Source organism: Anser anser (genome assembly GCF_964211835.1).
Source record: "Anser anser genome assembly, chromosome: 2".
In the NCBI taxonomy this organism is placed as follows: domain Eukaryota; kingdom Metazoa; phylum Chordata; class Aves; order Anseriformes; family Anatidae; genus Anser; species Anser anser.
In genome coordinates, this window is record NC_139721.1 from 5,428,839 (window position 1) to 6,005,554 (window position 576,716).

Genomic DNA, 576,716 nt, shown 5'->3' on the forward strand with positions numbered 1-576,716 from the left:
ATAATTCGGTAAAGTGTGATCAGCACTGCCTTAAGTGCTAATGATCATCCCCGGAGGTCTTCAAGAAATGTGTAGATTTAGAACTCAGTAGCATGATATAGTGGTGGACTTTAGTACTTGGTTAAAGGTTGGACCAGATGATCTTAGAGGCCTTTTCCAACCTGAATGCTTCTATGATCTCCATTCTAGAAGAGTCTGGAGAGGTGGATATGAAGCCTGGCTCCTGAGACAAATGTATCTGGCTATAGCTGCTATGTGTCCACGAGAAGCAAGCAGGAAAAGTAGTAGTTGATGTGTTGTTCAAGATTCAGTATCGTGTGAGCTGGAGAAACTGGATGGGCTTGTGTGGGTTGAATTTGTCTTCTAGGCTGGTAGGTGGGATACCTGTGGAGGTATTATTAGGAAGTCACTTTCAGCTTTGCTTTCCGGAGGCTATAGACTGTAAAATAGCTAATCTCAACAATATAGCCTGTTTGTCACACTTAAAAGAACTTTGAAGGTTTACAGAAGTCACCAAATGACTCACCACTGTTCAAGGACATTTTAGTACCCAGTAACTCCAAGACAAACAGCTCAAGTAAGCAAATGATTACCAATAAGTCATCCGTGAGCTGTAACTGCAGCCACTACAGTCCTATGGGCCAGCTCTAACCTGTGTGTTAGGTGTACACCATGGCATGGCCAGTGTCCAGATCCCCCAGTTATCCAGAATGGGGACTTGCGGTGGTTTCACTTGGGCTTATGAACAAAAGCATCCTGCAGATTATATATCATCACACTGCCCCCAACAGAGCTGGGTTCAGGAATTTCTTGAATTTAAACCGCATGTTTTAAATTTTTTTTTTTTCCTAATATGTTCACAGTTGTAGCTATTACCCAACGTCATGGATCTCAGTGGACTTTTCATACTGTGACCTGAGCAGTGCTAGGCATTGGATCCGTACTGGAGCAGGTAGCCCAGCTTAGCTGCTCAAAGACATCAGAAAAAAATGGAGAACAAATGCTGAAATTACTTTAGGATTTGCTACTGCAGGAAGAAAACTGGAATATTTGGTAATAGCTGAGCAGTCCCCATGAGACTTCTGCATTCACATTAAATACTTACATGGGTTAACCATGCACAGAAATAAGCACATGAAATATTCAGATACCTGCATATTTTAAAAATACCTGTCCCCAAAGGTTGTTGTGTTTTTCTTGTTATTGTTGTTTTTAAACTAGTAGCATTTGCTTTCTTCCAGAAGTTAAACAAGCCAGGACTTTTTCTTACTGCAGTGTATTTGAGGTTGATAAAAGAGAAATAAATTCAATTTCTGCCTCTTCATAGCCCAAGAAGCAACCAATCCTTTGGCTATAAAAAGATTAATAGTTTGGAGAATGGTGAGGTACCTGCCAGATATTTCTCGGCCCAGATAGTTTTGATTAATCCTACTTCAGAAAAAGATTGCTGCAAAAGAAGGGACTGGAAAAAGCATCTCCTAGATTTGTCACTGCAAGTGTTTTGGCCGTTGTGCACAGAAGATGGGAAGAAGGTGTATATACAATTTCAAGAACCTCCTCCTAATGCTTGGAGATAAATCAGCCTGTCTGATGCAAATGGTCTCCAACAACTGCTGTGGTCGGTTTTGGGATTACCTACAGGTCTAATCTGTTTGGTACTGATCATCTGGCACAAAGTAACCAGCACAGTCTCTTAGAGAGCAATCCCCAGCTGCAGTCATATTAGGCCTTGCTCATAGCACCTAAAACTAACATGAGTACTTTTACTTTCATGAATAATCTGTTGATGAGGTTTTCATATAGCTCGGACAGCAGAACTGCGAGGAGAATCTAGCAGGTTATACCCTAATAAAATGTTTTTGCTCAGATACTTTTTCACAGCCTGAAGACACTGGTAGTCTTTTGGACAAGCAAACAGCAGGAATTGTTGCTGATAATGCTGAGTTCATCAGTCCTGCCAGTCTCATAAGCACTTTTCTGCTGTTGCTCATCTCAGCTACATGCAAAGAGTCCTCCTGGGTCCACTGTGCTGCCAGCAAAACCTTTATTCAAAGGAGTGTGGAGTCCTCCCCTCCCTGCTGCTAACCCAGGTGGTTACCCTGTGGTTAGTCCATTTTATGGATTTCCAGAGGACTACAGGGCACCTCAGCTCCCGAGGAACTCAAAGGAGGGCTTCAAAATAGAGGAACTAATTAAAATCAGAACTTAATACAAATAGTCCTGGTAAGTTCAGCTGGTGCAAGCCTATCTGGCATACAAGGACATCAAAGGAATAATGAACCCCTGTTTAATCTTGTAAATCACTGGAGCAGGAAAGGAGCTGAAAGAGGGCCCATGGCAGTAAGCCAGATGTCCATCACAGAGAAAATGGAGAATGACTTCTACACAGAAAAGCCTTCAGCAACGAGGCAAAGAGTTCAGTGTCAAGACCAGCTTTCAGTGTCGTTCAGTATGCCACTTGCCGCTGTCCGAAAACAGAGGCAAACAGATAAGAGAGGATGAGTGGGCTGGTGTAGATAAACAGAACAGTGCATGGAATAAAGTGGCGTGTTATTAGCATGGGATCAGGTGCTGAAATGTGCTGCCTTAAAGACAGCTGCTGTAGACACGTATTTATTTCCTGCTCTTACAACAGGCTGCGGGTTAGATTCTACCAGGTGTGTCTTTCTGTATCTGTGTATTCACCTACTTGCTTATGACTTTGACCTCTTTCTTTCTCTCTCTAGTACTGCCTCTGTGGTCTCATTTTCTTATTCATTTTATGACCCTCTTATCTTTCCTGAAGTGCTATCTTTCCCTTCCTGTGTAAGGGTATGAAACGATTGTTTCTGATCCCTGTTTTTTTGAGTAAAGCTTTAGGCTGATGTTTGCAAAAAAGAGTAGCCCAGTAGTTCAGCCTGGTGACCGCGTGCTCACCTGCCTCACTGCTTCCCCATGCTTGCTCCTTTTTGAAGTATAACTATGTGATATCCCTCAAGCAACGTTCCTGCTTCTGGTAATCCCAGATGTGGACTGAAGCTCAAGCTGAGGTTGAGTTCATTTTGGCATCTGCACGGGACTGTTGTGGCTTGCTGCTTTTCTGGGCAAAAGCAAAAAGTAGAAATTGTCTCTCCCAGTGTTGTGATGCACAGAAAGCAAACCAGGATCGGTAAACCAGCAGCCTGAGTGGTGGCAATATGTATCAGGGTATGTCTGCTTTATTATGGTTATAAAACTGAGACCATCTAGGATATCCTCTAAGACACCTTCTGGAGTATCACATGGAAGGTACTCAGCTTGCTGAAATAACTTCTTCATGCTGTAAGAACTGTTCCTTCTGCTTCAACAGTGCCTCATTAGAAGCTTAAGCTCTTACCTGCTCTTCCCAATGAGGCCGTATTAAAATTCCAGTGGATCTCATGGGAAGACAGTCAGATCATCATGAAGTGCTGCTTAAATCTCAACAGTAGCATCTGTGGAAACAAAGGGCAATTGGTTAATAGCAAGAACTTCTTTAAAACACTCTTGAGGCCCTTTTATCTATAGGCTTTGGAGAATTGTATAGTTCCAAAATTCCCTTACGATCTGCTTTTAAATGTAGCAAATTAATTTTAAGGACTTGTACAACCTGTTTGCCCACTACAGTGCTTCATGCAGGGTTTGTGGGCAGCGAGTGAACCTCGCTGGTTTACTCCTCCTCAGGTGCAGTCCTTAATGCTCTGGGAATAAGTCAGGTAACAGCTGCTGGATGCTGCTTTTGAATCAAACTGTTGAGCTGGGAATGCTGGATGTGGGATGAAATATCTGTGCAGAACGTAAGATACTGCTTTCTCTGGTTTTGCTGGAGAGGTGAACTATAGGGGAATAAAACAGGGAAAGAAGATAGAATTCTTATCCATTGTAAGTCTTTGGAAATCACTTACTTGTTGACAGCCAGAAAGGTTTTCCAAGAAAAGACCTGAGGGTAATGGTGAATAAAAATTGGACATCAGCCAGCAACATGTGCTTTCAGCCCAGACAGCCAACCATATCCTGGGCTGCATCAAGAGCAACATGGCCAGCAGGTCAAGGGAGGTGATTCTAGCCAACTCAAACCATTGCATGATTCGGTAATAACAACAGTGCACAACATCACCCCTCCTAAATACTACTACTTATTGCCTAGTGATTAGGGCACTGTTAGGGATACGGGTAATTTTAAAGTAGTGGAAGAGCTTTGGAGATGGAGAATTCAGTTATCTCTTTAAAATATCCCTAATTATCTAAGGTTCTGTCAGCTCTTGCCAGAATTTCCTTTCCTGTGATGGAAGGTATGTCAGGAACAGCAGAAATGTTGTAGCAGATGATGACTACTATAACAATAACAGCAACACGTGTTTAGTAAAGCGGTAGGTTTCCCCTTCAGTGTTTGGACACTTCTGTTTTAGCCCTGGACTGAGACACATCTTCACTGTCCTGAAAGAACTGTTTTCAGCCTAGAAAACAGTAGAAGAAAATACAGTAGAAGAGAAATGATAATGCACATCTACATTCTAACTTCAAGTAGCTAATTGCCAGACACAATTGGCTAAATGCATCATTGAACTTCAGAAGCTAGCTTAACTTTTAAAATTTTTCTTTTCTTTTTCTTTTTCTTTTTCTTTTTCTTTTTCTTTTTCTTTTTCTTTTTCTTTTTCTTTTTCTTTTTCTTTTTCTTTTTCTTTTTCTTTTTCTTTTTCTTTTTCTTTTTCTTTTTCTTTTTCTTTTTCTTTTTCTTTTTCTTTTTCTTTTTCTTTTTCTTTTTCTTTTTCTTTTTCTTTTTCTTTTTCTTTTTCTTTTTCTTTTTCTTTTTCTTTTTCTTTTTCTTTTTCTTTTTCTTTTTCTTTTTCTTTTTCTTTTTCTTTTTCTTTTTCTTTTTCTTTTTCTTTTTCTTTTTCTTTTTCTTTTTCTTTTTCTTTTTCTTTTTCTTTTCTTTTTCTTTTTCTTTTTCTTTTTCTTTCTTTTTCTTTTTCTTTTTCTTTTTCTTTTTCTTTTTCTTTTTCTTTTTCTTTTTCCCTTTCCCTTTCCCTTTCCCTTTCCCTTTCCCTTTCCCTTTCCCTTTCCCTTTCCCTTTCCCTTTCCCTTTCCCTTTCCCTTTCCCTTTCCCTTTCCCTTTCCCTTTCCCTTTCCCTTTCCCTTTCCCTTTCCCTTTCTTCCTCTTCCTTTCCCTTTCTTCCTCTTCCTCTTCCTCTTCCTCTTCCTCTTCCTCCTCCTCCTCTTCCTCTTCCTCTTCCTCTTCCTCTTCCTCTTCCTCTTCCTCTTCCTCTTCCCCTTCCCCTTCCCCTTCCCCTTCCCCTTCCCCTTCCCCTTCCCCTTCCCCTTCCCCTTCCCCTTCCCCTTCCCCTTCCCCTTCCCCTTCCCCTTCCCCTTCCCCTTCCCCTTCCCCTTCCCCTTCCCCTTCCCCTTCCCCTTCCTTCTCCTCCTCCTCCTCCTCCTCCTCCTCCTCTTCCTTTTTCTTCTTTCCTCTCCCTCTCCTTCTCCCTCTCCCTCTCCCTCTCCCTTTTCCTTTATATATTAGCAGAAAATATAACTAGGGGAGGTAACAAAAATGGGGGCCACTGATGGTGGTAATAGTCTTGCAGATCATACCAGAGAAATGGAATGAATGTGTTCAGGATCTAGTGAACATGCAGGCTCTTCCTTGTGAGCACAGGCAAACCATGTAAACATAACTTTCAAGAATGCAGAAATGTTAGGGAAGAAAATTGATAAAATCTTGTATTTTCTGAAAGACTCCCAGGTGACACTATTCTTCCTAGAAATTTATATACTTCTCTACCAGAAACTTTACTGCCATTGACCTCCGCTAGTGAAAGTAACGTGCTGTCTTATCACAGGCACTACAGATTGCCATTTTCAGAGGTGTCAGAGGAGCAGTAGCTGACGACAACCTCCCTTGACCTTGGCACTTGGCAGTACTCTATCAGTATCTTGACAAGGCTGATAATTCAGCTTGAAGTTTAACTAAGACCAGTGTATGGAGCATTTCCTGCAAAAGCCACTTTGTTTTATGTTAGTGCTTGTGGCTGGAAATCCTCCATGATAAATGCAGCCCAGACACATCACCTGAGGCTTCAGTGCCCAGTGCCTTTCCAGATTCCTTTCTCACCTGCTTTCGACATCGCCCACCAGAAACTTTTACAATTAGAAGTAGCCCACTGGCCCCCCTGCAAGTGTTGCCTCGAGCTCCTTGGGAATACAAAGCAGAAGCCTTATCTTAGAAAGTTTCTTCAGACAAAATAAGAAGCTAATGGCCCTGTTCTGCTTTGAGAAGACTTTCCAGATGTGCACACTGCTGTGTTTCTGGCTATTAAAACTTCTTGCTGTTGCTTTGTTTTTCTGGGTTTTGGTACTGTTTTTTGTGACATCTCCCTGCCCCCTAACACGTTCTTAGTGGAATCAAGCAGAAATCCAGTTCATGCTCAGAAGAACCAACTACGGCCCCTTCAGCCTGATCTTGAAATAATTATTTTGAAAAAAACACTGTGGGACTGCGAGACAGAGCTCTTTGATCATCCTTTGGCCCCTCTTTAGAGTGTGGCAGAGTGCAATGTGGACATCCTTCCTGTAAAAGAGAATCTTTTGAACGTTAGAGGTAGACGATGTAAAAATTGTCTAGTGCCAAGTTTTACCAATCTTTCCCTGCAACAGGCAGCCTACTTTCTGATTCTGGGAAAATGAGCTGCTTCCTGTAAGGAGCTATTACTTGCAAGTAAAGATACATTCGGCTGATTTGATCAGTAGAGCAGTGCATAAGAAATTGCTTTTCAAGCCAAGTATGCTGTTAGGAATCTAGGCTTCTCTTTCAGGTCACCGTTTTAATTTTAGTGTTAATGGACTAGGGTGCGCTGCTTTTCAGGAGACGTGATTAGGTTAGAGGGTTTCAGTGGCCCCATATTGTTTTAGCAGCCATAATGAAATAGGAAGCTTATGATCAAAGAGTATTATTCATCTTATTAATTGTCATATTTATGGCATTACTGATTAAATAATTTATAAGCCATCTGGGAAACCACACCTGTCCTTTTACACACAAAAATACCCCACCTTTTCAAGCAAAGCACCTGAGAACAGAAAACTTCCCCCCCTTTCCTCTTGTGATGGAGCATGGTGCAATGGCTCGATAACAGTAGCCTTGTCCTTGCTAATTCAGCTAGATATGTTTCTTCCACATCATTTTTGGAGAGGACTGGGAAGCTATGTGTAGGACCTCATTTTCCCTGTAGCCCTCGGACAGCATTTGATTTGTGTCTTCTAACTATAGCCTAACTCTCAAACTCCTGTTTTCCCACATTTGGCTTGGTGGAGTTGGAGAAATCTGTGAATTTTCTTGGATCCAGGGATGACTCCACTCAATGCCACTCATTGGCAGTGACAACATGCTTTGTCCTTGATGGTGGAAAGCTAATGTACAGCCCAAATTTCTGCTGTCAGTCCATCCCAGAAATGTGCTACAACAGACTAAAAAGGCAGTGAGACATTTGGGGAAAGATCTAAGTGAGCTGTTTCCACTGCACTGTTAGCAGCCAGGTAGTGCCAGGTGTAAGCTCCTGTTCACGTGTTGGATAAATTATTACATCATCACTTATTTTTTAAGTTAACATTGATATTCAATACTAAATTAAAAGCATCACACTGGTTCCCTCACAATCCCAGTCCTAGTCCTGAAGTCAACAAGGGAAGAACATACTCAATCCAGTGCTTGCAGGCACGTGAAATAAACAAAATAATAAAAATAAAGACTATATATGTTTTCTTTTCCTTCAACTAGAATAATCTTGGAGACTACTTTCAAGCTCAAATTTGTTTGGGACTCTCCTCATGTCTTCTTTCCAGTCTCACCTGGGCAATCTGCCCAGATTAATCTCTCAACTCAACTGACAATATTTGGGGTTTGTTTGTTTCTTCTCCCTCTTAGAAATGGTATGGTACCTGTTTAAGGGGATACATAAATGGTCAACAGATACTGTTAAGGAGATTCTGTAAATGGTCAGGATAGCAAACTTAAGATATTGCTCTTCTGATTTTAAAAATCTGCAACATTTATTCAATCCTGAATGCAAATGAGGCAATGTAAGCGTAAGTTATGTGTCATTATTTACCATTTTTTCCTCTTGACTTCTGCTTCATTCAATGCAAAAAAAAAAAAATGATAATATGTCCAATAGGTGGAATATACCTCACTTCGTTGGTCTGAAAATTATGGTCTGTATGGGCTTCCATTCTAGTGAATGGAAGAAGGTAGGCACTCCCAAATAGTCATTTGGCTTGTCTTTAGACAGGTCCAAGTCAGATGTGATGAATCACCTACCTAGATACTCCTGTATTTCTCTGCTGACCCACAAGGAAACTGAGGCAACCTGCATACATCAGAAGTCTCCCATTTTGGACAGCTAAAATTAGATGAGGTGTGTCTCATTCTCATCACACAGTTCTTTGTTTAGTGCATGGCCTGGTGCTATATTTTCTGTAATGTTACTGAAATCCTTGAGGTAATGGACAATTGAAATGTCTATTGCTTCCTCAGCTTTGGTAGGCAAGGAAATATCTAAGAGTGAGAGTCATCTCACCAGCTACAGACCTTTACTAGGTGAGGCTTAGCATGCACACTGTGCATCCTAAGCTCTCTTTATGTCAATGGAGACAAACACGCACTTTTAGCATCTGTTTTAGCATGAGATGAATCTTTCCCCAGAAGTGCATGTATTCAACCCTCTTTGCCTAACTGAGAATCTATGTTATTACACTGTCTAAAGAGCTGACCTTTAGCTAGTTGAAGTGCTCTGTGTGAAGTGCTCTGTGAACATGAATTTGTTTCATAGCTCTCTCTAAGGAAATTAGAGGCAACACCTGAATGTGTTACAGAGCAAAATCATGGTGTAATTAAGACAAAAGCATTTGCCGGTTTTGGATGTGCACTCTGACACATCTAGAGCTCAGCTTTTCCAAGAGACTACATGGCACTTTAAATTTTCAAGGAACAACCCTCATTCATTTCTAAATTGAAATATGAAGAAATTTGCAAGTTGTCAATCCATAGCCTGAATACGAAAAAGGTATAGTGATTTACCAGTGTGATTTAATCAATCGTGAATGCAAACAGACAATATAAGTTGTATGTGACCTATCCTCAGTACTGTGAGTTCTGCTTGCAAATAGTCCTAATAGCCTTGTTAGTGTTTCATTGTGTTGTTTAGGAATCAAAAAAAGAGAGATGGAATGAAACTTACTCTTGGCTTACATCCACTACAAAAACATGCTAGTGTGCACACCACAAGAGTTGCTCCTGATGTGAATGTTAACTTGAGTTATTAGATAAACATGAGACTAAGTTTGGGTCTGAGCTATCTTAGCAGGAAGTCCTTGTCACTGTATCTTGTACTCATGTCCTGAGCAATGTTCAGCCTTAAAAGCTCCATGGGCTGAGCAATTCTCCATGGCTTTTAGGCTCTTGTGACTTGACTTGACACTGTGTCACGGCTTGGGCAGCTTTCCAGCCTTATTCATTCACACCTTAGTGTGAACAGTGAACAATTTTCATTGCCTGCCAGTACGGGCTCTTACCAGCAAAGCTCAACTGCCTTCCTCACTTTTCTGCAGCTGGTGTAGATGAAGGATATGTATTGCATGGCGAAATGAGCTATGGGAGAGTTTATATGGGCGACTCATACTGTTTTTCATATGATAGCCAGCAGGGAGCTCTCGTGTTCTGGTAGGGTCTATTTGCCACGATTTATAGCTGCAATCGTGGCTGATTACTGCATGTCAGAAGGGTGTATCACTAGCGTTGCTGCAGAGGTGATTATGAGGTGGAGCCATGAGGCCCTGGAGCATCTTAACTGCCTATTTGCCCTCCTGAAAGTCCAGTAATAGCTGAAAATAGAGTGGGCAGGAGGGAAAAGCTGTTGACAGCCAAGAAAGTTACTGTAATACAAAAGGCCTCAACTTGGCACCAGGCAACCATTTCTGTCTTTGCAAACAATTAAGATTATATTTCTTCAGAAAAAGCAATTTCTTTAGAAAAAGCTCCATGTCAGAAGTTTTGTGCTTTATTTGCTGTCTGCTGTCACATCTTGATCTGCCTGGAGGCTGGACCACACATTGTTTTGCACCTATTTATTCCTATAAATTTGAAAAATGATGTCATTAGGTGGGTGCCTTTTCCTATTGCAGCAGTTTTGAAGTCCTGCAGTGGATTTCAGTGGAAAAGATTCACAAAGGGAACTAAGAAGCCCAAGACTTTTAAGGCTTAAGTTCACCACACAAAAATGTTCGTCAGTTCTGAAAAAGATTTAGGAGCTCACTAACTGAACAAAGTTGAAACCCCTGTCATAGTTTAAAATCAATTTACCAAAATAACCTGTTCTAATGTCACCGGTTTCATGTGTAGGAATACATCCACGGGATATAATATGTGCAGTCCTGTGTGTGAGAGGGGAAGGAGATGCTGGAATAGCCAAAACAAAGACATAGGTTCTCTTTTAAGCCACAGAATTGCAGAATCACAGAATGGTTGAGGGTGGAAGGGGCCCCTGGTCATCTGCTCCAACCCTCTGCTCAAGCAGGGTGGCCCAGGACCATGTCCAGGCAGCTTTTGAGGATCTCCAAGGAGGGAGACTCCACGGCCTCTGGGCAGCCTGTTCCAATCCTCAGTCTTGCCTAAATCACTCTCAGCCTGGCCTTTGCACTGTCTTTGCCTGTAACTCCACAGCGTGTCTGGTTCTGGGAGTAGCTGTTAGTTTGGATGTGCATCCTGTGGAGGTAGTTTGGAGGTAAATTCAGGACAGTTGAATCCACATGGCACTGCAGCTCCAGGATCTAGATGCATTCAGGAACACGGCACAGTTGTACCCCCTCTGTCCCTGGCAGAGTTTAGTACCTGGGACTTTGTGTCACAAAAGCACGGGCTCTTTGTGGGTGGGACCACATCGGTGCTGAAGATGCATAGACCCACATAAACGACTTCTACTTGAGCTAATAAGCCTTGTCAGAACAAATTCAGAAGCTTGACACAAGTGTCTGCAGCCCAGTATAACCGCTCATAGTAATGATGAATCAATTGTACTAGGGTGTATTAAAATTATAAGAAAAGTGTATGCAGACAAGTGTCTTGGACTAGCAGTTTTCAGTAAGTATTTCAGTCTGCACATGTGCATTTTTCAACCTTATTTTAGACTTTATAGGGATTAATGAATTATATAGTATTTTCAAGGTGCTGTGACAATGCAAACAATAACTGTTGATTTCTGGAGAACTTTATTGTAATTTCTCTAAGACTTGTTACATTTTGACTCTGAGCTTGGTTTTGAGATTTTGGGCTAAGCAGATTAGGCCACATGAGAATTTTGTTCTGGCTTTTCCCAGCAACAAGGTTAATCTCTGAAGTGCTACATCTGTGGGCTAAGATAACCTAAGTACGGTTATAGACATTCCCTACTGCTCTCCTTTGTGTATATAGCAGCCTGATCAATCCCTTATATTTGTACTTCTGATATGGACAGGATTTGACCTGATGGATTCGTTCAGCGTGAAACAGATCTTTGGAATGAAAGAAAATGGAATTCAAAGCTCTTATGTACGACTTGGAAGTTTTCCTGTTGTTCAGAAAACTGAGTGAGTACCCCGGTCCTTCACTTTATTTTTGCCTGAGACTCTGATTTTTGTTGTTTGGTTCCTCTAGGTTTATTGTGAAGTATCTGGTACCTACAGGTATTCTGCTGCTTTGATCAGCTCTTTCAGTCCTGCTGGCACAGAATTTATAAAAGGTGCTTGGGATCCTCTGTACCAACTCGAAGCTCCATCCTGGTAGAGAATGAGCTGGTCTCAGTTTATCTCAACAGCTGTGAGGAGCAGTATTAAGAAAGTCACAAAATAATGTACGGCCTAGTAAATAGACTCTAAAAGGATATTTGGTAGCTCTCCCATCGAGATACAGAATCACAGAATCATCTAGGTTGGAAGAGACCTTCAAGACTGTCAAGACCAACCATCTTGAACTGGAGGTGCAGGTTGTGACCTGGTTTTCTTTTTATGCAAAGGGCACAGGCTTATGTTTTCCACCTCATGGATGCAGCTGGTGATGTGAGACTTGTCCCCACAGAGGTCTGAGCTTCTTCTCCTGTTGGCATCATGGGCAGATGGGAGATGTGGGTCACAGTTCGGGCATCTGTCTTCGAGAGGTTCTTGCATCTTCTATGTCCTGGGCACAAATGGAGGTGCAGCTCTTGATCTGAATCCTCACAGAGTAGAGAGCTGTCACCCATGCAGCATGAGCAGGGCTTTGATCTCCTTGGGATCGCAGAGATGAGGTGGGATGGCTCTCCCACCATGGCTGGACACGAGCTCTTCAGAAAGGCCAGGCTGGTGTGAGAGCAGCAGGGAGGCATGGAGCTCATTTTGACAAAAGCGTCTTAGGTAGGAAAAGTAAAGATTTTAAGTTTTCTTAGGGGAAAAGTAAAGATTTTAAGTTTTCTTAGGTAAAAAGTAAAGATTTAAGATTTCTCAGGTTTTAAGAAAATAGATCTCGGAGCAGTCCAGTAGTTTCTGGCATCTGTTCACAATATAGTTTCAAGCTCTGTGAACTAACTCTGTGTAATTGGAAGAAACTCCTGCTGTCTTTTGCTCCTCTGTCTTTTTGCCACATATGTAAGGTGAAAATTAATTCCAAAGTGAAGATAATGACAGACTAATACAATGTCTAACAGTTGTGGAATTGTTCTGACCATAAGGAGCTGCAGTTCAGGCAACCTTGAATATATTTACAGTCCCTTTTTGGCTTTTAGAAGATGCTGAGTATTTTTTCATTAAATCCTGTAGAGACAATGTAAAACTGTCTACAGGCTCATTTGCACCGTAGTACCTCAGATATTTTTAGAAATATTAGCAAATAATACACTTCGTAATCTGAATGTCATTTGTGGCACTGTAGTGTATCTTCTAAAATTTTTCTTGTAAAAATTACCAAAGTAACTCCCCTCACTGTGAATTCTGTAATGACAGTGATTCTCTGAGTTCAAGCGGGTTTTCTGGTGAAAGCTGCATTTCAGATTACATTAATATATATTTGTTAATTGCAAGAGACCAGTTTATAGTAGATGTTGTTATCAGTTAGTTAATAAGGTTTTTGGCCTCGCGAAAGAATGAGCAATTTTTAATCCTGTGTCACCATCAGTTTGGTCCCTGGAGCCTTTTATAACCTGAGGCTGACAGTTGTGTCGTAGGCTATCAGACTGTTTTCTCTTTGGGTTGTCATTTGAGTCCTGCTAGCATTAGCCTTGAAAAGAGTGAGTGCATAATTTCACTGAGTAACCACAAGCCATAGATTGAATTGTCATCATTAACATCTTTGCAGTAAATTTCACTCTGCTGGTTTGAACTTCAGCTTAAAAAATCGATGGTAATTCTTTTCCTTCTTATGGATGAAGGCTGTTTTTTTTTGTTGTTGTTCTTTTTTTTTTTTCTGTTGTTGTTTATTTGTTTGTTTGTTTTCAGTTTTGGCTCTTTTACTTAGCTCACTGCATCTTTGAGATTGTCCTGTGACTTGCATTTGCTTGATTTCACAATATTTTTTCATCCAGTAGCCCACCTGGATTGATTTGCTCTTCTCTCCTCTCCTTCTTTCTCTATATAAACATAACATAAAAAGTCTTAAAAAAAATATGTCCAAATATGGTATATTGAACAGAAAACTGTTTGCACTAATGCCCATGAATGATGTCAAGTCTCAGGGTACGTAAATTCATCATCTGGAAGAAGGCCAACAAACTAAGGCACCTTCATCTTGACAAGTAGTATATACATAGCTGGTGTGTGCAGGGAAGGGAATAAACCTTTGCTGTTGTTGTTGTTGTTTTTTTTTTGTTTTGTTTTGTTTGTTTGTTTTGTCTTACAGCAGCTTGTGGGTAAAATCCTTGCTTGCTGTGGCTTTTAATAACAATAATAACAAACAGTAATGTACTCTATCACTGGAGAGAGTTATCATCAGGACTATGTAGAAAGTAGCCCTTGAAGTAGGGAAGCGCAGCTTCTGCTTAAGAAATTCTGAGAGTGATGATCTGCTGATCTGGAGCTCTGGGAAACAGGACTAACGCAAACCTTGGGTGTATAAGCAGGAACTTGCAAGTATGAGCAAAGTATCTCCGTTACAAGGAACTCTGTCATCCCTGCTTTGTCCAGTCTATGTGTCCATAATTCAATAGATAAGAATGAAGTGAATGGAAGGTTAAAGAATCAGGAAGCAAGTCTAATAGTGAGAAACTCAAGCACAATACAGTCGGGTAAAATTAAGAAGTTAACAACTGGGGTGATCACCACTTGTAAGCACTTTGGGGAATGAAAGATTAGTAGAGGGTCTTTGGTACAGTGGATAGTGGTAGACTGAAAGTCAGCGCCTACCTGTTAACATCATCAAAAAACAGCTTGGAAGAAATGCACGCTTTTAATGAATGCATTTAGCCTCTGGAACAAGTTACCATGGATTATAGAGAGCTGTCCATTTGCACTGCTTTTAGAAATTAAGAGCTGAAGCACTTTGTTCTTGTTTTTGCTGTTGTTCTCCCAGAAAGACTGAGGAAGCAAAGCCAGACCAACCAGCTATGATGACTTTCCATCTGCTCAGATTGCATCCATTTATTTGTTCATGTTGTTTTTAAAATAAGTAAGATATTTTTTTGCCCAGTCTTTTTGCCAATTGTCTATTTTGACAATTAGAAGTAAAGTATCCTAAATTAGTAAATTGAAATGACTAAGCTTCCTTTTAAATGATTAACAGAAACATAGAACTAAAGAAGATTTTTTTCTGTTTTCAGCATTTTGCATTTTAACTTCCATACTCCTGTGGTTTGGGAATGAAACCAAACGGATATGTCACTGTGGAAGGTGTCTGCATATTTGGTTCATTTTACTTGTTGGATGTCAGGATTCGGAGATGGTGCATATAGGGTCATTGCTCACAGAAAATGAAATCTCATAGGGCTGAACAAAACCGATAACTGGAATAATAAACAAAACAAAAACATCTGTCCTGTCTTGCAGATAACCTCAAGCAACATTTAGCAACTGATAGCTACATCTCATAATTAGATGCAAAATCGTTAACTGAGTAATGTATTTAATTCACTTTATTATCTGCTTAAAGGATTTGTATCATTTTATATAAGCACTAGTACTTTTACAAAGTGCCAGCTTAGTTGCATGGGAAATGAGCCTATTCATCTTCCGATCTGGAGCCTACACCCATGAACTTTCTTCCCGTTCGTAGTGAGGCACCCGGCAAGTGATCAAATGCAACAGACAGGATGCAACTGATGTCCTGGTCGCTGCAGATCTCTCTAGCTGGCTGAGGACTAGTCTAGTGCTAGTGCTTCTCCCCACGGCTCAGGTAGCTGGGGCTCTCCTGCTGTTTGCTCATGGCTCCTCAGTGGATCTTCTGTGCCCCACATTTTGGGTTTGGTTTATTCAGACATGTTTCTCTTCACTGTTGTCTTGGCTAATGACAAGATTTTGGCTCACTATCCCATTCTGTCCTCCGTTTATTTCTTCTGGTCCTAACTCCAAAGGCTTCCTTCTGCAATGTACATCCCTCAATCTCCTTTTGCCTGATCTGGCTCTAGCCTGGCTTGGTCCTTATCCCAGCTGCCACCTCACAGAACTTCCTGATGCTTGGCTGGTTGTTCCTGTCTGGAACAGCCTGCTGAAGCTGCCCCTTCCCTTCCCTTCCCTTCCCTTCCCTTCCCTTCCCTTCCCTTCCCTTCCCTTCCCTTCCCTTCCCTTCCCTTCCCTTCCCTTCCCTTCCCTTCCCTTCCCTTCCCTTCCCTTCCCTTCCCTTCCCTTCCCTTCCCTTCCCTTCCCTTCCCTTCCCTTCCCTTCCCTTCCCTTCCCTTCCCTTCCCTTCCCTTCCCTTCCCTTCCCTTCCCTTCCCTTCCCTTCCCTTCCCTTCCCTTCCCTTCCCTTCCCTTCCCTTCCCTTCCCTTCCCTTCCCTTCCCTTCCCTTCCCTTCCCTTCCCTTCCCTTCCCTTCCCTTCCTCCCCCTCTTTTTCTGATTCTTCTGATTCTCCTCCTCCTCTTCCTGCTTAGTGGTTAGTGGTTTTTAGTTGAGGTGAAAATGGTCAGATTTTGCAGGTACATTAATTATGTCCCTTCCTCACCAAATGCAAACACCTTATTAATAACCATTACATTCAATGTCTGAAATGAGAACCGATAATCTTATTTTTCTCCATTGTATTATTATTATAGATGTAGGATATCACTCTGATTGTTACAGATGTAGGCTCGTATACCAAACAAAAGCATGTAAGAAGGAGGATATATTGAGTAAATGGAAAATGGCTAAGAGAGTCTCCTGCCTGGTTATTATCATCTCTTCTTTGTAGAAGTTGTGATTCACCTGACCATGGAGATGGGTTAATTAACTCTTAGACCAACCTGCAGCACCGGAGGATTCCCATGTCTTGGAGTTTTATAATGAGCTCTTGTGCAATCCATCCTGTTGTCAGAGTTATAGACCAAGGAGCCGACAGAGAGCTCCCTGTAGGTACCAGCCATCCAGCAAAGCTCCATAATATGGATCATCAGTTCAATTCAGCCTTGAGTGAAAGAAGGAAGTAAAACATACCTGGGGACAGCAATTCCTGCCCTTGGATTCCTGAGTAAAGCTGGGCTTCTAGTTGGAGATCACTTTTCAGTGAGGAAAGAAATGAAAGCTCATAAGAAGGGGTGCTGTTATTTATGCAGTAATGCATCTCTGTAAAAGATGCAAGGACCAAGGACTTCAGAAACAGCTTTTATCATACCTTCAAAGCAATGAGAGCGTTTTTAGATTTGCTTTTGGCAGGGAGCCTTTTTCTGTCTGGTACTTGCAGTCAGTTCTTCAGCACCTTAAAAAATCAGTTGAGGTTGACAGGTAATAGGTCATTATAGCTTTCTATCAGTGTAAGTCAACCCAATGGACCATTTGTCAGCCTCTGTGTGACGAGGCGTGGCCAGGCTCACAAGGATATTTAGGTACATAATTCTCAGTTATTTCTGTGGGCATTAAGCATCTGAAAACCTTTTTTTTTTTTCTGAATTTAAGCTTGCATGGTGTTATTCCTGTTTCCAGATCAGAAGTATCCAGAGAGACATTCTGAGCTCAGAGGCCAGCAATCAGCTCTTGCAGATTTGGTTGTAGGCTGTCAGGCCCAACACGATATCATCACAAGGGATTAACTTCAACCACATGTTCGTAGACCTACCTGCTCAGCAAAGCAGTGAAGCCACAGTTAAAGACACTGCCTTTAATTTGTACTAGGAATGAAGCACGCCTGTATACGTGGAGTTGCAAAATCAGCAAGGAAAGGCAGCACAGAAAGCAAGAGTCAAGCTGCTGTTGATGTGATGACAGCAAATATGTTATGGACCAGGACAGCTAAGGACCCCCAGACCTGTAACTGCTACCCTGTGCTACCTGGGGATTAACTGAGGGACCATGTCTCTGCTTTGCTTTCATTCTGTAGGAGGTTAGAGTTGGTGGTGGGGTGTAGCTAGAAGAGTAAGTCAGTAGGGCTCTCTTGTGCCCAAAAGGCAAATCAGAATCCTAAAAAGATGGGTGGGGACGCAGCCGACTAAACCTGGCTGTGATGATGAAGGTAGGTGGTGAGGAGTGAGTGAAGATAAATGCACTGGGCATCTATTCTGAAACAGCAGAGCTTTAGGAGCTGTGCCACAGGGAAATCCCCGTACAAACAGCACTCTCATGTAGAAATGTTCAAGAGGATGGAGCTATAAGAAATGCTTTTTCAACTGTCAACCTACCACCTTGCTGAAGTTTCTTGATCTGTCGATGATGTTAAAAGCCAAGAAAAGCTTCTTCTTCTCTGACAAACATGGAGACAATGAGTGTCCAAAGCCATTTGACAGGAAATTTGCACCAGGGCATGTCAACAGTTCAAGAGACCTGGCTGGGTGCCCTTTTGGAAAGGCTGATGTGACCAACTTGGCTCCCTCTTGCCAAATATCCCCTAGTTTTTGTTGGTGGTTTTCAGTGCCCCAGTCATACCAGTTTTATTCTCCATGGCAGCTCTGCCATGTGACAACTGACAGGCGGCTTCTTTCATCGTGAAGGGAGGGAATGTCTGGCTATTTTGTGCACCAGGGGGGAGATGGATGCTGGCATGAGGAGGATCCATGACCAGGGAGGGATGGTTCATGAATACCTATTACTGAGAAATAAGACAGCCTTGTCTGCTCTCCAAAGGGAAGGAGCTGGTTTAGTTTTCTCTTGTGCTGGAAGACTCCAGAAGGTGCCTATGCCTGCAGTGGGAAGACCAGCTTATAATGATGCATAGTCTCCATGGGCTTTTTATATAGCAAAAACTACAGTAGTGGAAAAAATCGCAGTAATACTTGTTCTGAAATTTAAACTTCGCTAAAAATACAGGAAATTCAAAGTACTGACTAAAAGATGATTGAATATTTTGGCCTTCAACCTTTGCTGTAAATGTAAAACAAAGCATTCTGGAAATTCTGAAGATGAGATTTTTGCCTTAAACTCCAGTAACAGCTTCTAGCTTTGTATGCCGTTGGGTTAACTGTGCCAGTTTCTGCATAGCGACGGACTGTGTTGAGTATTCCTTAAGTGTAACTCTGTTCACTGTTTTGCTCTTTATTAACTGCTGCTGTTGTCTTTTTTTTTTTTTTTTTTGTTCTTTTTCTAATGGGTGCTTATGCCTGACTGCTCAGATGTCTGGAAGCAAAGACATGATATTTAGGAAGGGCCTATTTAGGAGTAATCAGAGGAGCAGGCTGTCTTGGGCATTAGGAACAATGAAGTTAGCTGGGACTATTCAACTGGGAAAAGAGATAGCTTAGAGGCAATATAAGCAAAGTTTGCAAAATCATGAATGCAATAAAAAAATAGAAAAATAATTGGTTCATTGTGTTGCACCATTATAAAGAGGGCATAAAGAGAAATCATAAAGAGTTGGAGAGAGGGAGAGTATGTTTGTTCAGTTCATTCTCATTCCTAGATGTCCATTTATGCCTAGTGAGAAAAAAATTGTGATTTTGGGTTAATTATCCCTTCTGTCCAGCTCATTTCTGGTATGTTCTTATGTTGGGGCTGAGTCAAACAGTACCAGTGGTTTTGGTTAATTCAGACTTATGCATGGACCATGGTGTTGCAATGACCAAATTTCTGCCTAAGGTATTTGTAAAGTGTGATTTGAGAAGGTTCTGTTCTCCCAGGCCACCAGCCAAGGAAAATACCCTTGGGCAGGCATGAGGTGTAGTGCCTATTTTTGGGGAAATATCACAGTATTTGTTACTATAATTTGGTACATTTATAGAGGATTTCAGGCATGCCTGCCCACTGTCAGATTTCAGAGGTCTCCAGTGCATCTAGAGAAGAACAGGATGATTTGCTGAATGCATGAACTGAATCAGCAGGTGAAAATCAATTGCCTTGACATGATGGATCCGAGACTGAAGCTTTTCACTGTTCCTTATTTAACTTGAGAGCTTTGTTGTTGGAATAGAGAAGGGCTCCTCAAGGACAGAACCACCTGGAGGACACAAGCTTGTGTTCATCTTTTTTAAGCTGCCAAATACAGCAGATTTTGTGGGAACGACATGATACTTTTGGGAAGCATTGCTGGGACATGCAGTTCTAGAAATTCTACTCTACACTGCTAAGCCTAATACATTGCTCTCTTTTTCCCTCCCTGTGCCAGGGATGTATTTCCACAAGGTCTGCCTGATGAATATGCCTTTGTAACTACCTTCAAATTCCGGAAGGCTTCCAGAAAAGAAGACTGGTATATTTGGCAGATTATTGACAAGTACGGCATACCACAGGTATGAGGCCCTAATGCTGGAATAAAGGGCTGTCTGTTCCTATCTAGCATTCTTAGCATTATACTAAGCTTAGAGATTTGAGTGTGCTTCAGCAGGAGGTGGTTTGGTTGGGTTGTATATTTTTCAAGGTTGTATGTTTTGTTGGAGACAGCTGAAAACTTGAGCTGCTTAGATGTGGAGAGAAAAAAAACCTCAAGATTCTCAGTAATATTTTCAAAAGCGCCTTCAATTGTGGTGCCAAAAGTGTCTTAGAGCCTCATGAGCCTTGTTTCATGCACATTCTCTTGAACTTTGGCCACTATGTGTTTGTGGACCTGGTTAGCTTACAGATTGCTGACACTTCTAAGTCAGCACTGGTCTGGGACGGCATTTCCAGCCAGCACAGTGCCCCGCTGCATGGAGATGTTGTGTCAGGTTTGGAGGCAGCCTACCCTGTGTTGCTTCCATCAGACACAGCTTGGTGCCAATGTGGCCAAACTCTTTCCAGCTTTGCAGCTCATGGATGCACCACTGCTTCCCCAGGCTTTGAGCTCTGCTCCATTCCCTGCTGCTTGCCAGTAACTGTCTGTCTTCGATAAAAGAGGAAATCAATTTGTAAATGAGCTAAGGGTATAACGTCTTAAAAAACCTATGTTTACCCACTCCATAGCTTGCAACATGAGGTATGTGTAGCACGATGTTGTTAGGAATGGCTTGTGGGGAGAGAAAGGCAGAGACATGTAAAGGAAGAAAGATGGAGGGAGTCAATGGTAAGATATTGATTCTGCAGTGATCAAATGGAGTGGCGTGATTTAATACAGGATTGAAATGGACTTTCGTTTTCACTCATTTGAAAATGCTTTGCCTAAGAGTGGTCACTTAGGACTTCATTTTTTACGCGTTACACTTGATTATTTTACTCTGAAAAGAAGACAGTTGAGGCCATTTATTCTTAAACTTCTAGCTTTCCTGCATCACTAGGCATTGTCTCTTTCATTTCTAATTAAATGATTTAGGCCAGGAACCAATCTTCAGTACTGACTTTAAGTTACACAGCTTGTCTGTGTCCACACTGTGTAATAACATGGTCCTAGGTCTCCTTGGAGCCTAAGGCATAATCATTATTGTGTGTTTTGGTTCAAAATGTCTGGAATAATGGGTAGTGCTACAGCGGAGCAGACTGTTTGCATATCAGGAAATGAGGGTTTTGTCCATGCCCTATGGGATGGTTGAGGACATGTGAGGGGGACTAAAGAGCACAGAGCCTGCTGGGAAGTAGTGGAGGATTGCACAGGCTAAAGGGATCCAAAACAGGCTCGGCTTTGTCTACATACCTTTGGGAAGATGTCTCTGACATGCTAGCACCCAACCATGCCCAAGCACTGCCTGGGAGGCATCATAGTGACATGGGATGAAACCATACCAGGGAGCATGCTCATGAGGAAAGGCTTTGGATGGTCAAGGGTTTGTGCTCAAGCCTGTTCCCTGCCCTGTCTGTTTACTAGAACAGGTATAGGCTCCCTAACCAACTTCATATCTCATCCAAGGCTCCCTATCCAACTTCGTATCTCATCCAAAAGAACATCCTCTGCTCTTTGGGTCAGCTTCTAACCACATCCCTGCCTTTGGGGTGTCAGTTGGAATGGAAAGTAGGCAGGAGGAAGGAGGAGGCTGTACACCTACTTAGCAAAATCACCTCTGTCTGTTTTCAGGTCTCAATCCGTCTGGACGGAGAGAACAAAGCAGTGGAGTACAATGCCGTTGGGCTCACCAAAGATGCCGTGAGAGTGGTCTTCCGCAGCGCACGAGTCAGTGATCTCTTTGACCGCAGCTGGCACAAGATTGCCCTCAGCATTCAGTCAACGGCTGTCTCGCTTTACATAGACTGCAAGCTGGTGCAGATGCTGCCTATTGAGGACAGGGAAAATATCGACATTCAGGGAAAGACTGTGATTGGCAAACGCTTGTACGATAGCGTCCCCATTGATGTAAGTACTGCGCGTAGCGATTAGAACTGGTGTAACTTTCAGTGTTGGGCTTGCAGCATGTGATTGTATTTTGGGGTGTTTATGTTGTAAATGACCCTTTTCCAGAAGCAGCATCACTGAAATATTACCTGTGTTGCATAGTTGAAACAGATTGACATCTCATCGTGTGTAAGACTTTTGGCCTTTTTATGCAAGATTGTCAATATCTACGTAAAAGGGATTAAAAATGAGAAACGCATTTCATCTTTCTGTCTAGTCCCAGGATACACAAGAGTTAAGATCAGAGACAAAATCATCCATAAATACGATTGAAATGAGTACTGAGCTACACACATGAAGATATTTTTCTGTCCAGTCTGGCCTTATGAAGGTTTCCACCTGTGACAGCAAGGGATGGGGAAAAAAAAATAAATCTTTTTAACTAAGTAGAGTCACGACATAGTCTCTATTCCTTGGAAAATAAAGCTGATATTAAATGGCTCTTGCTCCAATTGAACTTAAGTTGAAACCTGCACGCTGGTCTGGTTGCTGCATTAACCTGGTATAACTTATGCATGATGGGGGTTTGAGACGTAGGTAATATTTCTTAGCTGCACAACAAGGATGGGATGTGCATATTAAGTGTGCTAATAGCATTTCTCACACACGGGTAAATGGTCAGAAGATGCAAGACGCAACAGGAGAAAAATAAACCTTATGTCTAGATGAAATTCTAGGAAGGATATAGGTGGGCAAAATATGTCTTCCCAGACAGGAATTTGGCTAGGGCACAGAGATTAGCAGAGCTCCTTATTGTATTAAAACCAGCATCACAGTTTTAATAGGCGTATTCAGGGGCTCATTAACACAGCACTCTTGAAGAATGCTGAGATATTGGTCTGTTATTGAGAGAGAAAGAGAGAGATTGACTACGGGAGTCACAGAATCGCCATGAATTTAGCCCCATCTGGTTTTTATTTGCATTCATCTGCACTGTGTGTATCCAAACAAAAGGACATGTGGTCTTTAATAATTCACTGTCTCTGAGACTATTGCCGCACTTTGTCTTCCAGTTTGATCTTCAGCGGATGGTTATTTACTGTGATTCTCGGCATGCTGAGCTGGAGACCTGCTGTGACATTCCCTCTGGACCAGTAAGCTTCTTTTTGTCATTAATTCATTTTCACATGAACACTCTTCATTGAAATCTATTACACAAACCAGGAAATATATGACAGTGTGGGTTTATCATTTTTATAATGATGGTGAATCAAACCTAGCTATATAATTGGTAAAGTAGCAGTGCCAGAAGAGAACTGTAAAGGGATGAGTATGAGGAATTTGAAGTTTCCAAGTCACTTTTTCCCTGTCAAACTGTCATGGGAAACAAAACCCTGAAGTGATGATGGAACAACAGAAATTCAGCATGAAATATTCAGCATGAATCCCACTGGTTTTATTTGGGAAGAACTAACACAGTGCCAGTTGCTGCTCAGTTTCCTGTGCCCAGCTCTCAGTAGTCACTTCCACTCCCCTTTCACTCTTCTCCCCTCGATCCTAGTTAAAGAGATTCATTGTTCATTTTGCCACATTTTCTCCCATTGCTCGAATGAATGGCTTTTGTGGGATTTCATTCCTAACATATTTAGCTGTGCAGTAATGCCTATGTGGTTTCTCTAAAGTGGGTGGAAGAGAAAGTTTTCTAGCATCAAAGTCTTCATCATGACCTTGAGTGTTTGGATGTAGTGCCAGGTGACGGTCCTGACAGAAGCACCTCCCGTGGAAGTGAAGCCCACTGTTGGCAGCGAGCAAGTTGCCCACCTCAAGACCGTCAATTGCTCCTGTTCTGCCGGAGAAAAGGTGAGTGTAGAGTGTGTTTTCTTTCTGGTATGGTGGATGGGTTTGGAAATAATGATACCATGCAAGTGAGTTTTAAGAAATACCGTGTTTGTGAAGTGCTTGGAGACCTAGTGGTGGTAAGCACTTCATAGAAAGAACCAGATGGTGGGATGTCTGTAGAGGTAATGGCAATCTTCCCAGGTGTTTTATCTTTATTTAATTCAGTTTTGATCGTGCTGATAGTCTTGAAAGCAACCTTGGAAAACAAAGTTGTTGTTTTTATCCACCCCAGACGTGTGCATCTTTCTTCAGTTGAGCAGGAAGAAATTCTGGACGTAAATATAGCCACACTAAGAAAGATCTCATACCTTTTAAAAATCACGTAATTGCTTCTATTGGCTGTGACTGGGACTTCTGAGCAGCCAGCTTCACTGTCAATGCTCGTGAGGACATGTCACTTTCAGCCTGCTGTCCACTAAAACCAGAAAACCTTTCTGTTGTCCTCAGTAACTGTGGGATTGTGTCCCTTCTTTGTTATATAATGACGAGATCTATCTGACTAATCATGTTTTTTTCTTTAGGGGGAGAGAGGCCCGATAGGCCCTGAAGGTCCTAAAGGCCAAAAGGTCAGTAAGATGTGCTAGTTCATCTGTCTGATAAAACCAACAACAAAAAAAGGCAGTTTCAGAGTAAGTAGAGAAGTTGAAGATTTTGAGAAATAAGTGTCGATTTGACATATCACTCAGTTCAGATACTTTTCAATGACCTTGGAGTGCTGGGGACTCTGCCTGACTCGTATCTTTGCTCTAGGCTTGCATTTGAGCCTCTGTTGCCACTTGAGAATAAATGTGTTCCAAAATCTTTTCATATAGGTTCTAAACTGGTGTTTTTGCAAACTCCTGTTATTCGCTGGGTCATGCACAGCTTTCATGATGAGTCACCTGGAAACCCTTCTGTGCTGAGCCTTGCCCAGCAGCACTAGATAGCTGCAGGTTAGGTAGCAGCCTCCCATTTACTCTTTACAGTATCTCCTGAGACTGGGGCAAAGGATTAGCCACAATCTGTTATTAACGAGCGCATTTGAGTCATGAGCTGGTGTTAAATACAGGCCACTTTCCCTAGTGCTCTTCTTCCTAGATAACAGGGTAGGAGAATGGTTGTGATGGCTGCTTTAAGTTTCACAGTGCAACCTCTATATTATCCTGCGTGTTCTGCAAGCTTCTTTGATGTGCGTGTGTTGTGTACATTCAACATGCAGGCATTCTCCTTCTTGTTTGGCTCCAGTTCGAGCTGTGAAACAACAGACTTAGAAAAGAGCACTTGTACTGGAAGAAAACAGAGATTCACGTTGCTTTAGAGGTGAAAGTTGGTGGTGCTGGTGGTTCCCAGTTTCACCATCTGTGTGATTAAACAGCTTTTGGAGAAGAATCTGTATTCAAAAATGTTTCCACCTGAATAACTTCTGCAAATTCAGTCACTGAATTTAAAACTGGTGAATAAACTCACCGCATCCCAGCAAAAGGTTGAAACATTGTGAAAAGGGAGAGGAGAAATCTCAGGGTTTTGGAAGGTCAGATATCCTCAGCACTGTTTTTGTTGTGGTGGTGCCAGTGTTTTTTGTTGTTTTGTTTTGTTTTCTGTTAGTTTGTTTTTTGGGACAAGCTTTGCTCTTCTGCCTGCAGGGAGAAACCTTGAGTAAAGAGGGTCTGTGTTTGGGGGTATGTTTTCTGCTGGCAATAAAGAGCACGGGTGCATTAGTGTTCAGATGTGCCTGACTGAAACTGCAGAAAATATTTCCTTGTGGGAATATAAATAGCAACTTTCTATTTTAATCTGTGACAGCCTAAATAATAAAGGGCTGTTTTGAAGAATGGCAGAGCCATGACTCTTGTGAGGAGGTTGCAGGAGGGCAATGAGGGTTATAATAAAAGCGCCCTGCAGCAGCATCCCGTTGTCTTTCAGTGCTTTGACAAGGTCTGCGCACTGGCGAGGATGTCTGTACTGTGCAGCACGGCGCAGGGTAGGAGGTATTAGTTGTTTACATAACAGGCTATGTCCAAGCAACACAGCAGGAGGCATTTTTTAACAGATCCCCGAATGGCTGTCCCACCCCTGCAGGTGGGTGACTCGATGGCTCTGGAGATGTGTGTGAGTTTTTGTTGGATGTAGTGCTCCGTGACTCGCATGCTACTAAGGTAGGACCATGTCACAGGCTCTGAGAGTTGGGGATGATGCCACTTAAATGGCTCTGACAGCAGTCTGGTATAAACAACTGATGATTTGAGGCAGACAACTTAGCTTCTTTATCTGCTAAATAAGGCAAGCCATAGGTTTGATTCCTGACTAGCAAAGATTAAATAATATATAAAGCCCTTGACAACAGTTCTTGCATAGGCCAGCCAAAGACCAGTTTGCTGAAGATCAGCTTTGTCCCAGTCCCTGCTCTCTGTGCAGGGACAAATTTCTCTCCCCTCCTTCCTATTTGTATATTACTGAGCCACCCCAACTGAAATGCTGGCAATGGGGAAGAAAGCGGGTGCTATTTGCAGCTCCCCAGTATTACCATGAGGTGGGCCAAGGCCCCACAGAAATGACTGGCTTCTGCATTATGTGGTAGAAGTGTCCAAAATATGGTCACGATCATTCAGCTTGTCTCCCTCATTTCTAAGGGGCTAGCGTTGTGTTTTAAAGCTGTGTTGTTGTGTAATGAGGGTGGCTGTAAAGCTTTTTTAAGGTAATGAATACTGAAGATCTCTATTTGTTACATAAATCCACTAGCTGTGGCTTCAAGAAATGCTAAAAATAAAAATAAATTATATCCATATCCACCATGCTCTTAGGTTTGATTAAAACATGCTAGCAAGCAAGTACAGCATAAGAAAAGACTAAGCATTAATTGACTAAATGGAGAGGTGGGAGTAAACTAATTAAGAAGGAAAGAAATTATCAGAAAAAGGTAGAAACACCGATGTCAGGACTCTGAGTCAGAAGTCATGATTTTCTCTATAGACATCAACGTAATTGAGCATCTCTTTATTGGGGGTGAGTTGCAAGGCTGAAATCTAATCCTAAATAACTGGAGCCCAAGGGATATTTAAGTGGACTGTAGGCACTTGGGCATTATCCAGAAGTATTTTACAGGCTGGTACTGAGAAATAACCCACAAGAGACTTTATGGCCATATAAGTAGCCAGGAAAGAAGCTGATCTAGCTGCTTCTAAAAAACAACATGCAGCTGGTGTGAGTCACCTGAGAAACGAGTCCCACCAGGGGGTACTAATAGCAGTGGAGATCAATGTTAGAAACCAAAATGACCCCCTTGCCCCAAAAGGAGATCTTTGGAGAGGCTGATAAAAGGAAGAGGACTGTAACACTGTGTCTAGGCTAAGGTAGTTGTTATTGTTGTTTTGTCTTGGATTTATTTATTTGTTTGTTTTTCCCTGGACTAGCAGTAGCTGGTGGTTTATTCACTCCTTGTCCAAAGTAGAAGTAATGGATACCTCTTCTTTCTTTCTTTCTTTCTTTTTTTTCTTTTTTCTTTTTTTTTTTTTTAAGTCAGTTTGAGGGTCTGTTTAGGAAAGTGATCGTGGCAGTCATCTATCTGGGTTGAAGGCAAAGAGATTAGCATTCAGGCTCCATTATCCTGAGCTCCCACAGTATATTTCTTCTTTTGGTGGGGGATGTTTGGACAGGCTTTTCCTATGGTGCTATCTGACTGGGGTAATATTCCAAGCATATACCCAGTATGGGAGGATAATGAGTTTCTGTTCTTCTTTAATTTGTCTTTCAAAACCCAGGGCAAAACAGGAGCTTGTGGTTACTAGAAAAAGTGGGGGAAAAAAACATTTTAGAGATGAACATTTTTACTTCATTCATCCATGCTGCCAAACTGGGGTTTCTGTGTGGAGACACACTGTACGTATTTTGGAGGGAGATACAGTAAAGGATGGTGTTGGGGAAGAGCAACACAGGAAATAGCCTTGGAAGAATTGGCTTGAACGTGGGTCTCATTGATAAGTTTTAGGTTCTAACAACATCCTAATTCAATTTATTTTTCTTTTATACTTGCCATCCATGCTGCGTTTTTTGGAGGCAGCCAGGCTGGCTGGCTGGGGCACTGGGCTGATGGTCAGTGGGCTTCTGCTCTCTTCTAGCACCGCTATCAGTCTGTGCTCTGAGCTTAAGGAAAATCTCTTCTCTGTGGGATCGGTTTCTATCCACATTGTAGAAATGGTGTTGCTTACCTGCCTTTGACTATAATGCTGTTTTTTTGCATATGTGCTACTTGCTCTGTGAGGTTTTTTTCTCTTGGCAAAACTGATATGGATGCTTTCAAAAGTCTCTCTGCATCGGGGGGAAAAGAATGTGTGATCTTGACAAATATTTCAATGTCTGGTGCAGCTAAGCACATTTTTTGGACAGAGATCAGGACAAAATGAATTGAGCTAAAAAAAATTAGATCTTTGCAGTCCATGTGGGAAGACCTGGGGAGTGCAGGGGTCACTGGATTTGCTGCTGTTGTGGCAGGTGAAGATTCCTGTCCCAGGTCTGAGATATTTTCAGCCTGATACCATGTCTACACCAGACCACCTAAACTCCCTACAAGCAAAAGTCAATGGGCAGTACAAACAGCTGAGCCATGTACAAGGAACAGTGACACTGCATTTGTCCATGATGGATGGAAAGCTCAGCACAGCGTGTTTCTGGTATATGTGTTCTGGGTGAGAACCGGGCAGGAGGCAGGTAGAGCCTTCTGCTCTCCAGCAGCTCCTGGTGCAGGAGGACTCAAAGGAGTGACTGGCAACACTAAAAATAGCTTTAAACAGGTCTAAGTAATGTGTATATTCTCAGATGATCCCTCTTCCAGTCTTAAGACTGTGGAGTACATGACAGTGATTTTCAGGTAATTTTTTTCTGCACTTGCAGTATTTAATGTCTTTAGTTCTCTATTTAATAGATGTTTATCAAACGGTACGTCTTCCTTGGCTCTCTGTCTGTTTCCTTCCTTAATCTGTCAACTATTCTTTTTCCTGGGTGAAAAGTATCCTTTTTTCTCTGGGGCCTCAACACAAGAAGGACTTGGACAAGTTAGAATGCATCCAGAGGAGGGCCACAAAGATGATCAAGGGGCTGGAGCACCTCTCCTATGAAGACAGGCTGAGGGAGTTGGGGTTGTTCGGCCTGGAGAAGAGAAGGCTCTGGGGAGACCTTACAGCGGCCTTCCAGTACCTAAAGGGGGCTACAGGAAAGGTGGGGAGGGACTCTTTGTCAGGGGGTGTAGGGATAGGACAAGGGGGAATGGCTCTAAACTAAGAAATAGTAGATTTAGATTAGATATTCAGAATGAAGTCTTTACTCAGAAGGTGGTGAGGTCCTGGCACAGGCTGTCCAGAGAAGCTGTGGATGCCCCATCCCTGGAGGTGCTCAAGGCCAGGCTGGATGGGGCTTTGGGCAACCTGGTCTGGTGGGAGGTGTCCCTGCCCATGGCAGGGGGGCTGGAACTGGATGGGCTTTAAGGTCCCTTCCAACCCAAACCGTTCTGTGATTCCTAAGAAACAAGAGAAGAAAAAGTTTTGACGGGGTTTAGATTGATCACTGTTCCTCCCTATATACTTGTTCTTCCAGTTTTTGTTTCCCTACCAATCATAATTTGTACATTTTGATTTTTTTTTTTTGTTTTCAACTATCTTTTTACACCTTGCCTTTCTTTTATTTCCATTTGTGGAAGCAATGAGAGTGACTGTGTGTGTTGTACCTTTCTGCTAGGGAATGGATGAGTTGGCTGATCACGAAAATCCGATGTGAATGAAAACAATGTGTTTTTTTTTTTTTGAAATTGGAAGTATTAAAAATAACTCTGAAGTCTTGACAATATTTACCGGTTCATTTTTTTCACATCTTAGGTGCGCACCCTCTAGGTCTTATGCAAACCAACTTTCTAAGTTCTTCCCAGGTTTAACAGAAAATAATGACTTCTGAAGTACTTCACAATAGAGAGCTCTACACCTTGCTAGTGCACCCTGAAGGGTTCCAACAGTATTTTCATATGAAAAATAGAGTGCAAAATCAGAGAGCTTGGGCATTCAAGTCTGTATAAATGCAATGAAGTCCACCCCATCCTTCTGGACTTTCAGCAGGAGCTGAAATCATCTCAGTAGAGACTAGTGGGAACAGAAGTGTCCACGATCTCAGCCAAGCCCTCATTGCACTGCTTTCCAAAAACAAATAAAAAAATAATAAAACCACAAAGCAACCAAAACCTAACTGAGAAATGCAAACACCAACGTGATGCAGCTCACAAGTGAGGGCAATGGGAGGTTTAAGAGGAAATTTTGTCCATTATTTCTGTGCCTGTGGTTATCTCTGTGGTATCAACAACCTTTCTTCTTTTTGAAGGGAGAAAGTGGCAGTCAAGGGCTTCCTGGACTCAGAGGAGAAAAAGGAGAGTCAGTAAGTAAGAAATAGAATGATTTTTAGATACCGAGTTGGAAATACAAGTAGCTTTTCTCTCGTCTACATGGAACATTTGCTCACAGTGTCAGTGTAGTCCGTTTAATATGTTTCTCTTCCTGGGCCTTTATACCAGGGAGAAGCTGGTCTTTCTAGCACCCATTGGCCTTTCAGGGGCGGAATGGATGGGTTCATCCTTGAATTTAGCTGATAATTAACTTAGTATTGGCATTTTAATTAAAATATGTGTCTTGGATGTACTTGGTTTTAGCACTGCTGCACATCTAGCGGAGGACAGTAAGAGGCAACTGCACACAAAGAAGATGCAAATCTCTCCCAACTCCTTTACATTCAGATAACCAAGATCCAGCTTTCCGCAGCTGCGATTAATGCAAATGCCAGACTGAGGTTTTAAGCAAGGAAGTCTTTAACCCTCAGTCTAATCAGGGTTGTTAGCATCTTTGATTTTGGAAATGTAGTATCAGACTCTTGTATCAATGGAAAATAAGATGTGTTTTCTGGTGCTAGAGTAGGAAAATTGGGCTTTCTATTTTAATTTGTCACTGAATTATTATTAAGGAATTTTGCCCCCAAAAGTGACTTTACATATGTTAGCCATCCTGTGATTGTGTGTATATATGTATTAGTGATATATATGCACACACACACACTTGGGTATCAAGGAAAAGATAAAATATATATTTACAACATAGTTTGACACCCTTGCTATTAAATGTACCTTCTTTTTGCATTTCTAGGGCAGAGCCTATGGCAGAGGAGAAAAAGGAGAAAAGGTAAGATCTAATCCTTTCTTGAACTAATTAAATGAGAGATGCTTGCTTAGCTTGGAGGTAACTTTTGGAGGGCACAGAATGCAATAGATGTGATACAACTGGATCTTTGTGGGGAAGTTTTATATTGAGTTAAACTTCCTTCTATAGAAAAGCTTTCAAGTGTTCACTGCTTTTCCCCTTCATATTCTTTGAGGTTTCCTTTGTGCACTGGACATGTAAAACGCTATTAAATTGGAATCATAATCTTTGTTTTATGTAAGCAGCAGTGAGTTCATGGAGGATACTGCAGTAAAGCAACTGGCTGGAAGGATGAAAAACAAACGGAATGTATAAGTTCAAGTTTATTGAATTTTCAACAGGATTAAATTTGGGTCACGAGGAGACTGCTATAATTTTTTTCTTTTTCATTGGATATTTTCATTAATAACCTGGAGGATGAAAGCCAGAGTATTTTCTTATTGCAAATACCAGTTAAGATAGAGAAATAAGACTTAGAGTTTTAAAATTAAAGTTAGAAAGTAACACCACTGAAAATTGCTGGATCACCTATCTTGAAAAATGTATTCAGCTGTGATCAACAATGGGAAATAAAGCATAATTGGACTAATGTGCATCAAAAAAGACATGGATTTCCAGGCAACTCTAGTTGGGAGCTTCCCACTCCCCCCAAAAATGAGGCTATACACCTAAAATGCAGAGGGCAATTAGCTGTTTCCCCATGTAACTCCATATTGCACCTGGCTGTGGGAGTTTTCCTCTTCTCCAAAATGAAATTTCATTCTGTGGGGTACAATGAGAAGATCAACAGGAGGGTCTAGGAGATGGATGGGATGAAATAAGGAAATTGTCGTGCTTCATACTGCAAATGGGTTTAAGAGTCTGTGGAACTGTTTTCCAGGGATTCTGTGGCTACCCGATTGCTCAGGGAATTTAAAAGAATAGTGGATTGTGATCTGAAAGGAAGATTGCTGCAGTAGCAAGAACATGGCATTTATGGCCATTGCATCTCCTCATTTGTTCTTTCTGTGATTATGATATATTGATTGTATATGGTGGTAATGTGTCATGTGAAATTACAATCTAAATGAGGGTTGCTCATGGCAGGAAATATTATTGAGCTGGGCTAGAGACATGGGGGCTGTAAAGCGCACATTTCTGCATCCATCTTCCTGCAGTCCTCCCACTGACAGCCACTATTTAGCCTCTGAGACTCAGAATTCAGCCTTTGGAAACCAGCTCGTGCTTGGCAGGTGGTGAGAGTCAGCAGTCTGATGGGAAACATGATGTTTACGATATAAGTTGTGCTGCAGTTGAAGCAAGTTCATGTTTTCTTATGTTCTGATCTCTGCAAAAAGTGGTGGAAAACAACATCACTCCATCTATAGTATTCTCATGCCTGGAAAAATAGGTCTGCAAGTCTGGATCAGAAGGAGGAAAAAATAATAAGACCCCCCAGACACAATAGGTTTGCCCAGAACTGCTCTGATTGGGATAGCCAAACCACTCAGAGTGCCCCAAATGACTGTATAGGCACAAAGATCCCTGAGCTGATGGCCAGCTTGTTTTGTTGATTTGGAACATGTACCAGCCAAGGCAGCATGTGCTCCTCTGCAGAGGATGTGCATTTGGGAGCTAGTGTGTGTGCCCCGCATGTCTACTAGTGCCCGAGTGTCATTGCTGTTGCTGATGGAAAGCAAAAATTGATATGCTGTGAGTCGCTGGCTTGATTAAAGGGAACATTATGGTGTATGTGTCTGTGTATACTACTTTTTCCTGAACATAAAAAATTATCTTAAAGTCAGATGTTAGGTGTGAGGGTGAGTGTTCAGTAGCAGAAAGTGGTAGGTGTGGTGGGGAGGTCACCTCTGCAGGAGGTCTGTGTGCAATGGATATAGGGGTGCAGGACACGTCTGTGTCTTGGTGTCAGAAGAAGCCACTATGAGAGGAAAGCGACCAGAACTACAGGGCGATCGGCTGCGCTTATCTGTGATGCTGATTGCCATCTCTCCTCCTGAAAAAGGAGGACAGCCTAGGAAATGAGACCCTTTCCAGACAGGAGAACGTGACACACCTGGAAGGAGAGGATTCATGTGGCTCCTTTTTGTTTGCCTGCTGTGCTCTAATGGCTGCATGAGCATGAATTCTTGTTTTTCACTCCGGCTGTGACAGCTTTATGTTTCCTTGATTTTATGGGTATGGGCCAGTGCTAGGAAACTAGATCAGAGATATTTGACTTCAAACAGCTGCAGTCCGTGCAATCTTTGCTATGCATGTGCTGTGGACTCTCTTGTAGGAACAAGGCTCCCATCCTAAGTGTTGAGAGAGGAAGGTTATCACACCTTTGAAAAGACTGAGATGATGAGATTAAAACGATCCCCTTATTATAGTATTGCTCTCCAGCTGTGCTAGTGCCAAACACCTGCCAGATGATGTTTTTGCCAAGTATTGTGTGTAGGGCAATTACGTGAGGTCTGAGGCATTTGTTAGAGGGCAAATCCGGTGCTTTTCCAGGAGGACGACAGTGGCACTGGCTTTGATTCTCCCGGCTGTTACCTCAGTTATATCTCTAAGTTAAAGCCAGGATGATGCTTGCGTTAGAACACATAACACGCCAAGTACATCATTAGTGGTAAACCAAAAGATAATAGCAGCTGTGGCTAAAAACCTAATTCATGTCGACATGAGGTCTTGTGTGACTTTGTAAACCAAGAAATTTGCTGTGATGGAACAAGCGACAGCCCAGAGTGTCCTGCCAGGCCTAAATAACTCAGCTTGATGGAGGCTGATCTCTGTGTGCAGAAACATGCAAGTGCAGACCAAGGAATTGCACGTAGGTACCAAACCAGAAAATAACATAATGCATCTTCAGGTGATCATGCAAACTGCTTTTGGGTGGATTTTCTTATTCAGGTGTGGTTCCGTTGCCACTGCTCTGTGTTGGATCTTGATTTTCTGCTGTTGGCCATCATCTTTCAGCCCTTGAAGTGTTTAATCCCTGTGGCATTACACGTAGTCTGTTATATTTCTGTTCATAAGTTTATGTTGTGTCTTTATTCACTTGTTTTTCATGCACTCATGTTATCAAGCAGCTGATTTTACATGTTAAAATATCCAAAACTATAACATGATCACCATGAAAGGCAAAGTTTTGGCTTTCTTCTGTAGATTATTCAAGCAGGTATCCGCTAGACCAGATGGCGAGGTCCCACAGAGCTTATAATGCATATCTTCAAACCTCTGCTCCTCCAAAAGGAGTAGGTGCAGGAGAGGAGTGAGGGCAGAAAGAACAGCTGTAGAGCATTTTTTTAAGGATGTTTCAAGCAAGACAGAGTTTCAGTGACTTGATCAGAGTCAGGTAAATCACGTTTGACAAGAGAGGTTCTGTACAGTATGTGGTCTGCATTCCTGGGGTACAGCCATCCATGTCACAAGCCACTCTGCCCTTTTAATGCCCCCATAAAAAGTTTAATTTAGAGGCTTTCCAAATCTTACACCCTTGTTTTGCAAGGTGCAGAGTACTTACCAGCATTGCTGAGTGACCCTTCTTGCATCCTAAAAACCAACGGCGCTGAGAAGGCTCTGCAGGTGAGAAGGGGAAGTGGTACGTGAAAATCTGTCGTACTCTGAGTGGTACGGACACATCATTAGGAATTCATTTTTTCATTGCTTCTTTTATTGTGAAAGCGAAGGGGAAGCAAATGAAACGAGCTGATGGCAAGTTTCAAAGGAACGAAATGAAGTTGCTTTTCATACACTGGAGATTCTCCTTGCAGTTCGCTCTGGAGGATGAAATGTGTGTGTGTTTAAAAAAAAAAAAGTTCATACAAATTCTTTGAAGAGAGACATCTGTCAGGATCTATTCAGTACAAAAGACATTCTCTCTGCTTTAGGATGTCTGCAAGTCACTTTAAATTGTGATGTGCAATAGCACGACAGTAGGCTAGAGAAGTCTCCTATGAGGCCACTGCTGCAGATAGGCTAGGGGCTGGCTGTTCTTACAGTTTTTTGTTCAACTCTTGGTGAACCTCCCCAACAGCTTCATTGCCTTGGAGGGGACAGAAGTTTCCCCAGCCTGTTCATGGCTTGGGACAATGCTGCCTATAGCTGTTGAAGAAAAATCTCTGGCTCCTCGTGTGTGGAGAAACAGGATGCGGAATAGCTTGGCTAGTAATGTGTGGTGCCAGGGAGAAAAATGAATGAGGCTTTTGATCAAAAAGTTGGGTCTTGTGATTGCTACTTTGATTTTTTCCACAGGAAGCCACTCTGTAGAGGAGAAAACTCTAACCAGGAGCACCCACCTTCTCCTGCAGAGGTGTGGATGAAGGTTTCATTACAGATTACAGTGCTCTATGGGAGTTCCCTTGATAATGTGTTTCCAAGAGTATCTGAGCTTTCCCTTTGTGCCTTATCTGTTTCCCTTCATGCTAATAACCACAAACGCAGCAATGAATATGAGAAGCAACTTTAGAAGATTAAGTCTATGTTCTCCTAAAATGTGTGGGGGGTTTTGTGTTGTTGGAATTTTTTCATGGTAATGACTTGCCCTGATAAAAATTCAGGCGGATTATTATAGGATTTCTAATGAGAATAAAACCTCTGAAGTGGCTTGGCTTATTAGAGATGCAGTGACTGCAAGACCAAGCATAGAAAAGCAGGCAGATTGTTAAGGCTCTGGACTATGCTGCAGGAGATGTGGGCTTTAAACTTGGCTCCAACAGATTTGCTGACCTTGGGCAAAGCATCTAGTCTTTGTTCCTGTAAAATGAAGCTGAAGGTCTCTCTTTCCCTCCAGGCTTTGCATATCTTTCCTGCTATATTGTTCAAATAAAGGCCTTGCTTCCCCTTCCCTTATGTGTCTTCCAAACTGGAGATATTGCCATTTTTAGGGCTTCTGGAAAAGCTGTGGAAATCCACCCTGCTAGATGCAGTCTATCTACGTGCAACCCTTCTCTCTCTGTCTTCACCCAGAGGCAGCTGGATTTAAGAAAGGTCTGACCTAAAAGCCATGTAACTTCTTTACCCCAGCGCTGTGCCATCAGCGTGGTTTACCAAATGACCATACTGCCTCTTGGTCGGGGCTGGCTAGCATCCAGCAACTTGGGGCTCAAGCAAAATGGGTGCAGAAATACCTGAAAAAAGAACATCACTGGAGTCTTAATATTGCACAGGTTGGAGGGCAAGGAGAGCTTTTGCCTGGATCTTTTTAAGAGATGTGATTGGGGATGAGAAGGGCTGTGTGAGGGGCTCAGTTGCTGGAATTTTGGACATGCAGAGCTATAATGTTTGAGTCAGGTCCCTGAGTGTCAGGGTGCAGCAAGGGCTAGCTGCACCCCAAGGGAAACGCAGACTGGAGCTGAGATGCCACGGCCGGCAGCATAGGGACCTCACAGCACCCGTGCCATGGAACAGAGTGGGTCACGGATAGTACCCAGGTTCAGCCAGGAGCCTAGATCCCCAGCTGGTCCCTGTTGATGAAGCAGATCAAAGCCTAAGTTGGGAAGCTGAGTCTGGGCCAGGAGCAGCCAGGTACGTGGCAAGGCTGCTGCAGTGCAGTTCAAGTAAGTGCCAAATGTGAGAGCCTCAACTTCAAACCAGCTCCAATACAAAGCAGGGAGAATAACCAGGACATAGTAGAATGTGTGCTCTGAGCATGTATACAATGTGGAGCCTGAGTTTGCAAAGATTAAGAATTAGTCCATACGCCTAAACTAGTGATCACTCCAGGAGCTGACGTGTGTCCTTTTGCCACTGAAGCCTTGAACCCTGTTGCAGGAAAGATGCTGCAGAAGGTTCTAGGCATTGCTTGGGCTGCTGTAGTGTTTGGATAATCATCGAGTCCAAAATATCTCGATTATAACTCGGTTTACCTGGGGCTGGCTGGCTGAGGGGAGACTGAGGGCTCTGGGAAGCACCAGGGTCCGGGACTGCAGGCAGCACTCTTTCAGCCTGCACATCTTGACAGTAACAAGACGGTAAAACATCTCCGAGTTCAGAGATACTATTGAGTTTGAAATTGGAAAACAAAACAAAACCCCAATCACCCAGTAATTGGTGTTCCTCGGAGACAAGGTCTGTGGAAACATCGCCGCCTCGGGGCATGGTTCTTAGTGCTCACATCTTGTTAGTTTATTGCCGAATGAAAAATAATGTGAGCATAGCTCAAATTGACCTGGTAATGGAAAGTGAAAGTGCAATATCTGCAGATTATTTTTCCCCTTTTATTTTTATTTTTTCCTTCTGCTGGGAATTATATCCCTCTGAATCCATTCCTGGCTAAGGACTTCATCTGGTTAAGGTCACCCAGCACTTAACCTCCCCATCCAGCGTTTACATATCTGTCTAATGGTACACATCTGTGTAATAGCACCTCCACTGCTTCATCAGGCTTTCGTGCAGCTCACTGGAGTAATTTGTATCTGTCATTTCTTTTCTGAGTCTTCCCGTTAAAGGGTAAGGTGTATTAATGTCGGTGTCTGCTTTAGTGCTCCGAGTACGGCCTGAATCCTCTTGTGCACGCAAACAATTTCGGTCTGCACCTCGAGTAGTTCTGAGTCCTCTTAACTGTAGTTAAAGTACATTCTGCACAGCTAAATAACTGTGGTTAGATGGAGTTTTTTCTTAACAATAATTAGAGGGCTTTAGAGAAATTCTGTGGTTTTCTGCGACCCGGAATAACAGCTGCAGATGGTAATAAACAGCTCAAAGCCAGATCACTTACTAATTGTGCATTGTGACAGCTTAATTCTCAGCAGTGCAAGGATACTAGTAACTTGTTTTTTACTTACATAAACTTAGAAAACATCACTTTTTTTTCTTTTTCTTACTCTCAGCGTTGGCCTCCGGCTGGCAGGCACACTGCTGGTGTATAATGACATCTACTGGCAACCAGAAGTTTGTGAAATCCCCAGCACTTCTTTAGAGGCTCTCTCTGCCAAGATCCATTGGCAGCGTAGAAAGGAAGCGAATGAGAAAGATTTGCCATCGTTGTGCTTCCTCTGATAGAAGAGCTGGAGGGGAGAGGCAGAAAAAAAAAAAATCAGATTCCCTTGATTCTGTCACTTATAACTCTTGTTCGGATTTGAGATGTTCCTGAGAGCGATATTGCAATTGATAGGTATGGATTAGCTGTCTGGTAGGTGCAAAAGTGAAAAGCTTTGCTAGCGGTGTGAAACAGATCTCGTAGCCTATTGAATTACAGACAGCTGAAGCATTACACGAAGCAGGTTGCTACCAGCTGTCTGTCAAAGCCCTCTTAAGTTCTCCCTGCCCCTCTCACATTTTCACATCTGCCCATCCGGCCAGCCCGTGATAGCCATGCAGCTTTTCCTCCCTCTCAGTCTTTCTGATATTAGGGCAGGGGCAGCGTCACAAGCTCTGCTCCGGTGTTACAATCAAGCAGCCCGGTTTTTCCCCTTCCCATGGCGTGCTCCACTGATCAAAGCAGTTTCCTGGCTGAATTTCCTTGGTCATGGCTGAGCACCGTGGCTCTCTGACAGTGCAGGTGGAGGGGCAGGTGGTATCACAGCACCGCTGTGTTTCATGCTGTTCTTTACGAACCCTGGTACCAGCCTGGACATCTGAAATTCACCCTTTTAGGTCCCTCACCCTTTGTCTTCAGCACTACCTAGAGTCTTCTAAAGCCCACAAGACCTGCCATCTCTGGATTTGACATAAAGATGGTGATTTTTGTCTCAAACCTTTCTGGGTAATGAACACGCACACAATAGCAAATGTTTTTTTCATGGCAAATGTTTATTTCCCAGTGAAAGAGCGAGCAGACCATTAGTGGTCATTATTTCAAGAGAATCTCATGCATTTGGTGCTGAAGTGACATGGAGACCCAGTTTTGTTCCTAGCTCTGTCACTGGCTCTACAGGGGATCTTGTCCTTAGTTTTCTCCTTCTTGTTCCTCGGTGTCTCCGTATGTAAAATGAGGAGAATAACCACAGCCTTTGTAATGCACTGTGAGATGAGGAAGACTTAGGGAGCAGCATCGCTTTATAGACCAGGTAGGGGAAGAAATCACGGGCTAGATGATGTGGTTAAACTTGAGGAAAAGCTTTCTACACACTTCAGTGAGGCACTGGAGTAGGCTGTAAGTGGTGAATGTGGAATAACAGAAGCAGCAGGTGAGTTAGAGCAAGTTTTCACTGGGTTTTGTAGTACCCTAAGACAGTACTCCCCTGCCATGGTATGCTCTTCTCAGATGTTGTACAAAATGCTGCTGACACTTCTGAGGGGTGTGTGGAGGTCTGGAGCATCAGGGGCTTCCCAGAAGCAGAGCAAAAGGAATTAAAAGATTTTTCAAGCAATAAAAAAATATATATATATGTATGTATGTATCAGTCCAACACCTGACTAATCATCCACAAGCTCCAAACTATTTTCTGTGTGCTATCTGTAGATGTAAGAACATAAATGAATCAGTGTCATGATATATGACTGAGTTATTTTTCTGCTTCAGTGAGCACTTCCCCTCTAGCACTTGGCAAGCTTTTTGTCTCGTCCCATGCTCTGGCATATACCAGGAAGGAGCATCAGCTTTTACTTTGAGACAAGGAAGGTTTTAGAGCAGAGCTGTTCTGTTTTTCACATTTCAAAGTGTCCAACAAATGCATCCTCTTGTCCCAACCATGCAAAACAGAGAAATGAGAATTTCAATTTTGCTAACAGTTCTTCCACATTGGTAGAAATTTGGGATGGATGAGTAAGGACCTCTTGCTCGCATCATGTCTGGTTTTATTGGTTTTCCATGATCAAGTATAGAGGGTATGTTCAGGTTATGTTTTGCCACTGGAAAAAAGACATAAGATTTTATTATATTATCTGATCTGGTTATACAAGGAAAATCTGTATCCCTGGGCTATCTTTCACAAGCAGAGAGGATCCTGGCTTTCACTGTGTCAAGGCAGGATACAAATGATCTGTCAATCAATCGCTCATCTTGATACATGTTCAATAATACAAAGTCATCTTTGCTTTCTCTTTCACACTGGATTTCTTAGGTGCTCCAGGGGCCATCAGTCTGTGCTGCATGTGCATCCTGATTAGCACAGGGATTTAAATCCGGCTTTACTGTGACAGTCTTTTGCTGTTTGCAAGGACTGGTACATAGGCAGAATACCAAGGGAGATGCAAGCAGAATCAGCTGAGTTGTCTCTTGCCTTTGCTTGCATTGTTTTCCTCTGAGATCTGCAAGGAAATGTGCCTCACAGCAACTAATAGTTTTGCTGCTGGTAATCCAACCGCTTGTAATCCATTTTTTTTCTCAGTTGTTTTTCTGAACTTGTGAGGATTTGGTCAGTTGATCAAACCACTCGTATAGCTGTTGAACAGGGGAATTTCAAATACAACAGTTAGTACATTGTTATCTGTTATCTCCCTTGCTCTGTTGCAGAGGTAGATGTTTAGTGCAAATTAAGTCTTCAAGGCAGTGTTGATACAGGTGGGCTGTCTTGCTTGATATGTGGGGCAGCTTTGATACAGGTGAATCGATAGTTGAGCAGTTGTCAGAGGGGTCTGACCATCCCACTCTTTCAGAAATCCCCTATGTAGTTAGTGAAGGAGTGTCACAGTGGGCTTGCAGGTAGTATGAAGCTAATTAGCAGTGATGATGAGTGCTTTGAAGTCTTAGGAGATTCCCAGCCTGTTCTGAATTCTACAGTGACCTTGATCAGGGTACGGTCGGTTACCAAGTCACTAAGTTCTGATGAACCTTCTCACCTGCAGCACCAAGTTTATACGTGTATATTTATACATATATACATATACACATATATATATGTTTATAACTGTCATTTAACAAGCTGTATGAATACTGGGCTGGGTTTCTTGATAAACTAGGCACACCTATGACTTCTACTGACTCCTGTGTGTCTTGTCCACATGGCTTTTCTTTTATTAAATCAGAATATAATACTGTGACAAAGCAAGATGATTTTCTTCTCTTCTTAGAATGAACTGAAGTGAACTCCCAGTTGAGATGAATGTCATATTTCTTGTAGAAGCACAAGATAATGCCAGTTTTGGTGTCAAATTTTCCAAGATATTAACAGAGTTTTAGCATCATTAAGCTAATACAATCCTGCATCTGTGCCTTAGAAAATGGCAGTCATTTGTGCTGCCTGTCTGGTCAGCAGCTTTTGAAAATGGAGCTGGGTGATACATCCACTGCAGCTCTGCATCTCGGTCAGTCTGCAGATCACCTCTGGCCTTTAATGAAACCTTTATCTTTCCCACATCACTCCAAAACAAAACAAAAGAAACCAAACCAAACAACAACAAAAAAACAAACAAACAACAAAAAAACACCACCACGCCCAGAACCGACAATATTTCTAAAGAAAAATATTTCTCTTGTCTGGCTGCTGCAGAGTTGTGAAATCTCTTTTGTTTCAGTTTTCTTAAGCTGGTAACACTGAGATGGAAGAATCTAAAAAAGGAAAAGGTATTCCACCCATTCCTGCCTCATGCAGTCTCTTGGAAGTGTTCTCAGGCATTTGGACCTGAAGACCATACTCAGTTTGCAACATCTCCACCTGCACTTTTCTCATCAAACACTGAAAACTGCTTAGTGCGGAACAGTGGATCAGCAGTAGCCACTTACCCACAGTCTTCTGGTTTATCCTTTGTGAACATCAGGTTGCCAGGTTAAATGCAGGTCAAATGGCCAGTAGAAAGAATTAACTTACGGTTAGGGCACCCAGCTAGGACCCAGGAAATCTGCAGTGAGTTTCTATCATTGCCACAGACCCTGGGGCCTTCCCTAGGTTTTCCGTTCAGTTGCACCTCTGACTTGTCACCCTCGTGGAAAGAAAGCAATATTGGAGTTGTTGTAAATTCTCATTTGACAGGGATACTGTGAAGTCAATTAACAGAGGAGAGAGAGGTGTATTAATCGTGAAATGGTAACACCGTGCAGCTCAGTTTTGCTTCTGTTTCCATTTCATCTTGCCCGTTTTCTTCTATTTTAATTCAGCTTTTGCTATTTCGTCTCCTACCTTGGACATAGATTCCCCCAGCTTGCAAAGCTGTCAATATGCTGACTGCGTGATTCATGGAGTCCTGCTTGGCAGATTTGTGCAGGTCTCCCAGTGACACCTCTATTGATGTTTTGTGACAGGGTTAAAAATTTTTATTTCATTTTGGGATTAGAAAAGGGGTGCTTTTGTGTTAGGTGTAGACCAATTTGGAAGACAGAATAAAGAAAGTGTATAGAATCGACCTCAGTGTGGTACATCTGTAGTCTGCTTTGTGAAGGTGAAGGAAAAGTCCAGTGATTTACTTGAATTTGACAGGAAAATAAGAATCTAACCATGTGTTTTGGACTGTCTTTTTTTTTTCCATTATTTTCTTGTTTAGTTTGCTCTCATTTCCATTAACATAGGCCACAACCCAGAGTTTGAAATAAAATATGTGATTATAGGCCACAGCTGCTCTTGAGTTGGAAGAAATGTTTGTAAACTTGGCAGCTGCTGAAGGAGCTGCAAGTGGAGGAAAGAAAAGCAGTTAAACTTGAGCAGATTGCTTAAAAAGCAGCACTGATGGGTTATTCCTTCCTGCGCTTTCGATGTCTCTCTAGAATCAGGTGATACTGAATTGTTGTATCTCTGTGTCTTTCCATGTACAGGAGGACCACTTCCTCCTCCATTTTAGGTCTGTCTTCTGAGGCTGGATATACCAAAATCCAAGTAGTAGTTGTTCCTGCTTTGAGGAAATGTATTATCTAGCAATTAGATTATCTACTTTGTAATTTTATAATTATCTCCATTCAGCCATCTGAGGATCTAGATGGAATGTAGATGTAATCTAGTCACAGACCATATACATAACATCCAGTGATTATATGGGGTAGTAAGGCTCAGTTTAACCCAAGAGAGGTGAATGTTTGGATAATATGCAACAAATTAAGCTGTGTCTGCATTGTGTGCATATGGTGAGTGTGTAATGATAGGTTTTAAAATAATAATTTAAAAAAAGACCTTAAGACCTTCCTGACCATGGAGGTATCTCTATAGCCTAGAGCTGACATGATTTGGTAAATCCACATGACACTGGTATGAGAGGAACATATCCTTGCTTAAATCTAGAAATGGAATGCACAAGCTAACGAAGGAACCTATCTATGCATGTTTATACTTCCCCAGCTCACCTCTGTATTTTCAATTGCTGTAGTAACCTGAAGCTGATGGGGATATCTTTATTCAATCACACCAATACTCTGCAGCAGCTGAGAGTTGCCTGGGCTCTGAATTTCCTTGGGATGTGGCATTTCCTTTTGCCCATTGGGTCTCGAAAAAACACGTGGCTCATAAAAACCTTGCTTTGAGACACCCATGAAGGACAGAAGTAGTGCTTAGGCCTTGCTCTGTATCCTTTTGTGTGAGACTGAACTCTTGCATTAAATGCAAGCAAATTCAAAATTCTATCTTACTGAGTGCTGCCTAACCTTTTTGTTTTAGTATGGCTTGGAAAATCTCCTAATTTACTTGCAGAATTTATATTGATTCCTTGAGGAAAAAAATATGGAGTTCTCAGAGTAATTTGTCTAGTGCTTCATCCTCAGTTTGTAGGATTCAGTATTTTGGGAAATTTCTAAGCCAAACTGCCGTATTTGCTAATACACTTCCTCACAGGTAAAAATACATACATGCTCAGACATTTTTGCACAAAACTATTGGCCAAGGAGACAACAGGCTGCCCCACCTAAAGTATAAAGGTACTCCATCAAAACCAGGAGGTGTTGGTTAAGCCTAAGGGAAGCTGCCTTAGAAGCTGTACTCTATTCCTCTCCTTAGTAGTAGTCTCTTCTGCTTCTTCCCTGGACTCCTGGTCCTTGTTACCTTCCTGTCCTAGTCCAGATGTTTCTCTAGAAAGGAGAAAAAGTTCCCTATAAAAGTTCAGCTGTCCATAAAGTAGATGGGTGGCAGCAGAAACGCATGGGATAAAGAGTTACGTACAGTTTACATGTCACCACCGGAATGTCATCGTGTCAAAGCTGGGAACACGGCCAGCCTGTGAATATACAGAATTATTTTTATCCTTCTCAGTGTGTACAACCACGTTTGGCCTTGGTGCAAGAAATGCAATGAGCTTTTCTTCCCTGGGGCTTAATGCCAGCTGCTGAAGCTGACCCATTTCTCACAGCGTGATAACTAGATCCTTCAGCCCAGTGCACTTGCAGAGCCGTGTCTGCTTGGCAGCTATTTCACTAGCCTGTACCCTCTGTCTCTGCTATTTCATTATTACATTTACATATTGCTTGCAATTTTGAACTGAGCTTTTGAGTGTAGTGACTGACGTTTAGTATTTATTCATACAGTGTCCAACAGTGACCCAAACAGGAAATAAATGAGGCCTTGCTGTAATTCAAGTAAATACTCATAGAATGACTCTTGAAAAATGAAAAGCGGCATTTATAGAAATATGTACCTACCTGTGAGCTATGTAACCTCTGTATGCTAACAATCTGTGCCACTATATGACTTCTGTGCCTGCACTATCTACCTGCCCTCTCTTGCTCAGCAGTGGCTGCTTCCACGTGGCTGGAAGCACACCACAGCGATATCCCACGAGAAGTCCTCTGGCCACTTGAGATCCGAAGGCATCTTGCCAGATGTAGGCCCTTCTGACAAGGATTTTGCCAACGATGAGCTAATCAATGTGTTTATTCTCTTGTTAACCTTGGTGGGAAGGTTTGATTAAAGGCTGCTGGCTGTGCAGCGCAGAGGATGAAGCTAAACCTACGTGGCTAGATTTTCAGTGAAAGAGAGAAGGACAGTATGCTCAAGAATTTAAAAAGAAGCTAAAAAGTACTCGGGAAAAGCTGCTGCCTTCCTTTTGAGCCTAATTGCTGAAGTTGTAACCTCCCCAGCAAGAACTCCTCTTGAAAAACATCATTTCAGGCCCCCGTGATTTCTCCTTCAATCAATATTGTCATTCTCTAATTGCAACTTTTCTTGGCCTTAGTGGTTTCCAGGAGAGATGCACTGGCCCTTTGCTAACCCCGCTGACTTAATTGGAGGAAGGCAAGAGGGGAGCAGACACCTTTGGGGTACACCAACACTTCCTGAGGTCTTAGCAGCACGGTGATCCCAACAGTTGGGATCTTACCTGGTTAAAAAGTTCTGTTGGACAGCTGAAAAGAAAAGGTGATTGTTCTGTGATTGTGATGCAGTTCATGAATTGGGTACTAAAAAAAAAAAAAAAGCTTAGTGAAATAAATTGCCCTGGCAACAGGACTCTGTTCCAGTTAGCTGCATCCTTTAGTGAGGGTTTTGGCAGCTGGCTCTGAGTTAAGGGTGCAGGCTCTTGGTTGCTTTCCATCCCTGCCTGTCTCAGCTCCTTTGGCACTGTATGAAAGCACAGCAATGTCAATGTTTTTCTGCTTCACGTTTCCTCCACTGCTCACTCCTGTAGGTTATGCGCTTTCCTTTGTGAACGTGTTTGTTTTGACATAGGCAATACAATCTCATGCTTTTATTAAGGTTCAAAGAGCTCCTGAACCTATCCTTTGCCTGATGGGCTTTTTTTTGTGGGACACAAAGCAGCTTTCCAGGGCCACAGGGGAGTCGGATGAAGTGGCAGAAGTAGGAGACCTTCCTACTCTGTTGGGTGGTGGCATTCAGTGGTGGTTCCCCAGTGGGTGTTAAACTTGTCTTGAGAGTCTAGGTTGCTTCTGCACAGTTTTCTGGTAAGGCTGGTGGGTACCTGAAGATTGCCACTGCAAACCAATTAAACACTCTGGCTTTATTTCTAGTGAAGGGTCAGTTCTGTGATGGAGCACCTGGTGTGTGCCACACAGTGCCTCAGCTTATGCAGCAGGAGGGAGGCTGTGGCAGTAGATACAGATGGAGAAAATGTCTTTAGTGAGCTCCTTGGAGTGCTGGGCTTTGTTGGTTCACATACTCCTTGAACGTGGTGCATCCCTGAAGCCTCTCTCCCCTGCTTGCTGACCCTGGGGCTGATCAGTGGGCTGACCAGCTGCTCCTGGTAGGTATGAGGTGGAGGAGTGTCACTAGGTGGAGGAGTGTCTACAATCCTTTTCTGAAAATGGCAATGCAGTCCCTTCATTGTGAAGGCCAACACATTGTTCTGGGCTTCGTATCTTTGCAGACAGCTTCTTGGCATCTGTGGAAAACGAAAAGGGCAAAATCATGATATTTCAACAAAAATATTTTCCCCTCCTGGGATGCCATTGGCTTAGGTTGCAAATTACTGATTGTGTTTGGGAGGAGGAGCAACCTTGTTTTTGGAGGTCTTTAACACCGAAGTGGATAAACCCTGAACAACTTGGTCTGAGTTCACTGTTGATGGTGCTTTGCATCAGGAGAAATTTGTTCTCAGAAAGAGCAGTCAGGCATTGGAATGGGTTGCTGAGGGAGGTGGTGGAGTCACCGTCCCTGGGGGTGTTCAAGGAAAGGTTGGACGTGGTGCTTAGGGACATGGTTCAGTGGGTGACATTGGTGGTAGGGGGATGGTTGGACCAGACGATCTTGGAGGTCTTTTCCAACATTAATGATTCTGTGATTCTATGAGTGGAAGGTTGGAGGAGAAACATTATTAGATCCTGTCCAACATGAATGGCTCAATGAGCACTGTATGAAATTTATTGACTGATATCAGGGTTACTTTGTTCAGCTATGCCAAGAAATTGCGACTTCATAAAGAAGAAGAAGAAAAAAAAAGGCAAGAGAAGTTATTTAACCCTATACCTTTAATTTGCCAAGAAAACATACAAATCATTGTTCTACCTATGCTGCACATTTTGCCATGGAACAGCAGTTTCTTCAAGTTATATTGACCTCTTAGAGTAAATAATTTCCTTTAAAATCACATTTGCTATTTGATGGGTTTTCTATCTCATCAGGGAGCCGTTCAAATACAGCAGATCTGATTTGTACCACTAGCTGCATTGGAAATCCTAGGCTGAGTGCTGCATGAAGGTTCAGTTAGCAAGAAATGTGATTATTAAAGTATTTAATGACTTCTATTTGCATATAGAGTACAGATACTTTTCAGATACAGTCTTTTATTATCCTTTAAGTGCAAAATATGCTTATAAGTGCAAACTATACTTATAAATAAGTCCACGTTTTGTCTTTTTGTCTGAAATTGATTGGAACCTTGCCCTAAGAATACATCCATCTAAATCTACTAGATTATTCATTCATGAAAAAAACAATGCAAATAAAATTGAAAATGGCAGGATTTGGCCTGAACTTATCTGCATAGGTAGGTAGTCCATACGTGTTTACAGGTAGCTTAGAAAATTCCAGAGTTGCTGCATATATTTCTAATTTTCGTGTGCTTGGCGTAGCCACTTCAATGTTCTTTCAAAGCGATCTTTCTGTGTTACAGAAGCAGACAGGGAAAAAGCTCTCAGTGGCTTAGCTCTGCTTTGTGCCATGCCGTTTGCCAGCAGTGCCAGTGGCTTTAATGTCCCATGCATGGATGTCTACCATTTCGGGTAGCAGAAATGCCGGTAACCTTCCATTGAAGGACACTTGCCAGTGTTTCTTGTAAAACCCAGCAATGCTGGATCCTGGGTGCCATCATTTGAAGCATGAACATGCAGGACAACTGTAGGCAAGCTGCTGGATTTTGAACAAATCTGCGTAACGTTGGGCATAATCCTGCTCCTTCACTGAGCTCTGGCTGAAACATTCTCTGAATCTTTGAAGAAATTAGCTGTTGGCTATTTGAAGTACCTACTGATAAAGGTCTAAATGGAACGGCTTCCAGGGTGTACCTTTTGGCTTAATGTGAGCAGGCAAAGGGGGAAAATAATATATCTCTGGCAGTAGGTTGGCCACAGAAAATTTCAAGTCCCTGTACTTTGAAATGAGAGTTTGTCAGTGAAATGTTTCTATGCTTGAAATAGTTTTATTTAACAAGGATATGCCTCTAATTTTGTTCTTGGAAAAAAAAGACTCTTCCTGGCTGGTATTTACAAAAAGAAAAAAAAAATCAGTCAGAGGCAGGCAGTTGGATGGAAAATTGGAAGTGAACACGTTCAAATATGGCCAAGTTGCAGGTGATTGAGCGGTATCTTTTACAGCAAGGAGGAAACGTTGGCCTCAGCTTCCAAAAGATTACTGTGACCTCTACATACATACATACATACATACATACATACATATATATATATATTATTGCATACAAGGTACCTTTTGTGTTGGTGTTTTAGGGTGAAGAAGGAGCCCCCGGCTTTCCTGGATTGAAAGGTGATAAAGGAGAAAAAGTAAGTCTGAGCCTTTATTAATTATACTGTGACAAGTTTATAAAGCTATTGAGGAAGGCTTGTGAAAATAGATCTTCTTAAGTCTTTTGTTTTACCTCCATTTTCTTTTTTTTTTCGTGTTAGCAAGATGCTAAGAAGACTGTGTTGTGCTGTTTATCTGCAAAGTATCCCTTTGCATCTCTAAGCCTGTGCTCAGCCACATTTGACAGATGTGTGGAGATCGCAAGGGCAGGAACTTTGTCTGAAGGTTGTAAAACTCTGAAACAGAATAGAAGAGGGCTCAGAGCTAAGTGCTTCCACACACAGAAACACCAGTGTTTCTTCAGCATGAGACATGGAAGGCAAAAGATCATCGTGTCCTTTCTTGCGCTGAACATAAATAACCCTTGGACTGAGATGGCCTTTTGCTGCTTACTGTGGCAGCCTCTTCTAACACAAACAAACAAGCAAACAAAATGATAATCCAGTACCAGGCTTGCTCTATCAGTCAGTATTTACTGTGGATGTTTGTCAGAGATGCCTTAAATGTCATTTCCAGGAGAGATTTCAGCAATTCAGACATTTCCCACCTGTTCTAAAACAGCAAATGTTCAGGATTGCAAAAGGCAAGAGCCCCCTCCAAGTAATACACAGCAAACCTGTTCGGTTTGATCAGAGCCCATAGTCACCATTAGTCACCATTTGCAGTGCCTGTGCCTGTTTCTCGTTTGAGGCTCTTTTATTTTTCCTTTTTCTTTTTTTTTCTTTTTTTTTTCTTTTTTTTTTTTTCTTTTTAAATAATCCTCCTAAAAAGAAACTGCTGCAGATCCTAGGAGTAAAAACACTTGGCCAATTCCTTCCCATGTACATGGGCTTTCCTGTTCTGCGTCTATTCCCTTCCCACTCTCCATTTGTTCTTTAAATTGCCAGCTGCATGCAGCAAAACTTGGCTTTCCCCTGTGTTTGCTGCAGTCCCTGTTATCTGTGCTGCTGCCAGCCTCAACATATTTAGTCCCATTCATCCTGGTGTGCAGACAGATTTAAGAAGTGGTGCCTGGTTTTCCTGTTCGTTTGTTTTCTACAGCTTTGCACATTCCCAGCTCTGAGACTCACTTCCCTGTAGGTAGGGTAGTTCCTGAGGGCTGCTTCAGTTTTTCAAGGCTTCTTTTCTGTTTGCTTTTAGGCTTATTGCTTATGTTCATTACAGCTGTGCCTAGAGGCTTCTGAGCTTTGGAGTGGATGCTGTACAAGCACGGAGTCGAAAATAAATAAAAAATCAGTATTTAGTTACAAAACAGCAGGTTTTCGAGACAACGGAATGGTGGACAGGCTGAGGAAAGATATTAAGATGACTCAATAGTTATGTGTCTCATCGGCTGCAGAGCTTTTATATTAATTTACTCTTAAGTGAGTTAAGTGGCCAAGAGTGCCTAGTTCCTCATTAACAGCTCATCAGTTGGCCGTAGTGTGTTAATGTTAGCTGCAGCTCCTCCAGAGACTGTAAATAATAAATGTTTGTGTAGAAATGATTCTCCTAATTCCTTATTCTTGTCTTGCTGCATTACTCATGTCCTTGCGCTTGCAAGCGGTGTTAATATCGTGCTGATGATGACAGTCTTGTTGTTGTTACAGGGGTCCCTTGGCTCGCCCGGCCTCCCGGGGAAGGATGGAGCAAAAGGAGAAGCCGTAAGCTTTTTTTTGTTTCTCCCTTGTAATCCTCGCCTTTCGGTGCAAGCCAGGCAGCGGAAATCAATCTGTATTGAGTGAAACACATCTTGGGGATTTGTATGGCCGTTTTAGGAGCAGCAGAAACAAACGGCAGGAGGTTAATAGCCTCGGCGCTCTCCCTCGCATGTTTCCAGTGACAGTGGGTGTTGTACGGATTAGCCATCCCCAGAGGCTCCAGGGGCAGCTCTGTTTCCATTCATTAAGCTGGAAGAGGGGGGAAGCCGTGGCAGCCTGAGGTCTGGGACTCTGCGGCTGCGGTGGTTTAATAGCTGCAGCTGCAGAGCTCAGCAATTTGGTTTGAGGCTGGCCAAGAGATGTCAGCCAGCGGAGAGGGCAGGTGTTGGGGAGCATCTTGTACTTCCAGGAGCAAATGGACAGGCGTGGGAGAAATATTATAGAATTATAGAATGTCTTGGGTTTGAAAGGACCTTAAAGATCATCTATTTCCAACTCCCCTGCCATAGGCAGGGATGCCACCCACTGTATCAGGTTGTTCAGGGCCTCATCTAACCTGACCTTGAACACCTCCAAGGGTGGGGCATCCACAACCTCTCTGGGCAAACAGGCAGCTCGGCCACAGAAACAAGGACCTGAGATCTTCTCGGGCACTGCTAAAAGCTAAGGACAAAGATGAAGGTGCAGGGTTAGGTCAAAGAAGGATGAAGCATACCAAATACTGCCTTTAAATACACATGAGGAATAAAACCACAGATAAATTTTCCAGCATCTTATATAAATGTGTTTTAGAGTTTTCATCCTTTCCTCTGTTCAACCACTGGAGCTCAAACACCGTCCCTTTGAAACTTCCTCATCCCAGTGGTCTATTATTCTGAACTCTTTGCCTTCCGTGACTCCTTTTTGCCCTAGCTGTCCTTGGGGAAGGACCTTGATCATCCCATTCACTGTCCCTTTGCAGCCATTTTGTGGTGACTGGAGGAACTTGAGGAAAGGGCTCATTGTAAAGGCATGAATGCCCCAAAGCAGTGGTATACAGCAGAAAAGCTCCTACTTTTCTGTCACTTACATCCTGTTTCTGCTTTTTGCCATGTGGATCCTTGACCTGCTCAGGCAGAAGTGTGCCATATCTCTTCCAGAACTGGTACAACCTCATTGCTTCCTGCATGGCAGGGTCTGTGATCGGACAGCAACATACTTGTGTCTGCAGAATTTCTTATAGGTTGTGTTTATTGCGCCAACCAAATGCAATATGTTATCTCCAAGGAATCAGCAATTGCAGAATGTAGTTGGTGCAAGCTGTTTGCTTCTTAGAGAATTCGTTTCTAGCTATTTAGGTGGTTGTGTTTGAAGAGCAGATGAATAACTACTTCAGTTTTCTGTTTGTCTCCTTCTGCGTTTATTTTTGCAAAGAAAGCACAATGCGGACTTCCAGATCTCTGGATAATGGTACTAAGGACTGTAGATAGTAGATAGAGCTTCCATTTCTAAAACTATATATAAAGACTGCTTTGAGTTATCTTAGCCTTTGTAGAAAAAATATTAGCATTTACCGCTGCTGCTGCTGTTACTTACAGGGTGAACCAGGACAGCCGGGAGCATTTGGACTGCCTGGGCCAGCAGGTCCAAAGGTAAGATTTCTATTTCTTCTTTACATGTGTAGGCGTACCTTTTACACTGAGTTTTTGTATGTGTGGATTGCTTGAATTATTATTTTTTTGTTTGTGATTTCTTGATATTCTCACTGGTGAATGAAGAAGCTCAAATTGCACATTTCTATCAGGAGGTCTGCTGGTATGTCAGAAATTAGGCAAGGTATGTAAAGAGAAGAAATACCTTTTATTTGATCAGTATAGTTAAAGAAGGTGAAGAGAACATGTTTTGGGGCACATAAACCTTGCTTCGTGTTTTCAGTAAACCCTCCCAACTCTGACAAAGATGCAGCTGCATCTTCTCATGAGCAATGCTTTGTCTTCCTTCCAAAGTCTCAGCTCTCCTTGCCTTGCTCCCTGGTTAGTGAGGGGATAAATAGCCATCAGCTAGTTTCAGTCATCTTTATAACACACAAAGACAATGGTGCATTAGATTGATGAGTGTTTTTTTTCAGGGGCGTCATGCACAGTAAGTTCAGCTCAGCCTATGAAAGATGCGGCAAGGATAAGAGATTGATAATCCAAATTTGCTTGACCCAGTTCTGCTCCCATACATGCTAAGGTCTTTGAGCATCACATTTTTCTGGAAGAGCTGTATCTGTTTAACTAAACCTCCTGTTGAGTTTACTGATGGCTTTGTCCTCAAATAGGAGTTAAATACATGAACATTTTTCCAGATGTCATCCTGATGGTCACCTGGCTCTGTCTGAGAGGACTCCACAAAGCACTGTTTATATAGTTTCTTTTGGGTTTCTCAGCTACAGAGAGGCTCTTTCTCCAAAATATCTTGTTTTCATAGAGGGAAATGTTCATCATTTCCTAAAGTCTCATCAGGAGGGTATCAGAACTAATGGTCTATTTGTGAATTAGTGGAAATACTTGGCAGTCGTCCCACGGTTCTCTGCAGGAGCAGTATTGCCTTCAGCAACACGAAGGGGTTGATTGTGGAAGCTGCACGGCAGCATGTTCAGCAGGGGATAAATGACAGCTGTAAAGCTGGGCTGGGCTGAACTGAGAAGGGGTACTCTGGATATTGTTTTGCCCTTCAGTGGAATTAGGAAGTAAATGAAATGAACTGGATTCATCACCCATAAACGCCTGTCAGCTGCATCTCACATTATATAATAAACAAATAGGTGTTTTCTCTATGCCCTGCATGTTTTCCACAGTGGAATTAAAAGCTATACAATACCCAGTCTCCTTGTACAATGAAGCTCCTCGCTCTTGCTTTGCAAAGCTTTTACAAACCAAGCTAAACTGAGGTAACTACATCTACCTGCAGAAGGGCTTGATCCTGGAAGATGCTCTGCATTTCCCACCAGGATCATCAGGCACATATAGTTCAGCCAAATAATGCGCCAATACTGAATGCAAATTCAGCACTATGGGCTGGGCAGGATAGGTGCTGATGGAGCTGAACCTAAACACAGCCTGAGTAGAGAGTGCCAAATGCTCCTAGAGAAGAGGTGAGCTTGGCTAACCCCATCCTCTAAGCTACAGCAGCTAAATATAACATGTTCACGTGCTGTCACGGTGACTTTTATTTATTTGAACGGATGCACTGGCTATATGCAGCGTCCTTGAGCTGGATTCTGGCCTGAACTATTTTAAGAAACAATCCTGATTTTGTTGTCAGGGCTTTAAAAGTCTAAAATATGAATCAACACTCCTTTGCAAAGCCCAGCCCAGCCACTTGCTGATGTGGAATGGGGTGTATAGAGATGCATGGAGCTGGCAATCAGAAAGGTCATGTCTCCAATTACTGTTGTAATGATTGCTTTTTGCCAGATCGCTTACTTTTATTTAAAATCATCAGCATCAATACAGCGGCTCCAGGCTCTACCCCAGGCTCCATAGAAAGCTACCTTGCATTTTCTATGGTCTTTTGGGATGTGGTCCTTCCCAGCTCAACCCATTTTCATTTCTATTAAGCCAGGCAAGCTCAGTTACACTGGGTAGCTGTACATACACCCCAGGAAATTCATCTGCTTGGCTGAGGGATTTCCAATCTTTTGCCTCAGTGTCAATTGCCAGCAATTTCTTTCTTTTAAGGAGGTGCCAAGCAGTTTTTACAGACCTCATTAATTGCATGATGAAATTTCCAGTAGCACAAAAAAGGGTCCTGCAGACTTCTTGTAATAAGACTTCACTCCCCAGGAGTACCCTAAATAGACGATGAGTCCATTAGGGTACATGTGTGGGTTACAGGAATTAAATGCCCTCTGTATGTTATTTGTCTTTCCTGCTTTTGCTGCTCAGTGAAGTGTCATGGAGAGATTGTTCCTCACTCAGTGTCTTCATCATAAAAATGATTTTTCTTCCCCCAACTCATCAAGCTTGGTGGGTAAGCTTCAGTGGTGGGTAAACTTCTTGATCGAGGAAGAATGTCTGATCTTGCTGGCTACAAGTGGGTGGAGGCAAAGAAGAGCTCACGGTGTCAACCTTGGGACAATCCGAGTCAGAGCATCTGGTTATAGAAGGTGCCGTGGTAGTCTGGGATGTCAGGAAATATCCATTGCTCAGTGGAGAAGGCTCCCATGTAAATATGTGGGACCTGGCAAGATAATTTAAATAGAGTAAATGAGTCTGGAGAAAAAAGCACAACTCCCTCACTGTATGGTTTTATAGCAGTTAAACAAAGGTTGAATGTTTGAGACCAGACCCTTTAGCCTGTACAGACCTGCAGCAAATACTCAACCTTTTCCTTCCTTTTTTTTTTTTCTTTCTTCCTTCTGTATCTTTAATAAAATGTTAAAGAGAATTTTTTTGTGGCTGTCATTGCTGTGGAACTGACATAGCTATAGCGTTGCTATCTGAACCGACAGATATCTGCGCGATAGGAAAAAAAAAAAAGGAGACAAAAAATAAGGCTTTGAAATATAAAGTATTAGGTAAGGCTTTTATTTTGACAAATTTCCTAATTCTCGTTCACATCAGCTGTCGAAGGTCTCGCAGTTCTCAGGTTTACCAGACATGATCTCAGCACAGGCCTTGAGTGGGATCAGCGAATCTTCCCATCCAGACAAACCCAGTTTCTCTATAACTTTTGCTGCCTGTTATAACCACAGCTTATGCAACAGTCTGAGCTGGGCGTTGAGAATTTGGACAACTCGGAGCAGGCTTCTGTTTCCGTAGGGGTTTTGCCTGGAATTTGATAGTATTATTTTTCTGCAGGTTGAGATAAGTGTTCGCCTGCTTCTCTTGCTCTGCTGTTAGAGGGCTTGTACAGCTGACACTGCAGAGGTGCCTGATGCTGTAGAGATCAACTTTGCTTGTGCCTAAACCCAGCTGTTGTTAACCTGTTTGTGAATCTCTCTGTGAGTTTGCAGCGCATTTGGCTTCCATTCTTAACCTGGGTTCAACTGTTTTACAGCTGGGCTGATGAGCTGCTCATAAGCTTCAGGGCACGGTTTCATCTGTTCTAAAGAGCAAAGCCCTTTCTGGCAGAGGCAGGGGACAGTTTTGGCAATGCACTGCTTAAAGCAGTAGCGAAACTCTTGCCAAGTACAGTCCAGCCAGCCGGCCAGGTCTGTGCTTAACAACTGTTGCAAATGAGATTGTCATTTGGACTAAATGCGAGTGTAAACAGCGGCGTGACATGACCAGCCTCCCAGGCACATGAACAGGGACAAAAACACCCCACTTCTCCTAATTGTTCATTCCAGACACGTCTTGCATTTTATTTTTATTATTTTATTTTAATAGGAAATGTCCGTTAAGAAGGAATGTAGAATCATTTAAAAATATAATCCTGGTCTGTTTTGAAGCCCTAGCCACTGTGGCAACCCAATACAGGCATTAAGCAGATGGGAGAGGGAAAAAGGAAAGTGAGATAAGAAACAAAATAATCAGCCAGGCAGGTGATATAGGAGGCCTACTCAACTCTCACGGACACCTTATCAGAACCAGGCTGCCAACGTAGGGTTGCTTTTAGGGCTGATCCTGTTCAGCTGAGAATCCAGACAATCCATGGGGTTGTAAGGCGCATAAATACACAGAGAGAGCCTTTCAGTTTACCATCTCCAAGGGAGAAAGCCAGCTGAAGGACTACTGAAACGTCTCTGATCCTCGTGCATTTGTCTTGTTTATGATGAAAATGTGGTCTTTTATGCCCGATACGTATTTAGGGCACATCGAATCGTAGAACAGCCAAAGCTTGAAGGGACCTCAAAAGATCATCAGGAAGATCATCAGGTTGTGAGAAAAGGGAGCCAAGATGAGATTATCTAGCACCCCGTGCGATCTCATCTTGAAAGCATCCAGTGATGGGGATTCTACCATGTCCCTTGGCAGGTTGTTCCAATGGTTTATTGTTCTCACTGTAAACAATTTATTTTGTACTTAAAGGCAAAACCTCTCCTGGTGCAGCTTGTACACAACTGCCCCTAGTCTTTTCTCATATGGCTCCTTGTGAAAAGAGAGCCTCCAACCTCTTTGTAGCCACCCCTTAAATACAGGAATACTGTGATGAGGTCCCCCCTGAGCTTTCTCTGCTCCAGGGTTAAAGGACGTAACTCCTTCAGTCTTCCTCACAGGCCAGTTTCTCCAGCCCTTTGATCACCTCCTTTGGATGCCCTCTAGTCTGCATCTTTTTTGCATTGTAGGGGCCAAAACTGGACACAGTGCTCCAGATGCGTCCTGACAAACACTGCTCATGACAGGGGCACGATCACATCCCTAACTCTGCCAGTAATACCCCTGTGGATGTAGTCCAGGACCTGATTTGCCTTCGTCTGTTAGCTTTCATACAGTTCTTGCTTGCACACTCTTCCACCCTGCCCAGGTCCCTGTAAAATGGCTCTCCCTTCTGACCTGTCCACCTCACCACCCAGTTTACTGAGGGTTTTCATCTCTGAAACAACCCACAGAGGAATTTGCCTGTGACAGGTTGCCTTTGTAAATCAAGGCTGAAAGCAGAGGAGTAAAACTTACGAATGCCTGAGTGCTGGGGACAAAATCAAACATTGGGGCGTCACTTTGGGTAAGTAAAGTCAGGCACTGCTCTGTGTATTAGTGCTGAGATAACTGAGAAGCCTCAAAAGCCCTCTGTGAGCCAAGGAATACAAGTTACATTTCTGAATAACTCATTCTTTTGGGTCTTTTATGTGAAACAGTTCCCATTGTTTTACTGTATGTCAATTCTTTGCCAGGGATCTGAGGGAAAACAGGGTCCTCCAGGTATTAAAGGCTACGTAGGAGCACCGGTAAGTTATGTTTCTTATTACATTTTTGACATTCTGGAAACTATCCATTTTTTTTTCAGTATGTTCTGCCCACTTTTTTTTTTTTTGTTTGTTTGAATTAAGCGATATAGTGTATATCTGACTATTTACCTGTGCTCTGTCCAAATAGTGACATTTTCTTGACTTCATTGAGTTTCTTGTGAATTCTTTAAATGAGAGCAGACCGTCACCTACTACAGAGCTGTCAGTAGAAATTACTTGATTACCAAGATAACAGCTGGGGATTTTGTGATGCTCCCACTGTAATGCAATTGCTTTGGTCTGTGTTGATGCACCATTTATATGGTGCTTGAAAACTTCATCATAACACCAAGCAAAACCACCAGCTCTCAGCTCTCAGCGAGTTTCCAATCATATTTTCAAAACTGTCAGGAAACAGCACTTTGGGCTCAGGGGACAGACCTGCCTTGAATGAACAGACAACAATAACGAAATAAATCACATGCTGTCAAGTTAGCATCTCTGCCTTGTGGTCTTACCTTGGTGATTACAGAGGCAGCCTTAAAGCTGGTGTGGCAAAGGCTGATTGGATTTGCTGGGGTTTAATGACCCGGCTGTACATTGGTGTGCTTTAGTGGCATACCAGACGTGCTCATGCACCAAAAGATTTCCTTGTGCCAGCCAAGGTCTTGCTTTACAACTCACTACAGAGAGACCCAATGTGTTCAAAACAGCAGGGGTACTTTTGTCCAGGTGTGTACTGTTTCCCTGCATGGTCTAATGCTGAATTGTGTTAGTCCTGAAGAAGATGAAATGAATAGAGGGGTGGCCTTGCCTGCCCATGCCATAGATCCTTGCAATATTAATGAGATAAATGGACAAGGAGATGAGAATGCTTCCTTCCTACTCCTTGAGTCACCTTTTCATGTGAAAAGCAAAGCACCCACCTGTGGTGCACTGTAACCAAAGGTCCTGTCCATGTCTGTCATCAGACTGACATTTGGCTTGGGCTGCTGAGCAGGAACAAGGCTGTAATCATCTACGCAGTGTATACGAGGGCCCCATGGTTATTAGTGCATTAAAGGAGTCATATTGTAAATCTCTTCCCATCTGCTTTTTGGAAGCAGTGGGGTTATTGCTTTGCAGTGTGGGAAGCTGTGCAGGCTCATTTTAGGTCATTAGAGAGAGACAGGGCTGCAAAAAGTTTGCTCACAGTCAACCATGGCATGAAAGATGAAGCTCTTACTAATTATCTGTGTCATCCTATGGACCAAGTAAGTCCAGACATGTAGCTCTCATCAGCTCAAAGTTAAGTCTTCAGCACAGTGTAAAGTAAACTAAAGTTGAAATATAAATGTATTATAAGAAGTGTTTCAAACTTCAGCAGTTTTGGAGAGATCACTACTGACTGAGCATATTTGTCTGCCTGTGGCCATTAGTCGATTGCTCAGTTGGTACAATAAAGGTAAAATACACGGTGCTTCCTGTGCTGAGGGGGGCTGAAATCCATTCCTGCCCATTTTGTCGATCACCTGTGTTAGCATTGCTGTCTTTCATCAAACCCAGCTCCAGCAAATGGTTCTGGTGTACCGGGGAGAAGATGAATTTTGCTGTCCAGATGAACTCTAGCACTGGATTCACACAGCAAAAATGCGCTTGGGCCTCCAGGACAGGGATTATTTAACATTTGCCAATTCTCAGAGGTACCTGCTGTCTGTCTAGCTACTTCATCCAAAACCACCAGGAATGGGTATTCTCGCTTGTTTATGCGATAGGTTTTTCCATCAGCATCGTCCTCTACTCAAGTTCTCATTGTTTATGAGCCACATGAAAAACGCGGAGCAGTGGGTGGCTTCTAGACCATCTGCAGCTGCGGTGTGTTCCCTGTCCCTCCTCACTGCTGCTGGCAGGAGGGTCGTGTGTCTGGGAACAATATAATATTACAGATTGTCTTGGGTCCACGGGTCATCCCTGCTCTGTGAGTCTGTTTAGACCACGCTTGTGGCCAACTTGGAGTACTGGCAACGAGATAAACATCCTTGAGGTTCACTTAAATAGATTATGCAGACGTGCAGTGATTTGGTGACTAATTAGAGGAGGTAGCTATGCCTCTTCTTGGACTGAGTTCTGTAATCTCTTTTTTCCTTTTCTTTTTAGGGTCTACAAGGAGAAAGAGGAGAAAAGGGAACACGAGGAGACAAGGTATTCTTGCTGCATGCTAGGAAAAGCCAGGCTGCTCTTTGCCTTTTTCCTTTAAACCACCAGCTTTGAAGGGTGATGTTGGAGAATTTCCTCACTGCTCTGCACCTCCTGGTGCTGTCCATGAGTGACCTCCCATGGGAGCACAGGAGGGGTTGACGGATCTCTGCTGTCTCCTAAGCCCACATTTAAGTCTAGGAAGAGAGGAAAGAGAGGAGGGATGGGGTGTTGGGATGCCACTGAGGAGAGCTAGTGGGGTGTCTGCACTGTATGCACCACCTGTGAGCCCTGAACAACCATTGATTGCTGCTGACCAAGTTTTCATCCAGCATTTCCCTGTCTTGGTGTAGTTGCTGTGATGATCACTGTAAGCTCAGTTTTTAATGAGTACCACGTGGTTTCTCTATTAAAAGCTTCATCCAACTGGTGATGCTGATGCTCCCCAGTTTCCTGCTCTCTCCTGTCTGGGAACAGTTTTTTTTGTTTTGTTTTTTGTTTTTTTTTTTTTTTTTACACAGCACAGGACTCTCTGGGATTTGAACCACCTTTATGGTTCAGTGAAGAGGCCAAGTGCCTATTATAGCCTGAGTATGCATTTAAAAGGAGAGCTGGGCAAACACAAAGCCCTTCATTATTCCAGTCTGCTTGTCGCGTTTGGAGAGATCTCAGATGTGCCCACACTTCTGTTGCAGAGCTGTCAGCTGGTGCTGAAGGCTTCTCAGAAATGCCTGCAAAAATGCATTTTGCTGCCTCTGCCAGGAGAAAAGGGTGCTGACGGGGTCCTGCCCTGGGAAGTGGTGGGATGTGTGCTGTAGCCAGGCTCTCAGCCCAACCGAAGTTCTCCATTTTCTCCTGCAGGCAAAGCAGAGCCTTTCTTTCCAGCTCTAGGTGGTTTGCAGCCCCGTGCAGTGGCCTGTCTTGCTCGGGTCTCAAATTGCCCCTGAGACAGGAATATCTCAGTGCCTTTCTGACAACTTTTCCTGTGTTCAATCTGCCTTTAAGCGATATCTGGCCACAAGTGTTTGCGCAAAGGAGGGAGTTAATAGCTTGCCAACTCGTCCTTGTTCCCATTTCTCACTCTCCATCTCCTCCTGGAGAAGGAACATGGAGATTTAGACCTAGCTTGAGCCTGGCAGGACAAATGATTAACAGGCCCTTAGCGTGAGATACTGCATTTTGCTTCCCTGTGTGTTAGGGTGTCTGTTCCCACCATCCGTTTTGTTGTTTAGTTAGAAGTAGCCATGGCTGGGTTTCGTATTATCTCTTCTCACCGTTGCGACCAGAGCAAGAAGCTGGATCTTGCTTTATCTTCATCATTCTTTTGCCTCGGCCCCTTGCAGGACTGGTGTGTTGTGTCTAGCCGGTGCTTCCGCTGCTTTTCCGGAGGTGAGGTTGTCTAATCTGCTGGAATATTTGGCTCCCGGAAGAAAGTCTGTCTTTCTGACATCACCGTGATGGGAGAGAGAGCTGGAGCAGTGTGTGGGCTGGCAGCTGACTAAGCTAAAGATTAAAGTGCAAAAAGAATGAAATAGGTTTTGTTCCATTATAAGGATATGAACAATTAGAGCTCCCTTTCATTTCCTTTTTTCTTTTTTTTTCCTCTTCTTTTCTTCTATTATTTTTTTCCTGAAGCAGACAGATCTCTGCTACAACAATTGTGCTTTGATTTTTCCCAACTTTAATGCTGTTCTCAGAGCATCCACTGCTGCTGCTTTACCTTCCACAAGCCGGGACTACTGTGAACACAGTGGGCGTTAGTGTGGCGGGCCAAATATTTCCTTGTCTGCTTTTCAGTTTGTAATTTGAATACTGACACCTACGCAACCCGTGCTTCTTCTCTGCCTGAGGAGAAGAGTGTTTATTGTACCAGACAAGAGTGTTAGCCCATGTACTGAGTACTGGTCTATTCAGTCTGTACCACAGTATGACAAAAGTCCTAATATCCTGGTATAATATCTTGCTGTTATGTTCTTATATCTTGCAACCTCTGATGAAAATACTGAGGTTTTATAGTGAGGATCCCAAATCCGGTATTATCAGTTACATCTGTCCTTTAGAAGACCCATTGGATAATGTGAGTGGTATCTCATCCTTTTGTGTCTGGTGGGCTCACTGTAGACTTCTGTACAATTCAATTTTCACCAAATCAGTGTACGCTGATGTATAAATTTTCTTCAGCAGGAGAAGGAAAGGGAGTCTTGAAGTGAAAATTTGAGAATAAATCTTTTATTGAGCTTTTTCTTTCTTTGAAGAAAAAAAATACTGTCTCTAAATGGCCTTTTTCAAAGAATGAAAAAAATAACCTAAGAAAGAAATTTATAATAACAGATTTTTTCTGAAGATACAACTGAAAGCAGAGTTCTCTGGAACATTTTCAAACATCTCTAGTGCATGCATTTGTATAAATAATACATTTGCCTTTCCCAGCCGCCATTACTAGCAGTAAGAATATTGACTCTTTTTTATTTTGGCAGCTAAATGAGCGTGTGTGAAGTACTTGTGGCTGCAGCGTATTGATGCTAACAAATTCTCTTGAGAATATAGTGCTCATTTTGTCAGCAACCCACCAGACTGTCACTGAAAGTCTCAAATCCAGGATACTCATAGCTTGGTTACACAGTGCAAATGTTTTATGAATGTGGAAGCTGTTGCCCCAGCAGTGAGTAGATCTGGGTGCCTGACACTGCTTTGCAGCTGCTTTTTGTAGGGTGTAGGTCCCTCTAATTTCGCTCCTTGGGTGCATCTTTTTGAAATAACTTTTCTGTTACGAGACCGACTGCCTTTCTAAAGGGAGGAAAGAAATGAAATGATTTGCAAATCCATTGCTGAATGCTGAATTAAGGCAGTTTTCAAAAGGAGCTAATTAAATCCAGTGCTGTAAGTGTAGGTTTGCGTACAAAAACTGAGATCTGTCAGGGATACTGTGGGATATTAATCAGAACTAAAAAGTCTGAAATTAAAACAAATAGAGTAAAGCTAATATTTTGCTGTCACTCCTTGTGCTTGCAGAATTTGTTCACGTACACTTACGTTAGCAGTAGCAGTGTGTGTATGTATTTGATTATTTGAATTCAGCACTGTGGAGGCGCCAAGCAAAATCAGTGTTCCATTCTACAGAGATTTAAGCACTTACAGAGCGAGAGAAAGTCCCCATTCAAAGAGTTTTAAAATACACTGGCTGCATGGGCAAGGGCCACAATCTGTAAGGAAAAAAGTAAGTTTGGCGGGATTGATCTAGTCATCATTTCTGTCAAGGACCTGGTTTATAAAATATGAAATATGCTCATTAAGTTCGAATGTGGAAGTACAATGGAGGTCAGGATCGGAATTCGAGATGGTCTTGTAAATGTAATCCTCCCAATGCAGAATATGACATTGAGAAGCAAGTACAGGATGCTGCATACACAACTAATTGTGCACTGCTGCAGATTAGGATCTTGGAATCACAGAATGGTTTGTGTTGGAAGGGACCCTAAAGATCATCTAAATCCAGCCCTCCCTGCCATGAGCAGGGACATCATTGGGAACTGATTAAGGAGCTGTCCTGAAAAAGGTGGTTTGGGCTAAAGCAAACATTATCCTGGGATTTAAACAGAAGAATATAAATAAAGCATGAAATAATCTTTCTTCTCAGAGTTAGCCTCAGCTGCATCCAGCTTCAGGCATCTATTTACAGTCAAGATGTGGAAAAACTGAATACTGCCCAAATAAGAGCAATAAAAATGATAAGAGGTCAGGAAAATACACCCGTTAAGAAAAGTTGAAAGTACCGAGGTTGTTTAGTCTGGAGTTTGAAGTTTGAAGGGGGAGTTTTGTAAGACTTCAGATACATAAGAGGCTGTTGTGAGGATGACGGGAGCAATCTGTTTTCTGTGTCTGGAGGGATGAGGAAAGACATACTATTTTGAAACGGTAGTGAGAAAAAAGTCAGGTTTAGACATGGGGGGAAAACATATCTGCAGGTGTTAAAAGTAAAGTGGTGGAATAGGTTGCCTGTGGACTTTGGGGACTGTCCATCTCTGAAGACATATAAGAATGGATTAATTGATCCCCCAGGTTAAAGAAAGCAAAGGTGAAATATCAAACATTTTTCTTAACTGGGTAAAAACGACCGGTTCCTGGACTGTAGGCTCATTATTTTTGTAAGAGCTATTACAGATCGATGTTCTCCTGCTTTGCATGAACCTGGGTCAGAAGGCAGAGGAAGGATGCCCAAGTAGAAAGCTGGCACACAACCGCTTCTCAGAATTCACCTCCCAGTTACCTAATGCTAAGTTTTCTAGCTAGATAAGTGCCAGAAATTAGCAAGGTTAGAGGGGATAGAAGTTTCATACTGACTACACAGTCTTGTTCACCTTCTTGTTTCTGGATGCTCCCAGCAACTTTTCTGAGTACACATATGTATTTTCTCTACTGGGCTGGCTTGAATTATTCTTCTTTCATCTTTATGCTTGGAAAGAATAACATGGACATCTCTTGTATAACGCTAACCCAAACGTCACAGATGTGTTATAGTGATTCTTTCTCGTCCTTCTCCAGGGAGAACGAGGCCTAGATGGACTCCCAGGAAAGCCAGGTGTGGAGGGGAATCAGGTATGTGGCAAATACTCAGAATCTGGAGGCTTTTCTTTGGAGTGAGTGAAAGTTTCTTTAAATTTGGAACTTATCTTGGACTGCTGCTGAGTCATGGCAGGTCCCATTGCATCAGCAGTTTTCAGAATCCTTATTCTAAGGCTCTGTGTTGGCTTTTTTCTTTTTCTTTTTCTTTTTCTTTTTCTTTTTCTTTTTCTTTTTCTTTTTCTTTTTCTTTTTCTTTTTCTTTTTCTTTTTCTTTTTCTTTTTCTTTTTCTTTTTCTTTTTCTTTTTCTTTTTCTTTTTCTTTTTCTTTTTCTTTTTCTTTTTCTTTTTCTTTTTCTTTTTCTTTTTCTTTCTCCTTTTTTTTAAATAAAAAAAAAGTAATGCAATATCCACTTAAAAGTAATGCCAATCCTTTAAACATGATAGGTCAGAAGCTTGTCTGAATTTTTATTAAAGACATAAGGAAGCACACATAAAAATTTAGCTGTTTGATCCTGACTTTTATAAAGTGCGTTTTTTTCCACCCACAACATGAAAGGAAGAGAACTAGGTTTAATATGTTTGGTTTGTTTTCAACAGAAAAACTATAGCTTGGAACTATTTACATTTTTAAGACAAGACGAAACCAGAAAGATATTCTATAAAATCAGTGCACTTCTGCTGATTAGATAGATAACACCTTGTCTGTCTGTATCTAAACTATCTATAGATCCCACAAGACTTGTTTTCATTACTCAGTGTACTGTCCCTAATGAGAACCATCCTTTACTACCAAGGATCTTCTGGTCTAAATAGCAAAGGATGGAGTAAGAAACAGAGACAAGTGATGCGATTTGCCAAAAGTCATGCAACTAATAGTTACCACCCTTGAGCCTGAAGCCTCCAGGCTGCTATGTCTGCATCCTATCCCCTAGCCCTCGCTGTTTCCCTCTATGGAAAGGATCGTTTTGAGGCGTGATTTTGCATTTGCAGAGGTGGAGAAACTGCCCAACTGCCTCGCTTTCACTCTTTTGGCAGAGTTTCAATTTGGTGTGGTTGATTTGGGAAGTCATTTTGTTTCCATATCAGACATCTTTTGTATTTAGATGGCAAGGTGTAGTGTCATAAGCAATCGTAGTCTTTGTTAAACTACACCTTCCTTTTCAGTGAGTTGATAGAGATTATTTCACTTTTTTTTTTTTTTTTTCTATTTCTCTGTGGGAGATTTGATTGTTAATCATCACTTTCTCTCTGCTCTGTTCCTCAGCCATGGTTTATCCTATGCCGTGAAATATTTCTCTGGTTAGTGTTTATCACTATCCTTATAAGATGGAAATGTTTCCCAGTGTTAGATGCGGCACTGGCATCTCAATGAACTATGTTCACCGTGCCCATTGCATTGTTTACAGGACTGGTTTGTACTTGCAGCAAAAGTGGATGAAATGAGGAATTGCAGAGGGATGTGAAGGTGGATGCTGATTGTTTACTACTTCTAAGGAACAATTTCTCCAAGTGACACCCTATTACAGAAGTTGGGTTATTCTGAAGTTTTTCTGCCTTTTTCATGTCTAGACACCTAGCAGTGGGCAAATCTTCACGCCTGAATTTTATCCTAAATTTTGTGTTTGACGCTGATTTACTCCCTGAACTGCAATCCTTCTGAACCAGCTGAAATTGGAAAATTGGATTGCTGTTATCGTGCCTGCTGTGGCATCTCCGTCCTTATTCCCTTTCCTGTCTACATGGTAGAGCCAAAGCAGCCTTGTGTGTAGTATTAGCTATCGCAGTGCAATGAGACATAGCGGTTTGGACTGTTGATACCCAAACCTGCAACCTTCTGTTTCTCCTGTACTTTAAAGGGCATTGCAAATGATGACCTGGAATAAGTAAAACAAAGGTAAAAGTTTACAAAGTATGTAAAACTCTCTGTTTTTTCCTTTTTACAGGGCCCTGCTGGCAGCCCAGGCCCTCCAGGTGCCAGTGGGACCAAAGGAGAAAAGGTGAGTTGGGATGAGATGCACAGGAGGGGTTCAGAGACATTTCTTATTTTCTCCTAGAACCCCCAGTGCTGGAAATATCATGGCTCTTGACTTATTATTTCTCTTATTTATGTTTTTGTGAATATATAAATGTTTATCTTTCCCGATGTTGCTTCAGTCTGAAATGAGCAAAAGTGAAAGGTAAAACAGGTCTGGTTATAGCTCCTCTACCTAGTTTAACCCTCTTTGTGGAAGTAGAAAGAAGTAGAGAGTAGTTTGGCCCTAGAAGTCTTCCTCAGTTACAAAAGGTGAGTAGAAACGTCAACGTGTTTGTGTAGAGGCTGGTTTTGTGACCCAGGAGATGTAGAATTGACTCAGAAAGTGCCAATCAGATGAGACCAGTCCTTTTACCTGCATTATAATTATTAATTGCTCTCAGCAGCAATTTCAACCTTGTTATTTTGCAGATTTATTAGAGTTTCCAGGACAGCCCTTTTCCAGGTTGACATTGTGGTTTTGATATTTCCTATCTAGTTCTTTAACATGAATAGAAAGTTGTGTCCCGTTCTAGATTTTCTTTCTCCTTTTCTCGTCCAAGCAGTAAACCTTATCCAAGATGGCAGAGATCAGAAGCAAATGTTATTACTTTCCCAATCAGATTGAAAAGATATAGGTGAGATTTCAGAAGCATCTACAATCAGGGCATATCCATGGACATGATAACAGATAGCAATATCTTTGTGCTCCAGGATGCTGAAGCAGAGAACAATCTTGACTTCATAACACTTCATCCATCTCTCTCTAGTAGCTGCATCTAGCCCTTCCAGAAAATGTTTAGCTCCTTGCTCCATAACTTTCAGTGTGGATGACATGTGTCTCTTCAGTCCTTCTGACATAGTATGGACTCTCTTTGGAATAAATAACAAATAGTAATCAAGAGGAAAGAGAATGAAAGGTATGCTGGGTCACTCAGAGACCTACAAGAGTAATGAAGAAATAGAGTATGAAAGGAAACTGTATGATAATTTTTGCATTGGTCTGTACCTGAAGTAAAAGAGACACCTTCTGGAGGCTTAGTCATAAAGCATAGTAAATACGGGACACCACTGGAGACACATTGCTGGAATAAATGGATAGCCTAGGTGGCAGTAAATCATGTAGAGTGGATCATGCAGAGTAGCATCCTAGTGTCCTGCAAACACTTACAGCATCATTCTGCTCTGTAAGAATGACTTGGGGAATTTGGCACCATTTTAAGTCAGTAAATATTATTGGAATCAGTGTGTAACATCACGGTGGCACAGAAGACAAGCAGTTCCTGCATATGTTCATTTGTAGGGTAGAAAGGACATGAGTTAATTGGGATTGCATATTCATATCTATCAATTATAGGTTGGCATAGAAAATAAGAATGTACAACAGCAGTTGGAAAACATGTTGGGAAGTTTGCTTTTGTTCTGTGTTATGTAGTGTGTTATGCTGTGTTTTGTGTTATGTTTTTTATTTTTTTAAATTTTTTTTATTTGTTTATTTTTTAATTTCTGTTGTATTTCCCTGCAGGGTGAACCAGGACTCCCAGGATTGCCAGGCTCTTCAGTAAGATTTATTTTTTTTTCAAACATTATAAGCTTTATTGTGTGAAAATAGAATATGGAAGCTGGGGACTCGAGAACTTTATTAAATGTTCTTAAATAGATTTGGAAAAAAAAAAAAAAGTGACGTTTAAGCCAGTAAAGATTTCTGAAGAAGGACCATGACAAATTCCAGTGAGGAGATGTGCTGTCACAATTTTGGGAGATATTGAAATGTGAAGATTAGGACTTGAAGAGACAATGAAACATTACCTCAGGTAAATCAGAGAAATGCTTTGACATGACTTTGTGGGTCCCGGGACAGCTGTTGAGCCAATGCCAACAAAAGTGGTAAAAGACAAACCAAGAAAATCGGAGAGAGGGGGCTGATCTTTTGCATGGTGCTAGCTTTACACGTCTTTAAGCATCCCTTTCCCTACAGTGGTGCCTTCAGGGGCACAAGGATGTCTAGAGGTCATCTCCAAGTGAATGAAGAAAAAAGATTTACTAAATATGCAGAAGAGAGGTCTAAAACTGATTTCTGCAGGGGCTCGTAACAAAGCAGTTAGGGCGTACCCCTTTTACTTTCCAAAAAAATGGATTAAAATAAGAAAACAACACTCGGACTATTGGTGGAATGCATTAAAGAAGTTACTGAGACCAGTAGTACTGAATATAAAACTGTGCCAAAGAAGGACTGGGCGCTAAAGATAAGAATTAAAAGCTCCCTGGACATCATGAGAAAAGTAGTGAGCAGTTTCCTCAACTAGAAAGTGGTAGAAACCAAAGGAGGGAGGGAGAAAGACATCTGGGGGGGAAAAAAAAAAAAAAAGAGAGAATAACAACTGTATGGGAAGGAGCCTCTTACTATTCTGCTTAAATGGGAAATTACTGATGTGACGGTAGTTGCCAAGAGATTTTGAAAGATGTACATGAAACCTGAAAATGAGCACTGCCTTGTCCCAGTGCCCACTGAAGTTCCAGGAGGTGGGTGCAGAGGGCTGAGAAAACTGACAGCTGTCAGTCACAGCCCCAATGGTTGCATCAAGGAGAACTTACGAACTTATTTATACTGGCAAGATAATGAATGATGTTCTTACTGTTTATACAGCCTCACGAATCCCTTCACAGGGAACTGAGTGAGCAAACCCTGACAGTCTGAGCTTCTTAAATAGAAAATATCCCCCAGCCCGCAACAGGATTCGAGGAGCTGTCGCAGTTACGGTGTACCTTGAGGAAAAGGCGAGGAGAGAAAAATACACTGGGTGGGACAGTCACACCCCAGCACCTCCTGTGGTGTCTTTTCTCTTTTTTTCCCTGTGTAACTTTGCATTTTTATTGCAGGTACACACTGAAGGCTTAAAAGGCGAGCAAGTAAGAGAGATTCAATATCTGCGCTTCTGCTGCAAGGATGCTCTTACGTATTTTAACTGCCTGCTAGATTAGATTTTGCTTTAGAAGGATATTTCAAAATTAAGGTGGATAAAAGCAATGTCAGGACATCAAGAAACAAGTTAACATACTTACAGCGGGGAAAATAAACAGGAGAGGGAAAAGGGTAACATCCTTTTAAAGTGCAATGAATTTAACATGAGTGACAAGTGTAAACTGGAAGGAGTCAGCTATGCAATTCTTTACATCCTGGAAAGTGTTAAATTAAAAGTTAAACTGTGTCCGAGTGTTATGCTGAGTTTCTCTCTGAACCTGGGCACTCAAACAGGGAAAAGACACCAATTTCTTCAGTCAATTTTCCTACATATATTTTTTTTTTACTTTGTGTTGTTATGTGTATAGGTTGTATTTTACTCCTATTTCATGTAATTATATGCAGCATGCATACAATACTTTAAAGCCCTTCACAGCTGTGCTGGCTCTGGGGAAAATGCTGCGGAAGCTACTTTTGCAGGAATTGCTTTTCTCCACCGCTGAACCCCAGCCCACAGTGTTTTCCTGGAATATCCAGGATAGCCCAGGGTCTGTGGCAGAGTTACTACCTTTGATTAACAGAGAGCCAGTTACGGATAAATGCTGCCTAAGTGTGGGTGGATCAGTCTGCGTGCAGTCTAATGAGTGCTGATAATTCAAGTAACCCCGGGGTGAAGGAGAAAACCAGCTGGTCTCTGCACTGTTTTTTTGGGGGCCTATGAGGAAGGGGGCGGTGTAGGTCCTGTACAGATGTCCGGCATGAGTACTCTGCCCATATAATTTTTCCTATGGGTATTTTAACATTTTTTTTTCTTACCTTACGTCTGTAGGGAGAGCCTGGCCCACGAGGACCACAAGGCCAACCTGGACTTCCTGGACCTCCAGTAAGTGGTTTATCTCACTTCTTACAAGCCCCAGAAACTGAAACTCAGGCTGAGCTGAGGGATACATGCAAAATCTTATACATTATTCGGACACTAAGAGCTTAAACAGTGCCCCCAGCCTTCTGTTTTTTTCACTGGAGAGAGAAACTCTCCTGCTGAGATGGCCACTCTGAACGTATGGAGGTGGCACCCAGGACATGGGCAGGCATGACACAGAGGTATACATTTCCTCAAGGCTGTTGTCCTGCAGAAGCTGATTCTTTTTCCATTTTTAACGTCCTGAGGAGCTGAATGAGTATTCAGCACACCTCAGAGAGGAGCCTCGCTGGTAGCCCGTAAGCCATCATAGAACGATGGGCAAAGAATGGTTGCTGCAAATGATTGCTTTATGCCACAATGTCTCAGTAAAATTTTTTTTTGCATATGAAGAATAAGAGATGTGTGTTTGTGTTTCAGCAGGGAATACAACACAATATTTGCAACAATTTAGGCACTCCAGTATTCTTACTTTTCACTTGATTGTGTCTTCTACCAGGTACATTTTATAACCCAGCTCTGCAGGAAATCTCACTTCAAACTATCACTGCTGCCTCATTTGCACACACTCTGTATTTCCTTGTTTCTGAATTGTTTGTTGCGTTTCACCGTTGATTGGGTTTTGTAAAATTGATGGCATTGTGAAGATGCATTAAGTAGGTATATCTGGCTTTAACTATGTAATTGTGTGCTCTGGATTTAATCAGGGCATTGTCAGTTTTTCTCTATCCTGTTTTCTTATTCTCTTCTGCTCACAGGACAATGTAATTATCAGTTAAGAATTGTCTAGGTAGCCATTCAGTAGCAGTAGCCCAGAAAATGGTGACATAGTTCATTAGGTTGTTGTTTGTTTGTTTGTTTTTAACTTGGTTAACTTTCTAAAAATATATTCACTTTTAAAGGGAGAGGCTGGTCCAGAAGGCAAGCCTGGAGTCCCGGGTTTACCAGGTCAAAGGGTGAGTTGCTCTTTTTATTTAATGTATGTCTCAGTGTGCTGAGGACAGCTGTGCTCAATAAGTATTGGTACTTTGACTCACCTTACATTCACTTTTCTACTTATTTAAGGATCCGTGAAGCCTGGATCCTTTCTCTTATTCCTTCTTTATGGTCCAGCAACTTTCAGTACCTCTTGGTATGAAACTCCACAAATTTGTATGCAGTGCCCAGTGGGACCCTGGGAAATTTTCTTGTAATTTCTTCTCCTCTCTTTGTGTCTGCTTCTTGGTGCCAAGAGGATTCTTGATCCTATTCCCCACACAGACACTTTGGAGCTTCTCTATATACTAATGATTATCAGAGGTTAAAATAACAGAAGGTTTATTTCCCACTGATGTGTACCTTCTAAAGGGATGCTCCTGAGTCACACATGGCCATATGGTTAGTCTTTTAAAAACAGAGCAAAACACCTTTAGGAAAAGCAATGAGTGATAGGAAAGATCAAAGAAGATATCTTCTGGAAATAGATTTTGATCACAGACAAATAGTCCCTTGCATCATATTTCTTGGTAAATTGTAGAAAAGCATAAAATCCAGCAGAGCCTCCCATAAAAGTCTCATAGAAGCTATCTATGAACTTGTCAAGCCTTGTGAACTGACCTACAAAATAATTTATTTTTAGGTGGAAAATGGGTTGGAAGATTCCTAAAAATGTAAAAATGGAGTGCAGTTTTCCTGCGAATGAAACTTGAAATAGTTTTACCCCTGTTAAGATATGATTCTGAGTGTGTAGAGCCTCTAGTAAGATGAACAGGTTGAAATTTCAGATAAATGCTGTTGTCTTGGAAGTCAAATAAATCCAAAGACACTTACAATACTTAATATAAATTGAAGCCATTGTTTTTTTGTTTGGTCTGTACTCAAAAAGAAGCTCCCACAAAATACTGGTGTACCATTCTCCACGCGGAGGTTAGATAGTTTCTTCTTGGGTTTTGTTTTGTTTTCTTGTTTTTTGAAAAGACTTTCTCTGACTCACAGCTATATGTTGAAATATTCGAGTACTGATAAAAAGGAAATTTCATGATGGGCCTGATCGTATCACATGAATGCTCTGAGCCTGCCTTTCCTTGCTTCAGCCCATTTGTAGGAAGAACATCTCGTCAAGCGATAGATAAGGGTGGGAGTGGGATACGTGCTTAACCTTTGTGCAGACGGTCACTTCAGTCTCAGTATTGGTGTTTGATGGGTTACTTTTTTAGGTAGTCACAGAGACTTGATTGTACCTTAATCCATGAAGGAGGTCACGGGGTTTGCCTGTAATTCTTGGCACTTGAGTCAGCACCAGTGGTGTTAAAAAGTGGGTATGAGAGCCCTATTTGTGGGCATGTTACGGTTATGGGCAGAGGACAATAGAGGGAGGAAATACGTTTTGGTAGGTGGGTTTCTATAGGCTTCCAATTGAATTGCATGATGTTGAATTGAACTGTAACCTTGGCTTTTAGGAATCTTCTTCCAGAGAATATGGTGACTGCAGTCTTACATTAGTGCCATAGTAGAAAAGGGCATTTATTTGCTTTCTTGTACTTTTCCATTGCTTAGAAAATATCAGCTAATGGCTTTAGCAAATAACTCTGCTGTGCTTTACTTATGAGTTGACAAGTTCTGAATTGTCCTGATTTTAAAGCCTGCTGTGAAACATTGTTTCTTGAGTAAGATTAATAGAGCGTATTAGCTGAGTAAAGGACAGTGATCAGTCAGGGTCTGCGACAGGATACGAAATGCTCCTGCTAATGATCATTTGATTAGAGATGTCATTTGATACATACTGTGTTTGAATGTTTCCCTAGACTCTGTTGTGTCTAGCTAGTTAGACTTCTCCTAAGGGTCTTTATTAGTCACCAGGCATCTTAGGTGGTTAGATATATTTTTTTAATTAAAGGCTGTTATTCAATGACGGAATACCTGGGATGAATCAAAGCCTTGGGCTTGGTGGATATACATGGATAACCTACAGATGTTGGAGAAAGAGCGGATTAGCAGAAGCTACTGATTCACCATTAGTACAGTTCTTGCCAAAGCACAATTCCAGGCATTGATTACCATTTTACCTAAATTTTGCTGCAAAAAACAAGTATTTCTCTAAACAGATTTAGAAGTTAAAATGCCAAGAGCAGTAATCATCTCCTGCTCCTTCTCCTCCTCTGAAGCTACAGCTCAGATCTGAAGTGATTCTTCTAGCACACACCCAAACAAAAAGACTTTCTAGCAGCGTAGCCCAGCAATGAGGACATGGCCTGGGTCATGATGCCACAATTTCATTTGTAACTCCGGACCTGGCTTGTTGGAAGACATTGGTCACATCTCTTCACCTCCGTATCTGCTGTATATAGGGGCAGGAGTGTAAGGTTATACAAGTATGCGGGCAAAACAAACAGAGCCAAAGCAGTGGTGTGAGCATGTGTTTGTTTAACACTAAGCACGTTTACCCGCACAATTTCAGGTCATGCCAACTAGACTCGTAAAAATGAAAGAAGAATTTCTTTACTCGCAGGGTGGTGAGGCACTGGCCCAGGCTGCCCAGAGAAGCTGTGGATGCCCCATCCCTGGGAGTGCTCAAGGCCAGGCTGGATGGGGCTTTGGGCAACCTGGGCTGGTGGGAGGTGTCCCTGCCCATGGCAGGGGAGTTGGAATTAGATGGGCTTTAAGGTCCCTTCCAACCCAAACCATTCTGTGATTCTATGATCTGTGATCTTTGCATGTGGAGCTCAGGCCTGTGGGATTTATTAGCATAGGCATAGCTTTCTTCATTGTGGTGAGGACAGAAAATCAGACTTAGCTAGAAGCAGATTTGGGTCCCTTTCCCGCATTGTTAGCAGATCTGTGCTGAACAGCTGAAAAACACTAAACGTCTACTTGGCTGGCCCCTCTGCTCTTTTATACAGCTGGACTTTCAGGATATGATATTACGTCAGTTTATATCTCCTGAAAATTTCATTCATAAGGGATTTCATAAGTCTTCTGCACTAATACTGTGGTTCTGTGAATACCTTGTAACTAACAGGACAGATTACAGTGCAAGATTAAATTCCAAGTTCTGATCTGCTTGACTTCAGAGCCATCTCAAGTAGCATGCTGCAAGAGGGGCTGATATAAAACAGTTGCTGTTCTGCAGTATGATTCAGGTTCTGTTTGGCTGTATGATCCTCAACTGAGATTTAGGTGAAGATGGTACACACACACACTGAGCTCCTGTCCTGACACGCATATGAATATGCAACCATTTGCTAGAGTTCTTAGAAGGCTGCAGTGCTTTATTTAGCTGTAACTCAGCTGGAACGGACTACTAATGGACTAAAGATTTTTGGAACCATTTCATAGAGGAATTCATTCATGCCTCATAACACGGTCTACTTGAAATGAAAAGATTTTGAGATCTGTGAGTACAGAGTCATCATTGGATGATGTTAGAAATGTGATGCAGGAGCCACCTACACAGTGTATATGAGGTTTCACAGAAGATGACATAGTCATATGGTGCCAAATACCCTAATGACAGTTTGGCCAACAGGAATACAGTTATACATTTCAGAAAGACTTCTAGGAAAGAAGGAGGTATGATATTCTTTTGGCATGAACTGCTGTTCCTGTTCCTGCTGAAGAAATAGAAGAATATATGGGTTAGTACTGTTGGCAGTAAGCAAGGAACGTTCTTTAACGAGTCACCATTTGTGTTATAGGAAAGGTAGTGTGGATTTAATTTCTTAAGATGGTTCCTGCAAATTTAATCTTTCTTTTAAATGCATTTGCGGTACTTTTTGGCCAAAATAAAACTTTTTCAATTGCCCCTGCTTATACTGAACATTTCTTGGAGCAGTTGCAGAGTCTTCTGCTAATGTTTGACACAAATATGACTGAATAACCAGGTGGGGTGAAGAAGCCTTGTCATCAGGGCTTCTGATGGCCCAGGACTTTTCTGGCCTGGGTAATACAGATAGCTTAAGACCATGTCTGTTGCTTTTTGAGGACTCACCACCAAACCAGACTTTCTGTCTGCAGATACTGAGAACCTTAGATAAGGCCTAGCCATATCCAGCAGGTCTTCTCCAAGCAGATTTGAGCACCACAGTGCATTCTCAGACAACTTTCCACAAGTTGTGGACAAGAGATCAGCCTGCTCACGGCTGCTCTTGAAAGCACAGATGCAACTGGTGCATCCCAGAAAGTGTGCCTGAAGGCTGGGAATCACTGCTCAGCAGGAGGGTGAACTCTGGGGGAGCAGGTGACAGTCTGAAGAAGACACTACCAGGCCCTAGTTGGCATTAGAAAGTGAAGGGCTCCTAAGGTGATGCAAGAATGTGCCTGAGTGTCTTCCTAATATTTTATTTAGAAAAATTAAATGAGACGTGTCTGAGGGAAGAGAGTGGAGGCAGTTTTGTACTCTAAAAAAAAAGTAAAATAAAAATGATAGTATTGTAGTGATCTTATTGCCAAATTTATCAGAAGCTCACCTTGCTATCTATGAACCTCTTCCTCCTGCAGTCCATTCCCAGGAGCTCCGATACGGACAGTGCATTTTCAATGTAATTGTAATAATGCACACTTGCAGGTATAGATTTTAGACATGAAAAGCTAATCTGCGGGCTGCTTACACCTTGTGGAGCTGCCCAGTACTGGCAACACACTAAGGAGAGCATAAGCTGCGAAGACAGAACATCTTTCAAGCATTTAAAAGAAGCTCTCTGTTAGTCTGCTTTAGTTGCAGGTCTTGAAGTCCTTTATGGGCATAGAAAAAATGTGCATGATCTCCTCAGTACATCTGCTGAAGTGCTAATCTGACAATTCACCTCTATCCTTTGTTCCTATCTGGGGAGGAGGATGTAACAATTCCAGCCTGAATCAGGCAACTGGGTTATATTCATTTTATTAGCCAGCTGCTTCAAAGTGCCTGGCACCTAATGGGTATATTATGACAATGATACGCTCACATCAAGCACACACAGTGCAAAGAATGAAGCTTTGCTGTTCTCATCTGTCCTGTAAGACTTTCGAGTGATAGAGAGTACTGTTTCTCTGATTTTACTAAACCTGCCTGAAAAAGAGTTAGAGAGTCTGGATTCATTTTTTTATTTTATTTTTTTATTATTATTTTTTCCCCTCTCTTCCTGTCTTTCTTCTCCTGTAAAAAGGAAGAGAATTGAAGTGCTTTGATTCTACTCTTTTTGACAACTGGTCTACTGAATTTTGTTGGAAATAAACCCAACTTTCCGTGCTTGTAGAAACAAATGGTGCAGCTGTCTGACATGCTCCTGAAAAGCATGCAAATATTTGGGTAAACTAACCTAAATGTGGGGTTCTTCTGAAGTGTGCTAGCATTGCTAGCAGGTCAAGGGAAGTGCTCCATGCTGGTGCAGCCTCACCTCAAGCTCTGTGTGCAGTTTTGGGCACCGCAATATAAGAAAGAAAGAAAATGGTTAGAGAGTGTCCAAAGAAGGGCTAAAAAGATAGTGAAGGGTCTGGAGGGGAAAACATGTGAGGAGCAGCTGAGGTCCCTTGGTTTGTTCAGCCCAGAGCAGAGCAGGCCGAGGGGAGGCCTCATGGCGGCCTGCAGCTCCCTCACGAGGGGAGCGCAGGGGCAGGCGCTGAGCTCTGCTCTCTGGGGACAGCGACAGGACCCGAGGGAACGGCATGGAGCTGGGACAGGGGAGGGTCAGGCTGGGTGTGAGGGAAAGGTTCTGCACCCAGAGGTGGTCGGGCACTGGGACAGGCTCCCCAGGGCAGTGGTCACAGCACTGAGCTGCTGGAGTTCAAGAAGCATTTGGAGAATGCTCTCAGACCCATGGTCTGATTTGGTCTGTGGTCCTATGTGGAGCCAGGAGTTGGACTTGATGGTCCTTGTTGGGTCCCTTCCAATTCCAGATATCCTATGATTCTATGGAATTTCTTGGATTTGAAGAAAAATTTGCCTCATAGTGAAATGGTGCAAATTCATTCAAATGATTGAAATTTCATAAGGAAACCAAGAGAAAACATCTATTTATCCTATAAGAGTACTTTCCACTTAGGCATGAGGTAACAGCTACCTAGACCCACTGTGATTTTGATGTGTGGTATTTCAGCCTAGTTTTCTAGATTTGTATTGTCAAAATTTTCCCATGCTCAAAGAACTGTCAGCACACAGCACTAAAAAATGCATGAGTCTCATAGAGTAGTAAGAACAGTCTTATGGAAAAAAATCTTAATGAAAAACATCTTTAAAAATTATATTCTTTAATGAATGTCCTTATCCATGGTTAAGACTCCAATGTACCCAAGTCAGGTAGATAAGTAATAATAATTCCCCTTTTTTCATCTTTTTTGGTGCACAAGATAATTTATGCACAGTCGAGTACAGAATGAGAATGAGTTGGATGTCAAAACAGAGATAACATAAAAAATTTACTGCAAGGCCTTTCTTTTGTGAGTGAACTGCAAAGTTCAGCATTGCATTCTGTCAAGTTGGAGGCAAGAGGAATGAGGGCGACTCCAGGAGTGAGTTACCAAGGGGTGTCTTCTGCATCCTTAATTCAGCTGTCATGTTTCAGCAGGTTTTCATGTGCATGTGTCCACATCCCTTGAATGTTTATCCTTGAAGTCAGAGCAGCACAAAAAGCTTAACAGACCTTTCTTGACTCTTTACAACTAGATTAACAAGGCTGTGAGCCTCAGTAACTGCTAAATATTTGTTTTACCATATAGCCTAAAGGGTTCTGTTAAAACTGGGAACTACTGGGTTCAGGACACACCCTCCACTCAGAAGAAATGTGTTAAAAAAAAAAACAAAACACTTGCCAATACATGAAAGGTTTGTCCCCATTACCTGTAATGGGAAAGATAAATTTCTCAGATCCCTGGAGGCTGTTGAGCTCTTTGTGTTTTTTGATGGTAGGGCAGAAATACAGGTTTTTGGCTTTCCCCCTCTTGACCTCTGTCTCCTGTTAAAGACGGTTGTTGCATATGATGTTTCTAGTTTGGCTGTCATAACTTGAAACGGGCAGTGAACAGTGTTTAAACTCTTATTTCTCTGTGTATGAAGTGCTCTTGATTTGAGCAACCTTAGACTTGCAAGGTACATGGGAAAAAAAAATAGTTCGTATTTCCAGAGAGAGATGTGCTGCGTTAGGTAAATAAGCCAGAAGAGGAAAAGCAGTTTGCCCAGCAAACTAATCAGACTTTTTCTGGAAAGAGACAGTCCCAAGATGTGACTTCTTTCAATGTCTGTAAGTCCTAATAACCCTTATTTATCTGTCACAGCAGCCCCCCATAGTCACCCATAGGCAGGCCAGTCCCAGTGGTGTTTACATGCACATTTAGATGCTCCTGATTCTAAATTTACTGTCATTGTCCAATACATACAGAGCCTGTAAAAACATGGTGCCTTTAGGGAGTTCAACCATTGCTTGCAACTGCTAGATTTCGTCTGATAATGTAAAGGTAAAGGGACAAGGCTGAAAGAGCTAATCCTACATCCCACCTAGCTGACAGAGAAAACAGTTGGCATTTATGCTAGCAGTCATATTAATTCACAGTTAAGGGGTTTTTCTATGTACTTTGTACCAAAACCTCTGTTCCTGGGGCCAAACCTCAGTGAAAACCATGCTATGAGAATATGTAGCTGTTCAAGCTATCGGACAGCAAGATAAGAAACAGTCTTGAGCTATGATACTTTTCAAAATTTCCTCTCTAGCAGAGCAGAACCAATATTTCCCCCTGCTTTCATGTCTTCTGCATGGTAAAGATATTTCCAGTGGTTAGTTGTGTTTGTATGTATTTGTGGGTGCTTGAACTGTTCGGGTGATATTGCCTGCCCTTGCAAATTTCAGCAGCGCAGAAATGGGGATGTAAGTAAATGAACAAAAGGAAGGAAGAAAGGATTGATGGTGTAGATTAAATCCAGAGTGAAACTGTAATTGTCAGTGAGGTAAATATATTCATTTCCAATAAAACACATTTTTAACTGTGCTATTATTCAAATTGCTGGTAAAAGCAAATAACATATATTTCATATATTCAAAGGGTACACATTCTTACACACATAGCTGATTCTTGCCATAAGTAACAGAGCATAATTGCTAGTTTTGTCTGTCATATTATTAGGTGATGTGACATTTCACTGAGCATTGCTCTCATAGGTATAATTTCTCCCAGCAAGTATTTCTGTACTTTCCAGACAGGTTGTAATATTACGGAGCAACCCTGTTGTAGTTTGATTTTGGCTAACCTCTGAGTGGCCAATATGTTCCCTTCACAATGGGAAATGCACTTTCAGCCTCTCTCTGTCAGTATAATTATGTGCTGCTCTAAGGGATTTCTCGGTGTTTTGAAAAGCACCGAAGTTTCTCAGTGTTATACCCAAGAAAAGGATAGACTGCTTTCACATCTGTTATTGCAGCCGCAGATTAGCATGCCTGGCCATTTGTGTGGAAGCAGAAGAGCTAGTGTATACTTATCTCAGGTGGCAAAATTTGTCCTTCCTCCCTCTTCTCAGCTTTTGAGATCACTTTGGGAACGAATTGGAGCTGCTACCTCCTTCCTCAGGTTCCCCAAGTAATTTTTCTGATGCCACCAATTTTCCAAAAAAGTAGTGTATCCAGAAAACTACATCTGGATAATGCCTGTAAGTTATAAAGTTACTAAAGTCACATCCTTGTGGACCACTAAAATAAGGTCTATATGTACTACTTGATTGGAAGGTTACAAGTCTCAATGGGATTTTGTTGTCCTGAACACCAATGTAAGCATCAGTCATCATGGTTTTCATGTAAAGTACATCACAGGGTGTATTCATGCTCTCCCAACTTTCAATACCTGATTTGGGGTGACTGCTCGAGGAAGCTAATTCCCTTATGCTCTTTCAAAGGGTTATCAAAATGTTTGTCAGGTACATATCAGGTTCCTTGTCTGCATTTAACACACTGTCTGAATTAATGTCTCTAAATGGAACTGAAGGAGATGCACAAACATTGTAAGGGGAGGTACAAGGTGCAAAAACACCCAGTAAGCAACAAGGTCGGTGGGACATAATGGAAATAATAATACTGTGTTTTCTGCTGCCCTCAGTGTTGTAGCTGTGGAACCAGACGTCTTAACACATGGTTCCCACGTTGATAGAGAGCTGGAGGTGAGATGCTTCTTGTGTGCAGTCATACTCATCCTCCATGTCTGGCCCCACGCACCACAACCCTGTATATTCTATTCATATACTTATCTATTTAAATGAGTTTTTTAAGAGGGTGTCTTGTGTGGTCTCACTGCCAGTTGGCAACATGAGTCTCTAACTAGGAAATGTGTTGATTCATGTGGTGACAGGGGTCCTCCAGGTTAAAATGGGCTTTGACAAGGAAAGAAGTGATGGATGTTGGAAAAAGGAGAAGGAGCACTCATGAATAGTGCATGTACTTGAGAGCATTATGAACATTCCTGCTGGTATCGGGGTCCTGGCAATGACTGCAAACTCTTTCTGGTACCCAAGGACCTCATAATTGTTCCTTTAATATTCATTCTTTATATGAGAGCTGATATTTTTATTATGAAAAAAATAAGGAGAAGATCAGATTCTGACACCTCAACTAACAAAACTCAGTCAAGATTTGGTAAAATGTGATGAAAACTTGCTTTGTTTGTGATGTGTTAGCTGTTTCACTCATTTAAGTCAACAAGAATTATAGAAATTGTTTCTGGATATTTCAGTAAGGAAAAATACAGGGAAAATTACATATCTGACTTACACATCTGTATGACAAATCACATCATCAGTCACACAAAACTTGCTTAATTATAATATCCTTCTAAAAAGAAAACCAGTTTGGGTGAGAAGTAGAAATGAGGAAAAAAATCACTTCTCTGACTTTCTGGTATTTACATGATTTATCTTGTAACCTCCTAGCATATTATGAAAAATCTCAGAAGTACTAATGATTCAGTATCTATGCATGTCAGGGAAGGATAGATTATTTTTACAAGAAAGCTGAGTCACAAAATATGTGACTTGCCCAAAGTAACACAGCAAGTAAGCTACTGAGTTGAGAAAGAAACCAAACTTCTGCCTGAACTCCAGTATTTCAGGCATCCTTTCTCCATTCTTTCTTCCTCTTTTTTTTCTCATGTAGGACATTTTCCCTGTGAACTAGTTGAGATCAACCCCATAGGGAATACAGGTGAAGGAACATCCACACGGGTGCTATTTTCTCAAGGGTTTGCTCCATGTCCTGGCTTATCCTCCCCTTGCACTGCTGAAGCTCTGCTGCTCCTCTGGAGGAAGTTTTTTTCCTTGCAGAGGAATCAGTGAGCTCCGTCCCTTGGTGATAATGCCAGCTCCAGTTAGAAATGCCTCATGAATTCATGTTTTCTGGCGTAGGGATTGTGAATCTTTTATATTCATCCATGTACCAGAGTTCTTAATTATTTTCTTTATGCATAAGGCAGTGCAGGGAGCACAAGGGACAGTGCTTGGCTTGGTTGGGGAGGGGTGAAGGTCTACACTGGTAGCAGAGAAAGCGCCTCTTATTGTGTCTGCACTGGGTGCCTCCCTTGGCTGTATCTCAGCACTGTCCCTTCTCTGATCCTCTTTGGGCAGCACCCAGGTGTCATTGCAGAGTGTGGGAGGTCAAGAGAAGCAAGAAACCAACTTTCACCTGTGGGGGCGAAGGTTACACCCAGGCTTGGTGAGGCTTGGTAGATCTGAATTTACAAGGAAACGAGAAAGAGAATTTGAATTCCCAGCAGCATTTGGGAGGCAATAATTTCCAGATATGATCTGTGTTAGGACCATATGTCATTCTGCTTCTTGGTGCACATACTTGGGTGGCAGGAACCACACGGACCACTGGAGTTGCACATCCAAACAGTGTGTGCTGCATTCATTTCTAGCACTTACGTTTTCTATACCCGTGTAATGGAGATTTACCGGTTTGGGGGTAGAAGTTTTTGAAAAGTCTTAGTAGCAATTTTTCCCTTGCTGTCTAATATTTGCTCTTCTGTTGAACACATAGGGTAAGAAGGGGGAACCTGGATTCCCAGGAATCAGTGGTCTAATTGGCCCTCAGGTAAGTGGCAATTTCTTCATTTTCATATAATATGTGGGAAAATGTATTTTTTTTTTGGCACCAGGTATCTTGGAACCACAATGCAGCATGCCATGACCTTGTTCTCTTCTCATCTGTACTATCTTTGAAACTTTGAAGCTGTTTCTCCTTTAAGATCCAAACTGATTTACCCTGACGTTAATGAGAGAAGAGTCTGCCTGTCTGGCAGCAATTACTTTTACCTTCCACAGTTTTTCAGCGTCTTTGTACAGGGGTATAAAGAGGTGTTTTGTATGTGATTTTCCCATTGCTTTTGCATGCATCAGTATCATTCCACAGGGAAAGCAATGACATGTGCTTTGTAATATTTAGGACAGTGCCTGAGCTAATTGTTGGCCGTGTGAATTGGCAGTTGCAGATATATCTCCTGTGCTGCAGTCTTGAGGGAAAAAACAGTTTAAAAGGTATTTGCTTTTCAGAAGCACACTTCTTTGCAGACCCTTTTTTTTTTTTTTTTCCCCTTTGCACACCAGTTTTTGTTTTGGTTTGGTTTGTTGTTTTTTTTTTTTGTTACTTTTGATGGTCACATTTCTACTTCTTATAGGGGGTCATGAGTTGGCTTATTAGGGAAGATAGAGACAGAGGCTTAAAACTTACGTTTCTTCTCCTAATGCGGGATGATGTGAAGAATGTCTTATGTTCATGACCCCTTATTTCTATTTTTTTTTAAGCTTCTGTCAAGATAATGTTCCAACTTGCACCATCTGTAATGTCTTCATAAGAACAAAATAGTGCTATGTGTGTCATGTATTGTCAAGGAGGGTTTGTCTCCACCTTGGAACAACCCATGCTGCCCTGTGCTGTTATAATCCTGGCACTTGCCTCCAGCTTGGCTTCTTGCTAACTTTGTAGCCAAATTCAGTTGACCCAAGTCACTGTGTGGGGTCATTCCTTGTAATGAGAAAAATATCTTTGGGAATGTCCTTAAGCAGGAAAGGTGCAAGCTCACTTTAAGCTGACCACTCAGGAGCAAAATGAGTATTTATTTGTTCCCTTCTCAAGCTAACAAACCGTGTCTTTGACTTTGGGACTTTGTTACAATAGTTGGTTAAGTTTGGAGCATGAATGAAGAACCTCCATTACTACAGCTGTTGGTGACGTATTGCAATGAACAGCACACAGCTCGACAGCAGATGCTGATTTTTCATTTGTTTCCTCTGGCAAGCTATTCCCTTGTAACCAGGAAACATGATCTAGAAATGGATTCTGCAGCAGACGTTTAGCAGTGAGCTGTTTCCATGTCTGCGGAGGCCGTCAGTGATGCAATCCAGGGTTTGCCAATCGTGTGCGGGTGAGGACCCTTGTGTCCAGCTGGGAACTTTGCCCTGTCACACCACCCGATACTGATCTGCATATTTTTAAGACTTTTTAGTTTGGTACATTATCTGGTTTGTAAATATTTCAACAGCAGCCTTCAAGAGGAATGAAGGCATTATTTCTGATGGATTTAATTTTGTTATTTTTTTTTCCACTGGATAATATTAAAAGGTCCCCTCAAGCCTTCTGAACTATGTGTATAGCCACTAGAAGAGGGTTTTCCTTGCTTTTGGGTAAGATTTATCTCCTTGCATTAATTCTGATACATCTAACTATCCGTCCAAACAATGTCATACTTCCTCAGCTCAAGTTCTCTGGAACTTTACAGAAATATATATATGCATATGTTAGCAATTTCATAACATATCTGCGAGAACTGCTGACATAGCAATAAGTAGTTTTCCTTTCAGCACAGGCTAAATAAAGTTTTCAAATTTTATGTTAATTAAAGCTGCATATAGTGCTAGCCCCATTGAGGGATACTTAAATTGACTCTTCCTCCAAGCTAACTCTAAGGATGGAAAAAAATTTTCCTATTCCTGCAGTGACATGCTGTCCCCAATATATTACTGCAGATTTCCATATTTCTGTTTGGAGAAAGTGCTTACGTCCAACTTGTGACAAAACTACTTTTCAGCTTAGAAGCAGTTTTTATGACATTAGGTTTCTAAGCACTTTATCAGCATTTCTCTCTCTTTTCCTTTTTTTTTCTTTTTTCTCCATTTTATCTTAATCACCCTATGCCCCCAAAATACGCAAGAAAAGAAGTGGTTTCCTTAGGCTGTAGTTACAGAGAGATTCTTCCAAATGATTTATGGAAGTCTGGGTCACCTGTTCCTGTGCCATCTCCATGGTTTTGAGGACCAACAGATTTGATTTGCCCATACATTAACTAGGTTAGGACACTAAAATAGCCTCCCTTCCTCTGCTATTTTAAATTTAAATACAGTTTTGTTTTCTGACCTGTCTGCCCCCATGGACAGCTGTACAGGCAGAAGAAAGGAACAGAGATAGGAGTGAAGAAGCCGTGTTGTTACTGAAACACATAGAAAAGGCCCCAAAAGGGTGCCAATAGATTCTTACCCCCCATATTCTGTGTATCCGAGGAAGTCTTAGGGAAAGGTGGTCCAGCCTCTTCATTACTGTGACTACTTCATTACATGATGCTGGCTTCTCGGCACCTTCAGAGAGATAATGAGTTTTCTAGTGACATGGTAGGAAAGCCTTCCTCCTATGGAGGTGCAGAGGAGGATGGGGCTGAGTACTGGGGTGTTCACAGTGAGATGTCTGCAGTTATCACTGGGCTTTGTCAGGTTCCCAACGTGCCCAGTCCCAGTAAGAAGCCATAGAAGAATCAGGCAGCAATGCAAGGCAATCAACCTGCGGGGTACTCTGGAGCAGGGACAGCAGATCCAGTGACAACCCACAGCAGAAATGATGTCTGTCTGGCTCTTGAGGACCCTTGACTGGGCGTCTTCATATTGCAGAGTTAATTTAAGTGCCAAATCCTATGCAGCAGTGAGAAGGCAACTTCTTAGCCAGCCTGGGGATGTTTTGTGACAACAAGGTAGCCACATTTTTGCCTTTCTTCTTACACGCCCCAACTCAAACTAAACTTTTATCCAAAAAGCCCTTTTGATTTTTTTTTTTCCTTCTAAATCTGCCGTGGTGGTGAGCCTGTCCATGTACTTGCTTGTTCCATGTTATCCAGTTAACACCCCTAAAAATGAGCACCTATTTTCGTGACCTTTACAAATGTTGCATCTTGCAACATCATTAAGCCCCGGAGTATTCACCCTGGAGCTTATTTCCCCTCTGGATATGAATGTTTTTCCTGCAGCAGAGACACAGACATCTGAGCTCGTAATGTGTTTGTGTTGTTATTATTTATTTGTACTATTTTTGTTTGCAGGAAACTTAATCATGGGCCAAGCTTCTATTGCAGTAGGCTGTTCGAATGCAGACTGAAAAATGAGCATTTCTGCAAAGTGCTTTCAGTCGAAACAGATGGATGAGTACCAAGCATGGCAAACAATGAGGCTGTGCATTTCTGCATGGTCGCCTGAGATCCCGATGTACCTCATCTGTCCCGTTGTTGGGAGGAAGAGTTCAGAGAAGGGGCTAAAGGCAGCTGATGAGGCACCTTTGCAAATGCTTTTCTAGGCGTGAGGGATATCGTGAGGAGGCAGGAGATCCCCAGTTAGGCATGGTATGCCAGGTGAGCTGCGAGGGCTGCATTTGCTGGCTCAGCAAAGAAGCAATTTGATGCCCCGCTACCTGTCGAGGGCTCAGACACTCTGAGCTGTCACTGTGTTACCAGGACTGGGATTCAGCTCCAAAAGCAAGTACGTGTTACTAGCAATTAAGGGCAGAGATGCATATGTCCATGCTCCTGTAACAGTTTGTCTAAGGTCCAGTTAATGCTGGTGGTGGAGCCCAGGCAGCCATTCAACTCTCCTGAAGCAGCTACTTCCAAATTCTCCACTGAGCCGCTCTCTAGGCTCCCTGAGCTGAGCAGGTGCATGCTGTCCACCAGCGGGAGGGCAAAATGATTCAAAACTATCTGAAATTTAAGTAAAAATTCCATACCTTATACTTGCTATGTGTCTGGGCCATTATTGAGGTTTGGTTTATGGTAGATAACCTGGTGTTAGAACTAAGACCTGTAAGGGGGACCAGTACAAGTTGTACCTTTTATGGTTGTGGCTGGCAGTGATTTAATTAGTATAGACTCATTTGTCAGGTGTGAGCTCAAGCCCAGCTTTTCTTAAGTAGCTCAGAGGAAATAAATGATATCCTTCAAAATGCATGGTGTCCTTAACGTCCTTTTTGTGATTCAAGTTAATACTGTGAAATGTAAGAAAAATATACAAGCCCCAGCTGCAAAGCTCAGATTGAATTAAACTATGCCAGTGCTGCTTGAAATTGGAAGATACTGCTCAGAGCTATCTTTAATAAGATCTATACCTTTAACAAAACAAAGGAAAAAAAAATTCACCAGACCGTAGACCACTAATAGTACTGAAACAAGAGACCATAAGGAAGATTTTTTTGTTCTCTCATTTGCTGTACTGACTCAGTAAAATAACTGAAAGCAAACAAATAGGAAAATAAATCTTAATCTGTAGACAAAAGAGATCATGTTCATATCTTACACTAAGTGATGAAATTAAACAAATACTGCCTGCACTGAAAGCAAGAAATTCTCCTGCGGAGACTGTGATGTACAAAGTCAACTTTATTCAGTACCCTTACAGAGCTGGAAAGACAGTTCAGGGAATCTCTGTTCAATACACTTTATTCTTTAAAATAATGCTGGTATTCCAGTTATAATGCCACCTGGTGAAACAACTGGAGACCTCATTCATTTATAAATTATGACAGTATCACTGAAACTGACTATACAGCATACATCATAGGAAATGTTCAGATCTGTTGGCTCCTCAGGCTTTTTGGTTTTCGGCTTCATCAGCAACACCCTTTTCCTATATCCTCTTATCTTTGTCTTGGTTTGTAAGGTAGGATTCAAGCAAAGAAAGCAAAACAGTACTCTACTGCAGCATTGCTGAAGATAACTCACAGGAGTTGTGTTGTCGGATGTGATTGTGCCAGAGGTGAGAAATGATGAGTAGATTTGAGAGGCGGATTCCAGAGACCGCTAATCGATGCTTGCCTGAACATGAACTGGCAGTGTGCCCAGGTGGCCAAGAAGGCCACCGGCATCCTGGTTGGTATCAGGAATAGTGTAGCCAGCAGGACCAGGGAGGTGATCGTCCCCCTGTACTCTGCTCTGGTGAGGCTGCACCTTGAGTGCTGTGTTCGGTTTTGGGCCCCTCACTACAAGAAGGACATCGAGGCCCTGGAGTGTGTCCAGAGCAGGGCTACAAAGCTGGTGAAGGGCCTGGAGCACAAGTCCTGTGAGGACCTGGGGTTGTTTAGTCTGGAGAAGAGGAGGCTCAGGGGAGACCTTATTGCTCTGTACCGCTACCTGAAAGGAAGGTGTGGGGAGCTGGGGGGTCGGCCTCTTCTCACAGGTAACCAGTGATAGGACTAGAGGGAATGGCCTCAAGTTGTGCCAGGGGAGGTTCAGATTGGAAATGAGGAGACATTTCTTCTCCGAAAGAGCAGTCAGGCATTGGGACGGGTTGCCCAGGGAGGTGGTGGAGTCACCGTCCCTGGGGGTGTTCAAGGAAAGGTTGGACGTGGTGCTTAGGGACATGGTTTAGTGGGTGACATTGGTGGTAGGGGGGTGGTTGGACCAGATGATCTTGAAGGTCTTTTTCAACCTTAATGGTTTTATGATTCTGTGACTGCTCAGATGTAGTAGAGGAGGAATGAGGAGCTGGGGTAGCAGGGGACATGGTGCGACACATGGACTGCTGCAACAGCCAACTCTGATGGGAAGGAAAGGGAAATAAAGGAGAGTCAGCATGGAGCCAACAGGTGCGGTCTGTGAGGACTTCCTGAGAGGTGAAATCACAGGAAGTAATTGGTTCTGAAGTGGAGACAAGCCCCAGCACTGGAGGGGGAAAAGACTCTCAGCACCGTGTCATTCATTTCGCTATCATTGTGGCAGGAGGCAGGATGTTCCTGGATGTCCTGGAGGTTTGTCTCATTCATAAAGATGGCACACTGCCTAAAAAGTCCAGACCACAGTCTGCTTTTTCATGGATTTAGGGCTTTTCTAAGCCTTTCTCACAGTGCTAGAGGCTCTAGGCATTGGCATGGAATAATATGAAGAAAATAGGGTTGTGCAAGCTTTGCCTCCAGAGACAGATATCTGGAAAAGCCATCAGACTTCAGTTTCCATCTTGGAATGACATTTGTTCACCTTCCTTTAAAACATAGCCATCCTTTTTTTTTTTTTTTCCTGGAAAAGAGATTTGGGCAAACAACCTACTGATGCAGTCGTCAAAGACTTTTGTTCCTTTTCAAAGTTTCCTTAGGGAGTGCAGAACCCAAATCTTAATAGCTCTGCCTTTCCCAGCCTGTCTTTCAGCAGGGTATGTGCTGGAAGAAGAGAGCATCCTTTAGTGGTTCCTGGAGAACAGGCACAGCTGTGCCTTCAGTATCATGTCAGATTTCTTTCCTGAGAACTGTCCTTGTATTATATTGTCTTAGGAATGGAGCTAGATAAAATATAAGCCTGAAAAATATCCTCAATGTCTGTACAATTGTCCCTATCCTAACACACACACCTTGACACACTTTTCCCATGGATATTTGGTTTTTAAAGAACATTTGCAATATTTTTGTTTCCAAATAGCAGTTTGATAATAACTTCTAACCATTTTCATAGAAGAGCCATGTTTTGCATTTGTTTTCCAAACTGAGATTGCGTAGTTCTGTTTTAGAGAACAAAGTTTTTATCTTCCAGGTTTTGTTTCAGCATGTTGGAAGCACACATCTGCATCTTTACCAGCCAGAAAAAGAACAAACAAACAAACAAAAAAAACACTCCATCACTTTTTTTTCTTCTGGATTGGAGTTTTAAAGGGACAGCCTTGGGATTTGGGACAGGGACTCTCATCTGTATAATTCATCAGATGATCAGTGAAAAAGGTGATCAGCAAAATCAGGTGCTTTAATCTGGATTCAGGACAAAAGGAAATCAAAGAAAACAGATGGTGTGAGATTTTGGTTTTAAACAATATCAACTGTCCTCCTGCTGCTCTTTTGTTGTGTTTTCTTTCCTTTTTTTTATTTTTTCTTTTTCTTTTTTTTTTTTTCTTCTTCTTTATCACTAATAAATGCTGTCAGTTAGTTTGGACCTTTCTAAATACTTGGGAGAATAGTTCTTTCTCTGAAGTATACTCAGAAGTGGATGTACTGGTGTACACAGTCAGCTGGAGCAGGCTGTCAGCATCCTGCACGCTTCCCCAGGATGCAGGTAGTCACTACATAGAACTGTTCTTTCTAAATTCATCCCAGAGAGGCTTTTATCAGAAGAGCTTTCCATTTTTGATTTTCACCTTGTTGGTACAACATGTGGTGAAGTTAACTGGGTAGACCAGTCTTAGGTGTAATGTCCCAGGTGATTGCTTTCAAAGGGAGCAATGACACTGAATTATTAGCAGCAGTCTTGAGTAAGGATCAGTGTGCTTCGATTTCAAGACTCAGGGTTGCATGAGGTTACTGTGTTCCAGCATACGGAAAGTTTAAGAGAAAAATCAGAAATTATTTGGATAACAAGGATATCCAGATTTGCTAGGAGAAAGAACTTGGACCAGGAGGATGTGGAGCCTCATGTTTCAGCAGTTATGCTGCTTGCTGATGGATACTTGAGCGAGACTTTTCTTCTGGAGAAGACTGATCCTTTCTAGGGTGTGTATCCGACTTGGGGGATGACCAGGCTGACGCTGGGTCCTGGCTGAGGTTTGCTGTGTTGTGACAATTTCATTAATCCTTATGGATTAATTGCTTACTAGATGCCATTGTCACTGAAATCAGGAAGAGCTGATAATTCATATAGGTCACGAAGAAGGCAAGAGCGATGCTATTAAATATATGGAAGCATGTTTTTGCTCATATAAGCCATTTTTTAAAATAACCTGCACTGTTAGGTAAAGCTTGGCTGTTTCTTTCTGGAAATGACTGGGTGTCAGACAGATTTCTCACCTCTTGGTAGAAACTCCCTGTTGTAGGGCCATGGGGAATATGTGTTTGATAGTTGGAGGCCATGAGGTCATGGCAGAGAGAAAGAACAAAATTAGGCTAATAGGTAGGAAACCAGGGAACAGGCAACGAGAGCCTGCAAAGGTAAATTTTGCACTTTATCATTTTTGTATTTATGTACAATCCACTTTGCTGCTGAATCCTTTTGTTTTGTTTTGTTTTGTTTTTCTAAAGCTACCTTTGACGTATTTCCCAGTATTGCACACATTCTTCATGACAACCACTTCTTGGAGCCCGTACCTTCTTCAAGGCCTCCCAACAAGACCATCCTGGTAGGGTTAGAGTAGGGCCAAGCAGGCCTTCAAGGTGCCAGGCATATGAGGCCACTCCATCCTGTTGTCCTCTGCTGGTATTTTTTATAGTACTGGGCTAATTTGGGCTGATATTTATTTATTTATTTATTTTTATGTCAAAGTCTCTTTTAAATGATGGGTGGGCTCATCCAGGCGTGTCCTGATGGGTCCAGAGCTCCTTAACTGCAGGACTCTCCTGCAATGGCATCTGAACCCCCATGCCCAGAAGCAGGCACAGGGCTCCCCAGAAGTTATGTCAGCAGCATCAGTGCATCCCAAGGCATTTGTTCCTGCGGATTTTTGAGCTGTGCTCACACTTGAGACACCCTGCAAATACTGATGTTGGTGGTGGAATGATTCCGTGTCTATTCTGGACTGAGTTGCAGTGAAAGCAGATTATGGGTGGTGTATAAACCAAGTGCATCTTCAGGTCTCTTTTTTGGTTGCTTTGCACCACCTATTGGTGAGATGATGTACTCTCCTGGCTGATTTTTACAAGCATATTCCAAAATGACTGCTTTTCCACTATCTTTTCTGTCAAACTATGCCACAAAAATTTCCTTGTTCTTTCTCGTTATCACCATTTTATCCTCTTCATCTACAATTTTCCTTAAATGTTAAATGCTAATATTGATTCATGACTTGTAATGTAATCACAAAAAGCTGTGATTTTTTTTATATTGATATTGAATTGTAACACAGGTCTAACAAGAAAGAAGTTAACTAACCATTTTCTATCTTGAATAGGTTGATCACTTTTTTTTTTTTTTTTTACATAAGATGTATATGTTTTTGGTTGTTTTTTATTTGTTCATTTGTTTGGTGTTTTGTGGTGTGTTTTTGAAATACAAATATCAAAACTCCCTCTATGCTGGAAACTGAAAATGACTTAAATAATAGTGTCAGAAAGTCTGAAAGAGACAGAGAAGGTTAAAGTTTCAACTCAGTCGTGTATCCATTTCTCTCATCCATCCTTACACTGATTGCATAGGTCCTGATACAAAAAACACATGAACACATGCTTCGTTCTAAGTACAGGAGAAATCCTATCTTGTCAACCAGCAGAAGCTGAAGGTAACAAACACCTCTGTATCTCAGGCAGCCTGTTAAGATTTGTCAAGTATGGAAAAAAAGTCCTCAGCTAGGAACTCACTTTTAACAATTTACCCTATACACAATAATAAATCCCTGTGAAAATTGGATAGCTACTGAGATGAAATTTTCCCAAGACAGAGAGTTGTTGCAGGGAGGTAAGACTTCTAGGACATTTCCAGCTACATGTGTGCATTGAAGTATGAGTTTGTGAAAACCTTCTACTGTCATAAAGGTTAATGTAGAGCTCTGAAGTGGTGGAGTATTAATTTTAAAACACCTGATCCACAGAATCACAGAATCATCCATGTTGGAAGAGACCTCCAAGATCACCGAGTCCAACCTCTGACCTAACACTAACAAGTCCTACACTAAACCATATCACTAAGGGCTACATCTAAATGGCTTTTAAAGACCTCCAGGGATGGTGACTCAACCACTTTCCTGGGCAGCCCATTCCAATGCCTAACAACCCTTTCAGTAAAGAAGTTCTTCCTGATATCCAACCTAAACCTCCCCTGGCGCAACTTTAGCCCATTCCCCCTCATCCTATCAGCAGGCATGTGGGAGAATAGACCAACCTCCACGTTGCTACAGCCTCTTTTAAGGTACCTATAGAGTGTGATAAGGTTGTCCCTGAGCCTCCTCTTCTCCAGGCTGAAGAATCCCAGCTCCCTCACACTTGGATTCTTACTCAAAAACAAGCAAACGAATAGAAACACCACTAGTCTGTTCCATTCATTAGTTACTTCAGAGATCTTTTTGCAGAAGTAAATCATTTGCTTTGAAACATTAATCAAGATTAAATTAGGCTGGACAATCTTTGCACGATACCATGATGGCTTTCAACTCCCCCATCTCTTGTACTGGAGTCCAGGATGGAGCTCACCTCGTAACAACAGTGAGTAGTGCCTTAAGCAGGAGATCCTGTTCTGCTCATGAGCACAGTTCCCTGGGAGCTCAGTTTGGCATCGTTCAGGTTTTGGACACAAGTTAATGAAACACGAAGCTCATTGCTGATGATGTTTGGAATAGGGCTGCGTTTGCACAGAGGAAGGACCTGAGGCTTTTTGCCACTATCAGGGAGATTAATAAATGGGTTTTGCACCTCTTACAGGGACCTCCAGGGCCCCCAGGTGTTGCTGGACCCCCTGGACCACCTGGAGCACCAGTAAGAAAACAACTTTGTTTGTTTGTTTGTTTGTTTTTGTTGCTTGTTTTACATCAAGGAGAGGAAATAAATTAATTAAAAAAAAAAAAACAAAACAGTTCAGGAGAATTTACGTGATTGGATTTCAGTGGGAACTGAGTCAGGGCCTCCGGCAATGTGTGTTTTCTCTTGTATTTTCGTGATGAAAAGCCACAGCCGGCCCTGCAGGACAACTTCTCTGCACCAAGCTCTGGAATCACTTTGACGCTACCTGCACAAAAGTCAATGTCTGCAGGATTCCCCACGGCAGGGACCCGACTTCTGTGGAAGGGAGAATTGTATTTGAATTGAAAGCAGAAGCCTCCGGTGAGATGGCTGTAAAGGGCAGAAATACTGAGTTGTTTTTTTTTGTGTGTGTGTGTGTGTGCTGGATTCTTTTTTCAGGGACTGACAGGAGAGATTGGCGTTTCTGGCAAAACCGGACCTCCGGGACCAGCTGTAAGTTTTGAGGGATGGTTTGCATTGCCTCCATGCTCTCCGTGACTTCACATATTTTACTTCTAAAATCTTTGCTCCCTTTCCTGCAGCTTGTCTGCACACAGGTTTTAAGTGCTGGCTCCAACACTGTCTCCTTTAATGCAGGCATTAGCCTGATGCCTTTAGTGATCGAGAAGCTTACCAGATGCAGCTGCACACTGGGACTGTGATGTTTCCATTATACGATACCTTTCAAAAGTCATATTGCACTTAGCACAATATTCTTCTTCCAGACCTGGAGTTTCCTGAATCAGGCCAAAGAAGTGAAATAAAAATCTCAGTTTTAGCAGAGCATCACAATTTCTATTCACTTTTATGTCAAGAAAGGTGAATTATGGAATACTTAGTATTAAGAAGTGCCACCTACAGCCTGCACAGTTTGGAGATTGACTGATGCTCAGAAAAGGGACAATTTCTTTTCTTCCACCATTTAAATGCATTTTTGAAGTAATTTTAGTTCTTATCTTGCTGAATCATTCTGTCTATACGTTGTGTAATTTAAAATCTGTGTGTTGTGTAAGATATTACTAATATTTAAAAGGTGAAACAGACTTTAAAAATCTTTATAGGTACAGATAGTAGAGACATACAGTGAATGATAAGTAAAAATGCATTTTTTTAAAGTTATTTAAGACTCCACAGTCTTCATAAAACTTCTATATTGTTGTTTCTCTGTAACAACACTGACATCCAGTGGTCATTCACTACAACTGTAATACTGAAAAGGCCTAGCAGATACGTGCCTTGCAAGAAGTTTTGTATAATTTTGAGTCACAGTAGTGAGAAAGTCAGAAGAAAATGCATGAAATGCATCTTTTTCTTAAACTTGGGTCAGTGGCAAGAGGGATGTTTCAGCGTGCTTATGTTGAACTTGCTGGTAATGATTTAAAGAACAGGCACGTAAGGCTGATAATTTTCTCTTTTCAGGGTTTGCCAGGCAAAGATGGATTAAATGGTCTTCCTGGGCTCCCGGGCCAAAAGGCAAGTGACACCACAAACACTGGCATAACCTACTTACCTGGGCAGCTTACCTGAGTGAGCTAGCAAACATAAGCAGGAAGGGGAGCAGATCTCCAGAGCCAAACACACCTCACCTGGTGAAGCTCCATATACCTCTTTGAACCTGATACACAGCCCTTTGTAGTATCCAGTGCACTTCCAAGCTACACAGCGTGTTTCAGCTCGTGATCCACCACAGTCTCCGCTCTCCATGCTGACACCACCCACGCTGAAAGATAAGATTCAAAGGATCCACCTAAGCATTCCAGTAGCCAAGACTCCAATCTCACAGTTATCTATTTTTCTTAAGAGAAATAATGTAGACTTTCACCATATACAGCTTAAAGAAACTGAATGGAGATTTTGTTTTTCAGCGAATTTACTCTGGAAATCTTTAATATAACACCGGTTGACTTTGAGTTATTCCAGAGACATCCCAGTAGGTTTATTGGTGCTGGAGATGTGTCTGCAAATAGTACTAGAATGGTAAAACTTTCCTGGAAAGATACTCCCATGTGGCTCTATTTACATTCTCACGCTGATACTGGGGATCTGAGTCAAAATATTCCTCACTGTTGCCTGCAGATATGCTCCACTACCAGAGGAGTTTGAATATTAACATCTCGTATTCCCTGCAGGGAGAACAAGGGGAAAAGGGTGAGGAAGGCTTTCCTGGAAAAGCTGGCCCTAAGGTAAGGAATTTTTTTCGTACTTTGCTCTAGCCACTGAGTCAGTCACGACGTGGTTTTGGAAGGCCTTGTGCTGAAGTCAGGAGAGTAATGTTCCTCTAAAGTTGGATGGATAACAGGGTAAGCAGTTATGGCTCAGTGCCTCTTACTGTTCATGGTGTTCCAAGATACCAAACCCTGTTTGATGCTCCTTTCTCGAGTCTACATGTGTAGGAAGATCTCATCTGTCCCTTGCATTGGATCCCTGTGATCTGGGATCCTAAGACATCAAGAAGGCAATTTCAGTGCCTTACAGAAAATAGGTAGAAGAACATGAGCCAGGACAATAGGGGGTACAACTTACCAATGAGAAAGTATTATTGGAACAGGGTCTTGCCCTTACACTGTTAAAGTCGTTCTTTTGTTTTTTCAGGGTGAACCAGGGAGCCGTGGCCAAGCTGGTGAACAGGTGAGCAGAAAAAATTATGCTAGCAGCAGCTTCAGAGCAATGTAAAGTAACCATATGCAATAACAAAGCCATCTGCCAATAACAAGAAAAGTGGAAGTCAGCGGATGAATGGATGAGACTCACGGTTGGACAAAGTAATGTGAACCTTCCAGAGCAAATATGCTAAATCCAATGTTATCTGTATCTCAGAAATTTTGGTCATCTTGTTGCTGGTGGATAAGGAAGAAATGGAAGGCAGAGTGGCATAAAAGTGATTGTTTTTCCTTCACGCTGCACGTAAACCTAGCGTGCTAGTGACAGTTCTGGATGATGATGAACTTTTTGTAACTATGTGTTGCAAGGGGTGATGCAGTCGTTTCTAGATCATAAATGCTTGCTAGGAAATAACCCCAGCTGACTGTTATAAATTACACAGTTATCTTAGTCTTTATGTATTGGGATTTAGGTTTCAGCAGGTATCTGTTGAGCTCAGAGAGGAACAAGGGAAACATCCTGGGATTTCCTAGAGCTGCCTGGAGCCCAATCAGGACCACTAACCAGAGATGTTAATGTCATCGTCTGCACACCAACTTTTCGCCTGCAGTATGAAAATCTGGAGAAAGAGATACCTGTATCAGGCAGCCTTAAATCTTTGGCATGTGGATACTGAGTTAAAGAGTATAAGCCAGCAATAGAAGAGTCTCAGAGCTTCAGTCTTCTCTCTACCAGTTTCAGTCCAATCTTTTGCTATAAAGATGAAAGGGGATAATGATCATGACCTCTGCTCCCATGTTGTCTCATGCAATAAAACAGATCACAAACTATCTGTACCATAAACTGGACTAGAAGGAGTAGCAGAAGGTGTCCATGAGGAGTTTCATATAGCAGCTTTCCAGAAGCTGTGCCAGTCTCTCCTCGCCCATTCAATTTGAGGAGCTGATTGCCATTTTCCCTTGTTTGTCAGGGCTGTTTTGAATTTTAATCCCCCTTCCCAAAACACCTCTCTCTCCACAGTATCGTGTTCTCCATACATTATATAAATGTTTCTGTCACTATTAAATAGTGCAAGCCCTTAGAGGACTTCACTTCATCTCTCTCTGAATTTGAAAGGCATCAGCCAGTAACAGGTGTGGGAATGTAATTGTTTAATCAGTTGTACACCACCCTCCAGAGAGCCTTCTTCTACACTGTTTTTCTGTAGTTTGCTAATGAGAACGTCACGTTGGCCTGTGTCAGATGTCTTACTAATGTCAAGATACATCACACAAACACTTCCTTCTTGTCTGCTTAGTTATCCTGTCAAGGGAGGGAACTGGATGGATTTAACATGATTAGTTTTTAACAGATCCACATTGACTGTTTCTTAATACCTTCCTGTCTTTGAGCTCATACAAGCTCATTGACATTTTGCTTCAGTATATTTCTAGAGACCATATTTACACTACATGTTTATTTTTCCTCCAAGTCCTCCTTTTTTCCTCTTTTTAATATTAGGCCATGTGTTTGCCCTTCTCATGATCTCTGGGATCTCATCATTAGCCAGGATTCTGCAGTGGCTCTCAAAAAACACCACTCCATCTTGTCACCAAATGTCACCATCTTTCAAAATGCTCCAAACGTCATCCTGTTGTTCACAGTTATACTCAGTCATCAAAATATCTTGTTCCTTGCGTGATTTCTTCTGCAGACTCATTGCACCTATATCATGATAATGTTTTGACTCTTCTGATAAAGAGATAATCTCTTTAAAGAGGGGATTACCAGTTATAAGGTCATGTTCATACAGTGCTTAGCACAGTTAGGTTCTGTCCATCTTTCAGATTCTTTTAGATATTGCAGTACAAATATACGTAGCAGGATAACTATAAATAACAAAACACATAGCTATTTTCAGATAACAAACTGGGTCAACTTACAGCTAAGTTTGAGAATAGTTGATATATTTAGAACAAACCACATGACACAGAGATTACAATTACTCCAACAGCAGGCATCATAAAGCAGAAAGTCAAAGGTGAGGCTCAGACAGAAACAAATTCAAATGTGAAATAGTGCATCAAGACAATTCTAGACCTTCTCATCAGGTAACATCTGTACTGTTCAGATTACTAGAGTACTGTGTTTGCGCTGCCAGACTACCCAAGATGATTAAAAAATGAAAATAAAAATTATATTTATTTTTTTAGCTGCTCTTATTTGTTTGCTTGGTGCTGCTACAGAACAGCGTGAAGAAAACTTGTCCTAAATTTCATGGTCTCAGTTAACTGTGTAAAGGCAAATAAAAGAGAGATCTTAGTTGCTGTTTTAAGTAACGATTTTACAAGAAAAAAAAAAATGTTGTAATCGAACAAGATGCTGTTTTCTCTCATCAAGCCACACATAAAATCATTCCCAGGCAAAAAAAGTTCAGTACAGCCCATAAGTATTGTAGTGTGACTAGGTATCAAGAAGTAACTGTCTGCAGTTATTATGAGTGCTGAACAATTCACAGACTAATATCAGTCACGCATTGAGATAGACAACTAAATCAAGGTTTCATCCTTCCCAGCCTAAGGGCACTCTGGCTAGATTAATCTGCCCTGAGAGCCAGCCTTGACGCATTTTTAAATGAAATGAGCAAGTGAAGAGTTTAGCCCACCATTCTTCCCTTTCGTTCTTAATGATGTTTGAGATATTGAGACTAATAAAGCTGTTTGTTTGTTTGTTTTTAATAGAAGACATTCTTGATGAATGTTCCTAGATTTCACCCACTTTCTCTGACTTTCAGGGCGAAGCAGGTCTTCCTGGTCCTCCGGGCTTACCTGGACTGAGAGGAGAAAAAGGAGACCAGGTGAGTAACTTTGAGCCATAACTTGCTTTTATTTGTCCATTTGGTGCCAGGTGGTCTTATCTCAAGTGTCCCTAGATGATATTCTCTCTTGGTGGGTTTGCTGTGGTGGCATCTAGCAAGACCACCAAGTACCCCTTCCAATGTGGTACTTTACCGCCTCATGACCATTGCTGACTGCAGTGGAGGTGCTAAAGAACAGGGTCTATCCTGAGCACAGAAGGTTTTGACTGAAGCCACGCTACCTGTGAGGCAGTAGAAGAGGTACAGTATTCCTTAGTCCCCATTTTCAGAAATACCTGTATGATTTAAGGACATTAGAAAAATGATAATAACAACTAAAATGCCAAATTTCTCTTGTCACTGAGCTCTGGAGAAGGTTCTAGATGGTTGGATTATTTTCTGATGGCCTAACTTCCACCCAAGTCCTGATGTCTGGTATTTGCCCCAGCTAGTTCTAGACCTTCAGAGGCATCTACACACTGAAAAATAGTTGGATCAGGGGCCTGGCAGTAAATTTAGCAATGTCAGTGAGGCCATTAGTCCTGAGAGCTGACTGTGTGCTTGAATGTGAGCAAGAATGATCTAAAATCAGCTGAAGTTTTTGCTGGTTGATTTGCTGTATTATATACACTGTAGAGTGTAGAATATAGAATATATTCTCTGTCTACATGAAATCATAGAAAGGTAGGTCATCTAGCTCTTATGTGAATACTGGATAAATACGTTTGTTTATGCACTTTGAGGAGTATTCACGTCATCCTTGTTAAGCATCTTCCATTCAGGCCACCAAGTTTCCTCGGCAAAGTAGAGGGGTAGGCACCAGTGAATGGATGACTCAAATCTTTCAACATAAAAATACTAGTAGCATGGTTGTCCTCTCTGAGTCTTAAGTCTGTTCTGCTTCTTCTCTTGTTCAACTGGAAAAAAATCGTGTTTTATTACTGCATCAGTCAATAGGACCTTCTACAGACAAGTTCATTTAGGATTGGTGCTTTCTATTCCATTAACTTAATCACTATTGGTTGTTTTTTGAAAATAGTGTGGATTCTGTGAAACCATCTAAAAAAATTTACCCCTTTAATTGCTTGTATTGCATCTTGGATGACAGGTAAGATCAACTGAAACTGTAAATTGAGACTGATATAATCAAATTTCCTGCTTTCCTTTTTCTGCATTTAGGGAGAAAAAGGAAAAGATGGTCTCCTGGGACTGAAAGGTGAAAGAGGAGAGAAGGTGAGTCACTAATTGGTGGGCTATCAAGCTACAGGTGCCACTTCTAGAAAGGTCAGCCTGGACTTTCCAACTGATAAGACAACTCTCATAACAGTTTTAGCTAAAACACGCTTTCCAATCAAGAATGTTGATTAGCTTTAACCTAAAATGCAAGTTAAGCTCTATATCACTCCTACAGGGGATGGAGTAACATTAGAAATTCACTGCAAGGTGATAAAGACAGTGAAGCGAACAACTTGCATGCAACAAAATGAGGACAGCAGAAATTCTGGCTAAAGCAGTGGGGTAAATTCCATCCATGAGACAGGGCTGAACTCAGGGACTCTGGGATTTTCAGTGTCTCTGAACTGACAGGTTGTCATTAGGCTATGTTTCATCTGGTGATGTTGCATCTTCTTGATGGTAAAGCTGAGTTCTATTTGCGCATCTTTTTATATCCTTAGTCATGTTCTTCTTCTCCTCTCTCTAGGGTGACACGGGTTCCCCTGGCCCACCTGGCTTACCTGGAACAGTAAGTAAAGTTATATTTTGTGCTGCAACAATATTCTGGGCATCGTCACACTTCTCCCACACAAATGCCTCAGTAACAAAGCTTTTCAAGATCTTTGCAGAAACATTAGGACCCATTTACTCTCAGATTAACTCACTTAGCTTGAGAGAAGCTCTATTAAGTCACATTTGGTCTTTTATATTTTTGGGAGGTTGTGCACTCCTCTGCCTCTTCGCAAACAGCTCTTTCCTGTATCCTCGTTTTGTGGTAGCATTTGTTTTGAATTTGTGATATATTTAGCAGCTGTAGGAGCTGATGGTGAAGGTCATAGGTAAAGATGGGGAGCATGTTTGCACAGATTTTCTAGGGTGAGCTAGATTTTCCCACCTGGAATCTCACAGTAGATGAGATAGAAGAACAGATACCAGTGAACAACAACTTGTCTTGTGGTGAACAATTCACCTTTTCTCAGCAAGAGCAGAAGGCTCCACTTCTCACTGACAGTAGCTTATGGGGTGGAGGATTCAGCTTCAACGATGCTGTAGCCTCCCATAGCCTTTGCTGTGTACAGTGCCACCCTGTGCTGAAAGCCCAGAAAGACCTTTTCATCCCACAGCTTGTTCCTAGATACTTGGGTTCAGCACTGGATCCAGCCCACAACCAAACAAATCATATCTGTTTACATGTATCCTTTCTGCTAATGGTGGATATTAAAAAATAAATAGATATTAAAAAAGGGCTGATCACAGTCACAGATCCTCCAGAAAACGGCAAACCCCCACTTTTCAGGTTTGCTCCCCACAGCTGGTTACAGTTGCCACATTCACAGATTATGCAGAGAATTTGAATAAAGATCTGTTGGTGAAAATCCAGTGTCTAAAAACCTTCATGCAGCAATGGAGGAGGTATTATAGTTTCTTGCCTGCCACCAGTTGGGCCTCTTTAGTCTGTGACAAAGGGTATTTTATGGGGTCTTGTGGGAAGAGTGTGTCTTGGTCAAAGGCTTGGAAAAGAAGTCTTATAAATGTAGTACCACAAGGCTAGTTATAAAGATATGACTAACCACTCAAGCCTCCTGTGTTTGCAGGGAGAGGTAATTCCTATTTCAGCTGTAAAAATAGATAACAATTTTGACATATCCTCATTTCATCAAGGACTATTTTTTTTCCTGATTTTATCAGTTTTGGTGATAGATACTGTCTCTCTACTAAATGAGATCCTTTTTTTTTTTTTTTTTGGTCAGTCCTTCAGGATGACCATGTTACAAGACTACCACCTATGTTGAGATGTATATGTCTTATAGGTGGTAGAAAGTAGAGAGAAAAATTACCAAGCAGAGCCATGGAGTTAGAAAGCTTAATAATACTGAAGATGGCTCCAGGTGGAAAAGTGAGGGGAGCTTGCTAATAGCTCAAGGTTAAAGATTGTTTGGCTTTTCATAGGGGTGGGACATATAGGGCAGTTTTGAGTTTATGTTCATGTTTCAAATCTTCTAGGAAATATCTGATACTTGTGGGCTTTTTTCCAAGCAGCCAGATGTTACAATGCGTTGCTCATTTATAAACCTACTAATGGATACATGGAACGTATAAGCTATAATGACAAGGAGAGTACGTAAGTTATTGCATTTCCAGGAAAATAGATGATGATGCTTTTAACACTCCTCTTTCTGTTCCAGACAGCCTTCTTCACCCCACACCCTAGGATTCCTGTAAGTAACATCTTTAGTAAAGATGACCTCTGGTTTATTGCTTCTCTGGTAGAGACAGAGTACCTTAATATTTCCAATGTTATTTACGTGCTTTTTGTAAAGAGCTCAGTTTGAGCCTGGTTCTGGGTAACTTCACCATTGTAACTAGCAGTGATGAGTGTCACAGATGTGTCCTGGTACAGCAACATCCAAACCAGCTTCATTCAGGACACAGCCGCATGCTGTGCCACTGTTTTAATGAGGAGTGATTGCAGTACATAGTGGAAATTACCTGACATTATTTAGGATCACACCTTTGGTATGTGAATAAGCTTGTTAAGGATCAAGAAGCTTTATGGCATGTATAAATGGCAGAGGTGGGCTGCAATCACAGTATTAAAAAAGAAAGTGTGTATGACAGGTTCTTCAGAGGTGGAGGAAATAGGAACGTGAGGCAGTGCTGGAAATGGAGACAGGATTTATTTGGTTCTCTCTTCCCTTTTGTTCATGGCTTGCTAATATATATACAAAGGAAATATGCAGAAAAATGACATCTTATGTGGTCTTTGTAGCACTGCAGTCACAGTAGGAGCGCACAGAAGGAGCACTAACCTTTTGCTTTGAGTGCATTTCTTCTGTAAATGAGCTGCGAGACAGTGAAGAATGAAAGGCCTGAAGTGTGTCAGCAGGTCGTACTGCAGGGTTTTTTCCATGTGCAAGTTAAATGTGATGATGCTTACTGTTGCACAGAACTGCACGTAGCACTGCAAGGTTTGGGAGGAGAAGGGGAGGTAAAAATAGTTACCTTTGATTTACAGCTTTCCAAATTAAGGTGTCAGAAGTTGGTGATATGCCTCAGGAGACTGTCATGGGTTATGCTATAGAGGCTGAAGCAACAGCAGGGTGCTGAAAATTGTCATGCAGTCTCCAAAACACAGCACTTGCTATCTCTTTCCATTCAGTCTGTGGTATATAGTAACAGGGGTAGACAGGAAACACGGCCTGAATAGAAGGCAGCAGCACCATTACTCTGTTTCCTCATTATTAGTTTAAATCAATCTCATTTAAAACACACCACAATAATTGTCAGAAATGGAAAATCTCTGACCAAGTGAGTCTGGGCTCCTATTTACCCATCACCACAGCTCGGTTGTGCGTTTTGGGTGCAGGCTGTGCTGCGAGCTCTGCAGAAACTCACTGATCCAGCAGGGCAGTAGAGGGGCTTCTTCCATGGGGCACAGTGAACTTTTTCATATATATATTTACGTATTTATAGTGAATTAAAAGTATTAAATATTTCTTGGAGATGGGGTGCATAAGAACCACAGTGGTGGTGAAGTTTGATGGCTAGAAATGGGCAAAAGCAGTAAAACAGGAGATGGCTCCTCACTTTGCCTTCCGCCTCCCACTGCAGCTGGCCACAGCTGAGCCCCCGCTCCTCGCCCTCCTTTAAATGGCACAGAAAAGAGGAACGCATTAATTGAGATTGCAGGAGGACACTGCCGAGAGAGGAGGTCAAGAAAGCTGTAAGCTACCAATCTGGCCCAGCTTGGTAGCAGCTGTTAGTCGTCACCACATCATTTCTGTTCATTGAGCTGTAGAAAAGAAGTGGGTGGCAGTGGATTAAGTCCAGCTGCCAGGGGCCAGAGGTCTCCACAATGTGCAGCACTAGTGGACAGTGTTAACAGTCTCGGCGGATAGTCACGGATTCAGCAAATTTGGGATGGACTCGTAGGCAGATTTGCTGGCAGGTTGGGTTAAGGAAAACAACCTCTGCCCTTGGCTGTAGCTGTGCAAGGACATCAGACTGGACTTTTGCCAATTTTGCATTGACATGCAAGTCAAATATCAAGGAAACTGTGGGAGAAAGGAGAATATTAAACTAGCTTCCTCCCTTTACCTCGAGTTACTTCTTCCTTTCGCAGTCTTGTTCTCCCTAACAATACATGTCCTTATTCACATTTAGTAACACCATCCTTAGCTACAAATTTATTAATATGTGTTTGTGCTTTGTTGCTCTGTTCCCTTAAAAGGGTTTCAGATCTTCAAATGTTATTGTGCAAAACGTATTTCAGGCACAACCATGCAGGTTTGTTATAGGACTTTCGCTTGAAGGACTTTATGTGCTTGCACTGTTATTCCGAAGGCCAGTAGATGGCATCAGGGACTGCCTGATTAAAAATTGGTCTAACGGGGTACTAATTGTAAAGTAAAATTCCTCAAATTATTTATCACAAATTATAATATTTATTCATAATGCATAATAAATACAGACATAAGTAGTATTTATGCTGTTACATTTATTTTGTCTGTTAGAGAATCATTTGCAAATGGACTTTGAATTCCCAGATGTTGCAGATATGATTGGCAAATAGTAGATGTGAATAAAATACAAACTGGTTTGTTCACGGATTCTGGATTTTGACTGATGACTACTCCTTGTGTGTGTGCTGGGGGGGGCTTAAATCACTGATGTTCTTATTGTTCCTTGATTGCATAATTGAAACACCTCCTATGATAAATAATGAATAAGTAATGAGTGCTGTTGCCTGAATACATATAGTCATATAAATAAACAACCATGGTTATTCAAGTAGTGGCTGAGTTATTCTGGCTAGTTCCATAATTGCGTGCGGTTCCATTCAATTTATAAAAAGCAGAAATATGGACTCATTGATTATTATTAAAGAACTCACAACAAAGCTGATGAACTTCTGTCTGAAAAGCATCTTCAATTTACTTGAAGAGAAAGAAGAGAGATAAATTAATCCTATTAGTCAGTGATGGTGATGAAGGATATATTGACAGTGCAGGAGAGGGGTAAGTTGCATGAATTTGTGATGTTGTTAACAAAACTAGAGATCTGGAAAAGCCATCTAATACATATCTCTGGAAATACTCAAGTTGAGACCCTGAACACTTTGTCTTAAAGGTGGAATAGACAACTGTCTGTATTTGGGACTGTAAAGTCCTAAGGGACTGTAAATACTTTAACTGCTCTTCTCCATGAGGGGAAGCGCTTCTCTTTTTAAACTGAATATATTTTGTATGTGGGACACTTTTCCCACATCCCTGATGTGGTCCTACAGAGAGACAGCACAATGCAGTGGCTGTGATGCTTTTGCTGTTGGTTGTGCCATCTGGCCTATTAATACGTTGGAGCTGAATTGATCAAATTTTAGGACTGTAAATTCTTTAACTACTCTTCTCCGTGAAGGGAAGCTCTTCTCTTTTTAAACTGAACATATTTTGCAATTAATATCACAACTGTCCCAGAAGTCTAGCCAACAATCTCCAAATCTTAGTGTGTGATAAGGTAGTTTCAATTCACTGACCTCAAAGTTCTTTGAGGAAGCTACTCTGTGCCAGAAATGGATATCTGATCAAAGGAGCCCTCTTACAAAACATGACTAGTATGCCTTCTAGCTTTTATTTCTCTGTTTCTTTTCTTATTGTTTTATATAGGGTGAACCTGGACCAAAAGGGGAGAAAGGAGATCAAGGAACAAGCGGAGAACCTGTAAGCACAGCTAAGTGTTTTTTCAGCTAGTTTTGAACTTTAGCAGGGAGAAGACACGAGAGCCGTCTGTTTTGGAGGGAGAGGGTGGGACATGCTCCTTCCGTAGCTGGCATGCTTCTCTCATCAGAAATGGCCACGGGGGTGCTTGGATTTGGCTCTACAGGAAGATAGATGACTGCGTGAAATTAAACACCTGATTTATAGCCCAGGGCCTTAGTGGCTGAGGACTATGGGGTTTGCAAGACAGAGCTTGGCTGACAGTAAGGTTGTACAGGATTTATTAAGGGCTTTTGAAATGATGTGGCCCAGCTAAATTATGCAGTTGGCTACTCTGCTTCTATTCTGCCCTGCTCTTGTTCTGGAGGGAGCCCTCAGGAGAGGCAGAGTCCCGTGCAGTCACAGCCTCCATAAAAACCAGTTTCTTCTCTTGATGGGAGGAAGGAGAAACATCTTCTTTTGATGAGGAGAAGAACTGAACAATTTTCTTCAGCTCTTCCACCTCAGCTTCTGTTTTTGCAGGGATTACCAGGGGTCCCAGGTGAACAGGGTGTCCCAGGACCTGCAGGACTACAGGTAAGAAGGGACAGACTTAAAGGAAGCCTTGGTATGACCAGAGAAGACTGCCTTCATGGTGCATGTCACTGCAAATAATCCTTCCCCTCTACACCAAAAGCACAATTCCCCTTCATTTTTGCAAATTCAGGGACTTGTGTAGAGGTATTGGCTCATGCTGGACATCAGAACAACATAAGGAGAATCAAAGCAGAAATATGTCATCTCTGTATCGAGATCAGTGTCATCTGAGAGACTCCTTCCAACTTCAAGAGGGCACAGGTCTCACAGATAAGTTACTGCAATACATTAGCAAAATGTTGCAGAACATTCAGATTCAACCCCAGCCCATTTGATCCTGAATGCACCATGTCTTATGTGAAGTAGATTTATAGTCTCTATTGTCTTCTAAAAATTTCTTGGTTCATGCCCATTATTTCCATTCACCATGTATGGGTGTTCACTCTGCCTTCATCTGTGCTGTGTCCAAGCCACATAATCACCTATTACTAGGGAACCAGCAGCATAAACGGGTTAACAGCAGTCTTAGCATCATGAAAATAAACAAACAAACAAAAACAATAATGCCATGTAATTTTAAACTAACATTTGCTAAAAGGGGGACCAGATCAGTGAGTAGACTCCACTCTGTCCTGCCAAAATCCTTATGAAAGAGCTAAGTCGCATGTAGGACTGAGGCAAAGTCTCTGCACTGTGATCTGTTTTGACCATTTCTAAATGATTGTTGTTTGTATTTGAGAACCACAGGCAAAACCTCCTCTTTGCAGGGAGATCATCAGAGTTCAGCTGGCATTGAAGTAGCAGGTAGGCCTGAGGTTAGGAAGGCACTTCCCCTAGATGAATGCCTGCAAGTTTCAGCATGCAGTGCTGTGAAATAGCCTCTGAGCTGATCAGTCATTAGTAATTCCTCTTATGTCTCAGGGTTTTATTTTTATATTTCATTTTCTTGCTGCATAGAGAACTGGGAGCCATTTCCTCAGCTGTTAAACTCCTCTGCGAATTGATTAGCTGAGTGCACATTCAGGCATCTTGAAGTCTTTTAGTCTGGCAGGCAGTCCCATCCCATCACTAATCAGCTGGCATCTCTTTTCTTTCTGCACAGGGCACAAAGGGGCAGAAAGGAGCTCGAGGAGAAGTTGGAGCCCCTGGAGAGGCTGTGAGTAACTGCTTCCCTTGCAGCATTTTTCCCTGACAGTAACACACCTGAAGGGACTTTCAAGTCCCTGCCTTGCAGATTCACAGTCCCAAGCAACTTGGGCACAGGGCACATCCTAATCTGCAGCTGGAAGGAGTCACTCCTTGTGGGGAAACAGACTCAGCTGCACCAAACCGATCAATGCCCCACTCAGCCCAGCTCTAAGTTGTTTGTCTTTTGTTGGCCAAGTCTCTCCGTCTCTAATAAAATGCCCTCTTTTCTGGGTGAGGTGAGGCTGAGCTTGCTACTCCTCTGCGATATCAGCCAAGCCCAGGCAGCCAGCTGGTGCACGGAGCGAGCTTTGCATCAGCAGCCAGAATTAGTTTTTGATCACAGTTGGTTTTAGGCTTCTTAGTTAATTCTGCTTTCTTTAATAAAGACTCAGCACCATAGGAATCATCACATACCACTTTTCAAGGCATGTGTTGTAGGGAGTGCTGCTATTCTCTGAAAGAACAGTGAAGAATTCAAGTCCTATTTTATTATTGTGGCAGTGTATAAGCCCTTTGTGGATGAATAAAAGACCACGTACTTTCTTTTTAAGCAGAGAAGGAAGGCTGAAGAACTATTTCAAGTAGTGACTGGGAGAGATGATGTTTGTATCTGGGAGAAGGAAACCATAGGAAATCCAAGAGCTTTGAAATGTTTTCTTGTATCTTTGTGTTCATGGTTTTCCTTCTTGGGTTTGTGCTCAGATGTTGTATTTAGCAATGCTTTGACCCTGAACTCTGAATTGCCTGTCCCTAGCATTCTGTCACTCTCAGTTGAAGGACTCCTTAAACTTTGTGGGAAAAAAAAGTCAAAAAGTGTCCCACTCCCCCCAAACCTATTCATTGGTTTTATTTCTTAGTATTGCCTCGTGCCTGGGAGGACATGAATGATGTGCAAATACAGGCATATGTAAGCATCCCTTTGTTTGCCATTCTTTCATAGACTGCCACTGCTCTACACATTTATTTTGGCTCATAGACCAGTGACTGCGAACAACACAGAAATGAGGAAACCTTTAATTCTCTTTTAGTGAGCCAGACAAACAGTCATTCACTTTCTGAAGAGCTGTGCTGTGGAAGAGTTTCACTATATTCCAACTGTTTGCACTGTCCTGTATCTAGTATCTGCAAGATGTTGCTAACCAGTTCTTCCAGTAGAAAGAGTTTCTATACTCCAGGTCAGATAGATTATTTCACTTTGCTGATGCAGATATTTTCAGATAGCCTGGCTGTTTTTACCATGAATGGCTTAGGAATACTAATAGATATCCTTTTTTTTTGTGAAGCTGTGGCAGCAGATGAACCCTGGCCAGTGCAGGCTGATGAGCGATGCCAAAGATAGTGACTTTGACCTGGTGTTGTCAAGTCTAGAGGAAAATATTCAGCTATAACCCAGTAACCCCAAAACATACATCTCTATGGGGACAAAAATTTCAAAAGCATACATGCTCCCATGTCCCCTATACACGTTTGGGGACATACTTGGGCTTTTCCATACTGAATAGCTTTCACTTGCAGACAAAAGTGCCTGTAATTCAGAACAACAGTCTGAATGGTTTCTGCTGTTTGTCTGTTTAGTGGGAGTGAGTATTTTTCAGGTTTTGTTCCTTAGCGTAGAGAAAGGTAGAATTGTCAACAAAGCATATTTTGTTGGCCTAGATTTTTATTTTAATGATGAATCAACATACTTTCCTCTGTTCTTTTGATGTTTTGGTCTCAGACCTTTCTTCTTGTATCGGAGTGAAATTTAGGATTTATTTTGATGGTGGGTAATTTAAGCTCGCTAGGAGTGTCTTCATCCATTTTGTATTGCTTCATGCTTCTTTACACTACAAAGTGTTTCACAAAACCACCATTTTTTGTTTTGTGCTTGTACAACACCTTGTCTGACATGAACTCCAATCTCACTTGGAACATCTTGTTCCTGTGATAGTACAAGCTGTGAATTACATATGCACATGCATTTGATTTTCTTAAAACAGGGTGCGACTGGACCAGCAGGGCCCCCAGGTCCAAGAGGCTTGCCAGGAAATGTGGTATGTATGCACTGGTGTATTTGTTTTCCCATCTGTGCCCTGATTTCTTTATTTAATATGTTTAGATTTCCCTCCCATGGGGTGTCTTATAAGGTTCAAAAGGCTGTGTTTCATTACACTTCTTTATGGTTGAATTGAAAGATGTAGTGGCACCTGGGAATGGTGTTTCCATTAAACATATTTTCATATTCATTTGTAACAAGAGGGAGGCATGGAGCTGCTTCACTCCTCATCAAATTGTCAAAAACATTTTTTGCTGCCAGCTCTTCAAGAGAAAAATTGTGATGTTTATTGTCTGTCTGGTTTTGTTTCCTTTGCCTCGTTTCCATTTGTCCTTTCCTTTTGAAGACATGACTTCTTGATATAAAGATTGCATAGTAAGCTCCTATTCTGTGTTAAGAAAGCATGTAAGTATTAGATCCTACAATCAGAGCCTTGAAGTCAGTACAGCATCCTCCTTACCTCAGTACATGTTCATCACCATTATTAAATTGTGCATGATAGAGCTTTTCTTGTCTGCATAGAAATCTTTAGGCTTACTCTACTCCCTGCTCCACCAGTGTAATTTTCTATTTAGAGCCTGGGATTTCTCTGAGTTTACACTGGAGTAAGTGAAAAACAGCACTTAGACCCCAAGATAAATGCATTCAAGCACAATAGTTTAGCACAGAAGGCTCTTTAAGGCAGAGTTTGTCAGCTGGGAAATCCGAGAAATCTTAAATTGCCTTTCTACTAATTGTTAAGCCACATTTCCTTCAATTGTATTGATACGGTGATTTCATTTCAAACTGGAAGGTGATATCCAAAATGAAGACCTTGGTCTATCTCATATTCTTTTAAGCTAAATTCTCTACTAGTAATACCAATATATTACCTATAAAATCTAATAGAGTTGTAACTGATTTTTACTGGTGCATAAAAGAAAATAATTATACATCCACACATAGAAGAAGTCAATCCAACCTTATGGTGCCACAACATTTCGTATTTTAAAATGGAGTTATACACCATAGCTTACACATGCTTTGGTGAGTTGGGAAGCTACACTATTTGATTCAAAGCTCATCTATAATCATCTATTATATATATATATATATATATATATATATATATATATACGGAGCTCATCTAATCATCTCTATTTTGACAAGGAATCCTTTGGGATCTGCCAAGACATGAAAAGGGTCAAAAACTGAAACAAAGGGTAAAACAAACAGCTACGTTTTCAAGTTTGTGGCTTTGAAGAGCATTAGCCATAAAGAAATGTAGACTTTGTTTTGCGAGACTTTTGGCTTCTTTGACACAGAGGTGATGATTTGGGGGTTGTTGGTAATGGATTAAGAACTACTGGGGATTTCACAGAATGAAACAGTTATTGGTAGAAGGAGAATGCACAAATCCGGGATTAGCTCAATTTCTGCTTCTGCTGTTCAGCTCTTTTTTATATTGAAAAAATAACTCCTTTAAGCACTTGGTACACAGGTCTTCTGTGGTTTTCTGGATTGTCTGATTCTCTGGATTCTCTAGTTGTCTGTACTGGAAAGTGTAAAACTGATACTAATCCTTGAGATAGACTGTACTGAATACACTGGTCTATCCATTTTCTTTAGGATCAAATATTGCCTAAAAAGAAAGTTTTAATCCTTAAAGTTCTTTTCTCTTCAGGGAGTGCATGGAGACCCTGGACTACCAGGAAAGGAGGGAGAAAAAGGGGAAAAGGTGAGTTTGTTCTTTCATTGATTTGTTTATTTTCTTCTTGGCAATTTTAAGTAACCTGGTACGGAAACAACTGGAACTGGGAAATTATTTCGTAGGTTCATGGACTACTAAGACACATGGGCTCACTAGGTCATCTCATCTGACCTCCTCTATTACAAATGCTAAAAGGACTTCACCCTGTTGCAGCTTTATAATTTATGTAATAAAACCACTGAGATACAACTGGGTATGGTGAAGTCACTGCTACCCATTTAACGCAGTGATGATCTTCTTGTGTCCTCACCACCTGACAAGAGTGGGGATTTGGTGTTTTAAGTACTCTCTGAGATGCCTGTTTACTACTGTAAATCTAAAGCTGGAAGAAAAACTTAATTTTGTTGTTTAGGAAGTTGAGATCTCTGCTTTCCTGATAAACTTATATAATTGGGCCATTAGTTCAGCTTTCCAGTGCACCCTTGCTGCTTTGCATGTCTGCTTTGCCCAGCTGTTATGTCCTATCTTACAGCTAGGCAATGAGCTCTCTCTGAGGACAAGGGCTTGTAATATACTACTGCTTTGCACAGTGCCCATCATGCCAAAGTCCCAATCTTTGTTTGCTATAGTAGGAATGATTAATCAGAAATATGGTACCATATATGTAGGATACAGGATTTAAAATGAGGATGAATTACAATCTATTCAGTCAAATTCTATTCCAGATTACTGAGATCCATCCCAGCACCATGTATGAATCAAGGGCTCCCTCATCTAGTTGGTTCCCAAAACATTTTGAAATGTTGTTTTATTTTTTTTAAGGAAAATTACAAATATCTTGAGATTCCTGTAGGAAAAGGCTTCCCAAAAAGAAGATACCTTGTGATTCCAAGAGAAATTCAGATGATAAGTCTAGAAGAAAATGCATATCTTTTAGTCACAATGAAAGATCTGAGACAGGAATAGTCTTTAGTGTGTGATTAACAGGTTTGTTGGATTGTCTTCTACAGGGTGACCCAGGAAAAGATGGAAAAGTGGGATTACCAGGGCCTGCTGGTGAGCCAGGGCCTGCTGGAGAGCCAGGTTTGCCTGGCAAGGGTAAAGATGGAGAACGGGTAAGTACTGCTAGCGAGCTCTGGGCTCAAGTAGTTCAGTATGGGCTAGACAAACACAGCTTTTGCAGTGAAATGGTGGACTTTGGTAAAGAATTAGGTTAAGATCTCACAGATACTTACAGGCCATCTATCTGAAGACATGAAAGGTCTTGTCATGCAAAATGCTGCAGATACCAGTGCTGTATCCAAAAAGGCAAAGAGAACAGAAGCTGTATTTCTGAACATTATACCCTCTTCAGTGTGTCATGTTGGCCATCTCCACATGGAGACCTCCATGAGGAGTAACAATCGAATGTCTGTGTGACCGATAAAAAAAATGCCTAGATTGTTGAAAGTTCCCTAAAAGCATTTAATTCTAGTAAAGTAAAGTTAGTAGATTATTTAATTTGCTTACAAGTTATCCATAGAATATTACCAGGATGGTGTGGAGCAAGGAGGGTGGTGGTGGGGTTGCTGCCTTGACTCTTGCAAAGGCTCCTGTCTTTGGCTGTGCAATGATGCTTCTTTGGTTTTGGTTCTGTCACTTTAGGGGGAAAGAGGCCCACCAGGCTTGCCAGGACCTTTTGGGCATAAGGTGAGAAAGTTTGGACTTTATTGTTCATTGCAGATTGCTTCCCTTCATTGCTGAAACTGAAGAAGAAGTTGTGGTGAAAAATATGGTCTGTTTTTCACCAGAAAATAGAGGTTGTGAAACTTGCACTCAAAAACTACTTAGGACATTCCTTTCTTTATTATTCCAATACCTCTGTAAATGCAAATACTAAGATATGAATTAACTGTGTTCACTTTCCACATTTAAAATTTCTTTAAGCATTATGCAAATTCAACACAGACTAAATGCTAAATGCTGCACACTTTTTCAGGGAAATTGTGACTGGGGACCTTTAATCCATGCAACAAGAGAGACATTGCATAGCTAAAGATGAACTACTCTTGAGACCACCTGTCAACTCATCAAAGAGTACTCCTCCATAGCATTTATTTCTTTCACCTCTCTCAAAGGGAAATTAATTATTTTCCATTGAGACTGAATAGTCTTGGTTTGCCTTCCTATACTGTAGCTAAGGCAGACTAGCGTGTTGATTAAGTTAATGTCTGCAATGGAAAATGAAGTTTATTCCTTTACAAGTGCACAGCAAATAGAGAAAGGAGTAAAACAGCAAAAACATTTGCTTGTGGAAGCATCTGGATTTTACATGAGTAAAATCACATATATGAGAAATTCTTTTTGAAATGGCTGTGTACTGATCTGGATTGGAAGAAGAATAGGGTATTGAAACTGATTTTGTAAATGATAGAGGTGGGAATACAGCAGTATGAAGCTGGATCGATATAGATCCAGTATTTTTTAAATACTCAAACTGCTATGAAACATTTTATTTTGATTTTGTTGCATTCTGTATAAATGAATTGTGCTCTGTTGAATATACCTTGGGCAGTTCAGAACATAGACACGATAGAGTCAGAAGTAACATAAAAATCTGAAAAAAAACACTGTTGGAAATCTAATGAAATACTCTGTTCAATATCAACACAAGATGGTAGGGATCTTAATTGTGCATGGAAAAACGCTATTGAACTTTTTGTATTGAAATCATTTTCTTGAACAAAATAACAGATAAGGGATCTGCAGTAGTGTTTGAACTAAACAGAATACATTTTCTCTCACTGTCCTTACAGTATTGGTTCTTTGTAATATAAGATTAGTTTAAGAAGGAAAGAAAGGAAATAAAGTAGGAGATATTGCAGACTAAATTCGGGGTGGGCAGAATCCGTGGGTAACCATTTTTCTATCAAGCTTCTATATAGCTGGAAATAGTGTAATAATAAATAACATAAATAAGACTCATTGTTATAAGTCTACTGCCAACGTGAGACTGACTCTCACAACCGCAATACAATCCATAAAAATCTTATTTGATATTTCTCCCTATAACAAGAAAAGAGAACGGACATTAAATTTAAGTACTGTATCTGAATTCTTGCTTAACCCTCTCTCTACAATGCCCATTAAACAGCGCCAAGTAGTTGTCTGTGCTCTGCAGGTTTTAATATAGAAAATTTAGTTTTCTGGAAGGGAGATCTCTCCAATTGTAGTATAGTCCCCTAGAGAGAGTGGTAGAAATGCTTTAAAAATTATTAATATTCTGCTGTGAACAGGCCTATGTTGGTAAAGGAAAATATTAAGATGTAACACATCTTTAATTCTGTCTTCCCTGGATAAATAATCTGTATTTAGCAATGTTTGCAGTTTAGCTGTCTACCATAAAAATGCAGAGAAAGAAAAGCACGCTGTGGTGCTTAGTGTTTGCCCAAGCCAAGGAGAGTGCCTAATACCCTGCAGGCAATTGCAAATGTAAAACTCCGTAAAAGCAGATGCACTGTTCAACAAAAATCCGAGGTTCTCAATTTACTGCAGTGTATCGGCTGCTGTAGCATAGAGGAATACTGCTGGAAATTGGATGCTGTGCACTAAAATAAATTAAAATACTTGTATAAGCTGCATTCCTGCTCAGTTATGTGATGTGGCATGTGCTGACATGGTGCGAGTGCTCACGGAGGTGGGCTGGTGCCCCTCGCAAGGAGGGAGGCACTTCTCTTGGCATGACATTACAGAAAATGTTCTGTATCTCTGTCCTGACACAACCTGATCCCATTCCTTGGTAGGCAGGATCAGGTCAGGATGTAACAGTGCTATGTTCTTTTGTAAAACCGTCTTGCATTTTGGCGCGTTTTCTCAGCAGTGCACAAAACGTGTAACTTCTCCTTTCATTTCAGGGTGAGAGGGGAGCTCCTGGCCTCCCTGGACAGCCAGGAGACAGAGGTGTGCCAGGAATCGGACTGGCTGGACCCCCTGTAAGTAGCAGGTGCTGCTGCAGCCTGTGACAAGACAAAAAAAACTAACTCATTGCCACCTGGAGAATGGGTTCTCTGTGCTCTTCTCTGGCCAAGAGCCGATGCAGCATTTTATCCCCTGAAGATGCAAAACTGCAAAGTAGCCCAGAGGCTGCCATTCCTGGCTCAGATGTCTGTTGTGAGGGCTCTTGATGCATTCAGTTTTAGTTGAAAGAGAAAGGCAGAAAAGTGCTATCAGGATGAACGATATCTCTGCCTGTTACTTGTGACTTTTCCGCAGCATCTTGACACGCTGGCTCTGGATGTGAGCCAACGTCTGTACTGAGCCAGCAGAACTGGTTTAAGGGGGAAATGTAACCTTCCTGTCACCCCATTAGGAGGGATGAATGTGGCAGATATGTCCACATCTGACAGGGAAATACAAAATCAGGTTAGTTAAACTGCTGTGGTATAAGAGAGCCATCATCCCCGTAATTCCCCACAAAGATTGAGTTATACACCTCATCCAGCTCTGCCCTCACCTCCTGCTGTTGTTGATGAGGTTCTACCATCATCAGTAGGCCATGAGATGTACCTGGGACTGGCCTCAGAAAATCTGGATTTTCATCTCATAGGGATGAAAACCCAGACTTTCATCAATCCAGTACTTGACACGTATGACTCCTCTGGAGATCAGGGGAATTTGGGAGTGCTCTGACTCTCTAGCCTCCATGCTCAGTCCTCCAGCTATGCACTGAATGCACAAGTAAAATGTGTGTAGAAGGAACCAAACTTTATTCGTAGCTGCAATTGCTAGAGGATGTCAGAGACCTTGCTTCCTTTCACAGGCCCTTGAATGTGCCATGATACTGTACCAATCATCACAGCCAACATTTTCATGCTCTGGTTATCTAGACAGAAGTTTCCAAGTTAGCACATGAAATAGCCTTGAAATGAGAAGTCATGTTGCTGAATGATACTGGTTGATAAATTTTCTGGGATGTATCTCCATTTAATATTATATTTACCATGCTGAATATTGTTTATGGTAAAGCAGTCTGTGTCAGTCATGTAAGACACCGAGAACATGTCATGGCCTTCATGGTCCTCAGCAATGTTAACAACGACTGAAGATTCTCTGGGTGTTATTTGTAACAATTTATATACGAAACTGTGATGTTCTTGAGTATTTTAAGGTTCAGTCATTAATATTAAAATGAAATTAGCAAGTGAACATCTGGCTTGTTTGAAAGTCACTAAGCTGTGGCTAGTTTTTAATTACCGATTTCTAGATTGAGTACAGGGTTAGGTGAGGTCACTTCTACACCCTGATGTACACAAGATACCAAAGTCATTCCTCACTGGGATGTTAGCATCCACATCCATGAACACAAATGACTAAGAACTTGACTCTAGATACAGACGTCACTTCTCACACACTAGAGGGTTACTTTTTACTATGTCATCATTGTTTGACCACAGTCAGGATGAGTAGGTGGTGCTGGTACATACCCAAATATTCCTGATTGACTTCTTTTTATTTATTTTATCTGCTTCACTAAATATATATATATATATATATATATATTTAATCACCATTATGGTGATTTCCTTCATTGTAGGTTTATCATATCCCCAGCTCCAGTGCAAAGATTCAGAATTTGAAAAGCTCTGTATAACCTTGAATCCATCAGGCTTGCACAAAGACTGAGTCCTGCTAAAAAATAGAATAATCTCAGTGGAGCTGCTTCAGTGCATATTTATACACTGAATAAAGGTGTCAGCCTATACCCTTTTTAGCAATGTGACCAAACTGTGTGTATAATGTTTTCAGCTTCTAAGAGCCAGCAACTCTTTTTAATTGGCGTCCTCACCCTGTTTCCTCCTGTCCCCTTAACCTCTCTCTTGGACTTTGCAACCTGCATAAAAGGTATACAAAGATGAGATGAGGGCTATTTTTTTTTTTTTTGCTTTTTTTTTTTTTTAATTTGTCTACTGAAGTATTATGTTACTATTTGCATAACACCGAGCCCTAAAATGAGTATTATGTGTGATCTTTCCAGCTGAACCATAAACAGAAGAAGTGACTGTATGGAGAAATGGAGTGCATTCACGTGCTCGTGTTCTAGCTCCGTAATGGAAACACGATGCATAAAGTAGCAGGGAGTTGCTCATGCTCTGCCTTTCCCTCTTCCTATTACCATGGGTTCAGCATGAAGTATTTAGCCTGTGCTTTAGCAGACCATTAAGGCACCTCGCACGGAGAACTGTTTGAGGATTAGCGAATTAATGTGCCTGAAATAGAAACCAAAGGGAGAGGAGCAATAGTGTGAGCCAATTTATTCAAACACAGCACTAGAGACGTGAGGTCAAGCCTTGTTTGGGACGCATTTGGAATGGCAGATTGACCCATCCCTGTTGGATATGGGTACCGCATCACTACAGTGGTGTTCCTATAGGACTGGATACCTTCTAATGGGCTCACTGTACTATGCACCTAGGTAAGTTGCATCTCCAAACAAATAGCATATGCAAGTCCACTGGACTCTCTGCTCTGACCTCATTTAAAGAGCACACAGGTCCCATGGGATGCTATTCCTTGTTTTAGAAGTAGCTGAACACAGTGGCTTTCGGGACCCAGGAGAGGTTGTCCTGTCCCAGGCCAGCAGACACAAGGCTGCTGCGATTCTGTGCCTGTGGCTCCAGCTAGAAGCAAGTCTGAGCCCACATTGCTGATGGGCACATACATACACAGTGTCCGTGAACACACAAACGCTGACAAACAGGCCAGTGCAGACAGACTGATGCCTTTATCAACACCCACGTATGCCTAAACAACTCTCTCAGAAACATGAAGAAGCATGTCTCGATCCTGCATCTGCTCTCTGGCTGATCAGGCTGGAAGGCCACCGTTAGGACATACACGCAAAACGTGGGTCTCTCCAGCAGCTGGTCTCGGACACCCAGTCCACCCAGTGCCCAGGCCCTGCACCCCAGCCTCCTCCAGCTGCTTGCACCCAAACCTGTGAGCCCCTTGGGTTCACAGCCCCTCAGTCCAGCTGCTGGGACCTACGCCTTTCCTATTCACCAACTAATCTGACTTGAAGCTCAACAAGATTCAGGCCCACAGGCTCAAATTTGTGAGCTCACCCATTCGGAAGAGTGTTGCAAATTGGATTTAATGACGATACAGGACAGACTCTGGTGTTGAAGTTGAGGGCTCAGTCAGACAACAGACAAGTTAACATACAGCTGGCCCCTTTAGTCCCTTTTTCTGTCTTTTCTCAACCACTTTCTCTCCCATGGTCCACCTCAATTTCTCCCTTACTGTGCCTTTGATCCTCCCCCATGAACATCCCACTGAGAGTATTGCACACAACCACCGTGTCTGTCTGAGCAGCCTGTCAGACTTGCTCCTTTTTTTTTGCTTTTCATTTTCTCCTTATTCTTATCTCTGTGCTTCAGGACCCACCCTGACCAGCCAAGAGGAGATGTTAATTTTAAGCTCTGCTAGTGTTCTGAATGCCGTATCTTCTCTGTTTGCAGGGCCCCGTTGGACCCCCAGGAGACAAAGGGTCATTGGTACAGTATGTCTTTCTAACTACACCCAGATTTTATGGGAGGGGGCAAACAAATGAACTGTGTTAGTATCATTGATTTCATAAAGACATGATTAATTTATTGCTTTGTTTTGGCCAAGAAAAGTAGGGTCACGTATTCGCTAGCTAAAGGGGACTTCACATGTGCAGTACCACCACCTGTCTGCTCTAGTGGGTTGTGAGACCACGAGTTATCTAGACTATTGATCTAGTGACTGCTTTTCCTTACCTGTCAGTATAGTCCCACAGATGGAAAGAATGAGTCACTTGAAAACTAACTTGAAAACTACCTTCACTAAGAAAATGTATTTCAAGGCACATAATTCAAGGCACACTGCTATGAGATATAACCAAGGCCTCAAAGGTTTAAATAAAGCATTTTGAAGCATTTTCCTTGCTTAAGTCTTACAGAAAACCGTACCTTTAAGTATTCACCAAACATACCTAGTTCCTCAACATATGGTTTATAAGGATGCAATCCATTGGCATGTAGCCAATAGCTGTGTGCTGTGGTTTCATTCACTGGCATTAATTTCCAGTGCTATAGCCAATCCTGGTGTATACCCGTTTGACACTGAGGAGCTGGACCTTCTTTTCTCCTCTGCAGTCCCATGATCAATCATATTTTTTCCCTGTTCATAAACTTGCCTGCCTATAAAGAGTCATTATTACCTTTCCAGTCAAGGTATGTGAGGCTTGACTTTAGTGATGCACATAAAGCTCCATGAGGCACAGAAATGACTGTTACTGTGATAGTTCAATGTGGGATCAGTTTGTTGTTGGTGTTTTGTTTTTTTTTCTTAATCTCTCTTGGATTGGTTTAACTGATAGTTTTTTGTTGTTTGTTTGTTTGTTTGTTTTTCCTAATAACTACTGGGTTGAGAATTTCTTTTCTTCACTTAAGTAACACCTGATAAGTGCTGCTCACGTTAGTGGATTTTTCTGTTCTCTCCCTGCCAGGGTCCCCGTGGTGTACCTGGTATCCCTGGACCACAGGGGCCTCCTGGCCAGGATGTAAGTAAAATAAAAGTGTAAGTGCTCAAGAAATTCGTCAGTGCTTGAATCTAATTTCCCTAAAAGTTGTGCACATACTCAACCACAGTCACCGAGTGTTACCAGGATGGTCCAAGGGAGATGGTTTGAGAAATGAGGCTCTTATGTTTTAGGATTTCAGGGGAAAAAATTAGGCTGAGTAACCTTTCAAGGAAAGTGGTGGACTTTTTTGAACTATTATTTTAAAGTGACACCAGAGAACCAAGTTGGCAGCATACACTGGGGAATGATCCTACCCTGGAAAAGGACGATAGTTGAGCTCTCTAGGGACTTCTTGGAAGCCTCTGAGGTAGGTAACCTGTAATATTTCTATAAATGTAGGGCCACAGCCATTAAAAAAGATTTTTATGAGCTCATTTTGCTGCTGCCACTGAGCTTGAGAGATGACACTTTAACCTTCTCTTATTGTGTTTTCCTCACCGTTGCCATCTCCATGGTTGAGTCATGGTGCTGAGGGATAGAAAGAAATATGGCAGACTCCCAGCTGGGAAGCTGAGCCCTCTTGCTGCCTGCCTCTGACCACCCCTCTAGCTCTCTGCCTTGTCTCAGATGTTTGAATTTTTTAACCAAGAGGTTTTAAACAGGAGATGCAATAGATGGGTTTATTACAACTGTGCATGAGGAGAGTGCCAGAGCCAACTTTTCTGAATCTCTTTCTGGCTCTGCTTGGATCAGCATTGACTGGTCAGCTCTTGGAGAGGCAGTACTACAGTCTTTAAGTATCTCCTTTTTCCAGCAGAAAATTACCCAAGCAGAAACATTCCTTATGGTACTTATAAAGCACATCCACTATTACACTAACTGTTTTAATTGCACTCAATACGTCTTTTAGGAGCTCTCTGTATTCTGCATGATCACCTGTTAAGCAATTTTACCTGTGTTTCAGCGTGTGTAAATGTAACTACAGTGCACATTCCGACATTTCTTCGTATAACAGCAGGGGTATCTAGTTTGACAAGATCATGAATTTCCAGTTTCTTTATCTCCACTTTCATTTGTGACTAGTACAAAGGATTTCTGGTTCTGCTTTAGCACATTTCTATATCAATGTAGCATTCCTGTGTTCTTTGAAGCATACCCATTTTTGTATCCTCTTGTTTTTATACAGTATGTCATCAGTTAGAAAAGCTCTGATTTGAATTGCTAATATAAACTTGCCATGTAATTCCCAAGCCATTCAGAGGCAACAGCATTAATGACTTGTCTCAATGTCTCGTCTTTTGCTGTGGTCCTTGCAAATGTATTCCATGTTGTTTTTTTTTTTTTTTTCTGAGACTGAATAAATCTAAATCTTCTACATCACATTTACATACACTAGGCTATTCTCTGCCTTATTTTTCCAGCTGCAGAATCATCAGCTTTTGGAATTGTGCCTGCTATAGGTTGCTGTTTACTCTGGTGCTGTAAAATCTGATTCACAGTTGTATTTTGGGAAGTGAAAAAGTAAATACTTCCTTTGCAGTAGCTGTGACCAGAATTATCTCCAATAGGAAAAGGTGGTTTTTGTTTGTTTGTTGTTGTTGTTGTTGTTTTTTTCACATAACTGCATCCTAGCGTCTTTCTAGTGCCCTAACAGCATGTGCCATATTTTTTACAATAGCACTGCCCAAGGTTATCTTTTGAAACATCCGTTGGCAACTTGATCAAATATCAAGAGTTCTCAGGACAGTATGTTGCTTTATTAAAACTTAGGTTTGAAAATCCTTGCCCACGTTTACAGTTATAGTTTTGCTTTGTTCTGCTACTCTTAGCATAAGGCTTGGTGTTTATTTGTATGAACTATTCTCCAGAGTCCACTATGTCCATAAATCCCTCCACAGTTTCTTATTCTGGGACAAAGCAAGAACAGACGGATCTGCTGCTTTATTTTTCCATGGCATCTTTGGCCCATATACATTGCTTCCTTCTCTCTAAAATTACCTTTTTTTTTTTTTTTATATGCCTAATTTCATTCCTTGAGTTACTTCAAATATTAATTTTACTTGCTTTTGAAAAAAAAGCACATTTTAAACTGGCAGTATTCCTATATCAACCATTAAAAAAAGGTAGCCTTAAGTACCTTCTTCAGAGAAATTGGCCAGATTTGTCTCATGCTCTGAGAACTGCAGAAAATAATTCTACACGTTTATCTGGAAGCATCCACTCTCCTCTGCCTGTCTGCTGGGAGAGAAAATGTTTCCATCCAACTTACCTACTTAGCCCCTTTAGATTAAAATACAGTCTGAATGACAAATTCTCTTGTCCTACTATTAACAGTGATGACACCTGTTTAATGGGGTCTTACTGTATTTTGATTATGATAATTTTAATTAACATAAACATTGAATTAATCACTTTTTAATTATGTTAATTATTACTGATAACTACATTCCAATATTACTGGGAAGCTAATCTTCCCCTGCATTTATTTTTGTAATTACAAAAACTTTGTGTATGCATACATTATTGCCATCGGATCTGACAAGCAGAGTTTTCTGGTCTGGGGTTGGTTTTCCCATATGGTTAGAAGGCCATTGTTCCAAGGAATTCTTGTGTTTGGTTTAGAGTTCATGAATCCCAAATCAAAGTACATTTATTAACCCCTCTTTAGTCTTTTTATTCATAGAAATTAGAACACTTTTAAGTTATTGCATTTTATGCTTAATTTTCTATCTTGAAATAGTACTTCCTCACCATAAGCCTTCAATTTTACTGTTGTGTGTGGCTGGCTTCCTTATAATTTTTCTCTTTCTTATATTTTCACACACATCATTTACCCAAGCATCATTTTTCAGCGTGTCATTTACACAGCTTCCACCCATTCTCAGTTTGGGCCCATTTGTGTGTGTCAGATTTTGCAGGCCAGTCGAGTACTCTGGATTCTGTGCATCACACCTCCTTGTTGCTGACTGCTTTCTCCTGCACTACTATGCTGTGCCACTGGTATTTGTTATTCTAATCTGTGTCAGCCACTGTTGGATATAAACTCCTGAAACTGGTTGAACTCTGTGAGCATTCCAAATAGTGGTGTTCCTTTGAGTCTGTGTGTTCTCATATCACATCATCAGTTCTGTTTTTCAGTGCCATGCATTTTTTGGGGGGCAGACTCTTTAGAGTCTCCTTCTTCTCTTCTCTTTCTCTTTTCCAGTTTCCATCCCTGATAGTCAGCTTGTCAGGTGCAGTTACACTCCATGCCTTCCTTCTACCATTTTCTGTCACCTCTGAGTGATGTTTGCAGCTTGCTACGGACTGTCAGCCTTTTCTAACTCCAGGCCTGAATAGCTCAGCAGTCTTTTCTCTGCTTCGGACTCTGATTTCCATTGCCTGTTCTGCAATAATGCAACATGCTGAAGTGCCGTTGTCCTGTGTCTGATTTGTTCCTTTCAGCTCAGACAAGCTTTCTTCAAAGTAGACTCTGTTTTTACAGTCTTGTACCTTTCTACTCTTTGGCTTTTCCTGGGGACGCTGTGGTTTTCAGATTTGTCAGCCATGGCACATAGCTTAATTTCTCATCCTGACTTACCTGCATCCTGTTAAAAGACATTAGCAGCTCCACATAATACAGCTTTCAAGAAAATAGGTCCATCTCTTTGTCTCAAGGCATTCTGATGCCATGTGGATATCACTGTCATGCTTAATATTTCCCAGGATTTTAGTTTTAGTTGCTCTCTTCTCATGTTTCTTTTCTCATAACTAAAAAGTATCTTCCTTTACTCTTCTTTAAATAAAACTTCCTCAAATGCTTAATTTCTACCTCTAGTACCATGTCATGCTTCAGATGCCTAAGCAAAAGGTTGTCAGTGGGTCCTGTGGTAGAAATAGTTTATTTATAGCTACTTTAATAGCATAAAACACATTTCTGTATTGGCTTTTCTATGTTGTTTTCTGATCCAGGATAATTCTCATAGCTCAAGTCTTCGCTTTCTGTTGAACTCCTTAAAGCAAGTGCTGTGTGAGTCTTCCTGAACAAAGCAGATCTGGGAATATAAGGTCTGCATAACTGGTATTTAGGCAATCCTCTTCCCACTTTGAGAAGTGGTTGAAAAGGATGCCAAAAGCATGACCTGAAGATTAGCAGTTGTGGAACAGAAGGAACTTTGGGATCATCCCACAATCTTCCAACAACCACATAGCTGCTCTGTGGAAACAGCAAAACTGAAAATGGTTGTAAAGTTGTCTCATATTTCCTCAATTCTCTAGAAGGACATTTGTGGGGAATTATGTACCAACAATCTCCTTTACACCTTACCTTCTCTTGATTCTTACATGTGGAAGGTTTAGTTCCTCAAGAAAACATCGTTTCATTCATGGACTTCAATACCACTTCACTTCCACTTTGGCTCCACATCAGTCCATATTTAACATTCATCTCTTAGAAAGTCAAAGTAACTGAATGGTTGTTGCTTGTTCAGAAGTGTTTAGTGTAGACATAGGAAAAGTGCAACCAAGAGTTTCCCATTTTCTCTTTCCTCTGATAAGGGGTAGAGAATTTAAATGATGAGTAAGATACAAGGATGAAATTCAGTTTTGCCTTATAGCTGTAACCATGGTATAGCAGAGTACCACAACTGTGCCTGTGTGCTCACCCAGTGCACTTAAGTCATTAATTCCCCAGGCAGCCCAAGAACTCCCCATCTGGTTGTCTGCATAAATAATACAATGGACTGATTGGAGACAATGACCCAACTCAAGACAAGGTGATTGACATAACTCCTAATCCCCTTCCTGACAAAATATTTGACTAATTCTTAAAGCAGATTTCCAAGTGAAAATTTTGGGTGGTCTCAGAGTATTCCCTGGACAGCCCCTGCAGAGCCTAGGCCAATTAATAGGCACTACGGCTATTGATTAACATCCTGGGTGGGGAATCTGGCACTGTCCCAGAGACCTTCTCAGGTGGGTCCTATTGCATAAGCAATCAAACCGAGCAAAGATGAGATACTTTTAAGTAGTCAGTGGAAACTGTTCTGCAAGTGCAATAGTGGTCATGTAGGACAACCTTTTTTGTATGTAGTTAAAATAGTTAGAAGGTATTTTGTACGTAGTTTAGGATAATAAATAGCAGTGGATCTTGGATATGCTGGAATAGTCATGTAAGACCACAGGCCAGCTTGATAGAGGAATTTAGCTGAGAACGATTTTAAGAGATCTCACCCAGTCCAGCTGAAAATGCCACTCCAAATTTCTGTCACTATCTGGATGACCGACTATACTGTTCAGGAGATTCAGTTCCCCATATGAGCAATACTGTATGCTATGATTCCAAAAAAAAATACTGTTTGTTTAACAAATTAATGATTTGCAAATGACAGGCAAGAGATGTCCACTGGGGGTACCTTTTCCAAACCATGATTTCTTGCACCTTAAATTGTAAGGCTGCTGCTTGTTTCTTTATCTGCATCTCATGAAAACTAACACAAATATTCTCCCCATACATTGGGGAGTGGAACAGCAGGTGCTGATCTCTTCTGTCTGGTAAACAGCGACAGGACCCGAGGGAACAGCACGGAGCTGGGACAGGGGAGGGTCAGGCTGGGTGTTAGGGAAAGGTTCTGCACCCAGAGGTGGTCGGGCACTGGGACAGGCTCCCCAGGGCAGGGATCATGGCACTGAGCCTGCTGGAGTTCAAGAAGTGTTTGGACAATGCTGCCAGACACATGGTCTGATTTTTGGGTGGTTCTGTGTGAAGCCAGGAGACGAATTGTATGATCCTTGTGGGTCCCTTCCAATTCAGGATGTTCTGTGATTCTCTTTAAAAAAAAAGGGGGGAGGAAAAAAAAAAAAAGCTTGCTGCTATTTCAGGTACAAGGACATGTTTACAAGGTTCATGCAAAGAAAGGCCACGATTTCTCATTTTACAAGTGTCTTCAGGGATTTAAAGCTTCATCCTTCACACCACTGCAGTTCGTAGTGTTTCCTGGGACCAGAAGACATTTCAAAGCAATTTCAGTTGTTGTGTGACTCAGATGAACTTCACCTGGTCATACTGTAGATAAGTGAGATTTAGGATGGAGTGCGAAGAAGTGATTAAGTAATGGCCAAAAAAGAAATGGAGGGGGAACACTTTTAAAGTTGCAAATAGTTAAAGGAGTTGACTGTGTGCCACATGCAAAGAGCAGTATGCTTGGTGGCAGAGAGCAGAAATGTATGTTAGTCCAGAGCAGTCAGCAGAGTGTGGGAGCAACCGGGGGTTAGTGTAGGATAATTTCAAGCATTTGTTTTTCTCTTGATTTGTAGGGTCTACCTGGAAATCCAGGGGAAAGAGGACCTCCTGGAAAACCAGTACGTAACTTCATTTCTATGTTACATCCCCAAAAGATGTCCCACTGTTGTTCTGTTCTCTGTTTTATCTCAGTTTGCACCTGTATATGTCACCTCAAGTCCAGTTCAGTGCTTTTTCCTTGACGCTCTTAGGAAAAATACTAAAAACCATTAAAGTGTTAAGATAAAAATATCTGTGATGGTTTTGGAACAGTGTGAAAATAACTGGATGGCCTGCATGCAAATAAAAAACAAAATTTTTAAGCCAGTTTCTTAACACCACTAAGCAATATAATGAGCAAGAATGTGAGCAAGAATGCAAAGAGCTCAACTCATCTCACATGATGAAGCGTATTGATAACGTAAAGGAGCATGTATGGTTTTGGCCCAAATTGAAACCAGGGCATAGGCACGTTCAGAAAAATTTCTTACTTTGATGCCTTTTAAAGTTGCCTGAGATAATTAATTTCTCATTCCACAGGGCTCCTCACCCCTGCTCTCTCCAGAGGACATCAATCTCTTAGTAAAGGTAATCAGCTTTTGAGGATGGTGGGACTTTATGCGTATGTTTGATTCAAACCTGACTAACACTTCTGTGATGGGAAAGTGTCAGAGTTTTAAATTCCTTAAAGCACTCTGCCAGAGGTTTAAAATTCCTTGAAAATTGCTTGCACTGCTGTTGGGACACACAAGAATGTGTTGGAGATCAAAATCCAATGGTTTCTGACAGTCCCCAGTAGTGACGTGGCCTACAAAGACGTTTGTAATGTGGTGTATGTTGCACAAGCTCTGAGACTTTTCCAGCTCTTTGACAGGCCTATACCTCCACGGAGAAATAAATACTGTCAAGAAGTATTACCTAAAGCAGGAAATGGAAATCACCGTAATCAAATGGCTGATGTTCCATGTACACCTGCAACAGTGACTAGATAGGTTTGAACTGTGGGTGCGAAGTCAATTTGCATGGCGCACCTAAGAGTATGCAGGTAATTAACCCCAGCTGCACTCGTGTTTCAAAAGGGGCGATCTGTCTGTCTGCTTTTATTCTCCTTGTACACCATTGCCTGGGAAATGAGTCAGTACTTGATAGATGCTGACTGCAAAATCTTTAAAGATTTACATGGGCTGAGTTGGGGGATTTTTAAGCAGGCTTGGGAAATAGCAAGAAATCCTTTCTTATTGATTAAAAGAAACCTATATATATATATATATATATTACAAACTCCATTAACAAAAAGACCCTTTTAAGATTGCTGCTGTGCAATACCTTCATTGAAGAGCTGTCTTTCTTCAGGAATCAAGTATTTTTCTGGAGACTTCACTGTATTGCATTGTTTAGGATTTCTGATCAGGACAATAGCAACAGAGTGTTTGTGGAGTATGGGATGTCATTTTGATATTCCTTTATTTTCTTCCTTTGATTATGTTACAGGTCAACACACCTGTACATCCTGCATAATTGTTCTGTTTGGTACTTTTTCACTCCACACTTGGTGCAGTTTACACATAGCAGCACTTGAGATCCCAGATTAAATTAAGGGTCTGTTGTTCTGGGTGTCTCTCAAGCTCTTTTTTTTTTTTTTTTAGTAGAACAATATGCATGAAGGAACTGAGGTTTAGAAGGACATTTTCCCCCACAGTTTCACAATGGATCATTGACAGAGCTGGGAGCTGTACCAAGTGGACCTGAAGTCCTGTCTGTTGGGCTATGCTGCCTCTTGTAGCCAGGTTTCACTCCACTTTTGCTGAAGGCAGTCTGTCTTTGAAATGGAAATGTCATCCACATGTAATTTCAATCCTTAAGGGTAGTAGAAATGTGAAGACTACTGAGATAATCCTTCAAAGAGTTTTTGAAGGAGGGAGGTTGTAATTCTCCGTGACTGAATTAGGCCAGGACACTGTGATGTTCACTTGGTCATCATGAACTCCAACAGATGAGTTCTCCTTGGCCAGGCTAGCTGCTGAATACTTTCCTTTGTGGAATACCCTTTCTGGCACTGTGCTGCAAAGGGGTTTTCCCTAGCAGTCTGCCCCCTAAACAGTAACTCAGTTCTTTCTGACTGGTGTAGAGACACAGTTTACTAGTAGTCTTGTAGCTTCAAAACAAAGCTGTTCTTGGTAGTGTTGTGGCTGCCTGATCTCCTCATTTCCTCAGTTACTTGACCTTTGATGATCAGTTAGTTGCCCATTTATGATAGGAAACTCCCCATGGGAGCCTGTGTGAACTCAGCAGCTGACCCTCACTGTCCTCCACACTAATCTTACTTCAGTTCTGTATGTTAAAGTAATCCCGATGTGGTCAGATTGCAAAGGCCTATAGGTTATGCTAGCTCTACACTTCTGCATTCATACTAGGTGTCTGCAGGTTGTACTGGATGTCTTCAGTCTGTTTCTAATTTATTTATCAATGTTTTCTCATAGGATGTGTGCAGTGAGTGCCCTCCTGGCCCACCAGGACTACCAGGCATTCCAGGCTTCAAAGGTGATAAAGGTCTCCGAGGACCACCAGGTAGAGATGGCCAGGATGGGAAAATGGTAAGAGAGCTAGGGAAATGGTCATTCCTTGGAAGTGGTTTACCCCATTTTTTCTTACAATATTTTTACATGGTTTATTTTTTTTCAGCACCAACGTACTGAATCTTTTATAGATGTCTGTGGAGTCAATGGACTGGATTTCAGTTGCTGCTATGTCTGTAGATAGGCCAAGGCCATCTCTGCTTATGGTGACATAAGTATCCTTGGCTTTTTCTGTACTAGAAGGACCTAAATAGTAGCACTTATGGTTTTTTGCCTTTGACATGTTTTGAGCCACGTAGAAGGCATGGGAACTGAAGTGGTTGAAGCGTTCCACAATTCTGTAATTCAGAGCTTAGAGTTCTGGAACTGCTGGTTCCTAGGACAGTAAGAAATTTAAGAGCTGCAAAGTAACTCTTTTCCTGCCCACCATTTACTCTGTGGGAGATACCAAATCATAGAATCATTCAGGTTGGAAAAAACCTCTAAGATCATCTGGTCCAACCCTTAACTTAGCAGGTATGGGTTGTGCTCATTGTTCAGAAGGAGAAATAGCAGTGGTGTGTAGGAAGGAAATAGAGAGCAGTGACCGAGGAGTGAGCAGAGTCCACTTCTGGTAGGTCCATGATCATTATCTGGATTTTCTGTGGTTACAAGGATGTCTGAGGGGAAGTGTTACAAGTAGCAGCAGTTTAAGAGACACAAATTTTGCAGAGGTCTTGAAATAAAGGAAGGGGGTTAAGGGTTTTAATAAATAACACATATTGAAATTAATCCCTTAAGCTTTTCAGTATCTGTCAGAACAGGGTGAGAGGAAAAGTGATGATTCTCTACTATCCAGAGATCCTGTATTATTCATATCTCATATCAAAGGCTCTTCTAATGTTCTCAGTTTCAGTTTTCCTCCATCCATCATGCTAGTGGATCTCTATACTTCTATTAAGTGGATATAAGTGAGTGAAAAAGTTTGAGGTCTAACTGAGAATTTGACCCATCTGTCCACTGATGCATGCCATTTGAACTGCAAGAAGGAATTTGGGAGAGGAAAATACAGACCTTACTGTTGTTCCAGGAAAACAGTTGCTCATGTAAAAAAACACATGGAGAAAATCTCTATCCTAATTAATCAGCATCTTGACCATACCGGGCCATGGGGGTCCCAGCAAGAGAGGTTCAAGGCTTATTCAGAAAGGAGATTCCCTTGTAATTAATCCTTGCGTGGCACTTTGGTTATGTTTTCCCCTTGAGGTCTTGTGTTTCCAGCAGTGGCCAAGGCTGTTACCAGTGGACGTAAACAGTGCAACCACAAATATTTCCTAAGGTTTAGCTGGTCTGGGAAAGAGCCAACTACAGTGTTAGGCATTGTTGTGGGTTAATCCACAGGGATATGTAATGTGCTGACAAACCTGTCTGAAGCCATACTGAAGCATTGGCCCCAACTGAGGGGCAAATGCTGACATGCTCTGTCCCCCTGATTGGGAAAAAAAAAATTAAATCTAGTATTTACCTCTACCTCTTCTGCATTGCAGGGAAATGCTGGTCCCAGAGGTCCTGCAGGCCCACCTGGGCTGGATGGTCCAAAGGTTGGTTCGTTTTCTTTAGTTGCCTAAGCAGAATTTACCTGTGATTAGTTAGTGCTCTGGCTGACACAGGATCTTGGTGGCACCCATCCGTGTGTAAAGGAGTGGGACTGACCTCTTGGGTGGGCCCTGTACTGGCAATTCACTGGAGTACTACAGGCACATAAAACTGCACAGCTCTCCACATGAACACTTCTCCATTTAACTACAGTCATCTACCATCCCTCTGTTCACAAAAACAAGCCAATAAACGAATAAAAAATAAAATAAACCAGAAGAATTCTGATTGGTTCTTGAATGAATTTTATTCATTGTTAATTTTGAAAGACTTTAGAGTAAATGTCAATCCATACCACGTGAGGAAGAAATTAAAACCTTAGCCGTAGACCCCCTGCATGATCCTCTCCTGTCTGAATTCCATATGCTTGAATCCCTTTAAATTTTAGGGTGACTCAATGGGATGCTGGGCTCCAAATACACTGTCTTCATTGTTGCTTTTTCCACAGACTCTGAATATTCCCTGAGATATGCTGTAGGAATAATCACTTGTTTCATCTCTATGTTTCTGCCTCATGGTCTAGGGACATAGGCCAACATCGAACACAATGTCCAAAGGATTCAAATGATGTCACATTTTCAGTGTTTCCCATTAATAGCTCTGTCATCAGTCTGCTCATAATGCCAGTGCCTGGTCAGAGTCAAAACCTTTACAACTGCCTAATGTGAAACAAATCAAAACAAATTAATGGAGGGAGAGATAAGGCATGAGAACCACAGTTCCCTCTATACTTTCCTGCATCCTGACCTACTGTCTAAAACAGCTTCTGCTATTTTAACATCTTTGTATTTGCACTTATTAGAGTGTAGGAAAAGCTAATAAAGATTCATATATTAATTTTTATATCTTACAATTAAAAGTATGTTGGGGGTGAGCAGCAGAATCTCAAAAGCAAATATAAGGTTGGTCAAAATGACAGTACATGAAATTTTCAAAAGAATTAGCACCCCATAAAGACAATAACTGGCAGAAAACCCAGGCAGCCTGAGGCATACCTTATCTGCTGCTTTATTGAGTGCTATGGAAAAGTGTAGGTGAGGGTAGCAAGACTGGATCATGGAATCATAGTATGGTTTGGTTGGAAGGGACATTAAAGATCACCTAATTCCAACCCCCCTGCCGTGGGCAGGGACACCTCCCACCAGACCAGGTTGCCCAAAGCCCCATCCAGCGTGGCCTTGAGCACCTCCAGGGATGGGGCATCCACAGCTTCTCTGGACAGCCAGGGCCAGTGCTTCATCACCCTCAGAGTAAAGAATTTCTTCCTTATATCTAATCTACATCTACCCTCTTTTAGATTAAAGCCATTCCTCCTTGTCCTATCACTACACCCCCTGACAAAAAGTCCCCCCCCAGCTTTCCTATAGGCACCCCTTTAGGTACTGGAAGGCCGCTGTAAGGTCTCCCCGGAGCCTTCTTTTCTCCAGGCTGAAAAACCCCAACTCCCTCATCAGAGGCTCTCAACAGCTTTTCAGCCTGTTTAGCTGAAATAGCAAGACCAATTTTAAACTGTGCATGTGCAGAATATGAAGTCAAATAATTGATAAATAGTCTAATTTGTATTCATTTAGACTATTTATCAAATATTTGATCTTATATTCTGCACATATACAGTTTAATATTCAGTAAAATAGCAAATTCACAGAGTTGGTAAATGGCAAGAGAAAATACTGTAAAACTTTTAAGAAGGTTGCAAGACAACAACTGTCATCGTGACTCCTTTTGATGTACTTGAGAAGGCTCCTAGTGGGGTAAGACCCAGAGAGCACTTCTGAAAATGCAATATGTTGTCCTTAGCAGCACCATGCAAACTGATACAAGGTCCCATTCTGAAACAGAGTAGTGAAATTGCAGATCTTTGCTCATGAGCTGTTTCATGCCTTCTGGCAATATGAATTAGGCCTATTTTAGTTGATAAATAGCAGCTCTCCTTTCCCCACTTGTCTCCTAGCTCTCATGTAATGAACCAGAGTATCATTTCAATGGTCTGCAATTCATTAGTAGCCTGTACATTGTTCAGCCCATAATTTGTATCCCTATCATCTCAGCATTTTTTGCTTTGTGAGATTTGTCTAGTCTAACTGTAAACATTGATAATATGGACATCTACTTTTGAGTTCGTTGCCTCCGTTCTGTTGTCATGAGGACAGAGAGAGAAATGGGGAGAGAGAGGCACTTTATGGGTGTTAATTTTCTGACTGCACCTTGGAAATGACGTTTTTGTTGCTGTTGTCCCTGAAGGGAGAGGAGATTGGTAGCTCATACTGTGGGTGCCTTCTTTGGGCTAGATGATTCCTTATCAAAATCCCACTTAGTACATCGCCTAACAACCTGTCTATTTTTAAGGATGTGTCTGTCCTCTTCATGTCCCTGAGACTATATATAAATATATATATATATATAAAAGACTATGCTGGGTCTGTTCAAAGACCATTTTCCCAGATATTCCTGTCTCCAACATTAGTAGAGAAAATCTAGGGCAGAATTTAAGAGGAGAGCAAGCAGGGTTCAGTTCTTAATTCTGTGTTTTATGAGCAAATGTCCAAGTGCTTTATGAAATGGGTCAAAAAGCTGACACAACACTGAATCTAAAGTGACCGATTACTTTTTTTTCATTATCAGGGTGCTAAAGGAGACCGTGGTACAACTGGGGATGCAGGAGAAAAAGGAGAACAGGTAAAAATTGCGTATGTTTTCCAACAGTGTCATCACTGTGACTCCTTCTTCGTCAATAGCTGCTATAATGCTGGTAGAGGAACACATTTCTTAGAGACAGAAGAGGAAGAGAGGAAGAGCTCTCCATCACTGCTAAACCTCAGATGGGCTTCCCTTCCCCTTTCCAGCAAAATATTTCCCTGTCTTGTTTTGGTGGATTCCCGAATGACTCCCAGATGATCCTCACCTCTACGTTGGATACATTCAGTTCCCTACAGTAGCCAACTTCTGGTCATTTCCTCAGCTAATTCCTAGATGAGATCTAGGCAATTACGTGTCTCTGGGCTGAAAAAGCCAGTGTTGCTATTTATCCTGGAAGATGAGTGTAAGGGTGGCCTCTTTTAGGAGGGATTGAGATGCCACAGAAAAGACAATAGTCTAAATTGGAGCAAACTTTTACACTTTTTTTGCCAAGGGCTGAGTCAGTAGTTTAAGGTGCAAATCAGCACATCTTCAATGAGATCTGTAGGATATTTTAAACAGCATCGATTTCCAGCCTGGTTTTGTGCTTTGTCCAGTCCCACAATGTTTGCTCTCAGCTGCTGTTAACATACCATGAAATACACATTAGAGAAAGTACACCCTAGATATAAGTGTATCTATTTCTGAAGTGCGTGTTTTGGAAACTAAGGCTTTGATTTTAAAAGCTGTGGTTTGTTACTTCCTTATAACTAGCTCCCCGTGTATTGTCTCATTTTGATTTTACCTCCCAGTGCCCAATGACCAGTTAACTTATATACAATTAGAAATGTGAATGATGTATAAAATCTCTCCTTTTGTTTTTCAGGGCCATCCTGGGATGCCCGGCTTCGCAGGGGCTCCTGGAAATCCTGGTCCTCCTGTAAGTTCTTCTGTTGCAAAGCAGATGGTCTGGTATTTTCCTTACTAATAAAGGTAGTTGCAGCAAGGAACGTTCTCACCTGTCTGCATTGCATTTGCCTTTTCCAGTGGGTTCCTAATGGTCCCCTGAGTGTCATAGAATTCCCTGCTCATGATAATTGCTATTTAATACATCAGCCACTTTTCATTGATTGCTTCAGCTCACTCTGTAAATGGATGCTAAGCTTCACTCACTCTCTTTACACAAGGTAATGATCATGAAAACCCTTCCACAGAGACTACTTAGTAGTATACACATAGGTGTTTCCTTATATGCGGAGTAAGTTGTCAGTCTGGAACTAGCAGATCTAACAGTGAGTTTGGTTCTCGGTTTTATGCAGTGGTATAAGACTAGATTTTTTCTCCAATTTCTGTATCCCATGGTTTACTTCTGAATTAAGAGGCCTTTTATCTGTGTTCTGTTCCATCACAGTCCTTCTCATTTCTTGTTCTCCTCTCTCCACAAATACAATTATAGTTCTTTGTATTTATAAAGGCATAATACTGGGGTGTCATTGCAGAAGCAAGCTGGAATAACTTGGCTCTCATGCTTGTGATATCACCACTTACACTCTCCAACAGAAGGGACTTTTCCTAAGCATCAAGCTTTTTTTTCCAAAGCTCTTCTCTTTACCCATAGTCATCACTACTCATATTGCTGCTTATAGAGTAGTGGGGCTCTGCCATGCTAAGGGTGTGCAGGCTTTGTCTTTTCTGGGGACCAGCAAAATCTCTTCAAAGCTAAATTTACATTGCAACACCTAAAGAACAGGAGGTACTAGAAAAAAGAATTGGATTAAAATTCTGTTTTCAGATGGTAGCAGTGTCTAGGGCCTGCTGAATGCTTTGTCACCAGGACAATACATGGGTCCCATTTGAGGGTCATTTGCAGTCCTGCAAGCTCGTCTTAAGAAACATTATTTTAGGAGAAACTGGTAACACAGGCACATTTACTGCCCTGGCTGTAGACATAGTCCAGTAGAATTAAAACTCTTAAAACTATCCCATGACACTCTCATGTGAGTCATGAATGGAATGTCATGGTCAAATGAAAAGTGAAAAATAAAACTGACCCTGTCAAAGGAGAGCAAATTGTGATGTTTCCCTAGACATTTTTTATCCTGCAACTTTTGCTGTGCCTTTTTCCTCTTTCATTTACTTCTAGTTCCGGGGCAGTAGAGAGTGCAGTCACAAATATACCAAAGGTGTTAATTATTCATGTTGTTTCTGCTTTATTCTGTTTAGGGACCAGATGGGGCACCAGGACCAATAGGACCAGCAGGAAACCCAGGAGACATAGTAAGCTCTAAGCTGTGTGTTAACACCACTAGCCTTACCTAGACTTAGCTCTGTGAAGTAAAGCTGAGCTGGAACCGATGTAATATTCTTTGAAAGCTCCCCAAATTATTCAATCTGAAACCTCTCTACACCTGCAAGTAGGACCCACACAAATAGCAGCAGATTACTCTGTTCCTGAAGTTTTGTTTACTCACCAAAAGGAACTCCAAATTAGCCGGAGAGAAAACCCAGTCCATGGGACCTCTTCGGTGCACCCTTGGCCTACCATCTAAGGAGGTTTTTGTACCTCTCATCTATCTGTGCTTGCTATTAACATCTTGTAGCCTCTATAATAGGATGACTTAATCTGTTAGGATGGCTCATGACCCAGGATAACACCTGAATTGTGCCTGGGGATTGTCAAAACAAGCCCGCACCATTTGGAAGAATGCCATAGCACTGACTACTCAGATCCCAGGTCCTTAGACCATTCCCTGACACCACTGAAAATGCTAGTGTAGGTATAAACTTCAAGAAGTCCATGAAGAATTTTGCTACTGCTGTTTTATTTGAAGGGTGTTCAGATGCTGTTTTATGGTAATGCATCACAAAACCCTGAGAGAGATGGGTAATCTGACTGCAGTCTGATTGATGCTTACTTAAGTTTGAAAAGGAAAAATGAACCATCCTGGAGTAATGCATGATTTAGGACTGTGTAATTCTGCGATTAATTTCTAGAGCAGGGTTTCCTAATGAGCAAGACACCTTTTGCACATCTGTTCAGCTTGAACTTCATCATAAGGGACCAGTAATGGTATTTCTGGTTGTGAAATCAGTGAGCACTCCCAGCAGAGAGCACAAAGACTACATGGACTTCCCTTTTAAAAAAGGAGTTAAGGCTGAAATAATTTGAAGGACATTGGATGCTTTTGTCACTCCTGTAGAAAAAGAGAGGATTTCTTTCTTGGGACAGTCAATGAGGCACTTCTCATAACTGCTGATTCAGTAGATATAAAATATAGACCTTCTATTTTCTGGCTGAACACTTCATGCAAGAAGTTAAATACTCAGTGTTAGATATAATTAAACTGCAGAAAAAAATACTGGTGATTCTAGTGGTTTCTCCATCTGTAAAAACTTATAATTAATACTGGATGTCTCGCTTTAAAAGAAAACTTCTCAATTTAAGCAGGAATGAATTAAAAAAAAAACGTATATGGTATGATGTGAGCTGCAAGACCAGATTTTCACAGTGGTCCCTTGTCAAATGCAGCATGTGATAGATCTTCATCTGAGAAACATTTGAATGACTTGACTGAATCATGGTGTTTCTGCTTTCTTTCCAGGGTAAAGATGGCCCTCCAGGTCCACAGGGCCCACCAGGTGTGCCAGGACTTCCAGTGAGTGCAGTTCAGCCCCTTCCCACTCAGTACATTTAACTGTTTATAAGCACAGGTGACGTTTCTGGGGTGCTTTGGAAGCTGTCCATGATCTTTAAAGGGTACCTGTCATGTTGGTGCTATGTGTTTGATCCAGGACATCACGAGTGCTGTGTTTGATCACTTTAAGTGTTAATTACCAACGTGAAACAGGCCTGTTCCTCATCTGCCTCCTCATTCTTTGGCATAAATACTCTTATGTAGAGCAGAAAAATCACTTAATAGCTCCAGTAGGGGAGCATGAGAATTCATAGCCTGGAATACCACCTTCATCTCAGTCCATGGTTTAAATAATTCCTTTGCACTTACTCAAGATCAAGTGCATCTTGGGCACAAACACTTCTCTTCTGGAAAATACATTAGTACAACACTTTGTTTTGGTTTTTATGCCTAATAGAGATAGGGACAGAACTATTTCCAGTGCAAAGCAGTCTAGTTGATTGAAGGTAATGCTTTTATAATGATTTATAACAGCTGTTTTTAGAATCCTGTTTTAAGGCTGTTAGCATGGTGAAAAGGAGGAAACCCCGTAGAACTGCCATATGGGAGAGAGAAACAGTTTGTGCTGTTACAGTGGTGTGGTAAGAGCAGGTTCATGGCTGAACTGTAGAAATATCAGAGTTTTTGGAGGGCTAGACAAACTTAAGTAATGCCACAATGAAGCAGAGGTGCTATTGTGAGTTTTCACACTGACAAAGAATTACCAATCTATTCTATAAACTTCTTCTTATACCCTGCTTTGCATTTCATTAACAGGGCATTGCTGGGAATGATGGCAAAGATGGCAAGCCAGGATCTCTTGGGGAACCGGTAAAGTAATTTAAAGCTGTTTCACTCAGGCAATCACAAATGACATCCAGTTATTGCTTTTGGAGCTGCCTATCTATGGACTCCTCAGTGGGGGCAGGGAATCTGTTGGCACATCTTTGTTTTAACACCATAAGGACTATATTGTCTTGAGCAATTTATAACTTTCACGTACGAGCAATCTTGAAAAGAAACTGGGTTCTTTTACTGTTACAGCTGCCATAAATACTCAAAAACCTAGTGATTCCACCTTTACAACTACTGCAAATATTGCAGAGAAAGGAGGTTGTGCATTAAACTTGGGGATCCAATTTTTAGGTAGAAGATTATGGGGCATAAAAAGTTTAGAGGAGTTGTCTTTAAAGAAGCCTTTTCTGGGTTGCTCTCTGACAGTTCTGTTATCCAGGATTAAGGGATTTGTATTAGTTGTTCTCTACTTAGTCTATACTTGCATTTATTGAGGGGAAAAAAAAAAGAAAAAGAGACGTAAAGTTGTAAGCCAAAAGGAAATGCTAATATAGCAGGCAAAAGGGAATGTTAATAAATCAGGAGATTAATATTGTTCCTTAGAACTGTATTTGTTAGAGGAAGAAATGTGCTTGCAGAATCTGGCATTGCCATCCTCTTTGCCAAATGGGACTTAGTGCTTCTGTAAAGAGCCAGGTCCCCAGTTATTTAGGGGAACTGATAAGTGGAACAGTGCTTGTCACAACAGCTGCAGACAGTTGTGTGCTTGCATCAAAACACCTGGTTTCTGTGTGCTGACTGATTTTGTAGGTGCTGACAAGGTATTTCTGCAGTTGTGTGCATTACCCCTCTGAAATAAAAACATTGTAAAGGTGCATCAGTCCAAAGGTACAAGTGCCTTTGAAATTCAAAGGGTGTGCTCATGACAGTGATCGACATGTGTGGGAATGTCTCTGTCACTGCTGTCCTTACACGCTCAGGCACAGACACAGCTGGAGAAACCTCAGGCAATCACAATTCTTTGTGTTATATGTAAGGGGGAAGAGTAGGGAGAATTTTGAACAGCAGAGGGATGGACCTGAGAGCCTTGTTAACATGAACATGATTGTTTTCCGTAGGGAAAACCTGGAGAACCAGGGCTCCCAGGCCAGGAGGGTGCCAGAGGCTTACCGGTAGGTAACTCTTCTGTACTGTAGCTGGGAAGCTTTTGTCAGACAGTTGAAAACCCTTACTCATGTGATCAGGTGTCAGTGACATGGACAGTGGGATTGGGTGCACCCTCAGCAAGTTTGCGACCAAGCTGTGTGATGTGGTCGACACGCTGGAGGGAAGGGATGCCATCCAGAGGGACCTGGGCAGGCTTAAGAGGTGGGCCTGTGCGAACCTCATGAAGTTCAACAAGGCCAAGTACAAGGTCCTGCACTTGGGTGAGGGCAATCCGAAGGACATTGGGTTCCTCACCTAGAGTTTAAAGCAGATAACCTCATGACACTCCTTCTACCAGACACCTGCTCACAGCTGTGGCCCTTGTGCTCTCTTCTGTGTCCTGAAAGGAGGGAGACAATGAAATGAAAGGGCTAAATGACCTTCGGGCTGGTCATACCATGAATACATACCCTATAGTCTTGGTCTTGCAGCCTAAGGAGTTGTGGAAAGGACTTTTATCTCCCTGTGACATTGTTCTACCTAATTGCTGCATGGCACATGGCAGCTCCAGGTTGACCAGTCCCTTGTAATCACAGGAAAACTGGGAAGGTTATTAAGTGCACATTCTAGACAGAACATTCTCATTCCTTCATGTGTTAGGGTAATGGTCGATTGTTTATTTCATTCTCTTGCAGGGTTTCAAAGGACAGAGAGGAGACACAGGTCCCCCAGGTCCCCGGGTAAGCAACATGCACTGCATGCATTGTGGTCCTTTGGAGAAAGATTGTGTGAATTGAAGTTGACCTTTCTAGGGCTATAGGTGAAAATTATGACAGGTCTGTGTTTAACATGACTGTTTTCAAACACAACTCTACGGCCTAAAATCACAGCAGCTGTTTTCATTCCCTCTGCTGAAGTTCTTCTCCCAGGTAAGGTAAGGTGGCTGGTAGATCTGCGTCCTCTGATGCTCCCTTTGAGATAGTCCTTTGTGAGCAATATTCACAGGATGCCTCCATACTGTATCCTACTGGTACAAATGCTGACATACAAGTTGAGGAACCCTGCTGTATCCATTGGATGAGTATCAGCTCTCCTCCAGAAGTGCCTAAGACATGCAGAGTAAGATAAGAGACAAGCATACAGAAATGAGGATAGAAATGTTTCTAGCCATTTGGCTTAGTTGCCAGTGCCTCAAGAAGCCCAAAACTCAAGTTCTGCATAAGAAGTTGGTCTCTCAGTTCTGAGCAATGCAGTACAAAATGCTCCTTAGTGTAGAAAGTGGAAAACAAAACTGAACTTCTTTCTGCCTCAGTAATTCTGATTTTCCATGGGGAAAGAAAATGCTTTGCTTAGAGGAGCTTAGCTGAGCAACCCACTGCTAGAGCTCCTCATCTTTTCTTCCTTACAATAGTTTCTATACCATGAATAGATTGGTGGTTTTTGGTGACTGCATTAGCAGTTACATATCTGCAAGAACAGTGCCTTGTGCATCACTTTCAGAAGACACTTCCAAGTTATTTTGGTAATCTGTGTGTCACGTATGATGTACAAGGCTCTTAATGGCTTTAAAAGAGTCATCACTGAGCTCAGTCCAATATTGCAGAAACCCCATAACACTTGCAGTGGTGTTTCTGGCCTGTCATTGACCTTGAGCTGATATCCCTTTCTTTTTTGCTGAATTGCAGGGGGAACCAGGTGCGACAGGTCCTGCTGGGCGTGAGGGGCCACCAGGGAAGGATGTAAGTGTACTGTTTTGAGCAGCTATTAATCTTCTCCCTGACAAATGAAAAATTTCATTCACAGTGACCCCTCCCTAAAAACAACCGCAAATTGCCATAAAGGGCGAATTACCGCAGCAGTGCACAGGAAATGATTTGTGCAAAGCTCATTAAGGTAACGAGGAATTTGAGAGCCTTTATCACCACTCGGCTGCTGACACTTAAATGTCAGGTATATCTTTGGAAAAGCAGAGAGATCTGTATTGTTTAAATCCCAGGCTGTACTGTATAGCTGTGGACCTGCTTTCTGCCACACCTCCCCGAGTTGTGCTTCTCTCTGCAGGTCCCACAGGGCCAGGTTCCGTCACGCTTCCCCTGCAAAAGCCATACCTTACTGCACACATAGCTTAACCAAAATCTATGTAATACTCCTGGAATGACGCTGCTGCTCAGAGGAAAGAGAGATGGTACGAACAGATCCTCTGACATTATTAACGTCAAATGCAGTCACATAACAAAGTCTCTGGAAAGCATAACTGAAGCAGGATCCTGCAGCAGCTGCTGAGCAATGTGCCAGGTGGCTGATACGCCATTGCCGTGGGATTTGGGGAAGTGGTTTCTCATTTGCACCCCACTAGTATCACTGGGACACTGTTGTGCTGTAAATGGTACCCTACAAAGTAAAACGGAAGGTAGACTTGGGGGAACCCCTCGGAGAATACAGAAGCAGGTCTTAAGCCTTGCTCAAGAGAGAACAAAGTAGTTCAGTCACTGAGGAATCCAGCTTTAAAATCTGCTGATACTAATGGGTTCTGCTTCTAATCAGACTGCATTTGGTGATAAATGTTTAAAATTCAGAAGAGTGGTCTTCCACTACCTGGAAGGAGGTAGTGAAGCTTTTCTTTAATGCTGTTTTTCCCTAATACACAAACAGCATAATTTAATAGGAACATTTTAAAATGATGGGTTGCTTGCCTCCCTGTCAGATCTTTCCCACTCACCAGAATGTTTTTCTTCATTTCAGGGCGATACCGGTCCCATAGGACCACAGGGTCCTCGAGGACTCAGAGGGCAGCCGGTGAGTTTTCTCTCCTGACAAGCAGTTTCTGGAGATACGTTGTGTTTACTGGGGATGTTCTGCATCCCAGAACTCTGGTTTGGAAGAATGCTATGCAAGATCCGGGTGATGTTTGATAAAACACTACCTTTTTTTTGAAAAATAAAAAAAACCTCAGAAGTATATTGCTGGAAACCAACCAATGAGGACTAACAGGAGCGCAAAGTATTGTTGCTTTCTGACTTGTGTGGGAAAGATTAATGATTTCTTCCTGGACTGCAGTGTCAGAAGTGCTCATATTCCAGACCTGCCCCTGACATATCACTTACTTCTTAGGAGCCTGAGGATATGGTTTTCAAAGGTAGACGCTAACTGCAGGTGCCCACTTTGACATATTTGGGGTCCATGTGACACCATTCATTTTTGTCATGCTCTTTTCTGACAAAAAAGCATAATTATAAGAAAAAGATTTGTTTAATTGAACACATGTAGAGTTTTATTACATCTTCAGTGGAGAAATGGCAATTTAGTTGACATTTCAGAAAGTGTCATTTGGGATGTCTGAGAAATTACTTTTATTAATTTAACAGGCTCTTCAATTCTCTTTTAAAACCCAGAGCTTTCCAAATTTGGATTCAGGTCTCAGTCACTGAACCTAGGCATATCTTTATTATTTTGCAATACGAGTTATTTCTTTTCCTTCTGGGAAGACATGCTAGTGAAACAAATTCTGTAACATGTTCCATATCTGGGCAAAATGCTGATTCAGCCAGCAATGCTAGGAGCTGGAATGGCAGGTCCCTTGAAGTTAGGAGGGTAGGGAGTTAGATTAGACTGAAGGAACATATGGAGAGCTCCTGTCTACCTTGTAATTTATCTCATTATTCCTGGACTGCTGGCATTAGTCATTAATGTGTCGTGCCCCTTCACAACAGTAGTAATGAATAAAAAGGTTTGAGGAGAAGGAAATTACCACCCCAAGCCGTGTTCCTCTTTGGAGAAGAGCTACCTGGGATTTTATATGTTGGGGGGCAAAGTATCAGTTTCTCTTTTTCTTCCTCTACTTTGTTTCTTCTTTAGTAGAAAGCACAAGGTATGATTCTGAATATTGCCAGTAAAAAGGCTGGTCTTTATGATCAGCTCCAGTGCAATGACTTTTTGTCCTGTGATGGGGTTAGCCATGCAGTCAGGCATGCAGAAGTTGTGGGGTCAACTGAAAATAGGAAATCCTTACTCTGTAATCTCCCAAGAGAGGAGGTTGGACAACGTTAAAGAAATCTCTGCTGGTATAGCAGCAGGTGGATATTTTTATTGATCGCTTTATATGTTACTTCACTAAACCTTTTCCTTTTCATCTAGGGCAAGAATGGATTGCCTGGATCTGCAGGAGAGCCTGGCCCAGCAGGTAACCCAGTAAGTACAACAACGGGAAACTCATGCAGCAAGCAGTTACATCAAGGAGAGGTGACTGATGAAGTATAGATGGAGTGGTTTATGTATAGCAGCTTATAATACCTCAAGTTGCCTTGTCTGAAGGTAGAGGTCGGTGACCTGAAAATCCTTGTCTGGCCACAACATCAGAGAGGTTTTGGCTATATTCCTGGAATTGAGATGCAAGCTGGGTCATCTTTTTATTTTTATATTTTCTAATCAGCAAAGTTAAGTGTTCACAGAAAAAAGGAAATGATCGATCACCTGGTATGGAGGAAAGATTCGCATGCCTCGTCTTTACCAGTTGATTTAATTTTGCCAAGCAGAGACTGTGTAGCCAGCAGAGAGTTGTCACAGGGAAGGAGACGGCCTCGGGGAGTTGGCAGGCTGCCATCGAGGAACAGCAGCAGCGGAGAAATTCTCCCCAGGCGCTTGGGGAAAGAGCAGGCAGTGGGCAGTAAACCAAGATCACTGAGCAGAATGAATCCCCCGGGGGCATCCTGTGTGGAAGAACAATGTGGTAACGAAGGGCTGTAAGGAGGACAGAAAGCAGTTGTTGTTTTTTCTCTGTTCTTCTGCTGCAAATTGTTCAGGATTCAGCAAATCCATACAAATGAACCTTTGTGTCCACCAGCACCTATTGCAGTGCAGGGCTTTTCCTTCTCTTTGCCCACCTAGGCGTTAGAGCTCATTGGGTTGGTAAATTCAGACCGAAACAAAAGGCCATAACAGAAGAAATCAGAAAAAAATAATTGTAGTGGGACTTCGCTCACCTTTGTGGCACTCAGCCCTTGCAATACCATGAAGCAACCTCAGCCTTGCCACTAAGTCGTGCCCTGAGCACGTTTTGCTTTGCTGCTGGGATGTCTTCTCCCATGAGGCTGCAGAGAAGCAAACAACACCTTTGTGCATGGGGAGAAGAGAACACACCGGTGGGGTTCAGGCGGTGCAGTCTGCCAGCCTTCCCACAGACAAAAATCTGCTTTTTTTTTGTCCTTGCCACAGTCTCTTTTTGCCTTGCTGGGACCATTGCCGTTGCCTCTTACCCCATGGATCTTTGCTCTTGCCCTTTCAACCTCCGTTTCTTCTTATCGTGCCAACCCCTCCTCCCAATTCTTACTGCTTTTTGGCTTTCTCGGTTGCTCCCCATGTGTTTTACAAGGTTGCTGTGGTTCTGGAATGCTCCGTGAGTGCCAAACGGGGGTTAGCTTTTAATCATCATCGTGTTATCACATTACCTACCTAGACAGTCAGCTGGTGACCCAGGGTCTCACCAGGCAGCTTCCTGCACAAACACAGAACTAAAGCAGCCTCTGCTCCAGAGGATTTACAGTCCAAAAATAACATAAGAGATTGAAAAAGGATAAAGTCAGATGGATGAGAAAGGGGAAACAATGACAGCGTTGGTCAGCAGAACAGACACTCATCTCATCAGTATCTTTCTCTGTCATGAAAATGAATTCTCTCTCCTTCACAAAGGTAATTATGAGAAGTGTTTCCTTGTGCTGTACACTACTCCATTTATTTCCAGCCTTGTCTGGAAATGCACCCATTTCCTTTGCAATGTGGTGTGACAAGCCAATATTTCTGTTTGAAGAAAAGGAGAAGTGAGAAAGATGATTGTGACAATAAGGGTTTCTTTTCCACCTTATGAACTACTTCACCATTGCTGATTTATATCACAGGGACGTTGGGCAACACCTGCCAGGAGCCTACTCCTTTTGCATCTGCTGTTTGACAGTGCCCATACTGCTCCACCGTGCTCGTGCTTAAGCCTCTATATGACAGTGAGGCCCAACCCCTAAAGCCTCCAGACTTTTCTCTTTTGTGCGACATTAGCAATGCTTCAAATCGCCGCATACTCAACAGCCACGTGCTTTGTGCCTGTTTGATTTGTTGTCACTCACTTGACACAAAATGAGCTTAAAATAAAGGCAGGTTTCATTCTAAGTAAAAGGGTTACTTCCTGAACTAGAAGGTGGCAAAGAAAGTTCTGAAAAGAAAAGGTTAAAAAAAGAATTTAAAAAAAGTATTTGTGAAATGGATCTGTTTCCTGAACTGGCATTTAAGCTGCCCTGATCTGTAAGAAAATGGGACAGTTTGGCAGAACATCACAAGAGATAAGTAAAAGGCGGACGTTTTTAAATTGAACCTGAGAATAAGAGCAAAGGAGAAGCTCAGTAGCTGTTGTCTGTTAATTGTATTCTCAGATTTGAGCTATATGACCATCTGCACTGCTTCCCTGTTGTTGTGCATCACGGCATTTCATCGGCTGCAACAACTTAGAAACCATGCAGCACCAGAAGTAGCTGCTGAACATACCTCCTGTCACTTCCATAATTGTCACTTTCTTTTCATCCTTTCACAGGGACCCCACACAGCTTATTAATAATGCAGACCTGGTATCTGCAATCTGCTGTTCTAAATGACTTTGTTCTTCCTTTCCTTGTCAGTTTTAGGAGCCCTGCTGCTACAGTGAAATTTGCCTATTCCAATGTATCTGTAAGTGCATGCTCTGGAAAAGAGATGTTGGAGAAAGGGCTGCTAGTGTCTCTCATTTCTGTCCAAAGGGTCCTAAAGGAAATAAAGGAGAGAACGGCAGCCCAGGACTCCCTGGCTTCATAGGACCCCGAGGGCCACCTGTAAGTATGTCTGGGGATGGATTAGAGCCACTAACTACCTGTTTTTAAATGTTGGGCTGATGAAGGTGGGACATAGTTATCTTTAATTAGGTAGAAAGCATAGGCAGGAGATCTCACAGAACCAGAAACCATATGCTCTACTTCCAAAGGAAACTGGTCTGCAAAAACTGGTGTTATTTTTATGGGAAAATGACTGTAATCTCATTTAATGAATTGGTATTTGTCAGTCAGCCCTGATAATGTGTGCATTAATTGGGATGGTTTAACAGTCTTCTTGGTATGCGTTTGGGTTGTTTGAGTTACTCAGACTATGTCTCTGCATGAACTCCAGAAGGGCTAAATCCAGAAGTCTTAGTAATACAGCTATTCTTGATATTTGCTGCTCCCAGGAAAATTCCTTTGTTATGTGCAACAGAGGTAAACTGCAATTAAAACACTTGAATATCTTCCAAATTGATCTAAAATAGTATTCACATGAAAATATCACAGCTTTGAAATCCATTGTCTTTAGCCCTTCCGAGGCAAGCAAAATATGTTACTACATTCCACTAGAAGGGCAGAAAAGATGAATACTAGGTAAATATTTTCATTTCTAACTCTAGTGTGACAAAATGAGATTTTAATTGTTTTTATGTGAATCTAGAATTTCTTCCTTTTTTATTTTTTAATGATTGGAAAGGGAGTTTTGTGATGAAAAGAGGAGAAAAATATTTCTCTGGAAAATTCATTTAAGGCAGCAAACACAGTGGCCATTTAAAGCAGAAGTGGCCCTAAGGAATACTCAAGTGGGTCTGATGCTGCCTGATTTGGAGCTGATGTGATCACACATCTGTGATTAGTTACATTGCTCATGCATACGTAGATGTGTGCTAGCAAAGTGGAAGTTACTCTGCATATTTCCAGGTTATGGAAAAATATCATCTGCATACACACATTAGAGATATGATCATGTGTGTGAATTGTAAATGGATTGTAAAGATGAATCCATCTACTCATGATATGGGAATGTGGGCAGAATTTTAGCAACCTGTAGTTTAATGTTTGCTTTGTTTCCATAAGTGCGCTCCAGGACTGCAGTGAATTTTTTTTTTTTTTCTGAAATGCAAAGATTGTACTGCTTTATTATCACTTTCTAAATGCAGAGTATAGAAAAAAAAAAATCCTGATGGGGTGCTTATTTAAATTGAGTTTATTTGATACAGTTCTAAAATACGGGCAAGATTTCAAGCTGGAAGTTGCTTTATAACTGACTTTCTATCCATTATCTCAGCTGCTGTGATACAAGATGATACCTCTCCTTACCAAATATGCATCCCTTACATCTTTAGATAGTTATATCTATAACGTTGGCACTGCTTAAGCTAAACCAGCCTAAGTAAAGGTTAGGAAGCTTTGGGAAAGATCCATAAGAAAAAGAAATAGAACTTACTGAAAGCAGAAATGTATTTTCAATAAAATATCTGTCCTGATCTCAGCTGGTTCTGTTGATGTGCTTTCCTTTTATTTACAAACAGTTATATGGTATATAGCTTTTCTAAAAATCCTTTCTCAATAGGATGTGCCTTTCCAGGAATGACCTATAGCAGTAGGCTGACAATAAATAGTCCAAACCCACTATTGTGTGGTAGAAAACTTGTGCTTTAGATAGAAAGTGAGACTCATGGTTAATAGGTAAGGTTGGTCCTCCAAGTCCTTGCAGTACGGTAATAAATCCACTCTCTCTACTTCTCAGGGAGATCCAGGAGAAAAAGGCCCTCCAGGAAAAGAGGTAGGTTAAAATCCTGGTTGTTTCAGTGCTAGTGTCTCAGGAAAAAACATCAAGGATACTACCTGGTTTGCAAAAAACTGATTTTTTTTCTTGTTTTTTTTGATATTTGGGAGCAAACAAAGAGCTCTCAGGGATCTGTGGGACCAACAGGGAAATGTATTTTCCCCAGGTTGCAAGAATCATTGTGAATGCATGCGCTTTATTACTTACTGTTATTATGGATAACTTTTCCATGCTCACCTTTATTTTGTTGCAGGGTGCACCAGGGAAACCAGGTGAAATTGGCTCCAAAGGAGACAGAGTAGGTTGGAGAGTATTATTAGTTATTTCATTACATTGAAATAAAAACAGCTATTCTGAGGTAGGGGCCAGGGTAAGGGGTCATTTAAGAGTGAAGTGTGGCCTGTGGAGATCTGCTATGCTCCCCCTTTCCTCCCAGCCCTCTCTTTAATCATTCAGCGTCAGTAATAATTTGTGGATCATTTGTAATGCACCAGATGTTGTATTCAGTAACTTTGCCAGCTCAGCTGTTTGTGTTTTGCTGTGCTTGGAACTCAGAAGTTTGCCTTTTATTTCGTGGTGGTAATGTCAGTTTTTGTGCCTAGGGAGACCCTGGCATCAAAGGAGAAAAGGGTCCTCAAGGAGAAAAGGGCCCTCCAGGTGAACCTGGGATACCTGGTCATAAAGGTCATCCAGGACTGATGGGTCCCCATGGACCACCAGGAGACACGGGGCAGGTTGGACCTCCTGGTCCCCCAGGACAGCCAGGATTTCCAGGACCAAGGGTAAGGCTGCCTGATACGGGCTTCGTACGGTAATTTTACTGCCACAGTACAATCAGGAAAGCTCCTAAGGTTACGGTAAGGCTGACAGAAACCTGAGCAAGGATGTGTTACAATGGGGAGGCAGCGTTTTTATCTCCTATCTCTTTGTACATATAAAGCAGAACTGTAAGGTATCGTAGAGATTTGTTGTGAGGGTGTTGGATTGGACTCCAAGAGAGCTGAGCAATTCAGACCTGTAGCCAAGGCCAGTCCCTGACTCCTTCTATCTCTAAAAGCCTAATCAGGTCATGAGACTATGTCCATGGGTACCTGGAATCTGAAAAAGCTTCTTCCTATACGGGTGTTAACGCATAGCATTTCATATAGAGGTCTTATGCCTTCCTCTGCTACTGGTTGTTATGAGAGACAAAACACTAAGCCGCGGAAAGGTCACTGCTCTATTCCTGGAAATCCTGTAGTCAGCTCATCAGAATTCATGAAATCCCATTTTCATTTAATATTCTTTTTTTTTTTTTCCCTTTCTTTCTAACGGGAAACAATCTAGCTATTGAGAGTGCCTGAGGGTAATGTATGTAGAAGAATGGAAACAACTACTGACACTAATGAAGCTGCTATGCCCATCCTGAGGATGAATTTGAGACTGCCTCGGGGGGAATAAACAGTAAAGTAATCTGTAATGTAAAGGCTGGGTAAATTTTAGACAAAGCATTTTTTTCATGTCTCAACAGCACAGAGAGATTTGATGCTATCCAGTGATGATTATGGAGACTTAATGAAACTAATAGGGTTAAAACTTCAAAAGATAATATGTAAGCCTTCTAATTATGTTCCACAATCATGTTTACTTATTGGGATATTCACTAAGAGCTGTCACAAGTAGTTAGTAGTAATGACAATTTTTTTTTTTTTGTTACCAACACAAACATCTCTTTCTCATACAAAATTTACTTTGTGAAGGAGGCAGCAAATGGATCAACTCCATACTTATCAGCACTTTTATCAGTTAAAATTGAAAGGTCTGTTAGCTATTTAATAAAATCTACATTTCTTAATCAGGAATAATTTCTGGTTCAGAAGACCTCGTTAAGTTTTTATAAACAGAGGGCACAGTCTGCATCCTTATATGTTAAAAGGATAAGTCTGAGGGAAAAACAACACTTTCGTGTAAATAGTTCATTCACAGAGGAGTGCCATTTTTAGGCTGATCAGAAATATTTTCAATATTTTCAAAATTGTCACAAATTGAAAGAATAATTTTAACCAAAAAATGAAAAGTGTTTTTCAAGTGAAACGTATTACTTTACAAATTATAAAGGAAAGTATTTGATCTTTTGTGTTCAGAATGGTTTATTTTTGAAATACAGCTAAAATTATTCTTCTGAGTTTGTGAAACGTGCAAATACAAGCATCTAGTTACCCTAAAACCATTTTTTATAGTCTTGGAAAGCCTCAGCCAAGAATATTCTCCTTCCAGTCTACCAAGAATGCTTTCATCAGTTTTCCAGTTGGACACCCAGCGTTGTTGTTTACATAAGTTTGAGTTTTAATGGGTGCTACAGCTGTTTAACAGCATTGTCGCACAAAAGGAGCTGAGAGAGGGGATAAAGGATGTTGTTCCTTGGAGGCTGTGCAGGGAACCGAGTCCAGGCAGCCCCATCTCTGTCTCCCTTCAACGGCCTGGAATCAGGCAAAACCTTGTGCATGCTTGGAAGAATGAGTATCGTGTGTGTAAATTGGCTTCTGTTCTGCTGAGATAAGGCCTGTCAGCAGGGGATGCATCCAGTATCAGTGTGTATACCAAGTCCAGATCCTCTCCTTTACTATTCTGGAGGCGCACGTACTTCTCTCTGCAAGGAAACGTGCAGAGCTGAGGAAGCAGGTAGGCTGTCCACTATGGCCTAGTGGAGCAGAGGAAGTCTCCTGATTCAATTTCTGTTACTTCCCCTGTTAGTGTATAGGCGGGAGATTTTATCTAGGAAGGAGAAGAGGAAAATGAGCAACTGAGCCCTCTGGCCAGGCTCCCTGCTTACAGCTTGACAGCCAGGTGGGAACTGTGGATGCTCTGAGTCCCTTTTTGTTCTCCTTCTTCAAGGCAGTCCCTACAGCCCTGTGTATGCGTTGGGTGAAGAAATGCAACCCTCTAAGCCCTTCATCGAAAGTGTCATTTATACATCCCCTGGCTGTGATTAGTATGTCTTATTATTACTGTGATTATTACTCCCTAGGGGGAACCTCCATCTCTAGAGACTTTGAGAAGACTCGTCCAAGAGGAATTAGCTAAGCAGCTAGATGGTAAGTAATCAGCTCTGAGAAGCCAGCAGATAGATCTGAGAGTATGAAAGATACTTTCCATAGCTGCGGTGGTATAACCGCAGCTGAACCTTTCCTGCTTGTGGAAGGCGATGTTGCAACAAGCTTGCCTGGAAGGCAAGGTAAAATGAAACGTGCTGAGCAAGGTTTACCATTCTCCAGGCTTGATGTTCCCAGCAGCAGTGCAGGGATTTTCTCCCCTCTTTAGCCCAAGGACATTGCCTGTGCTAATCACAACATGGCTTTTGCTCCCAACACAGCTTTCTTGTAGACTCATTCCTGCAGATGCGTGAGCTCAGATGGTAGGATAAAAGAAGATACACATTAAAACAGATTCATCTGGGGCCTCGTAAGAGAAAGTAAACAAAGTAGAAGCCCACAGAGGGACTATGAGCCCTGGTAAACTTGCTTTGAGGTTCCAGCTGGAGGAGAAATGTTCCTGATTGCTGGCTGTGACACTCAATACCCACCAGTATGAGGAGAGGGTGCAGGGTGAATGTAGGCTGCTTTTTCTCTCAAAATATACGAATTGCAGACCACTATTGACAGTGAACTGCAAAGCTGTAGCACTTCTTCTCACACAGCTCTTGGAGCAGCTGAAACATATCCATGGGAATTTTCCTCCACTCCAGAGATCATGGTGAAATGAGGTGATTTATTTGAAGGAGTTTATTTACATGCTCTCAGACTTCAATTTCCACTGCAGCCTAAAAGCAGTCAAGATTTTGCGTCATTGAAGTCAACATAGAAAACCCTTTTCCCTTCATTCTGTAGGATGTTTTTGTGATGCTAAGTATGTCTTAAGAGCCCTCAAGGCTGCTTAGGGTTTGAATCTGGAAGCCACAAGCAATGTGCCTGCATGGAAATCAGAGAACATGCTGACACAGGGAGCTGCCTTAGTTACAGCTTCTGACTTCAGAGGCAGAGATGGGTACACTGGCTTTCACTCCACATGTATAACAGCCCAGAACAAGAAAAGAAAGCTTTCTCCTTACAGAGCAGCCATGTAGCATCTCACTTGGTGGCAGAAGCAATGGAAACAGATCCTTCTTTTCGGATCAGCAATTATCACAGTTCTACAGAAGTCCACCAACTGTACAACTAAAGGAAAGGGTATTTTAGATCCCTGGTGGACAAGGAACAGAGAGAAGTGTTTAGGATTCGGCATGATATTCAGGAGAGGTTTGAAACTGTGGAGAAAATAAGGCTCAAATCATCTAGAAAGGTCCAGTGAGGCACCGACATTGCTAACAGGGAAGGATTATGTGGGGATAACAAATGGATGACCCTAAAAATTTGATCTGTGACAACACATGGACTTTACTGGACTACTGTTTCTGGCTCTCCATCTCTTGGAGCGCTGACCTTCTGGTCTAACAAACCCCTTCATTCCTCTCTTCACAGCAAAGTTAGCCTACCTCTTGGCTCAGATACAGCCTGCACATGTAAAAGCATCCCATGGCAGACCAGGACCTCCTGGTCCCCCTGGGAAAGAAGGACTACCAGGAAGAACTGGCCCCCCAGGAGAGCCTGGCCGGCCCGGACAGACTGGGTCTGAAGGGCTACCTGGCCCCGTTGGGCCCAAAGGTGAGCAAACCTTGATACGTTTGGGAAGTCCGATAACAGGATGTGTCCACCATATGTTCTTCAGTGTAGGCACGGGTAGCAGGAGTATGCTGAGGGGATGAGTGACGAGCAGTTCTGGTGAAGAGCTAGGAAATTATAGGACATCAATAAGACAAGAAGTGATGGTTTTAGATATGACAAGGAGTAATTGTTTTAAACTAAAAAAGAGTAGATTTTGATTACTTTTAGGAAAACACTCTTTACTCAGAGGCTGGTGAGGCATTGGTACAGGCTACCCAGAGAAGCTGTGGGTGCTCTGTCCCTGGAGATGTTCAAGGCCAGGCCGGATGGGGCTTTGGGCAACCTGGTCTGGTGGGAGGTGTCCCTGCCCATGGCAGAGAGGCTAGAATAAGGTGGTCTTCAAGGTCCCTTCCAGCCCAAGCCATTCTGTGATTCTCTGAAATGAAGCAAACTAAAAAAAAAAAAAAAGCTTTTATTCTGTGTATTTTTAAAGGAAAAATTAATGCTTCAAATTGGTTAAGCTTTTTATGTTGTTTTTTTTTGTTTGTTTTTTTGTTTTTTTCATAAAAATAATAATTTCTGAAAACCTTTATTTATTTATTTTTAATAAAATCATCCCATAGCTTACCAGATATTTGAGTATCCTCTGATTTTCTAGTGTCTGAGTTTGTATCATAGTCTTACTTTGCCTTGGGCAGACTTACTGAGATGTTGCAGTGATACAAGTTGGACTTGCTTAAAAACTTTGGTATTCATGTCTCCTGTTAGTAGCCTCTAAGTGGCACTTAAAAGTCATGTTAGAAGCAGCCTCAGTCTTTTAAAGCAGATTTTGTGAATGTGACCAGCAATTGCAGAGTGTGTGTTCTAACTCTGACCATAACTGGAGTGGGTCAGGTTTTCATTCCCACTTATGCCCCATCTCAGAGCAGTGACCATAATTAGGAACTGTTTTTTAGCAAATATGTTGGCTTCAGTGTGGATGGAAGACCTGTGGTAGTATTCTTTAGAAGTAATAAAAGAATAAAAGTAATAAAGAATACTTTAGAATTTTTCTTTAAGGTAATGCTCATAAATTTATTGTTGTTGTTTTTTCCCCTCTCTATAGGAGAAAGAGGAGCAAAGGGTGAGAAAGGAGATACTGGCATTGGCCAACGAGGTGAAATAGGTCCTCCAGGAATTCCAGGTATGTTTATTCAGAAAGCCCCACAAAACATATCACCCAGAACAGTCACAAAGACAAGGGCTCTTCTACATCAGATAAATGATCAAGATAACATAAATAACAGCGTACACAGTTTCTGTAGCCAGTGGCCCAAAGGGGAGAAATCTGACACTAGCATCACATCTGGTCACCTTTGTTTCCTCAGTGTGAGTGACAAGAACAATGACCTATCTCGGTAACAGCTTGGCTAACTGACCTTTGGGACAAGTCCAAAGTGAGGTTTTAAATGCTAGGTACACACTGAAGTGCCGTATCTGCACTTGCCAGAATCTTCTTGTGACCAAGAAGAACCAAGAGATCCAGGTAGCTTAAATGGCTGTGTGAAACACCTGTGTCTCAGGCATCCAGCTCGTGATTTATCTTTGCTGACAAAAAAAAGCAGCACATATGTTTTGTTTCTAATTAATAATTAGGAGCCATTGATCAGTTTTGCCTTCACCCTGTTTTGTTGGGAGAAGAAACTATGGGAAAAGTTTGTAACTTCACAGGCTGCACTGGGCATGTTGGTCCTGCATTGCCTTAAAATAAGAATGGACCCACCATATTTCATACAAATTAAATATCTCCCACAGTTAATTCTTGCCTCAAATTTTCCCATCCTCAGCACCTTTCTGTGGGGACTGTGTGTCATTTGTTGGCCTGTGCAGCTGCACAACTTCAACAACCCACGTTGTTGAAGCATAACAATGTGGAAACTCTACATATGTGAAAGCATAGTAGAGTTGTGCATACAGGGTGGAAATCTTGCATTCAGAGGAGCCATGTTTGCCATATCCTTGTAGATACGTGCCAGCCAGACCCCAAACAGTGAAGGCTGATGCCTGCATCCCGTGTGGGAGCACCGTCATCTCCTGTGATGTTGCACTGCTGAGTACAGTACCCCAGGGGTGCCACTCACCAAGGGCATTTCTTTTTTATTTTAGGCCTTCCAGGGGAGCCTGGCTATGCCAAAGATGGGATGCCAGGACCACCTGGCCCTCAAGGTGAAGCTGGGCTGCCTGGTCTCATGGGCCCACAGGGACCTCCAGGAGCCAATGGACAGTGTGACCCCACTCAGTGCGCTTACTACGCAAGCCTGGCTGCCAGGCCCGCCAATGTCAAAGGGCCCTAGCATGCAGGGAGCATCCCCAGACTTGTTTTTAAAACTTGAATTCATCAAGCCTGCCAAGAGCTATCAGATGTCTTCGACTGTGTTTCTTTCATGGGAGGCCTTCTAAGGCCAACAAATGCTGCCGGTCGGTCAGATTATTTTTATTAATAATAATTATTATTATTATCTTTGATGTGATATGTGATTTTTTTTCTTGTTTTCTCTAACACCAGGGCATATTAAAACATTAAAAATAAGTGGTTTTTTTATTCTCTTTTGAAGAACATACAACATTGATGCATTGTGTAGCTGTTTATGCAAAACCGTTCAGATACCACATTTTTTTCTTTTATGATGTTAATTCTTTCCAAAGCTTTACCCCTCACCCTTGAAACTGAAATCAAATCCTTCACTGTGCAGCCCAGGGCATTAACTGTGAGACTCGGGCTGATCGCAGGATTGTTGGTGCTAGCTGCCATCCACATGGAGAGGAGGAAGGCAAGGTCATGCCAAAGCTGGGTAAGATGTCTCCAATACACTCAGCTCACAACGGACAGACAGTTATGGACTTTCCTTGGAAGCTCCCTGTTAAATTTGATGTTCTTCTGCCCATAAATGAATCTGAACCCTATAGAAGCCACTTTTTTGGGGACCACATGGAATGAAGAAACCAAAAAAAAAAAAGATTTAAAGCTTCTCACTGCTCCTTGTACAAGAATTTCAGTAATCAGAGGGTATGTATATATTAGATGGAGCTTATCTTCCTTCTGCCAGGGAGATGCCTCTGCAAAAAGCCGTGATGCTGTCCTCCATCAGCTCAGTGTTGCCAAATCTGCTTTTCATTGTCAGTGCACACATAATTCCCTACCACTGCGTCACCCAAGAAATCTGCCAGTGAAGCACAGAACATCTTCTGACGTTAAAAACCTCAGGAAGCCAAGCTTGACCCAGCTTCACTGCTTTGAATGATCCACCACGACAATAACTATGCTGGGGTGTGTTTTAGAGGGCAGGTAAGAGATTACAGGCTGGCCTAGGAGAGTGCTGATCTCTGATGGAAAGGTCAGAACAAATCGGTATTCAGAAACCCAGAGGACATTGCGTTTGTGAGCAAAAGCCAGAACTCAAACATGGGTCCTTTTTCCCTGTCAGCTAATTGTTAAAATTATAAATAAAGAGATAATAAAGAGGGGAAGGAGTCTGAGAAGACCTTTATAATTGGTCACTTTTGGTCTAACCCTCTGAGACTTGCCCATACACAAAGGTGTGGATCTGAAGGGTGATCAGACCTTGGACGTACGTGCCAGCAAAGGAGCTGCATTTCCAAAACTCTTCTGCACAAAGCAGTTTGTATTGAGGGATCAGAGTAATGAACCTGATACAGGCGCTAAGCGCTGAATCTGTTTGGAAATCTCATCAGGTATTTTGCAGACAGAAATGAGGCCCCCTGCCCTGCTGGCATGTTCACCACATGGCACGGTGCTTCCAAGCTGGCTAAGCCAACCAGAAACCACAGCTGTCTATAACCCTCCCAGAATCAGAGACTGTGGCTAAATCCCAGAGCTAGCTATTTGCCAGACTTGGAGTCTTTTTCTTACCCAGCAGCAGATAAAATTTGCCTCTGCTTTACTGAATAATGAAATTAAATAGCATGTTCACTGCCAGGGTTAAACAAAGTCTTTCCCTTGTAGATCTCAGTGGTGATATTTTTGCTATTTCCTATGCAAATAATCTCTTTGATTTGATTTTACTGTATTTCTCGCTATGGAAAGACCAATCAAAGTGAAAATATCATGATGTGAAAAGCTCACTGCTTTTTAGTAACTCTCAATAGTATATGTTGCTGTACTTCATCTTAGGCCAGCTCGCTGTATTTCAATATTAGGCAAGCATTTTGATCACATCATATTTAACAGCATCATTTTTCCTAGTCCAGTTTTCATCCCTCCAGTGGGGATATTGAACAGGCTTCCCACTCAAGAGATACCTCCCAATATAGCATGAGCCATCATTTTGAATAAATATGACAATGAACAGGTTTTTTGGAGGTCAAGCATGTTATCTGTGCCATATTAATGTGACATTTAGCTCCTGTCCTGATGGTAACTCGTCAGACTCTGTATCGTATGTTTGTATGTGCCATGCATGACATAGACTTCAATACATTCAGTATACCATGTGAAGGGTAAATACATAATGATGTTCTGTTAAACAAATTTCAGGGTCTAATTGTATAATTAGATAAAGGAGATCTTGGTGTTTTGTTTCTTTGTGGGTTTGTTTGTGTGTTTTTTTTTTTTGTTTTATTGTTGTTTTCTTGTGTTTTGTTGTTTTGTTTCATTTTTTTTTGGGGGGGGGGGCTGTTTTTTTTGTTTTTGGATAACCTTTTTCATCTGTAAGTCTTTTAGAGTCATTGCCAGGAGTCTGTGTTAGCAAAACTGAGGCACACCTGCACCTTCAGTAGCAATTAGAAGAACTGCATGGGCTAGTCACAGACTAGAGCTATGCAATTTCTCCACCCTGAAAAAGGGATCCAGCCTAACTCCCTTTGCTCTGTCATATTCCCTACTTTGTGGTTGTCTGTTCAGTCCATTCCCAGAGACAGCCTTGCTTTTGTGCTCTGAATTTAGTGGATGCCATTTCCCTGCTTTTTCTTAAACCTCATTTCCTCTCCAGCCAGTTAAATGGCATTTACCAAGCACAATCTGTTGGTAGTGAGGAGCATGAGACACATGCTGCAGACCCAGATCAGGACTGATCCTTATAGCCACCCAAGTGCTATGGGCGCAGTCATCAAAGGGAAGTTCATGTAGCTGCTGGTCCTCCAAAAGCAAGCCCTGCATGACTGTGCCTTAAGTCAACTGAAAATAAATATATAAATAAAATAAAATAAAAAGACAAAAAGGAAGGATGTGTGTGCAGGATTCCTGCCCTACAAACTCCAGCAGCAAAATCTGCACCAGTTTTTGCCTCAGTCTGTTCATGGCCATTTGCAGTCTTTGGAAAGGTGGCCTGAGATTTTCTTTCCAAATTAGATCTGCCATCTGGGCAGACAGTTAAATGTGTAAGTACAGCCCTGGGCATGGTCAGAAGCTGCCCTCCAAAATGTGCAGATGCCTGCGTGCCTGAGCAGGTGCCTGTGTGTGCAGGAAGGTGACAGGCAGGCGTGTTTTGTCTGTCCTGATCTGGGTCTGCAGCATGTGTCTCATGAACACCTTGCAAGGCAGCCTTGGATGCAGGCGGTGGCAGACAGGGAGGAGATGGTGCTTGTGGCTGCTCCCCCAACCACTCTCGAACAAGATGAGGATGTGTCTTTTGCATCTCAGTGTTCCTGGCTCTGAAACAAAGCATTTGATACATCACTGTAAAGTCCATTCAGTGAGTCTGAGGCTTAAACCCAAGGATCCACTTTTATTACTGTTGGATTTCTTCTGGCTGGCCCTGTGGTAAGAGAGGACATACTGTTAAAATTACACTGTCTGTCTCCCTAATGCATTATCTACATATTACAAAGGTGCTAATGGTATGGTACGTGCATTTTTTTTGATGTCACTGGGAGTTTTTCTTTTTTTAAATAAATGTGTAAATTATTGCAATTATAGCAAACAGACCATTATTCCATCACATATTTTGCCTGTCAAGTAAATAATTTAAAGTTTTTTTTTTTTTAATGACTCATTTGGGGAAAATAATTTTGCATGTTACATTATTTAACAATTTATACTTGCATTCTAAACTGCTTTTAATTAGCTTCTTCTTGGAACTGTAACAAGGAATGGACTATTTTCCTTCTTCGCTGTCTTTGGAGAGGCTCTTCTCATGACAGCCTTCTGATGCTGCTTTCCTGAGCTGTCCCTTTCACACCTCTTGTTGTTAACATGGGATAATTAAACTGTCTAAGGTTGAACTCCGTTCCACATGTTTATTTGGAAATGTGTAATCAAAGCAAGACTACGTTGCCCAGGACAAAAATGTGTGTGTTTTTCCAGAGATGCAATAAAAATTCTGCAGCAGCTAAGCCCAAGGTCTTTACTCTGAGCGCAAAACCAGCTGGGAGATGAACACAGCTCTTAAATTATGGGCAATTAAAAAAAAATAGCGTTTACTGATGGTTTAGTCTTTTAAAGTGGAAACTTTCCAAGCCTTGCCCTGCTACAGTCTGTTTTGGCAGCTTCTGGAGCAGGACTTGATGCCTATGCATGGCTGGGTTATCACAAGGGGTGTCCTATATTTGCAGTAGGCATCCCTGAGGGAGGTTATGGAGCACCTCAAATGATGTGAGATGTCTAGGTACCTGAATCCCACACTCAGTCTTGCAGTGAGATTCAGAATCGGGCTGTGGCACCTGCATTTTGATGGTTCCAATGTGAGAGGGTGATTTAGACCATCCTAAAGTAATCAGCTGAAGCACTCTGAGTTGTGTTGCCTGGATTAACGAGGTGTTCACGGAAGAAGAGTTTCTGGCAGGTATCTATCCTCCACCTTTCCTGCCTCATATTCCCACTGAGTTGGTGTGGGGATAGTTGTTACAGATGTTGGGTGCTATGAGAATGGCAGCCAAGTATCTCAGAGGGAGAGGGACGTGATGGCATGAACCTGTATTGTTCTTTTGCCAGAAAAAAAAAAAAAAGGAAAAAACCTTTAAATATCTGCAAACATCCACTACCAACTATTTCATTCACTGTGAGATCGATTTCAGTACTACTGAATGTAAAGACATGGGGGTGAGCATCCAGCAGAGACCATCAGGAGTCCTTGGTGTGGTACCTGCAGAGCTAGCTCTGCTGGGGAATCCTTGCATCAGCCACTCAATTGCCTCCTACATCCCAAGCCCGGCACTTTTAATAGAGTCCATCAGATTCTGGGCTTTCATTTCAACACCTTGTAGCTAGTGAGGTTGAATTAAGAAAAGACTGCTTAACTTCATCATTTTGTTTACACCTGGAAGTCACAACCAGAGTTTTGTGTTCTGACTTGTGAAATGGAAACAACTGGTTGGAAAAGCCTGAAGAGAGGATGAACAGGAGACTGTGCTTGTCCGAGTTGCTTTACAAAGCAGATTTGCAGGCTAACTTCTGAATTCCTCACGTACCTTGATTCAAGACTGTGCAGTATTCTCATTGGGGTTTGTCTAAATTAAAAACGAAAATAATATGCTGGGTCTCTAGGGGGATCATATGTTGACAGTATGGACTTCTTGTAATTTTACTTTTTGGATTATGAACTGTATGGAGAAAGCACAAGGGAACAATTTGACTGAGGGACATTAATCATGCACTGACATTCCTGATGAGCCAGCGATCAGCATCAGGAGGAAGGATGTCCTGCAAGATGGAGCAGAAAAGAACCTGGCACCTTGGTAAAGGAAAGCCCAAGGTCAGACCCCTGGAGGGAAAAAGTGCAGTAGGGAGAACAGTGCCCAGCATCAGAAAAATCTCTCTCTAAGCTTTGGCTCAGCATGAGGTTCTGTCTGAAAGGCTCGGGTTTTGATGTGGAGAGAAAAATCTGTTTAAGCAGAACGCAGCATGTACAGCAATTCAGTTTATTTCACAGGACAGACAAAGCTAATATATAAAAAACATTTTTTTTTTCCTGTAGTAATGGGGATGGCTTTTGTTCAAGTCTGAAATGGCTCTCATTGCAGTAAGTTCTTCAGCAGTTTTTTGATGGGACTCTTATTTTTATGGTTAATTGTAAAGTCTGTCATTTCTAGTCAGCAACTTTCCCTTGCAAGTGAAAAAAAATCTCACTTTTCCTTGGCTGCTCTATTCATCTCTGATATATTAATATATTTCCAAGTTATTATATGCAGTCTTACTTATGAACAGCTATTAGACTTCCTGTAGACTTCCTGACTTTATGTAAAATGTCCACCCCCTTATTGATGAAGCTGCCATAACCTTCAGACCCCATTGACATTAATGGTGGCCCTAAAGAAAAGGATAACCATTCAGTGTCCCCTGGATCTGCTCACACCATTGTTCACCGAGTTGTGATAGTCCCAGCTCAGTAGCTTGCATGGTCCCCATCAGGAAGCCATCATCATCCCAGGAGTTTATGATACAAAAGGAGCCTCATAGCACTGATGGATACCAGGCAGGTATCCATCTTACCTGCCTTACTCTTATGGATGAATCAGAATGAAATTCAGAGCTTGATTTCAATAGGGTTAGGGTATTTGCACTCAATCCAAGTTGAGGATAACAGTCAGTATGCAACAGCTCTTAAAGTCTGTATTTGAGGGCAAAATCCAATAGAAAACAGGAGAGCCAAAGTGTAAGTTCAGAAATGGTATTGGTATTCACCTATAATCCCCAAATCCTCTGGTCAGCATCTTCTGCCCAGCAGGCTCCCAACACTCGCCACCCATCTGTGCAAGCTGGTGTTGGGAGACAGGCTCCCAACAAAGTCAGCACCATCCAGGGCTGAGGACATCAGATCTGGAGTGGGGAATCGGAGCTCATGCATTCACTGTCCACAAGATCTGACCTGGTAGATCTGTTCACACTGCACTTACAACACACTGTCTTTTGCCTTTAATAGTCAGTGGGAGATTGTGGAGACCCCTTTCCTTGAAAAGCATCTGATATGGTCATTCTAAGCATTTTTTTTAGCTGAAAGCCTTAAGGGATTAGAAGATGAAATAAAAGAGGTAGCTTTCTCAGCCTGAGGCTTCAAACCCACAATTGTCTCCTGGGAAAATGCCCTGCTTGCTACACTGCATGCTGTGCTGAGTGACTTAGGATAAACCTGGTATTTTTCATCTCTTACAAAACCATGCAGTAAGGAATCAAAAATTGTTTTTAAATATGCCAGAATAAGTGCAGCACAAGAAAGACCGTATCTCTGTGGTGCAGAGGTTCATGTGCTCAGCAGGGGAGAGAAGGACTTCCACATTGCAAAACTGATGCTTTTTTGTGTTTGGTTAATGCTAAGGGCAAAAGCCGTCCTGGAGGGCAGGGCTTGTTCCTGGCTGCCAGCTCCCAAGCCACCAGCTATGAGTCTGTCTTCTTGTCCCATTTACCATGTGCTTTAGCTACCCAGACTTGATGCTTTCATTGCAACCCCCTGGGAATGACCAATGTGAATTCCTCTTACAAACATCTTAGGTGCACCCACCAGGACAGAGCTACAAACAAAAAAAAAATGCTTTGAACGAAACTGCTGACAAGCACAAGCACAGCACTGCTGTTTCACTTTCTAAACACCAGCAAACACTTTGCCACCAGCTCGCTGGCTGAAAGCACGAGAGGAATTATTTGCAGCCCAGAAACTGGGTTTTGTGTATGCTACAGTGCCAGGAGGGAAACACCTGACTGAGCAAGAAGGGCAAGTGTTTGCTCACTGGGATGTCTCTGAGCAACCCAAACACTCTGCATGTGTGTTGTTATGTGCCTGGCAGAGAGGAAAGCTGACAGAGGGCCTTGTTCGACCAAGGACCTCAGCGGTTGCCCGTGGTGCACGCAACAAATCGTCGGTCGCCCTCCTGGGCTCGGTTCGGCCAGCCCCGTTTCTGGTGGGAGAATGGACGCAGCGGCTTCCTTCAGATGTGCCCCTACGGGTCCTGACCCACTCTGGAGGTACCTTACAGAGCACGACCCCAAGTACGAAGGGAAGAAGAAACTGAAGATCTCCGGCAGAGAGCTGGCAGCGGTTCCTGACCAGGTCTTCGGCCTGGACCAGCTGCAGGTCCTGGAGATGAGCCCAGAACGAGAGAGCTGCCTGAGGCACCGCCTGGAGCTGCTCCCCCGAGACATCAGCCGCCTGAAGAACCTCACCCTCCTTTACATGGACTCCAACAACCTGAAGGCCATTCCTGCCGAAATCGGCTCTCTGAGGCACTTGGAGAGGCTCACCCTGAGCAACAACCGCCTGAGCTCCCTGCCCCCTGAAATGGCGGCGCTCCAGAGGCTGCGCAGCCTCCACCTGGCCAACAACGACCTGGCCGAACTGCCTGCCCCCCTCTGCCAGCTGAGGGGCCTCACCTTTCTGGACGTGAGCGACAACAAAATCCTCACAATCCCCTCCGGCATCCGGCATCTGGAGAAACTGGAAACGCTGCTGTTGCTCTTCAACTCCGTGGAGAGCCTGCCTGAGGACATCTGTGTTTTAAGGAACCTGCACACGCTGTGGCTGGGAAACAACCGTTTACGGGCCCTTCCGGCAAGATTTGGGGAGCTGGTGAACTTGGACTGGGGATGCAGTTACTGCTCGTGCAATTTTGAGGGGAATCCGCTGGAAAGTCCTCCCCCTGAAGTCTGCAGCAGAGGCCCTGAGGAGATCAGAGACTACTTCTTGTCGCTTCATAGGGCGCAGAGAGAATAGACAACTGGTGCCAGTCCTCCTGAGGTGACTGAGGTGGAATTATGCTCTGCAGATCATCTGCACAGGAGAAATGTGTTTCAGGTGGAAAAGTCGGGTGAAATCACTCTGTGGAGCTCCAAAGCTTCCTCTCTGCTCTACAGTGATTTCTCTGGCAGTCTGTTTTTTGACACTAGTACTGAGTGATGGTCTATACCTTGCAAAATTATTTCAGGGACAGCTATAATCTTTGTAGTTTTTATAGTTGTATAGATCTATCTCAAGAAATGTTGTAGCCATACATTCAGTCTGAGAATATGAACAATATCTAGTCTGGGAGGATAGAGTCAGGTAAGCACCTCGTGGGCTGTAAATGGCAATAACGCATAGTTTGCACACTGGGTTGGTGCTTGAGTCTGGACTTGCATTAGGTGCAGGCTGAGATTTGTGGAAGTGTTTAAGACTGTACAGATTCATGGATTTGGATTTCCTTGAGGTGGCCCAGAATCTTATTACTTTCCTTGGTATTTTGAAGTTTTGCATCCAACACAAATGTAGAATCAGCTCAGGCTTCTCTCTAGATCTGGATAGAAGCAACCTGTATCCAGGTCCCACAAGGTACCATGCAAGTGATGTCTTAAGGCTGGGAAAATGTTGAGAGATATTAAAAGAGAGATATTAAAATATGAGTATGCAAACTTCCTGCAAGGGAACACTTCTGAAAATTCCTGTTTATAATCAAAAAAGGCTTCATCAGTGTTACATTATGGAAATTTGCTGAGACTCCTTTCTGTTTCATTCTGCTTTCCCTTCCCTCAGTCTCTCGTCAGCATTTTCTTCCCACCTCTCCTTAGCTTCGCTCTTGTTGGGTGTTTTCTCTGTGGCTGTTGCCTCTGACATTATCTTCCTGTTTCATTATTTCCTCCTCAAAAGCCTCTCACTTCCTTATAAATGCTTTCCTTTGCCCTCTCTCTCCTTTGTTTTCTGTTTCTCATTTGGCTGGTGTACAGAAAGCTGCAGCTTTCTGTCTTTCCTGGAAAGGAGACGGGCTAAGTCAGGTCTGCTGGGATCTGAACGTGTGCTTCCAGGGTTCACAGAGAAAGGGAGAGACAGTGTTTGAGGCACTGATATACAGACCATTAAATCTATTGTTCAGTCTTTTTCTTCCCCTCGTAGCAAAGATCAGCACGAGGAGAACAGGAGGCCTGAACAGATGCTGAAGTTGTATTGGGTAACAAAAAGCAATGCCAGATATTCTTGGCATGAACTGATTTGTACATCACTCTGACATTGGGTCTGCCCCTTACCTCTGTGAAGATTTCAAGCCAGACATCACCTTTTGGTGATTTACTAATTAGATTCGCTATAGGACTAGTATATCACATAGCAATAAATCAATGCATAGTAAGAAAAGGCACGCAATAATGATACACCAGCTTATTTGCTTGTTTTCCTGCAGGAAATTATTTTTCAGAGGCTTGGAGGGGCAATATGTGACATAAGAAAGAAAGGAGTAAAGGGACCATGGTGACTTGCTTGCTTGGGTTTTCTGTGGCATCATGGAGAACTGGAGATGAAGGAGGAGGGCATGAACTGTGAGTCCTTCACCTGGGTGTTTTTCAGAGATTTGCAGCATTACAGGAGACAACACATGCAGTAGTTCCTGAAGCTATCATGAGGCCAGATGGAGGGTGTATCAAGGTGGCAACATTAAAGGTATTGGAGGAATGGGGATTTGTTCCTGTTTCATTGATTCATTATCTGGACTTGAGCTGGTTATTTCCCCATTCCTCCCACCCTATTTGATACATGTATTCATCCTGCTGTTGTAAAGCTTTGTCTAGCTTAGGGCATTGCATAATGGCAATATCAGCAGTGGAGCACAAATAAAAACAAGGTTATTCCCCTGTTCTGGAACAAGTACGGGACTGAAGTTCTAGTAAGTGTGATCTTTTTTAGAGGCCTGTGTCTGACACGCTGAATTCTGCCAGGGCAACATCTTTAGCCATATGGTAAGAGGGACAATTCATCGTGTCCTTTGTCAAACCATTCAGATCCTGGCTCACTGTTTCTTTTCTGCACTGCACAGAGTTTGAGCTTGAGGATCCATTTCCAGTTTTGGCAGCCTTTCCTTTCAGCTTCTTGAGCAGTGATTCCCAAATGGCAAGCTGACTTCAGCTTGCTTGGGGAGTTCACAGCATCCCAAAGCTTTTGCTTTTGTTTTCGGCCAACATGTTTTCAAACATTAGAGGGTCCTGCAAGTTTCACATTGAGGAGTCAAACTCCTTTCAAGGCCTTTCAGAGCTTAGTTTAACTAGTCCCTCTCCTAAATAAATAAATAAATAAATAAATAAATAGATCAATAGATAAATAAATAAATGAACTAGTTCTGAAACATGAAGCATGATTGCAATGACTGTCATTCCTGGGAATAAATGGAGTTAAGAAGGGGGTTAAGGTTTAAAAGAAAATGTAATCTTTAATAAGCAATGTCAATACCTTTGCTGTAGTTCTCCAATTTGTAGGGATCTAGAGAAATTCTGTGAAATCAATGCAAGGGAGGGCACTTTGCCCATACCATCATGGTGCTTGTGCAGACTGAATATATTGTTTGGCAAGAAGAAATTCTCTCCCTGTATCATGCTTTGTCCTGGTTGCTTCCAAAATCTCACTTCCCAAAGTGGAAACCCCAACAGTGCATAAGTGTTGTTGTATTCTAGCATCTGTGTTAATGGCTTAGTTACACAGAGCAATAACTAGATCTTGGTGTTGTCATTAAGAAGGTATTAAAATCTAATCTCAAACTGCTTATCCTGTATTTGTTGTACTATCTGTATTGTTGCTAAGCACTCTCATTTGCCTGTGCTCATTAAAACTTCAAGCATTAGTATCTGAGAACAGCAAACTGCTAGGTTATAAGCCCCTGATGAAAAGGCCTAGATGTAGGTCTGGAGCCCCAAACTCTGGGGGGACAGTGTTAAAGCTGACATTCAGCACCGATGGGGGTTGTGCGTGTGTTTCCCTTCATCCCATACTGTACTGCAAACAGACTGGTGCAGAAGAGTGTTGTCCCCTGGAATTGAATAGCGCTTTCATTTGAAAACTGAACTCTTGCAGCAGAACAGTAATGAAATATAAAAGCAGTGAGTGAAGAATAAAGCCCCAAATAGGATTTCAGAAGAATTATATATATAAGGGCAGAGGGCTCTTTAATTTAACATACAAATGCATAACACTTCACAGGCTGGTAGCTCCAGCCAGACAAGTTCAGACTACAGATAAGCTGCATATTTTTAATGCTGGAGAGTTCACCTGAGGATATGGCAGATTCTCCACCAACTGAAGTCTGTAAAACCCACAGTCTAGCTCACCTGAAGGTGCGATGGTAACACTCCACCTTATTTTATGCAAAATGAAGGTTACAAAGACTTCTTCTGTCTTTGAACATATACGGCTAGAATTTATGGCTGCCATAAATCTAAAATAAATAAATCTCATGCCTCAGCATGAACTTCAGCTTCTTAATTTTCAATGGCTAAGAGCAATGATAGAAAAATTGAAGGTCACCAAGCCAGGAGTGCTGACCAGAGGGCTCTTGTGTTTGGTGCTGGAGTCTCTGAGGTGGTAAAACAAAACAGAAGAGGCAGTTTCTGTTCTTGTTACTTTTGGAGTCAGCAGCAGATTTCCAGAAGCACAAACAGAAGACTGGTCCTGAATTCCTTTAGAGGGGAGTTTAGCACCCTCTGGTTTTCCAAGTCTTTGGAAAGTCTCGTGGTTGATCAATCACTTATATTACACATTAGTAGACAGCATAGGAAACACAACTTTGCAGATCCCAGAAGTCAAAGCATACTTCAAGTAATATCCTACACACAATGCAAATGCACTTGCTGTCTGAAAGAAGGATGCCAGTTTCTGAACGTGTAGTTGTCGGGGATCTGTCCTCAGATGTTTTCCACAAGTTCCCTAGCCCAGGAGGGTGTCTACTGAAAAGGCCATCGTGAGGCCACTGTTCCTCCTAGCTGGACCTACCCCACTGCCACTCACCATCCTGCCTTCCTCCATGCTCTGTTGCCTCATCCCAGAACTTGGAAGTCCAAGTTCAGAAATGATTTTTCTTGAGATTCAGCACTGAGTCAGTACAAAAGGTTCAGGTTTGACATGAACCCATGGGGTCTACCGGTTTAATTATACTTGACTGCATACAATCAGTCACTGTCGGAGGCATCAGATTCAACTGAAGATGGTTCCTTGCACTTGGGCAATGGTACCACAGGAGAAACAAAGCAATCTGTCACAAGCAAGTGCCATGTCTTTCAGCACATCAAATTGCAATAAAAGACTAAATAGCATCTCTAATGAAGATCATTCTAAACTGTTCAAAGAAAAGTTTTTAACTCCTCAGAGTGTTCTGCCCATAAGCCAGGAGACAGGTATTAAATGGTGCTGCAATAAATACCACATTCAAATTGTGGATTTGTGTGTGTGTGTGTCTGTGTGTTAAAGATCTCAGCGGCTGTCAAGAAGATTTTTATTTTTCTGCCACCCTTGGGAAACTGTAAAACATGTTGCCTTTCTCATGGCACGCAAACAAACTTTTCCTGAACGGTTCAGGCAGCAAGAAAATAGCAAGTGCAGAAGAGATGGATGCAACAAGCAAAGCCCAGATGGAGCAGCCCACACTGAGGCTTTGTGCTGAAACTCCCTGGGTTTCATCAGGCTGAAATGTCTGAGAAAGCCAGCATGGAGCTCACTGCAACTGACTCCCAAAGCGGTCCCATACCCAGTCATTTGGTGCGTGGACTTTATGAGGGCTTGTGTTCAGAAGGATGCAATGACTCTCGCATTGAAAGTGTCGGTACTCCTGCAGTCAGGCCACTAGCGCAAAGTTGTGTTTTCAACGTTGTATTTTCAAGATATGTTTTCTATTACTTTGCATGTGTCACTGCTGGAAAGTTCAAATTCAAAGTTCTTCCTGTAATTTAAACATATTCTTGTTCATTTCCCAGAAACTAATTGTTTTATTCCTGCTTGCAAAACTCTTTTACATACATGAAGCTTGTTGAAGAGTTTCTTTTGAGGCTTGTTGAAATTAAGCAGACACCGAGTCTGTCAGTCTTTCTGTTCCAACCACGTTTTCTACATCTGTGATGCTATCTATCTTTATGGAGATGTCACATTCAAAACTGAATGCAATATGAAGTCTGAAGTTTCTCCAGTGCCAAGCTGAAGGACTACTGCAAGTCTTGAAAGTTACTCCCTGTTTGTTCACCCTACTTTGATGGTGATTTGCCATTTTTTTTCAACAAAAGCACGACACAATCAACTTGCAATCCACTATGATACCATGCTTCACTATGGCACTGCTATTGACAAATTTTGTTATCGGTGTATGAATTTTTTAACCTTGTGTTCTGGTTTCATCTGGGATAGAGTTCATTTTCTTCCTAGTGGCTGGTCTGACGCTGTGTTCTGGATGCAGAATAAGAATAATGCTGATAACACACTGATGTTTTAGTTGTCACAGAGCAGTGCTCACACAGAGCCAAGGACCTTCCAGCTTCTCGTGCTGCCCTGCCAGCAAGGGGCTGGGAGTGCAAAAGAGCTGGGAGGGGACAGAACCAGGACAGCTGGCCCAGGGATGTGCCATGCCACAATGCATCATGCTGAGCAATTAATATGGAGTGGCTGGCCAGGGTAGGGTGGACCACCGCTCGGGTATGGGATGGGCATCATTATTATTGTTGCTGTTGTTATTCCCTTCCATTTCTGTCCTGTCTTTCTCTCAACCCCTCAACCCACAAGCTTTTACCTATCTTTTTTTTTTTTTTTTTTTTTTTTTTCCCCGATTCTCCCCCCCATCCCACGGTGGGGGGGATTGAGCAAACAGCTATGTGGTGCTCAGCTGCCTGCCAGGTTAAACCACAATACCTTGCACTTGCCCCTGCTGAAATGCAGCCTTAAACACCCCAGACAGGTTATGCAATTTTTCAAAATCATTTTGAATTCGAATCCTGTCCTCTTATACTTACAATGCCTCCGAGCTTTATGCCACCTGAAAATTTAATAACCGCACTCTCTTTCCATCATCTAATTCATTAATGAAAACACATACCAGAATCAGATCCAGAATAGACTTGGCCGAGCTCCATTTTCTACATCCTTCCACTCTGACAAAGCACCACCGATAACCTCTCCAATACGTTATCAAACCAGCTTTGCACCCAATCTATCATTGTCTCATCTAGACCACGCTGCTTCAGCTTGTTTATTAAAATGTCACATGCAAGTATTTTGGAAACCCTCGTAATGGTAAGATTGTGACAGCTACATTTCCTCTATTCTTAAAGCCTGTTACATTGCTAAAATTGGAGATTAGATCAGTTCAAAACAAATCCACATAGGCTACTTGTCTTTGCTGGTATATGAAGCAGCTGCTGCTGTGATTTATAATCTTGCAGGTATTTATGAAATGGTTATTTGTTCCAGGATTTTTGCAAAGCTTGAAGACGGGTCAGAATCATTTCCCATACACTTCCCCCTGTCCCATCTGCCCGATCAAAAACCACCACCACCAACAAAAACCATTGCCATTTAGCTTGGACTATACACTACACATGCTACCCTGACTTTGTGGCTTTACGCAGACCTGATGCTTGGTGAAACAGCCACCTGCAGCTCCACCTTCTGCAGAAAGGTTCAGGGCTGGTTGGGGCCCAAAGCTCCAGCAGAGCTCAACAGAGCACAAATGCATCCATACTGGAAGGATTTGGTGTGGTCTATACTCTGTCATGACAGTTGTGATGTGCTTTAGGTGGCCCCACGGTGGTGGTGGAGGGCTGCAGCTCTTCCTGATGCTTGGGAAACACAGCCCCAAAACATCTGGGAAAAACATTTGATTGCATTTCCATACATGTTTCCTGTGCAGGGTACTTTGGCCTGATCATGGTTCAGGGAAAAAGCAGTCATTGTGAGGGAGAAAGTGACCCAAGTCTCAAGATATCCAGCTTGTTTTGGTCTTGTCTTGACAGCTGTGCTTTTCCTGCTGCACAGCAGAACTAAATAATCCTACTTTCAAACTGATGTCCTTAATCCCATTGCTTAGACTCAAAACAGGATGAGTAGCACGCTATTTCTAAGACGGCAGCAGGAAAATGGTAGTTTTGGTCCCGAATAACAAGCTTCAGTAGCTAACAGTGTGTATCTGTGTGTGTTCCCTGGGCAGCTGTCACCTAGAGGATATCTACACCATACCTACACTAGTAAAAAGGCTGTTTCAGATCAGACACCTTTTCATCTAGATGAAAAGAAGATTCCTTTTTATTCTGAACACTACCGCTGGCTGTTAGGAAGTTCATCCTTTGCATTAGGTCTGTATGTTCATGGAAAGAATAGAAAAAAAAAGTTAGCTCACACAGGCTAAGTATCTGCTAGTGAAAGACTGAATGCTTCTGCATAGCTTTCCCACACCAAGTACTGTTGGACTCCAGCAATTTCTAAACATGTACATAGCAATAACAGCATGGTTCTGGTTGTTATTTGTGAAGTTTCCTTTTCAGCTACAAAGCAAGCCTTATCCAAACTGAATAATGCGGTTTGTTCCTAAGTTATCCCTTATTCCTGATACTTTTCAGCTACAAGGATCAAGAACATGCCCTTGATACCCTCTTCTGGTGTTTGGTCATGTCAGGGTTTGCACAACTGGAAAGAGCAGTGTGGCCTCTGGTCTGCGGGACTGAGAGCTCTGTAGACTCCTTTTGAGCTGATGTCTATTCAAAAACTACCTGGCCTTCCAAGATGTTCGACTTGCCTCTGCTTGTTCCTTCCAGTTCTGGGCTCTTTGTCGTCTCTTTGCTTGTTAGATGGTGTTCCTTGTTGGGAACACAGTTAACTGACGCTGTATATATCTAGATTGTGTTTGAAATGTTAAGGTCATTTTTCCTTAACTTTTTGTATTGTTTCAGTATGTAAGAAGCCACGTTCCAGGTTGACAGCAGTTCTGATACATTCTGCAAAATCTCATATGCTGGGATTTTCATTTGTTTGCTTGTTTGTTTGGCTTGTTTCCTGGAAAACTTTTGTTGTCCTGACTGAATCAAAATAGAAAAGAAAATGAATGAAATTATATGATGCCATGGCTACATGTGAATGTGGATTCTGCATGCTCATTTAACAGAGCCAGAAGGCAGATGTTCCCTCTAGATCCCAGTTCCTTGCCCTGTTTCAATATTCAGAGCACTTTACAGACTCTTCTGGGTGTCAGTGTGTTCATGCCAGACTTTCAGATATTTCTTCAGAAAGAAAGGCTAACAATGAACTGACACTATACAGAAAAACAAACATTTATGTTACCTGAACTATTTAGATTGTCACTGGAAGTAACTTGCACGTCAGATTGGTAGAAAGATCCTACAGCAAAACCATCTCCCTCTCTAGAGGACAGTACACAGAATTTCTCAATGTTTAAAGACCTCGAAGACGAGTTCCCCTGGAACACTGTCTGTAGGGACAAAGGAGCTGAGCAGAGCTGGCAACTCTTTAAGGATTTTCTTCTTAGAGTGCAAGAACTCTGCATGCCCACGTGTAAAAAGCAAGCAGGGAGGGCAAGAAACTGGGCTGGCTGAGCAAGGACCTGCTTGTTAGACTGTGGTACAAGACAGAAATACACAGGCAGTGGAAGCAGGGACACGTGGCCTGGGAAGAGTACAGGGATGCTGTCTGGATGGGTAGGGATGGGATCAGGAAAGCCAAGGCATGGCTGGAACAGAACTTGGCAGGAGATGCAAAGAATAACTGGAAGGGATTCTGTAGGTGCACTGGCCAGAAAAGAAAGGCCAAGGAGTGTGTACCCCCCTCTTGATAGATGAGAAGGGTGAACTGGCAACAACAGACGTGGAGAAGGGTGAGATACTCAACAACTTCTTAGCCTCAGCCTCCACTGCCTGCCCTCCCTTTATTTATTTATTTATTTATTGAAAACAGCTCTGCACTGGCAATGGGGTTCTTTATTTGAGATTTACTGTCTTTCCAGTAATCTTTCAGTAGTTTCTGGGATCCCAACACCCTGCACATGGTACCCTCTGAAGTAGTTTCTTTTAATCCCTTGTTAGTCCCAGCTGCCAGAAGAGCCATACTAGTTCAGATCAAGGGTTATTTTACACCATCTTTGCAGTATTCTCTCCTCAAGTATGCCCATAAAAAAGAAGCCCAAGAAAAAAAAAAAAAAAAGAACAACAATAAAGTATTTAAGATACTAAGTTTCTAAGTTTTCCTATTTTCTAAGTATTTTTGGTTCAGGGGAGATGTTGGCCTGGAGCAGCTTGTCTGCTTAGTAGATAATCCCAAACAATCTCCCTTACAGTTTGCCTTGATGTTGTATCCACAACATCTTTGGCAATAAGTTTCCCAGGGCTACAGCCCATTTCACAAAGAATCAGCTCCTTTTGAGGCCTCCACTCGCCTCACCCCACAGTACCTTGGAATGACTCTGAACAATCAGTCCCCATCCACCCTCTTGCTGCTTGTGAGATTTGGGGACCTCACACCCATGCTACAGCTTTCCTCCCAGCCACTTTTCTTCCATTCTTCCTCTGTCTGTTCCACATCATCCTGAAAGCTTTTCTTTTCCAGGCACATTCAGTCATGTTAAAGAAGCCACAAGTTTCTCCCTTCTAGGTAGTTTTACCTGGCCAGTTCCTTGCATCAGTAGCAAAAGGAAAACAAACAGTTTCCCTTCTTGTTGCTTAGCCACAGCCTTTGAAAGGAAACGCATAACATATGAAGCACACACCATTAGTCTCAATGAGCTTTTATTTTGGTTTAAAGAATCCCTCTTTTTTTTGTTTTCCTTTTTTTTTTTTCTTTTTCCCTGCTCTTTCTTTCTTTCCCCTCTCCCCTTGCATTTTTTTCATTTTCAAAAAATGACATTTCTTTTGCAATTAAAATAGAACTATGATCATTTCTAAGCATATATGTAAATGAAAAATAACCATGTTTAGAGCTGAATTGCAAGGTCTCTGTGGGAAAAAAAGAACATTTCACTAATAGTAAAAAGCAAAGATACAGTCATCTAGTACAAAAATGCAAGATAGTTCTATAGTTAGAACTGCTTTAGTTCCACTCACTTCTGTGCAACTGCAGCAATTTACTTCACTTGACCTTTAGCATGAGATTTAGAAAGGAAATATTTGATATTCTGCTTTATTTGCATGAAACATGTAAGGCAGATAAGTAATACTGCCTTATTATGCAGATTGTTCCCAGAATAACTTTGATACAAAGTTAGAATTCAGAAACCTTGAGTTCTTGCTCAGATATCTCTTAGGAAGAGAGAGCTGACCATTGACGACATTAAATCTTGACATCACAGGCCCAAACTCTCCCATTTCTCAAATTCTTCCTTAAAGTCCTTCAAAAGTTATACCGAGAAGCAGCACAAATCTGTTCTTTAGAGAAAAATCTATCAACCATGTCAAAACAGGTGTAAATGTCCCTGTCCTGAAGGTTAATGTTCTGGTTTTGCTTGTTCCAACACTTTGTGTGACTTGGGAATTAGTCCTAAATCTCACACAAAATTGCCTCTGCTGGAATCCCATCATAAAATTGTTATATAGTGCTTCTGGCTATATGTGAAGTCATTATGGAGCAGTGAGTATTCTGGAACCCCAGATTCTTTCAATAATGGTTAAGAACACTGATTCAATTCTTGTCATCTTCATTTTATTCTAGAACTTTGATGTACATATCCAGATATCTGCATATAACCTTCCAGCTCTAATTCTGCCTTGCTAAAGACTGAAGGAAATTTTATTTCGGAGAGCTTTAAGCCCTCAGAGCTTTTCAGGACAATCAGTGTACTAGAGTACTATAAAATAGTAGAGTATCTATCTGAGCAAGATATATAGTAGAATATAGTGGCTGGTATGGTACTGCATTCTGGATTTAGGATGAGTAGAATACCGATAACATACCAATGTTTTAGTTGTTGCAGAGCAGTGCTTACACTAAGTTAAAGACTTTTCAGCTTCTCCTGCTTGTCCCGCTTTCCTCCGGTTGCCATCAATAAAAGAACTGTGAACCTTCAAGTGCTGTCTGAGCCCTCCTTCCCTGTCCTGCATGGTGCCCCCAGACTGAGAAGGGGACATTTCTGCGTGCTGACCCTGAGTCAGCGGAGGATACGGCCCGGCTGCCTCGGGGCTGTTGCACCAGCCCACCATAGGGCCGCCGAGGCCTCTGGGGCCTGTGGTGAGGGGTCTGCAGTCGGAGGCCAGTGTGGCTGGTGGGGCATTGCTGGCCTCAGCTCCTTCTGTCTTCAGTGACCGGAGGGGTGGCTAAAGACAGAGGCAGCTCCCCTACACACCACCTCATGCTGCTGCTCAAAGAACACCAGCCCCATCGGAGGAGCTGGAGGGAGACCGCTTCGGGCAGGTCCCTCCTCACTGCTCCCTCAGGAGGCCTGGTCAGGACAGGGCTCATTTGCTGAAGCACTCCTGAGCCTGGCCTCTCTCGTTGGCACTTGCCTGTGTGCCTGTGTGGTTCTCTGTGCTGCAGCGGGGAGAAGACACACTCTCACTCATCTTTGCCTTGCCCTCTCCTCAGCACTCACGAGGCTCTTTTGGAAGTAGTTGCACGCCGACACTCATCAGCTTCTCCCTCTCTGTGGCACAGAGCAAGGCAGCTGCAGCGTGCTCACGCTGGATGTCTCTCTCAGGAGAAAGGCAAGTTCAGGCAAATGGCACACTCCTGGGTGCATCTGCAGCCTCCGGGAGGAACAGCTTCATCCTACAACACAGGCTGTGCCGCGGATAGTTACCAGCTTCCTTTGCCTGGGAGAAGTTTGCACACCGCCTTTCTCGGCCAGGTGGTGCTAAAGCAATGCCTACTCTATGGACTTTTCCTGTCTGGAGAGGCAGAGAAGATGTTTCCTGACTGTTTTTAGGGCTGCATCTTCAGCTTCCCTTTGGTGGAAAAGGATCAGGGGCGGGTGGGTTAGGCTTGGCTGTCTGCCAGCTGCCCACCAAGCTGTCCTCTCCTTCCCCATCCTCAGTAGGTCAGGGAGAGAAGAGATGAAGCTCCCCGCCCCCCTGTGGGGGCTCCTCTCCACAGGCACATCTCCTTCAGGGCACATCCACCTGCTGTGCTGTGACATCCTCCATGGGCTGCCCTTTGGAGATCTGCTCCAACATGGTTCTCTCCATGGGACCATGGAGCTGGGAGCTCAGAATGGTGTGGATGGGGAGGAAGAGGAAATGCAGCACGCAAAAGGATGACCTGAAAGAGTGACCCCTCACTAAATGTCCAAAGATGGATGAAATGGTGTGGGTGGGGTGGAAGAGGAAACACTGCAAAGAAAGGGATGACCTCAATGGCCAACCCCTCAGTAGGTGTCCAAAGATGGAGGAAATGGTGTGTTTGGGGAGAAAAAAAATGCAGCAGACAAATGGATGGTTTTGATGGGTGAACCCTCATTAAACATCCAAAGATATTTAAACATGGTGCAGCTGGGGAGGAAGAGGAAGCACTGCAAAGAAATCAATGGCCTCTGTGGCAAACCCCTCAGTAAGCATCCAACCATGGATGATGGGGAAGCATTGTGTGGGGACCCACCAAAAAAGTGCATGTAGACCATCAGGGGGCTGCCTACAAAGGACAGAGTCCAGACCACAGATGGCCACCCACCAAAAAAGTTGGCCACCCACCAAAAAAGTTGGACGCCCACCAGCAATTGGGATTGCTGTTCTGTCTCTTCTTACTGTGCTGAGGCCTGAAAAGTCATCAGGTAACGTGGTGAAGACAAAGTCCAGCCCAACAAGGGAGAGGAGTGACAGGCTGAATTAGAGACAGAGGATGGCAAAGCTGATATTACATAGCTGCTTGTTTTAGCTGCTGCTTATTCACTCGTCAAAGGTATCTCGAGCTAGACTGCATTCATAATGCTGGCCCACAGCAGCATCTCATTGTGTATAGATTTTTCTTGCTGCTGACTGTTTTTATCAAGAGCTGTGGAACAACAATAAAAAAAGAAAAAAAGAGCAAAGTCAATAAGACTGTGTGCAAGTTATTGAAGAACCTTCAATCCTGAGGGTTAGCAGCAAAAATTTCTATCCATTTTTTTATATAACAACTGTGGAAGTTATCCAGGAGCACCACAGAGCATTTTCAGAAAAGATTGCTTTTATCTGGTTGACAGTCTTCTATTTATAGTTAGCAAATATTTCCATGGTGCGGGTTTATGAGCACTCTGTATGCATTGGTATTTTGGCTCAAGCTTAAACTGGTTATAAACATGCGTCAGGTTGTATGGGAAGCTTTTATTCGGGGAGGAGCAACAGAAGATCCATCAGTAACTTTCATCTCAAGTCCAGAGCTGCTGGACACAAGGTCTAGTTATGAAGAAAAAATTATGTACTCCCCTAAAATGCCAAGGTTTATATATATATATATGTATATATATATACATATAATATATATATTTCAATTAATAATAATAATATTTTTAAAAATAAAGAGGTAAGGTACCCAAAATCTGTGAGTCCCTTTGATTTAATATATTCAGTAATAATTATGAGGCAGAAGGTACACAGTCTACATCTCAAACTCTGGGTACAAATTTATTGCAGTCAATGCTGAAGATGCAGCTAGCTTTGGAGAACAAACATTACAACATTGCATACTTCCTGGGATGCAAAGCATTACTACACTCATGAGCCAATCAAGCATTTATTTAATAATCAAGGAGGCAGGAGTTTGTACCCTACCTGATTATCTCAAATATTCATTCATATATACCAGTACATGATTCCCTGTCCTTGTGGGGTGTTCACTGCTGGTCTAGGACACATGGGCTGAGTTGTGTTGGTCCTTGTTGTGCTACTGCTTTTGGTCACCTGTCTTGGGGGTTACTGTTTGATGTCCCTGGGTGTCTTTGTGCTTCTCCCCCATCTCCCAGACCTTCCTCCCACTACCAGGATGTTTCCAGCAGCTATGAGCTTTACTTTCTTCTTTCCAGGTCTCCTTTTTCTTCCCAAGATCACTTCTTCCTTTCAAGTATATGTCTTCTCTTCTTGCCAGACTCTAAGCCCACAGTTTTCTATCTGAATAGTCTATGTGCAGAAGCACAGCATGTGGTCAGCCTCCTAACTGGTGGTCCTGTTTCATGTTTCTTTTTTTTTAATAGGAGTTTTCAGAATGTGTAACTTCTGTTTCGACCACAAGTTATCAAAATATACAGCCAGCCTTTACTAGTTGCAGCTAACAGATAGCAGGCTGCTGCTTGAGAGTTCAGAAGTTCAATTTCAGACATTTCCCACAAACACGCATACACCCAATTATCTGCCGTCTGTCAGTTTTCACAATTTAAGCTATTTTTTGCCTTTGACAGGGTTATAATTTGAAAAAATCTATGGATCACTAGATGAGAAGTGTTGTCATTCAGGATATTTAAGCAATCTTAAATTATTGTCACCAGAAGGCATCGCTGGAGTCAGGCAAAATGATTTTTGAAATTTCTGCCTACATCCTAATAATTAAAAGCCCTCATTATTATTTTTTTTTTCTTCAGCTAAAAAGCTGCTTAAATTTGATATTAAATTTGATATTTTTTGATATATTTGATATAAGTCCATCAGAGGTCATTGAAAAGTAAACAGATCTTACTCTCCTTACCTATAGATTCTCTTCCTCCTTTTTTCTCGTTTTACTTGTTGGAAAGCATAATTATGAAGGCTTCTGTTTTGCCCAGCACAGCTGTGCTTGCAAGCTATAGGGCTGAGGTCTCTGACCATAACACACTCCTTGCTGGAGGTTGGGTCCACAGGAGGTCCAACTGCACACGCTCTTGGAGGGTTCAGAACTGGGACATAAATAGAAATCTGCCAATTTTGAATTTTACTATAATATTCTGTAGACAGGACAATATGGTATATCTTTCATTTGTTATTTCCATTTACTTGAGTCTTAGAAATGATTAATTCATGATGGTATTCAATGTATCATATAAACATTAAGAATTTACTGGTGGAACATTGTGATGATTGAGGACAAGACATATCTGGCATGGAGTAGTTGGTGTCCTGGACTTGTTCTTGCTCTTCATTTGCAATGGAGGCCTAACTGTGTAGTGTGAAGGTAAACATTTCAAAGTTCATAGCTCAGCAGCTGGTGAGTCACTCTGGAGCCAAGGTGAATGTCAATAAGAAGAGATGTACTGTGAAAGGTGATTAGTTTCTTTAGAGAGACCCAGTGATCCATTATCAGGTCTTGCTGCACTTTAATTGAAAAGGTTGGAAAACTATGTTTTGACCTAGCAGATAACAAGGAAAATGTCATGTTTTTTGTTGAGTGGAAGGTCTTAGCTGGAACATTTACTTAGATCTGCTTGTAGCAAATAGATGTGCTCATCTTTCATATCTTTTACTTATATCTGTGCATTGGTATTAAGAAGATGAGTCTTGTGCCAGAATTGCATTGGAAAGCTGTGGAAACACAGAACAAAACAGCAAACTCTGACCTAAAAAGATGTTATCAGTGCAGAGCATCAAAAAATCTAGGTGTGCACAGGCAGTGGGGAAACACAAGGGAAAAAGAAGACATTGCAGTTCACATGAAAAGCTCTGAAAGAGACAAGGATTTAGGAAAATGTTCTTTAAGTCACACAAAGATAAGCTGGGAGGAGGTCAGCTGAAAGGAATGAGAGTACACTGGTAGAACTAAGAGGCTATGACTTCTCATTAATTTAGGCAAGAAAAACAATTTTGTGCTTTTATCAGTAAACTATAAGAGCAAAGAATAAGACTCTCTTTTGGAGAAGCCAGTGAAAACAGAGGAGGAGAAAGATCTGTGTGGTCTTGGTTGAGAAAAAGGTATTACTATCATGAGCTGAGCTTTTAGAGCCAGATACAGTTAAGATTATGCAATACTTGCCCTCATTTCTGTTAGCTGTAACTTTTCCAAACTTTAATTATCCTGGCTGAAATTTTTCTTGCTGGGTGTGTGCCTGAGACTGAAGGGTGTGTATATGTTTCTCTGTGTGTTGTCCTATTTCAGTCATTCTGAAGACTGAGAACTGAAGGTTTTGAACTTGTTTTTTTTGTTTGTTTTGTTTTGTTTTGTTTTGTTTTTTTTCCCATGTGAGAGAAAAGACACTAGCCTTTTCTTTAAAATGCTCTAAAGTACAGAGTAGCTGAAAGTCAAGTTGCTAACAACCTTAATATTGGAGATATTTCTTTTGCTGCTAATTCACAAGACTTTTAAATCTTCTGGAAAATACGGTAGAAGAAAAAGCTCTCAAGACATATGCTCCCTTGAACCTCCCTTGGCACCTCGCAACAACCCTGTATGCAACAATGGCATATGCACCTTCTACAGGTTGGACAAGACCTTCTCTACGTTGACTCCAGGCTGTCACAAGACCTAAAGCACTTCTAACTAAATCAATATACATATTCGGTATGTGGATGTTCACACCAGTAAGTGTCAACATGCACTTTAGGCTCCAGAGAAACCTGGAGGAGAGCAGAGCTACGAAATGGTGAGGAGAGATGAACTGTTCTCCAGGTTCTATTGACTGAGCAGATCTCTGTTAATGGGAGCTTGGACACCTACGTCTAGATGTAAATACTCGAATTTGGACCTGAATCCCATCCCTCCCATCTCCAGCAAGCTGGAGATAAAGAGTGTTGACAGCAGAGGGTGTTGACAGGGAATGAAAGCTGACAGCAGAAAGCCTATCATTTGTGCTCATGGTTGTTTCTTGTGCAGGCACCATAAATGGAGGAGAAGAGATTTTAGCTAAAACTGACAATGTAGGGTTGCAAGGCCAACAAACCTGGGAGGAAAGCCCAAAGAGCCCAAATACAAGCTGGCATGAGGATGGATTAGGTAGAAAGACCTTGGGGAAAGATGGCCGGAGAGGACAGTCTGATGGAATGGGAATGGGACAAAGCAAATTGAAATAGAGCCAGCAGGGGGGATTTTTCTTGACTGCATGAAATTATTTCTTGGATTGGAGTATGTGAGCTACTTTTTTTTTTTTTTTTTCTATTAGAAAAGCAAAATAAGGCTTGAAGCCTGCCCTTGTATGACATGCAGCAGAATCAGATTCCTAGGCTTGAAAATATCTATGTCATAACCTCATTTCTTTGGAAAATGAGGGACAGATGGAGGAGAAAATAACTTTTAGAATTGTTGTAGTTTTCAATAAAAGCAAAACAAAAAAAAATGCCATCAACAACAATAATGAAACATTAAAGCATCTTGATAAAATCTCTTGCACATTCTCCATAGCCCCTCAACATGTGCCTCCTGGTGCTCCCCATTTGTAATGACCTTGCACAGGGATCATTCCGTGGAATCTGTGCTTGCTCACCTATACAGCTGAAGTTTGGGTCAGAAGATTGGAAAAAAGAAAAAAAGCACCGGGCAACTCATCCACCTCTCTCTCCATCTTGTCTATATCCAGACTAAATCCTATATTTTTTTCCAAATCTTTCTGAAAAGAAACTAATTCAATTAGTTAGTAATCAGATTACTAGCTAGCTGTTCCAACACCACAAGGTATAAGCAAGTATTTAAGAATTTTTCTGAGTTACAGACAGTTATCAGACCTAGCACTTCTGGAAGCCCTGTAACACTTACATGAACTTTAACTTCAGGTATCTGCGCAGGATCCTTACATTTCAGTGTTTCAGATTGCCTGTGCCTCATCCTAAATACAAGAAAGTCACTGGGAAGTGCTTGTGTTTTTGGAATTGTCTTGTCACATAGATGGATGTTATAATTAGTATTTTATAATGCCAAGGAGCCCTGGTCATAGATCAAGAACCTTCTTGCATTAGCAGCTGTACAGAAAGCTCTCCATCCCTGTAGACAGCATCCCTTCTCCTCTAATAGGATACACTTCTGTTGAAGTCAGATCAAATTCTGCTGTCAGTTACCCTGGTATATACTGAAAACCACTTTGCTGTTATTTCAATGTAAACAGAGAGCAGGGTACAGAGGAAGTTTTTTTGTTTTGTTTTGTTTTGTTTTTGGACTGAATGCCCTTCACCACTGTAGATTTGCCTCCTACAGCAGAAACCTATCACTGACCTCTGCTGCTTAATCTGTCAGACGCTGACAGTTAATACACGAAATGCCAGAAATGCCAGCTGGCAGCCTGTTGCTCGGATGGATTAAACCAATTATTACTGTTCTCCCTCTTTCTGCTTTCTACTCTCCTTTGACTTCCTAGGTCATTCTCTGCATAATTCATGGTGGAGCTCCTTACCTGACTGTGGTGGAGGTGTGTTGTCTCTCTGTAGAAAAGAGGTACGGTATGGGCCTTCTGTGTGTGGTTGTTAGTGCTGAGCAGACTGACCAAACGGAGGTCCTGGTACTGGGAACATTTGGAGGATGCCCTGTACGTGGCTTTCTGCCTCCTTTCTTCTTCCTAAACCTGATCATGGTATTAAGTTGTTTGCCTGACTCTGAAGGGTGAACTACTCAATGCTTTAAAAGGTTGTCTGTGTGTAAGGAGGACACCTCAGCATAAGACTGACTGCACCCCTCAAGGAGACAAGCAGGTTGAGAAGGTAGTCCCAAAACCACTTTCTTTGGATGCTCCTGCTTCTCTGGATGCTCCCAGCATTGAGCCCACAGTGGTACTACAGAACAGGTATGTGAAAGTTCAAAAAGAGGCTGATTTCTGTGAAGGCTGTAGGGTTTCTTTCTACCTGTGGTCTAAAAGAGGGGTGTTTCCCTTGCCAGAGATTAGAGAGGGGCATGCAATCTGTCGTGATGTGTGCACAGGACTAGATGGCCTCACCTGTCTATTTTCTCTTCCCTTCACTGTAAATCAGTGGGAAGAAAAAATCATCCTCATAACACTTGTCTGGGTGTTGTACTCAATCCATATCTGAACAAAGATCTGAGCTAGCTCCATAGTACAGGGACTCCTCGCACAGCAGAATGGTTTAGGGCTCCATTAGCACGGAGCTGCTCTAACCCGTTCCTGGCTGATGAAGATATTTCTCCACAAGTGTGCAGATGGCTCTGCTGGGCAAGCTATCATTTTGCACATGTTCACGATCGTGAAAAACGCAGATCAGCCTGCTGGAACTAGTAAGTCCTGGATAAGTCCTAGCAGTGTTGTTGGATAAATTCAGACCCAAACAGGACAGGTTTTTGATTTTGATTTTTTTTTCCCTTATACGTTAGCAGTATACTCAGTTAGTACTGTAAATAGCACCTTTCTGTTTCTCTTGACATAACATGCTGGGCTCAGAGACCTCCAGAGGATTCACAGACAGCTATAACACAAATTGTGTCAAAAAAAGAAGTATATCTGCTCTTTTCCAGGATAGTATGGGATGTTTCTGGTTTTTTTTTGTATTATTATTATTTGTTTATTTCCTTATTTTTATATGTAGTCAATGCCTGCTCTACCTTTTGGAGAATGATGTACACAAGTCAGGTAGTAAATCAATAAAAACAATTAGTTGTCACCTTTGTTGTTACTCTTGTATGATTTTTTTGACTCCTGTTTTTCTGTCTGTTATATTCTTTTCCTGCTGTGCTGTAACTGATCTCCATTACAGAGTGTTGCTGATGTTGTTGGTTTTGGTTTTAATATACACAGAATATCAGATCCAACCAAAACTGTTAATTTTAATTAAAAGGGTTCTTTTTGTTCTTTAATGCAGTCGGATTTTCAGATTTCCAAAATAGTTTGGCAAAGAAGTAATTCTCATGACTAAAAACTTGTCTTAAGATTATGATCAGCTGTCACTGGTATAATTTCCTGTGTCCTAAGAAGAAAATGCAGAGTACCGTGTGTTGGTTGATTTATTTAATGTGTGATCTTAATGTCACCAATAAAGGCCCCAGGACTGTGCTTTACTTCTATGAAATGGATGAACACTTTTTTACTGGATTGTACATAACCAGTTCACATAAGAATGTGTATTCAGCCCAATCTACATTGCAGATCTTCAATGCATCTGTTCAATAAACCTTCAATTACACAACCTCTGGCTGACCAACATTGTATCAATACATTTATCAGTTCTCCACAGGTGTGATGCCTTAAGACCTTCAACAAATAGATCCAGTTGTGTTGTAGGTGCAATTACATGGGAAGACCAAGAGATTTACTCCTCAAGCTCTCCAATGTACCAGTCTTCTAGCTCTTCCTTGGCAAGGTTGAAGGGAGTGTTTTAGCCCTGATGAACCCCTGTGATTTAACATAAGCCATACCAGGTCTTCCAGAAAGACTAGCACAAACGTTTTCCTTAAAAAACAAAACAAAACAAAAACAAACAAACAAAACACAACAGACTATGGATGAATATTCCACCTACACTTGTGCTTTGTCTCTCTGCCATGCAAAGTAGTACCTCAAGGATATGTCTTCATCCTGGCTCCTCCTTTTCCCCTCCTTTTCCTAGATAAAAGTAGAAGAGTATCATATATTGCACCGATGCAATAAGCCTTGCCGTGACTATGTGGCTTCGCTGAAGATGGCAGCTAAATGGGTGATCTGGGTTTTGTCATCAATCATTAAGGCTTCTCAAAAGGATAGTTTAGCTAGAACTGCAATGTTCTTCACACATGCAGCTTGAAACATAGTCATACTAGTGTGAATAAGAGAGGAAAATCAAAGCTTATATCACAGAGCTCTAGAGGACCCAAGATTCATTCTGGGCAGTTCTACTTTACAGTTTACACTTGTAGTTCTGCATCTTAACCCAGATGACCACCTCTGTGGAGAAGGCAATAAAACAGGTGGCATCCTAGCTAGGCCCATTAATTTAAGCTGTCATCTATTAAAGTTTATTCTCCAGTATGTGAACTGTGACAGCTGAGGGCTCCAATTGATGATCTTCAAAGGTCAGTAACACATTAGGCTGCTGTAAGACTGTGACTTGGGGTTTTGAGCCTGATTCAAAGAGTGTGTTGGTTTGCAACAATCTTCTCTGTGAGTGAAATGGTAATACTATGTTTTGCCTGGGTTTTATGTAAATTTCTGAACAAAAAAAAAAAAAAAAAGAAACTGAAGGATGAAGGAAATTGAGGGGGTCTTAAAGCCATGGTGCCAAGCTAGCTGGTGACCTTCTCAGCAGGAGCTTAATGACTTTGACAGCAATTTGCAGCTGTTTGTCAAAATTTAAAGGTGAGCCTTCAGCACAGAGCATCTGAAAAATTCCTCCCAGGTATGGTAATTAGGGCATAATTAGAACAATTTAAAAAGAAAGCGTGATGTACTGTTCCTCACCTGGGAACATAGAGATCTCTCCTCCTCATGCTATAGCTCAGCTGCATCCATCAGTCCAAGGGTCAGGCATTATATAGTTTTTCTTTTCCTGTTTCTGACTAATTATTTAGGAGAGGTTTAGACCTCTGCTTCACAGAGAGTCATACTTTGAGAGAATAGAAACATAAAAAATCTGTGAACAGGAGACCACTATTGCCAGGTGCTGAGCTTTTCCCTTTGTTCTGTCTCAACAAGAGGTAAGAGGCAGCAAGGGAAGAGGAACCTCTTCCATCTCACCAAATATAGCCTCTTAAAACCACTTCATTTTCCTTCTCTGAAGGTGGCTTTTCACTCTGCTCTCCTCCTTATGTGGGTCATCATGTCTGAAGAAGATTCCCTGTATATTCTATATATTGCTTTGGTTTTGATAATAAAGGATGTGGGTTTATTACTAATCTCAAACTTTCATGTTTAAACTGATAATGTTTCCATACTTTCAACTGTGGAAGAACACAGTTAAATCCCTTATTTTGGCTAAGGGAAAGAATCAGTCTGTGTTTTCTTTCATGCTACAAGCACTCACTTCCTTGAGGGTGTTTTTAATCCTACACAATTCTGTTTTGTTACATCCCTTTGAATACTCAGTAGTAAGAGTAGCTCATTCAGCACTAAGAGTACCTTGGGAATTTCTTTGGTTGCTTTTTTGAAGATTAAATGGCTTTCAGGAGAAAATCTTCCTTTTTAAGTTTTTCCTCATCTTAAATGTAAGGTTTTTGGAATATATTTCAGGGCAGCCTGGAATAGATTGTTCTTATCTTTATCTAATTTTCAGTGGAAAAATAGTCACAGTGTTTCATTTTTCCCTCCGCCTCTTCTTGCCTTTATTTAGACTGAGTAAGCTAAGTCTCATTAGGTTCCTTTCCTATTTCACCCCTCGCAGGCCTTTTACCACCTGTGCTATGCAGCTTTGTTTCAGGCTATTTTAAATCTCCACTACTCCAATTTCTATGAGACTGAGCAAAATACTGTCAAGACAGGTATCATTACCAAGATTAGATCAAAACTATCTATAGGGGATGTTGTAGGCAGAAATATCCAGCTCCTTACATTCTTCAAAATAGGTACCACTTGAACATCATAAGGGGGAACTGTATAAAATAACTTTCTTTCTATAATGTGTTGCTTTTTCAAATACATATCCCTGATGGACATGCTAAACAATGAAGCTGCACAGAACAGAATCGATTAGCATATCATGTGTTTCATAAGTAGATCCTGGGACTGTGGGTATGCTGTGAGTAATCCTGGGGATGCTAACGATAGCTGTGAGCAGAATTAAGGTGAAGATGGACTGTACTTAAACATCAGCCCTCAGCAGTAGAGGAACAGTTCAGGTGTTCCTCGCTGGCTGTAGATGGGGACCTGTACCGAGTAGGACACAAGACGGTAATCTAAAATGTCTGCATCCATCTGGAAGAGCTCCACTGAATCTATTCTAGATCTCAAAGCTGAAACTGGAATAGCTGTATCACATTCATGATATAGACAGTTTCATTGAGCTTACTTACAGAAGTGCCAATACGGTATTGCCACTAAGGCTGCTACAGAATTTAAAAGGCACACAGTAATAGTAGTGAATTAAAATGCATTCTCCACATGCCTCTCATCAGTGTCCCCAGGAAGCACAGTTCTAGCAGTAGGTTGTGGTGCTTCCCTGGTGCATGGAGGCGCTTACTCCAGGGCTGACCATGCTTAGCCATTAGGAGAAGAGATCGGGTGAAATGACAGCCTGTGTAGCGTCACATGTTTCTGTTTATGGTCTTTTTGTTCCTATAGCCTTTGCTGCTCTTGTGAAGCAGTATCACAGATAAGATCACTTTAGCTTTCCATGGGAGGAAGATTTAGCTGATGCAGCAGGTATTCATAATGGGTATGTGTGTTATGTTCAGATTCAGCTCCTTCATCTGTGGCTGTCTAAAATTTAGGAATCTAGCCTGAGTAAGTTGTCTAGTAAGTAGTTCATGGAGAGAGAGGTAGCTCCAGGGGACAACACATCCTGTGGTAAGATAGGAGTCTAAATTAAGCTGGAAGAAGGATTCTCTGGGGCGCCTATTTCTTCTGGCTGCTTTACCCTACCCACCATGAACATGGATGTTAGAGCCAACTTTCTGTTTTGTCTTTTTAAAGCCAAATTAATAAGGAAGCCATTAATGAATAAGTCAATTAAGAAGGAAGAAAAAGCACATAAATAAGATAATGGTCCAAGGGAGTAATGTTTTGTTTGTTTGTTTTGGCCAGGGGAACAACTCTGACAGAAATCTTTTAACAGTGTCTATGATGAAAAAGACAGTGTTATTTCTGTTTCAGCCAAAGATAATGACTACATTTTGTGGTCTATTGCATTAATTTTTTTAATGAGCTTGTGTTCCTGAGAAGTGATGACAAACCTGGATGCAAATCCTGTCTGCTATAGGGCAGTTACAGCACATCAGCTGTCACGACATATCATGACACACATACAAAGATTTTAAGGGACTTTGTGAAAAAAAGAGTCCTTCTCTCTACCTGTCATTTCCAAGAAAATAAGAAAAGAGATAATTAGGCCTATTTAGGAGGTCTGGTTGAGCATCATGTGTCTTTCACACAGGCTACTGGAAAGTTTTTATAAGAGATTTTGTTCATGATTAATCCAAACCTTATTTAAACCATGACCTCACTCATTCATTAATTTCTATCTCAATAGAATACACTGGAGTGAGGAAAATGATGTGTGGTTTTTTTTGTCACATAACTTGTTTACATCTGTAATCTCTTCCCATCAAAAATGCCAACCTACAGACAAAAATCACTAGACCTAGGAAGAAACCCCAACTTGTAAATCTGAGTCTTGTGGGGCCAGGACACACAATTTCCTTTGGAAACATTTATTTCTCTTTTAAGTGTAATCATGCAAAAAGTTAAACATTAAAAACAGCAACAACGGAAGATTATTGATTTATGTAACATAAAGGCATAGCAAAACCTAAAGAACTTACCTCTGAAGTGCATTTTAAGGGATGTACACTGCATAGTAAATTAATTTTACAGCAAAAGTATGGAAAAGTGAATTAATTCAAAGTTTGCTTATGAAACCTGAAACAGAAATGCATAAATGAAAAAAAGTGGAAGAAAATTGTTATGCAGGCATTAGTGGAAGAGCTTACAGCTACAGGGGAAAGAAAAATCAGAGGTTATTCCCACAAAAATACACTTTTGTCCTGGTTTCATTAGTTTGCAGAATTATATGCCTAAATCTCATTGCCATCTATAAACATTAATGGTTTTCAAAAAGTCTAGGTTCCTACCTCTAGACTATGGATACTTGACTGAAACTGCTGCCTATGTCTGTTTGACAAAGGTTTCTTCTACGGAAAAAGAAAGGATTATTCAGAGTATTTTGTCCCTTCCTGGAGTCTGAGTGCCAGTCTGGGGGACTCTGGCTCTCCACTGGCACGCCGGCTCCTTAGAGGGGAGATGGATGAACTTTTTGCACTGGTGGATTGAGTCTTGCCCTCAGTGTTCATATGGATATTGGCTTTTCAGAGCTCACAAAGTGATCCCAGATATAAGGATATCTGCTGTGAACAGAAAATATGCATGTGATAAAGAAGGCAAAGTTTCTTATTTTTAAGCCTTAATATACAGGCAGCCCAAATAACACACATACATATCATCAGGTTCCAAAACAAACAAACAAAAAAGCATATTCCTAGTGCAAATAGAGCCACCGGGACAGATTATAAAGGAAAAAAAAAAAAAAAGGATTTTTGGTAATGAGGTTGACTATCTTCCAAATAAAACATTTTAGTTTATCTATACTGGGCTTGATGCATATATGCATATTAATAAAAGGTGAGCTAGATAAGTAATGATTATGAACCTCTGTGTTATTACAACTCTGAAGAGTACATATTAATAAAAGGTGAGCTAGATAAGTAATGATTATGAACCTCTGTGTTATTACAACTCTGAAGAGTACTTCGGGGGTCAGGAACCAGCAGTATGTTGGGAGATTTTGAATGGGATGTTGCAGAGCTGTGCCTGACCTAGAGTGAAAGCAACTGGGCACAGCAACAGTGAGGAGAAGAAGGGGCCCAGTGTGCTCCCAGTGGGCACTTTGTAGAGTTGGGTCCCTACTCTGGCAGCATCAGACTTCATGTCAGAGCACGAGATGGGTGTCACCACTGGAAGGAACCTGTGAGCAATGTTGTGTTTCATTTAATTCCTCAATGGTAAGGCTGGTGGAAGGACAGCAGAAATTAGTACTGTTTTGAGGTACTAATGAGTCAACTAAATGAAATGAGGGATAGCTTATAAAGGCTTAGATCTTGTTTTTGATGTGTAAAGGAAGATGAAATGATCAAGGGGAGTTCACGGAGAACGATATGCCCAGTTAGCTGGTGAGCAGGAAAGGAGATGAGCTGAGGAGAGAGTTTTTACTGTGCACAGAGAGGGATGAGGCAGATTGAGACATGACTATTTTTGTACCTTGAAGTATAGGAAGTGGCAGGGCAAATTTTGGCTATGATCCAGTGGTAACTACAAATCTTATATAGACATTTATATAGAAGGAATAAATTTCTAACTTGGTTAAAATTAAAAGGCAATAACCTAAGTAATCGACTGGTTGATAAATCAGTGCAGTTCTGGGACAGAGGTAAAAGGGAAAGAATCAAATGAGAAACATAAGACCATGAGTCCAGCTGGGATAACTCTGAAAAATGTATGTTAATCAGCTTTGCAAGACAAAACCTCGACAAGTCATAGTTCCTAACACCACCTCCAGTTTTCCTGGTGCACAGCTGAGAGGTTGCCTTCATTTCCGCTTTCACAGGACAGCCACGTGAAATAATTAACTAGCCAGTAAAGACCACGTCCTCAGCACAAGCTGCTCCAAATTAGATTGACTAGAAATGACAGAATGATATCACCCTCCTCAGATGTAAGTCAACTAGTAGAGAGGCCTATTTTTGTTAACACCACATGGCTTGAAATAAATCATATAGTCACAGAAACCATCCCTGGTGATGAGCAGGGACAAGGGGACACAAGGACTTTGGCAAGCAAGCATTGTCAAGTGCTTGCTTTTGTGTGGGTGCTCAGTAAATCTCTGCTTGACTGTATTACTCAGGAGCTACCAAACTCTTCAGGCACTGAATTTCCAGGAGCAAATTTTTCAGACCCTCATCTCTCTGCTCTTGAATAGGTTTAGAAGTGCTTAAGTCTTGAAAGTCCTAATTAGCTCATATCTTTATCCAGATCAAAAGTCTCTAATGGTGATCATCTACTTCTTTTACTTTTTGTGATAAAAAGGCTTGGAGCATCCCTTACAAAATCTGTCCTTCAGCAAGATATAGGAGTAGATATTATGGCACCTTTCATCCAATGGGTCAGTGGTTACGGCAATCATGGAGGTTTGGGAGACTTAAACACTTCCTTTGTCTAAGGAAATAATATAGAACTATGCTTCCAATTTAAGGCAAAGACCTTAAACACTGGGTTTGAGGATGTTCACGAAAGTTCCCTTCATGTAGTTTATTGAAGTGGTTTCACTTTGCTTAAAATAGTGAAATACCCTTAAGGCCAGGAGTGAGTGTGTGTTTGTCTTAATGGTAGCTCTCCCCCTGTCATGGAGAAATGGAAGACTTTGTTTTAGTCTTTGGTTCCCTGAAACCTGAAAGAGGAAAGAAAAAATAATGAGGAATAGTATAAAATAATGAGAACAGTATTTCAAGGAACAAAACCCTTTAAGCAGACTGAGGGGAGGAGATATGGATTAAGATCAACACAAGCATGGCAAGGGAACTGGTCTTGGGAGTCTATCATGCGGTTGTTTTTAGTCTGTTAATAGAATTTCTGGATGAAAGGCCTAATTGTGTCTATTCTGGATGTGTTTTATGAGGAGCGTGAGTACAGAAAGTACAGTTATAGGGTCCTTATGCTTCCCTTTTCCTTCCCCCAGGTAGTACTCTTTGGTAGTACTGGAAGAATTGTTACCTTAGGGGTCCTCCCTGATATGATCCAGACCCTCAGATATTCTGACTTCTCAAAGGAAAAATATGTCTTGATATATTGTAAAGCAGCAAATTAAGTGCCTGGAGTGACTATTACTGTTTTGGGTGCATCATAGATAAAGCAGGAGCTAAAGAAGCATTTTGAAGGTCATGATTTTGAGGACCCTCATACTGAAAATCTATTGACTCACAGTAGAATATATACAAATAATGTATATACCAATGGAAATCAAATGTCTCACATCCAACAAAATATGGGAATGTTTAACTGGAAGGGAAAGCCTGGGTCCTTTAGTCCAATCCAGCCCTTTGCAAGCAGCAGGAAGAGTCAAGTCAATGTTACATCTGGATGAGTCTACAGAAGGTTTGTTGCATATCTGTAAATTCTCTGATATATGTTCATGTATATGCATGCATGGATTCACCTGCATAACACTGGAACCAGTTCCTGAAGACTGTGTAACAATGAAAGAAAGTGATCAAGGATGAACTCCTGCAGTAGGAGGAGTTAGTCATGGAAAATACAAGTGAATGAGACTAAAAACAGATTCTGGATAACTATAGGTCTGATTAGGCATACTTTAGTCATCAGAAAAGAGATCATAAATCAGCATCTCTGATCTACAGTCCCTACCACCAGAGGTCCCTACCACCAGATCCAGAAAGCAGAGAATGGGTGTGAAGGGTCTACTTGTCTCTGTGGGTCAGAGAGCACAACTGAGCAATATGTGGAGGCATGCTGACATACTTTAGATTTGAAGCATTTCTTTCCTCTGAAAAGAAAGTGTCAAAAACATTTGACCCATCCCTGCAAAGCATATGCTAAGATGGATACTGTCTGATTTAAAGTGGGTGAATCAACTCCAGGAGGCATTTTAAATAAATACATGAACAAAAAGAAGCCACATTTGGTCTGAAAGTTTTTCTAAGGTGTGTGTGTGAGGGGAAAGCCTCCCATTTCCACTGCTGCAGTGCAACTTGCTGCACACTCCAATGTGTTGCAACGGCAGTAATATATGCTTTGGTCTCTCTATTGCTTGATTTTGATATCAATGCAAACCCACTGGACATGCAGGAGGTTTGACTAAATCTGACAAAAGTAACCAACCAGACCTACCAACAAAATATGCAATTTAAAAATAACTTAGTCTTTAATAGCAACTAGAAGAGCAATCCATTTCAAATTTAAGAACTAAAGTTATCTCTATTTCAATTTGTGTATTTCATATGAGTTTCTAATTGTTGCAATAACACAATTGCATGGATTTTTCCTCCTAAAAGGAAATGAATCCTTTTGCTCTACCTTTGGGCATACAATTGATTTCTCATCATACTGGAGTCCTCATCAGCCTGTGCTAATTGTTATCCTAAGCAGCCAAATTAAAAAGGGAGGAGGCTTAGTCTGCCATCCCTAGAAGCATTTTCTCCATGGCTGGATCACGCTGGTGGAGCAGCATGGTCAAGGTAGACTTTGCAATGCCTAACCTGTAACTGTTTTGAAGAGATACAAGGTGAATCCCCAGGGATTCAGTATATTACCTTTTCCCCTGCCCTAAATTCACTTCAATTTGTTGTTTCAAAGGATTATTGATCTGAATGCTAAAGTCATTAGCCTCAGCACTTAACTGGGGATGTGAAGAAGTACATTTAGGTTAGCATCACCAGGTCAAAAACACATGTGAGATGGAAATCATTTCTAGAGTTCCTGTGAATTGATCCAATAAAAGATAATGTATCTGCCTGAACCAGTGGTTCCCATATGTCACATCTTATTTCCATATACAGTTATGCCCCCATGGTAAGCCATGATTTTTAAATTTTTTTGTTTGTTTGTTTTAGTCAGTAGCAAGCTAACAGAAAAGTGGGAAGGTTGTAAATTTTAAAGAGAAACTAGAAATCAGTGTATCAAAGAGGGCAACGTGAGATAACTGGATACAATTTATCTTCTACTCTGTACCTTGGGCTAGAAAATAGTCATATAGAGTTGCTCAGGTAGATGTTTTTAAGTACTGAGTAACAACGTGTCCTTCAGCATCCATAGTTCTCATCTACTGTGGTGGAGAAGACTATCTCTGGGCAGAAGCTCACTGTGGTTCTGGACTGAGAAACTGCAATTTGCCCAAGAGCAGCAGAGGCCCAACCCCACTCATTTGAAACCATGGGGTAGGACTGAAATGTCAGAATTAACAACTGGAAGATGTGAATAATCAGCTCTGCAAGCTGGGACTCATCCAGAGCCATTAATGTTTGGAGATTGTTTTAAGCCCTACAGCATGGATTTAATGTCCTTTCTCAATGTTGTCTGAGGGTGAATTATTTTAATTAAAAATTCTAATCATCTATAAAAATAACAGTGAGTCTTCCTGGTATCTTATGTAGATGTTTTACCACATTTAGAATCCTGCTATTTTATTATTATTATTATTATTTTATTTTATTTTTGGCCTCAGCCCCATCCTGTAGCAATTAATTACAGTTTAATCACATGGTGAGTTAGAAATGACATTCCTTTGATCTCCCTTTCATTCCTCACCTCTTAATTTCCTTGAACTTCTATTTGGACTCATGAGACAGAATCTTCTCCAGAGCATTCATTATCTTATATTCTTTTACCACATCCCCTCCTAGCCATCTGCTTTCTAAAATACATAATTGCAGCCTTTCTGAGGTTAGAATTTTGAATAGTCTACAAAGTGCTTTGGAAAAAAAAAAGGATCATTCTTAGATTTTTTTTTTCCCTTATGAAGAGAAACTGTAGATATGCTGCATTCAACAGTGAGCTACTACTGATATTTGAATGCTACTTTATTACCTTCATGTTTCCAACTCCTCTGGGTCATCTAATGTGTCACTGCTGGCAGAGAAAGATCAAGTCTGAAATTCCCCCCCAGTTTAGATGTCAGCTCTTGATGCCCCATTCATCTTGTCTAATCTGTTCACTATGATTTATTATACCCCAAACTTCTCAAGTGCAGAAATATGAGTGTCCTGTCTGGCTGTGTGTGGTGATCTCTGACACAGAACTCCATTTCATACCAGCGTGCCCAGCCCCCAGAAAACAAACGAAGTCTTAACCAGACCAAAGCCATGAATAGGTAACAGGTGATAGGTTGAGAGGAAATGGCCTCAATATGCATCAGAACAGGTTTAGGCTGGACATTATGAAGAATTTCTTCACAAAAAGGGTTGTCAAGCGTTGGGACAGGATGTCCGGGGAGGTGGTGGAGTCCCCATCCCTGGAGGTATTTAAGAGACGTGGATGTGGCACTTAGGGATGTGGTTTAGTGTCAGATTTGTTAGTGCGAGGTTGGTGGATGGACTTGATGATTAAGGGTCTTTTCCAACCTAAATGATTCTAAATTCTTTAGCTGTTTCCCTCCTTCCTGCCTCCACTCCTGTGTGACTGGGAAATCCTTAACTAAAGCCCACCCAACAGCTCCTTTGAGCTCTTGTATTACACTGGTGAAGACTACTGCAGTTCTGCAGCTATGGGATACAGACAATTTGTGATACTTTTTCATCCAAAAGTAAAGGTTGTGAGTCTGGGCTGTGCCTGCTGAAGGAGCAAAACTCTCCTGAGATATGCATGAAAATCCCCATGATGGAGATAGGCATGGCTGTTCCCCCTAAAACAGGGTCTTTCACTTCCATGCTCTTTCTGTGTTTCATCTAAGGTAAAGTGCCATGCTTCAGTTATGTAGATAAAAAGTTTAGATATCACAGAATCATAGAATATCTGAGCTGGAAGAGACCCACAAGGTTTGTCGAGTCCAACTCCTGGGTCCTCAAAAGACCACCCAAAAAATCAGACCATGTGTCTGAGAGCATTGTCCAAACGCTTCTGGAACTCTGGCAGGCTCGGTGCTATCGCCACTGCCCTGGGGAGCCTGTCCCAGTGCCCAACCACCTCTGGGTGCAGAACCTTTCCCTAACCCCCAGCCTGACCCTCCCCTGTCCCAGCTCCATGCCATTCCCTCGGGTCCTGTCGCTGTCCCCAGAGAGCAGAGCTCAGCGCCTGCCCCTCCGCTCCCCTCGTGAGGGAGCTGCAGGCCGCCATGAGGCCTCCCCTCGGCCTGCTCTGCTCTGGGCTGAATAAACCAAGGAACCTCAGCTGCTCCTCATATGTCTTCCCCTCCAGACCCTTCACCATCTTTGTAGCCCTCCTTTGGACACTTTCTACCAGTTTTATATCTTTCTTGTATTGTGTTGCCCCAAACTGCACACAGTACTCGAGGCGAGGCCACACAAGCACAGAGCAGAGTGGGACAATCCCTTCCCTTGACCGACTAGCAATGCTGTGCTTGACGCACTCCAGGATACCGTTGGCCCTCCTGGCTGCCAGGGCATGCTGCTGGTTCATGTTCGGCTTGCTGTCAACCAAAACCCCCCAGATCCCTCTCTGTGGGGAGGGATCCCTCTCCAACATCTCATCCCCCGTTCTGTACGTACAGCAAGGGTTGCCCCTTCCCAGGTGCAGAATCCAATACTTGCTCTAGTTAAACTTCATATTGTTGGTAATTGCTCAGCTCTCCAACCTGTCTAAACCTCTCTGCAAGACTTCACCATCCTCGACGGTGTCAACAGCTCCACCCAATTTGGTATCATCTGTGAACTTTCTCAAAAAACTTTCAAGTCCTTCATCCAAATCATTTATGAAAACATTAAAGAGGACTGGTCCTGAAATGGAGCCGTGGGGAATCCTACTAGTGACAGGTCGCCAGCCGGATGTAACCCCATTTACAAAACCTCTATGGGCCTGACTCATCAGCCAGTTGTTCACCCATCTTATTGTGCTTTTATCTGACTGTATTCTGGTCATTTTGTCCAGAGGGATACTGTGAGAGACAGTATCGAAAGCTTTAATGAAACCCAGAAAGATTACATTTACTAGCTTCCTTTGATCAACTAGATGGGTGATTTTGTCATGGAAGGAAATTACATTTGTTAGACATGACCCTCCTCTAGTGAATCCATGCTGGCCCTGACCAATGACTGCATTGGCCTTTCTGTGTTTTCCAGTAAGTCCCAGAATAATCTCCACAATTTTACCAGGCACTGAAGTGAGACTGACTTAACCTGTGTAAGTGCACATTGGTAAACCCTTCTAATATGAGCCAGTAGAATAAAACAAGGAAAAAAAATGAAATCCTGAAGGGATATATAAAAAGTTAGTTCATCTTGGAAGTCTGTCCTTCTGCTTCTAAGAAGAAGGAAGAAAACAAAAAACAAACAAACCCAATCCGCATCTATGTGATTAAACCTGAAAAGCTAGGACAGAGATAACAGGGAGGAGGTAGGAGAAATTGTTCCCAGACTAAAAGTAGAAGGAAAAGCTAAAGGTTCAAAAAAAAAAAAAGTTTGAAATGTAATCCTTTAGAAATATGACCTGCCCTCACAGTGAGGAGCTGAAAGGAAAAGCTCTTCACCTGAGATCAAACAGGCACACAACAAATAGCGAGTCCTTACATGTGGCTGCTGCAGTTGCATGCACAGGAACCAAGCAGCAGATACAATCGATGTTTGCACATCACCTCATTAACACCAGTGGGTCTGTGCCAGGTGCTGTCTTGTTTCAGGGCTGGAGAAAAGGGCTGAATGCAGACCTCACACCACAGTGCTATTTTTGTCCATATATAGAAGATTTCTGATTTAGAAAGGACTTCAGCTGGTGAATAGTAGCATATTCCTGTGCTTTTAGGAAAGAGTCACAGCAGCTCGCTCTCTACTCTGTATTCAGGTGCAATGGGCAAGTCTAATACTTGTTTTATTCTCTGGTATAGCTGCATGGTACAAGTGAAAATGCATGAAATATGATCATAAGGGACACAAAAAGCCTGATTTATTTATTTTTTCCCAGAGGACTTAATTACTTATAACTCCAACTGCCTTCAGTTTTTGGACTCACTTTTGCAGACATCAGTCCTGAAATGCAAACAGAAAAAAATAATAGCTCTGTTCCAGACAAGAAAGGTGAAATTAAAAAAGTACTTGAACATTATTTTTTCAGCTTTAACTCAGACAGACAACCACTATGATCAGATATATACTATAGCAAAACCTCATTATTGCAAAATGTAGTTTTCTGCAGTACTCAAGTAAAATGTTCTTCAGCTATTAACTCCACCACTCTGCTGTTGTAAACACCATTGCATTAAATGTCTGTGTCTCTAAAGAAATTGCTGCTCCTTATGACAATACACTAGCTTTCAGAAGAAGAAACAAAACCAAACAAACCTTCAATACTATACACACAAACTATGTGCTTTGGCATCAGCCACCGCTTGCAGCAAGACAAGCTCACCTGATGCTGTCAGTGATGCTGTGGGTGTAGATGAATATGTATGCACATGTTTGGGATCTTAGTCCTTCCCACCACTTAACATAATCTTCACCGTGGCAGAGCTTCTCCTATAAATACTCTGCCTTTTAAGGCATATATCTTTGTTTTAAAAAGCTACCACACAGAAGGGAGAGCTAGCTTAAACAGGTAAGTTATTTGTACTAAGAAATAATGGAGATGGAGTAAAGCAGACTTAGAAAGAAAGAAAAAGTTATTCTGCGTGGGAATAGGTAAGGGCTGGAAATGGATGTTACAGGTCAATATTGTTCTCTTTTCAAGGAGAGAATAGAAATCTCCTAGCCGTCTGTCAGTCTTGACGTTAGTTCGTTATTGTGCAAGACTTTGGTTATTTTCTTCCTGTTATTGAAATGCTTTGAATACTTCTGTTTGAATGAAGTGTCAAGATCAGCTGCTAAAAAAGCAACTGCAAAGAAAGTGAAATACCATATAGACTGTAACTTCATTAGTGGTGTTGTCTTCCCTGCGGTGTTTACATTCAGTTGTCACCATCATATTGTTTCAGTTATCTGTTTGAGGCAAAGGTGATAATTTAAGATATTTACTGATAAAATAAGGGGAATCTAAGTTGTATGGAGTTTCCAAAAATTATTTCTGCTGTGATGCATGTGGAAATTGGGATGATAGCCTCTGAGGTTTCCTTGAGGATCTTGATATATTAGTACCCATAATGATGCGTGATGTAGTAAAAGCCGTGTTGAAACAAATTATTCAGGCAAAATGAAAAGAGTAATCTGTTTGTTTACTTGCTGATCCCCAGCTTGGCTTTCCAGCTCAGTGGCTTGTGCAAAGTTCTCCTGTAAGTTACAGACTTGTACACAGATGTATTATGCTTATTGTAGAAATTTAATTTAAGTTTATTTAATTTCTAATAGGAGACTGTTCTATTTCTTTTTCTATTTTTTTTTTCTTCTCTGGGTTAAAAGCAAACAAACAAAAAACCCCACAAAACTACATATATGCTGTTTCTAAAGCAGCAGAAGCTATTCCAGTAGGGGAAAGGAGGATTCTTGTAGTGGTGCTGATCTGAAGACATAATGCAATCTTCTCCACTCAGGACTTGCTAGTTTGGATCAATTAACAGATTCAGCTGTTCAGATGAGTTTGACTGTTAGGCATGAGAAAATGAAGCTTACTTTTTTGAAAGCATGCTGGAAAGAGAAGATCTAAAATAAGACTACTGTCGAACACCAAACCTTTAAGAAAGGATGGACAGCATTGAAGGAGGAGGGATCTATTTAGAAAGCTTTAGGCAACAGGTGAGATTGTACCTTTAAGTGGTTCCTGCAAGTTGCATCTTCAATATGTGGTCATACTGCAGAAATTTTTGTGGAGCAGCTTGAAGACCAGGTAAAATGGAATGCGATTAGTTGTTCACAGGCTCTTTGTGTTTATTGAGTACCACCACGGAGTTTGAAAGAGGGGAAGTCCTCCAAGCAGAGTAGTGGATGTCTAAATGTTGAGGATGAGGGAACTGCTGAAGACACGGGGGAAGGCTAAACATGCAGCCATGGGTGTTTTTGAGTGTGCTTTTTTTTTTCTTTTTTTTTTTTTTTCCCTAATATATGGCTTATTTGAAATTCCTGGAGCGATGCTAGGAAAACCATGTAGCACGTTGCCTTGAAAGAAAGGCAGAATCATATTCAGAAGGGATAAAAGTTGTGGACAGGCACTTTGATTATTGCGCCCGATGGTTGCCTTGGCAGAGTTTACAAAGTAACAGGATGTGGATAGAGGCATGGGTGGCATCTGTAATAGGCAGTTAAAACTCTGTGTTTTATTGTGGAGGGGTGTTCCACAAGTAAGAGGACCAGCCCTGCTCCCAGGGAAAGCTGATGCCTACCTTTCCCTGGAGCAGGAATGATTAAATTTTACATCCTTGTTTGACTCACCATGAAGTCTTTGCCTTCCCAGGTCTTTTGCATGCCATTTATCTGGCTCGACTGGAGTTTAATGGTTCACTCGTTCTAGATGACCCCCTTTCTGCCATGAACTCAGTTAACTTTTGCCATGGTCCCTTAAATATGCATCATCATGATTGCCTGGACTTGGCAAGGCATTGCACACACCCTTCTAATCAAAGGCAATGCCAAGCAGAACTTGCTGGAGTGTTAGCAGTGGTTTAAACACAGTAAAATGTAGTGTGTGAAAGGAGAGACTTCAAAGGACAACTGTGCTATTGCATGTTTTGAATATTTACTAATGTTAAGCTCCACTGAAATTACCAAAAAGATGAAGGTGTTAGTGAGGGAAGGTAGGAGGCTGTAGGTGTTTTCCTGAGTGTTTGCGTGGTTCTCATTGGGAGTGTCCATTACTGAGGTGGGCTGGGGTGCTCTAGCAGTTCTGATCTCTCCTTTGTTCGTCTTAACTCTCCTCTGGAGATCAGACCTTCCCTAGCAGGTGTTTTATAGCTCTGATGTCTCTCCTGCTGATATTTATTTATGGGCTCATTAAGTAGTATTTTCCATAGTTAGTTTAATTAGGGACTCCTCAGCTCTGATAAAAGATTGTATTAAATCTTATATAATCCCTGCTTGGCTTATTTGTTTGCAGGCTAATTCTCCACCCATGTTAACTTAATAAGACATCTTTTATACTCTGCTCCAACCTCTGTTTCTGGGCTGCTAGTGGAAACCAAATCTTTGCTGGGAAACTCAGCCCACTCCCATGCAAGGGGACTGCTTCAAGAACCTGCTTTTTTCACTGGTGAGCTTAATTTGGACCTTGTGCAACCTCCTGGTAACACTGCAATCAGTGGAATGGAGCCTGAAATCAGAGATGTCTAGCCTCTTCCTATAGATGGGGTCTAAACTGAGGACTTGATTACATTTTTTCTTTCTTTTTTAAATAAAATTGTTTCTACTCTGAATATGCACCAGATAAGATCTATGGGGTGAAATCCTGGCTTTTGTGAGGATTACTGACTCTGATAGTGCCAGATACCAATTGCTTTCATGCCCTTAACTCTAGTGTTAAATGCTCTGGTGGCTGAGTTGTTCACACACAGCTGAATGACATGACACAAGGCCTGCAGGAGCCCTGGTCTCTTCTGGAGAAGCAGCTGAAGGCCAGTGGGAAAGCCTGGGGTATCTCAAATGGCATCAGACACCTCCATTTCGGCAACTAAATATTACCATGGGTGAGAGCCCATATGATGTAAAATCATCTCCTCTTTTTCCATAAGAAATCCTTGTAATAAGGTATATTCCATATAAATTTGATAGTTTATATTTCCGATAGCACACTGTAAGCAAAGTGGTTTTGATTTTTGCCACTGCTTTGCACTCTTATAGTGACTACCAACCAGAACAATTTTGCTAGAAACTCGAAAGTTTAAGCCACAAGGTTTTAGCACTTTGACCAAAGGAAAATGTGTCAGATTTTCATGTTATCTGACATTTCTGTGCATATCTTCTTAATCAAAAATAGCAAGCATTGATATAATTAGGGAAGACCATGTAAAAATTCCTTTTGTTTTGAATATGTGAGATATCAGAAGAGGAAAAAAAAAATACTTGAGCAAGGTGAGGGAATTAGCTGAAATCCTGATTTTCTTGAAAGGCCTTCCCCAGACACTGTGCTTTCAGACGTTTTCTTGCATAAGCAACTTGTAGCACAAGGTTGGGCTGTGTTGTCATGGAGACTTTCAGGATACCTCATCATTTTGCTAGAAAATACAAGTTTCAGAGTGGCTGTCATATTAATTTAGTCACAGAACCAGCCTTCCCACTGGTCCTATCCCTTCAGCCCTCATTGCTGTTTACACTAAATCTTTTTTATGCCCTTGCTAGAGCTTAAGGGTGGTTGCATGTTCTTTAATGAAACTGTCTTTGCATGAATTGACAGGGCACAGTGGAATAAATTAGTGTGAAGAGGGATTTATGGCAAGGCTGAGAGGAGAGTGCAGAAAGGCTTCAGTTTTGTGAGGGAAGAAATCTGTGTTGCCATCACCAAAAACATGGTTTACCGTTTGCTCGGTCATGTGGCACTGACCAGATGGTGCCTGGAGGAAAAAAATAAAAAATTAAAAAAACAAAAACAAAAACAAACCATCCAGTTTCCATGTATGAGGCATCTGAGAGAAAACCTGAATAACTCCATTGTCTATATCTGACGTGCTTCCAGATTTAGCACCATGTGCCAAAAGATCTGGAGCCCCAGCTGACATTAGAAATGCTGAATGTGAATGTATTAATCTGTAAGATGGTTTGTGTGTGTAGTAGTAGGAAACTTTCAGACCTCCAGGGCTAGAAGTCTTAAATGCCCCCAGGAGTCTACCTCTCCTTCAGATGGGATTTGCCCAGTAATTATGCAGTAAAACGAGTCTGATTCCTGGTGTGTGCAGTGCTGGCCTCAAGCTGTCAGCCCGCTTAAAAGGGTATAAGAGAGAATTGACATTAAATTGTCATGTGCAGCTTCCAAACACTGTTTTCACTCTGACTTGTCTCTCATCCTTCCAACCATTCTCTGCTCATTTTTGCCCTGACATCCACACCAGCATTCCTCTTTGGATATTCATGAATCTTCACTCACTTCATCCTCTGCTTTCCCTGCGCCAGCCTCAAACACAATTAGACCTTCATGGTGCTCCTCTTTCTCTCAGCTTTTCCTCTCTTCCTTTTGCCTGAAACCAAGGAGGCTACCTGATGCTGCTGCTATTACCAAGTTACATACAATTTGCAGGGACACAAATTTCTATTCAGGTCCTTTCCAGGAGGTGTGTGTAGGTGGAGCTGATAGATGACATCGAGACCTCACAAGGCTATTTCAGACAGACAGCGCAGAAAGAAAATGAGCCTACAGTAGGCTAGGTTGCTGTGTCCTGTCTGCTGTCCCTCAGATTTATTTCACTTCTGCAGGATATATATGTTACAAGAAACCTATTTCAGGCTATGTCCTGAAAGTTCTGTTTGTCCCCATGTCTGCCTTATTTCTTAACCCAACCCCCTTCACTGCCGAAAGCTAAAGGCAAATTAAAATGTCGTTGGGTGGTTGTAATTTGTCAGTGCAAATTCTCATATCTCTCCAAGTCAATTAATCGTTCAAGGAGCAGGGGGTTACACTTTGGATTCTAGCTGCTTGGTGGAAAAATTCTGTGCTTTCTCCTTCTGAATGAAGTTTTCTTCCATGCTAAGGGATTGATTGGTGGTGGGATGCCAGCAAAAACCTGGCTGATTGTAGAGAGGGAAAAGGTTCCCTGATGTCCAAAGGATTTTCCTTTCCTTTCTTGCCTCCTAGGCTTTTTCAAGCATCTTCCTGGATGCTTCAGTCCTCCAGTTGATGACCACAGACCCAACATCTCACACCAGTGGTTAGTCCTGGGGACCTACACAGATGGAGACAGGGGTGTGCTCTGGTGGGGCAGCAGGTTGGGAAATTCCCTGCTTGCCCCAGGGCAAATTACATGGTAGGATTTAGCACTGTTGTGCTAAAACTTGGGAGTGATGAGAAATTAGATTTGACAGGTTGCTCTGTAGTCTTCTAAGACCTGATGTTGGTATTCTTACACATAGTTCCCCTCATGTCTGAAATGTTCCCCAATTCCTAGAGATTCCCAGGTGCACAGGAAGGAGAGAAACATTGCTTCTGTAGAGCATCTTGACATCTCCTCTGGTCCCATTTTAAGTTAGTGAATACCTGTCAATTTACATTTCCTCATAATTATTTGCAGAGAATGTTGTGTTCTGCTGGACAGCCCATCCTACTCATCTTTACACAAGTAATCAGCTTCAAGAAATGCAGTGAAATGGGAATGGAACTGGTTGCTGTTTGTCCTCACCTGCAAGTGTGTTGTGCTCTGCAGTACGTAGAGCTCTCCCAGAGAATGGGTCCCTGTGTTGCTTCTCAAGAGTAAACAAAGAAAAAGGAACTATGTTTTCTCACAGTAATAAAATGCAAAACATTTTCAGAAATGGGGATTTATTCTTTATACCTTTATTTTATGTTTGGTGGTGTGTATCCTAGCGTTTCCAGCAGAAGGTGTTCCAGTTGCTGCATTGCTGATCAGTGACATGTTTGAGTAGGTAGAGTTTTTCCCAAAGATATTGAAAGAATTAAAATCAACTACAGAGTGATGAAAGAAGAGTGGTTATAGCTGTGGTTTTGTACAGGATCCTAGGCAGTTCATTTGGGGCCTTTAGACATGATACCGTTGAAAAGGACATTTGAGTTTAAGTGCTTTGAACTTCAAAGGTGTTGTAGGTGTTTAGTCCCAATTTAAAAAATAAAATTATATATATATATATAAATATAAAACCCACCACCAACAACAAAAAAAACAAACAAACAAAAAACAAACAAACAAAAGACAATTCTTGGTTTCAGAAAAGCTAGGCAATGGTAAGTGCTTGATGGTTATTTTAAGCAATCTTCTCTTCTGCATTTAGCAAGCCACGACAAATCTTATTTAGAAATGCCAGCATAAACATTTGCAAACTCTTGACATGATGAAGCAGACTGGGGCTTTTAAGAAATTAGAGAAAAGCTAATTCATGTGTCTCTTTACCTGGCTTGTGCTGGTCTTCTCCAAATGCAGCACATTAGCCAAATTACTTGCAGTGCATCCTACTAATGCAAGTGTGTTTGTAGCAAAGGTAGTAATATTTTATATCCCCAACAACATTCCTCTATAGTAAGAGACAAAAGGAACCCTAAGATATGTCAAATCCTGCAATGATCTCTTTCTTTAAGAGATCTTTAAATCTATTTAATAGTGATTGACTAGAATGTCCCAATTATGTATGCATACAGAAAGCTTAGAAGAGACGGATTAAATGATTTAGCAAATTTCTCACCCTGCTTGGCTCAGATGGATGCATATATACCAGTTATATTTACCTGGCAGGTGTTCCTTTCCTCTCTGTCCTTTGGTCTTGTTCCTTCTTCTCTTACTCCAATCAAGACTTAAAGGGATAAAAAGAAGAAATAAGCAAGATGCTTAGGCAGTCTGTATCAGTGTGGCAGTATGGAGGGCACCCAAAGATCTCTGAATATCTGACCTCTCCTTCAGACACTTCAGCATGGCTGGTTAGGTAGAAAAGCTGAGACAAAGGAATTAAGACCACAGAAATTAAAGCATTGCCTCACGGTGGGAGTTCTTTGTTTATTTAAATACAGCATTCAGGTAACATTTAGCTCATCAGTATCTGTACAAAATTTTACTAATTTGATGTATGCCCTACCTTATAGCAGCGTGTCTACATGGCAGGGAAAATACTGCCACATTTTGAAAGATTGGGTAACAAAGTACATGATGGAGAAGTGGCCTGGCTAGTACGTTTGAAGTCTGGCCTGAGCTCAAACTCAGGGAAAAGTTTGTAGAGCATCAGGCAGAAGATGCTTTGCCATCTACCAAAGTGCCAACTCCAACATCATGACAATGGAATACAGCAAATAAACCTAGAGGTATCAGCTTAAGATGTTTAGAAACTCAGTGTGAGCAGACAAGTCCTGTGTCTCTCTTATGTCACCTCTTCAAGGCAGTGGGTTACCAGAAGTCTTCCGGATCAGAAGAAAAAAAATAGGTTCAGGTAGGAATTTAACTACTACCCTTCAACAGCTACAGATGCAGAGACTTTGATGAATGGGACTTGTAGCTAAATCCTCAGATGAGTTTTGATTAGCCAGTTGGCTGAGAACTCATTATAGAACATATATATGGTCTTAGTGTCAGCTTCCTTGCTTGTATTTTCTCCATCCACTTGTCCAAAGATGCATGAGTCTCTGTAATTTAGCAAGACAGGTGCTGTGGCAGGAGATTATGGCAGCCTAGGGGAAGTCTGAGAATTGCAGGTAATATGCCAGCTTCCAGCTACATGGCCAGCTTTTCTGGCTCATTTGGGTGAGGGCTGTTCTGTTTTAGGATGTCATTCTGGACACCAGAACAGAACACCTTGTACCTTGTGGACACTGCGGTTGTCCACAGCCTCTTCATAGAGACTGAGAATAGTCTTAGACCCTTCTGTCCATCTGTAAATGAAGCCAAGGGCTAGACACTCCGACTTCTGTCACCCAAAATGATCAGTTTTTGTGTCTGTAAACCATTTTAAACACCTGATGCCATTATAAACACCTGTCTGCCAACCTTGGAGGGACATCATAAGGCCTAATTAAATGTTTGCAAAGTGTTCTGCCCTGCTGAGATGCAAGGTGGTGCAGAAGACAAAATATTATTACAAATATAAAGTCTACCAGGATCTAGGAAAGTAGGTGTCTATACAAAAGCTCTAGCATAGTCTCTTTCTTTTGCAGTCTGCAAACAGAGTGTAAATGACAAACTCCAAGAACTTCTCCCCAAAGGCAAGTTCTAGGTTGACACAAGATGCTGTCCCCTGCAAAGCAGGTAAATTGTGAGTGTAAGACAGATACACAGCCAGAAGGTGAGATTAATTAAGTTTGTTTTTCTTTCTGTCTCTCTCTCTCAGTTTCTCTCTCTCCCTGTTTCTCCCTTTCTTATAGCAACACTTACCTTGTTGAGGTCAACATCTGAGCAAGATACTTTACCTGTCTGTATAGCTGATGAGAGAAATTAGCTCTTTTTTCACAGTCCCCAGATCTGGTTTTGGTTCTTTCTTTTGAGCAATATGAGTTTTGTCCTATGTGGTTACTAGGAGAGCAGTTTATGCTTTTTGTTATATTTGTATATCTACACTGTATACGCCTAAATAGTCTGTGTCTTGAAACATGGATCCTGTCAGACAATGTGCTATAGAAGGATTTGGGGTATGAGTATGACCCCTCCCTTTTCAAGAAGAAATCCTGTATATAGTCATCATGGGTCTATCATTCAGTAATGTTGGACTCGATGATCCTTGTGGGTCCCTTCCAGCTCAAGATATTCTATTAATCTAATGTATTTGAAGTGCTGCAGTAAATCCAAAATATCTTCAATGAAGCTGAAATCCAGTCCATGCTGAGACCCTGAAGCTAAGCTTGTCTTAGCTGGTGAGTCTGAAAATTAATTTCAGAGAGCTTGTGCCCCAGACTCTGGGCTGGTGGTCAGTGTGCTCTTCAGATAGTGCTTGTCCTGCATATGGGAGATCTCCAGTTGGCATAGATCACATCAGCAAAACTACTCAGCTTGGTAAGGGTGAGACCCATGGATTACACTTGCTCATTCACTTTCCATGCTTTTACTAGTTTTGCATTTGATATCCTTCTCTGGGTAAAGTAAATAGTACTTATGTGTCACTAAACAGCAACCATAAAGCAAATTGGTTAAGCTTGCTGCTGGTATCATTAGAGGGGAGCAATACTAAAGGCAAAAGAAGATGATGCAAATCATGCATAAGAAGAAAATATAATTCCATCTCCTTCTGCAACATCTCCAGGCATCATTTTATACTCCAGTACAATCACAGCCAGTGGAAAAACTCTATAGATGTTATTGCCGCTCCTGATTTTATTAGCACCAGTCTGGATTTAGTGCTGTCTGTAGTGTTTGTCACAGTGCAATCTGAGAACAGATTAAAAACGTCACAATGCAACACCAGGGCAGATAAACTGAGGATTATTCAAGAATATCTTGTTTTCTTGCTGGGACAGTAAGGCCTATTTTAGTCATCAAAAATTTTAAGGTATAGAAGCCAACACGCTCATGATGCTTGGAAAGAATTAACTGAACAACAGGCCATAAAGTACTTTCCTGAAATTACTTTCCTTTTCCTCTCCAGAGGTTGATATTTGGTACATGTGTTTGGGAAGTTGTTGCAGAGCTAGTACCAGCAGTGGAGAAGGTGACAGTAGTACTGCAATGCTAGAACTGTTGGAGCAATGGTGGGAAGAGATACTGGCCAAATGCTGGGGTCTGTTAGAAAGAAGTGGATATGGACCAACTGGCGGAGGTAGCAAAGCGTTAATATCTGAGGTGCAGGCAGCGATCGGTGGTGTTGCATCTCCTGTTTGTCCAGCACAACCTACTTGAAGGATACTTCACTTCAATGGGAGGGCTTCCTGATGTTTTCTGAAAATTGAGTCTATTAAATTAATTTTGATTATATTTAATTAGAACTTCAAAATGGTCTGCTATCCTCGGCTCCATCAGTGTTAAACACTTTTATAGGACAGTAAAGCTACAAGAGCAATTAATGTACGCGCTAATGCAGGAGCTGTAAATATTTTCAGTATAGTCAAAGTGTCTTAAATAGCACTTACAGCATTGCTTTTTATTATTCAAAGAGAAAATATTTTGATTCATCTGAACGTGTGTTAAAAGCATTAGTGCTTTTGGAAGCATCTGGAGCCATGGTGATTTGTACTTCTGCCCTGGCCTTAATTTTCCCATTTCTTCACTAGTGTACCAATCATCAAGGCAAGAAACCTTGCAGGTAAAGTGTGAGCCTGGCTTGCTCCTTCCTGTCTTTCTCTTCCTGCCATACAACTGCTGTTGCATTTATTTGTCCAGGAAGAAGATGGGAGTAGGAACGAAGATTAAATGATACCTATGCCACAGAGCCTCTCACCTCCTCTGCTCAGACAGTCATCCATTCCACAATTAGGGTCAGCCTAAATTGCTTTAAGTTACTAATAGTCTAGTTAATCACGCAGATTGGAATAGGTGGTGCTCATAGGTCAATCCTTTCTGCATGAGATCCCCTTCTCCCAGCTGATTTCTAGCATCACCTACCTGCTCCAGAGGTGAGAAGAGATTTTAAAGCATGAGGAGAGTTGGAGTTTAGAGTAGGGAGTGTAGAAACTGCTCGGGAGAAGAACCTGCTGTGGGAAAGACGATGGGAGGGAACTGGGATGGACAGACCCCAGATTGGTCGGAGGAATGGAGTACCAGTAAAGTTTGTTCTTAAAACCCTGGGAGCCTCTTGACTAGATTTTTCTTTTTCTCATTTGGGATGTAGCAATATTTCAGCAGACAGATATAACAGATCATGCATTTCTCACAGAAAAATTCAGTAGACTTTATTTGCTTTCTTTTGGTCCAAGTTCTAGTGTCTATGGAAAGCATTTTTTTTTTCTTTTTTATCTTTTTCTCTTTTGGTGACAGATTACACAAATCAATTTTAAAGCTCTTTGACCCCTTCACTTTGATGGTTTTTTTCTAAATCTCTTTCCTATTCATCTTTTCTATTCCTGTTCTAATCAGTCTGTTTAAAAGCTAACTGAAGATTGTTCTGGAAAGAGGTGGATCACATAAAAATGCTATAAATGGTGTGATGTGTACCCTGAATTTGGGACTGAATGGAAACTTAAAGAGTTTTAAGAACAAAGGAAACTTGAGAGTTAAACAGTAACAGAGATCAACTGGTGAAAGATGAGCACAGAGGTAACAAAAAGGGATAGAAATTGGTGAAAACAAAGATACTGATGTTTATCTGTGGAAATCTTTTTCAGAAACACCTACAATGAAATGCTCTCACTTTAGAGTTATCCATCTGCAGTGCTAGAAAAACACAGAGTTAAGTTATACTGAGTTATTTTTCTATCCCTGCTCATTTTTTAGGGATTATATTTGAAAGACTTTTCTCTCATGATAAGGATTAAATATGCTACATCAAAAATGGATTTTGACTTCAGACCTCTGTTTCTGCAGTCCTGTAATTTAAGAAAAATAACAACGGTTGTGAAGTCCAAAAAGAAAATGGCAAACGAGTAATGGCATTACTGTGAAATGTCTTTGGCTTTCAATTGAACAATTGTTAAATGAAGCTAAAGTATACATTTCACTGCTGTTAACTGTTAGTGATTTGAAAAGATGTACAATAAATAAATAAATAATATTGAGACACTGTTAAAGATAACTTTATTGTGAAGCTTAAGGGTGAAATTAATTTTGTGTATAAGTGCATCAGATGTCCAGCAATTTAAGTTGTGGGCTGTCTACCTTCCGTAGCCTGGCAATTTTGATCTGTGGGACTTGGAGAGAACAGCTAGGCTCAGTCATTACCCACCAGTGTGCTATGGATCTGCATAATCACAGCACTGTGACAGTTAAGTAAATATAGGATTTGCCAGAAATATTCTGTAAGTGTAAAGCAGAGGAATAGCTCTCAAAGTGAGTACATGCAATTACAGCCACCTGACCTGGAGACCAGCTAGGATGGAAATTCACGACAGCTCCATAATGATCACCACACATGTTGAGGCTATAGTGAACAGAAGGCAGCTCAACTTTCATTTAAAGTGCAATAAATTACTATGGATTTATCACGGCAGAATAAGAAGTCAAAAGCTAAAACCTTGATTCTGTGTATGGCTATATGAATAAATTACCAAGAGCTAAACACTCCACATGAAACTTGCCGTTGTGGTAAAGGGACCAGGCCAGACTTTATTTTTATCTAAAAGAAAAATAAAAGGCAATTTAAACAATAGTGCTTTTAACTAGGTTCAGCTTTATACTACTTTGACATGGCTATCTAATCTGTTCTACGCAGCCTTTTATAGTAAATATCTCAATAATGGAAGACAGTATCCACATTTCCATTAGTGCTATGAAGATCTAATGCATAATCAATATGATGTACAGTAAAAGAAAACCAATTATTAACCAATATGTTAATGAAACAAATTAGCTAGAAAGATGGAGATTGCACTTGGCCATTTGTTTTGTGTAATTAAATTCCAATGAATCATGTGGGGCATCCTTCAGAGTAGCTCTAGAGAAAAATGAATATGGAAGAAATGAGAATGGCTAGGGAGACTTATTAGCCCTGTGTCGGTCATTCACAACTCAAATCCTGTATTATGTGGGAGGAGGAAAGCTTTTTCCTCTGTCTGAGAGAGGAAAAGGTTTTATTGTCTTATGTCTGTGGAGGAAGTTGCGGTTCGTGGTTCAGTTCCAGACCCCATCAGAAGGAGGATATCTGGGAGACAATTGCTTATGTCACAGCAGCAGCAATCAGGACAGAACTTATCAGGACATAGTTTTCCATGGTTATTCATTGCAATATATGAAAGTAGAAATAATCTTATTTACCTCTATCTACAATAGAACTAAAAATGCCTTTTCATTTATTGGATACCTTTGATATAATTTGGCTGTAGTAGTTGTCTCTTGCAAAATAAGCGGGGTTTTTGCCTCGTCATCAAACTAAAAGCTTGCCTGTGACATACTCTATCTCTCTAAAGAAGAATCTTTGCAGGAGGAAATCTTGTAAATACACTTATTTATTTATTTATTTATTTATTCATTAAATCTGAGTTGTTCTTGCACAACTCTTCTTCTGTTGCATCATTCTTGCAGAGATTTCTTCTCAGATATATCCAGAAGATCTTGAGAAAAGTAGTCCTGTTTGCATTGTGTTTGGCACCTTACACTACAGTTAATAATCCTGTGAAAGCCTCAAACTCAGAAATGCATTATGCACTAAGCTAGCGTATCTGGATATCATGGGACCTCCCAGTCTGTGTGTGGGATAAAGAGCATCTCTAACATGAGGTTGTGTCATTATGTGTTCGTGTTGCAAGAATAATAATCTTACATGTCTTATCACAAAGCTAGCAAAAACAGTCCTTGAGAGCTTCAGTTTAAACAAACAAACAAACCACAACAAAAAACCATGCTCGTAGCAAACTTACAGAACATATTAGTCACCTTGATGTAGAGTTTATTCATCTTTTCCATTTTAATTGTAAAATCTGTTCCCTTCTGGAACCAAGGCGAAAATCATTCTCACAGGTGAAAATGCGCAAGCTTTAACAATATGAGAAAATTCATTTCTTATTGCCATCTGCCTCTGGGATGTAAATAGGAAGGGGCTTGATACTGTATATGCTCTGCCTTTGTGATTTAGCTAATCCTGCTGTGATATGGTCCCACATCTGAAGCAGTGACTGTCAGCAGTTCCTCTGCAATAATGCAGCCTCAAAAAGAGGGTGAACAGAAGAAATACAAAGCCAAGAGGAAAAAGAAAACACAGGAATTTCAGTGCACGCCAGCTTCACGATCAAATTAAATCTTTCCTTTTTTAATGTCCACTGGTTTTCTATTTTCTAAGGACTTTCATTGGAGGGATGGTCCTGTGCTGTGTGGAAAAGCTTATACACTCAGAAGAAGGGTGTTTGACTATTTTCTCTATATTGGGCTTCCTTCATGACCTCTGGCACACCACTCAATGACTCTGGGTGCAATCTCACGTTACAAAAATGGAAACATTACCATGTTCAGGCCCCAGAGGGGTTATGATGCCATGTCACTGAAGATGGTGGGGTGCTCGTATACCTGGGTATTGTAACTGCAGTGGGTGCTGCTGTGGGAAAATACCAACAGGACAACGTTTTTTTTTCTTTCTAGACCTAACTTTCCCTGTGGCCATTTCTGGTCCTGCAGGGACCCTGATATTACCGTGACTATCCTAGTTTCAGCTGCTCAGGTACTGGCCAGCATCAATACTGACTGCTCCACATCTCTCTCTGGGTACCCTGACTTAGTTACCTTAGTTACAGACCTAAATTTCAACAGCAGATTTGTGTCACAGGCTTTGCTGCTTTATGCAGTAAACAGCAAGCCCAGGTATCCATGGTTAGCCACAACACTGAGCTCAGCAGCTGGCATGTGAGGGATGCAGTGCAGGTCTCCATTACATGAATTTAACCATGTCCCTGTTTATTATATCATTTATTTTCCTATTGACTGCTTTTGTTTGTCACACATTTATTTGAACTGCTTACTCTGTCTTTGTGCTAAGCATTTATTTAAATTCCAGATATTTATACTATGGGTTTATGATTCAATTTTCATATTTTGGAAATGTTTCACCAGTCCTCCAGGTGGTGCAAGTATTTTGGGGTAGACCTGGTGTGATGTATGTGGTAGCTGGTCCTGCTGCTTGCTAGCTCCAGGCTGACAGCTCAGCACTGTGCATTCATGTTGATCTTCCAACCACCTCTCCTGCTGTATCCTCCTTACCAAGGGCCAAGCTGTGGTGGCTGAGCCCCTTCTTCTTCAGCTCTTTTGCATGCACGCATCACCCTTGATATTTGAAAGCACATTCTGAGTACTCAGTGAAATAATCTATAAACCTGACACTACTGATCCGACAGCTGGATGCGATGTTTTGTATGAACTCTTGAACAGAGAATTATTTTCTTTCCTCCCCACACAGGACTTATCTGGATTTTAGTGAACCCTTTCTAATGTAGGTAGAAGAGTTAAGTTCAAAAAAAAAAAAAGTTATTAAAATGCATTTATTTTGACCTATAAGACTACATATTTACTAAAAGGGATTTTTTTTTTTTTTAAAGGTGATTTTATCCTAACCCCATAATCATATCTGGGAAATATCAAGGGAAGTAATAATAGCAATAATAAAACAAAAAGAGCACAGGAATGTACATTACTCTCCCACAAAATCTGATCTGATTTCTGAAAGTGTCATCCAGTGTTTCAGTTGGTACCCAGCCCCTGTACAGCAGGAAAAAAGGTATCATAGGCAGCAAGAATTGTCCACGCTGCTGTGAGTGATACTGGGTACTGAGAGCAGAAGGACCAGACACCTTGTTCTGCTCTGGCGAAGCAGATGGTGTTTTGGTCAAAAACAGGGCAAGGTCTTATGACAATGAAGCTGAACTCTTGTACTGTTGCATGAAGATGCTGATCAATATTTATTGTCCCTAAAAACTGTCACACAAACCGAGAAGAAAGGATCATAATCATTTATTTTACAATTTTGTATAAAACACCAGACACAAAATACATATCAGCTGTCCCAGATGCCATCTTAAATGAGATCAGCATCATATGTCTTACTAAAATATTTGACCTCATTCAACCACAGTTTAAAGAACTTAAATGTAGGAACCTACTAAGGAAGAAGAACCTTCCCTGCTGCACTGTGTGAAAGTGTCTAAAGTTGTTCTGGAGTATCTTAGAAAAGATGATTGTGTTATTCCCTCTGTTCTTACCTTGGAAACCATAAACATCTATTCTGGGAGATCTATGACTTTTGCTAAAGTTTGTAATTCTTTCTTAGCTTTAGCCTGAGAGTAGATACATGGCCATATTTGTTGTTATTGCACTTAGTTCCCCTCAAAAACGGAGTTTTTGTCAAAAGAAATTGCATTTTTGCAGAACGGATTGCAGGATTCCTTTAATTACTTGTGCCAAGGTTAAAAACTCAGCCTTTGCTAAGCCAAATACACTGAACTTTAAAAGCATGTGAGTGCTTGGATGATAGCTGGCTTTGGACTGTCCATCACATTTGTTCACCAAGCACTGAAAGTGCATGCTCACCAGCAGGTCTAGGTTGGGGATGATGACACCTGCAGTAGGAGCCACCTCTGCCTAAATCAGAAAATGTCTGAATTTGGTGAGTTCAGTGCTTCTGGAGAAAAACGGGAGCTAGGAGTTATCCCAAAGTGCTGCATAGCCCCATGGGTTTGGGCCTCAGATCAGAAAAACTTTGCTGTATGTGGAAATATTATCACTACCTTACACTTCATAGCGGTCGTAGTGACTGAGGGATCACAGCTAAAGTGGCTCCAACTAGAACCCAAAAAGAGCTGAGCACTCTGAGACTAAGAACAAAGGCTGCCAGGATGACTGGCCCTTAAAAATGATATAGCGTGTTTCCTGAACAAGATGAAATATGAAATGAAATAAAAGTGAAATAGCTATATATACATATATATATTCAATTGACACTGGAGTTGACTGAGGGTAGAATTCACAGCTGAACAGTGTGATTTAAACACATCTCCATTTTGTGCTCCCTCTGCTCAAGAGACTGTTTCTACCTTAACCAGCAAGAAAATATTGAACGATATTATTTTTTTCTTTTGCTGGAAGTACCTTTCTTAATTTATTTTTAACCAGTTGGTGCCAGTTATTGTCCCTCTGTAAGGATTGTGTGAGGCCATAAATATCTGCTATGCAGACTGCCAACTCAGCCAGGGCTGCTGATTTATTTTAATCAACCTCTTTGATATTTTTTTTTCTTTAAGATTTATTCTGTAGTAGGAGATGATACTGTTGTCTCGTGCCATTAATGTTCTTCTCTTCCAGTGACACAGCGTGTTAATTAAAGAAAGGAGATAAATTAAAAGCCAGGTGGTGGTCTATAAATCTTGACTGAAAAAGATGATTTTTCTTTCTATCAGGCTTTGGCACTTTTATTCTAGTATAAAAAGAAATATGAGTGTTGTTGTTTAAAAAAAAAAATGTTGCTACCCAAGTTTCAACAGTACAAATTTTGCAGTAGACTTTGAAACATTTAAAATCTGAGTGTTTTTTATTTAGTTATGTGCTTTTTAGATTTCTGTGCTCACTCTGAGTTGCCTGGCTGTTGCTATATATTTCTTACAGGTGTCTTCATAGCAGTTAGCTTTCAGAAACAACATGATTTGTGTTTCCACAGCTTTTGGAGATATAGCTACAAAGTATTAGATTTGACCCCAATAGAAAAATGAAATTCTTCCACAAGTTGTTGCAGTCTGTCTACATGCGTCAGAAGCAAGTAGTATTATTTATTTCTCAGTGATCTCTCAGGCCATGGGAACACCCACCTTTTTAAACTATCCCCAAGCACTAGCACGAGAGCTGTGTGCCAGGAGGAAAATAGCAGCAGCAATCCAGAATTTGTCGATGCCTCAACACGTTCCTCCTTTGGGTTTACTTCAGGGCCAGGACTTCAGTCAACCTGCCTTTTGGTTAGAGCATAGAAAAGGGTGATTGCAAGTGGCAGAAGGCCCAGAGAGGAACCTCCTTCTGCTACAAAGACTTGACTGTTCAGACAGGTTTCTGGGTGGACAAAAACCTCTCTTCCAGCTTGCTTGATTCAGACATCTTTAGCGTTGAGCCTCTCCAAGCATTATGTATGCATCTTAAAAGAACACAGCAGTTCTTTGCTGGCTAATGCCCATGGTAGATAGCTAGGTTTAATGACCTAGCACATTAAGCATTAATATGCTTACCACAGTGTCTTTGCTGGCAAGGCAGTCATCAATCAGACGGGGAAGGGCTCATCTCCATGATGAGGCTGATCCCTGATGCTGCTGAGCTGCCATCTTCGGATTCTCTGCTTTTTTAATTTGGGTCTCATACCTTTTTTTTTGTGTGTGTTGATATTTTTCTCTCTTGAATGCTGGAGCTGCTTGGTAATGCGTCACTGCAATTACTTTTCTTTCTTTGTTTTTACTTTTCTGGTCTTGTGTAGCTTTTTAACTCATGGGAGTTCTCACTATGAGGATGGACCTGCTCACCACCTCTCCACAACAGTTGTGTTAGGAAAATAGAACCAGGGTCACACAGATGCTCTGCACCAAGCTTGGTATTGCCTCACAAACAGCTAAGGGCTTCAAGGACATCAGAAAACAGGAAAAACTGGGCTCTTAAATATTATAATGTGTGAAACTCTTTTGGACACATCTCCAGGCTGTAGCAGGTTATATAGTGAAGTGCTTTGGGATAGCTTTTGGATTGATTTATGACTGGAGGTAGAGGAGACAATATCTGGTCAATGAAGGCTGGTTTATTTTATCCTTTTGTGTATGTAGACTGCTTTATGGTCCATTCTTACCATAATCAGTTTGCTGATTCACCAGCAGATTGTTTCAGAGGTTTATATGCAATATTCTGAGCTTCTTCTGCTCATTTCAGCACTCCCTGAAATCAGGTCTTCAAGGGTTCGAGGTTAGTTTCCAGTCAAAGAGATAGTGTTCAGCTTGCTCCTTTCCCCTGTACTATCTGTTTTGTTGATTGCAAGTCAAAATGTTCTTTGTGTTACACGCGGAGTAAATACTATGGATCTGATAGCTGTGTGCATAAATCGTTACCGCTTTGCTGACCTAGATTTATGGTGGGAGTTACTGTATTGATCGTCTGAGAAGACACCTGATTTGTTCTCTGAAATTATACTGTACAAAACCTAAATACAATTTGTCTCCAGCTGAGGGCTCATTTCTAAATGTGTCCCTCTCACTTCTTCCACCCAGTGCTCTTGGTTTAACAGGCAACAAGTTAAGCAACCATGTAGATACACTACCTGGTGAAACTGCAGTCCAGTTTCACCCCGACCTTTTTATTTTGTCTTGTTTCTTTTCCTTCACAGTCTTAATTTTCCTTTAACTTTACCTCTGATCTCTGGACCTTAATGTTCACAGCAGCTTACTACTTGTTCTTGACTGTATAGCTATTTTTGTCTAGAAAAACAAGCCCAGTGTAACATGAGTTTGAGGATAGCTATAGCACTGTAACAGTGGGACCCCTGTCTTGTGGGGAGCAGCTTGTATCAACTCCAAAGCAGCCAATGGTAGGCCAAGGAACACCACTTGCACAAAGGGAAACAGATGTTTCATCACCTATAATTCTACTTCTGCCTTTCAAATTCGGACACCAAGTTTTGTGGCTTTGCACCAGGCTGGTTAATTGGCAAGAGGCTTAGCACTACTGTGCTGAAGTAAAATTCGACTCCTTTTTCATTGTTGTCCTGAGTCAAAAAGGGACTAATTGGACTGGAGGGCACTGAACTGTGGAATGGGAAATAGAGTTTCTCCATGGAAGAGCAGAGAGCTGATGAGTTAATATACACCCTGGCTGCATTAATTTTCCAAGGGCATCAGGAGGAAGCACTTTCTTTCTGAAGGTCTTGTTGACTTCCCAGCTTTTGCCCTTGTTTAATCCCACATGCATCTAAGGACATGTCGGGAGCTCTAAGAGGGAAGCAGGAGTTTCTCCACAGCTAGAGACCTTCTGTGATCCTTACTAGTGCAAGATAATTCAACCTTTGGGTAATACAGGGGCGACCTCACAGGTTCTGCCAGGATGCACAGTGGTGGCTGGGCTTGCACCTTTAGATGTGCCAAGGTAATTTGACCTTTCAATAACCCTCCCTAAATACTTCTGGAGGCAGAATGAAAGCATGAGCCATGTCTTGGTGGTGCTGCCCTGATAGTCTGTTCTCTGTGCTGGAGCTGGGAAAATGAGAATCTTTGGTTTCTATTAACACGATGCTTGTGAACTGGACAAATGTAGATTAAACTAAACTTTTCTAACATGAAAGAAACATTTGGAAAGGGGTGAAGGAGGTTTTTACTGTGTCGTACACCCTGCAAAAGCTTCCACAGATGGGATATTTTGATGAAGCAGCTGCCCCATCCAAATGTAGCTGAAGCAGTTGGTTGGTTCCTGCTGAGACCAGAGATACACTTGGCAGGATCCTAGCAAAATGTTAATGTATTGTGAATGTATCTGCCAGCCAGCCATTTGAACTGTCACCACTCTCTGCTAAACATTGCAGCATGGCAAGGGCACGGCCACGGGCATTGAATTTCAAGGCATTTGTCAGAGCTGTCCTCTTGGTACTCTCTCAAAACAGATTGCATGCCAGCAGCCAAGTTTTGTTCAAAGGGAATGTCCAACTGCATTACTGTCAGCCTGTTTGCAGCATGAGCTGTGCTTGTCCCCAGGTGATTCCTAACCGTTGTGTGAGGATCAAGCTTCCTCACTGGAGAGCAAGGACACCTGTTAATATTTACTTATTTATTTATTGCTCAGTTTTAACCAATCTTTAAATCAGGGTGATATATTTGTTGAGCAGCACTGATTCAGGAGAGAGAAGCAGCACAATGTCAAGCAGCCTTCACTGGGCTGTGCTGTATAGCTATGAAAAGCCAGGATCGCAGCAGGAACTTGGGCATGGTGAACGGATGAGTCTAGGAGGGGCAGAGTGGTGGAGGTGACTGTGCAATCCTAAAATAGGCACAGCACTTGATGCAGATCCTCATGACACCCGAATTAGAATGGCTGTGGGTGTGTGCCTGACAGGTTGTCCCTGCCGAGGATGTTACTGCACCACTGTCATCCACAAAGACTGAAAATAGGTAGAAAGCCTGGAGAATAACTACATTTTAACAAGATGGCCAGGATTTCTTAAAGGCTAGAAGAGGACCACTCTGGTCAGATGGTGCCAAGTGCTACGGGCATGTAGATTTGCTGGTACATTGAAAGAGTAGTTCCTCCAGTCATGCAGAGGTTCATGCAGATGTGCCTCCAGCTGCAGCCCTCTGTATGATCTAGTCCATGCTGGATCTTCCAATGTCCAATTAGGCACTGAAACCTAGTTAATTTGGGGGAAAAACAGTTCCTACTGTTCCAGGAAATTATACTAAACTTGATGATCTTTGTTCTTTTTAGCTAAACACTGTGTCTAAAGCAGTATTGCTAGGTCTGGCCATTTTTTTTTTCTCTATTAAATATATTCCAGGTACAATTCATATAATGGTGTTGGTTACTGGTTAAGCAGATAATGTGTTTTACTGCTGTTATTGTGGGTGCTGCTTCAAAGGTAGAATGTACGAGGCAATGTAAACTTGGACAGAAAAGCACAGGCTTTTTAATGGTTAATTGAATTATTTTTGATGGAATTATCTCTTGCCTTTTCTGAAAATGAGACTTATACACATATCAGAATTCAGTGCACCAGTAAAATTATTCCATGTGTTATTTTATATCTCTTTGTTAGAGATTTCCTCAGGAAACTGGAATGACTCCAATACCTCTAGTTATCCCTAGTGCCAACATAACTAACCTCTCCCATAATTAATTTTTGAATATAATTAAGAATGTAAACTTAATGGTGAATTCATCACAGAAGAACCTCTCACTTTCATGAAGAACAAGAGTAGTGCTACAAAGAATGAAGACTGTGAATTTTCTGAGATGGTGTGAGCGTACCAGACTGCATGTTCCCCACTCTACCTCTGTTTCTGAAACAACAGCACCAGAAGGTGGCTTACCTTTCTGTCACTTAAGATACTGAACATCATTAAATACTTTGATGTAATTAATTATGAAAGTAACTTTATCTTTGTCACTCCGTATCTTCACAAACAGTCCTAGCAGTGTCATATAAATTGCCAGTATAACATGAAATGAAAACAAACAGGCAAACAACATGAAAAGTTAGTAATGATGCTTATGAGTTATAAATAGTAGTAAAGGAAAAAAAAATTAGCCTGTTTGCTCATTACAAAAGAGCCTAGAAAATGCTTTTATGTGAGTTTGTTTCTAAAGCAGCTGAGATACCTCTCTGAAGGTCAAAACACTGGGATCTTCAGGGTGTTTATTTTGAATTAAAAGCATATATTTATTTTGAAATAAAACATTGGCCTCCTCAGACACAAAATTATCAGGTTTATTGTATGTCTGGATTTGATTTTCAAATTTCAAATTCAAGAATATATTCTAACATTGTTTAGTAAATAATGCGCGTTGCCTAGAGATTTCTTATGTTTTCAATGAAGGGGACAGATAGGTATGTGTTCCCAGAAATTCCCTGTCAGAAAGCAATGAAGAGGATTTAATAAGAATGATTCAGGAATGACAATGATTCAGGAAAGAGCTGTGAAGAAAGACAGGCTCAGGTCAGTGGGAGCACAGCTGTGCAGGACTGGGAAGGGGAAGATAAAAAGGTGACGCAGGTAAAAGGAAGACAATAAAAAATCATTAAAGGGCTTAGATGACAAACATTAAGCTCTAGACAGGAGAGATCATTCTTTCCTAAATTATTATTCAAAATGTAATGAAACGAGAATGAAGACCTATGAAAAAAGCAGAGGCTGCAGTTGCTGCAGGGATGGAGTAAAGTTGGATAAATGCTTGAGAGAGACTCTTGCTAGATATTGCAAGAGGAAACCAAAGAATTTATACATGCCTCATACTAGCAAGGAGGAAATATTCCACTGTGGCAAGGAAAGAACAAGCATAATTGATTAATAGATATTAAAGGAGGAAAAGGCCATTATGATATCAATATTAATTTCATGCATAGAGCTTCCCTTGGTCCTAAACCAACAACTGCTGTACACAGATCCTGTCTGATCTGCAGTACACATCCAACTAATAAAAGAAAGATGGAGAAAACAGTTAAGAGGCCTGATTTCTCAATTATTATTATTATTAATATTAATATTAATATTATTAAGAGAATATCCAGGGGAAAAAAGGGGGGGGGCATTATAAAGATATCAAGGTATTTTTCAATGGGAATAGAAGAAACTAGATTGCAAGGGTGTTGCTGCATCAGTAAATAAAGCAGTCCAGGCATTGCTCTCTGGCCTCAAAGTCAAATAATGCGTTGCTTGTATCCACCCAACCAAACTCCCTCTCCTCCCCTTCCTTCAGCCCACATTGCCTTCAGGGAACAGTCCGTGGCATGTTCTCTTCCTAAACCTGCCTGAAAGACTTCTAATTGATACTTCAATTACGTCAGAGCCTGCACTAACAATTAAAAGGTATGAATGATTGCAGCTAACTTTTGAGCTTGTGCCATGGCCCTGTTTTTGTGCACTAAGAGCTCCTACCCAGCAAAGCAGGAGGTGGTGAGGCCATTAAAGCTGAGAAACTGTGCCATTAAAAGTTTGAACGCATGGAAAGGGACTCATGGGTTCGAAGACAGGGGGCTGAAAAGTGTGTTCCTTCCATGCCTGGGAGACAGGCATGAATATGACAGACATTGAATAAGGAGGAGAGAATTATGCTGAAAATGAGCCAGTCAGAAATCCTGGAGAGATGGGGTCAAGAGAGCAAGCCAAAGAGATAGAGATCAAGAGCAGGGGAGACAGCTCTGAGCCAGCAGCACTGGAAGGAAATCAAGTGAATTTCTCTCTAATGGCCTGGGGTCTTTTTATATAATATCTCCGCAGTGCTGGCAGCAGCAATGTTTGCTGTAGCAGATGTGGATTTAATTAATGTGCGGCTTATTTCTTTCTCCGGGTCACTTCAAAACCTCAAATGGAGGGCGAGGGTGTGTGCGGTGAACTGCTTGCAAGTTCTGGTGGGGTAAAGGGTGACAGTAGGATTGCTCCTGGAGGTCACGGTGTGAGGGAAGAAGACATCGCTGTATCTCACCCTCATCTCTAGACTGAATTTGAGGTCAAGGGTATGAGTGAGACATGGTTGTTGTTTCTGAAACTGGAGCTCTGGGCACTGTGGCCGGTACAGTCTTCAGGGCACTCTTACAGCAGCTCATTAAGCTCTGGACTGGTGTGTTTGGCATGGCTGTGTAGGTCACTGCGAAATTTCTTTTCTGCTCAGCTGCCCTTTCCTGAGAACCCACTGAAGCCCACTTTTTTTTAGGAAGTGTTTCCCCGGAGAGTGCTCTGTGATAGCAAAAAGATCATAAGGGAGTGGATAAATGGGATGGTGTTGACAGCAAAGTTCCACTTTTTTTTTTTTTTTTTTTTTTCTGCACCTCTACCCCTTCCCTCCGGCAGGCATCTTGACACAATTCAACACTTTTCATTTATAATAAAATTTATAAAATTAAAAAGAAATGTTCCAGGGGGGAAATACTGAGGTTTGGATTTCCAGTATTTTATTTTGGGGAGTGAAGGGTAGATTTTTAGAAAGATGTGAAGATTCTTATTTTGGTTGTTTGATGCATGTCTCTTAAATGGGTTGCAAAGTTATTACTGGAAAATTTCACCCCATTGCAAAGAGTTGCAGTACACAGTGAAACTGAAGAAAATATTTCCATTTGGAAACCTTTCGTACAGGGTCAATGTCTGGTACCCATGGCAGAGATAGCTGGGCTTTCTTGGACAGGGTTGAACCTGGCAAATGTGGTTTCGGCTAATGTGAGATTGATGGAGGGTGATTTTACTTGTCACACACCACCGAAAGGAAAAATGACAGCAGCTCTACAGAATCACTGAATAGGTGGCCAAGATTAAAATAGTTAGATAATACCAATAGCTGGAAACATTGGTAATGAGTGGACAATTTAGGGTAAAGTTTTAAATGACTGTCGACAAAGTCTCAGCAAAGATTTCTCTGCCTGTTACTGTCAGCATCACTAACACCATTTTGCAGCTTGCACCTCCTGTTGAACCTATTCCTGCTTTCTAACCCTGCTACGATCGTGCCACATTTTGTTCAGGACCTGCCTGCTAGCCCAAACCTGTAGATTCACAATCTGCCATGGCTGAAAGGAAGCTTTGCAAGCTCCTTTGTTGTGAGACTCCAAAGAGTGAGTGATTATCTGCTGTGGCCAGTAATTTCATAAGGCACTTTCTGCTGTAGGTTGTAGGCATAATAATTAGTTGGACTGAATTTGGCTGGGCTGATTTATAGTAGGAGAGAACAATAAAGTCTTTTGGCTCCAGCTATGGGGTCATTAGTTTTTTAATCGCCAAGGCAATGCAGAACTGTCTCTGATAACAAATTTCTTGTTCACTTTCTATTTCTATTTGGAAATATCTCATTTGCTAAGTGGCTGCCTCGCTCTTCTTGAAGATCAGCCAGGTAGCAACAAGAGAAGGAGATTATATTAAAGTGTTCATGCTGAAAGAAAGTATGTAGGGCTAAAACCTCTGCCAAGGGCTTGTTCAGACTTAACTTTGGGGGTTTCATTTTTAATGATGGATGTGTTTATTCCCCATTCAGAAACTGAACGTGCAGCAATATAAATGAAACCCAAACTTCCTAGTGCCAGTGTGAGAACAGACAATGACAGGCCTCTCGTCCATATTCCTGCATAGCTAGGAATGAACAGTGTCCATTTGTGAAGACCAGTTTTTATAACAAGATTATTTGTTTGTATTATGGTACTGCTAAGGAAACTGTCAAGGACTGACAAATATTTTATACAAAGACAAATATATGAATTAGTATTACCGCTGCAGTCTGAGGGCCTAAGCAAGGTCATGTAAAACAAGGTCTGTAAGGAGAGGCAGTGTCTCGTAATAGACTAAGACAGACAACCTTTCGGACACAGAAATAATTTTTAAAAGTAGCTAAGCATATACTTGTGCCAAAGTGCTTCCTGCCTAACTGTAAGGAACAGATATGTAAGTGAACAGATGGATTTGAATGGAACAATGGACTCAACCTGAAGCCGAGGCTATTTATGGCTAAGCTGACTGCTAGGGAAGTCTTCAGTCTTGAACTGAACCCTGAGAAAGGGGTCTACGGTATCTTATCAGTTGTAGTAAGATCTACAACATTTGTCTCATTTAGGATTTAACCTTCAGATCTTGGTGCGCTGAGGATGGCAGATCACTGAGCTGTCCCTGTGCTGTCCTTTCCTTCTGCTTTCCAGCACTTTTCGCACTCCCAGTGCTCCCACTTTGTCGCATAACTGTCTGGTTTTTAGCCTCCTGTGAAGGAGCTGGCAGTGAAAGCTCCACCAGTAAAATGTTTAAGAGGAAAATAAAGAATGCAGGAAACGGGGAATTGTGCTTATTTTGGACAACTCCAACTCCTGTACAACTCCTGCACAAGCAGTGTGGTAAGGCTCTGGTAGTAATGCTGAAGGAGCTCGCCTTCTCCTTTTATCTCTAATGACTTTCAGCCTGGACCTACCTGTTTCAGACAAGGTTTTCTGGACAGGATCTTGTAGTGTCTTACCCTTCACATACCTGCTCTATTCCATGAAAAAGAAACCCTCACAATCAGAGTCTTTAATGCTCTGATCCTGTTCCTTTCTTTGTAAATGGATCCACTTAGGTCAAGTACCCTTGTTTACAGTTTTCTTGGCTGTGGATCTCTGTGTTAACAGATGTTAGGACTTGTGAGTCTTTGGAAGCCACTTAAAAGCACACCATAAAAGTTTCTGACTTATTCGCAAGCTTGTATTGGATAATAAAGAGTCATTTTTTGCAAGTTGGAAATCCAAGACTTTCCTGCACTATTTTCTACAATGAACTCTTCTTGATGTGAACAGTGTTTCTGCTACAGAATTTATCACCTCTTTGTAATGAAGGGATTGACACATAACCAAATAATTTCCCCAAAGACATATGCTTTGAGATCAGATGGAACTGATAAATTCTTGTCTGATCACCATCAATGAAGAAAGCCAAAGGACTTCCAAACTATGACCAATAGTTTCTGCTGGTTTAGGAAAGAGATCTGATGATTGTTATAATTTCTACATTTAATGATGGATATACCAAAGCTAATTTCTTCAATATTTAATTACCTTTTTCTAATACAGAAAACAGTTTATGTCTAGCCTGACTTTGATTTATATTCTGTTCCTGCAGGAAGCTTAACCTGCAACAGGGAGCTTTGTTTGACTGCGAGATGTGGAGAAATGTTCACAGCAGCTGGTGGAAGATACTAGGACTTGTGTTTTCTCTTGGCACAGGAGGTTTTATTTTGGAACTGCTATAAAGACTGTTTCATAAGGGGCAGGTTTGGCTTGCAGGAGTGTGTGCTCTGATACTGACCCAGCAATGCACTGTATAACTGCTTACCTTTGACAAGGAAACAAAATTCCCCTTGATGCAAAGATAGTTTAGCACCTTACTTGCAAAAGTACTGTAAGTCCTAGACCATCAGACCCTTTTGTGGTGGCAGTGAAAAATTGCCGAAGAGCAAAATGGACAGGGTCATTTCATTCCACAAGGGTTCTTACACCATCAGACTGCTCAAGACAAAGTTCAGAGGAGATTATAGATACACCTTCAACGTTCAATCCTCTCTCATGAATGATTCATTCAGAACATTTATTTATTTATTTATTTATTTATTTATTTATTTATTTATTTATTTATGTTCAGTAGGTGCCAGATGGCATTTATCAGCCCTGTTTTTTCATGCCATGTGTTTGAAGTACCAGTCTATCACTTGACCCTCACAGTCAAACTGTGCAAGACCAAAGGTCTTGCTGGCCAAGGATTTGAAGTGGATGTCCAAGGGGAAGCTAAAAAGGGCTGAGCATCCTCGTGATGTTTTCTCCTCATATAACTCTCCCAGCCTTCTACTATTCTCACCTTCATCAACTTCCTCAGCCACAACTATTTGCTATGTCTTTGGAAACCCTCAGTGGATTGATCTTCATTGAACTTGTCTGATTTCACTTTGACACCACGCAGACAGAGCTCGAAATTATTCAGCCCAGCCTGTTTCTGTGGTGTCTAGTGCCCCTGTCCAGTCCTGATCCCAAACAAACAAAACCCACACATCAACAAACAAACAGAAAAAAAAATGCAAACAAATAAGTTGCACAGACAAAGCAGTATGCAGTATGTTTCCTAAATGAATTTTCAATATCTTTCATTTGGGAACAGTCAATTTAGAAAAGCCTGCATTGTTACTACCCAAGGGGGTTGTTTCATGGAAGGAAAAATATTTAGAGCTGTAGGTGTTTTAAATCAGCACCTTAGCACCTTTCAGGAGCTGTATACTTACTGGATAGGAAGTGATATATTAGAAAATATAAAATGTCTACTAATTATGTGATTTTTACCTCCCCTCCCAGCTCCTCCACTTGTTTTTTGGAACCAAAGGCCAGATGGTGGCCAGGCTGATGGGGAAAACTGAAGAAATCACTTAGCTAATCCCATTCAGCTGCTTTTGAAAGTAGTAGGGAGCAAGAACAAGCAAATATTTTCCATTTCAGAGAGAGCACTCAAGGTGCTCCAGTGCCACTCAAATGCGTGCCCAGAGCGCAAGGACTGGTGAAGCTTTGCCCTTTCCTTCTCATTTAGTGTCCTACATGGCCAAAGATTGGATAAAAATTGTTCATTAGTGAGAAACTGTGGAAGTAGCAGATTACTTTTCCTGCAGCTAGAGAAGGAATTGTACCTTTCTGCCAAGTTTTACTAACTGACAGTTCCCGAGGAAAGGTGTAGGTCTGTGCTAACCTCCCACATACATTTAGCTGGGAATGTACCAACTATTCTGATACTCATAGAGCATTTTAAATACATATATATGTACATACATATATATATATTTATATGTATATATATAAAATGAATGAGAAGTAGGTATTGCTAAAATCTCAGTTCTGTGCCTTTCTTTGGCTGATGAACTTGATTCCAGTAGAAGAGTTTATTGATTTGCTGAGTCTTCAAGGAAGGTATCAATTAACCAAATGAGCTGAAACAAAACAAAACAAAACAAATCCTTGTCCCTTTTATTTCAAAGGCTTTGGAATATCATGGCAGTTCTCAATAATTTTTTAGTTTCACTCAAATTTAAATAGCTGCTTCAGTTTTACTCTTCTGACAGCTCTGCTATTGCTATTTTTTTTTTTTTAAGTCAAGTCTCTGGTACTTGGAATCCTGTGATACTGTTCAAAAACTAAAACAACTATATAGGCTGGTTTCACTCTACCTTGCACGTTGAGTTTTTTCACCTGCTTTACACCCTACCCAGTTTTACCATTTTTTTTCATACTATGTTAGTTTTTTTTTAATTTAATTTTTTTTTTTTTTCTGTCTCTGCCCATGTCTGGGGGGCTGGAATTAGATGATCTGATGATGTTTAACATCCCATCCAACCCAAACTATTCTATGATTCTATGAGTTTGTCACTGCCAAAAGCCGCTGTATGACTCTTTTGCTTCCCTGTTTTTTCTTTTTTTTCATTTTCTCCTTTTTTTTTTTCTCCTCTCTACATTTGAGTATTGATGAAACTTCCTGAGTGAGTTTGTATTGTTTAGGATTATTGTGAAATGTAATAAGCTCAAGAGACTAGCAAAAGCAAACTGAAACTTTAGCATACAGTTTTGCAGCTGTTCCTTACTTGTCTGATGCATTCAGGATTCACTGGAGACCTGCAAAGAAACGTGCTTGTTAGAGGAATCATGAAGACATCTGGAACAGCATTAGAGCTCATATATTATTATCTGTAAATAAGCATTTTCTTTCCTGTCCCTGAACTTTTTTCTCCTTCTCCTCTGCTCAGTTGCAGCTAGAGGAAGAAAGCATGTTGATAGTTAAGTGGCTAAGATTGGTGCTACTTCCTGCCTACAGAAAGCAAGTGAATCAAATGTTCTCTTCTGACCTCAGAGGTGCCTACTATATTGAATGAACTAGTACATCAACTGTGCCTATCCACATAGGCATCCCATCACACAATAAATCTGAATTGCTCTTTTACCCAGCTACTTTACTTCACTGAGGGCAGAATTGACAGAGATAGTATACCTCTTTGAAAGAAGCAGTATTTGGTGGAGGCATTGTTTTTTTTTTTTTTTTTTTTTTTTTTACAAAGCACTGTTGAACTATACAACTATGAATTATAGCTCTATATTCAGCACACTTTCTGGAAAGTGCTCTGAAATAATCTGGCAGCTTTAACAGTGAGCTGAAAGCACTGAAGTTGAATTCAATGAGAGCGAGCTCCTGAGAATATCACATATCTAAAGGTTAGGTTACAACTACGGATTTGGGGTTCTTGGAGATCTGGTTCTTGATGATTTTTTAGAGTGATATATTTTCAGTAAACCTAATAATTTGGAATCTGCCTTAGCTTGATGAAAGCATAACGAACACCCTTTGTGCAACAGTGCTGTAATCTTTCTCTTTCAAAATAACGAATATGGCTTCTTGCCTTCGCTGGCAAAGACAGTAAAAGCAAGTTTCTATTTCTTGCATCTGTATTTACTAAAGAGTAGTAATTCCTGAACTGAGAGCTTTCTGTATTTTTCTTGTCTTTGGTTTCCTAGAAGATAGCAAATACTCTCTTACTTTGCAAATCCTTTCCTGCAGGGCGTAACTTGGGAACTAATTTGCCTATCAGTCACTCAGCCAGCTCTATATTTGTATTTTCAATGGAGACTTGATTACATAGGCTCAGCGTGGGGTAGATGCTGTCTGGCTCTCAGTGATATACTTGGAAGGATTCTGTTTGTGAAAGTATATTTAGTGGGTGAAGAAGTGAAAATGCATGATTTAATTCCATCCTTGTTTGATTCAATGTTTGAGTAAAATGTTAGGAAGTGTTGACTGTGGATCAGCACGAGCTTTGTTGGGGAAAGAATAAAGGGAGCACATTTTATTTCATTTGCCCTACTTCATTCCCTTGGACCTAGAAAGGTTGTAATATGGAAGTACATGTTTTTTGTAATAAAAGAGTGCTTATTTTCATTCTTCTGTAATTGATGCTCAAAATAAGTTTAGTAGAGAAAGTGTGGGATTAGGATTCTGAATCCTATCTGTATCTGTACTGCCTCATCAGAAACTAGAGACCTAGTTAGCTTGTCCCAATGAGAAGGAAACCACCATCTCTTGATTGAATGCCCACAAATGTTTAGACTGAATGGGTGTGCCTGAAAATGTTTGATCATACTTGGTAGTAAAATAAAAGATATATTATACTATGGCACATCCCTTTTATTTGAACAGCATTCATTGTGTCTGTGAATTCAATTGGTCTCTTTATTTCTCCTCCTTTATTTTCTTAGTGGCTAAAAGGAAATTCTCTAGAGAGCCAACCTCACTTTCTCCATGTGACTCCTATTTATTAAGAAATTCAGATGTTTTGAAATGTCCTGCAAAAGAGAAATTTCCTTGGAGGGAAAGTCTTCACATTTAATTGGCGCAGCATGACTACAGCCAATGTAAGGTAGACCTGCAAGGGCAAAAACTGTCTTGAAGACAAAGTATATTGCTCTTGTATTTTCTGTGGCTCAGGAAAGAAGAGGCTTAGGGAGATGTGCAGACTGAATTATGAACACTAAGGATGAAATATTTCCTGATAGCTATTTAACCCAAGTCCTCTCACAAGGCAGAGAGCAGAGGTTTGCACAATATTTGTATTAGAGGACATCTTTCTGTAATATAATGAGTCTTACTTTTGGGACTTAAGTGTCAGTAAGCCCAAAGCTTTCTTTTATAGTCCATGCAGTGTCTGTGAAATGCATCATGGCAAAGGAAATATTGGATGGAAAAAAATGTGGTAGCGTACTGATTATTTTTGGATGTTTGCTTCTGAGCAGCAAGACCAGAGTAAGGGGAGAAAAGATTTGACAACTTCAGTGTGCTGTGAATGTCACTAATTCTGAATGAGGGGTGAAGTGAAAAAAAGGACAAAAAAGTGAATTGAATGATTTGTATTCAAACTGCTTTTGGCAATGGAGGAGAGGTAAAGGGTTACTAAAGCAGAAAATAACCCCATGGCAGACTAGGAAAATGGCCTTTGAAACTCCATTCCAAGTAGACAATGACCACAGCAAGACTGCATTCATCAAGGCCAGGGAAAAGGCTATTTCTACTAAGGGAGAGATAAGAGGAGCTAGGGGATGAGGTTTAGCTATGTGCAGAGATAACAAAGTTTCTGTCAGATGAAACTGCCAAAGTACAGCCTAAATGTAAGGACCTAGATGTTTTCATTTAAGTTTAAGATCTTGCTAGATTAAAGTTTCTGTTGCAGGCAGAATAATGATTAAATTCATAGTGATCAAAAAAAAGAAGTGACCAGAGGTCAACTTTTTAGGAGGATGCTGGCCATAATTCAACAGAAGCTCTAGAGCTGGCCATGCTGTGTGTTTTCTTTGATAATAATTTAATATAAAGTAGTGCATATAAAAACAAACAAACAAACAAAACCCACTTCCTTAATGTATTTTATATATATTTTTTTTTTCACAAAAAATATCCTTGGAAGGCAGGCTGAAAACAAGATTTCAATAAATGTTGTCAAACGATGTTTGTAATTAAAAGCAGTAAAACAAACAACACAAAAATCCCACTATAATCAACACAGCCTTTCCCTACATATATATATATATATATTTTTTTTCCTATCAGTTTAGATTTGTGAGGAGCAAGTGATACAAAAAGAAAAATATTAGCTTTTACAAAATATAGTCTAGAGGTTATGGAGTATACAAGGTGAGGATCTTCTAATCAGTCAACATAAGTGTTCCATAAAAAGAAAATATCAAAGATACTTTGATATCTACACTTCTTTCAGAGCAACTGAAACTGGACTGCATGTTATAGAAGGAAAACTAAAATTTAAAATGATGGTGGTGGGGCTGTAAAGAATTCCAGGTAATGATCTGGTCTACAGACAGAGCCAAGGTGACCTCCCCAAATAAAACTCCTCTGGCTGAAATGTCTACGTGAAAGACCCATAATGATTCTTTGAATGCATTTGCAGGCAAGACATTAATGCTGTATTAAGTCCTAAAGACTGAGCCAAGAACTGAGAGTGCAACTCAAGAATGGTGTTAGAGCTCTTTTATTACAGCCCCTGTACACTGGCTGGCACAAACTCTCTCGGATTGTATTCAAAGCTGCCACTGGCATAGTCATGCCAGAACAAGGCCCATTTTGCAATTTAGCTATGGCCAGAGACTGATCTGTACTGAACAGTTTTCTCTGCAGTTGGCAGTGTTAAATGCTCAGTCACTACTCTGAACGAGCAAGCTTTTGTCTCAGAGATGATCAGGACAACCATGTTTTTGTAATGGGAGTGTGTTTACAATCACTTTGTTTTTCTTATCTCTGACTAGTGTTGTGTTGTATTGATAGTGGTGTGAGGAAAACCTCTACTGACTTGTGAAGAATGCAGAAAGATGTCATGGGACAAAGGCACTCAGTTGTGTATGTGCAGTAAATTAGCTCAGCAAAGATAAGTCCCAGCAAAGGAGCTAGTGGTGGCTCTGCAGGCATCACATACCAGGTATTTGCAAAATCAGTCCTCTGGGTTACAAACGTTTTCATGAAAGGGTTCACAGGTTTCCATTTCTATGCCACTGAACGTTTACGAACTCCTCTCAAGCTCGTGAACTCTGGGAGGACTAACACGTCTCCTCTCTCATCAAATTGTATTTGCATTGATACTAGTGTATTTGGGAGACTGAATGTACCAAAGATGCTCTGCAGCAGATGGTCCTTTCCCACATAACCCTCAATAACTTTTTGGTAGACTTGCTTGTGCTCTCAGCCCAAGGTCCCAGAAAATGGAAGCTTTTCTTATCTATTGTAAGAAAGATTAAAATCCTTGCACTTGTTCACATTGAGGTCTTCACAGGGCAGATGTGTCGATCTTTCTGAAAAGACTGTTGAAACCAGAAACAGTTATGGATATTTTTTAAGTCAGAATGGGCAAAAAAGTCAGTTTGTGGAAGATATTGTGACATTGCTGTAAAAGGATTAAATTCTAATTTTATATCCAAAAGTTTTCATCTTAGAATGAAGCTAAGATTTCTAAGGGGAATGAAAAAAAGAATATATATATATATATATTAATATTCTCCACTAAATCTTTATGGAAGTTTTGAAACTTCTATTTAAAATCTCTTGATTTTTGTCTTTGTTTCATCCCTGGCAGCCTTCTCTGCCACACACCTCTGAAACATCACTGCTGTAGGCTTGTGTTGTCTCAAAAACATTTGTATTTGTGTGCATTTTCTCTCTACAAAAGATTACTAAAATGTAGATAGAGATTGAATGCACTTACTGAAGTAGAGGTGCAAATTAATAACCAAAGTAACCTAAGAAGCCAATAACATTAATTCAGCTCTGTTACAAAAGGAAGGCAGGGCTACTGATCATTACTTTACTGATGGGAACACTGAGAGCATGAAGAATGATGCTCATTGCTTCAGACTCTGCTGTGATATAAGCAGAGAATCTATCACATAGAGAATCTATCTGAGATATTGGCAAAAACAGACAAAAGTAAATTTCTTTTGTTTCTTTATCTTTTTGTGGCTTGAAGGTGGCTTGAACTTCTATCTTACTAACTTCAGAATATCCTGAGCCCTCTTCTCCACCTTCTCTTAAATGCTTTTCTTGTACCTGCTTGTATATGGAAGATTATTTATGGCTCTAATTCACTTGGTATGTGGTTGCTGTGGTTTGCTCAAGACAATATCCTGCGGTTTTTGCTGGCTTCCACTTTGGATACCTCCTTGTGTTCATTGTGGTGTCTTTATTTTCATATCTGCCGATGAAATATGTTGTCTTTGAAGGTCTCTTAGGGAGTTTTCTGTGCCCTCCCCCTCATCTCACTTTCTACTGATGTTTTATATTCCCAATGAGATTTGAGAACCAAAGACTTCTAGTTGTCTCTGTTAATTTATTGTTTCTCATTTCTGAGCATCCTAATAGTGCCATATGCCATATTAGCAACTCACTGAGACCTTGGCTTTAAATGTGAATTTTGTACATTTGCATGAGTGTTTGGTTATGTACTTACCTATCCAACAAGGAGGTGAAATTTTTTATTATTTTTATTTTTATTTTTATTTTTATTTTATTTTTTTTAGCAAGATGATACTGATTATCAGTTTTGTTCTTTTGTGGTGCCTGAAGGCTTAGGATTGTAGTAGTACTATGTAGCTTTCCAGGGACAGCCTGGCTCACAGGCCATATTTTGCAATAGGGATATATTTGCCATTTTGGGTTGATGAGAAGAGATTAAATTTTCATTTTGTTTCAAATAAAAAATATTTTCTCTTGGTTCTTTTTGGTGATGGGAAATGTATGTTTCTATCTAGTTACATAGCAGTACTTCAGTAATTACTGTTTGACTTTGCTGGGTTACATAAAAAAATATCATTACCTCTGCTATCTCTTCATATTCACTTCTAGTGAGCTTGCATCCTCGTTGGAGGGTTTTTCTTTTCCTGAGTGGGTAAGTGCTGCTGAGCATGTGGTACGAATTCTTACTGCTAGTGCCCTGCTGCAGAGATTTTTGGCATGCCCCAAAAGTCCAGGTCAGGTAGGACTCTTCCATTAGATTGCAACAGAGCAAACTGTTTAGCGGAAGGAAGGGAGGAAGGGAGGAAGGAAGGAATTATGGCCTCTTTTTTTTTTTGACGTTTGCAATCTTTCTGCCTTATTTTGGACCAGATCATGCTTGGGCTCACAACTTCAGTAACTATAGTAATTACTGTGGTGTGTTACATATCTCTGACAGATTTTTGGGACAGACTTAACCACTTAATACGTTTTTCCCAAATTTTTCAAAGATAGTTTTAAGACACAGAGGAAACTCCATATCCCAATATTGGTACAACCTAGCAGGAGATACCACGACATTAATGCAGCATTGCAAAATAGATAATCTAAATACTAAATATACTACATTTTGAGGTTCAGCTTTGTGTAGTTCCTCATTTTTTCCTTTCTTTTCCACAAATGAGCCCCCTCACATCTCTAGAAGGCACTCCATCCCATTCATGCTATTCACACTACAAATAGCTATTGCTATTTCAGGAACTTTATACTTAAACAAAACAAAAACAATTTAGAACTATACAGACAGGAAATAAAAATAGAAATCAAGACTTATTATGTGCTGTGCCACTGGCAGTCAGCCTTTGCTTCTTCCCTTTCTTTCCACAGGCATCTGTCTAGGCCATTCATCTCATGGGGTCTGCCAAGCTTGCTAAGCCTTGTTAACTCTCCAAGTCTGTTGCTCTTTCCTCAGGAGCAATGCCACTAAGCAGCTAGCAAAAATGAAGCTCTTCACTTTGCACACTATTTCAGAGCCAGATTTTGGAGGGCCACACAACCATAAATTCTGTCTGCAGCTGGTGGGAGAGTTTTAGCTGCCCTGTACACCTGAGAAACCCAGTCTTCTTTCAGTTCCAAAAATTGCTGTCAAATTAAACATAGTGTTGTCTGAAGGCATTGTCCCAAATAAAATCCTAAGTGAAAGAAATTAGAAAAGAGGGAAAAAATCACTCATTTTTTTCCATTGGTTTCCATTACTCATGTTCGGCAACACATTGGTAACTGGCAGATTTATTGATTCTCTCTTTTGCCTAGTTCAGGCTTTCATATAGAAGAGTGAAGATGTTTCAAAAGACATATCATGTGGTTCTGAAAGCATAAGAAGTGGCAGAGAGTTTGTGCAAAAGCAGAAGTAGAACTCAATGAGCTAATAAAAAAAAAAAAGAGAGAGAGAGAGAAAAAGAAAGAAGGCTGAATTTTAAACAGCTGCTGTAAAGTTGCCTTTTATGTCCACTTCAGAAACTTGACCTGCTGCTCAAAACCCTTGCTACAGCTATTTTCATGAAGGAATCTTATTTTCTTCTTTAAGGGAGAAACACATAAGATGAAACTATAGGTATTTTAAAATTCCTTTTAAATCAACTTTCACCTGGTGAGGACCTGGTCCTGAAGACACTTCAGTAAATTATCATCAATCTAGAAAACACAGAAGTCAACTGTCATAGCACGAAGAACTGCAATCACAGTTGCTGTTGATAATGTTGGAAAGAAAATTCTATTTTACAACTGTATAAAAAAATCAATTTTATTTTCTTTCAAGAGATCTCAAACAATCATTTGGTCCAAAGCTGGATGGTCATCATTATTTGGACAAAAAGATGTGACTAGTTTTATACTTTTAACTGCTTTGAAATAATTTCATTGAACAAAACAAAAACAAATGAACAAACAGTCTGGTTTTGTCAACTGAGGTTTTAAAAAGCAAAGCAGAAAACACATTAGGATATATAAAGATTGTGCTGGAAGTTACTGAGAATAAAGTGCATTTCTACTTGAGATAGTATGTGCAGAACTGATGCCTTATCTCCAAAATGGTATTTCAGACCTCAAATGAATGCAAAGGAAGATGATGACTCTTTGAGTACTGGAAGAGGTCTCTGAAGAAAGGCTGTGAAGTTTAATAATATAAAACAAACAAAATATTTAATAGTCTAGAGGAACTAGATCAAGAGCTTTCCCCATATTTGAACATTTGGACAAAAGAACAATCAATGAAACTAAGTTCAAACTCAACCAAGAGAGCTGTTATTTCCCACACAATTTGTGATTAAGCTGTACAAACTCCTGAGAGCGACAGTGAAAGAGAATTAGAAAGGGATTAGATGTTTGTACATGGATAACAAGAGACTCGGTGCTGGTGGTATATCTTTTGGAGTGGATCATAAATCCTGTGCTTTGGCACCTGGAAGGCTGATAGAGATCGAGTGAGGTGGATCAATTTTTTCCCCTGTACTGTGTCATTCTTTGGAACCTGTAATACCAGGGAGATATAACATACTGTAACAAATGGACTTCTTCTCCAATCCAGGATGGTAATTTGGGATATCAGGCAAAAGCATCTTATGCTTTCAGCTAGGAGTTCAAATATGATTCAGCAAATGATGTGAATTAGATATGCACTTGAAATTAAAGACTTGTCTAAGTGTATTCTATAGGAATATATTTGCTGTCAAGAAAATGTTCCTGTTCATAAAATGTTACAGAAAAATGAAGTCAGCATGAATTCAAAGTTTTTTTTCCACTGAGTATTTTAGAGCTTTTTATCCAGTGCATATTCACCCCCGATACATTTAGAGAGTACTGCAAGCTGGTCTCAAGTTTCTTCTGCTTAGCAAAATGTTGTCACTGCTGCAACGTTCTTTCCATCACAACTTCTTGGTTCTATCCTTAATTTTTTATTTATTTATTTTTTTGTTACAACGGTTTGCAAATATAGGAGCTTTGTTCAGAACAGATCTGTGTAACACAAGCATATGTCTGTACCAAAGAAAAATTTTCAAGTGACCTGTAAATATCTGTGGCTCTCTCAGTCAGGGAAAACCAAACCAAACCAAAACAAAAAAACTACAGTTCATATCCTGGTAACCTAATCTAAGCAGGTTTTTTTTTTTTTGTGTGTGTGTGTGTGTGTTTCTAGTTTACTATCATTAATCTTGCTGAACCACCTCTAATTCTTTGGGTTTTGTCTTTATGAAAATATCAATGATCACTCTGAGAGCTCAGATTTCCAATTAACCTAGCTGGCACCTTGTCAGCTTGGTATTGTCTGGATTCTGTGGGGCGGTAAAGAACAGCTCTAAGCACCGTGCTTGGTTGATGTTTGTGTTTTTAGAGAGAAAGTTTTTTGTTTTCCTGTTCACACAACATTTATTACAACATAGTTACAGGTTGAACTATGTACAAGTACACCTATAACATTTTTCTAGGAAAGTAGAGGCAAGCCATAAGATATGTTGTATTTCTGGATGGACAATGCATTTCTCTGATACTGTATTGTTTAATTTCAACTTTATGAAAATATAATGTTGAAGAAAAAGTCCTTGATGAGTCTTTGCTCAATAGCAAGGTGTAGGTTCCCTTTTTAATGGACTCATAAAGGGAATGGTGGCAGTGTTATTTCAGCCTTTTCTAACATCTAAATCTATCTAAATAATTCAATAAAAATCATAGCTACAGTGAATCATAATTAAGTTTATGAAGGAAAAAGCAGCTACTTCATGGAAAAGTATGAGGAGAATCCCTACTTATCATATTCTCCAGACACATTCCCTGTTCACTGTCAACATAACTGCAGAGAACACTTCACTCATACTGAGCAAATAGTGCAATTCTAGCTTGAGAAAGTTAAGGCCAGAAGATATCCTTGCATTGTTTAGTACAGCTGTTAAGGTTCTCCTGGTTAGCCTGTGTTTAGTTCTAAGTCTAGCTTGACATAACATCCTGATCTCCAAATTGGAGAGATATGGATTTGATGAGTGGACCATTCAGTGGATAAGGAATTGGCTTGAAGGTCACAGCCAGAGAGTGTTGGTCAATGGTTCCATGTCCAGGTAGAGGCTCGTGATGAGTGGTGTCCCTCTGGGATCTGTCTTAGGACCAGTGCTATTTAACGTCTTTTATCGATGACATAGAAAGTGGGATGGAGTACACCCTCAGCAACTTTGCAGACAACACCAAGCTGAGTAGTGCAGTTGATAGAAGGAAAGGATGCCATGCAATAGAAGGAAGGGATGACATGCAAAGGGACCTGGACACGCTTGAAAAATGTGCCCATGAGAACAAAATGAGGTTCAACAAGTCTAAGTGCAAGGTGCTGCACCTGGGTAGAGACTCAGGTACACACTGGGTACTCAGATGGGAGTACAGACTGGGAAAAGAACTGATGGAGAGTAGCTCTGCGGAGAAGGACTTGGGGGTTCTGGTAGACAAAAAGCTTGACATGACCCAGCAGTGCGCACCTGCAGCCCAGAAGGCCAACTGCATCATGGGCTGCATCACCAGATGGGTGGGCAGCAGGGGAGGGAGGTGTTTGTCCCCCTTTGCTCTGCCTTCGTGAGGCCCCACCTGGAGTGCTGCATCCAGGTCTGGGGCCCCCAGCACAAGAAGGATGTGGATCTATTGCAGCCTCATTGCAGCCTTTTAATATGTAAAGGGAACTTACAGAAAAGACAGAGAACAATTTTTTACTTGGGCAGATAATGATAGGACAAAGGGCAATGGTTTTAAACTAAAAGGGGGGAGATTGAAGATAGACGTTAAGAAATTTGTCATTTAGAGGGTGGTGAGGCACTGGCACAGGTTTCCCAGAGAAGCTGTGGATGCCTCATCACCCCTGGAAGTGTTCAAGACAAGGTAGGATAGGACCCTGGGCAACCTGATTTAGTGGGTGGCCAGAGAGGCAGAGGCCCATGGCAGGGGGGTTTTAACTAGATGTTCTTTAAAGTCCCTTGCAAGCCAAACTCTTCTATGATTCTATGGTTCTATGATCTTCCAGCTTAGATGACAAGGCTATGATCCTCCATTTTAGATGACAAGGGTATTTAAAGCAGCTGATCAGATTTGTTCAACTAGGCCACACCAGTTGCTCTGTGCACCCAGTTAAGCATTTAAAAACTGATTAAAACATTTAAAGGATCAAACATTATGAAAAGTTTTGAAATGGGGGAGGCTGATATGAGTTTGATATTCAGCCGTCTACATTTACATCTGCTCACTTAAGTAAGACTTCCTTGGTTTATAGGACTTCATATGCCACCCAGTTTCTTTGACTCTTTTGTGTAGTTAAACTTTCAAAGTACACTGTGTTCTTGAACAGCTTCTGAATGCCTGCTTGCTTTTGGGGTTAGAGGAGGTGAACATTAGTCAAACAATTTTTTTGTACCAAAATAATTGGATCAATTCCCTTTAGTTTGTCTTATCAAAATCCTTTCAGCTTGGTGAAATTCTGCCTTTCAAAGAATAATAGTCCACAAAAGACTTTTTTTTTTTTTTTTTTTTACCACTGAGAAGGTTAAATAAATAATCAAAGGAATGAGAAATACTTCAATACACTCTAGCATTATGCAATCAGTGTGACTGATGTGATTTATAAGTCTTTTACAACTCCTTTTGCTGCCAAAGGGACTGTTCCATGAAAAATATTCTGCAGAGTAGGAGAGATGATCTTTTAGGTATGTCTTATTTTTACGACGTGCATCAATGTAGTTTCACTAAATTTATAGAAAAAGCCCACTAGTCACAAACAGCTTCCTTTTGCTTCCCTCCATCCTTGTTTTCTACTGGGGTTCCCTGCTTGGGGACCATGCCCTCCTTTTTTCCTCTGAACTACTGAGCCAGCAGCCCAGCATTGTATGCCTGTAAGGAACACAACTATTTTCCTTGCTACATGCTTAATATTTAATACGTAACATTCAGCTCTGTGTTAAAATGTTCAATAGACTATACATTATTCAGTAAGGAAAACTTAGCATGTTAAATAAATAGGAATTTAAGAACCATTTATATAAATGGGCCTGATAACCTAACATTTCCATTCTTTATTGTAGGTTCATTACTACGTTTAATTCTTTCATTATTTGATTGAGTTGAAAGTGAAGCAGTTTGCCATCCAGGACACTTCTAGCATTGACCTCCTTTCTTCTAGATAAGTATAAACGTGCAGTTAGTACCTAGTCTGAGTGTGTAATGTATGTAAAATTAATAGATGGGCAAAATCTGCTTGAGTGTTACAAAATTAGGACAAATGAATGTACTGGGTTATTTATTTTTTTTCTTCTATATTGTTTAGAGACAGATTTAGAGACATTTTTGCAGAGTCTTTTTTTATTAAAGAGGGCAGAGGATTCATACTTGCTGGGACATGTGAATTACTTATGCATTCTCAGCTCCTATTGTTATTTATGTTACAATAACAACAGAAGTCCACATAAGGTTGACGTGCTCTGCATGCACACACTAAGAGTAAGGTATTTTCGATGACCCATGGAGCTCACAACCATCTGAGTCTGGAGAAAGGCCAGAGAACAGCAGCATAGATTTTCTGTGCTTTATTTATTTACCAGAGATATAGGTATTAAAAAAAAAAAAAAATCTGGGGGCATTTTATTTTCAAGATATTTGCTTGCCGTGCTCCCATTTAAATAAATGTGAATTAAGTGCCAAAACTATCCGCTAGTGACAGCTAAAAAATTATGTCTTGGGTAAAGGCAAGAATTGCCCTCAAGTTTGCTGATGCCCATTCCAACATCACTTTTTGTTTGTTTGTTTGTTTGTTTGTTTGTTTGTTTGTTTTTAGCATCACCATCAGACTCATTTGGTGGTTATATATAATAGTACTAACCTTCCCACTCCCAATGTAGAACCTAGAGATGCTATGGTATGATTGCTCAAGAAGTAGGAGGGATGACTGTTAGCACTTATCCTGTTTTCCTGCAGCAGCAGAAATTCAATCTAACAAATCCCCTCTGAGATCTGAGGAAGATGACAATGTCTAGTGGTATCAAGAGACAAAATTTTTTCCCCTCTCTTCAATCCATGACAAACCTGATCAGGTTTGCCTTGGCAAAACCAGTGTTCTCGGATTGATAGAAATTATCTTGTAATTTCCAACCTAAATGTATTTCTGAACATTTTCTAACTGATCTTGTACTAGTATCTTGCTTTAAGTTAGCTAACTCTTCCACTATCTTGACATTCATCCTTTACAAGCTTGAGTAACCATTTTCTTCCTTATCTTTTGTACTCCTATGCCAAGTCAAGCTTTTTGTGTGCTTTTGTCCCTCAATAATCTCAGCTGACCTTTTCTGTTCTTGTTTCCATTTAAGTTCATTTCTTTTTGAAAATAGATACCTAGAAATGTAAATAAATTCCATGCAAGGAATTACAGCTGTACGTGTAATTTCTTACTTGTACTAAAACCATTTCAGAAAACCTTGCCATGTACGCATGTATTTGTACTCTCAGAGCTTGGCAAGCACCATGAGTTTGTGTTGGCTTTGGCCTTGCTGTGAGGAACTTGCTTGTGAGTCTGAGCTCTGATGTCCACACAGAGGAAGAGCCACGGAGTTGAGCAAAGATGAGGTGTTGTTTGTTGGATGTGCTTTAAGAAAGGACATAAAAGGCCACAAAGGAAATACATTGGCATTGAAGACACAAATTGGTGTTTACTTCCTGTCTAGGGGACACAGTTTTATCCTCATGAGCATATGATTTTTTATCCCTTCGTGGAGAGGTCATTCGGAGGCATTCTCTTTCTCCACATGAGCATGTTGCAGTAAGATCTCTGCAGAATTCACAATAAAAAAATAATAATAATAATAAAAAAAAAACAGATGAGATTGTATTGAGTGCCCAGGTGCTAGTGGGGGCTGCCCCGTGCCAGACGGCCCCATGGCAGGGCCCAGCTGAGCCCAGCACCAAGCTGGCAGCGCCTCGGGGAAAACAGATTTCGGAAAGGGCAGAGCGGGCACAGGCCGAGGAGGAGGCCCAGGGCGAGGGAGAAGCAGCAGAGGGCCCAGGCCCCAGGAGGAGGAGGGCAGGAGGGGCTCCAGGCCTGCAGCAGAGACTTTTCCCTGCCAAGGTTAGCCCACCACAGTTCTTAGAAGGCTTCTCAGAGTGATTTCCAAAGGATGGTGAGTGTCACTTTTGTTTTACCAAGGGAGAAATACCCATTGCGGGGTCAGTTGAAGTGTCCCTTTCACCCCGCCTGAAGGTTTACCATGCTGATGCTGCTTTTATCCTCAATTGCCAGATGGCTGAGAGAAGGATCTTGGCTCTCCTGGCTGGCCCAGAAGAGACAGGAAACACCAAAGTTGTTATCTGGGTTTGTGCAGGCTGTTGAAAGCCAAGTCTGAGCTGGAGAATGTATAACATAGATACATGCGGCTGTACACAAGTTAGTAAGTCCTTCTGAGAGCCCTTGAGATATATTAGTTCAGGCTTTGAGCCACACTAATGCAGCTGTATGTCTGTGCCTATACACTCAGCCAGCAGAGACCGGTTATTTTTGTTTTCTCTGCCTGCATAAATCCACAGGATGTATTTTCAGAGACGCCGGACTGAGGTTTGCCAGAAGAAAAAAATCCTGGCTTGAAAAATAGCAGATTTTTTTTTTTTTTTTCAGCGTTTAGAGGAAAACAGTTTCTCAAAACATCTAGGTGCAATCTGCATAGCACTAAGTGTTGTGTGTGAGTTACTGCGGTGCCTGTATTTGCATTTATGCTGAGAGAGCAGTGCTGCACCAAGAGGTGTATTTGTAAATAGTACTGGCACATCTTTCTGAATTACAGCAGTCTGATACGTTTCTGGTGGTGAGAAGAGACATGTTAAGGATGTGCAAAGGAGTTGAGCATGATTGATTCATCCCAGGTGTGATTTGGAGCTTTCTCTGAGACCCTGGTTGACTTTTTAAAAAGAGTATTCATCTAAGCTGTCCTGCAACGAGGGTGGGTTGTCTCAAGTCTTTACGGGCTGCCTGCTTCTGGTAGCACAGAGGAGCTAAACCTTTGGATGTGCCTAAAACATGCTTATAGTTTCTGGTGTGCATGTGACTTCTGCCTCTATTAAAAGTCATTAACAGCTGGGAGTAACAAAAAAATAATCTTTTTCTCTCAAATGTAGGAAATTGAAGTGTATGACGTAGTAGGAGAGGGGGATGCATCACTGAATGTCAGTTTGCTGAGGTAGAGGAACTGTGGGTCCAGGCTGGAATGAGGAAGCACAAAGTGAGATGGGTGCCAAGTCTCGTGTTTGCTGTGTAAACACTTATTCCTGGGCGTTTTGGTGGCAGTAACTCAAACGCACTTGCAGTATCAGTATGCATATGAGGGTGTGAAGGATCCTTTTGGTTTGGTCCACAGTAAGGCTCCTGATGTCTGTAGAGTTACTGCCATGAGTTATTTTCCATCAGCTGCAGGAAGCATATAAGCAACAGTCTTTCAGCCTGGAAATCTGAATGAGATTTTTCTTTTCATGAAGTTTCCTGCTTTGGTTCTCAAGGAATACTTAAGACAGAAAAAACAGTGCTATGTAATTATGATAATTGGTGTAGATATTTAAAGTTAAAATATTCTTAATTAATTATAGAATGAAAAAAAAAGAAAATAAAAATTATTAGATTTTTTTTATTTTGGTGGCTGAATGATGAGCAGTAAATTTGATGGTTTGTTTCTAGTCTGCCCTCTAGTGTCCATGACACCGTATCCTCTGCTTGCTCACGCTTGCTCATGTCCCAAGGACTTCTCTGAGTACAGGAAAGAAATACATGGAGTGCAGAAAAAATGGAAATGGAATAAAGGATGAAGTGGTGGAAAAAATTTTCTGATATACTTCACAACGTGAGTTTAAAGAATTCAGTTTGTTTCACTGATTAGTCATATTAGAGAAATAGGAGAAAAGGCTACATGGGAAAACTGATCAACAGCTCCAATCTCATCTCAGATTTCTGAGTCTTTTAGAAGATAAAGCTGACAAAATCTTTGTACATGTGCAAAATAATGACAAGATTGACATTTTAAGATACCTGACTGAAATAGTTATTTAGAAATAGAATTAAGTTTGGGGTGCTTAAAAAAAATTAAATGATATTTTAGAACTTCAAAAATATCAATTTGAAAATATTTTAGAAAACTTTTTTGTCTTAGGTATAGCAGAACTTTTGTCTTAGTTAATAACAGAACCAGCATAGTTCTGTAAGACCCGAACTCGTGTTTGTGCCTGTACATAAAAAAGCACACATACAATATATAATATTGTGCAAGACATGATTATGAACTAAAATATATTTTCTATGTGTATGTATATGTATATATATATGCATTTGTATTAATTCATATATATATATTTTCAGAATGTGCATATATATGAATATATCTAAACAAATAAATATATAACATTAAATAATATTTAATATACAGAATATATAATACATATTGTATATATATTATATATTACTCATACATATATATATATGACATTGTCCCATTTCAGCCTGTTTACTCAATGCACAAAATCACTGCCAACTGCTTGTTAGGTGGTACATCATTATTCTGCATCCAGCCTGACCCTGCTTGTTCGTTATGTTGCAGCCGTAGCTCAGCAGAGGATTTACTAATGTTCACCCCAAAGTGAGTAATGGCAATTTTTGTTTACAGAGCAGGGTAGAGCAAAAACAATTCCACTTTTTTTCTCTGTTTCCAAAAATAAAAATAAATAAAAAAAATATATGTGAGACAATCTGGCCATATTAATGAGTCTATTTCTGACTGGAAAGAAAAAGGTCCACCTTTTGAGGATTGGGATCCTGGAGGAGCCTGTGCAGTTCATGGCAAGATAACCAGGGTTTGAATAAGTTTTCTGGAGGTTTATGCCATATGTAGATGGTAGGGGATTATGCTGACACCTAATTGAAGCATAGAGGGGATATTACCATTCCTTGCCAAGCAGGGCAAACACGGGCATGCTCCGTGATGGGAATTGGACAAAGCAGTAGGTAAGGGTTCTTCACTTCTCTAGAGGCAGGCTACTAGAAAGGTCTTTACTGCTGTCCACCTTCATCTGTCCCTCCTTTCTCTTCAATCATGACCTGAGTGTTGGAAGGGAAGTGGGTCATGCAGGCTTTCAAGGTGGAGGGAAATGTTTACTTTTCCCTTTGCACTGATGAGAGTGAGTCTCTCTCTTGCCCCATTTAATTTCAGAGCTGGGTAATGAAGCCAGTGCTATTGCTGTGTTTGTGACTGGAGAACAAGGGGAAATAAAAAATAATGTGATGTAATGCTCTGATAAATTCAGTGATTATCTTTAGTGTTCTGTAGTTCTCCTTGTTATTAGTTTGACATACACCTGCTGTGCCAATCTGTTAGCCAGAATGGCTGTCGTCATTGAGAAGTACGGATGCAGATTATCTCTCTTGTTTTTCCCTTTCACAGTAAGTGTAAGGCAGGCTACTTAGAAGATTTGGAAACAGGGAAAGAGACTTCTGTAGTAAGCCAAGTCATAAGTGTCATTAGCATAATGTGGGAGGCCTTTAGCTCAGCTCCCTGCTCAACATGGTCAGCTGTGGAGTCAGTTAAGATTGCTAAGGGTTTATTCAATCCAGTCTAGAAAGCTTCCAGGGATGGTGTCTGCACAACCTCTCTGACAGCTTTTTCCACTGCTTGATTGCCCTCATGGGGAAAAAGTTTGAATCTCTCTTATTTAATCTTATGCCTATTGTCTCTTGTTACCACTACCAAAACTGGGGTAGTGAGGTCTGAAGAATGCTGAGGAGAGGGGTTCAAAACCTCACCTTGATCTACAAGCTGCTCACTTGTTTCTGCCCAGGAGGCTGTTGGTCTTTACTGTCAAGGCTCACATTCAGCTTAATGTCTTCCAGAACCCCCAAAGCTTTTTCTGCAAAATTGCTCCCCAGACCATCAGCCAGTCTCTGTAGTTTTCAGGGTTTCTTCATTCACAGTCTCCTGTACTGAATCAGCAACTCCAAGGATACAGCAGTGTTTGCATGGGCCATGTTTTGCAATTCTCTCATTGATCGCTTGCTGGATCTATACGTAAACAAGATGATTTCTCCCCAGGCTATGATGTGGTTTCCAGATGAAGACTGAACTACAGTTCTGTTGCTGGGTGCAGAGTACTGCAGAGTGCCTCATGCTCCCACCTACAGTTTCTGCCATAGAGTGTACACACAGAGTTTCCTACTTGCACTTCTGTGGTGGGGAACAGCATAACATATATTTGAAAGATGGGCCTGTGCCCAGGGCATTGGGTTTGACTGGGGCTGATTAAAGCTCTGTAACTGTTAGTGCAGGCAGGTTTTTTTTTTTTTTTTTTTCATGCTGGGGTGGGATAGGACAGGGGAAAAAAAAAAAACCTCCCCCCCCCCCCCCCCCCCCCCCCGCCCCACCGCCAACAACAACAAAGAGTGCCTTTCCTTCTGTCACAGGTTTTTCCAACCTCTGCAGTCACCCCTGGACTCTGACCATGCCAAATTGTAAAAGGTGTATTGCACCTATTCATAAGAATAACATACTGGTGTCAGTAACCAGGTTGTATGGTCTCAGTGTTAAATATAGGCCTACATGGCTGGGACATGCAGTGAGAGGGTGCTACATTGCCATCACCCTGAAGTAGCTCCATCTCCATGTCTGCTCAATCTTTGTCCTCGCCATTGAGGTAAACCAGCTGGTGGCATGTATTACGGCTGACTCTTGTTATCATCAGAAGCATACAGACAACTGAAGAGGAGGAGATGTATTTGTGTTGTGTATTCATGGACTTCAAGATAAATTCTGTGCTATAGCAAATCCCTGAAGCCCTCCAGTTGCTCTCTGCACTTCTGCTTTACCTCATGCTTTAGACTTACACTAGTTCTCATTCTCTCTTCAATAAATAATACAATATAAGATAAGCAGCAGATGTCTACACAGATATTAAGATACACAGATATTAAGATGTACTTCTGTGATTTCTTATGCAAGGTGATATCTTTCACCTTTCTTTGAACTGCCATGGACTAAAGAGCCTCATATAGCTTGAGTAGCCCCTCTTTTACACAAACCCTTAACATTCAGCTTATCTTTAAGGTGAAACACGTGTTTTCATAACCACTGTTTGGCCTCACATGCAAGAGAGGATTTTTATTTTGTTAAGCATTAGGTTGATAAATCAGGTTAGTTTGTTTGCTGTTTAATTTTTCCAACCACCCAGGAGACAGGTGAGAATTGGTCCTTTAGCACTATATAGGCATGGTCTGTGGGATTTCAGATCTAAGACTGAGACTCAGAAACTATCCTCTGAAGTGCAGGCAATTTTCTGCTTCTAGTCCTCAATTTATGTAGGCAAGTTCAAAAACTGTAAGGCATTTCAAGAAGCCCAGTTGCACTAAACTCCCATCTTTCTATACGAACAGTATTTTTTCTCTCTGACCAAAAAATCCCAGGTTTTACTTTGATTTTCCAGTTAAGTTTTATTCTGAAAATAATAAATAAAATGAAAGCAGGCATCAAAAGGAAAGCTCTCCTGAAATGAGTCAGCGGCTGCTCTATCTACAAAATGAGCAGAGAGGGCCCCCAGAATCTTGTCCCAACATCTGATTATTCCTTAGGCTTTGTGGTGAGTGCACTTGCTATAATAGATGCAATAGTTGTATAGTTAGGTTTGTGTAATCATGAACTGGACATTTGTTTGAATTCATTCAGGAACAAGGAAGAGCAGAAATAAAATTTAATTTAACACAAGAAATACTTTTTTTTTTTTTTAATAGTAAGGTCTCATGAAATTTGAGTCATTTACTCAATGAAAGAAGACTCTCAGCCATTAACACTTGTGAAAGGTTTAGTTTGATCTCTGCTTCTAGCTTGCTTTGCTGACTTGCCAGAACCCAGGAACTCAGCTTTATGGTATACATCACCTTCATGCCTTTTTGGTTACAGGTTCATTGCTCCTCTCTAGATTGGTCTATTGTAGCCATTACAAACTTGCTAACTTGCTGTTCTGGGAAGGATCTGAGGTTTCCTGCCTATTGATAACTCAAGAAAGGAGAAATGAACACAAAATAGATAGAGAGAATCATTGGTCATGTATTTATGTCTCCTTGTAGAAAGATTAGTAGGTTCACTTAAGTAATATACTACTACATTTACACTCCCTGTGGAAGTTGTTCCAAAGCAATCTGCAATGTAGACGTGACTTAAAAGTTGCTACACTGAGCTCCTTCTACCGTGTGATCACTACATTCCCTGATAAAGAGTCCGTCCACAGCTTTCCTGTAGGCTCCTTCCCGGAGCCTTCTCTTCTCCAGGCTGAATATCTACAACTCTCTCAGCCTGTCTTCACAGGGGGAGGTGGTCCAGCCTCTGACCATCTTTGTAGCCCTCCTCTGGACTCATTCTAATACTTCCATGTCCTTCTTGTGCTGGAGGTCCCAGAGCTGAACTCAGTACTCCAGGTGGGGTGTCATGAGAGCTGAGCAGAGGGGGGCAATCCCTTCCCTTGACCTGCTGGCCATATTTCTTTTGATGCAGCCCAGGATACAGTTAGCTTTCTGGGCTGGAAGTGTACATTGCCAACTCACGTTGAGCTTCTTGTCAACCAACACCCCCCAGGTCCTTCTCCTCCGGGCTGCTTTCAGTCCGTTCTCTGCCCAGCCTGTGTTTGTGCTTGGCATTGCCCTGACCCAGGTGCAGGACCTTGCACTTGGCCTTGTTGAACCTCATGAGGTTTGCACAGGCCCACCTCATGAGCCTGTCAAGGTCCTTCTGAATGTCATCCTTTCCCTACAGCGTATCGGCTGCACCACAGAGCTTGGTGTCATCGGCAAACTTGCTGAGGGTGCACTCAATTTCACTGTCCATGTCACTGACAATGATGTTAAATAGTGTTAGTCCCAGTACTGACCCCTGAGGAACATCACTCATTACTGATCTCCACCTGGGCATTGAGTTGTTGACCACAACCCTTTGAATGTAATTATCTAGCCAATTCCTTACCCACCAAGTGGTCCATCCGTCAAATCTATGTCTCGCCAATTTAGAGATAAGAATATCATGGGGGAACATCTCAAATGCTTTGCACAAGTCCAGGTATTTTGGTGTCAGTTCTCTTCCCCTGTCCACCAATGTTGTATCTGCCAAAGCAACGTCCTAAGTTGCTTTGCTGAGATCTGTCAGAACTGTTTATAGTTTGATCTTACTTCTTCGTAACATTGATCTTCCACTTTGATTTAAGAAAGACAGTAATGTCTCTTGCAGTTTCCATATTACTACTGTTTAAATGGGGCTGGACCATATGGAGCTTTTAGCTGGCAATGACACAGTTGAGAGCCTCTGGGCAAGTGTTCAGGGAAAGCAAATAAAAGCAAATAAAGTGGATGTCATTGTGGGAGTCTAATATAAACCACCCAGCCAGGATGATGACACCGATTAATTATTCTTTAAGGAACTAAGAAATACCTCTAGATCAGCTGCCTTTGTCCTTAAGGGGGACTTGAACTTGCCAGATATTAACTGGGAATATCACACAGCTGATACAAACAGGTCCAGGAGATTCCTAAAACACCTTGATGATACCTGTACCTTCTTGGTACAGGTACTAAGGGAACCGACTAGGAAACATGCCCTCTGAATCTACTGCTTATGAACAGAGGTTTCATGGGTGAAGAGGAGATTGGTGGCCACCTTGGACATAGTGTCCATGAAATAGTTGAGTTTAAAATCCTTGAGTTTAAAATCCTTGGTGATAGGAGGAAAACTGCCACCAAAACTTCAACCTTGGATATGGGGAGAGCAGATTTCAGGCTTCTCAGGGAACTGAGCAACCTGAAATCTAAGTTCCCCTGGGAAACTGTTTTTGAAGGCATTGGGGTCTGTCAGTGCTGGTCAGTTTTTAAGTACCACCTCCTAGGAGCGCAGGGACAGGCAATTTCAGAATGTTGGAAGTCAAGCAGGTGGGGCAGAATGTCAGCTTGACTGAGCAGGGATCTTACTCTAAAGCTTTGGTGGAAAAAGAAAGTGTATGGCCGCTGGAAATGAGGTCAGGTGACATGGGAGGACTACAGAGATGCTGTTTGCCTTTGCAGGCAGAAAATTTGTGCGGCAGAAGCTCAATTAGAATTGAAGTTGGCCAGTAATGTGGGGGACAATAAAAAGAGTTTTTAAAAGTATGTTAAAAACAGAAGGAGGACCATATGAAACATTGGTCTATTACTCGATAAGGATGGTGACCTCAGAAACAGGGACATAGAGAAAGCAGAGACATTCATTGCCTTCTTTGCCTCTGTCTTCAACACCAATGGTAGGATAGATGCCCTGGTGCCCTGAGTTGTAGGACCATGACTGTGGGAATGATAATCTCTCAGCCAACCCCAAACTTGTGCGGAGTTTGCATGGATGCATGTAAGGGTTTGATTCATCCCAGGGTACTCAGAGAGATGTTTGATGTCATTGCAAGATCTCTCTCAATTATTGTTCAATGGTCTTGGGAATCCCAGTTGACTGGAAGCTGGCAAACATAAACCACATAACATAATATAACATAACATAACATAACATAACGTAAACCACAATTTCAGCTTTCAAGTATGCTGTGGCTTATCTAGAGACAAGTGAGGATGGTGTTTCTCTTCCACTTGGAGGGCTGCAATGTGAAGCTTATTGAATTAATATTGGACAAGTTTTTAGTTCTGCCTTTTTTTCCCCCTAAATCATTAGATGAAAACTCCATGTGATAGCAAGGTGCTACTAGTACTGCCTGCCAACTGGTATTTTGCATTTAAAAGACGTATATAAAAAAGAAGCTGAAAACCTCTAGGGAAGAGTCTTAAACAAACAAGTCCATCTGGCTGTTTAGTAAATTACTATGTGTTTTAGGCGGGAGTGATACCAATGAGTGTTGTTAAGGTTGTCCAGCATTTCTTATAATAATGCTCTAGCTTTTATCACTTATAATTTTGCTGTGTCTTAATTGCTTGGGCTGAAACACTCTATGCAGGGGCATCTGCCTTGCACTGAATTAATTTTGGAAAACTGTAGCCAAAATAGTTTAGCTGCTTCTGTAAATGAATCGAGGAGAAATAATCAGTTTTGCCTGCATTAGAAATGGCTCATACACTTTTCTTTGGAATACTTGCGCTTATGTGCTCCTGGGAGCAGATACTCCAAAGAGAAAAGAGAAGGAGAGATGTTCTTCCTTTTGTGTCCATCACTCTGAACTTCTGACCATCCTAAGCTAGCCCTTAAGTGTTTGAATAAATACAGTTTTCTGGTGTTCAGCAGTAACTAAATATAAGCAACTAAGTTCCCTTGACATCCCAAGTGCAGTGGATGATTTCCAGACTGCATCAAAGGCGACATTCTCTACAACTTGCCTTCCTTTCTCTGGGCTGCTGTGGGTTGGATCAACTCCAAGGTAGGACACCAAGTGGAATACCCAAGGCTCCCTGCACTCTGACGAGGCTAAATGGGGGGAGGAAGTTGCCCTTGTGATTTGAAGCACAAAATTGGTGTAGGAGGTGATGAGACCTAGGAAGAGACAGAGTGCATTGTGTTTTAGGATAATTTAGATTGACTGGGTTGGGTGTGTGTAGGGTGTGACTGAGAGGCAATATGTGTATGTGAAGAAAAAATGAGTCTATGCTTAAAATTAAAGAAGAGATTGGTAGTGGGTGAGCTAAGTGGATAAAGACTGGGCATTTCTTGAGTGCTGCTGGGATCAGCAGGGTACAGGACTCATTCATGATTTCAGAGAATAGTTGATATGGGAAGGTACCTCTGGAGAACACCTATAGCAGGTTGCTCAGAGTCTTGTTCAATCAAGTTTTGAATATTCTCAATGATGGAGACTCTATAACTTCTCTAGGCGATCTGTTACAATGTTTAGAGACTTCAGTACAGACCTTTAGAAAGTCTCAGCTGAGTGTGTGGGTCTCTGAGGAACTCCATGCTGTGTTTTCCCATGTATAAAATAAGTGGTAATGACAGTCATTTTTCCCATAAGGGTGTTCAGAAAAATAGCGATTGTGATTCTGTGAGATACTATTGCAGCTCATGAAGGTGTATATAGCTTGATATTTCAGGCCCGGATTACTCCCCAAATCCTCCATCCCACTTCCCCACAGGCATGAAGCTGAACCTGGAGGATTATAGTCTTCCACACTTGGGCTCACTTTTTGCTCTTACCTGCATTTGGGTGCATTAGTGCAGCTTCAGCCATGGATGATCTGAGGAACATATCTCCAAATTAACCTCCTGAATTTTGCAGAGGCCTCTAAAAAGATGCGCTTAAATAGATATATCGCTCACTCCTTAAAGGTATCCAGAATTTGTTTATCTCTCTTTCCTATAGTTCACTATGTGTAGATGTGTTATTTTTCCAGAACTTTTTTCTTTGACACACAGACACTTCAGAATTTGTTTTTGTGTTCCTAATATTGTTGTAGTTCCTTCAAGTCCTATCAGTCGTTTGTGTCATCTTAAGCACTTGAAGTGTGCTTAGTTTATTTACTCAGGATTTTCTATCTAGTTTGCAATCTTCAAGAGTTGTGAATGAGATTATTATATTCCAAGCTTTCCAATTGCCTTCTGGGTAAGGAAAACACTGGTGGATAAGGTTTTTTTCTGAGCTTTTTCTTATTTGAAGAAAGACTATTGACTTGGCAGGTTGGCTGTAGCAAATAAGATGATGGACTGTAATTGAATGGCAGAATGAAACAAAATATTGAATGGGTAACAGCTGAATGAGGACTCTGTGTCTTTAGGATGTGGTTAGTGTAAGGAAAGGACTTATAAGGGAAAGTATAAGCTTATGTCCTTGAAGATTTTCTTGGATACAGCTATTGTGAGCAAGACAGGTCTTCATGATCCTTGTATATATTATATGATACATATTTTGTGTAAAATATACACTTAGTAAAATGACGGAGTATACTTTATAGAGCAAGGGATTATTCTCTTTCTAGTGCTATAGTTGTTAGTGTTAGTTCTCCTGTATGATATGTAAAAATGTCGTATGATTTATACACACATTTATACTGTGATACTCGCTTAGAATCTGTTATATTTATTAGCTCTGACTTTCCCAATCTACAACAAAATAAATATAGATACATTCTAGTTAACCATTCTGGACACACTTTATCAAATAGCAGCATGAAAGGCATCTTCTGATCCCCTATCCTGTTTTTCTCCTTCTCCCTTTACTTAAACGCTCCTTTGTTGCATAGCATGAAACTGGATTATGTGAGACTGAGTTGCCTACCATGTCAGAGGGTGTTTCAAAAATGCTACAGCAATATGGTATTTTGCTTCCGGAAAAAATCTTGGTCTTCTGAATAATCCCAGAGAGTCCAAGGGATCCAGCAGAAATCAAAACCCCAAGATTTGAAAGTGCTGCCTGTTCTTGGACCAGACACTTTCTGCTTGGACCATACCTTTTTCTGAAATAATAAAAACTGAGGAGTACAAAGAGACAGTGCCATAGAAACTCTGCATCACAACCAAGAGGTAAATTCAGCTTCTCAGTTAATCAAATGAGCAGCTTGGTTTTTTTTTCTGTTTTTTTTTTTTTTTCTTCTTTTTTTTTTTTTTTTTCTGTGCATTAACTACAGAGCTGTTGAACACCCTGCTGCTTGCCTAAAGCATGCATTTGGGCCTACCTTCTGCTCTCTAGCTGTGGTGTTGATGTGTTACACTTCCCCAGTGCAGTGTCAAAGGGTTTTTCTTTAACTGATTTGCTTTAAAAGTCTGAATTAGGCTAAAATGACTTACCTCTTTAGACTGTTAAAGAAAAATTTGCTAGAGATAGGATTGAGATGTATAAACACAGGTGTCTAGTACCATCTAAGGTATCTGTAATTCATGGCTTAAAACGATGACACAGTCACTAGATTTAAAAAAATAAAGTTCTGACTAAAAATGCTGTCTTTCCTCTAGGATGTGCCAAACATGTCTGTGAGATGTCCTTTTTACAGAATTGTATCTACTGATACCAACATACTTTACATATTGTACAGGACTTAGTTCCCTAGTGTGCTGGTGCAAGTCATTGCTAGACGTCCTTGCATGATTGAGGACAAATGAAATTTTTTATTTTTATTTTTTTGGTTGTAGAGAATTACATTCACATTGTACTGCTGAAGGTCTGCACTCTGCAGGTGCCAGACATTGAGGTAAAAGAGCCGTGGGTTTTAGTGGGGTGGATTTTTCCTCTGTGTTGCAGGCCAGTGCCAGCAAGTGAATTAAGGTGGTGTAACAGAGCCACAGCCAGATCCACAGTGGTGTAACAAAACCATGCTGATCTGAAGCACCTGAAGCCAAAGGGACCAGATAGCTTTTCTCATACATATTTTTGAACTCAGAGATGCAGCTCTCAAAAAATAGCCCTTATAAGCAGAGATGGAAAATATATGCTTTCAAGCTGATTACGTGTATCTCAGCAGTTACATTTTGCAACACACTCCCTGACTTAGCAGAAATAAGATCTGTCTGTGGTTTCAGTGATCTTTTCAGAATAACCACACATTTTGCTGTCAGCTAGTTACTTAGGGGATGGGTGATTTGGATTTGCTCGCAATCAATAATGCAAGGAGATCTTCTCCCCTTGCACCCCAAATCAGCAGAGAAGCCCCTGGGCCATACACCAAGTACTGTTTTTCAGTTTATTTTTCAGGTTCAGAATACTGTATAATTTTACATGTGTGCCATTTTAAACGTTAAAACAGATAACATTTTTTCTTTCATTTTCTGAGTGGTAGAAAAGCCCTCTGAGACAACTATTCCATATAGTATCTGATCGGGGATCAGAATTGCTGCCTGAATTAATATTAAAAATATTAATTAAAAACCCTATAGCAGCAATGATGTATATAGCAACTAGTTTTATAAGATACATAAAGACAGGGAAATGGGAAGTTATTCCAAGGAAGTCTGATTTAATGAGTGCTGGCTGGTGCATTTTGCTCCTCAGATGGGTGGTTCCAGGTTCTCCTATAGCAATGAGATAAACAGAAAATGCCTTTATGTGAACCACATTATGAATCTTCAAATGAACATGGTTTGGAGACACCGTCTTCTAGAATACCTTGGGGAGAGGTGCTGCCAGCACATCTCCTGGAACTCCTTCTCCAGGATAATTTAATAGGAAATACTATCCAGTGCATCTTCTTAGTGCCTCGGACTCAAAGGTTAATATCCTCTGCGGCATCTAGGCTGCGAGCAGAGCTCTGGCAGTAGGAAACAAATCCCTTTAGAAAGTTTCCACCACTGATTTTTCTTTTTCGGTAGGTTTTAGACAGGGCATCACAACGTCCTGCAAACAGTACCAGCTCTGGAAAGAACTGTCATGGCATATGAATGTTACGCGGCTTTGCACTGACATTTTTGGATGGAAGTGACATTTGATTGTTGTGACCTTGCTGCATCTTGTGATGTTCCAGTGCAGAATCAGAGCCTCGTGACATGCGTATTTGATAGATAAATGGCAACTGAACGCCTTGATTTCACATGTCTCTCTCAGTTAGGACTCCACGTTTCGATCATGTGGCAGCCAATCCACCTTGGATTCTTTCCTTTCTTATTTTCAGGTCCCTAGAGAAAGGCAAAGTTCAGCTTGTTTGCTTCATGTAATTAGGCATGAATTATTAGTGTCCTGGGCTGTGTAAGAAGGCTCCTTTCAGAGAGATTTTTTTTCTCAGTGTTTTCTGTTAGGATGCATCTCTATCCCTCTCACAAGGAATTGGCTCGTAAGGGGGTTTCTCTATACAAAAAACAAACAAACAAACAAACAAACACACCCACCTTTACAAAAGATGGTAATAAAATCCTTCTTTTAAGCCCTGTCTTAAAGAAAGAGGACTGACCTTCCTTTTAAAAGAAAAAAGTCCAAACTTATATCAGAACAGGAACTTTGAAAATTACTCCCCTCCTCTGCTTTGCTGTTTTGTTCCCTTCGTAACAGAAATGCAGAGCAGCCCCGAAAATAAAACCCTGGCCTCGCAGAAGCTGGTATTCGACCTTCACAGGGCAGCAAGCTTTTCGCCCAGGAGCGTGCAGGGACTTTATTTCCGTGCAAACATTTTAGGCACATTGCTGCCTGTTTTCTCCGAGCTCCGAAGAGCGAGCGACCTCCATCCTCCCTCTGGAAGGGCTTTGGGGTGACCCCCTCCGTGCCCGTCTAACCCAGGGCCCTTCGATGGGTGCCGAGGAGGAGATCTGGGTGCTGGGGCAGCTGTTGCGCCGAGCAGCTCCGCGCCGCCGAGTTGGGTAACCATAGCAACAGCATCACCGCCAGCATCCTCCTCCTCCTCCTCACTCGCTCTCCTCCTCCTCAGCATCATCGGGAGCAGCAGCAGCAGCAGCAGCAGCAGCCCTGGCAGGAGCCAGAGCCCGGCAGCCGAGGCTGCAGCCAGCCGCCTGCCGTCCCCTACCTGCACCGTCACCCCGCCACAGCACCGGCACCGGCCCCGCTGCTCCCCACCGGGGGCAGGAATAGGGGGAGAGGGAGCTGAGGGAGGTGCACTGCAGAGGGATCCCAGACAACCCAGGTAAGAGCCACGGGGCTGCTCGCAAACTCCCCGTGATCGATGTGGTGTGTGCCTGGCGTGTGTTTGCGTGCGAGTATTTGTTGCTAGTTTTTCCGGCTCTCCCCTTCCAACAGCAGGGTGATGACAATTCAAGGCAAGCATGTTTTCTGGATCGTGTTTCCCGTCTCTGCCATGCTGCCCCTCTCCGTCTCCTCCATCCTGATGTATAAGGAATAATAAATAAAATTTTAAGAGGTTGTTTGAAAACGGGGTGATTGGGGAACCCAATGTGGTAAGAGCGCCGAACGGCTCTGCTTCCGAAATAAAAGTGGGCAGCAGCAGCACAGCAAAGGTTGACATGGTAATTAATAACCCTTTAAAAAAAATTTCATGCGACAACGCACTTCTGTCTCTGCCCACTCCACAAATAAATCTCTCTCATCATATCCAGCAGAGAGCTGTAAACCAGAGAGGTGTATGAATAGCCAAGACTAGCAACCTCACCGTAGTCCAGAACTGGCACGTTTACCTCAAGTGCTTCAAAGCCAGACTAAGTCATTGCAATAGCAATGCAATCATATCTGTAAATGTATATATATACACACATATATATTTGCAGAAATATCTCTTAAACCTTTACACCTTTTAAGCAGAATCAAAAATGTATCTTCTTAAAGATGTGGGTGTGATGGCCAAGCAGTAAGTGATGCTCACTTCATCTGTGTATGAGAAAGCACGTATTGAATGCATTTTAAAAGGTAGGAATAATAGCTCTAATCCAAAGGCATACGGGGACAGTCCTTTTCATTTTAAAAACAGAAGGGATCCAAAGCTGTGGAGTGTCCTTGTGCAGGCAAATATCTGTGGATGAGTGTGTACATGTCTGGGGAGCGTGAGGGGGAGAGAATAAGAAGCAAGTTTAAGCCAAGCCGTAAGTGTTTGCTATGTAATGACTGCAGAGAGCTCTTTTCAATTCCATGTAACTAGTATTATATGTATATATTTCTTATTATTACTATTATTATTTTTTTGGTCAGCTTTGAGGAGAATGAGAGCTGCTGCTGCTGTCTCTGTCTCCTTCTATAACCCCCTGCTCTCCCTGTCTGGTGTCCTTATCTTCCCCTGTCCTCCCCAAATCATCCTTGTCTGCATAGCTGGAAATGCCCCTAGCTTTAATAATGATAAGCATTTTAATAGAAGGCTTTTGAGTTTGTCCCAGAATATGATACAGTCATAACTCTACTTCTTATTTATACTGTAGGGACAGTCTGGATATGACCCAATGCCAACCAACACAGTCAAGGGGCATCTGTCTTTCACGTGAAACCTGATTTGAAAATCACAGGGCTTTTTTTTTGTCCCAGTCCTGTGTTTTGCTACTTGCTTGCAGATCCCCCTAAAATCAGCTGGAGCTGGGAGATAACCTGTGATTTCCCAAAGAGGTATAGAACAGAACACAGAATTGGGCCCACCTTTGCTATCTGATCATAAACACCTTCCTCCTGCAAGCTACAGGAAAGCAAGGAATTTGGGTAGGCAGGACCTTATGCCTGGTTCTTATGCAGAAATGTTGTAAAAATCACCTGGGACCTATGTCCCATTGCAAGTGAACTCGATGGGATGAGGGACAGAAAAAGAAAACAGAGACAAGTATGTGGAATCAGTGCTTTGATTTGCAAAATAATTTCCTTAAGAACCTGACCTTATCGTCACTACGGGTCTGCAAAGGGCCATTTGACCCATGTTAATAACAGTGCTCACGGACATCAAGTTTAACTGAAGGGGATGATTTTGGATCCTTGTGCTATTTAAACAGAGGCACTGTAAGACTACAGTCATCAGGACATTGGACTAACCTAGTCACGTTACAGGGTATTTCTGCATGAGATTTGGTGTCTGCTTCAAATCAGAGAATGTTTCAATTTTGAAACTTCTTCTGGGTAATAACAGGGAATAAAAATATCTATGAAATTGCCTCTAAAAAGAGCACAAACCTCATCATGTTTTGGTCACGAAGACATCAGAGACAGGATTAAAATGCTGTTTATACGTGTTGCGGAGATCTAAAGTGCACCTCAGTATGGCATGGAGCCGTGATCATCTCTCACCAGCACAAGCAAATGACTGAAGGTCAAAGGGCTTTTGTAGTGTTACACATTAACACCCTGAAAATATTCTTCTGTGGTCTTAACTTGCTGCTAGCTGTGGGTAGATGAGTATGAGAAAGGGAGAACTCAAGCACAGACTTTTGATTGCTGTGGGGCTGCAAAACTTCTCCTGGAAATGGCTCTGGGAAAGGCAGGAGATGTGCATTTTTTCATGAACACTGTTTTGTTATAAAACTCCTCTGTAGAAAAAGCACTGTGAAATGCTGTGTGTTTTTGGAAAGTCAGGGCACTGTATCTGATATCAACGTAAACATCAAAGATTTTTTCCCACCTCAGATAACCAATTTTTAATGATTAGTGTCCCTCACCTCTACACCTCTTTCCCTTGTTTAAACTGGAAAGCTTAGGAGGCATTATTTTAATTTTGATTTCATTTTACCTTACGGCTTGTTCTATTATATTTTATTTATATAGTAAAGGAAGAGAACAGTTTTTCTATTGATTTGTGCACAGCTGTTAACAGCTGGTCTCTTGATGCCCACTTAGTGTTGTTCACTAGCGCATTTCTAAGGAAAAAAAAAACAAAACCAATTTTTGCATCTAATGATATTATTAAGCATCTTTTAAAATCCAGATCCTTATTTGCATTAGTCACCCGCTGTGTCTCTCGGAGCTCAGAACAAAAGAAGACTTGTACAATAGTTGCTGTTCAGAAGTCAGCATTTGCCAACAGGTTGAAACAGGCATTTCTGAAATGCTGCAGCCAGGGCTTTTTTTTTTTTTTTTTTTTTTTTAAATAAGGAAGCTGCCGTTTTCCAGATCCTACCATGTAGTAACCCGAGGCAAGAGAAGATTTGATGATCAATGTTGTACCTTGCATTTAGTTTGACAATGCTATTCATTGTATTTTGAGGCTGCGCGTAAACTGCCTTTTATTACTCCACTCAGTAATCATACTTTGTGATTCTCCTTGTTGCAATATTGTAATTCTCTGCCTTTACACTATATGGTGATTGGCTAGATCTGCTGCTTAATGAGGCAGGCATGTAACCATGGAAAATAAAAGTTTTCCCAGTGAGTGAGGGGAGGATGAGATCTTTTCATCAAAGATTGGACACTCCATACCTTGAAATTAGCTGGAGCTGTGGTCTTGATAAGGAAATGACCTTTTTTTTTTTTTCTTTTTTTTTTCTTTTTTTCTTTTTTTGCCACCACGCATCCTTTTTGGGTGATCATTTTGTATTGGCAGGTTCTTAAGTTCAAATTGTACCTGGACCTTACTGTCCATCTAGCAGACACCAAACTTTTGGTTAGCCTTGAAGTGGTCATGCAGTTGGAGTTGATGATCTTTGCAGGTCCCTTCCAACTGAACTATGTTATTCTGTTCTATTATGTCCTGTTATATTCCATAACTTCACTTGAAAAGGTTGTAACTCCTTTCTCATTTATTGGCTCAGGTAGGGTACGCTCTTAGCCTCTGCTTAGCATCTCCTGGGGTCCACCAGCTTCCTTGATGATGGGTTAAGACCTTTCCCCCGGCTTGGTGAGATGATCTGTGAGCCCATGCTTCCCAGCAGCACAGCTAGAAGGAACTGAGAAAAGTGTGTCTAAAAGCATGAATAGCACAAGTGTCTCACTGCATTTCTTCTGAAATCTCCCCTGTATCCAGTTCCCATCCTTGCACACTGGCAGTTCCTGACATGCTGCAAGGGAAGCAGGGCCTACGGTGCAGCATGACCTTTGCTAACACTGCTCTGGGAGGTAATGGGCTGAAACAACCCGCAGCGGTTGTGACTGCTGGGCTGATCGGAGTCCTGTTTCAGAAGGTCAACACCATGGCACGCCTGATCTCAACTTGTCAGGCGAGTGAGTCATAAGTTGGCTTCTTCCAAATCTAAATCCAAAAAGATATAATTTTATTCTCTCTCTAATCCTATTATTAGTGCCTGCAATGTTAAGGACGCTGTTATTCAGCAGTTTTACTTTTCCCCTGTCTGACTGCAGCAGATGGAGCATCCCAACAAAGTGTAAAAAGGGAGAATTCCTTTTCTGTGCTAAGATGCTGCTGACATTCGTGTGTTGATGCGAATCAGCAGAGAATCCCTTGCAGAGGGGGATGCTCTCTCCAGTCCTCCCACAGACCTCCCAGAAATCTGATGGCACTTCCACTTCTCTCCCCAGATCAGATGTGCCTTGGTGTGGTTTCGTTGTGACTGGAGCACCCATACCTCAGATGTGGCTGTTTCAGTACTGAAACAAGCCATTTGTGTGGCTGCATCACATAAAGAATGATTCTGGTTCTGCTGATTCCACAGAAAAAAAGAAAAGCTCATCTTCCACGGACACAGAGGGAGCCACACCATTTACTTGTCTTACTGCTGTTGAAGCACTATAGGTAGATGCACATTACTGATGTGTCCTTGATGTGATGTTTGTTTTCTCATTTTTAGGATCATACATGTAAGACTGTCTAAGCACTATTTTGACCTTCTACTGGTATATGTATTTACAAAATCTTTGCTTTTGTACTTTCTGATCACTGTCCAGTAGATATATTTATCTTATTTTTAATTTGTTCTAACTTTTTCTTAGCTATGTGGTGTTGTCATGGATAAGCTAGGCTTTACACATCGTATGGGACTTCAAAGCACGAATTGCAGATGATAGTCTTTATACTACAGACCTGTATTGCTAATGCATAGCAGTGGTGCTTCAAGAAGTCGGTGTCTGTCTCTTTTGCATGGAAATTTCAAATTCTGTCTTCCTGGTAACAGTGTGGCTTTTAAGGATTCACAGCATGCAGCACAATGACAAGTGGGGCTTTCTTAATGTAACTTGGCTTGGGAGGGACCACTCATCTGCTGCCATCACTTAGCAGCATGGGGAGCAGCAGGCTCTTTCTTTGTCCAGTTAGTTGGGCAAACAAATCTCTCCCGTTTTATTTCTATCCAGATCTGTGTGATTGGGAAAGAATCTGGCCCTGCCAGACTCTTTTAACGTGTAATTTTAGCTTCTAACATGTCGCTAACATTGAATTTATTTCCGAGGCTAGAAAGCAGTGTACCATTAGTTTCTTATGGCATAAAAGAACATGAGTATTACTTGGAGGATATACCTTGAGTGAAACATTGTTTGCGTCTGTGTCAATTTATCAGCCCCTACTGCCAAAAACACTGTGTTTCGAAGATTGAACAGTAGGAAAAGGAAGCCTCTTTTCTGAAAACGATTTCAAAAAGAGAGTGAAAGGACCAGTATTTCCCTCACTGAGTCTTCTACAAGTGGGGTGTTTCAATATGAAAATCTCCATTCCTATTATATTATCTCCCTCTCCTTCTCACTCCTATCCTGTGTTGCTTCTCAGTGGCTGTGATTTGACTTTATTGAGGGCAGAGGATGCATGTGGATGGTGTAACCTCCTGATCTAACTAAAAATGCACTTGACTTGTGAGAATCAGCTTTGAGGGTGTCTGCACGAAATCATGGTGAAATGATTTCGTCTGCATATGGAAACTTCCCTTTTGCTCTAGATGGGGAAGCGTGGGTCAACACAACAATTTGGAAAATCACGTTCCTTTGACTAACCCTATTCTGGATTTGTGTGATCTAAGAAAATTTGTGTTCTGGCTGATAATTTTGTTTCTGCAGAGACTTAACCCTCTGAGCTACAGGTTCTGAGCCCAAGACACAAGCTTGCTAGCTGCTGTTAACTGTGGCAGCTGCCCACTCTCTGTGTGATTGAGTACCGGAGTTCAGCAGGTACCGGATTACATCTGCACAGCTCCTACGTGCTACTAGGACTCTGACTATCCCACACCTTAAAGCATGAGGATCTCTGTGAGACAAGGCAGATGGATTTCATTAAAGCAAAGCAGTGTCTGCTGCTGCAAGGGACTTCTTACAGGTGTTTATAGACTATACCACATTGCTTAAATCTATTCTATGCCATGCAGCAGTGCAGTCCTATTTATTTTCTTTGCCTGCCTGTCTTGGTTTAAAATCTCAGCTGAAGACATCTCTTTTCTTTCCATGTCTCTTCATTGTTTTCTCTGTTTCCCTCTCCCTTTGCAGCTGTGTTTAAGCTGAGCTGTGTGAGGGTACAGTTGGCCAGGGTAGATGTTACAAAAAATAAAGTTGCATTGTGTTAGGTTCTAGAGTGCTTTGCTCTATAGACAGCCAGTCCTTTCACTGCTGCAGTCAAGAGGATGCTTGCCACTGACCTCAGAAACAGCAAGATTCATCTCCATGCACAAAAGGCTTTTCAGGAGAAAAAATAATGCACAAGGCTGTAAAGAGATTGTTGTTTGAGAAAGGAGTGGAAGCCTGAACCCCGTCAGTGGAAAGGTTTTTGTTGGCTGTCCTGGATGGATCAAAGTCATGGTCCGGTTTTAGCTGGCAATGTCATGACCACCAGAACGTTCCTCACCTTTGTGTGGGGAACTGAGCAGCAAAGTCAGGGCCACTGGGAGGCAGAAGAGGGACAAGGTAGAGAGAAGTCATTTCAGGAAGGCTACTCTTTTTTTTGCAAGAAGTAAACATCTGTTTATTGGACCAAAAGGAGAAGGAATAATAATTCTATGTTATGTTAAAAGTGCTTGGGTATGATCTTTCATGGTAGGAAAGGAAGGAATACCTTGGGAGGATATTTTAGATTGCATCAATCTTTTGTCTGTGGAGGGAAGAAACATCGTCGAAGAAGAAAGAAAATCTAGTGAGAAATGATCAGCAGACTCCTGCTAATTTTTAGTAGCACTGTAAATTAAGCCTTATTTTCTTTAGGTGACTTGCGTTGGTAGTGGGTGACATTAATGCTTTATTAAACTTGCCGTGCCGAGAAGCTCATCAGTTTTGCGTAGCTAATAATAATACCCTAATCGAGAAACAGAAGGTGGGATAACTCGGCATCAGAAATTGGAATGCAGAAATAGTTGCTGCTAGATGAACTAAAAATACCCAACAGCATAACTCTTGCCTACAGCAGCACATGCTGAACACACATTGGGCTCTGGCAGCAGGGAGAAATGGCTTTCCTTTATTTTTGGCAGCTGCTAGATCAGCAGTCCTCTATGGTGACCCACACGCGTGACCGTCAAGCTCCACCTCAGATGCATGCTAGGCCTGCTGTAGCAAGTTAATTAGTATCCTCAGCAAGTTAACCATTATGCAGAGCCATAAACAAGCTGTGTAGGGTAACTTCAGAAGCCAGATTGTCCTAGGGTGGGACAACCTGATCAGGGTAGCACCCAATGAGGCGGGAGTGACCTGCAGCAGGGAGAGGGGAGTAACCTTGGCTACTCTGTTCCTCTGCTCCACTCTCGTGCTTTGGGATAACCATCAGATGTCACGATCCCTGCTGAACTAGGAGCCGTGGAGTTTTTACTACATAAGGGTTGTTGGTGCTCAAAGAGATTTATATACTTTTCTCTGCAGCCTTTCAGAACTTACCCAGCCTGTCAACTTGGGCTTTACGAGGGTGAAATTTGATTTAGCATGTACATGTTTTTCTGCTATGAACTTTGAAGTCTCCATGCCAATAAGCTAAGAGTGGCTCAGATGCAGTAGTGATGGGAGACCCTGAAATAGGTTAGTTAGATTTAATTAGGACACATCTAATGCCAGAATCAGCCATGCAACACAGAGTATCTGCTGCATTGTCAGCTAGTAGATCAAAGATGGGGCACACACTGTAGAGAAAGAAAGGTGCTCAGTGAAAAGAGAGAACTAACTGTGTTGGGCACACATGATGAGGCATCGTCCCTGGACAAAAGACACAAAAGCAACATAGGCCTAAAAGAATGAAGGCAAGACGCAAGGGCTGAATGCTCTGATTTGAAATTCCTGCATTATGGATAATAAATCCCTGGTTGTGGTGGGAATCCTTCACTGGTTTGAGATAAAGACAATTGTGGCTGGGTTAGGAGTGCAGAAGGATATGACTGTGGCTAGTTTGCTCACCACACCTGCAAGTGGGAGGAGTACCCGTGTCTGTATTAGCACTTGTGCCTTGCTTTCCTTCCCAAAGTCAGGTGTCTGCTTACTGTATAAGTACAGGTGCTTGCCTCGGAGCAGAAAATGGCAGTATGTTCTTTGAAGAAGTGTAGCTAACAGAGCTTTTAAAAAGATTCAACCTAAAGGTAAGCCCTTTACTTGATGCACCTGAGCTTTTCTTTTACCTATTTTCCTTTTGTGATGTATTACAACCAGAAAGTCTGAGGACATGATTCTTCCTTGCATCTCATCTAAGACTCCTTGGTGTCAGGGGGATCAGCTGTAGACAGGGCAGACAGAGCACAGAGGTTATTTTTCCTGCAATAGGTGCCTCTTGGATGGAATTCTACAGTCTGAGGTTACTCTGGATAAAGGGAGCAGCAGGAATGACAAGCTTGCTTGCCTGTCCTCCTTGGCCAGCCCTAGCTTCTTTCTGGGTCTGTTATTCTACTTACTCTTAGATGAAGTGAATAGCAAAAAGAAACTTTTGCTCATAGGACAGGTTCGTCATATAACTCAGGCTGTAAGGAACCTCAGGAAGTCTCTATTCCAATTTCCTGCTGAAATCAGGGTCAGCTATGGATTCAGACCCTCTCTCTGTGGGCTTTTTTCAGTCCAGCTTTTTACTCATCTGTATTGAAAAGAGCACCCAGAGCCTGTAAAAGCTTTTGAATTGTCAGGACTAGGGTCAGCAGGAGCTTTCAGGAAGAGATCATATTCAGGGAGGGAAGAGACCTGAGAGTACATGCAAAGAGCATTTCCATGGAGACTTCTGACCATGGAGATATCCAGAGGAAGCTGTGGCAGACGGTCTGAGAGGAGAGTGCCAAGCAGAATGTGATAGAGGTGAGGACGAACTTATCAAAAGCATCCTCGGGCTGTCATGGGCAGTCTTATTCCTAGGCATAAATGGCTTCCTCTGGGGACTTGTGGAATATGCTTTGCCAGGGGGAAAGTGCTGATGTTTATAGTGCAATGGGTTTGGCTTGCCCTGCTTCTTCACGTGGCAGATGACTCTTTGGGGAGATAGTGCCTCAGGTCAATGATTTAATTATGTCTGGTTTGGAGACCTTTACCACACCTGAGATAAGGTTTGAAGGATGGCTTTTGGAAGAATCGTCCATTTGGCATCAATAATCACCAATTACTTAGAAAAGATTATTTTAGAAAATAATCTCCTTACTTAGTTGTTTCCCTCTTATCCCTTCTTCCCACCAAATTCTCAGTTTAAAAATCTTTGCTTTCAGGAGCAGTGCCACTGATAATCAGAAACCTCTCATTGTAAGCACATTTAAGGAAGAGTTTGAGGACCAATTATATAAATGTTTCCCTTTTGTAAAACAGCTTGGGACTTGTAAACATACTCAGTCCACATCTCTCTAAATAATTCATTATGATGAATTATTTAGTTTTGTAAGCTGTGTTTTATGTAAGGAAATGCTTTTATTAATGCAGAAATTTTAGATATTTTCCAAAGGGGTAGCTGTCATTTTGCTCCTTTGCTTCCATCTGCGTTACAATTGATTTTTGTCATGAATGTGTTCTTCAGGAGTGGCTGATGCCAGGTCTACAGCATGTCAAGGTGACTTCCTCAGCAGTGACAATGATAAGATCTTTTAGCAGAATGAGGTTTAGCAGAAGTCAAGGAGTCCACTTCCTATTGTAGATGTGAAGAGGGCAAATTTTAGAATGATTGCTCATTTTCCATAAAAAAATCAGGGATGATGACTTTAGTCCATGGGAGAGGAGAAAAGAGAAATGCTGTTACTGCCTGAGTCTTTTGCACAATGCTCTTTTGAGTTTGAGCTTTGAGTCTTAACTGTGAGATTAACTCAAATTTTGTTCTGTTTTTATATTTTGATAATTCTCTTGCACTTTCTTTTCTCTCCCTTTCTTTTCCTCCCTAAAACAGATGATTTTGAAGACAGCATGAATGAAACAAAATGTTGGCATGTCCTAGCTGGATTTGCTGACAAGATAAACATTAAGTTAAATGTGAGACATATGCCTTAGTGTGTGACTGTAATTTTATAGGTTCTTTTATATGTTATGGTTGGCAGCAGAATCTCTGTAGCCTATTCTGGCTAGAAAGAACAGTATTTCTTAGTCTTAAGACAGACACACAATCTAAAATCAGCATATACCACTAGCTATAGTGTGAGTGGTGGAGTGAATCTTGGTTACAAGCAGTTTCCATTATGTTACATTTTATAAATGGAGGTCGTTATTCAGACATGGTTCATTTGAGATAACAATGATGGTCTCATTATCAGTGGTCCTCTTTTCTGCCTTCATCCCACACTTGGTGTTAAACTACCTGGAGGCATTGCAGCTCCGTGCACTTTCACTGTGGTGGACTTGCTTTGGGCAAGAATACCTAGTGCAGTGGTTGCGTAGGTGGAAAATGAGATGTATATTGACTCCAAGTCATTCTGTGAGATGTTAGTTTGTGCAGCCAAGACCACTGGAGTGGGAATGAATGACATGGTTCTTCCCACCCCCTCATGTTTGAGGACCAGTCATACCATCTGGGAACATTTTGAACTGCAATGAAGTCAGCTCTCCCACCTTACTGAGAAGCTTGTACAGAGCCCCATCTTTCCCTTACCTTCTCGTGTAAAGATCTCCGTGTAGAAATGCTATCGCTAGCCCATGTATGGGAAGATGGAGGCCCATGTGTGTTTACTTCTTATACAAGATCCTAGTCATGAGTGGAATTTAATTTGCTTTGCCTCAGTTATCTGTGATGGGGTCAACTTCATCTAAAGTAGATTCCAGCCTTCTCTTTTCGGACAGGACAGAGAAGCAGCTATTTTTAAGGCATTAAACATAAGCTTTTAAGTGCCTACTTTAGCATAGAAAGATCACACTCAAGTTTTTTCTCCACTGTCTAAAAGAGAACCCGAACAAATTGCTGAAGAAGACTTCTTTATACTGTAGATGTCTGTCACTTTGCAAGGTATATCCACTCTTATTTACCGTCAAAATACAGAATAGACTACGGACATCCTGAGCCTTATCCCTCTTCTCCAGGTGCCCTTGCCACTTGTTTGTAGGTTTCCTGTAATGTGGGGCATAATGATTTTTGTTTTGCAGGAGGGGGTCACCTTTGTCATTCACATTTCCAGAATGTTCTGGTTGTTGGCTTCACAAGACCACCTTTCTCAATATGATTTTTGGACTTATGGCTGGTAGCTGTACTATCACAAGTGAAAGAATGGTGAAGCAGCTGTTAGCACTGCTTCACCTTACATATACCAAAGGATTTTAACAGTAAGATGTAGTTAGGGAATGAAGGGTGTATTTGGAAAAAGTGTAGCATATTTGGGGAAATGCATTTGAGCTTTGAGGTTGCAAAGGCCCATGAGTCATCTTGGATAGTAGACACACTGTAACTGCTTTAGCATGATGTCCACCTACAAGAGGACATCACTGGGATCTACTCCTTTTCGCTAGGGTCCTTTAGCCCTAGCAGAGCACCGTCCTGTCTCAGCCTTCCTTTCCTTGCTTCTGAGAGAGCTTGTTCAGATGCAGCTTAGGCATACCTCTGCAGTGGTTCAGATACGCAGTACCCTTTGTTTGGAGGAGTAATTTAGTTCCTTGTGTGGGTGCTTTTATGGGAACACACAGCTTCTCTAAAAGAAATACGTATGCTTCTGGTAGTTGCAGATGTAGTGGTGTACATTAAGGGAAAAAAAAAAAAGGCAACATTTTGGTGGAGGAAATTTCCATTATTCACCAGTTCTTTGCAGACAACACTATTAATTGTGAGCATTGTATTTGTATCTTAATGGCCTTTTCTGTTCAGGGAGGGAAGGGTAGTTGGAATTTGATCCTCAAAGGGATGAAGTATATCTGGTAGTAAGCACATCAACAGCTTTGTGAAGAGAATTGCACCATAAAGACCTGTATCTACAACTGCTATTAGAACCACAGTAAGCCATGCAGGCTCTTGAGAGTGACAGTGAGCCAATGGGGCCTGGACATTGCTGGCTTCTTCATGACTCTCACCCAGGCTGTCCTTTGTCATTCTGGAGCCTAAACTTCTAATGTGCTTGTAGATTATTTTCATAGAATAACAGAATATCCCAAGTTGGAAGGGACCCACAAGGATCATCGAGTCCAGCTCCTGGTTCTACACAGAACCACCCCAAAATCAGACCATGTGTCTGAGAGCATTGTCCAAAGGCTTCTTGAATTCTGGCAGGCTCGGTGCCATTACCACTGCCCTGGGGAGCTTATCCCAGTGCCCAACCACCTCTGGGTGCAGAACCTTTCCCTAACCCCCAGCCTGACCCTCCCCTGTCCCAGCTCCCTGCCGTTCCCTCGGGTCCTGTCGCTGTCCCCAGAGAGCAGAGCTCAGCGCCTGCCCCTCCGCTCCCCTCGTGAGGGAGCTGCAGGCCGCCATGAGGCCTCCCCTCGGCCTGCTCTGCTCTGGGCTGAACAAACCAAGGGCCCTCAGCTGCTCCTCACATGTTTTCCCCTCCAGACCCTTCACCATCTTTGTAGCCCTCCTTTAGACACTAATAGTTTTATGTCCTTGTTATATTGTGGTGCCCAAAGCTGCACAGAGTGTTCAAGGTGAAGCTGCACCAGTGCAGAGCAGAGCAGGACAATCCTTTCCCTTGGCCAGCTAGCAACACTGTGCTTGGGGCACCCCAGGGTACGGTTGGCCCTTTTGGCTGCCAGGGCACACTGCTGGCTCATATTCAACTTGATGGTGACCAAAACCCCCAGATCCCTCTCTGTGGGGCTGCTCCAGAGCCTCTCGGCCCCCAGTCTGTACATACAGCCAGGGTTGCCCCTTCACAGGTGCAGAATCTGCACTTGCTGTTGTTTAATTTCATGTTGGTGGTGATTGCCCAGCTCTCTTTGTCTTGGCTCATTCATGGCAAGGAGAGCAACAGTATGTCGGATGAAAAACTGAAGCCTCAAGTGTGTAGAACTGAGAAAGATTTGAGAAGTCCCGATTCAATAAAACAAACTTCGGATAGGTGTCTGTCTTCCTCTGACCCACACACAGACTTGTCAAAATGGAAGTTGTAGATGAGGTACAGTCAAGGTGCCTCTCTGGTGTTGAGTGCTGTGCTTCGTACACCAACAGCTCTTGTGGCATCTGCTCTCCCATGCCTTGCTGGTCTGATCTGTGGTGTCCTCACTGATTGTGGCTGGTGGTGCAAGCTGAGATGATCATACAAATGCTGATGTGACGGGCTGTAGCTGCTGGTGGAAGTTGTGCCTCTTCTCCAGCCTGTGAGGATAGTCTTTTTGCATGACTACACTGATGCTAATAGGGGATCTGGTGGGACAAAAACACTGATCTTCTAGTTGTTTTTTTTTTGTTTGTTTGTTTTTTGTTTTTTCTGTAAAGCATACCACAATTTTGGAACCTTATTCCAAAAATTGTCACTCCTGATTAGTGTCCTCTTAGGACACTAATTATGCTTTGCTGACAACACATTGAAAAGACAGTGGTTGTTTACTTCTCTGTCTGCCATTGTGCAACATAATCAATGATCTTGCACAACTGTTGTTCACTTTAATTCTGTGGTTGCTCCGGTAGGTTCTGCAGATCAGACAGGTGGGTTATCAGCAGGAATCTAAACTATTCATTTAATTTTCTTCTCTTTTCCAGTCTGGGGCAATGGAACTGTTGAGAGAGAATACAAAATGCTTCCTTTTAATTTTAAGAACTTTATTTATTTTGTTTATGATTTTTTTTTTAATCTCAGCAAAACTACTGTGAACCCGAAATCAGTGTTGAATATATTAAATCAGTGATCCAGAAAAAAGGGATGATGAAGAAAGTAGTAAAGATGGTAGGAAATGTGAAATTACCGAACTCAGTGTGCAGAAACTTAACAAATCTGTATGAAGGAAAAAGAAATTCTCTGTTGATGAATACAAGGTAATGTACAAAGGAAATAAATAACTAGAATGTTTAATACCTTTGAGTTCTAAGTGAATTCTCACCAATTGAAGGGAGAACCTTCAGAAAACATTTCTTCATGTATATTTTTCACGTATAGTTATCTCAGAAAAAAAAAAATCCGCTGTAAGTAAATAGAATACTTGGTGCATAAGAACTGGAATGAGGATTATTTCTGAAAATAAGAATTAATCATGTTTGTTTTCCCTCAGTGAAATGTTTTTCAATTAAAATCTTTTATTTAAATTTAAATCATCCTATGGAAAGAATTGATCTTCTAAAATTTGGTTTCTGAAGAAGCCAGAAAATAAGTTTACTCTAATCCTCTTGGAAAGCTCAGGCTGTTTTATTTTGAAATGCCTTTTTTTTTCAAATTGCATTTGTTTTGAAAAAAAAAAATCCATACATATTAAAAAAAAAAGAAAAAAAAACACAAAAAACAACAACAAACACAATGAAACCACCAAAAACCAAAACAGCAAACACAAAAAAAGCAAACAACACAAATGAAATGTGCTGATTCATTGAAACATAATTTTTCAGATCCATTAAGATATTTTATTTCTGTCAAACATGCAGTTCTGTGGGAAATACAGGGTTTTCATTTTGAGTCTGAACACAGATAAACACACACCTACTCACACAGCCAGAGAATTTCTTGCTATAGGTCCTATAGCATGCTCTCCAAAACATTTCAGAGTCTTATCAGAAGGATGGAATCCCCTAAAATAGTGCATTTTAATCAGATCGTTGTCTCTTATGCTGTCTATATCTTAAGTAGGAGGCTTCAGAAGCAGGTAACCAAAACTATTAGTGATAGGAAGACTCTTCCATGCTTTGGCATTGTGTAGAATGAATATATTATTTCAGTTGTGAATGTAAAATACTCCTTACTGAGGAATGAGATAGTGATTTTTTTTTTTTTTTAAGCTCCTATGAAGTTAATTGAAAAACTTCCTCCTGCATACAGACGGGTTTTCACCCCGGTTTTGAGGTCAGAAAGGTAGCTTATTAGCCAAGCTAGATGCAGAGTGCATTGCAGAACTAGCTGGTGGGTACCTAAAATAATAAGTGGAGAAATGATTTACATTTTTTTCTATCATTTTTCAAAATGTAAGAGGAAGACAGCATTCTGTGAAAGTAAAAGGCAACACAATGAATGTAGATTAAAAAATGTTTTTAAACCACGAAGGTTGCCAAAAAGATAAAGAAAAAGAAAAAAGGAGGGCTTAGAAGAATTTAAAGAAGTGGAAGGAAAAAAAAAAGTAGTGTTCATTTTCACAGCCAGTGAAAACATTCACAGTTACAGGGTGAATTTAAAATCTCTCATGTCCTGATGCAGAGGCTAAAAAAGTGGAAAGATTCTCATCAGATTCATTTTTGCATGAAGCAATATCTGAGGGCAATTATGACAAAACCTGCCCATCGGGAAATATATTCTGTAACTTTTCATTGCAGAATTATTTTTACTTTTCATTGAATCTTCTTTCATTGGTCTTGCTGTTGCATATCTGCTTGCTGTACTTGTCTCTGGTAGTTTGAAGTCAAAAGGTGAACTCTGACATCTATTTCTTGGTTCATAAACCCCTATCTGTATGTAGAGACATTTGTAAGTTGTTTTTTTTTAGTGCTGAAATTGTTATGCCATAGTGCACATAACACTAGACTTTAGTACATAGGCTTCTATCTGTATTTTGCTTTGCTTTTTAAATGTCACAGTGCATTCCTTGCTAAAAGGCATTCAGATAGCTTGGTTTTGGTGCTGTGTGCTGTCTTCTGCAGTAATGTATATATTTTAAAAACTGTTAATTAACTTTCTTAGCACCACTTTTTTTTTTTTTTTGTAGAAAATGATTATACTGAAATTAAACTTTATACTGAAGAGAGAAGGAAGGAAATATAAAAGCATTGCAGAATGCTGGGCCCCGGTGTATACACAGAGAAATAAGATGTTTGTGACAGCAACAGAAAACCAAGCTGAAAGCAGTTTTCTCCCTTCCACCTGCATGGTGAGCTTGCCCTATAATAAATTGGTTATTATCAATCTCTTCTTCAGGGCTCAAAGGAAACCCGTCTGCTTTACCACAGTAGATTAAAAGTAGATTTCCTCTCTGAACAGTGACAGGACCCAAGGGAACAGCATGAAGCTGCATCAGGGAAGGTTCAGGTTGGATATTAGGAAAAGGTTTTTCACCGAGACAGTGGTTGGGCACTGGAACAGGCTCCCCAGGGAAGTGGCCATGGCACAGAGCCTGATGGAGTTCAAGAAGGGTTTGGACAATGCTCTCAGGTATATCGTCTGATTTTTGGGTGGTCCTGTGCTGCAGACCCAGGAGTTGAACTCAGTTTCTTTGTGGGTCTCTTCCAACTCGGGATATTTTGTGATTCTATGAAAACATTCCGTTCCCTTCTCAAGAAAAATCTCCATTATGCCCTAGTAGGGTTTAATATTTTCCATTAATGTGTAGCTGAGATTGTGAAAGGCAGCTAAAAACTGCAGTGTTCATGATGGCACATTTAAAACATGAAGGCTAAAGGTAACAAAGCTCCAGTAGACAGTTTTCTTTCTTCCAACTTAGAAATGTCCATTCAAGGCCTGACCCCACTCTTTCCTCTTTGCCGGCATCTTCTATAATCTCTCCTAGGTTATGTGTAGGATGGAAGCAGAGCTATGTAGATTAGCTCTCAATATAATGGACTTCTCATAATGTTTAGGCCCATTCTTATCTCCATGTCCACATATAGTAGATTACCACAGAAACAAGGGAAATAATCTCACAGCCACTTCCCTGTGAATGCATTGTGCCGTTACTGCTTCATGTAAACCGACATTATTTGCCATGAGGAATGGGGCTTGAATTCACTTGGTTTACAGCACGTAGTAGAATTGTCCTACTGTGTCCAGCTTCATGGGCACGTGCTGCTTGTTTCTTCCTGCTGACTTGCCCTCGGCTCCTTTCTCTTTGTTTCTATTGCCCCTGTGTGGGAACCTGCCAATTTTTTCCTGCTTTTTGTTCCATTTGTTCCAAAACCTGCTTGTTTTCCCTTTTGACCCTCTCCCCATTAGACAAGACAGTGCTGTGCCATCTCCTCTGGTTTTGGAGAGTAGCTCCTCCCTTTCCTTCTCACTTTACCCTCAAAATGAAATCATATTTCTTACAGAATCATAGCCCAGGCTGAATGGACCTTGAAAGATCACCAGGTCCAACCTTTCATAGGAAAAGAGAGCCCATGTGAGATTATCTAGCACCCTGTCCAGTTGCATCTTGAAAACCTCCAGTGATGGGGATTCTACCATGTCCCCTGGGAGGTTGTTCCAGAGACTGATTGTTCTTACTGTTAAAAAAAAAATTCTTTCTTATATCAAGACAAATCATTTCTGATGCAGCTTGCACACAATTTCCCCTTGTCTTCTTAATGTGACTCCTTGTGAAGACGTGAAGAGAGCCTCCATTATCTTTGTAGGCACCCTTTAAGTACTGGAATACTGTGATGAGGTCCCCCCTCAGCCTTCCCTATTCCAGGATCAAAAGACCTAAGTCCTTCATTTTTTTTTTCTGATGGTGCAGGTTTGCTAAACCTTTGACCCTCTTTGTGGCCCTCCTTTGGACCCCCTCCAGTCTGTCTGTCTGTTTTGAATTGTGGGGACCAGAACCGGGCACTACTCCAGGTGCAGCCTGACAAGCACTTGTCACACTTCCACCCCCATGTCCCCCCACCCAATTTGGGAAGGTGATGTTAAAGAGGATCTGTCCTTTTTCTTCCTCATCTCAAAAGAAGCATGTAACTCCTTTCCTCCTTTGTGTTGGTGTCTGTCTCTCTGGGAAGCAAAAAGCGTGTGCTGCATCCTCAGAGGCTTGTTCAGCTTGGAGAATTTAACAGGTCCTTGAAAACAACTGAAGTCACACAGAAATCTCATATCTTTAGCCCATTCATCTTAGGTGGGCTTGGGATTGCTGTATTTTCTAGTAAAATAAACGGGATCATCTGTATTCTTCCTCTAATTTGCTGTCTTCCCTTTCTGTACCTGCATTTCTTTTCCTTCCAGCCTATAAGCAATGTTTACTTCATCAAAATCTCATCACCTTTCCATAGCAATGGAGCTTTCCCATCACTCTCTCTTCTCCTGCAGCTCTTTTACAATCTAGACCCCCTATATTAGGGAGGGCACAAGTTCTTCCATGTTCTTAGCTCCTCTCCCATCTGTCTATTGGAAGGACCCCATTCACTTCTAACCCAGGAAAAGAAAATGGCAATCTTTAAAATTATCCCCCTCTAAAGCAGTTGCAACTAATTACGAAGGCTACAGCTACTGCAAGAGCAGCTAATAAACTCCTTGAACGGGTCTCTGAAGTCTGTATTAGAAGTGGATGAGTCATAGTTGCACCAGCTGATTGCAAATAAGTGAGTGGGAGGGGAATAGGCCCCGTGCTTTATTCTGGCAAGGTAAGAATAAAAGAGCTGTCAGCAGGCCCGGGAAATGAGCAGGGGTGAGTTTGGACTGACAGCTCTGCAACAGGGGGATGGAGGCAGCTGAGTCTAAAAGTAAAAACCTGAGCTTTTGAGTTAAATCACGCTTTGGAAGCATCCCATCCCAGTGAGGGAAGTGGGAGATCAGCAGAGGAACTGTTGGGCTGCGAAGCTATGTGGTTTAGCACGCTGAGTGTAAGATTTACTGTCTGTGCACTGGCCTCGCTATTTGTATGTAGCTCCTTGAACATAAATGTTTGGAATAATTATGTACCGTGATTTGACTCAAATCAGCAAATGCTGATTTGCTCTAGCATTTCAGATCAATGGGATGAAGCTATCTGTATACGTGGCCCAATACCCCCCTTACCACTGTCAGAGGTACCAGATGCAAAATCTGATCCAAATGTGGGTATGAGCCAAACATATGGTGAAATTATGTCAGAGGGTCCATGCTTGCCCCCATGATCTTGCAGAGGCTGGAGTGTTGTATTTGATTTGCGGTAAAACTTTGCATATTTTTTTGAGGAAAACCCAGAGCAGTGGAAGCTGATAAAAATGATTTTGTACATCCCACGGCAGCAAAACACCCTGCCCTTCCACGTACTGCTGCTCAGCCCGACTGTGGTTTGTGTGTTATAGCACTAGATCAGATTTGTCAGCTGTGTAAAACTAAGCCTTGGCCTGTGGTTATCTCCTGAGACTCGAGGAGAAACACCATCTGTATGGAGAAGATCTTCTGCAAGCACTGCCCCCCTGATGGGTAAAGCTTCTTGTGGATCCCATCAGTTTGCAGAGTTCCACTGAGAGTGGCTGCTTCTGTGATTGGATTTTTTGAACGATAAGTGCAGACGAAAGGATTTACAGGATTAGTGTTTACAGATGATAATATTTGAGAATACCATGGAGGGTGGGGCACAGGACTCTGAAGGTACAGGTCTTGTGCTTTGTTGTTGAGTGTGTTCTTTTAAGTCAGTTCTGCTCATCTTGCAAAATTCTCCCAGACAAGACTACGTAGTGTTTCCTGCTTTGTCCAAGGAGATAACACACTTACCATCTTTGACACATCTTTCTTATTTTTTTTGAGCCATCATTTGGCCTTTTGAGGTGTGCATATCGGCTTGTTGCTTTCAGCACGTCACAGGATATATAAAGCGGGATACAGTCTTGCAGGTGGATGCACAATGGTGGATGAAGAGCCATGAACTAGGCTTAGCATGGAGCCAAAAATGCATTTCAAACCAGGAAAATAAGCTATGGAGTGCTGATGCCTGGGGGATGAAGACAGTGTGAGAATGTGGTCGTCTTGCACCATGGAAAAGCAGTCCACGCTGGCTGATCTGGAAAAAATATAATTCTATGGTAAGTTAAAACAATCTAGCCAGACACATCATCAATAACTGATTATTTGCAGCTAAAATTAGACCTGGAACTGGCATTTTGTATCTTAATTAAAACAAAGCTATCTTTATCAATAAACTATGACAACTTTGAGCAGACATTTCCTAGTGAATGTTAATCCTTCAGTCTCTTTTGATTAGTAGATGGGATTACATTAAAATCGATCCTCCTCCCGAGGTCCATTTGTGCACTCTCTCTCTGTATTGAATTACGTAGCTGGCCTAGTGCCAGGCACAGGTCCCCCATCGGGACAATGAAATCACAGCCGCAGTGATGCTCATTTGTGTTTTACAGTATGCCATTTATTTATTACAATGGGCTCAGGAGACTTAGCGCCTTGGTGAGATATTATCTTAGGCTTCAGATCTCTGTCAAACCTTATTACTCTCGTTTTAGTTCAGTTTGCACATAACTGGCTTTTAAAGATAGGAGGGGAAAAGGTAAGGAAGGAAAACAATGTCATATTTAAAATCGAGGGCTAGTTAGATTTCCCCAGGTGTACAGGCTGATCTGAGGGAATTGCTGAGTTTCAGGCTGGGACAAAACATCACTGGAGGAGCTCAGAGAAACAGATCACTTTTGGGTGTGGATCTTTTTAAAAAAGATGGTCCTCTCTTGTTCATGTTTGAACTTTGGGCAGCCACACCCTGAAAGAAGCTGTCCCTAAACTGTGCTGAATTGTTATTACTGTACTTTTAGGGTCCCTGTGAAGCTGGTGGGAATCAGTGACGTGGTCCTCACTGAGCAGAGAACTCTAGTGTCTTTGTTTTCTGTTTCAAAGTTGTTTCTTAGAAATTGAGAGTAATTAAAGCTATGAATAATTCTTCTTAGGGAAAAAAAAAAAAGACTGCATAAAAAGTAACAGAGAAGAGCTGTTGACAGTCTGGTAAGTGTAAGAGCTGGACAGCTTTCCATTTAACTCCCTCCCACCTTTCCCATCTGTAGCTCTTGTCATCAGTCAGCAAGCCAGCCAGGAGACGGTGATAGCTAAATGGTGTGCATTCCCTTAAGGTTCGAGATTACATCTTTCCTTTCCTCTCTGACATCCTTTAATAGCCAGCTGCTTTTATGAAGTGTGCTGTTCCTTGGCTTGTGCAGTTGTGATCTGGAAGCTGTCTTCCAACACCTGACTGGTTCAGTGGCACTTGGAGTTATAGAAGCATCTTGTGAGGGTGTGAACTAATCTCTTAACTGCGCCTCTAAGCTTAATTCTGAGCCTGCCAAGGCTGAGATGTGAAGTGGAAACATATATATAATTTAGACAGGAAATATAAAACATTATGGGATTCCTTACACAGTTGTAAACAATACTCTGTATCACTTTGCTTATGTGATTTGGCATTTCTAACAAAAGTAGTGCTCTGTGATAATGCTAAGAAGGATGCTGTGCCAGCGTGGAATGGAAGTAATGTGGGATGGTAGTGACTGATGTTCCTTGAAATGAGAAATATGAGAGATTCAAGGTAGCAGACTAATTATGTAGCTTGTTTACTTTTCAAGGAGGGTCACATTCCTATGACTGCTGTCGAATGGAGAAGTCAGTTTCGTATTGTCTTGGATCTGATTATTCTTAGATTACAGGTTTATCTTTGAATATCTGGGGGATGTGATAGCAGTCGCAGAAGAAGAAAGATAGGCGTAATACCTTGTTGTACTTTGTAGTAGTGAATCTCTGGTGGAGATTCACATTGGATGCATGTTCAGTTTGATTTATTTGTTTTCATGGTAGCTATACGCAGAGTTCAGGGTATTCATCTTTGACCGTGTTTCAGCCAATATCTCACCTGTAACCTAGCTTGTGCAAATACACTAAATTCTGTACAACACTGCGTGTTTCCTGAAACTACACAAAAGTCTGGGAGGTGGTTTCTTTTCCTTTTTTTTTTTTTTTAAACAGTGATCTTTTAAGTCAGGAGAAAGCAGCCTTAATTAGACTGGTTAAGACACAGAAATGTTAACAAGCTTTGCCAAGTGAAGTTGATGATGATAACGTTGTCTTTCCAAGACAGAGTTATCATCATCATGAACATGAACATACGTATCTTTAAAACAGCTAGTGTCTTCTGTAGTGTGCTGAGGCAAGAAACTTCCCATGTGAAACAAAAAAATAATAAAATAGGATACCTTCACTAGTAAAAACTAATTAAAAGAAAAACAACATGATACTTAGATGTCTTTGCAAAGCTGTGGGAAACCTGCATGACCTTGTTTATTTGGTTCTTTTGGGGCATATATAGTGTAAAAAATGTTGTCTTTACACTGTTTTTGCTTGCAGAATCAGGGTCTTTGCACTCTGTGTCTCCAAAGACCTTGCGGTGTATGTCTGAGCTGTGCTTACTCGGGACGCTGCCTCATCTGACTTGTTCAGGATAACCCATTTTGTGATATGATAACTGAAACTGACAAAAAAAAAAAAAAGGATGAGGAATAGTGAATTTTCCTTTTGTATTTCAGAGATTCTTCGGTCTTGTGTGGCCAAATCTCTTCATGCAAAGGATCGTTTTGTTTCATTTCATATTCCTAGATGTTAGTGGCTGTCTCCCAACACAAAGATTGCTTTCAATAAGCAAGCCAGTTCTATTTTTATGCCTACCTTGCTGTGTGCAAGCTGGAAGTTGCTTCTTACTGCAGCAAGCTCCCTACTGTTGCGATGAGCCTCGAAGAGTCTTGGGCTTTCACGTACCTGAGCTTTGTGGCTGCATTCCACATGCCTGTGTTACCTGAAGCGACTGTTTGTTATAATGAAAAATGCTATTTTTCAGCCCACTGATTTATTTGGAGGACTGGGGAGAGGCTGCAGATCTTTTCGACTGCCACAAAATCTAATAAACTAGTAGATCTGTGCATGTTTTTGAAAGCCAACTGAACTGCTGCTTAAATTTGTTTGATTTTACTAGAAATGCAAGGAAGCGCATTTTGGGAGCAATCAGTCCAGTGGTGCCAACTCAGTGTTTGACAGAAAGCATGAAGAAATACCACAAAACAAAGCACAGTGATTTGGAGCGCATTGCAGATAGCAAAGTCTAATTCCCTGTGGATTTGTTTGCTCAGGTTCAGGCACAATTTTTGCACACTGTTAGCCTGGACACCCTCTACTCTGGATGTTGTGTCTCCACAATCAGGCTAGACTGCAACCAGACTTGAATTGCCATGTCTCCAGGTTGACTTCAGCATCACGTTTTGTCTGGAAAAACAGAAATCAATTTCTTAGGTGTTGGAAACAAATTCCATTTGGTGCTTTTTCAGTAGTAGAAAGGTGATTTTACTTGATTCCTTCTCTGATGAGACAGCACTTTACTTGAGCTCTCTGGTCTGACACACAGAAAAGAAGCATTTGTTTGGGCTTTGTCAACCCAGTAGACCACAACTGATAATTCCCTTGTACCTTTTGTACAGTTTCTGAGCTACAGTAACACTGCTCTTCCTCCACTGGTGATTTGAGTTGTCAATGACTCAGGGGTGAGCCAGACTGATCTGTGCCCAAATCACCCCTTTCTGCGGGTCACTGTCCTCCTCTGATCAATGCAGAGCGAGGTGGCAGCACTTTGTGGCCAATTAATTGTCAGAGTGACTTTAATGGTAATGGTGAATATGAGACAAATTAAGGAGTTCAGGGGCTGCTTGGAAGCAAGAATTTAGTTTGATTAGAGATATAAGTACACTCACTGACAACCATCCGCATAGTGAAAATTTAAGGAGTTTCAGCTGGTTCTGGTAATTTAAATTATTGAAACCTATCCCCAGGCATGGAAGCAGAGAAGCTTTTTCTCCATACCTGCTTCCCCCCTGCAGTAATGCTGAGGCACCTGAGATGGACGCGTTCAATGATTCCAGTCAGTCACTGAGGGCAGGTGAGGTGGCTTCTTCAGAAGTCTGCTTACCTAAAACGATCCGCTGGTGCCTAAATGAGACAAACACCACCATGAAAGTTAGTTTGTCAAGACAGGCACTCTCTGAAGTCAGGTCAAGAAATTTATTGGCTTGAATAAGACCAGGATTTCACCCGCTAGTTTTTCAGAATTAAGTGTTCAGAGGCTTATTGTTGGACAATCAATAGCTGCTGCAAGAAGAGTTAGCGCAGACGGAGGGTGAATATCTCTGTAGCCATTTCAGATGTGACTTTTTATTTTTTTCCCCAGTTTGTGTGCATCTAGCAATTTCTTAATTATAGTACCCAGCACTTACAGCTATTTACCTCTTCAAAGCACTGCACAATTATTAACAAATTAATTACTGCTTCATTGCCCTGTGAAATAATACCCTGATAGTTGTCTGATTATTGGACTGTCATCCAGTGAATGAGAATAACCCTGTTGGTTATAATACCAGGTCACCTATGGTAGAACATTCAAATATATTTTTGCCAAGAGAGACAGGTGAGACCACACGTTCTGATGATTTGCATTGCAAAGTTTATTTGATGAGACGATAAAAATCCTGTAATGTGGCGGTTAACTTGGGTAGAACGGGAAGAGTGAAGGGATGTTACTTCAGTCAGTGGAGCAGTCATGGGAGCTGCTTATATGAGAATTCACTCTGGTAGGAGTGGTTTAACAGAGGACTGTCATCTCTGCAAGCTCCTCCACAGAAATGGGAATGGAAATGCTGTGGTTGAAAAGAATAATGTCTGAAATGTTGCAATTAGAGGAAGGTTTAGGGGTACAGAAAGTCCAAACTATCTTTTTTGGAAAAGGGGAGCTTCCGTTTCATTAGTATTCTCACTTTGCCTTCTGCAAATTTAAGTAGTTCCTTCTAAGAAAATATGATCTAACGTGAGGATTAATTAGACTGTTAACCACATTTATCTCCTTTACACAAGAGATCATTCCCTGATGAGGGGGGGAAAAGGGATGTTTTATAACGAGTAATGAAAATATGGCAATTTAGGGAATTAACATAGTGTAGTGGCTGACGCAAATGTTTTTCTATTTATAAGACTAAATATGTTAGGCTGTCAGAACCTCAAGAGCTAAATGCTGGGAATGATGGACCCCTATTGCCAAGGCTGTACAAACAAGCAAGAGGAAGAGCTGCTTGCTGAGGGCTAAGAAGAGATCTAAATGACATGGGAATTGTTCAGTGCCTCATAAAGCTCCAGTTTCTGTGCCCCTCTTATGAATTCTACAAGTTGCAGCTATATAAAAGTATTTATCAGATTTAGGAATCTTTAGGGTTTCCACTTGATAACTTTGAATAGATTTTTTTTTTGGTAGAGGTATTCATTCACCACTTGCGAGTGGTGACAGTGGATACTTAGGTTATTGGCATGAAAAGGCAGCTTCTCTCTCTAACAGCTTTCTTGTGCTTCCTGCATGTGTTGTCTAATGGACACCATGCTGATTTGGGTTAATAAAATGGTGGGATTAGAAATCAGCAGTTGCCTTGTGAGGGATGCAGCCACACATCTCTTGTAAGAATTAGGCTTGTTGTCCAATTGGCCTCCAAGGCACTGGGAAAAAGCAGTAAATTCCTGCTCCGAAAGTGCCCTCCCTTTGTTTCAGACAGTCACAAATGTGTTGTGTGAACCACAGAGCTGAGCTACAAATGTTCCTAAGGCATGTGGATTGGGGTGGTGCCCTGTCAATTTGATGCTGTGGACACAACTGAGATTATGGGTTCTTCTGTAAACTCTTTCTCCCCTTAGCCCTTCTTCTTTTGTTCACTGCTCTCACTGCTTGATGGATTTGTTCTTCTTTGGAACTTTATTTATTTATTTTTTATCTTTTAAAGCAGGTTACGCATCTGTTTTTCTGATAGAGTATCTCTGTTCTCCAGCTTTTAGCTGAAGTTTCTGCTAGAGAGACCGAGTCAATGATTTGGCCACTAGATTGCTCTTGCCAGATTTGTTCCTTGCCATCAAAATAAGACTGACAGCATGTCTCTGTGTTTTTCATTTAAAAGAATGGATCTTCCTAGCTCACAGAACCCTAAGCAAAAGGGATAGTTTTCCTGTGAACAATGTTTATGTATATGAAATTATTTCATTCCGAAGATGTAATTAAGATCTTGCTTTGTGGGGCCAGGAATAATGTCGTCAAATTTTTAGTTTGTTCTAGCACTTTAAAATTTAGCATTTAGATTTATTTATTTTATTATTTTATTTTTTTTCCAAAAGATTAATGCAGAGCTGTAGACTAAATAGTTCAGTACATCCTATTTACATAACCTTCTTGCTGGGCTGGATTCCAGATTTTCTTGATTTCATATGTTTTATATCTCCTCAAGAGAGATTAATTCTATGTTAATTACCATATTAGGGTCAGCTAAGTTAACAAATATGGTTTGTGATTTACGTAACTTTAACAGCACTTTACCTGGTAGCTTTTTAAAATAAAATGTTTGACTACATTCGGGAAAGATTTTTTAAGAACCTTTTTTAAAAAAAAAACTTTTTTTTCAAAAAAAACTAAAATAATGAGAGACTGAGAAGCAGTCTACTCTAGTCACTGGCTGCATTTCTAATTTTCCTATTTTAGAATACATTAGAAACTCCCCAGGCTCTACTACTAACTGCAGTGGGAGATTATCTGGGTGTACATGTACACACCTCCACTCAGATGTCTGAATATGGAGCTGAATCCCATATGAAGAGGTTCTTTAAATATTCTCTGTCATTGCATGGTTATATGTTCCTGATAGTCAGCTCTTGCTCTTTGTTTCAATGTTGTCGTCAAGTGTGTTTTCCATGTTGACTTTGAACACCATTTCATGAGTAGTCAATGTAATCTTTATACCATGGCATTACCAATAGTTATACCATGACTATTTTGTATCACATTTCCCTGTGTCCCTTTGTGTTGGTGTTTTTCAGCAGTGGTAGCAATCTGCACTACTTGTGATTTTCATAATTTCATCCAAAGTCCAAGAAATATTTCTGTGATTGTCTGTACCAAAACCACCTTGATCTCATACATTTCACTCAGGTGTTATAAAGCCAATGAATTCTTGCAGACCTCAGATGAAGTATGGATGTGCCCCACTGGAGAACCATAGTTTTGCTGAAGCAGGGTCTTCATCCTAATATTGATCCTCCTGTGTTAAAAGCTATGTAAAGCTCACTACAGACTCAAAACAGATATGCATTCAGATTAATTTTTGGGGAGGCTGATGCATTTTTGTAGATAGGTTAACACACTACAGAAATACAGGTTGCAACCCCTTCAAACTATTGTGGCTCAAACTCATTACCAGAAACACTGACTCTGTGGGAATCTGCCTTCTTTGTAAGGCACTCTTCCTCTGTCTTTCATAAAATCCAGTTCTGCTCTACCTTCCTACTGGAGTTGGTCAGGTTGCACTCATATAAGCAAGTGCAGAGTTCATTCTGTGCTGATTACTCTTTATTGAAATTTCCTACATTTAGTCTTTAAAATAATCTCCCACTGTTTTATTTAGAATCTGTTTTTGTAAAAAAATCTGCTGTTTGGCTATTCTGACAGACAGATGCTATTTAAAAGCAAAAATGGTAGAAGAAAATAGTATGAAGATCCCAGTGTAGATTTGTCTCTGAAGCAATAAACTCTGACCAGGTCATAGTTGCTTCCATGAACTGTCATGCTGTGTGCAATGTTTAGTATATATTTATTCTAGTATGTAATTGTTTTAGTATATTTTAGTATATAATGCTTCATTGAAGCATTAATGATTTTGAAAGACTCACTGTCTGCCTGTAACCAGTGGTATGCATGAGAGTTTCATAAGTGTTTAAAGAGATTCCAGGTCTAGGAAAATAGAAACATAAAAAATCATGAGACTGCAGTGGGGAAAAAAAGCAGGTTGTAGTTATTTGTCATCCAAGTACTTCAGCCAGTTTCCCACACTGTCAAATCCCAAGGTATCTTGCTAAATATTGGTTAAAGAAAACGCTTATGGGATGAAGTGAGAATGGATGGTAAGCACTCATGGAAAGCTGTTCAATACCAGCAAGCTGGAGCACAAAAGGCCTGGTATGATGGAAGAAGAAAGTACTGGGAATAGCATAAGAAAAATACTTTCTGAAGTACTTTCCTGGGATTCATAGCTCTCATGCATTTCGTTGTAGCCTTTGAGCCAAGTGAGTGCTATTTGTTCCTTTTTTTTTTTTTTCATAAAGGGAGTAGAAACATAAAGAAGCTAAATGACTCATCCAAAGTCAGCTAGAAAATGTGTAACAACATAGAAAAAAAATCAGATGTCTTTTATCACAAGGTTGCACAGTGTTCTTTCAATCATTCTTCCCCTTTGAGATGTGAGCAGAGTGCAAGGCTATTTTGTGTTGAATAAATATCTATGCAAGAATGGGGATGTGATATGAAGTTTTGGAAATGATATGGTGGCTGCGGGAAGCACAAATTTGAAAAACAGATCAGGTTTGCTGTGGGTCTAGCCAAGAAAAAAAATGGTGGAGAAATCCAAGTGGTAGCTAGCTCAGGTCTAACTTCAACACGCTGTTTGGAGCTAATAGAAATGATGGTTAGAGTGATGTTTTGTCTCTTGACCAATTATACTAGCTGAAGTGACTAAGAGGAAAACAGGCAAAATTCATAGGCAGATAAATTTTTAATGTTTCATAAGAGTTTCCAGCCTTTATGTTGTTTCCTTTGATTGGAAATTAGCTACTGAATTCCTTCTGAGCTCTTACTGGCATCCATGAGTGACAGCAGTTACTCTTCGCTATATATGAAAATCCACAGGAGACTGGCAGGTGATGGACAGATTTTAATTTCATTTCTTCTCAGCTGAGTTATGAAAATGTGATATTTCTCTGCATAAACCTCAGAAATTTCAACTCATACAGAATACTGAAACATGTCCCTTCAGAGATCAGGCAACCAACCCCAAGCAGATATATTTTATCTACTGTCCAAGAATAGCTGAAACATTTCAGTCTTCAATAGCATCAAACAACTACACAATGCCTTGGAGATCATCTAATGATGATGAGGAATGTAGTTTGTTAGACAGCTCTTCTGATCCATTTGAACTGTATGAGATAAAAGCTCTTATGCATATAAGAGTGGAATTTTTCAGTGGAAAACCACAAAGTGACATTCCAGACACAGCAAAGCACTGTCATAAGTCTCACTATTCTGTCCATAACAAATATTTTCTTTGAATATTTTTTCTCTAATGCAGATAGTGAAATGAATGGCTAGAAACAACAACTAAGCTGAAAAGGTTAAAAAAAATTAAAAATTCCAAACCTGTAAAACTGTAATTCTGTAAAAGGAATCACGATTGTTTTGAGATTTCTGCTGATTTTGAGCCATTCTTGGAAGAGAAAACCAAGGAATCCAGTTCTGATGGGGCTTGCTGCAGAAGTCCAGGCTTTAGCAGAAATGCACCTTGATGTCTGACTGGTTTTGCTTCTGTAACTTGTTTCAACGCTGTTCATCTTTGTCAGCATCATTAAACTTGAGGGTGCCCTTTTTGGGTTTGGATTTGAGCCAGCAATTTAAAAGGGTGCTCCTTCAGCAGCAAATACTAATGCTCGAAGTGAGAGATGAGACAACAGCACAGTGACTGGCTGCAATTTGAAGCATTTTCAGTACAAATGACAAAAACACTTAAAACCGCAGGGTCTGCTTTTCAGTGTTGACATGCACTTGGCATGTTTGTACAAGTCTTCATTCACCATCTCTCTGTGCTTCAAATAAGCACTCAGGATATTTTCAGACACGCTGTGGCAGAGGATGAGCTCAGATATGGAAAAAACCCCTGCTATTATCAGGACTGTTGCAGGGATTGCTAGCCACGCTCATAAAAAAGAGGAATATGTTCTTCTAGAGGTTTAGATTTAGCTATTAGATATCATCATCATCCAAACAAGAAGCCTGGAAGTTATATAAAGAACTGCCCTGTATTTGCGGTATGTAATTCAGCGGGTGTGTATAATTTAGTGCATGTGTCTGTGCATATGCACGCACACATGTTGGTAGGCATATGTCTTCTTTCAGTCTAGAATAAACATATTTTAAACAAGCATCAGCCTCAGCCACAGGGTTTCTTTCCTTCTAGTGTCTGTGGTCTGTTGACTAAGGAAATCCTTCACTAGTGGTACATCTTCATAACTTGTTTACAGCTAGGTACTTAGAGACTGCATTCCTGTTGTGGTTTAACCCAGATGGCAGCCGAGCACCACAAAGCCGTTTGCTCACTCCTCCCGCAGTGGGATGGGGGAGAGAACTGGAGGAAAAAAAAAAAGTTGAAACTCATGGGTTGAGATAATGACAGTTTAATAGGACAGAAAAGGAAGGGAAAATAATAATAATGGTGATAAGAATATACAAAACAAGCGATGCACAATACATCGCTCACCACCCGCTGACCAATACTCAGCCAGATCCTGCGCAGCACCAGCCCCCTGCTCCAGCCAACTCACCCAGTTTTATTGCTGAGCACGATGTTAGATGGTGTGGGACATCCTTTGGCCAGTCTGGGCCAGCTGTCCTGGTTCTGTCCCCTCCAGCTCCTGGTACACCACCAGCTTCATTGCCGGCAGGGCAGCACGAGATGCTGGTAAGTCCTTGGCTCTGTGTGAGCACTGCTCTGCAACAACTAAAACATCGGTGTGTTATCAGCATTATACTTATCCTAAATCCAAAACACAGCACCATACTTACTAGGAGAAAATTAACTAGCTACTAGGAGAAAATTAACTCTATCCCAGTCCAAACCAGTACAATTCCTTAACCCTGCTGAGGACTAAAAAAGAAAGTACTATTTCTTATTGAAACGTAGCCACCTCTTTGCAATGAGAAAACAGTCTGAGCTGCTGACAGGTGGAGAGGAATGAAGACAGACTTCACAAAATGAAGCATGTAGATACCTCCCATGTGCACTTCTTGCGGCAGTAAAGTGTAATAATCCGCTCACTCCACTCAGCTGGAGTTTTATGTGTTGCAGAATATAAAAACTTTATATATTTTAGTGAGATGATCTCTGGGAAGGAGGGATGGGAGCTGTTTCATTGTTTTCAGTAGCTGACTGAGTATAAAAGGATTAAGAATTTAATTATGAATTTACCAAAAACTGAATTAATTTGGTACTTCAAATTCAAGACAGCTTCCTGGTACTTCATCTCTCATCTTCTCTAGTTAAATGCCTAGGCATATATCACCATGTTTGTACACCAGGTTGACAGAGTATCTGATGTCCAGGCTAAACCTGAGCTTTCTTTACTGAAATGCACTTACTGAAGCATCGATAGTGGATTGTTGGTTCTGAGGTTGCTAGATCACATGCAGTCTATTGCTGAATATTGGCTTTCACATACAAAATAAGCTGCAAAAAGGAAGAATTTACCTTGAAGTTTTCTAGTCTTGCGTAACTCATCAAAACAAGAGGCAAAATTTCTTTAGGGTTGAGAGAGGACTTTAGCATGGGAAAAGAGAGAAACAACTTTTTCTCATCCTGTAAATAATTCCATTGACCCAGGTTGCTCAATGTATATGCAGGCCAACAAGGTATGGCTCCTAAAGTCAATTTTCATGTGTACCAAGGGTCTAAGGAAGATAACATCTCTCACATCTTCCTGCTGCAGCTCAAGCTGGGCCAAGATTTGTGTTTCCCATAACCCACTGTCATGGGTTGCTGGTCTTGGGATTTTGAAGTGGATGACTAGCAGCTATTTTCATTCAAAAAATCATGTTTAGATTAAGGGAAAAGTTTAAAGGACTCGAGACAATTCCTCTAAAATCTTCAGTTATGGTCTGGTACGTGCATTTTGTGGTAGCAGTTTGTCTAAGCTGGACATGCAGTAGTCATCTTCCTCTTATAGAAGATTTTGAGACTGTGTACATTCTCAGATTCATACAATCATAGAATGGTTTGCGTTGGAAGGGACCTTAAAGATTGTCTAGATCCACCCCCCCTGCCATGGGCAGGGACACCTCCCACTAAATCAGATTGTTCAAAGCCCCATCCAGCCTGGCCTTCATATCCTGCTCAGATTTGCTTTGCTCCCATTTGACCTCTGTGGTAATATTATTCAATAGCTGACTGCAGATTATAGATCTAAACTCTTGGATGGAGGAATCATCCATATGTCAGACGACACCTGCATTTTTATATTTCCACTATCCTTCTCCACCTATTTAAATAAATAATTTTTTGTCCTTTCTCTTTTCTAAAAAGCTATTTTTAAATAAATGCTCTCCCACTAGGATGCAATGTAAGTAATTAACTAAGCAGAAAGTTTTTATATCATAAATCATGATAATATTAAAAGAGAAGCTTTCACATACCGGTGAGTCGCACGATATTTACTCTATGTGAAAAAAGACAAGTTTAACATTTTGTTCTGCAGTCTGCAGCTCTTATCAATTTAATGTCCAGTGATGACTGTTGATAGGAAAGCAGCAGTACACTTAAAAATCCTAGGAGAAGGTTATTGCCTCTTGACCACATCACAGACGCTTTCAACTCAGTTAAATGAATAAATGCTTTACTGTACACACATGAAATTGCAGAGCTTGCTCCTTAAAGCAGTATCAAAATTTGTCACATGCAGGTGCACATTAGTTGAAATGGAAATTTATGCAACATACTGGTTCTCTGCACATATAGTAGCCTTGTGTACGTTAGAGTTTACGTGACCATACATTTGTTGTGTAGTTAAATACCTGCTCTAATGAGCATGCCTGGCTGTGCTCTGTTGTAAAAATCATCTTTTATTTATTAAATGAGAGCAGTGGTGATACGCTGACTGCACAGAAATAGATCATTGGCGCGTGTGTTTAGAATAAACACCAGTTCAACTGGCTAAATGACTTTGAACTACTAATGGGAGATTTTTACAATAAAAGAAATTAGCTTCTATTGTTCCCGCAATTTAGACTATGAAAAATCCATTGAAATGTTAATCTCTGCCATGACCACTGCTGGCTAACAATTGTGTTTATGTCCTCTTAGCAACATTAAATGGCTCCTAAAGCAGCTATATTGGCATTTCAGGCTCTTCCTGGCACAAAAATTATACAGTGGGATGGGAGTGGGTTCTGAATTGGTGGGTTGTTTCAAAAAGAGGATGTACCACAAATATTATTTGTTTAATAGCTGTCTGAAAAAGCAGATGTGCAGATAATGTATTGAGCTAAATGAGGTGTTGAAAGGGTTAGGCATTTGCTTGCGCGGCACATGCATACTTCACTAACAAGACTTCCAGGCGGGCTGTTTACAGGTGGTTTTCAGTAATTATTAGTTACTTAGATTATTAGTGACTTGCTGATGTTAAAGTACCGGTGTGCTTTATTTTAATGTACTTTGTTTTGTGGGCATAGGGGCTGATTTCCAGATGAGCTGGGCTTCCACAAATTGCAGCTAATGGGAGCTGCAGGTGTTCAGAAGATCTTTAAAGAAGAGGTGAGCAAAGAGACTTCAGAAAATCTCTGATTTGCCTGCAGTGCTGTTGCAGCTGCAACCCCCCGCCTCCTCCCACTTCTGGAGTTAAGTAACATCAAGGCTCAAGTGCCATCCGTGAGATTTTAGGAATTTAAAATTCTCTATTTGGGTGGTTTGATTGCTAGAGAAGACTACCCAAAGTAGAACTGAATCTCCCGTTTCCCAGGAGAGAGCTCTGCCAGGGATGCAGAGGGTTTTCTGTTTTAGAATGGGTCTTTCTTGATTTATTTAAATTTTCCTATTTTGTATTTTAAAAATTAAACACTAATGAGAATGGGGTTGGAGCCAATGTCTCTTGCATGCCCTCCAATTCTTTAAACCCCACTTGAAGAGAAATTTTCTCTGTGTAATCAAATTTTTGGTTATTTATACACATTGGAACATGTCCACTGGGGGAAAGCCAGGATGAGGCATCCTAGAATTTCCCCCAATTACAGAACTGTAAGGATGGTGAGTACTGGGCTACCTGCTGTAGTTAGGGGAGAAGCAGAATATCAAAGTCAGCACTTTGCCTCTCACAAATGACCTAGCCACTGGGACGAGGAGGGACACTCTTTTTCTTCTCTCCTCTTTTTTATGAGATATATCTTGCTTTTAATAAAATTGCCTATCAGAAGAGGAAAAAAAGTTTCACTTACCGTTTATTTTTATTTTTTTAATAATCATATGTGTTTGCTATTTATATGAATTTATTTTGGGGAAGGATAGGGTGATGAAAGGAACAACGTTTTAGTTTAAGCTGATCTTTATTTCACTCAGCCAGTGAATTGCATCCTCTTCTATGTCTTCTCATTCATCCTCCTTTAGGATATTTCTCCATGTTCAGCTATTTCACAACACAATTGTTAGAGAAAACACAGGAAAAAGGTGTTGATCCTTCTGTTGCAAAAGCCAACCTATGGATGTTAGCAGTGGAGGAAACAGTACATTTCTATTTAACACATTTATTCTTTGTTTTGTTTTGATTCCAGGGCATGTACAGTAGCTAATCCTCCCCTACAGTTTTAAAACAGAGTTCTACCAAGTAATGAGATGGCAGCTACTAGCCAGCATGTTCAGCTTTCACCGTCTCTCAATATGCTTAAAAATAGGTTCAAAATGTAAACATAGAAAGTCATATTACTGTGATGAAGCTTTTTGGATAGGGCTGACCCTATCTGACTATTCGCTGATTCACATATTGCTGTGCTGTGTGAGTGCAGGTATACGTTTATGATTGCAGCCCCGACAGACTCTTTCTCTAAGTCTGCCTTATACCAACATCACTGGGTCTTTCACTCCCATTTCTTCCACTCCTAGTATTGCACCCCAAATTGTCCCCAGGTTGACCTGGGCAACTCAAGGTAAGGAACAAAATGGGTGCTATGAGTCTACAGAGCTGCAGCTCATCCTCACCCTGGGCTTCCCCCCTTCCCTCCTCCTGCTCTGTGTGTGTGCATTGCTTCAGTTACCCTTCTGCACCAAAGCAAGAAATGATTTGGGTGAGTCGGTACAAGCTGTGAGTCTCACAGTTGTGAGCAACTCTGCGTAGGCATTTGCCAGGGGCCTGCTATTAAAGCTCATAGCGCTGCAGAGCTTCCACCTACTTCCCTCTTGAGATACTACCTACAGCCCGTTTAGTTTGACTGATTGTTCTTAGACTGTGATCTCAACTTTGCAGAGTCCTGGGCTATGAGGAAAGGACATCATGGAGGTGGATCTGATAGCCCTTGTAATAGCACTTGAAGATTATTTTTTCTTACAGTTGTGACTGCTGAGTTACGTGTTGAATTTTTGCTCCAAAATATTCTTGCTCCTAAAGACAGGGCCACAATAGCTCTGTTGATAGCCTTCTTCGCATTTGATGTCTTTCCCTACATATGCCCAGAAAATATGTCCCTTCATGGTGTCCTCCTCCCATTTATCCTCCTGTAGTAGCAACACAGATGTGTAGTCTATAATGCCCTGATTTAGCTATGTCTCTTAGGAGGATCATCCTTATGCTGTAGGTTTACAGGCAGCTTTAGCAGGCATCATGATTAGATTAAGCTGCTTGTCACGACATGACTGCACAGGACTGCAAAACTTGGTCATCCATTTACAGACTAATTTTAGTTGGAAGAGACCTCTGGAGATGATCTGGTCCTACCCCTGCTCTAGGCAGGTCTGCCTTTGTCAGGGTGATCAAGGCCACGTCTTGCTGAGTTTTAAATATGTTGGATGGACATTCCACCACCTCTCTGGGCAACTTTCCAGTGTGCAACCGCTCATGTAGTGAAAAATATTTTCCTTACATTTGACCATAATTTCCTTTGCTGTAGCTTATGTCCATTGTCATCTAAGCAAAATAATTTGGCTGATTTCATCAACGCCGTCTCACACATAAGGTGATTCTTTATTTATGCATTTCTCAATTTCTCAGTGAACAGACAGTATTGTTGTACAGAAGTTCATTTATTTATTTATTTTCAGAAAAGGACAGCATTTTAACATCATGGATTTAAGCCGCCTTTTGTGTAAATCTTGGGTGCACTGAGTGATGCCCATTAGAATACATTTGTAAAAGAACCATAGCTTCTAGCAGGAGGGGCAGCTTGACGACTTTGCCCGTATCAGTCAGGATAACAGAGAGGCTGGTACCATGAAGAACCACTTATTTTCAATTGTTGAATACCCAGTCCTATCACACTCGCTTAATTCCTCATCTGTGAGCCAAGCAAGCCTAATAAATTAGATTGAGGATGTTGATGTTAAAATAGCATATGTTCAGAGATACTTAGGTAAGCAGAGAGGGAAGTGAGTGAGGTATCTGACTCCACAGAGCTGTTAAGAAGGTGAGAAGTCATTCTTGTGAAGGGTCAAGACAGGAGTTCTTTAACAGATTAAGGCAACTGGTTTTGAAATGTCACCACAAATCTTATACATAATGGTGCAGGTTTGACCCTTTGTAAGTGTAATTGAGCATAGCTCCATTGACTTCCCTGTATCTCCACTAGATGCCAGATGAGCATCTTGTCCTTAGTTTATTTTCATGTTCATTTAGTGCCTGCGGCACAATGATATCACAGTTGCTGTGCAGGGAATAGACTGTGCTGAACAAATATCACAGCTCATACTGGAGGAAGAAATTGTGATGAAATATTTTCATATCAGGAAATGCTGTTTTTGTCAAAAAAGGTAGTAATTGTACAAGAAGGTGTTGATTGTGATGAAATTTTGCTTTGAGGAAAGAAAACACACACACACCAGAACTGACACATACTAAAACACATCAGCAATGTCCAAATCATCTATTTTAAAAAATGGAATATCAGAAGTTTCTTTTCATTCCAAAACAAACCACGACAAAAAGCCACAACAGATTCTGTACTTCTCTTGCTGTTGGGAGTGGGGTGGGAGGGGTGAGGGGGATGAGAGGGGGCATAGGAAGGGGGGGAGAGAGATAAGAAAAAATGCAGGGGGAAAAAAAAAAACAAAAACAAAAACAATCCTCCCAATATTCTTTTACTGAAACTCTGCCATGGGAAATGTCAAAATTTGACAACAATTCTGATATATAATCCAACCTTTAATTCTGAAAGTGACCTAATATTGCTTTTGTTTGGGTTCTAGTGTATGAACAGCATGGCCAGGGAGATTTCTAGCCTTTGCTTTCTCTTCTTGCATCTCTAAAAATACAGAGAAACTTGGGCCTGCAGGAAGGACTGACCAAGAGGGACTTCTTCCTGGAGCTGTACTCCATGCTTCATAATTCCATTGCAGGTTCTCCATTTATCGAGAAATGATCATTTATCATTTATATACAAGGAATCAGAGACTAATTTAGGTTGGCTTCTAGAAGAAGCCAAATCCCCGCTTAAAGCAGAGCTACCTTCAAAGTTAGGTCAGGCTGCTCAGGACCTTGTTCAGCTTTGAGTATCTCCAAGGATGGAGATCCCACAGCCTCTCTGGTCTCTTGCTCCTCTGATCAAAATGTATACATGCATGCACACAAACATTTCTGTCATTTGTCACCTTGATTTTGACCTTCAGAATTAAATCATTCTGTGCTTTTAGAGATCTTCCTTTAAATCTTTAGAAATTAGAATGTATGCGTTTTTATTTTTGCCTTTTGTAACAAAAGATGAATATTCCTATTCCATTTGTGCCTGAGATCTAGAATTTTAAGAAAAGAGACAAATATTTAGAAATAAATATTTGGAAATAAATCAGGTTTTTACCATCTCTCCTTTCCCTTCCCTTAATCCAGGATGTGGAATTTATGACTGAAGCAATTAAGTCTTTGGCAGAAAATATCTCCAGGTTAAATGTGTAAGTAAAAGGCATCACAAATGCTTTCAGTTTGGACAGTTATTACAAAGTAAGACAGGTTAATATTTCCCTTTAAGTTTCAGATTTTGGCTGAGTGGTAAAACAAGCAGAACTTTGCTAAAAACAGTTGAGTCCTCCCTCTTGATAAGAAGGGTCTTGGCATCTCATTGCAGGTTCTTAACAACTTTGGTAAATATTTAAAGCGTACAGATTAAAAATTAATACAGCAATGATCCCTGGTGAAATGAAATAATTGAGCCTCCAGGCACCACCATCATAATACAGCTAATTAGAATAATATCAGAGAAATGCAGACCAAAGAACAAACTTCTAATACTGGCTCCATAGGACATTATCCATTATCCATATATCCATCCAAATCCATTGGTCTATTTGGGGTACTTTGATCTTTCCTCAGCTGCTGGAAATATCTAAGCACCAAAGGAGACACTGGAAACAACAGGACTGATAAGGTTTTCCACTTCTGTGCATTTTTTTCTTCACATTCATGTTATCTGCTTTCTGTTGGAAATTCCAGGTTCTTTTTTAATGGTTTTGGATTTTGTTCCACTTTTCTTCCTTACATGAAAACTTAAACATCTCCAGATGTGGGAAATGCAGTAGCTCCATCCTTTGGCGCAGCATTTTCCCTTGTTCTCAAGTAAGCATCAGGCTACCTTTCCCTCTCTCCTCAAAAATACTGTCAGCACTGGGGACATGCTTGCCCTGGTACCTGCATGCAGGAGGAGAGACCTGTCTTGTTCTGCCATGGTCCCGCTCCCCACAGCCCCATGCCTCCAAGCAATTCATCGCAGCAGAGAGAGCGCGAGCCACCGGCGGTGTCAGCCCGCATCAACCAAAAGGAGGATGTGCAGCGGGGTGCTACAAGGGCTGTTTATCCTTTTTGCCATAAAACTCCCACTGCTGTAGAGGTTTGCAATCCGCTCACAAACTGGATTTTTTTTTTTTTTGGTCCCTAATTCTTTCTGATTGCAAAGCCCTGCTGCCTACGATGACCTTGCCTAAGCAATAACTGGCTTGTAGTAAATATCAATAAATACTTCATTTCAGCAGTCCAAGTGACTTGCCCCATGATGATTTCTTCTGGCTGCTCTAGGAATTCGGTGGAGATGTGTTTCTGCTCTTCCTGCAGCTGGGAAAAGCTGAGGAGAGACTCCAGAAGCAGAAAGGACCAACCCTCTGCTTCCCCGAGCCTGTTGAAGCAGGATTTCTGCTTAAATTAAGGTGCTTTTCTTGTGTAAGATGGATGCAGTGCTCTGGAAAGCTTTGTCTCTCCCACCCCCGGAACCTTCAGTCTCATCCTTTGGCTTTTTTTTTCTACCGTGGCAACATTCTTGCTGTACAGTCTGTTAAATATAGGCTGGGTTCGGCAGATAACTGAACGTTTGTTGTAGTAAATGAGGCAATAAATGTCTGAGGTTATGATGAGCAGAAAAGTCAAGGTATTTATCAAATTGCCATGGGAAATAGCTTTGCCAAGCGTTAAGTAATAAACTTTCAATTATCATTTTTATACTCCTACTGCTGAATGTTTTTCAGATCGGATTTGCTTTTGTTGGTTCAAATAGGGTGAGAGGTGAAGTCGTTTTGCTCTGTGAGCAGAGAGATGGATGTCCCTGTGTGTGCATATGTGCTCACAGATGTGCCCGTACATTCTATTTTGTTTGCTGGTTTGGTGGTTCTTTTCCTTTTTTCGCTTGTGGGCTTCTCCCAGCTCTGTATTAACGGACACGCATGCTGATATTGAGGATTTCAGGATAATCCTTTAAATGGCTCTTAGAAAGGTACTTACCTATAGATTCGAAAAGACGATTATACTTTGTTATTGTTGCTGTTATCACTGTAGTATCATCCTCGGCCTGATCTGAACTCCCCAGCTGTAGACCAACTTCTGTCATCTTTTTTGTGATAAAAGAGAGGAGGATTTACCCTCTGCTTGACACCTGGTTTGACATGCTAACCACTGAAATGCAAGCTGTTTTTAACATTCACTTTGTCCTTGATTTCAGTGAAAGTCAAGTGAAGCCTACATGAACTTTCCTGTAGAAGCAGAATTTCTTTATCTGTTGGTAAGGAAAAACACCCAAGGAAGAAAATCCTCAAAACTGAAATGGGTAGATGAAAGGAAGGGCTTAAGGTATTTTCTTAGAGCATAAAGAGATACTGAAAAGACAGTGAGAAATTCTTGCAAGCAACAATTAGGAAACTAACAATGAACAAACCCAGAAATTTGTTATGCCATTGTATCATATGCCATCAACAGTACATATGTACCTTAAATATGGTTTAATTTTCTGTGTCTTCTGTTTCAAAAAATGTAGAAAGCAGGGCAAGAGTCATCACAAAGATGGAAGAGTTCCCACAAAGAGAGAGGCTGTAGACCATATTCAGCTTGGGGAGGAAGCGACTGAGAGCCAGGGCATGACTGCAGAGGGCTGGAAAAATGTGTAAGGAGGAGGGGGGCTCCGTGCTTGTTTTGTCTCTCGTGGCCTCTGAAAATACACTGTAGGCCTAGAGGGACCTTTAGTTTGATTGTTTATGAATGTGCTTGTGGCACTGGGGCTCTGTTCTCTACTTTTCTCCTGATTTGCTCTTAGCAAACATTTCACTGCCTACACATAGTTTTAGAACAAAGATGATAATGTAACCCAGGGGAGTACGGAGATGAAGCACTGCTAAAGTTTCCATACGATGGGCTTTGTACAACTACTAAGTTTTGCCACTGATATATTTTCCCTGCTATTAGGAACAGCAATGAAATACAGGGTTCCATAAGAGGGTCTTTATGCGTAAATGTTCACAGGTTTACTCAGAAGAGGCCACACATGGTCAGTTGGTACTGACATATCCCAGAATCACTTTAACCAGGCTCCAACATTATCTGAAGCATGGAAACAAATTTTTCTCCTCTTCAGTTTTCCTGCTCTCCCCGTCTTATTTTTGTATAGTGCCTTTGCAATTTTTAAGACCTGATGTATCTGGAATCAGCTCCAGCACCTGGCTGCTTAGCCAGCAGCTCGCAGGCTAGCCTCGTAAAAGCAGACTCTTTGAAAACCTGTTTGTTAAAAAGCAGGCTTCTCACGAGCTTTCCAGCATGCTGAATTCCCACTGAAATCCAATGTGTTCTTTTATATCTCTGAAATAGCTGGTGATTTCAGAGGGAGTCTGTGATGTGCGGGTTCTGTAGAATTACAACTTTAGCAGCTGTAACATCACTAAAAGGTTTTTTTCAGAGAAAGACCGTGTCGTAAATGAGGTGTTCAAAGACTGAAAGTTCTGGCTGCAGCTTGCTAACTGTGCCTGCTGCCAAAAATGAGACTCCCCAGGAAAGTCCTACTCTCTCCATATAGATGCTTTTTCTTTTAAAATACCCACATTTTAGAGAGTTTGAAAATAAAGGACACCAGAGAGGATTTTTGTTGGCTTCTAAAATGATGGAATTTAAGATGATGAGGTCCCTGACAGATGAATTATTGTAGTTAGATCTGTGAAGATTAAGGATGCTGTCACACTTGTGTTTCCCCTGTCCCTCTTTGGGAAAGTTTTGCCCCTCTAGCCAAGGAGAGGAAAGATGGGAGATAATCTGTAGTTCAGAGAGCAGATTATTAGCTGAAATATTGATGAAAGCAGTCTTTTGCTAAAGAAGCGTTTTGAATACTCCCAGCACACACATCTTCTGCAGCCTGTGCCCCAGCAGAGAAGCTTCTGGTGGAAGGCTGAAAGTAACAGACGAGGATCTCTTAGAGCATCAAGACTAAAATTGTCAAATTCAAAGCCAGGAATTTAAATGTAGGAGTTGCAGTGTTGAACCAGATAAGGCGTAAGGTGGGGAGATATAGCAGTAACCGTGCTGACTATGTTTAAGTGTCTCCCCTCTGATCTTTAGGGTGCTACTTTTGATCCCTCAAACCCTTTTCCCCTACAGACTTTTCAACCAGCATTTTAGATTTGGGGTGAAAGTACTCTTAGTCGCTGCATTTGGGGTGAAGTTTTGCCTTATGGACTGGGCCACTCAAAAGGACTTCACCAAGATGTATGTTTTGAAGCTGCCTTGTCCCATTCAGCAGAAAAATAGGAACAAGGATGCTCAGCCCAGCCAAAATGGCGTTGGTCAGGACTTGTACAGAATTGCAGGTATTGAGATAGCTTTGTCAGTAAAACCTTGGAGAAGGCACTGGATGGGGTAGAAGAATTTCAGGAAGAAAAGGCTGGTTCATGACCTTAATTTTGTCATAGCAGGGCTTTAAATACTTGAGACATTTTGTACGTCTGGAATTTAAATATCTGAGAATTTTGAGCTTTTTGGTATGCCAAAAGATGCCATAGAAAACAAATTGGAGTTTATTTTCTTTGCAGATGATTCTATAGGTGCAGCAATCGGGATAGAACAGAAGCTGAATCAAGTTGATTTTGCTTCAAAAGAGGTTGTTTCAGACTTAAACTGGCATTTTATTAAGTTCCAAGGGTTAATTACGTATTGTTACTCTGTGTCTATGGGGCTTATTAAAATTGGTCTTCTGCCTCAGACAGGTGCTTTCAGAACATAAACGGCAATCATATCGGAGAAATACAAAGCAAAATGAAGAAAGTGCAAGTTTTATGAATTCTTACCCTAAACAGATTCTTGTCCCGTTTTTCCTCTATATGTCTAATAATGGATCCATGAAATGTTTTTAAAATCTAGAGGTTAATTTTAGAATTGTTTTGATCTTTTCTTAATGCTGCTGTATGGATTTGGCTGAGGAAAGTGTATTATTTGTTTCAGATCACCATTTCAAATTTGCATTGAGCTGAAAGGATCAATAATAAATTCCAGCTCAAATTGTGAATCTTCTGATGCTTTTCTAAATGAAATCCACTGTTGTGTCAGGGATATTTTTATCCCTCTGACACAGAAATCATGTTTTGCAGAAGCCTCGGCTGCAGAAATAATGCGTTATTATACAAGAACGGAGAAGGACAAGTTATTTTAAAGATAGTGAGAAACATCCTCCCATGGTATAAGAAGGCAAAAGACTCTTGATCTCAGTCAACCTGTACTGATATGCACTGGCTGAACATCTGATTATGATGAGAAATATTGCAGATACCTTGTTGTTCAGATTACCTGCTATTTGATAATTAATGTTCTTTGTACAGTGTCAACCCACAAACCCATTCTGCTTGACAGATTCGTGAGAGCACTCTTTGTAATATTCAGAGTTATTTGTACCTTCTGATCTTAACAGTGACATGTAGTCATATGCAAAATTTTTCAGAATAGCCATTTTATTGCTTTGGATGGGAGCGGGACCTTTCCTGGAGCATGTTTTATTGATGACCAAATTCAGAATATTTCACAAGGGAACTGCAGAATTTAAGCAATTTTTTAATGGCACAGACAGACATTTTTTTTATGGTTTAGCATGTGCATGAAATAAGATTATGTGCAATGAGCAGATCTCAGTGTAGTTCATCTTATGGCTGAGTGTATCATTACTTCCTCCTTGCAACTAGAAACATGTTTTCACTGTTGTGAACAATAAACAAAGAAACCAATTCCAACACAAGTCATTGCAAATTGTTCTATCTAAAGGAGAGAAATCTGGAAAGGGAGGTAAATGTCAAAGTCTACACTGTGCCAGAAGGGTGTGTGTGACATTAAATGTATTATTTAGCTTGCAAAGATTTTACTTCTGCAGTCCTGAAGCTGCTTTTGAATTTAATAGATATGGTGTCAGAGTTCACATGATATTTCGGATGCTCAACATCAGATTTATGTGAGAAGCTAGATCACTAAATTAAGAGTCTTTTGCGCTCTCTAGTGCACACAGTGTTGCTGTTGATAACATCTTAACAGTGACCTCAAATGCAATTTTGGAGTAGGAAGAGGGATATAGTGCTTTCTATTTTCTCATTTTTCTGATCTCCATGAATAGGTGTTTAACACTCATCGACAGAGTAAGAAGCTATTCTGTTGACGACAGTGTGACCAGAATTTTACCCAACATCGTTACTCTTACTGCAATCAATATATTCCAGGAATCACTGGGCTATTACTCAGTGTGTGATGTTGTCTTTGCTGCCAAGATTTTATCTCAGAAGACACACAGATGGCATGTTTCTGCATATAAACACAAAGTAAAAAGTGCTGGAGCAGCATGAAACATGCTCCTCCTGCAACAAACCCTGCAAACAGGACTCTGACTCAGCCAACACAGACTCTCCTTTGCAGGATCAGGGCATGATTCTAGACCAGGTGAAATGTAGATTTCATGAAATCCTTGGGCCCACTACTTACTTTATTTCTTGGGGGCCTGCATGTCGCTTGGCTGCTCTGAAGCACAAAACACGCTCAGGAAATGCTCTGCCATCTTCTGTCTCTGCAGTGAGGACATCGTGGAAACACAACTGCGTTTTCCTTATGACAGAAGTTGTGAATAGCTCGGGTTGCCTGTCTTCATCTGGTTCATAGTGATATTTATTCAAATGCAGGAGAACAGAACATTTCACAATTTGCTATTTGCGGCCTGATGAAATCATGTGCCTGCCATAGTTGTGCGTTCTGTCTGTTTTCCTAATTCTCAATGTTGCATGAGAATTGCATTTTATGGATGTCTGGTTGCTAATAGGAGGATGAAATCTGAAATCCGTGATGAATGTTTACTCAATACAACAAGTTCAAGATTGTGATTAAAACTCCAAAGGCCCGGTTGAGGCTTTGCGCCTTAATATCACACTTTTTTTTCAGCTTTACAGCTTTTTTAAGAGAGGGATCTTGTGAGGCACTGAAAACTGATCTTGATGATGATAACTCAAGTTAGAGAAATAAGCCCTTATATTTTCTTGTCCAGAATGACAGGCCATCACTCCTGGGGAAGAAGTGACTTGCTGCTTTGTTACTTTGTTCTAACAATAATTCACATTTCTTTAACCCAGAGGAGCACCAAAATGCTCTCCAGTATGCATATATTTCATTTCTTTCTGTAAGCTGAAGAAAGCAACTATTTTATAGCAACAAAACTAGAAATAGGATTGAAAAAGGCAATATGGCCATGGAAAATTTATTAGCCAATAAATGTAATTCCCTAAATTGGGAGTTATCTGAGGGGCAGTGGCATTTCTGCTTGTGAGTGGACAGGGCTTAATTTCATAATACAATGCCTGTTGCACTTTTTTTGCTGTTATTTAATCTTATCTTTCCTTTCCATAGAGTCACTGGAAAATAGTAAAATATAAAGACAAACAAACAAAATTCTATTTAAAATTACTGTTAGTGATTGAGCTGAGTGGTGCAGTTGATACAACAGAAGGAAGGGATGCCATCCAAAGGGACCTGGACAGGCTGGAGAAGTGGGCCCTCGTGAACCTAATGAGATTCAACAAGTCCAAGTGCAAGGTGCTGCACCTGGGTCAGGGCAATCCCAGACAGGAGGACAGACTGGGAGAAGAAATTGAGAGCAGCCCTGCAGAGAAGGTCTTGGGGGTTCTGCTGGACGAAAGGCTCGACATGAGCTAGCAGTGTGTGCTTGCAGCCCAGAAGGCCAACTGCATCCTGGGCTGCATCAACAGAGGGGTGGGCAGGAGGGGTGGAAGGTGATTGTCCCTCTCTGCCCTGCCCTTGTGAGGAACCACCTGGAGTGCTGCGTCCAGGCATGGGGCCTGCAGCACAAGAAGGACATGGGGCTATTAGAGAGGGTCCAGAGGAGGGCCATGAAGATGGTCAGAGGGCTAGAGCACCTCTCCTATGAAGACAGGCTGAGAGAACTGGGGTTGTTTAGCCTGAAGAAGAGAGAGCTGTGGAGAGATATCATTGATATCAATACTTAAAGAGGAATTATAAAAAGATGGAGAGTGACTTTTTTTTTTTTTTCACAAGCAGATAGTGATAGGACACGGCGTAATGGTTTTAAACTAAAAAAAATAAAAAATAAAAATAAATGAAGATTTAGATTAGATATTAAGAAAAAGTTCTTTACTATGAGAGTTGTGAGGCACTGGCACAGGTTGCCCAGAGAAGCTGTGGATGCCCCATCCCTGGAGGTGCTCAAGGCCAGGCTGGATGGGGCTTTGGGCAACCTGGGCTGGTGGGAGGTGTCCCTGCCCATGGCAGCAATGTTGGAACTAGATGACCTTTAAGGTCCCTTCCAACCCAAGCCATTTTGTGATTCTATGAACTGATGTTCATACGTGAAGACCCTATATCAAAGTTTTGGATCAATTTTTAAAGCCTTTTATTTATTGTTGTGTTTGAAGCATACTCTATAGTTTAAAGTTCCATTTAGATGCTTAGAAACAGTGGTTTTTTGTGTGTGTGTGTTTTGGAGAGCAGTGAGATATATCAATCTAAAATTTATAGTTTCAAATGCATCTTAGGTACCTAAAGATAGGTATAGACGTTTAGTGATATTTCTGAGAGGCAGGTGTCTAGTTCTTGATCTCTACCCACTTTCATAGAAGTGGGATTTCTCATCTATCTTTACGAAGTGTACACCAGAGATGAACACCGAGATTCTCCTGCTAGTCTGTGGAGATAAAGGGTGTGACTCATTTCAGTGTAAAATGGATGTAGAAAAATGGGTCAAAGGAATCTCTTTCTAAATGTGCCTGCTTCTTTTTTTCTCCACTTTGCTAGACAAGCAACCCATATGTAGCTATAGACAATGTAAATACCTAGAATAGGTGAGATGAATTTCACTTTGAGAATGGAATGCATTCCCACAGTGAGACACCTACATTCAGGTGTTAGTGCACACAAAATATATATAGGTCGAAGTGTTTAAGCTCCCATTACAACCAAAAGAGATGCAGTCACTAAAGGGGTGGAATGAGTTCAGCTGGGTGACGGTTTCAGGGTAAGCTCAACCACTGTCTTTTTTTTTTTTTTTTTTTTACTTTTGTAGGCTTAGACAAAAGATTGTTGCCTAACTACCTGTGTGATGCCATTTGAAAGGCTTTAGGATGTCTCATCTGGTCTTCAACTGCTGCTTCAAAAGGCAGCAGAACTCCCCTACATCATGGGCCAACCTCCAGTTGTGCATAGATGTCTTATTTTATACCTATACATGATATCTCTATGTTTAGGCATTGGAATTTCACCCGAGGATCCTAATTGGTATTGAAAAATAGAGCTTTAATACTTTCTTATCTAGTGTCACAGGAGAAAATAGTAGCAGCGTGACATTCTGGTTTGAGTCTGCAAAATACCCCAAATTACCTTTTTCTCAAAGTAGTTTATGTGGATATAAATTTTCAGGGGTCAAAATGAGAGGTGAAAACGCCATTGCTTCTGAAAAGGTAATAAAAAGACCTTGGAGGCTTTGTTTGTTTGCACAGCAAGCTAGTGTCTAAAAGAGCAAGATGCAAACATGAAACTAGTTTCAACCCTGCTGGCCCATCATCACTTCTGTCGTAAGTTCTGCAAACCAAATAATGCTTCTGAAGAAAACATGCAAAATTTTTAACTTCAGCTAGACCCTATACAACAGAGGTAAAACGAGGTCATAGGAAATCCAGTAAATTTACTGGATTTGTGTGCCATAAATATTCATTGTGTTGTATAAGAATTAAAAACAATGGGAATTAAGTTATTGATTATGGGACACCAGGAATGATTCATCTGTTACCAAGAATCAGGCTATGAAAAATCAGCAGGAACAGTGCCGACATCTGTGCTAAATATGCTTGAAAATGAATATTCACATGATGGGGACTTTTACTTAGATGTTGATGTACCTATTTTTGCTTATAACTTTACGGATAACTGCATCCTCTTGACTTCAATTTCATGTACACCTCGCCTTCTTATTTGGAGGCTGAGGAAAAACCCTGTGCTTGTTTTATTGTTGATGCTTGATCTGTGCTCTGCATTCATGTCTTATCTTGCTCCAGAAGCTGTTAGCGCCTCTCTTAAGATGAGTCTTCATTCTTAAGAGATCTTGAATGTTCTCCATGTGGTGTGTAAATAGAAGGAGCTCAAAAATTTACCAGGGTCAGGATTTGGAGGCTAGTCCTCTGCAGCAAATTCAGTTACTTAGAAGTAATATCAATGGCTTTCAAAATGACATGGTATTTCAAACTGGTAAGCAAACGACCTGACAAGTCACAGTGTGCCAGAGGAATAGTATTGTCTTTCAGTTTGGCATAAAACTAAAAACTTAGCTGCTTCTCTGTGTTTGCTAAAGATTCCTGCTCTGAATAAGAATTGCTTAATCCAAACTGCTGTCCCAGTTTCTTCTTGGGCAATGAAATTTCCTCTGCCCACAGATAACCTCTCTTGCTCTGGCTAGGTGTTCTTTTCTTACCGAATTCCTGGCCTGGAGTACAAGGAGCTGTTTTGTTTTGTTTTTCAGCACAGTAGCTTGGTTTGTGATTCTGCAACCACAATGTTGTACAAGATATTTGTGGTGATATATATTTTCATCAAGATATGCTTGTTCCCGGAACTGCATTCCATTAGTGAAATAGGATCAGAGAAATAGAAAGGATACTTTTGCTGGCTGCAGTTTGGTCTCAGTGAGTACATGGTGCTGGGTGATTCACTTCGTTTTGCTGTGATTATCCCACACAATGAAAAGGTCTAGCAGGAAAGCTTTTGATTTCATTATTTCTTTTTCCAAGTAAATTTATACTTTTCCATTTTTTTTTCTCCAACCTTCCAACCTCAGCCATTATGTGATTCTGTGAAAGAGTCATATTAAACTTTCTGTCCTTAGTGAAACTGTAGGGTCCCAGTGTGTGTGCTGAACAGCTCTGGTCTCAGCCAGCCACTAGTGCAGTGAACCCCCTTTAGAAAGCAGCATGACCTCAGAAGCCCCATTTGAAAGGGGAAAGTTTCTCCACTGCCCACGTCTCAGCGGGAGATTCTTGCCTGGGTGTAGAGCTGTTAGCAACACAGTTCTGTCTGATTTTGGCAAGAAGCATCTCCTGCTGCCATCTGCTAAGACCCTTGCAAGCTGAGGACTATGTCTGAATGGCAGTCCCTATAATTTCAGTGTATAGGGCCTTGATTGTTTGAAACCAGCTCATTTGGACACTGGTGCCAATGTAAATTGTGGCAGTATGTAGTTCATTACAGGCTGAAAAAAACACTGCAGAAAAAGAGCGCGTTTTCCTGCTCTGCATGCCATGCTGCTATCACCAGACTGCTATCTGCATCAGAAACGTGCAGTTTATTGCTGGTTTATGTACATCTGCAGCATGCCATGGGCACCGAGTCTGCTCACACTTAATCAATTGTTGGGGAATTTTTATTGTACCCCTTGAGGCGAGTTAAACACGCGTTCGTGCTTAAATATAAAAAGATGAAATGAACAATGCATTGGACAGAGTCCCACCACCACAAGCAGATCTACAGGGAGGCTGTCAAGATATGTTGCTGCCCAATTCCTCCACTTGCACCTTCACCAGTTCTGTGAGCATCAGTATCAGGCACCTCAGCCCAGTTTTTGGTTCATGCCCCAGCACCAGTTCTGCTCAACAAAGGTGGCTCCTGAGCACTTGCATTCCAGGATTGCTGCATGACAGTGCTGAAGCCTTTCTTTCCTCATCAGCAAGGGAAACTTGACTGCTTACATGAAGTCTTTCTGCCTCCGGCCTTCCTGCTCACAGCCAGTTTAACCCATTTTCCAGTTTGACCTTCTTCCCTTCAGGACAGTTCATTCCTTGGTCACAAATGAGTATTGCTGAGCAGCTGCAATTTTAATTTCCCCTTTGTATTGCAAGGAAAGCAGAACTTCAAGTGACACGAGTGGGGCATGGCAGGATGGAGGTACTGGCAGATCAATTGCTGCTCTTCTAGAAATCTCCCTGTCTGTGTTCCCCCCTGCAACTTCCTTGTCTAAAAGTAATTAGACACAGGAAAAGAGGATTTCAGGGAAATTAACAGCCTAGAGTTGGTTAGCTTTATCTTGTTATCTCCTTCCTCTTCAGGCACTGTTCACTGTGCACCCACTCAAGTAAGTGTGTTAAGGACAACAACTTACGAACACAACACTTAGATGCTTTGGAGAATTAACTGATTCACACCATGTGATGGGTTGCCAGTGGCCCTAGCTCTTCAAAGGGAAATCCAGCTCCTTCTCCAATTGAAACTCAAGAGCTCAGCATCCGTCTTACAAACCCTTATGGATTTAAGAAGGGTCATTAGCTCCATGAGATGACTGAGCAATGTGCTTACGGTGCGACAGAAGATTTGTCAGGCAAAGCTTGAGGGACAGCTACACTGAGAGGCTGGAATAAGAGCCAAGGTCTCCAGGAAAAATTACAGCCTAGCTGTGCAGAGCCATCCTTCTGGTGAAGTTTACCAAGATGCTGGCCTGAATTTGAGAAATAAAGGGTTTTCCTGTTGTTTTGATAGACTCTACTAGCTTAGTAAGCAGCTTATTCGACGGCTGTGTTTCAGGCCCTGTTTTGTTAGTCCCATGTATAGCAGTGGCTCACTTGGCCCTTTTCTTCTTTGTCAGAGATCAAGTAGTGCCGTGACAAATAAATCAACCTTTTCCTCTGTTTGTAAACCACTTAATTTAGCTCTTGCTCTACAGCAAAACCTGGTGCAGTTATTTATATCAACATGGCCCCAAGCACTTAAAACAAGTCAACATTCTGATTATGGCTCTGCATATTTTATTGCATATATTTATATCATGATGCTCTAAACCAGCACCTGTTCCTCCTCTACCACATTCCAGTTTAATAGTTACTGCCTGTCCAAAGAACTATTGTGATGGAAACTGGCCTACAGATTTTTATTTCTATAGTGGTGAATGTCCTTTGGAATACACGTTTCAAAGTTCTCATGAAATCTGTTGAATATTTTAAAACTGCAGATGGCTATAAAAAAGGCATTTATTTATTTATTTGTGAGGCTGAAAGTAAAACATCATGCTGTACTAATTTCTGTACTGAAAGTATTCCCTCTCGCAGCTGTACCAGGACCATAGTTCTTCTGATGTTCCTCCGATGGTCCCTCTCTGTCCAATTCTCCCTCCACCACCCTTATCTTCTCCCACCACTGTCTCAGCCTGTGAGCATTTTTGGTGGCAACAATCTGATCCGCAACTGCTTGCCAACCTTTCAATGCTTTTGTCTTGCTCAGTGTGTGAGACCATGACACTGCCTGCTGTGCTGTCGTCTTTTGGTCCAGCAATGCAAATATGCAATTCAACAGATCCTTATGAGCATCAATAATTCCTCTGATTCTATGGGAAACCTCAAGACAGGTGTCCATGTTTACTTTGTTAGTAATTTCAGAGAAGTTAATTAAATAAAAAAGGTTGTGTTAAGAGCCTTTATTTGATCAGACCTTAGACCAAGCAATCAAGACATAAAAACAGGCTTTATGAGAACCTGACTTTTCAAATACCTATAGATTTACCAGCACAGAGACCCCTCTTCTTTCTTGGCATCCTTTATCTCCCTCTTTTTAAATACATGCTATTAGTGTATCTATACAGACTCATACATTTTGCTTTTCTCACCCTTTTCACATGTGATTCTATAGATATTCAAAATCCTGTTCTTATTGTATGTGCAATCTCGCTATGAATGACATTCATCTGACTAGATGTGGATTTGGATCACAGGGCTACACCTGAGCAAGTCAGTTTTAGCTCCCTTTTTATGGTCAGCACAGAATAAGGTGTTGATGGTCACATGAATGTTGTTGACTGCATTTGCCAGACCTCTATTGACTGTAGAGCGACTCTAAACACCTCATACGTATGAAGGAATTTCTAGTTAGTGAGATGAAGCTCATGGACAAACATCTTTGCTTAACAGCCTTCACAAACAAGGATAATTTGTGTGATGAGTGTAAATTATTTGGAATCATAGAATTGTGGAATGCTTTGGGTAGGAAGGGACCTTAAAGATCATGTAGTTCCAATCCCCTGCCATGGGCAGGGACATCTCCCACCAGACCAGGTTGCCCAAAGCCCCATCCAGTCTGACCTTGAGCACCTCCAGGGATGGGGCATCCACAGCTTCTCTGGGCAGCCTGTGCCAGGGCCTCACCACCCTCTGAGGAAAGAATTTCTTCCTTATATCTAATCTAAATCTACCCTCTTTTAGTTTAAAGCCATTACTCCTTGTCCTATCACTGCACCCCCAGACAAAGAGTTCCTCCCCAGCTTTCCTGTAGCCCCCTTTAGGCACTGGAAGGCCGCTGTAAGGTCTCCCCGGATCCTTCTCTTCTCCAGGCTAAACAACCCCAACTCCCTCAGCCTGTCTTCGCAGGAGAGGTGCTCCAGCCCTCTAAGCATATTTGTGGCCCTCCTCTGGACTCGTTCTAATATGTCCATGTCCTTCTTGTGCTGGGGGCCCCAGAGATGAATGCAGTGCTCCAGGTGGAGCAGAGTAGAAGGGGACAATCATCTTCCTTGATATGTTGGCCACACTGCTTTTGATGCAGCCCAGGATATGGGTGGCTTTCTGGGCTGCAAGCACATATTGGCAGCTCATGCTGAGCTTCTCATCAACCACCACCCCCAAGTCCTTCTCACCAGGGCTACTCTCAAACCATTCTCTGCCCAGCTTGTTTTTGTGCTTGGGATTGCCCTGACCCAGGTGCAAGGACCTTGCACTTACTTGGTCTTGTTGAACCTCATGAGGTTTGCACAGGCCCACCTCTCCAGCCTGTCAAGGTCTCTCTGGATGGCATCCCTTCCCTGCAGCATGTCGACTTCACCACACAGCTTGGTGTCATCATCAAACTTGCTGAGGGTGCACTCAGTCCCACCGTCCATGTCACTGGCAAAGCTGTTAAATAGTGCCGGTCCCAGTACTGACCCCTGCGGAACAACACTCATCACTGATCTCCACCTGGACATTGAGCTGTTGACCACAACTCTTTGAGTGCGACCCTCCAGCCAATTACTTACCCAATGAGTGGTCCATCCATCAAATCCATGTCTTTTCAATTTAGAGACAAGGATATCATGGGGGACAGTGTCAAATGCTTTGCACAGGTCCAGGCAGATGATGTCAGTTTCTCTTCCCCTATCCAACAATGCTGTAACTCCATTGTAGAAGGCCACCAGGTTCATCAGGCTGATCTGCCCTCAGTGAAGCCATGTTGGCTGTCACTAACCATGTCCTTACTTTCTATGTGCCTTTGCAGAGTTCCCAGGATGATCTGCTCCATGACCTTGCTTGGCACAGAGGTGAGACTGACTGGCCTGTAGTTCCCTTGGCCTTCCTTTTCTCTCATTTTAAAAATGAGAGCCTTTGCCTCCTGGGGCCCGAGCTATGCGGCTAGAGCTGTTGCTGGTGAAGACTGAGGCAAAAAAGTCATTGATTAGCTCAGCCTCTGTGTTGGTGAGAATGATGTCTAAATAGCTGAACCCCTCTCTGTGGCACCAGTCCTGTAACCATTTGTTGACTTTCCAGCTTCGACTGGCCCTTTTTATTCCCTTCCCTTTGACCAAGAGGATTGATGAAAAAAATACCTGCACTCCTGAGTCTTTACTGCTGCTCTCAGGTCTCTGTATAATCCTTCTTGAACCCCCTTAGACTGCTCCTGGCTGCATCATTGGTCCCCACATGAAACAGCAGCAGTGGATAATAGTCCTTAAGCTGCACAAAGCCTGGCAGTTTCTTGGTGACATCCCTGATAAGAGTCCCTGGTAAGCAGCAGGCTTCTCTCGAGAGCGGATTGGGTCAGCAGGTGGGTGCCTCTGTACCTCTCAGAAGAGAGCCTTCTACTGCTATCACTCATCCCCTTTTCTTAGTGGGACTAGTTGCTATGCAGGGAGCAGACCAGGCTGTCTTATTCAGCTCCACCCTTCCTGCAATGAGTCTTTCCTTTTCAGTCTGCAGAGGAATTACTTGCTCTTATATCTTACTTAGATGTCCTCAGAACATATGAAGGGGACAATAACTTTCCAAGTGAAACTCTAGAGTGATTTTGGTAAGGTAAAATACAATATAAGCACCTAAAATCTGACAAGGACAACTGAGTTTACAGCTCATTTAGACAGTAGCATGAATTTTTTTCATGACCAGAAATGGAAATGCAGTCAGAACAGTGCCAAGGAACACATAATTCATTAGCCTTTCCATACAAGACTGTCAGTAGCATTGTGGTGACATTCAAGAAGCTCTGTTACATACTTGGATTCTTTGGAAATAGCTCTATTGACATAACAGTTTGTCCTCAAGATAACGCCTTGACTCATGCATCAGGCAGCCACATGGCTCAATAGCTCAACAAGAGGATGCTTCTCATCCAGCTCCTTACATCACCTTTCCTGCCCTATAGCACATGATTATGGATTTTTTTCCAAGGAGAATCTCAGTCAGCTTGTTTGTCCTGCCCAGATGTGGCCTCTTTAGAAGACAGACAGATCTGTCCTGTAGGTGTTGCTAAGATTTGAATGAGGTCGAACATCCTGATATACTCCCAAGGACTTGGTATAGACCTATGCCCATACAGTTTGGAGAACAGTCACGTATGAACTTGAGTAGAACTTAAAAATAAATAAATCCTTTTTGGCTGTTTCACAAGTACAGGAGAATAATATATGGTCTGTGTCTGAAAGAGTTCTAATTTCCTGTTTAAACCAATAAAAGAACTCAGACTGAGAAGAATGTAGCCCCTTTTATTAAGTAGAGGACCATACTCAAGCATGAGAATGATGGGTAAGTGCCTAAGTGTCCTAATCAGGCTTCAAATAACTAACTGCTTTTTCTTGTATTTTATGGTTCTAAAAGGCACAAAAGGAATTCTGGGGTGGAAAAAAATGAAAAAGAAAAAAGATTCAGGTGAACGGTGGTAACTGCTGAAGATTGATGATGATGATGTTCTTAGGAGTTTGGATTCAGGGCTCTGAGTTGTGCCTGAAGCTTTAAAAACCCTTTTTCTTTTGGAAGTCGCAAAGAAGAGATACAAGGTGGGGAAGGAAGAGGTAGGAGAGGTATGGTGAGGACAGGATTATGCAGCAGTGGGAAGCTAGTCCAGGTGAAAGTTTTTATTATCTCCTTTTTCCTTCTGTTTTGCTCTCGCTGCTCTGTTGCCTGAATTTTCCCTGCTGTTTCATTTTGTGCACAATACCAACAGCAGGTTATTATTAACTGTGTAAGCAGATAGTGATTTGTGCTGAGCTGAACTCAGATCTGGTGTCCTGACAGGCACGTGCTTACAGAGGACAAATCGAGGTTGATCTTCATTCTTTTTGTCGAGTGATCTGACCTAAATTTGCACAGCTGTGTTCACATTTAATCCTGTCTAATAGCTCAAAGGCTTTATATCTCATAAGAGCAGCCTACTGGCACCTGACATTTATTCTGGCCCTGGTTCAGTTCTGCCGCACAAATCCTCTGGCACAAACTGGTATTTTTGTTTTTCCCTAGTAGATTTATTCCTCCATCTAAACACCCTTGAAATGAACAATCTATGAAGGGTGTAATCTAGACCATTGCTTTTCAGCCTTCGTGGGTTTGCTGACCTGTACAAATTCTCCCATGTGGATTGAAATTCTCCAGTGTGGATTGGTCACACAGGAAAAACATAAGAGAAATTGAAGTGAGTTGTTGGCTTGTTTTCCTAAGTGACTCTCTTTGGATCCTTGGGCTACACCCTGTTTATACCCATGACTATGTGACCCATATATTTGAGGTTATTGATACAGAGTGAAGGTTCTTGACTATGAGATGCAGCTGGTTTTTCCTCATAATACTCTAATTATGTTGCTGAGGGTTGAACAAGTATCTTACCCTGCTCTTCAATGTGAGCCAATGAACTAGGTACCACTGCTACTCTGTGAATTCCAGCTGGCAAAAGACATAGCAGAGCTTGCAAGTGAAAAAACAGCAACTAAACAAACATAAATAAAACGGCTCCTTTCTTATTTGCTCCCCTTTGAATACTCTTTGGGTTGTGAGTCATTTTTTAAGGATCATTTATTATCTGTCTTCTGCATCTCTAACTCATAACATTTTGGTGGTAGAAATCAACGAACCTCGGCAAAAGTGATTCATGATGTTGCACTGTTTATGAACATATGTCTAATGCATCTGACAAAATTGTGGATATTGATTTTCCCAAGAATATTAAACAGCAAACTTGGTATATGTATTTTTTTTTAACATTGGAATATTATTTTCAGGGCTTGCATCCAAACTAAGTTAGCTCTCTGCAACATAAAAACAAATTAGTCTTTAACATTTTGAACCAGACTAAATGCTTATGTGGTGAAAAAAAAAATATGTTTAATGGCTTTGCTTGGTTAACACACCATGTGCCTTGCATTTGTTTTTACCTGTAACACAAATCTCTGCTTTTGCTGACATATTGAAGAAAACAATTCAAAGGATTACAATAGACTGGAAAACTAAAAACCTTGGCAAAATAGCTGCAAGGGATTATTGCTGGTTTGTGCTGTGATACTATCTCATTCTGTAAGCTATTCTAGTTAATGTTAGATCATTGTAAAAACTGGCAATCTTACAAAGTAATTCCTGATAGTTCCATGTCTAAACAGAGCATTAGAAGGTTTCTCATGGATGAGAATAACATGTTTTCTGAGGGAGACTTGACATCAGAGTCCTAAATGATAATACATACCAAAATAAACAGAAAAAAAAATCACAAACAGGCAGTGACCCAAAAGTTTCGGTTTTTGTGTGTTAGAGAACAAATTAATGAGCATTATGGTTGGGTTCTAAATTGGGTATATGCATCATCTATGCAGATTTTATTGCATATATTCTTCACTTTCAACTTAATAACATATTGTTGAGTGAGGCCATATATTGAGTAAGACACCGTCTGCATCTCATTCAGTGTGGATGTTTTATCAATCTGTTGCAGTGTTTGTGCATGAATGTGGGAGACTGGGTACCAGGCAGCACTTTTTTGTTACTGTTAAAGCTGTGGCAAAAGGCATCTCTTGAGGGCTCACATATTTCATTGGCCTCCCTTTACCTAGGGTAAATATTCTACCTTGTTGACTGTGCTATAGTAAAATGAATTTTAGTAATTCAAGATGTCAGAGGGGCATAAACTCATGCTTGAATCATTTTTCTGATGTAAAACCATAACCGTCAATGGTTGTCCCAGGGTTGACAGTCATGTGCCAGGAACGAAGTTTTATAAAAAGTTGAGCAAAAACTTCACATTCCAGTAATTATTTAGCCTCAGTAGTGTTGGGGAAACAAAACAAATTGTTTAATGAAAATAAGAAACATCCTGAATGAAAAAGAAGGCCACCTTTATCCTAACTAGTCTAAAAAATATAATACTCATCAGGTCCTAGTTCCTATTATGTCAGTGATTTGGACCAAGTATGGTGGTTTCATACTTATGGCTAGATAAGCTCCACCATGCTGCTCTCTTACTCCCCCCCCCTCAAAATGTACGGGGCTAAAATATGAAGTATTGTAATTATTTAATAGCTTTGGTAAACAAGCCTTGTCATTTCCTGCTATATTTTCATATTGTATTTAGATTGGTTCTTTTGAAAAGTCTAAAGGAGATATCTTGCTATCACACACAATCTTGGAAGAGAATTGCCAGCTCTGTTTATTTTAACAAAATGAGGTGTTACCTTTTGAAATCATTGTTTTGCTAAAGGTCATCTCTGCCATTTCACTGATGTTCTGGCAGAAAAAAGCAATGGGTACTGTGAACTGGAGAACACTTGCTGACAATGCCATAGTGAAAGGTTTTACTGACACTTGTGACTGCTTTGACTCAAGCAATTCATGTAGGCTCAGAAGAGGCTACTGAGATGCAATTGTTGCCTTAAGAACTGGGATCCTTTTCAGCTGCATGAAGGTGAACAATGGAGCAATTTAATTAAACAAAAATGAAACAAAGAGACTTGGTCTAGTGTGAACTTCTCCTGCTGCTTTAGTCTCAGAGCTTACTTGTAATGAGATTGTGTTTATAATCTTCCTTTTCCTGAGTTACTTTGTCCCTTACTTAGATTTTTACAGAAGGCATTTGTGGAGAGGAGAATAATGTTATCTTACTGTGGGTTTATGACTATATTCTAAACATTTGATCAAGGAACTCTTTAAAAAAAAAAAGTGTGAAAGAGAGAGAGACAGACAGAGAATGCACAGGTAGCAACAAATACCAGTTTCTGAAAAAAATCACAATAAAGTAAAAGATGCTTTATGCTTTAAAGGCAGTAAGGAAAACGGTTCTATCCTGGAGATAGTACGTGCTGTGTTTCCTGAGAGCTGGCTTTATTCTCCTAAATGAATCTTTCTAGGTTTATGAGTCATTGCCCTTTATCGCATGGTGTTTTATTCTTTTGTCCTTGGCGTGTGTGTGTTTTTTTTTCCTGTTTTTGTTTTTGTTTTCTTTTTTTTTCTTTTTCCATTTTTTTTTTTTTTTTTTTTTTTTCCCCTCTGGCTTATGTGACAGAGAGGGACAAGAATTGTGAAAGCAGTAAATAAATGTCTGGTTTATTTTTCATTCAGAGGTAATTGCACAAATGCTAGAAAGTTCACAGACTGTCAGAGTATGCAGTGTCCTGTCCTTATTTCCACCCAGCCCTGTCCCTGTCTTGCCTTTCTCTCCTCCCTTTGGTTGGGTTGATGCTGATTGCTGCCTCAGCAGGTAATTTTCAGACTCCTTTTTAGCTTCAAGATGTGTAACAATTGAGTGTGTATTGTACATAACCAATACCCACCTGCTGTCAGAGGGCTCGGTCAGTTGGCTATCTCTAAAACGTCATTAGCACAGCCACTATGAGTCAAAAAGATTGCTGAGAGCAATGGAGGATAAAGATAAATAAAGCCATTGTAGTTTAACCAGTTTCATATGCTGAAAAATCTCCAATCCAGAAGTTATCTCTACAGAAGACAATGAAATGGAGAGTATAAAATCAAGTCTTCCTTTAAAAGAATGCGCCAATCTTTAAATATATAGATTTTTATAGGGCTTTATTTATATAAAGGATTCTGATTTTCAGTTAGTGTCTCCTTGCTACAAGTAAAATGATAAATGGAATTGATTGTCTTTTGCTAGGACACCAGCTCTTGTTGGAAGGACAGACTTTCAAAGTGGTGACCTGACTGATAAAATCAGCGCCTGTAGGACAGCACAGTACAACCAGTGATGATGGCAGTGCCTTACAAAGCAATTCATTGCTTTGGAAGTGACAAAACTGGTCATAGGCACTACTTTTACACAAGCATATGGCCAAAACACTTCCCATGTAGTTTTTTTCTGGCTTCCTATAGGGACTTACTTGTGTCTTCTTCAGTCCTCTTCTGGAAAATACAGAGGGTTTAACTTAAAAAAATTGGTATTTTAGAAGAACCAATGTACTAAAGCCTTACCAAGAATCACCTCTGCATTTTGGTTTAAACTGCTTATTATTAAATTGATGATACTTTGGTTCTGGCAACAGTCCCTATTGTGTTTTCAATGCTTTCACTTCAGTATTATTTTTACCATCTACTCCTCTATTTATAGCCCGAGGTTATTCCCCATGGAGATCAGTGAGTAAGGGGTAGTCAGAGGTCTTTCACATGCCCTGGATTCTGAAGGGCTGTGATCAGCTTCTTTTAAAGAGCAAAGTGGTACAGCAGTGAAAACTCGGTGCATCATTTGAAGCACTTGTGTTTTCTCCATCTGGGATTCCAGCAGCTGTTTTGTCTTATTTTGTAGCTTTTTCATTGAAGCATGCTACCAATGGCTCTGAGCAATTTTTCTTTGAACCTGGCTAAGTGTCACGATGAGCAGGTGTGCCAGAGACCACTTCTAGTGATTGTCAGATGTGTCCTGAGGTGCCAGGCCTGGCTAGTCCCTCTAGCCTTCAGATGTAGATTTATATGCTCAGAGCCTCTCTTTTTTTTTTTTTTCTGTGGAGTGGATGGATGTCTAACATGGTGTGGCAGCTATTTCCCCTTTCATTCTGGTGATTTGTAAGGGTAATTAAGCTACAGAAACTATTTTTTTTTTTTTGTCCAGGGATAATTTTTCCATATTTGCTTTGAAAAGGTACAAAGCATGCAAAATAAAAAGTAAATATAGTGAAGACCTGCATGTGTATTTCCGTGTATTTAATCTTTAATTTTTCAGTCATCCTAGCTAACCTTAGCCTTATGCCATTCTTTCTGTCTTTGAAAATATTGGTCCTGGTCTGAACTGTCTGGCCATCCATTCACACTTCTCTTTAAATTGGTGTCTTCAAAAGCACACAGTTTCCTTTGATCCTGAGCTTTTGGTCTAGGGAGATATGTCTGAGCACAATATGCAGATTTATCCATAGGTAATTCTTCCAATTAGCACTCTTCTCAAGGCAGAATACCTTGTCAGAGTATCACTTGGTGTTGTGTGATTTTCTCATCCCCCACACAGTCTGCCTTGCTTTGATGCTATATGCTCAGACAAGACTATCACACACATTACCAGGCAAATATGTGATATACATGCCCTATAAACAGTGTACAATTCCTTCAGGCTGTGCAGAAAGGCAAAGCCAGAAAGGATTAGTCTCATGCCTGTTTAAATAGAAAAAAAATAAATATGCAGGCTAAAAATTACATGTATTTGGCCAAATGATAGCATTTTACTTTCACTTTTTAGAAGAGTTTAAAAGAGTTTACCTTCACTGCTCCAAAATCATACCCTGGCACTAAGCTGTAGAATTTCTTACCTTGGAGGTATATCAGATGAGTAGCTTAGCAGCTATAGACATATATTACAAATATTGCATGCATCCTGTGTCCCATTCATGTCATTCGAGAGCCAACATCTTTAATGTTTGATTTTGAGGAGGGTGGATGTAAAAACAACAACATTTTAACTCTGGAATAGCTATTTTTGAAACTGGTAGTGTTTGAAAGGACAACCAGAAAGAAAACATGGTTTAAAATAATCAGTGTAATAAGCCAGTCAGTTGGAAAATTACTAGTCAGGATTCAGCACAGAGACTTATCAGAAAACTACAGCTTAACGCTTATCTCAGACCTTCACGCATCAAACTCCTCATTCCTGTTTCATTGTAGACAATGGTCAAATCTTTGAGTGCCATGGAAATTACAGGTTAGCATGTATGGAGAAATTCTCCCATTTGCAATCTGAGCTCAATGTCCCCTTAGAGACCCAAGTGTCTCTGATAGGGGAATTATTAATAGTCATAACATGGGTCATCCTCAGAGATTGCACTTGGCTGCTGTGAAAAAGCTATCAAATGGTGCTTCTGAACTGTGCTAATTAAGCAAATCTGATGGCTGTCTTGTCAATGATGCCATAGACAATTTCCAGACAGCTTACAGCTTGCAGCTTGCCAAAAGAAGACTTTCAGGGAGAAAAGGAGGAAAGGGTAAATGGAAATTGTAAAATCTCTCTAAAAGCTCTGAAAACCCTTTGCTTGGCTCTGCTGCAATTAAGGAAATGTCAAGGGTTTACACTAGTATATTAAATAGTGATGGTTTGGAAACTTACTCTTGCAAAGCTTCCTTGAGTAAGGTATGTCCTCCTGAGGTCCCTTCCAACCTGAATTATTCTGTGTTTCAATGAACTGTGTGTGTATATATATATATATATAAATATATAATCTGTAAATGGTTGTAATGCTTCAAAATCTTGATCTGGGCGTTGTGGCCTATTAGATCCTTTGATTGTCAGCGTTTTCCTTAGAAGAATCTCTTCCATTCATTATTCTTTAAATTATTCATATTCCCTCAGAAACTTCCCTTCCAGGCCTTTAGTTAAGTCACAGAAAGGTTCAAAAGCACGAGAATTCTGAATTCTACTCTCATCTGTCTCAGGGTTTTGTCTTTTTGGCCTGTGGTTTTACAGAAATGAGCTGTGCTGCCCCTGGATATCTGCCATTTGGTAAAATGGGATGAAAAAATCAATTTCCCATACAAGAGTAGTAAGACAGTTAATTAAAATTTGCTTTGAGATTCTTGCACATAATATGTTATTTACTTTTTGCCTCTTCTTGTACTTTCCATAATATTATCATTCTGTCCTCAGGCCTAATTAGACATTTTACCTCTCTTAATTACTGCTTTGATCTTGCTTTTAGCAAGTCTTCCTGAAGATGGAGCTCAATGAAGTCATTGGAAACATTCCAATCAATTTCAGTGAGCTTTGCATGAACCCCAAGTGCCAAACAAAATGTAGTAATATGGTTGAAGATTTGTTAAGCAAAATACTTCAAATGTTTATAATGCCTGTTTATATGTGTTGTTTAGGTGATGACCTGAAAAAATCATGTCTGAGGTCCAGGGAACGGTCGAGTTTTCTGTGGAGCTACACAAATTCCATAATGTGGACCTTTTCCAGAGAGGGTGAGTTGATGTTTCCATTAATTTGCAGCTGATTACAGAAGAGTTGTTTACAGAAAACAGTTCAAATCCACAACAGATTGTTTTCTGCCAAATGTAGTTCTATTTCATGCAATCTCCATGGCAGGGAAGGATGTCATTAGGTTTTCATTGCTGTCAAGGAAGGTCAATGTACATTACTTTCACAATAAAGTCAGAGTGACTGACTTGTTTTGGTAATACAATAGTGTAATGCTCCAAATTATTTTAAGCTCTGTTCAGACATAAGCACAATAGATGCTTTAAATGTTTCTGGACTGGTGTTGAGTCTTTGTGCCAAATGATAGCTGCATTGGACTATAGTGAAAACATGTTCATTTTAGGGTAATAAATCCAACGAATATTCTTTTAATTCTTTTACTGAAATTTAAATGAATTCCACCATTTCAGAGAGGAACATGAGTATTCAAATTTGTCTAAAGTTCTAGTTCTAATGGACACATTGTATTTTCACATCTCTTTAAGTTAGAAGAACATGTACGAATTCTGGTTTACTCAAAATTTTGCCCCTATTCTTCTGCACCACTCTTCCTGATAGCTTTTATAATAACCCAGTGGCTATTAAATGGAGAAGCCTAACCAAACATGAGTTGTTGTTCTGCTTGCATGTTGGACCCCACAGCTCTTTTTCTGTGAGGAAAAGATATAGTACTGAAATACTTTTTAAGGAGACCAGAAGACCCAGATGGGTAAAAAGAATGGACAACAGTGGGTCTTGTTGAATATTATTTTCTTTCATCTAGGAGGACTGATATATACAGCACACTAGATATTCTCTTTCATGCCTTAGTTTTGTATAGGGGTAGTTCACAGATGATTTGTCTAGCTTCATTTCTACTAACAAAACTACAGAATTGTTTCAGGTATTGTGATGGATTAGTTAAAGCTGTTTCCATCTGGATATAGGCTTTTCATTATTTGTTTTTACTGTGATGAACTATGTGGTAAAGATGCCATGAACGTGAATGAAGGAAACATGTCTATATTTTAACAGCTGGCATCTGTCATTCTGTTCAAGCATTCTGACTATAACAAGTACTCGTATTTAACAGGGGAAAAAAAAAGTATATATTAAAAAAAAAAAAAAGCTCTGTGCTTGAGGTGTTTGTTTTATCTGAGTTATAAAAGAAGACTCCTGTGTACTATCATGCTCATTACCTTAGAAGACTAACCTAGCTATACATTTTTAACTTGGCTTCTGGTGGTCAGTGTAATGTATTTGATCCTCCTCATGTCTGAAAATCTGCACTCATATGTGGCTTCAGTAATGTCTTTTTTTTTCTTTTTTTTTTTCTTTTTTTTTTCTTTTTCTTTTTTTTTTTTTCATATGGGCCTGCTCTGGCATTCAGTAATTTCTATAAAATGCTTTCTTTGGCTTTGACAGTCAGATCAAATCTCTGGTGCTAGTACCTAGCACTAACACAGATAATATATTCTAATTAGGGACACTCATGAGTCCCTAATTACCTTACTTTTTTTCCCTGCTGGCACTTACCCTGCTTTACTGATTAATTATTCCAAACATAGTACTATAGGTTACACTGCGTTAGTACTGCATATAGTACTATGCACTACTATAGGTTATACTGCATTAATTTTTTTATAGTATTTTTTTTCTATGTATCCTGCGTTGCTTATTTGCTTCCTTCTATAGTTTTACTCTTCACATTTCCAATACAACCCTTTTCTGCATCTCATATTTGCCAATCAATATCCTCTGGTTGGCTTCATCTACTCTGTGGCCCATAGCACTGCAGCATGAGAGTATGAAGAAAAGGAGTGAATGAGTTTGCCAAATTTCATTTTAACTTGGGCACAATTTTTATTTTTTCCCTACTGCCATTGTATATATTCACTGTGGACATCTGGGATATCTTGGATTGACGTACAGTCTCTCCAGATGAGAGGGTGGTAGAAGTAATAATAATGGGAACTTTCTACTTAACTAGTGTTTTTCTTCTCTGAGTGCCTTGCAAATTAAGTCAATATCGGCCTGTCTCGCTGAAGGCTAGAAAGGTGATTTGTGAAAGGTTGTCCATCAGGATAGCTGTGGAGCTGAAATGAATCTTAATTTCTGTGGAAACACAATATGCTCTTTTTTTTTTTTTTTTCTTTTCATTGAAGCTTTCAGTACTGTTTCTCACAGTGTTCTTCTGGACAAAATGTCCAGCATACAGCTAGATAAATGCATAATACAGTGGGTGAACAATTGGCTGATGTGTTGGACTCAAAGGGTTATAGCAAACAGGGTTACATCAGGTTGGTGGCTGGATTCCCCAGGGCTCTATTTTAGGGCCAGTTCTCTTCAATGTTTTCTTAAAATACTTGGGTGTAGGACTAAAAGGTATACTGAGGAAGTTTGCAGATGATAATAAATTAGCAGGTACTGTTGACTCTATTGAGGGTAGAGTGGCCTTGCAGAGAGATCTTGACAAACTAGAGGGCTGGGTGATCACCAATAGCGTGAAATTTAACAAGCAAGTGCCAGATCCTGCACCTGGGACAGGATAATCCTAGATACAGACTAGGGGACAAGAGGCTGGAGAGCAGCCCTGCAGAATGGGATCTGAAGTTTCTGGTTAACGGCAAGCCGAATATGAGCCAAAAGTATGTTCTGGGAGCCAGGAGGGCCAACTGTATCCTGGGGTGCATCAGGTACGGCATTGCTAGCCGGTCAAGGGAAGGGATTGTCCCGTTCTGCTCTGAGCTGGTGCGGCCTCACCTCAAATAATGTGTGCAGTTCTGGGCACCACAATACAAGAAAGAGGTAAAACTACTAGAGTGTCCAAAGAAGGGTAAGCAAGACGGTGAAGGATCTAGAGGGGAAGACATTCAGGAGTGGCTGAAGTCACTGGGTTATTAACACTTGGCCTAGAGCAGAGCAGGCCGAGGGGAGGCCTCATGGCGGCCTGCAGCTCCTTCACGAGGGGAGCGGAGGGGCAGGCGCTGAGCTCTGCTCTCTGGGGACAGCGACAGGACCCGAGGGAACGGCATGGAGCTGGGACAGGGGAGGGTCAGGCTGGGTGTGAGGGAAAGGGTCTGCACCCAGAGGTGGTCGGGCACTGGGACAGGCTCCCAAGGGCAGAGATCATGGCACCAAGCTGCCAGAGTTCAAGCAGCTCTCAGACACATGGTCTGATGGAGGACAACGCTCTCAGACACATGGTCTGATTTTTATGTGGTTCTGTGTGGAGCCAGGAGCTGGACTTGATGATCCTTGTGGGTCCCTTCCAACTTGGTATATTCTATGATTCTGTGATTCTTTGTCTTTTACGGAGAGCATGGCTGGGCCAACAGCAAGCCCATTGGAGAAGAGCACTCCATGCAAATGATAGCATGAATAAATCATCAAGATTGAGTTAAAGATTCCCGGGAAAATCAGCCCTTCAGGAGCTGTTCGGTGATGGTTAATAATCAAACTTGATTAAGGACATGGTCTGCTGGCCTTAAGCCACAGAGTCAAAGTGCTTTAAAATGTTAGGCTTTATGTAATTGTTCTGGTTCTATTTTTGATTGCTCTGGAATCTATTTTGCATTGTGTAAGCACACAGAGCCAGTTGCCATCTCTTCCTTCCATGGGAAATTGAAACTCCTTAATCTAACTGAATTCTACCTTGTGAGATTTGGATCATTGTTTTAGGATCTGAATCTAGTGTTTCTTAACCTGTACGAGTGATTAATATTGAAAAGACGCTCTGATACAAGAGGAACCAGGAGCTTTTGTAAATATTTGTTATGGCTTTATGTGTCTGGCATATGTAACAGAAACTGTCATGAGCAAATTATGTGTTACAGGTAGTTCACTTTGGTCAGTTATTAAATTTATCTTTTTCTGAAGCATAAACATAACATTTATAGACATCAAATGTTAAATGTGGTAGGTACTGCTGTAGGGGAAGAAAGAACCTTTTCTTTGGTCGAACCAAAGGATTTGCAGTGATGTTTGATGCCATACTTGTAAAGGTTGAGTAATAAGTTATGCAACTTCTGGGAAAAGAAAACCAAACCAAACCAAAACAAAAAAACTCACATTTTTAAGTTTTCTGTCCTAGTTCTCTCCATCATGTTCCACTTAATAACTGGTGACAGATATTTTCTCTAGTGAAATTAGCTGACTGGTTCTGATTTTTCTTAATAGAGTAGGAAATAAAATTATCCCTGGCTGCCAGAGATCAATTAATTGATTTGTCTGGTTCTGTCAGAAGCAATTCTTCTGCACCTTTTTTCTTAAAGCATTTCAAAATCTATTTGATGGATTTCCTAACTTAAAAACAAAAACAAACAAAACCTACCACCACCAACAGAAAAAAAATACTGTATTCACAGGGTAAGTAACTTTTGGAGTCTGAGAGGGAATAGGGGGCACAAAGAAGGTGAAACACTGGCTTCATAATGTTAAGATTCTGGCAATGATGTGTTATAAAACAAGGATCAAGGTAAGTCCTTACCAATCACAGGGCTGAATCAAATGCTTATCAGTCCTTTCACTCCTCAAATTCAGGTCACAATTTGTAAGTGTCTAACACCTACACCGGTGTTTGTGTGTGTAGAGGGTGGTAATGATAAAAATTAGTGGGAAATAAATTCCAGCTTCTTCTAAAATGAATGCAGCATTACCCTGGGGAACAGACCAGAGGTCTCAGAGTTTCCAGTACCCTGCAAGTATCAGACAAAGAACTCTCATGATTCAGAGCTGCTGAAAAGATTCAGTCTTAGCAGACAAAGCCTTAACATAACAAAGCATCCCTGTTGCCTGCTGGATGGACAGCAGTGTTTCAATGTAGATAACCATGAAATCATCCCCTTCAGAGGCACAGTGCAGCAGTTCCTAGCCTCAGCATCCCGGGGTTCTTCAATTAACCAAGGCCTTTCCTGTCAGGATGGATACCTGGAAAATACACACATCGTGGTCGGAGGTTCAGACCTCATTTCCTGGAGTCTTTGAGGTACAGTGTCAGGATATGCAAAAAAAATAAATAAATAAATAAAAATAAAATATAGTACAGAGACAGATCTTGATACTTTGTTCCTGATGATATTCATTTCTTCAAACTTCCAACCTGTAATGAAATATAAATCACTTTTGGATTGTAAATCTATTTCATTTTGAATGTACTTACCTAATTCATTTAAGATGCATGGATTCTTTTTAATATAAATGAAGTAAAAGAAGAAAAAAAAAAAAAAAAAGGAAAAGAAGAGAGCTAACAGGCATGCCACAGTGAAGCATTTCTGGAATAATGATTGCTGTGTCTTGGAACAGATATATTGACAGAACTGACTTTTTTCTTGGCATGAAGACATTATTTCTATGACTCTTGAACAGACCTTCACTCTAAGGCAGCAGATTCTTCCCAAAATAAAGGACTCAGGTATAAGAAGGCAATGACTGTCTACATAGTCATACAGTGACAGATATGAACCTGCTGCACTGAACTGACAGGACTGAAACCAGTGGAGGTTTGAACCACAGGAGGTTTCATCACCTTATGAGGAAGAACTTCTTCATGGTAAGGGTGACAGAGCACTGGAACAGGATGCTCAGAGAGGTTGTGGAGTCTCCTTCTCTGGAGATATTAAAAACCCGCCTGGATGCCATCCTATGTAACATGCTCTAGGTGACCCTGCTTGAGCAGTGGGGTTGGACTAGGCGATCTTTGGTGGTCTCTTCCAACCTCAACCACTCTGTGATTCTGTGATACAGTGCAGCACGAACCTGTACTTATGAAAGCAGCTGAGGTGCAGGTGCTCAGTTAGCTAAATGTCAATGTGTGTAGCAAATGCCCAACTTCTGGAGAATAGTATATGATTAGTTACTTTCATGACTGTTGGTCAAGACAGTTCTCTTATCTGGTTATCAGTTCTGCCACCTTTAACTTTAAGGCACCCCATGCTTACTGAAGAGAGGTGGGTTCTCCAGTGCCAGTGGTAGGGGGAAAAGATTGAATCCAAACAGTGTGAAATATAACATATTTATAACAAATTTTTAATGATATTTATAACAATTTTTTAACAACATTTATAACAAATATAACAATGTTTTGCAGATGAGGAGCATCTTCTCAACAAACTCTCAAGTAAGCAATATATATTGTAATTTTTGCAGAGGTCAAAGCTCTCGGAGAGAAAGGACACTCCCCAGGAGCCCAGGTTGTCACTGCCCAGCTGGAGAGAGGAGTCTCTGCTTCAAGTCTCCCTGCAGCGGCCTCTTCAGCTGCATGGAGTGTGCCTCCCCCAGGGGTGGTTTTGCTGTGGGGAGGACACGGAGGAGCAATTCCCACTGCCCACGGAGCAGCATCTTCTCCATGGTCAGCATGCTTAGCTCTGGGGCATGCGGCAAGCAGGGTGTCAGTCAGTCATCTTTCATCATTGGTGTGGGGCTGGAAATCCCTCCTGTGCATGCTTGCCACAGGGATGGTGGTCAGGAGGTGCGTGACAGCTGTCTTCAAGGCATGGGTGGCAAAGTTGGCGCCTAACAGGATACAGACACAGAGCTGCAGATGTCTGAGGTGGAAGGTGTGCCGAGCATGCCTAGCTGTTTCCTGAAGAAGTGCATCTCTGGCACAGCGCAGCTCTGTGGCCACCTCGTGCTGCTGCTAACGATGACCTCTGCCTACTCGAAGGTCAGGAAGGTGTCTGAGTTGTCCTGCTTTACCCCAAGCATGAGCTCGATGGAGAGGGTTTCCTTGGAGGCGTTGGTCAGCCTGAGCTCGCAGAAGCGCGTGGAGGGCAGCACTGTTAGCTGCAGTTGGGATGATTGGGGCATAGCCACCCAGGCTTCTGTCACCAGCTCCTGGAACCACTTTGCTGTTTTCTGCACATCCAAGTAGGAGCCGCTGCAGAGGGTGTCCAGGAGGTTTGGGTCCTGATGTCTCAGCTCGTCCTCAGGGCGGTGGAGGAAGCACACCACGTCCCCCAGCAGCCGCTCCCGTGTGCACATGCACTGTGGCTCCACGCGGAGGCAGGAGTTCCTCACCAGCGTCTCCCCTTCAGTGCCCAGCTCCAGGTGGAAGGCATGCCCAGGGGGTGGGTTCAGGGGCACGAGCAGGCGGTAGATGGTGGTGTTCTCAGTGGGACTGAAGGTGCTGCCCACTCCAATGGGTGGCTGCAGCCGCGGCATGAACTTACTCCTGGGAAGCATCTGGCAGACGCAGAGAAGCTTGTCCACCAGTTCCTCCACGAGCTTGCATGTTTCTTCCAGGTTCCTCACTGGCCACTGCAGGTATCCATTGACAAATCTGCAGGCATCCAAAATGTCATTGGGGTCTTCCTCAGTGTCATCATCCTCCTTGCTTCCAGAGATGCCCTTCTCGTTTCTGCTGCCCAGCTCACGGCACAATTTTATGACCATGCGGCAGAGCACAAAGAACAAGACAAGCTCTCCGGTCAGGGCCCAGAACTGCCAGTGCTGCAGCACAGATAGGAGCAGGGCTCCCACATGCGCCCAGCTGTGCTCCCGGTCCCTCTGCTCCATTTCCAGCAGCAGCTGCATCATGCGCGCTTGCAGCTCCTCTGCATGCTGCCACACGCGCTCATTTGTAGCTGCATCTAGTTCGTCGCTGACCTTCTGTGGGCTGTGGATTAAACCCAGGAATGTCAGAGCGAAGAAAATCGCCGAAACCATGGTCTGAAAGAATTGAGAGAGAAGTGGATCGGTGGGGCTGGGTGGGAGCTCCCTGGAGGCTGAGGGAGCTGGGGCAGGAGCCGCAGGCCCTTGGGGTCGGGTAGGACCCCCAGCCCTGGCCCAGCCCAGCCTTCCCCCTGCTGCTTCACTCACCTCGCCGATGGCTCAGGCCAAACTGCAGCAGCGCTGCCTGCCGCTGCCCTAAAAGCAGCCCCCCCATTGTGACACATCCTCTGTGGTGTCATCTGCGCCCCGCCACAGGCCCCCCGGCCCTGCCCTCAGTCCCCACACAGGTCCTGACATTGCCTGAGTGCCAGAGCTCCTCGGGCTCCCTTTGCATGGCCTGTGGGAGCCCCCCAGTCCATCTGTGGAAAGAAATTTGGGTGATGTAGCCTGTGGACGCTGTGCTCCTCGTGTGCCACCTGGTGAGACGGGTCGGCTCCCTTGGTTCTGGCCTCGGTGCCTCCATGGCAGTGGCGGCTGGGTGCTGGTGGCCATGCCGGTGGTGGGATGGGGCCTCTCCCTGGCCGAGTCCGTGTGCCTGCAGTGCCAGCACAGTGCTTCGGAGGAGAAATCTCTGAACGGGGACGAGGCTGTGCAGGAGGGGAGGTGCCCAGCACTGCAGGAAGCTCTTTCCTCCCGTGCCCGCCTGAGAGGAAAAATCTCAATGTTTTTTTCAGACAGGATCTTCTCTGAAGCTATTTTATTCGCGATGGCCATGTTGAGCGTCCTGCATGCAGGAATGCCCAGTGAAAGCCTATCATAACCTTATATTCCCTATTTGCGGGACCTCTCTCAATTATTTTTCAATAGTCTTGGGAATCTGGAGAGGTCCTAGTTGACTGGAAGCTGGCAAATGCTGTGCCAGTTTTCAAGGAGAGCAAGAAAGAAGACCCTGGCAACTACAGGCCTGTCAGTCTCATGTCAGTGCCTGGTAAAATTATGGAGAAAATTATCCTGAGAGTTACTGAAGCTCAGCTGGGGGACAGTGCAGTCATAGATCCCAGCCAACATGGGTTCACGAGGGGTAGGTCCTGTTTAACAAACTTGACTCCCTTTTATGATAAGATCGTCCATCAAGGGAAGACGGGAAGACAAGAGATTGTCCCGCTCTGCTCTGCGCTAGTGCGGCCTCACCTCGAGTACTGTGTGCAGTTCTGGGCACCACGGTACAAAAAGGACATGAAACTGTTGGAGAGTGTCCAGAGAAGGGCTACAAGATATTGAAGGGCCTAGAGGGGAAGATGTATGAGGAGTGGCTGAGGTCACTTGGCCTGTTCAGCCTGGAGAAGAGGAGGCTGAGGGGAGACCTCATCGTGGCCTACAGCTTCCTCATGAGGGGGAGCGGAGGGGCAGGCACCGATCTATTCTCTATTCAGATATAAGGGGCCTGGACAGACAGTACTCAGGACTCTGAGATAATGTTTCACCAGCTAAAGAACCTTTGTGTGTCCTTTCTGAATACAGAAAGAGTACAATGATAAGAACTGTGCCTTGCCTTCCGGAGCTCCTTCTTCTGTGCTCTTTTGTGGTCAGCTCCCTTTGTGTCTTTACCACCATTTTTGTGCAATGTTTGCAGCTTATACAATTAACCAGATGGCATAAAATCAGGTGACAACATTTTGCAGAGAATATGAAAATCCATCTGTTGCCTATCTGTGTCACACTACAGTGGTTCAATGAGTAACTGAAAAAGGAGACACGAACCTAAAGACACAAGTTAGCAGTTAGAGAACGATTTCTTGTAGAGTAAGGCTCTCTGTCCTTTTGTGAGAGATGTTTGTATCCATAGCTGGTCTGTCTGTCCAGCAGCTTAGCACTGTCCCAAGGCAGCTTGCTGATAATAACCAGGGTCAATAATATGTGTTACTGATACTTCTTACTATCTCTGTTTGCACAGAAGATACCCTCTCACTCTGATGTATCAATACCAATTATTCTGGGCTGCAGAATGTCTTCTTTAGGGAATTACCACTGCTGCAAAGCGCTGCACATTATCTCCTCAGCCACACAGGTTACTGTCAACAAGTTGGACACTGCATCATATAGGAAGCCAGTGCAGAAAGCAGAGGATAACCTACTTTCTATTTTCAGAGCTCTTTGCAGCAAGTGACTAGAATCTACATAAAGGTTCTTTACCTCAGGATTGACCATGATGTGCAGCTTTTTTTTTTTAATTATTATTATTGTTATTTTTAATCAGAATAGAACTTTGCATCAGAAATGGAAAATACATCTACGTGAAGGATGATCCCCTCTCTGGGACATGACTGGAGCAGTGCAATGAACCCTTACGGGACAGGGGATCATCTCCAAGGGTCAGGCATGGTACGGCTGATCTGCCATCTCTGACAGAAGCATGCAATACATACAAGGCGTGTGTGTGCACAGAGTATAGAGTTAAAATAGGAAAAGCTCTACTGCTCAAGTTTCTCCCCAAAGGGAGAGAATAACAGGCAAATTTTATGACAGACATCAGTCTTGTTGGAAGCACTGCTGAGCATTGCTCAGATATTAGTGATGAGTAGCATATAAGAATCGCATAATGATAATGGAAAAAAAAAGTTTGTCAGCTGGTGTGCTTATCTACATCTTTGTAAATAAAGAAGGATATGATGTTTAGACAAAGCCAGTACCATAGCAGAATGGACACTTTGTAATGATCTTTTCAGCTACTGGTTTTGATAGATGGATAAAATAACATAAATATCTACATCTCAAAAAATACAAGATATCCACTGTTCTTCCACTCTCAGTTTTCAAGACTGCTGACCACTCAGGAAGTCAATTTAAAGCATGTGGCATTTTATGCTATTCAGGCTTCTATAACCTTCTCCACAACCATTGGCATTAATAGGAGTCTCTCCACTGGCTTGTTGGATTATCTCTTTGCTGATTTAGAGGCTGGCAAGCAATGCATCTCTGAAACTCATGCCTCTAAAGAAGATTCTTTGTGATACCTAATATTAAGCAAGGAGTAAGGAAGATTTCTGTGCCAGTTTGTAACTGAGCCTTTGGCAATGTCTGTGCTTTCGATGCAGGTCTTACATTTATTTTTAAAGCTGTATTTCCTGGAGTCAGGCAATTAGAGAAGAAACTTGTAATATTCTTGCAATATTTAAAATTAACCTGTTAATGCTTATGACTGGTCTGAAAACCATGGAAGGTAGTATGCCTCCCCCAGATAGTTTCATATTCAGTCATATTTAAAATAGATATTTTTAAAACTAAGTCTAGGTTCCATTTACCTGTTAAACAACCTTTGATGGTAATTAGTGCTACCAGAGTAGAAGGCAGGTGTTTTTCTTGCATGTCTTTTTTTTTTTTTTTTCCTGACTAGCTGTTGTAATTCGTTGACCAAAGAATAAACCTTTGCTCCCTTAAAAGCTGGATACTATCTCTTCTAAGGAAAGCAAATAGCACCCAATTCCAAGTGACATTTACATTGCTCCTTTGATGACTTTCTGAGTGAATTATGTCAGGAAGCAGCTTCAACTTCACCTAACATGATTTACATTTATAGAGAGAAACACTTCAAATGTTGACTGCAGTTACTAATTCATAGAGCTACAGATGGAACAGTGGCTACCACTGGGAATCACTTGGCTCTGTGTTATGTGTGCATGTGTAGAGGAAAGGAGTCCAAGCCCACAGGCTTGGGAAAGGATAAATGTGCATGTGCTGCAACATTTTATTACTTAAGAACAAATTAAGCGAGACATTTTTAAAGCATTGAACTTAACTAGAACAAGCCAGAAACATGACAGCAGCATAGGCAGTGTCAATGCAACTATTCTAAACAAGAGAACGAGTGCCAGAATTTTCTGAATGAACAGCTCTGGTAATAAAATAACTATGAGATGCTTCAAAGAAACACTGTGTTCCTTGTATGCAGTTTTTAAGGAATGGGAAGTTATCCTCCAAGTTTTCGTGTGAGGGTGTTTTGTAGCTCTTTTGGCACTTTTCCTTTCAAAAGCACTTTGCAAACAGCAACTAATTGAGGCAGATGAAGTTGTCTGTGTTCAGAATGTGTTCTCACATTGTTACACATTGTGCATATCCCTAGAGAAAGCGTGGCATAACCATCACCAGCAAATCTAGTCTTTAAATATAGGACAAGCTGTTGAGAGAACAGCTAGACCTGATCTCTTCCTACGGTTCTTGCTTACAAGGGAAAAAAAAATCCTATGAGGATAGTCAAGCACTGGAGCTAGCTATCCAGAGAGGCTGCAGAATCTCTCTCCTTGGAGGTTTCAAGACCTGACTGGACATGTCCCTGAGCAATCTAGTCTGAATTCAGTGTTGATCCTGCTTTGGGCAGGTGCTGGGCTGGAGGTCTCTCAAGGTCCCTTCCAGCTTGAATGATTCCCCGAGTCTAGGATGAGTGTGGCCATGACTTTACTTAGAATTGAAGAACTGGGAGAGCTCAACTTTGAGCAACTTCCCTCTGCATCACTCAGTTTCAGTCCATGCAGCAGACACTACTTAGTAGTGATTTACTGTCAGCACCATGGTCCCAGTAATCATATGGCTGTTTAGACTGCAGCACAGAACAGGCTGATTTGACTAACATTAGAAAGTGATTTTAGCTAAGAAATGCAGTTCGCAAATAAGATTTAAGTTCTTCTTCTCTTCTGTATGCGATACTCTACTCCTTAAGCCTTGATGTTTCTGAGTCCTCACCATCTTCTGTCACACCCTGGAGAAGCCCAATTCCAATGCTGCACTTAATGCCCTGTGATTCTTCCTGATATCTTTCAGCACAAATACTCAGTGGATAAAACAATTAGACCTGAATGTGTGAATGAAGAGCGCAGGTATCTCTAGAAGACCGAAGAATGAAAAGCAACCATTTATTGTATAATGTCTATTGGTTAAAGCAGACATTCACCTTAAAGACATGGCTTTAGTCTGCTAAATGAAAGTCTTTGCTTCGTTGAACTTAAAGCTTAATCAGCTTTCTAAGGATAATCAAAGCCACTCTGTGATATTTAAGATCTATGCTTGCAGATATATTTTTATTTTATGAATAGGTTTCACAAAAATGGGCAAAGCACTGTCCAATTAAACACCAAGAGCTTTGAAAAAAATCTCATGATGGTCAATTGTTAATGTTATACGTGATGGAATGAGCTGTCTTCCAATTACTGATTAGCATTAAACATTGTCTGAATCCCAGAAGTTTCATTTCAGTTTATTCTCCTGTTTTTAACTATATTTCCCCCCCAAGATTTTCATCTAACATGACACCCTGCATTTTATTTCCTAAGAGATTGGATTCCATTTGTTTGCATGACATTGCTCTCGGCTATCAGTGTCTATATGATATATTTTAATGTTTGTCTTCCAAGAGAAAGCAGTATGCCTTTTCTGTCTGTATCGTTACCTCTTGACTTCTGAATCTTCCTGGTGTGTACAAAGCTTCCACGTGGGTAGCCAGAATATCTATACCAAACTGTGCTCTGCATAAGTATCATCACCTTTTATCCTTGGATCACAAATCACATTACAACCTTCACTTATCCTTCAAAATGTCTTTTGGAAGTTCTAGTTATTTGTATTTTACAGATGGAAAAAAGCTGATACAACTCCAATAGAAAGAATAGCATCAGAAAGAAAGTTAGGAAGTGAATATATTGATTCACTAGATTATGCATTTTTTTTTTCTTTCTGATACTTGCGAGTCAATGGAGGCCAATTTGCTGCATGTCATGCAATGTGTCCTTTTAAATCATTTCTTTTAATGACTAATCATCATTCTAACATTCATGACCAAGAAGAATCAGCTGCTATCCCATGTGTGAAAGGTGATTGAAGTAAAGTCAGCACACTCTTCCTCACCATATGACTCAGCTGGTTCTTGTTGTGCTACATGGGCATCAAATGGGAGCAGAACAAGTGTTGAATCTGGCCCATATGGATTGAAGAGTGATAAGATGGCATTTGGAATTCTCATAAACTCTCAAATTATTATAGCATTTCTGGGCTCTCCAACATGTGTTTGTTTTAAATAACCATGTTGTCCAGAAATTTCCTTCTGATATTGCACATGCTTGGCTTCAGCTCTGTCTTAAGGACTGCTGGGAACTAGATGTGTAAAATTCCACATCACCATGCAAACTAGGGTTGAAGAAAAAAAAAAATCAGTATTTTCTCTCACTTTTACGTCACTAACTTAGTTCCTGCTCCATGTCCACCTTTTTCAAAGAGAAAGCACTACATAGTGGGTAGGAGAAGTGGGTTCAGCTCTATTTCTTTGCATTCTATTTGAAGAAATCCTGTCTTTTGGCAATACTGCCTGCACACTTCTCCACAGTCTTGTAAAGTGCATTTTAATGCAACTATTCCAAACCCAAATGATCTTTGACTGTTATTATTTTCTGGAGTGAGTGATGAGTTCAGGAAATTTCTTGAGATGGGTCTGAACAGCCTTTTAGTCCTTCAGTTTTTATCTACAAACATGGGAGTAGTAGTAATTTTTCAGAAGATTGTTCTCAACAGTAACAGTATACAATCATGAATGCTCAGATGGTGTGGTAATAGAAAACATTGTTGAGCATGAGAAGTCTCTGACTTCTATTTTCCAGGTATTTTTGTATTCTGCTTAAAACATCCCAATGTCTAATTTTCAGAAGGGAAAATTGTACCCTACCTCCAAATCAGATGCTCTTTAGATGGCTTTGGTGAGGAAGCCAAATCATTACTCTTTTTTGACGCTTCATCCTTTAGAGTTGCCTTGAGGTAATAACTGCTTGTGTAACTGGATAGTTTAATTCTATGGATGCAATCAAACTATATAATGTGTATACTGCAGACAAGGTGCACTTGAGCTGCAATGAAAAAAACAATTGGCCTTTGTCCTTGCTTTAATGGAGTTGACTATACAGTGTGTCTGGATGGGGAGATCTTTTTAGCACTTTAATTACTTAATGTGCTTGCTGCAGCAAAAGTACATTAACAAATGCAGATCAATTTCTGCCATCAATCCACGTCCACTCTGTTACTTCAGATTCATTATTTTGTGGGGATAACATCTGCCAAGAAAAGGCATTACAAATAAAATGCATCTGAAAAATGAACTGTTCTTTAGTAATCTCTTGTTCCCATTTGGTTATGCGAGATAAATCTTTATAATGATGTCCTGCAACAAATGAGAAGTCAGTTTATAATGTGACAGTTTGTTTGATGTCTGCAACCAGCCAACAACAAAAATACTGAACATACTGTGTATTTTTAATTAATTTTGTGATTCTTTGCTGACTAGTTTAACATATACTCTTCAGGTAGATATTGCCAGGACTCACATGTCCTCCTCATAAGATAAAATTTGTGAAGCAGTGGAGAGAAATAGTTTGATGAAGCAGACCTACTAGAGTTTGAGAAAAGTTACTGGACATGAAGTTTCTCAGACAAGAGCAGCCCTGGCTTGCTCAACCACTGGATAGGGAAAGAAGTTTGAACCCCTTAAAAACATACTGAACTCAAACTCTTACTTTTGGCAATGGGCACAATATGTAAGCATTTTAATTTTAGTATAGAGATCATTTCATTTAGGTCATTAGATCAAATTACCAGTTTGGGATGGATAAAAGCATTTAGGGCTGAACAATATGTTCAGATAAAGAAAATACACCAGTGCACCTCTAGTTTGTGGAGATACTGAAAAGCTAAATACACTGGTACGTTTTAGAGAATGAAATAGTAGGGAAAGTTTCAGAGAATAAATGAAGAGGAGATTTGTAAACATTGAAAACTAAGGTAATTTTTGGAATCTAATTGAGATGACAATTTTTGTTTCCTTACTTAAAGCTCTTTACTTAAATACCTTACATAAATACCTTTTTCTGAAGGGATTCCCAAGAATACCTGGTGTCTGATACATGCTGAAACTCAAAAATGAATTAAAATTGCAGTATAAGTCACAGCAGGCAACCAGCTTTCCCATTAGTTTGTGACCCAGTGGTTGCCAAACGATATAGATGCATATGATCTTCTAGCAGATCTAACCAACAGTACTTTGTCATCTGGTATCATGGAAACTCTGTCTTTTATTACCACGATAACACTTTTGATCACATTTGTACTTTTTTCCAAGTGGAAAAAATGCTATTGGAAATAGTTAAATGTTGATGCCATCTTTGTTCACTTGCCCTATGCCTGTAAAGATGTGGCATCACAGTAAGAAGGAAAACAATCAAGAGTACTTGTTCTTTGTGCTGCAGAAATTATTGTATGTAATTTCAGATAGCATGCAAATAATGTAAGTTTTTGGAAATTCCTTCTCCATGGCTTAACTGAGTTCCTGTAACAATTCTGTCTCTTAACATTTAACTTCCATAACTTCAAAAATTTTGGAGCTGATAAGATTGTCAGCTTATAAGATATGACGGTGATTTGAGTACTCTCTTGAATAGTCTATTTTGACTATAGGAACACTTGAATTCTGATCTTAAGTTGTATTGTCTTAACTATCTTTTGAGTTTTTTTTTTTCCCCTGAAATCAGGCTGTTTTCCACCTCCACTATGCTCTATGATTTGGAGATCAGTGTCTCCGTTTCAGTACCCACCAGGACAGTGTGACAAAGTTTACTGCTACATGTCCTATCTGATAAAAATGGTGCCAATCTAAACACATATTGGCCTATTTGTTGAGTTGGTAAGATCTGTCTGAGGATCTAACATTCATGCCGTTTGGACATCTGTCTTTGTTCTCTCTATTTCACAAGATAGTACGGTATTTTCAATGTGAATGTACTTTCCTTTTGCAAGGTTTGTTGACTACAGCCCTATATACATCATCGTATCAAAGGCTTTGTGTCCTACATCCTGACTCTGCTTCCCTTTGTCAACATTTTCAATGAACTTCGAAAAAAAAAATAATCTGTTATCTTACTCAAATTTTTGCACCTAGCTTGCTTTCATAGTCTTTTCAGCTGATGGCTGCGATTTTTAACATGCTGATATATCTTTCTGCCAGTAAGAAGGATTAAAAATTGTCTCCTTCTCAGTTCCTAATGTTTCTTTCCTTCAAAGCCATTCTGGGTTATTCTTGACCAGTTCCACTGCTTCTCGACTCTCCAGAAACTAGTTGATGGTCAAGTCTATATCCTACCTACAGATGGACATTGTGCTTTTGGGATGGTCCAACCCAAAGACATGCCTGGTGTCAGATAACCTCCTGTATTTTGCATGATTCTCTGCTATCCATAGTAGTGAGAGAGGAAGTACACTAAATTCTGGCACTGGATGTTACAGCAAAGATTAATGATAGTCAGGAATATGGTTAAAGAGAGTCAGTGAGGTTTTAATTCTCTAATGTAGAAGAACAACTTAGGTTTTTGGAGAGAAGAATAATCAGGTTAGGATCACTTAATCAATGTCTGTCTTCTGTACTCTTGTGGTGCTCTTGGTGTGGAGAGATAATTCTTAAGATTGGTCTGTTGCCAGAATCAGTGCCTAGATGAAATTAACATTTATTCCACGATAATGAAGCATCAAGTCTATAGCTTGAGGCACTACCTGAGATTCTCTTTAGACTTGCCTGTGATAGAAGGTTGAGGAGTCCTGGTTGTTCCCTTTGGAGAATCTCATGTTCGATAAAAGAATTAACATATCTATCATTAGTATCTTAAATGTTGGCATTAAAAAAAAATCTACAAAGGGCCTTGTGTCTGATGGTGTTTAGTGTTACCATACCAAATATTTAGGTACTTTGCTTTCAAGATTGGAATCTACAAGTCCAGTTTAGGCTAATTTATAACATAGTGAACAGAGGAAACTAGTGAGTGACTGTATTCTCAAATGGGATGAAAGGTTAGAGACAAAAGGACATGTAGCTCCGCGGCCCACTAATTGGGTGAATTCACTTATGTCAGTGGAGTCCTCAGATTCCTTTCTTGCTCCTCCTAATGCCAATTATACAATGCTGATCTGAGATCCAATTAATATTTTTATTCGATGAAACCAGGAACAGCCTCAGCAGGAATGAAAACAATACCATATGGATAAGCATAGAAAAGATAAATGACACAGATGATCTCAGACATGGGAGGGAACTGGACTGGGCTGTGCGGTGAGTTAGGTTACAGAATAAGTGCATAGAAGTGTGTCAGCACTCTCTTCTGTACAGACTTTGGTTGAACAGGTATGGTATTGAAAAGTATTTGATTTGTGGACCCTGATGGAAAGTGTAGGTTTCACTTCTAGCTATTTAGGAGATAAGTTCTGTTCATACCAAGAGCATATTTGCAACCATCTTGGAGACATTACTAATGTAAGCTTAAGGAGCTATAATCTCTAGGCATTTCCAGGACTTGGTGACAGCTCAGGTGTACGTATCATTTGTCTCTGCCCTTGTGTAGCTCATGTTTGCTCTGCTTCTATTTTGTCTTCTGTAAAAAAAAAAAAAAATATATTCTGGGAGAAAAATTACAAAACAATTTTTTGCGAATTCTTACATGATTAACATTCTGAGGATTAGCTCAAAAATAAGGTCAAAGCTTTAGCAGAGGCGGCAGATTCATGAGGCAGTTGGGAATGAAGAGTCTATTCACCTCCCTGTACAGAGTTTCTGTAAAAGAGCGAGGACTTATATTGACAAAAACATTCTGAAGAGAAATTACAATGCAGTTGTTAATGCTGCATCCATTCCACAGAAAACAAGATTTGCATCTCTAGAGCTGTCAGGTTTGTGCCAGCACCGAGTGTACTTTCAGAAGAGAGTATTCATCTTTCTTGGAAGAGGGGGAAAAGTCCCATCAGTGCTGCCAGTGGTTCAGTGAGAAAAAATAGGTAAATTTGGGTAAAATCCCACATTTAGCAATTAGTTTTATTTGCGTGTGGAGTGAGCGGGTGGAAATAGACATGACCCATTTCCTGAGAAAGAGTAAGGAAGAAAATCTGATGCAAAAAGTAAAAATGAGAAGAATAAGGAGAAAGGAATGAAGAAGACGAGGAGAAGGAGGAGGAGAAGGATTTCTTTATGGGGCTTTCATTTGGTCATCCCTAGTCCTGGTGTGGGGGAAATGTATCTGTAAGAATACACGTAAAGACTCTCTATTTGCAACTACAGTAGACAGGTTTACTTTGAAGTTAAGTACTATGGCTCTCCTTTCATTTTATTCATTGCAGGAGTCATAGCCGTTAGCACATGGGAAGTGGAACAATCAAGCATCATAACAACAAACTGCAACACGGCACTATGGGAAAATGGGTGAACTGAAATGAGAGAGTCCTGGTCAATGCACCAAATTCAGGAGAGAAATGCTGAAGTGATCAGTGTTTTTATAAGACGGAGGATCCATACAGTGGTTATATGAAGTTACAGCAGGGCTGATTATGCCAGCTGAGTTTAGAAGAGCTCATTCTGGAGTCTCTTTGTCTGGTCATTCCAATGATCAGTTTCTTGATATGTCAGTTGAAACAGTGCTTCTGGGAAAAGGAAAGCTGAGGAGTCACCATCACCCAGTGTAGTGAGTGCTCATTCCAAGGTGTTGGCACCATGCCTGCAGGGCCTCCATGGGCAGAGGACGGGGCTGCCCCATGATGGACCCAGCCAGCTCCAGTTGTCTCCAACAGCCCCATGGCAGGGCCCAGCTGAGCCCAGCACCAAGCTGGCAGCACCTCGGGGAAAACAGATTTCCAAAAGGGCAGAGCGGGCACAGGCCGAGGAGGAGGCCCAGGGCGAGGGAGAAGCAGCAGAGGGCCCAGGCCCCAGGAGGAGGAGGGCAGGAGGGGCTCCAGGCCCACAGGCAGCAGGGATTCCCCGGCAGCCCTGCAGAGCATCTGGCACTTTGCTGAGATCAGACCACCACAACCAGGTCCAGGTTTTGCTCAATATGGAGTTTTATTAGATTGCTCTACAGGTGTGTGTTCTCTGGCCGAAGCTGAGTGAAGCTGGAAGTCCTATGGTTTTCCTGTAACTGTAACTACAAGTTCAGCTGCGATATCTCCTAATTTTTCTTATCTTATTATCTTTATATTGTTCTAGTTGGTCTAATAAGGTTGCAATCCCTCTCTCTTTCGTCACAAGTGCATCCTGTTCTGCCTCTAACTTTTCCTTCAGCACTTGATCAGAGCTGCCTTCTGTAGTTACGTCATGCCCTGTATCATCCAATTTAAACTGTAGAACAGAGATCTGAATCAGGTTATTGTACTGTTCCTTTGCAATGCTTCTTCATTTTGTTTTAATTCTGTTTCCACTTTCTTAATTTCTTGTGGTTGTGGTTTGAAGTAGCTTGCAGTCTTTGAGAATTTAATACCTCTTTTCTCCAGTTCTTGTATGTGTGCCACCAGTTTTTCTATTTCTTTATCACAAGCTGTAAATTCTGGATGGTTTTGGTCCTTTTCTAATAACAGCTTATTGTAATCATCCATCTTTGCTCTTTTTTTTTTTTTTTCCTGCTTGGAAGATTCTACCTCATACTCTCTGGGCACTACATAAGCCTTTGACGTTACTGTAAGTTTTAAATGTTCTTCCAGATCCCTGCTGAAAACTATCACATTCATTTTTCCTTTCTGTAGCTTACTCATCCATCAACTGCCAATGTTTTTTAAGTTGCTTTTCAAGGACTAGAATTCACCGGTTTACATGTAAAACCTCCAATAATTGCTTAGCCAGGTCCTGCTTACTGCACAATTGTACTTTAGGTTCTCTATCATTTTTTTTTTATTTTTTTTTTGAGAGTGAAAGCTCGAATGGTCCTTTCCTGCTTGACACTGAACTGTTACTTTTTCCTTTGCTAAAACTCCCGCTCTCAGTCCTAGAAGGTATTTATAACAGAAAGAAAGGGGCTGTGTTAATTCTTCTACAGTTTTATGTAACATCACTTTGTGTTTATTGTCTTACATAGTTTTACAGGTTATATGAAACTAATTGAAAAACTATCCTCTGTTTGTACAAACACTGTACGCTGTTCCATGTTTGACTCACAAAAACTTGGAAAGTCTCTGCATTTCCTAGTTGTTGTGTGAGTGTTCATTTCTGATTCTGTGCTGAGATCTTTAATCTTTTAGAACAGGAAATGCTGCCTTCGTGTGTGTGTGCTTTATTTCTTTAGCTGCATTGTGTATGACACAATCATGTTCTAATCTGTGGTTACAAGCCATAGGTGTTACCCTCACAAAAAAAGGCTGTCTTTCTGAACGAAGAACAATATTTGGAGAAGAGATGAACCACTGCAACCCCATTTCGGAGGAGAAAGTTAAGTTGTAATGAATTTTAGGTACCAGGCCGCAAAAGAAAATAGATTGAAATTCCTCTCACAAACCCACCTCAGACATCTTAGGAAGTGGGTCAGAGGCTTTCCATTGATTCTTGTAAAGGAATATGCTGCTTCTACAATACTTTTTTTTTTGTTTCCTTTCTTTTCCTCTTTTCATTCCCTTACTGCCTTCAAAGAAATTGGAAATTCAAAATTATTTTTCAATAAGTTACAAAATTACCAATCTTCCTTTTATGAAGATATAGTTGAGACCTCACGTGAGTAACAGGTTTTCAAATCAAGGGGTATATGTGGGTTCTCTTAGATTATACTGTTTTTAAGAACTTGCCCAGGTGTTCTAGGCCACAAAACGTAATGCATTTATAACCTGCAATGCATGAGAGCACTATGGCCAACAAAAACAAACACAGCTTCATTTCAGCGGAAAACACTGACAAAGTAGTCAAATTGAACCATTGACCACAACTCTTTGAATGTGGCCATCTAGCCAATTCGTTATCCACCAAATAGTCCACCCCCCAAATCCCCATCTTTCCAGTTTAGAGCCAAGGATGTTGTGGGGAACCCTGTCAAAGGCCTTATAGAAGTTCAGGTAGAGGACATCAGTTACTCTTCCCTTGTCCACCGATGTAGTCACACCATTATGATTCACTGTGTGTCAGATCACTCTTCATCTTCACTTTGCTCATGTCCCAGACTTCCTTCTTTTGGAAGTCAGCTCAGGGGCAATGGATGGAAGATGCTCAGGTTTTGTATTCATTTGGAATTGGACAATTGCCAGGCTGTGCATGCGCTGAAAATCTCTCCTTGGTCTGCTGGGTTAGATGTACCCATTATGTCCCCAATGAGTCTGCATCTCTGTTTCAAGGTCACTTTGTCTTTCAGTCTTCTGGGAAGGCTTCAGTAATGACCTTCAGTAATATTCAGCTCCTTTTATATTTATTAAATAATTTCTATAAGTGCTTCTTGTTGGCACCCACAGCAGTTAAGGATTGCATACCTCTGTAAGATTATTGAAGTTTAAGATTTTTTCAGATGCTTCAGTTACAAGAGCACAAAATCTCTTCTTCTCTAGCTGCTCATATAATTTAAAAATGGATTGAAAAATGTTACTACTTGACTGTGAAACCAAATTAAGCCATGTTTCCCAGGTTTCTCATTGCCTTTGAGAAAAGGATGTAAGTGTCATATCCTTACTGGGGTTCTAATTTTCTGCCCTTTACTTTGCCTGCCTCTCTTTGCCTGTCTCTTTCATTTTACTCTGCTGTACACTATTCTACTACCTACTCCTCTTCACCCCTACTTTGCTATGCTGCCTGAAAGGAAAGTAAAGGGCAGATTGCTTTAAGAGTATGGATACAGGACCAAATAAAAGGCAGCATTGCTACCTTGGTGAGCATAAAAGGCCAAGAGCCCCTGAGGTGAGCATAAAAGGAGATATAAAGAGTGCTGGTTGGTGTAATTGTCAGAGAGCTGCAGGGATGCAAGGGCTGGAGCTTTTATGGCCCGTAGGGTTGCAAGTTTCTGCAGTGAAGAGATATCTGATGAAGCTACAAGTATAAAAATTATCAAGGTTGTGGCTTACCTGGATCCAAATGAAAGCCTCACCTCAAAGGCATCAAGTGCCTAGTGTAGGCTCTGATTCAGTAACACACTGAAGTATGGAAGCTGTTCTGTTAAGTTTAATGCTTGTTTGCCAAAAGGTGTATATTTTTCCACATCGCATTCGGAGCATTCAGCTTTGGAGAGCTTCCAGCTCTAATTCTTGGTCTCTAAACATACCTATCTGCGTTTGATCCTGGTACATGCTAGGCATCTTCAGCAAGGTGTTGAGACCCCTCACACATAGTGTTTGCTTGGGTGATAATCACACAAATATTTGTTAGGTTTGTAGAGCTTGACACCATTTATTGTTAGAACAGGATTTTCTATTAAAATAAAAAATCTGAAAGGTTGGCTGCCAAATGTTTACAATTGGAGAATTTCCTCTTATTGCATGCCTCCTTGTGTCTGCATGCTACAGCCTCCTTGTAGGTGGGCAGTTTGCTTTCAGTAGACCAACTATGCCTTCTAGCAAGTCAAGGGCTATATTAGTTACTGTACTGCAAGGAGGGTATGTATTGCACTTCTCTTTCCCTATTAATTTTAGATCTACCTTCGTCAAAAGAGCCTGGGGATAAATCTGCAGTGAGAATTGTGGAAACTTGATGTGACAAACGAAGTCTGGATCGGAGTGCCGTAGTTGCGTTTGACTAACCTGCTGTTGTGGGCATTATGGAGGAAGCTTCCTGACAGACCTGTCACCTGGTTCAGTGTTTGTGTAAGACTGAGGAAAGCCTTCCTCTTGACACTTCCAACAGCCATTTTTATGCTTCCAAAATGAGAAGTTTTTTTTTTAGGCAGGAGCCCTGAGCTGTCCACATTGTTCCTTCTGCTGACAAAAGAGTGGGAAGAAAATGCTGATGGTGGGAAGGGTGATGGCAGTTGAGAAGAACAACCTACTGCTTACTGGTAGCTCCTCTGTGACACGTTCTCACTCCTGTATTTTGGGGCTCTTCAGCACCATGCTAGGAGCCTGTGGTAGAGGTGGTCACACAGGTTTATTGAAATACCATTTAATTGAGCAAGCAGCCTGACTGATGTTTGTAGATGTGTGTAGGTTCACAGGAAATATCCAACAAATGAAATGTTTGGAAATAAGCTTGCAGTTTCACTTCAAAGCTTACATCTGAGTTGTATGCATTTTTAATCACCTGAGAATGCAACAGAATAGGTATTATTTTCCCTTCTTTACAGTAGTGCATTTAATGTAATTAAGAAAAGCTTTAAGGTCATCCATCTTTTATTCTTTTCTGAGTGGATGTACTTCTAGCTCCTGTTACAATGGAGCGTCACGTCCAAATGTCACTGTTTACATGTGATTCTTTGTGGTGTAGTAACAAACTTTTTGGTTGTAACATGAAACATTCTCCCCTCATATGCAGAGAAAAATATTTTTGCAATTTGAAACCTTTTGGTTTTGTTGCACTCAGCACCCCCGCACACCCAGAACCCTCTCGGCCGCCCCTTCCTCCTCACCCATAGCCCTGCTCCAGCGGGGGCCCTGCCCCGGGCTGCAGCCCTTCAGGAACACCCTGCTCCCGCGGGGGCTCCCCACGGCCGCAGCTCCCTCAGGAAATGTCCCCCTGCTGCGGCGTGGGCCCTCCCCGGGCTGCAGGGTGGAGATCTGCTCCAGCGGGGGCTCCGCAGGGCTGCCGGGGAATCCCTGCTGCCTGTGGGCCTGGAGCCCCTCCTGCCCTCCTCCTCCTGGGGCCTGGGCCCTCTGCTGCTTCTCCCTCGCCCTGGGCCTCCTCCTCGGCCTGTGCCCGCTCTGCCCTTTCAGAAATCTGTTTTCCCTGAGGCGCCGCCAGCTTGGTGCTGGGCTCAGCTGGGCCCTGCCATGGGGCCATTGGAGCCACCACAGAGGCCCTGCAGCCTCTGGCCAGCACCTGGGCCTCGACATTCAGTTCAGTATCATTGTTTGTTAGGGGGCTCCTGTTCACATTTGATGACTAATGTATATTTTATACGCATTATTTTGTACTGACATGTGTGTTCCAGTCAGCAACACCCAGAGCCGCTTTGAGCCCTGTTGTGCTGGTGCACTTTGGATGCTGATCATGGAAGAACTTGCTGATGAACTGCTTCTGTGGAGATGTTTGTGAACCACGCACACTGGCTGCTGTTTAGCATAAAGAGATCTAAGAGTTTGTCCTATTTTGTGGTTGTATTGTAGGGCTTCCTTATGTCTGTGCTTTTTGCACACCATCTTATGCAGCAATATGATTCTTCCCCTCCCCACCCCCACGCCCGAATTTCATCTCCCAGTATCTATCTAAGAAATAATAGTTTGTAGTTTGGTTCGTTAATTGTTTGAAATCCAAGGTGCTGTGTTTCTCTGGAAATCATTGTCAATAATCACAGTTGTTTCATCTAACCCACAGAAACTTCTGGAATATGCAGCAGGTAGCTCTCAGAGGGTAACACACTTTGTATTCCTCTTCTGGGAATCATCAACACAAGACAAAAAGGTCTGCTAATATGCTAATATTGCCAGAGAAAGAATGTATATTCTTTCCAGCAGGAAAACAAACAAACAAACAAACAAAAACAACACACAAACTCCCTTTATAGCCAATGAAGTAGCTTCTTGGATAGAGATTTGAGGTCTCTTCTCATGCTGTTCTTAGAAGTTTTTTCCTCATTGTTTTCCAAAACAGTGTACTGCTTTGGCTCCCCTGCAGCAGCAATTTGATAGGGTTTTGCTGACAGGGACTGCTGGAGGGCAACTCCAACACACTGGTCTGAGGAGCAACAGAATCTCAAGGCTGAGTGACAGGGCTCAGCCTACAGTTGTTTTGTTTACAGTAGGTACTAGCTTAAGGGTTGTTTATTAAAACGCAGCCTAAAACAGAATGAAATGTTAAACCTTGGAGTTTGTCAGATAGAATTCATAGCAAGCAGAAGCTATTTAGTTTTGTAGTTTTCTGGTTCCTGTGGCAGTGGTACTGAGCCAATCTTTTCACTTTCCATGCTGCAGGAATGAATAGGGAGGAGCAGCCTAGTCTGTCAGGGCTGCTGGTGGGAGTGATCTGGCTTGGTAGGGTGATGCATCAATATTATCCAACAAATTGCTTCTCTCAGACTAGTCATCCCCATTCCCATTTTCATTGTCTAGTCTCTGTAATGCCACTGCTGGGCAATGGCTCAGGAAGGCAATTACGCAGTAGCTTGTAGGACTAGATGGGAGCTGAGGTGTTCTAGCTTTGATCAGAGAGGAGGAAGCAAAGGGGTGAGTCCAACCATCAGTAATAAGGCTGATATCAGCCTTCTCCACGGATGTGTTCCTCTTCTGTTTTGTTGTAAATCCTCTGGAATTAGGGACTTCCCTGTGTTCTGGTTAGATTACTAGAGATGACATGATGACCTATCTGAAACAAAAATATTTGATTCTCATAAAACTAAATATTTCCACTGTGCATTTGAGTACAATAGTAATAATTAACAGACAGTTAAAAAAAAAATAAAAATCAAACCAACAAAAACCACCATCCAAACAAACAAACAAAAAACCACACACACACACACAAACCTCAACCTTGCCTGGGCGTTAAGTTAGCAGTTAACATCTAAGAGTGATGTTGGTGCTCCTTAGAGGAGGTCTGACCATCACAGAGCTGGGAGGCTGAAAGGTGCTGGTAGCTTTGCCTTTTGAAAGGGGGAGGCAAGGGGTGGCTGCGTAACCCAACACAACCATTAGTGGAGTCAGGCTCCTGAGGGAGGTTTTAACGTCAGTGCCCTAGGTGAGTCAGTACAGGTCGTCAAGGATTAATGAGTGTCCAGGCATAGAAAAAAAAAGTTAACATTCAAATTAGCAATGATTTTAAAGACGAGCAGTTCACAAATGACCAGTGAAGATGCCGATGGCAAATTCATTGCTACTAGGGTGACCTGTGCAGACTCTCTCATAGGAGAGATGGAACTTGGTGGTACAGGCTGTCTACGTAAATAACATCAGTCCTGCAAACGAGAAGGATCCGTGTCCTATAAATTATTCAGAAATTAACTCAGCTTCCCCTAAAAATAAATTGGCTTTTTTTCATCCCTGTGTCTGCTAGGAGGCTGTTTCATAGTCTTGCTCCTTTGCCAGCTACAACTTCATATTTCTAAATTGCATTTATTCATGGGCAGTTATACGTGGTTGTTCTTGTGCCAATGTTGTACTTTCTTGTACCTCACTCTCCTTCTTCCTTCCTGATGTTTTTCTTTTCAGTGTATTTATAGATAGAGAGGGGATCTGATTGCTCTGTGTTTTGCTGAGTTGTGTGCCAAGTTCCTTTAGTTCTTTTTTTTTTTTGAAATCAGCTTGCTGTTTCCTCATCTTCCCTTCACAGGACCTGTTCCACATTATCCGACAATTTTCCATGGTCTCCCTACTTTACTGAAGTCTAAATAAGCTTTTCTGCACTGTTCTTGTTTAAAAACATAAAACAACCAACCAACCAAACAAACAAAAACACCCAACACAGTAACAACAACAAAAAGCGCGCACACACAAAAAGCAACAGCAGCTATTTACTCAAAGAGAGGTACCACCTAACCTAACTCTAATGAGCCAGACACAGCCTGTGGATTGGATATTGGATTAGATTATTAGATTGGATGTTAGGAAAAGGTTCTTCACTAAGAGTGGTCGGGCACTGGAACAGGCTCCCCAGGGAAACGGTCATGGCACCGAGCCTGCTGGAGCCATGAGTTGGACTAGATAGTCCTTGTGGGTCCCTTCCAACTCAGGATATTCCATAATTTTGTGATTGCATTTGTAGCAAAACAATAATTTTATTGCAATTTCTTATTTATTTCTTAATTATTCTTTCTTTCAAAATCTACAGTAAAGCCTTGTGCATTTGTAGGACGCCACTCAAAAACCCATAGTGGTGTCCATTTAAACGCCTTTGAAAAATGACTTTCTTCTGTACATCACCAGTCCTACAGTACCTTTCTTGATTTCTTGGGTTTGTTGTAAATCTTTATGATCAATTTTCCAGATCATGTGACACTTCTGCCAGGGTTTTCATGCTTTCTCCTCACTAAGCACGCTGATCTCTTTGATTTTGGCATCTTGGTTGTGATTTTTTCCAAAGCTTTGTACTCTTCTTTAGCCTTCTTATCTGTGTTCTTCATGAAAAATAAGCAGGAGAGCAAAATATTTTGTTATTTTGGTGGATAAAATCTTATTTATTGTTAGTGTCAGCGCTGTATCACTACTGGGCAACCCTTTCCTTTGCTTGCTCATATGTGGTGGAGAACACCCTGAAGCTATATTAGTGGCTTTTGCAATGCTTACTTCAGCCTGATTTTCCAGTGTTAGGCATAAATTTGACTTTAGATCTAGTTCCCATTCTTTGCATTTTTTTGTGTTCACTCCATTTTGGAGATATTTAATCAGCTGGGTTGAGCTGAAGTACTTCTCTGTAGGAATTCTTCCCAAGCCTGCAATGTAGATAGCAGTTACTTTTACATAAAGAGTCTGTTCAATTGCCTCCATGCTCAGCTCAGACCACCCTCAAGGCTCTGCTGCTCCAGTGTCCAGATAGCAAATAGTCCGCTCAGATGAGAAGAGGTCATGATGACTCCGAAGAGAGCTCACATCTCTAAATTGATCCCTCTCTTGCTTGGGTGGATTGGAAGAGACTGGTGAGGGTGACCAGTCTTTGAAGCCACTTCCTGATAAAGGTAGTCAGCTGTAGATGTTTACGTTCATCCTGAGGAAAAACAGGAACACTTCATGCTCAGCTGTACCTGTTGCTTCAGCATGATTTATCTATCCCATTTGTAGTTCATGCAGTACCCCAGTGTAACAGAAGGAGTGGTATTAGCTAGTGTCAAAGCTGTTTTCCATCCACCATCCTGTTAGCAAGGACTGAGAACAGTATTCACTCATGTAACAGTGTGGATGTTTGCAGAGGTACTGACAGAAAGAGTATTTTATTATTTGCTCTCATTAGTGGGGGTCTGTTTTATGTCTTGTTCCCACTAATACTTTTACAGCACAATCAGGAGAGGAGTAGGGCAGCGGCGTGGGGAAGTGGAGCTATTTATCTGTGTTTGCTGCTGAAAAAAATGTATGGGATGCTATACTTACAACGGACCGTATTTTGATCAGGGAAATGCTCTTCAGTAATGAACAAGCTATTTTGAAGTAATCATACAACTTCACAGTATGGGAACAGGAACCTTAATTTTTATGTTTTTGCTTAGTTGTAAAGTCAGTATTTGATAATTTCTCCCTACCTGCAAATAGAGGAAGATCTGGGAAAGAATGGGCAATATTCGCCTGTTTTATGATTTAAATACTGATTTGGGGATTAAAATTAGAAATGCAGATAATGGGTTTAATTTAGTTTCCTGTAGGATGTTTACTTTAACCGCACAACAAGAGGTCTGGTGAAACTCAAATGAGGATGTCTTTGCCCCTTTCTGGTCACCTAAGTGGAAGCTACTCTTTGCTCTTATTATGTTTGTAGTATTTATAATCTCCTTCAGAGCTATTGTTAACATTTTGCCTGAAAACTTTCATTGAAAAATGACTTGTTCTCAAAAATTTTCAGGGAAACTATTCTATTTTAAAGCAATGAATTGATAAAATCTGAGCATTTCTATTTCATTTTTAATTTATTCTTTTGTTTTGAGCCCTTGATCCTTTCACTGCCCTATCTGTTGAATTCCGTGAATATCAGTGGGATGTTGGGGACTTAATTCACCATCGTTCTCTGCATTAATCTACTGGATCAACAGTGACACTACCTTATGGTGCAAGACATTGCAACACAAACATAACGCAAAGAGCTTGGAACACAAGACAGATTCACAAATCTCCTCTGTATTCTGGGTATAGAACCATTCTCTAAAGCCTTTCTTTAGGATGAGTGTATCAAATTCCATGATGGAATTCCTTCTTTTCCAGTATGGAATTCATACCGGAAAATGGCATTTATCTGACATGTGCCACCTTCTGGACTCATCTCACAGAGGCCACCCCTGCAGTGCCCTGCTAACAAATCTTTGCCGTATAAACCCAATACACACATTCAAAATCTAAGGGGAAATGATAGTCATATTGCTCAGTATTGCAGACCTCACCAGTCTCTAGATTCTCTTCGCATCTGGACCTGTAAACTAATTTTAACCTTTATCATAGAGTGCCTTAGGTTTCTATCATTTTTCAGTGCAGTTTTTCTTTTGAACAGTTAAACACGCTGGGTACAGGGAAGTAGGTATATTTATGACTTCAATCAAATGGTTTTGCCAGAATAAAGGGGATGAACAGGGAAAGGTTAAAATAAGATAAAGAGCTAGCTATTTTATGCCATTGCACCTAGCCCACTTTGAAAAAAAAAACAACAGTAAATTTAATATTTAGATATCTTCATGTATTTTTGATGTCCAAGGCTGTGTTACAGTTAGCAGTTCTAGTCTGGGCCAAGTGAAGCCATTTTCCTGATGAAAATGTCTAGGGCTGTTTGAGATGCTCACAAGGCACTGGGCAGTGTCTGAGGACAAAGGAGCAGCTTAGAGGGGCTGTGGTGGGCTGAGCACAACCCCCATCCCATCCCCTGAACTGCTCGAGGATATGGAGAGGAGTTAGGAGTGATGGAGTGATGTTGAACTTGGGAAAAGGGACACAGAGTGGGGGGGAGGCGTTTCTTACTACTTAAATTAGCAAGAAATTATACTCATTTTCCCCAAGGTGAGTCCATTTTGCCAGTGATTGTAACTGGTAAATGACCTACCTGTCTTTATCTTGACCCACAAGATTTTTCATCATATTTTCTCCTGCTGTTCTGTTGAGGAGGGTGGGTAAAAGAGCAGCTAGGTGGAAATTTGGCTCTTAGCCAAGGCTAACCTATCACGATCTTAAGAGGCAAATATCTAAGAGAGTTACCAGGCAGTTTTGGACGTGATTCTTAGGAATAAATCTAGTGGAAGGGACATGGAGCAAAACATCATTAATATGTACATACTGAGTAGTGTCCTATTACCCTGCCTTGGCAATGCACTAATACCACATTGCTGTAATTTCGAAATGTTTAGACTGTGTGTATAGCCCAAGGAGGGTATTTTTGTCAGTTAAATATTTGTATTGCATATAATTGTAATGAAAATACAAAGGGTCTTAAGGCATAATTCTGGTACTCGCTCTTGAAGAAATCAGCACCAATAACATTAAGTCAAAACTCTTAATCATTGTACAAGAACAGTGTAAGGGAGAGAAGGATCAAGCAGTTAATGTTTGGTTGTATTTTAACTAGATATTGTGTGTTCAGAGTCTGAGCTTCTTTTGTTTTCTTTTCTGAAAACTAAAATATAAATGGAGAGGTTTTATTTCCAAGTTCTTGCCTGAAACAGAAGACCAAAAAGGATACCAAAAAGTGCTAGGGGATGTGCTGGGACTATATCCAGGTGGCAGGGATCTGCAAGTTGGAGCAGGTAGGGTAAGGTGAGCTTTCAGCAGTGAGGGACTGTAACAGAATTGTCACCAAGACATTTTTTTTTTTCTCTCCCCATCAGACCCCTTCCATCAGCTTTTAATCTAGCAGAGACAGACATAGATTATTCACTATTACATCCCTAGTAAAGATTACATTGCTAAGCATGACCTGTATGAGCTGTTGTTTATTCAGCAGTTCTCAGAAGACTGGATTTTCTAACAGTTCATTTCCACGTAGTGTTATACTCTTCTGGAGAAACAATTCTGCCAGCTGTCATAAAGTCTTCAGGTGCTGGGTAGACCTTTACATTTCTAATTTAGATTTTATTTTTGTATTTAGAGGGTGAAAACAAATCAGGCTGAAAATGTCTCCACACACTTGTAAGACAACCCTGATGTGAGGCATTTATAAATGAATAAACCAAACATAGGGTAGGAGGGAAAATGCAAAGAAAGGGGAACTGACACCAGCATGGTGTTGCGGCAGCTCAGTGGGAGAGCTGTGAACTGTCAGAGGTGTCCTGTGCTACAGCGAAGTGGCTTAGGAGCTGTAATACCTACTGGTGTGCATCGCCTGTTATTCCTTGCTTATGAAAGTGCCAATAAGGGAAGACTAGGATAAGTTTATTTCTCCGTTTGGACTGAGTTCATATTTGCAAACTTTGTAAAGTACCTTGCACTGTGTGTAATAAACTGGTGAAACTACTGAAGTTTTCTTAAGTTTTCTTTTTTTTTTTTTTTTTTGGTCATCCTTCACCTAACGTATGCATCACCTATAGGATAGCAAATAACTAGAAAGTAACTGCTTGAGGTATGATTGAAGCTAATGACAACATTTTAAAGATATGATATGCTCAACGTGGAACACAAGAATGATAATCCCTATGTATAAAATGAGTTTTCCTGGATATGCGATTAGCACATTTGTTTTCTTTCCACAGAAGTTCCCAATTCCTTTATTTTGCATTAAATTTTTGTCACTGATTTCCCTGCATTTTTCCATATGTTTTTTTTTCCACTTTTCTTTTTTTTTTTTTTTTTTACCCTGTGAGAAGCCAAGCTCATTTCACAGCCTTTCCTTATAATTTATACATTTGGTCTCTGTTCATTCAGACTGCTATAAAATAGGATGGGGATGATAACGTCAGTATAAATTATAACTTCAGTTAAAAACTACAAAGCAGAGAAAAGGGCTCAGTATTTCTGACCTAGTCTGTTCTGGGCCTGTTTGTGTGTAGATGCCCATGATATGTTCTCAAAGATTTTTTAGACGGATGAAGCAGTCACCTGTGTCACAGCATGACGTTTTTAATTCTGTCTCCCCAGGTATTACCAGATAAGAGCTGGGCTGAAAATCCCATCCAGGATTCCTCACAGGCTCTTTGCTACAATTGCAGGACAGACAGGTAAGAAGGTTCCTGAGGGGTGGGACATGGCTGGAGGTGGGGCAGGGTGCGTGAGGGGAACAGGTGAAGCATGGCCATTAATTTCAAAGTCTGATCTTGGATTTGGATCCAATCCTGGATTTCCTTACTGATCTCTGACTGTTCAGGTTTCTGTTCTTGTGTGGGATGTTACTGAGTTGGGCTTGAGTTTTAGTGCATGTGTGTGTTTTCATGCTCAGCTCTGGGGGTGTGCAAGGGGGCTTATTTCAGACTGGGCCATGCTTAGGTGAGTGAGGAGGCAGCTGAAGAGCAGTCACAGAATGGTCTGTTTTGGAAGGGACCTTTAAAGGTCATCCAGTTTCACCCCCCCTGCCATGGGCAGGGACACCTCCCACCAGCCCAGGTTGCCCAAAGCCCCATCCAGCCTGGCCTTGAGCACCTCCAGGGATGGGGCATCCACAGCTTCTCTGGGCAGCCTGTGCCAGGGCCTCACAACCTTCTGAGTAAAGACTTCATTCTGAATATCTAATCTAAATCTACCCTCTTGTAGTTTAAAGCCATTCCCCCTTGCCCTATCACTACACCCCCTGACAAAGAGTTCCTCCCCAGCTTTCCTGTAGGCCTCATGTAGGTACTGGAAGGCCACAATGAGGTCTCCCCGGAGCCTTCTCTTCTCCGGGCTGAACAACCCCAACTCCCTCAGCCTGTCTTTGTAGGAGAGGTGCTCCAGCCCCTTTATCATCTTTGTGGCCCTTCTCTGGACTCATTCCAATACTTCGGTGTCCTTCTTGTGCTGCAGGTCCCAGAGCTGAACACAGTTCTCCAGCTGGGGTCTCACAAGGGCAGTGCAGAGCAGTCCTTGCTGCTATGTGAAAAGAGCAGAGAAGGAAAGTGATAAGGTGGACAGGATTGGTCCAGGAGACCTTGATTGCACAGATCCACTGTGCAGTCAAGATGTTACTTAGACATAAGACTTTTTTTTCTGGACTTTCAAAGCTGGAGGAGCGTTATGAATTGGGGCTGGAACTGAAAGAAGGACGAAACAAAATTACATATTGAGGAAAGGCCATGCATATAAAGACAATTCTTCACTTCCTGCTGTAAAAGTGTACATAACAGTGGGGTGCTGTCTTGGGGCCCTACAGACGTAGGAGTTTCTGAGTTAGTGAACACTACTGAGAGTTGACAGAAACCATACCAAATCCACAGCCAGGTTCACGCTGGAGGAAACTGGTACAGACTTGTGTTCTGGTTTTGGCTAGGATAGAGTTAATTTTCCTCCTAGTAGCTGATATGATGCTGTGTTCTGGATGTAGGATGGGAATAATGCTGATAACACACCAATGTTTCAGTTGTTTCAGAACAGTGCTCACCCAGAGCCAAGGACTTTCCAGCTCCTCGTGCTGCCCTGCCAGCGAGGGGCTTGGGGGTGCAGCAGGAGCTGGGAGGGAACAGGACCAGGACAGCTGGCCCAGATGGACCAAAGGGATGTCCCATACCATGTGGTATCATGCTGAAATATTACTAGGAGGTGGCTGGCTGGGGTGGAGGTCCACTGCTCAGGGATGGGATGGACGTTGGTCAGCAGGTGGCCAATTATCTCAATCCATGAGCTTTTACTTTTTTCTGTCCCAATTCTCTCCCCCTTCCCACTGGGAGATGGGGGAGTGAGTGAACGGCTGTGTGGTGCTGAGCTGCCTGCCGGGTTAAACTGGGATGCACTGTCCTTAGTATAAGGATACCCACTGGTAAAGCAATGTCATACCGTAGGATTATTGTAGCACTTTCTCAGTTAGATATTCTTCAGGTGTATCTTCATAATTTTGACATTTCTGGACACACATCACAGTTAGGCACACCAATTAATTCATTGCGCCATTGTCATTATCAGCATAGATCCTTTAAGTACTTGTAGAATTTAAACTGCCCTTTTCCTCTTGAGTTTTTATGTCAGAAAAGCAATAGAAATTCATGCCACCTTATCTGCAAGCACTCTCTTACGTGTGGCTTTCCTTGCTCACAATGGAAGTTGGTTTACTATTCTAAATGATTTCTGGATGAAAATTTTTTAATGTTAATGACAGCTTGTAGAGAATAAGCAATGGAGTCCTTTTCACTCAATACTGTGCAGAGAGGATGAAAAAATGTGAGTGCAAGATTAATGAGTTCTTGAACTTGAATATTACATTTTGATTTTTTTCATTTTTACATTTGAAATGTTCAAATTTAACATTGTTTCATAGATTAAATGTTTGCTTTTTTCAGTTTGAAAGTCTGGCTCAATTAACCAAGATTAAATTATACATTAAAATACAAAATAATTCTACAAATTACATTTGTATAAAATACAAATAAGTATACAAAAACACACACACACAAAAAAAGTCTGAATAAAAATTTCCAAACTCGAAGTCTGAGTAAAGAAATTGATTCTACAGAAAGAAAAAAGTCCATTTTTCCAAACTCGAAGTCTGAGTAAAGAAATTGATTCTACAGAAAGAAAAAAGTCCATTTCTGGTTTGGCATACACTGTAGTGTGAAAAATGCCCAAGGAAGGAAGAAAAATATTTTTCATCCTGTTCCAATGTAAATTACCCTTGGCATATACAGAATCATATATAAAATAATTATTATTATATTAACTTTTGTGGGATTTACAAGAAAAGTGTGGAAACTGACAGCATTAGCAATGTTTAGTTTGCTTTCTGCTAGTTTTTTTCATCTGCAGAAGCAGAAGAGGAATAGTTTCAAAGAATTCATTGGAGGGGAAGGCGCTCAGGCTTGACTTGACTCAAGCTGTTTGAACTTAAATATGCCATGTAGCATGCATATGTATGTGTAAAAATATATAACCATAAAAATATATACAATTACTTAATACCCCTAACCATTATTAGTGTGGTGGGTTTCCTTAAAAACAGGAGGAGGCTGATGGCTGGTGACTTCCTCCGCTGTAAAAGGAGAGAAGGAACAAGGCTGTTTGTGTACAGTCTTTAGTTTCTCTCTGCAGGTTTTGAGACCCCATGAGATTTAGTTTCCTGTCTCTGAATAGACATCATGACTGATGCAGCCTCCTTTTGGCTTATGAAGAGCAAACTATGCTCACCGCTTTTTCTTGTGCAGCTCATAACGTCACATACTTATCAGTCTCAGCATCAGTTCTGCAGGGCTGAGCTAATGCAGACATATCTTAAAGCCAAACTATAGAAGCACTTTTCTGACTGGATTTATCTATCTATCTAATCTATCTATCTATCTATCTATCTATCTATCTATCTATCTATTTATTGTGCCTCTTTTCAGCAGCATGGCTTATTAAAATATGTTATGGTGACGTCCACCGGCAGGATACATTAGGCTGAATATGCATGACTCAAGCACAGTCAAAGGAGCTGGGAAAGTGAATGTACCGTCTCATACTAGCACATTGGTACAATTAGCTCCTTGGTTGAATTGTTTTATGATCCACTAAGTGTCTTCCATAAGTTTTTAGGCTATCGTATAAATTTGGAGACAAGGATTCATAAAAGTTATGAATACACAGTCCTTCAGTGGTTTCCAGGCTATAGATACAAGATGAAAGGTTGCAGGAGCTTATCTTTAAATCATATCTTTAAAGCATTTTTATTTAAAAGTTTGCCGGTAAGCATACAAGGTGAAAATACTGGGAGAAATAACAATGGTCAGAAGCAGTTAGGATTAGCTGTTGTATCTTGATTTCCTGGACCACCTGAGTGGAGAACAGTGGAGCCCAGACCTGTACAGGTGAAGATTACTTAAGGAAAGTGGTATATTTGGGGTAAATTTTAGGAGTATTATCACCTAGGAAGACACACAAGGTTGAATTACATTTTTGAAGGTGCCAGTGCAGCTAAATCTCAGTAAAAGTATAGTTTTGAATTTCCTCTGCAGTGTTTTGCAATAGAATACAAACCACCTGGATGTATTATTTTTTGGACAGAAAATTATTCCTTATTAGTGAAAGCTCCAGTCAGGTTTTGCTATATGCTGTTTTTAGACTCACTGTGCCTCATTCTCATGCACCACAACCATGGAGACCTGCTTGCCTGTTTACATTACAGACCAGGGAAAAAATTTGGTGAATATTGAGAAAAAAAAATTGCATGGCTTATAACTAAAGAAATTACTTAGGACTTTGATTTGTGCCCAGATTTCCTTTGTTTCTCCCCTCCAGAAGTACCACATTACAAATTTTCAAAACTTTCCAAACAGACAAATATTTTTGACAACTTGTTCTGAAAATCTAATGACGAGTAATACAAAGTATTTAAGAAAAAATAGTACCTGCTAGTCTAATCTTTATTAGATTGTAGCAGTGTTGTACTTAATTTTACTGAGTTACATTGGGTTATTTGCTGATAGTGCAGAAAGCCAAAGAGAGTCAAGGAATATGCGTTTCTTTTTCAGCTATCTCATATAATGCATGGGAGGCGAGATGCAGTATTTGCCATTACACATTAGCTCTTTTAATTGGTGTTGTAGAGATGTTTCATGTACGCATAGTTTGATGATTTCTCATAAAATGGAATACCTTACATTAGGTGTCAAGAAAAAATTAGCCTGATTTAAATTGTGATGTGCAAAAAGGAGAGTATATCAGAAAATGAAGAAAATTGCTGCAACCCATGCTTTCATTTTGCTAGACTAGTTCCTGATCACCCACATTGAATGCCTACAAGACAATTTTGCCCTTTCCTATAAATTAAATGTTCATTCTGGGACTACCTCAGACCTAAAACCTAATCTGAAGGGTTAATTATAATTCTAATATGCTCCTTGACTAACTGTTTGTGTCTGTTTTTAATAGACAATTAGTGATCCTAATCTTTTTAATACTCTTTGGATGTCTCAAAAAAAAGTTTCTACTGAAGGAATTCTACCTTGATTTTTAAAGAAAAAATCTTTTCTTGTAAACTGCTTCTTAATGCAGTCATAACAAGCATTTGCAGTTAGTTGCTCATTAGAGCAAGAAGAAACAGCACCATGACTTGTGGAATAGTATGAAATTGCAGTCATTAGTTTCAATAACTTTTTGAAAGGTAATTTTTGCCTCCATTAAGTGAAGATAAGCTTACTGCTTTTGAAGCATGAGAAAAGGGGGGAGACATTCATATTTTAGCCAATACATGGTTTTGTTTTCAAGGCTTGTTAAAGTAATCTGAAAATAAAAATGTATTTTATATGTAAAATAAAACATATCTGACAGATACAAATTTTTACCTAGAGGAGACCTTGTTGTGAGAGGAATGACTTTGTGATGATTTATTTTAGAAACCCTTATTACCAGTGAGACCATAAAAGACAGTCAGAAATTTTATGAATTGGTATACCAATGATCGAACAGAATTCAGTGATACTCCACAATATGGGAATAGAGTTAATCCGAACATGGAAAAAAGATGAAGAGGAATAAACCAAAGTGAAAAATCCAGAACTGGGAAGGGCTTGTAAGCACCAATGCATGCCATGGGGCTCTCTCCCTGGGCAGTGAGTCCGAGACAACAAAATTTCATCATCAGTGGCAACGTGAAGGTCTGGTAGGAACAGAAATCAATTGTTCAGATGCAGAGAGAGCCTCCACACCATGTTTGCTGCTTAAGGCCAACAATGTCCTTCAGTTTTATTGTTAAATGATCCATGGGGGTTTTCAGACCTACTGCTCTGGAGGCAGGACCTTCAGAGGTCCTTACGTGTTTACTTACATGTCTCTGATTTCCCCACACAGTGACCCTTGCTGCTTTCAGTCTAATGTACAGTTCGACTGTGCAAGTCCTTCAACATCCACTAACGCCCTAAATGCTGAATAGTCATTTTCAGTAATTCAGTAGATAGTTGCATCCAGACAACTGTTTCCTCCTGCTGTGCACTGAAGAAAAAAATGTCCTTTTGGTGTCTTATTGTGATGTCCTTTGCTTTATTTGGGGGATTTTCTCGTCTGAATTAGTATTTCAAATAAATATGTGGAATGTCAGCTACACAGTTAGGTGACACAGCAAAGAAATATTTGTTCACCTAAGTTTCTGAAGCTCAAAGTCATTTTCAGAAGTGAATCCTGTAACTGAACAGGGCTCTTAAGGAACTGACAATGAGTTTGAAAACAACAATGAAACAATACAAAACAACAACAACAAAGAACAACATAGATTTTGTTTGTGTATTTAAGAAAGCAACAACAAACTTTGCATTGATGCAAAGTGCTACCTATCTTCTCACATTTCAACAAGTCTGAGAAATGAACCTTGGTTTATAGAGCAATACGGTCATAAGAAACTGCATTTATATTAGGATCTTTCATAAAAGGAAATTAATAGGGTATCTTCTTTTTATCCTCACTGAATCTATGTATTGGCAGAGAGGCAGTTTTATGTAATTCTTTCCATGAGGCTAATTGGAAGTGTCAAAAGGTAAGGTTAAGATAAAAGATTCATCTTAGAAATATGCAGCTTTAATCAAAAGTCACATTGAGGGAGAAAACATTCTGAACTTTTTGATCAAGCAATTTAAAAATAATGGTGTCTCCTTTAGAAATGATTTAATCTAAATATAACATCTGCATTTATTCTAAATATAAATATGCTAAATATATTATTTTAAAACTATAAGAAGTCTCTTCAAACATTTAAATAGGAAAATGATGATGCGTTGGAAAGGTTTCTGCCTGAAAAATGTTGTCTCGGCACTTTCAAATATAGCTTATTTTAGCTTAATTATAAAAACTGAGGGTCTGCATGTATTCCTCTGCTTAAGAAGATTTATTTTCAAGCTTCAGTAGTAGAGTTCTCAAAGCTAAAATGTAGATGTGCAACTTAGTACATGCAGATGAAAGTGGCAGGTTCAGTGGCAGGTTCATTCCAGGGATATGTGGATTTTTGTCTGTTTTTAGGTATGGGCTTGTAAAATGATATAGATGTTTGTCTTCAGAGCCTGAATTTTCAGAAATGGTGGTTATTTGGATTGATTCCATCTTTTTTTTTTTTTTTTTCCCCAACCTGAAACACTATAGTTTCTGTAGGAAAGTACTTCTGAAACTAGGATGTCAAAATGCGCTAACTAAATAGCCCCATCACAGCTGAAAATCTGCAGTAAGATCCAATATTTCCTGTTCACCAATTGCCAAGAAGGAGAAATAATATTAAAAAATGGATAACTTGTGACAAATCATGACAATCTTAACAACCCTCTTTTACAAACTATCACATAAATTTTTTATATAAATCACAGGAAAAAAAAAATCATAAAATGTAGCTGGAATCCTATGTGGGAAACAAACTTGTTTTACCAGCAAAACTCCTTCAAGTCTGTCATCAGAGCCAAAAACCGAATGGGTTTGGCTTCACAGTTCCTGGGAGCTATAAATTCCTGTAAGCTTCAAGTACCTGAAAGCAGAGTTATTGCTAGTATTAAGTAAAGGGTATATTGTCTTTCTGGAGAAATAATAGATAGAACAGAAAGTTTGTCCTTCATCTCTTGATTTCATTTTGAATGTGGGACACTATCATGTTAAACTGACAGCTGTAATAACCTCATATTCCCTCTAGATAAGATGTATCCAAGGGAATACAATGTACTGAACAGAGGGCTACAGAAATACTAGAAACTTCTGCAGAAGATGCCACCGGGCTGGATTTATGTTGGTTAAGAAATGGGCAGATGTCACGACTGAGTTGTTTTTCACTAGTTCAACTTACAGATAAAAGGGAGTAGACACCTTTGGGAAAGGCTATGAATCACCAGTTAAGGGAGGATCTTGCATATGTCCAAGGGGCTGAAGAGTGAGGGGTTACGTGAAGGAGCTGCGTCTGCAGCCATGTGTGTTAGAGGGACTATGTTACCCTAGTAATGAGCTGGGCAATCATGAGACTGTCACCTCAGTCTCTCATATGTTTTAAATTCAGATTTAGCAGGTAATTCCAGATTGAAGGTTTTTCTACCCAATGAGCAATGAGTTACCAATAAATCTCAGACTTGACCAGGCATCTGAGCCTCAAGATTTTAGGGTCTGAATTAGTAGGGATTAAATGGGACTAGTAGGAACACTTTCAGGAAGATGTGATTGTATTTTTGCATGGGGACCACAAGCACTTGTAAACCTTTCTTTAAAAACATTTTTGGATGGTGGAATATGTCTCGCTGTTCTGCTCAGCAAATCATTACAGATGTGCTGCAGGGAGCAATGGCTTCTTGGGAGTATCAGGATGTCCCAGTGATTATAGGACACAGTGGATCGTCAGAGTTAGGATTTGAGGGATAAAGTATTAGACTTGTGTTCTGGAGCAACTGGATGGAGCCCATTTGTGGCACTACAGTTGGCAAGCCTCTTCTCACCTCTCTGCCTCATCTACTGAACAGAAGTGGTAGTGTTGACCTCTGTAAAATATCTTTAGATCTACAGATGATAGGTTTTATATAAGAAGTAGATATTCATTAGTTGAAACATATGTATATACTCAGCATTTACAGATAATAGTGGTTGTTCCCGTGAGGCTATCTTGCACGATTTATGAATAAGCCTCTGAAGAAACCTTACTTTACCAAGTTTTCTATACTTTCACGAAATACTTATTTTATAATGATGTGCTAGGTTGTATTTTAAGGGCAGGCAATAAATCATCTGTAACTTGAGTTATGGCTGTGAGATGGAGGCGGCCCTGGGAACCTGTGACTAAGGGTAAGAATCATCTTATCTAACTGCTGATATCTATGCTGTGAGCATCTCCACCTAAGCTAATCAGCCAGGCTCCCTTTATAGTCAAAGAAGAGAAATAAGTAATTTGAGGGACTGATTTAACATATCTATTTTAAGATGAGTTGAATCACACCTATGTCTTTCCATTTACTATAAAAGAAGTCGAGGAACTTCTGCAGAGAGAGACATATCCATTGTGTTTGTACAAGCCTTGGCACAAAAGGGCTGTGATTGCACTATGTGCCTGCACGTATATATGCAAATTAAGAAGTAATAATAAAAATCAGCAAAGGTGAGTCAGGCAACAGAGGGAGCAAATGGTGCCCATGTCTATCCCAGCAAATAATCAAAAATGATACTTTGAGTCAGGATTTTGCATAACACTTCAACATAATGTCTGAAGCTAAAAAAAAAAAAAAAAAAAAAAAGGAAAATGATAAGACTCCAATGTGAGATCATCTTTCTTCTACCTTCCTTTTTCTTTTCATTGGACCTTATTGTGGCACCACCAATTAAATAAATAAATAAAAATCTTAACTTGTCTGTATAACTGGTTCCAGTTTGTTCAGCAAGAATTGTCCCTGGGCAATACTGAAATGGCTGCCCTGTGAAAACAATTAAGCACAAAGGCAATGATCTAAAAAATGAATTCACATTTTCCTTCTGCAGTGTCACAGTATTTAATTGAAATTGTGTTAACGGTGGTTTGTTTATTTATATTTTGCAAGATAAAAATAATAATTATATTTTCACCATAAATGTCATAGATGGACAAAAAATATACTGGGAAATAGTAGGCAGGCTTGAATTTAGATGAACCAGGAGCTGAATTCAAGGTTCAGCAAAGCATTCTGTGCTATTAACAGTTCTCTAGGACATTGCTCTGTGGTCAGTAGCCCCGAAGCTTAGCATTATGTATTAGATGTGATCATAAATTAGAAAAATGAGAGAATTTTCTGTGCATTCAATTGTACTCATGGGCCTTTCAGACGTATATGCTTAATTTACTGTTCTGGCCAAGGAACTCTGGCTAGTTTAATTTCGCATTGATAACACTGGCAGGGAGTGCTCTGAAAAATCTTGTGGCCTACGGATTGAAACAGGGGACATAGACAGAACAACCTGTGTGTCCTTGGCTCTGTCTTATCTGTAAAATGATGGTGTTACTTCAAAGATATAATTATATATATGACAATAACTTTCTAAGTGTGTAAGATAAACAGGAATCCAGATAGCTAGAAAGCTATACCCTTTAGGGAGTGATTCAAAATGACCTGCTAAATCTTCCATCAGCAGAAAATTTATGTCCCAGGCAAGGTAATGGTGTCATGATGAGAGGCAAATGTTCTGGGAGATTTGTTCATTGCTTCTTTTGGTCCAGAAAGGACCATTTTTATAGCTAGTCTGATACCCTCTGAACCTTAGCCACAGAACCTCAGCAAGTGCTTTGTGCACAAAGCACAGCTCTGGCGTTTGAACTGTGGCATGTCTTTGTAGAAAGATGTCCAGGGCCAATTTTTAAGAGAGGATTTTTTTTTTCCACTTGAAAGAATGGGTCGGCCTGCTTTCTCTGAATAACTTCATACTAGAAAGAAGTGGAGCACCCATTGCCTTTTTAGCAGCTGTAATCAGAGAAATTTGATGTCTCCTTCTCTTGTGGTTTTAGTTAGTCTTCACCTTCCCCACGTTCTCCTTATTGCTGAAAGAAGGCAAAAAGATCAGATACAGGCAAGTAGGAAGTGTTGTTACCAGCATGAACAAAGAGCATTGGCTTGAATACAGCTATTCCAATTTTCTTTGTACAGCTACTTTATTTATCCATTAACTGTGAGAAGAAATAAGTCAGTAAATAAATTGGTCCATTTAAGCATAAGCACTTTTCCTGGGCTGAGATTACCCTTTAAGTCCCTAGATTTCATTTTGATGCTTAAATTGCACAGAAGGGATGTGTGCGATGGTATAAAACCCTGCCTGGTGTCAAATCACTTTCTCACTGATGATGTGTGCACTGCCCTTAAAGAAAGGTCTCCTTGTGTAGGAGCTCTCATATCTCTCAATATCCCATCTGTGGCAGGACCTTTGAGACATCCTGTAGGCAGCCTGTCCAGCAGTGCCTAGCAACCTTCTACAGCGATGCTGATGATACACTGACAAGTCCTGGCATTGAACCACACGTCCCAGTGGGAAATCCCCAGTTTTGCTTTAGATTTTGCCAGCATCTGTTTGCATGGAGAGCAAGCCTGGTTTGAACAGCAGCATTGAATCCTCTAATTGCTGCCTACGAGGCCTGATCTTTTTCTCTCCATGAAAAATACTTGAGATGGAGTCCAGAGAAAATACAGCACACTGTGGAAGAAACAGAGGGCTGAGAAAAATGTGACCTGAGTTCTGTATAACATATTGAAGAATAGGAGAATGATTCCAACCTTCTTCTTCCTTCTTTAGACTTGCATTCCCTGCTGGTGTGACACCACAGTCAGAGCCTGCAGGTAATGCTGGAACCCAACACTTCCTTTCCTGTAGATTTCTACGTGCAGAAGTTACTCAAATACACTTCTTGTGTTGGATTTCATACAAAACTTTCACACCGTTCAGGAAGATGAGAAGCAACATGCATCCCGAATGTGGAACAGTTTGCGTTCTTTCCACCTGCCTGAATGGTTAGGAAGCACTTAAAGTGGGATATTAAACCTGATGGCTCAAAGAGCTGCAAGCTATTTGGGAGAAAACAAACAAAGAAATAAAAATGCCACACACACCCCACCTTTTTATTTTGTGTTTTCTTTTCTAATGTAAATTTGGGTCCTCGTCCATGTCCCTTGCCAGCATCACAGTACAAACAACTTCATCCGACATTATATGGAGACCCTGAGTATGACCTGATCTCCTGATCAGTTAAGAGCAGACACCTTTTCTGATGGCTGCTGTAAAATTCTGCATAGCAAAATGCTGGTTTGTGACTTGAAGCTTGAAAACAGTCCTGTTGCTATAAATGGATCCTGCTTGTTTGTCAGATGAGCACCTGCTTAGAGGTTTGCTAGATTGGGGATCAATCTTAAGAAAACTTCTGATTTCACCTTGATTTTAAATTATAGAGCTGGTGGCATAAAAATAGATGGTGCAATAACGTGCATTCTACAGAAACCAGCAAGGTTCAAAATTACATACTTGGCTTTCACAGACAGGCTGTAAAAGGTCACCTTCTATGGCAGATACTGCGTAGCTTAGTCTTCCCCTTGCATATGTGTGGGTGAAGTTATAGTGCATATAAGTTATATGTGCTACCACAACACCCTTCGCTCACAAGATCAGAAACACCCTGAAATTGCACATTTAAATATGCCTCCGAGGACTGCATGTAAAGAGGGTAGATCAGCAGAGTAGTCAACTTGCTGCATCTTTGTCAGGGGAGAAAGTGATAAAGTTGGTCTGCAGCCAATGGAGGCCATACTTCTACAGTCTAGTACTGCAGACTATAACTTTGAGAGATCTGTTTCGCAAAAGTGTTTTATAAATGCTGCGAATGACATTTGAGTAGCAAAGGAAAACATACGAAAAACGGCATATGACTGAGGGATAGCATTGTAACTTTTTTTTTTTTTCTTCTTCTTAAAGAGAAGAAAGAAAAGATATTGCACATTATTTCACATTACCTAATAGGCATCAGATATTAGTGTCAAAAGCTGATATAGAAAAAAAAGAATCTAGGCAATAAACGCAATCTCCCTTAAGAATAAGAATAAAGCTTTCTCATTATGTTAGTAGAAACACTCGTGAAATTGCATCATTCAGGTTGTTATTTAGATCAAAGAAATTTATTTTAGCATTTGTTGCTTTTATAAAGAAGCTCCTTTGAAAGTACACTGTAGAGGATATCCTTGTGTTACTGATGTTTCTTGTGGTTAAACAAATAAAGAAAATGAAACTATGGCACAAGGGGATAGAAACCAATGTATCAGAATTCAAGACAGTGAGTACCAGAAGCAAAAACTTCAGGACAGAGCTTAACGGAAGCAGAAACCCTTACATGTTTTTTAACAGGGGGCTTTGATGAAGTTATAAATATGCCTGTGTGGCATATGATAACTGGAAAGTTTGAGGACCCAGAAGGATTCACTGGTCCTTAATTCCTATGATTTCCTATGAGCTCTTTTTCCTAGCGATGATCTTGAGCAATCAGCCTGTTTTAGTTTCCCCATATGTGTAATGGGGTTAATTGTATCATAAGGCCATTGTGAAACTTAATTACTTAATATAAAGAGCTTTCATATTCTTGGATATGTGACAGTGTAGGAGAGCAGAAAATTATTTATGGTCTTGAAACTTGTTATGGTTGTTTCACATTTTAGAGAGTAATACAGTGGATCCAAAGAGGGAAATGTTTGACCTACTATTTCTACCACGCACCGTGTAATGAGTTGAAATAATAACAGTAATCTGGGTGTCTGTTAATATAATTAAAACCACTGACACTTTTCTAGGTGGGAGTTTTTTGAATATGGCTCATGTCCTAAATGGAAGTGCGCTTCAACATCATCATAGCTGCTGTATCATGTCCAAAATTAGGAGAATAATTCTGCTTATGAAAATATTTCTCCCCCACCTCTACGCATTAACTTGCCAGAAATAACTAATATGCATTTGGAAAATCTTCAGCAGTGCTTTTACCAGCTTCTGCTTTTCACAATCTAAGTACAGCTGCTGGCTCACGGCCAGAAACAAGGGTTAGTTTGGTGGAAGGTGCTAGCCCTAAGCACTCCAGGGAAGGTGGCACAGTAACGGGGTTAGGGGTGCCTAGTACCCGTTCTTTTATTATGCGTGAAGGAAAGTATGAAGCTTCTTCCTTTATATGCAGGTCACAAATACTGTCAGTTCACCTGAACTCCAACATAGGAGACTCCTCTCAGTGGCTGGCGCCTTGTGGGTGTTGATGGATGCCTCTACCTCCAGATCCAGGAGGCGAATCATGGGCTGAGCTTAGACCTGAATGCAGAGCTTCCTCAGACCTCAGGCTGCCACTCTGTCCCAGGAGACTGCACGGTTTCCCTTGCTCCGTGACCCTCTGGCCATCAAAGCTCGAGGCTGCAGGGGCACTGTAGATGCATTATTCATTGGGAATACGAAACAGAGACCAGCTGAGACAAGTGTGCAGTTAAGGGCTGTTCTGAGGGAAGGAGATTTAAGCTGCAAACAGCAAAAAGTGTTTTTCTCCCCAGCTTAGCTGTGTCCCTTGTGCGCAGTGCCTGGGTAGGATAACGTATCCAGCCAGATACTTTCTCAGTGGGAACTTTCTCTTTAATGTCTTCTTCAACTCAGGGCTATTCTTAGATGAAATCTTACTGTTTTAAGGCAGTGTTCTTTCACTTTCTGGGAAACATAAGCTAAATGGCTGTCATGTATACAGAGATCTGGGAAGATGCATATTAATGTGCTCAGGAGAAACAGCAAACCAACTGAAAATGTGGGCGAAAAGAACTAATTTAATGTAAACAGCTCAAATACACAGCTTAATGATTTTTAGTATTTGTTTATTAATTACTAGGTCTTGGCACTTCTATGTAGTGCTTTCCTTCTGTGCTAATCAACATGCCTCGTTATTGTGAATTAACTCAAGTCCTCATGAGGTAAAGAGCTTACGCCTGTACCATAAAGCCCCAAACCCTGCTGAAGATCTCTACCCTAGCTTTGACCTGATACACTTCCGTGACCTAGTACATCTTCTTTAAACCACCTTACCTCCTGAGAGCAGTGTCCTCGTGCTAAATGTTTCTTTGTCATCACACTCTACGTTATTCATCCTGCCTCATGCTCTGGTGGAAGTTTGCTGTCTGTTACCTTAGGGGTATTTGCACCAACTGTTGTGCAGTTGTTGGTATCATGCCAAGTTTTTCTCACAGTTTCCACCAAAAAGTCCTCAAAACCCCACAGAGGTGTAGGCAAAAAAAGTTATGTTTTGTCTGCAAGGAGCCTGAAAACAGAAGGTCAAATATCTGCGGAAGTAATTGAAAATACTGAGTTATTTTTTTTTTTTTTTTTATGTAACTCCTCCTGATTGTCTTCTCTTCCCTCTGAATACTATAAAATTTTCCAGCAGTAATGGTGCTCTGGTCAAGGCTCAGGCTTAATGAAAGGCCAGCCTAGTGTTGTGCTAAGTGTACTTCCAGTCATGGTAACTAATATGGTCTCATTATTTCCTGGCTTTATCTGTTTATGTCTGTCCATCTGTTGTCTCTCATCTTACACTTCAACTAGAGTTTGTAAGAGTAATATCACTTTGCTCTGGATTTATGTTTAGCACATATGTCTATAGTTTACACTTGGTAGGGTTCAACTCTCTCTTGCATCGGTGTCTCCAGGTCTTGACTTTGGACTTGAACTTGCAACCTCAGGAGGAGGAAAGGGAGCTTCTCACAAAATCTTAGAAACAATTGCAGACCTGAGTAGTCTTAAAGCTACATTGAGTACCATAAAATGATAATGCAAGCTTTCTGCGTAGGTTACATTGGGAGGGCTTCCTTCATTCCACATACTTAAAGGATGGATTTTAGGTTACAGTGATTTTCTATTAGATGTTTCTTTCTTTCTATGTGTTACCAAAAAAAAAAAAAAATCAACTTACATTAGTTGCCTGTTTTTTTCTGTGACTAAAATGGGACATGACAGATCTCACACTAAAATTTTATTCAAGGTGAGTATGTGTAACTGAGTGATGGTACTGGTATGATGTTGATCTGAGGAGTCTTATCAGTAGTCTCTGTTTTAAGAAACATGTGGAAGTTGGGATTTGTCACCATGGCAAGTATTTTCTTCTGCTCAGAAATACCAAGGTTTAATTTCCCCCCTTTTAAGTAGAGGGAAGTACCATAATAACTCCAATCGACCACTAATAAAGTAGGTATTACATTTGTGGGGGATGAAAAATCTCTTCTTGTACAAATAACACAATAAGGATCTCTGTGGTACTAGCCATAATAATATTTGATTGAAAATACACTCACCAGAGCTCAGAGTCTCAAGATTTAGATTAGAAGAGACTGCAAAAGACCTCTGGCAGGATCCAAGGAATTACCATGTGCTGTCATGTTGGTGTTGCAGGCAGGAAACAGAAGCAGAGTTTTAGACTTCTATAATGAATTTCTCTGGTTTGTGGATTGTAATAGGAAGGCTGTTTATTGTGAATTGGGTTTTAGGTTTTAATGAAACCAAATTAAACTGCAAATTATTGTGTGTTTTGATTTCCAGTAATAGACGTTTCTACAGTATTAGGAAGAGAGGAAGAGGACAGGGAGTCTAGACTGTTGCTGGACTGTGAGATCTGGCTTCAATCTCCTACTCTGCAACAGGCTTCCTCTCCAATGTTAGGCAAGACACTTATCTTCAAAGTCCCTCAAGGGCATGATTTTTTATTGGCTTATATTGAATATTGATGAGACAGGCCCAAGTCAACCTCTGCCTCAGCTTCCGACCTGTAAAATGGATATAAGCAACCTCCACAATCAAGATCATGCATGATAACAAAGAAAGTGAAGAACTCATACTGTGAAGATGTGGTGACGGGCATAAAAATGTTCATGTGATAGATTGCCTCCAAGCAATTTCAACAGTGTTGGAGGCTTTCATGTCACATCAGACAGATTTAATTAAGAATGTTGTTCCATTTTACGTTACACTGTGCCTGGTTTTGGTAGCAGTTAGCTGTAAAGAGAAATTCAGTGACCGAGGACAATGAAGTAAACTCTTTGAATGATAAAATCTGGAGGTGGGTTTTCATCCATTTTTCCCCTTGGGGGATAAAGACAAAAATCCTTAAAAAAGTCTTTTCTTTTCTTTTTTTTTTTTTTTTGTTTTTAATCTTTCCCTAGCCTGAAATGAAAGTTATTTGATGTTGTTCATCTTTTTAACTATGAGCTGAGAGGAGCCAATGGGACAATGGGAGTGATTGGGAACTTCACCTTCATTTACATAATTGCAATGTGGAATGGGAAATTGGCTTATGCAAGGAAGAAACCTGGGACTTATTAGTGATGAACATCTTCAGAAGAGAGAGTACTCCCTGACATGGCGTTCAGTTGCAGGAGGTGGCTGGTCTTAGGGGATACATTTCGTGTTAGCCAGTCGATTAACAAAAAACACAGGTGAATTGAATTGAATTTAGTGCTTGCATGTGTCTGTGAGGTTGCTTGTTTGGTGATTGCCTACAAAAGCCTAATGACTATATTCATAAAACAAAGTAAGATGGTGAATACAAACTCAGGTAACCATGGGAAGAGGTACTGTTGTTTCATAGTGTGCTCATTATAGGCTGAATACGTGCTTCATAGGCTGATTTGTGGTATAGAATATAATCATGTATAAATAGGATAAAAATCTCTCCCTGTTCTTTAAGCCTTTAGGTCTAAATGCAAATACTGAGGTAGCCAGCCTGTTTCCTGCACAGAATTTTATTGCATTCACTTACACTTATGGTGGTTTTACACTGATGGCTAGCTAAACTCCACCAATTTGCTCCCTCACTCCCACTTGTCAAAGGAACAGGGGGAAAAATATGATGAAAAAGGGGTCAAGGGTTGAGATAATGACAGGGAGATCACTCACCAATTATCATCATGGGCAAAACAGGCTCAACATAGGGAGATTAATATAATTTATTGCCTGTTTCAAGCACACCAGAGCAGTGAGAAATCAAAACCAAACCAAACATACCCTTTCCATACTCCTTTACCTCCTCCCTCCTACCCCTGAGTGGCACAGGGGCATGGGGATATGGGTTGTGATTAGTCCTTGACGCTTCATCTCCGCTGCTCCCTCACGGTCCCTCTGTGCCCCTGCTCCATGGGGTCCCTCCCACGGGATGCCGTCCTTCCCGAACTGAGCCTGCGGGGGCTGCCCACAGGCAGCAGCTCTTCAGGAACTGCTCCCACACGGCTCCGTCCCACGGGGTCCATCCCCCAGGAGCAAACTGCTCCAGCACGGGTCCCCCACGGGCGGCAGCTCCCCCCAGACCCCCTGCTCCTGCGTGGGCTCCTCTCCACGGGCTGCAGCTCCGGCCCGGGGCCTGCTCCTGCGGGGGCTCTCCATGGGCCGCAGCCTCCTCCAGGCCACATCCACCTGCTCCACCGGGGGCTCCTCCACGGGCTGCAGCGTGGAGATCTGCTCCGTGTGGGACCCGTGGGCTGCAGGGGGACAGCCTGCTCCACCAGGGGCCTCTCCCCAGGCCGCAGGGGAACTGCTGCTGCCTGCCTGGAGCACCTCCTGCTGCACTGACCTTAGGATCTGCAGGGCTGCTTCTCACTCCTCGCTCTCTCAGCTGCTGTTTTGCAGCAGCAGTTTGTTGTTGTTGTTGTTTGTTTGTTTGTTTTCCCCTTTCTTAAGGGAACAAAAACAAACAAACAAACAAAAACCTCTCCTCTTACTGAGGCCCAGCTAGCATGGCTCATGGCTCATCACTGGCCTGCAGCGGGTCCCTTTGGAGCTGTTTGGAGCTGGCTCTGATTTGACATGGGGCAGCTGCTGGGCTTTGCTCACAGAGGCCACCTCTGTAGCTCCCCTGCTGTCAAAATCTTACCATGTAAGCCCATTACAATACTTTTTTGATTCAAGTGACTTGCCCATCACAAGTGGAAGGGTTAGCAGTGTTTTACTGCTGATCTTGTACAAACAAGAAACTATCAAATTTCACATCTCTAAAATAATTCAAGTAGGAATAATGCCTCCGTGAGGATCAGTCACAGGACTTACATATATAAGTCCTCTGACATCCTTATTCTCCTCTGCTCCAAACCTCATACTGAAGGCATCTGTTATTGATATCACTCCCATCTCTGCAAATATAGGCCAAGGGGACCACAACAGTATCCTTAATTTAAAAGATGAGAAGGTGGAGATAAAGAACTGAAAAGTTAAAGGATGGGCAACAGATGTGACTGGATGAGTTAAGCAAAGTGACTTCTCTTTTTCCCCAGATTACAAGGGTCTCCTTGTTGCTACAAATGTATTGACAATCTGAACACAAAGTAGTGTATATTCAGCCATTGCTGAAAGGAAATGCATGAAGGGAAAAGCTTGGAAGAGCTCAGTAGTACAGGGAGTCATATGAAACGTCTCAGTAGTAGCAGAGAAGAAATACACTTCAGTAGTGATTACTCTTTAAAGCCTGCAGGCTCAAGTTGAAAGTGATATCTTTTTTATGTATTTTGACAGTTCCCAGAAATGACCCAATAGTAAATGATACGACAATGTTCTTGAAGCAGGAATAGCACAGTTGTGCTGGAGAAAGAGACACTGTTCCAACACGAGTTCTCTTCAGAGGTGCTGACCCAGCTTTAGAGGAGATTTTTCTTGAAACTGGTACACTGAAAAAAAATCCAATACCATAATTGAGCTGTTTGAGTTTAAGTAATTTCAGCAAGGAAAATGTAGAAATTAAGAAAATGGCAACAAGATACTAAAGAAGTATTTGCCAGGTGTTGATATTAATGTCCTTTAAATTATTCATTTGGTTATAGAAATTAAGGTTCAGTCAGCTGCTCAGTCCTAATTCTAGAAGATGTAGACAGTTTCTGCAGGAGTCATTCCTGCAAAGCATCTTCTTGCCTTTATCCTCTGCAGAACTTCAGTTGCAACTAAGATAAAACAGAGATTTTTTTTTCTTTCTTTCTTTCCTTTTCTAGGAAAAAAAAATAATCATTTTTTTTGGTGCTAGTTGGTGCTTTTTGGTGCTTTTCCAAAATCCTGAATTCCCAACAAACATATCTGTCTTCAGAAAGGTCTGCTGGCTGCACAGTGCTTCAGAGAACCAGGCTCCTTTATATTTTCCCACTGTTGGGCATAGAAGAGCTTGCGATGGCAGGGTTTGTATTAATGATGCAGTTTTCAGTACATTGGGACAGGATTTTAATCCAGTCACATGTAATTTGCTCAGTATTACAGATGAAGTCTCTGATTAAGCTGGAACAGGAGTTTCTGGTTTCAAGTTCAATGCTGAGGTCACTTGAACTGAATTAACATTTGGGTTACGGTTTTATTTTTTCCTTCTCACCTCTGTATTTTTTGTAATAAATAAGGGAGGAGCACAACCTCTCCACATAACACTGATTAAATAGATATTGACTGTGTATATCTTCTACTTCAAGACTCTTTTATTAAGAGTTTTCATAATACCTCCCACCATAGCCTTCCAAAGATTATTCTGGCCTTGACCATTGTATGAAGATTGTGTCACAAACTGATAGATTGGTAATGGGATGGGGATCTTTAAAGAGCTATCTGTGAAAGTTGCATCCACAGTTTTTGATTGACATTTTAAGCCTCTTTGCTGTTGTTTACTTACTCAAGGCTAGCTGTCCAGATAGACGTGTGATTTGAAATATAAAATAGACATGGTAGGCAATGCAAAAGGAAAGAACGTGGCTCCAGTGCACAGAAGAGTATAAGAGAAGCATCACAGGAAGAGGAGTATGATAGGAAAGCACTGAATATCAGGTGTAGTTCTAGAAAGGTTTGGCAAGACAGTCTATAACAGCTAAATATTAACTAATGCGTGGAAATGGTTGTCATGCTGTATGGATAAACTTCACAGTTCTGAGCTCTTCCAGCTCCTTACTGGCACCTCTCTTGTAAACCACATAAACAAATTCTAAGCCTGACTTCTGAATTTCAGATAGAAAGAGAATAAAAAGTATATAGGAATGCTGAAATACCACAAACTTAAGCAACATCAAAGAATTTTTTTTCAAGACCTCTGAAATTCTCTAACACAAATAACATTGAATTCAGTAAGAGTGGACGAAGGTGGATAAGAATATCCAGATATCTCAATAGGGATGTAACAAGTAAAGTGAACTGGTGTGTATAAATGCCTTAAGAAGTTCAAGTGCCTGCGAAACAGTAAGGAAGCAAATAGACATCCAGTACAGTATTCTACATGTTTTCCAAGAAAACAGGGAAGTTTGAACAACTTATGCAACTTATGCAGTAAGGTTTATACAATAAAGATGGTTTTGTACAATAGTGAAGCCTGTAGTGTTCCTTCCTTCCTTTCCTCTTTTTTTCTTTTCTTTTCTTTTTTTTTTTTTTTTTAATTATAATTTATGAAAGCTTTCTACCATTTCTGCCAAAGGTTCTTGCCAAGCCTATTTTGGATGCTTTCCAGTTTCCCCTCAGTTTTTCATTCTTTTTGCCTGTGTGAAAAGTTCCTATCAAGTCTTTAAAATCCCTCTATTAATTATAAATAAGAACAAGCTAACTATAATTTTTTTTTTCCCCGTGATTCATATCCATAGGCTCTTACATGATTTCCCGTAGCGCTCATTTTCAAGGACAGCCATCCTTACAAGGACATGGATGTATGGAAAAGCCTTACAAAATATGAATAGATTTTTTTTCTCCTTCTCAGTAGAACAATCTTAACCTAAATCACAGCTTTGGGGGTAATGGAAACTAGCATTCCGTTGGTTTCCAGAATTTATAAAAATATTGAAAAGAGAAAGGAATTTATTTCTATGAATGTTGTTTCTTCTTTTGCTACTTTATATGTTGGAGTACTTTTCTGATTACGCTAGTGTAATATTTGTTAGTTGGGATCTCCAGTATTTGTTCTTCTCTCAGTCTTTCCTGCCACTGAAATCCAGAGGAAGAATGTACTTATGTGTTAATTCTCTTCATTCAAATGTAGCAGCAAAAATGATGGTCTGTTTCCAAAGTTATGTCATTTGAATACTCGCTGTCTTATTCTTTGGGAAAGCATTTAAAATTAGGAAGGGAACTGTAGGCAGCTGGAACATGGTTCTGATGTGTCGTCTTCTGTGAACTTTGTACAAAGTGATAATTTCTCCGCTAGAAGACCCCATATGCTTGAAAGCCCAAGAGCCTAAAATTCACGTATTGAAAATTATGTATACTGAATATTGTCAGCTTATGTCAGGGATGCACAGTTATCTCCACACTTGGGATTGTTGATTCCAAAATAATTAGGGTGGTTGATGAATAAGTTTACAGGATGAAGGAAAAGATTCAAGATTTTATTAAGTCATTAGGAAAACTTATGAATATATCACTAGGCAAATTATATCCAGGGAAATATCTTCACAATTTATTTATTTATTGTGAAGGCAATCAAAACTTGCATCCCAGGTTCAGTATGTGTTTCTAAGCCAAGTTATATATAACAGCTGGTAGCATTGTAATAAAACTTAGGGCTCAAAATAGCAGCTGCAGACTGGTTAAATGAGATAAAAAGTGAGGGAGAAGTTAATATGTGGGAAAATGATCCACAGTGAAGCTTCATTTTTTGCCTAATGTCTCTCAAGAAGGCAGTGATAGCACTGGGCATTCAGATCTCTAAAGTGCTAAATAATGTTAGTGTGGCCACATGCCTCTACACTGCGATGTCTAATACAATAGCAGTGCCTGCGTCTGTTTGGCAGTAAATAGACGCCTTTCTTTACACTAGATTAAAGTTAATTCCCAGCTCTGACGATGATTTTCAGCATCGCCTTGAATGATTTACCATACTTTTGTGTAAGTTCACTGCCTATAAGATGTTGGTAATAAAACTTTTGTAACCTTTGTTGGTCTTGGAGTGGCAAATTGCGTGTATAACTTTTTGTCTCGGGGAGTTTAAATGAGACTATTTGGACAGACAGGCTGTGGCCCATTTCAGTTGCAAAGTCTTAAATGGGTTTTGTTGAGGAAGGCAGAAAGAATTAGACTCACGACCCTCTAGTCTTACAGTGTTTAGTTGATTTGAGAGCTTACTGCAGAACCACAATGAGTATGCAAAGTTTAAGTCAAACAAAAAGACAGACTGTTCAGAAAGTGATAAGGGATGCTTTTCCTGAATGACCCTTAATTCAGACTGAAAGTGATGAATAGCCTTACCAGACACCAATCCAAAGAAGAACAGCTAATGATACTCTTGGCACATCAGAGAGAGAGAGAACGGTTTAATGAAATCACAGACAGAAAGCCAAATGGCTTGTGCCTGACATGGATTGAGAAAGTATCATCGGTCTCTTGCTGATTTATGTGCATGTGTGATCCAGATGAGGCTGCAGGATTTCAATCGAGATAATGTGCATAATTAAAAAGCAAAAAATTTACTGATGCAGTGGCAAAGGTTGATGGAATCTAATTGGAGAAGCAAATGAATAAGTAAAAATAATTTTATTGCATTTTTATGCTAAGCTGTATAGACAGCTCAGCAATTAAATCACTAATCAGACAAGAACTGGCTGACCTCGGAGAGAAGTAATCTCATTCCTCAGCTGGATAGGAAGATTTAAAATATCTGCTCAAATCAATGTTAAAAGATATAAAACATACAGGAGAACATTTTGGGTTTCTGTTAGGTTTATGGTTTATATTGAAATGGTTCTTCTTACAGATAAATGATCTAGTTGATTTCTTGGAAAGCTACTTTATAATGATGCTGTTTTTATTTTGAACAGAAGCTATTTTTCAGCAAATGGAATTGTAATTTTGTGTGTGTGTTAGTAATTATGTGATTTTTTAAAATTCTTCTAGCCTCTTTAATAAGCAGACAGAATTGTCTTTGTACAATTTTGCTTGAATATCTACGAGCTACCTGTCTGCTTCTAAGGTTGTGATGATATTTGAGGTGAAAACATGAAGCCTTGACATGACTTACCTGTGGTCTGATTCTGCCAATCTCCATCACACTGACTGTCTTTCTGGACGCTGATTTGTATTGTGTTGCCTCGAGGAACCCATGCAATGTATGTGAAATGTCTTCAGAGTAAAGATCATACGGTAATTTGTGGAAACTATAGGGGTTGATTTATTGTAATTAACTTGCCCTAGGAACTCAGCGAGTTCTTCCATCCTTTCTACGGGCAGGTAAGGAGGTATATGTTTCTACCCTTTCTCCCAACAAATACCAAATCTAGTGCTCAGAATCACAGATCACCAGGCACTGGGATCAGGACTCTCTCTCCTGAGTGATCAAGGGATCAGGTCTACTTCAATGTGGAGGAAGAAAATCATAATGTTTATCACTGTTCATCGAGAGTCATGAACACTCTGTGAATGGGAATATGAAAAACTCACCTTGAACATCATGCTAGAACATCACATAGCCTGTAGAATGAAAGAACCTCAGCTGCTGCAGCTGCAGCTAAAAAATCAGGTCTCTTGTATCTACCTTAACTCTGAAGAATTGTCATGAAAGGTATATGGAAGACATCCTGGTGTTGTACACAATGAGGAAAAAAATAGTAAGGCCTTGAAGCCTTTCTTTGTGCTTTGTTTTGTGATACAAGGTGGGGCTCAGAAACCTGTATTTAAATACCTGGATAGCTTGCCTGGCTTTTCAGAAACTCTAACCACCTGTGGTTGCTCCTTCCAATGAGAGTCTGAGGTCCTTTATGGTGGATTGTCAGCCTTTTTTGTTTTACAGTGGGATCTTAGGGACCACCTCTTACATCTGATAAATTAGCTTTATTGGCATATTTTTTATTAGACTGTCAGAAAATGTTTTGCATATTTAATTCACAGCAATTTGTCCTCTAAGTCCAGTGCAACTGGCTGCAACATTGGAGATAAAAGTTTGGTCAATATACAGCTTCCGTCCATCACCTTGAACACAGTCTGCATAAAATGGTACCGGTGCAATAGTACATCAGGAGAGTATTTTGTTCCCAGTCTATGCCATTGATCAGGGGACTTGAAACTGGTACATCCCCAGCAGGGAACTCTTCAGTCTCCAGTTTGACTTAAAGGCTGTGATTTTAGTTCATGACTTTTCTGATTCTGTTGCTGGTGTGTTGATGAGATGATGACAGCTATGCTATGTGAGCAGTAGGGAATAATGGGTGGTCCTAGTGTTACACCATGAGGTGTCTGTAACCTATGTTCAGGGTTTTTTAAAAATGTGTTTCAGCTGTAATATATCTGGATCTGTAAACACTCGTGGTGTTCCGCCTTTCAAAACAACATGTGAGCAGTGGTGAGAAAAGTGGAAAGGAATCGTCTTACTGGTAGGCAGAGGAAAAGACTAGCTGAAATGAGATGATTCAAATGCCCCCGCATCCCAACCCCTTTAAACTCCTTGTTGGGGCTTTCTTCTTTGCACACCACTCATTCACACAAAGAACTTGTGGCAGTTATAATGGGAAACAGCTACCTGACTGATGGTTGGAACGAATTAGCTTAAAACTTACTACTTCCATTTGCCTGTTTTCAGAAAACCCTAATTTCTGCCAGAATGGTTCTAATCTGCCTGGAAGGTCAGCACGACATTCTGAAATTGCTGGTGTCCTGTGCTGAAAGACATACGTAGTGTCTGGAGTTTTTTTAAAGGCACCTCAACTATTCATTTACCATATTTAGGACTGAATTCATTTTTATCCTTCAATCCTTTCACATTACACAGCAATGCAAAGTGATATTGACACTGAAGGCAATTATAAAACATTTGCCTGAATGGTGTTAATGGACATTTATACAAAGAGACATTTATGCAAATGCCTATTGGACATGAAAATGAAGTCTTGTCTTTTTTAAGACAAGAAGATATATTATGAGATATAAGTTTCTCTAAAAAGTCTTCAATCTCTCTTCCAAAAGTTAGTTTTAGTCTTGGGTCCTTCTTTGCCTGGGTTATTCACAGCTAAAAGCTAGATAAGTTGGTGACAGGTGTATTTCTTTTCTCTGTTTCCCTATGTAGAACAACACAAGGACAGTGAAGGAAAACTCAAAACATTAAAAGCTCTATAACAGTACATATCAGTGAATATATTCATTGGGCAGTCACCTTCTGTCCCAAGGTCACTCTTCTTAATGTATTTGGTGAGAACTGTACTTTGGCACTTATTGTTCTGCAGTTTATTAAGAATTTATCCCGTATGTTAACACAGGCGTGTGTATCAACTACAACTACTGTTTACCCAAGTCCAGACAACCAGAGAAAGGCCACTATCTCTCTGTGTGTTTGGGGAGGAATTTTCATAAAGAAGAAATGAAATTTCCAGCTGAAGTTTGCCACAGTTGCCACTATTTGATTAGTTGCAGTGGAGACCTATAATTAGCTCTTATTTAAGAAGGCATATGGCTCCAACAGATGGTAAAGGGAAAAAAGCAAGTTAGATAAACATGGCTATTTGCACAAGATTTTGTGGTCTCCTTTGGTTATATTTTGCAATTCGGTTCTTAGGTTCTAGCAAGACAGCATACTGTTCATTCGAGGAATGTCCAAGTGCCTTAATTTTCACTAAAAATAGCAAAACTAGCATGGCCTACAAGCATTTAAGAAGTCTGGCAACAGTAGAAGAAATCAGATGACACAGAATCTTGGAAGTTAGTAATTGAACACATATTTGGTGGGGACTCTAAACAAGAGTTTTATCTCTTCTGATATTACTGGGAATTTCATATGAAATGAATAAGAGAAAGTGTGTGTCTGGACAGGAGAGGGTAATTAGCAACTAGGCAGTTTTTGGTTATGTTTCTGACAGCACCAACCAGGAAGATATGTGCAATAAAAATCTCCCAGATTGCAGGGAGGTGGGCTAGAGCTAGTCCAAACTGAGATCTTAAAGACTTTGCTATGTACACCCATCTATAGCCGCCCTCCCGTTCAGCTGCGTGAGAAGGCTGTGTGACTGCTGCTAATCTGCTTCAGGGCAAGGGCAATGAGCTCAGCTTAAATTGCCTTCTACTGCGACGTACCAGGAGATGACTTTCCACTCGAGAAGATTAGGAAAGATCACATGAACCAGTGACACAGCTTAGCTGCGTAGGTAGTAACATAAGGTTTGTGGGTAGGAAGGTGTTGATGCTCGCAGATCTTTCTCGAGTGAGAATGCCTTTCATCTGTCTGTGCACGAGTGACCTGGGAGAATGAACCTATCTACAGCTGAAGGTATATGAGATTTACTTGTGTGGGAAACCAAATATAGAGGCTATGGTATGTTTCTTGTAGCTCTGAATTAATCTGAAATACAAATGCTTTGGCAAGCATCGTTATTCATAATGAAGTACTTACAGTAAAGCTCTGTTTACAACTACAACAGCTTGGTTTGCCCATGTTTTTGAAGAGTACCTTTCATTAAATCAAAGCTTAGCAGAACCCTAAATTTCCATTTATTTGATCAGCAATGTAATAATACTTCATTCCTGAGATAGAAAGAGAGATTCAAGAAGTTTCCAGCTACTGAATGAGTACCTTGTTTCCAGTGCTATAGCTGTAAAGAGGATAGATTTGAAGTTAAATTTGTTTTCCATAAGGATTTTTTTCCCTGACTGTATAATCACTTTCTGTTCATTTTAGACCTCTCACTCAAAGCTCAATAAACAGCAGAGAGAATTCTGGAGAAGGCAGGATGTAAACCTGAAGTCACCTTTCAAAAAGGCCATCCACACTGATGTTCCCTGGAGTAGTAATTTTATGTTTAGAAAAGAAATATGATTTTGTTTTCTTCTCTGTGTAGAGGATAGGAAGTGATGTAACATCTCCAGCAGCAGAGTGCCAAGACTGAGTTGCCATGCTTCCTGCTTCCTTACTTTGAAAAAATAACAATTTATCTTATTTCTCTGGGATAAAGAACAGAGGACAAAGTCAGGGTGAATCCTATCTCTGATCTTTGTCAAGCCCTGAAGGTGAAGTGTACCAGAAGCTGAGGTAATGGAGGATTATGAGTATGGCGATTTCCCCCTGTAATTCTCAGCAAAGCTGTAGCAGTCAAGTCCTACAAGATTAACAGAAAAGTTGTATGGGAGAAAATGTGCTTTGAAGGAGGTTTTAATGTATTTTGCCTGGAGAACACAGCTTTTTCACGTTTCATTTATGTCTCGTGGTCCTTGTTATGTAGGGTAATCTGACATTATTTAAGGTTATTCTTAGCAAAGTATTCAAAAAATAAAAAGGGGATAAAAAAAAGCCAAGGATCTAATTTCAAGGCTTTCTCTGTGCTTCTGATATCCAATGGAAGCAGAGTTTAAAAGTTATGCAAAGTGATTTAGTGATGATCATCCAAGCTGTGCATAGTCTGTGTAGCATTATGAGTAAGAACCTTTTCCTTTCTAATTGTTGATTTTTATTCAAAAACTGTCTAAAATATACTGTCTTTTACCCTTGGCTCCCAAGGCTTTGAAGGTACCCTTATATCATCACTTAGTGCAAGAATTTGAGTTAGGAGCTGTGTGGTTAGGCGTTTATGTGTTTTTAAGCCTTGATGTACTAAATACAAACAGAACTCCAACATTTTGGCATCCCTGCCTATGGCAGGGGGTTTGGAGTTAGATGATCTTTAAGGTCCCTTCCAGCCCAAACCATGCTATGATTCTATGATTTCTTAAAGGTCATATTATACTTAAGTTCCTAAACAAATCTGGGTCACAGGCAGGGATGCCTACTACCCTGAAAAGGCTTGTAGCTTAATATTTATTCCATTTTTTTTGGCAGTTACAGACATCAGGAGGAAGAACAATTGAAAATATAATTATGGAAAGAATTTAGCTGTTGAGATAGGAGCATGCTAATGACTTACATGCCAGATTGTAGAGGACTTAAAACCTGGTCAACCATATTGCTAGCAAACAGCAAGGATCCACATGACTTAAGTGGCTCTGGGGGAATCATTCATCATCAAGTCTCTGCTGCACCAAGATATTGCCAGTTAAAAGTCTGTCCTTGACAGAAATCAGAGGTTGATATTTGCACGTGTCATTGTCATTGTTGATTTCGCCAAGTGAGTTTTTTGTTTGTTTGCTTGAGGAAATGTTGCTGTAGAACAGCTCTGAAGCCTCTCAAACCAGTTTTAGAGAGATTAGAAAGAAATATATATATAAAAAATAGCGAGTACATGATGGTTAGAATAAAGGAGATTTAAAGGAAGGGAGATAGCAGAGAGATGATGGGAGCAGAGGAAGGAGGTTAGAAAGGCAGAGTTGGTATAGCTGGAGAAGACAGCTGAAATAACTGGCCAGTGGAGTTTGGGAGAAGAAATGTTAGTCTATTTGGTGTGTGTACTAGGATCTTGGAAAGGTTGAAGGATCAGTTCTGACTTGCAGAATACTATAATGATCTTTAATTATTTTTCCCCAGTAACATTTTCTTCTCCCCATATGAGCATCTGCTGCCCAAAGTTGTAGGGATGAGATCAGAGAAGCCAAAGCACAGATGGAATTGAACTTGGCAAGGGATGCAAAGCTCCATGCATCCCAGGGTCCCGAGGAAACTGGCTGATGTAGTTGCCAAGCCACTCCCCAGAATATTTGAAAATCTATGGCAGTCAGGTGAAGTCCCCAATGACTGGGAAAAGGGAAATATCACTCCCATTTTTAAAAAGGGTAGAAAGGAGGACCCAGGGAGCTACAGACCGGTGAGCCTCACCTGTGGAATATCCTGTGCAATATCATGGAACAGATCCTCCAGTAGGCAATGTCAAGGCACATGCAGGACAAAGAGGTGATCTGAGGCAGCCAGCATGACTTCAGCAAGGGCAAATCGTGCCTGACCAATCTGGTGGCCTTCTGTGATGGAGTGACTGCATCAGTTGACAAGGGAAAACCGACTGATGTCACTGGGAGAAGAACTCACTGAGAGCAGCTCTGCAGAGAAGGACTTGAGGGTTCTGGTAGATGAAAAACTCGACATGAACCATCACTGTGCACTTGAAACCCAGAAGGCCAACTGCATCATGGGCTGCATCAACAGAGGAGTGGGCAGCAGAGGAGAGAGGTGATTGTCCCCCTCTGTTCTGCCCTCGTGAGGCACAAATAGAGGGGCATGTTAGGCACCAAAAGTTGATTTCATTATCAACAACCACAGAGTACATCAGATTATACCTACTCCCAGGAGGCAAAGACATAGTTAAGAGGTTTGATCAAATCTCACATATCTCTGTAGGGAACTATGGTTCCTGACTGTGTTCTTCAGGTCCTGGTGCTCTTTGTGGAAGATGTTAAACCAGATTTTACTATCCATTGCTTGCTTACTTCTGCTTTCCTATACCACCTATCTTTATATACACTGAGATGTTATGAAAAACTAGTTTGTTTTATATGGGCTTTTTCATGCCTACCATAGATAGTCCCTACTTCAAGGTCCTTTCTTTTTTTAAAATGCCATCACTTAATAGTCTGCAAAGGAATTGCTAGGGGTGGTATTAGGATGGTGATATATTTCCTGTGGAAGGAGTAGAAAGAGAAAGAGATACAGACTTTTCAAATCCCCTTGAATGAACAGTGGTGCAGGACAGCTGTCCTGTTCATGCTTGTGATGGTTCCTGCAGCCCTGGGAGTTCTTTCACTTTCCAGGTATTTTGAAGGCTTTTTCCGCCCAAAAAAAAGATAACCAGTAAATGCAATAGGATTACGTCTAGCTTAAGGGACACTGCAAGTGTTACAAACACATCTCCTAAAGAGGAAATTTAGCAAAAGCCAAATTGCTTTTTTTCAAAATCAAATTTTTCTTGCTGAGTTCACCAAAGCTCAAACACTTGAAACTGTGGAATAAACAGCTAAGCACAGGTCAATACAGCCTTAGCCCTGGCAGTTTCCACACACTACATCCATCTTCCTTGGACTGCACATGAGTGGTGAGCAGTGCAGGCACGTCCTAGAGCTGTTTGGGTAACTGAGGTTTTGCTAGAAAGAGATTTGGGGGAGTCTTTGAAGCTTTGCTCCCCTACCACCCTACGCTTTGTGCCAGAGGACATGGAAGGAGTGTGTGCACAGGTGTACATCTGCTACTTCTTCTGCCAGCAGCCAGCTCTAAAGAACGTCAGCCGTGCAACCACCAACCTTCCTGCCACGGTGTCTGCTAGCAGACAAGTTTGTGGGTTTAGAAAGACATGGCTGTCAGAAAGCATCCCAGGAACAAGGAGAAATCTGTAAAAGTTCCCGGAATGATGACGAGGTTTTCGTGGAGCAGGCTAAGGAAGCGCCTGTCTGGCACGGGTACCGCTTGTGAGTGGAAGAAGCTGAAGCAGGGTGGCACAGGCTGCTCGCTGCCTGCACAACAAAGCACAGGGTGCGTGAGCGAGTGCTGCTGCCTGACGAGCGGCGTCTGCGGGGATGTTGTCATCCCCTCTGCTCTGAGGGGCAGGACGCCTGCATTGCCGTCAGCGTTGCTGAGATGTCTTCCTGCTGCTGAGCACTCCTCTGAGGGATCTCCTGCCACAGCCTTATGTCATCCTTCAGGAGGGAGAGAAGCAGGCGGCGGCCGTTGAAGCAGGCAGGGATGGGTTTTGCTTAGGGGATGATCAGGCACTCATCTGCTGCAGTTCTCTGCCAGATCTCCGCAAAGCTATATCTGTGTTCTTAAAACTAAGCAATTTTTGGCCCTGTAGTATATCCACACGCACAGATTTGAGACATCTCTAAGCGTAGTAGCTTGTCTTTGATTTCAACCTTCCCAACAAGAGAAATGACTCTTTGTGCCACCTTGCAACTCTAGCTCCTAAAGCAATTACACACTAGCAGTGGTCTGTGCAGGAGTGCATTTGAAAAGTAAATGACATTAAACTTTCCATCTTAGAAGAGTACCAGTATATCAATATCCAAATCAAATAACATAAAGCTCCCTTTGTCTGCCAGATAGGAATAAGAATGCATTATACCCCTAATATGATTTTTGCAGTGTCTCTAATATGATGAGATTTAAATTAAAATAAATATGACTGCATGCTTTGAAGAGCTAATCAGGCTGAAACGTTCTAGCCTAACGGGTGTAGCACAAGGAAATAAATGTGCGTTTATCTAGGCTGTCTGGACTTATGCAGAGCTATTGTGAAGGATATGTGCTGGGAAGACAACAGCAGAGTGAAACACAGGCTGATCCTGGGTGTGCTTGGTAAAAGTCAGTAACAGGAAAATGATTTGTATGTAGTTTGCATTGATAGCCCTATGGTCCTGGTCCTGCTAATTAATTAGCACAACTCCTATTGTTTTTTAATCTTTTCCTCCTTCCTTTCCCCCCCCCCTTTTTTTTTTTTTTTCAAGAAGGTGCTTCTTTGTCTGCACTATTCCAGTTCCAACAGACAGGTGCCACAAAAATTAATCATTATAATGACAACTGTACTCCATACACTTGTCTACCAGGACCTTTAGTACTCTTTTTTTTAAAAAAAAAAAAAAAAAACTTCCTTTTTTTTTTTTTCCATCCTAAACAAACGTTACCTCTGGAAATCTTTAGTCCTTTGTTAGTATCAACTCTCAAACCAATTTCTGCTTGCAAGTTATGTATTCAGCAGCTATACAAGTTATGCAGCAGTAGCTTTAGCACAGCAGAACACACCTGTCCTGATTTGAAACTCTTGACAAACCAGCAGTCCCCAAGACTTCTTGACCTGGTCTTTTATCCTACCCCAGCTCATGAGCTCAAAACAATTCTGCAAAGACCCAAATTCCCAGAAGTATCTCCTGAAAAACTGTTATTCTTTTTAAAAGTCGTGTACCTGCTGGCTTCCTGATGAAGATCACAGATCTCTCTCTCTTTGAAGGACTGATACCAGTACACCTTTTTTAAGCACACCTCATCAGGAGAGTTCCAAAATACCATTTGCTAAAGGATTACATTTCAAAAGCTCAGGTCGCTACAGAAATGAATGCTGGAAAAAAGGTAAAGCTGGCTCTGAATACATTTTGGAAGTTGTTTTTGCTCAGGGGCAATGGAAGTAGAATTAGCAAGTGATTCAGATTAAAAGCCAAGACTCAGTTTAAAAGTACCTCACTCCGGTGCCCAATTGCTCATTAAATGGTCACACAGGCATCGCAGACTCCTCTGGAAGGAACTCATTGTAGTAAATGTTGCCTACAATGTAGTTTTGTACAGCTAGGCAAGCCATACTCTGTTCCCATCAGTGACAGGTTTAATAAGTAGTGGAGTTGGGGGGAAGATCTGTTTCATTCTAAAGCATGCACCTTTTTCTGCTGGATGAACAACGTCTTAAATCCTAGTGGCTCCACTGTAGCCAAAATAAGATGCATACACCGGAGGCATCTAAAAGTTAGGACACACAAATACCAGCTCAGTATACGTGAAGCTCATGTGTGGTGATGTGATTTATCAGCACACAGATGAAACCATTGACTGTCTGAATTCAATGGGCAGAAGCTTAGGTGTTGTGGTTTCACCCTGGCAGCTCAGCACCACGCAGCCGTTCCCCAGGCAGGATGGGTTAGAAAATGGCAAATGTAAACGTGCGAGAACTCACGGGTTGAGATAAGGACGGTTTGCTAGGTAGAGCTAAAGCTGTATGTGCAAGCAAAGCAAAACAAGGAATGCATTTGCCACTTCTCATCGGCAGGAAGGAATCAGCCATGTCCAGGAAAGCAGGGCTCGTCATGTGTAATGGTTTATTGGGAAGACAAATGCCATCACTCTAAATGTGCCTCCCTTCCTCCTTCTTTACCCCAGTAAATGTGCTGTTGGCTATTGTCCACACTCCCAGGTAGTAACTTCTGGGAGCACCAAAGGTGACAAGAAAACTCCTTTTTCTGAAAGATGCCCATTGCAGATAAAAGTTGAATTTTTATCATGTGAGCACCTACAGTCCATGCTTCTACAGACACCCTAGAAAACATTTGATGCTTTAGCTTTCATTAGAAATAAAGTCAGGGCAAGTGCTGCCACTGGGTTAGCTATTTTCACTTTGGAAACCAACCTGCCTACTTGTGTTTAACATCTGTTTTCTTTAAGTGCCATGCTTGGGAACCTGCAATCCACAACAACAACTTGCTCCATTAACATTAATTATTGATAATGCAAGTGTTTAATTAGAAGTACTAATACAACTGGCCTAGATAATCATGAAGTGTAGGAGAGAAAATAGTCTCCCTGCAGAAATCACACTGGTAGTCTGTCTGTGTTTTGTGCAGGTGATTCCAGCCTTTGCTCGGCCTGCGTGCATGAAAACAACGTTTACAGCAGAATATTTCAGATTTTGTACAGGAACGAAGAGATCATTCTTAATGAATCAATGAACTTCAGAGTACACCTGCTTCTGGATGGCGAAAGGGTGAGTTGTCTTGGGATATCCATAAAAAAAACAGGAGGGTTGGGATTTCTTTTACCTAACTTTTAGGTGTCCATCACACAGATACCTCCATATGAGGTGTTACCATGGGGTTCCTGTGTTGTCACAGGTCAATATAACTGATGGAGGTGAGAGCACAGCTTATCTGACCTATTATCAGCATCTGCCTTAGAAGGAGATCCTGTACTTGTCCTTCTCTATGTTGATGAGGGTGCATGGGGTCATTTGTTTAGATGTGAATGCCAACACTGAAAGCATCTGCATTAGGTCAGATAGACCCTATGCACTGCACCTATCATGACGAGTAGTCCACACCCTGGCTTCCCAGTGGAATAACATGTTGACGTACTCTAGTACATCAGTATATCACAACAACTCAAATGTGTCAACCATAAGTTGTCCTTTGTGTACTAGATCACCATTCTGCATGTCTGTGTAGATGAATCTCTCCTGAAAAATCAGCAGTCTTCTGCATCTTGCTGGGACCAGCTTCCTTACTATCCATTACTGCTACCTTCTCCTTTCTCCTTGTGACTGTTATTTCTTTTTGTTGTTGTTATTGTTGTTGTTTTCTTATTATTTTTTTTTCTCCCAGCAATGAGAATGTTGTGACCAAGTTGCCCAATCCCTTTTCACCAAAGTTCTCACCCTTCTCTTCAGTGCTCCTGATTGCAGGAGTGCCTGGCAGAGTAGCTGGAGCTTACCATTCCTATTGTCCGTGCAGGACCCCTATGGCTTATTTGTTCTCTGTCATGTCTCAGCTAGAATGAGCTCATGCTGTGATCCCATTTGGCATCTGTTACTCCAGGCAAGCACCCACACAAGTGAAGTAGGTGATCTGAACCACCCATCCTGCAGGGCACTTTTGGTTTCCTCTTACTGAACAGAAATCAATGTCTCTCACTGACTTTTCCTATGCCTTGAAGCTACAAGACAGAAGCAATGTAAGAGTGCGGGGAGTGACATTTTTTTTTTTTTGAATTTTACACAGAAAAGGGAGAAAGATTCATTGTACCATGACAATCAGTCCTGGCCCAATGTGCCGTTGCTGTGCTTTGCCTGCACAAGGGCTGGTGCAGAATATATTGCATTAGGACATGCTGTCAGTGATAATGAGAGACATATGACATCAGCTGTTTTGTTTGTTTGTTTGTTTGTTTTGTTTTGTTTTTCAAAATCAGTATGCCATCAAAAATAGGTCCTATTACTTGTGCAGCCAGTGCGAATCAAGGGCTATGCACTGAACCTGAGGCCAGAGATGCTTGGCTGTCCTTCACTGTGTAACTTCATATTTAAGCACGGAGAGATTTAAAATTTCTATTTTCACTAATTTCAACCCATACATACCTGGGTTATATATAGATCTAAATCGAAACAGCTGGAGAACCTAATTTAAGCTCATTTTACATGCTTCCCTTTCCCTCCCACTTTTTTTTTTTTCTTTTACATGCAGTGTGATCAATTTATTCCTCCCTAGAACTGTTGTTTTGCGCTTACAGGAAAAAATGCTAAGTTCAAGGTTATTAATATTCGTTAGAAAAATGTTCCAACATGCTTAATTGAATATTAATTTTATCCTTCCACAGTGGAACATCTCTGATTAAACATCCCTCCCCTCAAATTACAGCAGTTTCCGCAGTGTTGAGCAGGGATGATTTCTGATGATTTTTGCATTAATATTCAGAAAGCTATGCACCTCAAAAAATGAAAGAAATAATCCCACGATATTCCTTGCAGCTAAAACTTGTCCTGACTCGTGTGCTGTGCCCATCACACTTACCTTTATATAGGAGATTCCTTGGGAAAAGTAGAACTGCCCAATTCTGTACTTACAGAGTGGTTTTACAAAGAGAAAACTCCATTATCTCTGTGTGATGAAGTTGCTTTGGCTTTTCAAGGGTGTACAACAAGAGGATAAACAGGTTTGTTCACCCAAAATGAATTTCTGAAGGTATTAAAAAGAATCAAATTCAAAAAGTAAAGGTTTGTAAAACTTCAAGCATTTAGCAGGTTTGCACAATTCACTTATGATTAATGCTCCCAGTTCTGTTTTCTGCTGTTATATCTTGTCCTCTGTGACTGTAAAAATTCAGCATAAATATGGGGAAAGGCAAAGTGTGTCACTTAATAGGGCACCCTGCTCAGAAGAAAAGCTATTGTATTTTCAGCTACTGTTCAGAGATGGTATTGCATGTCTATCACATAATCTCAGATGCAATTCCTGCAACAGGGCTTTGGAGAAGTACCTTGAAGTCAGCAAAGCCTTTTGAATATTGTCTCTGTTCATCACTTCTTAACTTATTTAACACAGAGCGTATGTCAGTCCTATGTGTGTCTGTTGTGTACTATGGTGGTGTTTTTGGTTGAGAGGCATGAGTCTGTTTGCTGCTTTCTCTGTAAATGGAAGATATGATAAATGGGTAAGGCAGTTAGGCTGGGTAATGGAAGTGGTGGGTTTATATGCTCCTTGTAGTTTCTGCTGCCAGAGCTGGCATTATCAAATATTACATCAAGGGAGTAGTATGCTTTCTCCTCATGGTGCTGGGGTAGTTCTGTAGATGAGGTAGGCTCAATACAAAAAAAAAGTAAAAAAATTGCAGTGTGCATGTTCAGATTAAATTGTTTGCTACTTTTTTTTTTTTTTTCTGTATAACCCTAGATAAGCTGAAATATGGAAATATGTCTTTTTTGTCTGGCTTTATATGGAAGAAGCCTCAATTATCCATCTAGAAGCCACACTGAGCATACCTTTCACCATATAAATGGTTCTTTAAAACTCTGTCATTTATTAGATGCCTTTTTCTGTATTATCCCAGAATGCAGCATTCTTTGAATTCATAGGAAACAATACTGCAGGGCTGAGGCAGCCTTTAGTGTTACAAAGTCTAATTTATTTTCATAAGCTTTTGCTTTCATTCCTATTAAAGAAGGAGCAGTGCCTTTTTCATCAAGCAGTAAAACAGGTAACTTGTCTCCTTGCTTGCTGGCTCCATTTGGGGACAATTTAGCAGCTGGGAGAGGACAGGGTGAGGCATGCTGGGATATAATGGTATATTAGATTTTGTACTTTCCAGAGAAATTTAAGTGAGATGGGACAGCCAGATGATTCAGTCTGACATCCTGGCTAAACTGTTAAATATTATGGTAGTACATCACAAGGATGCTGGAAACTTCAGTTACAACTTTTATTGCAGCTCTTAGAAACTAAACCAAAATAAATAAATAAATAAATGTAAACTTGAAAACTTAGAAATAAAAACTGAAATGATGCACTTGATTCTAGACTGGTTCAGCAGAAATAGGAGTATTTTGGTTTCTCTATGCTCTTTATTGCATATGCTACTTATACTTTTTGTATACAAATCCCTTTTATGGAACAGATTCCAAACAGTGTTTAATAAAATGCATCTCCCTATCAGTTCTTTCTTTTGGTGAGAGAGGCAGAGGGTAGAAACCAGCCTGACTTCTAGACAGTGCTTTCGGGAGAATTTTGTGCGCTCACAGCCAAATATGGTGTTTTTGGCACAAGCTAAGGCCCAAGGTAGGAGCACCAGGGGAAATATAGGCCCATCCCAACGATGAGGAACTTTCCGCGAGACACAAGATGATGTTTCAAGAAAGTACAGAGTAATATTAAACTGATGCAAACAAGAAAGAATTAATCAAATTGGAAAGAACAAAATTAATTTATTTCAGCCTTACTTGATTTAGCAGGGGGGCAGGGGAGGCTGGGGAAATGCATGTACTTATTTCAAAGAAAGCTTTCAAAATCTTTCTTCAGAACTGTCTTGTTTCATTTTTGACTGGACACGAGATCAGCATGTGAAACATTTCCCAGCGGTCAGATGTTCTGAATTTCCCTTACTTTTATTTAGTTATATGGAATATTAGGGAAAAGAATAATATTCCTTCTTTCGTATGAACGTATTTCTACAAATAAAGATCTTTATCTCCCCTTTCATGAGTTGTGATTTCAATCATTAATATTCCTGAGAAGTTGAAGAACTTTTAAAAAAACATCAGAAGACCCTTCATAGCTTCTCTGGAAGGACCACTTTCTGGCTTAGACAGTCAAACATGAATTATATTTCAGAGATTTGTTTTCAAGCTGATTTCTTGAGTAGGTTCATTTAAAACTGTACATCTTTTCTTCAGGGAAAAAAAAAACCTGTTTGTCTATCAAACTGTTGGGCAATTACCATCTGTATATAACTGTGAAAAACCCCATAATAGTCCCAGTAGTGCTTAAAGGAGCAACCAATATTTCATTTAAGGACAATATTATTGCATACAGAAGACTGACAAATAGATGATAGAAATCCTAATGCTTCTTCTGTATGAGTTATGGAAAGGCCATTTCATTTTCTCTCCTGTAAAGGATTTTACATACTTTGGTTCTAATACGTGAAGAAAAGTAAAACACAGTGAAGTCTAGCAAGAATCAAAGCTGTATATTAACTTGTGTCATGTAATTTCTGTATGTAGCTGTTATGTCTGAGGGTTGGATTGACTTCTAGATAGGCTGTGTTTGTGGAGAGCTTTAGATACTCAACTCATGCATAAACCTTTCAATGTTATTTTCTCATGAAGATTCCAGTATAGAGCCACAGTCCAATTTTCACTTGCTTTATTATTTACACCTCCGGTATACAAAGAAAAACATGCAATCTCTCTAGTGACAACTGTGACATGATCTTATATGGGTTCTTACACTGTGCTGAGAAGTCTAATTTCAATCCACTTGTGGGACTAAATATACACTATTGTACAGTTGCACTGTAATGCTTGATCCTGTGCAGCAGTGAATACCTCTCAGATACCTGCTCATTGCCTCAGCCTGTTTTGGGCAAGTGTCACTAGCCTTCTGTCTCTGAAGATATTGAACTTGTTTAAACTCAAGCTAATTTCAGTGACAGTTGCAGGTGCTCAGCAGTACTTAGGCACAGACCCAAAATTTCAACCCTCTGTTGGCAGATGAGGTTTGCTTTGTCTGATGCTCTATACTTGAGATTAATTCCTAGTTTAAATTCAGTCTGTAGCTTCAATAATGATTATTTCTTTTGCAACTGCCAGCAACTGTGATTTTTAGTGACAACAGCTCATTAAAAAGGAAAAAGTCTTTTTTTGCTGAAAGACATACTTCCAGATGTTTTGAGACAAACACAAAAGAGAAGGCACATTTTCAGTAAACAGAGGCTGGAATTTTGTTCTCACATCTCAGTGCCTGTGATCATGCTAGAAGAAACACCATATTACTTTGGAAGGGTCTACATTTTACGTCTGATTTTTTCAACAAAGTACAACCAGTCCTTGGCTCTAATTTTTCTTGCTTCCACAGAAAAAGGCACACTGCAGATGGAGTTTCAGCTTTGGAAAACATATCTAAACATGTTCTAAGCTATGTATTTTATGGATCCTGCCTGTTAGAGTGGGTTAGATGCCTCTGACATTGTCTTCAGTACATTTTTGGTATATTATATTAAGAAAGTGCTAATCTGCTGGAGAAAGTAGACTTCATCTTGCCTAATTTAAGCCATTTAAAATTTGAGTGGATCAAGACCAGTGTATTTGTCCATGCTCCATCTATTGTCAATGGAAAGAGACAGGCACAAACAAATCAATTATCCATTGTAGATGTGTGCTTCAAAATGGGTCATCTCACTGCGTGTGTGTACTTGTTGCTTTCCACTGACAAAAGACAGAACCTAGATGTCTCACCTTACTTTTTTTTGTGCACAAAATAGGGTAAAAAGATGTTGTCTCTGTACTACTTGATCCCCAGTGTGCAATTCTGTTTTTCCTCCTACGTTCCCATGTTTTTCCAGTGTACTATGGTACACAGCAAAGGATACTTATACTCACAGAAAAGGAGTATTTTGATAAAAAAGTGAGTGATTTTCTGTTCACATTTCCATTTATGTTGATAAAAAACAATTCTTATTCTACTAAATATACATTGCTGCAGAAGAAAAGACATTCCAAAGGAATAAAACACAGCTTAATCCCTCTTCCAGTCTAATTAATTACTTCCTTAGATTATAGTTACTTCAGCTGTGTCAAGCTAGAAGTGTTTTCCAATGTTGACTTCTCCAGGTGAATGTAATGAACTGACAGCTATCCTCATGTGCTGTCTCACAAAATCCAATCCAATATTTAACTGACAATCAGAGAAGGGTAATTTTGTTGGTGGGATCTGTTAGAAGAACGTACCAGTGAGTCAATTTATTAGGAAAAATCATCCCCCTTTGTCTTCAGTGTTGTAGGTACCAATTTATAAAGATAACTTTGCCTTTCTCTTTTGTAGGTGGAAGATGCATTGAGTGAGGCAGACTTTCAGCTCAAGTTGGACCTGCACTTTACTGATAGTGAACAACAGTAAGTGCTGTTTTAAAGCTCAGTTGGTAATGCAGGAGTTTCTTCAATTGGGAAATGACCTTGAAGTGAGAGTCCTTTTGAAAAAGGATGTCTTTGATGTCTTTCCTTTTCCTTAGTGTTGAAGTCCTTTTGTTTCTCATCTCTGTATTTGAAAAGTGTATCTCACATTCCTCTATTAATGAACAACATTTTTTCTCTTTTAAGTGAGATTTTTAAGTGTTGCTCTACCTCTACTGCTATTGAAGTTAAAGTAAATATCACCACTGACTTCCATTTGAGAGGGGCTGTTGTTCAGGAATGCATTTATCTCAGGAGACAACTAAAGGCTGAAGATATGTGTGTGAACATGTTGAGTGCTTTTCTTGTGAGAAAAAACCAAGGCGGTCTTGATATTTTAGGAGGAAAGACTATTCCCATTGACTTTGATCTCTTCCCACTGCATTTGATTCCAAAATCTTGGTGAAGTGGAAACAGCATCTGTTCCTGAGACATAGCAGTAAGCGTAATTCTAGACCTTATTCAACCTTGCTGAATCACAGAAAAGGTTTCTGATGACTTCAGCAGCTGTGTTTCATGTGTTTTTATTCATATCCATAAGCATCTTAACAAATTTCAGGGCATGTGTTTCCTTTATCTTCAAGATACAACAAGTGAAACCTTGTTCACAAAAGCAGGTGGGACTGGACCATCAATCATCAGCTGAGAGAAGAAACAAACATAAATGAAAGCCAAAAATAAAAAGAAATGCAGCTTTCACATTGTTGTGAAATTGTGGCATAAAACATACGTTTCATTTCTGTTATCATCTGAATGATTAATCTGGTTTACTTTAAACAAAAGCAGTGGTATTTATAGAAAGGTATTCTGCAAACCTCACTGAAACATTTCTTGGGACTACACCGTACTCAACCAAGTCATCTTAGATTTTCTTAGCTCTGGAAAGCAATTGACTTAGATCAGAAGTGTCTTTAATGCTGTAAAATAAATCTATTTTTTTAGGAGTGACTTGCACGCACTTTGGGAGAATGTGGTTAGGCATGGTCTCAGGTCTACATCTCATTCTTCTGCTTTACAGATGTCTTGGATGTCATATGGCTGACTGCACACTAGGAAAGTTGTTCTAGGATAGTTATAATCAACATTGAAATAGAAGTCTTGGGTTTTATTTATTGAAAATAGAAAAGCTATTCCTAAGTGTATAATTTCTCTGCAGTTACTTAACCTACTCCTTTGCCTGACCTCTTGCAAAAAGTTTTTCAGAAGATCAGCTATCTAGAAAGGTACTCTGAATATGTTCTGTGCTCTGACACAGGACTGTTTCTACCTCTCACAGATTGCTTGAGGAAAAATAGATTGGTTTTACAGTAAAAATCACAATTAGTGATTTTTTCTGGCTATGAACATTCAAATAAGCTGAGCACTTTGCTAACTGCATGTTACTCTGCTATTTATTACTTCTTGATGATTCCAGACCTAGTATATAGGTGGACAACAAAGGGAAATTTGTGTGTGGTGATCACAAAGGGAAATTGGATCTGCATTATATATATTTCTCTTTTGTACATTATATTTATACTTATTATCTATATTTATTATATTTGCATTTACACTAGGCATAAGTACAATGCAAGATACTCATCAGTTATGTAAGCTCTCTTGAAGCTGTGAATGTTACCAGGCAGTGATAAAAATTCAGCTCAAGCCACCTCCCAGACTGCTGCTTGTAACATGTTATAGGCTGTGACAACTCAAGCTTTCACTAATCCTTGTAAACCTCTTTCTCTTCCAGGCTGAGAGATGTTCCAGCCATTCCCATGATCAGCAGCCGTACACTGTGTCTTCACTTCCACCCCCGGAGAGGTCTGCACCACCATGTTCCTGTCATGTTTGACTATTTTCACCTGTCAGTGATATCCGTCACAGTGCATGCGTCACTGGTAGCATTACACCAGCCTCTGATCAGGTAAAGGACACAGAAATGTCTCGTGAAAGGCAGAGAAGATCCCTCTTCTGAATGCATTTGCTTATTGTGTAGGAGAAGCAGAGATCATAATTTAATTTCAAATTTTTTTCGTTATGGGCTAGGATTCTGGAGACTGGATCCAGCCTCTGACATGGGTTCCTTTCTTTGATAAGACACTAAGGGCCTGATCAAAAAACAGCAGTCTGCAGAATTTCAGGGAGACTTGATCTCTCTAGTCCCCATCTGTAACAAGAGAATAGTGAAATTTCTTGGCTCTTCCTTGTCTGTCTTTCCTCTTTAGTCCAAAAGCACCTAAGAACGTTAATATATATATTTTCTGTTGTTTTGTAAAACGTTTTGGACAGTAGGTCTCTAATCTCATTTCTGGCCTCTGGGCATTAGCATAATTCATAACACGGCTGGAAGGAAGCATGCATGAGTCAATACTGGATAAGCCTCTGTTGATTTTTTCCCTTGTAGCATCATCTGATTTAACCATGGAGCAGTGTAATACTAACTGCCATGGGGCCTAGGTGTGATTTATGTTATCTGATTCGTAAGGACATGAAAATAATTCAGAACTCCTTCAAATAAAACGGGACTGGAGGTCAATATCCTCTAATATTTAGAGCAGGCGAGGGGGAGCAAAGGTCTTTCTGGTAATTTACTTTCTGTCCAATCTTGTCATCACATGAGATAAAGAGTGCTGAAAGGGAGGGAACTCCCTGGGTCCTGGAACAAAATGCAGTGTTCAGTGTTGTTCAGATCCTTTTACACTGGCAAGGCCTTGCTGTTTACCAAGCGTATATTGAGTTTGACAAATACTGAGTGACGACCACTGTGTCAAAAAGAAAAGATGGTTCTCTAGACTCTCTTCTTTTCTTAGGTTTCCTATTTTGACTTAGTATATCTTTTCTCCAGTTCTTCATTTGTGTAAATGTATGGTGTTTACCTGGTGCCATTCAATGAATTAAGATTGTAAGAGGTTGAGTAGTGACAGTGATGTGAGTTGTATTAGTACCTCAGACTGAAAAATCTGTCTTTTCCTCCTCTACTGAGATGCAGGTAACTGCTGTTATGACTTCCCTGCTATGTAGATTTTTAAAATAGTGAATTAAATTGTAACAGACTACTCCTAACCAGATAGTTCTGCTCAGATAATTTATCCATTGTTCTACTATACAAAAGGGTGGAAGAGCAATAGTTATCAGGCTTAATGACTGTTTTCAGTGCTTTGTTATCCCCTAATGAATGGGGCTTCAGAGAGTTGTTACTGCTATTACACATAAATTGCATAATGAGCAACTGTTCCAGATTATTATAGCTTTCAAAATATGATTTTGTGGACATTTATGAAATATACAATATTTTTACTTAGTGCAACAAAATGAAGATTTTTGACAACACAATGCAGAGTTTCATTTTCTTAAGCCAGTAAAATCATTCTAAAGTGTGATACTGAGGATTTATCTTCTTGTTAAATTTTCAAAACCAAAAGAGTATCGTGTTCTCTAAATATAAATCAAGGTGAACAGTATAAAAGAAATGTCAGTGGCAAGCATCCTGAAACAAAACCAACCCACGAAAACCTACTTGCTTTTCTCTCATCTCAGAGATTACTTGTTTAGCACTGGTCATTGGGATTTACTGGGAACGTGGAAAAAATGTAAAAGTACACCTTTATTTTGTAGCACAACAGAGCCCAAATGATCAGAAAGCCTTTTTTGACACATTATAAAAAAATAAATGCATGATTGTTACATTGTGTGGGAAATATATATATATATATATACTGTGTTGTACTATGTTTTATTTTGCCAACTTAAACCTTCCTATTGTGGTATGTATTTTATATATATGTACATTCAAGGGCCATGTGCCCTAGAAGAGTACAGAAACACTGTCCGGATGCGCAGGGATGGGATCAGGAAAGCCAAGGCACTGACAGAACTAAACTTGGTGAGGGATGCAAAGAATAACAAGAAATAACAAGAAGGGATTCTACAGGTACATTGGCCACAAAAAAAAAAAAAAGAAAAAGAAAAAAAAAGACTACGGTGAGTGTTCTGCCTCTGACAAATGAAGAAGGAGAACTGGTAACAACAGACGAGGAGAATTAAGAGGTGCTTAACAACTTCTTTGCTTTGGTCTTCACTGGTGATCAGGCTTCCCACATCTCTTGAGTCTCCAAACCTCTAGATGGGGGCTGGGGGAGCAGAGTCCCTCCCACTGTGAGTGAAGAGCAAGTTCAGGATGTCTTGACACAACTTAACTACTACAAGTCTATGGGCCCTGATGACGTGCATCCCAGGGTCCTAAGGGAATTGGCTGATGTAGTTGCCAAGCCAATCTCCATCATAACTGAAAAAGCATAGTAGTCAGGTGAAGTCCCCAGTGACTGGAAAAAGGGAAATATCATTCCTATTTTTAAAAATGGAAGAAAGGAAGACCTGGGGAACTACAGACCAATGAACGTCTCCTCTGTGCCTGGTATTATCATGGAATGGATCCTCTTGGAAGCAATATCAAGGCACTAGCAGGACAAGGAGGTGATTTGAGGCAACCAGCATGACTTCAGCAAGGGCAAATCATGCCTGACCAAGCTGGTGGCCTTCAGTCAACAAGAGAAAACCAACCAACGTCATCTACTTGGACTTCTGTAAGGCCTTTGACACAGTCCCACACAGCATCCTTGTCTCTAAATTGGGAAGATATGGATTTGAAGGGTGGACCATCCGGTGGATGAGGAATTGGCTCAAATAATGTAGGTTGATCTGTTAGAGCGGGTCCAGAGGAGGGCTACAAAGATGCTCAGAGGGCTGGAGCACCTCTCCTATGAAGAAAGGCTGAGAGAGCTGGTGCTGTTCAGCCTGGAGAAGTGAAGGCTCCAGGGAGACCTCATTTCAACCTTTCAGTAGTTAAAAGGGACTTATAAAAAAGATGGAGAAGGACTCTTTACTCAGATAGATAATGATAGGACAAGGGGGAATGGCTTTAAACTAAAAGAGGGTAGGTTTAGATTAGATATAAGGAAGAAGTTATTTACTCTGAGGGTGGTGAGGCCCTGGCACAGGTATCCCAGAGAATCTGTGGATGCCCCATCCCTGGAGGTGTTCAAGGCCAGGGTGGATGGGGCCTTGGCCAACCTGATCTAGTGGGTGGTATCCCTGTCTATGGCAGGGGGGTTGGAGTAATATGATCTTTAAGATCCCTTTCAACCTGAGCCATTCTATGATTCTATGATTTATTTCTACACATATTTGTACACCTATATCTAAGATAAAAACAATTCTAGACATGCTCTATAAATAAAGTTCACACATTATATAAAGTTGAAATTTACTTCTGTCTTGAAGTTGTCCTGGAAAACAACTTTGCCTGAAACACAGATATCTACTCACATATCCCCTGTGGACTCAGCTTTTCATATTTTATTAGATGTGTTGGCAAATTATACATTCTTCCCCAAAGTCCTTCCCTGTTGCCTGTATTTGAACAGAGAAACCCGTAGTGAAAACAGCAGGATCGATTCAGGCCCTTCCCTGCTGGGTAATGTTCACCTTCAAAAAGCTCCCACGGGGCAAGCCTTGCCAGGATGCCTCCATTTCCTCCTTTTTTTTTTTATTTTTATTTTTTTTGAAAATGAATGTTTTGCTCTCAATGTTTGTCCTGGTTAATAATTCTTATGCTGTAAATATTATATTAGATTAGGCACTTTGAACCCTTCACCTCTTATAGAACCTCTTATAGAACTGGGAAAAAGTGAAATTCTGGATTATGGGATTCTTTTTAGGACTCTGGATGGAAATTTTTTGAATCAGCTTTTCCAATGATCATAACCTTCAGCTTTGTAATGGGGTCCGTACTCATGCAGATGCTAATGGCTTTATGCATTTCCTAAGGAGGTGAGAGCCTGGATAAAAAGGCAATGAGGCAGAACTAGAGTGAATTCAGCTCTGTTATCCCCACAGCAATCATATTGGTTCTAGGTATGGGATGATGAGGAGCAAAGTGGGATTGTCTTGGTCTTCAAGTGGCTGGGGAAGCTGGACCACTGGAGGCTGAGTCAAAAATGTTGTATTTCCAGGCAGGGGCACAATAATAAGGGACAGGCTGGAGAGATGGCAGGTAAGGAAACCCATGAAGTTCAACAAAGGCAAGTGCAGGATCCCTTCACCCCAAGGAATAACCCCAAGCACCCATACAGGTCAGGAGGTGACCTGCTGGAAAGCAGCTCTGCAGAGAGGGACCTTGGAGTCCTGGTGGCCAGCAGGCTGACCATGAGCCAGCAACGTGGTCTTGTGGCCAAGAAGGCCAACAGTATCCTGGGGTGCGTTCGGAAGATTGTTGCCAGCAGGTCAAGGGAGGTAATCCTCCCCCTCTACTCGGCCCTGGTGAGGCCACACCTGGAGTATTGTGTCCAGTTCTGGGCTCCCCAGTACACGAGGGATGTGGAGTGAGTCCAGAGTACCTAAATGTGACAAGGCAGTTGGAGAAGAAAGGTGAGGAGGATCTCCCAGTTTGGACAGCAGTTTTCTGTTTTGTCTTTTGTATATATCAGTTTGGTTTCTGGCCTGAGACATTGACTTTTCCCTTAGCTTCCTGTCGTTGGCTTTGCAACTGGCCCAGTTTATAAATGAAATGAGCAGTGTAGCCCAGCATCAGTACTTAGAAAAAGAACTTTGGTCCAGCTTTGTTCAGACCTCAGTAAATATTTCTTCTTTCCTTGGGACACATCCATCTCTGTGGTGTGCAGATCTACTTAGTTTCAGGCATGCTGCATGCTCAGTTTCTTTCTTATATTGGACTCCTGTAAGAAACGAACAGCAAGAAACATGGTTATGCGCTTCATTAATTTCATAGACCTTTTGACCACTCCTTCCCAAGAGGAGTTAGCATAAATTACTGTTTATAAAAATATATATATAAATGCCCTACACGTTCTATTTCCTTTTAAGCAGCATGGCCAGTAGGATCAGACTGTCACTTCTGCTGCAAGTTTATCCAGGGATGTCAGATGATTTATACTTTCTCCCCCTGAAAGCTTTCGGGAAATTTAAGTGCTGTGTTTCACCACCAGACTGGTACTATCTGTACAGATTGGGTCTCCCCAAAGCCATGCTTTGCCTAAGGATCAGCTCACTTGATGGCCGCAGCATCTACAGTGTTATTTGCTGTGGCTCTTGGGCTTCAGCTGAAAACATTTTCAATCTGAATAAAAAAAAAAAAAGGGCAAGATTTGAAAATGCTGCAAATAAGCAAGTACCTCCTTCACAGGCAGCTGGCAAACCTGATTTCTCTTGTTTGAAAGGGGTTTAATTTCCTCAGCTGTCTGGATTCTCAACTTTTATCCTCTCCCCCAGCTTCACACCTATATCTACGTGAAAAGCAAAGTAGACTTCAGAGATTTGACTTGTTAACATTAAAATCTTATTTGCCCATATCCAAATCACTGAATAAGAAACAGGAGATCTTCATGGTGGTATCTGAGATGGGGAAACAGTATAGTACCCATTTTGCAGGCAATGAAACCATGATGCAGATACTGAATTTTGTAGCGCCTTGAGCTTGCTCTGCTGTGGCAAGAGAAAGCAGAATCAAAGGGACATTGAATATTTAAAGGTTTCAGCCCTGACCTAATTCAGCTGTGCTCCACTGCACTGAGGAATCAGGCCAACCCTGGCCATCCTTGAGTAATTTTATCTTGACTACAACCTTTTATTCTCAGGAGCACCACAACTGATATATCTGTGTGATATACATCCTGTTCTACCCTGTGCACCTCAATTCTGGGTGCAGACTATGCGGGTCAATTTTTCTACAGTCATGAGTGTAGCTGGCACCTACTTATGGGCAGCTTATGTATGAAAGAGATGTAATCCTGGGTAGCAAAGGTCATGACTTACTTTTCCAGTAATCTGTAGAAAGAAAATTGAATATTTATCCAGGAGAGAGCTATTTCTTCCATAACATGTTTATTAAAATAACAGTTTTCATATTTTTCTTCTCTAAGAATTCTTGAATAGAATATGCAGCAACAGCTGGATGATTCTTCTGAATTTTCTTTTGTTACCATTTATTATGTACCTGAAAAGATAAACCTTTGCTTTGACATGCCATTCTTTTGAGCTACCAGCCAAAAAGTCATGTAAGGAAAACACCTGACTATTTCTGAGTCAAGCTTTCATTAAAACAAAACTAAAGTAAACTAAACCAAACCACATAAATAAATATCACCACCTGACTTTGCCTGATTTCAAGTTTTATAGCAACTAAAGTTAAGTTCAGGGCAACTGAACCAGCATTTTCCAGCAATCAAAATCACTACAGATTTCAAACCAGATTCCACCCTGACTCTATTTGGGATCCAGGGACAAATATCTGTTTCCATTGTTAATGTTATTTTAATAATCCTTTACAGTCTTACCCAAGAATGTCAGAATATTTTACAGTCACTCATTATAACCTTAGTGAAACTTCTTGTGTAAGAGGGAGTCTAGGTAAGCACAGCCTGCAAATATCCAACTGTTATTCTCACAAAACAAATAACAAATCACCCGTGTATCCTATGGCTGTATGCCAGCAGTAATTTGCCAAGAATAATTTACTGTAGTAATGTCTTGAGTTAAAACAGTAACGGAAACCGGTGTTGTGCAATGTATGTTTTCCTGTCTGTGGGAAGTAGAAGTTTGTGGTGAAACGTGATGTTGCCAGTTGAAGATGTAGGAGTTTGATTCTGAAGTATGTTATAGTTTGATATATCTTTACCCCTATGGAACTTGCTTATAGTTTGCATTTTTGAAATCGGTGATATTTTGTACATAGGAGACTGAGGGAAAAAAAGAGTGATTTTTCTATAGAATCTGGCCTAAACGGGATGCAATTTCCCTTCCTGAACTTCCACTCTGGTTCAGACATAAGACTATAATTTCTTCTAATTGTAAATGTGAGGGTGCTTGTTTTTTACAGTTTTACTAATTCTTATGCATGATAATTTTTTTTTTTTTTTTTTGTGAACAACATTCAGAATCAAATCTGATAACAGATAACTTTTTTTCCCATTTGGCTGAAAACTACAACTTTTGAAGCATTTAAATTTTGCTTGCCAAGAGAAAAAAATGTCTTCATCTTTAAAATACTGAATGAAAAAATAAATGTGAATAATAATAATAATAAAAAAAATATTTCATTTTTGGGGCATTTTAATGTCAAAGAGTATATTTTATTTTATTAAAATGTCCTAAAGCATTTATTCTGAATTTCTTCAATAACACATCTAATTAATATTTATCTATGACAATCCATTTCTTGTGCTAGGGAACTGTCATCTCATTTATAAGTTAAAGAATTGTCCACAGAAGATAAAAACTAGGGAATTTAACATTTTGTGCAGTGCAAGAACTAAAAGGTGCCATATTCAATTCTGCAACGGCAGGTTCAAAACAAGCATAAAGTGCAGCATATATCATAATGTGCAATTAATTCCAAAAAGTTATTACAGAGGCCAAAAGTATAAATCAAAAAGGCATGGACACAAATTCATGGAAGATAACCATGACTGCTGGAAATAATTGCCTAAATATAACCTCAGAGTCAGAAAGTTCTTAAATTTTGATTGCTAGTAGCTGGCAGGTTATGCTACTGGAAAAATGGTTTTTTTCAAGGACAGTTATATGTCTCCACAGATAGCTGCTGAAGGAGCTGTAAGACTCTTCTGATAGATAAAGACATCTCATGATTAAAATCATCAAAAAAACAGTTCAACAAAAGTTAAAATAAATTGTTTGTTTCACTGAAAATAGTAATAGCGCTGCACACATGACATGTTCATTTACTCTGACATACACACATGAACTCCTTGACTTCTTTATCCTGACTGAATAAAAGCTAAGGTTAGCATACAGGATGAGGTTCTAACTGTTGATGTTAGGTCAGTTCTGTTAAGTAGATGGTTCAAAAGGACACATAAATAACCAGGGTTCAATATTCGTGCAAACGAGCATGGTTTCTGGAATAAATGGAAAAATAAATAAATACAGAAAACAAAATCAAAATGAATGAAAAATAAATACAGAAAACAAAATAGCAAAATAACCTGCTATTGCTAATTAAAATTGTCCTCAAGTTTTTAGGACTCGGAGCCTCCTTTTCAATACAAACCCTCATTTTGAGGGCTCAAAGCCTCTTTTAAGGACACACAGCCTCTTTTCAGGGTCCAAATTCTCATTTCAGAATCCAAAATGTCATTTTAGAATGCCAAGCCTTCTTTTTTTCACAGTAAAACCCACCATTTGGGGGCCCCAAGGTCTTGGTCTACACCTCCCTCACGAGGGGAGCAGAGGGGCAGGCGCTGAGCTCTGCTCTCTGGGGACAGCGACAGGACCCGAGGGAACGGCATGGAGCTGGGACAGGGGAGGGTCAGGCTGGGTGTGATGGAAAGGGTCTGCACCCAGAGGGTGGTTGAGCACTGCGACAGGCTCCCCACGGCAGTGGTGATAGCACTGAGCCTGCTGGAGTTCAAGTGTTTGCACAGTGCTCTCAGACACATGGTCTGATTTTTGGGTGATCCTGTGTGGAGTGATGAGTTGGACTTTATGGTCCTTGTTGGGTCCCTTCCAACTCAGTATTTTCTGATTCTATGATTATGTGCTTCAGAAGGCATTAGGGGAACCTCAACAATCTGTAAGCCTCCCAGTTAAACTTTCCCTCAACAGACAGATGACATTTTGGCAGGTTTTCCGAAAACGGTTTTTGTTTTACGGCGCTATGTGGGATCAATTTCCATAAAACCAGCAGATTAAAATCCCTTCTCTGCTGTAAAAGCAAAAGATAAATAAATAAAAAAGGCATTAAAAAGTGCTTTTATCTCCCTTAAAACCTTTGAAAGCTTTGCTAATATTCAAATGAGGAGTTTTTCATGGGCAGGCGACATTTGTTTAAGCTTCTCTCTGATACCACAGCAATCATTTTTTATTTCTGCTTCCTGAGCCTTTCCAATAGACCAGGGCAGACAACATCACCCAATAACAGCTGAAATTATTCTGAGCAGCATTTATCTCTTGCCTCTTCGTAATTGCTTTATTTTATTTATTTATTTGTGCCTTAAATTTAGCATGTAGGAAATAACATGGGAAGACTTCCTGCTGCTTAAAAGCAGCCAACTGGAAATTTCTTGGATCACATCAATTAATATACATAAACAAGCTCAGATATGTGCAAAAGATTTCTACACCATCCTCTCCCTTTTGAGATGTTCTTTTTGTCAGTATATGAATGCCTCAGGATATATAAAAAATAGCAGTTTTGACTTAGAGAGGAAGCGGGGATTTGTGATAAACCTGAAAAATTTCAGTTCCTGATTTTGCTTGAGATTAGTTTTCTGTTCTTCCAAAAGTTACTGAGTTTCCCTGCTTGTCAAAACCTCATTTGTTACTGGGTTATAGGAAGCACTCCTGCACCTCTCTTTTGTTTCGTGTCCTTACCATAAACACCCTTTAATTTGTTGTGTTTCTGTACAACAGCCAATGCTCCCGTCTATTATTAAAACTGAAAAAAACATAGAGCTGCATGAAGTATGGCTGATCTAACTAACATGATACACATCGACATAGGGGACTAAGCTCAGGTTGGAAAGCTCTGGCAGGATGGGTAACACTGCCCTGTGGCCTTTGCTACTGGCAATTTATGGTTTTAAATTTGTGTGTGTGCGCTCCCTATCTTGGAAGCTTTTGTTTTTCCGAGGACAACAAGGTCTCCTGAAAAGGAGGTATTTGGAATAGTTGGTGGGGGTACAACATCTCACAGTGAATGGTGATCCCAGCCTGAATGCTATAGCACAAACTCAGTGGCATTATGTCTGTACTGATTAAGAACAGCAAATTTGGTGGATTTTTTAATTTTGTGCAGTTCATTATTTCAATTCCACCTTTGTCTGCATGCTTTTTAAGAACTATTATAATTGCCTGCATTAGTATTTTGACTCAGTAATTTCACTCACTGTGTTCTCCACAAATAACCTAGTTTCTCTCTCCAAATCTTGATATAGTTTATGTACAGCACGTTATCACAGGGACTAATAGTGGAGTTTATCTCACCTAACCTTAGTTGTTTATGAGACAGTCATCCTTGCCTCCCTTTACAGTCCACAATTAGAAGAAGCACTTTTAGGGTGAAATTCATCTGACCTATTTGATACGACTACTTTAGAAGGAGATGACTCACCCCCTGGATATGTCTGTTCCTCTTCAGCAACTATAAAGGCAGCCTACATCATTAATGAGGTTGTGGACATTGGTTCAGATTAATCCCAAATAAGATCCCTAGCTATGAATCAGTATTCTGGTGGACCCAAGGCTGAGTAGACTCCAACGAAGGTGTTCCACTATTAAGGGGTTCATCCTATGAGATAGGAAATATACAGATATGGTCAGAAGGCAACACTGTAGCTATGAGTCAGCACTGAGATCTAATGACCTCAACAGTAAAACAAATTCCATCAGGTCTTTGAGTAAGGATTTGAATAAGAATGAACTCACATTACATATAAGTATGGGAGAACATGTCCAAGAAAATGAACTGCTCCCAGCAAAAGAAATTCAGGTTTGTTTTTTTTTTTCATTGTAATGCTAGAGGCTGATTCCCTGGGACAAAAAGAACTAGAACTTGAACTTCCAATTGGTAATAAAAGACTGGGATGAGCTATAAAAGGTATTAATAATTAAGATAGGTCATGGACAATTCAAGCAGGAAGGGTGATATGGTTAAAGCCAGACAGTAAGATGCCTCATCAATCAAGATGCAAGCTGATGAGAAGCTGGATGAGAGTATTATCTATGTGAATAGATGGAAAGGTTGTGTTGTTGATACGTTATTCTGGAAAAAAACCTGTAAGAAAACAAAAGAAGGACTGAGGGAAAGCAACAATTCGACTGAATGCCAAGAAAGAAAGCATAATTTTAGCTAGTGCATACTGGACAATGTTCATTTAATGAGGGAAACATGACATCTGGACTTATGGTGTCAGCTTGAAATAAATAAATATATACTGCAAACATTTCCTGCATAAGGAAGGAAAAGATTCTTCTGTAACCGTATTGCTCTGATGATTTTTATTCTCTTTTCTTCTTCTTTTAGTTTTGCTCGTCCAGGGAAAGGATCATGGCTTGGTAAAGGCAACCTGGATACAGGACCAGACCAGTCCAGTATGTCATTAGAAAATCTAGTGTTTGGAGCTGGCTACTGCAAACCCACTTCATCAGAGGTAAGGAGAGTGGGACCGTAATACAGCCCACTTCCATTTGGTCACACAACGTTTATGGTATCTTGGAAGAATGTGCACTGTTTTATGTCTCTAGTACTGAGAGTTTCTTTGAAGAAGAACCCTTCAAACATTTCTGTATTAACTACCTGGCACTTGAATACCCAATTTGTGAGTGTTCAGATCCCACCTATTCCAACCATCTCAGAAAAATTCAGAATGTATGGACATTCCCCTGATTACCAATGGACTTCTAAGGTTGAATTCACTTGACCAGATGTCTGCTTTAGGGTGAAGTTAATTACTCTGTAAAAGATCCTTGATTTCAGGTCTCGTGTTTACCAGGCAGAGGAGTTGAGTCATTATTAAGGATGCTGTGATTAGTAGCAGGTCAAAGCTGGCATCAGGAAGGAAACCTGGAAAGGCTTGTGTCTGAAATATCGAGGAATGAGTGTTTTGTGTGTTGCTGAAGGGATGTTATGTACATTGCCTTACTCAAGGCAGGTCCCTTACTCAGTGTTTGCCTTTGATCTTGCTACTTCCTGCAGGGGATGAGCAGAGCTTGTGCAATTTTTAGTACAAAGTTGCTTGGTTGGAAAATAATGAATAACTGGATTTTGATTGGAGGAAAGTGCTAGCATTGGAGTGTTTATTTTGTTATTTATTTATTTATTTATTTTGCTCAGAAATATTTCCTCAGATCTAGAAATCTCAGATCTAGAAATTCAGCATAGACCAATGGAATCATCACATTGTTGGGAAACCCTCATTCAAAGATTCTGATTAACATGCTGCCCTCAGCTTCCCTCAAACTTTCCTGTCAGAGCTGTTCTCTTCTACATAAACATTAAAAACGTGCTAGCCTAAGGCAGTTGGTGCAGAACTGTCAGGAAATTAACCCAGACTGAGAGAATGTTTGGCCAGAGGCTGCTGTCGGAGCTGTTGGGTCACTGTATGCTGTTGGCAAACAAGTTGACCTCAACCTCTGTCTCTCTGGTAAATGTTCCCGTCATATGGTTTTAAATAACTGATTCAAGTGTTTATCTTGGAGGCTAATCTCTGTACGTCTCTGTACATCACACAAGAGAGAGACTGCTTTGGAGAATGGTTCCTACTTTTCATTATCCTCTAGTCAAATCTCTTTTTTAAGAAGATAAATGGAAAAACTAACTCACCAGTCCCATTTTTTATTCCAGTCTCCATGGAAAAATCCTAGTCTGTTGTTGATTAGGAAAATTTATTTCCTTCCCAAAAATTTTCCTCAGCTCAAACCCATCTCCATTGACTAATCTTTGACTAGAGGCCTTTATTTATTTATTTTTAAATGGCAGCACAATTATTATCCTAGCAGGTGACCTATTAAATGGTAAAGTGAAAGTACTGTATCATGAACCAGCTTTAGCACTCTGCTTCACTGCAGGTCATCTGAACGTCACACTGAACAATCAGAAATATAATTTTGCACACTCCACCTTCGCATGGTCAGATGTGTGTTTGCTTAGCCTGAGAAACATATATATATGGAGAGAGAGACATCTGTTCTTGATCTGAACATTTTAATGTAATAGACCGTGGTGGCCTTTTTGCACATGCTGTATTTGATGTGTGATAATGAATGAAGACTACTTCTCTTTGTTCATGTGAAAAATACAAATTAGGATCTAGGAAAGGAACTACTGTGGAGGTAAGCCTAACACCAACTGAGGGCCTTTTGACTAATTGCTATTTTATGTTGAAGTTTATATTAACCATAGCTAATTATAGGAAGAGGAGTAATTTTGTTTTGTGCCATGTTGCAACACTTTATACTGGGTCCAGTTTACTTCTCTTAACAACTGCATAGATTTCTTTCCAGGTTGTTTGAATGTGTTCGTTAAAGATAATTTTAACTGGACTATAGACTTGTCCATCTTTCAGGAACTATGCAATCACCTTCAGTGGAGATTAGAATAGATTCTCCCCTTTTCATTACACAAAACCCCCAGACCTCTCTACTCCTCTTTGTATATTTTTGATCAGACCTTGTCTATTGCATGTAACAGTAGTCAGTAATTGTTAGATACCTTAACTCAAGTTATACCACTACACTTTTTCTTTGTAAGCAACTTTGGTTTGATGCAACCAGTTAAAGTCTGGTCTAGAACCATCAACATATCTCGTCTTCTAAGGCTTCACTGGGCAGCAGGGCGTGGAAAGAATGAATGTTAATACACTTCATATAATTCTGTAGTCATATGAGTATGTAGTCATATATATGTCATAATGCTGTAAAGCAGTTTATTTTGGTCTTTCCTGTTTTGTTGGTGGTGGTGGTTTTTTTTTGTTTTGTTTTGTTTTGTTTGTGTTTTTTTGTTTGTTTGTTTGTTTTGCATTTCATCTCTGCAAAGCTTCTGTTGGTTATATACATTTCTTAAGATACACCTCCTGGCTAACTGTCTTCTACGTGATGTCTGGTTCAGTTCCCTGAAACACTGGGAACAATGGTAACATTCCATTATTTTAGGTTTACCTACTGTGAGTAAACTGAAAAGACCTTTTTTTTTTCTCTCTCTTTTTTTTTTTTCTTTTTTCCCCTCAGTTGCATCCTGCTTATTATTCCAGAATGCTTCCATTTGAGTGGAAGCTTGTAATAGATAGGAACTCTAAATCATTCCTATTACACCCTCTTCCCAGGTCTAGGAGCTCCATAGTTTAAAACCCCAGCAAGTGTGTGTTTCATTATCTCTGGAGCACTCACTAACTCAGCAATTTATCCAATTTCATAGGTTCCATAAACTCTCCAATATCATGAAGCAGACTTGCTCACAAAAGTAAGCTTTCTCTTTATTAGTGTTACCATACTCACCAGATGACTAGAGGTATGGTTCAGATAGGATAGGAACGCTTAGCTTCAACAGAGTAGCAGCTAGATTTACATTAGTGTCAAGCCCCCAAAAAAGATAGAATTGTGCAAAAATCTGATGTTAATACTACTAAGTCATGTCTTTCAAGTATCTCTTGAGTATGAAGTAGAGGACTCTTACCTTGACATATAATCTCTAGGTCATACAACCCGTTTTACCTCTTTGTTTCTCATAAAATGTGTGCATCCATCAGAGAGCTAATTTTCTTTATAGGTCCATAGACTGACTGTACAAGTTCTCAGCTAGCTTATGTACTCAATTTGCTTTTACTTTATTGAAAGTGCAAGTTACTGCCTTCATTTCTAAAGAAAGTTCATATCAATCATCAGCTCCTCTTGCCACTTACTGTGTTAATCTTCTGCGTTCAGGCTGCTGAGGTGCCACTGCTTTGTGATAGATCGCGAAGGCTCCTCATTCTGCACTTCCAGCTTCTCAGGGAAGAGACTAATTAAATGCGAGCAGCTCTGGACTGTATGTGTGCAGTTTCCCTAGCTCCCCACAACTGACTTCTGAACACCAATGACAGTTTCCTCCTCTCCCATCTCAACAGAGAAGTTACAATAATTAAAGCTATTTAAGCCTTTGTGTTTCCTTTGTTTGTTTTTGTTTTTTTAAAGCCTTCCACACATGTCCAGGTCACCTTACCGGCAAACAGGGATTTCCTCTCCTCCATCCCTCCCTTTCTATTTTCCTCTTCCCTCACTTTTCTCTCTGTCTATACAGAAGGAGTTTCTTGAACTATGGCAGAACACAGGACGAAGTGTCTGTTTTCTTCTCTGCTATGCTTTTCCTTTTAAGCAAAGTTAAAACATCAAAGATATTTCCTATTGATTAGTGCCTTTTGATATTAGCTAAATATGAAGGAAGATGCTTTTCTGGTCAAGAAACCAATAGAGAGTAATCTGCAGAATGAGAAAATGTGCTAGCAGTTTTTCAAGCTCTCTTCAGCTTCTAACCTACAGTCATAAGATACATATAAATGTTTAACAATGATATATAGATATATATATATCAATGATTAACATAGATGTTAAGAGATATATATCAATGATTAACAATGTTGAAAGTGTGATCATATCTATTGGAGGCTTGGGAGATCTAGTGGCATGGAACAGACTCATGAGCTATGGGTGACTGGTTTCTCTCAGGGGCATCTCAGTTACCAAGGGGGACTGATCTATTTTTCTTCCCAACTCAAGGAGTTGTTTTGGATGTTACATGTTCTGTTTCAGAACATCACACAGACCTCAGCAGCCGTATGAACTGGACACGGAAAAATAACAGATCAATATTTCTCAGCTCAGATCAAAATTTCTGCCTTAATTTCTAATTTTAAATCTAAACTGCTTTACTTTTGGTCTCAGGGTTCTGTTCTTTGGAGTGGGCCGGATATGAAAAGCATCCCTCATGCCTTTGTGTGCATTTGTAATGTGTAGTTTTAAAGGAATGGGAGTCTTTCAGTGTCTTGCTTATGCAAATGGTGACTAGTTGTGATTGGAACGCCAGCAGATGTCCACCACATAATTATTCTGAAATAGTAAGAGAGTTGATGTAGTGTTCCTTATAAGGTATAATGACAAGTATCTTTAATCAGTGTGCTGAGGGCACCATTTGTGATAATTACTGGTGAAGTCTTTAATCTTTAGTTGCCTGAAGATAAATGGCTGATCTTTAGAAAGAACTGTAAATGATTTCCTAGCCCTAGCAGAAAACACGCTAACTAATAGTGTGACACTAACTGGTTTCTTTAATCACTGGCATGTTTCTTTTCTGCGGTTCTTAGTGTTTGACCTGGTATGTGCAGAGTACAACAAAGCAATGATCTACATTATGGCAGAGTTCAAAACTGGGATTAAATTGGGATTAGGCATAAAATGTGGTGCTGAAAAAAATCAGCAGTCTTTTCACTTAAGCTCTCACTGTCATGAAATCATCCAAAGATTCCTGTGAGACTTCAGCCAAGGTGGCAATGGAGTTTTCTTCTGGAGAAAATCCTTTCTGAAAATTGATGGAATTTGCAGCGGAAGTTCCATTTTTCATGCCTGTATTTTGCTGTTTTTCTATGACATGTATGTATTAGACAGAACTAAACTGCTGCATCCTATTTACAAATTTACCTGTTTCTCTGCATATTGCTGTGAAAGAGTCGATCACACCTAGAGTTGTGCAACTGAAATAAAGTTTTATGTAGCTAATATAGAGTAGCTGTAAGTAAAGTGATAAAAGGCATACTCAGTATGGAGAATATATTTTTCTTTCATAGCTACCATTAAAGGTATATACTGAAGAATTTATTAGGCTTATTATTTATTATCAACTATAATGTTCTACATCAGGGCTGAAATCCACTGAAGTGGCTTGTACTGTCTCTCATTTGACTGACATCCTTCCAATTAAAACTCTCCATTTCTACAGATTTTAGCACTGATTTTTCAAGGTAGTTTATAGGAGAGGGATCGAGACAGTTGTTTCTTTCTTTCTGCCCTGAAACAGAGTGCACAAGCAGCAGGAAGAGCCTTTCTACTCTTCAGTTTGGGAAATGGACTTGGCTGCTCCCTTCCTTCGGTAGAGTGCTCTATGATTCAGTTTTCCCATCTTCTCAGTACTTTTCCCAGTGGTAATTTGTTGAAAAATTATCTTCATATGCCCTAAAGAACACTACAATAATTCCCACTGACTGATGGTGAGAGTTCTTGAAAGGAGACCTAATCAAGTCTCCTAGCTTCTGAGCTGATGGCCTTTCCAACAGAAGCACAAATGCCAACAACAGCACAGTCGAGATCCATCATCTGGAAACTAACTCTGCTATTGGCAAGTGTCCCAGACAGCAGCTCAGGGACTGGGGAATAAGAAAAGAGATCCCCTCCTTTTCCAACCACTTTGTCATGTTTTGTGGAAACAAATCCTCGAGTGACAGCAAAAGCTTGTACCTCTATTCAAAGCCACCATGCCAGTTGTAATGACCCAAGAATCAGTTTCACAGCTAATATGAATTATAAGTTCTAGTGCAGTGCTTGAGAGGAAGACTTAGAAGTGCAGTCCCTTTGGCGTCAGCCTGTGTACAAGCAACTGTATCTGCTCCAATGGTCTTAAAAGTTCTCTGAGGATCTGACAAGCTTCAACAGTGTGACAAACAGAAAACAATGGGATGAGTGAACAGAGAGGTGTCAATATATGGTTCTCAAAAACCTTTCCAGTGAATACCAATTGTCAAAGCTTTAGCCAGTATAGACAAAACATTTTTTGGAGCTTCACGGATAAGATAAGGAAAAAATTTAGAAGTCCTTTAATACAAGAACAAACCCCCCTGAAGTTGTCTGGACTTAAACATATGTTTAGAGTTTACACTGCAGTGTTTTGATGGGTGGCAAAAAATTAATAGTTGCTGGGTAGAATTGGGTAATACTTGAAGGAAGGAAGGGCAAAAAGTTGGAGTAAAACCCTGAAATCAGAACTACTGTATTTGCAATCTGTCACACTTAGCTTAGTGTTCAGTTTAATTTGTTTTTCTAAATCTAAGGAGTCCTGAGCATTGGAGTGTTTGCATGCACAGAAGTTAAATAGCCTATCTGAATCAAGCCGGCTTTAGAGAGAGCCTTTATCACTTACTTACACTAAATGATCAGACAGCAATAGCTAATAGAGTTGAGTTCAGCCATTAGGTACTTTGGAAAATGTGACTTGGGCTTTTATGTTCTTCCTACTTAATGTTCCTGATAACTCTAAAGAAATTCTTCAGCCAGTAAATCGGTTACTACCTTAGTAATAATTACCACTTTGACTGCAATGTTTGCATTCCAAGTGTATGCTTTTGACCATAATGACACCTTGGTATGCTAGGCTCAAGACTGCTTATATATTTTGTAAATGTTAATTCCTTAATTTGTAAGGAGGGTTTGTGAGAGGGAGCAGAACCACAGAATCATCTAGGTTGGAAGAGACCTCCAAGATCACTGAGTCCAATCACTGACCTAACACTAACAAGTCCTCCACTAAACCATATCACTGAGCTCTACATCTAAACGTCTTTTAAAGACCTCCAGGGATGGTGACTGAACCACTTCCCTGGGCAGCCCATTCCAATGCCTAACAACCCTTTCAGTAAAGAAGTTCTTCCTAATATCCAACCTAAACCTAATATCAAACCTAAATCCTGGCAGCACATCATGATGTTTGAACGGGGCTGGGTGCATTGATGGTGTCTGTTCACTGAGACACTACCATCTCCAGGGAGCAGGGTGTGTCATGGAGCGTGTTAAAGAGCTGCAATATCTTTCACTCTGCAGCCCCTGACTTCCAGTAGGACGGGGAGGTTGGAATCAGATGATCTTTAAGGTCCCTTCCAACCCAAACCATTCTATGATTCTATGATTCAACATGAAAGAAAAGTCCATAAGGTGAGCAGAGGCATTATATGTCTGCTCACTGATGAACCCCCCCAAGAAAATCATTATCATCTCACAGGTTTTTGTTAGTTCTTGGAGCACTCTGTAACTCCTGTTGGAAACAGCTTTACCCATCATTGGAGGAAAGCGTTGATTGAAGCAAGGGTAAAGGCCTTATAAATAGGACAGAGGGGTTCCTCCAAAGCAGTGTTGAGTGTTGTTCCTGGGGATGGTAAAGCAGTGTTTCTACTCTACATATTATGCTTTCTTGTAAACAAATACAGGTTGAGTCTCCAGAGCTACCAGTCAACCTCCCCTTTCTCATCTACTAAACTGACTAGAAATATTTTATTTAAAACCATAAAATGATGGCCTGCAGAATAAATGGTAAACTACTCATGGCTCATGAAATTTGATTGTCTTTAAGTGTAAATGACTTGAGGGCTGGAATATGTACTATGCATAATACAGGAGGTATCTACTCAGCTAGGAAAATGAACCTGTGAAGATATAATACTTATGCAAATTTATACAGCTCCAGCTATTCAAAAGTTCCCTGTTTTGTTGCAGTAAATTATAGCAAATTAATATAATTGCCTTAAAGTAACATACCCAGGAAAGTTTCTGATTAGCCATTACTTCTGTTTCAGTGTTAAAATAGAAATTGTGGATTTCTGAAGTGATAAAAAGGCCTGTATATTGTTTTATAATTGGCTTTGCAATTTGAGGTATGTTTGCATGCATGTCAAAGAGGTATAAATGATTCATTGTCTGAGTATGTCATAAGTGAAGACTTCAGCAATGCAGCATAATGACAGCATTAGGCATTGAGTTGGTTTTTGGCAGCAATAAGCATAGAAACCACATCCCCCTATGTCAAAGAAAACAGAGACCAGCCATATAGCACACAGGCTCAAGCAGAGCAATTCTTGTGAAGACTAATTATTTGCAAGAAGGAAGGGGTCTGTAGCCAGGGCTGTAAATAATTCTTTTGGGGTGTAGTTGGCTGAAATAAAGTAATACTTCAGAAAGAACAGGTTTTGAAACGTTGCTATGAGAAAAATCCAATAGATCTCATTTGGTCACTTTGAAAACTTGAATTATGTGAGTGATGGAATTCTCGGAGCCACAGAATTATCTTCAGCAAAATAGCTGGGAAAGGAATGGAAATTGATTTACAGCAAACCTTGGAGTAGGATCTTGAAAAGATCTTATGTTCATTGTTTTTCACAATACAAAAACAGACAAAATTCCATGAAGTTGAAAAGTAGCATATTTAGAACTAATAACAGGATTTTTACCTCCAGTTTTATAGACCCTAGGATAGCCAGTATAACACATAGCTGGAAGGTGCTTGTGTGAGCTTAGTACAGTTTGCCGCGATTGTGAAAAATGACTGCACGTTCTTGAAAAACTATGGGCACTACGAGGAGTGCTGCGTAAACAAGTATTTGGGCATTTTGAGATTTTGCCTAAAGGCATGCAATTTCTGAAATTGTCAGAACATAAATTTGGGTTTTCTTTTGGTTACATCCGTCTCTCCTGTGAGTATTTGGCAGTTAACTACAGCTGGGTCTAAAACACAAGACTTGTTGGGCTTCAGTTCTGATCCAGTTTGACAGAGCATATACAGAACAGCATACCTTGCCCACACCGTTGAGGGAAAATGAGAAGTTGACTGGGGACCAAGTAGAAAGAAGGGGATATGCAAGAACATTTGCAAATAATAATAAAAAATAATAATGCTATCAATAGAGACTTGATTGCTTCCCACCTGCTCATGACTCATAGGAACCTACTTGGTAATGGTGTGACTGTGTAACAGACTGGAAGAAATAATAAAACAAAGAAATTTGCCTTAGTAACAAAATGTTAGACTGCTATGTTAGACTGCTAAAAAAAAAAAAACAAAAAAAGAACAAGAAACCCATAAAGGTTGAAGTAATTTGTCACTGCCAAATGGCAAGTAGATATTTCCTCTTTAGCCATTGTTTGACAGTGTTTCTAATGTTAAAAGCTGCCAAGTTTAAGAAGAGATCTGTAGTGTTGTGATTGTTCTCATTTGCATCTGCATTTGTGAAGAAGCTAATTAGCCTGCATGCAGCAATAGCCCTGATTATGGAGATTTCCACACTGAACTCTGGGCAAGGCTCTCAAGTAATAGCTTTGGGTGGGCATGATTGGCTCTATCTTCCTTTTCTCCTTTAAGACTCTGTGTAATTAAATACTGAAGCAACCTACTGAGAAGCTATTTTCAAATATCCATTATAAAGTCATTTCAGAGGCCAAGCTAGTGGAATTAGGAAGAGAGGATCCAATGTAATTTCCAACCATAGAAGTGGACTGAAAAGCGCATGGTACAGTTCATAAAAGTCCTGTGCATAGGCAGGAATGACAACATATCACAGATCCCAAGAGGATCATGTCCCTCGTCCCATTCTATTAAAATAGTTCACAGGCTTTGTTGGTTGCTTATTGTCACCATGTGGTGTTGCAAGACAGTAGATATATATTCCTCACAGCTCATACCAACGGGTCTCTGGGTCTCGATTAAAGTATGGCTCAGACCTGTAGCTTCATAGGGAATGTAGACAAATGCTGTAAGGCTCAGAGATCCTGTTCCTCCTACCAGTTTCTTCGTCCATTTTTTTTTTCCTGTTCTGTCTCTCTGAATTCTAGGTTTCCCAAGAAAGGGAAATATCTCGTTTTATAGTGTGTGATATTTGAATAGTGGTCCTCAGCTTTTGCTTCTGGCAGCATTGAATCAGTAAAGGTCTTTTCTGCAAAATGTTGAACTGCAATGAAGAAATTCATCATCTCATATAAGCAGGAACAGCTTTTTGATAATCTTTTTGGTATCCTTTCTGAACTTTTTTCCTACCTGGTTTTATTTTGCACAAATTTCAAACACAGTCATCTCAGTGGTATCTTAAAGACAAAGGCTATTTCTTCTCTTAAATCATACCATTCATGAAAGAGGAGACATAGAAACAGCATACTACTGCTTGAAGTAACTAGCAATCCATTTCCTCCCACTTCTTGTTACACATCTTCCAATGTGAGATTCCAGTCTTATTTTCCTAATTTCTCCTTCCCCATAGGTCCGGATCCATGTCCACTTTATCACCAACGTCCCCACTCAATATCTGTGGGCTCTTTTTTCCTCTGCCCAGCTTGTAGGTAATGCTGATAGGAGTCCATAGGCTCCCTCTTTCAACTCAAATACATTTATCTAGAAAGTTAATGTTGTGTATCACTTGGGCGTGACTTATGTACCACCAGGGTCATAACTACCAGAACTTCCTGGCTGACAGCTTTTCATCACCCTCCGGAACTGGAATATCATTTTCAAAATAAACAATTTCTAAGGCTGCAGTAACACTAAAAATCCATCCTTTATCTTATGGCAAGTTAGTGCTCTAGCATTGGAAGTAATTAACTTTTCCTCTCTCTATGAACGTACTTGTAGCTGAGTAAAGTTTTACTTTAAGGGAGTAGCAGGGTGCAAAGTGTCTGTCCTTTTTAGGTTTAAAATGCCAGCCTTGTGTGCTGCAGTCTCAAGGTCTTAATGCAACTCTAGCACAGTTTCTTGGGAAATTTCACAGGGCTCAAGCTAAGTTTTCATTGTTATGCTCTGCTGAATAAACAAAATCAAATCAGTTGCTGGAGGTGGACTTCTTTAATGGAACCACTAAGTTGATTTTATACCTACTCTTTGATTTTATAGCCTCCTCTTCTCCAGACTAAACAACCCAGTTCCCTCAGCTGCTCCTCATAGGACTTGTGCCCCTGCTCCATGGGGTCCCTCCCACGGGATGCTGTCCTTCCTGAACTGAGCCTGCGGGGGCTGCCCACAGGCAGCAGCTCTTCAGGAACTGCTCCCACACGGCTCCGTCCCACGGGGTCCATCCCCCAGGAGCAAACTGCTCCAGCACGGGTCCCCCACGGGCGGCAGCTCCCCCCAGCCCCCCTGCTCCTGCGTGGGCTCCTCTCCACGGGCTGCAGCTCCGGCCCGGGGCCTGCTCCTGCGGGGGCTCTCCATGGGCCGCAGCCTCCTCCAGGCCACATCCACCTGCTCCACCGGGGGCTCCTCCACGGGCTGCAGCGTGGAGATCTGCTCCGTGTGGGACCCGTGGGCTGCAGGGGGACTAACATTAAACCATGTCCCAAAACACCACATCTACATGTCCACACAGATGATAGGATCACCAAGTTCAGTATACTACCTTTGTGGGAAACAGTGAAACAGGCATTTATTACAGTAGGTTGGAAAATATTTCCCACAGGAACATCCTTTCTGCATCTTATTATTTATTGATTCCCATATTGAACATCATTATGGCATGCTGTTTTATGTTAACTGATTTAGCACATGGTTCTTTATCTAGCTTCACAACACAAAGAAGTTTAAAGTATGTTTTAATTCATATCTGTAGTTTGTTAAGAGGGTATACAAGGTCTGTTGTGGTGCTTAACTGATAGATCTTGACTTGTTAAAACAGAATAATCTGATAACTCACAGTCATTCTTAAAACTGCCTTGGGAAAAAAAAAAAAAAAAAAAGTCTTTCATTTCACTATGAACAAGGAAATTCTTTCTGAGTTGACCTAACACGTTCCTTTTCCCCAGTTCTGGCATCGAACTGTAAAATCAATTATTCCCATAGCTCTAGTCACATGTGAACAGAGATTCAGGCCTGAAGTCACTCTTTCTCTGGCAGTGACTGGCACTATTTAATAGAGCCTGACATTTTTAGATAGGAAGCTGTGGTCGCCGCTATTGCTTTTATTCAATAAAGAGCATTTCAGCGACCATTTGCTCTGGCTCTGTGTATCAGAAAGCAACACTGAGCCAAGTTCTTTGGTGCATGCAGTATGATACAAGTTCTGTATGTTTAATAGCATATTGTGCCAAACTCTATGAGAGAAATGTCATGTGCAAGAGAACTGTTTTTCAGTAATATGTTTGTCAGCTCCCAGCCGGTCTACATGCCAGTACACAAGCAGACTCAAGTAATTCTGCTACTTTGGCCTTGGCCACATATGGGGAATGATCATCTAGGTGTGGATATAAGGGCAGGAAATCTGTCCAATTCCACCTTTGCCATTCTCAGGCGTGCACATCAGGGCTACTACAACCCTGTGCTCATTTAAAACCTCTTACCCCTGAGAAAGCTGACACCAAGCTAAAGCAGAATGATGCCAGCTCACATCCTTTAAAAGTTGCTCAACAGATATTTTCCTCATGGCAGTTTTCTTCTGTAAAAGAAAACACAGAAAATTCTCTCTTACCTTTAGATAATTCCCTTCCCTTCCCTTCCCTTCCCTTCCCTTCCCTTCCCTTCCCTTCCCTTCCCTTCCCTTCCCTTCCCTTCCCTTCCCTTCCCTTCCCTTCCCTTCCCTTCCCTTCCCTTCCCTTCCCTTCCCTTCCCTTCCCTTCCCTTCCCTTCCCTTCCCTTCCCTTCCCTTCCCTTCCCTTCCCTTCCCTTCCCTTCCCTTCCCTTCCCTTCCCTTCCCTTCCCTTCCCTTCCCTTCCCTTCCCTTCCCTTCCCTTCCCTTCCCTTCCCTTTAGTAACCTGCAGTATGTTGTTGACTCAACTTGATGATAACACCACAAGTATGGAATACACAATTTTACAATGTCATTGAAACAGCCTGGCAGCAGTGGATATGGAAGAGGTGTATGGTAGAGAGGAAGGTGTAAAACCCCAGAGGTGTGAGTGCCAATTCTGCAATGAATACTTTACTTTTATTCTTCTGTAGGTGTAGGATCTGTTGATATTTTCCGGTGTCCAGTTCATATAGCTGCTGAGATCATTTTAAAGCATGAGTGTGTGTGATGTTCTGAAACAGAACATGTAACATCCAAAACAACTCCTTGAACCTCCACATGGGAAGAAAGAATAGATCAGTCCCCCCTGGAAACCGAGATGCCCCTGAGAGAAACCAGTCACCCACAGCTCATGGGTCTATTCCATGCCACTAGATCTCCCAAGCCTCCAATAGATCTGACTGTATTTTGAACATCGTTGACCCACTCTAATACATATATATATCTTAAGAGTGTAGTTTAGAAACTGAAGAGAGCTTGAGAAAGTGCTAACACATTTTCTTATTCAGCAGATTATTCTCTACTTGTTTATAATGCATTATACCATGAACGTTTACAGTAGGGAAGGTAAAAGTGCTTGTTTCCCTCCATGTGCTATGAAGGGAAACTAGGGTGATTTTCTGAGCTGGAGATACTTACAGTCCAAATGTAAAACGGAGATATTAATCTCATTCTTCTTATGTGAGCAAAGTGGGAGATGTGTTAGAGCTACGACAATTGCCACCTAGGTAACTAATTGTGATCTTTTTGAAACAAAAGCACTCAGATAATATACAATATTTGGGTACACTTACTTATTCATTTAGTATCAAGTAGTAAATGGTAGTGGTGCAAAGGGCAAAATTCCTTCACCAGATGTTAATCTGCATGAGTACATAGCATAAGACCATCTCCACTGTAGCCAGAGCAGCAGCTGGATGTGTCCTTCCCTATTGCTATGTGTAAAAGTTGGGTCAAAACATTTTTTGTACATTCTGTTGTCCTTAATGCAATTTCTAATGGTACAATTTCATTATGTCATGGAATGGTCTGTCTTACACGTGTGAGTGTGTACATAATGTGTGGGAGAGACAAAAGTATGCTAACAAGTTTCCTTTTAAAACCTTACTGATTTTGTTTGCTGCCTGCAGTGATGTGTTAAAACAAGGCAGTTCTTCAGCTCAGGGGTCCTTGTCTGATCACAGCAACAGGAGTGGATTTGCTTTGCTTATCTGTTGGTAAGCAGCATGGACTCTATTTAATCAGAAAGGACACTAAGGTTCTTTTTGGTGTCTGCACTGTGTTATTTTGCTTAGGAGGTCTGCATTCACACTGTATATATGTGTGTTTGAGAATATTTATAAATATTAAATTTGGAATTACATATAGAAGTCAGCTTTATATATATATATACATGTATACGACTGTCTATCTATCTAAACTCTCTCTCTCTCTCTCTCGGCATTAGCATTTATGTTCACATTGTTTGAAAAATCAACCACTGCTTTTTTCCCATAAAATAATTATTCAGTACTGCTGTACCATCTCTTAGCCAAAGATCCTGTCAGAAAGCTTTACTTCAGAAAGCTTTACTTCTTTATTTCTTTTACTTCAGAAAGCTTTGTGAGTATTCCCTAAACCAGACTCTTAATACCTACAAGATGAAGATATGGATTAATATGTGTCATTTTCATACATATGTCTAATGGAGGGAAAGGAAGGCATATGACTTTTCTTGTGCCAGATGATTCAGTGCTCTTCTTGGAAGAAGTATGCCTCTTGTCAGACACCTGCTCTAGCTTTCATAAGACGTCTTCTCGGGTGCTTAATTTACTGCTAGAAAAATTATTTTATGGCTTTCATTTTATCCAAAGTGATGTATAACCCTAGAGTTCAGGTGGAGGAAAGATTTTTTTTCCTTATTCATCATCAGCAGAATTTTTTAAGACTTCTTTGTATGTTTTTACATGAAGAGCCATTGTGACACTGCTGAAGATATGTTAGGATGTAACTCGACTTAGGCAGTCTGCCTAGGTTTAATTTTCAACGTGATACAGGAAGTAGATTTGAGATAAGCTGAGGAGACTTCAGAATTTGGTTTCATTTGTATTGAAATGAAAATCAAAAATTATAAAATGTACTGTAAAAGAAAAATCTGAAAAAAAGAGACCCGTGCATAGAAGAAAAAATTTTGTTTGGCTTTGCACCTTTAAACTGTACAATTTCCTACAATTTTAATATGATTTTGACCAAATAAATAAATAAATAAATAAAAACTAGCCAGAGGCTTTATTTGAAATGAAAAAGTCAAGATTTTTTTCTTTGAGAGTGTCAAAATAAGACATTTGGAAATTTGTCAGATTTTTACTGTTTTTTTTTTTTTCCTAGAAGAACTTTATTGGAAATCAATGTGATTTTTGTTGCTTTTTTTTTTTTTTTTTAATAGGAATTTAAGAATTACATTTTTAGATGGAAATTTTCCTATCAAACACTTTCTTGGACACTTCATCTTTCTCAGCCATTCATTTTCTCAGCCATTCTTAACTGAGAAACTACAGCCTGTGTTTTTTAAGTGTCTTGTAGTATTGAAACCCAGAGACACAACCGTTAGAGCTGACCAGGATAATTCTCTTGTAACTGTTCAGATGATGGCTCTTTTTCAAGCCTGATGATTCCTATTTTTCAAGGGTCTCAAATTAAATACTTTCTTCGTGCTAGCTTTTGTACAAAGTGTAAATTATCATTAAGTCGGACTCCAGTTTTAAATAATTTTTCTACTCTACTGTCACCCCAGTCGTTTTGGAAAGTAACCCTAACTTCTAGGAGTTAATAGAAATGTCAAATTATACCTTGTATTATGAAATACCAACCAACATTTTCTTTCATAACAGATTTCTCCCCCAGATAGGATCAAGCTTTGTGTATCATGCCCTTTATTTATTGCCTAAAGTCTTTCCGTTAGACCAGTATTTTAAGTCCCTTTTCTATTCTAGCTGCCCATTTTCCCTACGCTTTAGGCACTTAACATATTGGAAATGTCTTCCTATCTCTCAAAGAAGGCTAAATTCAGCCACCATGTAGAAAAATTTCTGGAAGCACTGTCATACTGACATACACAGACAACCTGATTGAATATGCTGTGTTTGCTAAGGAAAACAGGCAAAGAAAAAAACATGATCTCACTAGAGCATCTGCAAGCTGGTCACTATGGATATTCATGCCTATGACCTATGAAATGCTCTTGAATTTGCCAATATTTTTTTTTTCACTGTCTGGCACAGGAATCTATGCTATTTTTTATTGATAAGTGAATGAATGGGGAAGACTTGTTTCTTTTTGTTGTTGTTGTTGTTTTCCATAGCTGAATGGAAGTGTAAATATACATGTATGCATAAATTTGTATATATGTATAGTTTTTTATGTGTATATTATTTTGTTTGTTTGTTTGTTTTTTTCATGAAACATTTTCATTAAAACTACTTCTTTTTAATTGATTGAGGTTCTTTTTTTCCCTTTTGAATCTCATTCCTGCCATAAGAACCTCTTTGAGGCTCAGGAGGAGGCATTCCCCTGCATCTTTTGTCTTTTCTTGGAGTTCTGTTTAGCATATTTACACAATACTCAAGACAAAAGTAATTTTGACAAGCAACCAGTTTTGGTAAATGGGATTAGAACTTGCCCTCCTCCCACCACTGGTTCATTGATGAGGCACTCTGTTGAAGCTGTGGGAATTTTACATTTTTCATTCCCAACACTGATTTAATTAACAGTGATATAACTTGTTGTGGTTTAACCCGGCTGGCAGCTAAACACCACACAGCCGTTCGCTCACCCTCCCCCCTCCCTCTCTGGGATGGGGGAGAGAAACGGGAAAGTGAAGCCTGTGAGTTGAGATAAAGACAGTTTATTAAGACAGGAAAATAATAATAACAATAATAATAATAATAGTGATAATGGTAATAGTATTAACAATAATAATGTGTACAAAACAAGTGATGCACAATGCAATTGCTCACCACCCGCTGACCGATGCCCAGCCTATCCCCGAGCAGCCGGCCCCCCCACCCCGGCCAGCCACCCCTATATATTGTTTAGCATGACGTCAGATGGTATGGAATACCCCTTTGGCCAGTTTGGGTCAGCTGTCCTGGGTCTGTCCCCTCCCAGCTCCTGCTGCACCCCCAGCCTGCTCGCTGGCAGGACAGAGCAAGAAGCCGAAAAGTCCTTGGCCTGGTGTAAACACTGCTCTGCAACAATTAAAACATCAGCATGTTATCAGCGCTCTTCTCATCCTAATCCAAAACATAGCACCCTACCAGCTACTATGAGCTACTTAACTCTGTCCTAACTGGAACCAGGACACTTCTCCCTCAGCATGCGTAGTCTTGTGTGTCAGTTCAAGTGAAAATGAAGTTCTTTCTCAGTGAGAGTAATATTGGTTTCCCAGAAAGAAGTAAAAAAAAAAAAAAAAAGAATATTGAAGGGGGAGAAAGGAAGGTCAGCAGAAATGAAAAACTAAAATAATTTTAGCCATTTGGTAAATCTGTGTTTGCTTACTGTCTTTTTGGACAGGTAGATATAGCAGACCTTCATTTTTTTTTTTTTTTCAGTTGGGACCTCTGTCTTAACTGAAATATAAGTAACATTTATTATTATTATTATTCTATATGTTTTTGGAAATTAAAATTATGCTTCTGAAAGCATTTCTAAGCTTCCGTAAAATAAAGCTTTTTTCACACTGGTGGCAAGAACTATGAATTATGTGTTAAGTGTGATACGAGGATGAAGTTCAAGTTCATCCTATAATATAGTATAGGGTAGTATGGTGTTAGGGCTGTGACTGTTTGGACGGCTGGAGCACTTAGGCTTTAATAGGCACTGGAGGTCCAAGAACTCCTCATCTTGTTATCTGCATGAATGAGACAACAGATCAATTTGAGAGAAAGTGGTACCACCTAGAAGCAGCATTTGTCTCAGTGGTGGAGGAGCAACCTAGGTGGGAATTTCAGGCTGTCCCAGAGATTCCCCTGGGCAGGTCTCAGACCTGTTGACTGGCACTACTTGCGTGCTTTGGTATGCTAACAAATATCCTCTGGGCAATCCAGCTGTCCCAGAGACTCTGCTGGGAGGTTCCTGCTGCAAAATTGACCAAAGGTAAGGTATTGTGGGTTGTCAATAGGTGCTATTCCTGCAGAGGCAGAGACGGTCAAATAAGATGGACTTTCATAAATAGTTGAGGTATTAATAAAATACTTTGTATATGTTTTAAGACAAAATAAAAATGGATCACGCATGTGCTGGAGTGGTCACACAGGATCATGGCCCAGTGAGATACAGGAATTCATCAGAACAGCAGTCTGGGGAGTCTCATCTGATCCAGCTGAGGATCACTGTAAGGAATCTTGCAATGGAAATTCAGGTCATCATCTGGATGGCAACCAACTGCTCTGTTCAGGAGACTGGGTTCCCATAGAAGTGTTAGCCGATGCAAAGTGTCTAATAAATTAGGCTTTTGTTTTTTAACAAACACTTTGCCCATATATAATTTTGGGAAACAATTGACAGCAATAATATAACTGGCATACTATGTTGTGTAATATAACTCCTAGTTCCCTTCCTGTTGATTTTTGTGATCCTTTGTGATTTTTTTTATTGTTTAATTGTTGTTTTGTTTTAATTATAAAATACGAATATCCCTCTTTGTCATGTATTTTCTTGCATGTGAAAGTATGCTTCTGTCCATATATATCAGACATGTCCCTAATGACCAGAAATCACCTTTTAATCCTTTTTTACAAATATAATAATGAGGTGTAAATATAATGTATTATTTCAAACTGTTGACTATCATTTCTCTTCAAACCACCAGCTGACAGGAGATCTCCTATCTTAAAAAACAGTCTCTAGAGTAGAAATGCAAAATCTCCTTTCTCAGTGGTTTCGAAGCTAGACCAAAAATAATATGCTATGTGACAAATATGGGTATGAAGATGCAAACACTGTGCTCTCAGAGACTGCATTCATCTTGGGGTGCTGACTTTTCTTTCCCTGTTCCAAGCAGATATCTCAATCTTTGCCAGAAATAGGCAAGGTGGGCTAATACTGTCTGCTAATGAAAAACTGCTGGAGACCGCCAAACTCATCTAATTAGTCTGCAATGGCTTTTTAGTATCTCAAAATTCTTGAAAAGCAATTTGAATTTGAATCTAAATTACAGAATGATGTTTTGAATTAGATTAAATATAAAGGGTCTAATTTACCAGCTGCTAGTGCTATTGTTGAACTTTTCATACAGTTAACATATTTTGTGAAATTAATACAAAAGAAATACAGCTTAGTGTATATAACAGAGCATAAAATCCAATTGGTGTCTTTTGATATTAGGTGGATTTGGTACACTGGAAGTGGATATCCACAAATTGTTCTCTGCATTGCAGTAATGAATTGGCATGAACCTTATTTAATTTGTGTTTGTTTTTCTCAAGTAATTTTCCTTTCTCTTGTTATAAAGGAAAAGTACATTTATAAAGTAATTCACTGTAATTATAGGAGAAATCTGTTGACTGAAAAGAACATTACACGGGACACAGTCATTTTAAAGGGTGATTTATTTGAATATATTTAGCAGGGAAGCTGTCAAGAATGTTTTGTTTGTTTGGGGGTTGTTGTTTTTTATAGGCTATTTTACTTGGCTGGATAAACCCTAGAAGAACCTCTTAGAGGACAGATGGACAAAGGACAGTGAGAGTCCAGTGTCAGGATCTAGCTTTGCAGAACATGGTCAAATTGAACAGAAACCTTTGCATTTGCAAAATACTTAGCAGGTTTTTGTTTGTTTGTTTTTTAACCTGGCATTTGACTAGGTTTTTCTTTATGTCACCACATTCATATTCTATGATTCTATGATCATGATCGGTTAACTGAGAAAAGGACAGATTAAGGCTGTATGTACATTGTTCTTCATTGCACCCTGCAAACATACATAAGTGATATATCCTTTCTGATATAATGTGTACACGTAGGTGTTCACCTGATCTTTTAGGAAAATGTTTTTTTCTATTTCACAACTAATAAGCAAGGAGCTAGGAAGTATTTTATATTTGCTGCCACTACAAACCACCAAAAAATCAAACCCTATGCATTGACCAAATGGTTCTTGAGCTCCAGCAGGCTCAGTGCCATGACCACTGCCCTGGGGAGCCTGTTACAATGCCCAACTGTCTTCTTGGTGCAGAACCTTTTCCTAACATCCAGCCTGAACCTTCCCTGTCACAGCTCCATGCCGTTCCCTCGGGTCCTGTTGCTGGTCAGCGGAGAGGAGAGATCAGCGCCTCCTGCCATGATTTCCCTCTTGAGGAAACTGTAGTCTGTGATTAGGTCACCCCTCAGCCTTCTTTTCTGTAAGCTGAACAAAACAAGTGACCTCAGCCATGTCTCACCCTCTAGACCCTACACCATCTTTGTTGCCCTCCTTTGGACACTCTCTAATAGTTTTATATTGTTCCTAAATTGTGATGCCCAAATCCGCACACAGGACTCAATGTGAGGGTTCATCAAAAAGATATTGGCAATCGATGGGACAATTTTTTTATTTTTTTTAAATTTTTTTCATTTGGGATCAATACAGCTGACGTCCTTTCACAGATCACAGGAAAAACAACTCTTAAAGCAAATCATTGTAGTCTGGAATTATAAACATTATTTGCAGTTCTTTGTATTGTCTTCCTGACTGCCTCTTTTTCTATTATCTCTTGGCTTTCTTGATCTATTTTGCCTCTGATGCTGTTGGCACAATAGAAGTCATACTTTTCTCTGCTGTCAGTACTAGTAGCTTCTGTATCATCATCCATCACTGCTAGCAAAGTACCTTTAGGTGGTAAGTCTTGAAGTGAAGATTTGTCAGGCATTCATTTACTCCCAAAGTTTTCAGAAGTAGAAAAGGGCAAAAGCCAGAGATACAGTCTACTATTACAGAAAGGGTCTTGGAAAAGGAAGACAGCACTGATGTATTTTGCAACCAGCAAAGAAAACTCTATCCTTAACTGCAAACTAATGAGATTAGAATAACAGTAGGCCAAAGGAATTAACTTAAAATGCATTTACCAAGGAAGCTAATGTGTAATTTCACAATGGATTTTACAAGCTCAGTGCAGTCATCATGCTTTGGGCAAGCTGGGATTGTTAGCTTCAATATCTGTTTTAATATGAGTTGCATCTTAACCAGAAGTAGACCCTTTGGAGAAAAATATGTCTGTCCTCCCAATTCAAGAAGCCCAGAGTTCTGAGCACTTTGTAGTTATTTAATGGGTCAAAGCTAGTGCTTTTCCTGACTTATTTTTACATCACTATTTTTCCTTAGAATAACATGTACCGTGTTTGCTACTAAACTTGATTTGTTAGTGTTGTAGTGTGGAGCCCTCTTCCAGGCTATAACCTAGTGGACCACCTAAATGACACAGAAGAAAAGTCGATTCAAATAGAGAATGTGGAAGGTATGCAGTCTTCAGACCATCCCAAAGGAGGGCATTTCCTGACATTTCTCAGCTTACTGAACAGTGACGGATAGACTGTTTAGCTGCAGCAGTTTATAATGGCCTCATCTGACAGATGCCTGCCATGCTTGGGTCCCCAGCAGATGAGGATGCACAGACCTTAGCTCATGTTAGCTAAACTGTCCCTGAGGTGGGTTTAATAATCCCTTTTATGTTCTGCTCTGCCTCCTCTGTGTGTGTGACAACTTTCTAAGCGGTTTTGTGAAGTTGTTGAAGGACCAGAGATTTGGAACTTGGTGTCTTTTTTTCCATCATGGTCACTTTCCACCTTGACACGATGATTTGTCAAATTGGGATGGATGTTCCCATTAAACAACAGGATTTTGAAGTCAGTTGCCACTTAACAGAGTTGCACCAGAATGCTTCAGCTTAGTGATATGGCTTCTTAATAATGCACGGTGTGGCCTAGGCTGTGCCTGTTTGGCATTGCCTTGAGTTGTAACTGTGCAGTGCTAGTCCTCCCATGCAAAGATATTCTGAGAGCATAGCACCTTTCTTCAGTACAGATATTCCTCCTGGAGAGAACTGTGACAGGAGGATGAAGGAGATGTGGGAGTAACCTCTTCAGGCCTCTATGCACTCATGTATATTATCAATATCTCACAGTAATTTTTGAAGAAATACACTTTGATGCACAGCAATGGTACAGGAAATTTGACTCATCTGTGGAGGTCTTATTCAGTGCTACTAATTATTATCATCTCTGCAGTGTAGAATATGTCACCAGTTGTCCTATGTTTCCTTTATTTAATGGGAAGAAATGGCCACAATTAAATTCCCTGATTTTAGATGTCATTTTAGTCATAAAAACAGTAATTCCACAGCAATGCATTTTTCTTCATCAGTTCTCTATCTCTCAAAAGAGGTTGTAGCTCAGAAATACATATCTGTGTTTGCTTGTGTGAGTCCTTCTCTCACAGCCCAGGACTTTCTTAATTTTGTCTGCTTTCAGTGAAGATGTTTGACAATGTTTCTCCTTATATGTTTTCTCTTCAAATGGAAGGTATAAAGCTGAAGCCTTATTTCTGTGAGAAATACTCCAGGTTAGTTTTTCCTTCACCATACTGCTTCATATTAGAAGATGGTGCTCCATTAAGGAGGAAGCAGAAGCAACAGCTTGTGTATCGTCAGTATCATCCTGCATATGTAGAAAGCCAACATATCATTGGAGGACTGCACCACTTGCTAGCCATATTTCTTCCATCTGAAAACAACTCTTTTACTGAAAGGAGGATCCAGACTGAATTGTATATAGTATGACTGAAATGGTGGCAAAGGTTCTGCTCTTTTGATTTCACAGGACCCTAGAGCTCAGAAATGATTAATATGGAGGTGGCTTTTCTCTATTAATATAGAAACAACCTGTTCCACCATACATACACTCTTGCTGTTCATGCATACCCTCCCTCCCCCAAAATGACATAATTACTAGAGATGTCTTTAATAAATAAATTAATTTAGGTTGGCATTTATACTATTCATGTCACAGATTACTAGGGCAGTGACTCCAGATGCTTGCTGCTTTTGCAATGTCTCTGAAACTAATTGGTCTGGGACTTAATGTTAGAGGATCTTCAGAAATATCTGACCTTTTAAATAGAATTTTGGATTCACACTAATCTAATTAATTTCCTGAAATCCTGAGTAAGTCTGTAGAATTAACTGACAGAAATGATCAAATGTGGACATGGACAGGTAAATTCTTCTCATACTTCTGTCTACAAAAGAGAAAGTACAATTTCAGTCCTTCTTACAAGCTGATATATTTCAAGCTCTCAGGTGTGTATAACAGTGCTGCCAAAAATGGCAAGTCTTGGCTGCATCCCTGAAAAGTGGTCACTGGAGGATGCAAATAACCTACGTCAGCAACACCAGTGAATGTATGGGACAAATGGTTATCACAGAGTCACACTTCAAGTCTGACGCATAAGAATTAGGTCTGGGACTTGCCTCTTCTCATGCCTATTAAGGGCAGCCTCGTCTGCCACAACTACATGACTATGGAGTTTAACATCCTGCGATTGCCGATCAAGTTAAACAGCAGGATTACAAACCTTCAGAAGACCAGATTTTGGCCTGTTCAAGGACTTTGTTGTCTGGATTCCTTGAGAAACCACCCTGGAGGGCAAATGAGGTCCGAGAGTGCTGTTTAATCTTCAAGAGCAAACTACTGAGACCGTAAGAACAGCCCATTGCCAAGCTGGATAAAACCAAGTTGGAAGGAGCAATCACTACAGTGGAGGGCAAAAAGGTCTGCTGCTCAGGGTGTCCTCAACAGGCTGGAGAAATGGAGCAGTAGGAACCTCATGAAGATAACCAAAATAAAATACAAAATCTTGCATCTAGGATGAACAAACCCAAGGCGGTAGTGCATATCAGTGGCCAACTGTCCCCAAAACAGCTCTGTGAAGATGGTTAAACACTGGAACGAGTTGCTCAGAGAGGTGGTGAAATCTACCTCCCTGGAGATGTTCGAGACCCAGCAGGACACAACACTGAGCAGCCTGATCTGTTCATAACTGTTTTAAGCAGGTAGTTAGACTAGATGCTCTCTACAGGTCCCTTCTGACCTAAATTATTTCATATTTCTACAATAATGACCAAGTTCTATTGCTAACATATAACATTGAAAACTATTTTTAATAACAGTTCTTTCCCCGTTCTGTGTTTTAATACTGTGTAAATCTTTGCAAAGTATATCCTCCTAAACTCCCATGCTCTGCAAACTGGTCCATCTGATCTGTAAGAAGTTGTATTAATTCAGAAAATTTAAAAAGCACCATATGACTATTAGGCAAACACTAACGCATTTAAAACAGCTAATCAATAAGGATTTTTAGTGTCTTTAGTTCACACATTTTTGAGCCCACCTGCAGTTGTGCTTTCTTATTACTTTTTCATTTTAGTTTTAAACAACAATTTATGACAAGAAAGGCTGAAAACAGACCTATCAAAATTTAGACTTGCTTGACAATACTGTGTTATAGTACTGGTATGAACTATAAAATTATCTCCCATTGTTTCTTCTGCTTGTCAGTGTAGCATTTAAATTCCAGAGCAATTTCTGCTTAAAATTCGGCAATGGATTATAAAACAGGACTTTTGTTTCGTGACATTGTGTATCAATCCACATCAGATTTTCTCTTATTCCCAGCAGCATTTCTGTATGCTGTCTTTTTTGTGTTTTCCATGGTGAGAGTAAAATATAGATTCATGCTAAGGCTGGAGTTTTTGAAACCTTCCAAGAACAACCAACTCAGTCAATTACCATTAGCCATTTCTCTAAGGGGCCAAGCTGAGCAGTCCCAGTTGTGTCAGACACAGAACCCAAGTTAACATCTTGACATTTTACACAAGAAAGTTGAGGAACACATCCCAGCTCAAGCTAAAAGCCATGAAATACAGCCTTTATTGGGGGGACTCAAAGGGAGAAAAACAAAGGAGGTGCACTGACATGTAGTTGGAGTCTTTACTGTTCTTCCTGGAGGTGCATAGCTACTGGGGATGTTGGCTTAATAAGAACCCATTACTTAGTGTCCATAAAGACAATCAGTACCTAGCAGGGTATGTAGGAATTGTATTTTTTCCCCATAAATGATCAGCAGTGGAGTAACTTGCAAATTGTTCATGTTTCTCCATAGATAGACAGAGGGGAAATCGTGTCCTGGTGCCTTTGTGCAGCTCATATGCTTTAAAATGCACATCTAGATGTATGCTCAATTTACCTAGTGTTTAATAAAGATCAAGGGAAAAGTACCTTGCTGTCTTTCTTTGTCTTCATGACCCTTGCTCTTCATGCAAAGCAGATAAATTAATCCTGTGTGGTTTTTGTGGATGAGTGATGCACTTCACTGGTAAGAGAGAAGCAGCAATATGTTTTATTGATATAATATGGTGATTTAATGAAGTTAATGGTAAATTAAGAATGGTTTAAAAAAACTCAATGGCAAGGTATGCTCAGTTATTTACTGCATAGAGGACAGGGTCAGATGATATTGTCAAGGAGAGCCTCCCATTGAGTTATGAGGTTCAGAATGGACCGTTTTGCTTTTCAAAGGAGTTTGGGTATCACTGGATCCAATCTTAGTCCCAGACTTGGTCAACAGTTTATGTCTAAAGGACTATGTGCACAATAAATCTGAAATGTAAGTTTGCAAAGTTTCAGCAAGCTATTAGTCCCTTACTGAGGATCTCTAATAGGTGAGGAATCTCTCATCCTCAAGGAGTAACCTTGAGAGGTGCCCCTACTCAAGCAGAGATCCTAGCAATCCTAGCATACAGCCCACTGATGTGTAAGGGAGCTCAACGGGCTCTGGGCTGCCCCCTGTTTATGGGGTAAGATAATGGACTCAGTCATATTTGCATACCAACCATATTTTGGTTGGCACATGCTCAATTAGCCCTTGGCTATCGTGTTGTTATCTGTCTCCTCAGAGTCCAATCTGAGCTGTCTGCAGACATCATGACCCCCACTGGTGGTTATCACTTGAGCAGGATCATGGGTGAAAGCTCAGGTGTGTGGGGGAATACACCATCACACCCCACCCCGTGACTAGAGTCAGTAGAGAATCAAGAACCAGCTACAGTCATTGACTGCAAGTGCTCACAGACCTTTCTGCCGCAGCATTTCCAGAAATTGAAAGAGGATAGCAGTTCCATGATCTGATGAAAACCCCTAAAATGCATCGTTCACAGAGACCTAGGAAGTAGAGCTATTACTAACAGTTGTCGTAATATTACTTGCAACTCTCCTTGAAATTCTGGCCACAAAAGCACAGTTTAAGAAACAGTTTTATTTTAAAGTCTGAACAGTGCAAATTGCAAATATAAATTATTTCTAGAAGTGATGCTTTTGACGGAACTGAAAACCTTTGATCTAGAATGCCTTATTGTAAACTCAGCTTATGTTCTAAGTGTAAAGAAGTTTGGGACATTTTTGTATAAATGTGCTGTGGACTGTCCAATGACGTCTTTTCTCGCAAGAGAAGTAAGAAACCTGATGTTGATCCTGGAGGACAGAAAAACTCATAGTAGTGAAAAAATGCAGATGGTATTGCCATCCTATCTACTAATAAGACTTATTCTGTCCTCATTTTAATTTCAGGATATATGTGACAGCATTCCTGGGACCGAATAGTTTTGGTATGGTTTGAGAAAAGCATGCGCAGAGAATGAGACAGTGTTAGGGTTATATGGTTAGGAAGTAGATCTGGTTGCCAGATGCTTGGTTAGAAGTGAAAGGCTGACCACAATCAAATTTTTGTGGAAATTTGTAGGACAAATGGAGAGCAATAATTGTAATCTGTGTATTTTTCTTTTCTTGATGCTTTTGTTATACAGGGCAGCTTTTATGTCCCATCTGAAAACTGCATGCAGCATGCGTACAAATGGCATAAGGACCTCTGTCTTCTGCTCTTGAATGCTCAAAGAGGACTTCACATGTACTACACCCTCATAATGAAGGAGATTCCTGATTTACCACAGCTGAAGTTGGGTAAGGGAACAGACATTTTAAATCACTGAATATAGACCATTGCTGTGTTTTCAATACATATTTTAGTACTAAGATTCTTGGGCTGTGTAGAGATTTTAGTGGATTTTTCTCCCTCTTTCCTGATTAGTGTTTATTTTGGCACACTGTTAAACACTAATGCTTTCTCCGCTTATGAAAATCATTTTATAGAAACTGAAGGTTGCCTGATATGTAGAAGGGTAAAGTGTTCTGATAAATTTCTCAGAATATTTGCCTCTAAATGATATTTCGACTCCATTACTTTTTGAAGATTTTAACTTCCAGTTCAAAATCACCATGAGATCTAGTGAAGACTAGTAATTTTTACTCTCAGCCAAATGTGTATTTTTTTAAACTGAAAACAAAAATCTGAAAGGTGATATGAATGTTTTTGAAATGTACTCCCTCCCTTATGCTTTACAATGCACTTCTCTGCCCATATTATAATTACATCTTGCTCTTTAAAATCATTCTGCTCTTCTTCCTAGTTCATTTGTTTAAATAGATTTTCTAGATTTTTTGGCAGAAGCATTTTTAACTGGTCAGGCCTATTGGGTCCAACACAGAAGTGCTGTCTGGCTGGATTTGCAGGACGGAGCTCAGTAATTTGTGTTTAGTCATGTTTGTAATGACAGCATGAGCTCCTGTGAAAATGAGGAGCATCCCTGACTAATTCCTGCGCTCCCACCTGTTTCTTTGAATTTAAGGCATGTGTCTCATCTGTGGTTTTGTCTCATTGTACATCTGAATGCACATTTTTTCTAAGTTAGCAGTTTGTTGTATTTCAGGGATAATTATATTAAGAGAATTGATTGCATTGGGCAGCAGATTTAAAAAAGGGAGGATAAAATCATTCTCCTTTTTTACTGTGTAGGTACTACATGCACTTTCAAATATAATACATTATTCTGTACAGACTTATGAGCTTGATAGCTTCTATTTTCCACTTTATGTTTTGTTCCCTGATATATATTTCCACTCATGGGAAACCTGAAACTCATGGGATGGGAAGAGCACATACTGTGTTATTCAATTCAGCTATGAGGAAAAAAAAAAAAGAAAAAAAAAGTACAGCATTTTTATTTGCAATTTATGAGCTGTCAAACAGAATTCAACATGCAACAAAACCCTTGCTTCAGGCATCTTGGTTATCAGGCACATTTTTAGATGATTTGTATTTTACCTTGACAGGCTTATAGACTGGGAGATGGCAGAGTTACGTATGGTTGGTTGACCACAACTGAAGAACAGCCCCAGATACGCACATATTGGCTTTCTGAATACAGTTGACTTAGTTTTCAAATGACTACTAGTACTGAAGCAGGCACTTAATTTGCAAATGTACTTGTTGTAATACATGCAAATTTGCTAAATGCAAATACCCTTTTTAGCTGCTTGAGCAGAGCACTCTTTGCATCATTTTATTCACAGCCTAAAAATCTACTGAAGATTGGATTTTAAGGCTAGCCTTCTGAGGCCTGTTGCAAAGCACAGAAAAATCATGGGGTATAAGATTTACCCAGGATGATGAATATCAAGCCAGTTTTTATATGAGACAGTTGCCTGGACTGTCCTTACAGTCACCGGGGAGAAACAGGCCCATTTAGGACAATAAAACGTGTTATCTGACAAGTAGTGCTCTCTACCTCAGGATGACATGAACTGCACCTTGTACTTGCTCATTTTTCTCCACTGGCCAGGAGAATAATATAAATGACTCATTCAGTTTTAGGCATCTATATTTGGTGAAATTAATCTCGTCATAGGTTTCTAAAGATAGTTAAGATAAATACAAGACAATAAATCTCCTCTGTGGACTTTCTAAATTCCTTTTTCTAGTCCCCTGAATAATATATTAAAAAATTAATAGTCTAGTTTAGACTTTAAAAGTGGAAATTGTTGTCTCCCAAATTTTACCAACTGAGGAGAGATATTTTTGAGGTGTTACACATCTCACTCTGTCCTCTTAAATTCCTCAGTATTATTTAAGAAGAATCACTTGGGGATTGGGGAGGGGATCGGTTGCTTGGTTTCTCTGCTTCGTTTCTTTCTGTATACTACTAGAAAGTTCCACATTGCAAAATCTGGCTGTCAAAGTTGGAGAGCTGATTTATGTCTTCCTCTGCTTTATAGTTTGTGGTGCATTTAATGTGGAGAGTCCCTGTGCTGGATTCTCTCAGGGCTATATCAAAGCAATGCTGCGTGGTCTAGGGGTGGTGACGTACTTCACATTCCACAGGGTGATGCAGAGATGCTCAGTCTGTTAGCAGTCATACATATAGGGCATTTAATACATGGCCTCATGTAGCATGATAAGGAGAACCACCTATTGTACGTCATTTGCTCACATTTTCCAATGGTGAGATAATATTGCATTTAGGTCAGGAATTGGCCATAAATCATAGAATGGTTAAGGCTGGGAGGGACCTCCGGAGTCCATCTGGTCCAACCCCCTACTCAAGCAGGGACACCCAGAGCAGGGTGCCCAGGACCATGTCCAAGTGGCTTTTGAAGATCTCCAAGTGGGGATATTCCACGACCTCTCTGGGCAACCTGTGCCAGTGCTCAAGCACTGCACAGTAAAGAAGTGCTTCCTGATGTTTAGACAGAACCTTCTGTGTTCCAGTTTGTGCCCGTTTCCAGTGAGCACCACTGAAAAGAGCCTGGCTCTTTGCAGCCTCCCTTCAGGTGTTTCTATAGACTGATAAACACCAAAGCCTAGTAAGCAAACTTCTACTAAGGGAGAGGGTAGACAATGAAAAGCCCTGAAATTCTGTCCTCTACATCCTAACAACCTTCCAGAACATGTGCAAGTTTAACGGTTTGGGTCTGCATAAGCAGAAATTGTAGCTGTACCTCTGCAAGTACAAGGTGTATCGTGGGGGGGCCCACATCCGAACAGAAACTTGTCCATTGGCAAAGAACATCAAATGACTATTCATTGTGTGAATAAACAGTAGAGCTTTAACATTTCACACCTAATGTTCTCAATCCTGATATGTTTCTTTCTCTGTGTTTCTTTTCCCTAGAAGAGCTTTCCACGGAAGATACGTTATCTCAGCTTTGTACAGAGCTGCAGGTATTTTCTTCAACAGAATTGGTCTGCTTTTCGCAAGTCCATTTTTCAAGTGCACTGAGACAGTACAATCATGTATCAGAGTGGGGAGAGAGGGAATTTGGTGCCAGCAGAAAGTTTGCTGAATGTTTCTTTTTCACCAACAATTTCACATAATTTTGATTATTCACTTACATAATGTTTCTGTCACTTTTAACGACTCACCAGCTGGATTGCTTTAGGATCCTTCAGTGATCCTAGCCCTGAGTGTCAAGAGTATGCACAAAAAAATGCTTTGGGGATAGGTTGCAATTACAGCTTTTGTGCTGACAGGAGAAAAGATTTTTTGGCAGGTTGTGCAGCCACATTTTTTTTTCAAATAAAAACACCTAAATGTGTAGGGAGGCTCATGGGAAGACACAAGTGATTTTGGCACTGTGCAACTGAATTACTGTCTTGAACTTCTGCTGCGTTGGCTTCAAGTGAGACGCAGGCAAGTCATCAAGGTTGTCAGGAAGAAATGGAAACGGCAGTTGATCACTGGGGAAAATGTTTTATAGTCAGAGATCTAATAGTTTTGATTTGCTCAGGTTATTAGCAGGAAAACAGCATAGGGAAGAAAGACAAAATAACAATTAATGAAGGGAATTTGAAACCAAACCGAACTGCGAGTACATTTACACTACAGTTACAAATGGTAAGCTAATGTTTGTCAGCCGTGTGTAAAAAATGTTTGAAAAGGCAAATTTCTTAATTCTAAGTCATAAGTTGGATTCTTTGAAATAAATTTGATTTCATTTAAATTTGATGTAGAGAAACCTAGATTATGGGGCTCAACTCAACTAGATTGCAGAAATTTAGAAACCTTAAGTGTATATGGGGTCAGACAACACTCACTAGAGACTCCTTAGGACTTATTTTTTATGAGTCCAGCAAAGTCCAAATTGGCTTGGCATACAACAGAAAATGTCAGCCCTAATTTTTTTGTATTTTCTAATTCCTGTCCAATTCTTGTTCTCCTAAGAAGCTTCTTGACTTGTTTTGCATGGCCTTATTAGTAAAGCCAGATTGCCCTGACTGTTTTTTGAAAGCTGCCTGTAACAGTGTAGCAGCAGATAGTAGAACACAACAGCTAGAATGACTTTGGGTTAACAAAAACAAACAAACAAACAAACAAAAACCAACTATGATTTTCCTATATGCCATGAAAATATTTGGCATTAGCATCCTGGAATCATAACTTTCTATTGATAATTTAATGATTAAGACAGTGAATTTGCAGAGACTCATAAGACATAAATACTGAGACCCCGTACAATATTGTTGGGACCTAGAGGCAACACTGACCATCTCTGCAATGTACGTGCAGAAGTTGTGTGGACCTCTGTATGGTGTTCAGATGAGTATTGGCAAAGCTCTCCCTGTATTTTTGCCTCTAGGAATACGTGAACTGAAACCATTTCTCTTCAGCAGAAAATACGAAGAGCAGTCATTTATAAAGGAAGAAAATGCTATTAAAACCATACAGAGAGAAGCCTGTGGGGTTAGTTTCCCATTACCACTGTGTTACCAGAGTCAGGTCCGTTTTTAAAATTAAATAAAAACAAAAGAAGGGAAGAAAGTGAGTTTTACCCTGTTTTGTATTCAACCCAAGGACACAGCAGATATTCAAAATGAGAAAATGGAAGGACAATGTTTTTTTAATTGTGTGATTAATTTGTAAGCAATCGAGCAAAAAATAATTCCTCCAAAAAGCCCTCTAAATGTGTTTTGCATAACAGTGTAGTTAAAACCAGAATACCCTGAGTGGGGTTTGAAAAGTGCAGTCATGATGAACTGCCCAGCAGCAAGTACTTGAGCAGAATAGCCAGAATCATATTTGGTGATCATTTTAATTGTTGGGCTTTGCTTTGAGGAACTGAGTCCTTGGGAATTAACCTGCATCGCAAGGGTTGCCAGGCTCTTGCTCTGTACGTGGCAGCAAAATTCTCACAATTAGGAGTAGGCATTGCCTGCCTTCCTTTCCTTCCTTCCTTCCTTCCTTCCTTCCTTCCTTCTTTCCTTCCTTCCTTCCTCTCTTCCTCTCTTCCTCTCTCCCTCTCTTCCTCTCTTCCTCTCTCCCTCTCTTCCTCTCTCCCTCTCTTCCTCTCTTCCTTCTTCTTATTCCTTTCTTCTTTCCTTCCTTCTTTCCTTTCTGTTCAAAAGGTTAAGAATCAATAAACTAGAAAAATAGCCATCATGCCCCTTGTCCTAGTATGGCTTATATTAATAATTCATGTTCTTTGAAGACTCTGCTTTCAGTCTTTGATGTAAGAAGTAGCTTACTGGCTAAATTTCAAATAAAAATAAAATTGAGTACAGAAATAAAGAAGTGTCCTAACTCTGCAAAGAGTGATATATGGGGAGTATATTTTGTTTAACGGCATTTTTTCTCTGGTACCAGAATGGGTACTGGAGCTTGTGACATTTTGGACAAATCATTAAAACACAATAGCACCCAAACAAAGTAAACTCTGACAGTATCTGTGGTTATTATCCATACATGCATCTTCTCTGTTTCTGTCTCACACAATTTGCTTTTAATCATGACATTGCAGTGTCACCAGACTGAAAATCAACTGCATAATAAATGGTGCAAGAAATAAGCAGGCTTTCAACTAGACTGCAGTTCTAGCCAAAAGAAAAAAATAATAAAAAAATAAGACCTGGCCAAGAAAGAATGACTCTCTGTGGTATTATTTATGGCGTATTTTTGGAAGTATTACCTGTTTCATGGAAGCAGGTAGGGTCCCTAAGAACAGATGCAGTCTCAGTTGCCTCTGTGCCAACCCAGTGAAGGTAAAATGCAATGCCTGTTGTTGAAGAAATTGTCAAACTGGGAGGGGGGGGGGGGGGGGGGGGGGGTGGTCGGTATGCAGAGACTTTGCTGCTGATCTGCACTCCTTGGGCTGCCGTGGTTCAGTGCAGAATTGCAGCTGGGAACACCAAAGACCCCATCCCATCCCTGTGCGGGACAGAAGCACCAGCAGACTCTGTGATGTCTGTTTGCATCGTGTGTTGAGGACACAGTGCTTTTTTGCCTTTTTTGCCTTTTTTTTTTTTTTTTCCCTATAATCACCCATCTGGCATTCTAGTGTGACGTGGCTGAGAAAGATTTTTATTTTATTTTGCAATCTGAAAGGAGACAACGGGCCATGCTTTATTATTTCAGAGCATCCAGCACCATCTGGTGGGTAGTTTGGAATCTGCGCTTTTTTTTTTTTTTTTTTTTTTTTCTTTCCATCTACTATATCTGCAGTAAAGTTTCTGGAAATATTGAAGCTGTTCCCACTTCACAGAATGACAGAATCGCAGAATGGTTGAGGTTGGAAGGGATCTCTGGCGGTCATCGGGTCCAACTCCCTGCTCAAGCAGGGGCACCTATAGCAGGGTGCCCAGGACCATGCCAAAATGGCTTTTAAATATCTCCAAGGAGGAGACTCCACAGCCTCTCTGGGCAACCTGTGCCAATGCTCTGTCATCTGCACAGCAAAGTAGAGCTTCCTGGTGTTCAGAGGGAACCTCTTTTGTTCCAGTTTGTGCCCATTGCCTCTTGTTCTGTCACTGGGCAGCACTGAAAAAAGCCTGGCTCCATCTTCTTTGCACCTTCCCTTCAGATATTTATACACATTGATAAAATCCACCCTGAGCCATCTTTTCTCCAGGCAGAACAGTCACAGCTTTCTCAGTCTCTCCTTGTAGGAGAGGTGCTGTAGTCCCTTGATCGTCTTGATCTTTCTCTCCAGATATGTAGCTGAGACTCTGCATTAAACCTCATGGCTTTTAAAGAGAAAAAGTGGAATTCTCACCTGCATAATATGGTGTGAAATAATTCAAAATAGTGGCTTTAATAATAATTTTAAATCATGAGGATATGTTGTTGTTCTTTTTCCTATAAAGTCTTAATCTAACATGCTGATTTTCTGTCATGCCACTGTCTTGATCTCAGAATGCCCTTTCTCCTCTCCAGCTGCTGAGCAACCCAGAGAAGATAGCAGAACAGATAAGCAAGGACCTCGCCTGGCTTTGCTCCCACCTCCTGGCCCTGTGGACCCAGTTCCTGGAGGTGGCAACACTCCATCCAGAAGTCACAGCTTATCTGACTCAGGAGCATCATATGCTAAGGGTAATGTTAAGAAGTTAAAAGCAAGTTCTGTAACGGCAACTTCTTGACAGACACTGGTGATATATCTGGATAGATATTTCTCTTACTGTTATGCCTTATGAACCATTATGGGAGATGTGGTGAGTAGGACAAGGAGTAAAGAAGAGAATTTAAAATTACGGATTTCAATTTTTGCAATGATGTTGCTTTTATGGTACCCAGAATCCTCTGTAAAATAAATGTACTCTGAATACCAAAATACAGCATGGAACATGAGATGGCTGAAAAGAGGTGGATATGCCCCGTATTTGCTAGGTATCCATCCATCACAAACATAAGTTTTAAAAGGCATCACAATGACAAATAGCCAAAAGATGAGTTTGTTTCAATTTCTTTCACAAAACTACCATGAGGAATATAGATTTGTTCTCTTCACTATGTCACGTATATACAGCTAGTTCTTGCCTTTCTCCTAGTGAGTTTCACGAAATGAAATGTTAATACTGTGCATGTGGAAATTGGTTCTTGATAATAAAGAAGGCACAAAAGCAAATGCCTTTTGGGCTAACTTTATCAAAGCTGCTTACCTGATTAGTTCAGCAAGTGCTGTGCCTTCCATGAGGACATTTTGGGTTATTGACCATACATCACTTTTATCACATTTGTTGAGCTGAACTCATAGCCCAATCTAATCATTAAAAAAGAGATATAGAGAAAAGGCTAGGGTTCATCTTGTTTAGCTTTAGAAGGCTACAGTGTAGGTGCTAATATCCCAATTTACATACTGGTTCTTGTTAAAGTCAGTGGAGGTCCAGTCACTGGAGATAAGATAATGTTTATGCTTGCAAAAGGGAGACATAACATTCAGGAAGAGGTGGATGATGCTGAGGCTATTTTAACTATGTATCGTTTAACTCAGAGGACCTGGATGACTTGATCAGCCAAAGGACCCAACTCTGTAGGCCCCCAGCTCCAGCAAGGTGAAACCTAGTCTCAACTGATGCCAACTGCTGGCATGACCTTTGGCAAAAGACATACCTTCATGTGCTTCAGTTCCTCCCTATATAAACTGTGTGTAATAAAACTTTCCTAGTTCTAGAAAACAGTTTGAGAGCTCCAAAAAAAACAATCCGCTTTTTTAAAAGAGGTGATAGTCATTCTTGTATTAGAAAAGCCATTTGTTGAAGTACGGCTGGGATTTAGGGAGATGCTGAGATGCTGTGCTTTTCACTGCCATTCTCTGACACCATAATACAGGTCGCTTTTACAAATATTATTAGCAATGTATGGGCTGCAGTTTAGCAGTTCAGTACAGTTGACTGCATATTATGATGGATTGATTGAAACTCAAAGCTTATTCCAGGGCAGATAGAAACACTGAATATTTTATAGCTTATTACACACTCTGTGCTCTGCCAGACATTTCAGATCTGCGGCTCTTTTGTAATTGATTATCCAACACTGAGCAGATCAAATGTCTATGAAGAGATTTGAAAAGCTCTCATTTGTAAGTATCGTGACATAGGCAGATGTGTTTCTACCGTGACAGGGCTTATTCTTCTCTAGGCTGAAGTGTAAAACTTCCTTTATCATCTTGGGAACCACTGTGAATGTTCCCACAGAAAAGATGATCAATTATGAATCGTTCTAATTTAGTAACTCCACTGCTGCTATGATTTGTACAGTGGGAAAGGAAGAAATCTTCCTCATTTTAATATTACAAGGAAAAAATGGTAAATTTGACAGTTTTTAGAAAAGTAGTCAGAAGGTGCATATAAGAAAATCTTGATTTCCTCTCAAGGGACACTTCTTCCCTCCCAGAAAAATATGCAACAGCACCAGCTGCTTTGTGCTGGACTGGGAAAGTGAAGCAGAGTTGAGCTCTTTGTTTTCTTTCTGTCACCAGAGCGGTGCAAAACAGGCAGAGCATACTAAAGAATCTGGTCCTGACATGCATTGCTCTGTTTTCAGCTTGATTGTGCTTGACACCTTTCAGTAGATCTTAGGTTTAATTTGTGTGTTTCTCCCTCAGGTAAGGAGATTCTCAGAAGCCTTCTTCTACACTGAGCACCAGAAACTCGCTGTGCTGACATTCCAGGAAGGCCTGTAAGTAACTCATTGACTCTCCCCTGTCACTGGGAAGGCTGAAAATGTAGTTGCTTAAAACATTTTTCTACCAAGACTGAAGTCTTTTCTGCTGGGTATGGAAGGCTTTGGTTTGAGAGAAATCACTAGGTCTACTCTAGCTCCATATTGTAAATGCATTGAAACTAATGTCAAAAGTAAGTAACTCCAATCAGGCCCTAGAGATGATTAATTGTAAGATTCCTGTAAGGTATTTCTTTTTCTTTCTCTGCTCTCACAATACTTACAACATCAGGGAGTGACTAAAACACTGTAGCAAGAGCCTTTTAGGGATATGATGTGGGGGAATCCTCTTTCCCTACCTTTCTTCCCAACTGGGTACATGTCTCTGCAGAGCTTATCTCCAACAACATCAGCCTCAGGGCAGACAAATATTTTTGATGTCGTTCTTCAATTAACTTCCTAACCTCCCTATACCAGATCTAGTACTGGCAATTTTCATAGGAGGTAACAGCTGAAAAGCAACAGAAAAATAACATTTAAGAGTTTGCTTTTTACTCCCTCTTATAATACTTTTGGTTATAGGCAGTCATGGCTTTATTTTGGTCTTTAGTCCATCCCCACTTTCTATAGCAGAAAGGATCATCTGTACATGCAGACAGGAACCTTGATTCATTAAATAGACAACACAAAGATGTGAATGTTCACTGGAAGCAGCAGTGGAGGACCACAAGGGGACATCACCACATTAGAACCGTAGGAGGGATATGAGCTCAGGGCTGATAACTCATTGCTCAAGAATCAACAGTACAAAACAGTTTGGGAAAATAAACATTGCACTAGGCTGCATTCACAAAAATATGATATGAAACGTGAGCAAGGTAATTATTTCATAGAATCATAGAATGGTTTGGGTTGGAAGGGACCTTAAAGACCACCTAATTCCAACCCCCCTGCCATGGGCAGGGACACCTCCCACCAGACCAGGTTTCCCAAAGCCCCATCCAGCCTGGCCTTGAGCACCTCCAGGGATGGGGCATCCACAGCTTCTCTGGGCAGCCTGTGCCAGGGCCTCACCACCCTCTGAGGAAAGAATTTCTTCCTTGTATCTAATCTAAATCTATCCTCTTTTAGTTTAAAGCTGTTACCCCTTGTTCTATCACTCCCCTGCCTGACACAGAGTCCCTCCCCAGCTTTCCTGTAGGCCCCTTCAGGCACTGGAAGGTCGCTGTAAGGCCTCCCCAGAGACTTCTCCGGGCTGAACAACCCCAACTCCCTCAACCTGTCTTCATAGGCAAGGTGCTTCAGCCCCTTGATCATCTTTGTGGCCCTCCTCTGAACTCATTCCAATACTTCCATGTCCTTCTTGTGCTGGGGGCCCTAGAGCTGCATGCAGTACTCCAGGTTTCCATCTGCTTGACACTGCTTGCTTTGACCAAAACTGCAGAGTATAAGGAGCCCCTTTTAAAGCTGCAGTAGTGCAAATCCTGCCTTCAGTTTTAGCCAGTGATTCCAAGTGGAGAGCATGGATGATACTCAGGACCTGACCCCTGACGGCAGAGTTAAAGGAAAGCTGCTCAGATATGAATTTCAAAGTAATGAGGGATGTCTGAACTTTTGCTGCACTGAAACAGCCTGTTATCACAGGAGGACAACAGCATTACCAGAACAGAAACACACTTTTCAGAAGTGGCTTAAAGGCCACGACATCACGTTCTGTCATGATGATAAGGCTTAAATGAGACATCTGTTTCCAACCAAGAGCAAAGAAGAAAATGAGTTTCTCAGAGCTGTCGCTAAGAACATTAAGGCTGATTCAGTGCTGGTGGAAAAGGCCATGACTTCATTAGTGGATAGGTTATACAAGGGTACCTTTTTCTGACAAACTAGAGCAGGGCCACGGCTGCAGGGGCCCAGATGTGCTCACTTAGTCCTCCCATGTCAGTTTTTAAGTAAACTGTGTACATGGAAAGACCCATGGCAGGACCCGAGGGTGAGGTCAAAGACACTCATGGCCCCATCTGGGCAAACACAGCCCTGCACAAGGAGAAGCCTAATTGCATGAAGTGCTTTTATTTCTCCAGACAGCCACAGAGCTAGCCCATTTCCTACAGATAAGCATAATTTTCCTTAGTGATTATCAAGGAGATAGAATACAAAAAATAAAATAGCTTGCAAATGCTAAAAATTGATCTGTGAGGTAAATTCGGTATATACAGGCCTCATGGCAGAGTCCTGTTTTCCTTTTGGTTGTGCTAGATAGTGCAGTTAGAAAAGCAGAATCTTGGCTCCCAGAGTATAGTGGTGAGGGTGCCAGCAGGGAGTATTAATTGTGTTCAGAGAGGCTTCAGATGAGTTCAGCTCTTGGTGTGCTGGGTGCTGTACAAACACCTTACACATGAGCAGGTTTTTCCCCAGTTATTTCTTCCTTGTTACTAGATGAGGGGGCTTTTTGCCTTCCATACTGTGGTTGTGAATTCTGTTAGGTCATGCACCTACATGCATAGCAGTATCTGACTGCTCAAATAGAACAGGAAATACAGTTTCCAATAGGTTGGATATCACACAGCAGGTGGCTGTAGCAGGTGACAAAGCCTCCCAACACTTTGCAGAAAAAAATAGTTTTTCCTACACCTATCATTAATGATTCATTTTTCTTGTGCCAGGGACTGGTCTCAAAGCAAGTTTACTTATGATTTTTACACGTGGCCTTTAGTATAAACACCGATGCTGTTTATTAGTATGTCAGTGAGAACTTTGTTATAGTGCTAGGGCTTAACTCCAAATACCCAGGTGTTGCTGCAGGCAAGACTGAGCAGCTAGCTGTTTGTGACTGCTGTCTGATTCATGTTTTAGCAATCAATGACTCGCCTATCTTTGAGGAAAAAATAGCTGGTAAGAGCAAATGATAGACAACAACAATTATGTTCTGAAGTTGAAGCCAGTATGCTGGTTTGCACAAGTTTTTTTTTTTTTTTTTTTTTTTTTTTTTTTTTTTTTTGTCTGGATGTAGGAATCTTCTGTGCTGGCATGAGGACAGACCAATTGAATTACAAATTTGTCGTTTGAGTTTTGCTTCATAATGTATAAAGTGTTTCTTCCAGTTAACTATCACAAGGTGATTACCTGCCTCCTGCCAATGATAATCTAAAATATTGTCACTGTGCCATCCTATGGTACCTGTCCAAAATTCCTTTCATCCAGCTGTCTACAAAAAGCTTTCTTCCTCCCTCTTTATTCCTTAGGATATGCAGACTAATTCAGGAAAGACTCAACAGAACTAAACAAACAATGCATTTGATTCCACATTTTTGAAGAAGTTGCTTATGTAGGAAAACTCATCAGAACAATGTATTAATGTATTTATTTTAGCCAAACCCACATCCCTGTGCCAGCTTAATGTAACATTCCTTGATGAAAGCCAGGTAGCATTTTACATGTGCCAAAGGATGGAACAGAACAGTTATTCTAGTTCTACCAACAAGCAGTAGCTGAGCCAATGTGCCTTAGCTCTTCCAGAAGTGTGTGAGATACCACAGTGCTCTGAGGATAGGTATAAGCAAGATAGAGGGCCTACCATGTGTCCTTCTTGGTCTTGTTCCTCACTGTACTGGTCAAAGAGATTTTTGATTATTGCTTCCTGCACCTGGGTTTTGAAACCCTTGGCACAGTCAGAGGAACAGACCTCTTCTCCTGATGGGAAAATCAGTTGAGGGATCCAGTCTCAGTCATCTACAGTGACCCATGGGAGGACAGCAATGAGTCATGGAGCAGCAGGAGTGATTTCCAATAAAGAAAGAGGTTTTGCATTGAGGGACTGTGCAAAGAAATCTCTATCTGAAAGACAGAAATCAACTCATAGGACATGTTCTGCAAGCACTGAGTACTCCTTTCAAACACATTGCTTCTATCTTCTCCTACCATCCCCCAGTCATTAATTGAGTATGCCTAAAGTTGTCCACAGTCCACAATACTCACAATATGTTCTGATATCCAAATAATTCATGTTATTTGTTTTAAACATCTGTTATGGACACAGATAATTGCTATTACACTAGAAGTACTACTGAGTGTGGTGCTTCTAACCTTAAGTTCTATTCCCTCAAATCTACTTTTTCCTTTGTCTGTTTACACGACTCATAGTTTTCAACCACCTGCAGTGCCCTTCTATCAAAACAGAAACCTTGGTGTCTTTGTCCTTAATCTTCTTATCAGCATGGTGCAGTGGAAAATACTATTGGACCACTCTATGCCAGACATTTTACATGCTCATAGAAAGAAGAAGTTCTTGGTATAAACAATTTGCCTGGTAGAGTTGTTGAGGGATTTTATGTCTTTATATCTACTCTGAATGCTGTGGAGCAAAGTCGTAGTTCATTCCTTCAACTGGGTTAGGTTAGCCAAAGACAAATTCAGATGATGAAAACTCCATCCTATTTCTAACAGCTTTGTGCAGATGTACTTTTTGTTCTGGTCATGTAATGACTGTTCTTTTGTCATTGTGTCTTCTGAGTGCAATGCTCCTGGTGTAATGAGCTCATCTCCTTTGTGTGACATCTTTCACCACACTGTGGTGGTCTTTATTCTACTCCATAAATTCAGCCAGATGTGGACTAATTTGCTAGCATTTTACCTGAACTTGCCCTGGCAAACATTTTGTAATATGAAGGAGTATAAATACTGAGTTTTAGTCTCAGTGCTAGCTCTGCAACATGGTCCATGGTGCGGCAGACTGGGAGCTATTGCAGCTTGGAGGGAATCTCTGAGTGAATGAGCAGCAGAGGACACTACATTGCAGGTAGTGTGGCAGATGGGTTGTAGCTGTGACAAAGAGAGGGGACAAATCATATCTTCCCACTAGGAAGTTCCTGCAATGATTCCTTCTGCCTAGATGACTTCCAGCCTGCCCTGCTGCATGGGATTGTGCCGTCGTCCATGCACACCTTGGCATTTGTCTTTATTGAACTTCATGAGACGTCTGCCTGCCCATCTCAGTATTATCTGCAAACCTACTGAGTGCACCCTGTCCTGTCACTGAGGGTGTTAAATACAGACATTAAATGGTATTGCCCCATATCAGCTGAAGGGCAGGCACATCTAGTAATTGTCTACGCATCTGCCCTTACTGCCTGGCTGCAGGAGTGACTGAGAAAAGCATGATAATCATTTGAATACTCAATTTCTTTTGCACTTTGCTGCCAGGATCCAAAGTCATGGACAGATTTCTACAGAAATTCGTAATTCAGAGTACTTCACCAGCATGCCCCCCCTGCCAGCGGAATGCCTCGACATAGATGGGGACTGGAACACGCTTCCAGTTATTTTTGAAGACAGGTACATGGATTTGCCTTGCAAAGGTGAGTGAAACACCCCAAGGTACATGAGACAGTTTGAGCTGAGGAGGTTCACTTCCCCAGCTGAAGGTGAATGATCCTATATTACTTGGGCTGGCTCTGCCTTGGATCAGAGCATAATCCACTGTAAAATATAAGTGAATCTTCTGTTTTTTTCTACTAGTGAACTTTAGAGTATTTCCTGTAACTTCATAGTTTTCATCTTCCAAGTAAGATGTTTAGTTGCAAGGACTGGAGGCAAAATCTAGAAAGAAAGCAAAACCATTTGGATTTTTGTTACGGCAACTAACTAACATCATACTCAGAGTGACATCTAGTGTTAAGAAAAGTCAGAACAAAAAACCTTAAAATTTGTGTGAAGCCCAATACTGTTTCCAAAAGGGAGTATTGCTTTTCAAAAAAACAAAAAAAAAAACCAAAAAAACAAACAACAACAAAAAAAATGATTTCCCCTGGAGTACCCAAACCACATTTTTCATTAAGAAAAAATACTTAGTTCTTCAAGTGTATAGTAAAACCTCATAGCCCTTGCTTCCCTTTTCAACAACTGTTAAGTGTAGCAGAGAGATAGTATCATAAGTGAGCATGGTCCAGTAAAGAAGACCTGTGGCCATTTCCAGAGCTATCAAATTGGCTAAATTTTGACAATAATAACTACAGATATTTAAATCATGACTCCATATTAAACTGATTCATAAGCAATATCTACACTACATACAATGTGGTACAACAGCAGGAGTGCAAAGAAGTGCCAGCTCTGATTGATTTACCAATTCTATAAACTAGCAGTATAAATACAGTTGTACTGAGGAAAGTCTTTTTTTGGACTAACTGTAACTGTTTAGTGAGTATAATTCCAATTAAATGCCCTGTGTCATTTATATTTGTAATATCACTCTAATGTAGAGATAATTTTTAACATAATAAATAATGTAGAGATAATTTACAACATAAATATACATACTTCTCTAGGCCTTACAATCACTTTTCCAAGTCCCACATCACATTGGGGTAATATGTTGTGTTCTTGCAGATGCCACTTCTTTTTTTCTTCCTTTCAGATCAGAATTTGGATGTTTTCCCAGATTTTGAGGTTCCTGAAAATACGCAAATGGATGTAATAGACGACAAGGAAGATTTTTCGTCAAATGATGCCACTGCAGTAGCAAAAGCAGACTTTGGGAAAGGTACTCTGCTAATACACACAGACAGGATAAATGGGAATCTGTCCTGCTTGTACAGTGGTACTGAAGGTGCTGCTCACGCAGCAAAGGGTTTAAACCCACACTCCACATCTCAGGTATGTACATTGAACAAAGAAGGCCAAAGGAAACCTGAAAATATTTTTGTTTCAAGTAAGGAAATTACTGACTCAGAGTCCGGCAATACAGAATGCACATCAGAGGAATTTAGAACACGCAAAGAAGTTTTATTAAAAGACAATAGACTTGCAGTGGGTGTTACCTCTGGAGACATGAAACCTAGCAATAAGGATGCCCACAAAAGTGAGCCCGTGTTAATTGTCAGTGCTCAGTATGAGTGCGGAGCATGTGGAACTGATGGCTTGGAAGACAGGTCAGAAATAGAAAAAACAGCTGAATCTGGTCATCCTGAGAATAATTTCACTTCTGAGCTTGCACTGAGTGAGTCAACCAGTCTTGAAAAAACAGCAGATCCAGACAACAAGACTCTGCTGCCTGTTTTGAAAGCTTTGCCTGCCCACAGCTTGGAAGTGAAACTGTTCGCAAAGGAGCAACGAACTGAGGAGTGTGAAGAATTTACCCTGATGTCAGGGGTTATAAAGAGATCCTCCTCCATAATATCTGATTCGGGCATTGAAAGTGAACCAAGTTCGGTGGCATGGTCTGATGCTCGTAGCCGGGCTCTGGAGCTGCCCAGCGATCGAGAGATCCTGCACCATTTGGTACGGAGACATGCCATCCACCGAAATTCCCTGGAGGGTGGCCACACAGAAAGCAATACCAGCTTGCCCAGTGGAATCCAAGCATCGCTCACATCCATTAGCTCTTTGCCCTTTGAAGAAGAGGAGAGAGAAGTGGAGCTTACCAAACTGACCAAGTCTGTCTCAGCTCCTCAGATCAGTAGCCCAGAAGAGCCTGTGGAGGAGGTGGATATATCCAAACACAGCGAAGCAACCTCAGGAGACTCAGGAGAATATTTAAAAAGTAGCATGGAAACAGAGGATGGAGATAAGCAATTAATCATGGACTTCTCTGGGTGTCATATCACCACTGAAAGTGGACAGCTAGAACCAAAAGAACATCCCAAACCCACTGCCAAACACAGTAGTAGTCACATGGAATTACACAGGGAGGAGGCAAAAGAAAGTCTTTCAGAGACTTATTGTAGTTTGGAGTGTGCAAAACCACCTGTATGTCCAAAGTCACTCGGAGATAACATCTCTGAATTCCAGTCACTGGAGAGCAATGGTGAGTGCAGCTTAAAAACACCAAGGGCTAATAATTACTTGGACAAAAGTACAGAAAAGTTTGATGCACGCATCAAGGATCCAAAGGATAAACCTAAGCCGGACAGTTTTGACATAAAACAAGGCTTTTACACCGATATCAGAGTAACAGCAGAGGAGAGCTTCTCACAAAGCATAAAGGTGTTACCTGATACTTGTAATCCTGTTTCAGCTGCTTCAGAGACTTCAACAGAATTTGGCTCAATGCAAGGAGAATGTGGTAGGTCTCTTGCTGATGAGAGCCAGGTGGTGTACACAGAAATGCAGGGGTTACAAGAAATTGAACTCAATGACTCACCTGCCTCAGCAGACCCTGCTTCAGGATCCTACCAGGATGAATATCCTCAGGAACCCGAGAGCCAAGAGCATAAACTTGTAGCTAATGGCACTGGGTTTCATTCGGTGACGACAGAGGGGGTAGCACTGGAAAGCAGAAAGGCTGTTGATGTGGTTAACCTCTCTGTCTCTTGCACGGCCACATGTCTTCCCTTTTCTTCTGTGCTCAAAGAGACCCCTGCGATGGTCGGCTTCTCTGCAAAGCAGGCTGTGTTCCCCATCACACGACAGCCTCTAGGCTCCTTTGGAGTTGTTTCTTCTAACTCAAATGAGGTGGATGAAGAGGCCAATGAAAGGATGCTGAGGTAAGAATGTCTAATTACTTTTAATTAATGTTGCAGTAATGCCAAGAGACCCTGACAAAGTTCAGGGCCCTAGTACAGTAAGCATAGTGAAAGTTTGGATTCAGAGGCAGTTGTTGGAATTACACTGTAAGTTATCCAAATAGACATATGGTTTATACACAATAAATAATCTAAGTAGACAGGAAGAACAAAAACACAGAGAAACCAAGATTTTTAAAGACATTAGGTCCTTAATCCTCATGGAAATGAGTGGGATTTAGGTTTCTAAATAGTCTTTAAAATTTGGCCCTCCACCAAGAAGTCATATTACCAAGATGTGGATATTGATCCCAGATATTTGCTTCACTATAGCAGCACATAGCTCGTTTTTCTTTTCTGCTTAATTTTACTCATTAGCAAAACTATGAAAGGGGAACACAGGTTGGTTGGCAGGGCATCGGCTTCAATGAAACTGGAAAATGGGAGAATGAGCATACTGGGTACCTGGAGAGAAGGTGTTTTTGTTTGTTTGTTTGTTTTTCTCTTGTTTCTTAGCCCATGAAAAAAATGCCACATCATGGTCTTGATTTTACAGTGCCCTATTTCACAGACTGACATGCTAGTACATATATAATTTTGTTATATTTTTTGTGTCTCTGCTGTGCTGAGGGAAAATGGTAGCATGGGAATTTCTCAACCCATTCACCCATGTTGGTTCTCTGCATGTGCATTCATTTGGGACCTAAGGCTTATTTCTATTTCTATTTTTAATTTTAATTTTAATTTTCATTTTAATTTTTATTTTTGTTTTTGTTTTTGTTTTTATTTATTTTTTTAACATCTCGAGGTTCAATTTATGACCCCTGCTGTAAATCCTGTTTGATCTAAGCACAAAATTTATTCCTTCTCTGTGAAGCAGAATACTTAACCGTGTATTCATGCATTGATGAATTCAGGGCCTCTAGGTCCATGGCCAGAATATTAGATTTTTTTGTTATTGAGTCCCTTTAATATCAGTAAGGTTGATGTAATTAATTGTTCACCATCATTCCGATTGGCCTTAGGCTACCCCCAAGGTTTAAAGGTTTATATCTCCTAGCCTGGTCCATCCCAATTTTCTAATTCTACACTTATATTGCAATTATTAATTCCTAAAAGCTCTGGATAAGTTTTGCTAAGTCAAAAAGCCACTGAAGTGTTTAGCACCTTTGTGTAGCTTCAAGGTGAGTTCATGTGTCAAACTTTAGGCCTTCATCAGACAAGCTGTTATCTTAGTTCTTTCAGCTCTGAGCTGCTTTTCCTCTTAGCCACTAAGTGTTTTCAAGAGAACCCCAAACCAAACCAAACCAAACCAAACCAAAATGTGTCATCTCTGTAATGAGGTGTACCCTTAAACTCTGCTGTCTGAGGAATGGGGAGAGCAACTTCTACCTGCCTATAAATGCATCTGATGCTATAATTTTGCTTTTCAGTGTCAGTATGTCTGAAGACATTTATAAGATGTAGATTTTGCAATTCTGTACTTTATTCTCATTGGTTTTGGCCACCAGAAGGTTCTTTTTGTTCCTCTAGTAGGTTTGAGATGCTGAAGGTTTTTACCCATTCCCTGTATGACATAAAATCATTTGGGAACAGATTTTCTTCCCTGCATCTTGATTTCTCTCAATCAGAATAGAACCTTCTTATTTCTAGTTTGAGGGTTTGTTGTTGAACACCCAGTTCTACTGTGATTAATTAATCTATTCTCCAGTTTTTATCAGGCCAAAGAAAAATTTAAAAAAGAAATGAAGATTGAAGGATTTCTGTACAGTGACTTATCTGTACTAGCTTCTGATATCCCATATTTTCCACCAGAGGAAGAGGAAGAAAATTTGGAAGATGGAATTCACCTGGTTGTCTGTGTCCATGGGTTGGATGGTAAGACCAGGAAGAATAGTTGTGTGTAAGCGTCGCTTGAGTGTAAACAAAACAAAAGAAAGGCAGATCTACAGGAAGTGTGAAATAACAAAGTCTGTGGAAAACATTTATCTTAGCTAAGTGTTTGGTTTCCTTTATGATATTCAGTCCATTGTAATAAAGGATGTAGGAGGATATTAAGTATTTTCTTTACAAAATGGGTGCTGCTGTGTGTTTTTGTTGTTGTTATTGTTGGTGGTGGTGGTGGTTTATTTTGTTGAGACAGAATTCTACACCAAATTACATCATCCCTTCAGCATACGGTAAGAGTACACTACAGTAACACCTCTTGTCTTTCTGGAGATACCTGGTTGTTTAGCGGTATGTCACCAGGATGAAAACATTATTAAACAAAATAAACCGCTGTTAAAGGATAGATAGTGGCTGGATTTAGAATGTGGGAAAATAGAAATCAATATTCACTACGAAGGAAGCCTGGCCTGAAATATTTTAAATACATGCTTTCTAAGCAGAAAACATATATTAAATTTGAAACTTCTTTTGATAAGCTGTTGGTTCAATGGGGAAGGTGAAAGCATTAACCTTGAGACTATGGAGAAGGAGGGGCAGAGCCTCAGAAAAGTGTGAAATTCTCCTTGGCTTGTGCAAGGACCATTGCCATCCAATATAGCAGTGACGGTGATATGTTTCTTATGAAGAGGAGGTACATCCTTTTCCAGATAAATAATTCAGAATACCTTGGAATTTACCTAATATGGAGTTGGGGCATTTTGTTCATCTCCCAGAATCATAGAATGGCTAGGATTGGAAAGGACCTTGAAGATCATGTATTTCCAACCCCCCTGCAAGTCTTGTAAAATATTACAAGACTGACAGCATTTCAGCACCAGGTTTAATTGTGAATAAAGAGAGGCAGGCTGCTGTGCATACGAAGGCACATCCTTATCCCCCAGGCACATGTGCTGAAGTTCCCAGCAGGGCTGTGATGTCTCCTGGGGGTGTCACCAGCTGCAAAGGGGAAAGGACAGATGTCAATCTTTTGGTGACCCCTTGTCTTTGTTCTGACATTGTTCAGCAAATAAGGGACAGAGTAATTCTGGGCTTGATCTTTGCCTTCTCCTCCCACTTTTTATAGAGCTCATGCAGTGCCCAGCAGCAGGATGTGAGGTCCAGCCCTCCTTGCACATGTTGTGGGTATTCTTGCTCTCCTGCTGTTTCAGTGAATTATCATATGGTGTGGTAAACTGTCTTAGAAGCATTTAGCAAGAGCTCCCTGGTGCCAAGGTTTATAAGAAGACAAATTTATTAAATTGAATTTATAAATATATATATATATTTTTTTTTTTCTGTTGAATTGTGTCTTATAAAGTGCCATCTGTTTCCAGGTAACAGTGCAGATCTACGGCTGGTAAAGACTTTTATAGAACTGGGACTCCCTGGTGGAAAACTGGACTTCCTAATGTCTGAACGAAATCAGGTAGTGTAGAGCTAATTTCTGTCTTCGTTTAGATCTCCTACAAGATGTTGCCATTGCTAAAAAAGAACCTTCAGTAAGGCTCTTTCACAAGCTGGATGAAGCAAAAGCACTGGGGAATTTAGGGAATTTTATGTAGGATATAGTTCAAAGGCCTGTTCCTGATCCTGTCTGAGGTGATGGGGTACTCAAACACACCAGGAAAGATTCCTTGCATTGAACTCAAAGACAATTATATTATTACTTACAGGACTAAACCTTAGAGAAACCAAATTGATTTATCCTGTCAGTTTGCAAACTTAGCAGCCGGGTGCCTCTGCCTTTTGGATGCTGTACAACACAACACCGACAGAAAGCGGCAGGTTTAGTAATGTTAAATTCTCTGGAGGATGTGAAATATCCAGAAGGTGTTGTCAGTTGCTTTTGATGCATCAGCCATTGTTTCTCCTGTTGCAATGCTTGTGAGATTTATTTTCTTGAATGATAAAGAAATGTCTTCCAGAACAATTCATTGCTAGCCTAGGAAGAACACCAGAAATGAATTCTATGCTCTGCTTCACAATGAACCCATATTTATGACACCTTTATGCAAAAGATAAGAATTTTCAGTGCCCAGTCAAAAACATTATTCTGATTTACGAGCAGCTGAGAAACTAGAGTCAAAACTCTCTTCTTTGTTCAATAGCTTTTATATTTTGAAATGGCCAGTTGTTTTTAGTCTGTGAACTTGCCACCTTCCAGTGTACATCTCTGCCAGAAGTGGACCTTCATGGTTAATGTGAGCAAGATGGAAATAATGAGGAGACCAGACTTGCATCAAAGTTTCTCCTGATGTTTTCCAAGGCTGAAAGGATCAGCTCTTACAACATCTCTATTTGCTATTATATTGAACCCATAATGGAAACTTTCAGTCCTCCTATAGTATGGAAATGTGTGCAAGTTCACATAGCACTGGTATAGGACAGCTGTCTTTTGATGAATGTTTGGATGCTTTAAAACATCCTGTCACCCTTTTTTCCCTGCTTTGGGAACCACATTGAAAACGATCCATGAAATCAGTCATTTAGCTGAAGTTTGCTTTAAAGAAGAAAATTCAAGCCACATTTTTATGCACTCATCTGTAATATATTTGACAAGCTCAGTCAGAAGACTTCATACTGAAGAATGGAGGTATAACCAGGTGAAATATGACATTTGATGTGTTTTGTTTGTGGTTAATGCTCAGGCTGGTATTGTTCCACTTTTAAACAACCTGAAAGATTTGGGATAATGAGCCTAAGAGGAAATTGTTAATTATCAATGCAGGCTAAACAAGCAGGCAAGAGGTTATTGGACTGTTTGTAGTATATGAGAACATTTATTTTAAGGCAGTATTGCAAAGTGAATATGCTCGTTTTCCTTTGCAAGAGCTGCAATTAGCAAGATGGGTTGTGTCACAAAAGCATTAATTACTAGATATGTTTGCTCTGAATAGCTGTTCCAACATTTGATGATTGTTTTTGTGGCATCTGATTAGTTACAAATTTGATTTAGAGTTCTTGTTGGAGTGCCAAATGACACGGTTCTGAATAAGATCTGCCTACAATTGTACAGAATGGACAATATATTATTAGTTTTATTGTATCAAAACTGCCATTACTGTTGCAAACAACGAATTGTTTAAGTCCCTCTCTGACAGTCATTCTCTTACTGATATTCCTGAATAACAAACACACGGCATTTAATTAAGATGGCCTAATAATTTTGTGATTGCGTCTGTAGTGTCAACATCACCTATATGTAGTGTATAAAGCTGTAAACTATTTTATTATACTAATCCATTAAATCCTAAATATCAAAAGCTTTTCTTCCATGTGCAGACTATGGTGCCTAGAGAGGCTAAGCAGTTCTCACCACTGTCAAGTCAGGCTGCTTTAAGATCTTACTTTTGACTCTGAACTCACTCAGTCTGACACTGTTAATCTTACTATTAATAAACCTTAGGCCCAGATTTATCCAATTATGCCTAAGTTAGAGGCACAGTCACTAGAGAAACAGAAGCAATCACAGAAGGTAATTTAATCCCCTTAAAATACTGTCATCTAGAGGGCCCTATTTCCATGCCCTGCAAAGGAAGCACAAGGTAACTCTTGTCCTATATTGAATGCCTGGGTTATATTCCTGAAGCTAAAAGGCACAATATAGAGTCAAAGAACCTCCGTGACAAAAGATTTTGCTTTATCTTACGTGGGAGCTCAGCAAAGACAATGAATTTCCACATGGGCTATACTGAGAGCCATAAGACTGATACTGACGAGTGTTGTTACTGTTAAAGCTGTGTGAGAAAGAAAATACTTGGCTTGAATAAATTTGCAAAGTTAGTTGAAATAATTTTGATAATAATCTGAAAATGAAACTTTATGGCTGTTTTCAAAGAGCTTCGATTTTGAGAGGACTAAGCAACTGAGAAAAATTCTCCCCCGTTGAGCAAGTATAAAGAAAATTTGGACTAGTTATTGCTTACAGTTTACTTTGAAAATAACATTAGCCTATGATATATGTATACTTCAATAAAAGCAATATATTTTAATTCACCTACTCAATCCTTTTTACACCAGACTGATACTTTTGCTGATTTTGATACAATGACTGACCGATTGTTGGATGAAATTATTCAGCATATTCAGTTGTATAACCTCTCCATATCTCGAATAAGGTAAGCATTCTGATAGTTAATTGTCTGTAACTATTTGTGGCCATCAACATCATTCTGTGAAATTAGCTTTTTCAAAGTGTCCTGAGTCAAAGTCAGTGAGCTGAATTTTTACATGTGTTATAGCTGGAAGAGTATCCAGTAGGCTGAACAAAATGTAAGATGATAACTAAAGGATGATACTGAAAGCTCTGATGGAGTCCTCTCAAGAGCAATTTTTGCTGCTTTTACATTTAATTTAAATAACATACAGATGGCCTTTGTGTTAATATAATTCTGTTTTTCCTAACAGTTTTATTGGACATTCCCTTGGTAATGTCATCATCCGATCTGTACTAACTCGCCCCAGGTTTCGCTATTACCTCAACAAGTTGCATACCTTCCTGTCCCTCTCTGGACCTCACCTGGGAACACTTTACAACAATAGTACTTTGGTTAGTACAGGTAAGAGTTAAATGGGAAAGCTATGACTTACTGCAGCCCATGGCAGAGTATATGAGAGCGCAACATGTAGAGGTAGCAGTAAATTGTGACAACGTGACACATACACTATAGCTGTGGCAAATATTTGTTGAAGACTTCAGGCTCAGAGAAAATAGCAATGAGAGAGGCTTTCAGGGCCTACTACATGATCCAGCATTGTGGAAAATCCAGGGGCGTGGAGCAGCAAGAGATGACCTTGCTTCCACTGTGTTCTTTCATTTCTCTTTATACTGCCAATAAAGAGAGGCATCTCCAAGGCTGAAGAAAACACTTACAGTACTATCGGAAATGAATGGCCTAATGTTCACCCTTCCTGACTGTTTATGTTACCATGACACTGGATAATCCAGAGAGACCCTTAGACTCTTCTCTTTGTTTATTAACAATACAAGAAAAAACAGAGACTTACACTGAGTTACAGTGCTAACCTTACTGTAATCTCTTTGAGTTTATTATTATAGGCACATAACTTCAATCCCCTAGTTTGATAATCAGCAAAAAGGCTAAAAATATACACCAATTTTATTCCAGGTCTGTGGCTCATGCAGAAGTTGAAAAAATCAGGGTCACTTTTGCAACTGACCTTCAGGGACAACGCAGATTTACGCAAGTGTTTCCTCTACCAGCTCAGCCAAAAAACAGGTGAGTAGGGCTTAATGTTGTGTAAATGTTGGGGGATATTCCAAAGGATTGTACTAGATTACTTTGTCCTCCAGGGAGTAAAGAAAATCTGCATTTCATTATTGATCTTTCTTTAAATGTTCTTGCTTTCAAGAAAGTCTGCCCTGTCTAATAACTGTTTTATCTGCCTTTTATCTGCACCATTTGCCAGTGGATGTAGTTGCCAAACAGTTAGTGCCCAATAAGACCTACATGCTGTAATAAATATGCACCTAATTTTGTATTCTTCAAGCAAGAAATACTATTCTTGACAGGCCACCATAACTTAATTTATGTTACTAGATGCAAACCGTTTTTCCTTTTTAAATATTTTTTTAAGTTTAACATCTCTTGTCTCTAGGAAATATGATGTTGTGAGATGAAGAGCAAATTTTATTCATGTCTACTGTGGCACCTCTGTACTACAGAGAGAGATGTATGGCCTTACGCTGTAAAAATGATGCCTACATCATTTTACCACTTCCTTGGTCTGTTATGAATAAATGAAATAAATCAGACTTTCCCTAAGAAAAGAAAGCAAGCATAATCCTTCTGTTCAGACAAATGTTTTCTTCTAAGAGTTATTTTTAATATTGTGCGTAAGCAAACTAGTGCTAAGTATGCACTCACAGAGTCACTACTTGATATTTATTATTTTTTTCTCTCACTCTGCTATGTTGCTGATAGGAAACAAAGACTATCTTAATACAGGTACAACTTAATACTTGGTCTGGCAGACATAGAGCTGTTTCATAATTTTCTGACTACAATACATGACCTAATCAATAACAGGAAGATGCTATATCTTGGCATTATTTAAATTTCCTTATTTGAATTTTCCTTTGGTTCTCTAGCTCCCATTTTTATGGAGCACAGTGAGATGTTTGCTTTAAGACTGTCGTGTTCAGATAAAATTGGTTCTACATAGGAAGCTTGCATTGTTCCTTCCCAAGCCAAGAATTCCTAAGCATATGCTGTGAGCTAAAGTGACATGTTGCCTGTTAGCTTGATAGACTGGAGATCTAGCAGACTGTAAATGAAGGTGATGTCTCTGTAAAAGCAGAAAGTTAAGTATCAAAAAGGTTGCCTGTAAATTAAAATGATCCAGGTAGATGCTTAGGAGAAAAATCTGAAATTGTAAAGTTCTATATTAAAATGTATGAGCTAGCACAATGAGTCAGAATTGAGGTGCCCTTACTTTAGCACTCTGCTCCCAAAAGTGATGAGAGCACCTACAAAGGGACACATTTGGTTGAGAGCATCTACAAAGGTGCAGTGTTTTGCCTGCTCTCCTAGATATCTCTTTGAGCCTCCAGCAATTTCTGACTTTCTTAAAGTAGAAATCGCTTCCACTATTCAATTTCATTAAATGTTGCTTGTGCTTGTCTCGGAAGAAAAAATGACTCCCTACTAAGTCTCTTCACATAAGATTTTAGTTATGTTAAAACTCATTGATGCCTCTTCTACATTGTACCTCAGAGAAGTCACAAACACAATTGGTTTGATTACACAGAAAGAAAATGATGGCTTCAGCCAGGCTTAGTAGAGGCAGCTATCAGGGCTCTTCCTTGTGGTGGTGATGGTTGACTTTTCTGTTACGAACTACAAAGCAAAGGACTTTGTTCTGGGTCTCTTTTCTGTAAGGGGGAGGGAAGGATAAAGGTCAAACCTACAACATTCCCATGTGCAGAATAGTCTCTGAGCTGGTAGTGTAGATTATCTGTGTCCGTTCTACTCTTCTGCTGAATGTGGGTAATCTAGAGTTCAAGAGATCTCAGACAGAGTAAGTAGCAGGAGTCTTTTCATAGTGAATGGTGGCCCCATTACTTCCAGGGAAGAGGGAGAATTCCTGGTTTCCAGTCCATGTACCATCAGTGTGTATTTATCCAAGGACTGCTGGATGCAGGGACTGGATCCCAAGGCTCCTTGCACACTGATGTAATAGTATGACATCATAGCGGTGAAGCTGATTTCTCTTCTCCTTCTCTCTCTATATTTTATTTGCTATTTCACTAATTACTTGTATTATTTTTTTTGAATGTGATCTCCAGTTCTGTGAACATTTACTCATGCAAGTACACCCATGGACTGCAGTGAGCCTGTACATGTTTTTGCAATGTTTACAGGCATAAATATTTGCAAGATTAAGTTTTTAATCATTTATTCTTTGAAATGGAGTCAGTTCTCTCTTTTTCGTTGTTGTTATTGTTGTTGATATACAATTAACTTGTATGAGAATTGATAAGTAACAAATAGTTCGTAGAAGCAGCAGCAATGTTTTTATGCTATTCTTGTGAATATTTCGAAGTTTGTTGTATGTTTTAATAATTCTTCATTTGTTTTTCACTATAGATTTTAAAGTGCATTTCACCATGAATATGATTGTGCTGTTCATCATTGTGATAAATGCATTTAATGAATTTGTTTGCCGCAGGCCTTCAGTACTTTAAAAATGTTGTGTTAGTGGCCTCACCCCAAGACAGATATGTACCCTTCCATTCAGCAAGAATAGAAATGTGCAAAAATGCTCTTAAAGACAGACACACAGGTATGTTTAAGATCCATTCTATATTTACAAAGCTATTTGAGAAATTGTATTTTTGTGTAACTGAGGTCATTGCATCAGAAGGGTTTTTCATCAGTATAATGAAAACTCAAACGCTTATTTGATAAGGAAGAAAGTGTTCTATTCCCACAGGAAATGACTGAAATCAAGAAAAGATTTCAAAGATGCTCTTTGATGAAAATAAATTTCAATCAGGTTGTAATCAAAGATTTCTTACTGCTCTTCCCTCCCTAATTAATTTTTTAAAATGTGGAGATAATAGAACTAGTTCCTAACAATGTTTCTCTTTAGTGTACTGAATTATTAGTATTGTCTCACATAACAAAATCTTCAGCACATCCAAAGTCAATGGGTTTTCCCTTTGTTTTCAGTAGTATTTGGATGATTGCCAGGTAATTTGAGAGATGTAAAAACATACTGGTTTGTAATAAAATCTGCAAAGCACATCAGGACTCATGCCATCAGAGGCCTAGCTTTCCTGTGAATTCAGTCTGTGCATTGTTCCAAATATTGCCTTTGTCATTTGCAGTCTCCCTCACTTATAAAATGTTTCATAGTTTCAGTTTGATATCACTTCCAGAAAAAATGTTCAGTGTAATTTTATACCTGTTTCAGATACATAGTTAAGTAGAAATGGAGGTTGTCCTTGGAAGCTGGCAGCCAGTCCCTAGTGGGGTTCCCCAAAGCTCCATTTTAGGGCCAGTTCTCTTCAATATTTTTGTAAATGACTTGGATGTAGGACATAAAGGTGTTTTGAGTAAGTTTGCAGATACCAAACTGGGAGAAGTTGTTGACTCCCTTGAGGGTAGAGAGGCCTTTCAGAGAGACCTCAACAAATTAGAGCTAGACAATCACCAAACATATGAAGTTTAACAAGAGCAAGGGCCCCATTCTGCATATGAGCCAGCAGTGTGCCCTGGCAGCCAAAAGGGCCAACTGTACCCTAGGGTGCATCAAGCACAACATTGGTAGCTAGTCGAGGGAAGTCCCACTCTACTCTGTGTTGGTGTGGCCTTACCCTGAGTACCGTGTGCAGTTTTGGGAGCCGCAATTTAGAAAGGATATAAAATTATTGGGAAGTGTCCAAAGGAGGGCAGCAAAGATGGGGTAGGGCCTAGAGGGCAAGATGTGGCTGAGGTCTCTTGTTTTGTTCAGCTTTGAGACGAGAAGGCTGAGGGGTGACTTCATTGAAGATTAGAATTTCCTCAAGAGGGGAAGCAAAAGCAGGAGGCGTTGATCTCTTCTCTCGGCTGACCAAGGGTCAACATGGTTGCCTTCACACAGCTCTTTCTTTCTTACCTAAGACATGAATTGAAAAGCAGTTTTCTAACTCTTTCTTCAGGTGTTTTTTTCTCAGGGACATCTTTGGCCTAGTAGAAGCCAGATCTACATTCATGAGTACAAGTTTCCTGGGCTGCTGCTGTTGCCCTATAAACTTCTGAACTATCTGCAGAAAGGCATGATGTTCTTCCTGCATTAGAATACCCAGGAAAAAACAAACAAACAAAAAACTTATATCTTGCCTGACCCTTTTGCATTCAGCTTCACAGGCAGTATGAATCCAGCCCTCTTCCCCTGGAGGAAATGAATGTTTCTTTCCACCTCAGGAGAAATGGGACTAAATGTTGAGGCATGTCCCACTCTTCATGTTAGCAGCTTCACTAGATTTCTCTGTGTCGCCAATGGCTCCATTACATTAATAACATGCTGGTACATGGCAAACCATTGAAACAAACTGCTTTCACTTGCATTTTGTTATTTTTTTTCCATTTTCCTTCTCTTTGTGTCTGTAATTAAATGATACTGGAAGGAAAGAGGGGATCTGGCAGCTTTGGCATGTAGGTGTGACATTTAAAATCTTTTGCAGGTCCTGTTTATGCAGAAATGATTAACAACCTGCTCCAGCCTTTGATTGGGGCGAAGGACTGCACTTTGATCAGACACAACGTGTTCCATGCTCTGCCAAACACCGCCAACACATTGATTGGCCGGGCAGCCCACATTGCCGTGCTGGACTCTGAACTTTTCCTGGAGAAGTTTTTCCTTGTGGCAGGACTCAACTACTTCAAATAGTGCCTGAAGTATGGGGTAGCAGAGGCAAACCATTTCACTGAGTGGAGGAGAATCCCTTAGCCAAAAGCGTGCAGTGTTAGAAATGAGATCAGGTGGGACTTTCAATCTCTCTCCATTTCCATTTCTGTTTCAGAGAATAAAGTGCTATGGCTTTAAGGCATTCAAGCTTCCAAATATTGGTGCTTTTGGAAGAAATAAATATTCCTCTTCTGTTTATGTGTTGTTTGTCCACATAAAGACATGAGCTACTTCTGAAGTAGAGAATCAAAATAAAGATGGTTAATATTATCTAAATGTGATGGGACCAATATGATCACCATTTCTCTCGAATATTAACCCAGGAACTTGTCTGTTCTTGATTTAATGCTTATTTACATATTAACAAAGCTATACATCTGTAGCACTTTGGGGTGGTTAATACAAGAGGAAACAAGTGTATATGAACTCAGGTTAAAACTTCCTTTGCAATGAAATGAAAAGTCTAAAAAACATTTATGAAAATTTTAACATTTCTGTTTCTCAAAATAAAATGGTTCCATCATTGGTAATCATTTGTAACATGCACATATTCAAATCATGGAAAGGGTGAAAATATTTAACATAGAATGAAAAAAAAATCTTGATATTTGATTTTTTTTTAGAAAAAAACTTTTAGTTGGGAAGACTTTTCTTCAAGTTGGAAGCTGCCAGACTGATAGGAATCTATTGGATTTCTTGTGAAATATCAATGGCATCTGTCAACATTTCTCCTGTTTACATTTCTAGGATACCATTACTGTGCTTGTCATTATAACCTTAGAGGTACAATTTTCACTTTTAAATTTGTATCTAAATACATTTACCGCAGGGTATTATATATATATATGTATATATATGTATATATATATTAGTCTGAAATTGAAAATCTAGCCAGTAATACCCCTAAAAAACACCAATCAGATGAAACTAGGTTGGTGACCTAGAGCAGTAAAGATTGTGGAAATGTTAAAAACCATACATATGTCTTCTTAGATTTCTCTGTAATGCTATAATAGGGTTTTACTAATTCCCATTTGCAGTGCTATGTGCAGTCCTAATTATTATATGGTTACAGCTGGTCAAAACATTTAAAACTTTATTCGTACAAAGTTATCAGAATTCTTTTCAAGGGTTTGGAAAAGAACCCATTTTTTCACTGTTTGTATTTTTTTGCATTTTTAATTTGTTTTTAATCAAAAAGTTGTCAGCATTTTAAATGACAAATTTCAATAAATGTCTATAAGTTTTCATACCACTTTGATAAATTTTCAATGTCACAGCAGTTTTTCAAAAAGGAGGAGGTGAATAACTCTTCACAAATATTTGTGTTTGGAAGGAAGGTAATTTTTTAAAGCAAGTGTAATTTGTTTAAAAACATAGGTGACCAGCCCTCTATATCTTGTGAAAAAATAAAACGAACATAAAAAGTTGGTTCTAGGACTCAAGACTATCATCAGTGAACTAGGATCAAGACAGTGGAAATTTCTGAACTAAAAGAATTAAAAAATGAAAGCAAACAATTTTGCAACCCCAGGGGAATATTTGTACATGCAAAAGGTAAAACTAGCTGTGTTCAAAAGAAGAAAAGTAGAAAACTTTTGAAGAATTAGTTCAAGAAAAGGGTTGCTGACAAATTGGAACTAGGGTGGTCTGATAATGCAGGCATGTTTTGAAATAGAAAGGAATAAGAAGGAATATCCAAAAAGGTAAGACTAAGACATGAAAACAGAAAGGTATATTGCACCTAAAATCATCTTCTGCCCTTCAAAGGTGATACTGAAATTAAATAGAAATGATCACATGGTTCATTTCAATAGAGATTAGTTTTGTAAAAATTAAATATTACTGCAATACTTGAAGTAAATAGGTAGATACTATTCTCTTTTTTCCTTTTATTAATTGACATTTTAAAGCTAAAAGATGAATTTTCCCAGTTAAAAATAGATGCTGTGTCAGGAATCAAGAATTTCTGGGTCCCATGTCTTGTTTTAGAAATCTTTATCACTGTTCCGCCTCAACATTTTAATGCCAACTGAACTTACATATCACAGCTTACTTCTTCCTTGGTAAATTTTTTACACAATGTTAAACATAATGGGGCATGGAGGTGAAGCTTTGGTACAGTGGTTTTGATCCACAGACATGGACTTCTAATGAAAATAACTTCTATGTGAAAAGCAAGAAAGAAAAGCAATCCTCAAACATCAGCAGTCTTTAGTTAGTTATATGACGATCTCTTTTAGAAATTTTTGGGAGTCTGCACATGGAAAATTTTTTAAATTGTTGAGAGGCTAGTTTACACATATATACATACCTAATGTGTGTGTGTATTTGCAATGCATACAAAGAAGTATGCTTATTTCAAGGTCAAACACTCCATGTTTTTAAACATGAATATACTGGACATGACAACATACTGGTGTAGTGCTTCTTAAAATCATGCAGGTGGTTTCTTGCCTTGCCTTGTACATTAGACAGCATTCCTAGCCTTCTACTTGCATACGTGTGGGAGAGGGGAAATGTGAAAAAGTCTCTTTTGTATTACTGAAAAAATTGGTGGCCTGTTCAGTACGTTCACTTTCACACTGTACACTGCTACCAGTGCTGTGACTTATGGACAAACATACCTAGAGATTTCCATGTTCCCGTCCATATCATGTTCTTCCACAGCTCAGATTCTGATTTCAGTGGAGTTGGATTAGGTTCATTCAACTTGCTCCTTGGAGGGTGTAATAGAGAGCTTCTATAGAGCCTCAGAAAAATCTGGGAGATGCCATTCCTATGAAATGATATGACACAGATTTTATCTTCCTTTTGCTGCCAGAACGTTGTGGGAAATATTGGCAATAACTGTCTAGCTTAGCATTCGTTTTGAGGTTCTCAGAGTAGTCTCCCTTTCTTTTATGCTTTTTAATGGGATATTGCCTTGATAATGACAAAGAATATTGTAAATCTTCTATAACGGTATAGACTATATTGCAAAGAAATCCTCATTGTCATTATAATGTAAATAACATTTGAGTGGTTGCACTTCATCAAAATATAGCAATCATCATGGAATCATTTTTAGAAGGTTTTTATATATTGATTTATATAGAGAGAAATATATATTAAGAATTATCTACATAGGAGATATCAAAATAACTGCACAGTAAGCTTTTGTGTTTCCATGTTTTGTAATTTTAATGCATTTCCCTTTCACATATGTATCATGTATTGATACAAGGATTTCCCTTCAAACTTCACAATCTCCACTTGTTTTGGTATATCCACGGAGGCTGTGCTTAATTTCTTAAGTGAAGCTCATACATTCACAAGAACACATTTTTTCAAGAGGTTGGACAGAGTGGAGAACGTGGTTGCATTTGAAGTGAAACTCCATCCACTTCTTTGTGTCTTTTCTCTAGATAAGATAAAACACAGACGACGATGCAGGGTTGTTTCTTGAGCACCTGGGTGTGATGTCTTAAAACCAGCATGGTAGACCTCCTGGCTCCGAATGGTAAAATGAACTTGTCTAGTAAGGTTTGACAGTGTTAAATATGAGGTATGGGCTATATGAGAAAATTTTCGCAAGGAAGATGCACGGGCAATGGTAAATTACCTTACAAGTAATTGAAAACCTCCATACACAGTAGTATCATCACACCTAACCTTAGATAATTATGGTATAGAAGTCATTTTGTGACCTGGCAGGAGAGACTTTAGGTCCTTTTAGGGTCAGCGGAAGGAAAGATACACTTTTAGGGTGTGCTTTATTGGATCTGTTTTATTTGTCTGTTCTATTTTTCTCTATGCCTGTTCTTCTCCACTGACTATGCAGGACATCAGATATTGTCATCTACTTTCTAGATACCTAAGCTTGATCAGATGAGGCCCACACCAAAATTTCAAAATATCAGTGGGAGTCCCCCACCGATTTCCCACTGAAAATCTTATGGGAATCCATCTCCACTCCAAAGGCCTTAATAAAGCCTACTGTACACTGAAATAACGCTTGCCTTTGAAGCTATCTCCTTATCAGTTTCAGTTATATAGATTGGAATGGCACAGTAATTCTGGGAGAAAGAATATTTAAAATCTCACCAATTTTATTGACAAAGTTCTTAGAATGAGACCACTGAACTCTGTTTTTGTAAGGATTTATTCTCTTTTGAAATAGAAGAATTATTTCTTGAATACAAATGGAAAGACATTGCAGTATTGAATAAATGTGAGTAGGTGAAGGACAAAAAGGGTCTAGCTCCTCCTGCAGCAGTCTTAAGGATCTTCAAGGGTCTGTTTCTTAATCTCTTAGTAATTGCTGACTGCCTTTCACAAAACCTGGAGAAACCTCTAGAGATGTTTCTGCTTGTAGAGTAGAATTTAGCCTGTTTAATTTTATTACCTAATTTGTGCTTAAAAATTAGTTGCAAAATGAATTTGTTCAACTAAAGGAAGTGTCTAAGTTCTTACTGTAGTCAACGAAGAGAGGTAAGTACTCTGCAGGAGTGCTCCTGTTTTCTCCTTTGGTGGCCTTCAGAGTTACTTACATCTCTTCACTGACCAGGGAACTTATTGTAAGGCTCATTTTTTGGGTCCCTAAGGTGTTGGCATAAAGTAGAGGACCAACATTGGTGGACTGGTTAGAAAACTGATCTGTTTTTCATAATTAGGTGTGAATTTTGACTAGTACAGTTGGATCATAAGCAAGCACTAAAGAGACAAAGAGGATCCTTTAAAATTGGACTGTAAATGTGTCCTTTCCCAGCCTCCAATGATGACAATTTCTCTTTAACAAAACTGTTAATCTGCTTTTAAAATCAGGTCTTTCCACCGACAAAAGTGGAAGCTGAAATTGCTTAGCTTTAAAGGATTGTATTCTCAAGGCTTGAAACCTTAGCACAGAGTCTTGGAAATTACTAGTACGAATGCTGAGTGCTATTTTACTTCAAAGCACTTCATAAATATCCACTGACCAATCCTCTTCAGCATTTCCTTGCTAGAGAAGTGCCAAGCTTGAAAAAGAAAACTATCACAAGATTATGTGAAAACTGGGAATTCAGGCCAAAGCTTTCATTAGAATTTGTAGGTTCCTCTGGTGCTTTCTGCAAGTTAAGGAAAGAAGATCTCTTCCTTTCTACCGCTGCATTTGAAGTAGCTAAGTGGTGATGCAAGAAGAAAGTGAGAACTTCTAACAGAGTTAGACCCATGTGAAAGTTTATGTAAATATCCCATGAAACATAATATACATTGAATAGTCATGGGGCACTTCTATAGAGGTCTCAGCATGCCAATATGTGCCAGCCTAGCTGAGTGATTATTTTCTTTATGGACTCAAATTTCCATTTGAAAATGATCATCAGAACAGACCATCATATTTCACTCCTGCTGGTCATTTGGATGCTAAATGTCATGTTCATAAAGAGCTCTCGAAGAGTGTTTTACTTCAGTGCATATACTTAGCAATTTTGATGTTGAATGCTGTTAAGTAACTGTCAGTTCCTAGCTCAATCTTTAATATTTATTTAGCACTCTCTTTCGGATCAAATGTTGTGACCACAGCAAGATCGTCCCTCTTGCTCTGTTCTTTGATTATGGTTCCCCAAACTTGCTGTTTCTTGAGTAGCCTAAATGGCCCCAAGCTACTGTTCTGTCTTTCCAATCATTTCTAAGTTTGTACAGTCACTTTTCAATTATCTGATTACATCTCCTGTTTTTCTTTTTCCTACAGCTTCCATGAATTCCTTTTCTCTTCATCCTTCAGTCCTTGCCTTCATATAAAGCTACAGCACTGTCCAAGTGCCCAAACACCTTTAGTATTCTCAAGATTAACCCTGGTCTTGTCCACATAGTTGAGCAGTTAGGGGAAATAGTCAGAAGGGTCTTATGCAGTCTTTCTGCACTGTCATGGATCTGGCCTCCAGGTACCAGCAAAGTCCCTTGGATAGCAGCTCTGGTGCTGACTGGTGCCTTTTCCCTGGGCAGGAGGGAGTCACTGGCTATCGACTCTCATCAGATCCTCTTCCTATCTCAGGTCCTAATCTGGACAGCTGGAGCTGGAGCTGTCCTCCTGTTGCCAGAATTTGTAAACTTGCAGATTGCATCCCCCCTGTGAGTTCATCTTTACTTCTTGATCCTTTGTTATCTTGGTCGAAGTGGTTGCACCAGCAAGGGCAAAGAGTTGTGACCTGTGCCATATCACCACCATTGGTGGGCCTCTCTTTCAGCACACAATATATCTGGGACTACATTACACCCCTGGCACACCCACAATGATGCTAATGGCTTCCCTACTGGTTTTCCATATTTTATTTTACAGTCATTGGTAATCTTCAGGCACAGATAGCAATGCATAAAACCTCATGTGAGTCCTGTTCACCCTGGCATGAGCGACAGATATGTTCTCTTACCTTTTGATCATCAGGTCCATGGCATGCTGCTTACCAACAGGTTGTGGTCTGAAATAGATGCTGCTGCTGTTTCTTTTCTGTTTTAATAAGACTATATAATACATGTGCACTTCCATAACAGAAGTCAATGCACTGAATTGAAATGCTTATGAAAACAGTTTAATCATTGTATAGCTACTTTAAATGCAGATGAGTCAGGCCTTCCCTTCATAGGTTAAGAGGCATAAAGAATAAATATGTATAAACTCCGCTTATGCAAAAGGTCAAACTGAATTAACTTCTATTACAACCTTGAAACTTGATTTATCTGCTTTTGTAAATTCAACTCTACTTCCACCCAAAGCACTGGAAGATCCCATTATCTGTGCAGGAAACTAATCACATCTGTGCAAAACTGATTCCCACAGGTAGATGAACATGCCAGAAGTCCATTAGGTATATGCATGGAGCTGTACATCTTTAAGTAGCTTCCGCTTACGAAAATATGAAACTGTGACGTAGTAAATAGGACTACTCTTACTCTGGCATGCAGTTCAGACTTTGAGAGCTATCAAATGAAAACACAAATGGCTTTTCCAAAGTAGCAAACAAACCTCCCCAGAGTCTATGAAGAAGTCCAGCCTCAAGCAATTTTTTATTTTTTATTTATTTATTTTTTGAGTGGGTGGTTCAAATACTGTGATGGTCTTACTTATTCTCCATTACCTATACACGTGGTTAGTCTAATAAATAGAATAGCCAAGAGGCCCAATATTTCAATTTTCGTCGTAGTTTCTCCCAATTAAGAAGCTTTTAATTCCTTCCTGAATGCTAAAGTACTAGTAGAAATCTACTTGTCCCAATTCAGGAGAAACGCTCATTTACTTTTTTTTTTTTTTTTCTTTTTTCTTTTTAATATGTATAACATTACCTGCATTACTCCTAATGGTGGAAAGATGTCAAGGCATTTCTGATACACTACCATACATGCAGCTACATGCACTACAAAGGTTGAAAAAGAGATCAGGGGAATCTTTTTGATCTAAGATGTATCATCACTTTCACTAAAAATGATAAAATAATTAGTTCTTGTATGCCCCACATACCATTTGTTTGGTATGCCTAACATCTGTATGCATACAGAAAGTGTCTTTTCCCTGTTGTAACCATGTTATAATCCTATACATAATGCATGTATGTTCCCATATGTAGAGTATGTATATCATACCTTACTTTGAAGCTGGTGGTGACTGCTGAATCTAATAGGTTTCTCTTCCTTTTTGGAGGAACATTTTGTTTATCTTCCAGAGCTCCTGTGAAAGAGCAGTTTGCTGGCTTCCTCCACCTCATTGGAGGAGAGAGATTGGTTTGGACAATGTCAGCCTCTTGGCAGACCATTCATCGACTAATCTTATCTAAGCAGTCTCGAATTTGATGTGTGTTATCTACCAACTCCATGGCTTCCATGGTCAATGTAACGTCAAACCCAGCTGCCCTATCTTCTGAGACAGGAAGCTTGTCACCATTTTTAAATTTTTCTTGACATCCATCCTCTTCAACCAAGCATTCATTCTTTAGCTGATGGACCAGTAATTTATCAGCTTTGCAATTCTGCTTACTAATTTTAGTCTTGTGTGTATTTGGTTATACATCCAGTTTGGGGAATTAGCTATTTCCTTCTTCTGCTGTTAAACTTTCTTATGAAGTACGAAGGAGATCAGTATAAATAAAGCAGGGTACTTCTTTGCAAATGTCTGGGAAAAAAAATATAATCACATCACTGGTAGTGTTTTCAAGGTTTATTTTTCACTGTTTGTTTTACCAAGAAAGAAGCAATACTGGTAATTTGTCCATGCCTTTTAGGATTATCCAGTTAAGTAAGAATCTGGATGTAGCTCTGATAAAAAACAAAGATGCAGGATAAATCATCCTAGAATATTTTTGTATGTTTGGGAGAAATATTGATGCAAAATCAAAACATAGATGAGCATATTCCTAAACACAAAGTTCAGAGATAAACTGAAATTCATATCTATGTTTTGTTACTTGTATTCAACTTTTAATAGCAAGCTTTCTTAAATGATGAGCAGTTTAATGGTTCAGATTAACCCAGGACTGGCCTTCATTGACTTCAGTAATGAATCCTTTTAGTACTTAAGTTTTTTTAACCCCAGTCTTAAGAGTAAGGCCTCTATCATCTGCTTAAATCTGTTAACGTGTACTCAAGCATTATTATTTTTTTTAGATCTGACATTAAATCTCCATCTTCCCATTTATGTTCGGACAATTAGTGACAGCATCTAAGATATCAGAAAATGCAATTTTCTCTATAATCAGAATTACCTTTATCAAACCCTTAGTTGGGAGGACTTGCTTGCTGGAGGACTTTCTGTTTTGCTTAGAGGGAACTTGTAACAAATTTTTAGGCAATTCACAGGAGTAAGTGAATCTCTGCCCCGTCCTATCTCTCTATTACTTGCTGCAAATTTCACACTCAGGTGCTTAAAATCAGAAAAATAAAGTTCATATTCCAAACAAAGCACATCCATGAGACAGGTCTTAATTGCCATATCTTTCCCTGTAAGTGATGTACATAGGCAATTGCTATTTTTGATGCTGGAACCATTATATTGGTTTTAGAATCTTGGAAAACTTGATGAAACTCCTTTTTCAAGTTTATTAAAATTGTAACCTTCAAAATCAGCCTGTTACTTTTTAATAGTTAAGGTTAGCAAGGTCACCAGATATAACTTCTCAACTGTACAGTATCTATTCAAGTGGAACACTTTACATTGCTGGATTAATTCTCAGCTCAATGGTAACACCTAAAATTGGATTTTACTGTTCCTCAACAGACATGTGGAATAGAATTTGCTGGACAGGATCACAGTTCTGTGAAGATCCCTATTCTATGTTACAAAACATTATGTTTTATTTACTATATTAATTAACAAGAAAATAACCCTTAGAATTAACCCCCTGCATTTTCCTCTAAGTAATTAGCTCTGAAAGTAGTTTTCTTTAAGCGTACTTATACATTTCTTTGTTAACAAGGACAAGGTTAGAACGTTTTAAAAATAAATACATATTTTAAAATAAACAACTGACATAAATAATACTGAGCTGAATTTCAAGTGATAAATTCATCTTCAAGCAGTTCAATTTCAAAACAAACAAACAAACAAACAAACAAACAAAAACCCAACAAATAAATGAAGAGTCTGACCCCTGGACTTAATAACCATTTCTACCCTTGCATAGTGGATGTGTTATACTATCATTGGACAACGTGCCCATGTTTGTACACACAGGCTGCAAAGCAATGCATCAGAAATATATTGTTCTCCAAGTATTTCCTTTAAGGCTGATTGTTCAGGGTGAGCAATATGCATGATATAAGTGGTGCATGTACAATCTTCTGCAAATTTGGGTTTAAAGCCAGTAACTTTATACTGAGGTTGAACTTTGCAGATGACTAATCTATGGTATTTTAAAGTATAACCATTTCTGTGGTCTGAATATGAGTACAACTGATTCTGTCATGTGACATTAGAGGTTGTATTTTTAAATGATATATTATTACATTTGACTGAGGCAGTTATGCATCTCACAAATTGTATTTCAAATCAGAAGAGGCAATAATTAGAGACTGTGAGCTTGGAAAATCTGTACTGTTTCTCTGTTTATTTTTAAGAAGACTCTTTTTAAGAAGATCTACAACGTGTTCTGTTCTGCCTCACTCTAATTTACTTTCCTTTCCCTAATGAACATTTGTCAACTGCCATACGCTTCAATTTTCTTTAACTGTGTCTGTCAAGATTTAAGTGAGACATATCAAAAACCCAAACCGATCTCACCAAGTGGGAACAAATGAAGTTGAGTCACTTCCGTGACATTTTAGGGAAAATGCAGACACAAATCAATTTTCTTGAAATGTATGTTCTGACTCAACAGCTTCCACAAAGTCTTGACTAAAGGTCTGATCCTGAGAAATGCTGCTCAAATGCACTTTTGTTATAATGGGCCAGATCCCCAAGTGGGTTAACCTGATAAAGCAGTTTATACCTCCTAAGGATCTTGCTGAATGGCAGCCGGTAGCATTCATTGCATCTCACAGCTGGATCACCAGAAGATAACAAATATCCTGGGTTCTTTCTAAGGCCAATTTTCAGATTGGTCAATTATGTTTTAGAAGTAATGTCTTTTTAGACAAATGCAGACCTCTTCAAGGGATCAAGTCAATGGATTAATGTGGACAGATCCTTATAGGTTAAGGGAAAGGGCTTTTAATTTTTAAATCTACTACTTAGAATCATGATCATACAAAAAAATAAAAAAAAAGAAAAAAAAAAAAGTGAAGAAACCTGACATGGTCCCTTGTATAAACAAGATCATGAATGTAAAGCTTATAATGCCACTGTGAAATTTTAATGCTTATTTATTATGGTTATGATGAAACCTGTATAATAAGATGATGATAATAATAATGAATAGTCATCAGTGCCAATATGATTCTACTATTTTTCTACATATGCTTTATTGTGGCATTTTGTGTAGCTCGTGTTCTGTGTAAAGAAATGTCAATAAAATCTTTGCTTCCTTTTGTCTGTAATTTGTGTGGTTCCTGGTATTTACACAGGAAGTCCCAAATTTTTTTTGTCTATATAGTGTGAGGGAACATGATGCCAGTGCTAAAGAGAAGTCGAACAAAAACTTCTGAGTGTGAAGCAAGAGAATGCAGGAGCTTATGAGCAACCTTGGCCAATTCACATTATGACTTTCTGCTTGAAGAATATAAAATGACTCTGAGACACCGAATAAATAATACATGGAAATTATTAAATGAACTGATCATGACCTAAAGGGCTTTTAACATGGAACTTATGTTGACTGATTAAATGAATAAGACCTCGAAGCAGCAAAACATTGAAGGCAGCAATGTATTAAGTGCTTGAACACTTCTTTTACAGGCTTTTGTATGTATATTTAAGAATTAATTTCAGGAATATAATCCATAACTAAAACTGAGCTCCACTGGTCCCATATATTGAGGCCATGAACCTCCTTATAGCCAGCTGCCTACCATCATCAGGAGTTGGTGTTGGGGTGGGGGCGTTGCTGCTTCTTCATGTCCCTTTGGCAATTTCTATACCAGTTAACTGTACAGGGAAAGGACATTTCTGCTTTTTGTCAAGTGAGCAGGGACTTCAACTGTAAGTTCTGGTCTTACCCCCACAAATTTCCAGAAAAATACATCTGCACTTAAAATTAGTCACAGGTATATGTCAACAATGCAGGTCTCTGTTTTATCCTTTCCTACAAAGATAAGGATATATCTCTGTCTGTCTATTTATTTTATTTTACCCCAGAGATAGTTATGATTGCTGATGCTATCTGTGATTTAGTGTGGTAGGATGGGATACATCACTGGGTATCTCTACCTTGAGACATAGAAAGGAGGGAACTGAGGAGGAAGCTGTGTGTGTACAGTCCCAGAAGAAATTTCCTGGCCCTTTTTTATCTTTATGCTATTTCAGACAATTCTACAGGAAAAAGAAGTGTTTAATGGCATCTCCCACAGAAACTCCAAAAGACAGCAAATACATGGAGCAGCTGATGGATGCAGGGGCGTTAACGTGGAGGGAGTGCAAAATTTAGGGGGTTGCTGCCTTCCTATTGCAAACTGATTAGTAGCCAAGAATGGGCTCTGTTGATGTGCCTGTGTCTGTAGAGATAGGTTTTCTTTTTTTCTGACTCACTCCTCAATCATATCAAATGGCAAAGGAACCAGCTACAGGGAGGGGATAATGAGTGCATTGGTTATATGCATTTCCCTTTTACTTTTGATGATAATTACATTGCACTCTTACAGACAGAAAATGAATTGGACTCACCTTAATCCCAACAAGTCATTTGTCCATCCTCAAAATGTTACAGGATTTGGCATATTTTCTGGGATTTGGTAGAACGCACTTCTAAACAGTCCAGATAAGCAGATACTCTGGTCAACGCCAGGAGATAATAATTGGCACAACTGTGCTGCAAAGCAAACCAATGCCAGTTTCACTCTGCCTGTTCCAAACTGGTATTTTTAGTCTGTTGTTTTAATAAAGGCTAAATTTACCTTATTATTCTTGTAAGTCATATTGTGGTGTTATGCAGTAAACTGTATCCTTATCAGACTGTAGTGTTCTTCTGGGGACTGCTAGTGAAGAAACACCATGATTTGTTACCATGACTGTCCAAGATGAAGTAGATGCTTTCAAAATAGAGTTATAGTACATTCCTTATCCCAGTTAGATTATGGTTGGAAAGCAAGTAGGCAGGCTAATAAAATGTTACTGTACATAGCCCTTGGTGAATCTGGGCTAAAGACTCTTAAACACCTGGAAGCACAGGACATTCTGCATGGCACCAACCTGCCTATGGTTGGGTTCTCATCCCTCCTTCCCAGGCCTAAGACATCTGTAGTTGCAGCCTGTGTCCCTTCCCATAATGTTTATAGGCCAATTTCTCTCTCCTTCTCCTCTAACCCAAACCTCCCTGCTCCTCCAACACAAACACATCCTTCTCCCATTACCCAAAGACAGCCCAGGTTGGTGTGTGATGGACAATTGGCTGAAAAAATTCAGGAGACAAATTAAAGGAGACTGAATTATTGCAGACCCAAACACCTATTGACATAATTAAGACTTTAATTAGCAAACCAATAAGTCAAAATTGGTTTGTTGGACTTTGAATTCATTGCTGTGCTGGAACTAAGGCCAAATTACTCAATAAAGGAATGAGTGTTGGCTTTTGCATTTCATCCTTTCAGACGTCATTGATCAGAAACTGATATGTACAAGCTGGTGGCATTAACAACCTGATCTTCAGCTTGGATGTGTCCTGAGAGCTTACACTTGCCTAATCAGTCTTTCATTATCCTGCCCCAAAGAGTTTTCTTCTCTAATTTGAGTCATACAAGGAGTGAGAGTATACATTCACATGCGCACACAACACCGGCATCTACTCTACAGTTAATTCTGCTGTAGGCCTATGTCCAAATAGGCCAGATAATAGCTTCATATTCATACAAAACTGCACACATTTGGAGAGGGAGATGAAACGTGGGATGCACTTTTCTTCCTTGAGCCATGAATGTGTGAATAAAATCAACATCCAACCTGGAACATCTCTCCAATCATTGCTTACTTTTTCTCCCCATCATTACATGTCTACTGTATTTTACAGTCAAATTCAAACACTCATTGGCCATTAAAAGCAGTTATTGTTCCTGCATACAGAACAAGCTCATCCCACAAGCAGCATGAGGTGAGGTTTCAAAATAATGTTCATTACAGGGACTGCGGAGAGTGATGGTGTTATTCTACTGCAATACAGAATGCCTGCCTTGCACTGTGAGGTAGGGATAGATTAGTTCAGGCAACACTGACCATGCTCCACCAACTTCTCAGACAGACCTGGTGACTTCTCTACACAATTTCAAATGATTTTGGTGGAACTTGGACATCAAAATCATAGGATTAAATTGTATAGCCTCTTGCCACAAGCATGTCTCTTGTCTGCATGTATAATCCAAAACTGCCACAAGCTTTTTAGCTACAGAGGTATTTATGGATTACCTTGTTTGATCTTTAAGACAGAACATATACACCAATATCTCTCTAGTGCTGCACACTACTGTGCTAACTGAAAAAAAAAACAAAACAAAAACAAAAACAAAAAAAAACCAGCAGGCAGCTCAGAAAGAACATCCTTAAGAAGCTTTGATAAATCATAAAAGCAATCCCTACATGGCAGAGAGACACCGCTAGTCAAAATGAAAGCTATTTTAAATCACCACTAATAGTAACCGGAGACTCTCTGTGTCTGGTTCAGTCTGGGTTAGATGGGAACTTTCCCAAGAGCATGTAGTACTTCACAGAGATGTGATGGTGAAACTTGCACGCTGCCCTGGCTCCTTATGAAAGTCTTTGGCATGCAACGTCTTTGGAAGGGCTAAACAGGCAGCAAATCTCTTTTTCTACTCATGGCAGTAAGCTTTCAATCCAGCATAGTGCCAATATGGCCACGTCATCTCCATGTCTGGAATGCCACTGACTACAGAAGTGAATCAGTAGGGTGGTATTACCAACCATGAATTTCCTGAAGAATCAGTTTGCACGTAACAAGAGTGATGGCTTTTGTCACTGGAGGTTTTCAGAAGGAAAATAAGTGAAGGCAGTTTTTGTTAGTTTTATGCTGTCTTCCCAAGCTCCAAATCACTAACATGCTTTTAGAAGTCATGGGGACTGGTAGTCCCACAGTCAGCAGAAAGTTACAAGTGAAGCCTGAGGTCGACCCTTTCCAGGCAGCCACACGATGTCAGTGTTGGATCATACAAATACAACGAGCTGTGCATTTCCTTGGCTGCCACTGTGCACCTGTGCAGGACTGTGACGGGCCAAGGGATGCGGTATTAGAAGTGACCCCAGGTAGGTGACACACTGTGTACCAGCCCAGGACCAGGTGCACCACGACATGACCATAAAGACAAAGCTGTATGTTCTTCTGATGTGAAATTTTGCCTCTGATAAATCATTTCTCTTTTCTAGACTCCCAGCATATGTCCTGAGGTGATATGAATTGTTTTTTTCCTGATGTTTTTCCATCTGAAACTGGAGATTTAGACCCAGCACATGGCAGATTTAAGCTTAGTGCTCATAGGCTTGATCAGTATGTTTTATCTCATCAATTTCTTAGAAGTTGTCCTCTGAGTTCCTAGAAATCTAATCTCTTTTACAGTCCGTTAAAGACTAGCTACCTTTTATTAACAAAACTATGAGCTCAGATTAGGCTATTGTACTATTGAAAAGCATGAGAACACAGAGCCTGTTGGAATTTTACAGGAAGACTCCAGTGCATCAGACTCTGAACACAGGAATTGCCATGAGGCATTAATCAAATGCCACCCCTGTGCTACTGCACTCTTTCATTAAAATGAATGGTGAATCTTTGATATGGACATGTCCTCCAGCAGAAGGATACATAAGTCCAACACAAAACTTAGATGAAAGCTTGGATGTATTTTTTCCACTTGCAAACGTACAAATACTGAGCAGGAAATGGAACAGATTTGCTACTTTCACTTGGCTACTGAACTCCTGTGTTTCTTTTTCAGGGCTGAACATCCTTAACCTTTTAATGAACAGCACTGGAGAGCCTGTGTTGAAAAGCTTAATCCATTCTACTGGTAACATGTCAAATCTCAGCTGAAAGCATATGCTAGATATGTTTGGTAAACCTTCTTATGTTCATAGGGTTTCTGCTTTTCTACATTCCTTTTCTACAAGATGATTAATACACAGAGAAGGATTAGCACTGCATTAGAACAACTCTGTTGTTAATGCTTACATAACTTAATGTTCTCTCTGTTGCCATATTTTTTACAGTATAAACACACACACACACAAAAAAAAGTCAAATCATGATTAAATACTGAAATCCTCTTAAACCCCTCTAGTAAGCAGCCAGCTGTTGGAGTTGTTATGGTTAAGCCACAAGTTTGTTTTTTAGATTAATATTAGATATTATTATTATTATTATTATTATTATTTAGCATGAAATTTGTTTAAAAGCCTTCCAGTATGATTCTCTCCAGAAATTTCAGATGCAGCAATTGAGGCAAGTTTTCATTGTTCTTCTGCCACCATCAGCCATTGTTGTTATCCTTGGCTGTTCTCCAAGGGTATCACAACAGCTATCTAGGTGTTTAATGTCTTTTCTTCTTCTCATTTTGTTGTGATGGTTCCAAAAGGATGGCCGTTTGAAACAGGTAGGTCTTTCCAAACTAGGCGTGTCTTGAAGCATTCTGGAAATGTCTTGATATTGCTGACTCTTCTGCTTAAGTTCAAGCAGTGAAAAATACTCCCAAGCACACAAATCACAGTTCTTCTACCTTTCTTTGAGCGATACTGCAATGCCCTCGGATAGCTTTGGATATGTAGAGACTATACTTGACTTGACTTTTCACATACTTATGCTTATAGTGTCTACACTAAAGAGACAGTGATAAAAGCAGTGCGTGGAAGCAAGATGCATGGTGCGTAATATCGATGTGTCAGTTTGCCAGTCTGTTGTATGTACCATGGGTAGACTTATAAAACTTCTATCTCTGTCTAGATAGTGCTTGAATAATTAGAAATGTACTCAGAATTGGTCTAGACTAGGACAAATAAATAAATAAATAAAGCTTTAGGGTAGTCTTGGCTCCCTAATTTAGTGCAAATGAAATTAAAAAAAAATTAAAAAATTTAGGCAATGCTCTCAGACATATGGTTGGATTTTTGAATGGTCCTGTGTGGATCCAGGAGTTGGACTTGATGATCTTTGTGGGTACCTTCCAAGTAGGGATATTCTATGATTCTATGATTCTTGTTTTGGAAGAAAGTCACCACAGAGTAAAGGTCCGAATACAAACTCAAAGCCCCAAACATACCTTCAAGTCTCTCTCCCTCTTCAGAATTACCCTTACCAGCAATATGTGCTGAATGCTCTCCTTTCTAGAGCATTTTCCATAGGAGTGTAAATTGCTCGTCTGTATTAATTCCTCAAGGGGAAACTGAGCATATTGGGTATTTTTTATTTTTTATTATCTGAGGGCTTAGCAGTTTCATTCCTATCCTCTACAACTTCTGTCAAAAGAAGCAGACCCTATGAATGTAATTTCTACATGGTGGTCATTGGCTGTTAGAAGAGTTTGTGATACAACTTAAATCTGTGCTGAGAAAACTTTTATTTGGTATGTTATTCTCGTAGGATGTCCCAACTAAGTGTAGTGTCCTCAACAGTCAGATGTACCATCCTCCTTTTTCCAACCCAGACAGCAAATGGCTGAATAAGACATCAAAGGACAGACCACCATCTTAAAGTTTTAGTGTAGAAATACATGGAGTAGTGGATATTGAAATGGAATACTGTAGTAGCAGGAAAAGCTCAAATAATAATAATATATATATTAGTCTTTCTATAGAGAGTGTTCAGTCAAGTTCCTGTCAGAGGTTTTAAGAGTTTCAGACACATTAATCAAAGCTATTTCAAATACCTCTGCAGTGCTCACTCTTCACAGAGGAATAAAACACATTGTCAGGCTGAAGAGCTAAAAGAAACAAGTATAGTAAAAAAAAAAAAAAAGTAATTGAGAGACCCTTAAAACACTCATATCAGTCTCTGTGCTTTAACCATTTGATTTATCATCAGTGGGGCAATTTTGAAGCAACATTCCTATTAGACAAGAGTGCTTATAGCTTTTGTAGTTTAAAGGCTTTTAACGGAAATTCTTAGATGGTTCCCCAATCAGTGTAAATATTGGCTTGTACCCCTTCTTTGAACAAGGGAAGAAGGAAAAGTGAAATCAATTAAACACATCCTCTGATTGCCAATGTATACAGGAGAGGTTTGCAATCGATCCCAAAGGAGTAGAGTGGTAAAGTATCAATGTTTCACTTGTTCTCTCAGGGTAAAAGTGTTTCAAAATGCCCTCAGATATTTTGTATTATTTTCCTGAGGAAATGAGGCTCACGCTGTCCTGCTATGCAATTCAGCTGGAGTCCAGTTTCATCTAAATTTGATGGAGTGGATAGAGTTGACTAAGACGTTAAGTTTTCACTCTTCCTGTAAAAGAGATCTCATCAGAAAATAAATAAATAAATGAATAAATAAATAAAAATAAAAATACTGTTGTGAGTTTCATTTTGTTGATCTCATTTTTTTTTTCCATAGTACCGGAGTTACTCAATGTTAGTACAGACTTAAGCTGATACCTTTCTGAATTCACTTGATAATTTATTGCTTTGGAAATTAATACATTAATATTATGATGTCTAAATTTATTAAGGAGTTCCTGAATTTCTTAAGTAAAAAAGGGGAATCCTTTTCCTCTCATTTTCCCCCTTAACATATATAAATACATCTAACCTCTTTTGCTAGCATCCAGGCATTTTTTTTCCTTCTGAAAGAAGACAACATTAGTAACTGAGTCATCTGTGCTCATCTAAACATTAAAAAAGTTTTCCTCTATGCTGAAAGGGGGGATTTAAATCTTGTGATGCTGCCAGTTAAAATTTACATGCCATGAGGAAAACTGGAAGAGGTAGAAAATCTAGGGAAAAGCTGAACTCCAGAATTTGTCTCAGACTGATGTCCTATATTGCTGCATTGAGTTTAAGTTCAACGGTGGCTTGCTCTTACTCCTGGGTAAGGAAGGTGGCTACCAAATTCAAAGATCTAGCTCATCTGCTGTGTTTTCACCAGTGGCAGAGGTGGATAATGCCCTCCCTGAGCAGTGGGCTACTTGCAGGTGGTAGTGGTGCAAACAACACCAAATGCAACGTGGGAAAAAAAAAAAAAAGATTCTAAAAGTACCCGTCACTTCAGGTAACAAAAAAAAAAGCAAAACAAACAAACAACAACAACAAAAATGTTTACTATATGTTGGAAAAGCTGATGGAAACCAAAAACTAACCACTCCTGCCACCACCACAGAAAGGTCAGTACTGTCAGCCATTTACTAAAGTTTCTTAGCGTGACCTACTGCCCCTTCCGACCAGGCTGAGAAGGTTTTAATTTGGAGCCAAAGTGGAAATAGGTGACAAACCACTCACACTTTGGTTGGTTGCCATCAAGCTGGAACTAATGGCTTTTGACAAAGTGCCTGTGCCTGTTAAAGCTCTCAAATGCAGAAGATTCCTGATAATCTCTTAGCATGGGCTCCGTGGTGTTTGTTTCATGTTCAGCTTTCCTGTCTGTTACTTGCTATGATACTATGGCATGATGAATAGCAAACTGTCCGTGTTATCTTTTCTCTTCTGAGGCTTTTTTATTCTTAGCCATAACTACACTTCTGACAGAGTTGGCTGAGACTCCTCACAAATGAAATGTTATTTGGGGAAGGATTATAAGTCTTCCAGCACTAGATCTACATTATACAGCGTGCGTGCTTCAGCAGAGCAGAATATGACTCTTCATAGTCTGTGGCTGTTCCTTTGGCCAGAAAGCAGTTATTTTGTCCCATCCCTGCTGTTAAAAGTGCTATGTAATAATTATAGCATTTAGTCTGTTCAACAGTCCTGGCTGGCACTGGTCCTGATACTGTTGGGCTGCCTGCAGGCCTCTATTTGAATACAACAGGAAGCTTTTAAGCTGGCATCTGAGGGCATATAAGATGTAACTGGGAAGCCAACCAGACCCCAAACACCTGGCTCCCTTCTGCAGTTCCTCTCCTTGTGAGGATTCATGCATCATAGGCAGATGATTGGAACCTAATGATTTTTCATTTAAACCCTTGGTTCATGCTTGTCTACAAGGAACCATTGAGGTGACTCTGTCAGATTTAAAAAGCAACACAGAGGGAAGGAAGAAGAAAGCTAACGAGGAAGTAAGGAGGAAGGCAGGGAAATAAAGTGAGTAGATAATAAAGGATGACAACAGATAACCAAGGAAGTTGGCATCTAATCTATGGAGATTACAATACAAAAATTCAAGGAAGGTGGATGTATAAAATATTTTCTTTTGAATACTCAGGCTTGAGGAAGAAAAACAGGTTTGGCAGCAGCATTATGCTCTCTCTTTCTTGTGGGAATAGCAAGGGCGGATAGAACCTGGATCTTCTCTATAGCACTTGCTGACATGCACCAGAGGAGCAGATATGAGCTACTGCTTTGCCTAACAGAGCGCTGCACTGTATGACCTCCGTGCATGTCTTCACAGGACAGAACTGAGTCCTCCAGGCAAAGAAGTGACTGTGAATAGATACAGATCATTTTGTTACATCTGGTTAGCATGCAATGTTTGAAGGATTAAGAATAAAGATATGGGAACATGTAAAACTGATATAAATTCCACAGAAGTCAACAATAGCCAAGGTAAAATAATACAACAATTAATTTAAAAGACAGAGAAAAAGCCGTAGGCCTTATCTGTCATACCAGGTACTAGGGAGGTTGGAACTGGATGGTGCCTTCCAACCCACGCCTATGATTCTATGTACTAGTGAATCTCATTTGAAACTGTATGTACAGCTTTGCCCACTTTTTTCCAATCCATGTTAAAACAGTATTAATTGAAACAAGGAGATGAAGGAATGCATAAACGGAGTAATATGAAAACTGAGCAGAAGACCACTTCAAGACCTATGGAGCTTGGATTTACTTTAAAAAAATAAATAAATAAAAATCAAGGTACAAGGGGCAAGAATGCCGCCTATAATGTTAATTTTCAGCAATTGTACAACTGAAGTTTCAGGATACTGTTTTCTGCAATAACAGTGAGCTGAGCTCTGTGAGTTAAGAAATATCTTCCAGTCAAATATCCTACTCCTAAAAAGATCTGGGTATCCAAATCATAATTTGATTCTCAACGAGTCTCTGAACAGTTAGCTTTTCTCCATTCAGCAAATCATTTTCAGATGTCTGATGAATGGTAAAAAAAAAAAAAAGAGGGGAAAAGTGTGAAAGTGCAAGCTAATATTGACTTTTTTTTTTTTTTTTTTTAGGAAAACTGTTATGGTCAGTTATGAGTGAGGAAGAAAGAATAGAAACATTCACATTTGGCAAACATGAATTTCACAGGTAAATTGAAATGTGAGATTTGCTTTAAGAGAAAAGTAGGATTATTTTTTAAAAGACATTCAGAGCTGAATTTTGCAAAGAAGCTGAATGATTTAGCTTAAGCCCTGCCTTCAGATAATTACTTGAAAATTGAAGGCTCAGAAAGATGCAGGAACTTAAGACAATCAAATACCTTAAAAATAAATAGTTTCTTGTTCATTCTGCTGTCTTTCAGGGCCCCTTGTATCAGGGCAGAGAAGCTGTGAATATGAGATGCTGACTTGAAATATTCCTAATCCATCACCACTAAGAATAAGGAGTATTTACATTCATTTCAACCCATATTAGTGCAGTACAGTATACAAAAATATAATTACTATACCTGTTAAAAACAACAATATGCTTGCATGCTGCCATGGTTATTGGGCTGTGACTTAACATGGATACCCTGGACTTTCAAGTTTCAAAGTCTAACTTCCCTTTGGAATCAGACTTCGGCGAGGATATGCAATTAACCACCCCATAATGCATACAATACCATTAAAATCAGTCTCAAAGAGCTGAGTTTTGGACCTGTTAACAAACATTAAGCCCCAAAAGAACCACTGAGAGTACACTGAATATTCTAACTATAGTGGAATTTCACCTGTTGGTGAAACGCAGTACATCCTGATTTCATCCACCCTTGGACCACATCATGTTAAGCACTGCAACTTAACAAAGTTACAAAGAACAGCTGGCACTTTCTGCCCTCAAGTCCCTACAATTTCAAAGTATGACCAAGAGGTGACTGGGAACTTTCAGAAATGGAAGAAGCTACGCAAGATAAAACTGTTAGCTTTCATGTGCTAGACATGCAATTGAATTACCTTGTTGGGTTTGATTTCACTTCACTGGGACCAAAACAGGATGCAGTCTGTAGTCTTTGAGAAAAAAGCCTCATCAGCACAATGAAATGGGAAAATAACCCTGAAAATAGTGCTGAGGTAAAAGCCCTTCCACTTCTGCTTATCCATCCAAATGGCTGGAGGTGAGAAAGAACATGTTGCTAACTGTGTAATGAGGCACAGATTGAAAATTGCTTAAAAGCCTGTGCACAGTAATGTGGAGGATTTTACCCAGTGGCACTCTGAGAAAATTATTGTAATTGCACTTTTTAGTTATTATCAACTTGGTCTCCAGGACCTCAGTAAGTGCCATTAGACATCTGCTGTGGGACTGTTCTCAGCAAGCAAAGATGCCACCAAGTCCTTTAAAAGATATGAATAAGTGGGGAGTACACACAGTATTTTTTCCTGTAGATATGCCTTACAAATAACATTATGGAGAACTTTCTTTTTGTAACTTTAAATATTATTATCGGGGTAGGTTTGCATATGTTTTTTTACTGTAATGAGAGCTTTTCAGGTGAGATTGATAGCATTTATTTTAGTCATTTTAATACTTATAATAGCTGAACATCTGATTAAGGTGAATTATCTAAACAATCAAAGAAGGGTATATTGTATATTGATAGAAGTTGAATATCTAGACCACTCACTTTTTAAATTGCTTAACTGCTATTTGCTTTAATTCTGCTACAGTTCTGTATAAAGTGGGGAATACCGAGAGAAAATGAATAAAGGAAGTCAACCCAGAAAAGAATGAATGTATTTAAAGAAAAAGTAATCTTCTCTTCCAACAGTTCAGAATTAAGTGCCCGTCTCCAGGTGTGGAGTTCACAGTGCTGAGCCTGCGGTAGGGTTTCAGGTGCTGTTTTCTCCTGTTTTGTAAAATTGTGGGTTAATCCCAGTAGGTTGCTAGACATTGCACAGCCTCTCAGTCACTTCCCCCCCACAGATCTCAGTGGGGTGGGGGATAAGGAAAGGAAGAGTTGAAGTAAGAAAACCTGTGGCTTCACATTAAAAAAAAAAAAGAAGAAAAAAAAAAAGTGTTTAGTAAGTGAAGTGGAAGAGAAGAGAGAACCAAACCAAAACAAATGATGCAAAGGCAATCATTCATCACACTCCACAGATAGACCAATCCCCAGCCAGTTCATGATTAAATACATTGGGCTTACATGGCAAGGTTTTGGAACTGTGGAGGCTGCAGGGGTGGCCTCTGTGAGAAGGCATCAGGAGCACTCTAGTGCCAGGTTAGAGGCCCCGGTAGAACAGGCTGTCCTCCCGTTTTTTTTTTTTGTTTGTTTGTTTGTTTGCTTAAGTTCTCACTTCTCTACTCTGTTATTAATCAGCAATAAATTAAATTAATGATCCTCAAGCAGAGGCTGTTTTGCCTGTGATGGCAGTTAGAGGGTGATCTCCTTGACCTCAACTGATGAGTTTTTTCATTATATTTTCTCCCCCCATCCTCCTGAGGAGCTGAGGAGGGGGAATGAAAGAGCAGCTGGGTGGGCACCTGTCAGCCAGCCAAGGTTAACCACCACAACAAAAGATGGTTAAACCCAACCCCCTTGCTCTACCTGTTTATTGCTGAGCATGATATTATGTGGCATGGAATATCTTTTTGGTTAGATGGTGTCATTTGCCTGGTTGTGTCACCTCCAAAACTTTTGTGCACCCCGAATCTATACAGTGGGGAGCAGGATGAGAAAAAGAGAAGGCCTTGATGCTATGCAAACACTGTTCAGCAATAGCTTGAACAATAACATGCTACCAGATTTTTTTTGGCCATAATTATAAAACAAAGCAATGTATAAGCTGCTATGAAGAAAATTAACTCCATCTCAGCCAGACCCAATCCAAACATTTGTGGAATGGAGAGTTAGATGGACGAGATCTGTGTCTTAGGCCCTCTTACACTAACGATCTGCCATATCCCAAGGGAGAATCCCAAAGCTACTCCAAAAGCTTGGGATGCTCTCCATCCTTCATGTGAAAGAATCTGGGCTACTGCAGTTACTGAAGTACAAAGTGCAGGGCTGCAGGAGGAAGGAAGAGCACAAACCTATAGCTGAGGATGAGAGTATGACGGGAGCATTCAGTTTTCATCCCTGCTCTTGGATTATTTCTAGAAATATGTAAAGGCTATATACACACTATTAAATTAAATGTTCTGGTTCTGAGGCTACTGGCCTCAATATCTAAAACTCTTGCTTTCAAAACAAGGTGTCTGCATCTGTTTCTTGGAAATGATCTGCAGCCCATGTTGAGTTGCCACTTGCCTGGCAATTTTCTGTAGAGTCCTAGCTGGTCCTGACCAAAACTATTTGACAATTTAACAACATAACACAGTAAGTTATTATGGACCTAACTTTGACTACAAAAGTTTTTTTTTTTTTTTTTTTTTTTTCAGAGCAGTGTTAAGCAAAAGACGGGAATTTTCCTTTGCAGATGGAATCCTCTCCTTGCAGCAGTCACAGAGCATAAAATGCAGAGCAGGAGGACAGGGAGGAATTCACCCTTCAAAAGAGACTTCCCACTAACCCTTCCAGTGTTTGTCCAGGCAAGGCAACAAGGTAGGACTACAACAAAATGTTGCACAGTGATTCTTGCAGGAAACCTTGATTTGCTTTCCTCTTTTCTATTTTGTCTGTTTCCATGTGTTCTTAAAACCCTGGCCAAAAAGTTAGGACACTAAGTATAAGCAAAGCTATCTACACCCTCTCACAGAAGTATGGCCTTAGCTTCCTGCATATTCCTACTTTTTTTTTTTTTTTTTCCCCCCTCCAAGCTGCTCTCCTCCATCCTTTGAAACTTGGTAAGACAAAACGGAGAGCCTTGAAAGCAAAGGTAACTGCAGAAGAGCAGGCAGCTATTCACTCGCAAAGCAACCCTCTTGGGCTGTTTCCTGTGCTTTTTCTTCTCAGTTTCCCCCTGATCAAAGAGCAGTCTCCACAGTCTGCATAATACATGAAGCTGAGATAGCTAACAGCATGCTCTGGCTCAGAGAGCTTGCCAGTGTGCAGGCAGACTTTGATGTCTGCATGCTCTGAGTGGCCCTAATGGCTGTCCTTGCCCTGTTTGCCGCTGCATCCCACAAACTTCTGCTCAGGAGCGCAACTGCAGAATTACAGAATTTCCTTACTTTGTCCACTAGGAAGGCCTTCTTTTCTCTAAAGGAAGCCATCCCAGCTGGGGCTATCTGATGCCTAATGAAGCAAGTGAAGGACAAGAATCCTATCAACACAGTGAGGGATGAGAGGAGGAACAAAACTTGTTTAGGGACACCGGCAGAGATGGGTAAATACAGTGCAGTATCTCAGAGTGGAGCAAAACCCATCCCTACCAGTGCACAAAGGAAAGGGATTAGCTCTCAGAGCTGAAGCCACGCTTTATGGCAGGCTTCTACCCTGCTTTGAGGCACAAGCCTGAGAAATTGAAAAGGAAACAATCCTTAATCCTGCTTTTTTATGATTTGGTGATAAAGTCAAATCCACTTTGCTGTAAGTAGCTCAGCAGATTTTTAGAAGCCAGGCTATTTCCTGAGATACAAGGCTTTCCTTATATAAAGAGATCGACATTGTTTATTGGGGCGACAGGAGGGGAAGAGTAGGCAGTGGTGTGTGGGAGAAGTTTGGATCATTTTTGCAGAGGGCTGCCTCTTGATTTCATTACTGGTATTATTACTGTTTATTTGCTGTATGATTCAGGGGGTAGGGGATATGAAAGAAAACATACGAGAAAAGAAGTGATACAAATGGCTTGAGCAATGTACTACCTCCTATATGCTTTCCTGTGTAAAAAAAAAAAAAAAAAAAAAAATTTGGTTATTTTTACCAAGAATTATATAGTTTTAATTACATATATCCCACCCTGGGAAAACAAAACCAAACCCAAAACTCAAACACATAGACACACACCACAACCAATAACAAAAACAGCCAGCCAAACAGAAAAAAAAAAACGACCACTATTCTCAGTATGGCTGCAGGGCACACGGAGGATCTTAAAAGACTCAAACCAGTGCATTTCAAGGGCTAACTCAATGACAAAAGCTAACTGCAAAAGAATAAACAGCTATAAAACCATTAAAATTGTGTATAAACACCATTAACAATAATTGATCTTTTAAATCAGGAAGCTTTTACTGATCCGCCTTGACACTGGGAGTTTAGATACAGTAGAAAATAGCTTGCAATAAACGTGAAAGAAAAAACCCACAAGATTAGATGCAGCCTATGGCCAGCCCAGTTATAAATTTGCAGTACTACTGTTGGCAATAGGTTTTATATTATTCATTGAAGAGAGAGGGATATCCAAGATGGCTAATTAAAAATAAGTTTATATTGCTTAAATAATACCACCCTTGTTAGCAAAATCTATCAAAAGCTTTAAGCACAGGTTGAAAAGGGAGGTATTAAATACTTTGCATTTAAGCTGACTGAGAGCAGTGTACATTCAGAGATAAAAAAAAAAATAAGTTGAGATACAAATGACAAATATGCAATCCTGCATGTTCCAATTTTGGCAAATGATTTTTGTTTCAAAAAGAAAACACAGTTATTGAGAACAAAATTGCTTGTTTTCATTTTATAGTTTGCAAGATTCTTGGATCAAGATTTATTCCATTAGCAGAAAATGAAACGTTTTAAGTTTTCAAAGTACTGAGAGTTCAATATCCCATTTTAGTGGGTTTTGCAATTTCTGGAGTCAACAGATGGCCCAAAATTAAGTGAAGCACTACCTTTTTACTGTTCTCCATAACCATTATCAATTCCATCTTTGAAGCCACCTTATAAATACATTCCTATTTTTTATTTTATTTTTATTTAGTTTGTCCAGGGGCTTTACTAGCCTTTTTGTTAAACCAGCAGTGTCATTATATTCTTGCCAGGACTGCCTTTACCATACCCAAGCTCTCCCATGACACCTTTCTAACTTAGTCATGATAAGTTATCCATAACAGCTACAACAGAGAACAGAGCTCCACCTCGGTTGGATATTCTGTCTCCCTGTAGCTACTTAGAGGCTGTTCCAAGACAACATTGGTCTTAGGTCAAGAAACTGTCTCCTACATTAATTTAGAGTTAACTATGTATTAATTTCATCAGTCATTAATCATGTCATTTCTCATCCCATGTTTTGCAGGAAAAAACACAAAGCTGGTTTCAATCTCCTTTGAGAAACCAGAATAGACCAAATCTGGATGTATGCTTCATAATGGCCTGAACTGCAACCTACATGACATTGCATAACAGTCCACTGACAATGCATAATGTTGCATCTTCTGAAATGTCACTACAAGCAGATAATATGTCATAAATACAGATGCAGAAATGTTTTATATTGGGAAATTGTTTATTTGTGAGCCAAAGTGAAATTTAGGGAAGAAATTCAATGGCTGCCTATAAAAACAACACAAATAATTTATCTTCTATATGCATCATTAGATGACATCACCAGGTCTGTTTCTTCTCCATTTCATACATGGAAAATATGTTGAAAAGGACAATAAAGAAATTTGTTTATAGATATACAAGAAAATAGAACCATATGTTTGAGAAGCAACACAGAATAAGACCATGTCTTAATCCCTGGTATAATGATTTGGGTCATGGCATCTTCTTTCCACAGGGAAAAAATAAAGATTAAAAAATCTGTAATTCAAGTGGAAAGAACTGCATACTGCATCAAAAATGAATTTTCACTGTAAAATATTCTACTTTCAGGTAGATGTTAATTATATATATATATTTTCTTTCTTTCTTTTACAAGGCCTTTAAATATTATCACAGCAAAATTGGTGTTTAATTGACATTCCTTTTACTGTCACTCAGGCAAATAGAAGGATTAAAACATCAATTAAATGGTGATTATGACACTGTACTACTTTGCAGAATCTGAAATTAAATGTTTAAGAATAAACTTTTATGAAAGAAGCTGTTGAAAAACTATTTGAGGAAGCTAGTCCTGAGTTTATTGTCTCAAAATCTTATTTTTTAAACAATATTCTACATATATTTTGTTAGGAAAATGAGTATCTTTGTTGGTACATACATGTTTTCAAAAATAGAATCAAAATATGGTGTATTAATAAAACAAAGACAAGACTTAGGCAAACATAGATTTTCCTCTAAACCATCTATGCAAATCTAGGCTCCAGTTCATCAGTTTCTGCCTCCAGAACAGAGGTGAAAACAGACGATCGTTTCTGCAGTTCAGGTAAACCCTTGAGAGCTTAACACAGCTACTGGAGACAGTGAAGATGCTGAATTTTCATTACAGATTAAAGTCTGATTGTTTTGCTCAGTAGACATAATGGCATGCTTTCATATTCAATGTCATTCCTAAATAGGTGTGGTCATTCCAGTACTGGGATGTAGAAGTCTGATAGAAAATATGAATATAACAGAAGACTGATATAAAATGAACTTCTTAGTTTCTTCCTGAGTTGTGTATGAGTACATTTGTGACTATGTAGACACAACTTCAAAACAGAAGATTTTCCTAAGAGGTAGCTAACTGCAAGTGCTTGAAACATAGCTGGGCTGAAGAGGGTATATAAATGCAAGCAGGTTCTTCAGAAAACCAGGACACTCAGAATCACTGGCAACTTCCACAGTTTACCACTGATAGTCTTATGAGTGAAATAGGGAAGGCGGGGAAACGATTTCATCTTTGAGTGAGCTACATGTGTCAAAAATTCTGAGTATTCACTGCTTGGTCTGGGGAAAGACCTAACCATATACTAAACTTTATTTCATCACAGTCACCTGGTACATTTTGATGAAGGTAATTATAAATTTTCTAAATGAGAATTTTTCAACACTTTGTTGCAGGAAACTTTGGCTAAATCAGCTTTTTCCCAAGCTGTCAACCCCTTAAGGCAATAACCCTTAATCCCGGGGAGGGATTGTCCTTGTTTGGCTGCTCCTGATGGGTTTCACGTCAGGACAGTGGTCTAATCCTTCCACTCTGATTAAGTTTTAACTGATTATGTTATTAGTGTTCCTACACCTATCATTGTTCCTTTGACCCTAGCCAGGTCCTTATGTTTAAGGACCTTTAATTAGATAACAGTATAAATGCAAAATCTTTGATGAAACATGTCTTAAGTTTTTACTCAGCTCTTAGCCCAGGCTTGAGCCTCTGATAGCATGATATTATTATCAAATTGCACCCCTGGCTATGCCACCAGCTTGCTGCATATTCTTAAACAACTTAGACAAGTCATTTTGGTGTCTGCTACTCAACTGATAAAGCATGAATACAAATGCTTACAGATGTCATAATGGAGAAGTTCAGTTTCTCTTCCATTACTAATGTGTAAACATAAGTATTAAGGTAAATTTCTTGAAGGCTTCAACACAGTTCTTTCATTGTCATAGTCTCTACATTAACATCTCAGCAGCCTTCTGTATTCCAGGCTCACATCTGTACTATTTCTGTGCCATGCTAAAACAAGTCAGTCACTGTTTCTCCAGAATTTTACATCAACTTCTGTTCATATTTGATAAGCACTCTCCCATAATGCATCCTTTGTGTACTGCATGGGTGACGGGAGGTATGGTAATGTTTTTCTTGCTGGAACAAAACAGGAATGTGCTCTGAGATGTGGATATGTTAATGAAGGGGTGGTGTCTGCACATTCTGTGCTTTCACCTCATCCTCTCTTTGTTTGATAATTGTGACAAAACAAATAATTTGGAAATCTCTGACTTTTTTTTTTTTGAAAAGAAGCACTGCCACAGACTAATTACATTTTTTTTTTCTTATAAAGAAATGTGCGTAAGGGTAAAGTAGCTGTAGTCAATAACTTTCACATCCCAAAAAGTTTAGCAAGAAGATCCAATTCTCAGAAACAAGTGTGAGACTAAAATGAGGGAAGGATAGATAGTGTGTGGAGGGGAAGAAGGGCTCGGGAGCAGAGCACACAGACCTGTGAATCCTCTGGAGATTTCAATGCTATAAATAAAGGAGTCAGAGATGTTGTTACTGCAAAATCTCCCTAAGGGAATGATCATCCCTGAGGAACTTGGAACTTTAAAGTGTTGCAAATGTATTTATTTTTCCTTGCCAACATAACTCATGTGCTAGGTATTACATTTCCATAGCAACAAATATGTACTTAATGAAAGTTTGCAAGAAAGGAGGTTAAGGGCTCCAACTCTCTGAGTCCACTCATGTAACTGCATGAGCCATCCAACACCTACTTCATGAGGGTCAACATGTCAGGTGAGTATGGATGGAAGAGATGAAGTTTGTTCTTGTGAAGCTTCAGGTAAATTAAGCTATGATTTCCCAGGTATTTAGTGTTTAACATATAGACCACACAAGGACCCTAAGATGCCAATCCTGCTGGCATAAGGTTATGCACTGTGCAAAGTAGTAAAGGGGAACAAACCCTGCTGAAGGGTTTCGAGGAGCTGCAAGTGGAAGTGGAAGTACTGCTACCACTCTACTACTGGAGCCCAAGTTTAGCCAAACCATTCATGTTCCTGTTGCACTTGTGAGTGCAACAAGAAACACAAGGTTGTGAAAGAAAGGAAAGGATTAGGAGGAAAGTGGTCTGCTTGTGATGAAACCTGTCGTACTGCATGGAGCCTCTGGCAATTTTTAGAAGGGTGCATGACCATAGTCGCAGACAACCAGGTTCCCACATAGTTGAGTTCATTCTCTTTCTGGAGCATTTTCAGTTATTTTTCAGATGACAGCAGCTGCTCTCGAGCAAATAGGATCCCACAGCACATGAAAGGCTGGAAGTAAACAAAAACTTCAGCTACTATCTGAAAATGCATAGGCTGAGGAATTTAAAGAAAGTAATTTACTTACCCAAATTAGCATTTACCTGTGAAAAGAGAAATAATTATCATGCTCACCTGAGCATAAATGATTTAAACCTGCTAAATTCTAATCCTTTCTGGTGATTACATCACAAACCATGTCCCACTATGCTATACAAAGAATTTATGGTAACAAGATTTCTGCCTGCCTTCTGCTCATGTTGGTCAAGCTTTTTGATCAACGCAGAACAGAGGTGTCTGAGACTGAAACCATCCCTGAATCCTGAAACATGTTTTCTTTATTTCTCTTGTATGTTTTCTCTCTCTCTTTTTTTTTTTTCTCAAAAAAAAAAATATATATATATATATTTCACCATGTTTTCAAAGGCTGTGAGTGACTGAGAAGGATATGCTCAAATATTATCAAGAAAGTTATTTCAGTTATTTGGTGGGACAGAAAATGGAATCTGGCTGTATGGTGGCCTGAAATAAAATATCACCTGACAGACTGCTATTTGTTATGTTTGCTTCTATTGACATTTGTCTAAAGAGTTAAAATTATATGCGGAGAAATTCATATTCTATCTGATTTCAGTGTGGTAGCATGAGTGAGTAGGAAATATGTGGATAACACAAATGATTAAAAAGAAAGTCATGCTTTAGACAAACAAAAATCAACATATTTTTTTTTCCTAATCTTCCCAATCTTTCCTTTTAATGTCCCCTTTGCTATTCTTTCAATTTATTAATAAACAAGCACAGGCCAAAAGACAGTAGTAGACATTTGTTATTTCATATCCTGAGCTACACATGACTAGTTTTATCCAGTTCCTTCTGAATGGATGCCCTTGACTTTAAAATCATCATTATGTCTGCCAGGAAGAGAATTCTTTGAGCATATCCTTGCATGACTCTGGTGAAATAGGCGGAGACGGCAGTCTTAGTGCTAATACAGAGTATTTCCTTATCATGGACATCTTCACTTCCTTTCCTTTGAACTGACAGCGATTATGACTGTTTTCTCTCTCCCAGTGGAGACCCATTTTTTACCTAAGGGTACAAGATGGGAACATGGGCACTAACCATAGCAGGTCTCCCTTCCTGGAGATCTGAATACGGGAATATGCTGAAGGAAAGAACAGAGACATGCAGCTCCCCCAGGTCTCTGATTACCTTTCTTTTCCTATATATATATATATATATTTTTTCACTGGGTCCTATTTCCTTTCCACTGGCTCGCTGAGTTTTCAGCAGCTTGATTTCCCTTTCTAAATGAATTATAATGAATGCCGGCTTTTCTGGTAACAACTGGCCCAGTTCTGTCTAGAACTTGACTCTAAAGCTGTAATTGCATTAATGGTGTCCTTTCCTTTGTTCACAATATGCTCTTTGCTTAACTTTAAATCAAAAATGCACTCTGGAAATTCTTCTTAAACTTTATGTATTCCTTTTTCTCTCTCTCTCTCTTTCACACTTGGACAAATAATCATAATTCATCCCTTCTCTGTAATTGCTAATTCTGAGAAGCTTCTAGTCCACCTACAGAATTGTGGCTCAGCAAGAGATGTGTTGAAAAATATTACCATCTTCTCATTACGGCTTACACCTTCTTGTAGATGCAGGTCTCTACACTGCTGTCTCTGTTTTCTATCCTCTGTTTCTCCCTTCTAAAAGAGACTTGCAAGTCCATCTTTACAAAGTCATCTAATACAGTCCTAGTTAACTGGTGATGCCTTACTTTGTTTAATTATATTCCCATTAGCTTTGAAATTTCTTGGTGATTACAGTGTCAGCAGACTGAATGCTCTGAAATGCCAATTCAACTGAAATAAATGGAAAAGAAAATCCCCCTGGGATTTAATACCAGCATAACATTCTAGAGAGACATGTAGGTTTGAATTTTACGGTGTCACTAAATACATGCATGTGCATGAACTGCACTGTACACAACACACTGTTCTTAAAGGAAAGACTGGAAAAATGATAGAAAAATAAAATGATAATAATAAAAAAATGGCTCATTTGGTTTTACGTGGATATTTTAAAGATATTTTGGTCCAAAAAGATCACCAATCTGTAACAGGGTTAAAAATAACCAAACACCTTCTCATCACTGAGACTAAAAACCAAGCTCCTTTGTTGCATTACTGATCCATATTAGTTCATGCTGCTCTCTTCCATTATATTTTGTGCAACTGCTTCCAAGCTGCTGGGAACAGGTTGAATTAAGGATAGTTGCACCCCTGTGCAGCTGTAATTCAGTCTGGCCTCACAGCTGAAGACGAGAATAAGAGCCTTATGAAAAAAGACAAGGTTATGTTATTAAGCACAAGCTCTCAAAGTGTAAATAAATTATAGTATTTCTAATATTTGTTAGTTCTGGGATGAAGGTGTTTGCTATAAATGTAGGTAGAGTAGAACAAATGAGATAAGTCATTGGTGTGAAAACATAAAATAATGTATTTATGTAGCTGAATGCAGTCTGAATGAGTCAGAGATTCTTTCAAGTTGATTTTTTTTTCCCCCGAAGAACAAGCAAAATTATAAGTTTTGTAACTATAATGGCACATACAATCTTAACGAACTCAAATGAAGGCAGCAACCTTTTAGAATGTATTTTCCTGTGAATACATTGGGAATGTGACAAACCCATTCAACAAACCCAACAACATTCATCTGCAATGGCTCCAAAGAGGTTTTCTTTTCAAAAAGTGGATTTGATGGTCCAAAGATACTACATTATTAAAAGGACCATTATTGTTCTAGTCATAGAAACAGATTCAGTGTTTAGTCAGGTTTTTACTTATTTACAGTTTCACTTTCTATTCCTTTTTTTTTTTTTTTTTCTTCCTTTGGGTAATTCTTGCTCCCACTGAAATCAATGGGAATGGATATGACTCGTAGCACCCTGATATACCTGTACATGCACTATATATACCTTACCCTTTCCATAAAGCATATGAGACTAGCAGATATGTGAACTAAAGATCATTGTCCTCTCTGGAGTCTTCTGCTTTAAATTTTGGCTTGCTGAATGATCACAGAAAGTGAGTTTCTTCTCACCTTACATTTTCTGTTTAAAGCCATGTGGTTTCGTATAAACCAGCGCAGGATTCGTTGCATTCAGTGTGGCTTGTTTAGAGTGCAAGTGACTTCATCTGCATGAGGAATCTTTGTTGTTAACAAAGTGAACAAAGATCATTTAGTACAAAGAGTGAAGTTTAGGATGTCCCTAAAATCTACCAATTGCTGTGATGATACAGAGCGCATGATGTGACTTGATTATATGGCCATACTGGTATGAGAGACATACATGCTCATTAAGTCATTTAATCAGCCTGTCAAATTACTAGCTAAGATGGATGTCTAACTCTTGGAGTGATGTTACCAGAAGCAGTAAGTAAAATGTCACCCCTCCAGACACAACAGACCTTCTGAGAAAAAGTTGTTCTCTTTTTTTTCTTCTTTAATCAGAGCATGAGATGGAGTGGTAATGCCTGGGTTTGAGTTTTGGTCTTTGGGCTGCTCCAACACCTTCTTTCTCTGGCTGCATGGTTTTAGTCTCCCTCACCTGGAGCCTATGGGGGAATGTTATAGGTACAGGAGTACGCAGAAACACCATGTGCAGCCCCTTTTTATTTCATGGGCATCAAAAGAATGAGCACAGTGTAATCAGACTGGATGAGTACAGGTGGGGCAGAAGTGAGAAAGTGCTGAATTCTTCATTGAAGTATATGAAGACAAAATGTGTTATGACTATAAGGCCAAAACCATAGGAAACTGAAGCTCCTTGATTAATACAAAAAACAACAAGCCAGAGCACAGGCATAGAGGAATGAAGTGCTTGGTATTTTAGAGAAGTGACCAGCTCTGTAGATATGTTTCACACTCACTGCTCCAAACATAAGTTTGCTCCATGACAGTGCATTCCTCCTGACATGAGTACTCTGAGAAAAGCAGAGCATAACCATCACTGAGCACATATTATACTCAGGGCTCAGAACAATTTGTGTCACAGTCACAGGGCTGATATACTTACAGGCATTTGCCTATTAGCCTTCCTTTCTATCTGAAGAGCAAACAGAAGGTGGCACCCCATCAAAATAAATAAATAAATAAAAATAAACACAACAAAAAACAAGTCCACAGACCTTATAACCTAGATAACCCCCTCAAAATCCTCAGGTAATGGATCTGCCACTGATGTTGACAACATAGAAGGGAATATGGGAATGGAGGTAGCCGGGGATGGGGTGGGGAGGTGGATTTTGGTTCTCAGTTTAGACTTCAGTTATTAAATGAACTGTAAAAATCTGCAGGAAATACAGCCTATGCACTGGGGTCAGATGCAGTGCTGATCCATACTGGGAGGGGAAAGAAGGAAATCTACATGTTGCTGCATGGCTTTGGCCACAACACAAAGCACTCCACTGCCTGGTGCAGACACAATCTTCTCCAAGATCCCACACTTGCAAATTTTCACCTGGCCCAAATAAGGGTCCTGGAGCAACAAAGTCAGGCAACCTATATCCAAAGGCTCTGGAAAATCCAGATATTCAAAAACTTCCAAGGTACCTCAATGAAAGCGTGGTTTCTACCTTTTCCTTTCTGCAAACTAAATCCTGCCCGCTGTTTCCATGTCACAGCAGGTCAGTCAATTTATAATTGGTTCTAATTGGAATGGTGATGTTCTTTATCTGCAGGCAAATGGCACTCAGAAAGGCGTGACATTCCCACTTTGGAAATAAAATAAAATATAAAATAAAATAAAATAAAATAAAATAAAATAAATCAGAGCTTTCCAACTGATCTTTACATCCAACAGACCCACAGATCAGGATAATTTAGATTTATTATTTATTTATTTATTTATTTATTCTTTGGATACACATAAACATTAAAACTCAATCTCACTGCATAATAAATTACTTGCATCAAGGTGCGTGAAGGTTCTTCCATGGAATCTTTAGAGGCCGTGGGAGTGTGCCTAGCCTTTGTGTGTCACATGTATGCATACTTTCACTGCCTGACTCATGCAAAGAACAGATAGCCCCTGCAGCTTCTCTCTGTAGCCATGTGCTATTTCTTAGACAAGCCTTTCAGACAGGGTCTCCCAGGAGTGCATTTACTTTCTTCAGCCTTGGCCAACAAATGGTGAGGGAAGAGACAGAAAGCAAGTCCCTGGATATGTTTCTCCAGGCTTTCTTTGATCGTATCCTAGTTTTTCAACTTGATTTCAAGCTAGAAGTTGTAGCTATTTTAAGATTTAAAGAAAACAACCTTGAAAAAAAAAATAGGGAAGGAAAACAATATTAGGAGCACAAGGTGATTCTGGGGGTCATAAAGTCCAGTCCTCAAACTTACAGCCAGCAATGCAATTAACATTTGGTCCACAGAACATACACTTCAAACCCTGGAGGCAGAAAAATACTTTCAAACAGCCTAGATGGAACTTAAATTTTATAGTGAAAGACCACAATCTCCAAGTATGATGTGTCAGAGGAAGAAAAATGTGAGAAATGTTGGGCACTGCCAGTATACTTACGTCCTGCAAAAACCAATGATGATTTAGGAAAAAATCAGGTGTGATTTTAGAAGCAGACCATATTTTGCAGGACTGCAGAGCATTGCCCCATGAATTCCCTTCTGCGTGCAGACTGAATATAATTTCAGCTTTGAGTGTGTGTTGAAGAGATGCCATCCAAATAATTGAGTGATTTCCATACTGTTCCAGTCATCAACACATCCCAGCCTGCACCCCTGGGCAAACTCTGAAGTGTCAGAAGAAAAACAAGCAAACAAAAAACAACCAGCAATTAAAACCAGAAAGAAGTGATGAGCAGAGAAAGGAAAAGAGGCAGATTTCTTCCCCAGCTGTTGGAAGTCATTAGAGGGAATTCCAAAACATGAGATACAGAATAAATACAAGCCAAGCATCCAGCAGCCAGGTATACTTTTATATCTTTGACAGCAGTATATTGGTGCAAATTCCTAAGGACTCACCTTTTTTTTTTTTTTTTTTTTTTTTCCAGTCACTTTTCCAATCTTTTGTCCAAGAAAATGATAACACCTTCGTACTCCATTTCATTTCCTCAGCTATAAGAAGGTACAGAAATGTGTCAGGCAGCGCACTCCTTCAGCATCTGGAAGGAATGATTTGCTGGGAGTCTGGCTTCATAACAGTGCTTTGCCTTCTCATTAAAATAAATCACAGCAAGTGTTGTCTTTGCGTGCTTCAGGCTTAAAAAGAAGTCCTCAGGTAGTCATTCGCATCTTAAAGGACAGACACAAAGGCAAACTCTGAATGGCACAAAGAAAGAATAGAGAGAAAAAGCTTCACAGTGGGAATATCAGTGAACTTTCACTGCACCTACCCTTGAAAATTCAGATTCTGGAGAGTATGAAAATGTACCTGAGATTTTACATTTTTTTGGTTATGTCACTCTAGTGAAATATTTCAGATGATCATGAATGAATATATGTGGCCATCACTGGGGATTGGTGCCTCTGTGTCTTTTTGTGTATTTTCCATTATATGGAAATAAATGAGAGAACTACAGCCTCTGGCAATTAGGTTGCTAAATTTTGAAGATTCAACAGATATTAACACATGGGGAAATAGATGTATATATTCACAAATATCCATATGTGTATGAGGAATATAGGTGTATATATGCACCAGGAATATTCAAAGGCATTACTGGGCCAGATTTGATCCTTTCTGCCTCTCCTGTAAGTGCAGAGCAGAATCCCAAAACCTCACATACATATCCCTGTGTTTTGGGGTTTTGTTTGTTTGTTTTTCCAAGCTCTGGGTACTGTCTCCTCACCTCTTTTCCCACCCCAGGGATGTGTCAGGAGCGTGTGCGGACAGGTAACGAACAGCCCAGAGAAATGAAATGTTGCACAAGGCGGTTGATTCCCTGGGAAAACCCCGAGTACGGCAGCTCAGCCAGGTGACGAGGAGGCCCGTGTGTCCCTTACAGCACTAGATGGCACTGTTAACTCAAAATCACGGCACGCTTTCCCAGGATCCTCTCTCCAAGCTTTAGACACAGGAAAAAGAAAAAATAGCAGAGGATCTCTTTAGGGATGTGAAGGGGAGGCAGAGTGGAGACTATTGGCAAAATAATCTACGCTGTTAATATCGCCAGGTTCTTAAACAGGTACAGGTCTAGAAAAGGCCCAGGACTGTTAAAACCACAACAGCAAAAGCCTCGGGCTGATTTGGTTCCTATTTGGACGCCACTCACAGAAAAGGTCTGAGTGGCATCTCCAGTCCTAGGTGGGCTGGCTCCGCTCTCCGCTCCTGCCCGTGGAGTGTTTGTGCCTGCGGCAGGAGGATAAACACGACATAAGTTGTCTCATTAAATCGTTATTGTCCCTGAAGCCTGGAAGCCTGTGGGATCGGCCCTAGGTCCTCTCCTTTGAAGTAATAGGAGGAAAAAAAAAAAAAAAGAAAAAAAAGAAAAAGGAAAAAAAAAAAAAAAGGCTTGTTAGGAAAATCACAGTTAATTAAATTATGATCAAAAAAAAAAAAGGCAATTTTCTGTCTTTAGCGAGCTGATATTATCTGATGTTATCTATGGTCAGTTAACAGGAGAAATTATGTGCTGGTCATTGCAGGATTCCTGCCAGTTTGGGTCAGGGGGTTGCATTGATTTGTACATGCAATTACGTGTGCTGGTGCTCTCCCTCTGGTTAGGCTGTGCTCTCTCTGCCTTTACAAGCCAAGTCCCTGTGCATGTTTAGTCTCTCCATGCCTTATTTCTGCTGCTGGTCTGGTGCTGGGGCCAGTGTAGGTGCAAAACGGGTGTGAGAGCCCTCTCCTACCCCCTGGGGTGGCAGTTTCTTGGCTCTGAGGGGTTCAGAGCGAGGAGGACCTGCTTCGGGTGCATATACAGTCAAGCAGCAGTGTGCTGGGAGCAGTGGAAAGCATTGCTTTCCCATGGGAGCCCAGGAAAGGCAGGCTGGAGGCTGGTGCCTGGTGGCTGCAGTGATGGGAATAGAGGTTTGACCTATTTTTTAGAAGTTTGGATTGAATCTTATGCTCACTCTCCTCTTCTAGACAGACACCAATATCAGGCATGTCTTCTTTTTTCCTGTCACTGCCACAAACTAGTAAAATCATGTCAGAAATTACAGCTGACCTAATACCTGGCACTGCTCTCAATACTTCTTACGTCCTCTAACGTCTTAGAGATGATTAACTCGGAGCAAAGGTGAAATCACTCCTCCAGGATTCAGCAAAAGGAAATGAATATTGGGCACTTGAGAGAATCAGGTTCGCCATCTCCTAAATTAATTTGTGACCTTGAATGAGGTGCTTGGACTCCCTGCATGGTGAAGATGAAGAGGTAAGAACATAACATGGAACCTGAATAAGCAGTAGCAAAAACCACATGCTGAGAAGGCATCTGAAAATACCATTTCTTCATAGATTAGGGAGTTGAGGCTTCATGGACACATCCACCTCTTCTCAGGAATCACTGGCTTTGGCAATTCAATGTGTATAACAAACTGCAAGGAGGGCTCAAAATTTGCAGTTGCAGGGAGACAGGGAGAAATCTCAACCGGTCTCTCAGTTCCTTCTCACAGAAAAAGTCCTTCTCCATGTGATTAAGACTCACCTTTGAAAACAAGGAATAGAGATTTTTTTATTATATAAATATTTTAATACAAAATACAACAATTTCAATGACACAGCTAAATTTCACCTGTATTCCTACCACAACCTTGCTTTCCTCCAGGATACTTCACTGCCTGATGATTAAAGCTTCATCTTAGGAGATTAAAGATGGGATATTGAAGTACACTCGGTCCTCCTCCATCCAAATTGCAATAGTGCCTGAGTGAAGAGCACCGTGTGACAGTGAATTTCTTATAGGGGAAATAGAAATAGTATTATATGAAGGGAGCTTTTTTTGTCTCTCTCTCTTGTTTAAAAAAAAAAAAAAAACAGCAAACAAACAAAACAAAAGCTCTTTGATTATGATGTGCTGGAGATTTTGTGCTATTTCTGCTGAATGCTGTGAACCACAACCAGAGCAAGCTCTGGGGAAGTGTGTTTGTGAGGGAAGGAATAATAAAAAAAAATCAAGACACTTTACTAAAATGTGAAAATATTGGCTTGATAAAGGCACGAGTTCAATAAGGAATGGACAATGCATGATTGATGGTGAGTGCTGTGTTGGTAAGCACTAATTCTGAGATCTCACTGTGAGGGAAAAAATGCTTTTCTTACAAGATACTAGGTGTGTGGGGGGAGTGGGTTTTCAAGAGGTTATTTTAGAAATGATGTAAGCAGCAGAATAAAGCATCCTTTTTTCTTTTTTTTCTCTTTCTCTGCCTCCCTTAAATACACACACACATATACACAAAGCTGTGGTGATAGCACAAAATATTTGTTATCCTCTTATTTCTAATTCTTTGACACGTTTTCCCCACTTCTGTTTTTGCCATTGTTGCAGTCAAAGTCTTCTGACACTGTAGTACTGCTGTGACACCTGCCAGGAGAGGGGACATGGGGCACAAATCCTGTTTATCCCTTCCAAGCACCTAACGCAAGTTGTTGCTTTAGGAGCGCGCAGCTGCTGCTCATGTGGCAGGACAAATCAGCCTGTTTTACCTTCCTCAACGAGAAGTCATCACCCTCATCAGAGCTGCAATGACTGCTTTCAAGATTAGGCTGACTTTTGGGTGTGTTTTTCATCAAATTGGGTCAGGTCAGGGGTGGAGACTTTCAGGAAGAACAAGCACAGTGCAGGAGGTGGAATGCATTAACACCCTGCGACGGTCATCACTGTCATCAGCCCTGAACATTTTCTTGAACTGTCATTTCTGTCTTAGGAGAGTGAAATACATTTCACTTCTGTGGTTGATTGAAGATTGATTTAATAAAGCAGCTGCATCTGTGAAGGGACCAGTTTATTTTCTCACTGTCTTCACAGAAATACTTTGGGGGGGGGGGGGGGGGGGGAAGGAAAAAAGAGGAAAAAACAGCTGCATGTCCAGATACCTCCCCCAACCCCAGTCCTGCAGCATCTTTTGACACAACTCTAGCTAGGCATCTCTTGTGTTTAGGGTTACGTGCGGTTACTTTGCCACAGATGTCACTAAACACACAATAAACAATGTGGTTGTTTCTTTCTATAGCACTTTAGCTGGTAGCTTACAACAGGTTTTGCAGGTAGAATAGGCAATGCAATTCAAACCTGTACATCTGGGATGGAGGGAGCTGAGGAAGGGGAGTGGAGAGAGGAGAATAAGGGAAGGGAAGGGAAGGGAAGGGAAGGGAAGGGAAGGGAAGGGAAGGGAAGGGAAGGGAAGGGAAGGGAAGGGAAGGGAAGGGAAGGGAAGGGAAGGGAAGGGAAGGGAAGGGAAGGGAAGGGAAGGGAATGATACAGAGAGACTGCATAAAAACAATTAACTTAGTAGAGTATATTTTTCTTTGCACAATTTAAATACAAGAATAGTGATCTTGATTCTGGGAAATAACATTTTAAGTCAGCTCTGGTACTTGTGCAAGGGTGACAGCCTGGTTTTCCTCGGGCTTTAGAACAAGACAGAAAGCAGCAATGTGACTGCTGTTAATTCCCTACTGGAAAGCATCCAGGTGCCATGGTGAGAAGGCTGGCATAGGCCTTGTGGAGAAGAGAAGAAAATAGTCCTAGAACAAGTGTGCCCAGAGGATGCAGTGGAACAACAGTGGAGGTTTCTTACCATGCTTAAGCTAGTAGCAAAGCTCTTATTTCTACCCACATCACTAAAATCTGCTGGAGCAATGTGTAAGAGTTTAATGTGCTCTGGTTTTTATGTAAAAAGAAGGCATCAGAGCCACCTTTTCAGAATCAGTAAACCTAATGTTCTGGGAGTGAAGTTCAGTGAGCCATGTAAATGCTTAAATTTTATGTTTCTTGCCATGTAGGAGGATGCATGAACTAGGTATCAGAGGCCTAAAATTGCTCTACAGTGAGGGAAGAATTGTATATAGTACTATTAGTATATATGTAGTGCTAATAGTGTAGTGGTGGACTATATTACTAAGTTAAAGGTTGGACTAGATGATTTTAGAGGCGTTTTCCAATCTGAGTAACTCTATGATTCTATGGACTAAATCAGCTAATAGGAAGCACTGAAGAGAGAGTGCATGAAAGCCATTCCTTGCCTATATAAAATAACGTTGACTGGAAAATTAACTGGAAATTCCTTGCAGGGGAATCTGGCTGTGGATTCTTAATTTACTAATCCAAAGAATTCCCAGAGCTGAGAACAGCCCAGAGCTGCTCAGCCAAGGCAGTGGCAGTTCTGGGATAAGTGTAAGGGTCAGGCACAAAGTGGTTGGGATGGGATCAGCCTTGGACTGTGGCCCTGACCTTCCAGTCTATGTGGACATCTGGTATCTAACGCTCTTGGAGAAGGCATACTACAGGGATGATGTGAAGTCTTCTGAGTATGTTATGGCTGTCTGCTAGGACAGTTTTATCTGCGTGAAATGTTGAAGTATGACATACAAGTCATACATATATAAAACTGCCACCACAAGGCACCGTTACCTCTGAGAGAACCATGGGACAGGCTGAAACTTAGGCAAGGTTTTGGAAACCTCCTACTTAAACCTAGAAAGAGAGAAGACCCAAAGCCAAGCTAACCTGCCTTTAGACCTACTTTTACAGTGTCTCATTATTTTATTATCAGCTAACAGGAACAGAAGGCCCAGAGTTGTGCTCCCGTTCCAGTGGCCCTTCTGACTAGATAAACCAGAGCTAGCTTCAAAAGTGTGGTGGAGAGAGGATGAGGAAGGGGAAAGGAAGGGTGGAGAGAGTGGAAGAAGGTGGAATGAAGCTGCAATACAAGGTGTAATTTCTACCTTCAGAATAGGCAACAACCAGAATTACCCTGAAAAACCTTTGCATGCAAATGATTTGAATTGTATCAGATGGTTTTTTTTTTTTTTGGCTGGCTGGGGGTATTTAAGAAGAGAAATGATTAAATAGATTTCTTTCTATTTCTAAATGAAATGGCTGTTTATACTTTGGGATATATATACAGTTTTTCTTTAAAGCATAAAACATCTAATGTGAGATTAGGGGATTATTATTGCAGGGAACAGATGTACCGGTTTTATTCACCAGCCAGGAGTGTCCCAGATTGTCTTGTCAATGACCTCAATCCTGGATTGCCGTGATTCATCTGCAGAAGAGCAATTCCACTTCAGGGCTTGCCAGAACTGTCCTGAATTCCACCAGTCCACTGGGACCAATACAAAATCCTTCTTGTAACATTTTATCAGTCTATTGGACAACCCATACATTACAGATTTTTCTAAACCCTAAGATGCAATTTTCAAATTTCATCATTTCTTCCTCATTTCACTGACTAAAATACTTGTAGATCCTGTCCAACTTGATCCTCAGCTATTTTTTTTCTTATCTCCGCTTCATCACTTTATTAAAACTATAACAGTGTTGGAGGAGGGAGCTGGTTTCCACACACTTTGCCTTTATGCATACTGGGACAAACAGTGGGCTCCTTCTGGGTTTATGAACATCTCTTCGAATAGTTTAAGACAAGCTGAGAGTCACAAAACCATGCAGCTATGACTCAGATATCCTGTAATGGCTCTCCAATAATGCTTCCAACAAAACCAGTCATCGGGGATTATCTTTCAGCTGTCCACCAGAACAATGAATGTGGTGTTCAGGATTTTGGGAAGGGAGCTGCAGAATGTCAGAGAATATGCAAAAAGTTGCTCTGTTTTGTAGACATCTCTGAGCCACCGTCTGGATCCCCAGGACTGACAGAAGCTGACATGTATCCTGTGGGCTAACTCACTGTCCAGGGAAATCTAATACCTGGACAAAGATGACAAAATGAACATCTCCAAATAGCAGAATGAAAGCAATGGCAGCTTGGATAAGAGAGAATGTGACCAGATCACTGAGTGCAGGTGCCGGCAGCCCTTAGAGCAACACATCCAAATCATACATTCAAATAAGCAGTACCAATAACAGTGTGAAAGGCAAAGAGACCTGAAAGGCCAGAACAGGTAAGCGATCAGTCCCATCGGGTTAAAGATGGGGTTAAAAACTGGAGAACACCTCTGTTAAAGAATCCCCTAGTATAAGGGATGGTGTCCACCTTGGATGCATGGAAGACATCCACATGGCCAGTGGACGGCTTGAAATTCAGTATGCGTTCAAGCACCTAGATGAAATGAGGCAAGGACATTAACAAAGGACTTGACCTTCAGAGTCATGTAAGCACCGAAAGAGGCTGTGAATTGCTCAGTGGATCATTGCCCTAAATGTAAGGCTCACAGTGGATTTTAAGGTCAGGCTTCAATCCCTGGGACTCTAACTGTAACCTACCCTCCTTGTCCAGAATTGCTGAGAGGGTTTTGGAGGCAGAGCAAGACCCTGGCTTGACTTCAGTCCTCCTCTTTGTCTTTCTCTCCATTTCCTTGTTCCAGGATCAAGTCTGCAAAATGATTGATGCTGGAGCTGGGAAAGGGAAGACCCATAAGAATAAATGCTCTCTTCTTGTTTTTCATTCCTGGCCTGTGCTGCTGGCAGATGTGGCTAAGGACAGTTTTCCTCTGCACTGCACTCACTTCCCCTTCTACTGCCATAACAGAAGGTAAGTCATCTATGCCCTAGCTTCACGGTCTCATTGAGTCTTCAAGGTCACAAGGGAGGCTCAGCTTTGGCTGTGTTAGGACTTGTTCACTGGAACTCTAGATCTGGTTGAGAGACCAATTCCCCCTCAAAATCCAGAAATTATGGTACTTCTTTACCATGATATTGTTCCTGCTACAGGGTTTCTTGATGAGTGCTTCACTCAGGGTGCCATTTCGGCTTCGAGGACTACTGTTTGAGGCTATTAGAATTGTTTCATCCTTTCCAGTGGCCAGAAATAGTTTTAGGTAGGATCAAGGCCACAGCTAAAGATCTGAATTGTCCTTCTGTCTTTACACTCTTGCCTGATATCCCGTACTGGATTCATGAACAGATTGATAGCAGTATTTAACAAATACCAGAATTAATATGTATCATGGGAGGATTGTGCAATGTTATGTGTCAGTAACCTGCACAAATCCTTCATGCTTCCCTTCTGGACTCCCCAGGATGGGAAGTTCTTTGCTTAAAGCTTTGTGAATGAGAATATTTATCGAAGGGATTTTTAAAGCTTTTCTAAAGTAAAAGCTTAATTATATGTTGTCACTGACTTTTTTTTTTTTTTTAATAGTTATTAATGAAAGCTCCTTGGCTTGTGTGTGGTGACAGATTCTGCTGTAGACAACTACTCCAAGTGATTTTGGTAAACCATTTGTTAGCTATATCAGAGCAAGATGCCATGCAGGTACGGATAGCGAAGACATCATCCAACAAAAATGCACAAAGCTCTCCTGGACTGCTAACGGAAGGAATAATGTTCACCATGGCCACCTGGGAAACCCTTTAAATCAGGCATCAGTTTGTATAAAATCCTGAAATAAGCAATCGTTAACATGGAACAGATTCTTTCTTGTAAAGGATGAATTGCTACTTGTGATTTTTTGTTTGTTTGTTTGTTTGTTTGTTTCAACAAACCCCATCTGATACTATTTAAACCACCAAAATATCAATTTGTCCTGTGAAGGAAGCTGAATCTGGGAGAAAGACTGAGGACTGTATAGTGAAAATTACATCACCCTCTCCAAGGGGTGTTAATATAATTTCCTGCCTTGAAATACAGGAAAGAGGAAAGTTAAATAAGTTAAGGAAAATGAGAATAGCTTCCATGGAAACACCAAAACAAAAACAAAACAGGAAAAACAAGCATGATGCTACATAAATGACCCCCTTCCCTATGACTCTGATACCCCATCCTGCTGTTAATTTGGAAGTCACTGATGTTCCAAGATATGATCAACTGAGCCTAGGCTCTGTGCCCCAGCTCAAGAGCCCCATATTCAGTGTCCTCTACCCTTGCCCCAGGCTCTGGTCCTGTGCAGCTGGAAAAGTCATCAGATGGACCTGAAGGGGATCAGTTTATAATGCTTCAACACCCACACCATGGAGGGCCGCATCCGCTGAGTGGGTGTGCAATGGTGAAGTGTAAGACCCCAGTAAATTATAATGCAGTTCACTGTAATTATGACAGCTGTCTGGTTTTGAATCAAGAAAGAGGAAGGCAATCTTATTAATCTTTAAGGCATAAGATCTTTTGGGCAGAAACCAGGGGTTTTGGGGTGTTCTTACAGAGAACCTACTTGAAGGAGGCCAGGATGAGAGATGCTTTGGTATTTAGCTAAGGACTTAACAGCTGATTGTTTTCAATTTAGAGGTAAGAAGAGCTAAATGAGCCAGTATAAAATATAAGTTTCCAGAAGCCTGAACAAAAACAAACCAATCTGCGTCCTCACTCGCTTTGTCAGAAAACTGGTGGTTTTCTATGTGTTCAGTAACTGCCTCATCTCCTCCAGAGGAAACTCTTCTCTGCTGGTGGAGCATCATCACTTCCTCGGATCTCATTTTTCTGCTCGGGTGTTTTGCCTGTAGTCAAAAGCAGATGTGAGTTTAATTTGGGTTGTGCAATTTCATGTTATGCACACTATGTTTCTTTTTGCTATTTTCTACAGCTACACCACTATATCTCAAGTATCATAATACCATTAACATTTAGAAATGGTTTTAAAAAATATATATTTTTTTTCATCTCGTGTTGGTGGGGATGCAATCATAGCAAATTGCTGCCATGGTGAGTTTGGTGGTTATGATGGGGAGAACAATGCCTTTCACTGAAATCATTTGAGATGGCACAAGTGAGTCTATATTTCCAGGTCTGCCTCTCAGATGGCACTAACAGAGAGCAAAATGCTTGGTGGTTTATTTTCATGATGACAGGCTTTTACAACACAAATTGACTGCTGCAAAAAAGCCTGGTGTAGCGACAACATTTACATACATGAAACAGCACTGAGAAAAATATTCTGATATTCCCCACACCCTTTGTATTGAGGTTCACAAAATGGCATTTTTGAGACAGCCAACTCACTGGTAATAAGTATGTAAAAACTACCAGTAATCCTTCTTCACTGATTCAACTTATGCCTATTCAAGGCCCTAAAATATTCAGAAGACAAGCCTTTCTTGAAAATAGATGTCCATGCTCACCCTTCTAGAACCCTTCCAAGTTCATGTTGGACACCCATGTATAAGGTGCATGGTGCCCAGTGCTAACAAAAGCTTTTTGTCAGTGCAAATAGCTTTATTTTTTTTTTCTCAGCTTCCTCATTTTTTTAATGACTAGATCAAAACCATACAGTAGAAACAACTTCTGATTGGTTTTGATTTTTTTTTAATGTTTGTTTGTTTGCTTTGTTTTTGAAGCAACCTGGTTTGAAGGCAAAGCTTTAAATGAACCTGACCCAGCTGTTCATTTCCCATTTTCGAAAGCCATTTTGGTCTATATTACTAGCCCCAGCAAGAAAAACTGTCCAAAGTACAACAACGGTGAGGACTCCAGGCTGTGCATAGAGAAATAACGGAGATAAAGTTTCTTGCTTTTGTATTTCAAATTCCCTTGAAAAAAATCCCAGCCTTTAAAAAAAAAAAAAAAAAAAAAGGCTTTGAACATCCTATACCCCTGAGGATACGTTGTTTTTGTTTGTTTTCTCTATTCATTAATGCCCCAAATTAACTTTATTAGACAATAGTATCCTATACCCAGTAGATGGTGCTGTTAGTTTCAGCTTTTCACTCCATCACACCTGCTGAGCTTTTAGAAAGAAGTGGGTCAGAAAAAGCCAGAGCTAAATTGCAGCAGATCTGGGCAAGTTCTTTGGAGTCAGGGACAAAGGGACCAGTTTGTGCACAGACGACTTGCATGGATGCTTCAGGTTCCCTTCGCTGGTGCTGGGAGCATTCAATTCATCCAATAATAACCCACCTGTGATCATCACTTCTGCCTCTGAGCTGTTTAGTTGAACAAACATGTAATTCCAATGGCAATTTCTGCACTCCTGTATAGACATCTGGCATTTCCCAAGTACAGAACCTGTTATTCAGCTGGCTCTTGGCTGGACTTTAGTGGGATTAATTCTGCACTTTCTATTACTTCCCTCTACTTCCCCACTCTATCCTTGAAAATAAATAAATAAATAAATAAGAAAAATCCAATCTCAAACGACCCCCCCTTTTTTTTTCTTTCTTCAGGACTTTTTGCACAATGTTGCCAATGCATATCTCTTTGAAGGAAACTTGGTAGGTTATAGCAAACATCCACAATATGCAAAAGCAGATCAAATAAGAATATATTTGGCAACTGCGTGGAGGTAGAGTGGGCTTCATGACAGCTGATGAAAAAAGCACTATATTTAAGAACAAATGAACAACAAAAATGGCCAGAAATAAATCATCATCAGTTCTCAGCTTTTCTCACAGGAGAAGAGAAATACATTTTAAGTTTTTTTTTTTTTTTAACCACATTCACCAGGAAAAAAAGAAAAAAAAAAGAACAAAAAAAGAAACATCATGCTCTAGTAGTGTGGCTTAAAAAAAAAAAATAAAGCAAACTAAATTCCAGTAGTTTGTGAGATGTAGAGTTAATGAAGCCTGGTTTCTACGGATTTGTATTTCTCAGCGGATCAGCCATTTAACTGTAGAGAATTTCTTCTCATATATCCCAATATCTTAATGTACAGTGTGGCTGTAAAATGTAGGCTGCCATGTTTAATTACATGAGTTAGCACATGAAAGTTTTTAGAAACAAAGTTACGAGCATTTGAACTGTCTTCTCTAGTCAGACTGCAGTTTTTCTTAAACTTCTGGGAAAATAATTATCTTTGTGATCTCTGTTCTGTTAAATTCATCTGACTGTTGACAAGTTCCACCCTTGATCTACAGTCCGCAGTGAGGTGAGGATGCCCGAACACGTGCCAACTTTCTTCCAGAGAAGGGACTTCCCAAATCTACTGACAGAGAAGAGTAGGAGTGAGACACTTGCATGCTATTCAGGAAAAACTCTGAAGATCAGAGCAGAAGCATGAATTACTTGAGTGACTGAGCCCTGCTAGTATTTCCTAACCTAAGCAAATCCTTATCAGGATACTGCTGGGGTGAAATTGCTTTTAGACATTTCTCAACCTCTCACATGCCCTAGAAAGTCCCCTTCTAGGAAGCTTTGTAAATGTGGATGAGGTACATGTTAGGAAAGGTCACATCCCTCACTCAGCAGCCTTACCCGTGCAGAAGCAATGTTGCCTCATGCAACACAACCCAAATCAACGTTTCTCCTGCACTCTTGACTTGGATTTTCTAGTGGCCAAGAAGGTATGAACTCTGATCAAACCTTTTCTTTGCATCATAATGGTTAGATTATTTATTTATTTATTTATTTATTTTTCACCCAGCTGCCTATAAGATCTGTAGGAACACAGTCATTTATGAATTCTCTGTCAATTTATATGACATCATCCATTACTTACAAAGTCATTAAGGAGATGAGAGTGAAGCCACACATACCCTTACGTTGGGACCATAAAAGTCTGTGTGCTTTGACAGTACACCTAAAAACCTGTGTTTGAAGCACACAGATTTAAAGTGAAATGTTCAAGTAGGTTGAGGAAATTTTTGATACCTTCACTCTAATTTAATGTTTATATGTGAAATCTTTACTTTCCTAATGCCACATCTTGCTTTCTGATGAGAGACAGAATTTAAGCACTTATGCATAATTCTTCCACCCCATTCAGTTTCAGTCAAGATGCTTTTGGTAAGCCCTTAGAGGACTGAGTTAAATTTAAATTAACTAAATCCACATCTGCGGTGTAAAATCTCTTCCTTCAGCAGCTGCTGCTGCAGTGGACCTTCTTCCTGGACACCTTGGGACAGCAACGTCCTCAGAACTGTGAGGATGGTTTAAATGATGTTTTGATCTCCTGAGTAACCTTGTGATGGTCAAGATGGAAATGTCAGCATTCCCAGCCTAGTTCCACATACAACAGTCACTTCAGCCTCAGAGATAAGACTGGACATCTTTACAACTGTTTTTCAATTGCTGTCAGCAGCAATCATCTGGATAGTCAAATCTGCCCTGTCTGGGGAATTTTCAGGCTTACACACATACTTATCTGTATGCAAGCATATATACAAGAATATATGTGAAAAAACTCTATATATTAAGTAATATAACTTCGTTGAATTAATATAGGCACATTTAGAGGCACTGGGAATAGAGAAATATTCACTATAATTGCTCTTCACTACAGATTCATTTTATGAAGATGAGGAGATTGAAATAAACTACTTTTGTAAAGAGGCTATTCACTGGGAGCAAAAGAGCTAATTTTGTAGCTGTCTCATCACTAGACTTTCTGTCTTTTGTGTATAGATTTATTCTTTTTTTTTTTCCCCCCTATGTATATGGCAAATACAGTGAAAACTAGTTATCTATGGCATTTACTGAAGTACAGACATTCAAGAACTAGTATAGACAATTGAGAAGAAACAGAAAAGTGAGCTGATAGTATAAAACAGTTCAAAGAAAGAGGAAATGAACAGCATTAGGGCCACAGGGTCTGGAGCAATGCCATGTCCCATGTGCAGTGCACTCTGGGGAGATCAGACAGTTGCAGCTCCATGACTGGTGAACAAGCCCCCCTCTTAGATTTGTACTGTACCTTCCCCTGTTCCCAATGTGAGCACAGATTAAGACAATTCCCAGAAACTGAATCATGGCTTGGCCATCCCCACCGCAGGGAGTACAACTTCCTCAGATGTATGTAACATCTTTAGGCGCTTTTCTCCTACTTCCATGAAGACAGCTGGATTTTCAATGTTTACACCCTGCTCATCAACTGGATTTGATCATTTATTTATTTGATATCCCCTAACGTTCCCAAATGGGTAAATGTAGAATCCTGAATGAATCAGTCCAAGGGCTGCATCACTCTTCACTGGCCCTGGGCTGTTGTGTAGGAGGTCATTAACTCCAGGCTCCTTCCAAGCCCAGACTACATTTCAGTCATGAACTGATGTAGGGTTTAATCTAGAAAATCATTTAACAGTTGAATCTTGAAGTGTGCTGAGCTCTCAGTTGGATTCAGCAGTTAAAATGTGTTTTAACTGGAGGCTGTGGAGTCCTCAATGCAACAGCATCTTACTGACATTAAACGTGTGTTTTAGTTGTTCACTTGACTGAGGGAGATCCAGGCCTGACTTAATCTCCGTACTTTGGGTTCTCACTAGTGTTTGAAGTCCAGATTTTAGAATTGCTTGCATATCTTATCAATCAGGTGAAAAATAGTTACATAAGGAGCTTTCAGTGATTTAATCAGCCTGGCTGATTTAAGGTTTTGAACTGAGGAGGAAGATGAGGGTTGGAATAGTCACTCTGATCAGCTTCAGGGATTTAACAAAGTTGTCTTAGTCTCAGTGTTCTCTGAGACTCAGGAGCCTTGTGTGTTAGTGTACACATGCGTGCATGTGAGTGTGTGTGTGTACGTGGCTTTTCCTAAAAGCCACAGAGGAGGTGTCCAGTTCACTCTGCCAATTTTATAAGGAATCTCATGCCTTAAATTTCTACAGATTGAATTTAAACTACAAAACAGACTGAATTTTATTTCCTTGAGAAATTAGGCAGCTGCTGTAGACAGAGGAATGACACAACCCTTGTGCCTCCAAACTAATAAGTAACATACAATCCTTCCAAACGAGCAGAAATATACTGCCCTCAAAGCTCTACCTTCATTTCTTTTCTTCTCTAGAACAGGAAAAGTAGATGCTTTACTATTAGCTACTCTTATTTCTGTAGTATCCATGCATGCAACTCTCATTGAGGAGGAATGGAGACCTGAGGCATCTAGAGAAAGAATATGACCTAAAGAACTGGGGACTACTTGGTGCCAATGTTAGTTTACTGCTGAGACTGTGGAGTTAATAAAATCAAAGAAAATTGTGTATTCAGTCGTCACAGTGAGACTACATTTTGCTGATGCTTTCTGGAGAGATTTTGTACTGTTTGGAGATATTTAAACATTTACTCGGTATGAGGCACCACACAACTTGTTACCATACTGCCATACCGCATCAGTAATTATTTGGTCTGATTATGCTTGAGTGGAGACGGAGGGACTGCTATACTATACATTAACAGGCAATATTTACTCCCCTATTGGTGCTGAAAAATTGCATGAAGGGAAGCTGAAAAAGCAAATAACCACCTCTTGTGCTTGCTATTGAGAACATGGTTATAGTTAGAGACAGCTCAGCAGTTAGGCTCCTAAACGAAAAACACTTTTCTTGATTTTGCTTAGGAAAGGTCATCTGGTTCTGGCTTTGTCTTTGGACAAATCTAAAAAACAAAACAAAACAAAAACAAACAAACGAACAAACAAACCACAAACAAACAAACAAACAAAAACACAAAGCAGAAGTCGACAAAAGCCAGGCCATGTTGCTTCTTACTGTTTTTGAATTGTATCCATTGCCAAGGTGTCTAGAAATAACATATCATTGGTGTGGATCTTATGGGTTATGTTTGAACATGGAAGTTGTGCGTGTTTTTAGATTTTTGCTCAAAGATGCATCCTCTTGAGTTGGATGATGCTATGCTGTGATAATACAAGGTTATCCTCCTCAAGGAATCAGTAGATCTTTAGAATTCTATATGCTGGAATTTAATCATATCTTGAGAATGTCACTGTATCATATTTATGGAAGATTACTTACAAAGTAAAAGTGCTTAAGGGGCAATGTAAAAAGGAGAGAGGCTGAAGATGTGACCCTGCCCTAAGTGATAGTTCTTGGATGACTAAATAGAGGAATACACTTGTGGTCACAAAGACCAAGCAATATATACGTACTCCTTTGCTTAGTCCTAATGCACGATGTGAAAGCTGTTTTATACAGGGACCTTTTTCATGCAAGCTCTTGGTAAAATGGTGTTATTTTGGGGTGAGTAGTTTCATAATTTTGATATGGGTTGGTAGCCTCTCTTTTCATTGTCAGCCAGCATTATTTTCTTGTGTATAAAATGCTTGCCATTCAGCTGCAACAAAATCAATTTGTAAATTTTATTTTCTGTTAAGATAAATAAATCTGTAGGACTTACTAGAAAAACCAAGAGCTTGGCATATTTCTAAACTCTTAGGCCCAAGAACAGAATTCTGCTTACTTACACCATCACACTCCTAAATAACCAAATCAGAATTCAGTTTGCTGTCACCAAAGCCATATCAATCAGACAGTGCAATTATGGGCTATTATTATGTGCTCAGTTGTAATGATTATGTATGGGACTGATTCCAGGTTAACAGCCAAGGCTAGATTTTGTTTATTTGCTTGTAAATCTTCTATCGCATTTCAGACATGGTATAAATATGAACTATGACCAAGCCTTACAGTAAAAGAGCCCTGTGTAAATTGAAAGTGATATGACTGCTACAGTATTTGGTTGTTCACCAGTGGAGTCCACCAATATGTCTACAGAAAAATAGAAGAAAAAAAAAAAAGGAAAAAAAAAAAAGAAGCAAACAGTGAAATGGACTTTGAGCACTTAGAGTACTTGCTTATATAGCTTTGGTTACCACAGGACTATTAATTCACAGGAGGATGCCAAAAACACAAAATTATGATGTGTCAGTTTATCTGCCTGGCAAACAGCTGTGTGCTCTGTTCAGAGTCCTTGCTACACACAGATTTCTGTGACTGAACCAAGAGCAAACAAAGACCATCAGGAGCAAAAGCATGTGAATCTATTAACAAGTGAAGGGAGGTGCTTGGAGCAACAACAAGAGAGCATTTGTGTATGCAAACTGGTGAATGCAATTTCCTGAAAAATGAAGAGGAAGGAAGAACGGAAAGTGATCTGAAATGCTAGGAGATGTATAGATTAAAGGGAAGAAATATGCAAGCAACCTCATACTAATTTTAGCAGATCTAATATGATATATAGGATCTATTTCTAGCTTCCCAGGAGAGTGTCTTGAATTTCAAATGTGCTTCACTGATGTCTCTGGCCAAACCAGACTCTGGAATATTAAACTGCTGAGTTATTATTTGCATAACTGTACATATTCTAAATGCCTCTCAAAACAAACAAACAAGCGAAGGAAAACCAAAACCAACCAGCCAACCAACCAACCAACCAACAACAAAACAAAACAAAGCAAAAAAACACCAGAACACCAAATTCGTCTGAATTGTTTATTCTCCAGTTCTCCCTTCTTTCATGGAAGCCCAACCACAGAAGCCTTTTAGTTCATCTGACGCTATGATTACTTAATTATCAATCCCCAACTCTACCTCTGAATTATTTTCTCCTTTCTCAGAATGTTCTACACATTTTCATCTGATTATTCTCAACCCATGCCTACCTACTTCTTCACATATTTTATGTTTCTGTATCTGAACTCTCTTTCCATGTAGTTACTTTCTCCACTGAGGAAAGCTTTATATTTTTGAATTTAGTGGTTCTTCCCTCCCTGTATTTCCTGAGCAATGGTTGGACTTATACTAGTCTTAACTCTTTGACTTTGAATAGAATGTTGCTAGTGTGCTCTATGAACCACAGTTCATCCATTCTTCCATTGTATTTAGATCCAGCTGGGAAGCAGTTATTAAGTTACTTTAAATGGAACATACTCTGTAGGCAGAGTCAGAGAGCAGGTCCTGAGCTCTCCCCATGCTCTTTCAAACAAGGAAAAATACAGTGAGACAGAATTCTAATATGAAATCTGTATAATTTTTTTTGTGTGTAAGGGTGTAAGGTGTTAGCATTGCCCATCCTTTCTTATTCTAATCTTAATAGTATTCCTCAGAAAAATCTGTCAGAGGTGATGGGATATGGCTTCACTGCAAAGGTAAGCTTCAACTCATACAAAAAAGTCAAGCACCAGCCTGACAATAGTGAGAAATTCCAGATAAACTAGGAATTCTTTGGGGGATCTGCTGTCTGAAACCTGAGCACTATTTTGCTGTGCACAGCTAGGATGGCAATCTATCTAATTCACAGTACAGAAAGACAGTAATCAGCTAAAACATCTGAAATTTCTCCAAAAGCTTTCTGTTATTTCCCTAGAGCCAAATTTTCTTAGCATATCCTCAGAAATCACCTATTATTCTGTATATATAAATTCAAAATTTAAATTCCTTTTCATTTCTGCCTTGCTGTAAGTTTGCTGCAGTTTCAGACGTGTCTGAAGTGTGTACAGTGCTACCAGAGGCAAACAAAGTATGCCACACTTGTGCCACACAAGATGTCCTGAATAAACAGGCTGCCCTCCAGTTGCTTCAGAAAATGACAGGTCTCCTGCAGATACAACAAATAATCCTACAGGAAACATGGGACCTCTGGAATAGCAGCTTGAGGGCATCTCAGATGTCAGTAACACCTATGATTGGGCAATTAAATCAAAACCCAAAGCCCTGTTCCTGCAGGAAACATTGTATAAAATTCAGATGTCTAAGAGTAGGTGTTGTCAAATGGTAATTTATGACTATGGCAGGTATCTCAGTTGTCTGCATGAGAGTAGCAAATCTGGTATATGTCCTAGAGGAGAGCTGTTCCCTTCTGAAAGAGCAAATGGAAGGCAGCTGAGATTCATAGGTGGTACTACACAAGCTTTGGTAAAGGTGTATCTTAAATATCTGTTAACTATTCAGTTCCCTTGCAAATACTGACAGGCAGCAAATTTAAATACAGATTTCTTTCTCTTGATCAGATTTTTACACAATTTCAATTGAAATCTACCTATCCATGAAGCCATGCTTGAAGACCTCAAATAAAGGGAAAAATCATATCCTTCAGGTTCCTCCCAGCTCACATTCTACCCCAATCCAGCCTGCCCTCATAGATATATTCCAAGATTTAAATTAGGCAATTAACTGAATTAATTTAATTAATGCAGTCATCTTGAACTTCCAGGGGTCCATAGAGCTAAGCGATTCTTACAAACGTAGATAACCTATCAATACAAAGCATCTCTCCTTCTCTGTCCATCTATATTAAATGCTTACATAAGTACAGACATATATATATATCAGTGTCCTTCTTTGCAGATTATGTTATTACCAGTTCTGGAGGCATTCTGGATTTTAACATTAAATGAATACTGTACTTTTCAGAAAAATAGCCCTTAGCTGGGATACGTAGATAGGGACTGCAGTGACAGACGATGTTGGCACACACATATAACACCCTTAGTCTTTCTGTATCAGCTTGCTATTTACCAGGAACTGTAAGCAAACTGTCGTATTTTCAGGCAGATCATGCTCTGCACATACTCCTTCTAACCTGTCTCTCTGTGGTCCTCCTGCAATCATTACTGTACCCATCAATCACATTCATGGTCAAGATAAATGGCCTTCTCAGTGGCCTGGGAGTACTCTTATCTATGTCACTGAGAGATTGCAAAAAGCTCCCTCTTAGGAAGCACTTCTTAGGAAGCTTCCCTTCTGAGGAAGCTTTCTTAGGAAGCACTGCTTCCTACCTCCCGCACCAAGACAGAAGAGGTATCTATCCCCGAACCTTGTATGAAGATGCATAAACACCAAATTAGAACAAGGCAGTGCTTCAACCTGAGAAAACTCAGGGTGGAACAGACTAAATAAAAGAGTATGAAAATTATCTTATTTATCAAGTGTACCTGTAAAGTTGTTCCCTCCTGCTTTACAACCAACACTCTTCAGTGTTTTCTCATGATGCACAAATCCAGCACCCCTCACAAAGGAAATCATCATCTTTATCAAACCCTTTGTTGCTGTGGGGTCTTTTCCTAGCACAGTCCCTTCTTCCCCTATATTTGTGCTACAGACATCCACAAGATCTCCTTCATTCCTCGTCTACCCAGCTCTTCTCCAGCTGCTCCTTGGCAAACACAATCCTTCCTTCCAGAGAGTTCTGCAGCAGGCAGAACAAAGACTCAAGCAGCTGTCTGTCCTCCTTCCAGGCACTCCCTTTATAATGAAATACACTGTGTGCTGTATTCAGCCTACCAAATCATTTGAAAGCAAAGTAAATAGCCCATTTGCATCCAGTGTCTACGTAGCTCTGTCGAGTTCTGAGTACTTTCGAGAAGAACAAGTTATTGGACTTCAAATGGGTTGGGAGGTGAAATTGTTTGTCATTAGACAAGGGGTTCCTGCTGGTCTTGGATTCACTGAGCAAGTAAGTTCAAAATCAATCAAATCAAGACAGAGACAAGTCTTCTACTGAGTGAATTTACAGGACTAACATTTTCTTTTTAAGGTCCTTTTCAATCCTGTATACTTCACTCGTCCCTTTTTGCTGAAAGATGAACGTTAATATTTTTGTTCTTGTTTGTCTGTCACCCGTACTGCAAGAATCAATGTTATACTTAGGGAAATTATTCAGCAGGTATTAATGCTTCTATGCTTCTTCATAAACCTCCATATCTATTTTCTCTCTCTCTCTCTCTCTTTTTTTTTTTTCCAATTGCAAATTGAAATCGCATATGAAAGTGCTACTGCTGCAATCACAGTTAAGTTTACTGAGTTTATTAAAGGAGAGAGAGAAAAAAAATGAATTACAATGATATAAATATATGATATGCAGAATGTAAACTTGAGTAGGGTGTTGTGTGTTTGAGTGGGGAAACCAAACCAGCATCATATTAAGGCAGCTTGCTTCTGTTATGTAAATGTACAGTTTGATGGAGAAGCAAGAGAAATATATAAGTAGTTCTTCCAACATGAATAAGCTTCTTTCAGAGCTCACTGAAGCCACTGTTGGTCTTTGCACTTCTTCATGAGACACTTCTTCCACAAGTCACTTCAGCGTAACAACATGAGCAATACGATATAAACAAAATAAAATATTGCTTAAAACAAAAAGCATCCATTTCCATTTAGAGCAGGGGTCTGGAACACTTTCTCTGAGAGCAGACAGCGTCACACACTGAGAGAAGAAAAGAAAAATGATTCCATCAGTTGAGCCCTTCCCTGCTATAGAGATGTCAAATTTGAATACAAACACATGAGCTTTGTTGTTTTCTATTTTCTTTCAACCAAAAGGTGCTCCTTATTAAGCAAGGGAGTAGTAGTAGTAGTACTACAATTCTTTGTCTTCTGACTTTATTTTCTAGAGCAAAAAATATTTCTGGTATGCCTTCTTAGATAAAAGACCTGGTATTCAAATCACTCACACCTAAAATAGGTATCTTAGTTCTCCATATCCAGGACTTCCTGAACTGTTTGTTGCTTTATCCCCAAGAAGGCATTCTGTTTTGTAATCATCTTTTCAAGGAGACAAGGCACTTTTTTTTTTTTTTTGTAGAGATGTTAATTTTGAGGATGTTCTTTATAGAATCTTTTAATAGAAACACTGTACTGTAGATAGCACAAGTAAACTAATCCATGCAAAATAAGAATTATATAATGCAAATTTTCTCAGTATTTTTACTGAGATTTTGGTTAGAAAGGAGTTCAAGATAATTATTTTCTCCCTGTTGACACTTGAAATTCATTTTTGGTTCTTGCGTCTTCTCTGAAATGGCCACAACCATTATTTTTGTAGGTTTTTAGCACCTGTCTTCTATATAGCCTCCCTTCCCAGCCTGCAATTCATGGCCTGACATCCATTTGTATAATTCAGATTTAAACTAGCTTGCTGAGATCAATACTAGCACATAATTCAAAATGTGCTTGTAACTGCAAGGATGGACATCAATATTTAATACATCTATCAGTTTTAAGTATTCTGTTAGGTGTGATAATATGGCTGACTACTTGCTTATTTTTAGGCTCAATATGGAGGATACAGAACTAAATGAAAAGAACAAAAAATCATTCAAAATGCACACAACAAACAAACAAACAAGTGAACCAACATCGAGAAAACACACACACACAAAAAAAAAAAATAGCCCAGGAAGAAATAAACTCAGAATTGACAATTTCAGTTTAGAGATTTAAAATTTAGGAGCAGCTGAAAATAATCTTAGATTTAATTTATTGAATAGTCTTAACACAAAGGCAATACTAACAGCTCTACCTATGAGAGCCAATAAAATTAGTGCTGGAATAATTTTGTGTTTGGAAACAGTTGACGTAAGGAATTAATGAAATGAAAGGGTTAAAATATAAATAATGTTTTATTTGACAAATCCAAGAGTGACAAACATACTGACACTGTGAATGAATCCTGATTAACACTGAATCGATACATTTCCAACTCAGGCTTCCCAACTCAGGAATCTTGGTCTTTATCTATATTTCCACAATAATAAATGTAAAGCTCTTAGGTCCCAGTGTGGTGTTGACCTGATTAACATCAGAAAGAACATGTATGTAACATATTTGCTTTTCTAAATCAGCCTTGTGCAATAATCTATTATTTCTATCCAGTAATAGAAATCTCTGAACATGTAAAACGTACAGATTTTGCAGACTTTTATAGATTTAGCTTTTTTTTTTTTTCCCCCCAAACAGAACTTCCATTAGGAATCTAAACACAGTTCCCAGCTGCTCATTAACCCGTTTAATTTCCTCAGTGAAAGTGAGACTGAAAAAAAAAAAAAAAAAAAAAAAAAAGCATTAGTCAAAGTGAATATTCCTGGGCATTCATCTAAATGTTTCTAATTTTAAAGCCTAGCTTGACCATTTAAGTGCTAGCAGACTGGAGTCAATTTGTTAGTATAAAAGGCACCTTTGGCTTTTGTGACTGAAAATGAATGATGAAACAATTACTCTCCTAGGCTACAAAACACTTACTTATAAACAACACCCGAAGTATAGAGTATAGTACATTAGTACTAACAACAAAATAATTAATTGCTACCAGAATGAAGTATCGGGAGAGGTCTACATTGAGATACATTATTATCAAATATTTCAAACATTTTCTTAGTTATAGAATTATTGTATCACCTGCTAATAGTAATAGCAGCTCTAATTTAGACCTGAAGCACTTATAACTCTGCATTAGATAGTTATAAGTGGGCAGATGCAACTTTGCCCCTTCTCCAGAGACCTGCTTATCTGTAGAGTTTGAGATACTATTGCCGTTATCTGTTAGCTAGTTCCTTAAGACAAGTGGCAGACACCTGCACATTACAGATAAAGCCTGTGGGATCAACTCTATGTTGCAAACCATGGTGAAAGCTGTATCTGAACTTTTCTGAATATCAAAAGCAGGAAAGAAACTTCTGAAGAAGAAAGATGCTGCTTACCAGAAAAATGTGGGTGATATTGTTTCTATATTTTACATTAGTGAAAATGACTTAGCATAGTTACAAGTTAGTGGAATGAGTTGTTTGTTGATGGAGAACTTCATTACAGCTGTGCTCCATATGTACACCTAATGAAGTGGCAATTACATAGCAAGTTAGAGAGGGTAATCTTGTTTTTTGTTTTTTGTTTTTTTTTTTTATATGTCTGTCCAACAACTTTTTCCTTTCAAAATTCTCTCTCCATGCCTTCTCTTCTTCTTGGTCCTGTAAGGTCATCACCCTTAGAAGCATCGAGTTGCTAATGACATTTTGGAATTGCAACCTGCTCTCCTTTCCAACTAATTTGGCAATTTATGTCTACCACTCTCTTCAGCTACCTATGCTACTACCTACAACATTCTTTACAGAGGCAAACAGAATAGGTCCATCCTCCTTGATGGCGCAGTCTACTGAAAGGAAGCCGATGTTGCTGACCAATACAATCTCCAGTGCAGGAGCAATGAAATACAGAAATTCCCTGTTATACTTTCAACATTAACAACCTATGACAATATTGTGTTCCAGAAGGCAGCAAAAAGCCAGTCTGGGAATACCCAGGTGCTAGGACACATGTCCTATCTCAGACATAGATAAAGGTAGATATGTCCATAGACAAAAGGATGTTTGTGTGTCGAACATGGAACTGATGGAGAAGGGTTTGAAGAAGTATGGTGGTAAAAGGAGGAAGCCCAGAAGACCAGTTAATCAGACTGAAATGACAGAAGAGCAGGAGATCACAACAAGCTAGTTGGCATGTCTATGCCCAGGATAAATCTCTGGTAACACCTGTTTCTGATTCTGTAAATACTAGCAATGTGCTTACAGTTTACCCATTATGTCATAAAAAAATTTAATTCTGGGATATTCTGAGGAAAATAAATTAAGGTCTTCATTGTCACTGCCTGCTTGTCTCAAGAAGTGATTGGCTGTGGCCCGCATGGTATTTTGGGAGCAGCAGAGGAATATTTTGCACAGCACTCAACAGAATCTTGTTATTCTTTATTAATAAAAACAAGAAGTGACTTTGCTGAACTCTGCTGCGTTTTTTTTATTAATTACTATTATTTACTGTATGGCACAATACATAATAGGGAGAAAAGCACTTTGCTTAAATGAGATCAGAATTGTATTATCTTGTGTGGTAAGAAAGAAAGCAGCACAGTGAAAGTATGTAATTAACTTGTACCATGAATGATGTGGTGGAATACAAAGGCCAGTGTAGAGCTAACGCAGTGGATTCAAAATAATGTGTTCTCATGCACAGCATTCTGGAGGTGTACATTATTCCCACCATTTATTCTGTTTCCCAAATCATGGTGTTATTTGGAAAATAATTTGAACCAAAACAAAACAAAGCCTAAATCATATGCCTTTGTGCAGGAATGAAATCTCAGTAAAAAGGCATGTAGTGCTTCCAACCCCCCTCCTCCTTTGTGCAGCAATGCAAAGAACATTATATGTCAAGGAGCACGGCACAGCAAATAACCCATTTGCAGCTTAACTGCTTGACAGTCCCAGGAGGAACTTTGGAGCCATCAACAGAACTGCGTTGGCTGCATCCCATTGGTTTGCTTTAGTCTAGTCACTTTGTATTAGCAATGTCACTCACTGTATTATAGCAGGACAGACAAAGCATGATGCTTTCTGTCACAGGAAGGAGCTGAAAGAAAATGTTGCCTGAAAAAAAAAAAAAGTGTTGTTTTTCTCTTTTCTTTAAATATCTCAAACCAAGATTGTTCCCATGTACAGTATTTTCTTTTCTTCTGAGGATTCCTGTGGCAATTGTCAACTCCGTCTGTGCAGGAATCACTTCACTCATCCATTTAATGCAACCACTTCTGGGATGGAACATGACAGACAAGAGACAGCAACAGCTTTGGCATGGGAGAGGGAACTCTGGGACAAGGACATCAGGGCAGCTCTCTGCCAAGCACTTCCTACAGAACAATTCAAAACAGCATGGGAGAAATATATATATATATTTTTCCCTTTCCACACCCCTGTTTGAAAAGACTAGCTTACTTTCTAGAGCATCTTGGAATGAAAAGAGTACATCAGACACAGAGCCAAAATATTTCAAATTTTAGGCTTACAACATCCAGGCCTCAAGATATTATCTTTCAGAATACAAAGACCTCATATTGAGGTAGGAGTACTTGCAGAATACATTTATAAAGCCTATGCATTAAAATGTTGATACTTAGAATAAAACTAAGTTTAGCTTTCTAAAAATATTAGTACCATCGGAGATACTCTGGGATATTCAAGACATCTGCATATGACTTACAAATATGACACAGGATCTAAGGGAGGTGTGAACCTTGTGAGGGGACAGCTAAGAGACAGCTGAGACACTCTAAGATATCTGAAATAGCACTGAACATCTGTTCAAGTTATTGAATTGAGCGACTATATTTACCACCAGAGGTCCAGAAGGATAACAGACTTTTCTTAATTTCAGATAATGTATTTAGTTGTCTCAGTGTGGTTTTCATTGTGTAACTTTAGATGTGACAAGTTTATTCTTTTCATTTTGTCAGAGAAAGTGGAGATAGGAATTAAACAGGGTATGTCGCCAATCAGGCAATCCATCACAAAATGACATCGTAGTTTTCTTTCCATAAGTTAATTTCCCATCCTAGCTGTACATATGCCCTCTTAAACTCATTGTAGATGATCTCAGGCTGTTTTTATAAGCATCATCACATATTAAGGGCTGAATTGCCTTTTCTACAGCAGGAAGAAAGGGCCCTTCTTCAGAGATTCATGCAAGAATCAGTGTTAATTCTCTTTTTCTCCCTTTTTCTGTTAGTTGATGTTTGAGGTAGCCTAGACAACTCTGTAGAAATCTATATTGCAGAGATTTTTCACTTGGTCAGATGAGTCCTGCCCTCTGTGCAGGAAGGTGAGCACTGCGGCAGAAGCAAGTATTTAATCCATGAATTTATTGAACAGAGAGCAACTTCTTTCTGTGTATACATAGTACATTCCGCAGACGATCTTTTCTTTTTCTTCCCCCACCTTTTTGGACTGTGACCTTTTTCACCATTCAAAAATAAAGTGGAGCCAGCAAAATTAACTTCATAGATAAAGGAGGACTCTGAGTTCAATCAACAACTTCACTCTCCATATCCCATGTCTCCCATTGCCCATTTCTTCCTCTTACTAAGTGAGGTACCAGCTGAAGTGTCTGCTTTGCATGTGAATAGTGACCATGTATAAAATTAGCAATTTTGTAATATTTATTAAAGACCATGTGACTCAAAAAAGTCAGAAAATATTCTTCAGACACTGGCAGAAGTCTCCAGAGTTTATGTGACCCAGAAGATCCAACCCAAAAAGAAAGAAAGAGTACAACATGACTTTCTAATTACTGACATATTCCCTGGAGCTATCAACCTACCAAGTATAAACAACAGTGAGAACTGGATCAATTCAAAATGAGAAGCGGCTAACTTATGGAATGTGCAGAAAGGGAAAAAAGAGGAATAGTTCTTATTTTCTCCTTTGTTTCTTCTTATATAAAAATGAGAATAAGGCTGTAGCTTCCTCACCTGCTATGAAGACACTTGAACCATTATGTTGATTTGGAACAGAAATAATCCTGCCACTGGTTTCTTCTCCCCAGTTCTTACCCAACCTCTTTTCTTTTTTGTTTCTCAGACCAGAAGTTTTTGGCATAACACTGCTGTTACCGTGCTATTATAAATAAAATCCAAGACTAAAAGGGAAAGAGTGTTTCTGTCCTGTCATGTTAGATTTGTGCTGCGGAAGACACTACCTTGATAGATACAGGCAGTTCTGTGCTAGACTTCAGCAAACATTATGACTTTCACACTGAACCTTTATCAAAATATACCCTCAGAAAATAAATAAATAAATAAATAAATACACAGAAGTGTTTTTTTTTTTTTTTTCCTTCTGGATTTTGTTTTCATTTTTCATTTGCAACAGAAAGTAGAGGAGAAGAAAAGGAGAGAAATTTTGATAAGGCCAATGCTAGCCACCCTCATTTAACAGTATGTGCCTATTTGCTGGGTGCAGAAGCTAGGTGTTTGTTCTCCCAGTCTCTCCCTCTGCACTAATCAATGTCTGACAGTCTTTGTAGGTAAGAGCCAACAGGTAGTCAGTAGTGGGGTCTGCTGACTTAAAAGAGGTCTTTTATTTGTGCTAGAAGTTACAGAATCAATCCCAGGCCCCTTCAGTTCAATGGCAAGGCCACAGATCACTCATCAGAGACCTCCTAGTGAAGATTACTCACAGGAGCTGTCTCTGAAACTGTCATTTGAAACAGGTAACACTGGAAAGTCTCTTTTTTCATTACAATTTTTTGCTAGTTGTCTCTGCTATTAGTAGTATTTTTTCTCTTGCACCCTTCATAAAATGCAGATTCTATTGAACCGCCTTATTTATTTATTTATTTTTTTGAGATATGAGAACAATAATAACTAAATCCAATGATCATTTCTTGTTTGTTTTTTACACTTTTGTGGTGAAAGATATAAATCCTGCCAGACTTCTATGGTATCAGAGAAGATGTAGGACAAACTGAGGGCCAATCTGTGCCTGGCATTTATGCAAGTTGGGGAGTGGGAAAAGCTGCTTTGAGAGGAAGGCTTCCCAACTGAGGACTAGAGAAAAAATATGGATCAACATGTAAATGCCCCTTTCACCCCTCCATCCCCCAAAACATCTTCTCAAATGAGATTGGTATTAGGGAAGTGACAGATGGAGAGCATTTGAGGAGTCTTTCATTGCCTGTTATGCAGTTGTTAGTTGTACTCCTTTTTTGAGTGGGATTTAATGGGAATAATGATTTGTTACTCTCTGAGCCACACAACCTAGTCATTTTCATTTAACACCATTTTGTCCTGTTCAGATCCCTGCAGATTGCTATTGAAAATGTTAGTTTGATTATATGTATTTTTTAAAAACATTTTTATGTCTTTATTTTTTTAGAAGAGGCATGTAAGCCAATTGACAAAAGCCTTGCTTTTTATCTTCTGTGTATCAGTTAGAAGTCTTCTGTGGTCACCAAGGTATACCAGCATGTTGTGGGTAAACATTGACGACAGGCCAAACTCCCAAGCCAGCTGCTTTCTCACTTCACCTCCTCAACAGGGCAGGGAGAAATGAGGATGAAAAAGCTCATGAGCTGAGGAAATGACAGGGAGTTGACCTGCCGATTACCATCAAGGGCAGAACAGAGTGGACTTGGGGAAAAATAATTTCATTTATTGACAATTAAAATAGAACCAGTGCTAAGAAACAGAAAGAACTAAAACATCTTTTCCCCAATACTTCTTTCCTAGTTCCAACATCCCCCCTTCATCATGACACCTATCCCCCAGAGGATCAGGGGATGGGATGGGATGGGATGGGATGGGATGGGATGGGATGGGATGGGATGGGATGGGATGGGATGAGATGGGGGCTGTGCTCAGCCCCCCCAACCCCACTCGGCCGCCCCTTCCTCCTCACACACGGCCCTGCTCCAGCGGGGGCCCTGCCCCGGGCTGCAGCCCTTCAGGAACACCCTGCTCCCGCGGGGGCTCCCCACGGCCGCAGCTCCCTCAGGAAATGTCCCCCTGCTGCGGCGTGGGCCCTCCCCGGGCTGCAGGGTGGAGATCTGCTCCAGCGGGGGCTCTGCAGGGCTGCCGGGGAATCCCTGCTGCCTGTGGGCCTGGAGCCCCTCCTGCCCTCCTCCTCCTGGGGCCTGGGCCCTCTGCTGCTTCTCCCTCGCCCTGGGCCTCCTCCTCGGCCTGTGCCCGCTCTGCCCTTTCGGAAATCTGTTTTCCCCGAGGAGCCGCCAGCTTGGTGCTGGGCTCAGCTGGGCCCTGTCCTGCCCACAGAGGTCCTACAACTCCTAGCCACCACCTGGGCAGGGGCAGACTACAGTGTTGAAGACTGAAACTTCTTGCTTTCAACAGGTCTAACAGCTGCGCACCTCTTCAGCTGGCTGCCCTTTTCTCTGTTGTTAAATACAAGTTATTTGCCTTTGCTTTCAAAACTCTCTGGAGTGTCTACACCTATCTGACACCCCTCAGTAATGCAAGGACTTTTGCTCTTTATACCATATAGCCTTTTTTATTTTCCACTTGGTTTTCCAGAGAAGCAACCTGATGCTTTCTTGCCATACTCCACCTCAGGCTGTGGATAAGCTGATAATGTAAACCTCAGTAAAATCAATCAAATTATTTATTTTGAGGTTAGTTGAAGTGAAAGAGGCACTGTGCTCAGACAGCCCATTTCTTAAGAGCCCATACAGAAGGCAGCAAAAACCTTTAATGCATGGCAGAAAATACAGGGAAATGCTTCCAGATTTCTTTTGCTTGTTATGACCTTAACCACTTCCTTGGGGAAAATACAAAGGGCTGAACTCAGGATTTAAGGGTCAGGCCTGAAAATATACACATAGCCATGTAGTCTCTCTCCATCCTTGGGATCACTTAGCAAATACTTAGCCCATACAGCCTAGGAAGAGGTTTGCAGCACCAGCCTTTCACAAAAGGATGAACTATGTTTAGACTGGATACTTGGGTTGTTTCTTTCCTTCTCATAAAAATATCTATATAAAGATCAGTGATCCAGAAAGTTCATATCCCCCCCCCCCCCTTTTTTTATTAATAAATAAATACCTGGAATGAGACAGTCTCAAAACTTTGATCACACACAAAATGTATCATCAGTCACGTCCTGTACATTAGAACAGTCTTCAATCTGCACAAATATTCATCCCATATTTGCAGAAATAAATATGGAGTGTGAGCTTCAGATGAATCAAGGTTTTGCCTTAGGGATCAGGTTTGGGCTGTTTGCTAATGCTACTTTGCATTTACTTTATTACTAGCAAAGGCTCAAATTGGGTCACTGCACTGTACTGCTGGCACTGTGTTTTCTGTATTCCATCCTGTCAGATCTTTCCCTCTCCTCTCTGCAGATGAACAACAAAGTAGAACAGCTGAACAGAAGATGAGCAGGATGACAAAACGTGTCCTCTGCCCATTAGGACTGAGTCATTGCCCATGGTTCCCTTTAATCCTTATGCTGAATACTTGTCCAGACCAGCAGACTGGCATCATGTTTGGACAAAGCTTGAGTATCTAATAAAGGAATCTGAGTTAGAAGATGAGCTGAATTTGGCTTCTGTAATCAGTGAAGGACCGATTCTTTCAGAAAGATATTATTTCCTTTGACTTTAAAAGGAGCCTGGTGTGACTGCACTCTGCACTGATGTTCTTAGTTAAGTAAAATTGTTAAAAACATTTAGGTTGAAAGGAACACCTGGAGGTTTCTAGCCCAACTCCTCCCTCAAAAGCATGGCCATCTCTAAAGTTAAGTCAAGTTGCAGAGAATCTCATCCAGTCCAGGTCGGAAAAATTCCAAGGGTGGAGATATCACAGCCTCTCAGGGTAAACCCTTCCCATTATTCATCACCGTCCTGTGGGCAAATATTTTCCAAATTTCCTAATTACCTTTTTTGAATTTTTGACCACTGCCCCCAGTTCTTCCATTAAATACCTCTAAGAGTTTGGATCTGTCTTATTTGAAAGCCTCTTTTTTGTAATGGTGGGAGCTGTTTGATCTGACTTTACCCTCCTCTTCTCTTGGATGAATAATCCCATTTAAACTTCTCTTCATACGCTATGTACTGTAGATCTTTGATTGTCTTAGTGGCCCTCCACTGGCTTCTCACTGGTTTGTTCACAAAAGTACCTATGATTAGTAACTTGAAAGCAGTCCAAAGATATCAGCACTATTCATCAACTCCCACAAGTGTAGTGGTACACAGTGGCACTAGGATTTGTCCCTGGACAGTTTCTTCCATTTCTAAGCCTAGTACTGATCAAATTCTGTGAAAATCACTTCTTTTTTTTCTTTCTTTCTTTTTTTTTTTTTTTTTTCCCAGATCACACTAGTCAGTATTGCCAAGACATTCTAGTTTATCCTTTAGCAAAATGATTCCTTCAGATTTCCAAAAAGATTCTTGCTAAAAACAAACAAACAAAAAACAACCTCCCCCAAAAACAGAGAATTTGTTTTAAGATCTCATTCAAAATGAAATTGAGCTGGAGAACTCTAAACACTGACTTTTGCATAAATCCCTTATGTATATGTAACCTAATTTTTACCAGAGCCATGTACAGCTGGACAGCTACTATTAAGAATGCCAAGGAAAAATCTCTACACGTTAGAATCTGCTTTTCTAATTGCCTCTAAGGAAATGCATAGGAAGCCCTGTCACAACAGATGATGCAATATAGGCCAAGTATGACCTAGCTAACTAATTTCCATTCAGGGTCTAGTTTTGCAAATCATGGCCATCCAAACAAGCTCTACATATCCACACTGTTCCACTGCATTTAATAAACTTAAATGCATGATAATGAGTCAACACATGGATACAGGTTGTGATACCCAAGCTTTATTTGAGTGGAATTCATTCCTTTCCTCAATAAGATGAAATCATGTTATTTTATAATAGAAATATAATTCATGAATAAAAGTGCATTGCAAGAAAAGGAAGGCTGCCAGAATATTCAATTCTACATATTTTGATTTCTTGTATTATTTAAGGAGATTGTCTCATATATATATACATATATAAATGCATATACATACCTATATAAAATATACGTTAAAAAAAAGAAAAGTATATTGGCAACTTGATACGCTATTTTGGAAGGAATGTAATAGTAATTATTTTTATTTTTTTATATGACTCATGTGTAATGATTCTTAGCATTAATGTATTATTTACACATAGGAATGTAGCTTTACATATGATTTTGAGCTACCTATGATTTTGAGCAGACATGCACAGACACAGATGTGCACACATAAAGACAGGCTCCACCAAAGAACTGAATAAATTGCATTCTCTCTCCCCCTCTTTTGGATTTCAATGTCAACAAATAGAAAGTCAATTATTAGTATGCAGACAAATTTCCCTAAATTACACCTTTAGCCATTTTTATGACAAAGCTGACAGTGTTATTACTGAGTAGAAAAGAACACCCTGCTGAACAGTATTTTCCTGCTTTTAGGATGAAACAAAGACAAAAGCTAGAAGAAAAAAAATAGAGCTTTTTGTACATCTCTTTTGGTGATGTGCCTTTTATGCAAATATCTGAGTTTTCTACAGTAATGGTACCATTAAATGCCTTGAGATTATTTGTAAAAGAAAAGTGTTACCTTGAGATTAAGACATAAAGTACTGAGTGCATTTTTAGGAACAGAGAAGATTTCTCTGTAAAGAAGTTAATGTTCCAAAGAAAGCTTTGTTTATTCGAAAGGTTTTATGGCTGTGCTGTTTTCTTCACTTAGCACCTTAATTCTCACAAACCATACGGCTGTCCAGATGTTTAAAATAAAAAGCCCATTTGGGTATTATCAGAGATTACTGAGAAAAGATACACAGACATGATGTTTAGCTATGCAACATAAATTCTCAGAGCATATAGTACCCAATAAATGCTATATCCTAGATCTGATGAAACTGAACCCATGAATCATAAAAACTAGACAAAGGTCTCATAATACAATTTACTTCTAGCCAGATGCCATCTAAAAAGAATCTACTAGCCAGGGTGATATACCTTTTTTTTTTTTTTTTTTTCCTCAACAAAGTATTATTGGGAAATGTTTTTACCAGGGGTGAATATGTTCCTGCTGAACCCAGATGCACTTTTCGGATGTTCTCATTGCTTGTAATGCCTAGAGAATAGGGTTGCCTAACATCTAAAATACATACATTCTCCTTATTGCCTGAATCTTTCATCTCCTCTCCTCCAGGGTTGCCTAATATGCTCACCAAGCTATTATTGTTTTGCTTCAGATAGCTTGGCCCACTTGCCGAGTTTCATTTGCTGTCACACAGTCACAAATTACAGCATTTACTGCGGACTACCTCTATTCCAAAGTATCAGTTTGCGCTTGCTGAACTGGAGAACATGATGATGAATCAAGGAACATTTGTGCTAATCCATTGCAAGTTGATTCTCCAAAGAATGCAGCACAGTAGTAGTCTGTGGCATTTCCTTTCCATTTTAATTTGCTTATGCTGTTTTCTAGTAATTGTTTTCTATCCCAGCCTTTGTTTCAATCACAGCGGTTTGCTCTCACTTTTCTTTCTTGGCTTTTGACAGATTATGGAAAAAAAAAAAGGAAAAAAAAAAAAGGAAAATGGGGATAAAAGTGATTTCTGTTTGTTACTTGCTTTTTACCTTCATAAACAAATCTTTAAAGCTGGCCAGATTTTCTGCAGGTGTAAATCACGCTAGCTCCACTGTGCATACCATTTTATGCCAGCTGAGGCTGTTAATACAATACTTCTAAAATGCCAGTGATGTAGCTCTTGTCTAGACTTTAGCTTTCAACCGTAGACTCACATCTCCTAAAGGAATCAGTTGTACCACGTTATCTCTATTCACTGACAAAATTGCATCTTCTGCTTCAAATCCTTTGAAAAATATTTGCTCCTAAGTGTATGAGATTACTACATTAGAGTGGGCAGTGAATGTACACTATGTGGGAATTGATTAGCATGTGTTCAGTGAACAGTTCAGTTGGCAAATCCCGATGGAATGGGTTAGAATTTATATTTTACTTTATATGCTTCATTAATGGTTTAGAGTCTGGATTATAGACCAGGTCGCTGCTACTGTAGCTGCTGTGTCTGTGAAGAACAAGAGGAGAGTCCTCCCTTTTGGAAAAATTCATATTTAATGCTATCTTAGTACTCTTCACATTTATCCGCATAAGTAAATTGGAAGGTCAAATTGTTTTCTTTTATTCCCACCCCACCTCCCAAAAAAACAAAATTGATACAATATGGGCAAAGTGATTTTAGTTTGTCAAAGCTACTACACTGTCAATTTTTGTGTTTTCAAAATGGGTAATGTAGCATAACTATTATTGCCGTGAATATTTTAGCTTAGATATGTTTAGTGTTGTCTGTTCAAATTACTGACACCGTGATGATGTATTTTTTTCCTCTGTTTGATTTGTATTGAAGGTCGATTCCTAGGAAGCAGTGCACAGCCTGTTTCTTTCTGATCCTCCAAAGAAATTCCACTGCCATTTTGTAGAAAGTGCCCAATTTTTTCTCTCAGTAATTCTCAGAAAATCTAAGCTGATATGTTCATTAGAGAATATGAATGGAGTAAAATTAACATCTCACAAGGAAGACTTGCATGATGAAGGCTTGTGGATTTAGGCCATGAAGTAGCAAGGTCACCAGTTCATCATGCCAGCATAAAAAATTAGAAGAGTTTTCTGTACTGCCATATATAACTTAGGGCTTAATATTTGGCTTGCAGTCCCTGTGGTGTGCCTTAGAAATATGAAGGATGTGAGAAGGGACAAACTTTCTGCTGGAAGGAGAAGGTTAGCTGGGCTTTCTGTGCGGGTATACGGTAACTTATTTTCCTGAAACATTTATACTGGCTTCTAAAGAAATATCATAGAATCATTAAGGTCTCCAGGTCCCTCTGCAGGGCCTTCCTGCCCTTCAGCAGATTGACATTTCCCCCCAGCTTGGTGTTGTCTGCAAACTTACTTAGGGTGCATTCAATTCCCTCATCCAAATCAATAAAGATATTAAAGAGGATGGGCCCCAACACAAACCCCTGGGGAACATCAATGCTGACCTGTCATCAGCTGAATTTCACTCTGTTCACCACCACTCTCTGGGCCCAGTCGTCCAGCCAGTTTTTAACCCAGCAAGGAGTGTACCCGTCCAAGCCATGGGCTGCCAGCTTCTCCAGGAGAATACTGTGGGAGACATGTCAAAGGCCTTGCTGAAGTCTAGGTAGACTACATCAAGAGGCTTTCCCTCATCCACCAGGTGGGTCATCTGGTCATAGAAGGAGATGAGATTGGTCAGGCAGGACTTGCCTTTCATGAATCCATGCTGGCTGGGCCTGATGTCCTGTTTGTTTTGTACATGCTGTGTGATTGTACTTAGAATGATTTGTTCCATAATCTTACCTGGCACTGAGGTCAGGCTAACAGGCCTGTAGTTCCTCGGGTCCTCCTTGTGACCCTTCTTATAGTTGGGTGTCACATTAGCAAGTCGCCAGTCATCTGGGACCTCTCCTGTTGACCATGAATGATGATAGATGATGGAAAGCGGCCCAGCAATCACATCCACCAGCTCCCTCAGCACCCTTGGGTGGACTCCATCTGGCCCCATGAACTTGTGACAGTCAAGATGGAGCAGAAGGTCTCTAACTGTTTCCACCTGAATCATGGGGATTTCTTCTGCTCCCCATCCCAGACTTCCAGGCCAGGAGGCTGAGTACTCCGAGGATAACTGGTCTGGCTAGTAAAGACAGACGTAAAGAAGGCATTAAGAACCTTAGCCTCTTCTTTGTCTTCAGTAGTCATGTTCCCCCCTGCATCCAGTAAAGGATGGAGATTCTCCTCGGCCCTCGTATTACTGTTAATATATTTGTAAAAACATTTCTTGTCTTTCACCGCAGTGGCCAGATTGAGCTCATGCTGGACTTTAGTCTTTCTGATTTTTTTCCCTGAATTTACTAGCAACTTCCTTGTACTCTCCCTGAGTTGCCTATCCCTTCTTCCACTGGATATAAATTCTCTTTTTCTCCCAGAGACAGCAAATGTTCCCTGTTCAGCCACACTGTTCTTCTTCCCTGATGGCTCATCTTATGGCACACAGGGACAGCCTGCTCCCCAAAGCTTTCTTTCTGAGAAGCATCCAGCCTTCCTGGACCCTTCTGCCCTTCAGGACGGACTCCCAAGAGACCCTCCCTACCAGCATCCTGAACAGCTCAAAGTCTGCCCTTCAGAAGTCCAAGGTAGTAGTTTTACTGACCCCTCCTCCTGACTTCACCAAGAATAGAGAACTCTACAATTTCATGGTCACTCTGCCCAAGACAACTCTCAACCACTACATCTCCCACCAGTCCTCTGTTCGTGAACAGCAGGTCTATTGCAGCACCCCCCTGGTAGGCTCGTTCACCAGCTGAGTCAGGAAATACATGAAGGAATGTATTAGGGAATGTCAAGGAATATCTTGCCAAGATGAGGTGATCAAGGATTGTAATTAGTGTTCTTAATTAATAGCAACCATAAGAATATACAGTCTTGCCAGTTTTTTGTTTGATATTTTTTTATTAGTTTTTGTTAAACTATAAAATCACCCCCTGTACCTAAAAAGGAGAATTACTTATTACGATCACTTTGGTGACAGGCAGTTAGGTTCTGAGGAGTATAGGAGGTCTGCAAACTCATGGGTGGTCTGTGGAAGTGGAATAGGGACTAGTTATCCTCTCTCTCTTCTCAGTACTAAACCTACACTTCACCAAACATAACAATTTCTAGTTTCAAAGCAAACAAGAGGAAATGATTTTTCACACAATGTAGTCAAACTTTGCCTCAGGAGGTTTTACCCTAGATCTGAAGGCATCTAAATGCAACAGGAACTTTATTTACTCATTTACCCCAAATTTCCCTAGCTGCCTGAAGTTTTTCTTCAGTGCCAAGAAATATATCTGTCCTGGCAGAGCCGTGTTACTTGCCACCCAGCTCATTTTGTTTCATCAGGATCCTTCCTGGAAGAGTGTGATCTTTTAAGTATTTCCACAGAGAGCCTCACACAAGGCAGAACTTTGGGGCATCATCAATTTTTAGTTTCTGCCCTGACTTTTTTTTTTTTTTTTCTAATGATGAAGTTGTTGCATTGTCCCACGAGGTGGGAGACTGTGTATTGATACCCACTTCTACCTGTATACATTCAGTCCGACATCTCTCATTTTTCTGAGTAAGCTGCTTCAACTGTCTAGATGTTGAACAGAATGGGGTAATGAGGGAATTTGTGCATATTGTTATTCTTTACTCCCTCCTGAGGAAAGTAATCTACTAGATAGCTAAATAATTTGAGATTCATGAAACCAGGCAGAGCACAAGTGGGAGCATAAGTCTGTAGCCTAGTGATTAGGACCCCCTGAAGACCTAATTTCCTCCTCCAACAATACTATTACATATGAAAACTGTTACAGGATAAAATACAGAATATTCACTGCTTTTTCACTCATATCCAAAGTGTCCAATTGTGAACTTTCATAGAAGTGGTATTCTGAACAGACAGTGGCCAAGTATACAGATGATTTACAGGAATGGGCTATAACGTAATAGTTTGTAGCAATAGTCTCTGGTTGTTGTCTAAACTATTTTTGCTCACATAACTTCTTTGTTTCTTTAGTGCTGAAGGAACTGGTTCTGGACTTCTCAAATCACAAAGGTATTGCTGATCTCACCAAATAACTAAGAGTGTCCGAGCAGATTCCCCAACCTGCCGAGGGTGCTGGGTTACCACAACTTCCCAATTAAAAAATAGCAGCAGCTACAAAAACTCAAAAATGCAAGTTAAATGCCATTTTTACATCCTGTAGAAGGCTTCATTAAAAAATAGATTCTCAAAATTAAAATTTACTGTGAAATTTTATATTTCCTGTTCCAAGCAGCTGACAGACATAACACAGCAGTTTCTGCACATTGCTTTGAGATCTCCCAGGAACTTCTGGGTTCTGTCAGGGGGCTCATGGGAACTCTTAGAAGTCCAGAGTGCTAGCTACAGCTGGGAAAGTATGAGGACAGGAAGCTCTGACTTACAGCAGGCTCTAGAAGCTTCTAATGAACTCTACCAGCTATTCCTCATCAGAGGAATGCACTGAGATATTTTTTTTTTATTTTTTTATTTTTTCTCCCCAGCTGATTCTTCTTTAGGGAGGGCCAAACACCCTTTCAGCAAGTGCTAGCTAGAAGCCTGTATAGCTTCTGGCTTTAGACAACAGCTCCCAGATTTAGCAGTTGATGCAGCGGGGACAGAGATAGGGACTACAAAGTCTCACCCTTTGTGAGCTCAGCAGTGATGGTGGTCTATAATGGAGCATGGTCCCTGTCACCCACTGGAACAACTATCGCGGTATATCAGAGGACTTAACTGAACTCCCAAGGGAGGATGCGGATTTCTGGGAGAGAAATCAAATACTGACACAAGTTGCCCAGGGAGGTTGTGAAGTTTCAGTCCTTGGAGATATTCAAAACATCATGGGATGCAGACCTGAGCAACCTGTGGTAGATTACCCTGCCTTTGGCTGTGGGTTGGACTACATGATTTCCAGAAGCACCTCTCAACTTCAACTGTTCTCATTCAAGAAGTGTTGGGAATATTTCCAATTAATTGGGATTATTAAGCAAGGTGATTTCCATTGCCTCTCTTGATGGAGCTTGCTACTGATTCTAAGTTTCTTTTTTATTTGCATTAAAAATTTAAACTTTATAAATCTCTCTGGTATTGCATTTTCTATTCCAGTCATACCTGTGGCCTTTCTTAGGACCTTTGAACTAGTACTTCAAAAGTATATTAAATATGTGTAGTTAATCAATGGTGCCTTTCATTGGCCTCATGCTCATGTAGGTCCCTAAATTTTGCGTGAGTGATTAACTGTTCAAAGCTCCCGCTTCATAGAAGAGTTATTTATGGTATTAATTCTATACATAACTGTCTGCTGATCTCATGTTTCACTGTTAACCTTCCAGTTTATTTCACAGTTTTAGCTAACTAAAATACTGAGATATCTATTCCTTGGCTAAATGCAGTACTCACATCTTTCCAGTTTCTTTGTCCTCTAAAACTCTGTATTTAATATAGACTTCACACCTCCTCCAGAAAAGTTAGTAGTAGAAACAGCCCAGTACTGGGCAGGAGGATAGACTAAATGACCTCCACATATACTTTCAAATCTATATTTCTTTGACTCTGTGACACCTGTTCCTCTGATTCTTTAATTTTTGTTCTGAAATCTAATGTCATTTTTTTTCCTTCTAGAATTTAGGTTGGTAGTTCTTATGATGCCCTCTGTGGACATTTATTTCTTGTTTTTAGGAGCTGAAGATTGTTGCCAGGAATGCTCCCAATCTTTTCCTTAGCTGAAAAGTTACTTTTTTTAATTTATTTATTTTATTTTTTTTCAGTCTTTCCTAAAATATCATGGTATCAGGTATGTGATCACTCTCAGTTCTGTCCTCTGGCTTTGGTCCATATCTCTCTTGGATATGTTGTTGTACAAGAGACCTCCCAGTGCTGAATAAATTGGAAGAATAATAGCATATGATTTTGAAGGTTATACTACTGTTTTTATACTTAGGATGGAGGAAGGGGCTGGAAGAGGATGACAGTGTTGACAGTGTTCATTTGTGACCCACTATAACGTCTAAATCCTTTTCTGTATAATGGCTGCTGAAGCAGCTGGTCTCAATTCTGATTTTTTTTACATCTGATTATGCCTGTGAAGTGTTATACTTTGCGTGAGTCCCTAATGAATTTCATCATATTTTTTCCAACCATCTCTCTTGTGTATCAGCATCATTTCGAATTCCAGTCTTGTTCTTGAGCTTCTTGGAGCTTGTTGTCACCTGCAGACTTAATAAGTGCACTTTCCATTCCATTGTCTGGGTCATTAACAAAATTATTGAGTAGTTCCAAAATGAAGGCAGACCCCCGTTGGATGATGCCCAGCACTCCCCCTGTTTTGACTATGAATGACTGATACCTAATTCCTGAGTACAGCATTCTAATTGTCTTTGCACCTACTGGTAGTTTACTCCAATCCAGATTTCTCGGGTTTATTCAAGAAAATAACCTCTAAGACTGTGTCAAAAGCTTTTCCAAAGTCAAAATGTGATCTTTACAGCTTCTGCTTAGTCCACAAACCATTTTACAAGAGGGAAAAAAAATAAAATAAAGGTTTGACACATTTTGTTGATGACAAAGCTTGACTAGCTGTTACTCCTTGTTATTTCCTAGGTGCTTACAAAGAATTCAGTAGATTTTGTAGCTCTTTATAGTGCATAAAAAGCTATTTCTTATCATTTCATATATTCCCTAGCCAAAGCAATGCTAGCTTTTTAAAAAAGACGGGTAAGTAAAATCCATCTTAAAATTATGTTACAATAAACATTATATCTGTGCTAATGAAGCCTTAGTGTTTTATGCTGAGGGAGTGCTATTCAATGTAAATAACTAGATTTATTCACAGATGCAAATCATCTTTATTATCTATACATATATAGTACCTTAAAGTAATCTGCTTTGCAAAAATGCAAATACCCTTAAGTCTGTAAGTCCATTGGTTGGAAGAAAAAAAATGGGTAGTGGTACCTTAGACATATATATGAAAGAAGAAAAAGTTTTATTGTTATTTCAATTGCTAGTTATTCTGATCATGGTGATGGAATCATATGAAGGAAATAGGTATTCTTATTTTATGAAGATAGTTTTCATGTCTAGGTTTGGATGCTAAGGTTTTAATACAGAGAACAATAAGAAAGAGAAAAGTAAGCTCTGGATCACCCCTGAGCAGTCTTTCACTTAGGACTAAAACTAGAAGTTTAAGTCAAGCCGTGTAATTAATCTCCATTGTTCCTTCCTCTTTTCTTCCATTGCCTACCAGTCTCACTCTGCCCTGTCTTCATCTGACTGTCCATCAAATTCATTTTTTTCATACTTCTCAGGTTACACGGCTTGGGTTTTGGCCTTAATTTTTACTAAAAATGATTACAGTCTAAATCCTTGTCTGCAATTCCATTTACTTTACTGTTGCCACCACAAGTAGGACGAGGGTTAATAGTCTGTTCAATTTATTATTGTTATTATTATTATTATTATTATATTTTTAAATATGAATTAAGGGGTCTTACTTCTGCATGGAAATCAGAAGCTGGCAGTCCTTACTGCACTGCAGTTATAGGTTAAACTGGAGGCAAGGAGTGATCAAGTTTATAAACATTTCCAAGCCTTACTTCCCACTGTTCTTTGCTGCTGTACATAAGATACTCAGCAGTCAAGCTCTTTAGGGTATCCTCATGGGATGCTCATTAGTGTTTTCTAATTGCTCCATACACAGGGAAATAACTGTACATGGCGGGACTCCACCATCGCTTTAGCCTGTTTAACTCATGAGGCCTGAAGTTGTGTCAAACCACAGAGAATGAACTAATGAGAGAAAGATTAGTGTAACAACCCTGTAATGTGTTATCAGGAAGGCCCATGCTATTGTGCTAGGCTGCTTTCTCCCATACTAATTTCAGTATGTCTCTGCTAAACATCTATTCTTTCCTGTCTTGATCTCCTTACTCTCCCATGCCAGGTTCAGCAACAGTCCAGCCTGCTCAGTATGGCCATGTATGTTATGCAACCTATTCCCCATCAGAGATTTGTCTCTGAACCAGCCAGATGTATGCTTTAGGAATGGAAAACAAAAACCTCCTCTTTAATATTCAATGCAGCAAACAGAAATAAATGTTGGAGAAGGAGAGTTGTATGATCTCAACAGGCAAAAAAAATAAAAAATAAAAAAAAAAATGTGTAGTTCCTACCTCATACCTATAAAATGCTGAAGTAGAACTGGAAAAAAAAAATAGAATAATTAGAATTATTATTTTTTAATTTCAGTATAACATTTTTAATTGAACTAAAAAATAAATAAGGTTATTTAAGGGGACATGAGTCTTACTTATTGATCAATTTTCCAGTCATCATGAATAATGATTATAATATGATTACGGGAGGGAACAAATCCCTATATTGAAATTTGAGTCCCAAGAGAGGCAAACTACATTGACTTAACTATAAGACAAACAAACAGCAACAACCACAAAATTCCTGAACATTAAAAAAAGGTTGATATTTGAAACCAGAATATGCACACAGATTTTACATTTAAAAAAATGCTTTTTCCTCAGTTGGTGCAGCAGTGTACTTGTCTGCAATTTCTGCTCTCCATGTAGTTATTACTGACGCTCAAGATATATAAAGTAAAAAGTTTCTTCAGTCCTTTGATTTGGATTTTCTGTTGCTCTTAGAAGCATAAATCATATGTTCTTCCTTTAATCCCTCTCTTGTAAAAGCAAGTTGCCTGCTTGTCATAGAGAAGGTTCCTTTGCAAAAGATTATGGCATATTTGTTGGTATGTTGGGTCCATCTATACATAGAATAGAAAGCAGCGGGACCCATAAACACTTTCTGCTGGAGCAGGCTACTGGGATGGAGCATGGGAGAATTGGAGTGGATGCCATGAGATACGACAACCTGATCTACGCACCCATCAGGTGTTTTAAGTAATGAGATGGCACAAGGCTTCTGCCTGGGAGTGTGTGTCACGAGGCTCCTCTTTCCTGCTGCAGAAGCTGACATTAGCTGACAGAGCATCTGATGTGCATGAACTGAAGTCATGTGGAAGAAAATGTGATGGGAGTCAAAGCTGTTGTCATGGTATAACAATTATCAGGCATAGATATAGATGTTTTAAAGTAGTTATTCTGTTCATAATAATGTTGTTATGCATGTTAGCACTGGTGTTTATTTTGTTCCTCTCTTTTATATATTTTTTAAAAACTGTTACTCAGAAGAAGATGCTACTGGGCATTCTCAACCAGGCTAACAACTTTATAACTGACTTCCAATAAATTCACAGAAGTAGGACTGGTCCCTTTCCCCATGAACTCCTTATCTGATTGCTTAGCAGCGTTGAAACCCACTCAGTTGAATCAGAAAAGGGCTGATTCCTGATCCTATCATATTAAAAATAAGAAAGATCAATAAAAAAGCCATGCAAAAAAAATATAAAAAAAATGAAATGCTAATTAGTTCTTTTTATATATTTAATATATTTCTGTAATTCTGTAGCAGACGCTGATGTGGAACAATGAAATCTAACAGCAGCTAGCATAGCTGAACAGCAGAAAAATGGTGCAATTTGCCAGAATGAACATTCTGCATATTTCTAAGTAGCTAAATCTGTTGGCTTTTTCTTCTTCTTTTTTTTTTTCTTTAATGGAATTTGAGTTTTTCATTATGAAAAAGAAGAAGAGGAGGAATAAAATGAAGAAGAGAAAGGCAAAGAAGAATGAAATGAAGGATATAAAATGAAATGCGTTGTCCTGTCCACCAAAAAAATAACGAAAATAAAAAGTCAAAACTGTGAAAGCCTTTTTTTATTTATTTATTTTCCCCATTTTCAACTGTAATTTCCACCTGATCTCTATTAATTTACTGTTCTGGGATGGCAAGCACAGTTGGAATGGCTTGGCAGATGCCTTGGAAGGTGACCTGTTCAGTTGCTGTAGATAAATCTGAACATAACCATAGACCAGAGATTTTAATTTGGTTTAAATTCCCTTATTTTACTTGAGTTTAAAAATAAGAAGACAAGATCCAAAATAATTAATGCAGTTATTGTTCTTATTGAAAATATGTATCAGATTTCAAAGAAAAACAAAATATTCATTTGTTTAATCAAATGGGGCAATGCTGGCCTTAAAGTTGTACTTGTTGTTTATGAATAGTTACAATTTTCAGTAAAATTTGTAAATAAATTATCCTCCATCTTCCAGTAGTAGAGCCAAATTAATTTCTCAGACTAAGATTACCAGGCACTGTTAAACTAAATTTTGTTAAAAATGAATCCATTCTCTGCTAGTATCATTCAGGAAAAAAGTATGAATAGCTAATGGATAGATCTTAAAATATGCCTGCTATTTCATAAAAATATGGACATCTACAAATCATTGTAGAGTTTTCTGATGAAGGATGTGTCAGATTTCAAGTTGATCAGCATTTCTAACTTACTTTCAGAAGAAATTAATATTGTGTCCACTGACATCCATTCTTGTAAAAGGGAGATACCATATTTTCAGCCTCTTGAAGGTATATAGAGGGGTTGTGGAAATAGCCTTGTGACCTATGAAAAATGTTTGGCTAAAAAATGAATAAAAGAATACTACACATTCTGAGGCAAAAAATATTTTGCAGTCTAAAATCTGAAAAAGAAGCTTTGGAATGAGGTATTTTATTGCATATTTACTATTTTGCAGAGTTTCATTTCAAGTTTAACTTTTCTACTAACAAAACTTATTTGAAATCAAAAAAAAAAAGACTGAAAAGCAGAACTTCCAATTAAAAAAAAAAAACGGCCATTTAAAAGTTGTTCTTAAAGTAAAAAATAGGTGGAATTCACTTTAAATGACATTTCATATGAACTGTTTTACTTATCATACTGGCAATTTATAATTAAAAATGTCTCATGAAAGATAAATGAGTATTTCTACTGATGGCTATGATTCAACTAGATGTGGTATTTAAACAATTAAGCTTCTGAACAGTTTGGTTCAGACCATTTTCAAATGTTCAAAAACATTTTCTTATTCATTTTTAAAATTAAAAGTAACAATAATACTTATAAAATGGTAAGGTCTCTCCTAGTAGGACCTGATAAATACCTGGCCAAAAGATGGCTTTGAGGGTCCTTCTATTAGAAAGCCCAGTCCTAAATCCAATGAAAAATCAATGATATGCTGTGGTTCAGCTCATGGAAGAAAGGGAGGGTCTTTGTGGTAATTTGCAGGTTTTAAGGTGCCTCCTGTACCAGTTTATAGTGGATGATACTCTACTGTAACTGGAGCTAAATACCTCTTCCTAATAGTCACAGTTTTTTTCAAAGAGGTCTCACCGCTTATGTGTAGAAGGTTTCATCTTGAATACAGCATTATCACTAGACGAGGCAGTAAACATAGAGCTTTCCACTTAGCAACTTCTTTTGTACTGGGACTTAAGCCTTCAGCTGAAAACAGGTTTTTCTCTTTACCCAGTAAAAGATACTTACACTGGTTGCTGAGCAGCCTTCATCATATCCTAGATTGATATCCCAGTTCTGGAGCTGCAAATCAAAAGACAAAAGGAAGACTGGATCTTCTAGGATAGGTAGGGAAGCTAGTAAAATAGAAGAGAGTAGGAGTATATCCTTTTCCATTGGCAATATTGATAATGCCTCCATTATGGAGTTCACTAATTACAGAACAGATATAAATTGTTTTGTAAAAATCTATTGGTGTAGCATAAAAAGCAGTGAATGAGCCTTCAGCTTAATTTACCAGACATTACAGTGGCAACCCCTGGCATGTTAAAAAGTTAATGTGACTTTAATAGGTTATAATCATAGTAATAAAGGTTATAACCATTCACTTTAGTAGCCAAAGTCATTTAATAAAACTATAACTTTTGTTCCTGGGGTTGTATCAGACTAAAAGCACAATTCATCTTTAACAGGGGTTGAGCACTGTTTTAATGGAATTTAACAGCAAGAGACTCTGGGCCATCCTTTCTTAAACAACAGAAATAGAGAAGGTAGGGCTAAAAAACCCTGCTGCTCAATTTAGATGTGCATAGAAAACTTCCTCTCCAGGAAAAGGGAGAAGTTTGAATGTATCCAGGATGCATCTCTTAGTTTTGGTCATACTGTAACTCTTGGAGGTCAGTTCAAAGACCATCCCTGTCTGCAACAGCCAAGCCAATTATTGATGAAAATACCACTTTGCCTTGTTCTGTTGCTTTCTTGTTGGCTGAATAGCCTGGTGGAAAATGTTTCTATTGAAGGATAATTTTTATCCCCAACCAGCTCTAATCAATATATTCACCTTAATCTGAAAAGATCATTTAGGTGAGTCCTGTCAAATAGAAAACCTTTTGTGTGGCTACTTATTTGGCACTGTAAGAACAGAGAACAACCTTCCCTAGAAAGGACTGGAGGATGATATCTCTAAATAACCTTAAAACTTATTTTGATGGGTGGTTAGAAAAGAAGTCAGTAACATTATACTTTCCTTTTAGTGATGCCATACTCCCCTTGACCACAGCAGAAATGTTTATCCTTCAGCAAAGTTAGAAAATCAAAGGTGGATCAGTCCCACATCACTGCAAAAAGAAAGTGACAGCAATCCCTGGTTTTCAGAAAGGGCTATATTGCATGAGAAAACGTCAGGGGACTGAAGGCCTTTGAAAGGCAAAAGAGTTCCACTCATTTGAACTTTAGTTTATCTGATAGAAATAGCTGTCAGATATATTCAGCTTCTCTTTCTTCCTTTCAGTAACTCTGAGACAGGCCTTATTGAGATAAGCCTAAGAAAGAGGAAGAAAGGGCAGATAGTCAGCATAAAGCAGTGGTATTGTGTAATGTGACAGAAAAGAAGAGCTGAAGAGCTTGGCTGGAAGTCTGTAGTTAATGTTTTAAATATTGTTCTATTGAGTTTAACTGCTGGCCAAAGCAATTTCACGTTAATGACAATTCTGCTTCCAAGGCATTTCCTAAATGGAAAGCAATGCTGCTAATGCATTTAGCAGTTCTCTAGAGCAAGCTGTGCCTCTGGAGGACCATGGAGGACAGAGGGGACTGGGTCAGTTATTATAGATGTTTTGAGATTTTCTGCCATTTACCTGCACACTTATTTCTGGACAATATTTTAATCTAGCAAATACACACTTACTCCTTCATGAGCTGTTAAGCAACTACTCACACGATAAAAAAACGAACACTTAACCAAAGTCCCTACTAGTTCTTAACTTAAATATTGGCCATTAGGAAAGTAGTAATAATTAGCTAATCCCAGACTATGTTTAAAAACATACTGATTGTTAGAAATATCTGTGTAAGGATTTTACTTTTTCTTTCCACTTCCTCTAGTGAAGGCTTCTTGTGGAAACAATGATATATTGAACTTTGTCAAAGTCATTGAACACTCAGTATTTAGTTGAAGAGGTGATAACCCAAGAACCCAAGAGCAAGGTCCTGCATCTGAGACAGGTCAATCCCAAGCAAAAGGGGACCCCAGCAAAAGGCTGCAGCATGTGGAGAGAAGCCCTGAAGAGAAGGACCTGGGGGTGTTGGTGGATGAGAAGCTCAACATGAGCTGGCAATGTGTGCTTGCAGCCCAGAAAGCCAACTGTATCCTGGGCTGCATCAAAAGAAGCATGTCCAGTAAGTCAAGGGAGGGGATTGTCCCCATCTATTTTGCTCTTGTGGGGCCCCACCTTGAATGCTGTGTTCAGCTCTGGGGCCCCCAGCACAAGTAGGGCATGGACATATTAGAACAAGTCCAGAGGAGGGCCACAAAGATGATCAAGGGCTATGAAGACAGGAGAAAGCTCCTGAGGGAGCTGGGGTTGTTCATCCTGGAGAAGAGAAGGCTCCAGGGAGACATTATAGAGGCCTTCCAGTACCTAAAGGGGGTCTCAGGAAAGCTGGGGAGGGACTCTGTCAGGCAGTGAGTGGAGTGATAGGACAATGAGTAACGGCTTTAAACTAAAAGAGGGTAGATTTAAATTAGATATGAGGAAGAAATTCTTTACTCAGAGGGTGGTGAGGCACTGGGGTGGGTTTCCCAGAGAAACTGTGGATGCCCCATCCCTGGAGGTGTTCAAGGCCAGGTTGGATGGGGCTTTGGACAACCTGGTCTGGTGGGAGGTGTCCCTGCCCATGGCAGGGGGTTTGGAATTAGATGATCTTTAAGGTCCCTCCCAGCCCAAACCATTCTGTGATTCTATGATAACAGACTCTAGCAAACAGCAGTTTATTCACAACAGTATGCTGTTGATGTTTCAGGTACTTGTAAACGATAAGTAGTAAAGAAAATGGCGTTACTACATGTAATCTCTAATTGAAAACATAAATCATCATCTATGAATACAACCTAAAGCATAAAGACTAAGAACTTTTTGACTAAATGTATGTGTCTGCAGTGTAGCTGTCTACATTTAAGAGGTTCATTTCCCCTAGTCATCCATGGAAGCCTAGTCAATATTGTAGATAGAGCTTATGATGTGATTCAACCTATATTTATTTAAGTGCCCACAGATCAGATGAAGCTGCATTCCTCTATCATCTGTCCATTAGATACAATAGGAACTCTGAATGCTGTCTCAGAGTAGATTTGATGTTGTGAGCCTGTAGTCCTGTGGGAGATGAATCTCCCACAAAACACTACTGTGATTTAGGGAATCAGATTTCCATGCTCTTTGCCAAGTATACATGCAACCATACCCACAGATAAATCAGTGCAGGTCTGTGGCTGGGCTAAGCTGCATATTTGGGAAGCACATTGATTTAGGCAGATCACCAGCTTAGCACATGCATATTAATGGTGCTAAAGACAGACATATTGTATCATGCATAAATTACCTATGTTTACAGACCCACTTGTCAAAGAAAGATGTCCCCATAAGGATTCTCTAAAAAATTGACCATGACACTAAGAATATGACCCTTGTTGCCACAGGTGATATTTTCTGAAAATATAGTGTCAGTGATAGCTGCCCAGTCGTTGTCAGCATTCTTGCCTTAGCCCTTAAGCCCCCATTCCACAGGGAATCAACAGGGAGAAAGAAAGGGGAGATTTATTTTTCCCAGTGTTTATTTTCAGTCCTGCAAAATTGATGCAAGGTTTTGGGGACAAAGGCTATTCCTTCCTATTTGTTCATTCATTACGTTGTACAAGGGGGGTACTGGGCTACTACAATGGTTTTCTGGTCTTAGTTGTGGCAGAAAGATGATGTTTAACAGTACTGCTTATTTAAAAAGAAAGAGAAAAGAAAGAAAAAGAAAGAAAGAAAAAGAAAGAAAGAAAGAAAGAAAGAAAGAAAGAAAGAAAGAAAGAAGAAAGAAAGAAAGAAAGAAAGAAAGAAAGAAAGAAAGAAAGAAAGAAAGAAAGAAAGAAAGAAAGAAAAAGAAAAAGAAAGAGAAAAAGAAAGAAAGAAAAGGAGAAAGAAAAAGATTTTTAAAAATATGTATTTCTCCTCACTTAATTGAAGAAAGTAAGATAGGAAACAGTCTTAAATCACTCTGATGAGCTTTGCTTAGTGCACAAATGTGTTTGCAGTGAAATTGATAAATTTTATGTAGGAAGACTAAGATGCTTTACATTTGAGCTTGTCTCTGAAATCTAATGATGGCTTAAGAAACAGAGCTTTCGAAAAGCTGGGGAATAATAAAAAGCAATGTACAAGACCTGACTTTTTTCTCCTGCACTTTCATTTCCAAGGAAACAGATGCAAGATCGGTTGGCAATGTGGCATCAGTCTGCATGTCTTGTTTTAAGGGAGTGTATTGTTCATAAAATACTATGAATACAGTTTCTCCACTGATGTGTGGAACTAAATTTCAAGTGACATCAGTTTAATGATAACACATGAAAGAGTCAGAAGACTTCTGTTTGTGTTGCCTCATTATATGTGTGATTGCATGCAAAACTGCTAGCAAGACACACAACCTGTGCGAATGGCCCACTGATGTTGCCTGCTGATTAAATCCACAGTTCATGCAAATCCTAATAAAACTACAACAAATCCTAAAGGCAATTACCTAACATTCTCCCAACACCTGAGACTTTTTGATGGTCCCTTCATTTTTGTTTTGTTTTCTGTATGCTTCCAGATTATTTTGATAAATTTTAAAATTGATGGGAATCTAAATGCATGGTAAATGAAGCCATTATTCTCTGAAAGCCCAAATCTGGTCAATACCATTAGGGACCAAAATATTTCTGCTAAAGTCACATGTGAAATGAATTGAGTTCCTTGACTTCATCAGAAATTCATTATCCTAACTGGTTGCTTGAAATCACTGGCTGAAAAGCCAAATATCTGCATGTCTGGAGGAAGTCTGTCAATTGCTTCCACATCCTCTACATATGTCTTTTTGACCTGCAGCTGTCTAACTGGTAGCTAGACTGTGAGTAATTCAGAACTACCCCTATACTTAGTGGCTATGTATGAGTAGCTGGCAGCTCTCATCTCTTGGACAGACTAAGAGAATGAATAAGGGCTGAATTATCACCGTATTTCTGTAAGTAAGGACAACAATAGGATCTCTACTCTATTAAATCAAAAATTTTCAAATAAATAAATATGTCTTAGTATCCTTGTGGCTAAATATACTCCTCTCTTTAACGTTCTTGAAATTAACCAGTGAATTCCAAAGTCATTGGGTCAAACGGAATTGACAAGCAGAGAGATGACAAATTCACATCATAAACTTCGTATTTTCAGGAAATCAGGAGATGAATACTAAAAACCACAAACAAACAAACAAACAAACAAAAAACACAAACCAAAGAAGGAAAAAAAAAAAACAGAAGAACAAATAAACTAACAAACAAAAAAAGGAAAAATCTACTCTTAAGGTAGAATAAATCATATAATTCAACATCTTTTAGATGTGCATTTCAAAGGTCTGAGGACAGCAGTTCTAGGAATACGAGGAATATATTTGAGCCAACTGGAATGTCATTAGCAAATAATATCTTACACAGTAAGTTTTCACTGGGGACTTTAGAGTTCAGCCTGAAACCATATGCACTTGTCTATACTGTTGTGACTTCACTACTAGTTCTAAAAAGAAAAGCAATTATACAGGTGCCTATTACACAGATACAATACAAAGGTTAATTCATGTCTTCATATTCACAGGGAATAAGGTAATTCAAAATATACGCATACTTATTAATTAGGCCTTTCACATACTTAACAATTAAAATAACTTGTAGCATAAAGCTCTCTGAAGACTCATCTCTGTGCATCTACTATTTTTTCCTCTGGAAACCTATAAAATACCCCTGTCTTTTCTACTTAAAAATACCTTTTGCCCCAGTGGAAATTGACATTTGAAACCTTGTATGGATAACTAGGATGCCCCTGATGTAAGACACATGATTTCACCACAAGATGCGTGTGTTTCTTGGCAGTAGTTGTGTCAGAGGAAAAACACTGGAACTCACTGGTACTAAAGGTGGTTGCACCCTCGCATATGATACAGCACAATGTACTGATGGACATTTTACTTACTGTGAAGGTGCCTGCTCTCAGACTGTGGGGCTGGCCGTGAGCAGACTTCTGAGAGTGAACAAGGTAGCCAATGTGTCTGACCTTGAGTGTGGTTTCACAGACACTGTACAGAAAGTTTTAGGGGATAAGACAGTGGGCACGAGCTACATTTCACTAGAAATGAAGGCCAGAGGACCATCCATTGAGCTATGCTGACCTTCACAGATTTCACGCTGCATTTTTCCTCATTAGGCGTGCTATTGTCTGCCCCATTATGCCTTGCCCATGCTTCAGAGGTCCATACCTGGAGGGACTAAACCAATCCGAGAATTCAGGATATCTTCAATTAATCCAACCTACCCTTCCTAATACAGAGATTCTCCTTAGGGATTTAGCTTCTGTGAACACATAACTTAATAGCTGGATCATTTTCTCTTAGTTGTGAATCATCTATAACCTGTCTGTTAAGCAGATACCTTAAATAGGTATATGCAAATAATTACATGACTCAAATTTACACTAGCGTGAGATTGTTTCCAGCAAACCAACCCATATGCATTAATTAGCCAATCTTTGTTTTCATTATAATCTTTTGATTTTTTCCTCCTTTTCTTAAAATAAATAAATTAATAAATAATACTTCCCTCCCTCCACTGCTCAGGAGCAAAGCAAGCTACTCTGCCAGCCCAGGCTTTCTGTGATCAAGGCCTGTGGCATCAGACCTTACTAAGCCATCCTTACTAAAGTTCCCTTTGTTCAACTAAACTGCTGGGGTGACCTGGTGGTTCCTTGGAGGTTTTCTTTATCCCAGAAATGTAATAAATTAGTAAATCCTCATTTCAAATGTCCATTGCAATAGCTTGACCCAGAGGTAAGCTACTGTTTACCCTAAATATGAAAAGTTAGAAATGAAAGAAAATGTAAGGTAGAACTGTACTGCACTCTCATTTGAAAAAGCAAAACACAACCAATAAGATTTTGTTTTCTCATATTGCATCATATTCAGTTACTGTTATTGCTCCAAAGATGCAAGAGTCTGAGGTGGGAAACAAGGATTCAAATAGTACACTTTGAGCTCGTATTTCTTCCAACAAATTGAGACTAAATCAAGGGTGAAAACCCACGAGAAGACCCATATTCCTTTTACTCTTCTTTTCTACAGGCATTTTAATTTCAGTAAGTTCTGTAAATTAGCAAGCCTGTAGTAAGGCAAACGTGTCTTTTCCATTTCAATGTGCTTTTCACAACAATGTGATTCTCTAAATCAGCTCTTTTTTTTTTCTCAGGTGTGAATTCAACCTAGTGGAGACCGCTGTGAAACTGGCTGTCTTGACATTCACCTTTTCACAGCTAGATCCCTTTATTAATGTTCAAGTCCACAGATTGCCTCTGTGATGTATCTATGTTATTCTTACCTAAACCTGATAGTAGAAACCACCCATCAAGGTTTGCTGTGGCTTTGTTGGGGGCCTCTGGAGTCACAGGGACAGATCATGAAGTGAGTAGCCCTGGCTAATAAGGGCTCTGTTTAATATTTAATGAAAAATAGAGCTGCTGTTAAATAAAAAACCTCACTAAACAACACTCCTGGTGTCTCTGCTGTGCATGCCTGTGTGCAGCCATGGCTCATTACTCATCATATAAAATTGTCTGAAGCTGTATAAAGTAATGTCACCATCCACTCTGGAACAGACTGTTACTTCATATCATAACCCTAGTTCTGTAGGTAGCACATGTTTTGTCTCACACTTCCATGGAATTTGTGTGATTCAGAAAGGCCCTTTCAGAGTTATGACACATTTTGCCCATTCTCTGGGAACTGTGGTTTGGTTTCCAGGGATCTGTGCAGGAATATTGTCTGACTAATGGAGTCTCTACAGTAGCCTAAAGGCAGCTTTACAACAGCCATTTGGGCTCTCTTTCTGCTGACATTAATAACTATGATGGTGTTACATGTAGTAAATAGGAGCCTTTCAAAATTCATATTCTTTATTTTGACACAAATTTACATTATTTCAATGCCTCTGATAGACACTGTTTGTCCTACCAACAAATTTGTATGCCTTCTCAAATCTATTCTACTTGCGTCTCCATCACAACAGAGTGGGTATCATCTCTACTAAAAGAAGAGAAATTCTTTGTTCATGCTAATGTTTTAGCCTCATTCTATTGTGCTTATGACTGATAATAACACTACCAAATCATATGAAACTTCTTGTGTCTCTTTGTATGGGGCTGGCACCCCCAGATTTACATCAGCATATGCCAGTACTAGCTCTTTCCAAATAAATTGTTTGACTGTCTGATTAAACCATTTTAATGCTGTGTTGTTTTGAATTATAGTTACCGATTGCAAATCTAAGTATTTCTCATCTGTTTTACACTCCATTGTCATGTATCTAAAGATAAACTAATATCTTCCATTTGTTTCAAAAATAAACAATTAAGACCCTGTGCCCCCAGACGAATATATATTGTTACACACTGAGGTATTTCTTCTTTACAGAACAGCATTTATTCTGTCATAAACTGACAGTAAACAGTGTGTTAAAAATGGGCTGCATTTATTTGTTGCTTGTGATGGAATGAAGGCATTTATTTATCTAAGGATTTGGTCTATAAAAGCTTAATCTCCTTTTAGGATGTCATTACATAATTTCCTCTGTTAGCCATTTTGCCTGTAAAATACTTCAGATTGTTCCTTTTTCCAACTTCTTTTGGTATTTAGAGCCATTCAGTTTAATTTCTAGCTTTTTTAAAATGTGTAACCAAAAAGCACTAACAACTGATTCGTACGTACAGATGTGAAAAAAATAGATAAATGATAGGTTAGATTAATTTAGTACTTAATAAATAATGTCATTTTAGAGGTTCCTGAATTTAAACTCACTGAATACTTCTGTTTAAATAAAAAATAAATAATAATAATAATAAAGTTATCTGGAATTGCTGAAAATGTTTAGGTTAGATTTTTTTTTTTTTTGAATTATATTGACATTCCTGAAGTAGACATTTGGAAAATAAAAATAAAAATCTAGATTGCCGAAATGGAGGATGCAGAAATATCTTCATTTATGCCTAGTGGTTAGTGTTCTTAGCCAAGATACAAGATAGATAGGCAGAAAGTCAGTAAGAGAAAGAATGACTCTGTATCCTGGCCAACAGTACACCCAAAGGGCATATTTATGTTGCAGTACTTGATCTAGTGAATATTTAATAGAACTGAATATGGAATAAATTCAGAAGGAGATATTGAGAATACCACATAAGATTATAGCACACTGTGGGGAATTGGTTAATGTGGGTTCAAAGCCTTTCAGAAATAAGCACCATTTGAATGTGCATCTCTAAATTCCATATTTATTTTTAAAAATGCCTATTCTGGCAGTTCTATGAATTGTCTTTCAGTTTTTGTTTGACATGAAATATTTTGGAAATATCAGAAGAGCTTCAGAGAAATATTTTCAAAATATTTCTATTCTTGGGCTGAGAACATGTTACTAACCTTTTCTCTTATGAGAAGTGATATATAGGAGATAATATTGTGATTTGGAGTAATAATACTTTGGTGCATATTGAAAAGGATGGGAAGGACCTCAGCTGTTTTCACTTGGGAAAATTCCTCCAATTTTAATCCTGTATAAAAAAAAAAAAAAAGGAGATTTTTGTCTCCCAGTAATGAAGAGTATCTCTTCTCATTAATATTTAGTTCCTGGCATCCTGTTACAGCTTAATTGTGTTATAAACAATCTGCTTTCTGATGAAAGAAAATATATGAAATGGTAAGGTTGCCAGAACCATTATTTATTTTGAAAAATAGAGAAGTAAATTATTAAGTAAAGGAAAGTAAAAACAATGCACAAAGTTACATATGAAAGGTAATGAAGAAGATCAGAATATCAGTTCTATTCCGTTTAGTGGCAAACTGGCCCAGATGGCAGGGGTAGAATTACAGGAAGGAACTTTTTTGTACATACTTTAGATTTTGCTCGTTAAATATCAGCCTTCTGCCCTGTAAGTTGGAAATCCATCTCCCAAAAGATGTGCCATTCCTTATTAGAGAAAGAGTCATTGTTTCCCAAGGTAAATGGATGTGGGAGTTCTCAGCTTTATGACTGACAAGTATATATCTTCTTCCATTTCTGGAGTACTGAAACTTTTGAAATAATGGATTGCATTGATCAGTTTTTCAAATCTGCTAGCTTTGAAACAAAGTGTAAATGAAATTAGATACAAGAAAACAAAATAAAGAATAACAAAACTAAACTAAACTAAACTAAACTAAACTAAACTAAAATAAAATAAAATAAAAAATGCCTGAAGTCAGACCGATTCAAAATGTGGTCTGACTCGTTGTAAGAAGAAACATTTCTAAAACCATTTCTACTGAGAAATGTCAGCTGATGACTGAGACCACTCAGCACTAGAAGTAATACAAATGTCTTTGAACCTATTGGCCACTAGTTAATATTGCTAGTTATCTGTCCTTTTTTTTTTATTATTATTTTTATTTTATTTTTATTAGCTGGGCACTTCAGAAGTTACAAAATCATTACAGAATAAACAATTTCTGTCATATCCAACACTTGAAAAATACTGCAGATAGGGAAACAGCAGAGACATCTGGTATAACCATAATAAAGGATGAAATAGATGAGTGTCTATTTCAAATATTATCAATGAAAACCTTAGAAGAAGTGATATACATTCATCGAAGTTTGGCAGGGCTCTTGCATTTCAGAATAGCATCAGTCACTGGTTGATAGTGCATTGCTATTCTGATTTCCACATGGGACACTTGAAGAAACCAACCAGAATGAGTGATGACCTCAATAGTGTTTTGAAGTCAGTAATTTTTATGGATATTTTTAAAGTTAAGTCACTGATGAATTGGTTTCCAAAGCTGGGATCAGAGACTTGAACTGATCTTCTTTTACAGAAGCCAACAAAGTTATGTAATGAAGATATAATCAGGGGATTGGCCTTCTTTCCTCCCTTTAAGTGGTAGCCTGGGTATTATAAAGTTTCTTTGAGGTATGAAGTAAAAATATTAAAATATATGAAAAAGCATTATTATTTTTAGGTATTGGAGGCTGTTCTCTTGTTCTAGGTATATCAGACCTAGTGGAATAATAACGCTCAAGTCCAAGCTATATCAGGAAAATGCTACTGTATTCAACCTATTTAGGAAAAATATCAACAACAACAAAAAAAAAAACAGCTATTTCACATTCAGTATAATCCTTCCCCAGAGGTCTGCAGTGAGCTTGCAATTATAATTGTAAATTTCTAAATGGAAAGTTTTACATGCTAAGATATACGTTACATTTAGGGAGAGAGATCCTGAAGTCAAGCTTTAATTGTTTTATACCTAAAAAGGCATGGGATGAAATAGCAAACAGCAACCAACACAACAAAATACCCTGTATTAGGAGAGCTTAAAACCAGAGAAAGCGGCAAACAGACCTACAGAAATGTAACCCACTACTAAAAATATACTTTGTTTTAAAATGTAAATGAAATGTACTTCGTTTCACTGTTCAATGCTGCTGTGTAAATTTGCATATTATCTCCTTCTCCCTTTTCACTATCCTCGACCAACAGCTGTGACTTGTCAAAACTTGCCAGCACAAGGGAAAAAGAAAATGAAGGGGCATATTGGAAACTGTGTCAGCTTATCTTTTGCTTTCAGTAAAATGTAATTGCTGAAGATGCCATTAAGAGGTGTCTGAAAAAATGTGTTAAGGCTGCTTATTTTTTTTTTTTTTTTTTTTTTCCTTCTCTGCTTTTAATATTAGTGGTGTGATACCTAGGAAGGGCAGAGGGGAGAGAACAGAACATCTTGTGCGCTCTTCTCACAAGTTGCCTCCCTGTGATGAAGGGCTACTGAATCATAGAATCATAGAATATCCCGAGTTGGAAGGGACCCATAAGGATCATCAAGTCCAACTCCTGGCACCGCACAGGTCTGCCCAAAACTTTAGACCATGTGACTAAGTGCACAGTCCAAACTCTTCTTAATCTCTTCTTAAATTCAGACAGGCTCGGTGCAGTGACTACTTCACTGGGGAGCCTGTTCCAGTGTGCAACCACCCTTTCGGTGAAGAACCTCTTCCTGATGTCCAGCCTAAACTTCCCCTGCCTCAGCTTAACACCGTTCCCACGGGTCTTGTCACTGGTGATAACAGAGAATAGGTCACCTGCCTCTCCACTCCCCCTTACGAGGAAGTTGTAGATTGTGATGAGGTCTCCCCTCAGCCTCCTCTTCTCCAGGCTGAACAGGCCCAGTGACCTCAGCCGCTCCTCATATGTCTTCCCCTCGAGGCCCTTCACCATCTTCATCGCTCTCCTCTGGACACTCTCCAACAGTTTAATGTCCTTTTTTGTACTGTGGTGCCCCAAACTGCACACAGTACTCGAGGTGAGGCCGCACCAGCACAGAGCAGAGCGGGACAATCCCTTCCCTCGACCGACTAGCAATGCCGTGCTTGATGCATCCCAGGATACGGTTGGCCCTCCTGGCTGCCAGGGCACACTGCTGGTTCATATTCAACTTGCTGTCAACCACAACCCCCAGATCCCTCTCTGCGGGGCTGCTCTCCAGCGTCTCGTCGCCTAGTCTGTACGTAAAGCTGATATCTTTGCAATGGTTTGACAGAGAGCTTCATCACAGGTATTTTGTGGTGGCCTTTGTATTCCTTCTTGTGCTCTGAATCTCTTCATCAGCCCCTCTGCTTTCTGATGCTCACTTTTGCCCTTGAGATGTCATACAACAAAGAGCTCAAGGATTCTTTATTACTACATAGTGAGGTGATGGAAGTTTGTAAGTGCAAGAAAACGATTATAACGTGAATCTCCAGTCATTGTCCTTTGTACCAGTGAGAAGGATCAGGCCTGTGTCATTGCTACTGACAGTATGCTATAAAAAGAGGTCATGTCTTGGTGGAGAAATGACAGACCTGAGAAGATGGGTTGAATTCTGAGCCTCAGCTTGCTCATAAAGCTCCAGCACTTTGTCATTGGTCTGGTTGTTAGGAAAAAAAGGTGGCCATAAAGCAATGCAACAGCAGGTGCCTCTTGGTGCTTTTCCATATTTTGTGAGACTCATACTAAGATTCAGGAATTGCAGTATTTGTATTAACTGTGCAATATCTCAGTTTCTCGCAAAGCTCTTGTGGCCCAGAGGTGAGTCCTTACTTGTAATCATAACTGGTAATACTGAAATATTGGTGCATTACCATCATGCAGTGTTGGGGTGAGAGTATTAGAATAGACACTCTCAGCTCAGATTACTTACTGAGCAGAGTATACAGAGATCAAAGTATGGGCTATTATCACTCTGGCCATGTGTTTCAAATGGAAAAGGTCCATAACATCTGGCAGGATTCAGATATAAGTGGGAATGCTCTGGTGGGAGGGCTGGAAAATCAAACTCCCTATAATAAAATTCTACAGTATAAGAAGAAATTTAACTCATTGTGATGGAAAGAGTGATGGAAAGAGTGAAGGAAAGAGTGATGGAAAGCTCCTTTACTCTGCAGATTACAGCTCTGTGTTGAAGTTAGGATGTCAGCAGTTAGAAGCGAAGTCTCTGGGCTGCCATGGGGTGATTTATGGAACACAGGGTTATCAGACTGCAGACCAGAAATGGGTTGAGCTGCACTAAATAATCTGTGCTTTTCTGACTAGTGGATCAGGATTCTTTGTGTTTCCTGGCTGGCCTCATTAAGTTTCCATAATTATCATTTTATTGATAAAGTGCCTGCCCTTGGTGAGACTCGGGGGATGCTGCACAATTATAATAATAGATCATGAGAATGGACGATAATATACTAACAGAACAAAACTTGTTTTACAGAAAAAAAAAAAAAGAGGGGGGAGGGGGTGCTAGTATTTGGGATTCTTCCCTAATACTAGAAGGCAAGAGGGACTACCTTCATGGCAGTGAAAAATTCATCCATTCAGAAGGGATATTTTTGATATACTAGCCTTTCTCTCATTGGAACTGCTGAGGATCAGTTGTCAGCCAAGTACTAATGTATACCTTCCGTCTCTCTCAATGTTTTTTTTATGACAAATCCACACACACAGTTTTCTTGAGTTAGATTTCTAGAATTAGGAAAAAAAAAAAAAAAACAAGGAAAAAAAAACTCTCTACGGCACCCAGCTATGATGTTAAAAACAAACAAACAAACAAACAACAACAACAGTTTTCAGTTTAAACAAAATACGGAAATTCCAAGTTACATTGTCACTCAAACAGCAATGTAGGAATACAGATAGGGCCTATATCCACAGAGCAATTTTGGTACACAACTATTTTTCTGGCAAAAAGAATCAGAATGAAGAGGTATGATGAAATCTTCTTCACCAAGGAGACCAAGCATTGTAAGCATTGTGATATTCAGTGATGCAAAGTGTGAGATGGAAGTGCCAACTTCTACAGGAATTCATAGTGATGGATTAAGTGTGTATGCTCCCCATGCAGAGGGAAGAGTCAGTTCTGTTGTTCACACTATCCCAAGAAAGTATAAATTCAACAGCAGGAGAGATTCCAAAGACATCTGTCCTCAGTGTGAGCTCATCTCCCCTAGGAAATCACATTCACATATACCTTTCAGAGTGCAGACCTTTTTCCCATTTGTCTGTTGGCAATGGTTGCCATTCTCCAAATTCCTTCTCTAGAATTCATCCAGTTATCTAATTAAATAACATATAATTATTTTCTCTTCCATGCCAATGGCCTAACCAACATGCTGTAAGTTCAGGATTCATTTTATCTGCTTTCTTTTTTAGCCCCAAAGTCTTGCGGTTTTAGACAACAGGTAACAACTTGGTAAGAGCTTTTCCAAGACAGGAGGAAAGCACTTCAGGGCGAGTCACTAGCTAACAGGAAAAGGCATCTGTGGGCTCAGGAAGGACCTACAGATGAGATTTTATAGATCTTTACCATATTATGCAAAGAAGAGAGATCTCTCCTACTGAGCAGGTTGAGCAAGTCAGTTTTGGTAATAGTATATCTACAAATGGAGTGCCTTTAGAGATGGGGGCCAGGGGGGATCCCTGTTTTCCTATTTCTAAGTAGTCTGAAGTGGAATACAAGTGCTAAACCAACACCTTGGCAAAATTAAGATGCTTAATAGCATTATTTATGTGCCCGAACTTGTTAAGCAAAGTTACCCTTGAAGGTGACCCAGACTGCTGAATGCTGTGTTTAGGATCCATGTTACCCTCCACAAAGACAGCATCGTTTCATTAAAGGGAGGGTTATGGCAGACTGAAAAAGGTCTTTAAATAGCCCAGCCATAAAGGTAGAGGGATAGTCTCATTCATTTTAATGTTGATTGAGCCCATGTAATTATGCAAAATCTTTTTGCTTCTGTGAGATTACTTGCACTGTGTAAAATACATATTTATTTGGCACTTTCACCTTGCGGGTAATGCTATCATTCTTCTTTTAATTACTATATATTTTTTAATAATGATGTGTAGCACTTGTCATGCTGCTTCCATATTCAAAACACTTTACAAATGTGAAATGTAGCTATCTGTCACTGATTTTGTATTACAAAATGATATTAGAGAAAGTACTAAGAACTGTTTGAAAATGTTTCTCTGTAAATTCTTAGGATAAAATAAGGTTTATATAAATTAAACAACAACAACAACAGCTTCCTAGATATGTATCTGAAAGCATGTAACTGCATCCTTAAGTTATACTGGAAGTCAGCATGACTTCCATATGGAAAACAAAACAAAACAAAACAAAAAAACAGAAAACGCAAAGAAACAAACTTAATTTAGAGTGTAAATATAGATGTTCAAAGATGCAATCAGAGCATAATTTGCAATTGCAGTCTGTCCAGATCTAGCCAACTCAGACAGCAGGATCTGGGGAGCAATTCAACCAGCCACATGCAAACGTCTGTTTTGAGCTAAGGTGCATTTCTGTCCAGTCACTTCAGCCCCCAGTTCCCAGCATTGTTATGCACTGTGCCAGCAGCAAAGATGACCAGGGATCAGAAGCTCAGAAAAGGATAGGCTATTAAAGACAGGTGCTGTGAAAGTGGCAAAAAAAGAAATCCCGATCGATCTGCCTTCCCTTTATAAAACCCTTCTGCGTTGCATGAAACATGGTAACCACTGGTAAACCATGCAAACAACTTCTTGTTTCAACAGAAGCAGTGCTTACATTTACCTTACTCAGACAAAAACCTCATGACAGACAGATGTGTTTAAATATAAAGGGTTTACTGCATAGACTGTATAGTTTTCTGTGGTAACTCTGATGGACATCAAATTTAAGTCATATGATTGCTGACTTCAGTCTACCTTCACATATCTTTACATCTATCTAAATATCTATATATATATATGCATACATCTGTATATGTCCACGTTTAGTGGTTAATATTGGTGGTTGGGGGACAGTTGGACCAGATGATCTTGAAGGTCTTTTCCAACCTTAATGTTTCTATGATTCTATGTGTGTATATTTATTAAATTATCAAATATGAATGAACTCTAAATAATGGCTCAGGAATTTAGAAATGAATTTACGATATGCCACTGCTTTTCAAAATGCCATTTGAACTGTAAAGGCAGTAGAGGGAAGACACAAGCTACAAGCATGAGCGAGATGACAAATACAATGTCTCTCCATTAAAAATAATAAGAGAAAAGGAAGGTATTCTAAATGTCTCATGAGCAATGGCTTTTTCAGCACTGGACTTGTCTTCCTGAAGAAACATTTCACAAAACTAATATTAAATAGCCAAAGCTACTATCTGCTGGAAAAAATCACAGAGTCTGTGTTTTTCCATCGTTAATATGCATGCAATAGAAAATCTGATATTACCTCAGGCTTTACTGTTTTTAAAACAACTGTTATTTTAAATATTTTTCTTTCTTATGAAGATCTGTGATCATCAGTGTTATAAGTCCTTAGTGTAAAAAAGGGCACACACATACATGAATACATATACACTTGCACAGACATAATCTCTTTACATATATGCATATATGCATTTGATATGTATGTGAACGGATGCATAAATTTTATTATATATATTAAAAACATTTATTTTTTTTCCTCCAAATAAAATTGTATAGGTTGGTATACAGTACTGGTAACTTAGTCCTTGTATTTGATTTGCCTAACAACATTTTTGGAAGCTTTTTTAGGCTACCATCATTCTCCTTGCTGCTCAATACCTGTGTCCAGAAAGGAAAGATGATACACAGTGAACACACCAGATGGAAAAGGCAGTTACAGTGGGAAGACACTTGGTGCTTTGCCATTGTGTGGACTGCACTAGACAGTGTAGTAAGCCAACAGGGTAATGATGTGGAACAAAATAAAAGGTTACAGAAAAAAAAAAAAAGTCAGCAAAAAAATGATCTTTTTGCAGAGCAGAAGGCAAGGAAATATTCTAGAAAAAGGCAGAAATCACTAATAAAAACAGAATTCTTTTTCTTTAAGATGTCAACTCCATATGGAAACTAGTCAGGCAAAATGTCTGAGATAACTCTGTGACTGAGTGGAGTGCTGCTAAGTGGGACGGGCCCTCCAGAAAAAAAAAAAGAAAAAAAAAAAGAAAAAGATTTACGAACAAAGAAGAAAGAAGCTCCTAATGGAAGAGGAAGAAAATAAAGGTTGAAGAATTAGAACAACACCTAACAAAATGAAGATCAAGATTAGAATAAAAACCAAGTGCGGCTGTGGGCTCCTTGCATTTCATGGCATAAAATCTCATTGCGCGTGGTTTCAGGTGCCTTGCAAGTATTTTATTCAGTGATAGAAAACTCTCTCCATTAATTTAGGTAAAAAGGTTTTACAGTTTTCCCACCTCCCTGAGAACTGTGGAGGCCATAGGGATGGTGAATGATTTACATGAACATGATTTATGTTTGGGAGGAGAAAACAGATCTGTGTTCAGGAAAATTTTTACTTCACAAAATAAATCATAGAAAAGCTAGAGTGAAAGGAGGGCAGTACATTTTTATTTATTTTTTTAGTTGTTCTTATTATAACATATATGATGCACACTTATGCAACATGTTTAAGTTAAGGCTCCATATAGAGAGTAAAAATGTGACCCCTTTATAAAGAGATTCGTACAATTACATGCCAAGACAGCAGAGGGTAGTGGATCAAAAAATATACAAGTGCAACAAACAGGGATATAAATATTTTTCGATCAAGTCAGCATGATAGCAAATGGCAACATATAGAAACGAGTCAAGCACTGTCAGGAATTTTACAAATTAAGTGTGGCTAGTTAAAGAAAAATAAAAACTTTAATTAGGTCACTTAGATAATTTGGAAAAAAATGGGAAAACCAGGGCATACCAATTTTTCATGGGCGGTGTGGGATAGAACAATTTTAAGATGTGGTTTGAAGGTGAGTATTGTCTGTAGATCCTGGAAAGGATACCTTATCTAACCCATTCATTACTAGTGTGTGCACATCATACACTAGTAATGAATGGGTTAGATAAGGTATAAAAGGTACAGGAAGTGTTAATCAACATAACCTACTTTCAGTGGAACAGTTGTGACCTGCAGAAGCTGAAGAACTGGCCCATAATCCATGGGTGATGTGGTTCTCAAAACTACACTTTCAGCCTTCCCTACCTACAGAGGAGCTGGCAATCAGCCTCCTGTTCTGTGAATTAGTCTCCAAATACTCCTTGAGAATCATGCACAGTGGTCCTTAACTGAGATTTTCCATTGTGTCGGAGCTGAATTTGAAACCTTTAGCATTGTTTGCATGGTGCTGCTGCTATTTTCTCTGGGAATTACAAATTTCCTAGTTATGGGAATCGTCAAATGAGAACCATTTCTCTTGTGGGCAAACGCCAACAGAGTGGAAGAAAATGTTGCTGCTGGCACATTGGAGAAATGCCAAGGTAAACTACTAGCTGATAACTGGAAAATTTCACTCTATAAACATTTGGCCTGGGACTTCATCAGCCAAAAATCAGTGAATATTAAAATCAATAAATGCCCAACTATCAGAGTCTCTAAGCATGATTTATTTATCATCATATATAATGTTTTTTTAATGAAGAATATCATCAGAATTTTTTATTATAGAATAAGTGGATGTTCCCTGCTACCCCCACTCCCCCGCGCTTATTGTTTCAAGTCATAAATACATGACCTGAATCTTTCTTTTTTTTTTTTTTTCCCCCCTCCCCTAGAGAGGGAAGACTAGGCTGATACCACTAGGTTGATAGTGATAAAAAGTAGGTCAGGTTCAAATGCAATTGCTCTGTCTGACACTTCTATTGATACAGAGCAGTTACCTGAAGCTTTCGCATTTCTGAGTCCCTTGTTGCCCTTGGTATCCACCTGCATCTACCAGATATGGTCTTTTTCTAAGAAGTCTCTTTTAAATGACTGGACAGTTTTCATTTCATTCAACATTTTTTTTCAGGTGCCTATCACATATTACCTATGCATTATGGAATGGAAGTAATCGACAGAATAAGGTATCGCTAGGTTAAATTTACAATTATTTCTTATACACTTTCACAAAATGAAACATTTATCAATAATCTGATTTTTTTTTAAGGATTTTTTTTTTCCTTAAGGGAAACCATAAGTTCTGTTAAAAAGTATTTCATTAAGAAATTGATTTGTTGCCAGGTGGGAACTCATGGGAGGAAGGAAAATACAGATGGAAATAACAAATAGAAGCAGGTCCCAAAAACAAGAAGGTGAATTTTCTTCAGAAAGGAGTCAGTGGTACTGTCATATTGCAGCCTGTGGAGGGTTTTAGAGAGTCTCCAAGGGGGGTTCTTTCAGCAGGAGCACTGCGGTTGAGCTGCACAGCTAAAGAAGACCTTCTACCACGTTTATTATAAATATCAGATGCACGCAAGGCAGTCTTTGACAGGTCATAGCTTCCACAGACTAAGCCCTGGGTAACAAGACAAATACCCTGAGCTAGTCTGGGAATGGGCAAACAGACAGACTGCAATTCATCATAGTAGGGCACAAGTCTTGCCATTGCTGGGTCAAAGATTCAGATGTTTGTCAAATAACACTGTAAACCATCTTACATAAGGGCTCTTTTAAACATAGGAGCTGAATGCTAAATAGAGCCTGGGAAATGTGAAAACACAAGTACTTCACAGCAGGATTTAGGCACCCAGCTGTCATAGGCTCTTTTGATAATCTTAGATAAAAATGGATACCTGACCATAAAATATTAATTTAACTCAGTTCTAGTTCTAGACAGGAGTATAAATAGCATCTTTGAAGATGCTGTGGCACGTGTGAAAGAGTCTTTGAGTCACAGTCAGAACCAAACCCAAAAGCAAAACTGCTATGAACAAAAGCATTACAGAATGATCTCTCTTGACCATGTGTATAGATCCACTAACAAAATTCAAAACCCTGAAATTGTATCAGTAGATGCAAACAAAGGCTACTGCTGTCTATGTATCTTGCTGCTTCTCTTGCTTTATTTTGTATTTGGGATGATTATAAGAAACATTTTCCCTTTAACATCTGCTGCCTGCCTGTAAATGATGAACTAGGTTCCAGATACAATTTCTGCAGGTAACCAGCTGTGATACCCTGCAGTGATTCATAACACCGAAGTGTTCATGGAGATTTTTGAATTTACATGTTTATGAAGTTTACGGTGTGACATTAGAAGAAATAATTTAATTGATATTGTTTATTTTGCTGCAGCCATGTCTCTGAGGTACTCAGTACAGTAGATTAAGTTGGCGTGTACATCTCACTGCACGATTGCAAACCTGTAGTCAAGAGGACAAATCTTTGAGAGAAAAAAGTGTGTGAGTTTCAAATCATAAATAGGAGTGAAAATTTTGTACTCTTGAAAGCCATCCACAATGGCTCTGTAATGTAATTTAGTCAAAGTATTTAAATTGTTCAAAAATGAAAAATAATCAAGCAGGGAATGGTTGTCTTCCTTTTTTTATGGAATTGAGTGTCTTTCTGGAAGTCAACCATTGACTGCAAAAATATCTCACTGCAGGAAACAGAACAAAAACAGATTCACTAGAAATGTTCCCAAAGTAAACTGTTGTGGTAGGATTTTGTGTAATTCAATAGCTACTCATTCTGCCTGTCATGAGAAATATGCAGAGAGGGGGCATCTGTTGCTACATGCTCAACAATAATTAATATAAAGGAGAGTGTTTTGGCACAGAGTGCATGGAACAGGTTCAATACAGTTGATACTGAAGTTGGGGCTAGCTCTAGGTTTTCCATCGGTTCATACAGCAATATTCAATGTGTGACAATAACAGAGCAGTTCTGGAAAACTTCACCCTGCTCCTATCTTTCAACGGAAACCGGGGGCTTGGAGGAATTTGTGAATTTTGAAGAGAATTGAATCATTGTATTTTATTTCTTCCACTTTCCTGATCCCTGTAACAACCTCAGAGGATGGTCTTATTCTGCCAGGGGTGGGACTTGGTGGGTTTCTGGTTCCTCAGAAACTCCATTCTGTAAGATGGTCTTCAACACTGCAGATACAGACCTGGCTCATTACCATGGCAGAGGTGGGATTGAATGGGGGCTTTGCTATGTGATGCTGATGAATGATGACTGTGGGAGATCCCCCAACAGTGTGAGTACCTGGCCTATACCCTTTTGTGACTCTGTCTCCTTTCCTCTCCTGGAATGTGGGATCCTTTATCCCAGGCTCCAGACCAGTGTAATTTGTGCACTGATCTTGTAAACGCAGTTAGTCTCCAAATTTTGCCTTAGCCCTTTGCTAGAGTGTTGGGAAACACAAATAATAGCCTTACTAGAAGTGAAGAGGATAAGCATGTTATGAAAAGGAGATGGCCTGATTCATTTTTTTTGTCATTTCTTTTGGCCTGCAGTGTTGCCTTTTTCTTAAAGCACACATGCTCTGTGTTTGTAGTTAGAGCCTGTCTGTAGGTACACCTCTAGGCAACCACCTGTTTTATTTCTAACTAGCGTTTGGTGGCTTTATTATACAAATAACAATCAGGTTATATTTAAAAAAAAAAAAAAGTTCCAAATCTTATCTGATTGCACAGGCACTATAGCATAGCTCGCATCCATATGCTGATCTCTCTTGCCTTCCAGAAGAGGATGGCTGCATCCAAACTGCTTTCATGAACAGTCCCTGTTCTGCACTAGCCACAATGACTGGGATTGTCTAGAAAAGTTTTGAGAGAATACTATCTAATGCAGTACAAAATTGGGCTGGGAACTTGTAACAATTAATTTATTGATGTGGTTTATTGTGGATAGTGCCTTGTCACTCATCCAAATAGGTATCTTGATGCAGCTCTGAACAACAAATCTGTAGTAAGGCAGACTACAAACATGGCTCTAAATATTTTTGCTTGTAGAAGTGTAGAATCCAGTTTTCCCTAACCAGCCAACCAATTCAAAGGAAGATTTGTGCTAAGCAATCACATCCACATGCTGTTCTTATGCTTGGGCTGGTTACCATTCCTGTAGCTAGCCAATTTGCAAATAAAGACCGAAATGAAGCAGTAGAAAGAATTACAATGAAAAAGAAGAGTAGAGAAAATGAATACTGAAATAGCATTTAAAAAAGCAATTATAGGATTAGGATTATAGAACAAATGAAAACTCAGAGCTTGATATTTTGTAAAATAAATAAATAAATAAATAAATCCCCAAAAGCACAAGAAGGAAAAAAATGAACAGAAAAAAACCCACGACCTTTTAGACCTTCAATTTTGTTTAAATGGGAAAAAAAATAGCAATTATATCTAGATTAGAAGATTTTTATTGAGGTGGGTATAAACTTAAATTTAAAGAATTAACATTTTTCAAAACAAAACTCTTTTCTACATTCTACATTCAGACTTAGAATAAGCTAGTTAAAGTATATTGTTAACACCTCATAGAATCATTTAAAATCATTTGCCATTTACTTAAATGAAAAATGTGTAGAATTTTGGGACATTTTAAGCATCCAATAGCTTGTTGTTTGCTCAAACCAATCATCTGGCATTTAATAAAGAATTTGATCCTAGCTATTGAATTCCATAGGATGACTCAGACAATCTACAAAGAATAACCTTTTTCTCTATTAAGTGTCTTAGATATTTAGAGTAATTTCCAGAGAATATAATTGATTAAGTCACAGTTAAAATCTAGAGTACTTTCCCACCAGGGTACAACCAATTAACACAAGCCAAATTCTTCACTCCCTGACATCTTGTGCAGAGAGAATGAAAAATGCTTATGATGTGATATCATTGTGCACACATTTTCTATTTATTATGCATTAGTGCAGAGACCACAAAGTGCTCTCTCCCCATTTTTCTCTCTCTTCTTAAAACTCTCACTTTACAGAGTCTGTAATGACTCCTCACATGTGATGTTCTATAATCCCTTTATCATTTTGGTTGTGTTTCTGTATGTTTTTTTTTTTTTCCCCTAATAATTTATCAATGTTCTTTGTATTCTGTAGGGACTAAACTCTGCTCTCTACTTCATTGCTAGCTAAGGTAATGAAGGCAATGCTGGGCACAATCCTTCAGATCATATTCAAGTAGCTCCTATTAAGCCTTTTTGGCAGCATGCTCAAAGAATGCTGCTAGGAACTGGTGCTTTCACTATATTAGTCTGAATAAGAAAATCCATGGACATCAGTAATAAGAGAGAGACCTGCTGAAGTAGAATTATTCAGCTCTGAGCTGTAATTCTGGACAAAGAACAGCTTTTTATTAGATCATGTACTTAGAAAAAAAAAAGCTAGATTTTCAGGCACTCAAGCTCTTTTTCAATCTTTTCAAGTGTCTGTGCCTGTACATTTGTCTTATTAATGATACAGAATCACAAAATCAATATGTTTGGCAGGCACCTCTGTCCACTGCCTTGTCCAACTCTTTGCTCAAAGCAAGGTTAGCTAGAGCAGGTTGCTTAGGGTCATGCTCAGGGTTTTGAATATTTCTGAGGAAGGAGACTCCAACACCTATCTGAGCAAACCAATTTGACCGCGCTCAAAGTAAGAATGTTTTTTTCTTATTTTTATAGAGAAATGTAGATGGTCTATCTTCCTGGATCGCTTGGCCTGGCTTCAACCTCTGATGCACTGCGTTTTAATGCTTGAGACTAGTCAACTAAATTTAGTTTGTTCTAAAATGAGGCAATAATTCTGCATACTGTGCCTGCCTCACTTGTGTCCTGAGTGTATCATGACTTACTGTAACCTCTTCAGCAATGCTAAATGTAATAAAATGTGAAGAGTGCTTAATACAAAAAGACTTAACTGAAGCAAAACATATTTAGCTAATCCCAAGTTTATGCTAAACACACATTTGGCACAGCCACTTAGGATAAAGATCTTGGCCTTGAAAGTAACATGTAGCATTAATATAAGGAATTCTGGACTCTAAAAAAAATGTCTTTCTGACTTTTGCATATTAGTAATACAGACAAGAATGTTGATTAAAGATTTTCAATTAAAATGATTATTGAAGCCTAGAACACCTTGTAGAAATGTCATTGTGACAGCAAAGAAAACAACAACAACAACAACAAAGCAAACAAACAAAAAAAGAACTTTCTGAAAAATATCACAGGCTTGCAGTAACATTTTGTAAATAGGTATTGTTGCAAGAAAGCATACTTTCCCAAGAATTTTGGCTTCTCTTAACTGTTCTTAGAAATCATATCCTCAGATGCTTTTTGTAATCTTTTTGGAAAAAAAAATAAAAATAATAGAATCATAGAATGGTTTGGGTTGGAACCCCTTATCTCTGGAGTAATGCATACACTCTTTTAAAATAAGTTGTAATAATTGTCCTTCCACCTCAATCCTGATAAGCTAGTTAATAACATGCATCATGGTATTGGTAAAGCATATATTTTCTGAAGCAAAATGCCTCTTCCTAAAGCAAAATGCCATCTAGGATTAGGATTCTCAAATCTGACTTTTCTGTCTGTTTTATAAGATTTCATATTTAGTATAATTTTAAAATAGAGATAAAAAGTCATGTGAAAACGACACGCATTAGTAAATTTCTGATGTTTTCGAATCTCTATAAACTTTGAACAACAACCCAAAAATACTTTTATGATTTCTCTGCAAATGTATGAAAGATCACTTTAGCGTTCCATTAAGCGATTTGCTATGTATATCCATGGAAAATTGTGTATCATGTTTGCCTTTTCATGCTAAGATAAAGTCCAAAATATTCACACATCAGTTTAAAATAGACAGCTCTGTCAGATTATCTGCAGACCTTGAGAGCTGTAAGCTCACCTAAGAGCAAAGACAGGGCTGAAATTTTTCGAAATGAGGGCAAGAAACTTTACAGCCAGGACTGCACATCAAACCTCCCTAGAGATGAAATACGGGATCAAGCACACATCGTGAGCAAATCAGGCATAAAAGTGACAAAAAATAGGGTATAACTGCACAATGGGCCACCATTCCTTCCAGCCTCCAAAAGACTGTAGGCACTGCATATTTATGAGCATGCAAGCATTACCTAGCTTTGATTTCCTTTCCATCTTTAGATTATGAATATGTTCCTTGAAGTATTTTTAAATTTTTGCAAATCTTATTCCCGGATGACAAGAGGATCCTAGCCTCCAGTCTAGGGTTTTAGAGTTAGGGTTGATTGGTCTCAGATCTCTGAAATTTCTGACACAAGTTGGAGCATCACCTTTAGGCTTAAAGGACAGGGAAACACAGGGTTGGCAACAGCTGGACCTGGTGAGCCAGATGAACTTTGTTCCTCCTGCTTTGTGGGTGCAGTGTGACAGCCATTTTGCTTAACCAAAACTGATGTGTAACAAAAAGAAGTCAAACACCTGCACAAAGAATAAACAAAACAAACCACCACAACAAAATCTGTTGAAACTAAAGATCCTGATTAGGTTTCTGCATTACATAGTGCTCTGATAAAAGGCTGGTAAATATAAGATGGGAGAAGAATGCAGGAGGGAAAGGATGGTCTCAGTAGGTGTGTTCACAGTAAGACTGATAAAGGGATTAGAAACAGAGAAAATAGAATTCTGGTGCAATTGGGGATAGAAAAGCAATTCAGAAAGAGGGTCTTCCCAATTTCTTTTTTCCTTCCACCTTAGAAAAGCAGTTCAGCAAATACACACTGAATTACCACACTGTTTATTTCATTTTGTAAGATGTATCATGTCAATCTTAATGTTACTCTTTTTCTTTTGCTAAAAAAATAAAAAATAAAAAATACTATTTGTAGTAGAGAGCCTTGTAAACTGCAAGAAGTAATCTTGCTTAAGGAAAATATCCTTTTCTCACAGCAGTCTGCCTGCACGTTTGGAAGACTCAGTGAACTGTCCCCATATGTATTATATGGTGGAAAAAATGTTTAATTCTCAACAGTGGTAATACCTTCACACATATATATGTATGTACACATATATATATGTACAGGTATGCATGCATAGATGGAAGAAAGCAGAAGGGAAAGAGTGAAAGAGCAGGAATACACAATTTTAGGAAGGGAATTTATATCAATTGGAAAGAAACAGAGACCTGACTGATATCACACTGGGGGAAATTCTCCATTACTTATTAGTATGATGTATGAGGAGCAGCTGAAGTCACTTGGATTTTTCAGCCTGGATAAGAGGATACTGAGGTGAGACCTAATGGTGGTCTACAACTTCCCCACATGGGGGAGCAGAGGGACAGGCACTGAGCTCTTCTCTCTGTTGACCAACAATAGGACCCAAGGGAATGGCTTGAAGCTGTGACAGGGGAGGTTCAGGCTGGATGTTAGAAAAAGGTTCTGCACCCAGAGGTGGTTGGGCACTGGGACAGGCTCCCCAGGGCAGTGGTCATGGCACTGAGCCTACCAGCGTTAAAGAAATGGTTGGACAATGGTCTTAGACACACAGTTTTATTTTTGGGTGGTCCTGTGTGGAACCAGGAGTTGGACTCGGTGATCCTTGTGGGTCCCTTCCAACTTGGATATTCTATGATTATATGAATATTTCTGTTCAAACTCAGTATAAGGACAGCTAAATTAGTAGAAGTAGAGAAAGCTCTTATACGTTCCTTTGCACCTTCAACTTGCATACATATGCTTGCAAAAAAATTTCGTAAAGAAATTTTTGTGCATGTGAAATAACTGTGTGTTTCAATGTCATGTGCTTTAGAACCTGGAAAAAAAGCAAGAAACATTTACCTGTGGTATTTCTAGTCAGGTCTAGATTAGTTCCATCTATTAAAAAAAAAAAAAAAGAAAAGTTCAGTTTATGATATTTAGTAACCTCCAGAGGCTTGGGTGAGTCAGATAAGCTTCAGATAAACATCTGACCTTTGCAGAGTTTATTGAAAGTGAAGAGAAACTATTGAAGTGCATCTATCGCTAATTCTGCACTTGTTCCAAGCGGGAAATTTTCACTGATGTTAATGGGATCTCTGTGCACTGAATGAGAGGAGATTATCCAACAGATATCCACACAAAAGAGAAGCTAACAACAGCGTATGAATCAGAAAGGAAAATAGTGCCAGAATATTTGCTCCTGTGGTGTATCAGGTAGTTTGCTTTATAAAATAACAATATTACCATATAAAACTAAATTAAATAAATTACCAACTGAAAACAACCTTTTGCTTTCAGCATATAGATCAGCTTCCAAATTGCTTCCTTGTATATATGTCCTTCAAAGATCTAAAAGACAGAAAGAATTTTTAATCACCAAAACCAATTTGCATAATTTATACAAAGTGATCCAGCAGATTTAACTGATTTGAAATGCAGAGGTGAAAACTGTTTTTGCTCTTAATTTCAGTTGACTCTTAGCAAGTCAGAATAACAATCTCAGCAGTGTATTCCTGCCATCATAACATTTAATTGGTCAATTTCTTGTTTATACAAAACCAATTAATCACCAACACCAAGTAAGGAAAAAAAAAATCAATAGTTCATCATGAAAACTGGTGTTTGAAACTTCCCTGCCTTGAAAACTCCCTTGCCTTACAGCCCTGAGAGACTTCTAGCAAGAAGGGCAAACTTTTCTTAACTCCTTCAAAGATCCCATTACTTGCTCTGTCCTTTTACTTCTTGACTTGTGGAATAGCATTGGACATTGAGAGCAGTCCAAAATGGAAATTCTCGACTCAGAGGCTTTTACAATGTAGAAATGAAAACATAAAACATAAAACCAACAAAAACAGTTTATAGGCATGCATCTCATACTGGGAAGCATTTATGGTCTGTTGCAATGGTTAATTCAATCTCTGTTCTTTGTCTTAGAAATTCACTGGGGAGATCTACAGTGGCTTAAATAGTGTGGACTGGAGCAGTTCACTGGAAGCTAGCAAGCCAAGCTATACTCCCCCAAAGCCAGGCCACAGAAGCTTAACAATAGCTTTCAACAAAACTAATGGAGGGAGATAAGCTATGAAAAGAGAGATCTCTCTAGAATTAATATTGCAGCTGCACCAATTTATAGCAGCTGAAGATCCAGTCTTTTGCCTATCTTCTTCCCTGATACAGCTGCCTTTTTTTTTTTTTTTTTAAGAACACAGACTTTTCTTTTTATTGTCATTTCTATTTTTCTCTCAATGTGTTATTTGTTCATTGGAATGCAGAGCTTACCTAAGCTAAAAATTCATTAATTCATTGAATGTGGGTCCTGCATGGCAGTGCTTATCTCCAGAATCCCAGTTAAAAACCCCTTACCTATGTATTTTCATCGTTCTCCCCAGAACTCTATTATGCTCATGATATTTTTGACATAACACAGAGAAAGAACAATGCTGGAGATGTGAATACATTTCCTTTCTCCCTTGAGCAGGAGGACAAAACCTAGCCTGCCTCAGGCCTCCCTTGAAAAAAGAAAAAAGAGTCAATGGATTAAACATAGGACATACCCCAGAATTTTAATAGGAACTTTAATCCACTGATTTTGGACATGTAATTGTTAACATTTTGTTTTTCATTATGGGATGTTTTGTGCTTAGGGTACTCCAAGAAATGAACATCTGGTATTAATAACTTCTCAGCATAAAAAGCTCAACAAAATTACAACCTATTGTAGTTGGCAGATGGGTTGAAAAAAAAAATGCACAAAACACCAGCTAGATCCTGATTTAATTCAAACAATGCATAATGCATTGACTTCTAACAATAGGTGGCTATTGTGAGCAGTCTTTTCTTATTTAGGCATATTCAGTAATGATTATTCATGTAAACAGGCTTTTTATCTAAAATTAATCACTGAATTGTTTTGACTGGTGTGTTGGTTCCAGCTTTGATGGGAGATAGTGCATGCATACTGTGGAAGTGAGAGTCTCATAAAAGTACAAACAAACTCCCCACTCCAGAAAACTCTTGGCACTGGGTTGCTACCTTCCATTTTGGAAGCATTAGGTAAAAGACTGAACAATAACTAGTTTCCTCCCTCCACCCTTCCATCTGACACTGGCTGTGAAGAATTAGAGAGGGTTATTGTGTGGGATGACATTTGCCACCATTAAGAAAAGCATTTGCTATAAAGCTGGATAGAGTTGAAAACATTTGAATGAAGGAGAAATCACCGTTGACTATGCTGCCACATCTTTCATTTGAAAAAGAGAGCAGGCTGAATAGACATAGGTTGTCAGTTCTGCTATATCATTAACTTTTGCCTTCCTGTATTTCATGAAGACTTGAGGGCCATATTATGCAATTTCTTTCTTTCTTTCTTTTTCTTTTCTTTTTTTTTTTTCATCTTTCTCACAGAGAAGTTTAAGATGATCTGCCAAATTTCTTTTCTCACTTACCACCCCAGAGTGACTCCAAGAAATGAAATTGCTCTTCGTGCTGATTCATATTATAGCAAATGACAAAATTCTAACTGTAAAGTTTTCACCCTGAATTAAACCTAAAACTGTTCTGACTTTATGTAATGGCCTTGGATGAAATGGAGCAGGTACCTGTCCCAGAAGGACTGAATTATTTATGAAAGAATACTGTTTTCATTCCTAAGGGGAGAAAGTATGTGGACATGTCTTACATGTTCCTTTCCTTTGCAGTCAGCCAAACAAAAGGAGACAATGTCCTTTACCAAATCAAAAGAAATCCACTGTAAAAGAAATCCTTCATAAAATCTGAAGGGGAAGAAACTTTAATAAAAGGTAAGGTAAACAGATGTGAAATTGTACAGATTAAATGTTCTGCTACTACACTCTTTCTCTTACCATGCCTGCTTACATAAAAGGTTTTTTTGGTATCCAGAACCTTGTCGTCATATGATCACTAGTGAACACATATGGAATAATGCATTAAAAATGGAGCAAAAGGAATATGATCCTCGATACACCCTCCCAGTCATAATCAGATCAGATATCCCTAAGAAGATGTTTATGTCTAGATCATCTTATTTAATTTATTTAAATTATACTACTGGTCCATCCTACATGATTTGGCTAATTCTTTTACAACTTGTTTCAATGTTTGGCCTTGGTAACATTTTGCAGCAGTGAGCTGCCCAATGTAATTAAATCGTATGTGAAATATTATCTTCTCTGTTTTAATCCTGTTATCTAATAATTTCCCGCAGTGGCTCTTAATTCATTAATTGTGACACTGAATATATATATATTTAATCTTATTTATGCTACTTGTCATTTTATATGCTCCAATCATATTCTACTATCTGTTACTTACTATTCAAATTAAAAATTCCTAGGCCATGTATACAATGGCAACTAAAACGTGTTAGTGGATAATGTCCTGCCTCTGTGGCAAATGGCACAGTATGGATGTCAAGGGTAATTCATACTGGAAGGGTTATCAGGAGGTATCTAGCACAACTGTGGGTTGGGACCAGGTTTTGTCTAGTTGGTTCTTAAAAATTGCACTATATACCTGTGTCCTTTTAACTTTATTTCCCTCCAAAAGAAGGTGGCTGCATTCAGATTACCCTAATATCAAAGGATTTACCTTCCCTAAGGGAAAGGCCTACTGCAAGATCTTACCTCCCAAACCATACCCAGTACTGTTTGGGAAAGTGTTGCTGGCCCAAGTGCACACTTCACAATAGCCCATTTCAGCAGTACAAATTATTATTCCAGTGCCTGGTAATTGTTCCATTCTCTCAGTGTCTTTACACTTAGTAGATCCATAATATTAAAATAAACCCAAAGACAGGCTCAAGGTTTGAACCGTGATCTCCTAAACTGGTTATTATCAGTGTACTCCCAGGCATGGTTGTGCTTTAAGCCACTACACCATGTAGTACCCAGTCATGGTTTAAAGGTTAGAGCAGTTCCCACCAGGCCATATGGAGAAGATAAGATCATGTTTATCTCCTTCCATCCAAACTGTCTCAACAGGCTTTCCTCAGTGTGGTGTGCTGTCACATCATACCCTGGAGTATGCAACATCATCTTTCTGTTACAAAAACAACACTGTACTGGGTTTCTATGCAGCCAACACATTATTTCACACATTTTGATCTAGGGGTCAGAAAAAGGCATAGACACAACTAGCAATAAGAATTTCTCAAGGCCAGAAGATGCCTCACAGGAATGAGAGGTAGCTCAGGGCCAACTGTTATGTGTTACAGACACAGTTAGTTAATGAAAATTGGGTGCTGGGCCTTATTCTGGTTAGAAATAGAGATGTAGCCATAAAGATCACAACTGAGTTCCTGGCAGGCATTGTCAGACCATATCTTTCCTGATATCTGAGCAGTGGAGAGGAAAAATCCATTCCCTGGGACTCAGTTTCTTCAGTTTTGTACCCAGTTATTTTGAATTATGTTAATCAAGATATCCCAATCTTTGAGTTTCTTGAAATACAAAGCAAGAAAAGCAGGATAGTTTACTAATCAAGCTCCTCACTTGGGTTTTCTAACTACCCTACTAAATTTGCATCTCTAGTTGACCAAGTCACTATACATCTCCCTTTTCCCTCCTCCCCATATATATATATTTATTTTACCATTTCAGACTCTTATATTGTAAAATCCTTTGTTAATGAGACCATTTCTTACTACATATCTCTACTGCTCTAATTCATAGTCCTAGTTAGAGCCTGGGTATTGTCATAATGAAAATAAAAATAAAGAGAAATAGATGACAACCTCCCAAAGGAAAACTGTAACAAAACACTGATTTGAAGCCAATAGCTTTCTCTGGAAGGTACTGATTTAATGTAGGGAATATGTAGGAAATATAGGTCTTACAAGTACTGAAACATAAGAGATTGAAACAATAGGAAGCTACAGAAGCTGCAGTAACTAAAGATAATAATAATTAATGTTTCTAAGGAATTTAGGTGTTTTTGTTTGTTTGTTTTGTTTTTAATTTCTTCTTTTCTCCTTTATATTTGAATGGAATGTTTTTGTGTGTGTGCAAAAATGAAAAAAAAATAATCTGTCATCGTCCCCTCCTCCCCCCCCCTTTTTTTTTTTTTTTTTTTTTTTAATGGGTAGACAGCTTTGCCAGTGTCCAATAAATCTAGATTACTTCTAGGGACTCTTTTAAAAAAAAATATATTAGCTGTTTTGAATCAAGAAGCATCATCTTTTGACTATGGAAAGGTAGCTTTCCATGTAGCTGTCATATTTAAAGAATGGCACTTTAAGGCTCAGCTTATAATCACCAAACACAACCTATAAAATATGCAAATATGTAATTCTCATGTGACTAGCTCCCAAGGGAATTCCTATTACAAGCATGAACTATATTGAAGGTCTTTTTAGTGCCATTAAGGTAAATGAGGTGGTAATGGGAAGTGCAGATTATACGAACTTCAATAATTTATTTCATGCTTCCCATCAGGGTAGCTTTTATAAACAGCTAGTGTTCTTAATTGAAATGTAAATGAATGATAAATTATGAAAAATGTATTATGAAAAGGAAAACAGGGTAAAATAAAGGGAGTGCAAACAAAATCCTTAAAGCAGAGGAAAGAGATGAGTTGGCATGCTAATTAGATAGCGCAAAATGATAGGAAAACAAGAAAACACACAGAGGAACTCCTGTGTGAACACAATGAAACCCACATATCCACAGCATTCATGCAGTCTTACTAGTTGTTACTGAACGTACATGAACAGCAGTGTATTCTTCAGTCTGTTTCTCTCCTTTTGAGCACCTAGTATCTCAGGTGTACATTCCCTAATAGGTGGCTTGTATTTCATGACGTTGCTGTACAGCAGGGGAGCAGGTACTACATCCTGGCCTTTCTGAAGGACCCTGGGAAAGATTTTCAAGTATAGCCAGTGATTTTGGCTGCTTCAGAACTGCTTTGTCACCATGTTCAGGCTGAGGCTACTAGGGGTCAGGATTCATAGAATCATAGAATTGCTCGGGTTGGAAGGGACCTTAAAGATCATCTTGTTCCAACCCCCCTGCCATGGGCTGGGACGCCATCCATTAAATCAGGTTGGCCAGGGCCTCACCCAACCCAGCGCTGAACACCTCCAGGGATGGGGCATCCACAGCTTCTCTGGGCAACCTGTCCCAGTGCCTCACCACCCTCTGAGTAAAGATTATCCTCCTAACCTCTAATATAAATCTCTTGTCTTTTAGTTTAAAATCATTCCCCCTTGTCCTGTCATTATCTGCCTGAGCAAATAGTCACTCTCCATCTTTTTTATAAGCCTCCCTTAAGTATTAAAAAGCTTTCAGGGAAAATATGTCAGGTTAGGCAACAAAATGAGGCTTCTAACTAGCAAATATGAAAAATCTTAACATGTTCCACTGAATATGGCCCTAAATAGCACGAGTCATAGTTTCATAGACCTTTTTTCTTTCCTTAGACACATGAAAACAAGAAAATTCACCAGGCTGAAAACATTTGATGGAAATATGGATCATGTTGACTTATACAGTTGCAGATTAGTTACACTATGTTATCATTTATTGAACTATTTATACATTGCACCAACAGAGCTTGGAGAAAATAATTAAATTGTTGGAAGGTTACTGATCCAGGCAAATACTGCATACTAGAATGAAATACATACACCTGTGCAATTTCTGGAAATACTTGCACAGGTCTTTATGAAAGTATCTCATATATTTGAAGTAGCAAGGGTCTTATTAAAGATTAAGAAACTATCAGGAATTTAAGAAAACATTTATTTGATTAAGTCTTTCTAAGAAATTGGCCTATTGTGCTTTCTACTTCTTCAAGAAGAAATAAGTTTACTGAAATCAGTTTTGAAAATTAAAAAAGTTGAAAAGTCAGTAACTCTCAAATTAAATTAGAAATACGTTTGTTCAGCAGGTATATAATGAACAGAAAATCCATTAAGTATTAACCAATTTTTACTTATCAATCTCATAGGACATATCCACGATAAAACTTTGAAAATGCTTTAAAATATCTGTTACTGAGGAGATGTCACACCATCTTCACTACAAGGATAAATGGAAAATATTCAGCAACTTCCACTGTGCAGAAGTTGGTTCTCTTACAAAACCTTACATGACATCAACAGCAATGTGTGCAAATGAGATTTCTTTATCTCACAGATGGCACAAAGCAGCAAGAAAAAGTGCCCCCGTTACTAGTTGACATCTTTGTCTCCTTTAGAGACAAGCAGCCTACTGACCTAATGACAGAGGAAATCACCAAGATGACTCTCAAGGAAATATTCTTTACTGAAAATATTCAGGAGAATATTTTGTTAGAGCCATAGAAAACAAAACAAAACAAAACAAAAAATAGTGTAAAAACCACAGCATTAACTACAAAAAAAAAATGCCTTTGGCAAATAGTTCAGACTCATTAATGATTAAGAGACAAGTGGAACATGGTATAGAGATTGAAACTGCTAGAGAAATAAATGAGAAACATTTCTCCATATACTGCAGGGCCAATTATTCTCTAAATCTGTCAGTCCAAGTCATTTCTGTCACATTTTCAAAATGCTGGGAGGACAGACAGATATATTCTAACAACACTAATTTTCCTATCTCGTGGGCCACAACAAGTTATAACGGTAACTGTCTCTATCTCCATTTTATGTCCACAAGTAAGGTCTAACAAGTGCCTCTCCTCTACTTTAAGGAAGACAGATAGTCTGTCAGAGAGGCTGTAAGATGCCTCAGGAATCAGTGTCACCAGGCTGCTCATGACACCCGTAGTCATGGTCCTTGTAAACATCTGCCTTAAACTGCCTTCAAAGCTGTGACAGATGTCATTGTGCCTACGGGACAGAAGCAAATGGGTGAAGAGCAGCTGTTGAGGGGAAAATATGGGAACCCAGAGGCAAAAGCAGACTGTCAGACAAAAGCACTTAGGGGATACTACAGCTGAGATACCAAACCTACCAGCCAGTGAGGTGTTCCTGTCCCACTCCTAGAAAACTGAGCAATATTAAGATGAAATAGGCCCTCTTCTTTTTTTGGTTAAACACATAAAAGTGTTTTTGTGGTACTCCACATTTTTCACTAGACAGAAAGCCTTTCCTCTTGGTCCTGCAAAGTGGAATGCTGAACTGAAGTTTAAGAAAGGAGTAACATTTTGTTATTGGACTGAAAAGCATATGATGATGCATCTGCAGATGAGTCCGGGGAAGTCCCTTGCTTTTTTCACAAAATCACAGAATGATAGAATGGTTGAGGTTAGAAGGAACCTCTGGAGGTCAGCAGGTCTATTCACCCCTGCTAAAGCAGGGACACCTACAATAGGTTGCCCAGGAACATGTCCATATGGCTTTCAAATATGTCTAAGGAGGGAGTCTCCCCAACCTCTCTGGGGAACGTGTCACCCACACAGTACAGAAGTCCTTCCTGATGTTCAGAGAGAATCTGCTGTGATTCAGTTTTTGCCCAATGCTTCTTGTCCTGTTGCTGGGCACCACTGAAAAGAGCCTGGCTTCATATTCTTTGCAGCTTCCCTTCAGGTACTTACATAGATTGATAAACTCCCTCCCTAAACATTCTGGTTTTACAACAGAATTCTCATCTATAACATTCTGGTCTTAAGTATTTTGATCAAGGAGAAATCCTGAATTTAGCATTCCAGAAGTAATTCAAAACTTCTCTTATTATTATCTGATCAGTTGAAGTTCACTTCCTTTTTATGCAAGCATATATCCTCATACAGCAGCTGCTGACCTTCAGAGGCTTACAGGTAAGTCTTTCATCAGACATGGCATAAGCAATATTATCATAAAATCATAGAATCATTTAGGTTGGAAAAGACCTTTAAGATCATCAAGTCCAACCATCCAGTGATGGATGCTTGGAATACGTTGCCCAGAGAGGTTATGGAGTCTCCCTCTTTGGAGATCTTCAAAAGCCATCTGGACATGGTCCTGGGCAGCCTACTGTATGTGTCCTTGCTTGAGCCAGGGGGATGAACCAGCTGACCTCCAGAGGTCCGTTCCAACCTCAACCATTCTGTGATTCTGTGATCCACCTAGCACTACAAGTCCACTGCTAAACCACATTCCTAAGTGCTACATCCACGTATTTCTTAAATACCTCCAGGGATTCCACCACTTTCCTGTTACAATACCTAACCACCCTTTCTGTGACGAAATTATTCTTGACATCCAATTTAAACTGCCCCCGGCACAACTTGAGGCCACTGCCTTGAGTCCTGTCACTTGTGACCTCAGAAAAGAGATGAAGAGAGCAATGAGGTCTTCTCTCAGCCTCCTTTTCTGCAGTCTAAACTAAGTCCCAGTTCCCTCAGCTGCTCCTCATATGTCGTGTTTTCTAGTCCCTTCACCAGCTCCACTGATCTTCTCTGCACACGTTTGAGCAACTCAAGATCCTTCCTGTGTTGAGAGGCCCAGACTGACCACAGCACTAAAGGTGTGGTCTCACCAATGCTGAGTACAGACAGACAATCACTTCCTTAGTTCTTCTGGCCATACTAGTTCTGATATTAGTCAGGATGCCATTGGCTTTCTTGGCCACCTGGGCACACTGCTGGCTCATGTTCAGCTGGCTGTCAACCAACACTACCGGGTCCTCTTCTGCTATGCAGCTTCCTAGCTGCTCTTTCCCAAGCCTATACTGCTGCCTGGGGGTGTTATGAACCAAGTGCAATATTAAATATGATTTTTTATTTATTTATTTATTTAAAGAATTCAGCTTGGAACAGCATTTTTAAGGAGCCATAATTAAATACTAAATAGCTGGATCTGGGTTGCAATTATACAATTCAATAATTGACTTGATAGGAGGATAATATAGACAACCTTGTAGAAACAAATTAACAATAACAAAAAAAAAGAAAATAATCGGAAATTTGCTCAAACTGAAACAAATATAAAAAGGCACAACTCCGATAACAGTGACGAGTGATGATAGTAACACTTTTATTTTGTTGTCGATTTGTATCATATGCAGCAAAGTGACCTACTTTCAAATAACACAAAATTCTTAAGATCATTGGAAAAAAGATACCCTCCAAGTAGAATACACTTCAGCTCACCTGAAATTCAGAAAGATAGATATCTACTTGTAGACTGGATTGCATGGTGAAGGCCTCTGTAGGCCTTTGGGAAACTAAAAAGGAACAGCTACAAGACACATTTAAAAGTTTTAGAAAAAAAGTTATGAACTCTGGTGGTCTGCATGGATTCGTAAGGTCACTGTGACAATTGGAAGAGAACATCAATAAATCAATAACAACCTCTTCCCACTCTACTGTCAAATGTACTCTCCTGCAATGTCTTTCTTTCTATTTAAAACACATCATTCAATATTATACAAAATGATACATGATAAATGATTTGTTCTCTCTCCAGAGGCATCTTATGGTTTCAGTTTTTCCACTCACCACTTCTAAATCTTATATTGAACATAAAATCAACAATATATTAGGCTACACCTAGGAGAAATTCTTATGTCCATTCTCATGTCTTTAGAGTCACTTTGGATTATTTTTATCTGTGTAACCTTGATGCTGATCTTTTTTGTTCCAGTGGGTCTTTCTGCACTTTTCACTTGCAACTCTCCATTTCATGTCAAGAATTCTTCACTTTCCTTTGAACTTTGTCTTGTCTTCTACTTTAATAATGGTGTTCATCTTCCACCATGTGTTCATTTATCATTTCTTAGTGAAAAGAGAAAAAAATGAAAGGTCATTTACTAACGGAATCATAGTGGGTATGCATAGGAGTTTAATTTTCAGCAAACTAAATCATTTGGATGTATCCCTGTTCCCAAGACAAATAGAACAACAGTTCCCAGAATTCTCAGAATATTTTCCCAAAATGGTTTATAATTTTCAATACTTCCACCTTAAGTTCGCAGCTTTAGACATTTGTAAATACTGTTAAAAGGGAAGGAATAACATCTGAAACAAGGTAATTCTTTGAATATGACCACCTGGTCATTTGTTTAACTGTGATATTCACTAATTGACTTGATTGGAGGATAAGACAGAAAATATCAGGACCTCAGAAAATGATCACTTCAAATTCTGACATTAGATTATTCACTTGAGTGTTCACATCAAAATACAAATATGATTCTACACGTTTTGCTTATTTTAAAAAAATGACAGTATCTGAGAACTGAAGGCCAGTTTTGAAAATCTGTTTCTAAACAATGCATTTTTAAAAATTTCTTTATTTAACTGGTTAATTGTTCAGATTTGTCAATGACCCTCCACTGCAAAATGGAGTGAAAGTTTTAGAGAAAATGTCAGGAGGGAGACAAGATGTTTCTGTGGGTGGATTATCCCATTTGATACAGTGTTCTCCATTAGTCTTCAGCTGTCCCCTTTCTTTCTTCTTAGATCTCTATTTCATGAGGCTATCTTTTTATATATTTGATGTTGATTACCCAGAAAAATTCAGAAATGTCTCAGTATGTAACTTCCAAATGACTTACACATATGATCAGGTTATATCTTCAAATTTGTGCAAAGCTACTTACTTTCCAAAACTTTTATGAGTCTTACAGATAAATTGAATCCTGAGGTAACTACCAATGAATTAAGTGCACTGAGAATGGCTTTTAAAGTTTAATTAATTAGAGTCCATAAAACATTTTGCAGTACTTAGAATAAAGGTTGATAAGTGCACAGAAGAAAATGCAGTTATTATTAATTCTGTATCATGCTGTGTGGAGGAGTAT

At 40.3% G+C, this 576,716-nt stretch overlaps 3 protein-coding genes and 1 long non-coding RNA gene across 16 annotated transcripts in view; 2 read left to right on the forward strand and 2 right to left on the reverse strand.

The window, feature by feature from the left end:
- COL22A1 (collagen type XXII alpha 1 chain) overlaps positions 1-154,920 on the forward strand; it is a 232,239-nt gene extending 77,319 nt beyond the window's left edge. For both annotated transcript variants that reach the window (XM_083826393.1, XM_083826392.1), the window contains 61 exons: positions 11,499-11,610; positions 19,707-19,830; positions 21,522-21,797; positions 22,850-22,930; positions 23,523-23,636; positions 24,197-24,241; positions 30,012-30,065; positions 30,824-30,859; positions 48,048-48,101; positions 49,713-49,766; positions 51,341-51,394; positions 56,566-56,619; positions 58,756-58,800; positions 63,337-63,390; positions 65,301-65,354; positions 66,894-66,929; positions 68,249-68,278; positions 69,160-69,213; positions 70,152-70,205; positions 81,213-81,266; positions 91,800-91,853; positions 92,277-92,330; positions 93,297-93,354; positions 94,011-94,060; positions 94,470-94,505; positions 97,252-97,314; positions 98,494-98,547; positions 99,017-99,058; positions 100,716-100,748; positions 104,193-104,246; positions 104,766-104,819; positions 105,922-105,975; positions 107,987-108,040; positions 109,706-109,759; positions 110,743-110,847; positions 111,377-111,421; positions 113,626-113,703; positions 117,229-117,264; positions 118,242-118,295; positions 124,551-124,595; positions 125,056-125,103; positions 126,996-127,109; positions 128,618-128,671; positions 131,349-131,402; positions 132,229-132,282; positions 133,566-133,619; positions 134,945-134,998; positions 135,794-135,847; positions 136,930-136,983; positions 137,653-137,697; positions 138,643-138,696; positions 139,700-139,753; positions 141,092-141,145; positions 143,734-143,805; positions 145,538-145,573; positions 145,830-145,874; positions 146,179-146,358; positions 148,584-148,650; positions 150,073-150,255; positions 151,361-151,438; positions 152,401-154,920. In XM_083826393.1, the coding sequence (XP_083682519.1) occupies positions 11,499-11,610; positions 19,707-19,830; positions 21,522-21,797; positions 22,850-22,930; positions 23,523-23,636; positions 24,197-24,241; positions 30,012-30,065; positions 30,824-30,859; positions 48,048-48,101; positions 49,713-49,766; positions 51,341-51,394; positions 56,566-56,619; positions 58,756-58,800; positions 63,337-63,390; positions 65,301-65,354; positions 66,894-66,929; positions 68,249-68,278; positions 69,160-69,213; positions 70,152-70,205; positions 81,213-81,266; positions 91,800-91,853; positions 92,277-92,330; positions 93,297-93,354; positions 94,011-94,060; positions 94,470-94,505; positions 97,252-97,314; positions 98,494-98,547; positions 99,017-99,058; positions 100,716-100,748; positions 104,193-104,246; positions 104,766-104,819; positions 105,922-105,975; positions 107,987-108,040; positions 109,706-109,759; positions 110,743-110,847; positions 111,377-111,421; positions 113,626-113,703; positions 117,229-117,264; positions 118,242-118,295; positions 124,551-124,595; positions 125,056-125,103; positions 126,996-127,109; positions 128,618-128,671; positions 131,349-131,402; positions 132,229-132,282; positions 133,566-133,619; positions 134,945-134,998; positions 135,794-135,847; positions 136,930-136,983; positions 137,653-137,697; positions 138,643-138,696; positions 139,700-139,753; positions 141,092-141,145; positions 143,734-143,805; positions 145,538-145,573; positions 145,830-145,874; positions 146,179-146,358; positions 148,584-148,650; positions 150,073-150,255; positions 151,361-151,438; positions 152,401-152,588 (4,112 nt within the window). In that variant the 3' untranslated portion in view covers positions 152,589-154,920. The remainder of the gene's footprint in view (positions 1-11,498; positions 11,611-19,706; positions 19,831-21,521; positions 21,798-22,849; positions 22,931-23,522; positions 23,637-24,196; positions 24,242-30,011; positions 30,066-30,823; positions 30,860-48,047; positions 48,102-49,712; positions 49,767-51,340; positions 51,395-56,565; positions 56,620-58,755; positions 58,801-63,336; positions 63,391-65,300; positions 65,355-66,893; positions 66,930-68,248; positions 68,279-69,159; positions 69,214-70,151; positions 70,206-81,212; positions 81,267-91,799; positions 91,854-92,276; positions 92,331-93,296; positions 93,355-94,010; positions 94,061-94,469; positions 94,506-97,251; positions 97,315-98,493; positions 98,548-99,016; positions 99,059-100,715; positions 100,749-104,192; positions 104,247-104,765; positions 104,820-105,921; positions 105,976-107,986; positions 108,041-109,705; positions 109,760-110,742; positions 110,848-111,376; positions 111,422-113,625; positions 113,704-117,228; positions 117,265-118,241; positions 118,296-124,550; positions 124,596-125,055; positions 125,104-126,995; positions 127,110-128,617; positions 128,672-131,348; positions 131,403-132,228; positions 132,283-133,565; positions 133,620-134,944; positions 134,999-135,793; positions 135,848-136,929; positions 136,984-137,652; positions 137,698-138,642; positions 138,697-139,699; positions 139,754-141,091; positions 141,146-143,733; positions 143,806-145,537; positions 145,574-145,829; positions 145,875-146,178; positions 146,359-148,583; positions 148,651-150,072; positions 150,256-151,360; positions 151,439-152,400) is intronic.
- A 39,697-nt stretch (positions 154,921-194,617) lies between these two features.
- Positions 194,618-479,050, forward strand: FAM135B (family with sequence similarity 135 member B). Of its 12 annotated transcripts, none has more exons than XR_014580601.1 (22): positions 249,242-252,193; positions 313,898-313,993; positions 346,233-346,312; positions 379,839-379,978; positions 386,301-386,371; positions 388,161-388,334; positions 399,468-399,594; positions 426,361-426,514; positions 429,562-429,611; positions 433,597-433,752; positions 435,764-435,837; positions 441,019-441,173; positions 442,232-444,299; positions 446,029-446,195; positions 447,581-447,672; positions 450,267-450,364; positions 450,654-450,805; positions 451,376-451,486; positions 453,939-454,052; positions 455,938-456,235; positions 477,066-477,141; positions 478,805-479,050. XR_014580601.1 is itself a non-coding variant. In XM_083826401.1 (22 exons), the coding sequence occupies exons 4-22, from the start codon at positions 313,917-313,919 to the stop codon at positions 456,141-456,143; spliced, it is 4,266 nt and encodes a 1,421-aa protein (XP_083682527.1). In that variant the 5' UTR covers positions 259,850-260,411; positions 271,752-272,026; positions 285,325-285,406; positions 313,898-313,916; the 3' UTR covers positions 456,144-457,415. The 12 variants fall into 12 exon arrangements, 10 of the variants coding, with proteins under 10 accessions (XP_083682526.1, XP_083682525.1, XP_083682522.1 ...); XM_083826401.1 differs by lacking the exons at positions 249,242-252,193; positions 477,066-477,141; positions 478,805-479,050 and adding exons at positions 259,850-260,411; positions 271,752-272,026; positions 285,325-285,406 and having other exon boundaries at positions 455,938-457,415; XM_083826400.1 differs by lacking the exons at positions 249,242-252,193; positions 477,066-477,141; positions 478,805-479,050 and adding exons at positions 194,618-194,637; positions 235,710-239,498 and having other exon boundaries at positions 455,938-457,415.
- Positions 280,585-282,696, reverse strand: LOC310895299. Its single transcript, XR_014580602.1, has 2 exons — positions 282,426-282,696; positions 280,585-282,229 (listed from the first exon to the last, which is right to left on the reverse strand). It is a non-coding gene; the product is annotated as an uncharacterized lncRNA (long non-coding RNA).
- Positions 320,399-323,201, reverse strand: LOC310895298 (inositol 1,4,5-trisphosphate receptor-interacting protein-like 1). The gene has a single exon (XM_083826413.1). It carries the CDS (start codon positions 321,651-321,653, stop codon positions 320,643-320,645), a length of 1,011 nt encoding a protein of 336 aa, XP_083682539.1. The 5' UTR covers positions 321,654-323,201; the 3' UTR covers positions 320,399-320,642.
- Positions 479,051-576,716: the final 97,666 nt, after the last annotated feature.

Coding starts and splice junctions, on each gene's coding strand:
- LOC310895298 (XM_083826413.1), bottom strand. CDS start 321,653: ATGGTTTCGGCGATTTTCTTCGCTCTGACATTCCTGGGTTTAATCCAC.
- FAM135B (XM_083826400.1), top strand. CDS start 313,917: ATGTCTGAGGTCCAGGGAACGGTCGAGTTTTCTGTGGAGCTACACAAA. Junction 444,300..446,028: donor GCCAATGAAAGGATGCTGAG/GTAAGAATGTCT, acceptor TCTATTCTCCAG/TTTTTATCAGGCCAAAGAAA. Junction 447,673..450,266: donor TAATGTCTGAACGAAATCAG/GTAGTGTAGAGC, acceptor TTTTTACACCAG/ACTGATACTTTTGCTGATTT.